General features: G+C 41.7%; 10 protein-coding genes, 1 long non-coding RNA gene and 8 other non-coding genes across 24 annotated transcripts in view; 15 read left to right on the top strand and 4 right to left on the bottom strand.

Moving 5' to 3' along the window:
• Window positions 1-29,889: 29,889 nt before the first annotated feature.
• Window positions 29,890-29,961, bottom strand: trnam-cau (transfer RNA methionine (anticodon CAU)). The gene has a single exon. It is a non-coding gene; the product is annotated as a tRNA-Met (tRNA).
• A 948-nt stretch (window positions 29,962-30,909) lies between these two features.
• Window positions 30,910-30,981, bottom strand: trnam-cau (transfer RNA methionine (anticodon CAU)). Its single transcript has one exon. It is a non-coding gene; the product is annotated as a tRNA-Met (tRNA).
• A 922-nt stretch (window positions 30,982-31,903) lies between these two features.
• LOC117449524 (solute carrier family 26 member 6-like) lies at window positions 31,904-56,608 on the top strand. 2 transcript variants are annotated; one of them, XM_034087255.2, is made up of 20 exons: window positions 31,904-32,386; window positions 32,784-32,919; window positions 33,878-34,017; window positions 34,192-34,302; window positions 34,977-35,152; window positions 36,991-37,155; window positions 37,531-37,683; window positions 37,792-37,874; window positions 38,251-38,398; window positions 38,485-38,598; window positions 39,710-39,787; window positions 40,235-40,330; window positions 40,918-41,024; window positions 41,132-41,201; window positions 44,686-44,778; window positions 50,395-50,508; window positions 50,751-50,897; window positions 52,297-52,351; window positions 53,710-53,849; window positions 55,560-56,608. In XM_034087255.2, exons 2-20 carry the CDS (start codon window positions 32,792-32,794, stop codon window positions 55,581-55,583), a joined length of 2,142 nt encoding a protein of 713 aa, XP_033943146.1. In that variant the 5' UTR covers window positions 31,904-32,386; window positions 32,784-32,791; the 3' UTR covers window positions 55,584-56,608. The 2 variants fall into 2 exon arrangements, with proteins under 2 accessions (XP_033943146.1, XP_033943145.1); XM_034087254.2 differs by having other exon boundaries at window positions 31,904-32,470.
• Window positions 56,609-58,033: 1,425 nt separating this feature from the next.
• Window positions 58,034-105,019, top strand: mgll (monoglyceride lipase). 2 transcript variants are annotated; one of them, XM_034087170.2, is made up of 8 exons: window positions 58,034-58,150; window positions 59,918-60,053; window positions 82,543-82,649; window positions 89,191-89,327; window positions 96,241-96,351; window positions 96,674-96,763; window positions 98,936-99,151; window positions 100,071-105,019. In XM_034087170.2, the coding sequence occupies exons 2-8, from the start codon at window positions 59,926-59,928 to the stop codon at window positions 100,185-100,187; spliced, it is 906 nt and encodes a 301-aa protein (XP_033943061.1). In that variant the 5' UTR covers window positions 58,034-58,150; window positions 59,918-59,925; the 3' UTR covers window positions 100,188-105,019. The 2 variants fall into 2 exon arrangements, with proteins under 2 accessions (XP_033943061.1, XP_033943060.1); XM_034087169.2 differs by lacking the exon at window positions 58,034-58,150 and having other exon boundaries at window positions 59,636-60,053.
• A 3,486-nt stretch (window positions 105,020-108,505) lies between these two features.
• Window positions 108,506-181,005, top strand: prkar2aa (protein kinase, cAMP-dependent, regulatory, type II, alpha A). 2 transcript variants are annotated; one of them, XM_034087167.2, is made up of 11 exons: window positions 108,506-109,149; window positions 110,003-110,285; window positions 161,461-161,496; window positions 166,366-166,502; window positions 169,521-169,627; window positions 175,451-175,592; window positions 176,180-176,281; window positions 176,699-176,773; window positions 176,893-176,958; window positions 178,259-178,397; window positions 179,790-181,005. In XM_034087167.2, exons 2-11 carry the CDS (start codon window positions 110,036-110,038, stop codon window positions 179,912-179,914), a joined length of 1,179 nt encoding a protein of 392 aa, XP_033943058.1. In that variant the 5' UTR covers window positions 108,506-109,149; window positions 110,003-110,035; the 3' UTR covers window positions 179,915-181,005. The 2 variants fall into 2 exon arrangements, with proteins under 2 accessions (XP_033943058.1, XP_033943057.1); XM_034087166.2 differs by having other exon boundaries at window positions 109,999-110,285.
• LOC139434190 (uncharacterized) lies at window positions 126,890-130,784 on the bottom strand. Its single transcript, XR_011643600.1, has 3 exons — window positions 129,719-130,784; window positions 129,188-129,443; window positions 126,890-127,980 (listed from the first exon to the last, which is right to left on the bottom strand). It is a non-coding gene; the product is annotated as an uncharacterized lncRNA (long non-coding RNA).
• Window positions 181,006-183,779: 2,774 nt separating the features above from the next.
• LOC117449579 (N-alpha-acetyltransferase 80) lies at window positions 183,780-193,543 on the top strand. 2 transcript variants are annotated; one of them, XM_071203824.1, is made up of 2 exons: window positions 183,780-183,907; window positions 189,334-193,543. In XM_071203824.1, exons 1-2 carry the CDS (start codon window positions 183,794-183,796, stop codon window positions 190,288-190,290), a joined length of 1,071 nt encoding a protein of 356 aa, XP_071059925.1. In that variant the 5' UTR covers window positions 183,780-183,793; the 3' UTR covers window positions 190,291-193,543. The 2 variants fall into 2 exon arrangements, with proteins under 2 accessions (XP_071059925.1, XP_071059926.1); XM_071203825.1 differs by having other exon boundaries at window positions 183,826-183,907; window positions 189,348-193,543.
• LOC117450183 (U5 spliceosomal RNA) lies at window positions 185,069-185,182 on the top strand. Its single transcript, XR_004552563.1, has one exon. It is a non-coding gene; the product is annotated as a U5 spliceosomal RNA (small nuclear RNA).
• On the top strand, window positions 185,531-185,644 carry LOC117450200 (U5 spliceosomal RNA). The gene has a single exon (XR_004552577.1). It is a non-coding gene; the product is annotated as a U5 spliceosomal RNA (small nuclear RNA).
• On the top strand, window positions 185,957-186,070 carry LOC117450182 (U5 spliceosomal RNA). The gene has a single exon (XR_004552562.1). It is a non-coding gene; the product is annotated as a U5 spliceosomal RNA (small nuclear RNA).
• On the top strand, window positions 186,281-186,394 carry LOC117450181 (U5 spliceosomal RNA). The gene has a single exon (XR_004552561.1). It is a non-coding gene; the product is annotated as a U5 spliceosomal RNA (small nuclear RNA).
• Window positions 186,741-186,854, top strand: LOC117450202 (U5 spliceosomal RNA). The gene has a single exon (XR_004552579.1). It is a non-coding gene; the product is annotated as a U5 spliceosomal RNA (small nuclear RNA).
• hyal3 (hyaluronidase 3) lies at window positions 187,201-197,669 on the top strand. Its single transcript, XM_034087338.2, has 7 exons — window positions 187,201-187,364; window positions 193,735-194,040; window positions 195,239-195,674; window positions 195,758-195,905; window positions 196,522-196,648; window positions 196,845-196,934; window positions 197,011-197,669. The coding sequence occupies exons 2-7, from the start codon at window positions 193,762-193,764 to the stop codon at window positions 197,293-197,295; spliced, it is 1,365 nt and encodes a 454-aa protein (XP_033943229.1). The 5' UTR covers window positions 187,201-187,364; window positions 193,735-193,761; the 3' UTR covers window positions 197,296-197,669.
• A 199-nt stretch (window positions 197,670-197,868) lies between these two features.
• Window positions 197,869-220,950, bottom strand: LOC117449578 (uncharacterized). The gene is made up of 4 exons (XM_034087339.2): window positions 220,619-220,950; window positions 211,923-212,410; window positions 201,816-202,034; window positions 197,869-198,218 (listed from the first exon to the last, which is right to left on the bottom strand). Exons 2-4 carry the CDS (start codon window positions 212,056-212,058, stop codon window positions 198,082-198,084), a joined length of 492 nt encoding a protein of 163 aa, XP_033943230.1. The 5' UTR covers window positions 212,059-212,410; window positions 220,619-220,950; the 3' UTR covers window positions 197,869-198,081.
• LOC117450201 (U5 spliceosomal RNA) lies at window positions 205,085-205,198 on the top strand. Its single transcript, XR_004552578.1, has one exon. It is a non-coding gene; the product is annotated as a U5 spliceosomal RNA (small nuclear RNA).
• A 1,723-nt stretch (window positions 220,951-222,673) lies between the features above and the next one.
• Window positions 222,674-230,034, top strand: amt (aminomethyltransferase). The gene is made up of 9 exons (XM_034086145.2): window positions 222,674-222,936; window positions 224,209-224,376; window positions 224,566-224,646; window positions 225,485-225,616; window positions 225,704-225,782; window positions 225,993-226,138; window positions 227,616-227,796; window positions 228,381-228,536; window positions 229,014-230,034. Exons 1-9 carry the CDS (start codon window positions 222,805-222,807, stop codon window positions 229,187-229,189), a joined length of 1,251 nt encoding a protein of 416 aa, XP_033942036.1. The 5' UTR covers window positions 222,674-222,804; the 3' UTR covers window positions 229,190-230,034.
• Window positions 230,035-230,579: 545 nt separating this feature from the next.
• On the top strand, window positions 230,580-248,122 carry ifrd2 (interferon-related developmental regulator 2). Of its 2 annotated transcripts, XM_034087361.1 has the most exons (13): window positions 230,580-231,137; window positions 232,058-232,108; window positions 239,012-239,128; window positions 239,358-239,442; window positions 239,581-239,705; window positions 239,819-239,976; window positions 242,420-242,473; window positions 243,832-244,010; window positions 244,113-244,221; window positions 244,387-244,521; window positions 244,645-244,773; window positions 246,206-246,298; window positions 246,466-248,122. In XM_034087361.1, the coding sequence occupies exons 1-13, from the start codon at window positions 231,095-231,097 to the stop codon at window positions 246,544-246,546; spliced, it is 1,359 nt and encodes a 452-aa protein (XP_033943252.1). In that variant the 5' UTR covers window positions 230,580-231,094; the 3' UTR covers window positions 246,547-248,122. The 2 variants fall into 2 exon arrangements, with proteins under 2 accessions (XP_033943252.1, XP_033943253.1); XM_034087362.1 differs by lacking the exon at window positions 232,058-232,108.
• Window positions 248,123-248,769: 647 nt separating this feature from the next.
• LOC117449644 (acylamino-acid-releasing enzyme) lies at window positions 248,770-266,685 on the top strand. Its single transcript, XM_034087433.2, has 22 exons — window positions 248,770-248,851; window positions 249,020-249,146; window positions 256,265-256,400; window positions 256,679-256,754; window positions 256,829-256,904; window positions 257,113-257,213; window positions 257,469-257,603; window positions 257,993-258,084; window positions 258,476-258,513; window positions 258,597-258,718; window positions 259,175-259,235; window positions 259,610-259,704; window positions 260,051-260,102; window positions 261,713-261,816; window positions 262,106-262,238; window positions 262,327-262,410; window positions 262,666-262,746; window positions 265,006-265,094; window positions 265,310-265,503; window positions 265,593-265,695; window positions 266,209-266,315; window positions 266,506-266,685. Exons 2-22 carry the CDS (start codon window positions 249,029-249,031, stop codon window positions 266,603-266,605), a joined length of 2,097 nt encoding a protein of 698 aa, XP_033943324.1. The 5' UTR covers window positions 248,770-248,851; window positions 249,020-249,028; the 3' UTR covers window positions 266,606-266,685.
• A 93,637-nt stretch (window positions 266,686-360,322) lies between these two features.
• sema3b (sema domain, immunoglobulin domain (Ig), short basic domain, secreted, (semaphorin) 3B) overlaps window positions 360,323-435,924 on the top strand; it is an 86,132-nt gene continuing 10,530 nt past the window's right edge. Inside the window, 5 exon segments of the mRNA XM_034086815.2 lie at window positions 360,323-360,852; window positions 423,710-424,300; window positions 426,321-426,478; window positions 427,771-427,833; window positions 435,876-435,924. The exon segment at window positions 435,876-435,924 is cut by the window's right edge and continues 71 nt beyond it. Of these exon segments, the coding sequence (XP_033942706.1) occupies window positions 424,123-424,300; window positions 426,321-426,478; window positions 427,771-427,833; window positions 435,876-435,924 (448 nt within the window). The 5' untranslated portion in view covers window positions 360,323-360,852; window positions 423,710-424,122.

Raw genomic sequence — 435,924 nt, 5'->3', positions numbered from 1 at the left:
CTTTCTCCTGGAACCCTCGCCTGTCCCCGACCAGGCCTTTGCCTACTATCTGCCGTTTTGTCTCCTACCAGCCTATTGCCATCAATAAAGCTGATTACCGACTATCCCTGGTTTCCCGTGTTCTGCACTTTGGTCCTCAGCTCGTTTGTGACAGAACGATCTGGCCAGAAATGGACCAAGCAAACACCGGGTCTCCTAGGGACCGCTTTGAAAGGGTTGAGGATGCCATCCAAAGAAAGGAGGTCACGATAGCTACCTTAGCTACCGAGACCCACCAGACAACCTCAACCCAGGGACAAATGCTGGATTACCTTACCTCCCAGATGCAACAGATGGGCGCCACGGTACAACAGCTAACTGCTACCATGGCTGCTACCGCCCCTCCGCCCGCAGCTCCGATGCCCGCTCCAGCCCCGGGCCCGACGGGATACGCTCCGGAGCCTCGTGTGGGAACGCCGGAACGCTACGCTGGTGAGCCGGAGGGATGCAGTCCTTTTCTCACAAACTGTTCCATATTGTTTTCACTGCAGCCCCACACCTTCGCCTCCGAGGCGGCTCGTGTAGCTTTCACCGTTAATCATCTGACGGGAAGAGCCCGGTTATGGGGAACTGCAGAGTGGGAGCAGCAGACGTCAGCCTGCGCCTCTTTTGCTGCATTTTCCGCGGAGATGCGGAAGGTGTTCGGTTCCGTTCGTCTGGGTCCCGACGCTGCCGGGGGTCTGCTGAGTTTGAGCCAGGGTTCCGGCACGGTGGTGGATTACGCTCTTGACTTCCGCACCAGCAGCCGCCGCAGCAGCTGGAACGAGCCGGCGCAGTGTGACGCATTTCTGAGAGGATTAGCGGATTATATGAGAGATGAGCTGGTTTCCTATGATCTCCCTGCTTCCTTGGATGGGTTGATTGAGCTCACCTCTCGGATTGACAGACGAATCCAGACCCGGAGAGGAGAGCAACAGACGCGAGCGGCGGGCCGCTGCTCGCGACAACAACTTCCCGTTTTAGGGAGATTTCGACTTCCGGTTTCCTACTCTGACTCACGGTACGGGGAGGCCGAGCCCATGCAAGTTGGTCGTACCAGTCTTACCTCTGAGGAGAGGGAGTTACGTCGAAGAGGTAATCTTTGCCTTTACTGTGGTCAGGCTGGACATATGGTTTCCCGTTGTCCGGTAAAAGGCAGAGCTCATCAGTAATGGGGAGTATACTGGTGGGCCAAACCTCTGAGCTGATCCCCAATCTAAGACCCTTGTGCCATGCTCAACTCCTCCTGACAGGCAAATCTCAGGCTCTGGCTGTTTTTATCGACTCCGGATCAGATGTCAGCATCATTGACGAGGAGCTCGCACTACAGCTGGGCATCCAACAGGTTCGGTTGCTCCAGCCGGTACCGGCTAATGCTTTGGATGGTCACCTACTGGGAACAGTGACACACCAGACGACGCCGGTACATATGCTCATGTCGGGGAACCACCATGAGACAATCCAGTTTCATGTGCTACGGTCCCCCCAAATCCCTCTGATTTTGGGCTATCCGTGGCTCCGCCGCCACAACCCAAACATTGACTGGGCAACTGGGTCTATCTTAGGTTGGAGTTCCTCCTGTCATCAGGTTTGCCTCAAGCAGGCTTCCGCACCTCAACTATCTGTGGATATGAACCTGGTTCCGGATGTTACTGGGGTTCCGGCAGAATATTTGGACTTTAAGGAGGTTTTTAGCAAGGCTAAGGCGACATCTATCCCACCTCATCGGCCCTATGACTGCGCCATTGAGCTACATCCAGGAGCAGTTCCACCCAAGGCCCGGTTGTACTCGCTTTCGGCACCAGAGAGGAAGTCCATGGAGACTTACATCAATGACTCTCTGGCTGCAGGAATTATTCGTCCTTCCACATCACCCGCAGGAGCAGGTTTTTTTTTTGTGGCGAAGAAGGACAAGACCCTGAGACCCTGCATTGACTATCAGGGCCTGAACGACGTCACGGTGAATAATCGTTATCCCTTGCCACTCATCTCGTCAGCATTCAAGTTACTACAGGGGGCTACAATCTTCACTAAGCTGGATCTACGAAACGCGTATCACCTGGTACGAATCCGTGAGGGGGACGAATGGAAGACCGCCTTCAACACCTCTTCAGGACATTACGAGTACCTGGTGATGCCATTTGGACTTACCAATGCCCCTGCAGTTTTCCCAGCATTGGTGAACGACGTACTCCGGGACATGTTTGATCGTTATGTTTTTGTTTATCTGGATGACATTTTGATCTTTTCAAGGAACCTCAAGGAACACGTCCATCATGTCCAGACGGTCCTCCAGAGACTTCTGGAGAACTCGCTGTTCGTCAAGACGGAGAAGTGCGAGTTTCACACTTCCTCGGTCGCCTTTCTCGGCTACATCGTGGGTCAAGGAAGTGTGGAGATGGATCCTTCTAAGGTTTCTGCGGTTACTTCGTGGCGGGTCCCTGATTCCCGGAAGGAGCTGCAGCGTTTCCTGGGATTCGCCAACTTTTACAGACGGTTCATCCGTGGCTACAGCACCGTGGCCGCCCCGCTCACCGCCCTGACCTCGTCCAAGGTGACGTTCCGATGGTCCCCTGCAGCCGAGGAGGCTTTTCAGGACCTCAAGGGCCGGTTTACATCGGCTCCTATCCTGCAGGTACCAGATCCTGCTGGTCAGTTGGTGGTGGAGGTGGATGCTTCTGACGTTGGGGTGGGGGCCATCCTGTCGCAACGTTCTGGGGAGAACCAGAGGCTCCATCCCTGTGCTTTCTTTTCGAGGAGATTGAGTCCGGCGGAGAGGAACTATGACGTGGGGAATCGGGAGCTTCTAGCAGTCAAGTTGGCGTTGGAGGAGTGGCGACACTGGCTTGAGGGGACAGAACAACCATTTCAGGTTTGGACCGACCATAAGAACCTGGAATACATCAGGTCGGCCCAAAGACTGAATCCCCGACAAGCCAGGTGGTCGTTATTTTTTACCCGGTTTAATTTTTTCCTCTCCTACCACCCGGGCTCACGCAACGTTAAGGCCGACGCTTTGTCCCGGCAGTTCGAGAGGGGGGGAGACAACTGGGGTATTCCGGACACTATTCTCCCTGCTCCTCGGGTGATCGGCGTCCTCACTTGGGAGATTGAGGAGAGGGTTAAGACCGCTTTGGTGGACCAACCCGGTCCGAGTTCTTGTCCTCTCAACCGTTTGTTTGTGCCTCAGGTTTTGAGGGCTGAGGTGCTTCAGTGGGCTCACAGATCCAGACTTTCCTGCCACCCTGGAATTCAACGTACCAAGGGGAGGGTTCTAGAACGGTTCTGGTGGGCCACGCTGGAGGCTGACACTCGGGAGTTTGTGAACGCCTGTCCTGTGTGCAATCGGCACAAACCATCTCATCAAGCGCCAGCGGGACTCCTTCATCCATTACCGGTCCCACGTCGCCCTTGGTCACATATTTCATTGGACTTTGTGACTGGTCTACCACCGTCCCACGGACATACTGCCATCTTGACGGTGGTAGATCGGTTTAGTAAGATGGCTCATTTCGTACCCCTGCCTAAGATCCCGTCAGCTAAGGAGACGGCAGAACTGATTCTTATCCACGTTTTTCGCATTCACGGACTGGCGACTGATGTGGTTTCTGACCGGGGGCCCCAGTTCACCTCTGTGTTTTGGAGGGAGTTTTGTGAACTGATCGGGGCGACGGTCAGTCTCACCTCCGGGTTCCACCCACAGGCCAATGGCCAGACCGAACGGAAGAATCAGGAGATGGAGACCACTCTCCGCTGCATGGCTTCCGATCATCCCACAACCTGGTCAAAACAACTCCTGTGGGTGGAGTATGCCCACAACACCCTCATCAGTTCCGCTACTGGTCTTTCCCCTTTTCAGTGTGCATACGGTTTTCAACCCCCATTGTTCTCTGCATTGGAGAAGGAGGTTACCTGCCCGTCTGTCCAGGCTTTCATCAGACGTTGTCGGAGGACTTGGAGGCAGGCTCGAACAACTCTGCTTCAGTCTGCTAACCGGTACGCCACATCAGCGAACCGCCGACGCACCAAGGCACCTGTGTACCAGGTAGGCCAGAGTGTGTGGCTTTCCACTCAGAACATTCCCCTTCGGGTGGAGTCTAAAAAGTTAGCACCCAGGTTTATTGGACCCTTCGAGATTGTCAAGGTCATTAACCCCGCAGCAGTTCGACTGAGTTTGCCCCGGAACATGAAGATCCATCCCACCTTCCACGTTTCCAGGATTAAACCTGTCCGGGAGAGTCCTATGATTCCCGCCGCCCCTCCACCACCACCCCCTAGGATGATCGATGGGGGCCCTACCTACACCCTTCATCGTCTACTCCGTTCCCGTCGCAGAGGAAGAGGGGTTCAATATTTGGTGGACTGGGAGGGCTATGGTCCCGAGGAAAGGCAGTGGATTCCTGCTCGCCATATCCTCAACCCTCAACTCATCCGAGACTTCCACCTGCGTTACGCGGAGCAGCCTTCTAGGACCCACGCTCAACCAGGCGTTAAGCCAGGGGGCATTCGTCCGCTACAGACCAGAGGCTTCGTCGAGGGGGAGGGGGAAGCGTCATCAGTCGAGGAGGACGAGGATTTCCAGGAGGGAGAAACCGAGAGAGCATTCTCAGATGAGTATTAGCCTTTCCCCATACCTCCACCTTCCACCCTTTGTCTGTAGGGTTTTTGTCTATTCTTCTTAGATATATATATATATATATATATATATAGTTTTTTTTTTTTTTTTTTTTCTCTTTTTCTCCTAGAAATGTTCTTAGACGTCAGGAGCCGTCCATTAAGGGGGGGGTTCTGTCACAGTTTGCTTTCTCACTCACCTATTTTCTGCATTAACTTTCCTTAGTCACCTGGTAGTCACACCCTGTCTCTCTCTCACTCTGTTGCACCCATCAGCTCCATTAGTATTTAGGCCCACTTCACTTTCACCTCAGTGCCAGATCGAACTTTGCAGCATGCCAGTCTTTCCCGCATTACCCTTCAGATTGCTCTCCCGGTTTCGACCCTGCCTGTCCCTGACCAGCCTGCCTCGCCTGCTCCCTGACCCGTGCTGTACCTGCGACTCCCGTCCTGCTTTCTCCTGGAACCCTCGCCTGTCCCCGACCAGCCCTTTGCCTACTATCTGCCGTTTTGTCTCCTACCAGCCTATTGCCATCAATAAAGCTGATTACCGACTATCCCTGGTTTCCCGTGTTCTGCACTTTGGTCCTCAGCTCGTTTGTGACAGAACTGGTCTTCCCACAGATCAGACAGGTGCCAACACACACACACACACACACACACACACACACACACACACACACACACACACACACACACACACACACACACACACACACACACACACACACACACACACACACACACACACACACACACACACACACACACACACACACACACACACACACACACACACACACACACACACACACACACACACACACACACACACACACTGAATGAAATAAAAGAGGATCATTCAGATAAAATCAAGAGTTGATGTTTAGTCATAGAGTTGAGATAAATTTGACTTTTCCTCCCCACATCCAGAAAGTGAGTCGTGGTCAGAAGGAGAACCCTGCTGGAGTCCAGACCTCTACCTCCCCCCTCCTCCTCTTCCTCCTCCCCCTCATCAGCAGAGACGACGACACACACTCATTGCTTGGTTCTAGATCTCAGCTCTGTCACCTTCGTGGACTCTGTGGCCAAAACAGGACTCTGCAAGGTGAAGGAATTATAAAAGTCATCTTCAGTTCTTTTTAGCTAAACACCCCAAAACATCTCGTAAATGATTGATTTGCATTCTTGATTATTGTGGTTGGCACTAATTAGTATGTTGATTTTGCACCAAAATGCCCACAGATTGCCTGTCAATCAAACGGTGTGGGTGGGACATTTGACCTAATATTACCTTTGAGTTACTGCAGTTGATGCTCTTCTTTGTCTGAGAATCAAACAATCGCTCATGCAACAAATTATATTTCTTACAAAACACCTACTTCATACTTTTGAATCCCTTTCTACTTTTTCAATATAAGATGATGAAGTTATCCATGATAAACATACATGTACTAGTTAGTATCTCAACATTTTGAACTCATTTTATAATGTCTTACCAATGTAATAGTTTGACACTTTGTTTGCTGGAAATACTACATTTGCAAACAAAACAAAAAATAAAGCACATTAGTTGTTTCAAGTTATTTTTAGCTTGACTAAATGTAGCACTTCAGTCATTTCTGTTAAGTTGGAAACATCACTGTGTGATGGTTTGCTCTTAAGCTGCCAATTCTCAATCTGTAGTGGTCGGTTGACGTAATGGTTGACTGTCCTCACACTGGCTCCTCTCTGCGGATCAAAGACTGACAATAAATTATTATTTAAGGCTCAACTAGATGACCAGTAATTGCCAGTTGGATAATGAGGATATGAGACACACCCTCTAATGGTCTCAAACTTCTCCCAGTTTTTGATGAGTAACTAATTTCACTGATATGCCTTTGTTATCTAATACTGTTCTTTGACCTCATTGATAAAAGAAGAAGAAAATTCATTCATCAACCTCGCAGACTTCACGTACGCGCACGCATGTGTGTGTGTGTGTGTGTGTGTGTGTGTGTGTGTGTACACTTTTTCACCAATGATTTTCAATGACTTTTCCATGACTTCTCAATGACCTTTACCTAATTTTCCATGACCAAAAAAAAATTACCACTGAAAATGGTTTATTTGAACATGTAACAGGAAAATAAGGTTTGCATATGAAACATGTTGTGCCTATCTAAAACAAATCAAATAGTAGGCTTACTAGCTTCTACACGCGAAAGCAACTGTAGTCAGGGATGCAAACTCATCAGGTATGAAAAAGGTGACAAGGATCCGAGCCCCCCGACCCCACGGAATATCGGCTTTAAAATGAGGAATAACAGAAGATTTTAGCAGGCAGAACAACTAAAGCAGCAGGTAATAACAGAAACGCCAAAGAGTCACATCTCATAGAAATATATAAAAGCATTTATTTTAATTGTGTAGCAGTCAGTTTATAATTCTGGCAGCACAGTTGAGCATTTTGAAAATGTATTTTCATGCCTCTGTGCAAGGCTTAGTTTTTCTATCTGTATAGCCACTGGTGTAACTACGTTCATAAACTCAACAAGTACTATACGGGGGTACAGTTTTGAGATACTTGTACTTTATTAAGTATTTCAATGTTTTGCTACTTTGTACTTCTACTCCACTACAGTTCAGAGGTACATGGTGTACTTCTACTCACTACAGTTCAGCGGTACATGGTGTACTTCTACTACTCTACAGTTCAGAGGTACATGGTGTACTTCTACTACTCTACAGTTCAGAGGTACATGGTGTACTTCGACTCCACTACAGTTCAGAGGTACATGGTGTACTTCGACTCCACTACAGTTCAGAGGTACATGGTGTACTTCTACTCCACTACAGTTCAGAGGTACATGGTGTACTTCTACTCACTACAGTTCAGCGGTACATGGTGTACTTCTACTACTCTACAGTTCAGAGGTACATGGTGTACTTCTACTACTCTACAGTTCAGAGGTACATGGTGTACTTCGACCCCACTACAGTTCAGAGGTACATGGTGTACTTCGACTCCACTACAGTTCAGAGGTACATGGTGTACTTCTACTCCACTACAGTTCAGAGGTACATGGTGTACTTCTACTCACTACAGTTCAGCGGTACATGGTGTACTTCTACTACTCTACAGTTCAGAGGTACATGGTGTACTTCTACTACTCTACAGTTCAGAGGTACATGGTGTACTTCGACTCCACTACAGTTCAGAGGTACATGGTGTACTTCGACTCCACTACAGTTCAGAGGTACATGGTGTACTTCGACTCCACTACAGTTCAGAGGTACATGGTGTACTTCTACTCCACTACAGTTCAGAGGTACATGGTGTACTTCTACTCACTACAGTTCAGAGGTACATGGTGTACTTCTACTCCACTACAGTTCAGAGGTACATGGTGTACTTCTACTCACTACAGTTCAGAGGTACATGGTGTACTTCGACTCGACTACAGTTCAGAGGTACATGGTGTACTTCGACTCCACTACAGTTCAGAGGTACATGGTGTACTTCTACTCACGACAGTTCAGCGGTACATGGTGTACTTCTACTACTCTACAGTTCAGAGCTACATGGTGTACTTCTACTACTCTACAGTTCAGAGGTACATGGTGTACTTCGACTCCACTACAGTTCAGAGGTACATGGTGTACTTCTACTCCACTACAGTTCAGAGGTACATGGTGTACTTCGACTCCACTACAGTTCAGAGGTACATGGTGTACTTCTACTCCACTACAGTTCAGAGGTACATGGTGTACTTCTACTCACTACAGTTCAGAGGTACATGGTGTACTTCTACTCCACGACAGTTCAGAGGTACATGGTGTACTTCTACTCACTACAGTTCAGAGGTACATGGTGTACTTCTACTCCACTACAGTTCAGAGGTACATGGTGTACTTCTACTCACTACAGTTCAGAGGTACATGGTGTACTTCGACTCGACTACAGTTCAGAGGTACATGGTGTACTTCGACTCCACTACAGTTCAGAGGTACATGGTGTACTTCTACTCACGACAGTTCAGCGGTACATGGTGTACTTCTACTACTCTACAGTTCAGAGCTACATGGTGTACTTCTACTACTCTACAGTTCAGAGGTACATGGTGTACTTCGACTCCACTACAGTTCAGAGGTACATGGTGTACTTCTACTCCACTACAGTTCAGAGGTACATGGTGTACTTCGACTCCACTACAGTTCAGAGGTACATGGTGTACTTCTACTCCACTACAGTTCAGAGGTACATGGTGTACTTCTACTCACTACAGTTCAGAGGTACATGGTGTACTTCTACTCCACGACAGTTCAGAGGTACATGGTGTACTTCTACTCACTACAGTTCAGAGGTACATGGTGTACTTCGACTCCACTACAGTTAATTGTTTTATCGTGCTTTTATCGAGTCAATTCTGTCTTTTTCACTAATGTCATGGTTTGGTAACCTGACTTTAAAGAGCAGAAACTCTCTGAGTCAGATCATAAAGTGGTCCAGCAGACTGATTGGTGAGCCACAGCTAAACCTGGAGACCCTGTACCTCAGGCAGTTACAGCCCTTAATGGGCAGGCGCCATCTTACCTTAAAGAACTCATTATACCCTACTGTCCTACTAGGGCATTGTGTTCCAAGAATGCAGGGTTGTTGGTTGTTCCTAGAGTCTTTAAAAGTACAATGGGAGCCAGAGCCTTTTCTTATCAAGCTCCACATTTGTGGAATCAGCTTCCAGTTTGTGTTCGGGCGGCAGACACCCTATCCGTTTTTAAGAGTGCGCTTAAGACCTTCCTTTTTGATAAAAAATTGTAATCGTTTGACAGCCCTAGTTTTTATGTTTCATGTGGAACTACTTGAGCAGGTCTCCCTTGAAAAAGAGATCAATGATCTCAATGGGATTTATCTGTATAAATAAAGGTTTGAAATGAAATGAAATGAAATTTGCCCTTTTTCTTATTTAGCAATTAAGATATTTTCTTATATAATTTGAGCCCTAAGAAATGTTTTGTTGAATTGGACCATGAGTTTTCCAGTATTCCTGGAGGCACATAATTAGAAGGGAACTCCACTCAGCAGTCTGTTTACAGGTGTCAAGAAATACTGCTGCATGTGTGAAAAAAGGGATAAAGCCTCTAGTGGCCCTCTAATGAGCGGCCCAAAATCTCAGTGCCACTAAGCGGTGTGACTTTAGTAAGCTTCAGTTGTGGCTGAAGACTGTAAGTCCTAAAATGAGAGACAAATTGATTTGTGGTGTTAAAAAGAAGTGATCTTACTAGACCTCTGAAGCCCACTCCTCATGTCTGGTGGAGGTTAGCACCGTGAGGCGACGTTAGCCACTACTAGCATAACACAACAGAATCCCAGACCAAAATGGCAGCAGTTTAAGAGGCATACTCACCAGGTATCTTTAAGAAGAATTAAAGAAGACTCTCTGGTTCTGCTGCCTCAATTTTGATCCTATTGTAACCCTGTCCTACAATTATGTAGGAGTGCAAGATCATTGGAGTACTCAGTTTACACCTCATTGAATATATAGTGCACAGCAGTATTTTACAATATATTAATGTTTGTTTATTTGTTTTTATCTCTTCTCAGGAACTTACTTCAGATGCAACTGAATGTTGAATCTACATGACTGCGGCCTTTAATTGTGAATGACAGACAGTTAAGTCATCTCACTGTAACAAGAACACTGTGCTGATAGTTTGGGCTTTAAGGTGGCAGAAACACCAAATATCTCCTTTCATAATACGTATTTTGTACACTTCTCACACATTTCCAAACAATAAATGTAATTGTTTCATGACGTTCCCCCTCACTGAGCTCTTTATTATTATGGTGCGGCCGGAATCAGTCTTTAAACTGGAATCAATGTAGCATTTTGCACTTACAGTTCCCTCATCTTTGGGCAAATGTTTTTTAATACGTTTTTAGTTACATTCCTTTAATAAGGTGAATGGTTAGCACAAGCTACTTCAAACTCTATTCCTCCTTTAGCTTATTGGTGGTGAGGTTAAAGGCATGCAACTGCGGTTTGGTTTGCTTTTTTCTTCTGGTGACTGCATTTGATTCAAATTATTTTTATTTGATTTAAAAAATGTGTTTACTTGTAAAGATAATCTTGCTGAACAAAACATGTAGGTATCATATCATTTGTTGGCTGTGCCAATGTTATTTTTGATTTCAACCCACATACCTACTTTTTGGGCATGCACCACTTAGCTTAAAATCACCTCAGAAAGGACACAACCACATTTCCTGATGTAGGAGGTCAATTTTATATAAAGTAATGTATTCATGCCATCTGTGCAACCAAGGTTACTTGGACTGTGCACAGCAGAACCTGAAGTCCCCCCTCTCCCCTTGGCTACGGTAGAGCATGCAACGTGTACATCGTCAATAAAGAAATTGCTAATATAAGCTTCCAAAGAGGAGAGACTTGGTAAGAATGTGTCTGATTTAGGAGGAGAGTGCCTTATTCATTTGGCTAAAACTTTAGTTACACAAATAAAAGAAAGAAAAAGTTGACAATGTAACAAATTAATCCGCCACTACAGTACTGCTGTTAATATACAATACTGTGTTGTGTGATAACATAGTATAAAGAAGTAATAACTTGGATCCCCGCAGCTAACAACAGTTACAAAACACACACAAAAAAACGTATACTGAACTTCCACATACCGAGGATGGGAGTCAACTTTACTTTCATAATTGTGTCTTAATCTCTGTCTATCCTGTTCTGTGGTTTGGATTAAGTCATAATTAAATTATCTGGAATTTAAAAAGAAACCAGTATGACTGGCATTATGAGTTTATTTTTCATTTCCAGATGCAGATCGTGTGAATGAAAGAAGTTATAACCAAGTGGTAGGACACAACAATGATAGAACTACAAAATGTATGGTGGATTGGACACTGTTTCATGCACATTGTAAAGAGTGATTAATGAGGACTGAAACCTTTCATTTTGGGGGGGAAACCAGTAATTTAGTTAAATTGTCGTATCTTTTCTCTTGCTTTTCTATTTTTTATGTTTTTCAATACCTTATATGTTTTGCTCCTTTCCTTAGTTCCTGGCTCTATCATTATTGTGCAACTGTTTATGCCAGAAATCATGAAAAGATACAAAATATAGTTAAATGAATGCCAAATAAAAAATGAAGCATTACTGAATAAAGAAGAAACATTTCAAAACTACAGTAAGTGGGTATGCAATAAAAAAATCAATAATGAGTCACTATTGATTCCACTCTCTTATTGATAAGATAATTACATTAATAAATATAAAAGCTTGTTATCTGGTGCCAGTCTTATGCGTCATTAAGGAAATTAACATGGCTCAAAGTTTATAAAAGTTAATTGCTTAAAACATGTGTTTTAAAAATGTCCATCTTAATATATATATATATATATATATATATATAAATATATATATATATATATAAATATATTCAAACGTAGCCTACTTAATTGAATTAAAAATAAATGTTGAGCAAGCACAACAAAAAGGTAATGGAGTGTGTTCACCAGGGAGATTGGTTCACCTCCACAGACCTGAAGGATGCTTACTTCCATATAACCATCATCCCAAAACACAGGAAATTCCTGCGTTTTTCATTCCAGGGAATAGCGTACCAGTTCAATCGACTGCCGTTCGGATATTCCCTGGCTCCACGCACTTTTTCAAAGTGTGTGGAGACGGCGCTGGAGCCGCTACGCAGAGGAGGGATGAGAGTGTTACTTTATCTGGACGATCTGCTGTTGCTGGCTCGCTCCAGAGAGGAAGCTGCTTTACAGACGGTACAACTCGTATCTCACCTGTCAAGCCTGGGTTTCATAATCAATTGGGAGAAGAGCTGTCCTCTTCCATCCCAGATCATCATGTATCTGGGAATGGAATTCAACTCAGCCCGCATGAGAGCACGACTCTCACAGCGGAGAGTGGAGAATCTGACAGCTCTCCTCAGGCGCGTCACACCCGGCAGGGTGGTGACAGCCCTTTCCGTGATGCAGCTGTTGGGCATGATGTCAGCTGGTCACGTGGTAATCCCCCTGGGTCTCCTTTACATGAGGAGAATTCAGAGGTGGTTCATTCGCCTGCGCATCGACCCCGTGCGTCAGAGGAGACGCATGGTGTGCGTTCCTCCATCCGTAGGTTTAGATCTGACCTACTGGAAAAATCCCCACATCCTGTCGGTGGGGGTTCCCCTCGGCAGAGTGACGTCACACACCTCGGTGTTTACAGACGCATCGCTCTCAGGGTGGGGAGGAACATGCATGTCGCAGGCAGTGGGGGGACAGTGGCTGCCGCACATGTCCCTTCATATAAACGCGTTGGAATTACTCGCCGTATGGAGAGTAATTCAGCACTTTGCCCCGTTGCTGTGGAATCATCATGTGATGATTCGGACAGACAACAAAACGGCGGCAGCCTACATAAATCGTCAGGGAGGTGTACGATCAGCGCAGCTGCTGGACACAGCCAGGCGGCTGTTGTGCTGGGCGCGCACACACATGCTCTCGATCAGAGCAGTGTATATTCCCGGCGAGCTGAACAGAGGGGCAGATCTCATGTCCAGAGGAGGTCCTCGACAAGGGGACTGGAGCCTCCACCCCGAGCTGGTCTCCCAAGTATGGAGCAGGTTCGGGACAGCAGAGGTGGATCTGTTCGCTGCTCGCGGGAACGCGCAGTGTGCTCTCTGGTTCTCCCTGAGAAGGCAGGATCACCCCCCTCTGGGGGTGGACGCGTTCGCACACAGACCTTGGCCCAGGCTGGTCTCCCAAGTATGGAGCAGGTTCGGGACAGCAGAGGTGGATCTGTTCGCTGCTCGCGGGAACGCGCAGTGTGCTCTCTGGTTCTCCCTGAGAAGGCAGGATCACCCCCCTCTGGGGGTGGACGCGTTCGCACACAGACCTTGGCCCAGGGTGATACTGTACGCTTTCCCACCAGTCCCTCTGATCCCTCGGTTCCTGGACCGAGTGCAGGAGGAGCGACTGGTAGCGGTCTTAATAGCCCCGGAGCGCACGGGAGCGTCCTGGTTTCCCTGCATGCAGCGGATGCTGTCAGGGAGACCGTGGGAAATTCCGTGGCGGAGGGATGCTCTCTCCCAGGTGGAGGGAGCAATCAGCGGTCACCCAGTGTTAGGCCAACGTTTGTGGGCATGGCCCCTGAACGGGAACACTTAGAGGGGCTCGGCCTCTCTCAAGATGTTGTGAGGACTATTCAGGGATCCAGAGCCGCGTCCACCAGGACATTGTACACAACCAAATGGACGGCGTTCCAACGATGGTGTGTAGGAAAAGGCGTGGACCCCGTGGCGTGTCCCCTGCCTCTCGTGTTGTCATTCCTCCAGCTGTTGCTGGACAGGAAATTGGCCCATAGCACGATAAAAACGTATGCGTCTGCCAGATTGAGGAATATCGGGGATTTTCAAATTGCAGGCCTCTCTCCTGCCTGTCGGCATGTAGAAAGCGGCCGTTGCTCCCCTCTCTTGATCGTTTTTAACAAGTAAGACTTAAACACTCTACTTTTTAAACGACAGGTAGCCCGAGTAAGCCTACCTTCGTTCCTTGATGGGGAAATATTCATTTTGGAAATGCTATATTCCCTGGGAACGTGATGCTCCATTTACGCACGGCGAAATGGACATGGGTTATTAACTGAGTAGGTGTGTTTTGTGCTTCTGGTAACGGACGGAACCAGTGGGGCGTGGACTACATCCTGCTTCGCCCTTAAACCAATAGCGATAGCCTTAGAGGGCGAAGCCTTATACGAAATAGGACTAGGGTTACGTAATGTAACCCAGCTTCTATGAGTATAGGCGCCGCCCTCTAAGGTTCGGGCCCCACTGGTGCCACAAATAGCTGAAGAAAAGCTGTGGGAGTGGATTGTAGGGCCTACTTCCTATTTATACGGAAGTGAGCCCGGAGGTGGGGCCCACGTCGTAGGTGGGCGTGGAATAAGTCTGTCAGTGCTGCACACGTGCAGTGGGGTTTACCCAATAGCGATAGCCTTAGAGGGCTGCGCCTATACTCATATAAGCTGGGTTACAATACGTAACCCTAGGCTTGTCTATATCTGTTTTTGGTTTTCTGTCTGCGTTGTGTTTTGTCTTGTCTAGATCTGTCTGTGGTTCCCTGTCGTTAGTTTCCCTGGTGTGTCTGATTACCTGATTGTGTTCACCTGTGGCCCCTGTGTTTTCTCCTCCCTCCTCACCTGTGTCTTGTTTGTGTGATTAGTCTTGTGTGTATTTAATTTCTGGTTTTTCTGTCTGTCTTGGTCGGTTCGTCTTGTGTCATGACTAGTTCGTCGGTGAGTGTTCTGTTTTGGTCTTTGTTTATCACCTAGCCTTGAAATAAAGGATTTTTCACTTTATTCTGCATTTGGGTCCTGCCTGCTTCACACATCGTAACATTACGAACTGACCATTATGGACCCAGCAGACTCAGCCCATTTGATGCTACAGGCGGAATGTCTTGGATACTCTCTGGAGTACATTTTTTATACGTGGAAAGGCGCCTCATCTAGACGGGGTAGAGAGGCTGCGTTGAAGGAGGCACGTCAGGAGGTTGCTCGCAAGCCCTGGCTCTGGAGCTTGTTGCCCGAGTGGCTTAGGGTTTTCTCATGTAGCCCTGAGTGCCAGTCTTCATGTTCTGACCCTTTCTTGGGGTCTGGTCTGGCGTTTGGAGGTCCACGAAGCCTCCAAAAGACTCCTAAGAGATGCAAGGCCAGGGTTCCAGCCCCAGTTCCGGCTCCAGAACCGGCCTACAAGGCCATGGATCCATGCACCAGTACCGGCCCACGCAGCCATGCTTCCATTCTCCATTACCTGGCTTACACAGCCAGGGTCCAGGCTTCCGCTCCGCGCCCAGCAGCAATGGTTCCGACTCCAGAACCGGTCCCCACAGCCATGGTTCCGGCTCCCCTCTCCAGTCCCCTCTCGAGTCCCCTCTCTAGTCCCCTCTCAAGTCTCCTTTCAAGACACCCCTCCAGTTCCCTCTCGAGTTCCCTCTCGAGTCCACTCTCAAGTCTTCTCTCCAGTTCCCTCTCAAGTTCCCTCTCGAGTCCCCTCTCGAGTCCCTGTTCAAGACACTTCTCAAGTCCCCTCTCGAGTTCCCTCTCGAGTCTCTTCTCAAGTCCCTTCTCGAGTCCCCTCTCGAGTCTCCTCTCAAGTCCCCTCTCGAGTCTCCTCTCGAGTTCCCTCTCGAGTCTCTTCTCGAGTTCCCTCTCAAGCCCTCTCTCGAGTTCCCACTCAAGTCCCTACTCAAGTACCGTTGGAGGTTCCGCTGGGGGTCCTGCCAACCCTTTGTCCTGTCCCGTTGGAGGTCCCGCCGTCTACTCTTCTGCCGCGGGGTCCTGCCAGCTCCTTGTCCTGTCTCGTTGGAGGCCCCGCCGACTACTCTCCTGCCGGGGGTCCTGCTAACCCTATGTCCTGTCCCGTTGGAGGGCCCGCCGTCTACTCTCCTGCCGGGGGTCCTGCCAGTCCTGTGTCCTGTGCCGTTGGAGGCCCCGCCGACAACTCTCCTGCCGGGGGTCCTGCCAATCCCATGTCCTGTGCCGTTGGAGGCCCCGCCGACTACTCTCCTGCCGGGGGTCCTGCCAACCCTGTGTCCTGTCTCGTTGGAGGCCCCGCCGACTACTCTCCTGCCGGGGGTCACAACAACAAAAAACGCATGCAGATGGTTGTAGTCTGTAGCCAGACAGTGGCAGATCTGGCCGTGGTGGAGCATGGTGGTGGGCAGCAGTGTGACTTCTAGCTGTCATGGTGATGTTCATATGACAAGGGACTGCCAGCTTGAACTTTACCGAGAGCAGAGTCCACTAGTGGCACCTCACAGGGATACCTATGGTGCAGAAGCAGCGGTGAAGTCCTTGTAGATCCCTGGCACTTTGAGGGCAGACAGATCCAGCAGCTCTCAGCTCTCAGAGACATCAACACATCAACTATTCTGTGTGCATAGCTTACTTTCACATAATTACTAATCTCTCACTTTACTCTCTCTGACATTGTTCTCTGCTTTGGATTTGTGGACACCATGTTCTCTTCCGGGCCTGGTTTTACACACTGTGGGTTTAAGCAAGATATAGAAATGATGAGACATGATCAGTGTGTAGTTTTAGCATTTGAATTACAATGACATTATTCTCAGACTTGCCATAGTTCTTGGTTTGTACCACTGCTGCTCTGCTCTGTACAGCTGAGTACTGGTTACCCACTGGGAGTCATGTGACTGGAGCAGGAGAGTAACACACGCCACACCTGCAGCCATGATGCTCCAGCTCAACGGGGGTCGAGTCTTTCAGCCCCACCTGTAAGAAGAGAAACAAAATAAATACGTATTCAGTTTGCTTTGTATTATTTCTTTTATGGTAACATTTTGGTTTAATAACATTGTGCTATTTTAAGGAGTAAAAAATAAGTCATATCTTTGTTCCTATATGACTTTGTTCTTTTCTATACTTACAACTTCTTATACTGATATGAATTGATTTAAAATAACTCTTTAACAACAGAACAGGAACAAAACACAACTGTGACCTCTGTGCAGCACACACATACCAGTCAGTCCATTTCTGGGGAGTAGCTACCTTGTGCTAGTTATATTAAAGTTGATGTTTTACTATTGGCTGTGTCTAACCTGTCTGAAATGAGCCGAATCCCCAGGAACCAACCCCGTCTCCTAAAAATTACGTTCCCACAGAACTAAACTGCATTCTCAATTACGTTTAGCTAGAAACGTATTTACTCCCACGTTACGTTTGTTATGAACGTATCTCAAATACGTTTATTTTCTACATATCTTCTAGAAACATGTTTTCTCCCAGGTTACGTTCCTTATGAACGTATCTGAAATACGTTTATTTTCTACATATCTTTGCCATTTATTGTCTTGCTTATAATGATGATAATAGTCATTTATAAATATCATTTTAGAGCACACCTTTGAAATCGACAATCGGGCTCGATATATGGTTAAATTAAAATCAGTAGGCGAGGCTGTAATTTCGCCAGCTGTTACTCTCATGTGCGAGGCAGAACATAATAGTTTTAACATGCCAAAAAGCTGCTGTGTCGTTTATTGCACCTCAAACATTAAAACAAATCCAGAGTTACGTGTTTCTGTACTTCCTCTAAGAAGAAAGGACAGTAACAGAAGAGCTCTGTGGCTTCAGGCTTGATCGCCGTTCAAATGACAGCGTTGGTTTCCCCAAAAGTGGGCGGGGCTGTAAAGTGAAGTAGATTTTACTGTCATCTATTATTCAAAACCATTCTATTTATTCTAACGTATTACATGCCAGTGTTTTATCTTTTATTTATTTGTTTTTATTTTAAATCGTATAATGTCGGACTTTTTTTGTCGTCTTTGAGGAAAAGAAATGGGGTTTAGAGATTCAAAATACTGAAATCTGTATTTTTTAAAATCTCTTCCTTCTAATTTGTTATTCTTTTCTAAATAACACACTGTTATTTACTCAACAATAGCACACAATTATCCTTGTTTTTATTTATTCGTTTAATTCTATAATCTTGGGCATTTTAGCATGCTTTTTAGCCGTAAATAAAGTCACCAGAAACAGACGGGACATTTCGAGATTTAGGATGGCCCAAGACACTACACTACCCATAATCCCCAGCTATCGTTTGGGACTACAGTCCCGTTGACAAACCCCGTGATGTTGCGCCAAGGTTACGCCGAGCGTCAAGCTCTTTGAAATGGAACGAAACCACGGCAGACTATTCAAAACTGGACTCGAACGCCCCACCAGAACTACACATGCTGGCTATTGTGTTTCGCAACATGTTCTCTATGGCACGTCTCTACTGGGAATTGTAGTTTTAAAAGACGTTTTTCCCAAATGTAGAAGTTGACAGTATTAAACTGTGTACAGCCCTGGAGGTTTAGGCGATAGGAAACACATTGGTGTGTACACATTTAAAACATGTAATTACTAAATGGGTGAAAATCGCTTGTATCCATAATGGGCAGCATTAATATATACCCACACGACAGCTCATTGTTACTTTGTAATTCTACTCCACTACAATTCAGAGGTTAACCTGGTATTTTTACTCCACTACATTTAGTTTAGTTACTTTTCAGATTCTGATTAATGATGTGGAATATAAACAACCCTTAAAGCAGACTTTAGTTACACCTGAATACAATTCAGGGAAGGTGATTTTCAAGTGCCAACAATCAGGAGAGATATTTGATAGTTGGTGCTTGAGAAGACTAAACATTTATCTGCAGATCTTTATAAAGTATATTCATTACTCGTTATTCTCTACTAATAGTTAATTAAAAACTGTATAATGGCTATTTTGCACATCCCTTTCAAGATTTCAAGGTTTTCTAAGGTGTATTGATCTTATACACAACTTGGGTCGCAGGTTCCTCAACAGACATCTATCAATATGTGTGTACTGTATACCTCCACCATTAAACTGTCATATTCTGCACATTTCTTATTCTATCTACATACATAAGAGTATAATTAATGTGTATAATATCATTTAAAATAAGTGTTTCAACATAGTTAACATCGCAGGAAAGCAATATTTTAGACGTTAAGTACTTTCTCAGGCTTAATATTCATCTGTAGATAGATACCCCCAGAGCTTTTTTCTTGTTTAAAAGAAGACCTTAACCTAAAGTATTTTTTAATGTGTTAATAAAGGTTAATTCGTTTTTCTGTTTTGCACATCCTCCTATTAATATCTTTGTACATCCAGCACTAAACTGTTTTATTGTAGAGATCACTTAGTATCTTCTTGACTTTTTATATTCTATATTTCTATCATTGACCTTCTACTTTCCCCCTATGAAAGTATGTACTCTTAATATTGTTTTGATCAAATAAGATTATTCAACAAAAATAATTCAATAACATGCTTTAACCACTAGGCGGTGCACACAAGGTACACACAGCATATTAATAATAACTTTGTATTATTAGTGTAGACACTTATGTATAACATCTGAAGATGTGTAGTTTTATTCATGTTTTTACATAATTTTACAGGATATTGCTATACTATTTCTCTTGTTTTACTTCTACACATTAATATCTGATTTGTAAAACATCACAGACAGAAAGGCATAGGCTATCCGTCATTTAATAGTAAGCTATTGAAATTGTGATTCCATAGATGTGTCTCCCATCACCCAAATCCCCTGACTATTCTCTCAACTCAGTATTTATATTCTTATATTCAAAGAAAATCAGTAATATCTTTAAAAACTACAAGTCCTTTTTGATCAGCTGTGCACCGGTGCACCGTTATGGTGTAAATATAACCTATATACCAATTGGATCAAATATAAAAGTCAGCCGAATTACTATTGATACTGCAAGGAGACGTATTTTGTGAAAAGAAATTGAAGATGTTGTTTAATTGTTGATATATTTATGATCCACGTCAAGTATTCAGTTTTGGCAGCAGTTCTCCTGTTTGTCTCTCTCTATAAATAAAGAATTACGGCAGATGTGTAATATGTAATGCAGCCGAACCGTGTATTACAATGCCGTTATGTGATGACTTCCAAAGAGAAAAGCAAGCACACTCTGAATTAGGTATTATTTTATTTTTCGTTGTCGGATATCATATCTCCATATCATATCAACACCATATCCCAGCGTGCATTGCGGCTAAAACATCCAATCAACAAGCTTCAAGCTGAGGATCTTGGGTAATCAGTTTAGTGGGTTTGTGGTGTGTATCGCTCAAAATGTCCCGTCTGTTTCCGGTGACTTTATTTACGGCTAAAAAGCCCAAGATTATAGAATTAAATGAATAAATAAAAACAAGGATAATTGTGTGTTATTGTTGAGTAAATAACAGTGTGTTATTTAGAAAAGAATAATAAATTAGAAGGAAAAGATTTTAAAAAATACAGATTTCAGTATTTTGAGGCTCTGAGCCCCATTTCTTTTCCTCACAGATGGAAAAAAAGTCCGACATTATACGATTTAAAATAAAAACAAATAAATAAAAGATAAAACACTGGCATGTAATTTACGTTAGAATAAATAGAATGGTTTTGAATAATAGATGAGAGTAAATCTACTTCACTTTACAGCCCCGCCCACTTTTGGGGAAACCAGCGCTGTCATTTGAACGGCGATCAAGCCTGAAGTCACAGAGCTCTTCTGTTACTGTCCTTTCTTCTTAGAGGAAGTACAGAAACACGTAACTCTGGATTTGTTTTAATGTTTGAGGTGCAATAAACGACACAGCAGCTTTTTGGCATGTTAAAACTATTATGTTCTGCCTCGCACATGAGAGTAACAGCTGGAGAAATTACAGCCTCGCCTACTGATTTTAATTTAACCATATATCGAGCCCGATTGTCGATTTCAAAGGTGTGCTCTAAAATGATATTTATAAATAACTAATTATCATTATTATAAGCAAGACAATAAATGGCAAAGATATGTAGAAAATAAACGTATTTAAGTTACATTCATAACTAACGTAACGTGGAAGAAAATATGCTTCTAGAAGATATGTAGAAAATAAACGTATTTGAGATACGTTCATAACTAACGTAACGTGGGAAAAAATACGTTTCTAGCTAAACGTAATTGAGAATGCAGTTTAGTTCTGTGGGAACGTAATTTTTAGGAGACAGGGTTGCAGGAACATGTTGAACCAGACGGTAACAAAGACAGTAACACATAAAAGCTTAATTACTCACCCTCCTAATTGTAGACGTAACTTCACAAGTACAACTTGAAACATGTCTCCCGCTTGCTGCTGGGTGCAGGTGAAAGCAGGTCGACATTTCTGTACATCACTGACATTTGTCACAGGTAAATCTTGTAGGTATCGCAACAAACATGACGTTGTCACACAGCGACAAGCTGTACACTGGATTGACCAAATAACTACACACTCTTATTTGCATTAGACACGTTATTCAAAACCGACAGCCTGTGTGTTGTTTGCAAAACACTGCCACTGAAATACCACACTCAATTATCAAACCCCTGCCCCCAGAATGCACATGTTAAAATGATATCACTTAGAAACCTGAGCTTGAACACTTTGTTGTGCACAACAATGGAGGCCACTTTTGGAGAGAGAATTAGAGGAAGAGGTAAATGCAATATACTGTATTTTGTCTTCAGTACCATACAGTAACTATATGTTCATGTCATCTTCACTCTCAGTAAAGTCATTGTGCCTGATATTGTTATGAGTATTGAGAAAAAACCTATTTGTGTTTTTCCACATTGCACGTGTTCATTCATAGTCCATATTTACAGCGTGCTACACATGAAAATGCCTAAAACTTTGACTTGAATGTCTTGTTTATTAATCAACTAATGGACAGTGTTTCAGTTCAGTTTATGTAACCCTTACACACACTCTTTTGAGCGTCTAGTGATTATGGCCTGTATGTCTTTCTGTTCTAACTCAGCGGTCAGCTTCTTAGCAGTTTAGACAAACATCAAATTCATAATGTAGAGACTAGTTGGACAAATTAACAACTGTTCCATTTACTGTGTGAACTGTTTTAGGGGTCGACTGTATGATATATCGTTCTCCCGCTTGCTGCTGGGTGCAGGTGAAAGTAGGGCGATAGTTCTTATCTTATCTTGCAGGTATGCAACAAACATGACGCTGTCACCAGTCTATGGTTGTCACACAGCGGCAAGCTGGACACTGGATTTACCGACAGTACAAACCGGAAGTCAGCTAAATAAAGTTATGCACAGTGCTTGCATACTTGTATTGATCTCTATAAACGCATATCTGCATGTGAATGCAGAGATAAACTTATCCTCGTCAGACTTCTGGGTTCCAGGATTTAACTTTTACAGCATATCCTCGTGTCTTTTAGTTTGAAATATGTTCTTTAACTTCCGGTCCACCGGACTGCTTTTCTTCATTCTTCAATACAAAACGGAAAAATTGAATGAAGTTGTTATCAAAAACCAAATCAGACCGTTTTTTTTTATTAGGTCTTCTTGTTATCCGTTTTTTGATTCAGACAACATAAACAGGAAAACGGCTTTGGTTTCAAGTTTTTTCGTTTTTGATTTAAAACGAAAAAAGGCTGGTATTTTCGTTTTTTTGGTTCAAACGAAAAATCAAACTAACAAAACGTACAGGGTCAGTGTATGTTTTGGTCATTGGATTTTCTTTTCACAAATGGAAATTCAAAAACAAAAAACGACTGGATATTTGATTTTCGTTTTCAAATTGAAAAACCAAAATTGAAATACAAGGCGTTTTTCTTTATCACGGTCAAAAAGGGATTTACTAAACTTAAAAAACGGGATGATTTTCATTTTCTACATTTTCTAATAAAATCAATAGAAAACAGAAACAAAAAAACTACCGTTTTTTCATATTCTGCTACAGGAAGTTACCTTACAAAATAAGAGCGCAGACGAAACTCACGGAAGTGATTTCAAAACAAAAACACACGTAGGCTATGCTAAAATCACAATTCGAATCATGACAGTATCCTGTTGAAGGAACTGTGATTATTATAAACAAGGGGAATTTAGCGATCACAATGAAAACGGCCAAGACACACTTTGAGCCCAGAAAATGAATGTTATTAAGGGCTAAATATAGGCCTAATAGGCCTATTTCTAAAATGGACAACATTGTTAGGAGATTTCAACTATACAGCGATTCTGCACTGCGGTCAGCTCAGCCGCGGTGACCAGGGGCCTAATTTATAAAGGGATATACGCTCAAAAAATGGCATACGCCAGTTTCTACGCAATGTTTGCGATTTATAAAATACTAACTTGACGGGAAAATGTGCGGTCCTCCACGCAAACTCTAACCCACGCACCATAGACTGTATATATAAAGGTACGCACTAAGCACAACAACGGGAGAGACGAGAAACTGCGACACCGTTGGCAGAAGGAAGAATGGAGATAAATATGTGGAAATAAAGTGAAACAAAATGTTACCTCTCATTTATCATATATGAAGAATTCATTTTCAAACATTGATTAAAGCCAATCTTAAAATGATTAAACAAACGCCTGTTTGCGATTCCTCAGTGCACACAAAAACATAACTTGGAGAAATAAATAAATACGGGTTATTATTTAAAACCACCTCGAATATGTTGTGTTAATGTTGAAATGTTTTCTCATGAATTATGCGGTAAGCAGCCAGGAGGACAGAATTACGTCTAAACTGACGCCGTTTTGCATTTCTATAGGTTGTAGATATGAGCATGGTTTTATCATGTTTATTCGTGTGTTATGCCGTTTGCCAAGACTTGATAAGTCGCTCGTAAAACACAGGAGTATGGATGCTAAGAACACCATATGTGGTAAATTGTACAGCTAATATAACACAACACATTGGTTGTATTTCCTTTAACTGGTGTTGCTGCGGGGGGAGGGGGGGGGGGGGGTGAGACGCACAGGCTGCAGTGGAGACGCTGCGCACAGCTGATCGACAGCTGGAACACAAACCACCAAATACAAAAACATAATTCAGATCCAGTCGTCATGACTCCACTCCGGAGGGATTCCCCGTTCACTTCTTACAGTTTCTCATCAAGGGGGGGTGTCTCCTGTCCCCGGTACAAACACACTGCCTGAGGAAGGCTATGTGTATTTATTTTGTCATTAACCTTTTTCGGTCCACTTATTTATTTATTTTGGTGACGATCCGACCTCCATGCTGCTACTCTGGTTCAAACTGCATCCACCAAACAATGTGATTTATCTCGACCTCCCCAAAATAACCAAAATCTGACACGGTGTGTGAGATGTCTTTTTTAGCTGTTCTGTCGTCATTTCCTGCGATCTTCTTCATGCAGTCAGTCAGAATGAATGAATAAATGGGCGTTTCTTTGACTATTTATAGGCAAATATGGGCGTTACGTGAAGCCCGCAAAAGCTGCACCGCATTTTGAGTCGATTGTGATTTATAAAAGGGAAACCGGCGTAGGAAGTGCTGTACGCACTTTCCTCGCCCGTACGCAATGTTTGGTGAATCGGAAAATGTCGGAAAATGTCTGTACCTATTTTTTGGATTTCTACCACGTAAGCAACCTTCCCACGTGAATCCTACGCACAGCGTTATAAATGAGGCCCCAGATGTCCCGCTTTGTGCGGTATTGCACAGCATTTTCACGACTTGTACGTACATTGAGACGATGTCCTCCATATTTAATTTAGATTGGCTAAAACGCTTTTCTAAAATCTGATGACATGAATCAGATGCGGAGAAAGGCCAGCTCAGTTCGCTGACGGCCCGCCCTTTATTATTATATGTTTTAAATGGCATCATGTAAGTTGCGCTGACAGGCGACAGAGGTTCACAGTGAGACCATTGTCTCTCTAATGCCCCTTTCACACCAGCGCCTTTTCAGCTCCGGCTCGGAGCTAGAGCCTGAAAAGCGCCGGGTTTTCCTGTTCACACCGCAGCGGCGCCGGCTCTTAGCTCCGGAATCTGCTTCATTTCCAGCTCCAAAAAATTGTCGGTCCAGAGGCAAGAGCTTTGGAGCTAAGAGTCGCTTACGTCTCTCTTACGTCGAGGCGTGCAGGAAACTAAACCCACCTCCCCTGAACATGGGTCGACTGTTATGCCTGTCTACAAGCAGTAGTGCCTATGAACACACTTTATAAAGTCAGGCAACACTAACCAGGCTTCGTGTGATTCTGTTTATTTGTACCTTACTTTGACCATCCGTTCACTGTTATCGATCATTGTGGAGAGAGGCAGACGTGTTGTTTTGTATTATTGCAGCTATCGGATGCAAGTAGTCAGTTTAGCTTCGGTTGCTATGCCAACATCACCCGTTTTATACCAGAGAAACTTTCATAACAGCGTTGTGATACCAAACAGTGTCAATTCAGACTGACACACATTCACTTAGGCTAAGGGGAACTGGGGATATGCATCAGCTGCTTGTGTGAGTCGGACAGTGAATACTTTAGAGCGGCCGCTGCAATGTGAGCTAACCGGGAGCTAACGGGAGAATAAACTCCCGTGGAAGAGCAGCCAATACTGCAGCGGTCGGTAAATGCTGCAGAAACACATTAATAAACAATGAACCACGGCACTCTGGAGCAAAGTATAAGGTTGGAGAAGTCGTTATTCAATTTATTCTGGCTTCGTGTGATTAAAAGCAACACGATCATCGACCCAACGCAGTTGTTGTTGTTATTGTTGTGAGCTGCCGTTGGGGAGCAAATCAGCGATGTAAACGGTGACGTCATGACGCAGCAGGGGCAGCTCTGGGGCAGCTCTGGGGCGCCAGTGGGCGGTGTGAACAGAGCGGGAGCTGAAAAGGGAAACCGGAGCTGAACCAGAAAAGCTCCCGCTCGGAGCTAGAAACTGAAAAGCGCTGGTGTGAAAGCCGCATGAGTGTGTGTGACCCAACTCAATAACACACATCATATGGAATGCCATGTGATCTTTAATGATTATCAGAAATATGCTGTATTAAACATTCTGCTATAACACTGAATGAAATTGATACTGTTTGACTTTGTATTAGTTAGCCTACTACTTACAATACATTGAAGTAATTTACTTCTAATTTACTTTTTGAGAAATCCTCTGTCAAAGTCCCCTGCTGAGAACAAAATCAAGCCACTTCTGCTAAGTTTGATGAGGGAATTATTTTTTGTTGCCATTAGTTCTTCGTGATATTGATCCTGTTGGACTACTAGTGAAACTATCCCCACAAGTAGGCTACTATGAAGTAGGCTACTTACTGTGTACTTTTCCAGTAATCCTCTGTCAATGTCCCCTCCCGACTACAAGAATACATGTTTTTCTTTTAATAAGCGTTAAAAAACATTTCTTCCTGAGACTTATATTGTTGGACAGAGTATTTTAAGAGGATGGTAGACACGATATCAGCAATACTTCCAGTCAGTACTCCGGCAGCAGCATTTTTACACCTTGGAACTTCTTTAGAGTCTGGCCTGGATAGCTGGTCACAAATATCCTTCAGCACACTGACACACTATGTCACTCTGGTTGCCCTCTTATGATGCTGGTGTCTTTTAATATATAACTATTTCTCAGCCGCTAATTCGTTCCTCGCAGATTCTTCAGTCTCATCAGCCTCATGCTTCCATCAGTCCCAGTCAACACCTCCAGCACACGTCCAGTGTCTGACTCCATATGATATTGTCCTGATGCTGTAAGGGTGATGCCCCATGATCACACAATGTGTGCCAAGGACCTCATATTATGTCTGTCATTAATGTTACATCACCCATTATAACAGTTTTCTTTCCTTTTTTCTCTTCTCTTAACTGAATAGTCCTGTCTTTAAGTATAATACAATGTAAAGTCCTTTTTCTGCACCATTTTAAGGCTTCAAAACAGGCATTTCTATATGTGTTTGGAGAAATGAAACAATCAATGGCCCAGAATTGTACTTTATAAACTATGAATCTTGTGGTGCTTGAAAAAATACACACTGGCTAAGCCGGCCAGGATAAATGCCGTTTTTGGAGCCCTTTTATGCAATATTTATTAAAATGTCACTAGTTATTTAAACAAACCCCTATCTGAGGATAATACAAGCAACCATAAAACACCCTTTGAGAGCCATTGAAGCCCATGAAGAATGTATCCTTCCGCAAATCTTTTCAACTGCTGTATTAATAAAGCTGCCACGTGTTTTAAAATGTGTGCAGAACATTACAAATATTCCTCATTTGCAGTATTTTATTTTAAAAGTGTTCAGAAAGACTGAATCAAATATGCTATATCTATAGAATATCGATATTGTTCTTAACTTCAATCAAAGTCAATTTAAATAGCGACTTTCCAAGGGGTAAAAATGCTGCTGCCGGACTACTGACTGGAAGTATTGCTGATATCATGTCTACCATCCTCTTAAAATACTCTGTCCAACAATATCAGTCTCATGAAGAAATGTTTTTTTAACGCTGATTCAAAATAGCAGAGAAACATGCATTCTTGTTCTCAGGAGGGGACATTGACAGAGGATTAGTCAAAAAGTACACAGTACGTACTTCATAGTAGGCTACTTGTGGGAGTAGTTTCACTACTAGCCTACTGAGTCCAACAGGATCGATCTCACGAAGAACTAATGGCAGAAACAATTATAACAAACTCGAGAGACGGCTGAGTTGACCGCAGTGCAGAATCGCTGTAGGCTATAGTTTACATCTCCTAACAATGTTGTCCATTTTAGACATAGGCCCGCCTATTATATTTCCAGCCCGTAATAACATTCATTTTCTGGGCTCAATATGTGTCTTGGCTGTTTTCGTTGTGAAAACAAATGGACCGTCGATACACGGATTGACCGTCCTCATCTGCGCTCTTGTTTTGAAAGACAACTTCCGGTAGCAGAATATGAAAAAACGTTTGTTTCTGTTTTCTAGTGATTTTATTTTTAGTTTTGAGAAGTAGAAAATGAAAATCATCCCGTTTTTTAAATTTAGTAAATCCCTTTTTGACCATGATAAAGAAAAACGCCTTGTATTTCAATTTTGGTTTTTCAATTGTAAAACGAAAATCAAATATCCAGTCGTTTTTTGTTTTTGAATTTCCATTTGTGAAAAGAAAATCCAATGACCAAAACATACACTGACCGTACAGACTTTTTTTTATTAGGTTTTCTCGTTATCCGTCTTTTGATTCAGACAACACAAACGGGAAAACGGCTTTGGTTTTCCGTTTTAAATCAAAAACGAAAAAAGGCTGGTATTTTCGTTTTTTGGCATTTGGTTCAAACGAAAAATCAAACTAACAAAACGTACACGGACCCTCCGACAATTCACCACATCATCTGTGTTTTCAGAGCGTTAAAATGAATCCCGATGTTGTGTATGGTCAGGGCCGTATCCAGGATTTCCTAAATACAGGTCCAAACATGTTAGGGGGGTTCGGGGGATACCCCCGCGATTTTCATGATCTAGTTAGGTGCTTTTTAAGTCCTGTGGGGATAATATATTGATTTCAAACCATCTCAGTGGGCTGCAGTATAAATTATTTTTGAAAGTGTAATACATTAATCAGTTGACTGTTACTATTAATGATCTGGACATGCAGAAGGACCTGCACCCTCTCTTCCATCTTCATTACTCTCTCTGTCCTCTACTCTTTCTCTCTGTTCAATCTCTCCCTGTTGTTCACCTTTTGCTCCTCCTCACTTGTCGCTCCTGCCAGTGAATTAAAAGCAATTCAGCCATTTAGTTCATTTCACTTGTTTGTTTGCATTTTTTTTTTTAAATCTGTTTTGTTTGATTCTCAAAAGAGAACAAAGATGTAAGCAAATTGTGTTTTATTATGAAATCATAACTGCAATAGATGTATGTTGTTTTAAAATTATGCCTATTGTAAATGAAGACTATTGTTATAGATAAATAGATAGATAAATGGGGTTATTAAGCCTACATTCTTCTGTCCGACTGTACCTGCAGTTCCTCCCTGACTTCCATCACTTTCTCTTTCTCTCTGCCTGTCCTGTCTCTTCCTTTTCAAAGCTGAGCTTCGACTGACGTAGTCTTTTCATTACATCTGAGTCAGTGTAAAAAGAAAACAATACAATGTTATATCTCCAATGTTTTACTCAAATTGAAATGAAAAAAACCCATTAAAACGTTTGTTAAAATGTAATCCTTCTGACATTGGATGGATGTAATTAACTGTAGCTCTCTAGCTAGTTTATTCACGCAATTTAAACCAAAGTATAGCTGTATATACTATAGCTGCAATATCAGTTAGTGTGCATGTTGTCGGACGTCCACTGACTAACGTAGAGCGTTCACACAGGATCTGCTGGTCATAAGATGTCATGATGAACAGAAGCACAAGCAGCCCGCTGGACTCAGATCTCTAAATACCTCATCACTCCTCCGCCGCTCCGGTTCAAGTCCGGCCTGCGGTGGTTTGTTGATACATGTCGTCTTCTTCTGTTTGCTTAAATCGAGGCTACGTAGTTATGCAGCGCCCCTATCGTCAGTAAATGGAAGTACTACAAAGAACCCCGTTTAGTGCAATTATTTCACAAGTTTTGTTATATACACAGCTCGACAAATATTACCGAGGTCCGGACCTCGGTGACCTCAATGGTAGATACGGCCATGTGTATGGTTACACACTTTTAAGTCAAAACAAAACATCCCGTTAAAAACATGCTATGTTCATTTATCATCAGACAAATAAATACCAAAGTCACTTAAACCACGAACGAATTATGGTATTCCAGGAGTTAGACAAATGATAAAGTGGTTCTAAGTAAAGGAGGAGTCCGCTGTGCCGCATTAAAACACCTAGCAGAGGATGGTTTCGATCCATCGACCTCTGGGTTATGGGCCCAGCACGCTTCCGCTGCGCCACTCTGCTGTCTGGAGTGACGCCATGAGTTCATCAAGAAAATATAATCTGTTTGAATGCCTGATATATTATGCATTTCTTCATTCATTGTTCTAACAATGCACGTCTAAACCTTCTTATAATACATCCGTGGTCTAAAAGCCCATGTTATATTGAGTAACCTCAAATGTACAGATGTCCCCTAAACGCATCTCAAGCCCGTCGGACGCAGCCCCCGTCAGCCTACAGAGAGCTTGGTGCTCCCATGTATGGGACGGACACAGGTTATGAGAAGATTGAAATAATTCGTTTTTAATGTTAGTGTTGGAACTGCAAGGGGGATTGCCAGTATTGCCAGTGAAAGAGAGCCTGTTGAGAGAAGTTGAGGAAGTCAAGCAACATTTTGACTCAGCAATGTACATGTAGCCTGGAGAAGTAGCCTAGATCGTCTACTTTAGTAAAAGTCGAATATTTTTGTATACAAGTGAAAGTGCTGCAATCAAAATACATACTCCTCAGTTATAAGTACAAAAGTACAATATAATATAATCACAAGTACTCATTATACAGATCCGTCCATTTCAGAATTATATAGGCCTATGTCATGATTTACTCCGGGTGTAAGTGTAACTAAAGTCTTATTAAAGTGTTGTTTATATTTCACATTATTAATCAAAATCTGCAAAGTAACTTGAGTAAATGTACTTAGTAACTTTACACAACTGGCAAAGTAAAGATAATAGTCTATTATCTATCTACCTATAAATCAGACTGTGTTTTTAAGAATGCACATTGTTTGTCCCGATAAGTTAACCAGTGACGCCCTTAGATTGACTCTCTTTTGGTGAAATAATAAATGAACTTTAATGACTGAGCTGAAAGGAAAGGTAAAAAGAAATCATGCAGAGAAAAACATACTAGGTTCATTCATCATCAGCAAATCGTGATATTGTGACAACTGTGCCGCTTCAAAACACCTAGCAGAGGATGGTTTCGATCCATCGACCTCTGGGTTATGGGCCCAGCACGCTTCCGCTGCGCCACTCTGCTGCGTGCTAAGTTGTATGACTTCATTATAAAAAAAACTTAATTTGAATGTCCAATAATATTTAGTACTTAATTGATTGTTCTGTCGATGAATGTCGGACTAAACCGTATTATATTATTCATCCCAAATGTACAGATGTCCCCTTAACGCATCTCAAGCGTGGGACGCAGCTCCCCGCCTGCCAGAGAGCAACGTGCAGATGTGTTTTCCGACATAAGTTTTGAGAAGATTTTAATAAATTATTCATTGACTTTAGGCCACTGGGGCTTCTTACACCATAAACATGGGCAAGTCATACATTCCGGGTGATCATTACACGTGGGATTATTCGATGTTAATGTGTTTGTTTCAGAGAGTGCCCCTCTGCTGGCAGTCAGTCAACCCAGATGGGACTCCAACCCACTTGCACCTTTACTGTCTGACTTTGTAGAAGGGAAGAAAAAAAGACCATAGTGTAGTGTGACTTATTAATGAAAAGATCAGAGCTATACAATACAGTTTGTCTTTACGAAAGCATATTGTTTGTCCTGATAAATTAACCATTGTCTGTTCTTCCACTGATAAGGCAAGCTATCTGAATTCACTCACTTTTGGTAGTAATAATAAATTAACAAGGCTTTTACTGACTAAGCTGAAATTGTTGACAAATCTAATCAAACACAGAAACAATATTAGACAGAAACACACAGATAGGACATATCTAAGGCGTATATTTTAGTTTCATTTTGAAAAAAATTATCTTGGACTAAGGTTAACAAGAAAAATACAAATCTAATTACAATAACTACATATTATTTACTCTGTAAATGATCAAACATACATGGTCCTATCTAGTTTATACCACTTTTGTTGCTTCCTCTACAGGAAAACTGTTTAGAACTTTGCCCTCTCACTCCACAACAATGTCCGACTCCATCTAGACTTCTGTTTAACGTCACTACGCACAGTGGCGAGCTACAGCATAGGTGGAGCCTGTCTCACCGTGAGACAACTGAAGGAGAGAGGAGATAGGGAGGAGAGAAACATTTATATGCACAGGTTTTTTGGTTGTCTATTTTGTCAGAGACTCCTCTCTGGGATTACAAAATCAAACCTGGCTTTTGTCTGTTGGCGAAACATGATTTGTCTTTTGATACCACTTGGAGCCGCTTGGATCTGAAGGAAGGATCTACAGCAGATTCAATCAGAAGCCCAGGGACCTCTGCACACAGGAAGGATTGATATTTTTTTATCAAGAGGGATGTGCCATTTTATGATTTGAGATTTGTTTTGTTTTTTATAAAGCTAGAATATATGCATTAACCACTGACAAGAAATAGACCTCGACTTGGATCTATTGTCTCAGCGCCGGAAATAATTATATTGATCACACTCAACTTGCATATTTTTTTCTCAGAGCTTCAGTAGGTCCGTGGCATTTTTTAAAAATATATAATAATTATAAAAACTTAATTAAGTCTTTTTTTGCTGATACTGCTTGAGCACACAAAGGTAATTAACATCAACAAATCAAACCCTTCAGTCCCAAAAGGATCGTGATTAGGACCTGAATGAGCATGGACTTATCAAATTATATTCTTTACAGCTGCTATTATGCAAAAAAAAATATTAAGATTAAAATATTAAAGATATGGTAATGTGTTGTGAATTTAAAATATATATTTGAATGTCTATTCTAACAACATGGGAAACACTGTTAAAAATACAATTGCAGCATTTGAGCAATAGGCATTGAAAAATATAAGAGCTGGATTTTCTGACTAAACAAATATAGAAGCTAGTTAATTGTTTATGTCGCTGCTAGATTTAGCCATGGAGGAGAGGAGACGAGCGGGCTACAGCGTTCAGAGGGAAATCCTGGACGAAGGAGCCGTGGATGAGATGGCAGAAAAGTCAGACTCAAAAACATCTTTGTCTGAGAAGCTTAAAAAGTCAATGAGGTAAAGTTTGCTGCATCTCAACTAATCTCTCTAAATACATGTTCCGTCCTTTATATGTTCATTTTGTATCAAAGCATAAAGCACTTGGGACACAATGGGAATAAATGAGTCTTCAAACACCAGATATTGTATTTATATACTAAAGTCATAGAGCTGTACTTGTTAATTATCCCCAGCCCCTGATAACTTAGACTTAATTATATCAACAATTTTCTCTTAGTACGTAATATGACAGTCAGCAACTTGTGCAGTAACACATTTACTATATCAAACTATACCATGGTAACATTTTATACTGTCTTTCCACATTATATACTTTATTTGATTCCCACTTTGCTATCTTAATACAGACAACACTACTTAATCGCAGCATATATTTATCTGCAGATATCGATTAAACACACATGATGCCCCTTTAACTCTTTGTCATTATTTGCTCTTCTATAGCTGTATACCTCTTAATTTATTCCTATTTTTGTACTTATCTTTATCTGCGCCTAATTTTCTATTTCTGCTGCAACACTTTCATTTTACTTCGAATAATCAATAAAGGATTATCTTATTTTATGTCAGATTATTTTTATTATCCTGTTGCAAAAGCCTGGGCTATGCATGTCAATAGGTCTTTCACTCGTTCCACTTTTGTCCGCATTTTAGATTTAAAGTCAATCACAAAATGTGTTTTTTGTCTGAGAAAAAAAGCCACACGTCATGTCTTTTAAATGTAGGAATTGTGTTAAGTTAGTTCTCGAATGATTACAAGAGGAAGCAGAGAGGATAAAGATAATTTATTAACTTTTTGTTGTATTAAGATGAAAAAAGATAGGTCAACATTAGTGGCAAAGTGACAATGGCCTCAAGGTGCCTTATTTTCAGACTTAACACGTATGCTGATGGATGTCTTAACACAATTCACAAAATGTTTCTGTCTCTTTTTTTCTCTGATACACACACTAAGGTGTTCTGGTCCCAGGGTGAAGAGCTGCCTGCTGGGTAGCTTTCCTGTTGTATCGTGGCTGCCTCGGTACTCTATCAGAGAAAACGCCCTGGGTGACCTGGTCTCTGGAATCAGTGTGGGAATCATGCATTTACCGCAGGGTGAGGCTGGAGGTTCAGGAGATCAGTTTAGTGGAGAGGTCATTTGGTAGAAGAGATAAAGGAATGAATGGAATGATCATTTATTTAAAATGGTAAAATGCAGGTTCTGCATTACCCTGATATGTTGTTATAAACCTTTTCTGTACTTACTATCTCCATATGCTTTCCTTGCAGGTATGGCCTATGCCCTGCTAGCATCTGTTCCTCCAGTCTTTGGCCTTTACTCCTCTTTCTACCCCGTCCTTATCTACTTCATCTTCGGCACCTCCAAGCACATCTCAATCGGTTTGTACTTTACCCGTTGCTGTATCTGCACACAAGTTGTTTGGAGAAGGGGGATTTAATCCACCAGAATGTTGTTTGGACAAAAAAAGAAAAACGACTATAGGTTATCAAACAGTCTAAGGATATTCATTTGTCCACTAAAAATATACGTTTGACATGCTTGTTTTTAAAGCTTGAAAACCTGGTCTCAAATAAGAATAAAAACTACTCTGATATTATAAAAAATGTCAGCATTAAAAAATAACTCTTGCACTTTGAAGATTGTGTTCGTGTGGTCTGATCAGACTTGATGAAAAGTGGCATCTCTATGTCAGCATGAGCACATAAAACCATACCATTTAATAAAATAAATCAGTTTAGCATGGTAGACTTGTGAAGATGTATCCCTGAGCCACACAAGTGCCTTGTAGAAGAAGACTGTCAAAGACATGAGTGAATATGACATTTATCTTTGGAACTGCCCGAAATGTATGATCCAACTTCACAACTCCTTTTGTATTGCTCATTTCTGATTGGTAGGTGTAAATACAAAATGGGCAAAGACTTAAAAAAAGTAAATGTTGAGAGAAACATTAGGTTTCTGTTCAAAGGTTCAAAATATCTCTGAAAATGTCCAATGTATTTTTGAATGCTGATTAAAAATGTGTGTTTATGTCTCTGTCTCCTTTTTTCAGGAACATATGCGGTGATGAGTGTGATGATAGGAGGGGTGACAGAACGATTAGCCCCAGACTCCAACTTTATGGATTGGGACAATGTGACCAACTCTAGTCAAGTCAACTTTGATTTACGGGATGCAGAGAGGGTCCGAGTGGCAGCAGCAGTAACCTTCTTGTCTGGAATATTTCAGGTACATTTGTGTTTTTGGATTCTCTGATTTGGAAGTGAAATATTTAGAATGTATCTTCTCACTGGGTTTTTAATGATTATTGGAAATAGATGCTATCATAACTATCAAAAACCCCTATCAAAAACTAGCTGCACCTTTACCAGCTTTGATAACACTTTAATGCATCAATAATTATAAAACATATCATATATATTATTCTGAAATGGACCAATCTGCACAATGAGTACTTTTACTTTTGGTACTTTAAGTATATTTTGATGCTGATACTTTTGTACTTTTACTAGAGTAACATTTTGATTGCAGGACTTTTACTGTAACAGAGTATTTCTACACTGGTACAGTACAAGATCTGAGTCCTTTTTACACCTCTGTTTATATATGTATGTATATTCCGCTCTGCAGGGACGTGCACAGACATTTGGAGGGGCTATTGCTCTAAACTAGAAAAAGGGCCCTGCCCCCCCACGAAAAAAACACAAGACCTTTTGAATTTTTTTCTAAATGAAATCCAGGGAAATCTTTTGTTTTGTAGTCCATATCTCATTAAAATATCTAATGTTACTAACTATTAAAGAAAAAATGGGGACAATTCTGTTTTAATGTATAGGCTAGTTTGACCATTGTAACTTCTGTGCAAACATACTGATAAAATAGGGCTTCTAAGTAATTTTCTTAAATAAACTCACTAATTAATTAAACCAGTTCAATACGCATTATTCTTATTCTTTTCATTCTTTATGAGCGCAGTAATGGTAAGGTATCTAATTACTTGTTTATTTAGTATTCCATAACTTAATAACAGAGATGGTCAAACTAAAGTAGAGACATGGCAGAAATCCTACTGTACAATGAAGCGGGACAGTGAAGTGTTCTCCGTGAGAGGGCGATCAAGAAAAAAGAGAGAGCGGCCCCGTTGAGGGAGTTTACGGAGCAGATGAAAAGACACGGCAAGACAGAAACACAATAACAAGTATAGCCTATTCAGCCTACTATCACCTAAAGAATATATCTAGGATTAAAAGACTAATGTCACAGCAAGATTTGGAAAAACTTGTCCATGCCTTTATCTTCAGTAGACTCGACTACTGCAATGGTGTCTTCACAGGTCTCACTAAAAAATCTATTAGAAAGCTGCAGCTGATTCAGAACACCGCTGCTCGAGTCCTCACTAACACTAAGAAAGTGGATCACATCACTCCTGTTCTGAAGTCTTTACACTGGCTTCCTGTGTGTCAAAGAATAGATTTCAAAATATTGCTGCTGGTTTATAAAGCACTGAATGGTTTAGGCCCAAAATACATTTCTGACCTCCTGCTAAATTATGAACCATCCAGAACTCTCAGGTCTTCAGGGACTGGTCAGCTTTCTGTCCCCAGAGTCAGAACTAAACATGGTAAAGCAGCGTTCAGTTATTATGCTCCAAATATCTGGAACAAACTCCCAGAAACCTGCAGGTCCGCTGCAACTCTTACTACTTTTAAATCCAGGCTGAAGACTTTTCTTTTTGTCACTGCTTTTAATTGAACTGGCAACATTAGCCCGTACCTGTGCACGTCCCTGCCGCTCTGTATCCTGTGAGAATGTGCTGATTTCATTCCTCTCTTGAACTATTATGTGCTGTACATTTTCCGCTTGAATTATTGAATGCATAATGGAATAACTATAAAATAATGACAGCATCAGTGCTTAGACTGGTTCACTTCTGAGGAAAACAACAAGCGATCTGTTTTCTTTGCAACAGTGGCACCAACAGGACACGGTTAGATGAAAGAAAGGTAATCTGTTTTTACTTTTACATAAAGCTTGTGTGTGTTTTTTATTCTGTATTATGTCTGTAGATTATCCTCGGTCTGGTCCACTTTGGTTTCGTTGTGACCTACCTGTCCGAACCTCTGGTCCGAGGTTACACCACAGGAGCTGCCATCCACGTCATCGTGTCCCAGCTCAAATACACCTTTGGCATCAGCCCGAGGAGATTTAATGGACCCTTCTCGTTGATATATGTAAGAAAGATGACATGCTGATCACCTGCTTGCTTCTACATGGTATTTATTTAAAAAAATGTATAAAATAATTGATATTTCCAAAGCAATTTAGTTGTTTAGTCAATGTCAACTGTAAACCCTAGACTCCTGGAGTTTCATCAAGCATCATGTGCAGGGAAATATAATATCTATAATAATAATAATATATATCTGCAAGCTTTTATCTCAACAACATGAAAGCTATCATTGTAGACATTTGATTCTGCCTTGTGATGACCGTCAGCACTACTGGCTATATACTGTACTGTATACTGTGTAATATAGCCAGTAGTGCGGACGGTCCTCTCCATAATGGACCAGAATTCATTCATCTTATTATTTCTTTCTTTCCAGACTGTGTTGGAGATATGCTCTATAATTCCAGAGACAAACATTGGTACTCTTGTGGTCAGTATCGTCGCTATTATCAGCCTCATACTCGCTAAAGAGCTCAATGCTTACTTGAGTAAAAAACTACCTGTTCCTATACCCGTAGAGCTAATTGGTGTAAGTATACAAAGACTTATAATATAATGTATTGACATTTAGTTCCTTGCAAGTATGCACATACTATCACACATCCAATAACACATCTGTGACTATCTGTTTCTACAGATCGTTGTTGCTACAGTGATCTCCTGGCAGGTTGACTTGCGGGCTAAATATGGAGTGGAGGTGGTGGGACTGATTCCCTCGGGGTGAGACATACACACACAATAAACATAAAGGACTGTGTGATTACACGTGAGAAGGGAGTGTGAAATATTAGATATATATTGAGTCTTCTTTTTAGTGTTTTCAAAAATGACTTGCGTTAATGATAATACAAATCTGTAAGTAACCATGATTAATCACAAGTTTGACTAGTTTTTACTTGTATTATGGGGCGAGATAAATACATGGTTGGTCCAGTTTCTCAGCTTTCTTTGCCTTTTCACTGACATGCAATTCATAGTAAAAAATCTGCGGTACATTTACGGTGGGAAGTTGGCGTTGAACTTGGCTATGTGATGAATTTGTGTATATTTATTTGAACGTTGAAAACCCAAATCATTTTCTATCCATTTCCATCAGCCTCCAGCCGCCGGTTCTCCCGACCGCATCCCTGTTCAGTCAGGTGATCGGGGATGCCTTCGCTCTGGCTGTGGTTGGCTACGGCATCGCCATCTCACTGGGAAGAATCTTCGCCCTGAAATATGGATACAAGGTGGACAGCAACCAGGTAGGGAGAGGGTGGATGGAGTCAGAGTAAACTGCTCTTTGAAGGCGTATCTCTTGTATATAAACAGGGTGTTTTCTTTGGTTTAGGAGCTCATTGCCCTGGGTCTAAGTAACTCCATTGGGGGGATTTTCCAGTGTTTCGCCATCAGCTGCTCCATGTCCCGCACCATGGTTCAGGAGAGCACAGGAGGGAAGACTCAGGTTTGTATAAGTGGACATAATGCCGCTGAAGTGCCCATGAGTAAAACATTGTGAGAGTGCTCTCTGTATAATTTCTGATATTGGTGAGCAAAGTAGGTCTTATATGAGACAATTACTTTCTTTTTTAAATACTAGCATATTTTACTTTTAAAGTGTCCAATATCACACACATTATTTTCTCACCTACCCCTGGAACAAAAAAACAAACAATTTGCTTGGTTATACCATTGCAGGTGTATAGAGTTTTTTTTTAATAAACATAACTTTTAATGACACTGCGGCCCGTCCACACAGCGGCGTGCGTTGAAAGCTTCACCATTCACTTTGAATGGGGTGACGTCACTTTTCGCCGAACTGCATTGTGGGAAGCGACGCAGAGCGTTGCTGGCGTGGCTCGCTGCAAAAGTTGAGCAATGTTCAACTCTTGACGCCTCGGCAGAAGCGTCAGCCAATCGAATCATATGCCAGTACAAGTTCTAGCCAATCAAACCGCTGCTTGTGTGTCAGGGGCGGGAGATTCATGTGACATTCATGTGGGATATCTTATTTCCCAATTCAATTTAATGATATCTTATTCTTCTCCTAAATGTAGTCCACAGAGCTGAACACATTTCATCAATAGAGACATGCTGATTGGTTTGCATGCCTCGGATTCTTGATAACTTGACAAGGATTTTTCACAAGATACTTTTTCTTGTCATTGTTTTCCTCCCATCACGTTACTCTGCCCATAGCTCCAGAACTGGGCTATCTTAAAGGTTAAACGAAATGTAAAAAAAACCTGTAATAGTTAACGTTGCTCTGATAAGTGGCATCATTAAATATCACTTAGGGAATTGATTTTCGCTCACATCCTTGAAATCCACCTACACAAACAGTTTAGCTGAGAGGCTAAACGATTTAGTCAGACAACACCATTAATCAGCCGAGGAGTGGAGAGGCTCTAACTGATGATGCCTCGACTTCTCCTCTCATAATCACGTACCTATTCACTCTAGTAACCATTACATCATTCATCTTTCCTTCTTCTTCTTCTTCTCTAACTCGCCTTCCTTGATCTCTCTCCTGATTCCCATTCATCATGCCTCTATCTCCTCTTTCTTCACTGCAGGTTGCTGGAGCTCTTTCAGCCATAATTATCCTTTTCATCACGCTCTGGATTGGAAGACTCTTTGAAGATTTGCCAAAGGTACTGAGGGCATGTGGATGTTCACATATGTGCTGTAGCATGTGGGTCCAAGAGAATGTTTTTGTCAGATGATCAAAATATGGGCAACAGCTGATGTTGGGTTGCTTTAAGACGGATAACTCTTCAGCTTCAGACTAAAGCCACTGGCTACTTTTGAAAACAAATGATTATAGCATCAGGGTTGAATTAATTTATCACACTTGTATTTGTTAAGTTATTCATCTGGAACAATCCCTTTTAATTTCTGTAAAGCACTGTTACAATTTGAATATCATAAACACTTCCATTTAACGGTTTGACTCTTAGCCATTTGTTTGCAGTTTATTCAACAACACATACAGTACAACTTTAAAAATCCACGAGAGGTTTATCTCAAACTAGCTCACCTTCATGTTTTAGGCCTCAAAAGTTATCCATATAAATTCTTATATTTGACTCACTGTGCAGGCAGTGCTGGCCGCCATCATCTTTGTTAACCTCCATGGCATGATGAAGCAGTTCTTGGACATCCCTGCGCTGTGGAGGAGCAACAAAGTAGACATGGTGAGTATGATAAGAAGAAGAAAATAAAACAGTTTTAGGAACATACATTCCTTCATATGTTGGTAACAAGATGTACTGCACCAATGTGCACATCTTCCCTGAGCTTCACTAGTTATTTGTGAAAGTTGTTCAGACCAACAGTTTCTTTAATGAAAACTTTTCAGAACAGGATATCCTTTACACAAAATTATATTGCCTATTCTTCAAAGATACTGTGGTATTCGGACTTGCTAATATAAGCATGATGTCAGAAAAGAGTCTGCATAATAACATGCTAAGCAGTTAACAAGCTACACTTTGAATACTTAACATTAGCAGTAATGACATTTTATCACAGCTTAAGGAGCTATTTGCTTGGTTTGTGACAAATTGTGAGAAATATGCTACAAATAAAATAGCAAATGTAGGCTATGTTTTCTCATTCCACACATGACACAGTGTACAGTATATGCAGCAAAAGCCCATATAGTAAATGAAATACACCCGAGACAAATTAGCTTAAACTGATTTGGCTACATTCAGGATTTAGGTAACAACACTAGCAAAGTTGTCTTGTTTTATTACATGCGTTGCTTATCAATCTCCAGCTGATCTGGGTGGTCACCTTCATCTTGACCATACTCTTCAACCCTGACCTGGGACTGGCCGCTTCCATCGGCTTCTCCATGCTCACCGTCATCTTCAGGACTCAACTGTAGGAGCACATTTTTACACACTCACAATAAACACACATGACGTTTGTTTGGTAGGAAATTGTTTCAAGTTAAATATTAACCCTCTTTATTGTTGTGTGTACTCCAGACCAACATACTCCATTTTAGGGCAGGTCCCAGACACTGACATCTACAGGCCGCTGGAGGGCTACAACCAGGTATGGCACAATATATTTAAATAACCTCTAATTGGTGACTAATGGCACATTTCCACTACAGCGCGGAGCTCGCTTTGTGCCCGGCCCATTTTTGGTTGCGTTTCCACTTGGCGTAGTTCCGGCTAGCGGGTACTATTTCACAGTTCTGGCCCCATAATGGCACATTTCCACAACAGAATACTCAGCCCGACTCAGCCTGGTTGTTGGCCCGGAAAGAACCTCGATTTTATGGGACCAGAAAAACTGTGAAATAGTACCCGCTAGCCGGTACTACGCCAAGTGGAAACGCAACCAAAAACGGGCCGGCACGGCACGCTTAAAGCGAGCTCCGCGCTTTAGCGGAAATGCGCCATCAAATCGAGGTTCTTTCTGGGCCAACAACCAGGCTGAGTCGGGCTGAGTCGGGCTGAGTATGCTAAACTAGAGAGAGAATCGCTGGCAAGGGGGCTACAACTACAACACAATGAACATATTTGACCGTGATTTAATTGTAATACACGTTTCAAAATTATGCCGAAGTCACAACATACTGATACCGGTTAGTAAAAACCATGAATTAATGCTTTGACAAGTCTGCAGACAGACGGCAGGCGAAAAACCTTTTAAAATGCGTGTTTCTTGAATGGAGATCGGCTAAGCTAACGCAGTATATGCTCAGACCATCCACACTCACAACAACGGCCTATACAGACATAAATAAACCAGCGACTGTATTCGCCATGACACAGACAGTCTGTGGTTTGTACTTTGAACTGTTGTCTAGTTTCTGAACAGATATGAGGAGCTGTGAGCTCTGAGTGCTAACAGCTAACGGCTGATGTTGTTTTTCTGTGGTTCGCATTGAAGATACACAGCGTTACTATAGTTACTGCCCCAGTCCTAACAAGGCCTAACGAGGCCTAGCCATACCGAGCGAGCAGGCCCGCCTTAACCTGCCATCAGGCCCCTTGTATTTATCATCTGAATTTGCCGAAACAAGTTTAATATCCTGAAAGCCAAGACTTTGTTTATTTGAAACCAGATGAAAACAAACTGTAACGGATCCTGCCGTGTTATCTATGATTACTATACGCCTTACATTCATAATTTCAGCCGGAGGGAGGGGGAGTGAGTGGCGAGTGAGAGCTGTCATCTTCCCTTTACAAGCTTCAAAAATGTATTTATGGTGTGATTTTGGAAATAAAAGTTTCATATTCTGAAAGCCAAGACTTTGTTTATTTAAATGTTTTTTAAAAACATCCGAAATAAAAAACTTCTTTTTTTTTTATTTACTTTTTTTTTAAAACTTTTTTATTGGCTCATGATAGGCCCCTGATCTCCGTAGGCCTCTGGAGTGGAGTGCACCAGATGGGCGTAAAAAAGTAGGGCTTAACTCTAACGTCGGGCTTAGCTACGTCCGACGTAGTGATTCGAATTTACACCGAGTGCACCAAGCCTGACTAGTCTCGGGCGTAGCTGCGCCTGGTCTTAAGATGCGCGTCTACGTGAATACACGCGACACAGTAATTGTTGCCAAGCAACGCCATTTTACAGACTCAGAGGACCGCAGAGAAGAGGGAATCCCCACACCCACAGCGTCAGCGATGACTCAAGGGGAATCCCAAATGGCCACACCCCGAAAGAGAAAGAGGGATTTGTCAGAGCTACAGCGGGAACTGACGGAGAAAGAAATCGGTGCTGGACGGCCAATGAAACTTGTCTTATCGCCCGACATGCAGTTGTGCGATGAACATTAATCATGTCTCCCACAGTATTTTTGAAAGGCCCCGTTCGCGTAGAATCTGAGCGCAATCAGCACCTGCAAGGTTGGGGAGAGCGCAGCGTTTCGGTCTGATCCGTGCTGGAGTTGAGGGGAGATCTCCTCGATTAAATCAAAAAGGGCTTGTCTGCCGAAACGAAACCTCTCTATCACTGAATAGATGTCCAGTGGGTTTGTTCGATCACGGACGACTCTTTCTCTTCTTAATGCCCTTTCATTGTTAAACATGTGACAAGACGCCCTGCCATCGTTAATATCCTTCTTGCCTGTTTTACGTTACTATGGAAACTAGTCTGTCTTTCCGATTTACGCGTGCTCCATACTAGGCGTAAAAGTTACACCCGGGTTACATACAGGGCTTAAGTCTAAGTGGTGCACTAGTCATAACTTGTTTGGTCTTAACCTTCGGTTCTACGTCGGACGTAGAGTTACGCCCAGTTTATGCCCAGCTGGTGCACTCCACTCCTGGGCTTCAGCCCAGGTCAGCCCGTGCATTAAGCCGGCCCTGCGAGCGAGGCCCTGTAGTGGAAATGCGCCATTAAGTGACTAATGTCAGTAGGCTAAAGGTTTTAAACACACACTTAGGAGTATATAAAGCTTACTGACCTTGTGTTTCTTTTGTCCCCGACATTATAACCAAGAGTCAAATATAGAGGTGTTAATGTTATGTTCCTCTCTGTGACTCAGCAGAACACACTGCGCTGTTGAAAAACAATGCTGCATTCCAAATACAAACCATTTTATTAAGTATTATTTACTAACTTATTGCTGTTATTTTTATGTTTTTATTTCTAACTGAACTACTTCCACTGTTGGGATATCTTTATTTTTGAAGGGAGAAATCTGTACCTTTCTGTATATGAGACAATAACATGACATATCGGTGAAAATGAAATAATACAAGATATCAGAGATACTCCATTTCTCACTGTTCTTTAATTGATAAGATAATATAAAAGGTACCGTTGTGTTTTATTTGGGGGGGGGGGGGGGGGATATTCAGGACTTATTCAAATCACATTGATAAGATATTGTTTAAATAAAAGAGCAAAGAAACAATTTAGACCGGACAACAAGTACGTTTCTCTTATGTGTTGAAGGTACATCTAGAATTAAAACCACCTGAAGATTTATTTTTACAAGCTTTTTGGCTATTTGTAATATCTTACCATCAGTAAGTTTTGGTCCTCATGACATTCCTACTCGTGTTTTAAACATCAAGCGTCTTGTCTCTATTGTTGGTATTTATGGCCTGTCGAAACGTTGACAACCTTTGTTTGAAATTGCCCTGAAAGTTGGTGCCCTGATGATGCTTTCTTTTTTGACCCCCCTCTAGGCCACTAACCTGTGTACAGACAGCTGTGGTAGCTAGTTAATGGATCACTTGTCTTGGTGAAATGTGGTTCCCTGAGGATAAATTCTACTTGATTTTGTGTTCGGCTGTTGTTCCCTCTACCGCCACCATAAGGGTTTACGTGAGATGTCTCAATCACAGTTGGATGGATTGCTTTAAAATGTTGCACATGCATCCATATCCCTCTCATTGTGGATTGTAATAACTCTGGGTTTAGTGATAATAAGCTCTTTTTTTTGCATGCTAACACGCAACACTAAGGTGGTGAACATATTACACAGCAGAATTGCTTAACATTAGCTTTTTAGCTGTAGAATTTACCCCATAGCATGTTTAATGCAATAACTCACTAAGTGACCCATTGATTTCAGGTGAAACGGGTGCCAGGGATTCTGATCTTCCGTTCCTCTGCCACTCTCTACTTTGCCAATGCTGAGATGTACCAGGAAGCCCTTGGAGAGAAAGTGAGGCCACACACACACTCACACACTGTGGTGGGAATGTATTTATCAAATGTGGATAGAGAATCAAACCATTCAGCTGTCTTTGTCGTATTTTATTTCTTGCAAGAAAGTTCAGACAGTCAGTCATACAGAGAGCATACAGTCTGCAGAGTGAAAGACGAAGAACAGAGTTTGGGTTGCATAATTCAAACACAGAGAGAGGAGAAAGGGAGGGGTTGAGCTTGGTGATAATGAAAGGAGCATTCTGGAAGTTAGGGAGTTAGGGAGGCCATATCAGGATGTTCTCAGTTCACCTGAGTTGAAGGTCATACTGTTGGTGCACATAGACTGTAACTAACAACACTGCAACAAATCTTCTTAATAAGGAATCTTCCCAAGCTTAGCTAAGAAGTGTGAGAAGTAGTAAATATAGATAAACATGAGCAAATAACAACCACTCAATGATATTATTAAAGTAAGTAAGTGAGTATAATATTTTTCTATATACACACACACACACACACACACACACACACACACACACACACACACACACACACACACACACACACACACACACACACACACACACACACACACACACACACACACACACACACATATAAATAAACGTTTAACTCCAATAATCTCCTTTGTCCCATTTTCAGTGCAATTATCTCCTCTCTTACAAACATTATTTCTGACACACTAATAACAGACCTGACATTTCATCATTTCACATATCATGTCTGTGACAGGCATTGTTCAAAATGTCACCCCACCTTTATTCCCCTCTCCCTTCTTTCGCTAAACTTTTGTTTAAACACTTCCCTGATCTTCTTTCGTCCCCCCTCGTCTTCCTCCTCGTCTTCTGTCACAGCTCTTTGGGGGGAAATGGGAAGACAGATTGTGGGAAGGTAAAAACACAATGACAAAAGATGGAGGTGGGGTGAGAAGCCGAGATTGAATACGAGTGGGAGATAATGGAACGTCTCATTCATTAAAATGTCAGCACGTCAAAGCCGCTGGGTTGCTCGTTTCTTTCTAATCTTTGACTCTTAAACAAGCCTCCATAGAGCTGTTATTGACTGGCAGAAGCTGCATGTCTAGTTACAAGATGAGGAATGCCCACCAGATGAATTCCGGTCATTTTTGGGGTTTAGATGATGTCTTTTTTCTCCACCAGTCTTAGTGGCTTGAATTTTGGGATTATTTTATGAATAATAGTGCACGCTGCTGGGAGAATGTGGGATCATTCACTGCTTGTTCTCACAGGCAAAGCTGAAAGGGGATATTTATGCTGTCATTGCACACATTATTGATTTGTACTACTTTCCCATCATGCTAATAAATTGTCCCAATGAATGAATGTCCTATAAACTCCTTAGAAGCATTTTTAAGATGTTAATTGCTATCAATTTAGTTTTGAAGAAGTAGGAAGGCTTAAATGGCTGTTATAATTGTGATCCACTTTGCAATTGCCATGCAGACATTTTATTCAGGGCATCAAAAATAAGCATTGAAGATCTGATTGGCTCTGGACGACTGATGACCATGACCTTATTTCTGTCATTTCCATTTCCTGGTTGGCCATTAGTCCTTAGTTATGGACAATTGTGTTATATACAGACTGTGTATGAAACGTATATAAATGTGGGGACTTGGTTATTTCCTTATGACAGAAACAGATAAAGGACAGGTTCACAGTTGTTCTTGTCAGTCTTCAAACACTAGTCAGGTGCAGCTAAGATGATATGTAGAGCCGTGCTTGTGACTGAATGTTGTTGGCCTGTGTACAGAACAGTATTTGTAGTATAGTATTTTTATTAGCGCTATACGCAGTGTTGTCATTTCATTTTTGTGGATGGGAGTTCAGTGCAGTTTAAAACATTTTGGCATGAATGACAAATGAATGACATCATTAAAGGTCCCATGTCATGGCCATTTCCACTGATCATAATTCCATTGTTGAGGTCTACTAGAATAGATTTATACTGTGCAATTTTCCAAACTCACATTGGTTTCTCATACAGCATCTCTGTAAAGTATGTGTGTAAGCGACCTTGGGTTTCCTGAAAGGCGCTATAAAAATATTATATATTATTATTATTATTATTATTCACTCTCTCCACTAAACGGCTCGTTGCAGCTCTTGCCCCCCCCTCCCTGTGAGTCCAGTGTGCTCCGATTAGTCGGGACCAGTCGGGACGTTGTGAATCGCGCTAAGCTCCGTGGAGGTGTTGTTTCCTTTTTTAGCGATACACAGCGAAACACAGCCAAACTCACCCTGAGCACACACAAAGTCACAGCTGAAGTAAAAACAATAAGTGTGGCTTGATATTGAGTAAGAAAAAGGTTGATAAACGCTGTGAGAATGGGTCTGCAGAGAGAATTTCGCCGCGATCCCAACTGTCTGTTATCAGCCTGCAGCCAGGGAGGAGAGATCAGCAGAGCTGCATGCACTGAGTGTGTGAGGAAGTCCGTGGATTGGTCCATTTGGACCAATCAGCGGGGGCTTAACGTAACGGCTCCGCGGACGTAACGTAACGGCTCCACGGATTGGTCCATTTCGTTCCGGGGACGACATGACATCATGATGTACCCGGAAGAATCAAATGGACAGTGACGTATCTCCAACGAGGCGTTTTGGGGAGGTATTTTCTGTTTTAGAGTTTTACTCCCTACATGGTGTACTTTGAGGGTTTTGACTCTGCAGACCGTTTACATGCATAAGAACCTTCATAACACACAAGGGGACGGGCAATAACCGGAAAAAACATGACATGTCACCTTTAAAGTAAATAGTTTCTGGTCTTTACTGTTGATTCAATAAGGTGAGTCATGACAACTCGGGATCTGAGAAAGTTCTCTTGTGTTCTTTAGGCGTGGGAAAACTCATATTTCTTTTCATGTTTTACTTACAAGACAGAAACCCTCCAGCAAATGCACCAAACATCCTGAGGATGTAAGACATTTCTTTCAACGGCTGTCATGCAAAAGCCTGTTGTTGAGTGTGGACGATCAGGTTCTGCTCTGCTGGTTTAGACTTTTGTTTTTTAGGACTAGCTGAACAAGCTAAACTGGCTGAGAAAGGTTTGTCTTCCTGTGACTACCTTTGAGCCTTACCACCCAAAATGAGTAAAAGCATGGCAACATGTTATATGTCTTCCTCTTATTGGGTTGAAGGTCTCAGAATCATTTAATGCAAACTCATTTATCAAGACCCTAACTTTTAATTGATTGGTCATTTTTGAAAAGGTTTAACTTTACATGAATGTGGAAGGAAATACAACAGACAGACCTCTCCTTGTCCACCTTATCCAACATAAACAATGTAGGAATCTTTATATCAACATACCCAAAAAAACCCAAAACCCAAAAGTTTTTTGAAGTCTCTTGGGAAGATAAAGAAGACAACGAAGTGCAGTTAGCATCTAACCAGGAGTGAAAAATAAGCAGTAATTGCAGTGTATTGTATAGTATAATATGCAAACATATGACAGTGTGAAGTAGGGCTGAACGATTAATCGATTTTAAATGATGCGATTATCAAATCGCAAAGCCTGCGATTTCTTTTTACTTTTTTTTTTTTTTTACAATTTTTTTTTTTTCTTGTGTGTCAGTCATCCACACCAATCAGAAGTGCTGTGCTCCACATGTACCAGCCATTGTTAATCAATCATAAGTGGCCCATGATAGAAGGTGATAGACAGATTGATCCAATCACCTACCTATTTTTGAAAGTGCCTGCCCTTTCCGAATGGCTTCCAATGGAGCTTTCCTAGATGGTTTGGTGAACCATCTGGGTCAGGTTAGTAATGCTCCATCACATGTTTCTATTACAGGGTGAATCTTAAACTGAAGCTTGACTATGGGCATATGTCTCATAATTATTTGTGTGAACATAACAATTATTTGTGTGTAAATATGTGATTTGTAAATGTAAAACACCATCCACAAATGCATTTAAAAGATTTGCAAACTCACAAATAAATTTGCAAATGTAAAAAATCGCAATTAGATTTTTTCCCAAAATCGTGCAGCCCTAGTGTGAAGCTGACAATTGAGCAGCCCGACCAAGCAAGGAGGCAATACCCCTCCTCGACTCCTCCTTTCCCTCACTCGCGTCCCTTCCTTGCATCTTAGCTCCGCCTCCGTAAGATGCGAGCGAGGGACACGAGGAGGTAACGCGAGGATAGAGGAGTCCTCAGGTATTAATTGGGATGTCCTCGTTCACTCAAACGTCACTCTTAAACGACGTCTGATATGTGCACAGCTGTATCCCCTCTCATCGGGCTTAACTGAATAACCCTTTAGAACCGGCCCATTTGTTGTTAAATATTTATTTAAATTAATGAATCTTTCTCTTGTTAGTCAAGGAATTCAATGATGGTTGGTCCTGCTTTTGTGTTCCGTTTTGGTGTAAAATGTAGCCTACATTTAAATAAAAATATAATTATAGTAATGTGAAAGCCTTTTAGAAATGAATTGCACATAATAATTCCCACGGAGCTGTGAGCACATTTATGTGACGCTTTTCCACTCATCTTCCAGTTGTCGGTTTTTCTCTGTTGAAATCGACCAGCTGTGAAGGTGGGGGCGGGGCTTTTATACGCGAGTAGTGAAAACACTTCGGCGTAGTCTGCTCGCGTGTATCCTCCCTTTCGTCTCCTCCCGCACCCCTCCTCCCTCACCCCTCCTCGACTCCTCCGTGTGCATTTCAGCTATTGGGACGTCCTTCAAAATGGCGTGTCTTGATCGATTTCCGGGTCAAGTCCCGGAAGAGGGGAAGAGAGGAGTCGAGGACACACACACACACACACACACACACACACACACACACACACACACACACACACACACACACACACACACACACACACACACACACACACACACACACACACACACACACACACACACACACACACACACACACACACACACACACACACACACACACACACACACACACACACACACACACACACACACACACACACACACACACACACACACACACACAGGAAAACAGAACCTAAATACACCTAGGACTAATCAAACCAACAAGACACAGGTGAGGGGGGAGGAGACAACACAGGGCACCAGGTGAACACAATCACCAGCAACAGACAAGACAAGACAAGACGGGAGGGGGAACACTTTTCAAAATTAAACAGGAAACTGAGACAGACAAACTAAAACATAGACAGATCGTGACAAATAGATGCATAAATTACATGTATATTCACATTCTTCCTGTGCAATGTTTTGGTGTAGAACAGATCAATATACTTCGCCAAATATTAAGCTATATTATCCGTAACGGAGGACGAGATCTACGGCTCCAGAGATCACCTCCATTACAGACAGATATAAAAAGACTTCAACCAGGTTATGAGTGGAGGGGCAACAAGCTCCTTCTAAACCTGCTGGTCCTGGTACTGAGGTACGGAATAAAGCTCACATTGGTTTAAAAGAGCTCAAATTTGGTTTGATAGAAATGATATATTCTATTATTCCATTAAAGCACCTACCCACAGGCTCCGAAGAATTGGTCCAGCTAAAATAACTCAAGAGTAAGCATGGTACGTAATTCACTCTTACCATGTCATTGTCTTTTGATGCTTCTTTTAGTCCGGTATCGACATTACCAAGTTCCTGTCAGCAAAGAAGAAACTAGAGGCCAAAAGGAAGAGGCATGAGAAGAAAAATGCCAAAAAAGCTGCAAAGAATAACGCAGTGGACATGGTGAGGATGACCATACACATATTAAATGTCAATACAAAAGAAGAGGTTTTTTGTCCCTCTATATTGGAAAACTTTGATTGATAAACAGAAATATAAGTGCAAACACTTTCAAACATTCCGGACATTAAACCTTGATGTTCTTTAGTTACCACTTTTGATTGCCAATCACCTTCTTAAGCTTCTCATTGCACTTTAACCTCTAATGAGTGTCTTTGCACTGTGCCATGACTCCCCCCGTACAGGAGGAGGTGCCAGAGAGGGAGGAGCAGAAGGACATAGCCATCATTGAGGTGGAGGATGAGCCCGACCCCTCTCTCCCCAGAGCCATCGTCCTCGACCTCAGCCCCGTCAACTTCCTGGACACTGTGGGGGTCAAGGCGCTGCGCAGTGTAAGACTATGTTTCAATATGTATTCATCATTTTGAGAAAATTACATTTAACTGAATTGTTGTCATCCAAACGGCTCCAAGAAACAGCCACTACTTTTTTTTATTATTTTTTAACTGGCAAACATTCTCAAACTCAGTGGCGAGCCGTCAGGGCCCTCTAGGCCCTCTGTGAGGGCCTAAGATATTCTAAAAAATAATATTTGAAAACATTAAAAAAAATGTTACATTGTTACATTTTTCATTAGTTTTACCAAAATAACTTGATTTAATTGTATTTAAAATAATATTTCCAAAGAAATAAATCCTTCGAATCTGCCTGTTCAGTTTCTGTTGGAATGTGAAGGGTTAAATGCTGTCTCTGCGAGTTATGTGAAGACGGGAGAGCTTGTTGGTCCCTCTCTACATTCACAGAGGGCCAGCGATAGTAACTCAACGAGAGCGTACTATCAAATGACAGTACAATTGACCAATCATATCTTCCCTCTAAATGGGCGGGCTTTATTTTCGCGGACTTTATGACAAGTTCCGCCCGCTGTGAGGTCTATGCAAGTGGTGCAGTGACGCGTCCTAAAACCCGGAAGTAAGCTTCGCTCGGATTCCCTCGACAGAAAGCAACGGGATTTCTCCATAGGATTTTGGAAAATAGCTCGAAATAAGGTCTGTGGAAAACGAACCTGTTAGATAAATGCACGTTTTGTTCAGCCGGATAATATGCACATGTCTACCCTACTTTTATTATTTTCGAATCATAAATCTAATCGATAGATTTATGATGGATATATTTATGATTAGCATAAGTTCGTTCATGATGGCTCATGTCAGTGATAGTGATGACATCGTTGCGAAATTATTAACCGAGTCATTTTCAAGATTGAGTTAGCCTACAATGATAAACTGGAGTGGCAAAGGATCAGCTGAATGACCCGCAAGTGCTTCATCCAAAAGGACAGGAGGATGGACTTTGTGTTTCAGTGATTTGATCATCAAAGGTAGGCCTAAGTCATTTTCAATGCGGGCCGCCGTGCCGACTTAATTCATTTGTAATTGTTACTTGGCTGTGGGTGCCCTGTCATGATAGGTGTTTATATAAATGGTGTTGTTTTGTGTGTATACAAAGTATACGCTATGACGTAATATCTCTTATTTTCTTTCGAGGGGGGGGGGGGGGGGTCAGAGGGCCTAGGTATAAAAGTCACGGCTCGCCACTGCTCAAACTGTTATCTTTGCTTTATACATTTGACTTTTCGTTTCTCAACAACTAGAACTTTCTCTCCTCTCATCCCTGCCTTTGCTTTATCTTTTAGCTCCTTGGGCATCCAATTACTGTAAATGAAATTGTCAGACTAATGAAATGATCCCCAGTCTGACCTTTACATTTGTGCTCGTGTGTCTATTCCAGATCCAGAAAGACTATGGGGAAATCGGTATAGAGGTTGTCCTCGCTGGCTGCCAAAGTAAGTCCCTCTGCAATAATAACATTTGAGTGGATTTTTCAAAACATAGAAATATCAGAGAGGGTATAAATCTGTTGAACACCAACACCAGAGCAGCTATGCCGTTTACATAACTTCATACAGTATGACTATAGATCTACTTTCTGTATTAATGTTACCAAGAAAATAAATGATCCTATCTGTTTTGAATCTATTAAAACTGCATTTGCCTTTATAAAATGATTTAAAGGTGGGGTAGGTAAGTTTCAGAAACCGGCTCGAGATACACTTTTTGTTATATTCCATGGAATGCTCTTAACATCCCGATGGCAATGAATATCTTAAGTGCTTTGATAAAAAATCCATAAAAAAAATTCATCTGCAGAAGCCGCAATACTGTAAAAAGTACAACCAATCAGTTAAACGGATTGGATGGCCTACCTGCCTGTCAGCCTTCCATCGGGGCACAAACTTATCTCGTGCCCTCATTGGTCATGTGCACGTTCGTGTGTGTTGGAGGAGTAACTCTGTAAGGAAGTGGCAGATTTTCTCCGGTTGTGTATTTTCAAATTCTAGCGATCTCGAGCCGGTTTCTCAAACTTACCTACCCCACCTTTAAATCTATTTGAGTGAATCTTCCATTGTCATCGTTGGGGATCTCCTGACATTTTGATCATAAAATGTAGAACTATCAATCATCTTTTTACCCATTGACATTCCAGACCCAATTAGCCACAACCCATTTGGATTAATTCAACAACACACAATGTTATTTTAGCTGCTTGATGTTATGGAAACATGTACGGTATGTGAAGGAAGTAGTTTCAGTAAACACTATTCCATGTTTTCCAAATCTGGAATATAAGGCAATTTGGGGTCATGAAAAGATTAGTATGCATCGTAAGGATAACTAAAAAAGGAAATACTGAAATCTGGCTGCCATGGTTGGGTTATTGTGTCGAATAAAGCATCAACCCTGTGACTTTTTACATTGTAGCCCACAAATGTGTTTTCTAGCTGGCGAAAATGTGGGTCTCTAGGGAAAAACTCTTTGAACCATAGTGATCGAAGGCGTCCAGTTTATTGTATTACTAGGATCAGCAGCTCTAAACATGCTGTTGAAAGCCCGGAATGAGAAAACATATGTATTGTAAGTGTTAAGGCTCACAAAGGGACGATAAAAGATATTTACGCAGCCATGACTTACAATGAGGTTCAATACACAGGAGGACTATTCCTCTCTTTCTTACTCCTTTTTCTTTAGGTTCTTGTTTTATTTATTCTACAACCTTTTTGTTTACTTTATCTTCTTTGATAACTCTCTATTTCTCCCCTTAATTTCATTCAAATTCTCGTCCACTTATACTTGTGTTTTCCAGCTGGTGTGGTGGACAACATGCAGACTGGAGGTTTCTTTAATGACAAAGTGACAAAGGCCTGTCTCTTCTCCTCCGTCCATGATGCCGTTTTGCACTGTCAGTCTGCCAGGACGCACAGCCAAGATGAGGCCATGTGCTGTGTGAGTATGCACACATGCACTCAATCAGACACTTCATCACAACAAAAAGTACTGAACTGTGCAAGTTCACGTTTTTTGATTTCTATAAAGTTACTCGACAGGGGATATACAAGACGGATTTGTTAAAAAGATTTACCTACTTTTTCTTTAAGTTCGGTATGCTCAAAAGAGAATACTATCAATGGGCATCATCTACTATAGAGAAAATCCTATCTAGAGGCATAACCATATTACACTTATTGTTGTCCTAATAAGGAACAAAACCTTGCAGCATTATTCAATTAGAAATGTGGTGGTGTGTATTAAATTAGTTTTATAAAGCCTATCCAATAATGGCTACAGAACTGCTGTGCTCCTTGAAAGTCACAGTTGACTTCTCTACTCAAAACAGCGCAACAAGATCAACACACTGACATATATCCTAGAAAGGTAGTATTGTAAATGTGTTAGTGAACAGTTGCCACTTCACATTGAGTCAACATGGAGTAACATTATCATTAATTATCATCCGAGTTCATTCAGCAGTCAGTGGTGTGGGGATGATGTATTAAACTCTTAATATCCTAATGGACAATGATTAAAACGTTTCTGGTTTGGTTCATTGATCCTCAATCTGCAGCGTGGCCTGGACTGCTGATTGAAAAGGAAATGGGATTTACAGTGAAAAACTGTATTTTATATATATATATATATATATATATTAAATGTATTTACATTTTAGATGCAAATAGCTTTTTGTTTTTCATACACAAATACTTTATTGTACGGATCATCATCATCAATACGCTGTGACATATGGTATTGTGTTTATGTTAATCTAATGTATACACCTGTGCGTGCAGGGACGACTGTATATTATTCAGTGTGTGCTTTTGTTTTAGTTTGACTGTTTAGTTTGATGCGTGAGTTTGTTTCTGCTCCCATAAGACGAGGCACTGATCCATGAAAAACAGTTTACAGGAGCAAAGGCTTTTCATTGGGGGGATACGGAGCTCACACACACACACACACACACACACACACACACACACACACACACACACACACACACACACACACACACACACACACACACACACACACACACACACACACACACACACACACACACACACACACACACACACACACACACACACACACACACACACACACACACACACACACACACACACACACACACACACACACACACACACACACTGTACCATACATACAGGTATATGCAACTGTCTAAATAAATTCATGCATACAGATTCATATGTACTGCCCATCGTGTATGAATACAGGAATGTACATGAGACAAGCAATAGGTGGGTTTGGAAACACATCTGGCCTATAGTGTATCTCCACTTCATTCCATTTCACATGAGCATTTCAGCACCCCCGAGGCACACCACAAATTCAATATGTAACATTGAACGTAACGCAGTGGATGCATTAAACCAGAGGGCAAAGTAACAAATAAAGATTTGAAATAGTTTGAACAATTATTTTTAAGAGAGCGGCCTGCTTAGAGACAGTTTAAAGCAAAATGTTCACAATCCTGCTCTGTTCCTCCTCATTAACCTCCAGTGAGACGTTCATGCAGCTGCAGAGAACAAGAACAATCTGGAAGGAATTTTGACAATCTCCTATCCTCTTCATCCTCTTACTTTGTTCCTGTCTTGTTCTTCTGTGTTTTGATTTCTCCTTTCTTCTGTTTCACAGGAAATCCCATCGACACACTTGTGAGCTGTGAGAGGAAGGATGGAGGTTCATTTGAAGAAGTGACAGAAACTGTCAGTATGAGCATTTTATCCAGTGAGCTCCACAATTCTGGGAGTCACTTACACTCCAACTTGCAGTCGTACACATATTGTAGCAAAGAAAATGACAAGTTAGTACAAACATGCAGAGAAAAATCGAATAATAGCTTAAGCACACACAAACATTAAAAAACATTCAATTAGTTTGACTGTATTCAGTAACAAAGCATACTTGCTTGGAGGGTTTATGTATGAACACATCTGCCAATGTTCATGTACTGAGTCACAAGCCTTTAATTGAAAAGGATTGTTATGAACCTCTCCAAAAAACAGTTTTGTTTTTAATTTCCTGTGAAGACGTGTCATCTTGCTGACGCAACAACAGGAAATATCCAAATACCTCTGGACTGGTGAAACTGATGCCTCCCATATGGAAGCAGGGTGTTCTCCCTTCCTGTCTCACTTTACGACTGGCAGCTTCAATCACAACCAGGCTCCCGTCCGCACGTTGTTTATTTCCAATTGTGTTCAGGGAACTTGTTTATACTGTATAAGGAGTTGTTGATGACGCTCATTATAGTAACTCAAGCAGGGAGAATGTAGCAGTAGGAACGATCACAGAGGAAATCAAACCCACAACCACCCCAGATGTTCCCATAGTGTACCAAACGATAGATAATATTGTTAACCTGTTGTGACCGTGAGTCTCTTAAGAACGTTCTTTTTTACAGATACAATCCATTGTGTGTTGATTAGAAAATGTAAAGCCACACATGGCTATGGAAACGCAAATATATGATTCAGAAATTGATCACTTTCATGTTCGCTGTTTTATTTTTGGAAGAATAAGAAATGTCTGTATACAGTTAGAGAGGTGGATAGAGTCAAGTCCACCAACAGCAACAACAGCAGTCCTCTGGTAACTGAAACCAGTAACAATGAGTCATTGTTTATTGGAATTGTAACACTGAATCATACTTAGTTGTAATAAAAAAACACTATTTTACAGTATTGGCTTTCATTTAACATGCATTTTATTGTCTTGGGCGCAAGTACTGACATGTTTTTCTCCATGGAGTCATCTACAGAGTTAAACAAACAATTAATGTCTAAAAGATACTTGAGTTGCTTTCCAACCATTACCTTTTTTCTGTCCCGTTATATGTGAACTTCCTTTTCCTTTCACTTCATTGTTCAATCTGACATCGAAATCACTTTTCAGTTTGAAGCGTTGTTGTCCTTCTGCCCTTAACAATCAATAGAAAGAAAGGCAGTTATCTAGAGGTCTGGACCCAGGATAGATCTTTCCAAACCTTGAAACTGCACTAATCGAAACGTTTATAATCTTAATGGATCAAATAAGGATATGTTACATGAAAGGGGTTCTTAGTAAGATTTATCACCAACTCTGCAGTTCTTCTCACCTCTAAGGAGCACAGACGATCAGATAAACCTGAGCTGAAAGAGTGAATATTGGACCAACACTTGTCAGGTGGCCAGAAACAGGATTTCAAATGAATGCTTATATTGCTCTGTTTTTCTGTAAATACGCAACTGTTGGCTAACAAGTTTGTCTGAACATAAAGGCGCCCCAGTGGTGTTAGCTTGAGAACAAACAATAGCTCCAACGAACCCCCAACCATAACACATTGTGACACCTGTGTGTAGGAAATGACATTCTAATTACATAATAACATCTAACATCTCCACTATATATCAGTAGATAATGTAATATCATGTTAACAGCTTCTGCTGCCCCCTAGTGACCAAAAACTAACTATGAATGCTGCTTTGACCTAGTATTTTGCTCACCTTATCCTAACCAAAAATGAATAGAGGTGTTGGATCCCAACATTGTGTATTAATAATTGTTAATGTTTTCTTTGTCATGCCAAACAATGTTCTTATGACCTATAGGATTTTACAAACAAAATGTCTTGTAATTTTAGTGAAGAGAAATATGTTCTGTCATCAGGTGGATCACTGCAAATATTAAAAACACAGGGGCCCATCCTCATATGACGCTATTTACTCAGGAACATCAGAGGGTCTGGTATTTACAAAATGTGAACCATGTGGACTCAACCTTTTTTACATAAATGAGGCTAACGGTAGGGGTGAGAGAGGAGAGCTGTGTGTGTGTGTGTGTGTGTGTGTGTGTGTGTGTGTGTGTGTGTGTGTGTGTGTGTGTGTGTGTGTGTGTGTGTGTGTGTGTGTGTGTGTGTGTGTGTGTGTGTGTGTGTGTGTGTGTGTGTGTGGTGTGTGTGTGTGTGTGTGTGTGTGTGTGTGTGTGTGTGTGTGTGTGTGTGTGTGTGTGTGTGTGTGTGTGTGTGTGTGTGTGTGTGTGTGTGTGTGTGTGTGAGAGAGAGACAGAGAGAGAGAGAGAGAGAGGGAGAGGGTGTGTGTATGCATACTTATTTAGTTACAACCCAAACGGCGCTGACTGCATTCTTCCCTTAGCGGGTGGCAAGAGAGGAGTGTCGGAGAGAGAGACATAGGGAGAGAAAGAGTCCGAGAAGAAGTCGAAACTTCACTGCAGACGCTCCAGCACAGGTTGGTCCTATTTCTATAATATATTTTTATTATACCTGATTATGGACATACAATAACACAAGACTCCAGTGTATTTTATCTTAAACATCAGCATATTTTCCATACTTTGGTTTGAACCATGCTTGTAATTTGCTTCGATGTTTTCACATGTCTCAGCTACATTGGGCTTTTCGCATTAAACCCGCAGACAACAACATTGATGGCCAAGCCCGTGTTTACTACAGGTGCAGTGACATCGATATCAGCACAGTCCAGTTGAATCGGTTATTTTTAAAAGGCTGTAATATGAGCTTTAAAAAACACTCTTATTGCAAACGTTTGCCTTCTTCCAGGATGCATGCAGGCACTAATCGCACTGCTGACCCATTATTTAGATTATGACCATGTGCATGAATGTGCACTGATGGTTTCAGAGATGAAAATAAATGGCAGTTCCCAGCAATAATACTCACACATCCTACAGTGGGATTATTTCTAAATGTGGACTGCACAGTTCTCTCTGTTATTCATGTCTTCTGTTATGATCCTGCCATATGCAGCTTCAATTGATGAGCCATATTTCCCCGCACAGGATTGGCTGCAAAGCAGAAATGTTGCCTGTTAGTGAGGATAACACTGACAGACGCGCGGATTGATCTGTTTTTCTATAAAGCTCACCAACAGTAAAGTTGAAGTAAAGTAGTTTACTTGTGTTTTATATTTGTGACTTGCGACCACCTACTAAATACTGAAGTACAATTTAGGTTGTCAGTAAAACTGAATTTCGAAACCCGATCCCCTCAGGAAATAGCTCCACACACAATGGCTATTTTTACCTCCAGCGTTTGCCCCGCGTGCACACGGTCCTCATTGTAATGCTGCACATGCCTTTAACATGATGTAGATGTCCATTAGCTGCACCTGATGATGCTGTGGAAAGCCTCGTGTGTAATGCCATGCGATGGGGAGGGGAAGGGGGTGTGTGCTTCAGAGATGAATACATAGGCTACTGAAAATGATTTGTGTGTGTGTGTGCGGTTCTGCGGAAGTATGCTGGAGAAATATTTTGATATAACTGATTTCTGTTGTGATGTTTTTAAGCCTTTATGCCGAGGAAGCACCATCACATGTCCGCGTGTGTGAAATAGATTTTTCATTTTGTATACATAAAGATAGACAGAAAACATATTTTATTGTACCCATTTAACATCCATTCAGTTGTCCACTCAGTCCACTCTTTGTGAATGTTTAATCATATTACTTTATTCTGTAGTTATGATTTGTTTTCTTCCCTTTACTGTATGGAGTTTTGCACGTTGACAGTAGCAACACTGCTTTTAATGTATAGTTATTACAATATAATAATATTGGTATGGATTCCGATAGACATACGGAAGAAAATAAATAGAGAGAGAGAGAAGAAGAAGAAGAAGAAGAAGAAGAAGAAGAAGAAGAAGAAGAAGAAGAAGAAGAAGAAGAAAGGGGGAGCTTTTGTAAAATAGAGCATATTGTCTCGTGACGTAACGGCGGTTGTTGCGGAAGGTCTGATAACATTGCCTATAGTGCGCGTGTCCGTATGTGTGTGCATGCAGCTCAGGATTCCATCCATCATATCCTAACGGACATACCGTGTCTTTAGCGATGCATGCCTAACACGCGCACCAAAACCAGCTAATAAATAAACAATGAACGCTGCGACCACCGCCAGCTGCCTGCTCGTCGCTGGCGTCAGCTACTACCTCTATGGCAGCGATGTGTTGATGTCGCTGCTCCGTGTTTTCTCCGCAGACTCCTCCATGCCCGAGCCGGGAGCTGCTCCGCGGCGGAGCCCGCAGGGAGTCCCCTACAGCGACCTGCAGCACCTCGTCAACGCCGACGGACTGCACCTGTTCTGCCGCTACTGGGAGCCCGCCGGCCCGCCAAGGTCAGTGGATAAGCTGTTTGACTGTATGGTGTGTACGGGCTATGTGTGTGAATTAGGCTACTGGGGTCATTTTAAGTGTCGGTTAAACTGTAATGACCCCATTATCATGTCTCAGTGAGGGATGTGACACTGTTCACGTGGTTGCTTTCAGTCCTGGAGTAAGTCACATGGAGTTAAACTTTTTTACACATCAAAATTAATTAACTTATGAATAATTAGTTTGTTAAACGTACGCCCAGGAGTCATACCTGACTGGTCCAACAATTTAGGAACACCACCAAATGTGCTTATTGTAATCTTCATATGGGTTTAATCCTTTATACAGTCTATGGTTTCATCACGAGAAGTAACACTGGCTGAAAAACAGCCTACTTTGTTGGGCTGTCCCTCAGTAACTCTGTAATAAATACCCATGCAGACATTTGGCCCAGCTCCATGCTTATAACAATACATCATCCATCTTCTTTATTTTAAGTCATATGACCCTTTTTATATAAACTTCTTAACTTGATGCAACTCAAACACAACGCTATGTCAAATTAGACAACAAAAGGACATTAGAAGCATACAATTACCTATTGTAAAATAGATATGTAATACATCTGCATGGTCTTATCCTGAGACCCAAGCTTGGTAGAAACATTTTAATTATGTAAATCTCCTCGTGACCAGCACCAGGGACTCATACTGGGTCATGACCCCGTTTAAGAAAAAGATTGAAAACTGTTTCTAGTTCAATCCACTAAACAAGCTTAAACATTTTGTCAACACATCAAACAGTACACCTACTTTACTGTGGTTGGATATTCTCTTGAGCTTAGAGCACAACAACATGCAGGAAGTTACAGGTAACAGCTGAAAAAACGGATTTATTACATAACTCACTTGTCAATATTGCGTGTAATAAAGTGATTGTTGCTTATCCCAAATTACATCAAGCAATACAACCAGATGAATAATGGGTTCAGTTTAAAAAACCAACATTCTTTTGCTAGTGGATCATTCTCTGTTTTTGAGGCCACTTTGCTATGCACTCCGCTGTGGAAGTGCATGAAACCGAAGACAGATGTCACGCTTAACCTCGCTTACAGACCACATAGTTGCATGTGGTGTGAAGCAAAGACGTGAAGGGATGTGTCAGCATGGCCCACAAAACATGTTTCAGTGCTTCTGCTGCATTTTTGCTCAACAAACTGCTGCTCATTATTCGGCAGTGATTGTCAGGGAATAATTTGCCCTGCATTTCCTCTTTCGCCCTCTGACGAAGATGCCCAGCCTTGGGCAGCATGCTATCTCCCTTAAGGAGGGGTTGCCCTATAGCATTTTGTTGTTGTTACCAGTTTATGATCGGGCAACTCTCGGTCAGAGATAGTTATTGTTGTGGGACACCTGGAACACATCCTTCTCGGGGTGTAGATGACCCCGAGCCATAAGCGACAACAAATGTGATTCAGTGTCCCTCAGCTGTAGTCTATCTATTGAAGAATGTAGATTGTTACACTGTGAACTAGTTAAAACGTCGAACTACAGAAGGGTTCTTCAGAATTGATTTGGCATCTCTACCGTGTGGTCAGATCGTGGCCTGTGATATGTCTTGTGAATTCTCCGGCCGAAGCTCCAAATAAACCGTCAGTGTTTGCCATCAAAGCTCCAGCTCTCCATCGTGTCTCTCTTTGAGTCCTGACTCCACTTGCTTCAGAAGTTTCCCCCACAGTGAGTGATGAGTCATTTATTCTTTATTTGCATGCTTGTATACCTGCAGATATGTGTATGTGGGTAGCAAACCATGAGAGTTTGTTTTTGTGGTTGGATTGGGTTTCTCTGTCTGATGCACTCTGCCAGCTCTTGAGAACATGATGTATACAGGATTCTGCATGGGCAGTGTGACAAACATTTGACCACATACTTGCCCATAATAGCTCTGATGAGTGAGGCTTAGCTGTGGTCACACAGAAGCCCTTTTTCCAGACCCAAGACCTCATTCTCCCATGAAGATAAATCTACTATCTGCTCATATATTTCAAGCATACTTGGAAATGTATAACTGATTCTAAAAAAGTTTCCTACTCCTCCTGCCAATTGGCATACCATGGCAGGTTTATTTTACTTCTTCTTTTTTGGAAGTTAAAAGCTGAATCACTGCAGGCTTAAAATAGCTGCAGATCCTTCTGTGTTGTAACTGTTTCAGAGCCAAGGCTTTGGTCAGCTTATATAAGAGCGATATCACTGGAGGCCAGCTGTTCTGAAAATGCATGAAGTCATGGTACTGAGAGGCATGCAAAACTCCACAAATTGTTTTGTACTGTTATGTATGATTAGAAGAAGCTCATAATGACATACGCTTTCTAGCCGTTCTGTACATTGTGCTTAAATTCAACCTCTCTGTTGCCACAGAATGTGAGCATTCTGCAAAGATTGGTTTGGATACTACAACAGAAAGCGCTCCAAGCTCCAGTTACACTTTAACCGTTACACTTTAACAGTTAAGTTCTTCATGGAAGCCCAGACTAATTAAACATATTTAAGCTGAGCTAGCAGCTCCTTAAAGCTGTGTGTGGTAGGTTTACTGCACATTTTACTAGCTGACAAAACAGAAGCTATTCAGTCAAAGTACACCCTCATCATTACCCCAAACTGATGTATTGGTCTCAATATGCTGTTGAATGCAATGAGTGTTAATCAGAATATAATCGTTAGTAGTTCTCATGGGAACATATTTACCTCGAAACCTCTTAATGCTAAATCCCAACTATACACACAATATTATGTAAGAGTAAAAACTGCTGAGCAAGACACTCCATCCTGTTGTCTATCGTACAGCCTACACTTGACCATGAAATAAATACTAACTCTGATACACTATACTGTTGTAACACAAACTGCCCCTGCACAAGTTCCATTTGGTCTCAGTAGATGCAGACTCACAGCAACCCACTCACTGCAGCAGTCAGATCAGTAATTTAACACAATGTGACTAAGCGTATCAGAACCCAATTCATGAACTCTTCTAGATGTAGCTTATCCAGAAGCTTATTGCATTATAGGTATAAGACTTGGTTGTAGCCGTTGGCATGAATGGTAATTATACATTCTTAGTATACACTGTGGATGCTTTTAAAATACAAGTTTCACCATTGTTGAAAATGCTATACTTTATGGAAGGATGGATACATTTCTGAAAACGTCAAAACATTTTTTCTTCTCACTTTTATGATAAGAGTGGTATCATATCAATAACAGGAGCAGCTGATGCAGTGATACGCTTTGATGATCAAAAGTTAGAGATTTAGAGATTTCCATTTGAAATTCAAACTGCAGCCAAATGACCAAATATTGTCAGTTCATCATTTGGTAAAAGAGTTAAAAACCATACAGGACAGCAACTTGTATCTTGCGATTATGATAACCTGATGATTTTATCAGTCAACCAGTTCATCCATTAAATACCAGAAATAGTGGAAAAACAATTCCTAAAATCAAAAATGATGTCATGACATCGTATGCAAAAACAAAATGTTATAAAGTTAACTATTACATAAGATAAAAAAAGCTCCCTATCCTTACAGTTGATATTTTAGAACTTGTAAATTGGCTTTAACATTCAATTATTTCATTGATACCCCGTCATTGTCAACACTATTAATTCATAATGGGATGTGCTGCATCAATGTTGACAGGCATTTATTCATTGATTCACCAAACTGTCAGCTGACAGTTTATCACATTGGGAGTGTTGTTTGTCTAGAACAGGGGTGGGGAACCTTTTTCCTCTCAAGGGCCATTTCAATTTTTACAATATCCTCAGAGGGCCGTACAAATTATTGACCTCTGCTTAAAAAAACTAAAATCACAGCCCATTCATTTCATTCTGTGCAAAGAAAAAGCAACCTCTTAATCCAGATATCTCACCATGACTCGCGTATGCATGCACGGCACGTGCACGGTGTGGCGTGACCACCAAAACAGAAAGATATGGATTATGGACACAAGATGTGTGCAAATGTATTTAGTTTCCTATCCATGTGAACATGATTTAAGTGGGGGGGGGGGACCTAACCTCCTCCAGCTCCCCCGGGAAGATTTTTTTTTAAATGTTGAAGTTAAAAGCATCAATCTGGTGCACTTTGAGAGCAACATCAGGAGATCTATGGATACATCTCCCAACACCCAGATGAAACAGAACTGTAAGAAGATTTATTTTTCTTTATGGATATTTGACAAATCACTCTCCTTTCAAACTGTATTCTTCTTTATTAATAACAACTTTTTTGTACTGTCGTATTTTATACCTGTTTACTTTATTCTCTTATTTGTTTTATAACTATAATGATCATATAAAGATGTGCCTTTACCTCACTGGTTGTAGAAAAAGCTTCTTATATTCGTTAGCATAGCTAGCTAACCAGATGCTAATAACAACAAAGTTATTGACTGTATGATCAGTATGACAGAGGAACAGATCGCCACTGGGCTTTCAACTAAAGACACAGACACGCAGAAACTGCGGCATGTGTACGGCTCCTTATCGGTACTGCAGTTTCTGAAGTGCTGGAGCGGTGTTCTGGTGCTCTCTGTCAGAACTGCACCCCTGTCAGTAGAGACATACACCACGTGCAACAAGTCCTCCAACTCATACGACCAAATGGGTCGATTGTTTAAGTCCTTATTACGACCAAATATGTCGTTTGTTCAAGCGCTTAATACGACCTATAATTACGTTTTAAAATTGTCGGCCTCTAGTGCTCCCGTTCAATGCAAACGTTACAGAGGGTTGTTTATTCACAAATAACCCTCTCTGTAAAATCCTAAATTGTAGGATAGTTTGGCCATTAAAACGCTTTATGATTAGATTTCTAGAGAAGTATATATTGTACTTTTAGAATCCACGTCCAGTCGATATGTAGGATCTATAGTTTGATAGATATTACGAAGATGATTTGAGGTTTCGTCAGGACAACGTGTATATGCGGCAAGCTTCCATGTAAAGTTACGGGTTGAAAACAGTATTTCCGGTCTCGACGTTTTCATAATAAAACCAATGATCAAATGATTTAACAGTGATATCTGCACTACTCATCCACTAAAAAACATCAGTTTATCCTAGTTAATTATACGACATTAATTGGTTTAAATTGTGTACAATGCTTTTGTGTTTTTCCCATAGGTTTTTCTCTTTAGATTCTGAGAGACACATTTCTGTTTTCAGAGGTTTTGATAGGCTAAAATCACGCCGCAATGCACGTCGGGATATGGTGTTTATGTGATATGAAATCGGAAAACATTAAAAAATAAATAATAATACTTTATTCCGAGTGTTCTTGCTTTTCTCTTTGAAAGTCATCACATAACGGCATTGCAATACACGGTTCGGCTGCATTAAATATTACATACCTGCCCTAGATATGTATTTATAGAGCCCTGATCAGAAGACCTTTTGACAAACTGGAAGAGATGCCACCAAAACTGAATACGTGACGTGGACCATAAATATATCAACAATTAAACAACATCTTCCATTTCTTTTCACACAATACGTCTCCTTGCAGTATCAACACTAATTCGGCTGACTTTTATATGTGATCCAATTAGTAGATCTGTCTGTATTTACACCATAACGGTGTACAGCTGATAGAAAGGGACTTTTTTGTAGTTTTTAAAGATATTACTGATTTTCTGAACTACCTTTCCAACTCCTCATGCAGTTGACTGTTACAGGTCTATACAAGTTAATGGTACAATGCATAAGCTTCACGTCGAGAGACTGAAACTGTATTTTCCTTTAACGTTCTGTTTTAATTTCACAATAAAGTGAATAGTCATATTATGTACGATATTATTATGTTTTATTAACTAGACCACTGGTCTAAACCGCACCTCCTAGTGGTTAAAGCACGTTATTGAATTTAGTTGTTGAATAAGTTATATTTGATGAAAACATTTAAATATGAAGAGTAGCCTACATACAAAATAGGGGTCAATGATAGAAATATAGAATGGAAAATATCAAGAAGATACTGTAGTGATCTCTACAATAAAACAGGACGTCCAAAGATATTAACAGGAGGATGTGCAAAACAGACAAACTGATAAGGCTGAATTTTACTCAGGTGTAACTAAAGTCTGATTTAAGGGTTGTTTATATTTCACATCATTAATCAGAATCTGCAAAGTAACAAAAATAAATGTAGTAGAGTAAAAATACCAGGTTAACCTCTGAATTGTAGTGGAGTAGAACAAAGTAGTACATGCTGCTGTAACAAAAACATTTCCCAACTTGGGATCAATAAAGTATCTTAACTTAAGATGATCGATGGCTACTGCCATATTTTCTAAATGTGCATCTGAACCTTGACAAGTGCATGTTTCAGGCTTATCAATTAACAACAGGAGGGGTCACAGACATAAGACCAGCTGTTAAATAAAGCTCTTCTGACCTTAGCTGTCATGTGGTATTAATGCTGCCCATTATGGACACAAGCAATTTTCACCCATGTATTAATTATATGTTTTAAATTTGATAACACCAATGTGTTTCGTATCCCCTAAACCTCCAGGGATGTATACAGTTTAATACTGGCAACTTCTAATTGTAGGAAATACGAAAACGTCTTTTAAAACTACATTTCCCAGTAGAGACGTGCCATAGAACATGTTGCGAAACACACAATAGCCAGCAAGTGTAATTCTGGGGGGGAGGGCCGGGCTGGACCCGTCCAAGTCCAGTTTTGGATAGTCTGGCGTAGTTCTATTCCATTTCAAAGAGCTGTTTGACAGCGTAACCTTGTCGCACTGCCACTCCAATATCCAATCACAGAGCTTGAGGGCTAATCACGGGGTTTGTAAAGCAAGGCGGATGTTGTAGTCCCAAACGATAGCTGGAGATTCGGGGTAGTGTAGTGTCTTCGGAAACTCTGTAGTGTCTAAACTCCGAAAAAACAATTTGTTTCTCCGAATTGAAGGTTAAAAACACAAAAGCATTGTACACAATTTAAACCAATCAATATTGTGTTATTAACAAGGATAAACTGATGTTTTTTAGTGGATGAGTAATGGAGATATCACTGTGTAATCATTTGACAGTGTGGGGAATACTTCCGGTTTTATTATGAAAACTTCAAGACCGGAAAAACTGTTTTCACCCATGCTAACTTTACATGGAAGCTGCCCCATATACACGTTCTCCTGGCGAGACCTCAAATCATCTTCGTATATATCTATCAAACTGTAGATCCTACACATCCACTGGACGTAGATTATAAAAGTACAATATACACTTCTCGCTAGAAATCTAATAAAAAAGCATTTTAATGGCCAAACTATTCCACAATTTAGGATTTTCCAGAGAGGGTTATTTGTGAGTAAATTTGTGAGGGCGGTGCAGCTGCCGTACCAGAGCGTTTGCAATCGACAGGAGCATGTTGTTTCTTACACGACCACTAGAGGTGCTACACTTTAAAACGTGACTCTGGGTCGTATTTAGCTGCTGAACAATCGAGGAGGACAGGCTGACCACGTGATGACACGTTTTGCTCGTGTTGTGTTCAAGGACCCTGACCTTGGCCAGGAAAAACAGGCACTCGCTTGTTTAATTTTCTTTTGCGGTCTAGATTTCTTACATTTTTTTCTTTTTTGCGTGTATTTATAAATTACCTCGAGGGCCATACCAAATGGTCTCGCGGGCCGTATACGGCCCGGGGGACGCAGGTTCCCCAACCCTGGTCTAGAAGGTGAAAGCCAAGCTGTTTACTGTTTGATCCTAATTCTCAATCTAAACTAATGGGAAGGATCTATTCAATTTGTGTTCCTTTTGTTAAACAGCAGGGTGGTGAAGATGCCTTGAAGTGGTTTGATAACCTTGGTTGATTGTTACTTTACTCTTGGCGCAAAAAATGTTGAACGATAATGATATTGTTTCATTAATTTTACAGATCAGGTCTTCAATGTGTCTTCTTTCCAAAGTGCTTTTGGTTAGATCGCTGTTTAAACTGAGAATTGTTCCTAGTAATAATTTGTTGCTGTTTTATTTTTGGTTGTAGCTGGATACACATTTACTTAATGCCAAACATATTGTCTTACAAAATGAAGCCTTTAATGATTAGGTTGGCACTGAAGTAAACTATTTATAATTCCTTTTTCTATGACCATCATGACAAACAGACAAAATACAACTTAGAAAGTAATGCAGAAATTAATTTGAAATTAGTGTCTTGTTTGTATGAGAAACAGATGGTTCAAAGTTCATTAACTCATGAAAAGTCCTTTTAGAACCAGGAAGTAGGTGAAAGGTGGAGGGGAGGGCCACAGCAATGATTGATAGATTGCCCAACAGGGGCTTTAAACCCATGGAGATCAGCATACCAGCCATACCAGAGTCTGCATTAAAGTAGTATACTACTACATATAGTATAGTATATAGTTTATGCATTATTTGTAATGGTCAGCAGGGCAAATACACTGGTGGCTTAAAAAGGACTGATTGTGTAGAACTCTATGAGAATGGAGAGAAATATGTGGAAATAATACCATAAATAAAATGTTACCTCTCATTTATCATATATGAAGAATTCATTTTCAAACATTGATTAAAGCCAATCTTAAAATGATTTAACGAACACCTGTTTGCGACTCCTCAGTGCACACAAAACCATAACTTGGAGAAATAAATAAATACGGATATGTTATTTAAAACCACCTCGAAATGTTGTGTTAATGTTATGAAATGTTTTCTCATAAATGATGCGGTAAGCAGAAGGACAGAATTACATCTAAACTGACGTTTTGCATTTCTATAGGTTGTAGATACGAGCATGGTTTTATATACTATCACGTTTAATCGTGTTTTATGCCGTTTGCCAAGACTTGATAAGTCGCTCGTAAAACACAGGAGGTATGGAAGCTAAGAACACCATATGCGGTAAATTGTACAGCTAATATAACACAACACATTAGTTGTATTTCATTTAACTGGTGGATATAGGGTTGCTGCGTGGGGGTTGAGACGCACAGGCTGCACTGGAGACATCAGCACAGCTGATCGACAGCTGGAACAAAAACCACCAAATACAATAACATAATTCAGATCCAGTCGTCATGACTCCACTCCGGAGGGATTCCCCGATCACTTCTTACAGTCTCTCATCAAGGGGGGGTCTCCTGTCCCCGGTACAAACACACTGCCTGAGGAAGGCTATGTGTATGTTTTTTGTCATTAACCTTTTTCGGGCCATTTATTTATTTATTTTGTTGACGATCCGACCTCCATGCTGCTACTCTGGTTCAAACTGCATCCACCAAACAATATGATTTATCTCCACCTCCCCAAAATAACCCAAATCTGACACGGTGTGAGATGTCTTTTTTAGCTGTTCTGTCGTCATTTCCTGCGATCTTCTTCATAAAGTCAGTCAGAATGACTCCCTGGAAGAAGAGATCTTGTATCTCAATGGGACATTCCTGGATAAATAAAATAAAAAAATGAATGAATGAATGAATGGGCGTTTCTTTGACTATTTATAGGCAAATATGGGCGTTACGTGAAGCCCGCAAAAGCTGCGCCGCATTTCGAGTCGGTTGTGATTTATAAAGGGAAACCGGCGTAGGAAGTGCCGTACGCACTTTCCTCTACGGTAGGCAATGTTTGGTGAATCGGAAAATGTCTACCTATTTTTGGGATTTCTACTACGTAAGCAACCTTCCCACGTGAATCCTACGCACGGCGTTATAAATGAGGCCCCTGGTGTCAGGCCATTTGATTTCCCTGCTTCCTTCTATCACTGTTACACATGTCAGTGGAGGCTACTTTACAAAGATAAAGCTCTATAATGGCTCTCTTCATATTTGCACTTGGGGGCACATTTTGGCTGAGTAATGCACTTTATTAAATATTAGGACCAATTGTATGACCATAAAACTAATTTAGTAGGTGATCCCAGAGCCAGCTGTGATCTTTCACAATTAACGAATATAAGAAAAGAAGAGAGGAAACAGATAAGTTAATTTTAGCTTCTCATCCCACTGTTCCTCATTTTTACAATGACTTAACAATTTTAAAAGGATTTAACAGTAAGCTAGAACTGCATCTTTGAAATGACAGTACAATGAACAGCTTAACTGTCAAATAAAACGAGACATGGATTGTTGTAAATAATCAGTACTCTATATAACTTTTTAGGATTTCCTAAATCAAAATATTATACAGCATTAAATGTAATTTAAAGTAGCCCGTGGGGAAAGGAACATTTTGCAGCAGCAAGTAGTGATAAGATGCCGAAAAAGCAAAATACATTTACAGAAGAAAACAGGAAATGGGTTATGCAAACATCCAAAGCTTTAAAATATAGAGGTGACAGCATGGGATCAAAGGTAGTATATTATTTAAATGTTTAAGACATTAACATTAACATAAAACATGTAATAAAGAAATGCATGTTATTTTTCATTTTAGCAGCATTAAAGCATGTTAACTGAATCTCTAAATGAAAGATAAACTTCATTTGTAAGTGTTTAAAGGGGCCCTTTTATACTTGTTTCAAGGTTTCATAATTCTATGTAGTGTCTCTACTGTGACATGTCTCCATGCTTTAATGTTCAAAAAGCTCTTTATTCTTCTCATACTGCCTGTGCTGCAGAACCTCTTTTCACCCTCTGTCTGAAACCAGAGCCCAGTCTGCTCTGATTGGTTAGCTCGATGCCTCTTCAATGATTGGTCAACTGCTTAGCATATCATGCACAATGTGTTGAAGCGCAAGCCAATAGATGTCCAAGTGTTACATAGTGATGTCACTTAGTTGCGCAACTAAACAAAGGAGTCCAATGGAGGCAATTCAGGCAGCGGGGGAATGTGGGAGAATTTTAGCCTTTTATTTACATGTACAAAGACCTATACATACTGTAACACACTACAGGAAAAAAAAAACTGAAAAGCATAATAGGGCCCCTTTAAAATAGTGTCTTGACTAGGGATGGGTATCGAGAACCGGTACTAAGTCAGTACCGGTAGCCGATTGGACGTTATCGGTTTACCGTTAAGCCGCTGGACAAACGGTGCTGCTATCAAGGTTCAAGGTTCAAGGTTCTTTATTTGTCATACGAACATAGCTACAGAGTAGTTGTGTCGATGAAAATCTTAGGTCACAGGCTTCTCCAACAGTGCAACACAATAATACAGAAAAACAGAAAAATATAGTGCAAGTAAATATTAAAAAGTAAATACAAAATACAAAAATAGTTTAAAAAAAGTGAAGTAGTGAAATAAGAGTCTATATGCAAGCTATTGGAATGATATATTAGATAAATACAAAGATACATAATTACTAAGTAGCAGATGAATGTTGTGGATGTTGGTACAACAGTTCAGGTGTTTAACAGTCTTATTGCCTGTGGGATGAAACTGTCTCTGAATCTGGTGGTTTTTGTCAGGATGCTGCGGTAACGCCTGCCAGACGGCAGCAGACTGAACAGTTTGTGGCTGGGGTGATGGGGGTCTTTTATAATCCAGAGGGATTTCTTCCTGAGCCGCTGGGAGTAAAGGTCCTCCATGGATGGCAGCTCCGTCCTGGTGATTTTCTGTGCAGTTTTCACCACCCTCTGTAAAGCCTTACGATTGAGGGCGGTGCAGCTGCCGTACCAGGCCGTGATGCAGCCAGTCAGGATACTCTCTATGGTGCACCTGTAGAAGTTGCAGAGTATCCTGGAGTCCATGTTGAACCTCCTCAGCCTGCGGAGGAAGAAGAGCCGCTGTCGAGCTTTTTGGTGATGGTGGTGGTGTGAAGAGTCCATGTCAGGTCCTCAGTGATGTGACACCGAGGAACCTGAAGCTGCTGACTCTCTCCACCGTAGTCCCATTGATGGTGATGGGGGCGTGTCCCTCTCTCTGCTGCTTCCTATAATCCACAATCAGCTCCTTTGTTTTGCTGACGTTGAGATGGAGGTTGTTATCCTGGCACCAAGATGTCAGGTTTTCGACCTCCTCTCTGTACGCCGTCTCGTCGCCGTCTGTGATCTGGCCAATGACGGTCGTGTCGTCAGCAAACTTCACCATGGTGTTGGAGCTGTGTGTGGCCACGCAGTCTTGAGTGAACAGGGAGTAGAGGAGAGGGCTGCCCAGCTAGAAATGTTTGGTTCTAAAAACATTCTGAGAATGTTACATTCATTGTTCTAGGAATGTTTTCAGCGGGAAGTTTTCTTTTGGTTCCCAGAATTTTCTTCTGAAAGGTAGGATAACGGTCTCTAAAAACATTCTTAAAATGTTTTTGATAACATTGTTAGAACATTATGCCCTACTGTTCTTAAAATGTTTTCAGCTGCAAGTTAGATTTGTTTATGTTGCCAGAATGTTATTATTTTAGAGAAGGATAACATGTTTTATGTTTAAAACATTATGCAAATGTTCTGTGGTAACAATTTACTAAAAATATGTTTACATTATTAGAACATAAAGACATAATATTCCTGTAATTGTTCAACTCAAAATTCCTGGGTAACTGGACTGACTACTGTGGTCATTAGGATGATTTTGATAGTTTACTTAACTATTGGAATTTGACTATTAACACATGTACAAGGATGACTCGGAATCAGCTGGTGAAAGTAATTTGTTTATTAGAAAAGGGGAGCTGGGAGTGGAGGTTGGTTATGGCGGCAGTGGGAAACAGTTGTTCCAGAGTGGAGAGGCCTGGCTGGTCTTGATTGTGTGGCAGGCCTTGGATTCCTCCTGGGAGAGACATAAAAATGAGTGTAAGGCAAAAGCAGGCAAAGTTGTCAAAGAATATGCTGGCAAAAATCTAGAGTGGCACACAACAAACCGTTCACGGCAACAATCTGGCAGGGAATGAGTGCAGGCTGCAGGCTTTCATAGTGTGACTGATGAGCAGGTTGCAGGTGTGGTTGATTGGAGATTGCTCCCAGCCGTGTAGAGCAGACCAGCAGGCAGGTGAAGGGAGAGAGAGACACACAGTAGAAACAAACACATACAAACACTAACAGGGGTTTCAGGGACGGGCAGTGATAGTCGGTCCGTTCTTCTATATGTCTGTCTTTGGTTTTCTAAGTGTTATTCGATCCATATGACCATAGAGATATGTCTATAACCAACAAAAACACTTGGGGTATAATGTTCGAACAATGTTATCACCAAACATTTCAAGAATGTTTTTAAAGAACGGTATCCTACCTTTCAGAAGTACATTCTTGGAACCAAAATAAAACTTCTCGATGAAACCATTCCTAGAACAATGAATCGTAACATTCTCAGAATGTTTTTAGAACCAACAATGTCTAGCTGGGAACTCAGACATGCCTACGCAAACATGCAATATCATGAATTACGTGCTTGTTTGTTTTTTTTAAAGGAAAATGTGGTGACATCAGATTTTTTTTAAACATCCTTTTCAAACAAATGCAACAAGTTTGTTTTTTTAAAGCGCACTACAAATAAATCTGACGTTGACCATGACCGTGTTAATATTTCGCATCACAGGAATGTTTTATAAAAAAAGAATAATCTCCTGAAAACATTATCCAAATGTTGCTTTCAAAATGTTCTTCTTTGGTTATCATGTAACATTGAGGGAATGTTTTATAAAGAACATGTTTAATGTGTTACCCAACAACGTCCAAAACACATCCTTAGAATGTTGCTGGCAAAGCGTTCCACCTTTGTTAACATATCACATTAAAGGAACGTTTTATAAAAACACTTTCTGTCATCTCAGGCCTCAATAACATCCTCAAAACATCCTCTGAATGTTGCAGTTAAAACGTTATGTCTTAGTTAACCTTAAACCTTATAGGAACATTATTTGAAAAAATAAACATCCTAAAAACTCTTCTTTGAACATCAGATTAAAACGTTTCTTTAAAAACGTATTAGAACCTGTAGGTAATGTTAGTCAATGTTGTGAGAAATTTCCCCGCTAGCTGGGTACACACTTAACGGGAAGAATCTCAGCTAACATACGATATTAACCATTTTACCTACACGGAACAGAAGTCCAACACCAAGAGTCTAAAATCAACACTTAGCGAAACGGGCTAACGGCTACTTTAGCACATAACTGGCAAAAGCTATCTTTTCTACGTCATTTTATCTGCACAAACGACATATCACATGAAAGATTCCACAGATTCCATTGGTATAAGTCTCATCACTGTACGACCAAGACTCACTGAACTAGCAGCCAGGAAAGGGCAAGAAAACAACTTGACTTTACGTAGCCATGATAGAAATTATGTCTTACCTTTGCTGTTTTGTGATCAAAAGTTGTGTTCAAGGGCATAAAGACGGTTAATCCAATGTCTCTGTGTAACTTTAAAATGATTACTGATAATTAGGAGTGTAACGGTATCCATATTCGTCCCGAACCGTCACGGTTCGTTAAGCAGTATCAGTATCGATAAAATCCTAACGATACCCATCCCTAGTCTTGTTTATTAATAATTAACGCTCTTAAACTCACACACTATCACTTATGCCATTTTCTATCTAACCGTGGCTGAGAACATCATGCCATTGTATAATGTCAAACCCTATCACCACCTTATCGTGCAGATACTGTAGGTTGTGTGTGATTTTCTATCTATGCAGATAACAGAGTATGCAGTTTGCTTGTTGCGTCATGAAAAATGTTCCTCCTTTTTCATTATGCAGCGGAACATTTCCAGTATTCTCTTTGGTTTACCTTTCAGTATGACTGGTGTAAACTCCCCTTCTGTGGCCGTCTGCTGTTTATCTGACTCCACTTCTCTCCATCGCACAGCAACATCATCTGTCTCTGTCTGTTGTGTTTTCTGTGCAGAACCCACACACTTTATTTTCTGTACCAGTTTGTCACACTTCATCCGACTCCATCTCATTTCCCACAGGTCTGTCACTTAGTCTGTCATATCCATTTTGCTTTTGCTCCAAGTGTTTAATATCTCACCGTCACCTGGGACTTTACGGGTTCTTACTAGGGATGTCCCGATCACCTTTTTTTGCTCCCGATCCGATTCCGATCATTTGATTTTGACAATCTGCCGATACCGATTTTTCCCGATCCGATCTTTATGCAATGCATTAAGAGAAAAAAAAGGTAACAGATACGCTGGTCATCCAACGCGATGAATTCAGCTATCTTGGCTGTTATTTTGTTGGCTTTTCACTGTTCTGGGGCAGTTTCTCTTTCCTTTTAAAAGTCTCTGAAAGTGTTGGTTGTTTCAGTGCCGTTACCTGAGTGGCCGCTGTGTACTCGTCGTGTTGTTGTTGATGTTTGTTTCTCAGGTAGCGCATTAGATTGGTCGTGTTGAACGTAGCTCTGTTCTTTCCACCACGCGGAACCTCTGCCTTGCAAACATTGCATCTGGCTGTTACACTGCCTTTGCTTTCAATTTTATAATGCTTCCAAACTCCTGACATTTTCTCCGTCCCGACTCCCGAGTCACCAGCTGAACGTAGCCTCTCGTTAGCTTACTGCTACTATTAGACACTGCGCCCACTCTGTTGCCAGATTTGAGAGAAATAAGCAACCAGGTCTGAAAACAAGCCCAAAGAAAGCAACACATACATGATGTTGTGTAATTTTAAACCAAAACTAAGTCCTCAGAATGACTTTAAGACGTGAACATGGTCATTTTTGTTTTGAAACATTAATTAAAATAATACAAATATTTTATAAAAAAAGAATTCAACAAAAATTCCCGATCCCCGATTTTTTTCTCCCGATTCCCGATCTTTTGAAAATCACGTGATCGGCTCCGATCCCCGATCACGTGATCGGGACATCTCTAGTTCTTACAAAGCCTGAAGGGGTCTTTAACACCTTCTGAAATGCCTTGAATTGACCACAATACACTGCAGCTGCTCTGGCAGTGTGATACTGTAGCTGACAAGATAACTGTAAATAGTGTAGCTAGATTTTTGTATTCAGTTTCTAACATCTGTTGACTTTAAATACTGTTTGGCCTATGCTTAAATATAATCTATTTGAAAGTAAACAACTTTACTTTAGCTTATACAATATTCGTTAAGTTTACATTTTGGCAGGCTGCTCATGTGGTCTCTTAATTTTGGTTTTATAGTCCTCAAACGTTTCTAAGTTTGGCTTTCAAAGGCTGCTAATGTCCTGTTTCCTCTGTCTTATATCTTCTCTTTCTATCTTCGGTCCTCTCTTCTTTCTCCTTTCCTTTAATTGTTGCCTTTATATATCCATACACACCCCTTACTATACTACCCCTATGTACATTCACTGAGTCTGCACTTAACAGCCCAGATGTGGTCACCCACCCACATACATACATAAATACATACATACATACACACACACAAATACATACTTTGGGCAACTCTTTGCTCAGCAATTTGTGGTTCTTTTTCCTACACTCACACTGTGTTAGACACAAGATTAGAGTAAAGGGACACACACATGCACCATTTAGTTCTGAGCAGTCTAAGTCTATTAATCGTATTAAAATGCCAGTCTTCAGTCGCTCTGTCTCGTCTTCTGGCTCCTGTCCAGTCTGGAAGCATGGAGCGAAATCCCTTCAGTGCCAAGAATGAACCTCCTTGGTATGTTTAAGAAAAACAAAGGCACTTCAGTAACACCTATCACATGGTGTTGAACAATCCCCCCAGCGACCTGTCCAAATCAATATATTCAAATATCAAATATAATGTCTTTGAAGTTGTTCAGCCTGATTAAATATTGTCCTGCCCAATCAGGTGCAACAAAGGCAGGGTGGTATTAGCCTTTTGCAGCAGCCATTGACCTGTCCTATTAGTCAAATAATGTCTCCATTTAACTCAAGTAAGCCATCGCCGTTTGAAAGAGAGCAAACTTCATCAGCTGCTTGGAATCAAGCCATCATTCATTTGATCAGTCACACCTGTGCTTTGGCTGCCGTCACATTTCAAATATCTTTGGTGAAAAAGGGATTTTGTTCTGCTTGTAAACACTGACAGTATCGCACACTTCGATCTGCTAGTACATTTGTATTAAACTTTTCCATGAAACGATCCATGATGCAGATTACCGGATTTGTTCTATTTGCGGCACTTTAGCTCTCATTTCATTTCATTTCAAACCTTTATTTAACCAGATTGGTCCCATTGAGATCATAGATCTCTTTTTCAAGGGAGACCTGCAAAGCTCTGTCAAAGTTAGCACCAAAGCTCTTGTGCATTTTCTCAATAATCAACATGTTTCAGAGGCCTGTATAGATGTTAGATAGAAAAGAAAACATAAAGCAAAATGAACTAGGTTAAATAAAGAATTTAGGCACATAATGTACATGACTGCAGATATATATTACTCTCTCCTTACCAAACTTTGCCTCATTGTTCCAAAGTAATGAAATGTAAACATAATTTAATTAATATTTCTCAACTGTTGAGCTATGAGCTTCCTAAAATACCATCAAATCTGTTAAATTGGAGTATACACGCTTACTAAGGGGACTATAACAGCCATCAGACATACTTTCCATTTGTATTTATATAGTTGGATTTTTAAGCTCCTCACCATTGGATGTTTGTGATTATGGTGATCGAAGACAATTAGTGGGTCCCCTTGCAGGAATAAAGCAGATCTTAACAGCTCTGCAGGTGTATTGCTCTGGATGGTGGTTATGAGGTCTCAGCAGTGAGTGCAACTGAGGTAAATAGCCAGGCTGTTGCTTCTTACCAAAAAAACATGTAAATGAAATGGATTCTGTTTTTAAAAATAATGGAAAATCACAGAATTTCACATCAAGGCGAGAGGAATCCTACAAGGATTTGGTCTCTCCTCATTATGAGTGTGAGACTCTCTGAGCATCAGCCTCTTTCCTAAAAGGCCTGAAATATTCAGCTTTTTGTAAAACATTCACAGTGGAAGGTGCAGAATGTGGCACTCGAGCACAGTTGAGAGGTCTGTGAGTTCCTCAATAATCTTCGAGCAGCCAGTCAGCATTGCATTAAGGGGATTAGGGTAGTGGCTTTGTTTTGCGTCTGCGGTTGTTTGGAGTAGCTATGAGGAGAGCAGGGGGAGGACCAGACTCTGTCTCACTCTGCGAGAGTTTTAATAAGGCTGGTTATAAGCCATGTTGTTCCAGCAACTGAAACCAGTGTGGGAGACAAGTGAGTCTCCAGTTCCCATGAGAGATGGGAGAAGACAAGGACAGGGAGAGACTGAAGAGAGATAATGAGTTAGAACAAAAAAGCCTCTTTTCTTGTTTCTGAGAGATAAAAGTCCTGCAGCTGCACAGATAAGGAACCAACACATTTGGTGGGAGAATAACCATGCAGGTGGAAACGCACATGTATTCCTAAAGATTACTGTAGTGTTCATGTGAAGATGATCCCATTTTAAAGGCAAAAACATCCGCTAAAGAACATTATTGTGTGAGCTGTATCCTGGGCTGAAACCATTTTTCAAGAAATCTACTAACTGATAAACATAAATTAAATCAGCCTATTTTGACAACTGATCAACAAGTTATTTATTTTCATTTATCAGTTTTTGACAAATTAAGAAACAGCCATGATGATAGGATAGGCCATTTGATGATTTCATATTTGTATGGCCTTTTAAAACCATTCAATTAAAAAAGTAATGTACATGTGTATCAATACTCAAATCAATAAATAGATGCTGCCCTACAAATAAAACATTCCTGTTCAATTAACAGCAAAAAGATACTTGACATAATCGTGATTTGTCAACTCTGCTTTGCGTTAAAAGCAGAGTTGGGTGTAATAATATTACTTTGTCGGTAACGGAGTAGTGTAACGCGCTACTTTTATAATTCAGTAATCACACTACAGTTACTAACATTGCCCCGACACGCGTTACTTCGTTACTTTCTAAAATCAGTCATAATCAAACCTCAACAAACACCTGCAAAGAACACATGCTAAGGTGAAGCTAACGCACATAGCTGTTGTTTATTTATATCACACACACGTAGTCTGTTCTTCTTCTCTGTTTTCCAGTTGTTGCCTGTTTTGAATGACGAATACACACTACCGCCGCCTGCTGGTAAGGAGAGTTATTGCCGCTCACGCATGCGCAGTTCGTACGTGCTCGGCTGAAGTCTTTGCGGTGTGCTCCAGTCTGGCTCCAGTCTGGCTCCAGTGCAACACATGGACAACACGCAGGAGAACACGCTGACGCAACAGAGTGAGCAGAGATAGACTGCGCAAAATATACAGATAGCAGGAGACAGAGGACAGCCATGGTCAAATAGGAAAACATTCAGGAGCTATCTGGATCAGTCTTATGCGACAATGGAAACTGAACTAAAGAGAACATTTGAAACTTTAGCAGTCTGCGTGATCTGCCTGCAGGGAGGGGCGGGCCGGCCCTGCGAGTAAAGTAACGAGTAAAGTAACGAATTACTTTATGTAGAGAGTAACGAAGTAGTGTAATATATTTTTTTTTTTTTTTTAAAGTAATATGTAATATATAACTTTTTTTTAGTAACGACCCCATCTCTGGTTAAAAGGCACTTCACATTTTCACAGCTGTCATGTTAAGAGGTCTGTCATGCCTGGTCTTGTCTGTACAAACACCCTAAAGAGCCCACAGTGCATGTAGTGCATGTGTTCACCCAGGTGAAGAAAGGGGTCTGGTACTGTAGATCTCTCAGTAAAGCAGTACAATGCTAAAATGTCACAGCCTATTGAAGTAACACTTGTTCCAGACAGATGCCTCTTGAGCCAGAAGATTTTTTAGCAAAGTGGAAACATTTCAGTTCTGAGCCAACATACTGCAGAAGCCTGAATATTGTCACTGCAGGAGCCTGTATCTGAATGAATGCAGACTGCTGTCAAGATCAGATTTGTGACTAATTAAATCCTTCAGAAAAAGATTTGACATCTCCTGCTGTTGGCTGTCACCACTCACCAGGCATGTTGCCGTCATCATTTTATGTGTTATCTATCTGGCAAATCAAGGGTACTCATCATTAGGCCTGCCCTGATTTTGCTCTAAGTCGACTGAGATTTTTTGTTATTTAATCATTGTTAAAAATGTCATACTGAATAAATTATTTCGAAGTAACTTATAAGCACATCTCTGGTAAAAACAAGATTCAAAGTTGTGCTTTTACAGGATATTCTGTGGGGAAACCCGTTTTACTGATCTGTCGATTACATCTACAAATTATGTTGTTGCTAAACTGTGAGTTAGAGATATTTAAATGACTTATTTAGTCCATGACAGCTCTGCTTAAAATTGAAATTGACAAGAGAAACCAAAGATGGAGAAAAATGTGAGGTTATGAAGCAGACAAAGAAGTACTGAGAGAATGATGGATGGATAACGCCTTCAAAAAGAAAGGACTCTAAAAACATCACATTAAACTGTAGTGTGTGGTTCACTGTACACTTATCTTTACAATGAAGCCAGATTAGCCCCACCCACTGCTGCCCCTCTGCATGTGTCTCAGAACATTGTGAATATACAAAGACACTCATTCACACACACTCACATGTTCACACACAACAAGTGCAGAGGAAGTCTTACCCCGAGGCGATGGCTTTTCTAAAAGGAGGGAAAGAGCAGCGGGAGAATTGATAATGAAGCCTGATGAACAGCTACTCTTATTCTACCCGCCTCACACTCTCACACACTCTCTCCCTGTTTCACTCCCTTCCCTTTTTCTCTGTCGCTGAATACATTTGGGCTAATTGTCTGCTGCTGATTGAAGCTTCTCAGCACTGCGGCTTAGAGGAGGAACACTGCAGGGTTTCAGTTCAGCTCCCTGCTTAATATGCACTGATAGAGGAAGTACAACTTCACAAACCTGCTCGCACAGCCTTGGCATTAATTAGCAAAAAGGTCTCTTCTTTCCGAGAGAACATTAAGTTAAACCACCATTTATTTGAAAGAGTATACTTTACATGATATCTCTTCTCTCTTTCCTGGCTGAAATTGATTTAATAGGTGAAATGAACAATGGATTCTCCTGGTAGCTTTTAAATAATGAGCCGTATTATGTGTTAAGAGCATTTTCTTTGACATTCGGTGATCGCTGGAGTTTACCTTTGGGGCATGTTTGACAGATTGCTTGGTGCATTGTGTAATGAGACTGAGGTACCTCAAAGAAAAGGTAGACAAAGACTTTATTGACCAATTATCCTGGCTTACATATCACACAATTACCTGCAGGCAATAATATAACCACTTAACCTATTAGTATAAGGAACAACACAAGCAGTAAGCACTTAAACTATCCACTACAATACAATGTTTACTTCCTTGCATTTCTTCTAATAATTTCCTTCTTTTCAAGCTCCGTTTTTTTCCAACTCCTGAGGGAAATCTGTGGCTCTGCTAAAGGCCAACAGTCTGTTTGCCGGCTAGTTCCTAAATCTGCTGTTTGGTGCGAACAGTGAGACTCATTAAAACAATTGGTTGAAACTCGCATAGAGCTCTGTCATCTATAGGTTTTTCCCCAGCAGTGACACATTTCACACTGTTTTCATATTGGAATTTGATACATCATTTTTATATAAATATATATACACCTCAATTAACCACATCTGTTTCAACAACCTCCCAAAATGTCTTTAAAGCCAGCTTAGTTATGTTTGGACTCAAGTGGGCCTGGAGGAGATTGAAAAAAACTTGTTAATTTAATTTGAATTGAAACAGCTGCCGAGATAGAAGATACAGAAATATAGTATGGCCCCATGAGCAGTGTGTGGGTAAACACAATTGAGCTGCTGACCATAAACCCAACCCAAGAAGTGGTTTATAGTCACTTATGTGAGAAAGGAAATTCCTGTGCAATTAACTGAATCATTTTCTCAACTACAAAATAGTTTCTGTTGCACCAAGCAACAGGAAAACTACGCATATTTGATATTTTTAAACTTTTTTTATGCCTTTGGTTGGAAAATGACTCACTGAATCAGCTGTTCTGAAGAAACATTCGGATAAAGGCTCCATTTTGCTTAATGTAACTTTTAATGAATACTCTCCGAAAACAGAACTTAAGTTTACATGAAAACAGTCAAAGTTGATTTCTGTGAATTAGTGTGTCACAACTTGTTTACTGGATTCCCTCAGTGTTTACTTTGAGCTAGAAAGGAAGGGTGTGTTGAGGCAGATAGAGAGACAGATGGATGATAGCTGCTATCTCTACTAACATTCCCTTCTTTTTCTGTAATCTCTGACTCTCCATCTCTCTCAAACACACACCCAAACACAAGTAGTCAAAACAATGATGTACAGAGATGTATTTACATGTTTCCAGGAAAGAAGCTCACACACAAAACTTTGCATCATTTTGTTCTCCCTTTTTGTCCTTTATGGTACAATTCTGCTCCTCATATTGTACTGAAGGAGATATGTCTTCAAGCTTTCTCCACTGGAACCCTTTGATAAGTCAAGGAAAGGTGTCGCTTCCTTGTAGATAAATGCAAACTTCTGCTGTTTGTTTGTATCTGTGCAAGATAGCACACAAAATAGGTTTAAGGAAGCCTGCTTTTGTTAACACTTCAATTAACTCTTTCCTCTCCTCCTCTCAGGGCTCTGGTGTATATTGCCCATGGAGCCGGGGAGCATTGTGGGCCGTATGATGAGATCGCACAAAGACTGAAGGAACTGTCCATGCTGGCGTTTGCGCACGACCACGGTGAGTCCCAAAAACACATTACAATACATTAATACACACACCTGCACTCACCGCAGTTCAAACAGAGAATAGCTTAGCCTCAAACGAAGCGCTGATTACGGTCCTGGTTAATTGTTGGGGGAACAAAGCCTGTAAACGAATTAGGCCCTGTGGTATATTGTTCTATTGTTCTGCCGCAATGTGTGTGTGTGTAGGTGGAGAAAACACCACAAATGTCAGTGTGGATTAGAGTATAAATTAAACAGCTTTTAGTGTTGAACTGTATTTAGGAAGCTCACCTCACCGCTGCAAAGTCACACATTTATTTTCCAATTTGCCTTGAGTCTTGCATGTTGGTTGTGGCCAGGTTGGTTTTTGGGTTAGCGACCGTATTCACCCCTTCTCACGTAGTCAGCGTTCGGGCATGCGACCTCGGGGTGCCACTTTCTCTCATTAAGAATAGTATTTGTCTAGAACTTGATAAATATTTGGGATTGGGTGAGGGGGCTTGAGAATTGGTGGGGCAGGAACTGTGTCACTTCGCTGCTACAGCAAATGTCTTCGTCAATTCTCCTACCGTAACTTCCAATACGTTTTTAGTGTCTGACATCAGTTCGAGTGTTCTCCTTGTGTTTTGAGCCCTTGCTCCAAAGTTTCATTTAAATAATATGTCAACATATTCTGTCACTGCAATAGTATCACAACCGTGCAAAATTCCACCACAGAACTTTACAGATGTATTCAAAATGAAGGTTGAGTTTGAAGATGGGCTTGGTCTCAGGAAGGGGACCAAAGCGGACAGTTGTTGGCCATCCCACTTTACACCCCTGATTATGTCACCTCATTGTAAGAGTTTCTTTAATTAGATAATGTTAATCTTTTTACTGATCTATAACTCCACCAAGGGGCTTTAAAGCCCCGTCCACACGGAGACGATATCAGTTGAGTCCGCTAACGTTCTCTATCGTATAGACCAGGGGTCGGCCACCATTGGCACGCGGCACCGTAACCAGTGGCACACTAGGAATAAGTGTGCAAAATATTTTTTGACACAAACATTTTATTTTCGGATCCTGAACGAGACCGCCGACAGAGTGCGTCTCCCCGTTACTTGCAGAAGGAAGCCATGCACGCAACGCAGCCTGGCTCTCTTTAACTCCAGGCTACTTTCTGCCGCTTCCCTCCGTGGTGCAGTGCTGATCGTTTCACCACAGAGGAAAGCACTGCTGCCGCGCCGGCACTTCACAAATTGCAGTACCCATAAGGAGCTGTACAAATACCACAGTCTTTGCATGGCTGTGTCTTTAGTTGAAAGCTCAGTGGCAATCTGCTCATCTCTCATCGAAAATAATATGCTACACAGGGGCGGACTGGCCATCTGTGTGTTCTGGAGAATCACAGAACGGACGGTCGTCATTATTATTGACAACTCACGATCGTCGGCACACTGATCACAATTTCTTTTTTAATGGCACTTCATATCAAAAAGGTTGCCGACCCCTGGTATAGACGGTTTGTCCACGCGAGGCCGACACGGAAATGTGGATTCGGAGCCCGAGGTGTATTTTATGGCGGAAGTACAGCGCCACTTACAGGCCCGGAATATGTACTACAGCGTCTCCAGCTGGTCGAGCGGTCTCGTGTGGACGGACACGTTTCTTGTGCCGATTCCGTGTGGACGGAAGACTTTTTTGATATCGAATTCGGTTGGTTTTTGTTTTCGTCTCCGTGTGGACGGGAGGTGTTAACAGGTCCAAGTTACTGCAGAAATGTGTGAACTCATCAGCCTGCGAAAAGAACATCATGTGAAGAATGGAGTCATCCACAGGCAAACAGCAGAGAGAGACAGAGAGTGACAAGACAAAGAAATAAAGTCTCAGCTGCAAATGTGGAAATATTTACAGAGGTAGTCATCTCAATACAAAGCAGGCAGAGGGGAGATAACAGAGTGAGTGATGAGGATGACTGAGCCTGCTCACACAGGAGCAGTTTGTTCTGTGACTCGCAGTAAAATGTCACACTCTTAAATTAAAAATACTGAACTGGAAGTCCCAGTGGCAGAGACACTAGTTTTTCATCTATCTATAGCTTAGTAACACACACGCACACACGCACGCACGCACACACGCACGCATGCGCACACACACACACACACACACACACACACACACACACACACACACACACACACACACACACACACACACACACACACACACACACACACACACACACACACACACTGCCTCAGGGAGCCCTTCATAGAGTTCAGCACACATTTCCCTTCCTGTTCTTCTGTCACACTTTCTTCCGTCTCAAATGTATTTATTTCTAATTATAGAGCTCTTATTTATTCACAGCCTGCACATACTGGAGGTTTGTTCCATCTGTCCCACACCGCAGCTATTTACCAGAGAACAACCTCCAGAAAGAGCATGGTGGCTGCTTAATTAACTCCAAATCCAACTGCAGACGAGCAAACTTTGTATTTAGCTGGCACACAGTGAACATTTTGGCCTTGTGGATACAGAAATGTGGACATATCACGCAGACTACAACAATTTATGATCAATAAGTGGTGAAATAATCAAAGTGGATATTTATGCAGAGGCAGAGTTAACAATGAGAGGACCTGCCTGATGATGTCTGGGAATGTTCCTCTCTCATTACATTATAAAAAACTTATAAACAGTTAATAAGATTAGGGCTTGGAAATGTGTGAGTTAATTAGTTTGTGCAAAAAATGTTTTCACACAGCTTTGATTGGATTAAAGTGGCTTGCTTAGAGACCATTACTGGGACAAAAGAGTAGTTTATTTAGTGTTTGATTGAGTTTATTTCAGACACCAAGCAATCAGTACGCCATGAAAATCACATTAATAAAAAGTGTGTCAGCATCAAATAGCATTATTAAGAGTATTGTATAGTCTGTTTATACATCAGCCTCTGGTCATATGTTCCCACAGAGTAATAGTTACAAATATAAATGTATTGACACTTTCTTACAGCTACATGTAGATACTGTAGTATTACATTACATTACATTGCATTTAGCTGACGCTTTTATCCAAAGCGACTTACAATAAGTACATTCGACCAGGAAGACACAACCTTGAAGAAAACAGAATCATATAAGTACATCAGGTTTCATAGAGCCAAGCATTTCAAGTGCTACTCAACTGGCTTTAGATAAGCCAGTCCTTTATTAGTATATAAGTGCTCTGTTACAGTAGCAGTTCTTTGTTAGTAATTCTATCGCTCGAGTTGGAGTCGAAAGAGATGAGTTTTCAGTCTGCGCCGGAAGGTGTGAAAGCTTTCTGCTGTCCTGATGTCAATGGGGAGCTCATTCCACCATTTTGGAGCCAGGATAGCAAACCCACGTGTTTTTGCTGATGGGAACTTGGGTCCCCCTCGCAGCGAGGGTGCAGCGAGTCGTTTGGCTGATGCAGAGCGTATTGCACGCGCTGGGGTGTACAGTTTAACCATGTCCTGGATGTAGGAAGGGCCAGATCCATTCGCAGCATGGTACGCAAGTACCAGTGTCTTGAAGTGAATTCTAGCAGTTACCGGAAGCCAGTGGAGGGAGCGGAGGAACGGCGTGGTGTGGGAAAATTTAGGAAGGCTGAAGACCAGACGAGCCGCTGCATTCTGGATGAGCTGCAGAGGTCGGATGGCACATGCAGGTAGACCAGCCAGGAGGGAGTTGCAGTAGTCTAGGCGTGAGGTGACGAAAGCCTGGACCAGAAGCTGCGTCGCTTTCTGGGTCAGCTGGGGACGTATCTTCCTGATGTTGTAAAGCGTGTATCTGCAGCAACGGGTTGTAGCAGCGATGTTTGCAGTGAAGGACAGGTTGTTATCTACGATCACACCCAGATTCCTTGCAGTCTGGGTCGGGGAAACAACAGAGGTGCCGATGTTGATAGTCAGGTCAAGAGTGGGACAATATTTTCCCGGAAGGAAAAGCAGTTCAGTCTTGTCAAGGTTGAGCTTGAGGTGATGAGCAGACATCCACGGAGAGATGTCAGCTAGACAAGCAGAGATGCGTGCGACGACCTGGGTCTCTGAGCGGGGAAAGGACAGAATGAATTGGGTGTCGTCAGCGTAGCAGTGGTATGAAAAACCATGCGGGCTAATGACCGATCCGAGCGAGTTTGTGTACAGGGAGAAGAGGAGGGGACCAAGAACAGAGCCCTGAGGGACCCCTGTAGTTAATTGACAAGGGTCGGACTCGGACCCTCTCCAAGTTACCCTGTAGGTACGGTCTTTGAGGTATGAGGAGGGAAAGTGCAGAGCCTGAAACTCCAAGTTCTTGGAGAGTGCGAAGGTGGATCTGATGATTCACCGTGTCGAATGCAGCAGACAGGTCCAACAGGATGATGACAGAGGAGAGGGATGCCGCTTTGGCAGTGTGCAGTTCCTCAGTGACAGCAAGGAGGGCAGTTTCTGTGGAGTGACCTGCCTTGAAACCAGACTGGTGCGGATCCAGAAGGTTGTTCTGATGGAGATAACAGGAGAGTTGTTTAAAGACAGCGCGTTCAAGTGTTTTAGACAGGAACGGGAGGAGAGAGACAGGCCTGTAGTTTATAACATCAGACGGGTTGAGAGTGGGTTTCTTTAGGGTTTACTCTTGCCTCCTTGAGACTGTTTGGAAAGTGACCAGAAGTTAGAGAAGTGTTGATGAAATGGGTGAGAAACGGTAGAATATCAGTAGAATATCAAGAGGACAGGTGGTAGGGCGGGCAGAGGTAATGAGGGTAAGAACCTCACTTGGCGAGAGAGGGCAAAAGGAGGTTAGTGTGCGGGTGAAAGGAGGGTCTGGTGACCCAGCGGTGAGTAAAGGTGAGTCAGAAAAAGAAGAGCGAATATCATCAACCTTTTTTTCAAAGTGGTTAACAAAGTCGCTTGACAGAAGGGAGGAGGGGGAAGGGGCTTTGGGAGGGTCCAAGAGGGTGGAGAAGATGGAAAATAGTTTTTTAGGATTGGAATAGGAAGGGAGGGAGGGAGGGCCAGATTCAGGGATGTGTGAGAGGAGATGATCTAATTCCTCCAAGAAGTCCCCCAAGGCGCCTGGTGGACGGTAGAGAACAACAATGGTTAATGGTATAGGATGGGTTACTGTGACGGCATGGAATTCAAAGGTGGAAGGAGTGAAGTTAGGTAGCTCGAAGAGGGAAAAGCTCCATTTGGGAGAGAGCAGGAGACCAGTGCCACCTTCTCTGCCAGTGGGTCTGGGTGTATGGGAGAAGGAATATGCTGTGGAGAGCTGCTGGGGTGGATGTGTTGAATGGAGTAATCCAGGTCTCAGTGAGAGCAAGGAAATCCAGGGTCTGCAGGGAAGCGTAGCCAGAGATGAAGTCAGCCTTAGGAACAGCTGACTGGCAGTTCCACAGGCCGCCTGAAACTAGATGTTGGATGTCAGTGGAGCACGTGGGATAGACGAGAGCAGGCCGGTTATTGCGATTAGGAGATACACGGGGCCAGTGATAATTGCGAGAAGACACATGAACAGGAATGGAGAAAATACACATGATTATAGTCTGAGGGGCTAGAAAGCTAAAGAAAAGAAAATAAGACACCAGCGATACTTAGCTCCGTCAGAGTAGGATTTGCATATTATAGAACCAGTTATTCTATGTTTACATGATGCAAATAATGGCTTAACATATTTTGGTTTTATAGATTTTCTTTAAGATGAGCTAAAAAGATAACTTTTGTTGCATTTTAGAGATTAAATATTGTTTCAGTTAAACAACAAATCATCAATAAATTAAACAAAAATGAAAATAATCATAATCTGCTGAACACATTTTATCATACGATATACAGTAAGTGTTCACATGAAATGTGGGCCCCTATAGTCTCCATCAAATGCTTCCAAGAGACATTTTAATTATCTATTTCTCTCCATACAAATCAATTGTGCCTTTTTCTTAAGCTGCAGCCACCTTCTAATGTAATAAGCGTGCAAAATTGATCTAATTCATGCCGCAGATAAAATGAGTCACCTGTGTTATATAATCATATGTGAAATCCAATTAACTCATTACCAAGAAAATCTAAAAAACATCATATCAGCCCTGATGTTTTAGCCTTTGCAGGCCATTTACATGCACAACAAATAACACACTACAAGAAAAAGGATAACCATAAATGACACAATATAATAATAAAAAAACATAATATTATCAAATGAAGATGCAAATATTGTTTGATTTGAAAAATGCTTTTCTGACTTTATAATTAATTCATTAATGTGCATAAAGTGTCTCACTTTATTAGTCACATGATCCCTCTTTGCCTTCTTATTTGTCGTGCACATCCTTCTCCCCACTGATAGATTAGGGCATATCAGTGTTTATGTAATACAGCCAACTACTGGAAAAAAGTTAATTGTATTTGTATCTCTTCCCTATGACAAATTGTGTTGAAACTATGATAGATAAGCAAGGAATTACCCGTCTTTTTTTCCTCCTTTACCTTTTTCAAAAACCTCTTAATATATACTCCAGATGTACAACTTTCCTCACACCAGTCTCTTCTTCTTCGCTTCTTCCCCACACAGTTGGCCATGGTCAGAGTGAAGGAGAGAGGATGAATGTCAAAGACTTCCAGGTATACATCAGAGACTCGCTGCAGCACGTTGACCTGATGAAATCCCGCCACCCGGGCCTGCCCGTCTTCATCGTCGGTCACTCCATGGTAGGACACTTTCCATGAAGCATTAAAGCTCACCTATTATGCTATATTTTAATAATATATTATAGGGCCATATCTATACAAAACATGTCTCTGAAGGGTTTTGCTCAAATTGCCAAACAGATCACCCATTCTAGCCCTGCCTCATACCCCTCTATTTCAGCCCTGTTACTAAAGTGCTGTTTATAAGCGCTAAATGTTGCTAATCTAAACACAGACCATATTTCTTCCAAAACACCTTGCGCATTGTTTCTGATACAGCGACATTTCTGATAGGGGACGATAGGGCCGTGGGCAGACCGTTGCCAGGAGATCAATGTAAAGCCAGCCCACATTTTAGTAACGTAGTCATGACCGCAGCAAATCTGGATCAGCTCCGTTGTACTCCCGTTTTTAGAGATGTGGGTAAGGAGGAAAAGAGAAGGTTGTATTTTCTGACACTTTGTGAGTCTCCTTACGCACCGTGGACACGTATTTATATATAAAAGACTTCAAAAAGTGCATTTTGCATAATAGGTGACCTTTAAGCTGTTAATGGCAGATTTTACTGTGGGTCAGTCATTGGGTTGTGTTTTATTCTAATCACATTATTGTATTTTGTTGTAAATAGCTCCGATGCTTTTGCTGAGTTTTGTGTATCAGCTTTGTTTGGTATGAAATAACGTGATATTGTTTTAGAGTGTGCTTGACACACACACACTAGAAACAGCTGCATGAAATTGAAGGGCGAGTGCTTTTGGAAAATAAAATAAATGAAAAAAATAGATGAGAGGTTTTCTGCGACACGTGACATTTAGATGAAAGAAATGGCACACGCTCTTCTTGAAATAGGAAGTGGTTTTATGTCCTAAATTAGTTATCCATGAAAAACAAGTCCTTGGTGTTCACCAAAACATGACTGCATAATAACAATACAATCAGGGTGGTTTAATATCACAGGAATTGTTTAAGAAATAACTGTAAAATCAACAGATCCATAATTTCTGTATTATTAAAAACTCCATGTTTCATCTGCAGGAAAGAGTTCAGGTTAGGTTTGCTTCGTGGTGCTTCACAGTGAGCTTACCTTTCACACAGTGACACAGATTGTACCTCTGGTCGCTGGAAACCTCCAACAACACAGAAGCAGGTTCAGTGACCGGCACAAGGGCAGAGTGTGTGTATTTGTTGAAGGACAGGAGACAGTGTGCTCACTAACTGGTCTGACAATGTCATTACATTCATCTGACCCTCTGTGTCTGGGTTCACCGTTACCCTAAATGAAAGGCTTCCATATGTAGTGGAATATGTATACTATACTATACAACAGTAGTTGTCTTAACACATTGCAATCTTTTTCTGTTTTTATTTAAAGAATATGGGCATTTTTTCATTATTGTGTCAATTACTTTTCTCTGAATCTATTTATTATTTTAATAAATAGTTTGACATTGATACACCTATTTTCTCTCTGGCAGATCATCAATAACACTTTCATATCTATGTGTAAAATATGAAGTAACAGCCAGCAGCTCAGTAGCGTAGATATGCGAAAAAAGGCGACCTGGCCCTGTCTAATTGTAACAAAATCCCTTCTGTCGTTTCCAACTTTTTTCAGTCTCATTGCTAAACTAATCTAACAGGCTACTGTCAGAAGCTTTAGATGTTATGTACAAACATGAGAGTGATATCGATCTCCTTCATTTAAACTAGGGCAAAAAGCAGTACATATTTTGTTCTAACTTCTGCTTCAGCCCAAGTAATAACTTGTTTTTACCGACGCAATAGTCCAAAAGTCAAAGACATCCAAGATATAAACAGACAAATTAAATAAATCTAAATATATGAGAGTCAAGTTTAACAATTCATTCATTATTAAAACGGAAGAAACACATTAAGTTACTGTTGTTAAGAAACACACATTTTCTTACAATCTCAGTCTTTATTTGGATTTTGAACTTTAGGGAGAGCCAGGCTAACTGTTTCCTTTGTTTTCAGTCTTTGTACTAAGCTAAGTTTAATACATTATTTATTTCCCATTTGAACTCCATTTCAGTAGCAAATTGTGTTATAAGTGTTAAGTATGTGTCTTTGTGAGAGCTACAGACAGTGTTGATCCAGAACTCTCACTGAGAAAGAAATGAATTACACATGTTACCAATCACCATCAAGGCTGACCAGGGAATGTTTTTGAACAGATGAGTTTATTAAATTGTTCACAGCGCTGCAATGAACATCACAACCTCTCACTGTTAGTACTCTCAGTACAGCCAGCAGAACACAAACAGTATTGATGAGTTATATAATAAGGGGTTACTGTCAGTGTTTGTAGGTCCTGTCCATTTGTACTCCCATGAACTCACTTATGTAAGAATAACAAGCCGCTTAGACTCTGCATTCATTCAGAACGCAAACATGTTTTTGTTTAATATCTCATGTTGTATAAAGGAACTTCACTGACACAGAACAAGTAACATGATGTGCTGCAGGAAACAGGAAACAGTATGCCCCACCTGTTAGTCAGACATGTTTCAGTACAAACACAAATACACAGTTTATAGCGTTTTAGCTGGAAGTGTATTTTCAGAACACAGAGGATAAATGCAAATTCATTACAGAACTGATCTGCGGCGAGACGCATGGAGCCTTGTTATCTCGCAGCGCAGCAGTGATTCAGTGGGCTCCTTTGATTCAGCAAGAACATGTCTTTCACAGAAGATATGACAAGCTTTGAAAGAAATGTATCTACATTATGGAAAAAATATATAAAGTATCTCTGTATGTTCGAAGCGTTTCACTTCAAGGCAACCCTTTGAGTGAGCAACCTTGGCCTATAGGCACAATTTATATAGGTTTATACTTTGAATGTATTTATTATTCCTCGTGTACTGTATGCAGTCCCCAAGCACAATGTAGCTTTGTCTTTTTTATTATCCAATGCTCCAGTCACATGTAAAGCATTGTTTTCCCTCTTCCTGCTATTGAGCCTTGTGTGTTTTACATTTAACAGGCTTCTACATTTACGCCTTCAGTTCAGCTTTTACTTTTAAACACTGATCCATTTCATTTGGGAGTCTGTTTTTGCATCCTTTTATGGCCCTAGCTTTCCAGCAGCACTGTATTTATATAAAGACTGATGCTGCGTTCAAAACAATCTGAGGACAAACAGAGTTGCGTAAATGAAACTGTGGGATCCCAGATGATGTGTCTGTTGTCAAAGTGTATAAATATTAAGGCAGAGCTGACCGAAGCAACAGCAGCACTTCCCGCATTTCCTCCTTCTCCGCTCATCTTTTTCAATCCCTTCTTAGGTCTTTCCTTCCTTCTGTTGATCCCCAGTCTACGTCAAAGTCCACCTGTCTTACCGTCTCCTACTTTCACTTCCTGTCTTCTTTTCCCTAGTACTTCCTGTCATTCTTTTGCTTTGGTTTGATTTTCTAATTTCCTTTTTCATGGCCTTTATTGTTCTTTATCTCCTCTACTTATCTTTTCTTGGAAACAAATGAAACACAGACATGAAAGTTAGGGAAACCCAACCCAGATTAAATATTGTGTAATTTCCCAGCTTTCCAGTTTTGTGGCTCCTCATCCTGTTTCTGTTATGTGTTCTCCGCTTGTATGAGTCTTTGTTTAAAGAGGCGAAGATGACGCAACAACTAGAAGAACATGTGGATACACCCTGTGTATTCTAGAGTATTTGCAGGGACGCTGCTCCAACGATAACATCCTGCGGAGACTGCAGTTAGCGGCATGGACACAGTGTAGATAGATGTCCTAAACTCACACATCATCAACCCTGTCTGCTATAAATCAAGTGTATGAAGTATAAAACATGTGGTAAACATTGATAATGTAAACAAAACAAAAGCACATTACAACTTGGTTAGTTTTGGATAAAGAAAATATGGTTTTAATTCAAATAAGTACATTTCTAATGTGACTTTAGTAATATATGTTAGTTAAAGCAAGTCAACGCAACTTTTATTTGTTTGTTTGACACATTTTTCGAACATAAACTCCTCCCTATACGAAACCCCTCAAAAAACGTTTTTTGTTGGTGTACGGCAATATAATTTTATAATTAAGCCAGTTGTTGTTTTAATCAAAAAGGTTTAAACATTTGACAGTGTAAGCAGTTCTCCTGATAACATTGAAGAACATAAATGTACTTTCATAGTAAGGAATATTTGTGTACATTTAAATTGGCTTTTTAAGCTTAGCCTTTTGGCATTGCTAATGTCAGTCTTTCTTTCGGGCTAACTGCTTTGGTCCCAACAGAAATATCTTAATATCTACTTGCTCGATTGGCAAGAAATTATGCAAAGACATATACCATGGCCAGAGGATGAATCCTAATACTTCGGCTATCCTTTGACTTCTTATCTAGTGGCCTAATCAGGTCAACAGTTGAATTTGTACTCTAACTGATGCTACTAATGACTAGCAAGTGCATTGTGATATTGTTAGCAAAAAGTAGTATGTAAGTCATTGACACTGCTTAATTTGTTACATTTGAGGGCTATATATAATTTATATATTTTGTATTAACTTTTTTAAAGGAGTACAAATGTGGACTACATAGTAAAGAGGAAGTGATTTCAGACACAGCCTATACATCAGCATTATAGCATCCATATTGTTAGCATGTTGGCAATCAGAGGTTAGCATTTAGCTTGTAGCATTGACATTCACAGCACGACTGTTAACTCGTATGAAATCATTTTCTATCTAAAACAAGTGATAATTGGAGTTTATGAATCTGAAAATACTGCTGAAGAACGTGAGGAATTAGTTAGAAAATACCCACAGTTCTCACCAAACCCCTGGGCTAGTGAGTTAAAACGTGAAATGATAAATATTTACAAAATAAGTAAGAGTTAGAAAATGTGTTGCTTATGTGTCTCATAAACAACACTATTTCACAGTTTTCTCTGCATCGTATGTTTAAGCCGTGATTAAATAATTGGAGCAGTTAGTTGGTGTTGTATCAGCTCATGGGAATGCTGACAAATGCCTTCATCTGTGGCTCCTTCTCACTCTCACTCTTCCTCATCTCTGTGCTTCTAACATAAATATTTCTGGCCGAGACTCATTTGTCCTACTTCTTCCCTGCCAGAGTTTTATATAATGTTTCATTACTATTTAGGGCCTTGATATATTTGGATCAGCCATCGATCTCTCTCCAAGTCTGTTAAATTTCCCAAGTTTATTTAATAACAAGCAAAATTAGATCTTGCAATGTCAGTAAGCCAGCTGTTTAGCTGTATACTGTAGTCTATATTTTGTCAGCATGTTGGCTCCTAAGGGAATTGTTGACAGTTTGAGTCCACCCACTATCAGCTGACAGACATACAATGCAAGTATTCATCGTCTTTAACCAATGTTCAGAGAGAGAAAGTGTAGGGAGGCCTTTAATCAGCGTCTTAAAGGACTTCTCTGTCCCTTTCTTTCTCTCCCCTATTCACACGTATCTCTCTATATCATAGGAGCCCAATGTACAGTACACGGTTGTGTCTGCATGACCTCGAATGATCTTTTGTACCAAGTAACATTGAGTCATGCTTAACCAGAATCACATGTGATGTGTTAACCAAATCATCTAGCAGAAATGTCCCCATTTGATCGAGTCCTGGTGTTGACACGTGGAGGTTTCAGTGTGAGCTCATGTGTTTTTTTTATTATGTGTTGGAATGTGTGTGCAAGGGAGAAACAGGCTTTTCCTGTCATTGGCCCCAGCCTGATGAATATTCAAACAAGTGACAAAGAACGCTCACATAAACAAAGTTGAAGCCAATTAGTCTCTAGAAGAAGAGAGAGAGTGGGAGCAGATTTCCCTACGCAGAGTCATGTGCATGTGTGTCTGTGCCCACCCACACTTGCACTTGCTCCATCTGAGAAGAGAAACCATGACAAAGTGAACCGTAGAAAATCGATTTGATTCCTGGCCGCCACAGAGCTGATCATTATCATGGCCTTAACATCACAGGATTTAAATCACAATCCCTAATGTCAGCGTTGGTGCCAAGGTGTGGCCCTGCGCTGCTGTTCGCTGCAGCCACACGGTGCACGCTGTGCCCTGGGGCCCTGGGTTCACGTCTCTCTCACAGTCTGTGGAGCAGCTGCCACAAAAGAGCGGGGTGGAAATTCACGCTTGTCTCAACAAAAGATGGATTGTTTTATGTTCGTCTTGACCTCTGAGGAGTTTTCCCTCCGTTCCTCGCATCACAACCTCTCACCTACTTTGCTAAGACACTCCCTGTCTTTTGTTACAGGTCGAAAAAGGAGCTTATATCATATTCCCGACACCGAGACACGTTTTTTTCTTCAGTTTTAAACTTTTGTAACTGCTTTGATTTGAAACTCTACGCCTTTGCCTGTTGCTCTTTCTGTTTTAAAACTTCTTTGATTGGATATTGTCCATCTGGAAACGTTCACCAGTGGCGGGTTTTACAGTTAATAATCTACAAAAATCAAACAACTTCTACCATGACCTTCATTTCAAGCTCTCTGCGCAGGTGTCAGATCAATTCCCATCATATTATATATTGTAACAAAATCAATAAATGTAAGAGTATTCAAATGAACTGAAAGGCCTACCTGCTGCAAGACTGTTTCACAAAGCAACCAATGAGATGTCAGTTATACAAGCTGATACTCCTTATGGTCACCTGACATCACAATGAATAGCAAACCGCATATGATGTGGATCCACTGAAGTAAAATTTCAATGCTGGTATTTTTAGATTGGTGGTTAAACTCGTACTTTTTTGTGTTTATCTGTTGAATAAGATTCACTTTTGTATACCCTGCAGTGATGTTGGTTGCTTTGTAGCTGAGGTCAGGGATAAAGAGTTATAGAAAGAGAGTACTAAAATCCAAAATCAAGAGATTTAAACATGTAATTCTGATTAAATATTCTCTGCTTTTTCCCACTCAGGGTGGTGCCATCTCCATCCTGACGGCCTGTGAGAGGCCCAGCGAATTCTCTGGAGTGGTTCTGATCGCTCCGATGGTCCAGATGAACCCGGATTCGGCCACACCGTTCAAGGTAAACCACTCATTCTCTCCACCGCTCTCCACTTTGGCTCTCTTCTTTTCCTCTCCACTTTAAGTCATACTGCAGTCACACTGTTCAGTCAGTTAACCCAAGGGTCATTCTCCTTGCTCCACTTAGCCCTGCTGTGTGTGCTGACTCTAATACTGACGTGTATGAAGTGCCTTTCACGGGCAAGAATCAGGGGAATAATACAATATTCCAATTATTCATTACTGTACAATAATATGGCGAGAAATAAAATACAGAGGGATAGGAATATTTATCAGGTGTATGAAAATAAGCTGAAATGCTCTTTTTGTCTTTTCTTTTGCAGGTTTTTATGGCAAAGGTCCTCAACCACATGCTGCCCAGCCTCACTCTGGGCTCCATCGACTCCAAATGGGTGTCACGCGACATGAAGCAGGTGAGAGGCACCTGTTGTGTGTTTTTGTAAAAGAGCTGTTTTGTTATCTTTGATTGAAATATCAGGCACGGGTGTTGCAGGGAATCTAATTTACAAAGGGTGTGTGGTTTGTGTGTGTGTGTGTGTGTGTGTGTGTGTGTGTGTGTGTGTGTGTGTGTGTGTGTGTGTGTGTGTGTGTGTGTGTGTGTGTGTGTGTGTGTGTGTGTGTGTGTGTGTGTGTGTGTGTGTGTGTGTGTGTGTGTGTGTGTGTGTGTGTGTGTGTGTGTGTGTGTGTGTGTGTGTAATCATGCAAAAACTTCAGTTACAGTCCCAGGAAGTGCACCCAGCCTTTCCTTTTGTGTGCGTGTGATACTTTGTGTTGATTGTATTGTGTTATTCTTAATGATCAAAACAGGTGCATGTACTTTGTCACCTAAAGAAACACATTCCTTCGTGTGAACTGTGTGTATTTTCAATGCACCGTAGAAGAGATAAACACGCTTGCAGGCCCCCGCGCTGTATTTGCCTGTGTGTGGGCAGGAAACACAGTATATGTCCGTTTTGTGGTGGTTCTACAGTTGGTGTTGTGTGTGTACATACTTGATACGTCTGTAAGTTATTGCACAACAAAGCCGGCCTTTCAGAAAACTCTGTAATCACAATAGAATCCCACATCCTGCTGCTGACGCATCCTTCAGTGTGTTGGAGGAAGTAAACCTACATATATGATTCATTAAAAGATTTTAAAAAAAGTACTTGAGTACATGAGATGGTTAACAGCTACAAAGCCAAGAAAGGGACATGGAGGGGGAAATAAATGGGCGGCTGCTATATATTTTTAAGGGTTTTTGGCTTTACAGCTACAGTAGCTTGAAAAATAGCGATATAGGGAACTGCATTCAATCATTTTAATGTGTGTTAGTCCACAAATTAGGTAATATAGCTATCTAGTGCACCTTTTGTACCTAGCGCAACTCCTAAGCCACACTCCAGAAGACTACTCCCCCACGAGGAGAGTGGACATTTGCTCCAGAACAAGTAATTTATTTCAATCAATTCAACTCAATGTTTCTCCCAAAACCCTAAACAGCAGATGACTATGGCATGTGACAAACGTTTTTGACAGGATCTGGCTATTGTATAGCAAGGTATACTGGAGACAATGTGTAAGGTGTCAGTTTTGGAGCCATTGCTTTAACCCTTAAGACTAGATGGACATATTGTGCATGATTAGGCAGTGTCATGCAATAATAGTTTTTCTCACAATCTTTCATATGCGTTGGGAAAAGATTCACCTTGTTCCTTTACTGAAAATAAGACTTTAATCATGGGACAATGTTGTTTTATGTCACATTATATCGTATTATTATTTGTATTTAGTTGTAGGTAATCCTAAATAATAATTCCCCTGCATGAATAAGAGATCAATACATTTTAAAATAGCAACATCATGTGAAACTGTTATTTCCAACGTGATAATTCCTGTGTTTTTCAAACCAGGCTCTAGTTTGATCTTTTACCATAATAGCAGAGACAGAAGGATTAAGACGAAGAAGCTTTTTCATGTGAATTATGTGAGCATATTCAGCCGGAGCTGACCAATGAAAGTTCTTGCGGTCGCCATGTGGTTTTTCTGTTGGTGCGGGAAAACTGAACATGTAGTTGTATTTTGAGGTAGCAATGTAAATGAAGCTTCAATGTGAATACATGAGGATATAATGTGCAACAACTTCTAACCAAGCCCCTGGGATGCTCAGCAAGGCACTTTATGATCAGCTTACAGTCATTCATTATTTAAAGCAGTAGTTCATGTTGCCCAGCTCTGTGTTTACATAATAAAATGAATAGAAATGGGCATGTGTGTGATGGTGTGAGAGCACATGTGGAACTTGAAATCATTAATATTTAATGTAAGGGAACTGTGGGTCCTCATTTATTTGTATTACCGTTAGAGCTTCCTAACCATTTATTTATGAACCAAACTCCAATTTGCCAACTTTCATAGTTTTCCCAATTCAAGGTCCTCTATTCTCCCATGAAGGCCCTTATTTTCTTGGACTTTGTTCCATATTTGAATTCATCTACAAGGTTTATTGTTGTGGCTAAATAAAGATGGAATAAATAACAAATCAGAACCAGCGAGATATGTGATAAACTTTGCTCAATAACTCTTATATTTATTTTTCCTGCCAGGTGGAGGCGTATGATGCCGATGAGCTGAACTTCCACGGGGGCATGAGGGTGTCGTTCGCCATGCAGCTGATGGGGGCGGCGGCGCGCATCGAGAGGGAGATCCCCTCCATCAGCTGGCCCTTCCTGCTCCTGCACGGCGACACCGACAAGCTCTGCGACATCAGAGGCTCCAAGCTGATGCACGAAAACGCTGCGAGCTCCGACAAGAAATTCAAGGTGAGGAAGGGCTGTTCAGTGAAAACTTTATGTGAATTGCTTTGAAAAATGCCTTTATTTGAAATCCTTTTTAAGGCAGTAGGACTGCCTGGAAAGCTAGGTTAAACAGAAGAAATCGTCACATTCAGACAAACCTTGAGACCAATCGTATTGAAGGGTTGAAGGTACAATAGTTTTGCTTTTGGATCTGACCGTTACATAAAGTGCAACTTCAAGCAGTGTAAAATGCATACAGAATAAATTCACCTTTGAAAACCCAGCAGGTCCATGCCTAAACTAAACTATGTTGTCAGTCAAATATATGTTCAGCCTCCTCACACACATTCTGTAGTCCCGCATGGTTCACTGACAGACACACTGAAGGCTACAGATATATATAGATAGATTCTTCCTCTTCGCGGGAGGATGTGTGTTTGTGAAGAAGGAAGTTCACACGCTCTTTTTAAATCACATGGTCAAACCAAGAGGAATGAAAACTGTATTTAATAAGTAAAAAGAAAGAAGAAGTTTCCTAACCACTTCTTATCTTACGTGTTGTTCCTCTTTTCTATAGCATCAGGTGGTGCTCATGACGTACATGGACTGCTTTAGCACATGTCTTATCAGAGAGATACAATTGGTGAACCAAATATTGAACCGAATGTTATCAGGCGTCAGTTCATCACAGAAAAGTGTCTGTTTATTTTGGTTTTGAGTATTTCCCTGCAGGTTTAGCTAGCATGCTGAATCTGCCTGAAATTTGACTGCAGTTCATTTAAAAGACGCTGTTCACACAGAACATCGTAGCAGAAGAGAAAACAAGTTTCCTCCTGAAATATGACACTCAAGGCACTTATCTCAAATGACCCAGTTTTTAACATCTTCCTCGATGCGAACATCCCATTTCTCTGACTTTCTCTCATTGCTGCTGTCTGTTCAGGTCTTCGAGGGAGCCTACCACGCCCTTCACCACGACCTCCCGGAGGTGTCTGAGTCCACGCTGAAGGAGGTGACCGGCTGGATCACAGATCGCATCCCAGCTGTGACATCGCCGTAACCACAAGGCTCCTAGAAACAACCTGTAGGAGCTCCAGGGAAACTGCCAACCTCGTCCCAAGAGGCATAACAACACTACTGCACTCTGGTGTGGGAAACACACTCGGGCCGATAGACTGATATTATTTTCTCAGTATAAAAAGTGTACTGACAATATCCTCCGGGCAAGAACTTAACAAACAAGAGTATATCCACCTCTCCCGTGTACCTATCAATCAACCCAGGTTATAGAGATTTGGATGATGGGGTCAGAAACTACTTCCTGTTTAAGATACTCAGCAGCTGGGATGTTTCCCTTGTTTTTCAGTCATGGGCAGATTTGGATAAAAATGTGGTTATCTCCATTAGACCTCAGTGATATGCAGCTAAAGTGAAGTTTAAGCTACATTATGCTGGGGTTTAAAGTGCAATATTCAAGTTGTTCCCTCAATTATACTGTACAAAAAAGCCAGAGCTTTTTAAAAACTGATGACCAACGTAATGTGAGACATTATGAATCGGCACAGGCACATTTACTTTTTGCTCATGGCTCCTCAGCAGACAGGTCTGTCTTTGTCCATGTGTGTAAGACCAGTGGATATAAAACAGATTTTCAGTTCAGCAAGCATCTGCAAGCTCTCTTAAAACTCTCCTCTGTGAGCGCAGTGTTTTACAAATGACCTGAAACACCACTTTTGACACTTTTATAGTGGCTCAGAAACTGACATGTGTCTGTGTATACATAACACATCCTCTCTTCCCCTCACTTTTCCGCATGTCCCTTTTTTCTTTGGCCTGGAGAAAGATGCTTAGCTCTTAAACTTTACATATGTCGTAATCCATTTATCTGAATCGTGAAGGCTGAGGTCTAGTTTTAAATCCAGTAATAATCATCCGGCATGTTGTTTTACAAATTAAGTGAATTCTTCGATGGATCCTAGCAAACGAGTCTTCTATTCCTTGTTTAAGATATGTTCTTATAACAGCCTTAGGATTACTTCCCTTCATTTACATTATAAGTTATAATATATTCAATCTCCCTCTGCAGGTGGGAATTACAGAAAGAGAGCAAAGTTCAAAAGGTCCCCTCTCTATGTGACCTTTGACCTTTCCGGTCCCAGTTGGTGACATTGTTAGGCTCAATCTCTGAAGCTGTAACTTCATTAAGCTCAGACCAGATGGAAAATGAAAGGGAGCCCCCTCTCTGTTACTGAGAACAAAATAAGAGATCTCTTCTCATCACAGCATCTGGCATCTGGAGGACACTTCATCCAGATCTGTTCATGTGGATGTGTCCGTTTCTTGCATGGGAGGCCACAGTGGGATCCCAACCCCTCAGAACAATGCTGCAATTATCATTTTGCTGGGAAAACAGGATGTGGTCCAGAATGAATTCCAGAGGCGAAGTGACAGAAAGGGATGTTACTGAGATTTTAACTTCTGAAACTAAACACCGCAACAATCTAATATAATTCATTGATCTTAAAATACATTTTAGCAGCTTTGGGACATATAACTACTGTATCCGCACATGATGGTAACTTTATAGATACATTTTAGGAGTTGAAGACCATTCTCCATCAGGATGTTATTCCTGGAAGTGTGAAAGGGTTTGAAGCAGCTTTTAGTTAATCAAATTGGATTCAAAAGACATGGAAAATGAACTTGATTTGATTTTAGAATGGAAATAATACAAATAATTAAAAAGATGGACTTTATGCTAGCCATGGGAATAGCTTGGGCTTCATCTGATCGTATCTACAATAGAAGTAGCTTCAGCAGTGGTCAAGCTAACATCTCACTTGTTATATGTATCCAATGTTTGAATCTGTCAACTTTCAAAATGTTCTCAGCAGTGTGGAGTACTCAAAGTCAGCAGTGGCTGACGAAACCATAGCAATAATGTCACAGTAGCCTTTATTCTTGGTAGCCGGTAATTATAAGCTAGACAGAAACACACTGAGCTCATTATTGGATATTTCAGGTAGGCTGTAATTAGCAGGTATTGCTAATAGTCCTGAGATTCCTCCACCTATTCATTTAGCATGAGGAGGAGTCAGGATGGGAAGGGAGCAAACATTGTGTGGCTTTCATATCAGTGTCTGACTTCAGACATCGTGCATTTCTGTATCTCATTCCCCTCTTGCTCTTTTCTCTATCACACAGAGTTCAAAAGGCCTCACGCAGAGAGAGTAGGGGAAGCACAGTGTGGTATCCACGGTGACCGTTACTCATGTGTAACCACGGCAGCAGGTCGGCGGCAACGTAGCATTTTTTTATGCCATTTTACATGTATATATTAGTAACCACGGTGATCCCTACAAGACCTATAGAATGAGATGGATTTCTGGCTTCAGGCCTGCTCCGTCTCTTTTTCCCTCTCGTTTCCCTCACCCTGTCTCCTCCTGCCTCACCCCGTGTCACCCTCTCTCTCCACCTTTCTGTGTTGCTGTGGTGACCAGCGCTCTTTGTTCTGACCATCACAGAGTCCCTTGTTCTGCTGTTAATTCCAACATCTCGTACTGTCAGCCACCCACACTGCCCCCAGTGCTCAATTATCAGAACAGCAACAGTTTATGTTCTTCTTTTCAGGCTCTTTGGACAGAGAACTGTTTAACAGAGGACACATTGCTTAAGTCTCTACCGACTCAGCTAACCCTAAGCTACTAAATAACTTCAGGGATGCAAACACTTGATATTAATGAGTGTGCGTGTGCTAGTGTGACCCACACATGCCCTGCAGACAGCTCTGAGGTGTTTGGCTATTTTTATCCTTTTTGTCTTTGATGTAGTGATAAAACCATGGAGATGCAATGAGACATTAATGATACAAAGAATGCTTTTCACTCTATCCTTTTTCAGGGTGTAAACGCATCCTCTTCGCTGCTTTTCCCAGGCCTCAGGCGAAGATATCAGGTTACATTGCCAGGCGTGCAGACACAGATTGAGATGTAATGTATTCACGGGTCCCAGCGGGAGTCAGACCCTTAACCCCAGCGTCTTATCACAAGCACTTCAAACACAATCTGCTCCTGATTGGGCGGCAGCCGGCACAGCACACACACAAAGGCTGCACAGTCCCAGGTGTATTCAAACTGGTAATAGCACCCCTGCTGCACAATGGATTCAGACTCGTAGGATGCTGTGTGACAGAACGTCAACAAAATCAAATCTATCTGTCAGACTACAAGAGTGCATATTACTGCTATGCGGGCGAAGACAGATGGAGATGGAGTGAGAGGGAAAGAGAGAGTAGCTGACTGTAACCATGGCAGCACAGTTTTTGTTTGGATTTGTGAAAGATGTGTATTTGTTAACGGTGCAGGATGAAAAGCGCTTTCAGAGCTGGTTGTTCAGTTCGCTGCTGTGAGGATTCCCTTTGGTGCGAGCGCGGAGATGAGGGAGCAAACAATTAGCGTCGCAGGCCGCAGTGAATAATAAGACACTCGCTGAATTTAAATCAGGCTGCTCTGCTGTTACTGACAACACAACATTACAATTTTGTAATGATTTATTTCGAATTTTAGGGAGTTTCTATGTTTTTGCCCCCATCTATCCCTTGTTTTGATTTGAAAGTGGTGGATGTTGTCATACTGAGAGATAGCCATGTACAGATGCATTGCTCTGTTAATATATAATAATTCACTTGACTGTTAATACCTCTTTTATGTTATGAGTGAAGTTCTATGTTAAGTAAGTAGAGAAAATACAAAGGAAAGAATTCAAAATGTGTTTTGACTTTATGACTGTTTCTAAAGAAAAAGAGCGTGTTATATAAGATGGAGGACTAATGGGCACAGGCCAGTCTTCCTGTAATGTTATGAGATTAGAGTGCGCTGGAATGATTCAGTGCACTTTGCATGAATTAAATCTAGTGGCAGTGCTCAAACAGACAGCAAGAATTGAAGAGGACTTCTCCAAAATGCTGTGAATGCATGGAAAAAGGTGCTACCTTGAATTCATCATGTAATGTAATTAATTCACACATCCTCCCATTTAAATCTAATCTATACGTGTAGTTTATGATGCCATTTTGTAATGGTTGACATTGCATTTTGGAGCAAAAACATTCAAATCTTGCTGCTTTTAATAACATAAAACAATGTTGATGTACAGTGGCCAGACTGCTTGATTACTTAACCTAATTGTAAAACAGTGTATAAAAGCTTAGCATTGCTAACAACCCTTGATGGAAATACAAAAATGAAGAATGCGATGTATTTTACAAATCTTCTATTTATCTTAGAGTATTTATAGGTATTCCTTTTATGTATAAGCTACTATATATTGATTACACATCATGACAAGGCACTTTTTATACCATAAACCATAGTCATATTTTGTCATTTTTACTTTTTATGCTACATGAAAGTCCACAATACTTTTTTTCGATGGAAACTGTTCAAGGTTGTAAGTATGTAAAGTCCGCAATTGCAAAAATGTATGACAATAATTCTGATATGATTATGCATAGAGAGTATTTTACTACTGTGGGTTTAAGTCGGCGTTGTGCGTCTTTGTGCAGTTTGTCAGAGAACTATAAATGTTTAAACCATCTGATATTAAAAACAGTTTTATAACAAGATCTTATCAACAGGGTGTTATTGCTACAGGTTTGGGGAAATATTCTACTTCTTTCCCATTTACTTTTCAGGAATTTTCACATGAATCTTGAGGTATCTCCACTTACAAAATGACCTGGACCTGCTTTCATTAAACATTCATTTTAAATCAAAGACAATGTGGTCAAATATCTTTGAGGACTAAACTGCTGGTATCAGGTTTTGACTTAAACAGGAAAATAAGCATTCCACCCAAATAAAAGATTTGTATGAGAATATGAATTGTCCTTTATTTTTGGATTGTGGCCTAGTGTTGTTTATGCTCTATTACAATCTCGAACATTTATCTAAGCGTTTTTGTGTGTGTGAGTCGATTAGAGTGTGTTTTGATATAAATCAGCTGTACAGAGCTGCATTAAGCAGATCCGTTTCTCCTTTACTTTCCATTTCCTGGTTGTCAAATCAGTTTCTGTCTCAGTAATTGTGTCTGTCTGCTTGTCTTTCTCCTGTCAGTCTCTTTCTATTTATAGTTTATCTGTCTCTGTCAATTTCTGTCCAATCAGTTTCTGAGTGTTTATGTGTATGCTGATATATAGTTCATAACTAAACACCTGTTTATTTTAAGTGTGCCTGCACACACCGTTTTTCACATTACAGATGAGGTCCTCATCTGGTTAATGTAATGACTGTCACATTTGTGAATTAACCATTTTTTTCCATTAGTTTCCAGCAAAAACAGGAAGTTCTGTTGATCACATGATATCAACAGAATGATTTGTAATACAAAAGAACCAGACGTGTTTTTGGGGTCTATTCTAGACTGCCCTATTTGGTAATGTTATTCAGCCTTTTCTCCATTTGTACATGTTGAGATTTTGTTAAAAAAAACAAGTGAATACGAGAGATTACTATTTATGAACCTCCTTCAAAATGCAAAAGGCTGTATTTGCACTTTTTTAGTTTCAAGGTTTAAACTTTATTTAGATTTAATCCAAGCAAATACTAATGAAGGACTCAAATATTTGCAGTTTGTGAACTAAGAACAAATTAAAAAAATGCCTCATCATTACTTGAAATGTGCGCACAAAAATAATATTTCTGTCCATAATTACTTACTGGTAAAGATCTTGCTTAAAACACAGATCTATTATGAAAAACAATATTCATACAATATAGTGTGATAGAGAAAAGCCTTCTCATATAATTATATTATAGGAAATACATATATAATAAATGATAATGTGATAAGGTATCAAGTGAATTGGGGTCTGTTTTAGAGACAGCACAACACCTCATAACAGTCTTCAACTTCCTTGAATGTTATTTTTTTCTGTTATTGTCAGAATCCTAAACATTTTTCATGATGCGTTGCAGACCAGTGATCTGGTGAATTTGGGTGCGACAGGACAATATTGCTGTTGTGGTTTCTGTGATGTTTTACGTGTGAAATTATTTAAGAACAATGCGGGAAAACATTTTGAGATTTGAGAACTATTGAGATTTGAGTCTGAACAGGCGCACATCAGCCAGTAGGTGGTGGTGTTGTATCACAACATTAATTTGAGACAGCTTCGGTTGTATGAATGTAGTGTCAGTGTGTACAAAAAGGCAAGACATGAATGAACCAATTTGGTTTTGAGGGTGGCTGAAGATAACAAATACAGATTTCTATTTCTATATTTTATTTGTTTTCAGAGCCCTTAAATCTCATTGCAAGAAATTGTTGTGGTGTAATAAAGTCTAATTTTACTTACCCCCAACCCATCGACGTAGTTTCCAAAGCAAAAACCTTTCATCAATTAGATGATGCACGCCATATATCTTCAGTGGTGGTCCTCCATTACTACTTAATCTGAGCAATACTTCCCCTGATAACAACTTCCAGTTATAAAACCACCATCAGTGTCATTTAAGATTATTTCCTGGCTCTTTTCTCCTTTTGTTTTATTCTCTATATACATTGAGACACTGCAAGCACAGTCTGTTTTTTCTCATCCTCCTCACCCTTGTCCATCCTTATGTCAACACCTGATAACGCCTAAATGGAAAACTGGCTGTGTGTCAGTGGTCCCATGGAGATGTTTGGAGATGACAGATACTAAAACGCACACAGTCTATGCACACCTCCACATAGCCTACAGTGTACACTAAATGTCTTCCTTCACCCATGTTCTCTATCCTCCCCCCTCTCTCTGAAAATGTAGACTAGCTCTCCTTGAGACACTATTAGAGTTGACTGGAACCACATTCTCAGAAACTCCCAAAGGATGGTACTACTAGGAAAGCCAAGACCCCAGTCCCGGCTGTACATGTGAAAACTCATCTGTCACTTTCTCTATTATAGGTTGTACTGCTACTTGTTTATGTTCCTGTGGGAAATGGTTACACAGAAAAATGCACTCCCTTGAGGGATACGCTATACCATGAGTCTTATTGTGGGCTAATTCACATACAGCAAATACAGCAAAGACTAAGGGAAGGTTCACAAGCTAATAGATATCAGCGGGGTAATCAACCACCATTATCTACCCTGTGAGACTGAGAATTGTCCTAATTATGTGGTTAATTTTGAGGAGTTTGTTCTGTTGTTTAAAGAAGCAGCTTGGAATCAGTTACACACTCTGGGTTAACATCTTTATCTTTAACATGACAGGAACCTTTCAAATAATGTGTTATAACCAGAGTGTATTCTCCCAGCAGAGGGAGCCTAGACTTCTGTTTCTCATCTGTGTTTGTTGAAAACAAAGTCCTAAACCAATCAGAATCAGGTAAGAGGAATTAAATCGAAGCTCACTGTGGCCATGGCAACGGCTTTACCTCTGTGACAGCTGAGGAACGGAAATGGGAGAGAGGAGATGCTACATGCACGGTGGTGGTGCTTAGCAAACCTCTCAGAATAGGTACCTGTAGATCGTCCCTCAGTGATCCTGCTCCACGTAGACAGGCTCATTTCTGCAGGGGAAAACTGACTCTAGACAAACAAAGTAAACAAGAGTGGGAAGATGGTGAGAGGACATAAGAATCACCAATGCACTGAAGCTGCACGTACAACAATAGAAAGAAATGTGCAGGGACTGGTGGAACTATGATGCAATTTAGAGGGTTACACTAAGATGGGTTAGACAAGGAAATGAGGGATCAGGGCCAGAAATTGAGAATTGTAATCTTCGTACTTAAATAACAGCGAGGATATAGGGTTTTCAAGAAAGGCATTCTGCTGCAGACTTCAGCTGTACCGATGTGTAATGTATTTTATTCAGTCATACATACCACAGCAAAGTTAATAAAACAAAGTTGTGTGGAATGATGGGTTGTTGCAGGTCAAAGAGCAGCAAAGTTCAGAAGTCAGTTATATAGGATTGTTTTTATTTACATATCACATCACAAGTATTATTTCAAGAATTCATCACACTATTTGCAGCACACCCTCATTCAAGAATACATCTTAGAAAAGACTATAGAATAGAGAAAACACTTTTTCTCTTTAGTCTTTACAAATCCAGTCATGTTTCCCTGAATTAGTTGTATATATATTTTTATTTTCTACTATTTCTAGAGATCTCTGCCAAATATTGTGAAGGCCACTTCAGTGGGTGTGGTCCTATTCTAGTACGAATATGGTTCTGCCTTTGATCCCGCCTTCATTTACATGCCAATATCCAATTGGCTGGGGTATGCAGAACTTATTTTCGGATAGGTCCTGCTTTCTGTCAATCAATGTCAAACGCTCTCTGCTCACTCAGTAGCCACGCCTCCTTACGCTGGCTACAGGCAGCAATTCATTCCTGAGTGTAGTGCGGAGTGTTTCGCCGGGAGGGAAGAAACGTGTGTTCAGTTAATTTCTGCAGGCTTCTCTTGATGTAATTAGCCGCGACACTGCTGGAATAAAATTAAAAAAGGGTTTTTGTCGGTACTTGGGGTTGTACTTAAAAGTGGTGTGGCAAAACGCTGATTTAAGGAGTTTTCACCTGGCTGCAGCAGCTGACTTATCAGTGTCTCCAGGAGAGGAGTCGCTCGGCTGACATCAAAGGACAAACAGGCAGATGCTAACAAGTAGTTAGCAGCTCTGCGAGTTAGCCTGCCGCTAGCCAGCTCTCCATACTGCCACAGCAAGTCCCACCCTCCCCAAGTGCGTGGACGTCGTAAGAGGCTGCAGCGGTGAAGTCGACTGCTTTTTCCTCTCAACTTAGCCAGCATCGCTGTACAGCTGGCTGGGGAGCTAAACTAGCCTCAAAACGCTAGCTCGGCGATACACTCGTAACATTTATTGGCTTTAACGTTGGACCGGGTTTTTCGGTGGAGGTATACGGTTGATACACTGGCAAAGAGACTGGCTAAAAAGAAGAGACGAAATAAGAGAGAACAAGGAAGACACCAAGAAGGAGGGGACTGGCTAGTTTAGCCGGGGAGACAGATTCTCACGTAAGTGTCTCACCGTAACGTTAGGTTAGTTTATAGCTTAACGTTGCTTGACATCATGCTGTGCTTGCATGGTAACGTTTATCTAGCCGGCCACTTATCTGTGGCTTAGCTCCCTGCAGCCAGTGCGCCATATTATAGCGTGAGCTTAGCTAACGGTAAAGGCTTCATTGAAGGTGGCAAGAAAGCTAATGCTCAATGCCTTTAACGTAAGACAACGCTTGAAACACAGCCCATCTACCTTTGCTGTATTTCTTGTTTGTTATCTAGGTTATATATGTAAGTATAGTTATATGTAGATCGAACAGGGCAGTAAACCAGTTGTCATGAACATTAGCCACATTAGCTGCTTTACTAGCTAGTTCGAGCCGGCAAACCACCCAAGTTGACAGCTCAGTTTCCGTCAATGCCGAGTAGTAATATCGCTGAAACCCAGCGAATGTAGCTGTTTATCTCTTCCCCTTCTTGTAAATGTTGGTTTCATATCTGCTGGTGCAGCTGTGGGAACTGTGTGTTCTTGGCTCAACCCTAGATAAGTGGCCGCTCAGTGACAATGTTACAGCAATACTTCATGTACGTCATTACACTACCTTCATACATGCTAGTGCAGTATATGTTCAGCTGTCACACTTGATGGACATTATTTTAGTTATCCAGGTTGCTTCAATTCTTTTCAGTTCCCCTGTAGAGCAGTCATCAGCCACTTCACATTCACAGGCCACACAGGGCACACTTTGTACCGCCATAGTAAAAGTCAGCTGGTCAAAGCAACTATTAAGCAAGCCCTGGCCTGTGATACAAGTATGACTCTGTACCAAAACACATTTTGACTAATTTTCTTTCCTTCTGCAGATAGATAGCATACGCCACCACTGAGCCACACACAGCCATGAGTATTGAGATACCAGTGGGGTTGACAGAACTGCTGCAGGGGTACACTGTGGAGGTGCTGCGACAAAGACCCTCAGACTTGGTGGATTTTGCAGTACAGTACTTCACCCGTTTGCGGGAAACCAGAAGCCAGGATGGGGCCGGAGCTGGTGGCAAGATGGGGAAAGGAGTGATGTTTGATGGAGAGCCCATGCAAACAGAGTCCAACGGGGATGATGACGACGATGATGAGGATTCTGACTTTGAGCGTAAGTTTACATCTTATTGTTATGATTGTCACCTCTTACGTTGACAGTGTCTGCATGAGTGACAGAATGAAAGACAGCGTAAGTGTGTTTTGTGTCAGTGGAAGAAAAGGTGAAGCTAGAAGTGCTGTCACTGATGTAGTTGGAATCAATTTCATCTCCGCCTGAGAGACAGATGCATCCAAGTGTGTGAGGCCTGCCATACTTGCACCCAGAAAATCCCATTCCAATCAGCCGGAGCCCTTATCTGCCACTCATATAATCTAGGTTTCCATTCTCCTTGTCTGTCCGACTGTCATGATCCAAAATAGTACTTTATATCTTTGTGATTTGAACCATGAAGACCTTAAATGGTCTAATTTGACTATAAATAGCTTTTCAGGGCAAATCATTTCATAAACTGTTCAATAAAAAAGGTTTAAAAAGAGCATTGTGCCGTGACTACATAGACCTTGATAAAAGCTGTCTACTATTTTCACTTGACTTAGTTACAAGACATTTTTATGAAATTAGAATTCGACAATTGCTGCCAAAATGTTTTACCACATTGTCAGCTTAAGTGTTATGTTGATACTTGAATGGTCCTTTTAACAGAACATGCTCTGCAAGTTAGATCCAAACTGCCAGAAAACAGAAATAGGCTCACATCACAACTTTATCAAAGTCACACTGGGCGATGCCTTCAGCAGAAGTCATGCCATGCCTCCTTTTGCATCACTCCCCTGTGTTTCTCACGCTGGCAGAAGATGCAAGTTGCTCCACAGCTCTGCTCTCCTGTGTGCTGCTGAGAGTAGCGTGGCCTACATCGCATCAGTGTGCTGCGGAGCCGGGGGCTGTTACCTCGTGAATGGGGGTTCCGTTTCCTCAATGAGTTCCTCCATTGTGATGATCAGGAAATGATCTTACCTTCTTAAATTCAATGATCTGCAAGTAACATTTCTAATCTCATGACAGAATTCAACAATGCTTTATGTGTTTGGAAGTCTAAATGCTTGAAGAAAGAATATGGCTTGCACAGTTTCTCTTCTGCTAGAATCATTGGCAGATACTGAAACACTGGTGAAGTGTAACATCTAGTTGCTGGGTTAAAACAAAGTTGGGTTCATCAGATTTGTTTACAGCGACTTGGGCAGATTGGTTGAATCTTTAGTTCTAGTTTTACTATCTTGCATTTATAGGTTAATCATATTTATCATGCCCCATATGCACAGTGTTCATCTCTGCTAAAGCAATATTGGTCAAGTTTGGAGTTTGGTACATGCTGGCTAAGGGTAAAAAGGGGGATTACAGATTCTGTTTCAATGCTCACACAAGTGGGGTTTGGCTGCTGTCAAACAGCTGTGACCGCAGCTGAGGGAGCACTGTGTGTGTGCGTGCACCTGTTATGTCTGAGAGTGTATGTGTACGTGTGTGCGTGTGTAAAGGCAAACAGATGTGTTATGACTTGGTTTCACGCCCGTTCAAATTCCAGCCCTATGACGCAAAACAGCAATTCTCCTCAGTGTATTTTGATTAGCGATCACTTGTTCAGCATTTTGTACACATCATCCAAGAAGGCAATAAAGGACAGTGGGGTGACATTGTTGAGTCTTCTGCCTCAATGCTGTGGGTCACACACATGACATCCATAACAGTAGATTATCAGGCGAGGCTTGTGCACACTTCCCCGGGGGTCTTCCATTTCTGATGGGAACAACACAGGCCTGTACGATGGAAGGCATCATGTGCTCCTGCCTGACTGCTGTTGTAGTCCATATGTATAAAGAGTACTATAGTGCCTCTAGTTCAACAGCACATGCTCCAAAACAGTTCGGCCCTTTTGAAGAAGAGAAGAATAACTTTTTCCGTTTAGCAGTGAAAACACTGAGGGTTATTATGGATATAGACACCAAAGTTACCTCTTGTAGCTTTGGGGTGGCTTGGCCTTAACAGTGTGAGAAAAAGTTTTTAGAGAGTACTTGTCCATGGACAAGTGAGTTTGGCAATTTACTTGTCCGAATACATTTTTCACTTGTCCAGAATGGACAAAAATTGGGGCCACTGGAATCGCTTTTCTTCAACTCTAAGACGCTTGCACGCTTACACATGTCCTGCAATACACATGCTGCAGCTGCCCAGCTGCTCACTGTTTGTAAAAGTAAATAAATAGTATTTTCATTTCAATAATGTACTTTCTATACCCTGCTTCATAAACAATACTGACATCCCTGCTCCTCCGAGTCCGGGGATGTGAGGACAGCGCGAGGACACAGACACGGAGGCTGCTTCACTTCATAAAGGAAATGGTGGTCAATATTAACAACATAGGAGTTAAAACGCTTAATAACCTTCATTACGTGTTAGAGAAAGAACATAAGACAGTTTGACAAAGATGAGGCTGTTAAACGGGCAGCGGATCCGCTGTGTGTAGAAAGAGAGAGATATGGGATTAGATTTGTATCATAAAGATAAAGCAACACTTTCTCAGAATAAAGCAAAACTATGAGTTTAAAAGAAAAAAAAACGAAGTCAACCAAAATAAAATAAATTTCAAAATTAAACTATAAGTTGCAAACAAATCATTTGTGTAATCATGTAAACTATAAGTATGTTTTCTTTGTTTTAACATAGGTTTTTGTTTGCAGTTCTTGTTTCTTCTTTCTCAATGATCAGACTTTTGCTCTCGCTGCAGCTCTCTCTTTTGCGCTCCCTCATTTTTTGTTTGAGATTGACACAAACATCCCAGGTGGGCGGGACTTTCAGGAGTGTGTCCCTATTGGCTACTCAGTTTTTGAGTGACAGCCCACTACACCACATATCATACAGTGCAACTCATGCAGCAAACTCCGGAGTCCACTCGGCCACGTTAGTGTCGGTGTCTCCTGGGGGGTTTTCATGAACATATCGGACTTATCTTATGGATTGCAGTGCATTATACTTGTGATGTGTAGTTCATACTTTATTCCAAATTTAAATATTTTAATACCTGAACACACTGCTGCTGTTAAATAATTTCCCAATTTGGGATTGATAAAGTGTGTCTATTTATTTTATAGATTAAAAAAACACATCTATGTATTTTCAAGCTAAAGGTGATACACAATATAAACTGTATACTATTATTTTTCAAAGACATGTTACATTTCAAAAGCATATATTGCTATGTTTAGGACAAACAATTAAAGACTGCTTTAATTTAACAAATTCTGCAATATAAAAGTGGCAGATTTGCTTTATGAAACAGACCAGACCTAGGCTGCATGTCAACACAATTAGGAACATGCTCACATCTTACTATGTTGGTCTGAAGAGCTGAAGCATTCATACACAATGGATAAAATCGGAGTTGTTTCATTGTATATCCTGTGAGAAAATTATATACATTTAGCATTAAAAATTCGACATACTATTCCTGAGGAAGATATGAATAATCAACAGATTTGAATGGAATCTCTAACATTTTCATGTAGAATAAAGACAAAAGAGTGATTATACAAATTACATTTATTGAAATTTGAACCAGAAGATGAAGTCTCAAAGAATGTTTTAAATAAAAGGACATAAACAAAAAGGTGGATAATAATAAAATCTATTAAATGTATATGTAAAGATATTTGGTCAAATGAAATGACACTGAGCCAGTGATAACAACAACGCCCAGCGTGGATGAAGCTGGTGCAGTTCTTTCTTCATGCCCCCCCCCCTTTACCACACTAAAGAAACGGACCGTATAGCACAAACAACACAAATGATCAATACTTGCATATATTTTCACTTGTAGTATTATAATAATTGAAATGCTGGTTCTTCTGGGGGTGTTCTATCCAAGCTCAGCTACCGCACCGCAGCTGCCTGCACTGTACAATCGTTGGAGGACTGGGATGTCACTCAAACACTGAGTAGCCAATGGGGACGCACCCCTGAAAGTCCCGCCCACCTGGGATGTTTGTGTCAGAATCTCAAACAAAAAATGAGGGAGCGCAAAAGAGAGTGCTGCAGCGAGAGCAACAGTCTGATCACTGAGAAAGAAGAAACAAGAACTGCAAACAAAAACCTATGTTAAAACAAAGAAAAAAGACTTATAGTTCACATGATTACACAAATGATTTGTTTGCAACTTATAGTTTTATTTTTGAAATTTATTTTATTTTGCTTGACTCAGTTTTTTTCTTCTTTTAAACTCATAGTTTTGCTTTATTCTGAGAAAGTGTTGCTTTATCTTTATGATACAAAACTAATCCCATAGCGAGAGAGAGACGCTGCGCCGTGCAGCGATCAGCTGATACGGAGCATAGAGAGAGCTCCAGTCCGCGGGGCTCGGCCTCGCCTCCTGTCCTCACAACTCTTATTAATCCCGGTACCGGACAATTGTTATTTGTTCCTACTTGGAACCGAGTTTTGCTTCCCAACCCTGCCACTGTGCTACACTTCCCGCCCCGCCCCTGTACAGAAAGCGCCAAGCAGAACCGAAACTAACACTTCTAAACGAATAATGGCGGACACGTACCATTTGCGAATGAGTTCTGCCTTTTGTAAACTGAATGTATCAATCATTTGTCAATAAATCAGGCCGAAAAACTTTTGAAAGGTTTGAAACAATTCAAACTAAAATACAAAGGATGAACCTCTAAAGGCAAGTTATAGTGATGTCATTCAGTTTAATGAGGTGACCTAGTACTTCAAGGCTTATTACTATGTGACTAAAACATGGCGGGTTACCTGGTCCGGTTATACTTAATATTATGTTTCAAATAAAACGTTGTCAGAATTTGAGTGTCAATGTAGAATATAGAAACCCTTTGAAAGGTTTACAAATATGTAAGTGTCTCATTTTCAAGCACTGGTTTGTTTTACAAAATGCTGCATTCCTCAGGAGATGACCTACTAAAGTTAGACCAAAGGCTCATTTTGTCCCGTTGATGAAGCGAAATCTGACCACAGTGAAACATTGTATTGAGCTTGACATAGAACAACTCTCCGTATGGCAGAAGTCTTTGGACCTGGGATTAAGATGCATTTGGAAAGTCTTGAGAGATTCACAACGATATGACAGGTTGTGTTATGTGGACATTATCTGTTGTAAAAAATCTCTTTTGGTCTTTTTTTATTAGGCTACTTGCATATGAATCACCCGTGTGCTCTTAACCTTTCATTAGCGCTGCAGGAAATGGCTGTGCATGAGTGTGTCGGCTAAACGCCTCAAATGTAAATGAGTTAGGTAGCTGCTAATACAATTCCCGTGGACAGGGCAGTATACTCCTAAAACACGACGTCCTATTTGACATGCTTTATTTTTTCCTTACTCCCGCCGCCTTAATCCACAGCAGGATCACTACACAGGCCTAAGCTGTTTAACAAAAGGAGATATTGTTTTGGATACACACTAACTGTTGTGCCTTCATTATATCTTGTGATGTTGGGGCACAGACTTTTAAGATACCCTTTCTGTGTGGAGAAATGGTAGGTAGCTGCTATATGTTGCTGAAAAGTTTAGTTTAACATGTAGTTTCACTTAAAAAGAATACTCCAGGAAAGGATCACCTGTTGTTTTTTGAAAGACACTTACCTGTTAAATGGTGTCTTACTCGGTATTCATTCAGTGGTAGATAAAGGAGCAATAGAAAAGAGGTCTTCCCAATATGTGCATGTTTTCTTTTTCCTTGGAGCTGGCCTGTCTAGTGTCCTTCTGGCAGTGCGTGCTAACTAAATGAAACAGAAGGGGGATGAATGGATGCTCTGTCACTGAAATAAGTGGGGCTTTTTATTAAAAGATGGATGGAGGGACAGATTACTCCCAGTTATCATAATAGACATGATTAAATGTGTTTTTAAAAAGAAAGACAGCTGGGATAAAGCAGATGCTATATTACAAAAAATGATGGAGAAAAATCCACTCTCAAAAGAATATAACGCAGCTAGCTAAATGACAAATCACCTGCATACATAACGCGTAGCTCTTATTAATGCTCCGTCCATTCTGCTTCTTTTCACCAAATGTCAATAGGAAAACTTTCACTATAAAGAATCTTGAACGTTGTGTTTAAAATGCTGTAACCTATAAGGGGGGAGTGTTTACTTCTTCAGGAAAAGCACGAGTCACTATTTTCTAAATCCTGCCTAGGTGTGTTGTGTTTATGTGAGCACTAGTATTTTGAAAGCAGAGAGCACTCGTAACATCAACAGAAGCTGAAGATGGTTTTCCTTTCAGGGCAGCAGCGCTGTTGCACCAGTAAGTGTGCATTTTCCCAGATAGTTGGTTTTCCTTTTTGAACTCTGTCTACAATTATGACGCAAGGCCTGTTGCTTGCTGAATACAACTAAAGCCTATACCTAAAACCTTCAAAGTGGCACATAGATGCCTTTTTTTTAAGCTGGGTGTCTGGAAAGGTTTTTTAAAGTAAGTGTTGTTTACTAGGCTGAAGGCCTTACATAATCTGAAATGCATAACAAAGTGTGTTTAACACCTTAAATGCAGGTGGTTTAGACAGATTTCGTGTGCCAGGCGTTTTTTCCATTATTTAATTTTTCAGCGGAAAACTACAAAAATAACTATAACAAATTGAAGTGTGACACGTTACCCCCTGAACCACAATCTGTTTCAGTGTTTTTTGTTTCTGTCACATTTGACCCACTTTGGCCTCGCTTTCCACTGCCGTGTTTGTGTCCTGCACCTCTATTGAAAGAGCAGGAGTTGAAATGAATTGACAATAATGTGTAATGCAACTCATGTCTCAGCCAAGTTTATCATAACTTCCAAAGATCGCTGGATTTAATGATTGTAACTGGATCAGGTTAGTGCAAAAGGGTTTATTTTCAGTGCCATTTTTATTGAGAAATATAGAATAAAGTAAGGCTGGTTCCATTTCCTGGGTAGTTTGTCACATGTGGTCCATTCATGATAAGTGAAATATTAGAACATTCTTTATTAGTGTCTTGCTATGATACATTGTGTATTTCTGGTGATTTTAAAAGATACCTTGCTTGTTCCAACCTGTACACTCAGTGTAAAAGTGTGTGTGTGTGAAGACCACACAGTGTTTGTGTGTGCAGCAGACGAAGATGTTTCGTGCAGGTTTGGTTGTTGTTGTTAAGGGTGGTACTTTAGCTGGGGGCATGATCATACGGCACTTCTTTTAAGTTTTGTCTTTCACCAGTTTCTGTCTCCTCTTTGCTGTTCTCTCTGTGTGAATTTGACTTCCTTTCTCTGTCCCTCAATCCCCCCCCCCCCCATGTTCTGCCTTTCTCTTGCTGATTTCCCCCCTTTCACCAATAACGATTAGGCTGACTGTTACATACAGGAGAAAGGACAGGGAGGGCCCTAGGCTTTTCTCTCTACTATTTTAAATAAATTGACATTATACTGAATTACAATAGGCACTGGTAATTAGTTGTGTGTGTGTGTGTGTGTGTGTGTGTGTGTGTGTGTGTGTGTGTGTGTGTGTGTGTGTGTGTGTGTGTGTGTGTGTGTGTGTGTGTGTGTGTGTGTGTGTGTGTGTGTGTGTGTGTGTGTGTGTGTGTGTGTGTGTGTGTGTGTGTGTGTGTGTGTGTGTGTGTGTGTGTGTGTGTGTGTGTGTGTGTGTGTGTGTGTGTGTGTGTGTGTGTGTGTGTGTGTGTGTGTGTGTGTGTGTGTGTGTGTGTGTGTGTGTGTGTGTGTGTGTGTGTGTGGCAGGCACATGCAAACAATGTACCCTTCAGTGTGTGTGTGGTCTCAGTGCAGTGTTGTGCAACAGGTGACCTGATCAGCAGTGTGCTTTTAGCCTGCGGACAAATCTAATGCAGCCTAGCGTCCCTACAGAGACCTGACTGAGGGCGCTCAGTGGAAAAGACGGATCATGTCTGACTGTTTTTTATTACACACCTGTCTGTCTTGCCTGGTTTGTCTTTTCATTTCAACCGTTACGTCTCTTACCTGAACCTGCTCTCTGTCTTGCGTGCTCTTCTTACATTGATCCATTTCTCTGATTGCCATGAATGTCTTTTTTCTCTACCTGTTGATCATCTTCTCTACATTTATTATTTTATTGATGTTTTTCTGTCAATCATTCCTTTTTTATAAAGCCTGTCTCCGTCTTTGCCTTTCTTATCTTTTGAAGTCGCTATCTTTGAATGTCTCTGTAGCCAGATCTCTCCACACTGCTTTGTACCTTTTTCTTCACCCATCTATTTTTCTTTTCTATATTTTTCTCTCAGAGTTTTCTACATCTACTTCAATTTTCTTTGTGTCCCTTTCTATATCCCTGTCTATATCGGTGAATAGATAAAACCCCATTTGAAAACATGAACCGTGATGATGAGAGAGACACTGGGTGTTTCTCAATGTCGAGTACGCTTGTTTGGTAGCACATGTCTCCCGAGCGTCTTGCTTCAGAAGGAGGCAAGAATACTTCCTGGCATTCGGAAAACAAAGAGTGGAACAGGCTAGCAAGTGTGCAGGTGTGCGTCATATGAGAGGCCCCGTCTTACATTTTCCCCCACAGATTTGGGGAAATTGGTCCGTGCGCAAAAAATTGTGGGGATTTTAAGACTGCAGAGTCTACACATGTGCAGCCTCGAAATGTCTCCAAATTTAGTACGCCAGGCTCGGTAGATGTATGCTGGACATTGGAACAGTACCTCGGCGGCACTCGATGACGTAGTATGCTTGAAATAGTGGCTCTGGAGCAGCTTTACTCGAGATTGAGAAACACCCCCTGTGTATTGTGCAAAAGAAAAGAAACGGTGCTACATTGCAGTATAACTGATTTTATAATTTCATAGGCCACAGTTCAAGGCGCAAAGACACACTTTCATATCATGTGAAAATTAACCATTCAAAGTCTGTCATCCTCTAGCCGTCTTTATCTAATCTCCATGTAAGGCGACGTGTGTGTGCATCACTTGGACATTCGCGTGGTTGAAAGGAAATAAACAGAGCAGCGTATTTGTTTGTTTGGCATTAGGGATCCTGTTGGAATGCTATAGTGGAAAGCTAGTCTTCCTTTGCAAAGAACAGAGACAAAACAATGAAGGAACAAATTGGAAAAGGAACAATAACATGGCAATCATGTGAGAGAAGAAAAGACAGACAAGACACTGGCAGAGCAGGCTGTGGTACAATCTGGCTTGCCTTCATTTAAGCATTGCCATTATTTGAACTGTGGTACTTCCTCATTCTCTGCCTTCAAGCTATCTTTAGTGGCACTGTAGAAAAATGAGGAAATGGAGGGGGGGGGGGGCAGGTTGGCAGGCCGTTTTCCAGTGACGGTACATCCTCCTCCGCTGCTCCTGTTTGGAGCTCCAACACACATCTGGGTTGCGTTCCGATAATCCAAAAATCAGCTCCTAAGTTCTAACCCTATCGTCTATTCCTTGACCTCTGAGTGAAACGTCACGGGGTTAAGGGATAGTGGATAGGAGAATTCAAAAGGACTTAGGAGAAGAGACTGCGGTACTTTAGAGAATCCGAATGCACTTTCACTATCCGACGTGTTTATGATGAGCCAGAGGACGTCATTAATGTGCGTCTGCTGCTGTGGGGGAACTATGGAAACTACAGTTTTCTATACAGCGGACTACAACATGGATGTTTAATAAGAACGAGGGACTACTGTAAACTCATCTAGAGACTCTGCACCGTGCTCTGATGCTGCTGCTTTGCTTTATGAACGTGGACAACAGAGAAACATATTCTTCATGACCAAAGTTGGAATTGAAACAAAAAAGGAAAGTGAAACTCGTGCTCGTCGACTCGTCACCCTCTCCCTCCGGTCCACATTAATACCAATGATCCCAATACGTATGATTGTATGAAAAGATCTTAAAATCAATACAAATGTATTAAAATAAATACAAATGTATTTATTATAAACGTAAGTCCTTAACATCTATCACTGTGTATATCACCATTCAAACATCTTTTTAAAAGTTGAACAAACTCCACACAGCTCAGTAAAGACTGTGAAATGTTGACTTTATTTGATAATTTCAGTAAAAACTAACGTTCATATTTCTTTTTTTGATTATAATACTGATGAACGTTCAGAAGAAAGCACTTTGGCAACTTAGCACCTACGTTTTTAAAAAGCTTAATAAGCACCGTAACTTTCATGATATCATTTTTCGGTCATAATCGGTTGTTTCCGTGAACGGCCGACTGTTGAGTGACGGCAAATGCTGCGGCTGCAATGCATTGTGGGGCAGCATTTTCTCCTCTCCTTACGTCAAGGGAGGTCCAGTGGTTCCTAAGCTAAAGGAGGTTATAAAGGAAGTTTGAAACCTCCTTTCCTATCATTCTAGAGAATTGGAACGGCACTTATCATGGCTGCCACTGACGTACTTCCGGGTCATTTCACTTGGTTAGGAAGGTTCCTAAGCTAAATGGACTATTGGAACGCAACCCGGCTCTCTGGGTCACCATGTTGTCTGATCACTGCCTCCAAACATTTATGTAAATGTTTTAACCTCTTACTCCGAATCATCTCCATTAGAGAGGATGTGTTACGCTCCCCCCCCCCCCCCTATTCATGCTGTTATTGTGATTTTACAAACCATGACAAAATCACCTCTCACCTTGGACTACTAGATGGGAACAACATGGACATGGGATTAAAGCCACATGTCCCTTTTTTTTATGGAGAGGATCACATCTCCTTTGTATTCTTTAATTGATTTCCTTTACAGATAAAACATTACTGATGGGAATTGCAACTTTGAGTTTAAACGAGAGGCAGCAAGAGTTTTCCAGCAAAGCCTTGTGGTGATGTTTAATGAGGAACATTGCATGGCCGTGGCCCCACACTGACCCCTGTCCCTCTCTTTACAGAGAGGGGAGGAAGGGAAAAACACAGGGGGGACATTTCTGGGTGGGGATGTGGTAAATAGAAGATGGCATGAAGGATCCCAGTGGAAGATGTAAACAAGTGTTTTAAAACTCATGATTATTACAACTCGTGAATAAGTGAGCTACTTTAAGGAGATCATTGTTACAAACATGCTCATTATATTATAAGCTGGAAAACGAACCCGCTGCTACGGATACTGTAAGTATGCCCGTGTATGAATGTTTCCCTTGGGACAGAAGTGGGAGTGCACAGGGAAAGTAGAGAAAAGGGCATGGGATAGGATCTAACAGACTGAGGGGGGGGATGAGCTGGGAAGAGAGTGGACAAATAACAGGATGCGGGAATCAGTCCACCGGCGATCAATGTTGTGTGACTGACTGTAAACGGGATTCAGGAGAGAGTTTGGAATCCTTAGTCCTTCCTGAGACTCAAACAGATGCTTTTCCCTTTAAGCTGTTTGACAAATGCCATCTTTTGTAATACAGATAATAAAGTTATATTTAAGTCCACAAGTTACGCCAATATTCCAACTTTAGCACAATTAGGACAATGCTTTAGCCAAAGTAAGAAAATATTAAGAATCATTACCTGAACTGTGATTTTTGTGTTGGAGCTTTCACAGCGTTTTGTCACACATTCAGCAATATAACTGTCATGCAAAATGTTCCCTTGCCAAAACCAACCAATACATATCTTCCAGTGTTTTGTCATAAAGCACTATTTGATTCTCCACCAACATCACTGCAGTCATCCCAGGCAATGTAAATGTATTCAGTGGTTTGATTCAAACAATCATCTGCCCTGTACCCTGCTTTATCAGGCCACAGGATATTTTATTAAACAAAACAATGGTTGGTTACTTTAAATAGTGGCGAGAGTAGATCAACTTACCAGCCGCAGTTCTTGTTTGACAGCGTGTCCCAACCCTAGCAATGTGAGATAAGGGTGAATTGTCCGAGGGATTTGGCTCTGGTTGGTTACCTAGCATCCCTCTTTAATCATGTTCTACCCTACACGTGCACATGAAAAGCCAGTGAGAGCAGGTCACAGTAACACGCTCAATTTGTCCTCCACTATTGGGTTTGCTGCATGGGCCTTAACCATGGTCAGAGTGACTGAACAACAAAGCACACATCATGATTTTATCCCCATATTGTTCTCTGGCATGCACATTTAAATCACAAGAATGAATCTATAGTTTTAGGCGGATGTAGCTTGGGATATAGCCGTTGTTCGCCACTCGAGGGTCGGTAGTTCCGCCCTTTTAGTCAACATGTCGAAGTGTCCTTGGGCATGACACTGAACCCAACATTTCTCCCGATGGCATGGCCGTGTGTGTGTGTGTCACGATGAGTATGTGGCAGTGTGAATTGTTGCGTCTGCCTCTGTGTGAATGCAGAGTAGAAAAGCGGTTTATAAATGCAGTCCATTTATGTATCTGTCCTCACGTATCACCCATTACTCTCTCCTCCTGTTTCCTCTGAGCCTACTTTTTTGTTTTCTCTACCCCCCTGTCTCCCTTGCTCTGCATGTGTTATTCTCAAGGTACAGGCCCAATCTCCTTAGACATGATGGCTTAGAGAGAAAGGGAGGTATAAGGGCAGTTTAGCAGAACTGTCTTTGGCATGGTAAGAAAGAGTGAATGAACAAGAGGGATAAAGTGTTGAGAAAACATGAATGGGAAGAGTTTGAATGAGATAGAAACCATTAGGTTAGAGCCAACATGAAATGCCAGCCAAATGCAGTTAATGTTGGACTGGCTGATGGGTTCGTCTACCCTTTCATATACTTTTGCAGACATACTGTGGACATTGTTCAAAGGTATACCATATTATATAGTGTTCTTGTAAACTGTGGGCTGTTGATAATTGGAATTATTGTATCCCAACTGTTTACTTCAAAGAGAGTCATTCTGACAGACATGCCTTTACCTTGAGAGGTTGGTTGGAATTAGTCAAATCAGCAGGCACAGAGAAAATAAACAGACGGTCGGGTTATCCATGACCCTCAGCAGCACAACATGACCTTGCATTGGATTTCTGTGAGGAAGAAAATATGTTTTTGATCTATTCCAAATCAGCACATGGGTTTATAGCTTCTTCTTTTTTAGATACAAGATTAACTTGTGGTTTTTCAGAGTATGAGTCAGGATGGAGCAATGGCTTGCATGACCGTAACAATGGCCTGGAAATAATAATAATAATACATTTGATTTGTAAAGCAATCCCAAGGTGCTACAGGAGGCATACTAGAACAAACAAAAGTTTAATCAAAGGCTTTTTTTAAAAGAAAGGTTTTTAGGCCTTTCTTGAAGGCGTCAGTGGTCTGTGGAGTCCTCGGGTGGTCTGGGAGGGAATTCCACAGGTGAGGAGCAGCTGCACAGAAAGCCCGATCCCCCATTGTGCGGAGTTTGGTCCTCGGGGAGCGAAGCAGATGGTTGGTTGTGGAGTGGAGGTTGCGTGTGGCGGTTTGTGATGTGAGTAGTTCTTTGAGGTATGAAGCAGCGTTCCCGTGGATGCATTGATGGGTCAGTAGTGCGATCTTGTATTTGATTCTGAATGAGACAGGATGAGCTTGGCCGATTATCGGGGCCGATATTCCGCATTTGACCGATTATCGGTATCGGCCTTTTTTTTTTAATCAAATTGCCGATAAAACGTTGGCTCTGATGCGGCCGTTTCTCTGGCTGCAGTCACCACTCTGTGTACACGAGCAATGTCCCGCCCACAGCGCTATCTGATAGGCTATTACTGAAGATTTTCCGGGTGGGAGCCAGCCAGAGAGGCGGGATCTTCTCAGATTACAGGCAGGTGCGAAAGAACGCAGACACAGACTGAAGCAAGCAGCAGCGCTGAGCGGCAGAGCCATACATATGTTAAACCGAAGTTCAATAAACATCCCTATCCCCTATGCTGAAGTTGCAAAAACACCCCGATCTTATGATCCAATTCTATCTGTTTCCCAGTTACACAGGGACGCGGGAAGTCAGTCAGAGTTGGGGGTGCGTGCAGCGTCTCGCAGCGGAGTAACTGTGGTGCGGAGGGGGGGGAGGGGCTGCGAGTGGAGCCCATGGATGTATAATAAGAACTGGATACAGCGTGGGAGGTGGGCCTCATTCATTCCTATGAGAGTTGCTCATTAGCGCATAATGATAAAATGGCCCAACTTTTGAGAGAGTGAAACGTCACAGATTACCGGGCATGCCTGAGAAGTACCCGTATGTGCGCTCATAGCGCATGCGCAACTTTAACCAAAATGCTCGTTCACATCAAGCACGTCAATTTGCGTACACGTAACAGCACCGTGCGTTGATGACAGCATGGTAATGGCTTGTTATTATGCAGTTAGCAGCTAGCAGCTAGCTAGTAATTATGCTAATGTACACATCAATCGTTATGTACTTCTATTATGCTGTAACAGGATCTAGTGATATCCAACAGATTCATTTAGCATGAAAGAATTATTGCACTGTATATATATATATATATACACACAGTGCAATAAGCTTGTTAGTGCAATAAGAAGCTACAGGAACGTTAATCTACGTCGGTAATATTAACTTTATTTAATACAACATTTACGGTACAAGATTTACATCATACAGCCCATGTAGTATAATATTTTACAAATGATGAATTACAGCAAACATGTGCAATATATCCATTATTACAGCTCCGTGGGCTGGCACTAAGGTGATATGGGTCCGTTGTTATTGTGCATCCATGGGTAAAGAGAAACTCATGTAGTGCTGAACACGTAACATGAACGTGCCGGGCAGCGCGGTCCCGTGGGTTAGATGCGCGTTCATAATGCCGAGGGAAATAACTCTCAGAATAACGTTATTAGCACATTTTTACAACTTGAGGAACGAATGTTTTTAATAAGGGCTATACAAGTGTTCATACTGGGTTGTTTATTTAGTTTAAAAAAAATTATATAACGAGTTACAGACCACTCTTTCCCAATGTAAGTCAATGGGAAAAAGTGTTTCCGGGCCCAGCAACCAAACGAATGTGCAGTACCGCCGTTTGGCCAGCACGAATATTTCCATCTGAGTCCGGCGCACTTCCTGGGGGCTTGGTGGAGCCTCGCAGTTTTTCAGGTTGATATGTGAAGCTCATTAGCTAGCCAACATGTATCTAGCAAATGTTTAGCAAAATATTAGAAGTGAGGCTACTAGACTAACGTTAGGTCTACTGTAATAGCCTCACTTTTAATAGTTTGCAAAACATTAGCTAGCACTCGTGTTTTGCAGTTGCTAGCAGTTTATTGGGATTTTATGCTAGACAGACAGATATAATAAATTAAGCATTATTGTTAGTTAAGCATGTCAGCCTGCAGCCCCACTTCTTGTCTCTCTCTCTAACTCATTGCAGATGACTGCACTAAAGAAAAGGGCACAGAGAGGAAACCAGTTGTAAGATGTTTAAAAGTTAATTAAACATAATATATGCTTAAATGCATTTCAAAGAAGTTGTGTTGAGTTGTGTTGGAGTTTGTGTTATTCTACATTTTGACACCAAGATTTTCTGATTTTACTGCAAATGTATATCGGTTCCAAATATCGGTTATCGGTCTCCTTGATTACTAATAATCGGTATCGGCCTTGAAAAAGCCATATCGGTCGATCCCTAATGTAGGCTAATTTAGATTCTTTAAAAATAAGGTTCAACATGTAAAGTATGTCACTGTGCATTACGCACTGTCCTCACTTAGTCAGTCGCTTGAGAGCTAGCAGAGAAGGCAAGGCAAGTCTATTTATATAGCACCTTTCAGCACCAGGCAATTCAAGGTGCTTTACAAAAATGAAAGACATTCAGACAAAGGCATTTAAAAACAGTAAAAGATAATAAAAGAAACATTAAAAGAAAAACAAAAAATGAAAGACATTAAGAAAATGGCATTTAAAATCAGTCATTAAAAAGAAAAGCTAATAAAATAAACATTAAAAAATAAAAGTTACAATGCAGTCTAAGATATGAATAGTTCAATTATTTCGGTTCTTGATTTTTAATTTATTCACAGAACCTCCCTTTGGAAATCCGAACGTTTCCGTCCCGATTGTTAATTTAGACTGATTGTTTTCACCATGTTATGTTCACCAAAGAAATGAACTTTTGTTCTCTAAACACATGTGGTCACAGGTAAATACCAAACAAGTCCTAGAAAAAGCATGATGGTTGGTTTTCTGCCAAACGATCTGTTAGAGCAGCCAGCTGAACAGACAAAGACCAGGGTGTGGTTGCATCACACCCTGCCCCAGACATCATTCTGACTGTCAACTCAACAGTCCAGCGATTATGTGAAATGGGGTATCTTTTATACATTCTGTAGCTGTTATGTCTTGGTTGCCTTTCCATATCACAACACCTACCTAAACACACAGTTAGTCATATGAAAGATCAGTAACTGCAGTAACCATTACTGTTGGGGCTTTTTAATACTGCATACTCAATAGTGGGTTTCAACAGTGTCCTAAACAGCCACAGTCATGGTCACCATAGAAACCACTGGCCTTGAAACTGCTCTCGCTGCTGTAAATGACGGGCAGCGGCCTCGTATAATCATTCAGATATTCAGATAAAGAAAGTCGGAGGTCAGTATTAGTACACAGCCCCCCTCTCTTAAACAAGTATCATTATCGGTATATTTGTATGGCCTTCATATGACACATTATCTATATTGAATAAACACCTTACTTCCTAGCATGCTTTACTCAAACCATTATTAACCTGTTAAAGAGCTTACGAAATGAAGGACAATACTGTTCTTATTACGATAATATATATACTATTATTAATGGGAAATCATGTCATTCATGACAATATGCCCGCAGTATTTATAAATCGTGGTTTATTACAACTTTCCATGCTCACTTCCGATGTTACACGACCGCTCCGAACAAAACAGCTTTCGCCGGTTAGTGACGTCACGCACGTCACGAGTAGAACACCTGTTGAATAATACACTACCTCTGTGGCTGATGTCGGACTCTGGAGACAGAATCGAGTGACAGACAAGACTCATTTGGCGGAGATCCGATGCGGCAACAGAACACAGACTGGTATACATTTGACTTTAATTCATAGAGATTCTCAATAAATAGTAAATCAATAATAATACATCGTAATGTAGCAGGCAAACTTGGCTCAGGCAACAGAACAGAGACTGGTATATACATTTGACTAAAATTCAGAGATTCTCAAAAAATAGTAAATAAATAATAATGACTCTGCTGAAATAACCAGTTTAGATACATATAGCTGGTCAGGCTGTTGTAAATTGACCAGCCAGTATATATTAGGCTGGAATGGTTGGCTGGAGAGGGGTTTTGGACACTTCAGCTGGCCAGGAGGGCTGGTTTATCCATCTATCACCAGCTTATGTTTAATAATAGTATTAAATATACCCTGCTGGGAGCTTACCAGGATTCCAGGTGACCAGCATACATTAAATACTGGTATGATTATTTAAACAAGAGAACATAAATATATTACAAAGATTCACTGTGTCATGTATTCTGGTATCTACAAAATAAAGACATTGTATAGTGTTCATAATAGTATTTTAATTTAATAAATAGCTAGTTAATATAATAAAATACACAGTAACAATACAATAATTATACAAATAACAACCAACCTGCAAATCAACCTACACATCAAAATAAATATATTATCTAAAACCGGTGCATTTGATTTAAAATAAAAGTAATACATAGAATTCAATATTTAAATGGTAACAAAAACCGTAACACTATGTATGATAAGAACAAGGCAACAAAGAAAGTGTTTGTTGTTTTTCCTTGTTCATGTCTATAATGTTTCCCGTTGTGTAGCGTCCAGCCTTTCCCAATCTGGCCTGCACTTCTGTCTGTTGAAGCCACTTCTTGAAGCAAACTGAAAAGAAATGTACAGATATAAGTACACTGTAAAAAGAAAACTTAATATTTACGTTAACATTTGGGCTGCTGTGGTTGCCAGAACCGTTAAAGTATAATACATTACAAATTACAGTTGGTTGGCATAGAGTCTAGACGTTACAGTCAACAATTGCTTATGGTGAATTACAATGGCAAAAACAAATAGAGCTAGTGTACACGGTGCAGCTGTATTATCTGGGAAATAGAAGAATCGGATCAGGATTCGGTATTGGCAGACAATCAATATCAAATGAATCGGATCATTATTAGCATCTGATCACCTTTGTCGACTTGCAGCCTAAATACAAAGATAACTCCACTTCTCTCCTACCACTCTTACGTCTAATAAGCCTTGGTAGAACTAGTGTCCGAGTCATAGGGTCCAGAGGCCTGTACTACGAAGCCGGTTCAACCTAACCTGGATATGTTTGAGTTAGCCGGTTGGCCTAATCCAAAACATACGTGCTCTCGCTAAACGGTCCTACAACGGGGGTTATCAAGTGGATCGCTCAAGCCAGCCGTGTCCTATCTAGTTAGGTGCGCGTTCACATGAAAGGGGTGGTATCTGGAGCATTCGACCAATCACAAACATGGAGAAGCGCACTGACAGTGCAGCGTCATACTTCCTGAATGAAAAGTGCACTTTAATACTAGTCAAATATGAAGAAGTTAAACTTTAAACATCCATGACTTAAACATTACATGTGACTCGAGTGTTTCCTCAACTTAATGTGTTGCTTAAAATAATACTTCTACATACAGTATGTGACGCTGTGAGTGTTGCACGGCCAGATACGGCTCAGCTGACTCAGATCAGGAGATATACGATACATTATGAAGTGATGTGCCGCGGACTGTACTTAATGTACTCTGATCCGGTTACTTATGTTGTGGCAGATATTTAATAAGCTTTCTTAACGCTAATGTTATAATAGTCAGATGGCTCTGAAGATGGAGGTGATATTCTATTAATGTTCACGTTCACACAGTCGGTGATTTTTGCCGGCCGTCTTTCCTGCGACGGCAGCTTTTCTGTGTTTCCTTTCTCCTGTAATATGACTTGATCGCTTTAAACTCCGCACACTGAGCTCTGATTGGTCAGCAGGCGGTGCTTTCACTGAGTTGAGCTCTTAGCCTGCAACCTAACCTGCTCCGGGGCAGTTTAGCCGTTCAGCATAAGTTACCATGGAGATCTAGCCCGCTAAGAAGAGAACCAGCGTCGTAGGACCGGAAAGCCGGAGTTTTCCCTGAAGTTAGCCGCGAAGAGAACATCCTGCTTCGTAGTACAGGCCTCAGGACTGACTGAAGACATGTGGAACAGAGGACAGGCATGGTTCCATGTACAGGAAACTGGAACTTTGAACAGGTGTTTTCATCTTTTCTGCCTGAAGATTCACAAGTTCTTGATCAGGTGTTTGATGTGGGCTGGCATGATCCTTTCTGCAGCGATAAATAAAGAAAACAAAGATATTTTTTTTTTAATAATGGTAACAACAATAATATTAGTATAATTATGTATATAGCACTTACACAATTGCAAAGTGATTCTCACAACAAAAATAAAGAACAAAACAATATCAACAATAAAAAAACAAATTATTACAGGAATGTTGAGACAAATAAATGTTTTTTCAGTCTTTACAATGCAGAAATGACCTTCCAAAGGCTAAATTTAAACTCAATACCATAAATAACTGGGTACCAAAGTGCTTTACCTGATAGAACACGCTCCACACGGAGCAGCAACCATCCGGCTCGGCCTTTTGCTGCATATCATCTCCTCCCTCTCCACTGTTTCCAGTACATCTCTACTGTCCAATACAACTTAAATTCCCCAACAAATCCTATTTTAAAAAAAAAAAAAAAAAAAAAAAAAAAGTTAAAAACAATGACTGGCTGTTGGCATTGAAATGGATTAGAATCTCACCTTTTTCCTGGATGTCAGGAAGGCCATGGAGTCGTTCCCTTCAAGTCCGCAACCAGTCATAGGAGTTCAAATGCAAAGCCTGAATGATGACAAGAGCGAGAGACATACATTTTACAATTATATTTTTAATTCATACCAGAGCAGTGTGTACAGGCCCTGTACGACATGCAAAGAACAGATCAAATCCCCTGACAGACTCACACACTTTGGTGATGTCCTCATCTGATAACGTTTCATTTTTTAGCAGCATAGTAACATTACTCAAAGTATATGTGAGACCCAACTCATTTACAGTATGTTTTGCATCTCCTCAACAATGGTCTGTATAGTTGAGTAGAAAAAAACTGTCCCTACAATTTCAGGTAGATTAACACACATTTGTAAGAAATGTTTACAATGAACAGTGTGAGAAAAAGTTTTTAGAGAGTACTTGTCCATGGACAAGTGAGTTTGGCAATTTACTTGTCCGAATACATTCTTCACTTGTCCAGAATGGACAAAAATTGGGGCCACTGGAATCTTCTTCTTCGTCATCGTATTTTACACTTTCCCACGGTTTTTACAACACCGCTAACGTAAGTGAGCGGTAAGATGTTACTGCATCACACATAGGGATGGGTATCGTTTGGATTTTAACGATTCCGGTTCTGCTTTTCGATTCCGGTTATTTTCGGTTCTCGATTCCGGTTCTTTGAGAGGGTAAATAAGTCCCATGACAAACTGGGAGAAAAATATATTTATGAAAACATTAAGTCAAATCTGTATTCCTATTTACAAATCACTTCATACTGTTTAATTTCTTACGGTTATTGAATACAATTATATAAAAATAATCTCTGCATTATTTAGTTAGTTCTAAGTGGTGCAGTTTAAGAATGTACAATTGGCCCAGTCTCCTCTGATGTTACACTGCAACCTGCCTGTGAGACAGAGTCCAACCACACATCTCCAACACATAGGCCTAATAATAATAATAATAATAATAATAATAATAATAATAAATTATTATTATCTCAAAAAGAGAGATGCTAACAAATAATCTAGGAAGTTTAACCACTTGGATTAAACCGGAGGTGACAAGTCTCGGTGTCATCCTGGACTCAGATTTGAACTTTAACGCCCATTTAAACAAAGTGACCAAAATAGCTTTCTTTCATCTCAGAAACATAGGGAAGTTAAGACCATTCATAAATCACAATGATGCAGAGAAGATAATTCATGCTTTTATATCTAGCCGACTGCAATGCACTATTCACTGGTCTCCCCAAGAAAGCTAGACTCCAGCTCATTCAAAACTCTGCAGCTAGACTACTGACGAACACCAAAAGGAGGGAACACGTTAGTCCTGTCTCAGCTACTCTACACTGGCTTCCTGTAACTTTCAGAACTGATTTGAAGGTGCTTCTCCTTACATACAAAGCTCTAAATGGACAAGGACCCAGCTACATTGCTGACTCTCTAATAAACTACACACCCGCCAGAACACTGCGATCATCAGATGCAGGTCTATTAGAGGTCACCAGAAAGAGTCATAAGAAGATCGGTGATGCAGCCTTTGTAAACCACGTTACCCAACAATATTAGGGAAGCCAATACATTAGGCATTTTTAAAAGGCAGCTTAAAACCTATCTCTTTACCAAAGCATTTTTACACTATTATACTGCACTATTCCCTGTGATTGACATTGCACTATTTCTCTATGTTTTATTCCCCATGTTTTTATTTTTAATTATTTTATCCCACTTTTTGCTCTTGCTGCTTGTTTTACACTGATTTGATGTCTTGTTTTTTACTGATGTAAAGCACTTTGAACTGCAATCCCCTGCATGAAAGGTGCTATACAAATAAAGTTATTATTATTATTATTATATTTATAGCCTATAGGCCTAGCGCTTTTCTACAACTCAAAGCGCATACACATGTCCTGCAATACACATGCTGCAGCTGCCCAGCTAATCACTGTTTGTAAAAGTAAATAAATAGTATTTTCATTTCAATAATGTACTTTCTATACCCTGCTTCATAAACAATACTAACATGACATCCCTGTGCTCCTCCGAGTCTGGGGGTCCGGGGATGTGAGGACAGCGCGAGGACAGACAGGGAGGCTGCTTCACTTCATAAAGGAAATGGCGGTCAATATTAACGACACAGGAGCTAAAACGCTTAATAACCTTCATTACGTGTTAGAAAGAACATAAGAAAGTTTGACAACGATGAGGCTGTTAAACGGGCAGCGGATCCGCTATGTGTAGAAAGAGAGAGATAGAGAGACGCTGAGCTGCAACGTGCAGCGATCAGCTGATACGGAGCATAGAGAGAGAGAGCTGCGGTCCGCGGGGCTCCGCCTCCTGTCCTCACAACTCTTATTAATCCCGGTACTGGACAATTGTTATTTGTTCCTACTCGAAACCGAGTTTTGCTTCCCAACCCTGCCACTGTGCTACACTTCCCACCCCGCTCCGCCCCCGTCTAACTGTACAGAAAACGGCGAGATGCATTTCCTTATGAATCGACAAGCAGAACCGAAACTAACATTTCTAAACGAACAATGGCGGACACAGACAATTTGCGAATGAGTTCTGCCTTTTGTAAACTGAATTTATCAATAATTTGTCAATAAATCGGGGCGAAAAACGTCACTTGTCCACCGGACAAGTCAATTAAAAGATCTACTTGTCCGATATTGTAAATAACACGTCCCGGACGGTGGGACGTGTACTTTTTCGCACACTGAATGAAGCACAAAATCCCTCTTTGTATTAAGCGAGCTGCCACAGAAAGTGCAGCTTAACATGCTAACCTTTGGTGAGCTACAGTAAAGCTAACTTCATGCTCAACACAAAACCTTTAACGTGCATTACATTGACGATTTTAAACACAACTTAACTTTCTCTACTTGTAAGATAACGTTTAGTTAACTTACCCTTAAATAACTACATCACGTTTTTCAGTGGAAACACAAACTGCAGAAAACGTTAGCTGCTAACTGTTGTTAGCTAAGACAGCTAGCTCTTAAGGGAAGTAACATAGCCTCATGGCAAACGTAAGGTTGAGTTAACGTAACGTTGTAAGAAAGCAAAACGAACCTTCGAGAAAGCGTTTACTCTCTCTCCTTAGCGGGCATTGTTGATTGTTCGAAACACGATCTCTTGATGTGCTGCCCACACATCGTCGGTTTCATCGACCCCGGGTTACCTGGTCTAGCAAACGTCCGCCTCGTACGACGCACTTGTTTTGTCCATATACGCAAAATTTGATCATTTTTTGGCCACAAAACCATCCCATAACCAGATGTTGAGACGGCCCCACATCCCCATACAACATATCGCTTGCCAATTATTCTTGGCGTCTTATTGCTGTGCATCCTTTGTCGTAATATTTGGCCCTTCAATGCATTCAAACGGGACTGAGCTCAGCTGTGTTCCACTCATGACGTCACCGCCGGAAATGGCCGAAGTTGATGTTTCCGGCGCAACGAACGATTGTTACTAACTGACAACTTTTGTATGCTGTTATAATCGTGATTTATTAAAAATAGATCAATAATAAAAAAATCATATGGCACATTCCACAATACAAATGCAACCTATCATATACTAATCCCACTAACAGGTGCTAAAAGCATTTCGTAAGCTCTTTAAGCTTAACGGGCTTTTTTTTCCACGAAACTGTGTCTCAGGGCTTCTTAAAATGTAATAAACTATGAATGTGTCATACATGTACTCACTTAACGGAAAGAAACTAAGCTAACTGACCATATGAACAATTTTTACCGAAACAAAACACAAGTCTCACAATCAATCAATCAATGTTTATTTATATAGCCCAATATCACAAATGTTACATTTGTCTCAGTGGACTTCACAGTTTGTACAGAATATCAGTATGACAATACGACACCCTCTGTCCTTAGACCCTCACATCGGAAAAACTTCCGGAGAAAACCCACAGTTTAAAGGGAAAAATGGGAGAAACCTCAGGGAGAGCAACAGAGGAGGGATCCCTCTCCCAGGACGGACAGACGTGCAATAGATGCCGTGTGTAAATTGAAAAGATAATACATTTGCAACATAGGTAGTCCAAATGTTTGGAAATGCATGTGTGTATAATAGGAAGATGAATCCACGAGGATATCCATCCAGGACATATGATCCAGGACCACAGCCACGACTCAAGATCCAGGGCTCGCGATACAGGAGACAGGACCGCAGGATCATCCATGACTCCGGATCCCGGCGTATATAGACACCAAAAAGAAAGACATTTGGGGAAGCTGGGTTAATCGGAACATGAGAGTACACAGGTATAGACAGAGAGAAGGAAGAAGTAAGATGTCCCCCGACAAACTAAGCCTATATCAGCAAAACTAGGGGCTGAATCTAATCAGCCCTAACTATAAGCTTTATCAAAAAGGAAGGTCTTAAGCGCACTCTTAAAAACGGATAGGGTGTCTGCCGCCCGAACACAAACTGGAAGCTGATTCCACAAATGTGGAGCTTGATAAGAAAAGGCTCTGGCTCCCATTGTACTTTTAAAGACTCTAGGAACAAACGACAACCCTGAATTCTTGGAACACAATGCCCTAATAGGACATTAGGGTATAATGAGTTATTTAAGGTAAGATGGCGCCTCCCCATTAAGGGCTTTGTAGGCGAGAAGAAGAATTTTAAATTCTATCTTGTGTTCTATAGGGAGCAGAGATGTTCACAAGTCTTTTTTTGCAAGTCCAAGTCAAGTCTCAAGTCTTTGGTCACGAGTCCAAGTCAAGTCTCAAGTCTTTGTGGGGTGAGACTTGATCAAGTCTCAAGTCTTTGGTCACGAGTCCAAGTCAAGTCTCAAGTCTCTAAAAAAATAAAAGTCTCATGTCTCTTCTGGTTGTAATAAGCCTTCTATTGTCTGCTGCTATCCAGTCTGTTAAGAGTACTGCACAGCTATATCTAAGAAATTCAAAGCATGTACTGTATTATTATCACTCCTATATCTATTAGCATACAGTATCAGCACTGATTAGTTGTTTGTTATATGATCACATTAAACAGGCTATTGCAATGCAATGAGGAAAAACATCACACTTTAGCTAAATGCAAACAACTTATAAGCAAAACAATTCAGAATCAGAAATACGTCAAATACGTCTTTGTATCAACCGTATTGTTTAATTACACTGGATCTCTAATGACATCTTTTAAGTCTACTATTAATAAACATATTCCTCTATCCTCTCACTCAAAGCCAGTGTCATGGTAACCTGATAAACCTGTAACATTAACGTTACGTGGTCAACAATAAACCTGTAACCTGCCTATAAACCCACAGATGTATTTATGTATGTAACTATGTATTTTTCTACGTTTAACGTTAGCCAGTAGATGGTGGCAGCGGAACGTAATGATTAACGTTACCGACCTTTTTTTATGCCATGTCAAGAGTTGGATGTCAACGCCACTCAACTCAAACAAGTGTGACAAGCAAACATTCACTAATCTTTTCAAATATTCAGTTGCAAAGCTAGTAGCAAGCTAAGTTAACATTACATAGCTGATGCTGAGCTAAACATGTTTGCTAACCGTCCATGCGTTAATGTGACTGACCTCTCCGGGTGAGTTTTCAAGTGCCTGATGAAATTCGACGTTGTTGCGCCAGCATCCTTCATTTTGATATTGCAGACTTTGCAATGTGCGCTCCTTTTGTTGGTGCCGCCGGCGTTTTGTTCGAAGTGTTTGTAGTTGAACCTAATTACAAGCGGTACAGCCGCAGGTGTGCCGCCGGTGGCATTGTGTTACTACGAGGTAGTAACAGAGGCGCGCACGTCTGCGTAATGAGCCCGGCGAAAATAACTGGATGGCCTACCTGCCTGTCAGCCTTCCATCTGGGCACAAACTTATCTCGTGCCCTCATTGGTCATGTGCACGTTCGTGTGTGTTGGAGGAGGCGGGCTCTATAAGGAAGTAACAGCCTCTAGCAGATTATCTCCGGTTGTGTATTTTCAAATTCTAGCGATCTCGAGCCGGTTTCTCTCAAATGTACCTACCCCACCTTTAATACGCCAAAAATAGAAAACACAATGATTGTTCACGAGTCCCAACACACGAGTCCAAGTCGAGTCTGAAGTCTTTTGGTCACGAGTCCAAGTCAAGTCTGAAGTCTCTGTGTGTGCGACTCGAGTCCGAGTCGCAGACTCGAGTCCCCATCTCTGATAGGGAGCCAGTGTAAGGCAGCCAGAACAGGAGTAATGTGGTCCCTTTTCCTAACTCTGGTTAGTACTAGGGATGTAACGATACCAAAAACTCACGGTACGATAATATCGCGATAACAAGTCCACGGTACGGTATTTATCGCGATATTGAATAATAAAGAAAACATATTTTTTCAATATACATTTTTTTTACTCGGAAAATGTTTCTTTATTACATAATAAATCTGATTTGTAGTAGGATAGCAGTATTTTAAAGTGTCAAAAACAAAGTGACAGTAACAGACTGGAACAAGAAAACCAGTGTTTTTGTACCTATAGTACTACCAAACAAAGTAGGCATTTTCTTTGTGCCACTGCATCTCACAAATAAACAAGGACATTTAATAATCAGACCCTGCAATAAAATAAATCAAGTTTCACTTTAGTTTTTCAAGTAACTCAACTCAAACTCACTAGTCACTCACTCAGCATCATCAGACAGGTTTTTAGGAATATGAGAATGTCCACATTTCCAGGTGTTTATAAGCTGGGATGTTTGGGCATTTACAATATCCCCTGCTCTGGAAAAAAAACTCTCTCGCTTGGTACTGATGTTGCTGAGACAGCAGTGGTCGCGTTAACCGAATATTTTATTTAACAATGACGGAAAAATCTGAAAGCAGTCTGTCATTTTGACAGATTAGAACAAACTCGGAACAGCGCCAACGTTTCCCTGCAGCAAGGCTCTGGTGTTATGCCGTGTGCATGCCCTCCAAAAGGAAATGATATAGTTTCCAAACCGTACTTTGCCGTACAGATCAACACATGTATGGGAGGTTTTGCTTTACGCTGTGTGGTGACACACCGCCCCCCTGTTGACAGTTCACGAGCATGCTCTCTCTCTCTGTAGTTCAGACCCGACGGGTAATAAGGGATTATGACGGACATTTTACGATCCTGTCTGTCAAAATGACGGACAGCGGAAAAGTCTAACGCCACCTCAGTGGGACGGAGAGATACGCTTTGGCCATGGGTGACAGCAGTGGGTCAAACTGTGCATTGTCTCTCCACCACTTCAAAAACAATACAGTTTTTGCCAAGAAGGTGAGGCTTATTGACAGATATACTGTTGGTACTTGTCAATGTCTCTAGGTGTGTAAATGTAGCACTGTAAATACGATGTCCTTTTGTGTTCTTGCTGCCATGTTGGACAGGTCACTCTTGAAAAAGAGATCGATGATCTCAATGGGACCACCTGGTTAAATAAAGGTTTAAAACAAAAAAAAGTGTTTTAAAAAAAATAATATATATTTTTTTAATTTATTTTTTTAAATCGCGGTAGATTTTGTCAGTCTCACGACGGTATTGGGACGTTTATTTACCGCGATATTCGGTATATCGTTACATCCCTAGTTAGTACACAAGCTGCAGCATTTTGAATCAGCTGAAGCGACTTGACTGACTTCTTGGTACACCCTGATAATAAGGAGTTACAATAATCCAGCCTTGAAGTAACAAATGCATGGACTAGTTTCTCTGCATCGTTTTGAGGCAAGATATGCCTGATTTTTGCAATGTTACGTAGATGGAAGTAGGCGGTCCTTGAAATTGATTTTATGTTGGCGTTAAAGGATAAATCTTGATCAAATATAACGCCAAGATTCCTTACAGTCTCACTGGAGGCCAAATTAATGCCATCCATAGTTAGTATATGTTTAGATAATTTGTTTCGTAGATTCTAAGGGCCGAGTACAATAACTTCAGTTTTGGTCGTGTTTAACATCAAAAAAGCCCCGATAATATAATATATTTTTTGGGTAAAAACAAAGAAAAAAATACTGCGGTGTGGGTGGATTGGGATGAGGGGCGCTTGTTTTTCACTCGGCTCCTCCCGTTTTGCCAGTACTGTGGTATTAGTAGTTTAGGAAGAGAGGAGTTTTTCACAAATCCAGCGCTCCCTAATTCATGCCTGGCTGTGACGTAAATAGTGTGCGGCCGTGAAGCCAGGACAGTAAACAAACATGTCGTCGGTAGTATGGGACTATTTCAAAGTTTCAGAGTTAGATAGTTCGCTTGCTATTTGTATTAACAAATGCAATGCAGAAGTTCCACGAAGAGGGAAAAAGGCAACGAGCTATAATACTTCCAACCTGATTAGTCACCTGAAACATCGCCATCGCTACGATGGTGTGTTAAAAGCGTACGAAGACGCCTGCGCTGCTAAACTAGCGGCGAATCCAAAGCCAGCTGCAAAGGCACCGGGGCTTTTACCTATCGACGAGGCTTTTGAAAAAGGCAAGAAGTTTGCCAGAGACGACCCCAGGGCTAAAACGATCTCTAACTTCATCATAGAAATGATGGCGCTTGACGACCAGCCCTTCGAAGATAAAGGATTCAGTCGGCTAGTTCATCATTTAACCAGGTGTGAAAAAACTACAGGTACATTTAATATATATATATATATATATATTATATTAGTATCGGTCTTGAGAAGCAGGAAGTTATCGGTACCGGTTTCGGTTTCAAAAAACCAATATCGTGCATCCCTATCCATCCATCCATCCATCCATCCATCCATCTTCTCCCGCTTATCCGTGGTCGGGTCGCGGGGGTAGCAGTTCCAGCAGAGAGCCCCAAACTTTCTTTTCCCTGGCGACATCAACCAGCTCTGACTGGGGGATCCCAAGGCGCTCCCAGGCCAGCGAAGAGATATAATCCCTCCACCTGGTCCTAGGTCTACCCCTTGGTCTCTTCCCAGCCGGACGTGCCTGGAACACCTCCCTAGGGAGGCGCCCAGGTGGCATCCTAACTAGGTGCCCGAACCACCTCAACTGGCTCCTTTCGACGCGAAGGAGGAGCGGCTCAACTCCGAGTCCCTCCCTGATGACCGAACTTCTCACCTTATCCCTAAGGGAGACACCAGCCACCCTGCGGAGAAAACCCATCTCGGCCGCTTGTATCCGAGATCTCGTTCTTTCGGTCTTGGCCCATCCTTCATGACCATAGGTGAGGGTATGAATGAAAATGGCCCGGTAGACAGAGAGCTTTGCCTTCTGGCTCAGCTCCCTTTTCCTCACAACGGTGCGGTAAAGCGACTGCAGTACCGCTCCCGCTGCTCCGATTCTCCGGCCCATCTCACGCTCCATTGTTCCCTCACTCGAGAACAAGACCCCGAGATACTTGAACTCCTTCACTTGGGGTAAGGACTCATTCCCTACTTGGAGTGGACAGTCATCGGTTTCCTGCTGAGAACCATGGCCTCAGATTTGGAGGTGCTGATCCTCATCCCAGCCGCTTCACACTCGGTTGCGAACCGATTCAGTGAGTGCTGAAGGTAAAGATAGAAGATAAAGCCATCAGAACCACATCATCTGCAAAAAGCAGTGGTGCAATCCTTAGTCCACCGAACTGCAGACCCCCCCCCCCACGACTACGCCTCGAAATCCGATCCATGTATATTACAAACAGGATTGGTGACAAAGCGCAGCCCTGGCGGAGGCCAACCCTCACCGGAAATGGGTCCGACTTACTGCCGAGGACCCGGACACAGCTCTCGCTTTGGGAGTACAGAGATTGGATGGCCCTGAGTAGAGACCCCCTCACCCCATACTCCCGCAGCACCTCCCACAGTAACTCCCTGGGAACTCGGTCATAGGCCTTCTCCAAGTCTACAAAACACATGTAGACCGGATAAGCGTACTCCCAGGCCCCCTCCAGGATCCTTGCGAGAGTAAACAGCTCATCCGTCGTTCCACGACCAGGAAGGAATCCGCATTGTTCCTCCTCAATCTGAGGTTCTACAATCGGCCTGACCCTCCTTTCGAGTACCTTGGAGTAAACTTTCCCGGGGAGGCTGAGTAGTGTGATGCCCCTTTTTGAAAAGGGGAACCACCAACCCGGTCTGCCACTCCTTCGGTACTGTTTCCGACTTCCACGCAACGTTGATGAGACGTGTCAACCATGACAGTCCCTCAACACCCAGAGCCTTCAGCATTTCCGGGCGGATCTCATCCACCCCCGGGGCTTTGCCACTGTGGAGTTGTTTGACGACCTCAGTGACCTCCCCCCGGGAGATTGGTGTTGATCCCCCGTCATACTCCAGCTCTGCCTCTAACATAGAGGGCGGAGTTGTCGGGTTCAGGAGTTCCTCAAATTGTTCCTTCCAACGCCCTAACACTCCATCAGTTGAGGTCAACAACGTCCCATCCTTACTGTACACAGCTTGGATGGTTCCCTGCTTCCCCCTCCTGAGGTGTCGGACAGTTTTCCAGAACAACTTTGGTGCCGCCCGAAAGTCCTTCTCCATGTCTTCTCCGAACTTCTCCCACACCCGCTGCTTTGCAATATGTGTATTGATATGGCTGGGTGGAGTGACCTCATTTATGCTGACATATTCTTCATGTCTCAACCAAGTTTCAGTGAGACAGCATATATCAATATTATAATCTGATATTAAATCATTTACCAATATTGCTTTAGATGCTAGGGATCTTATGTTTAAGAGACCACATTTAATCTTCCTGTTTTGTTGCACTGTAGTAGTTGTTACATTTACTTTTATTAGGTTATTATGTATGACACCTATTAGGTTTTACCTTAAATTGTCCTTGGGCAGACACACACACCGTTAATATTGGGTATTTTATTGGGTTCGGGATTCCTATGGATGACTTCCTAGGAAAGAGCGCAGAGAAGCGTATAAGACTGACTCCGCCTCCTGGTCCCAACTCCAGTTTGTCATTAAGTCCACAAAGCCCTGAAATGTTTGCCGAAATGAGATTTGCACCTTCCAAAGTAGGATGAATGCCGTCTCTCTTAATCAGACCAGGTTTTCCCCAGAAGGCCGTCCAATTATTTACGAAGCCCACATTGTTTGCTGGGCACCACCAAGACAACCAGCGCTAAAATTATGACATGCGGCTATACATGTCATCGTTGATCAGATTGGGGAGGGGACCAGAGAAGATTACTTTGTTTTAGCATAACTACACACCGACTCCACATTAAGTTTGGTGCATTCTGATTGGCGTAAACGAACATCATTACCACAGACGTGAATAACAATCCTACTGTATTTACGTTTACTCTTAGCCAGCAGTTTAAGATGCGCCTCAACGTCGCCCGCTCTGGCCCCCGGAATGCATGTTACTGTGGAGGCTTCGGTCTCTAAATTCACGTGTCTCATAGAGTTACCAATAACCAGAGTTGGCTTCTCAGTGGGTGTCTCGCTGAGTGGGGAATATCTGGTGGATACGTGAACGGGTTGGTGGGGACCTGCGGGTTTCGCGTTATGCCCCTTCTGAATAGTCACCCAGTCTCCCTGCTGATCGGGAGTTGCCGGGGGACGGCTAAGAGGAGCTACCTTTTGCCGGTCCAAAAAACGGAGATATGCTCACCTTTTGCTGTTATTCTGATCAAAAGTTGTGTTCAATGGCATTAAAACGAGAAACGTGGCTGAAAGTTAATCCAATGTGTCTGTCACTTTGAAAAAATGATTGATAATTCCATTTTTATGTAAAAAACTGAGTTTTCATATTAGCTGCTAATGATAGCTTCCAGAGTGTATGACAGCTTCCTGTTTTGGGTATTCTGGCTACTCGGCACTCTCACTCCTTATTTGGTAACGTGTGTGTGTATGTGGAACTTCCCCTCGATTCCATTGGCTCTGACGGTTAAAAAGAGATGTCAATCATCAAAATCGACCAAGGGGTGCCAGAGATATGGAAAATGCACCCAAATGACCCCAGCAGTGGTTTTTTTTCTCTAAACGTCAAATGTCACTTGTTTTGCATCAATCTTGATACAGGGTACTTATTATATGTTTATAGTTTGGATTCCTAAAGCTTTTAGTCTACTATCCCATCATTCAATAGTGGTTTTCACTATAAGTAATGTTTTTCTTTTGGACGGACACAATAATTTACATTTTTTTTACTATGTTCAATCTGAATTTACTTTAAAATAAAAAAAATCTATATTGATTCTGACTTTTCTATATCCAACTCACAGGTTTATCATTACTTTGAGAACAAAGATTATTAATTTACCCCTTTTTTAGAAGTGAAGTTATGGTCATTTGTTCTGGGAATGTCATTTTCGAGCCTGAGACCTGGAAAACAGGCTCGGGGCTTAGCAGGTTAACATGGTGGCATATATAGTCCAATTGAACGAAGAATGCATTCTTAGTTTAAATGGCTCAACAAGCAGTACCCATTGGCTCCCAGTGAAATGGTATCTCATTTAATGACCCATCTCTAAACACAGGCTTGAGAATGTGCAGGTTTGAGTTCTTTTGTGACTCTAAATGGTCACGTAACGACAGACCAGATTGGGCCTGTTTATGTTACACACCAGTGGTTTGATGAGGACATGTTGCACTCTCCTACCCGCAGGCCGGCCACTAAGGTTTTCCGTCAGTTAGATGTTTTACCACCACATAGGACTTCTGGGTGGGGGGCAGATAGTGTCCCATGCTTGTGTTTTAATGTCTTAAAGGTTGTGGCTTGTGCAGATTTGAATGCTTTCACCCTGGGAACCAAATTGAGCATCATCCTGTGGATTAGTGTTGTCACGATACCAACATTTTGGTTTCGATACCGATACCAAGTCAAGAATTGCGATTCCGATTCTTTTTCGATACTTTTCTTAAAAAAAGGGAAACACGGAATATCGGCTTTAAAATTAGGAATAACAGATGATTTTAGCAGTCAGAACAACTAAAGCAGCAGTGTTACTAAGAACATAAACGCCAAAGTGTCACATCTAATATAAATATATATAAAAGCATTTATTTTAATTGTGTAGCAGTGAGTTTAACATTTTGGCAGCACTGTTGAGCATTTTGAAAATGTATTTTCATGCCTCTGTGCAAGGCTGAGTCTTTCTATCTTTATAGCCACTGGTGTAAAGTAACTAAGTTCATAAACTCAAGTACTACTTGGGTACAATTTTGAGATACTTGTACTTTATTTAAGTATTTCAATGTTTCTTTTGCTACGTTGTACTTCTAATCCACTACAGTTCAGAGGTACATGGTGTACTTGTACTCCACTGCATGTATTAATCCCTTTAGTTACTTCACAGATCTGGATGAATGATGTGAAATCTAACCAAGTGTTGAATCAGACTTTAGTTCCACCTGGAGTAAATCCACCAGCTACCCTGCAGTCTACAAAGTACTTCAAACTAGCTGCACCTTCACCAGCTTTGAGAACACTTTCATGATCAATCATTATAAAACATATCATATATATTATTCTGAAATGGACCAATCTGCACAATGACTACTTTTACTGTCGCTACTTTAATACTTTTACTTGAGGAACATTTTGAATGCAGTACTTTTACTGTAACAGAGTATTCCTACACTCTGGTGCTTCTAGTACAAGACCTGAGTACTTCTACTTTTACTGTCGCTACTTTAACTATATTTTGATGATAATACTTTTGTACTTTTATTTGAGGAACATTTTGATTGCAGGATTGTTCCTACATTCTGGTACTTCTACTTTAACTCAAGTACAAGACCTGGGTACTTCTACTTTTACTCAAGTACAAGATATATACTTATACCACCTCCGTTTATAGCCTATGAAAAAAACTAATAGAAAACGAAGGCTAAAGCTAACGTTAGCAGATAGTGATGCTAGTTTGCTAGTTACATTTGCTCAACGATAATATTGCGACAGAAAAACTTTTCAGTGCACATCACCCTCTGCCGCTCCGACAGGGAGCTCTGCTCTGAACACCTGAACGGCCCGTTCACAGACTTCTGGCGTCTTTTTTGTCAACAAGCCGAGGCGCAGCGGCCATGCTTCTTGTTTTCTCACATGCTCTGGCAGCTAGCGCGTGGCCGCATGCACGAGAGAGAGGGGAGGGACTTAGAACGTGCTTGAGAAGAGCGGGACTGCAGGCACAGCTGCAGTGCAGGGAGTGGAAGCAGAGCGCTGAACACACACGGCTCTTATTAAAACGGCGCTTTTTCACAGGAGTACTTTTCCCCGTCATTCTTAAAGTACCGATACTAATGAAACGGAGGAATCGTACCGTTTTTAACGGCAGGGTATCGCGGTACCTTTCAAGTATCGGTACACCGTGCAACACTACTGTGGATATGATAATATATTACTGTGCTTGTCATGTGGAGATTTTACACTTAAGACCAGATGTTGGGGCATTCAAATATTAATGTCTTTCAGCTTGCCTCTGCCACACACAGGATTAGCCACATCCCAGGCTACTGAGATAACACTGGTCCATGAAATGTCCCCAGGGTTTCATCTCTGCGATGGTGTCACAACCCCAAAATAATTAAAGGCCAAGCGCTTGTGGGTTGTCCTTAGGGCAATAGGTTTTAATGAAACTCGCTCCCGGGGTTGGAGACTATAAACTTTTAGTTGTGTATGAGATTTAAAATGTTGCTGCTGCTAGGATCATAAATTCTATCATAGATAAGGTCAGAAAAAGAATTCCAGTCATCCACATTCTGCAATGTCACTTCATTCAAGTGACGCACGACATTGATCAGGTCCTGCAGGTTTATAATCATACAGGCTGTCAATAATAAAAGGTGCACTCTGTGAACATAGTCTTGATAAACGTTATCAAGGGTGAATGCTACACATACTAGACTAAATGGCTCCACCGATTGAAGGCATTGTCAGTATATTTAGAAGTGTAATTCTAGGTGTCCTTTAGCAGTGGTGCAAGTTCACATGACACTGTGCAATAGCTTTGATGATAGCACAAGTGATAATGAGTTATGACCAGTGCCTGCTTGTTCTCTCTCACACAAATGTGTTGCTTCCAAGAATTAGTTTTGATGGTGGGGGCTTGGGCAACATGTCAATGAGAGAAAGAAACTGTTTCCTCTTCCCCAGTGGGAAAAAAAAAGTCTGTGAAAACAACCCATAAACATCTACAGTGAGTTATTTACATTAGTGGTTCCTATAAAAATCTAGATTCCTGAATTTCTTTGTCATTTGATGGGTTTCATCAGATGATGACATTCTGTAGTCTTCTAATGCTCTTACGTGTCTAGTCAGGACGGTACAATCGACTATGAATGACCTGTGACCTTACTTGGCTTACTCTCAGCGCAGATTGTTCTGTAGTAAAGTGGAAAGGGCAGGTTGGTAATCAACAAGGTAAGTACCCGCCCTTGAATTAAGTTGACATGGAAAGCTGGTTAGTCTCGCTTCCTTGGAGCACAGCTTGTGTCTGTGTCCCGTCTCATTTGTTTGATATTGTTAAGTTGTTAAAAAAAGACCCCCCTTTGGTTCTTTCGAGAAGAGTTTCTTCTGGTTCTTTACTGCATCAACTTGTGGCCTGTTTCACTTGTTTGGGATTTCTGAAGATACTTACAAAGCACGTTATAAATGACGCTTTATGATTAATTGAAAATACCTCTAATTTGCATAAGAAAATGTGCACTGCCATTACCAAAGCATACAACAGAAGCTGCTGGACTGTTATAGTGTGGGCAACACATCCTGTCCAATTTCAGTTTGAAAAACTGCAATCATTCAGATTTCTAATGTAAACAACATCATCAGATAATGTAATTCGCAAAGTAGGCCTGGTTTATTTAGTGAAGCTAGTGCTTTAGTGAGTTACTTATCTTTTGACTTACTCACTGGATGTGCTCTTTAGTCAGATGTGTGTGTGTATGTGTTTTATCATCCAGTTAACCATACACTAAGTGGTGTGTAAATAAAGGTATGTCAGTATGGACACAAGCAAACATAAGGCTTTGTATCATTCGTTCAGTTGATTATAACCACCAGATTTTCCTTCTCCTACTGTTAACAAGTCCTCTTAGCCTCTTTACCATTCTCTATATAAATGTTTATTAAAGTAATAGTTATACCATAAGAAATAAACAGTTTTTTACAAGGGTTGCAAGCACTGCCGATTTCACGAAGAATCATCCCCAAATAATCATCTCGTTGCTTGCTAAAATGTCTGCTTCGGACAAGTCCGTTTGGCTATCATACAAACATCCCAAGCTGTCGTGTGACTATGTATCACAAGTTAAGTTTGGAATATTTGTAGTATTCATTTAATTAATAGTAGTAATTGACAATTGGCTAATGACTGAAGTTGATGTCAGGCTTTGCTTGTGACATGTTGATCATAGACCGTGCCAAATATAGGAGAGGGTATCAGGCTAATTCAGGCTTACAGGGGTTAAGTAGCAATCAGCAAACCTGATGATACTGGCAAAGGGTTAACAGCACCAACGCAGCTATAAGCAGGACAGTGCTGCTTCCTTTTAAGGGCTTCTGGAAAGTGCCATAGAAAGGGAGAGGGAGAGGAAAGAGAGGGTGGGACACTGGGAAAGGGATATACTGTATGGGGTATGGGGAGGGAGAGCGAGAGAACAAGAGAATTTTTGTGGGAGGGAAATGGAGAGAGTAAGATAATGGGAAAGGTAAAGAGAGTTGGAAGAGAGTTGCATGGTGGGAAACAGGGACTGAAACGGTACAGGCGTGAGAATATTGTTCCAAGCTCATGTGATAGAAGAGGAAGTTATAGCCTGCAAGAGGAAGACTAGAGCAACTACTTTCTTTTCGTAGTGGTACGAGAACATTATTGCTTTGTGTAGGAACAGCATTGTTTGATGGGGAAAAGCTTGATCATACTGGGTTAATATAAAATGACAAAAAAGTGTTGATCTAAAGAGACGAGCTATAAGTCGTGTAAGCTAATGAACCCTAGCTGCCCATCTGTAACAGAGGGAACCCTGAGTGTGTGTGCCTGTGTATATATATATATATATTTTGAGTATATGAAATGCAGATATGTCCAGTGTCCCTCTTATCTCTTTTTGTTTTACAACCTCTGTGTAATAAATCCAAGATTCACACAAGTTCTCCACAACCATAGATCACAGAGCTGAGAGATTGAGTGAGTTGGCTATTTAAATTCTTATAGCCCCGATCACCACAGCGCATTTGTAGATTGAAAATGAGGCGCAGCGCATTTTATTTTTTTACCATGACAACCAAACACTTGAAAGCATGTATTTTGCTAGTCATCAACCTGTATGGTACCTTTTATAGATAAAAGTATTTGAAGGTTTTTCAACTCAAGGGGGCACCTGAGAAAGCATGAGACATCGGAGCGGAACAATGCAAAGCACTCAGCGACACAAAACACTTATCTCTACTCAACGATTAAAAGAGAAAAATAAAAGCTGCCGAGGCTGCTGAAAAAAGCTCCATGTGATCGGGGCCCATGTCTGTTCTCCTCATGTTTATTCTCCATATATCATGCTTGGCATTTGCTTACAGGTTCAGCCATCTGTGTCTCCCAGTGAGGGAGTGAGAGATCTCCGCTCTTATTCATTTAAATGACGGGGAGTGTACGGTATAAGTGAATAACGTGATCTGCTGCTTGACACTACCAGTCCATCCTGTTGGCTGTCTTTAAAACAGAACTGGCTCTCACTTTGGGAGACATACTGTACTTACTGTCAAAGGTGTATAAGCAGATACAAGTTTGTAGTTGCAGAGACGCTTATTAAAAACGTAGTTAATTCATAAATAAAGTATGCATAGTACATTCCTTCCCTACCTTTACCTTTCAGTACTACACCGGTCATTGATACATGTTTTGAACTGCTATTGTTCCTTATCTTTGCCTCTCTGCTTCCAAAACCTTCTCAACATTTTAGAGTAGCCCTGATTATTGATTTATCCAGGTCTTCTTCTTATGCAGAACTCCAGTAGACAAAAAACACTGAATCAAATAAATATCATCTGTTCCTCTTTTCCCATGTAGTTTCCTATCAATGCATTTTCCCAGCTGACTATCATATGACACAAACTGCCGCTGGCCAATACTAATGTCACACATTAAATCCTTGAATTCCACCACAAAACATGATCCTACTGGTGTTAAACAAAAGTACATTTTTATTATTCAGTATTTGGAGTGCATGCTCAACCCATTTGGTAAGGCTCCAATTAGCTGGAGGCAATAATTGACATGTTTGACACTTACGGCCCGTCCACACAGCGGCGTGCGTTGAAAGCTTCACCATTCACTTTGAATGGGGGTGACGTCACTTTGTCACCGAACTGCATTGCGGGGAAGCGACACGGAGCTTTGCTGGCGTGGCTCGCTGCAAAAGTTGAGCAATGTTCAACTTTTGAAGCCTCGGCAGAAGCGTCAGCCAATGGAATCATATGCCAGTACAAGCTCTAGCCAATCAAACCGCTGCTTGTGTGTCAAGGGCGGGAGATTCATGTGATTGTTGTTGGTCGAGTTTCAGACACGCCCGCCGGGCAAGCTTCAACGCACGCCGCTGTGTGGACGGGCCGTTAGTGTTAAGTTTGACTCTGGTATGACTAGGATTGCAAAATTCCGGGAATTTTCAAAGATGGAAACTTTCCATGGGAATAAACGGGAATTTATGGGAATAAACGGGAATTTATGGAACAAACTGGAATTTATGGGAATAAACTGGGAATCTATGGAATAAACGGGAATTTATGGAATAAACTGGGAATTTATGGAATAAACGGGAATTTATGGAATAAACTGGGAATTTTCTAAATTGAAGGCTGGCTCTTCATAGGGAACTTAAATATAGTTGGAAAGTATTTTTTAGCATAATCTTGACTAAAACAAACGGATTGCCATTCAAGTACACTTCAATATCCATGCCATTCCTCAATCACATGCACATAGCACACTGGCTTACTGCATGGCTATTGAGACCACACCCCCTACAGGCACTGTGCATTACTCAATCACATGCACAGATGATTTCTAGAAGTAATATTTAACTCAACATTCATGTTTTTGTTCTTCAATGAAACAAATGATTGTTTAATAAAATAATTAAAACAAAAAAACAATATGGAATATTTCCAAAATTCACCAGCTTAACTTCCCATGGAAACTTACCGGACATGTTCCACCCCTTTGCAACCCTAGGTATGACGCACAACAAGCCACCCGTCATGATACGTCAGCAGATCTGTTACCTGCATATTTGACCTAGAATGACACAAAAGGATTCACAACAAGGCTCATTATCTACTGTCTGCTGCAGAAAGTGGTCAGGATGTCTTTCTTTGCAATGTGATGCATTTATTGTGAGCTTAGACAATGAATCCTTATTTATTTTCAAGGTATTGGATAGATTTTGGATAATGGAAAAAACATCTGTAAGATACCAGAGCTTATTATTTCCTATAGGTAAATCAAATCTGAGTGGAAAATGGTGAACCACTGTAGACACAGCTTTTAGAGGTCCTCTTAAAGATTCTGCTCATTTCATTCATCTATGGTGCGATTCCACTATATAATATGAATTATCAAAAGATGTGTTTGTCACTATCAATTAAAATGTGCTATAATGCATTGAAAATTAAATATATATTGCCCACGCCAATACAGAAGTTCATGTAAAATCAGTTTTAGGACAAGCAAAGAAAGCAATAATAGATACTGGTGGTATTGTGTGTGTTGTTGTGTGTCTGTGTACCTCCGACGGTCTGTCATTCTGCTTTTTATGACGCTTCTCTTTACATGTACTGCAAGTTGAGGGCCGCGTGATGAAAGCGATAGTGTGCAAATGTATGAACTTGTGTTGTGCGGACATCATGTGATTAGATTTCCACATTATCCTGATATTCAGTGAAAGCTGTGGAGGCCCAGAGTTAGTGCTGCTGAGGTCAGCATTTCAGCACACACTGACATAAAGAGCCAGATTACATGGATCCTCTCCGGCGAGGAGGACACGCAGGGCTGGATTTCTGCTCGCTCTGCCTGCATGGCTCTCCCAAGAGATGGAACGGGTTCAGAAGGACAACATAGAGGAGGACAGACTTGGAAAGATGTATTGATAACAGATTATGATGATAAACAGTGGATCCATTGCTGGCTGAATTGTCCATGTTTTAGTTTTATCGTTTTCATTTCCTTGTCAGACACTTTTTAATATAGTAGATCAAACAGTTTTCCAAAATCCTCTCCCCTCTGTATGAACGAGTTGCACATGTGCTTAGGACTGCACAATGTGAAACTAGTGAAAATATAATTCAGAATAAGCCTACCTCTTTTGGTGCACATCCTCCAAAGAAACCACTATCATTTAATGATAATATGAATACTTTTTAATTCCCTCTAATATTGCGAATCATATCGCTATTGCAATATTAGTCCATATTATCACAAATACATATTTTTAAAATCCTGCAGCCCTACATAATGCTTTTTATGGCATGATAAGGGAGGGCTTTCTATGTATATCAGATAGGGCTCTATAAGCCTGCAGTTGGACTGCATGTGGGTGTGCAGCAGAGACAGGAGCTGCTCTGAGTCTGCTGTTATACTCTCCCATTGTTGTGTGCCTTCCAATGCCCGTGTCTGCCTGCGTGGTTTTATGATGTTGCGCATGTATATCTTGTTCTGTGTGTGTTCTCGTCCGCTTGCTTTACTATGTGCCAAAGTGCAAGTTTAAGCCTGTGGGTGGTGTGTGTGTGTGTGTGTGTGTGTGTGTGTGTGTGTGTGTGTGTGTGTGTGTGTGTGTGTGTGTGTGTGTGTGTGTGTGTGTGTGTGTGTGTGTGTGTGTGTGTGTGTTGTGTGTGTGTGTGTGTGTGTGTGTGTGTGTGTGTGTGTGTGTGTGTGTGTGTGTGTGTGTGTGTGTGTGTGTGTGTGTGTGTGTGTGTGTGTGTGTGTGTGTGTGTGTGTGTGGTGTGTGTGTGTGTGTGTGTGTGTGTCAGCAGAGGCTGTCAGTGACGTCTGAGGCTGCCTGCTCTGGAGGAGAGGCAACACGTGAGGGGAGCTCCTTGCTCCACATCTGACCCCTGCTGTTATCAATCAGGCCTTGAGAGGAGATGGGGGGAGGAGGGAGAAAAGGAGAGAGGAGAAGAGATGGAGCGGACAGAGTGGGAGGATAGAAGAGGAGGAACAGATGGCAGGGGCAGTTTTTTAGGAAGAGGAATGGGGAAGAGACAGTGAAATGATGAAGGAAGGGATAGCAATAAGTGTGATTGGATGAGATTGTATTAAGTTAAAGTTACAATAACACACACACACAAGTATTTTGACACACTAAATACAAGTTGAGTGTAGGAATTTTTAATGGGGGGAAAAAAGCCAGTAAAACTGAAACAAGAAACCTTTATTTTACATGATTTGTTTGATAATAAATCATACAAATAATTAATTTGAATAGATTGTTGATCAATCCGATACAAAGGGCAATACCTTTTTTTTTTATACAACAAAACATAAATTCATTCAACTCAGACAAACTAAAAGTATTTTTAGAATATGAATTGTATATTTATTTGATCTATTATTAATGAAAGAACAATAAATCCGAAGTGGTCAGCTGTCGACTGATTCATGAAATGGACACACATCAGAGTCCTGCATCGGGTCAGACGGGTTGACCCGCAAAAAAGGTGATTCGCGCGGGTGGTATTTTTCCGGGTTCGGTTCTGGGTAAAAACAAAGATGATGCGGGTCGGGTCGCGGGGTATTGCATAATACATATATTGAAATAATAATAAATTAGTTTAATGTTTAAAATCCTCAGACCTCTCCCCCGCAGGGACCGTGCATAATCATAACCTCTGCAGCGCATCAATCTGCTGCTGAGCGCGCCACATTCGAAATGGCTGAGGTGAAGCTCTCTAGCGGAGAATACAGCATTTTCAATAACACTTCCTCAAGAGTGAAATCCAACGTCTGGAGGCTTTTGGTGTCATCCTAGAATCTAGATGGAGAAAGAACCAACATCCCACGCTTTTTGAGACAAATATGCGTGTGTTAATAATTGTACGTTTTCACTGCTCATATATATGCGGGGTCGGGTTGCGGATCTTGTGCCGACGGGTCGGGTCGGGTTTGCGGAACTAATTGGCAATATGTGCGGGTAGCGGGGGGCGGGTTCGGTATTGCACGTTGCGGGTGTGGGGCGGGAGCGGGTCTTGAAAATCAGACCCGTGCAGGACTCTGCACATTGGCGGTTTAGGTGAAAGAGGTGTCTCTGGGTCAGCGGCTGCCTCCTCACTGGCCTCTTTATCATATGTACGCTCTCAAATTAATTAATTCTCAGTGTGACGGTGCGGATCACATTGAGTGACTGACTCCGCCACTGACAGCCGACACACACGCACACACACGCACACCAAACATTTCGGAGAAAAGACGGAGGCGCATCACTTCCGTGTTTTAAATTCCTGCTATGAACCATGCAATTATTTAATTTACGTTGTTAATTATAGGGAATGATTATGTTAAGAGGTGGTTAACCTGTTTATGTTTGGGTCGGATTTTTTATGTTGAAATGTGGTTTGGAGTGTAAGTGTTGTCACCTGTTGACGGTAAGCCTGGTGGGAGGGGCTACGGGTTAATAAGGGACGGGGTTGGCCCTGGGAAGGGGAACTCGGGGAATGTTGCAGAGAAGGCAACAGCGGGACGTGTTCGAGAGAATCATTGCAGAGAAGGCAACAGCTGAACACGGTTTACTCTCGGGAGTGATAGACGGTCTGATTTGGAAGGTTTTTTGTTTTTTTAAGTTGTGCTGGTTCGCTATTTATTTTTTTGCTGCTGAAAATAAAGTTTTGGAGCTTAACCCAACCGACTAGGCCAGTGTTTTCGGACGGACAATTAGAACCCTGTCACACACAGAGAATCCATGAGTTGTGAGGATTTATCATCTACAATAAAATCAACAAATGAATAGTCGTGACACATTCATAGTCTACATGACTACTTTCATTCATGGACCCATCCCCAAGCATGATCCAGCCCCGTCACTATTTCATTCTGCCCAATTTCATTCCCTTGAATCGATGAAATCCTTCAAATGTTGGTTGACAACTTGCCAAAGGGCTCATATAATGAGCAGCCAAATATTTGTACCGTTTTCTATTCAAGGAAGCAGAGCAGCATCCCCCCCACCCTAGCCACATGCAGAGTGTTCGGAGGGGAACCAGGAGGTGTGAGCGCTACAGGTGGGCGGACAAGTGATAGAGCTGTCCAAATGTAGTCTGTTTGTCTTGAACTCGCCCACTTGAGAGCTAGACGTTACTTCTGCAGTTTAGGTTAGGTTCCCTTAACAGCCACTGACTGTGTCGCAGGATCCGAAGAGGTGATAAGGTATTGAAATCGGAGGGGTCCGAGGGTAGATGGTGAGATTCATGATTTGGTCTCCCCTCCAGCTAACAGGATGATTTATTGGCAGACACTCACACAATTGGCTGCAAGAAAAATCAATGGGAAACACCAGGCAGGGGCGGATGAATTGTTCCCTTCCCCCTAATTCACTTATTCACTCAGTGGTCTCTCTCTTCTTCTCCCTGCCGCAATGATTTTTCTTTTTTCCCCGGTTCATGTTTGTTTTCTCTGAATCGCCCCTCATCACATGCTGTAGTCATCCTCATATCCTGTGTTCATCTGCCTTTTTTTGTATATATACACATAACACATCTCTTGGTTCTTTCTCTCCATCTGTCTGTCCCCCTTTCTCTTTTTTTAATCCTTCATCATATTGGCATTTGCTATATATTTATTTGTACTCCCTCCTCTCTATCTCTAGTTCTTTTTTGACGTCACTATTGATCCCACCTCTTCTGTCCGTCTTTTTGTTTCTCCCCCCTTTTTTCTCCCTCAGTCCTCCTCTCTTTCCTTTCCTCTCCCCCTCTATCTCTCTCTTCTCTCCCATCTGTTAATACTTTAATGGCAGCGAGTGGGTGTGCAGATAGGAAGAGAACGTGAGGATGGGGGAGGGGGGGGGGGGTGATGATCTGCCACTTGTTACAAGCTGGGTAGAGGAGAAGGGGCTGGATGGCGGCCGAGTAGGGGGAGGAAGGGAGGGGAAGCGTTGTTATGGTGATGAGATCTTCTTTGTATAGGTTTCCAAGGCAACTTCAGGCGTACACTTGATACAGCATCCACCATAACCAGCATCCCACCCTAGCCACATGACTGTAGGGAGGGCTCTTCACACATTGCACACTCAGACTTACACACCCACACATTGGAACACACAAAAAGCATGTGCACATACACACATAGACACACACACATTTGTATGAAGTCCACCTACTCTTGACTGATAAAACTGAATTTTTGATGGGACCCATGGTGACACTACATGATGCATTTTTAATTGACCGGGACTGAACTCACGCCATTTTGTTAATGCTTTATTATAAATCCTGTTATTCTTTTGCTTGTATTCATTACCTAACAAACAAGATGATTCAATAGTTGTTATTGTATGTGCTTTGGTAGAGTTTTAACAGCAAGAGTAACCCCAACCCACTGGATACTTCACTGTAATGGAGAAGAGTATGAAACAAGAGCGAAACAACCACTTAACACAGTATATGACGATAGAAAATACTGACTTGAACCAAGTTTAGCAGCAATTGGTCAGACAGTTCATTTTCCACCTCTCCCCACACCAAAACAATTCAGTGCTTGGTTTGCTTCCATGGGCAGACCTTTGTGTGTGTAACATTTCTGTTGGTCTTTGTGCTGCGGTACCTGCAGCGATTTGACCCGGTTCATGCATCTGACTTGGATCAAAACTTATCATTTTAAGCTGTTTGGAATGTGTCCTCCTGGTAGGTGGTTAGTTCGAGTTTGGAAGGGCAAGGGGATTGCATTGTAGAAACAAAAAAGTTAAATCGGGAAATGGTAAAAATGAGGTCGCTGAAATGGTTCGCAGTTGTAATGCTAACAACACCTGTGGAAAGGTTGATAATGACCCCTAATTACACATTGTGTGTATTCTATGAAGCAGCCATCGCTAATATAATTGATGTGTGAAAAATCTATTTTCTGCTAATCTTCACAACCCCATTTTCTTTTGAGAGACGACAATTCACGAGGGAATAGCAAGATGGGTAATGACACACAACAAAGGTCTCTGTCCAGATGCAAACTGCGGACATTAAAGTTGGTTAGCACCTTAACCTAACTAAAGTCTTTAAAAGTGGATCCAGCTATGCTTATGGCTTCCCCAGTCAGTTTTACAATTGATGGTATGGTTTATTCATGTTAAAGAATGTATATTTCAGCAGTGAAAGAGAGGTTTAGGTTTGAATAGGAGTCATGGGAAATAGTTAACTAATGATTAATGGGTTTAGTGATGTTAAAGCCTGTAGTCGTTATCTTACATATGACTGATTCATTTTCCCATGGAAGTTTTAGCCATATCCATATTTATCTGCGGTTTTATTTTTGTATCTGAAGTCTTATGAAATCAAACTGAGAACACAGTTGTATGCGAGTGTGGTTAAAGCTAGCCTGCCCCTTTTTTCTTCTGTTCTTTTTCTCTGTGCGTACGCTGCACAGGTCAGGGTGAGGTTGAGAGCTGTAATCCGGCTGTGGCTGATTCTCATGTTGTCTTGCTATGAGAGCATGTAAATATATTGTCATTTACCAGACACAATAGTGTGGTATTTAACATTGTTGGAACCACACAGTTTGGATTTCTTGGCATGAGCGCAGCTTACAAGATGACACATGGGAGGAAAGCTGTCAAAGTAGAGCTGATTTGCTTGCTTCTGTGTAATTATTGCTCTAGTCTTACCTTTTGCTCATATCCTTATGTAACTAAACCAAAAGCAGTCATACGAGTCAATCCAACATGACGCTTGCTGTGTAAACATAATGCTAGTTATCCTCAAGTGTTTTTGGCATTGTGTGCACAAGTGGATCACCTGAGTCTGTTACAACATAGAAAATCAATTGCGTAACCGTTTTGTCTTCTTAGAATTCTTAAAAACGTCCTTCAAAAACACTAATCTCCGTCCAGGTTAAAGAGATGAAGTAAGAAACCAGACTTGGATGGAGAAGACGGAGGGAGGGAGAGGAGTTCTGAAGCTTGGGAGCCTCACGGGGGAGGAAGGTCTGTTCCTTTGAGACTGATGAGGGGGCGAGGTATACAATAAATGACAGAGGGAGGGGAGATGCTAGAGAAACTAAGAATAGTGTTGTACTCTGGAGTGTATTACTAATAGTTGAACTGGAATCCTTGGTATAAAGAGGTGTAAGTCCTCTAATAGCAGAAGAAGATGGAGCTATATGTTTGAATGTCTTTGCTCCACAGTATCTTTTTTTTTTTGAGAACCGCTGGATTGGGATCGTAATAGCCAGAGGGATTTCTGGTTGCACTGTCAAAATGTGGGCTATAACCTGCACGTATTCAGAACTAAAAAGCAAGAGATAAAGAGAGACCAGACTCATAGGTCAAATAATTGAATCAGTTGCTTCAAATTGTTGTCTCTATTTTGGCTGTGGCTGGTAGGTCTGTCTGCGAGTCGTGTTGGCAGGCAACCAAAATTGTTAGGAGAGTCCTTTCTATTCTTTAAAGTCAATTGAGTTGTTAAAAGGGAGAGTATAAGAAGTAAGATGGAAGAACTTTTCTCAGTGGAGACTAGAGAAACTATTTAACCTGTGTGTCGATTTGGTGCCTCAAGTTTTGATGCGTGGAGGTTTTACATTTGCTCAGTCGCTTATGGCGCATTTCCACTACAGCGCGGAGCTCGCTTTAAGCGTGCTGTGCCCGGCCCGTTTTTGGTTGCGTTTCCACTTAGCGTAGTACCGGCTAGCGGGTACTATTTCACAGTTTTTATGGCCCCATAAAATCGAGGTTCTTTCCGGGACAACAACCAGGCTGAGTCGGGCTGAGTATGCTAAACTAGAGAGAGAATCGCTGGCAAGGGGGCTACAACTACAACAAGATGAACATATTTGACCGTGATTTAATTGTAATACACGTTTCAAAATGATGCCGAAGTAACAACATACTGATACCGGTCTTCAGACAGACGGCAGGCGAAAAACATTTTAAAATGCGTGTTTTCTAAATGGAGATCGGCTAAGCTAACGCAGTATATGCTTCGACCGTCCACACTCACAATAACGGCCTATACAGACATAAATAAACCAGCGAGTGTATTCGCCATGACACAGGCAGTCTGTGGTTTGTACTTGTTTAACTTTTGTCTAGTTTCTGAACAGATATGAGGAGCTGTGAGCTTGAGTGCTAACAGCTAACGGCTGATGTTGTTTTTCTGTGGTTCTCATTGAAGATGACGTCACGGCTCCGCCTACACTGCGTTACTATAGTTACTGCCCCAGCTACTAAACTGTAATGGAAACGCAGCATAAAGTGAGCCAGTCCTAACAAGGCCTAACGAGACCTAGCCATACCGAGCGAGGCCCTGTAGTGGAAATGCGCCAAGTTACACATGCAGATGAGACATCTGAGCCACATTAGAGGGAAAACAAACAGCTTTATTTCCTCAATAGACTATCAAGTTATTGGTGCCCTCCAGCACTGTTAAATGGCAGCTACAGATACAAACATCAAGCAAAAGTGTCTTTACTGAGACACTTTTCTTTATCCTATTAGTAATGTATCAATCCCAAATCAAGTATAATTCATTGCTTACAACACACACTGACCCTCTTTCTGTTTCAACTGATTGCATCACCAACAATAACCATGCTGTCTTCTGATAAACAGACAGATCACATGCCACTGCTTTGTGGAGCCAGTCTAACAGGCTGCCTTTAAGGAGCTTGTTTAACAGAGCCACAGATGGTTGGTTTGCTTCATTTTGATTGGTTTATGGTCAGAACATACTGTGGCCTGTAGGGAAATCATTATCTGCCAAAGACAGGTTTAGCTGCCGTTTAGCATATTTCCTGTGTTTGAACAAGGCTTGCGTGTGGGCAGGCAAAAGGGGAGTTCAGATAGAGCAGACGCCTAACAAGTCTGAATGTATGGTAGGTATGTGATAGTTAACACATGCATACATAGTCATTGTATCTATGGAGGTAGTAACGCACATCTACTTACTACTATGTTTTGGATAATTCCTTAAAACCAGAGTGAAACCTTTTGGTAGACGTTGCAATTGTCAGTATCAGATCCGATCTTGTTACTTGATGTGTGTTGAGTGATACTAAAGAGTGGACAGTGGAGTGTTAAACTCTGTCCATCTCCCCAGGTGACCGGGGGGAAAGTGGTGTGTATGTGGGATTTTCCCTGAGGCTCCAGTCTTCACAGTCTAGATCTAATGGGCTCTGACAGGATGGTAATAAGGTAGCAATGGACTCGCAGTGTGTGTGTGTGTATGTGTGTAGCAGCAGCGGGCTAGATCCATGCTGACTAGTAACAGCCCAGCGTTATAAAACAGGTGTTTAAGACCCTGACCTCTTTACATTAACACGCTGTTACACACATTCACAAGGGTTAGGGTCTACAGACACCCATGGCCAGAATACTAATGCAGACACACATATACTGTACACACACACACACACACACACACACACACACACACACACACACACACACACACACACACACACACACACACACACACACACACACACACACACACACACACACACACACACACACACACACACACACACACACACACACACACACACTCCTTTGGTTCTCCCTCTTGCGCACAGCTCTCCTCTTTCCACTTTATTATTCCTCCTGCATATTCATATCCAGCAGGGTCCTCAAGGCCGCCTCCTCTCTGATGAGTACTACCTAGTGTCAAGTGCACTGGGTCGAAATCATGACTAGAAATTAAACTCCATTACAGCTGCTGGTTAGACATTTCCAGGAAGCATCCTCTGCTGCAGGATGTTTTTTTCCTGTGTTGGGTTTGATGTTGTTACAAACATTGGTTCAAATGAAGCACAAAGTAAGAGTCCACATTAAATACACTGATTTTTTTTTTTTTACACCAGCAACACGTTTTAAGTAATTGCGCATGAATACAAAAATATAAATATATACACATTAGGGATGGGAACGATTAATCGAATATTCAAAATTATTCAGGCATTCAAATATGAGAATATGAGTTATGAATATTTGTATTGTAATTATTATTTATTTATTTTATTACATTTTTTTGGGAGGGGTGCCTAAGTTGATTACATATTATCAAATGGAATAATTCAATGTATACGACAGTGCCATAGCTAAATGTGTTGGGTCTAAAGGTGTGTTTTGCTCCGCTCACCGGTCCCTCACAGCGGGCAGAGCTGCAGGTGCTGATCTCTCTCTTGCGTCCGGTTATACTTCACTCTTGTTTATGTCCAAATCCATCAGATCTAGCTAGTTCTAGCCAATGATATGGCTGCTGCCCCTCCCTACACGCAGATCACGCAGACTCAAACCTCATCTTATGCCCAGATTCCAGCTGAGAGGGTCTTCTCTCCAGCTGGCCTGATTGTGAATCGCCTCCGCACCCGCCTCACCGCTGAGCATGTAGACATGCTCATATTCTTAAACAAGAATGAGTATTGAATAGCTGCATTCTGTGCATAGGCCCTGTTATAGGTTGTTGATCTCTGTTGTAATAGGGTTACGTTACCCTAACCCGTTATGTTGTTCGTGTTTGATCCCTCTTTCATTTAAAATCCAAGTTATGTTTTAAGCATGAAAGCTGTAGGCCTATAGCTGTCAACTGTTCAAACTGTGATCACCAGTTCAATACATTTGACAAATTCGACTTGGTTTCTATAGTTATTTGAACATGTATTTATTTATTTTTGCAATACATTTTTTTTTTTTTATACAGTTAATGTAATTTCGGGTAATCGGTTAACCGTTTTTTTGGGGGTTGAATATACTTTTGCTTTCAAATTCCCATCCCTAATACACATGCAGAGTAGAAAGAAATATATCTAAAGAGAATCTATCAGATAAGTGAATTAGTAGTTGCAGTTTTTGTCAATTGTAAGATATTAGCCTTGAAAAGCTTGAAAATAAATGGATGGAAGACTTTTAACAGAATAGTACTGGTTACCCACTATTCTAAATTAAAAGAAATGCAAATAGAAAGAAAATGAGTTTGCATTAGGTGCTGGTTTACCTTAACACTTGTGATGATTACGGTTATGGTCAGGGGTAGATTAGGCTGAGAATGTTAATCATTCTAATACCCTAATCCCACTCGACATGAAATGCTTTCTAAATATTTCTACAGCCATGACTCTCATAACAGGATGATAGCTTTAGGCTACATGCTATGCTTTCCTGTGTCATGTTTAAATATCACATAATCAGTGATATTACTCCGGCCTAATGCAAAAGGCCCATGGGCTAACACAGCCCAGTACTACTGTGAGCATAAACATAGACACAATGTTTGCATTCTGAACAAGCTAAACAGCCAGATTAGCTCAGGTCTTTTGTCAGGAAAGACATTTCATTTTCAATTGCAAGGTCTGACCTAGATTTGCAACTGTATGCAGCAGGGCAAATATATTAGCAGTGGGTGGGGGGGGGGGTCGGAGATGGGGGTCAGCTGCTCAACATTGCTCAACATTGCTCTTGGTTTCATGTTTTGCTGAAGGAAACAGTTTAGTTGAGTAGTTGCCTGCTGTTATGAGTCCTTGAACTCTGCATTTTTAAAGCAGAAAGACATCTGATGTGCATTCTAGTGGCTCAGGAACGTTAACAACAACCCAGCAGCATCTGTGCATCCAAACGCTGCGTCTCGACTGCTTGGGGCTGGCTACACTCGCACAGATGAGACAGTTTATCAAGTCAAAAAGCGTAAGCAAACAGCTAACATCTCCGTCCATTTTTAATGAACACAAACTTACGGATTTGTTGACACTGGCGTGTAAGGTAAAGATAGGGCCACTCAATATTTGGCGAAAGAATTAATTGATTATATGTATTAGGATCTGCGGTATAACAGATCTGACGTCAACATAACTACCATTACCCTTTCACATTACTGCTTATGAATATTTAACTGCTAAACACGTAGCCTATGAGGGCTCTTATTAAGTCATTTGTTAATCCTCTCATATCTGTCTGGCCTCAGGCAGCTGCCGAGTTTGATCAAGTTTTGTTTTATTGGTTTTAAATGTTCAGCCATGAACAATAATGCTGACAGTTGTTAGTGGGAAAGTGTGTGTGTTTATGTGTTAATGCTGTAGCAAGTAGCCACTGCACACAGCAGCACCCATGTGTAGAGAAAATATAAACTCTCAATTCTTAGCTGAGGCTTTCTTTCCTGGTTACGCTCTGTTTCTCTGTCTTCCTTCACATCGGCCTACATCTTGAAGCCTGTCCCACTTTTGAAAAGCTCTTCACCTCTTGTTGCCTTGACTGACTGCTGCCTGTCACGCTGACTCACTGTCTGCCTTTGTGTTCCTCGCCTCCACCTCGTATTTCGCCTCAATGATTGTGTTGAACACCGTCAGTTCAGAGAAGATAATGAGAATTTTAAAAGCAATCTCAAAATCGTATTAAATGTCATTATGTAAAAACAATTATGTTAAATTCACCTCTCGCTTTTTCTCTTTCTCTCTACAGCTCCACCACCCAGCAGATTCAACAGGAGAGTGTCAGGTAAGACATGTGTGTGTCCTTTAGCTGTAATCCACACTTGAGACACCCCTGCCCGGCTGTCTCGGAGTCTGCGTTATACTGCGTGTCATGCACGTTGAGGCCATGCTGTAGACGTACTGATTTGTATGTTGTTGGTGTTTTTTGATAATGTGCGTATTTGCTTGTGTCCCAGGTTTAAAACACAGTGTTGAGACATCCCTGGGGTGTGTTTTGGGTCCTCTTTGTTTCTGTGGTCTTCCGTGTACCACGCTCCTGTTTTCTCACGCTTAGACTACCCGTCTAGTGTTTACACAGAAGTAATTGAATGTCGTCAGCCGTCACGGAGCGCTGCACTTTAAATATGCTCTGCAGCTGATGTTTATCTTTACTGCTGTCCTCCTGTCTCTGTTGACCTGCTGTTTGTACCACAGCATCATAAAGGCTTGCGCTGTTCATTTGTGCAACTTGGCAACTCGGAACATCCAGTTGTACAGAGCTCCTTGTTTTTGTTATGTGGTCAACAAAGTTTTTCTGTTGATAAAAAAGTTGTCTGTAGACATGTAGTGGTTATGGTGAAAACATTCAGATTATCTTTTGAGCCCCTAAGATAAATTGTGGGAACACAACAACAGAAATGGAGCGTAACTGTGTTGCATGTTTCCCCGAGGTGTTAGCAAGTTCTACGAAATAGTTTTGTTGCAGGTGTTTTAAGTTGGTGTTTCCTCGGGGAGACGCATTTGAACTTCTCCCGAGGGAAGAAGAAGCCAAATAGAATTATTAATGTTTTTAATAAATTTGAAAAAAAGGCTTTATGTGCTCACGCTTTCCTGAACCAATGTCGTTGGTGTGTTTTTGTGTTCCACCAATAATTGGTATAATGTCCAGGACAAGATGTCACACCTTATACAGAAACATACAGGCCCTCGTACATTATGATGCAATGCAAGATGTGAATTCTTTTTTACAGGACTTTTATTTTTGCTCGCACTGTCAGAAAGATATCAATACTTTTGTCATGGAACTTCAGTGGAAGGCAATATATACTCAGGCGTTAATACACATTTTGCCGATCAATTTAAATAAGGTGGTCAAATATGATAAACACCTTTTTTTAGTGTTGCTTCAAAAAATAATTTTGGATCACAGATTTAAAGCAGTATTCTGAACACAAATGGAGCTTTTGAGGAGTGACTCTGAGAAGTAATGTCACTCCTCTCTGAAAGTATCAAACCGGTTTCCCTTCTGAGCGGCCAGAACCACGCCGGGTGTGGTCCGCTGTTATCACCACTGTGCTTTGCTGCACCTGTAACCAAAGACCTTGGTGATAAGAAGCTGGAAGCTGATTGGTCAATGCATTGCTACATTGACGCTCAGCAGTAGAGCTTTATGATAGCATTTTGGACTGAAGGGAAGAAAAAAGAGACATGAAGGCTTAAATAAATTGCAATAAATGGCCTAAAAATAATGCTGCGTAATATTTGTTTGCTTTTTTTTTTGGCTCTTGATTTGCTTGGAACATACTGGAGACACCCACGGTACAGGTGTTATACGCTTACAGCTCAAGGGTGTATTATTATATAATAAAAGAGATGAATTACAGACAATACATCTGTTATTACACACGCACACGCACGCACACACACACACACACACACACACATACACACACACACACACACACACACACACACACACACACACACACACACACACACACACACACACACCTAACAGGAAGCCACCAGAGCGTGTAAAAGGGTAGTTTTCTTTTATTGCGAGTGTTAGTTAATGCAGGGCTATTGGTTTGGATTGAATTACATAGTTCAGGTGTTTCTGTTTTCCTGGTCTATAAATGTACAGAAATGCAGATTCAAGACGGAACAGTTATTTATTTTACAGTTATAGCAAATGTATTCAATATTTTGCCTTTTCTTGTCTACGTTGCCAGTCAGTCAGAGTAGAGCATTTTTAAGCACATAATAATTTCCCTCTTGACAAATATGTGCGGCTCTAAGCATTCTAAGAAATGTGGAAAAGCATTTACTGAATTGGTAGATGAGCAAGGTTAAAGGAAAGAGGTTGATCCCAAAAAGAACATCTGAGCATTGCTGCTTTTTTGAAGTGTTGTGACCCAGTGGCCTAGTTTAGATTCTGAACCGTTCTTGAAATCGCAGCGGCTGGAAGTGTTGTCAAAGTTACACTGGGTAGTAGTTTATATATTTATTCTTCTATCTTTTAAGAGTTATTTGAATGTGTTTAGCTAACTGCAGCTAGAGAAGGTAGCACAGGACTAATTCATCCTTACCATTGTAGAAGAAAAATGTGATTTTATACAACCCTCATCTGAAACAACCCACGCTACATTCAGGAAGGAGGCGGCAGCAACATTTTCTCCATCAGGGTTTTCACACATGAGAAATATCAGCCCACAATCACATCTACATTTCATTTTCTTTGGCCTGAAAACAATGATGACATGATTACATATTTGCATTTGATTTAATAACAAAACACAGGCTTTGTCAGCGTAGAGGAATAAAACACATTTAAAGTTAGCATGGTAGACGTCAAATCTTATTGCTAATGGTAATGTGTGACGAAAATGCAAAGCGGATGTTCACACTAACATCTATGTATTTATTAGGGCTTCACAATTTAGAAAAAATAACTACTTGCAATTATTATGACTGATATTATTGCAAGTGCAATTTGACTCATGATTAGAGGGATAATTATTTAATCATAATTATTTTTACATAACATCTTGTGTTCTGGGGTCATATCTCGTCTTGGGTCCTGATCATGTTCTAATGAACTGAGGCTCCCATTTGAAGGTGTTTTGTTGTATTTGGTCCATTGTATTTACCTGGCCAATCTAGCTGAACTAAAGGAGTTAACATCAGAGGTCACACTGCTCCAAACATGACTGGTATGAATGCCGAGAGATAAGACGTTCCCCTCATGATTGCACACACGCACTCCCACAGACCGCCATGTGTTTTGTGGTAAATGTCATGTGAGGAGCGGAGTGTGTCTCGACAGAGTTGGGAGAAAACACAGACACAGTGACAATTTGAAATGACCTTGTCAGTGTTTGTCACCCGGTGTGGGGAAACATGTCACTGTGTGTGTGGTTTCCTCACTTCTGAGCCCCTCCTGTGTCCTCCCCTGTCCTCATTTTCTGTTATACAATATCTCTGTGTGTGTGTGTGTGTGTGTGTGTGTGTGTGTGTGTGTGTGTGTGTGTGTGTGTGTGTGTGTGTGTGTGTGTGTGTGTGTGTGTGTGTGTGTGTGTGTGTGTGTGTGTGTGTGTGTGTGTGTGTGTGTGTGTGTGTGTGTGTGTGTGTGTGTGTGTGTGTGTGTGTGTGTGTGTGTGTGTGTGTGTGTGTGTGTGTGTGTGTGTGTGTGTGTGTGTGTGTGTGTGTGTGTGTGTGTGTGAGACAGACATCTAACCTTTCCCTGTACTGTACTGTGTGTGTGTGTCTATGGGTTTGGCCAGTAACTGAAATAAGTCTGTGTTGGAAACTTTGTGGGTTTTTTTGCTCGTATGCTTGTGATTTTAAAACACTGAAACTCATTCTTCGCTCAAAATGTATTGAACTTGATAAACTGTGACTTATAAAGTACTAGCCAACCAATTTGGGTTTTCGAAAAGATATCTCGAGAGCAGGGCGTTGTTTGTTTTGTTGCATTTGATAAAATACAATCATTTAAATGATAAAAACAGAGGAAATCGCTTAAATTAAAGCTTATGATATGATATACTTTATTAATCCCCGTGGGGAAATTGTTTCTCTGCATTTGACCCATCCTAGTGTTAGGAGCAGTGTGGTGCCATTTTGAACGGCGCCCGGGGAGCCGTGTAGGGAACGGTGCCTTGCTCAGGGACACCTCGGTAGCACTTGGTCTTACCGGGACTTGAACTAGTGACCTTCCAGTTGCCAAGTCCCTATGGACTTCGCCACCACCGCCCCATCAAGCAGTGATTAACAGTGTCTGCATTGTCCGTTTGCAATGCATTTATTTAAAGAAATATACCAAATACATACGGTATAATACAAATTAAAGAAATGTCCACAGGTCATTAAAAAAGGTTACTTTCTAAGTAAATTAAATGTGTTTTTCTGCTCGTAACAATAGCATTTATCGTCAGATAGAAATATCTCCTTATTTCTGAAAGAGAACGTAAACTTGCATAAGTAAATGAATGCTAGTGTCCTTTCCTGGTGTTTGCTCATTGAATATACTAAAGAAATATGATGCACGCAGGCATCGGAATAAATCATGACTTTGCATGCATGCCAAACAAAATATATGTTGTCACCATGATGGATATCTGTTGTGTAGAATCTGCAGACTTTGTTAAATTAGAATAAACATCTGTAATGTGAATACATTACAATGCACATGTGCTAACATACTCAGCATTTGCAGTTGGAAGTCTAAATATGTTAAAAGTTATTTGATGATTTACACAAAAGTGAGTATAATCACAGAAATATATTGTAAACAGGTCCCTAATGTTGAGTCCAGAGGGAACCCACAGCTGTGTCTGCAGAGACAAATCTGCCAAAGCTCAGTTACTGCATAAATGTTATATGATATCACAGAAGAAATGTCAGCCTGTCCCATAAGAAACTGAACAGTTTGTGCTACTCGTTCCCTTTCCACGTGCGTAGAGGTAGTGTATTCTGACAGAGTGGTCACTACCTGCCAGCAACCCGTTAGCTTGTTGTTCTCAATACTATGTTGAGTTTTGTTTGTTGGAAACTCATTTCATCTAGTTGATACTCTGATCTAAGCCATGAAGAATGTATTCACATGGATTGTTTAATCTCTCGGGGCATATTATTGCAGAGAGTGAAGTGTGTTTACATGTCTTCCCTGCAGTGTGTGCGGAGGCGTTCAACCCAGACGAGGAAGAGGAGGACACGGAGCCCAGGGTGGTGCACCCCAAAACAGACGAGCAGCGCTGCAGACTGCAGGAGTCCTGCCGGGACATCCTGCTGTTCAAAACACTAGACCAGGTACAACTGAGCCACACAGGAAGAGACACATACACACAGGGACTTGTGACTAGCTTACTGCTTCAGTCGCCCTATAAGAAACACTCTGCATTCGTTCTGTTTCTCCACTCATTTCTTCAGGATTTCCGCTTTGAATTAGCCACTGCATGTAGAGCCACACGTATAGAAGTCACACCGACAATTATGAACCTTTTATTCAGTGACCACAGAAATGGAACGACTTTCATAATGTTGCACAATGGAGTAGTAACCCTACAATTGGGTTAAATGTCCCTCAAATCAGCAACATCTAACTCGATAACATTTATTAACATATTAAAGATTCTCATGCTGGATTTATTATTAATAATGTGCACAACCATTAAACCAAAGCGGGGCGCGCAACAACGGTAATTAAAGTTTAAAAGTCTCAAAAATGCTACAACTACTGTCACAAACTGGATGAATGTGAAGTATTTTGTTAAAGGACGATGAAAGCGTAATCAAGGAGCACTATTGGAGTGACTTTGATGGTTATTGGACTCAGGATTAATTTATTTGGATTCCCGCTGTATGAAGAAATTAAAGGACGGCGCAAGTGGAAACAATTCACAAAGGGATTAAACTGTTTGAAACACATGCTCAAAGTAAACAAGATTTTGCCGATGTGTTTATGTGGATTCAAAAGTCGTAAATAATCTACAAAATGGAGGAGACCGATCTGATCGGAGCAACTGTGACAAATAATCCAACTGAAACCGGCATGGACAATGACTGTTTTAAAAATGCGCTTATCCAGACAAGCCTGGTTTGGACACTTTATGGGCAGAAGAAACATTTATATTAAAGAAAGAATTATACATTTCTGTCTTTGTATGCCTTTAATACTAACTTGAATTTTTATTAAAATTAGTCAATTATTTTTTATATTTTATTCTAATGTAGAGACAAGGCTTTTAGAGACAATCATGTATTGCCTTACGCCCCCCAGGTTGGGAACCACTGCACTAGAGAGACATGTTGCTTTCAGTTCATTTCCCCACCCTCCACCACAATAAACCACATGTCTGAGGGGTATTTGGCAAGTCATGTATATATGATGGAGCAACATTTCCAAATGTAATCCAGTACAGCTGCAGCAGCAAACAATAAGAAGGATTGACAGCATAAATGTTGCTATGGATTCACCCACAACGTACAGGGGTTTCTCTCCTGGTTGCTCGGTGTATAACATCCCTTTACTTCACACATCTCCTGGGGCAGATCAGAGGATAAATATGTACAAAAACATTTCTGAAAAAGATAGAAATAGAGTTCACGAGAAAAGGGACAAATAAGTACTTGTTAACATAAGAGGACATGGAGAGCCTTGGTAGCCGTATGGTTACAGCACACGCCAAACAACCGCAGCGTCCTGGGTCTGACTCGACCTCTGGACTTCTGCTGCATTTCCTACCCCTCTCTCTCCAATACATAATAATAGTAGTAATAATAATAATAATAATAATAATAATAATAAATGTTATTTATTTAGCGCTTTTCCTGGTGCTCAAAGCGCTTTACAAGCAAGTAAAGAAGGAAAATAACAACAAAAGTAAAAAGTGCTAAACTAGGTGGAATAGGGGCAAGGGGTAGTGGATTAGGAGTTGAAGGCAACAATGAGATTCCTAACATATGGAAATCTGCATATGTTCTTCCTTTACTGAAAGGAGGGGATCCCTCATCTGTTAATAATTATAGGCCAATTTCAAAATTATGTGTTGTAGCGAAGGTCCTTGAAAAGCTTCTCAGTGAACAACTTAAATTATTCTTGGACACAAATGACATTTTGTCAGAGCACCAATCCGGTTTTAGAAAACAACACAGCACAACAACTGCTGCTATTAAAGTATTGAACAACATAATTGAGGCGTTGGACTGTAAAAACTATTGTGCAGCTCTATTTATTGATTTGTCAAAGGCGTTTGACACAGTTGATCATATCATCCTGGCGGAAAGACTTCACAGTATCGGCTTATCTAGGCATACTGTAAGTTGGTTTTTAAATTATTTATCAGCGAGAACCCAATGCGTCCAATTTTATAAGGCAAGAGTGAAAAGGTGAGTTTTGAGAGATTTTTTGAATGACTTAGATAATACAGCTTGTAGTGTGCCTGCAGGGCCGTCCCTCCCTACAGGCCGATCACGCAGACTGCGTGGGGCCTTACTTTGCGGAGGGGGCCTCATCTGAGCCGAAAATGCGGCGCAACTATGCGTTTATGCGGTGCCCTCCCCCGTCGACGCTCGCGAAACAGAGGGCCTCATCATATAACTTTGCGTGGGGCCTCATGTTGGCCAGGGACGGCCCTGTGTGCCTCTATCCTTCCATGTGTCTTATAAAGGTGAAAAAATCATCTTCAAAAAACAACATAACTAATGCTCATTTACATTGTATGATGAACCAAGCATTCTCTTCTCGGCTTCATCTACTTGTCTTATTGCATGAAAGCCTGCATTCATAGAAGCCTATGTTATGATGTTGTTATTATATTGATAAACCCTCCTATCTTTAGGCATAAGACGATTTTTTTTAACCAGTTTTCCCCAGAAAGCTGTTCCATACCCCATATATCTGTTATGTTTCATTTATCCATGTGTTAATGAACTTCTTTAAGAGCAACTCACATGAGCTAATTCATATAGCTTGTGACGATATATGAGCTCCACATAAATCAGTGTTTCTCAAACCTTTTCATACCAAGGACCACTTAACCAATACAAAAACACTTGCGGACCACCGAATCGTTTGGTACAAGCAAGTGGCAACATGTGTGATGAAGGTGTTGCGCTGGGCTATATCATGCAATCGAAAGTGAAACTTAAGCTCGTTCCATTGCGGATATATTCCCGCGAGAGTGCGGAAAACTTAAATTAATATATTTATTTCAAGTGTGAAATGTTACCAATATACTCACGGACCACACTTTGAGAAGCACTGACATAAATGCACTGTTTCTCCACATCCTCCGTGCCTGACGTCCTCCCTCTCTGCCGCTACAGGAGCAGTTCTCGGAGGTGCTGGACGCCATGTTTGAGCATCGGGTTCAGCCCACGGACCACGTCATCGACCAGGGAGACGACGGAGACAACTTCTACGTCATAGAGAGGTAGGACGCACACACTCATGTCAGGTCCTGAAAGCAAGGGCAATTTGATTACTCAGATATTGTTTGTTTACCAAGCATGGATGACAGAAAGGGTACACAAACAGACAAAGGCGAGCTGTTGGATACGTATCTATTACACTGAATGACCAGACGAGTAGAACCACTTGTATAATGTAAAGCCATTTAAAGTGGAGACAAGTAAAAATACTACAGACATGTGAAGCAAATATAGCACCACCAAACACAGTCGGTAAAATACCATACAGTTGAATCTGAAGGAGACTTTTATATTTATTTGCATAAAAATTACAGTAGCATAATGATGTAGTGGACCACAATAAATGTTTCAGATGTACAACAGTGTGGCCATTTCACTGGTGTTTACACGTTGGTTATGGTTAACGCTGCACTTTTTATGATGTTGTGTATGTCTGCCCGTGTATACAGTACATATGAAGGCTGTGTGTCATTTCCCTGCCATATTGCTAATGTAAACGGTTACTGTGTACACAAGACTTACAGGACAGGTTTAGTTGCCCAGCTGGAATACAATGTAAAGTACCAGGAACATTCAAATGGAACTTGTTTTACACAATTAAAAACATGCTTGTTGTGTAAGAAGAAATACAAATACTGTCCGTTTTAATTTATATATTAAAGTTTCCACGAAGATCCCTGAGACTTCACTGCACAGAACCAGCTAACCAACTACAATCCTTTTTTAAATGACTTTTTATTACTAGTAATTCAGCTAGCCTTTTTTTCTACTAGAAAAAGCCTTAAGATGGCTGTTTTGATCCTCTGCCACCAAAGCAGAACAGCCTGGCCTCTATTCATTCTTGGCACGGCCTATATCAGTTCAACACAGCAGTTTAGTTCCACTTGTTATGAGCTATCATTCAATCTGCACACACACTCTCTGACAGCGTGCTCCGTGTACAGGAGATGTGCGATGACCTTTTATAAGCAGCGCGCCAGCCTGCCCTTGTACTATCCCAGGATTTTCCTTGGCCTGTAAAAGGCGTAGGTGGCAGCTAATGTCACCAGCAGGGTGGGTGGGGTGTGAGCACAGACTCACACAGAGATGAAGGGATAAACAAAAAGAAGAGCAGGAAAGAAAACGGGATGCAGTAACACGTTGTTTAAAGAGAATTCCCCCATATGCATTCATCTCATCTGCGTTCATGTTACATAATGTCAGTCATCAGCTGAACACACAAATATGTTTTTCTGAGGCTAAATCCCTCCAATATCCACCAAGCATCTACCTGTCCTGTCTGTCTGAACCAACCTTAACAAACCCAAACAGACCCCCACTGAAGCCTTGAAGACAGAAAGTAACTGGAAGTCTCTTATGCCCCTTTCACACCAATGCGTTTTCAGCTCCGGCTCGGAGCTGGAGCCTGTAAAGTGCCGGTTTTTCCTGTTCACACCTCCGGAATCCGGTTCACTTCTAGCTCCAAAAAATTGTCGGTCTAGAGGCAAGAACTTCGGAGCTAAGAGGTCGCGTCGCTTACGTCTCTCTTACGTCGAGGCGTGCAGGAAACTAAACCCACATCCCCTAAACATGAGTCGACTGTCATGCCTGCCTACAAGCAGTAGTGCTTATAAACACACTTTATAAAGTCAGGCAACACTAACCAGGCTTCATGTGATTCTGTTTATTTGTGCCTTACTTTGACCATCCGTTCACTGTTATTGATCATTGTGGAGGGAGGCAGACGTGTTGTTTTGTATTATAGCAGCTATCGGATGGAATCAATACATGGGCTGCACAGGTTGTCGTGTCCGACTATCACAAGTAGAATCATAATAAAAATACGCTGGTAAAATGTGCCTGTAGAAAATGGTTTATGCCACAATAGAATAGCAATAGCAAGTAGTCAGTTTAGCTTCGGTTGCTATGCTAACATCACCCATTTTATACCAGAGAAACTTTCATAACAGCGTTGTGATGCCAAACCGTCAATTCAGACTGACACACATTCACGTAAGCCTCGTAAGGGGAACTGGGGATATTTATCAGCTGCTTGTGTGAGTCGGACAGTGAATACTTTAGAGCGGCCGCTGCAGTGTGAGCTAACCGGGAGCTAACGGGAGAATAAACTCCCGTGGAAGAGCAGCCAACACTGCAGCGGTCGGTAAATGCCGCAGAAACACATTAATAAACAATGAACTACGGCACTCTGGAGAAAAGCATACGGTTGGAGAAGTCGTTATTTTTATTTAATCTGGCTTCGTGTGATTAAAACAGGGTTGCAAACTTTGGGTACCTGGCTGGAGTGAGATTTTGGTATCATTATTTAGAAACGTGTATTACAATTTAATCACGGTAAAATATGTTCATTTTGTTGTAGTTGTAGCTCCCGAGCCAGCGCGTCTTGTTTGAATGATGCGAGTAAACACAGCTGGCAGCCGCAATGAAACTCAAGCGACTAGAGCGATGCGAATATTCGCATCGCGTCCGGTCTGAACGCAGCATTAAAGCGAGCTCTGCGCTGCACTGGAAACGCGCCATTACATCACCAGAAGTCCTAATTTAAAAAATAAATAAATGTACTCACTATATCAACAGCCCCACCAAAAATATTTTCCACCAGCCGCCAATACACAATATTGGACACAGACTATAAAGGGCACACAGTTTCAATTCACTAATGAAAGTCAAACACATGTTTGTTTCCACTGTTTTATGTTGTGCCTTGTTATCGCCTGTCGCGATAAGCAATTAGTTGACTTATATAGTACGATAAATAAAAATGAACTCGATAAATTGCCATTTACTAGCAGTTTGAAAGGATGTACTTGAATTATTATTATATATTATCATTATGTCAGTGGTCTAATATGCTCATACAACGGTGCCGACAATATTATCGTTTATTGCAATAATTTCCGGGAAAATGTATCCAACAAAATTAATTATCATGAGATGCCTATACATGAAACACACACACAAACAAATTTACCGACTTACTCCAAACTGACAAATATATTAATTAACACACTCACTCTCAGACTCTATTTTGGCCTAGTAGAACAATAAGCAGCAAAATTTTACTTTTTATCATTTCTACTGGATCTTAGATCTGCGCATGCGCAATACGGGTCGGCAGTGGCGGCCACGGAGTATTTGTGTCGGGTAATCTATGGTAGGGCTAACCAGGGTTCGAGTTACGTGGGAGCTAATGGGAGCTGAGCTCCCATAAGGAGGGGCCTGAGCTCCCACGGACCCAGTGAAATCAAACATCTGTGGGGGTCGCTAATATACATTAACAACCTTTATTTTGATCACAAATAATGCATTTTTCAATGTAATGAGTATTATTTACGTTAACGAGGTAAATAGGCAAACAAACAAACATCCTGCAGGGGGGTCTGGGGGGGATTCTCCCCCAGGAGATTTGTTGAAATAATAACATAAAATACACATTCTGGTACTCTCTTGAGAAGAAAAATAAATACATCTATTACTACATGACATATTTAAAAAAAAAAAATGAATGCCATTTCAGTTTGTTGTTACTTTGCTCTGAAAGCTGAACCTGCTGCTCCTCACAGAGAGAAGAGGGAAGAGGCTGTGAATTACTTTACATTGTGGATAAGGGTTGATCGCCCCCATTGTTCTGTGTGTCAACATGAAAGACAGCCCACACATCAATCATCAAACCGTGGGGTATTATTTCATTATGTGTTGATTTCTATCAACACGTAATGTTGTATCGATGTATATAGAGATGTACTACAGCAAAAGTATTCTCCGTCGGGACTTCCTGCAACAACACCACGCTGTTATCTTGATTCTGATTGGTCAGAAGACATTATCAAAGATGTTCTATTGAGAAGACGATCACTACGTGACAAAAGTTTTCAAAACCGTTTATAGTCTTCGGTATTCTTGTTTTGGCATGAGAATAGTTTGGGCAGAGTGAGAGCGTGAGATTAAGGGTGAAAGCGTGTGTCACACGCCAGATGCGTGAGAGTTGGCAACCCTGGATTAAAAGCAACACGATCATCGACCCGACGCAGTTGTTGTTGTTGTTGTGAGCGCCGTAACGCCGTTGGGGAGCAAATCAGCGATGTAAACGGTGACGTCATGACGCAGCAGCGGCAACACCAGTCGGACTCTGGGCGGTGTGAACAGAGCGGGAGCAGAAAAGGGAAACCGGAGCTGAACCAGAAAAGCTCTAGCTCGGAGCTAGAAAGGGAAAAGCACTGGTGTGAAAGCCGCATCAGAAACCCTTAGAGACTGACTGGGTGTTTCTCAATGTCGAGGAAGGCTGCTCCAGAGCCACTATTTCAAGGATGCTACGTCATCGAGTCCCACCGAAGGACTGTTCCAATGTCCAGGATCCTTGGAATTCTACCGAGGCCGGCGTACTTCGTAGCGAGAAATTTCGAGGCTGCACATGTGTAGACTCCGCGGTCTTAAAATCCCCACAATGCTTTGCGCACGGACCAATTTCCCAAATCTTTGGCAGAAATCGCGCTCCATTTAAGGCGGGGCCTCGCATATGACGCACACCTGTTAGCCTGTTCCACAATTCTTTGTTTTCCGAGGCTAGGAAGGATTCTTGCCTCGCTTGTGAAGCAAGTGACTCGGAAGACATGTCCTACCAAGGAAGCGTCCTCGACATTGAGTAAAACAGGCTAATGTGGTCTAAGAAAAAATAAGATTGACTTTATGGATCCCATCAAATGTTTTCAACACAGCACAATGTTAACAAGGCATTGCACATAATGTGAAAAGGAAAAAGAGTAGAAAATAAACAAACGTAAAATAGAAACATCTCAAAATAGAAAAAATAACAAAACTAAAAAGTAAAATATATACATATTGACAGTGAAAGATACAAATCTGTAGAATTCTAAGTGTTTTTATATATGTTTTCATCTGCTGTAACTTAACAACACAAGGTGTGTATCATCCAGTTCCTCTCCATTAGTCCTCTGGCCACCGTGCTACATTTCAAAAATATATTTAATGAACTTCCTCAGGCTATGGATTGATCAGACTGAGTTGTCTGAAACAGGAAGTAAACAAGTTTATTAAAACAATCTTTCTTCTTAATGTCTCCTTCTATGCTCAAGCTGATGTATTGTGAATAATGAAGAAAAAGTACTTTAATAAGAATCTAACCGCGCAGTATTTAAAGTATTACATAACGTCCACATTGACTCGATTAAATGTATTCAGGCACAATGACGACAACAAGTGGTCATCGTCCCCATCGTCATGGTAATCCAGTCAAACTAAGTCAATACTAATACAGCAGGCACGAGGGCTTTAACCCCACTCCTCAGCCAATGGGACGACAGACGAGGTTACAAAGTGACTGTTTAATCCTGCTGCGCTACAGCGCTGCAAATTACCCTCCCCACATTTAATCCTCATACAGAGGGGGGGGGGGGCTGCTCTGCTGACGTGTTACTGTCAATCACAGTTATATGCCAACATGAAAACATTGTGTTGACGCTGCACATGTAGACCACTATGTTTACAGAAATGCTAATACCTTTACAAGCTGTAGTAAAAACTTCCAAATGCATGAAATATACAAACAATGTATACACACTACTGCACCCTCACAAACAGTCAATGATTTGCTTGTCCAATCAAACACAGGGTGCTGCCCCGATGCTACAGATAACCTGCAATTATTCCTGTTTAAACCTGTCAGTGGGTCAATAAACAAAACAATGTTCACTTCATCTGGCTCAATTAAATAAATCAAACTCATTTTTCTGGGTTCCCTTTCCGATGTCTCTTTTTCTATCAGTTGTCCTAACTCTCTCTATCTCTCTCTCTCTCTCTTTCTTCAGGGGGCTGTTTGACATTGTGGTAATGGGAACAACGGTGGGTCAGTACAACAATAAGGGCAGCTTCGGGGAGTTGGCACTCATGTACAACACGCCACGTGCCGCCACTATCGTCGCCACCAATGAAGGGGCACTATGGGGACTGGTGAGAGTGCACTGACACACACACACACACACACACACACACACACACACACACACACACACACACACACACACACACACACACACACACACACACACACACACACACACACACACTTAAGGGATTTGTTTGACACGCGAACTGATTATGATTATAAATTGCTGTAAGCCCCAGAGGGAATACACATTTGTGTAGAAGTAAAGAATTGTCTAATTGAGTAGTTTTCAATATTTGTAGGTTATAAATTATAAAATGTGCTTATGAGTTGTTTTAATTTTCATTTCAACTAGTACCACATCTTTTTTGAATTGCTCCGTAAGTTAATAAGAAAAAATGTAAATATGAAAGCTCAGTTGTGCCTGTACTTGTGTACTTAGGATAGTATTGTGAGCATGTTGTACAGTAACTAGAGGCAGTGCATTGAGCAGAGCTGCTCAGACTTCTTAAGAATGGAGTCCTGTTCTCTATGAATGGAGCTGTGCTTCACGCAGCTGCAGCGCCTCCCTGTGGCCGAGCACGGTCTCACAGGCTGAGAGGGTCTGCTTCAGGAAGTGTGTGTGTGTCAACTGGTTTTTATTTTTCCCTAGGACCGCGCCACATTTCGTAGACTCATTCTGAAGAACAATGCCAAGAAGAGGAAGATGTACGAGACCTTCATCGAGTCCGTGCCCTTACTCAAATCACTGGAGGTGAGTTTAGTTGTTCTTGGATTTCTCCTTCACAGGGTCTTCTTTTCAGGATCCCACCACACAGCTAAACATCCAGCTAACAGCTAACCACCAGCCTGTTGATGATGGAAAAAGTTCTACACTCACTTACAAAATGAATATTTAGTTCAGATAATAGCTAAAAGTAAAGTTTGGACAATTATACATGCTACATATAATATAGTGTAATGTAATGCTATTTCTCCAACACTTCCAAAAACTTGACCCTTTTTTCCTACCACTTAGGCTAAGATGTACTTAACCTACACATGGGGTGAATGGTCTGAAACAAGAACACATGGGGAGATGAAGTGATGGATTGAGGAATGTCTGATGTCAATAAAACAATGATCATCTCTCACGGTCTCTCTTCCTGTTTGTCTCTCCTCCCTGTCCCAGGCAAATGAGAGGATGAAGATCGTGGATGTATTAGGATCCAAGCAGTTCCCCGACGGCGAGCGCATCATCACACAGGTGAGACGTGGACACACCTGGCGCCGTTTTATCCAAATATGAATTGTATAGGATTTCAACATACAAGTACATATACTTTGAAGATGTATCTACAAGGTGTCTGTTTCTTGTATCCACAGGGAGACAAAGCCGACTGCTTCTATATTGTAGAATCTGGAGAGGTCAGGATCATGATGAAGAGTAAAGTAAGACACTCCTCTAAAACTGACATTTAAACAAAAATGGCCTGTGATAAATGTTGTCTTTTTCTTTTTTTTTATATAAACTTTGTTTATTGGGTTTTTCCAACAGCATACAGTTATTCTATCAGAGCATGTATCAAAAGTAGGTAAACAAATCTTCCCTTTTATAGAAAGCTAGGTAGAGTAACAATCCCACACAGACAGACATACACAAACAGACAAACAAAAAATACACAAATAAATAAATAGAAAACCAGTCGGCTAAAAGAAAAATGTCAATACTAAACAATAAATGTCAGTACGGCAGCACCTCCTCCCCGAGACAACCCGTCCAGTGTTGGGACCCCTCCAAGATGCAAAAGTTAAATCAGGAATGATTGAGAACTTTATCCTCTTAACATATTTCCCCAAATGTATGTGAGGAGCCACTCGGAGAAAACCGGATAAAGGTTGTCTTTAACTGAAAACTGGTACGTAAGAATGAGCCATATTATTTTCAGCTTCTTTTTTTTTTTATCTTAATAGATCACTACCAAGTCACACACTGAATTCATGTAAATTCTCGTGTCACTAAAACACAGAAATTGATCAGACTTGACATTACAGGAGATTATATTGCTTTAAAAGTTTTAAATATTGTAAAATATCAAATGTAATTTAAGAAATCTATAAGCTCATGTTAGCCGGCTGCATGAATTTGCAGGTTAGAGTTTATTTTCATTTTTTACATTTTGTCAAAGATGGATGTTGAATTTTATCATAATTGGTCAAAGTAAAACAAACACAAATAATAAATGAATATATAATAACAATACATTACATTTTTCATTTATTTATTCTGAAACTATATGTAGACATTATACCTAATGAAAAAGAACTTAAAAAACCAAATCTATAAGAACTAAAGCTTATCCTTTCTGAAACATGCATTTATTGTTCCCTGCATCCCATTCCCCATTTCCCCAGCAGCTTCTTTTCAGCTGTAATGAATGGTTCAAACGGGCCCGATCACAACGTTCTCAGAGGCTGATCAATATTCTAAATTTGTTTTTTTATGTGCAGGAATAAGCACCGACACAAAAGCTGATCATATATTTCCAAGCAGTCATTATCCTTGCAGCACATCCTAACAATAACAACCCACTCTCCCTAGTGAAGACCACCAGAGTGTCAAAGTGTTTCCTGGTTTTGCTTAGCAACTGCGTGGATCACAATAGCTGCTGAGCTCTTCTGGCTCGGGGTGAGAGAAAAACGAGATGCCCAGTGGTTGTTCACATTTAACGGTCTCCTCTCTCCCCCGCAGACGAAGGCCGACCATGCGGACAACGTGGAGGTGGAGCTGACGCGCTGCAGCAGGGGTCACTACTTCGGGGAGCTGGCCCTGGTCACCAACAAGCCCCGGGCCGCCTCCGTCTACGCAGAGGGCCCCGTCAAGTTAGTGGGTGAGAAGAAATACACTCCGACGCACTCGTTTACCACGTCTGTGCGCATCGATGCTAATCAACGCTAATGTGATGTAGCTTTGTTTCAAAGTTAGATGTCCAACAATGTGATATCTGCATCTGAAGCACCTTGTTATGTCAAATTAATATATGACATACGATTTTGATGTGTTGTGTTTTAATCGGTGTTCATTCATTATTTAAAAAGCTACCATTTTAAAAGATTCAATACATCCTTGGTACATAGTGATAGTGAAATGAAAAGCATTATTTAAGCCATTCATTACATTACATTGCATTTAGCTGACGCTTTTATCCAAAGCAACTTACAATAAGTACATTCGACCAGGAAGACACAACCTTACAACACTGCCTGTGGTGATAATATCCCACTAATAACACTCTTACAAGCAATTTGTGTCTGGCTCGTCACCTTGTATTCGTGTTGATTAAAGGCAGTTCAGTCGTGATTAAGCCTTTTTTTAAGTGGTTGCTGTAATTCAGGCTCTACAGTGGATGAGCACTTAACATTTGAAAATGAACGCAGGAATTTTAAAAGCTTGTCGTGTTTTTCTGTCACCTCTTTGTCCTCTGCTAAATGCTAATTGCACCGCTTTTATTTTTTTATTCAAACAGGATTTTTTAACAGTAGATGTAGCACTCCCCTATTTTTACCCCCTTCAATATTAAACACACACTGTCACACTTACCTGTGTATCTTTGTTGTACTGTAAGTACACTAGTCTCCAACAGCTGCTCGGCTTTGAAGCACCTCCCGCAGCAACACACTGTCTGCTGTCCTTGTATCATTCTCCCTGTATGTTTGGACTGTATACAATTAATCTGCCGTTAGGGGAACACTTTGAGCAAATGAGCACAACAGTTTGCTTCAAAAGAGGCCTAAACATCACTCTAAGAAAATGGCTTCATAATAAGAAAGTATGTCTTGTCAAAATAAGTTATTTATTGAAATAAATGGTGATATATGTAGTATCGTTTAACTGTTAAATGTGCTGGTATTCAAATGTTGATGCACGATCTGTCTCTATAATTGTTAGTGTGATGGGGACTATGTTACGTTTTTACAGTCTGTTTATTGTTATCTGTGTACCTGCACAGGAACTGTAGATGAATATAAGCTTATAGTTCAATCAGGCATAAATCATCTATTTTTTTGTTTGCGAATAAGGTTTAGTTTCACATTGTCCCTGTTTAATAAAGAACACATGAAATCAGCAGGACTTTAAGGATCCTCTGAGGCCCAGTGAGGACATTTAAGATGGGACCAGGGGGGTATTTCTACCTGAAATTGACAAATGTCAAAGCACAAATGAAAACAATCTGCTTAAGACACAGCTAACATCTCCCTCTCCCCCTTCTCTCTCTCTGCAGTAATAGACATCCAGGCGTTTGAGCGCCTCCTGGGTTCCTGTAAGGAGATCATGAAGAGGAACATCTCCCACTATGAGGAGCAGCTGGTGGCCCTGTTCGGCTCCAGCATGGACTTGAGAGACTGAGCCCCCCACACCACCCTCCGTGCCTTCTATTACACACACACACACACACACACACACACACACACCCACCCACCCACCCCTATCATGTAGTGGCTCCAGACTCCTAATAAGCTTTACACAGGGCGTACAAACACTTACACTCACACATACATGCACACACACCTTGTTGCTTGAGCCAGCTTCAACCTCTCAGTATGAACGTCTCTGCTGCAGTGACCTTAATACAGGTAAAGCAGCAGAAGGACATAAAACACACACTCTCCAAACACACGTTTAAAAACACATCATCATGCTTCATACGTGCAGGCGGCGCATTCATGTGAGCACTTAAACAACTCAAGGTTGTTCCAACAAGCCTCAGAAAAGGCCACATCAACCACACACACACACACACACACACACACACACACACACACACACACACACACACACACACACACACACACACACACACACACACACACAGGGGTACAGATACACATAGGCAACCACACTTGCAAAAATGGACACATTGTGGTAAAATGAAGACGAAAAACTTTTAAAATCTCTGAAAAGGAAAATGTATCAAAAATGCAAAAAAAAAAAGAGAAAGAAAGTTTAAAGAAGACAGATAAGTTTTAGAAACGTTTTATGATGATAAAAAAACAGAAGCTTTGATAAAATATTATTTAAATAAAAAAAGTGTTTCCTCTTTGGGAGGCCGGGGTGCAGAACTTTGTGAACGCACTCCATTTCTTCCTCTACTGTTGTTGATTGAGTTGAGTTAGTGCTGGTGATTATTGCAGTACCACAGAAGAAGCAGTGAAAACAATAAAACCCTACGTTTTCTGGGCCATTGTTATTCTATCATCGACACAACACTTCATTGTATTGAATTAATTATTAATGTATTGTTATTATATATTCATTTATTATTTTTTTGTTTTACTTTGACCAATTATGATAAATTCACCATCCATCTCTGAAAAAATGTAAAAACTGAAAAAAAATTCTAATAAAAACATTAGTGCTTATTTCTCCTTGATTATCCTTGAATGAGTTGTCCTGGATAAAAAAAAATGAAAAAAATAAAGCAAACATTTTGTTAAAAATCTGGACTCTTTGTTGAATTTCTACTCAAACTCAGCTAATAACTTCAGAATGTGTTTTGAAGGATTCAGATACAGTATATTTACACACGCATATGATGGATTCAATAAACATTACCTTGCATTACAACAGCCTTGCTGCAAATGTTAAGCACATAATCACTGTTTGTTGCCTGAACTCCATTGTTATGTTAGTGCAACAGTATGTGGTGCCATGAAGACAATATTCTGTTTAGTGTTTCAGTGTTGCATGCATGGTTGCAGACAGACCCATATTTGTATACGGCAATAACATCTGAAAACAATTTTTTTATTTCTGTATGTACTTTAGCATAAAAGGGATTGGCTAATTCAACGCTAATGAGCTTGCAGGATTCTAGCCATTTTGCATTTGTATCCTCAGGAATTATTGCACATACTGTAAGTCGCTTTGGATAAAAGGATCAGCGAATGAAATGTAATGTAAAAGTCAGAAATGTCCCTCGGGGACTCGTATACAGCCTATGACACATGCTGTCCTTTTCAACCCACACTTTGGATAGGGAAAAAGGTATGGAAGAAACATTTAAAGAGAAACTCACTAAGGAGGAATTATTATACAAGGACAGACAGATAGATGTTGTGTGTACAGAATAGACAAGCGGTACAATTACATTATAGACGGGTTTGTTTATTTTTTTTAGATCCAGGAGGATGTCAAGCTTCAAGGCAGTGGCGTAACTATTGACGGTGCAGCCGGTGCAACGCACCGGGGCCCAGAGCCGGCCAGGGGCCCATGCAATAAAATAAAAATAATAATAAAAAAAATGGCACCAGGCCCAATCACAACCTTGTTACGCCACTGCTTTAAAGGGGAAAGGAAACACCAATTACAGTTATAATATTCCGGTAGTTTATTCATTTTACAATGGATATTGATCGTAATATTTATTGTATATGATATTACTAGCCAAAAGAAAATTAATTATCCGCCGGCCGGGTGGGGAATTCCGGGACCAGGCCGCCGCCATTAGGGGAGTCCCAAATGGTGACGTCACTGGCTGTGTTTTCGCTCCACCAGAAGTCAACACAACGTAGCAGATATGGCAGCGATGGAGGAATTTTGCAATGAGATCGACGTTTTGAACGATGAATTTGACTATTCGTCGGGAGATGACATTGATGTGGAAGCATCTACAGTTACCAGGCATCCCATGGCCTATGCTTATGAACCGATTCGGTCGAATAGAGTGGCATACGATCCGGAATAAAAAAAATAAAAAAAACACAATGCTAACAGTGAGCCTCTGAATTAGCCCCGAGCGAAAATGCTAACCTATTACTGTACCGAAAATCACTCCTAGCTCCCTTATTACTTATCCTATCCGCACATCCAACACATCGTTTATGATCGCAAGGAGACACAGAATCTAACGGTGCCCACCTCAACACTGAAAGATACAAACTCGCGAGGTTATCCACAAAAACGTACATCAAAACAAGTGGCGCTAGGTACTAACATACGCCAGGCTAACGGCTTACCTTCCTCATTGTCTGGTCTAAACTGGTCTTCAATGGCATTACAACGATAAAAACGATGATGTAGTTAATCCATAGGTTAATATCCAATGGGGCTGTGTCCCCTTTGAAATGTTCTGATAATCTATAAGCAATACAACTGCAATTCCGTTATCTGCTGTCCGCTCTGTGCTCCGTGCCATCAATAGCAATACTAGCCTTTTTAGGGCTGTTTTCGACAGATGAGCGTGTGTATGCCAGTTTAATTAGTTGAGCTATAGAACACCCCCAATTCTCTATTGTGCGTCATAATAATAGCTACCATTTAGTTTGGACGCGATTGCGTTAATTAATAAGGTCACACTGTGTCAGTAAATACATGTGTGAGCTAGTAATCTGGTAGTGCTGCAATATTTACCTCTCTCTCGGCAGCTGAAGCAACTCGTTTGGTGGCTCAAACTTCACGTTTGTTGACACTGTCATTGTCTTGCGCGGCCGACGTGCTGGGACGGTCGGTGTTCCCAACTGCATACGTTGAGAAATCGAATATTGTGGGAACAGATCCTGGCTTCAAATCCAATGTTTTGTATTGAACCAGGCATCCAGACTGGACTTTGAGCAGCTTCTCATCCTTTAGTGGCAGCCTATGGAAATGTACTTCTTCCTTCTTTGTATAAAATCCATTTGTGCAGCCTGGGGCAATACAATAAACTCCTGACGACGACCGTTTTCTTGTAATGTAAACTACTGGTGCATTGCACGCCATGTTGTTTGTTATTGAGCTTTGGCCCAGGAAGCCAGTCAGTGACGTCACTGGAAAAGTCCCGGAGCAATGGAAGCGCCCATGGTCATTAGGCACGTATTTCAAAAAGTAAATTCGCGTATCTCGATCGTTTACATTGGAAATAGACTAGATAAATACATTTCCTAATGGTAATATTGTCGCATGGAAAGCAGTTTGAAAAGTGTTTCCATTTCCCTTTAAGGTGTCGCCAAACAAATGGCATCTGAGCCTTTGATGTCCATCATCCATCAAAAGGCTACAGATACCCACAATAAGTGAAACTGAATCGTTCAGATAGAGATGGGGAGAGGTAATACACATTTAAAATACTGCTGGGCTGTTGTACCTACTCTGAAGTACCAATAAATGACATTAATGTAGTAGCTTTTTCTTATAGAGTAACACTCCTATCCACTAGGTGGCAGACAATTCCGCAGCAGCAACATTTCCTCCTGTTACAGTAGAGGCAGGATTAACGGTTAGAAACTGACCGTGGAACAGTTCACATCGATGGTTGTTAGCTGCTGTGTTCCCGCGTTGCTGGAATCAACGCCGACCCCAGATCAGCTGTCACTGAAACACGAGCACGGGAGAGCCCCGGCGACGAGCCGCGAGAATAATGATGTAGGTAACGTAGTGAGAAACAAACACAAATGTAGCATATTGTTCGTTAACAAACAGTAAACTTGTAGTCACTCCAAATTTTAAACAAATGTCACTTCATGTACTCCTAAAGCTGAAAGTGAGCTCATGAGCTAGCTAGCATGTAGCACTGAGTTCCACCTGTGAGTGTGTAGCTGTAGTCTACCCATGGTAGTGGGTTCGAAGAGGGGAACAGGACAATTTGTCCAAAATATAGGTTGTTTTCTCCCCTACGACAGCCAAATGGTTTCATATCTCAAATGAAATATGTTTATAGGCTTCCCTCAAACATGTTTCATTCATTTTAATCTAGGGCATGCAAAGATAGGACATTCTCATTTTAGTTGAGGCGACTATATTTTTGTATTATTTCATGGTTTTATATTCTATATAAGTATGAGATGTGTGTGTCTTACTAACTTTTATAAATCGCATGTTTAAGTTTACTGTCATAAGTTTACAGTGGGTTTGGTTACTGCAAAACATTTCAAAAGGAAGATGATTACAGTATGACAACTCTGAGTGGAAGTTACAAAGCTCTGATAGATCAAGTGCAATATTGATACATGTTACTTATCCCATATTTAGAAGTGGGTCTGGGGTCTACTCATAGTATGCAGACACTTCGTCAAAAGAAAAGCAGACGGTGTTCAGAAGGAATATAATGTCATGTTTCAAATTAACATACTAGCTTAAACGGAACGGCAGGCAACAACTATCTTGATGCGTTTAATCTTTGGATTGTTTGATGCAGGCGAGCAGTTTCTTATCGAAAACGTGTAAAAAAGAGAGCTATTCTTACGTTATAAAGTATTGGCTTCATTCAAACAAAGCCCAATCATAATGTTTTGTATTGGTAAGCAATGGCATTTTTTAAGTAAAACATGTTGAAAAGGTAGGGGCGTAACCGTGGGCGCCATGTTCCCATAATGCATAGCGTACACTTGCTATCTTAAACGTTCATCATACAAACACTTGTATTTCCTTCAAAACGTTGCAATGCTGTAGTTAGACGAAACAAACTTTACTTTCCCTTCTGATACAATGCGGTTGGTATTTGCTTCGAAATATGTATTGACACACCGTGACAGAGAGAGCTATGGCGGGGAACAGCATACGGTGCTCACTCCCTGGTTCTTTAGTACACTCTTGTTTCTCTTCAGAGCGCATAAATCTTTCGCCTTTTACTAAAGATTTCCGTGGAGAGGAACATTAAGAGTTTCAACTAATTTTTTGATGCCCTGCGTATGTGGGGCTTCCTAAATTGTCAAAAAAAAATCATAAACCGTAAAGAGACAGTCTCTGTTCTACTTCCAGTTCGTGTGTCTCTACCATAGACTGTGTATATTTAAAGGTCTCTATCCAACCTGTGAACTGTCCAATGTTTACGCACTCTAACGTTTCTGATGCATAGCCTACAGTTAACGACAAACACGTGGATCAATAACGTAAAACTCAGAACACGTTTTTTGAGTGCCCATGTTTTATTTCAATGCTGGGTTATTCCCTACAACCCGGTATGTATTCTGAAACGTGTACACACACCGTGACAGAGGGAGCTGTGGCGGGGAATAGGAAGCCTTGCTCACTCTCTTGTTCTTCAGTACACTCTTGTTTCTCTTCAGAGCGCATAAATCTTTCGCCTTTTACTAAAGATTTCCGTGGAGAGGAACAATAAGAGTTTCAATAAATTTTTTGATGCCCTGTGTATGTGGGGCTTCCTGATACTGTCAAATAAAAACGCTTGAAACGAAATGATTTCTCCTTCCACGCGGAAAGTGTTTCTAGTTCCTTCTCCCTGTGATGTGTTCGATGAGCTCTCACATAACACTTGATGGAGCAATAGAAACACCCAGTTGCTACTCTTTTTACAATGTGTGTACTACATTAGATTAAATTACATTTTTGTTTCAATACAACTCTAAATTATTCACTACCATCTAGGAGTGTATTTCGAAATGGTGAACACACCGTGACAGAGGGAGCTGTGGCGGGGAACAGCATACGGTGCTCACTCCCTGGTTCTTTAGTACACTCTTGTTTCTCTTCAGAGCGCATAAATCTTTCGCCTTTTACTAAAGATTTCCGTGGAGAGGAACATTAAGAGTTTCAACTAATTTTTTGATGCCCTGCGTATGTGGGGCTTCCTGAATTGTCAAAAAAAAAATCATAAACCGTAAAGAGGCAGTCTTTTTACAAAGTGTGTACTACATTAGATTAAATTACATTTTGTTTCAATACAACTCTAAATTATTCACTACCATCTAGGAGTGTATTTCGAAATGGTGAACACACCGTGACAGAGGGAGCTGTGGCGGGGAACAGCATACGGTGCTCACTCCCTGGATCTTTAGTACACTCTTGTTTCTCTTCAGAGCGCATAAATCTTTCGCCTTTTACTAAAGATTTCCGTGGAGAGGAACATTAAGAGTTTCAACTAATTTTTTGATGCCCTGCGTATGTGGGGCTTCCTGAATTGTCAAAAAAAAAAATCATAAACCGTAAAGAGGCAGTCTCTGTTCTTCTACCATCTGTGTCTCTACCATATACTGTATATATAAAGGTCTCTACCCAGCCTGTGAACTGTCCAATGTTTACGCACTCAAACGCGTTTCTGATGCATAGCCTACAGTTAACGACAAACACGTGGATCAATAACGTAAAACTCAGAACACCATGTTTTATTTCAATGCTGGTTTAGTCCATAGGGTTATTCCCTACAACCCGGTATGTATTCTGAAACTCGTACACACACCGTGACAGAGGGAGCTGTGGCGGGGAATAAGGAACCTTGCTCGCTCTCTTTTCCTTCAGTACACTCTTGTTTCTCTTCAGAGCGCATAAATCTTTCGCCTTTTACTAAAGATTTCCGTGGAGAGGAACAATAAGAGTTTCAAATAATTTTTTGACGCCCTGCGTATGTGGGGCTTCCTGATACTGTGAACAATAAATGATAGACATACCATACCAGTTGCTTTGTTGGAAAAACAAAGCTCAGGGAGAAGAAAGACGATCAGAAACCACATTCAATACCAACATATTAAAGAACATTTATTTATGTATTGGCTAAGATAATTCAATAAAAATCACCTTTAGTTATATCAAATTTGCCATTGTTGATTTTGTTTGGCTTTACAAGATAAGAATGCCCATAAGAACTCAAACGGTCTTTTCTCCTGCGTGTTGTGATGAGTGATGGCTGAATTAAATAGAGCTGCTCACAGCAACACCTTCAGACACTGAAGTCATCATTGCTGTTAGAAGTGACAGCTGTGCTTTTCTTTTTTAAACCTCGAGATCACCTGCAGTGATTATCAGACAGTGACCAGTTTCCTGTTCAATCTTTCCAACATCCCTTTTTTTGTGAGAATGTGACATTTCGTTGAGTACCAGCTTCAAAGCTGTCTGTCAGGTGTTCGGCTTCATCTTGTCTCTCTCGGTGAGTTTGTTTGTTTTTATTGTTGGTGGGTTTTCATTCTATGTTTCCCAAACACTACACAGACTATTTTAACCATTTTGATGAACCTTTTTTGATTTGGTATTGTTTCTTATTTAAACACTTGTGAAAATATAGAAACTCTTCAGTGTTTATTCACCTCTTTAACATGATGAACTCAGCTCTGTGATCTGCTTCTTTAAGATGATTTTAAGGCCTATAGTTGGAGACTCTTAACTTACTGAATGACTGATTAATTGTACTAGTCAACCAAGTTATTTAGGCCTTAGCGATATTAACTGTTGCCACCATAGGCATAATGAATACCTGGGGACATGTCCCCATCACTTTGCATTAGGATCATTCTTTTTAAAATGTTCTGAGAACAGCGTGCACAAAGAATTGTACACTTAGTTTATTTCCACCAGAGAGCATGTACAACCTGGAGGACTGTTCACTTCCCTTTTTGGGTGTATTTCTGTTAACCCAAGTGGTGCAGTTTGGACCTGTGACATGTTTAATATTAGTAATAGTTGAATAGAGAATAGTAAAGCAATTGTTGCTCCCGCTATGCAGCAGCGCAGCATTGTTACTGCACTAGTTGTCAAATGAAGTATTGTAAACATATGTGTATTGTTGGCGGGCGGGGGGGGGGGGGCGGCTCTTAATGCAGAGGTGTTTTTTTACCTGAAAAAGTTACACCAATGGCTACACACAGCTATATCTCCTACATTGTGTTGTGTCACTTTGTGCTTCAAGCATACTTTTAACATCGTGGTCTAATAACTTCAATATAGGAAGGCTCAGTTTGAATCCATCACAGCCGTTTTTTATGTACAAAAAAACAAGAAAATAGGCATAGAAATAATATTTGATTAAATAATTTGCAGATAAGTAAATGCATCAGGAACTAGTTTTTATGGATGTCTTCAGCCTTCTCAAGAAACGGTGGTGAGATGTGTAAGATATAAGTCACTTCCTCATTCAGACTGATGAGAGAGGATGATGACTCCATTAAACATATCTGCATGAGATATAACAGAACTCTGACAATGTAACATGTCAAAACATTCAAAGGGCAATGGCATTTTTTATTACAACTTATTGTAACACCAGGCTCTGCTTTACTCGTCAGCTGTTTGTGAGCTCATAGGGAACTCTGATACTCACTGTGCAGGACACATGTTGCCAAGATGCAAAAAGTGTATTTCTCATGAACCAAGTGCTTTTTAAAGTAGATTAAATGTACCTAAATATTCAATCAAGTCCTCAGAAAGGCATAGAGCAGAAACACTAACTTGATTGAATTGATTAATTATTGAAGTATTTCTTAAATGAAACCATACTTATTTGTGTTTTTTAGTCGCTATATTATTAGACTGAACGTCTTTCGGGGTTTGAACGGTTGGTTGGACAGCACAAGCAATTTCAAAATGACCTTTTTCAAAAATGATGGGTCATTTTGTTACTATGTTTTGAAATTGTACTTACCAACATTAATCGAGTAATTAATTGTCAGATTATTCTACAATGACATGAATCGTTTTTTACATCCCTACTCTAGAGCTGTTTTGCGTGGTTTTGTGACTGAACATTGCTCTCATTGCTCTTCATAGTCAACGTCTCTCTCCTGAACACTCGCCCTGTCCTCAGTGTCCATGAGCAAGGCTTACTATAGCAGTCTATTACAGAAACTGAAGGGTAGTAAAGGTTGCAGTGGAAACAGGGAGCGTTGGGTGAGATCTGCGGGAGATCAACACTCTAGTTTGATCCTGCTGGGTCATGTGTCTCCGCTTACAGCAGCACGTTCATCTGTCCCATTTTACAAGACAACAATCTCAACTCAACTTCCCGTTGTGTAAAACATACTGATGTAATCAGACCAACCACACCATGGAAGAACTGCATGTTGCAACCATTTGCTAACATCTGTATTTCCTAACATTTGACACTGAACACGGACTGACTTTAGTTCAACCCTGACAGGTCTGAACCGGACTGTCCGACACACTCTGTTGGGAAAGTCTGTGAGATCTCCCCCCTGGATGGAGAAGATAAAGAGACGCAGCTCTCTGAGAAGATCCAGGCGGTTCCGATCCACCGGCGCCCGGACCTGCTGAGGTCCTGCGCTGACCTGGTGAACTCCGAGTGGCAGAGGAGCCAGGCGGCCCGGGTCCACTCCCTCCAGAAGTCCTGCGCAGAGTTCCCCGTGTGCCTGGTTCTCCTGCGGGGCCACAGAGGGGCCGAGCGGCTGCTGGGCCACGCCCGGCTGTCCCGGGTGGTGGGTCGGAGCAGCAGCCTGTTCCTGGAGTCAGTGGTGGTGTCCAGGGCGGAGCGGGGGCGGGGCTACGGTCGCACTCTGATGGAGGAAACGGAGCGCTACGCCAACAGCAGAGGGTTCAATCGCCTGTACCTGACCACCCACGATAAGCAGCACTTCTACGCCTACCTGGGGTACGTGCTGACTACGCCCGTGCAGAACGCAGGCGCCATGACTGCATTTGTTCCCATGGAGACGCTCTTGAGGTTCTCCAGAATGCCGGGTCAAGAGACGAACACACAAGAGCAAACACGGACAAAGATGGAGGCTCGTGTACCACACAGTGCTTGTGTTGTGGGGTCACCACCTCCTTCCATACCTCCTTGTCCTCCTCCACCTCCTTCCATACCTCCTTGTCCTCCACCACCTCCTTCCATACCTCCTTGTCCTCCACCACCTCCTTCCATACCTCCTTGTCCTCCACCACCTCCTTCCATACCTCCTTGTCCTCCACCACCTTCTTCCATACCTCCTCCACCTTCATCCATACCTCCCCCTCCACCTCCTCCCCCTCAGTCTGCAGGGCAGCTTGTAGTTCAGACTCTGACTGAAACTCCCTACAGAGACGCTAAAGGAGGTCCTATCTACTGGATGCTCAAAGACATTTGACGAACACACACTCCGCTGCATTCACACGTGTTTGTGTATATGTGCACACATCAATAGAAACATATACAAATTCAAAAAGCTCACTCACTATTAATGGTCTCTCAGACGCACAACAAGTAATGGAAGAAGACAGGGTGTAGAGCAATTCAGAGAGAAATGAGTGCCTGCCTACCAAATCTTCATCAAACCATTCAGATTTGATTTGTCACTGGGTCTTTAGGATATCTGTTATGGCATCACACTAGTTTACCGGCCAGTCAGTGTCCAAAAGGCGACCTTACAGAGACTTGAGGTCACATACAGTGAGAGTTAATTCTTTGGGAAGTACATTCTGGATGCGTTAATGAGTTTAAATATCTACTGAATGTAACTGTTTTCTCTTGAGGGAATCTTTTGGAAGATATGGATTGTGACAAAGGTCGAGTGAACTGTCAGGATTCTCATGTTTTGTCACGTTTGTAGTTGTGTATGTCTGGTTATGGGTATTTTCCTCCTTGTATATTGTCTGGTCCTTTTCCCTGTGTTTTTCCTCCCGTCGTTAGTTTCCCTGGTGTGTCTAGTTGTCTGATTGTTTTCACCTGTCACTCCTTGTGTGTCTCCTGTGCTCATCAGTGTTGGCCCCACCCCTGATTGTTCCCACCTGTGTCTAGTTACCCTGTGTTTAAATTCCCCTGTCTCCCAGTGTTCAATGTCGGTTCGTCTTGTGTCATGACTAGTTCGTCGGTGAGTGAGTGTTCTGTTTTGTCTTTGTTTATATCCCTAGCCCTAGCCTTGAAATAAAGGAGTTTTTTCAGTTTATATCTGCATTTGGGTCCTGCTTCCAACATACACCGTAACATTACGAACCGACCAAAGATGGACCCAGCGGATTCAGCTTTTTTGATGCCACAGGCGGCTGCTAAGAGAAGGAGGCGCAAAGCCAAGCTAGCAGCCATGCCTCCATGCTCCAGTACCGGCCCACGCAGCTTTGCGTCCATACTGGATTACCTGGCTTACACAGCCAGGGTCCAGGCTTCCGCTCCGGACCTTACAGCCAGGTTTCCGGCCCCAGCTGCCACAGTCCCCTCTCCAGTTTCCTCTGGAGTCCCCTCTGGAGTCCCCTCTGGAGTCCCCTCTGGAGTCCCCTCTGGAGTCCCCTCCTCTAGTCCCTCCTTTAATCCCTCCTCTAGTCCCTCCTTTAGTCCCTCCTTTAGTCCCTGCTCTAGTCCCTGCTCTAGTCCCTGCTCTAGTCCCTGCTCTAGTCCCTCCTCTCGTCCCTCCTCTAGGTCCCTTCGCGAGTCACCTCTCGAGTTCCCTTCTCTAGTCCCATCTCTAGTCCCTCCTCTAGTCACTTCTCCAGTTCCCTCTCCAGTTCCCTCCTCTAGTCCCTCCTCTAGTCCCTCCTTTAGTCCCTGCTCTAGTCCCTCCTTTAGGCCCTCCTTTAGTCCCTCCTCTCGTCCCTCTTCTCGTCCCTCTAGTTCCCCTCGCGAGTCCCCTCTCGAGTTCCCTTCTCTAGTCCCTCCTCTAGTCCCCTCTCTAGTTCCCCTCTCTAGTTCCCCTCTCGAGTCTCCTCTCGAGTCCCCTCTCGAGTCCCCTCTCGAGTTCCCCCTTGGTTCCCCTCTCGAGTCCCCTCTCGAGTTCCTCCTTGGTTCCCCTCTCAAGTCTCCTCTCGAGTCTCCTCTCGGGTCCCTACTCCGGGTCCTGTCCCGTTGGGGGCTCCGTCGACTACTCCTCTGCCGGAGGTCCTGCCAATCGTATGTCTGTCCCGTTGGAGGCCCCGCCGACTACTCTCCTGCTGGGGGTCCTGCCAACCCTTTGTCCTGTCCCGTTGGAGGTCCCGCCGTCTACTCTCCTGCCGGGGGACCTGCCAGCTCCATGTCCTGTCCTGTTGGAGGTCCCGCCGTATACTCTCCTGCCGGGGGGCCTGCCAGCTCCTTCTCCTTTCTCGTTGGAGGTCCCGCCGTCCACTCCCCTGCCGGGGGTCCTACCAACCCTAGGTCCGGTCTCGTTGGAGGTCCCGCCCTCTACTCCCCTGCCGGGGGTCCTGCCAACCCTATATCCTGTGCCGTTGGAGGTTCTACCGGGGGCCCTGCCAGCCCCATGTCCATCACCTGTCTCGCCGGGGTTCCTGCCAACTCCTGGTCCACTTCCGTGGGGGATCCTGCCGAAGCCTGTCCGACCGGCTCCGGTTTCTGTCCGGCCGACACCGGGTCCTGCCCGGTCTCCGGAGCTGTCCCATCAGCGCTTTCCTGCCCGGCCTCCGGTTCCTGCCCGGCCTCCGGAGCTGTCCGGTCTTCGCCCTCGAGCCCGGCCCTCTGAGAGCCACGGCCTTTACCCTCGATCCCTGGCCCCTGAGAGTCACGGCCTTCGACCTCGAGCCCGGCCCCCTGACTTTCCCGGCCGCGGTGGCCTTCGCCCCTCCATAACCCCCACCTTGGACTCTGTCTTGCCCCCGGGCCATCCGCCCGAGTCCCCCTTCTCGGCTTCTACCTTACCCCCGGGCCGTCCGCCCGAGACCCGTTCCTGGTCCTCTGCCTTGCCCCCGGGCCGTCCGCCCGAATCCCCCTTTTTGGACTCTGCCTTACCCCCGGGCCGTCCGCCCGAGACCCCTTCCTGGTCCTCTGCCTTTCCCCCGGGTCGTCCGCCCGAGACCCCTTCCTGGTCCTCTGCCGTGCCCCTGGGCGGTCAGTTCAGTCCCGTCCTCCAGACCCCCTCCACCCACCCTGGTGGCCCTAGTTTTCCCTGTGTTTTTCCTCCCGTCGTTAGTTTCCCTGGTGTGTCTAGTTGTCTGATTGTTTTCACCTGTCACTCCTTTTGTGTCTCCTGTGCTCATCAGTGTTGGCCCCACCCCTGATTGTTCCCACCTGTGTCTAGTTACCCTGTGTTTAAATTCCCCTGTCTCCCAGTGTTCAATGTCGGTTCGTCTTGTGTCATGACTAGTTCGTCGGTGAGTGTTCTGTTTTGTCTTTGTTTATATCCCTAGCCCTAGCCTTGAAATAAAGGAGTTTTTTTCAGTTTATATCTGCATTTGGGTCCTGCTTCCAACATACACCGTAACATGAACGCTTAGTAAAACATATTTTAGAACATATTTTGGTTTATCCCAACCAACCACTCACTGTTTGATGTTTTCATGTGGAACTGTAATCTTGAACATGAGGATGATTGTGCCTTGTTGAACTGCCAGAGAACTGAAACGTTCTTAAAATCACCTTTTCATGTTGATGAGTGTAATTCATCACAATTCTGGTAATAAAGAGGATTTATAAACGTATACATTTGTCTTTCTTCGCCTATATTATTACATCTAATGTTTATTATTAATCAAATATAATCTTACAAGGAGTTAGAATTAGCAAAACAAAAAAGAAACTATTATGGGCTGCCCAATATCAACAGTATGTGTGTATGACTTCTTGATCCCAGGGCAGAACCGTTCCTCATATGAAACCTCTCTCCTGTCAGGAAGGACTCGTCAGTGGGTGAGCAGCCATGGTGCTGCTTCACCTCCCTCTCCTCCTCCTCTTCCTCTTCCTCTTCCTCTTCTTTCTCACCCCTCTGTCCCTGGCCTCCCCCAATGGAGACCCCCACACCCCCCTGCCTGGTGCAGCAGCAGCTTGGATCCTGCAGCAGCGGCCCTTCGTTGTGGTGTGGAACCTGCCCACAGCTCAGTGTCACTCACGCTTCAACATCCACCTGGACCTGAGCGCCTTCGACATCGTGGAGAACCGAGAGCAGCGCTTCCTGGGACAGGTGACCCCAGAGGGTGAAGTACAGTGGCCCCACTTTACTGACCCCAGTCCGTGATTCAATTTGAAGTGTTTAGTATTTCCATGTGTCGGCCATTGCTATCAATAAGGTTAATGGGAACAGTCTGATCTGCTGTTACATTCTGGTTGTAATTATTACAATAACTGCTTTTGCAGTCATAGTACTTTTGAAAATGACTATTGCAATATATTTTCCCCCCATTGGTTCGATCTTTAAATGAACTAAATATTACAAATCGGTTGCATGTGATATACAAATATGTTTTTAAATGAGCTAACACACATTTCAATTCTTGCCAGACGATTATCCCTCAGTACCATTTGGCCTCTAAGAGATATAGCCTTTGCTTTGAGCCGTTCACTTGCCTCTTTCAGCTCCACTATGGCTGAATGCTAAACGGAAATGATCTAGATGGCTAGGATGTTGTATTTTTGGAGTTAAACCAATTTATCAGGGCAGTTAATGCTGAATAAATATGCCCGCTGCTGTAAAGGGTTGGTGAGGATGCTAAGGCTAAGTATCGTTCTGGTTTACAAAATCCTGCACAATACAGCCCCTCCACCTCTTAGCTCATTGGTTACTCAACGTAACAACACCAGACGGACCACTAGAAGCTCCACACGTGGCGACCTATCAGTCCCATTCAGGAAGAGTGCTTTTGGTCAGTCATCATTCTCGGTCACAGCTATACAAAAGTGGAATTCTCTACCCACTCAAATCAAAGACACACATACACATCCCACCTTCACAGCTCACTTAAAAACATGGTTCACTGAGAACTACACCTGCACACACGAGTCTGTGTTGAGTATGGCGTGAGTGTTACATGTTGTGATCATGGATGTTGCCCCTCGTTTCTGTGATGTGATTGTGATGTGCTATATGTGACATGTACTGTATATAGTAACGTGTGTTGTTTATTGTTCTCTTTTATCCTCTTTCCTCCTTTTTATTTTATTTTATATATTTTTCTTATAACTAATGCTGTTGATATATTGTAATTTTAAGGGTGTCTATTACCATCTGGCCGGGGACAACAGCTGGAAATTAGCCATGTCGGCTAAAGCTGCTCCATTTACTGTTTTTGTGACAATTCATCGATGGGGACTGTCCACGACACTATAAATAAATAAACTAAACTAAGTAGCTAAATGTGACATAAAACCAAAACAATAGTTTCAAATGTTTGCTTTTCTAGAAAATGACTATCTTCTACCGCGACCGCCTGGGGAAATACCCCTACCTCTCCCGAGGCGGGGGGAAGGTAAACGGAGGGATCCCTCAGCTCAGCGACCTCTCGGCTCACCTCTCCCTGGCGCTGTCGCAGATGTCCTCCTCTCTGCAGCCAAACTTCAACGGGTTAGCTGTTATCGACTGGGAAGACTGGCGGCCATTGTGGGAGAGAAACTTTGGAACCAAGATGGAGTATCGGAGGCAGTCTAAGCTGCTGGTGAGACAGGAGAAACCAGATTTGTCAGAAAGGGAAACGACATTGTTGGCAACGAAGATGTTTGAGGAGAGCGCTCGGAGGTTCATGGGGGAGACGCTTCGAATGGGGGTCACACATCGCCCCGAGGGACTCTGGGGGTTTTATGGTTTCCCTGCCTGCTTTAATAATCACAAGCAAAAGACAGGTTTGAGAAACACTGTAATACATTGTTGCAGTTCATGATTGGTGATGATAAAGACTGAGCCTGTGTGTTTTACTTGGGTTTAGATCAAAGCTACACAGGACGCTGCCATGCAGGAACCGAAGAGCAGAACGACCGTCTGTCCTGGCTCTGGAGTCAGTCCTCCGCTCTGTATCCCAGCATCTACCTGCCTCCATGGCTGGAAGGGTCCACGGACGCAGCTCTGATGGTCAGGTACAGAGCGGAGAGACATGAAGAAGTGTTCACACCGCTTCAGCCATAACAACCTATGAACAACTGTTATTCACATGCAATCAAACAAAAAGCTTTGTACACAGGATGTTCAAGGACAGTTCACCCCAACATCAAAAATCCATATGTTTCCTCTTACCTGTTGTGCTATTTGGATATATATATATATATATATATATATAATCGACTGCTTTCTGTTTAATATAATGGAACTAGATGGCACTCAGCTTGTGGTGCTCAAGGCGGAAAAAAAGACTTTAGAAGAAACTAAACACCCATGTCTTTTTCCAGAAACCATAACCTGGTTTCCTATGGAACTATTATTCACCAAATCACCTCGCAGAAGGAAGCTTGCATCTACTTGCATTCACTTATTGATTTATGCGGTTTGGTAGAGAGAACATAGTTCTTACATACTAACCTGGTCATGACACATTGCTCTTTAGTTTTTCAATGCTATTTTTTCCACTTTGAGCACAACGAGTGCCGTCTAGTTCCATTGTGATGGAGAGGAGGGAACGTCTCTATTCTATACATATATATGGTCTTTGGGTGAACCCTTGAAAGGAGTAACTGAAGGATGTTCCTCTGCTCTCAGACACAGGCTGCTGGAGGCTTTGAGGGTGGCGTCAGTTTGGCGCCATGGCAACGATACTAACCAAGCCACACCGGTCCTTCCCTACGCCAGGCTGGCATTCACACACACGCTCACTTTTCTTAATAAGGTGGGATTACTTGCAACTCATCAAATCACATACTCTCATGCAAACACAAACCGTGTGTGTGTGTGTGTGTGTGTGTGTGTGTGTGTGTGTGTGTGTGTGTGTGTGTGTGTGTGTGTGTGTGTGTGTGTGTGTGTGTGTGTGTGTGTGTGTGTGTGTGTGTGTGTGTGTGTGTGTGTGTGTGTGTGTGTGTGTGCAGATGGACCTGGTGCACACGCTGGGGGAGAGTGCGGCGCTGGGTGCTGCTGGAGTGGTGCTGTGGGGGGAGCTGAAGTTTGCCCAATCTCAGGTATGTAATGTTTGGCAGAAATGTGTGTATTTGCATGTGTGTGTGTGTGTGTGTGTAACCCCTCCCCTTTCTCCAGAATCAGTGCATCCTTCTCAGGGACTACGTGCACACTGTCTTGGGTCCCTTCGTCCAATCCTTGAGGTCGGACACTAAGCGGTGCAGCCTTCAACTTTGCCATGGCAATGGACGCTGTGCCAGGCGACGCCCCGGCTCTGGTCACATGATCTCCTCAGGTCTAGCTTTGACCTTTAACCCCAATAAAATCCATTTCCTCTCTGACTCCTCTCATGGCAGAGCATTTCACAACCACTTCCTGTGTCAGTGCTACCCGGGCTGGACCGGGCAGGAGTGTCAAGAGTAGAAGAACGAAAACAGAGAGAATAGCAAGTAACAGGAATGTTTCTAACAAACAGACATCAGTCATTTAAAAGGAGATAAGTGAATTGTGTTTATTTCACACAAAAATCACGAAGTATGCATGAACAACGGATTTGAATTAGATTTCCCTCCACATGCAAATCATCTTGAGTTTAACTTGATGACACTTCAGTACATTTTTCAGGATTTGTCACTTTTTTCCTCTTAACTTTTTGTTACTGAAAGCACTTTCCATGTTAAGCTTTTAACCTACACTGCAGTGTTTTTGCAGCAGGAATACTAACACAGTAATGTGGTGGTCGAGGTCATTGACCCTTAATAAATGTTACATTGTTTTGATTAAAAAAAGCAAACTAGTATTGTTTTTTTGTTGCATTTAATGATTTGTGTTTCACATCTAAGTCAGTCTTTGTATTTAACATGTTTAATGAGGCACAATGTCTGAATGACAGCACAAACAGAAAACACTGTTATATTAAGATAGTGTGTCTTTTATACATTACACAATGGCAACACTCATTCAACATTCATCCATTCACTCATTCTTTTAAGCAACCAAGTTATACTGCTTTAATGATGCGCAATGACAGAATAAAAGAGATCATTGGAAAGTTACATTTACCAGGGCATCCAGAAACCTCCTATTCCTCAATTACATCAGGAACATGTAATCCTAAACACAGACAACACAACTGTAAAACCCAGTTGTACTGCATGTTCAAGCATCTCATGTCCAGTGGGTGTATCCAGGTTTAGTGTTCTGTGCATATCATGTCCCTCCTCCTAAAGCTGTCAGGTTGTGTCTCAGCGCCTGCAGCTGTTGGATCAGCAGAGACAGCTCTGTGGCTGCAGCCTCTTTCTCCCTCACAGCCTCAGTCAGCATCTGGATGGCTCCACCCTGCTGGACTGGAAGCAGACGAGAAACAAAGGCCACTGTTAGTTTGTCTTAAAGGTCCCCTACACTTTTTCATCAATATGTTATAGTTCTCAGATATATACAAAACATGTCTCTGAAGTGTTTGGCTCCAAATACCAAACTACCTTGGTTAGTGATTGGCTAATGGTTACACAACCCAAAAAACATTATGACATCACAAATTGGCCAAAATCTGATCAGCTCATTTTCAGACAGGACAGGGCCGTGGGAAGTAGGGTTGCTGAGGGTGGGCGATGGGCGCTGTAAGTGATGAAAGTGGGGGATGTTGGCTTATCAGGCGCCCGGCAGCTCAGAGAGAGAGAGAGAGGATCGTTGTTAGCATCTGCTGCGCTAACGGATGTAAGAAGCTGTTTCTACAATAATGTGGAGGGAGAGTTCTGTCCTGTCAGACTGAGAGGCTCAGTGAGGTAAAGGGTGTTTAGAGTTGTACCTCCTAGAACAGTCTCAAGTAATCTCTCTCTAGGTCGTCCTCGGACGAGCCCTCCATCGTCGCTTCCAGTCATCCCGGTTCTCCATACATCTGGCCAGTTCCTTGGTACTTTGTGCTCCTGTGTCGTTCTTGAGTACGTCCACGTATGTTTGTGCGGGACGTCCTCGTGACCGATGCCCGTGTGTTGGTTCCCACAGCACCAATTTGCCGTATCCTGTTCAGTATCATCCGGTTGTAAACCTTTGCGGTGATACATGTCAGGCTGATGCCTCGGTAGTTGTCTGGCTTTGAGAGGTCTCCAGCTTTAGGCACCGGGATGATGTTGGAGAGAGACCATATATCAGGCTGCATGTTGTGCAGTAGAGCGAGGTTGCAAAAGTCTAGGATGAGGTCATCGAGATCACAGTACTTTAGGACCTCCGGGGGTATGCCATCCGGCCCAGCACTTTTGCCCTCTCTCACTGTGGACTTCGCCCTGGCAAGCTCACTGGCTGTGAAGGGACCATCGTCGATGGGCAGGTTCTGGAGGAAAGCTGGTATACTTTCCTCAGCTCCATCCACTATTGTGCCCAGCAGGCTTTGGAAGTGGTTGAACCAGGTCGTCACCCTCTCCTCGGGGCTGTGTCCCTCCTTAGTCCTCTTCCACCTAGTCATCTCATTGATGACCCTCCAGGCCTCCCCATATTGCCTTTCACCTTGCGCTGCCTGCACTCTTCGCACACTCTCCATCAGTTCCTCCCCTTTGATGGTGTCATAGGCACTGAAGAGAAACTGTTTGGCTTCGTTCAGTACCCCACGTCTCTCCAAGGTTGGTTCACGCTCAAAGTTGAGGTGTGCTTCCTCCACCCTACCCCGTGCTGCTACAACCTCCAGATGTCTGAACCGTAGGGAGGTTCTGGCTCTGTCCAGCATGGGCACACATAGCCTGGTCGCCTCCTCGTTTGCAACAACGAATCTCCTGTATTCGCTGCTGGGCTCCGCTCCCTTATCCAGCTGCCGAAAGCGCTTCCTAACCTCCTCTGTATACCTGGTTTGAAGGCCAGGGTCGGTTATGAATGCCTTCCAGTCATGCCGGATCTTGGGGCTTGGCTTGGGGACCCTGAGGCTCAGTCGCACCCTCATGGAGACCACGCGGTGATCAGAGCCCACAGAGCTGAACGTGTTCAGCATTCAGGATGGAGTTCCTCCACTTTTGCCTCACAAGTATGTAGTCCAACTGACGTAGCATACCTGTGGCTCGATCTTGGAAGGTCCATCTCTTGCCTGTTCTTTTCCGGAACATGGTGTTCACTGCCAGTAGCTCGTGTTCCATGAGAAGGGCCATGAGGTATGTGCCATTGCGGTTGGTAGAGTCGTGGTATGGGTAGGGTGCGTCCTCTGGTCCAAGCCTTGCGTTGAAGTCACCCAGGATTGCCAGGAAGTTGTGCGCTGGGACTTCTCGGACTGCTGTTGCAAGGTCCTCATAGAACTTCTCCACCTCCTCAGATGGTGCCACGTTGGTGGGTGAGTACACGACTATGACTGTTGTTACTGGGTTGCCTGATAACTCAGCAATAAGGATCCTATCGGTGTGATGATAAACCTGACGGAGAGCCTTGCGCGCCCAAGGGCCCAGCATTAGCCCTACACCCCCTGTTGCAGCCTGGGCCTCGTTTCGCCACACAGATGCAGTGATGAACGTGCATCTCTCCACTCTGCGATACACGATCCGGTCATCAGTGTGCACTCTTCTGTGTTCCTGGACTCCCAGGATCTCCACTCCCCGTTCCTCAGCACAGTGTGCTAGTTCTACCAATCTAGCTTCTTCTCTCACTGTACATGCATTGAAGGTTCCCATTACAAATGGTCTCCGACAATGCATGAGTGCATCGGACGGGGTGCTGTGATCGGACAGGACCCTCCCTTGCGGGTTTAGGGTATTATAGTCATGTTGTCCTCCGGAAGGAGGACCAGCACCACCATCCGCTGCGATGTTCCTACGGACTCCCGCCGCTGGAAGTATAGGATTTGGGATGACTTTGTTCTTCATGGTTGGCTTTACTATGCTGATTAAGGACTGGGGGGCGCAACTCCTCTCAGTCCTGGTTTTAGTTCAGTGTCCTTCTCCTAGATGGGTTGCCTTCCATGGCTATGAGCCCCATCCCTGCTATTTGCCCATAGCTGGGACAGTGGTTGGCAGGCGCCAGGGCGTATCCACACACCGGTGGGCCTGCACGCCTTGCCTCTGGGGCCCACTGTTGCTCCGAGATCCCCTACAATTTAGCCTGGGACCTCACGGTACCCAGTTACCGTGTGTGGCCACGAGGAGGCACTGCAGGAGTCTTGGCGGTGGAGCGGCTTTGTACCAGCAGAAGGAGACTTACACACTCAGCTCCTCTCTTCACCCTCCGCGAGGAGGGCTAGCCGGCGGCAGTAGCTGAAAGCAGAGTAGCAAGCAGAAGCAGCATGCAACATGCACTAACTACAAGCACTACTACCACAGATCTACTGCACTACGCATCACACAGCCCTGCATGCAAGCACACACGAGCGGAATTGGGCGCTCAAAGTGCACCAGATTGAAGCATTTTACCAGATTGGGGGCATACCCCTGGACCCCCCTAGAGGATGCGACGTCCACCCCCCGATTAAAACATGTTCATACAATACTAAATAACTTTGAAGCCTTTTTATATAAGCTGTCCACCATGTCAATAAGTTTCTCTTTTTGTAGTGTATTGGTCTTTTGTAGAGGTTTTTCATTGCCAGCTAAAATCTTGCCTAGGGCAGCAAATTGGTCAGAACCGGCCCTGGTGTCAACCCCCCCATTTGAAACATGTTCCCACGGCTATGGTAAATGGATCAGGACAAAAAGTGAGAGAATCTTTTTTCCTGAAACGTTCAGAATGCCTTTACACAGAGGGGACACATGTTTATGTATAAAAGACAGGAAAAAATAGATTTTTACAATAGGTGACCTTTAACTGAGGTACATTTACAGACATGTTCAAATAAATAACATAGCTTAAGTTTCAAATGTAAGTGTGAAATTGGAAAACAAATGAAAACTGCACAGACCTAACGGAACAAAGTAAAAATGTAAAATATCCACAAATTATTAGGAGAAAGTTATAAAAACAATTAAAAATGATTATACCCAAAAAGTAGAAGATGAGTAGCACGGTGAGCAGCAGCAGTGTGATGATAGCACAGCCCATGGCGTAGGCCCGCGATGAACTGGGGGTCAACATATCCTGCAGACGACTCTGCCATTTGCTGTTGTTTGGACGGCCTCTTTGATTGACAACTGTCATGTCACATGTGTAGAGATTCCCATTGGAGGAGGGGGAGTTTGCAGGACGAGGAGGTCTCACCCCTGAAATCATGAGACACAGCGAGTCAAAGTGTGTGTGTTTCTTTTTGGCTGTGTTCAAAGTGTTTGTTTACCTATTTGCCTGTGTTGTATGTGTGTGTGTGTGTGTGTGTGTGTGTGTGTGTGTGTGTGTGTGTGTGTGTGTGTGTGTGTGTGTGTGTGTGTGTGTGTGTGTGTGTGTGTGTGTGTGTGTGTGTGTGTGTGTGTGTGTGTGTGTGTGTGTGTGTGTGTGTGTGTGTGTACTTGTGTGTCCGTGTTCAAAGTGTATGTATGTGTCTCTGTTCATCTTCTGTGGCTGTGGTTAGGATGCGAGTGTATCCCTTTCTGCCTGTGTTCAAAGTGTGTGTACCTTTGTTGCTGTGTTCATGGTTTGTGTGTGTGTGTACCTTTTTGACTGTTCAAAGACTGTGTGTACCTTTGTTTGTGTGTGTGTGTGCGTGTGTGTGCGCGTGTGTGTGTGTGTGTGTGTGTGTGTGTGTGTGTGTGTGTGTGTGTGTGTGTGTGTGTGTGTGTGTGTGTGTGTGTGTGTGTGTGTGTGTGTGTGTGCGTGCCTTTTTGGCTGTATTTTATGGGCTCAGAACAGTCTCATAATACACACATGCACACAGAAGGATTCAAACTTGTATTTCCGGATCCACACTTGTGTTTTTCAATACACACACAAATGTATTCCGTTTCATATACATGTAAATAAAATCCAAATACAGAAAAAAGTTTTACATATGTATTTTTGATCCTCACTTATTAGTTTCCCGTTTAAATCCCCTGAACCTGCAAACACAAACAGCGTTCTGTGCGCGGATCGCTTTGCATTCGTGTGTGGGTTTTTTGAGACTCCCCTGACTGTCAGCCGATTCTACTTGTAATTTTTTCTATCTATAGCCAATCAGATGTCTCCTTCATTCTAAACCAATCACACGAGCGCGCCCCCACGAGGGTAAGATTACTTCATATACGCATTTTGCGCAGTCCGGTCAGCTCGCTAAACAGAGGGAGGAGCTTCAGGCTCTGCAGAGCAGTGTGTCTCCATCAGACTCAGCAGCTGATCTGATCTCTCTCTCGCGTCCGGTTATACTTCACTCGCGTTTATGTCCATATCGATCAGATCCAGCTCTCCTGATCGGCCTTTATAGAGAGCACCGATCAAGCTATTAAGAGTGAATATCGGCCGAAAATGACCGGCGGGGCTCCCCCCGTTAACAGGTCACTGTCTAGCACTGGCTTCGTAGTGCACTGATCGATTAGGCTAAGCTAACCTGTAGCTGCTCCCTCCACACTCACAACAACTTCATACAGACATAAATAAAGCAGCTGTATTCGCCATACAGGAAACACACATTTAAAACGGGTTTGCCTGCCGTCTTTGTGTACACAAGCATTCATCAATGGTTTGGAAAGTGGCGCTGTACCTTAATAATATAAAGGCTTGTATTTTCGTGCATTTTCTGTTCGGAAAGTGGCGCTGTACTGAGAGTGGAGGTGTCCTGACATTAGCGCCTGCAGGCAGGCTCCATGGACCTGTCGGCTCCGGACTGCGCAAAATGCGTACATGAAGCACTACGTCATGAACGCAAGAAATCTACCCTCGTGGGGGCGCGCTCATGTGATTGGCTTAGAATTGAGGAGACATCTGATTGGCTATAGATAGAAATAATTACAAGTACGAATCGGCTGACCGTCAGGGGAGTCTCAAAAAACCCACACACGAATAAACAGCGATCCGTGCACAGAAAGCTGTTTGTGTTTGCAGGTTCAGAGGATTTAAACGGAAAACAAATATGTGAGGATCAAAAATACATATGTAAAACTTTTTTCTGTATTTGGATTTTATTTACATGTATATGAAACGGAATACATTTGTGTGTGCATTGAAAAACACAAGTGTGGATCCGGAAATACAAGTGTGAATCCTTTTGCGGATCATGAAATACAAGTGTGAATCCTTCTGTGCGCATGTGTGTATTATGAGACTGTTCTGAGCCCATAGTATTTGAAGTGTGTGTACTGTGTGTGTGTGTGTGTGTGTACCTACCTTTTGTTTGTCTGTTTATATGTGTGTCTTTTTGGCTGTATTTGAAGTGTGTGTAGTACCTTTTGTTACAACCTGATCTCACCAGAATGCGTGACTCCACCACGACTCCTTAACACCGCATTGCGTGGTGGAGTCACGCATTCTGCTACATTTGCATGTCTGCACCACGCAAACAACCCAATGTAAAGTGAATGAGGCTCTTTTGTTGTGGTGCACACACGCATTTCTACAACGTCCCGCAGTGAGCTTTTATTCTATAAAACGTTTTTAAAATCTACTTTATAGCTTGTAGTAACTCACGGGAGGCTTCTTTTATTTTATTTGTATTCATAATAATTTTTTTTTCTCGTCAGAATGTAAAAATTACATTAGTTACGAATTTTTGTTCTCAAAAAACAGTGCATTGTGTGTAATACAGCTGTGATTTTTATTAAATTAGTTAGTTTTTAAGGAAGGACAGAGCTTCAGCTGTGTCAAATAGATTGTTCCCTTTAGTTATTTAAAAGATAATGATCATGTCCCCTTTATTGTATTACGAGCGTCCATTCCCATTGGATAACGGAGAATTTTACACCTGGAAGTAAGTATTCTCCTTACTGTCGATTGATTTTACAGTGATATCTGAACTACTCATCAACTCAAAAACACCAGATTATCCTTGTTAATTACACAACATTGATTGGTTTAAATTGTGTACAATGCTTTTGTATTTTCCCCCTTCGATTCGGAGTTTTTGGATGGCAGAAGACACTACACTACCCAGAATCCTCAGCTATCGTTTGGGACTACACCATGGCTGCAGTCGAATAGTCCAAAGATCAGCTCCTAAATTCTAACCCTATCGTCTATTCCTTGACCTCTGAGTGAAAAACTCAGAACACCATGTTTTATTTCAATGCTGGTTTAGTCCATAGGGTTATTCCCTACAACCCGGTATGTATTCTGAAACTTGTACACACACCGTGACAGAGGGAGCTGTGGCGGGGAATAAGGAACCTTGCTCGCTCTCTTTTCCTTCAGTACACTCTTGTTTCTCTTCAGAGCGCATAAATCTTTCGCCTTTTACTAAAGATTTCCGTGGAGAGGAACAATAAGAGTTTCAAATAATTTTTTGACGCCCTGCGTATGTGGGGCTTCCTGATACTGTGAACAATAAATGATAGACATACCATACCAGTTGCTTTGTTGGAAAAACAAAGCTCAGGGAGAAGAAAGACGATCAGAAACCACATTCAATACCAACATATTAAAGAACATTTATTTATGTATTGGCTAAGATAATTCAATAAAAATCACCTTTAGTTATATCAAATTTGCCATTGTTGATTTTGTTTGGCTTTACAAGATAAGAATGCCCATAAGAACTCAAACGGTCTTTTCTCCTGCGTGTTGTGATGAGTGATGGCTGAATTAAATAGAGCTGCTCACAGCAACACCTTCAGACACTGAAGTCATCATTGCTGTTAGAAGTGACAGCTGTGCTTTTCTTTTTTAAACCTCGAGATCACCTGCAGTGATTATCAGACAGTGACCAGTTTCCTGTTCAATCTTTCCAACATCCCTTTTTTTGTGAGAGTGTGACATTTCGTTGAATACCAGCTTCAAAGCTGTCTGTCAGGTGTTCGGCTTCATCTTGTCTCTCTCGGTGAGTTTGTTTGTTTTTATTGTTGGTGGGTTTTCATTCTATGTTTCCCAAACACTACACAGACTATTTTAACCATTTTGATGAACCTTTTTTGATTTGGTATTGTTTCTTATTTAAACACTTGTGAAAATATAGAAACTCTTCAGTGTTTATTCACCTCTTTAACATGATGAACTCAGCTCTGTGATCTGCTTCTTTAAGATGATTTTAAGGCCTATAGTTGGAGACTCTTAACTTACTGAATGACTGATTAATTGTACTAGTCAACCAAGTTATTTAGGCCTTAGCGATATTAACTGTTGCCACCATAGGCATAATGAATACCTGGGGACATGTCCCCATCACTTTGCATTAGGATCATTCTTTTTAAAATGTTCTGAGAACAGCGTGCACAAAGAATTGTACACTTAGTTTATTTCCACCAGAGAGCATGTACAACCTGGAGGACTGTTCACTTCCCTTTTTGGGTGTATTTCTGTTAACCCAAGTGGTGCAGTTTGGACCTGTGACATGTTTAATATTAGTAATAGTTGAATAGAGAATAGTAAAGCAATTGTTGCTCACGCTATGCAGCAGCGCAGCATTGTTACTGCACTAATTGTCAAATGAAGTATTGTAAACATATGTGTATTGTTGGCGGGGGGGCGGCTCTTAATGCAGAGGTGTTTTTTTACCTGAAAAAGTGACACCAATGGCTACACACAGCTATATCTCCTACATTGTGTTGTGTCACTTTGTGCTTCAAGCATACTTTTAACATCGTGGTCTAATAACTTCAATATAGGAAGGCTCAGTTTGAATCCATCACAGCCGTTTTTTATGTACAAAAAAACAAGAAAATAGGCATAGAAATAATATTTTTATTTTTCGTCAGAATGTAAAAATTACATTAGTTACGAATTTTTGTTCTCAAAAAACAGTGCATTGTGTGTAATACAACTGTGATTTTTATTAAATTAGTTTTTAAGGAAGGACAGAGCTTCAGCTGTGTCAAATAGATTGTTCCCTTTAGTTATTTAAAAGATAATGATCATGTCCCCTTTATTGTATTACGAGCGTCCATTCCCATTGGATAACGGAGGATTTTTCACCCGGAAGTAAGTATTCTTCTTACTGTCGATTGATTTTACAGTGATATCTGAACTACTCATCAACTCAAAAACACCAAATTATCCTTGTTAATTACACAACATTAATTGGTTTAAATTGTGTACAATGCTTTTGTATTTTTCCCCTTCGATTCGGAGAAACGAATATTTTTTCGGAGTTTTTGGATGGCAGAAGACACTACACTACCCAGAATCCTCAGCTATCGTTTGGGACTACACCATGGCTGCAGTCGAATAGTCCAAAGATCAGCTCCTAAGTTCTAACCCTATCGTCTATTCCTTGACCTCTGAGTGAAACGTCACGGGGTTAAGGGATAGTGGACAGGAGAATTCAAAAGGACTTAGGAGAAGAGACTGCGGTACTTTAGAGAATCCGAATGCACTTTCACTATCCAACGTGTTTATGATGCGCCAGCGGACGTCATCAATGTGCGTCTGCTGCTGTGGGGGAACTATGGAAACTACAGTTTTCTATACAGCGGACTACAACATGGATGTTTAATAAGAACGAGGGACTACTGTAAACTCATCTAGAGACTCTGCACCGTGCTCTGATGCTGTTGTGTTATGGAATGGAATGGACGCTCGTAATACAATAAAGGGGACATGATCATTATCTTTTAAATAACGTTAAAGGTGGGGTAGGTAAGTTTCAGAAACCGGCTCGAGATACGTCTTTTTGTTATATTCTATGGAATGCTCTTAACATCCCGATAGCAATGAATATCTTAAGTGCTTTGACAAAAAATCCATTAAAAAAATGTCATCTGTAGAAGCCGTAATACTGTAAAAAGTACAACAAATCTGATTGGATGGCCTACCTGCCTGTCAGCCTTCCATCGGGGCACACATTTATCTCGTGCCCTCATTGGTCATGTGCGCGTTCGTGTGTGTTGGGGGAGGGGCTCTATAAGGAAGTGGCAGATTTTCTCCGGTTGTGTATTTTCAAATTCTAGCGATCTCGAGCCGGTGTCAGTACCAGATGTGTTCGGGCTACCAGATCATGGATGTATAATAAGAACTGGATCCAGCGTGGGAGGCGGGGCCTCATTCATTCCTATGAGAGTTGCTCATTAGCGCATGATGATAAAATGGCCCAACTTTTGAGAGAGTGAAACGTCACAGATTACCCGGCATGCCTGAGAAGTACCCGTATGTGCGCTCATAGCGCATGCGCAACTTTAACCAACATGCTCGTTCACATCAAGCACGTCAATTTGCGTACACGTAACAGCACCGTGCGCTCATGACAGCATGGTAATGGCTTGTTATTATGCAGTTAGCAGCTAGCGGCTAGCTAGTAATTATGCGAATGTACACATCAATCGTTATGTACTTCTATTATGCTGTAACAGGATCTAGTGATATCCAACAGAGCTTCATTTAGCATGAAAGAATTATTGCACTGTATATATATATATATATATATATAAGAAGCTACAGGAACGTTAATCTACGTCGGTAATATTAACTTTATTTAATACAACATTTACGGTACAAGATTTACATCATACAGCCCATGTAGTATAATATTTTACAAATGATGAATTACAGCAAACATGTGTAATATATCCATTATTACAGCTCCGTGGGCTGGCAGTAAGGTGATATGGGTCCGTTGTTATTGTGCATCCATGGGTAAAGAGAAACTCATGTAGTGCTGAACACGTAACATGAACGTGCCGGGCAGCGCGGTCCCGTGGGTTAGATGCGCGTTCATAATGCCGAGGGAAATAACTCTCAGAATAACGTTATTAGCACATTTTTACAACTTGAGGAACGAATGTTTTTAATAAGGGCTATACAGACCACTCTTTCCCCATGTAAGTCAATGGGAAAAAGTGTTTCCGGGCCTGGCAACCAAACGGATGTGCAGTACCGCCGTTTGGCCAGCACGAATATTTCCATCTGAGTCCGGCGCACTTCCTGAGGGCTTGTGTCACTACCCGATCCGTCCCCCTGCCCGATCGGTACTGCGCATGTGCGAGATGGTCCGGAAGTCCGGACGGCAACCCAAGATGGACACTTGACACAGTGGCTTTTAGCAAAGCTCAAAAAGAAAACTCGAGAGAGATGAGTTATTGTTGTTACAACGTGACTTCACTATTATTTAACAACTCTTTTTATTGGGTTCTTTTATTTGGGGTTAAGTACATTGTCAGAATAAGTGAGAAATGGATTTAACTTCTGTTAGACAGCTATCATACTGAATACATATGTACTGTGAATGTATGCAAAAATGTATGGCATATGGCTGTCTAACAGAAGTTAAATTCATTCCTCACTTATTCTGACAATGTACTTAACCCCAAATAAAAGAACCCCATAAAAAGAGTTGTTAAATAATGGTGAAGTCACGTTGTAATAACAATAACTCATATCTCTCGAGTTTCCTTTTTGAGCTTTGCTAAAAGCCACTGTGTCAAGTGTCCATCTTGGGTTGCCGTCCGGAGTTGTCCAATATGGCGGACCATCTCGCACATGCGCAGTACCGATCGGGCAGGGGGACGGATCGGGTAGTGACATTGACAGTAGAGGCTTCTCAATACTCAAATTTCCCCTCCTCAACTCCTCGGTCCTCCGGTAGTGACCCGGAAATGAATTTCAGCGCGCCATTTTGAAGGACGTCTCATTTCTCTAAATGCACACCGAGGACCGAGGATCGAGTGTCGAGGAGGCTCTCTGGAGGAGCTATAACCGAGGATACACTGATGGTTCCTCCACGGCTCCTCCGCGGATGCATTTCCGGGAACGGTGGAGGCGTGACGCACGGCCAGACTTATCTCAGCCAATGACAGCTCTGCATGCATCCCCTGGATATTATTTTAGAAACTGCTCTCATCGCAACGCGATGTTTACAGCGAGAACAGCTGTGAGGCCCGTGCAGAAAGCAGAGCAGTGTGTAAAATATATATCACTCAGTATAACAGACCTACTCTCTTTATTTGCTTTAGTTTAGTAGATATCTACAAAGAGTCGATATTTTTCTAAGACCATTTAGTGCTTCACATAATAAAATACACAACGGCTGTAGCCTGATTATGCGTTAGGAGCTGTAGGTGTGTGTGGTACAGTGTCGGTGCGTGTTGTAGGCTACAGTGTGTAGGTGTGTGTTGTACAGTGCGCAGATGCGGCGGACAGACAGGTCTCAGTTGGTTTGGTGTCCTCTGCTTACTTTTAATACTTGCAAATACAACTTTTGGCCCGTAATTTCAATTCCCCATTTCAGCGACCAGAGAGAGGGGGGGGGGGGGATATATCCAGTCTCTGATTGTGTTACGTTATTATGAGAGTGCTCTCATACTTTAAATTGCATATATTTATATAAATATATTTGTGTGTGTGTGTCCGCATCTGTAGCCTGTTATTGTCTCATTATACCGCACTCTCAATGAATTAAAAGTACATATGTGGGGGAACAATGTTCAGCTGATCTAACACAGAGATGATAAAATATGAGAAAACACTCGCCAGCTGATGCAGCTGTTGCCACGTAATAATGAACGGACGTCGCTTTAATATGACCGCTCAGAGGAGAGGAGTTCTCATTTCTTTAAACGTCAGCTGCTTCCCCTCCTCTCTCCTCGGTCCTCCGCTCGCATCTCCTGTGGGCGGGTCTAAGTATCGAGGAGGGGAGTCGAGGAGGGGAGTCGAGGAGGGGAAATTTGAGTATTGAGAAGCCTCTAGTGACAGCTTGTAGCAGATATGTTCGGGTATATTTCCGTCGCACCCGTCATACGTCATATCCGTCTACTCACCTCCCTCTGCTCCCAGCGCTCTGCTGCTACACACCGGCCGTCTGCGGAACTGCAGCCGGAGGAACTCGGGACAGCTTGTTATGTGTGGGGCGCTATGGTGGGGTCCCATGTACTTGTGCACATAAATAATGTTTCTAATTATTTACAATTAAAAAATATATATATTCTGCGTTACTTTAGCCAACACTTTTATAAGGCCACTAGATTAGATAATTACGAAATGTGTAGATAGCATACATATCTTTCAGGTTGTTATTTTGTCATTATGTTTCATGTTTTATTTACCTTTTAGTATTTTTATATAGTATCTGAACTTTGGAGAGGAGTTGGGAGACACACGACACATCAAATCACATCTACAGATCAAGACGAAGCGAATGGAAGTACTCGTAGCGTGTGAAAATGTTTGTGAAAAACGTGTGCAAAGTCTCTAAAAACGGAGCAGTGGCTGTGATGCTAGCTTTGCAGCTAGCGGTTAGTTGTTGTTGTTGTTGTTTGAAGTTGTTGCTATGGAAACAACATGACGGAGAAAAAATTAATATCTTCTACATAATAACGAACAAAGTAAAGAATGAAGTGTAGGCTATGCCTGTTTGAAGTTGTTGCTATGGAAACAACATGACGGAGAAAAAGTATAATCTTCTACATATAATAACGGACAAAGTAAAGAATGAAGTGTCGGCTATGTTTAAATGTTCGGAATTTGACCATCATGGCCCTCTTGAGTTGCCGTAAAATATGACGGATATGACGGATGACGGTTGGAACACATCTGGTACCCCGAACACATCTGGTACCTACACCGGTTTCTCAAACTTACCTACCCCACCTTTAACTAAAGGGAACAATCAATTTGACACAGCTGAAGCTCTGGCCTTCCTTAAAAACTAATTAATACATTTAATAAAAATCACAGTTGTATTACACACAATGCACTGTTTTTTGAGAACAAAAATTCGTAACTAATGTAATTTTTACATTCTGACGAAAAATAAAAATGATTATGAATACAAATAAAATAAAAGAAGCCTCCCGTGAGTTACTACAAGCTATAAAGTAGATTTTAAAAACGTTGTATAGAATAAAAGCTCACTGCGGGACGTTGTCGAAATGCGTGTGTGCACCACGACAAAGGAGCCTCATTCACTTTACATTGGGTTGTTTGCGTGGTGCAGACATGCAAATGTGGCAGAATGCGTGCGTGGTGGAGTCACGCGTGACTGGTGAGATCAGGTTGTTTTGTTATTGTGTGTGTGTGTGTGCACCTTTTGGGCTGTTTTCAAAGTGTGTGTGTGTGTGTGTGTGTGTACCTTTTGGGCTGTTTTCAAAGTGTGTGTGTGTGTGTACCTTTGTTGCTGTTCTCATGGTGTGTTCGGTGGAGATCGTTGATGGAGTCCACCGAATGAAGCTCGATCTCGGTGAGATCTCTTTCGCTGACCCTGTAGAACTGAGGGGTGGTCTGGGAGGACGGGGGCCTCGACATCTCGCCTCTTCAGGGATGGACAGATGGCGCTTCACTCGTCACAACTTCTTTCCACCGAATGTCTGCTATGTAAGCTATGTAATATTCTTAGAGGCGTGCTTTGCAGCTCCCCACAGTAATGTCTTTCAAAGCCATAAGAGACAACTTCTTTAAAAAAGAAAAAAAACATCCATTAAGATGGTGTGTGAGGGAAGCTCTGAAGACACTGCCTCGGATACTGCAGATGCCCTATAGTCTACTCTTGACTGACCAAAACATGGAATGGATTGAATGTTTGGATCTGGTTTCATTTAATATAAATATAAAATATTATGTCGGTAAATAATATAAATGAGGATATGACGGGTTGGTCCTAAAAGAGAAAGGAGGGGAAAAAGTCAATATATTCTAAGGATACAATGAAAAGAGAATTATGTTGTATCTGTGTGTAAGACAAATCAATGGTTTGAAAAGTTATTTATCAGAGTTATTTATAGAGCTGATTGTCAAAACCATAAACGCACAAAATTGCTGGAATTTGAATCCATGACCAAAGGACATGACAGAGCAGGCCCGGCTCCAGGATGAAATGACTGAGGGGGCTGTTAAAAAATCCGAGGGGGCGATTTCTTTTTCACAACAACGAAAAATACTGGCAATGTAATGAATTGACACACCAAGCTTTTTTCCTTCTCACTGCTCTACAGTCTCTTTGCTTCTTTATTTTTATTCCGGATTGTCCCCTCTCATTCTGTTCTTTTCCTCTGATCTTTAATAATAGATAGTACATTATTAGATGGCTGCACTTTGGTTAACAGACTAACATTGATTTCCACAATTTATAAATGGACAGGCTCTGTAATTATAGCATAACCTGTTCTCCTCTATCCCTTAACTCGTCTTCCTATACAGATTTACTTACATCTAGTCAGGATTAAAGAAACATTAATCTGGTTGATTTTTTATATTCAGGATTGAATGTTCAAATCAAGGCCTAAAACCTGGCATTTCATAAGAAAGTGACTAATATATAAACCAAATGTAATATTGGATCAAACACTACACCAAATGGACAGACACAGATCAAAAATTAAAATAAAGTCCCCTAGTTTGTCTCTAGAGTCTAACTGCCATGAGAAAAACGATTTTAATGTTCCACAATCCGTCACTAGATGTCGCTCATTGTACCAATACGGTTGATATAATACATAACATATTATTATTCTAGTATAAGGGCTCGCTTTGGCAGAAACCTGAGCCATACAGGCAGCCCTAAATAATAACAAGTAACCATCATGTGTGGTGCTATTTGTAGTTGTCTGTCTTATTTTTTGTTGATTTCATATTGTTTTCACAGTGCTGTAAAATGAATTTCCCCCTGGGGACAATAAATCTAATCTAAACTAATTTTATATTCAATCCCACACTTAGCGATTGAGAACATAAATTCGTAACTTACCTCGTTTAAAGCACTTTTGTTGTAATACTATGGATTTAGTTGACACTACTAGCCGAGTTTCTTTAGTCCAATATTTCGCGGGCAGGTACATTGCATTAGAAGTAGAAGAAGAAGAGGTAGAAGAAGAAGTTACAAGAACTAAAGAAAGTGAAAACATTTACATTTCTGGGAATATGGCTGGACGAGAGAGTCACATGGAGTACTCACATTGATAAAGTAGTAGATACATGTAAAAAGGTTTTAAATGTTATGAGGTGCTTGGCAGGCACTAAGTGGGGGGCTGATAAAGCTGCTTTGAGGAACGTATACACAGCCTTAATTAGATCAGTCATAGAATACGGACTAATAGTGTATGGTTCAGCTGCATACTCTTCTCTTCACAAATTAGAGTCCAGGCACAAGCACTAAGGATATGCTGTGGGGCAGTCAGATCTACACCAGTGTCGGCACTTCAGGTAGAGGTTGGAGAAATACCGTTAATTGTTCATTACTGGGCAAATCTACAGGGCCATAAAGATACTCACCCTACTAAACAAACTGGAAAAACAAGTTGGGAAAGTAACAAAATTAAAAAAGAAAGTGTTTGTGTTTCGGAATTATGTAAGGAATTCAAAGTTAAAGAATGGAATATTAGTCCGGAGGTGTTGTTTTCAGCTGTTCCACCATGGTTGCTGCCTCAACCTGTAGTAGATTTATCCTTATTGAAACGGTTACATTCAATGAAAAGTAAAATCAATGTGCAGGCTTACGTGAACACTGTTCTCCATGAACAATATGGGCAGTTTATACAAATATTTACTGATGGATCCAAAAATCCAGAAAATGGTCAAACTAGTTGTGCATTTTATGTTCCTGAGTTAAAGGTCAAAGTGGGAAAGCGAACGAGTGATCACATTGCAGTATATACAGTAGAGATGATGGCTATCTCACTAGCACTTCAGTGGGTAGAGGAAACACAGCCAATGCGAGTGGTCATTTGCTCTGACTCTAGGGGCCTATACTACGAAGCTGGTTCAACCTAACCTGGATATGTTTGAGTTAGCCGGTTGGCCTAATCCAAAACATACGCGCTCTCGCTAAACGGTCCTACGACACGGGTTATCAAGTGGATCGCTCAAGCCAGCCGTGTCCTATCTAGTTAGGTGCGCGTTCACATGAAAGGGGTGGTATTTGGAGCATTCGACCAATCACAAACATGGAGAAGCGTACTGACAGCGCAGCGTCATACTTCCTGAATGAAAAGTCAACTATAATATTAGACATATGAAGAAGTTAAATTAAATATCCATGACTTAAACACTTTATCCAGGATCAAAGCCACATAGCTGCACCTGCAAGGTGAATACAGCTGGTAAAAGTGTTTGAATGCGTACATTAACAGGTTTATGATATCACTGCCCCGTCTCTAAGACACGATCTGACTTTAATTACATTTGACTCGAGAGTGTTTCGTCAACTTAATGTGTTGCTTAAAATAATACTTCTGCATACAGTATGTGACACTGTGAGTGTTGCACGGCCAGATACGGCTCAGCTGACTCAGATAAGTAAATATATGATACATTATGAAGTGATATGCCGCGGACTGTACTTAATGTTACTCTGATCCGGTTACTTATGTCGTGGCAGATATTTAAGTAAGCTTTCTTAACGCTAATGTTATAATAGTCAGATTGCTCTGAAGATGGGAGGTGATATTCTATTAATGTTCACGTTCACACAGTCGGTGATTTTTGCCGGCCGTCTTTCCTGCAACGGCAGCTTTTCTGTATTTCCTTTCTCCTGTAATATGACTTGATCGCTTTAAACTCCGCACACTGAGCTCTGATTGGTCAGCAGGCAGTGCTTTCACTGAGTTGAGCTCTTAGCCTGCAACCTAACCTGGTCCCGACCAGGTTAGCCGCTAAGCATAAGTTACCATGGAGATCTAGCCTGCTAAAAAGAGAACCAGCTTCGTAGGACCGGAAAGCCGGAGTTTTCCCTGAATTTAGCCGGCTAAGCGAAAATCCTGCTTCGTAGTATACCCCCCAGCTCTGGAGAGTATAAACAACTTCTCTTCAGAATGCCGTCAGGATATTTTACATGACATTTTACACATCATGTTTAGGTTAGTTCATTTGGGAATTGTTGTTCAATTTGTGTGGGTTCTGTTAGAAATTAAAATCAATGTTGATATGGCGTAATTTGAATTAAATACACTATTTAATTTAAATCAGTTTTATTCTGAAAAACCTGAAGTTCACTAACTATTAACTTAATACTTTTATTCTGAAAATGCTTCATTTCCGGTTAGCATTAGCATGTGGCGAAATGCTGCATTTTGAAACTATAATCGAAGGTGAAATGACATGTGGTGTTGTACATTGAGCACACTGGGGTTAGCACTCATTTATTGCCGCTGAATAACGTTTATTAGGGAATGTTTAAATAACCACAGACACCAGAATGATGTAATTTAACAATACAACAAGGCAGGAATTGCATTGGACCCGCCCCTGACGACGTCGGCCAATAGGAGAAGACCTCAGATGACAACAGGAAGAGGTAGCAAGATTCCAGGACATGATGGCAGATAGACAGAGAAGAGAACAAGAAGAAAAAAGAACTCAAAGAAAACGCCGGACAAACTACTCTCCTGACTATTCCAATGGACAGGGAGATGAAAATGACGACAGCGGAAACGAGCAACATTACCCTGGGACATGCCCCAACACTAAAAGAACCAAGACCGGTGCACACACCTCCATGCCATTGATAGTGGCTGGAAGAAGAGGATTTCAATACCAACCATGGACTCACAGGGACATGGAAGCATTAGTGTCAAAGCTACCTCCACTCACGAAAGGAGGTCAGAAGTGGGTGAATGATCTGGAGCGATACACAGCCCAAGACCACCTGTGCTTGGGAGACATGAGAGCCCTGCTTGGACGGATAGAAGGAAGATTAGGGGCAAGAGCAGTAGATTCCGAGGCCAATTGCACAAATGACCCAGATGAAACTCCATTCAACTACATCAGGTCGAATTATTGGGCTGCTATTCGTCACATCTACCCGACAACACGCAGTTTACATGCTCTCAGCAGCTTGAAGAAGGAGCCGGGCGAAAACATGCATGCATTCTTGAAGAAATGTGAAGAAGTGTGGGAGGCTAGCACGGGTGAAAGACATGATCTTTCTCCAGCTATTGAAATGGTGTGGAAGAACTCGGTCATTAAAGCCCTTCCTCTAGCAGTGCAGGCACGTCTGGAAGAAGTGGTGGGATTGGACAATAAACCCGCTGAACAATGGAGACAACATCTCATTCACCACGATAACAGACACCAGGCAGAAAAAACGGGACTTGATGAGGACGATAAAATCCAAGCAAGGAGACTCGTGAAGCTACAAATAGCTGAGAAAGATACCGAAGCTAATAAAAACAAGAAAGCGGCAAGGCAAATGGCAACTAAAGCAGAAGTCCCAATGAAAAGTTAGAGACATCTTGAAAATCATAGTTGAAATCGTGAATGAATAAGGAATGGCGCTCCGCATATGCTGAATTACCTCTGAAAAGACTCTGCAGAGCACGACATGGCCAAAAGACCCAGACCAAATGACCTTTGACCCTGACTGACAGTGTGACAAAAGCACTGTCCATGACTGACTCTGGGGTGTACCTGACTTGACAACCAGACGGTGTGAGTGTGAATGAATGCCGGCATGTGATCAGTGTAACTGCATGATTCTAAAACAATAACTAACCAAGCATGTTTTTTGACTAACATATTATTTTGGAGCTCCAAGGGAAACGAGAGGTTTCCTAAAAATTCCACAAAAGGGGAAACCGCACATGTGTCCCGTTTCTAATCTACTTGATATTTTACTCCCACAGGAGTTGGCGGTTTGCAAATGTAAAACTCAAACTAAAATCTGAAGGACGGAGAGAAACACTTATTTTCACTGAAGTGTTTAATGTGGAAATGATGATAATGGATGTAAAATTGTAAATAATGTTTGTTATGACCCTAACCAATATTTACCTGACAGTTTTTTACCCCTCCTCATTACAGGGTTTTGTTACACATGAGTTCATGTGTAAAAAGAGGGGAGTGTGTATAATGTATAATGTCAACATGGCTGTAAAATTCACAATTTAAATTTTTCTTTTAAGGATTGACAGAAACCTACCGCCCCAACCCAGATGTTCAAACTGAGCATTGAATGATAGTTTTAGAATTAACCTGCTCATATCTGGGGATAAAATACTGTTTGATGGATGATGAATGTTTCTAATATTGATTGAGTTATAGCAGGTAACACAGATGCAGAATCAGTGGCCAAGGGGCTACCAGAGAGATGTAATTCCAGAATGGAATACCGAAGAAGTTGACCTGTGATAATGAAACAATTTTGTAATATTTTAACAGGTATTAGAGTAACTGAGGTTTGAAATGTAGAAAGAACATATTACAGTTAAGCTAAAACATAGTAATGTAATGAGACCGAATTTAATTTAGACAACATCTTGTAACTAGCCTGTTAAAGAATTAGAAGTAAAAGCCATAGACGTTATTGTTTAGTTCATTATGGGGATATACATTTAATTTTATTTCATAATAAAAAGACATTTGATGAAAGTATGTTGGAATTCTGTATTCATTTTTCAGCTTGATAATAGACAGGTGGAAGCCGTATTGCCAGGTGCAATCGATGGGATTTCTGCACACGGTCCAAGCAGAGAATGACGTACCTTACAGGACAGATACACTCAGGAAATCATTCACTCTGACAGCATCATGACTTTAGTTGTTTTTGAATCCATAATGAAATTGTATTACATAACGTTAGTGTGTGTCTTTACCACAAACAGGAATAGTTCATTGTTATATTTAGATTTGAGAAAGATTACAAGGATTTTATTTAGTTCACCATGAAGATGTTTTTTGTTTGTAACATATGCCCAGCAGAGATTCAGAAATTACACCAGAGACACAGTAGAAGTAAATAAAGAGTAATATTTAGCTATTTTCAGATAGTTTAATCCTTCTTATACTTTGTATACAAGTGCCTTTACACCAGATACAGTAAGAAGATGATTTATGATGTGAAAGGAGGGAGTTAGACGTTTTCCATACCAAGCTAATTGCTGCTATTTTACGAAGTGACATTAAAGGTTTAAGCTAGAAGTTATGCACAAATGAAAAACTTCATAGTTATGAGGAATATGTATTATTTGTTTTTTACTTTTATGAGTTATGTACCATGCAATGTTCGGATGAAGAACTCATTGATTTCAATATTATTTACATACCTTAAAAGGTATGTAAGGAGGGATTGTTAGAAATTAAAATCAATGTTGATATGGCGTAATTTGAATTAAATACACTATTTAATTTAAATCAGTTTTATTCTGAAAAACCTGAAGTTCACTAACTATTAACTTAATACTTTTATTCTGAAAATGCTTCATTTCCGGTTAGCATTAGCATGTGGCGAAATGCTGCATTTTGAAACTATAATCGAAGGTGAAATGACATGTGGTGTTGTACATTGAGCACACTGGGGTTAGCACTCATTTATTGCCGCTGAATAACGTTTATTAGGGAATGTTTAAATAACCACAGACACCAGAATGATGTAATTTAACAATACAACAAGGCAGGAATTGCATTGGACCCGCCCCTGACGACGTCGGCCAATAGGAGAAGACCTCAGGTGACAACAGGAAGAGCAAGCAAAAGATTGACCTCTTCCTCCGGCTGACCCGGACTGACCGGACGCATGGGGAGAGCCGCACTCCACTCGCACATTTCATGTTGTACACCACCGCATCTTTTGTGTAATTAAATGCTGTTAACTTTTATAAGCTTCCCTTGACTCTTTTCAGTCTCTCCTGCCTTCAGGGCTATATAATTCACTAACAGTTCCAGCGCATGTGGGTATTAGAGGGAATGAGGTAGTGGATCAACTGGCAAAATGTGATTTGAAAGCAAAGCAGATTGATATTATGGTATCATCAGTAGAGCAGAAGTCAAATCTGTTACAAAAGTTGTTATCAAGCAACAATGTCAAAAACTATGGGACAGTAACACCAAAGGAAGACATTTAAACCAGATACAAAGGGAAGTAGGAACGGGAAGCACTTGGGGGAGTAGTAGAAGAGAACAGAGCATTAACAGCAGGATAACATTGGGTCACTCTGGATTCAACTCAACAATGCATCTGATTGGAAAACATCCAAATGGCAATTGTGATGGTTGCCAACAACCAGAGACAATACATCATGTATTTTTTAGCTGCCCGGATTATAACAGACAAAGACTCATTCTGAAAACTGCACTTGAACAACATAATATCAAGGACATGGATTTCAAGTCAATATACGAAAGTAAATCAAGAAATGAAGTCAACAAGCTGATCTTCAAGTTCCTCAAAAACACTGGTCTGAGGACAAGGATTTAATATGAACATTTAATAAATCAAGAGTAGGTGGCGATATATGCTCCAAGTGGAAGCGATTCGCCATTAAAGAAAAAAGAAGAAGAAGTAGTAAGAAATACGCTAACGCTACAAACAGGCACAACACTGTTACTCTGTTTTTACTGACATATAACATTTGATTTCACCTTGCTCTATTTTTTTTAACACACGTTCAAAAACAGGAACATTTATGGGAGTTTCAACCGGGTACCGGCCACCGAAAACGGGGGCTTTGCCCGGAAAACGGGGACGTTTTGGTCACCCATCCCACTGTATTTACAGCTAAGCACACGCGCTAACATTAAGACGACAAGCTCACTTGAGGCTTTTGTACACGTTTCTTGACTGCCGGCCCACATATCTGATCCAAACATAGTAACGTGTGTTGGGGAAAATAATTATTTAAAGTTATTTAATAATTGTGACATTTATTATACTTTTTGATGGATGAATGATGCTCAAAGTGAGGGGGCAAAGAATACAACTGAGGGGGCAATGCCCCCTTTTGGCCCCTCGTGGCGCCGGGCCCGTGACAGAGTCTAATCTAATGAGTAATGACTAACTCAATGAATGAATGATTAACTAACTCATTACCTGACTGTACTACAGACACTGTGTAGCAAACCATAAAACAAGAGGACTGTTCTTCTGTCCCCCACTTACCGTCTGTTACAACAGGAGCAGTGTTGGGTTTTATATGCGTCTGATTGTTTGTTCTTGTCAGTCTGCCGCTGTTCTCTTTCACACGGTCTCCTCACACTCTGACACCCGATTACCAAAACATGTATCTGCACAGGAGCAGAAACATTAGATATCCAAGGTTATCCAGGAGCCACACAGTGAAGTAATCCAACCGAACTCAAATGATATCCCAACATTCATTTCCAGTCAAATCCTCGATGTTAGAAAGCAACAGGGAAACTCCGGCTCTTGCCTTCTTGTGAATATGTGTGTGTCACTGAGCAACTGCCGACTACCCCCCCCCCCCACCTCCTACTAAGTTTGACTTTGTTTGTATGTATGTTCTGATTTAGCCCACCATAGCTGTCCTGCGCCAACCCCCTCCCAAATAAATGCTCCTGTACATACCCAACCCTGCAGGCCCTCAAGGCCCAAAATAGCAGCAGAGCTTGGGGTTATTAATAGTTCCTCAGGCCAAAGGATGACTTAATGATCTAGGTCAGTGCTTCTCAAAGTGTGGTCCGCGGACCACTGGTGGTCCGTGAGCGCCCCCTAGTGGTCCGTGAGTATATTGGTAACATTTCACATTTGAAATAAATAAATAAATTAAAGTTTTCCGCACTCTCGCGGGAATATCTCTGCAATGGAGCGAGCTTAAGTTTCACTTTCTATTGCATGATATAGCCCAGCGCAACACCTTCATCACACATGTTGCCACTTGTTTGTACCATCTTCAGGTGATTTGTAGTCTGTTCTAAAAAAACGATGTGTTTTTGGATATTTGTGGAGTTAGGTGGTCCGCGAGTGTTTTGTTATTGGTTAAGTGGTCCTTGGTATGAAAAAGTTTGAGAAACACTGATCTAGGTGGAGGGCATGATGGGGTCCATTGGGATAAACACACACACAAATACTTACATGGACAAATGTCATTGAGAATAAGCTAATTAGCAATTCTGACCTGCTACTATTTACAATGTGTCTGTCATTCCCTCTGTCTGTCCTTTGGACTTCCATATGTTGCGACCTATTAGTCTAATGATTTGGTGCTGAATTGGCGTATGTCATTCGGACTAGCTTTGGACCACATTATGCAAACCTGGTCCATTTTTGTTCACCAAGTTTGACCTTGTATTATAATCTTTTTTTCCTAATATTGTACATCTGTTTTACTCTAACTATTAGGCCCACAATAAACACTTAAATGTGAAGTGGAGATCGTGTAAAGTGTTTACAAACCTTAAAAAATAAATAAAATCCAACCATATACTGCTACTGGATATGCAACTTAAGAATAAGGCGAAGTAGAAGTTCCTAAAACTGAAATGAAAGATACGTTTAGGAAGCTACCTGAAGACACACTTGGGAGAAGTACTCAGATATTGTACTTTAGAAAAAATAGAAGTAGCCTACTAGAGTGTAGGAATACTCAGTTACATGTAAACGCCATGCAATCAAAAATGTTACTCAAGGAAAAGTACAAACATATACTTAAAGTACCGACAGTAAAAGTATACTCATTATGCAGATTGGTCCATTTCAGAATAATATATGATTAGGCTATGTTTTGATTTTAATTATTGATGCATTAAGTGTTATCAAAGCTGGCTAGTTTTAATGGCTGATGATGTGAATGTTACTCCAGGTGTAACTAAAGTCTTATTTAAGTGTTGATTATATCATGATTGATTGATTGATTGATTATATCACACATTACTAAACAAAATATACAAAGTAACTAAATGTATTAAATACATGTAGTGGAGTAAAAGTACAAGATTTACCTCTGAATTGTAGTGGGGTAAAAGTAGGCTACAAATCGCTCACAATTGCTTACTTAAATGTACTTAGTTACTTTACACAACTGCATTTAACTATACTAATACTATGGCTCTTCTTATTTTTATGGTATGATCCTGGGCCTGGGACATTATGCCTAAAATCAATCTTTGTATTGATCTGTTGAAGAGCATTTACGAGTGTGAACTGTTGCAGGGCAAACTACATTTCCCACAAGGCTTTGCTCCTTCCTCCATACGTTCCCTTCATGTGTTTTTGCCAGAAGTGCAGGAATTCCAGAGTGAGTGCTGCTCAGAGTTTAGTAACAGCGGAACTGTTCCCCTATCATCCAGCAGCGTGTTTGTGATAGACTTCCGCGGGGACTCGGGTGCATGATGTGGGCTCGGTTGCTAGTTGGGGTGGGGGGCTCGGGGCTCGGGCTGCGGGCTTCCAGGGACCTCCGGGGTCTGCTGCGGGTCGGGGGAGCTGCATGTGCGGGGAGGAGGCAGGCTTCAAGCGGAGAAGTAAGTGCCCAGTGAAGGGTCACTGCACGGTATCGTTACAACTTATCCGGAGTGCATATGCGTTGTTTTTTAACTGATTTCTGGGTGGACGATGATGTTTTGTGTCATGTTATCAGTACAACATTCCTATTATGGGTAGCCTACAACTGAATATTGTACATATCTGTCGCCCTTTTGTTGTTTTTTAATAAGATATCACTGTTATACTCGTATAAGAGTTGTGTAAGAGTTGTAGTCATGATAGCCTATGATTGTCCTCAGTTAAGTATTTACCTGGATCATATTTGAGATTTAGTTTTTCAGATACATTGTGCAATCGATTTTGGAGCTGTGTTGTCTCTGGCATTTGCTCATATAAAACTCAGAATAAATCACTGTCTCCTTCAGTGTTACTGCATAGTACAATAACAACATGAGAGTGTGTCACAGCAGCAGTCAGGTCATGCAGACATAATGTACATCTGTCCCAGCAGACTGCCATCCTGCCTGCTTCACTTCACTGAGCTGCACAACGTGATTTTATTACAACCGAGTGACTGATTCTAGCATCTAGTCAGCATGTCTCTGTTACTCGATGAGGAGCTGGGAAATGAGACAGATGCACACATGCATTCATTCAGCAACGTCTTCACTCATTTGAACTAGCACTCACTGAGGCAAAATGTTTTTATTTATTTATACTTCTAATATAAGGTTCTTATTTGTGTAGTGTGTCCATTTTCTTTACTGTCATATACACATGATATGTATACTAGGATTTATCTTAGAGTTCTGCACAAAGCTAAGAGGGTAAAAAGAGTAAAGTCCATGACTAGTAGTTTATTATGTGTGTAACTTACAACCAACACAACCACCTTTCTTATGTTCATTCAAATGAATGAATGACTTTGGACTTGAACAGCTTCGTAAATAACAATTGAGTGTTACGTAAAGTGTGTCGCACTCTGCCCCATAATGCTTTTCTGCTGCTGTGCTGATAAGCCCCCTAAACTGGTGGGTTCAAAGGTCATAAGTAAAGAAAAGACCATAGTGTAGAAAGGATTCACCTGTCTTTTTTCAAATGTATTTATTAGAAACAGTCTCATAAATTCTACAAACATCACTGGGATAACATTTAAACAATGTAGATATTTTTAAAATCCTTATTGTTGCTCTGTTTAAGATGCATAAGTTCAACCATTTAGTATTATAATTATTATATCAAAATTCACTTTGTGTGTTAACTGTGTTTCTATTTATGTGTACACTCAGTAAAGAGTTTATCTCCCGCAGGAAGCCTTGAAGAAGACCCCGCTGTTTGACTTCCACAGGGAGCAGGGGGGGAAGATGGTGGGGTTTGCAGGCTGGAGTATGCCTGTTCAGTACAAAGACAGTCACATCGCCTCTCACATGCACACCAGAGAGCACTGCTCCATCTTCGACGTCAGCCACATGCTGCAGGTGGGACGAGTACACAAGGGCACACACAAATACCCACACTACACAAAGTGAACACAGGTTAATAAATACAAGCTCACATCATCAAAATCAAGATATGGAGTTTGTCTATTAGATTTGATCCACGAATGTACCCAAAGAAACATTGTCATTGCTGCATTCAACTATATTCTTTTGTTTTTTCTCTCTCAGACCAAAGTCCACGGCAAAGACAGGGTGAGGTTCATGGAGTCTCTAGTCGTTGGAGATATTGCAGAGCTCAAGGACAACCAGGTGAGATGGAGGATTGGTTCATTTTGACTGACCCTTTTTGACCACATAGACATGTTTGTAACTGTTTAAGTTGATATGGGGAACTTGATTGCAAACAGTGGGGTATTCAAACATTCATTTTGACTGTGTAATACCTTTGAGTTCACTATTCACTCTCATTTTAGCTCTAAACAACGCCAAATATCTTGCTCCTTAGCTGCTAAATGCTCCATTATGTTTTCCAATCATTATTACCTGCGTCTGTTTGGTAGTGTAAAGTGGCTCTCTCAAAACAATGCAGTAAAGCTGCCTGCATGTAGACCAAAACTATGAGCTGAAAAACTCTAAAATACTCTTTGGAGCTGAGGGCAACTTCTGAGTCTGGTGATTGTAGCTTTTCCCAATGAAAAGATAGTACATGTATTAAGTAAACAAATATTTTATAACACTTACAAGGTCCTTTTATGGTAAGGACAGTTCAGGATATGCTTAATGCCGCAGGACGATTAGAAAACTACACTTTTCTTAACTCAATTTCCAGACAGATCTTTGTGTAATTTTCCACCATTTTGTGCATTTAAAGCAATTTACACAGAAATCACTATGAGTTACAGAAAAAGAAAGTACAGGCAACCTAATATATAAAAACAATCAGGCCAGCAAAAGCAGATACATACAACACAATAAGCTACTGCAGATACAGTAAGATCTTTAAAAAAGAAATAACAGACAGTATTATTGAACATAAAAAGAGACATAGGATGATTGGATAATCTGACACACATTTATTGCAAACAGAGCATAAGTAAGTAATGTGTTCACCCACTCAACTTTTTCTCTCCCCCTCCCTCACCCCCAGGGCACACTGTCCCTCTTCACCACGGAGAAAGGAGGGATTATTGATGACCTCATCGTGACGAGGACAGACCAGGGCTACCTGTACGTCGTGTCCAACGCGGGCTGCGCCGACAAGGACTCGGCTCGTATGAAGGTAAAAGCAGACCGAGGTGTGTGTAGACAGACAGGTTGGGATTGTAGTACACTGATGTGTGTGTGTGTGTTTATTTATTTCCTTTAGGTCAGGCTGGTAGAGTTCAAAGCTGCAGGTCTTGACGTGGATATGGAGTTCCTCGATGATTCACTGATTGCTGTGCAAGGTAAAAAATGCTTCCTTACTTTATTCCTTTCCTTTAGCATTCTGTTGATCTTTCCCTCTATCCTTCTGTTTAATTCCTCTCTTTCACCAGTTTTTGTTCAGTTACATTCTTTGCCCCATAATGAACCATTTTCTATCATTTTTGAGCTCCTCTGTGTCTGGCTCCCCAGGTTGCAGTACATAGTTTATTAGTTGAGTTGTGTGTTGTCAGGTCCGTCCATGGCTCAGGTGCTCCAGCAGGGCCTGAAAGAGGACCTCAGTAAGCTGACCTTCATGAACTCCACATTGGCCACTGTGTTCGGTATCCCCGGCTGTAGGGTCACCCGCTGTGGATACACCGGAGAGGACGGGGTGGAGGTGAGCATTGCTCTTTTTTTCTGACAGTGACATTGAGCAAATAATACGATAATGAAGTTATACTTTCACACATTTGTAGATGTTCCCTCTGAATGTGTCCATCAGATTTCTCTGTAAGACATATCTCTCAGAAACACAATATTGAACCTGATGGTGGCAGCAGAGGAGAAATCAAGGGAAAACCAGTTGGATCTTAAAGACAGGATTAGGATGTGTGCAAAATTAGAGCACATTATTTAAGACTTTCAATACAATATTATGATGGCCAAAAGAGTTCACAATAGCAAATGATATCGATAGAAAATGTAAATAATCTTAATAATAATTGATCAGTCAAATTCATTTGTGTGTTTTGTCAGTTTTCTGCAAATTAATGGCACTCAAAATACAAATGTGAGGAGTTGGAGATTTTTTAACCCTAACAGAGAAAGTAAGAAACAGAAGGAAACTTTCACGAGACGCTTAATTATTCACGCAATATTATCATGTGTGCATTATTAGCATGTCTTATTGTTATTTCATTTAATAAACATCACAGATATTAGTCAATTATGGTAAATCGTTAAACACCCAATACAAATATAAGAATCATTGGTGAATATACAAATTCAATACTAAGATCATTTGGAAATATATACAAGTATAATAATGACAACATTTTCTATTAGAACCGTATACAAAATTACAGGGAGGGAAATTGATATATAAGAAATTCATATTTCTGTTTGACTGAACTAATGGACTAATATACAAGACATTAGCATCCACAGAGTCACTCGCTAATAAAGAATAACAAATGTTATGTGTACTCACACCTTTTACCTGTCCTGTGTGCCATTGTTCTCGTAAAATAATAACAATATCTAAAATAAATACAGGCTGAATCTGTACAAATGGTTTGTGTTTCTTTATATTTGATAGTTTACTCACAGTTTACCTCCTGTATGTGTAAAGTCATTAAACACACGGATCTCAAGTGACAGAGCTGGGTTTCTAGTTTAAATCCATTTGGTTTTTACACTTTAAACACAGTGATATATTAACACTGTTAAACAAGCAAACTGCAGTCTTCTTTACTCTCTGTCTCTGCCCACTCTGCTGGAGCTCTGCAGATACCATGTGGGTGTCTCTTTCTCTCTGTCTAACAGAGGGAATGTGGGAGTCTGCTTCTGTTGATCTAAAATCATATAAACTCATCTTACTATCAGTGCTAAGACTCACTCTGTGTTTTTGTATGCTCATGAGCTAAATATCTTTAAAGCACATAAAAAGGCTTAAATGACCATGCTTGATGTCATTACTTGTAGTTTCCATGATCTTTTTAGTGCGAATATATCCTTTTATAGAGAAAGTTTCTTCCAAAAAGCGACTATTATTTCAATATTGATGAGTTTAAATGCTTTTTCCGGTTCATCACTTGCATTCAACCTCCTTGGATGGAGACCAACTCTACACTCTTTGTGTCTCTGTGTTGCAGATCTCCGTCCCGGCCTCCAGAGTGGTGGAGCTGACGGAGAAGCTGCTGTCTCACAGCGAGGTGAAGCTGGCGGGGCTGGGCTCCAGGGACAGTCTGCGGCTGGAGGCGGGGCTTTGTCTCTATGGCAACGACATAGATGAGACCACCTCACCTGTGGAAGGCACGCTGGTCTGGACCATTGGTGAGATTATAGTGGTCATTAAAAAAAGATAGATTTTTTAAGTTAATATTTAAGTGTTGCAGGGGTTTTGCTAAAATAAGCAGGTTGGAAATTGACGCTCTAAAGATTTTAGGAGAACTGCCAACTAAACCTAAACAATGTGGCCTGGTTTGAAAGCAAAAAATGAAATATAGAACTAAAAGATCTGAAATGAATGTCAGTGCCTTTTTATATAACTATAATAAAGGAGACGGCATGAATTTACGGCAACTGTCTTGACATTGAACCATAGAAACTGAACAGACTTCACATTGCAGAAGAACATGCTATGCTGAAATTGCTCCACATTTAATCCTTATTATATTTTCAACTGCAGTCTATTCTTGTAGAATTAAATTATGAGAACATGATTTAAATATTGTACGAAAAAATGTAATCATTCAACTCGGGTCTAATCTAATCAACTGCCTACTAATTTACCAAAAACCCAGACTATCTTTTCAACACATCACTTCACAACACAAAGAAGCACTTTATTGAGCTTTGAATATACACTGCAGTCTGTTCACTGTTTTAACTCTTAATTATTTGTCTCTCATATATAGGTAAGCGGCGGCGTCAGACAAAGGATTTCCCTGGTGCTGACATCATTGTTCCTCAGATAAAAGCCAAGACAGCAAGGAAGAGAGTCGGTTTGGTGTCCACCGGCCCCCCCGTCAGACAACACACACCTATACTCAGCCCCGATGGAAAAGTCATAGGTCAGAACGCAAACACAGTGGAAGTGGTGGACATGAGAGGGCAGTGTATTTCAGATAAGAGCGGAAATAAATCACTGCTGGAGTAAAAGAGTAACAAATTAATTTATTGAGAATTGTTTTAGGTAACTCAAAGCACACAAAAAAGGTCAATATTAAAGCCACAAAGTAGTTTTGTTGAACTTTTTTTACAAGCAGTGCTGTATTTTCTTTGTAATCCACTAGGGGGTGCAGAAGTAGCACATTTTCCAACTTTTTGTTAAAATATATACATAATTCAGTTTTACAATTTTTTATGTGACCTCTTTTCAAATGTTATTTTTCTTGCATAAGCCAAATTGTGAATATATTAATATTTTTAAAAAGCCTACGGTTTAAAGTACATAGCAGTCCCGGCATTTAGCTTTTGAGTGAATGAACAAGTGAATAAATGACAGACAGATTTTTAAATGTTTAACATATTCTTTGCTGTTTTTTTAGGTGAGGTGACCAGCGGCTGCCCCTCTCCATGCTTAAAAAAGAACATTGCCATGGGTTACGTGGATTCAGCATTCGCTAAAAACGGAACAGCCATCCAGGTTGAGGTCAGGAAAAAAGCTGTGCCGGCCACCGTCAGCAAGATGCCCTTCGTCCCCACCAACTACTATTCTGGATAGGAGAGACACACACATAAAGAAACATACACTCACACTGGACCACTCCTCCACTCTGTCCCATATTCACCAATGACGTACCCCTGTTTACCTCCAGCAATGCAATACCAATGGAAGACTTAATGCCTTCATTGGCAAGTCCTCTAAGAGAAAATAATCCAAAACGATACACTTTTATAGAGACAGTATGTATGCTGGAAATTAATTACAAACAGTATTGTTGAGTCTGAGAATGTATGTATGACTGTAGGGCCAAGATACTGTGTTAACCCGGTTTGCAGACCAAGTTTTTTTTGTATTTTAAAGGTAGACTGCAGGTTAACTGAATAAACTTACTGCACTTTCATTAAGACAGAAACCCGTAACTGTGGACTCATTTAAATAACTTTTTTTTATAGAAGATAGGTTTTGACTCTCTTACCGCTGGACCAAAACAAAGCCATACCAAATGGCTCTGCTGATGTTAAATCACTGTCTTTTTTTAATGCAAATTATTGATCGTTTACGGCTTAAACAAGTATGGTCAAACATGGCCAGCTAAAAATCGCTCCAACACCTCATCAGAGATATGTTAAATGACAAAAGTGTTGGAGGGATTTTGAGAAGGTTCGGTTTAGATACCCACATCAGATAAAACATAACCAGACTGTTTACAATATGATGCACCTGAAAGAGAAATGTGGTTTATTGATAACCTAACTTGAAAATATGTTAATTGTCATAATGTGTTTTGTCTGGCAACTAATGAAATGTAATTGTATTGTCTCTGAGTATTAAGCTCTGAATATATTTGTTGTACAAAAAAACCCATAACATTCTTAATATAGAAATAAAACTACTGATCTGTTGTCGGTATTTGTCATCTTTGTTTTGAAGGTGTACTTTTTTCGTCACAGCTAATTTGAATATTTATCACATTAATTCCATGTACAGTGCACATTGCTTTACTGAAACGTACACTGATATCCAAATAAGATACATTCAATTGTTCTCTTTCTATATTACTTGGGTCAGTCAGAATGGCTTCAAAGAAAGGGTCGGAAGGAGCCAAGAGATATGAAACAGGAAGGATTAATGCCATATGTCTCATAATAATGAAAACTCTAAGTGGCACATGTCGGTATGGTAGGCTAACGAAAATAAGCTTTAGGTTGTGACTTTTATGTTAGTATTCTGATTTATTCTTTAAAAATCTATTTCAATTTAAAGTTGTTTTTAATTGATTCACTCTGCTTTTTCTTAAAATGTCAACACCCTCAGATTTCTGAATGTATTTCTCCTATATTATTTTTTTATCCAGAATTTTACTTAATTCAAAATTGGCCCATCCATTTAGAATAATATCACTTATAATGTGGGGTTAGTTTCAGATACCGGAAACGGGATGCTCACACACCCAACCTGGCAACCCGCGCTGCCGGTTAGTTCTGCAGTTTACTGAGGAAGATGGTGGACTTGGCGACAACAGCGTGCTCACTACTCCGTCCTAAACACTTTGGAAAAACATTTATATCTCCACCTGGCATTAGATATAGATTACCGGGAGACAATCATAGATAATACATAGCCAACCCCGTTGAAGGAGGTGACTTTTTCGCATCCGGACAACTCTTTTTATCCGAGACTAGAGAACGCTGGGAGTTGTTGAATGCGCTGCTGGTGCTTGGTGCTCGGGAAGAACGCTAGCCAGCGTTAGCTAAAGTGTCAACAAAAGTGTGAGAGCAGCGGTAATTTTGGGAGCTTTGTACCAAGCTGTCAAGATAAACCAAGGAGACCTTCGTCACTTTGCTGCTGCCACATTCACACCGACTGTGACATCTGTCGGCAGTTGGACGGAAAACAGGCTAACCTTAGCTTCCTAACATCAGCTAGCTTTGTTGTGATCCGTGGATCAAAGCGCTACTCGAAATGCCACGGAGTAAAAAAGGGAAACGTGGCTCCAGCAAGCCTGGTAAGTATAGCAATAGAGGTCAAACTAACTCACTATCCTTCTCCTGGCAGAAAACCTCGCGGTAGCAGTTTAGGTGTTTCTGCCATATGGCATTACTGCTAAAACAGTGATGCAGCCTTTTGCTCCTCTAACTTTAGCTGCTTGACTGGTGTATATCGTTTTCCTGTCTGCCATGTGGCTTATAATTAGTGGTGACGCTTAGCAGGGCATTCTGCGTGCTTGTGCCATTTATTTTGAAACCATTCACTTTATAGAATTGCTGTACGTGTATAAACCTTGAAGAATTGTCCAAGAAAATGCAATGCATTTATTGGTTAACTGGTGATTTGTGTTGCGTTCAGGAGTCAGGACCCTTATTGGCTAAAGCTACACACTTGTAGGGTTAAGGGTAACCGCATGTTATTTTTTAGCAGCAATGCTATTTAAAAGGTAGGTGTAAATTGTTGGACAGGCAACACGTACAACGGGGCCTTTCAGTGCATTTACACACGGTTTGGGTTCATTTACGTGCAGTTAAGTTGCTGCTTTGGAGCAACAACTACACGTTTAAACCATTGTACTGCGGTAATGCGGACCATGCATGTGCTGACGAGGTTGTTACAGCCCCCTCACGTTTTATCGAGTGACGTCACCCAGGAAGCAAACACGTGCCTTATATTCACGGGATGTATATTTCTGCTAACGATTAAATAACGGAGAAGGCGGTGAATACAGAAATGTATAACACATAAGTACATGTGCATCAGTATGTTTCAATGTGCAGAGTTTCATAATGAATAGGTAAATAAACTTGAGGTTTTCTTCTCCACTTTGGTCATTCCTCATCTTCCCATTCATTTTATTATCCGCCCACCATTCCTCCTACACTCTTGACCCCCTTTATTTTACCCATCCTTCATCCATCCATACGCTGTCTCCAGGCTCTCTTCGTCAGGAGGTTCTTCAGCTGTCAACTAAAGCCTCGCTGAAAGGTAACTGACCCCGGCTCCGTGTCCAACACAAGGCTTGTCCAGATGTTCTTGAACAGTGCATGCAGTAAACCAACACGCTCTACTTATCGTGTGTTTTTTCCAGCACCACAAAACATGATTACCTTCCCCGGCCCTCACTCATACTTTACCTGCCCAGATTGCTTATTATTGTCTTGACTGGCTGGTTGACTTTCCACAGCATCTTTGTTCTTTAGCCACACAGGGGCATTAAAGCGACATATTGTCTGAGTTTATCCAGTCAACACGCATGACCACCATGAAGTAAACGCCCCATCAACTTGCCCATTCGTCCACACTTTTCACTTACAACTGGCAGCTAAAATATAATGTTGCTTCATTGCCGTCTAAGAGATTTCTCTGATCCTCCAACCTCTATCCACTTCCTGGAGTTTCTTATAGATATGTATGTAATATACCTGTGTAACATTATTGGCATGGTTTTAATGCTGCTAACAATTAGTTTTTTCAATATGTTACATTGTGATTTTTAGTTGATTAAGAGTTAATTCTGCAACTTTTCATACAGAAAATTTGCATATTTTTTATACATCAAACATGTCAGAATCTGACATTACATTTGAGAAGTAAGTTCTAGTGAAGCAGCAGCTTGTAGGGAGAACTCAGATTATTTTAGTCTTCCATTTCAAGCTTGTACTACAAGGCCATGGCCAGGAACTGCTTTGCCTTGGCCATCTGATTAGTCCATCTGCTACATATTCTCTTACTGGGGGACTGACTGGCTGCAGGAGCTGTTTGAGTGATGTAAGCATAAAGCAGCCGAGCAGAGACGACACGTGAGTCAGTCGTGGCAGGGAACTCACACCCACCATAACTGAGCTGTGCGTTGGCACTGGCCAGACTTTTGTGTGTGGCTTTGAGGGAGTGACCTGTTCAGTGACCGGGGGTTCAAGGATGATGACGGGGAAATTAGTGACTGATAAAGGCTCACTTAATGTTATCTCAGCTGTGAACTGTAGCTTTGTGAAAGGGAGAGGCTGTGGTTCCAAATAATTCAGGATATTACACAATAAATGCACGGTTTTCAGGGCTGATTAAAGATTTTTCTTGTATCAATGAAAAACTGAATTGGTTATCACCTAGTTATAATAAAGAAATATATATAATTTCCAAGCTTATAAAAGGATTTGAACTCCCAGTTTTACAGCCATCTTTAATATACTGATGTGAGTTAGGCCTGTCGCGATAATCAATAAATTGAATTATCGTACGATAAATAAAAATGGACTCAATAACTTTTTTGAGCTCGATAAATTGCCGTTTACATGTGTTGTGGCAATTTAGCACTCACAACAAGAAAGAATGAAACGGAGAGGAATCAATCAAACACAGATATAGTTGATCAATTATTATTTCATTGTACATACAACAATCAATAATAACGAGGAAAACATTACCTCTGCTCTCAAGCAGTCCTACAGCAATGCTCCAACCCAGTAGAACTTTACAGAGACATATATAGGATTCTAAAATGACGCACCCTCATTTTCCTTACATTACCTAACACACGACATCACATGTTCCTCCTCTGAATGCTATACTTGTATGTTCCAGATGTCGAAAGTTTACTTATTACGTTACATTGCATTTAGCTGACGCTTTTATCCAAAGCGACTTACAATAAGTGCGTTCGACCAACAAAATACAAACTTGAAGAAAACAGAATCATATAAGTACATCAGGTTTCATAGAGCCAAAACATTTCAAGTGCTACTCAACTGGCTTTAGATAAGCCAGTCCTTTATTAGTATATAAGTGCTTTGTTAATAGTTCTATCGCTCAAAGTGGAGTCGAAAGAGATGGGTTTTCAGTCTGCGCCGGAAGATGTGTGAGCTTTCTGCTGTCCTGACTTCAATAGGGAGCTCATTCCACCATTTTGGAGCCAGGATAGCAAACCCACGTGTTTTTTCTGATGGGAACTTGGGTCCCCCTCGCAGTGCGGGTGCAGCGAGCTGTTTGGCTGATGAGGAGCGGAGTGCACGTGCTGGGGTGTACGGTTTAACCATGTCCTGGATGTAGGAAGGGCCAGATCCATTCGCAGCGTGGTACGCAAGTACCAGTGTCTTGAAGTGGATTCTAGCAGTTACCAGAAGCCAGTGAAGGGAGCGGAGGAGCGGCGCGGTGTGGGAGAATTTAGGAAGGTTGAAGACCAGACGAGCCGCTGCATTCTGGATGAGCTGCAGAGGTCTGGTGGCACATGCAGGTAGACCAGCCAGGAGGGAGTTGCAGTAGTCTAGGCGTGAGGTGACGAGAGCCTGGACCAGAACCTGTGTGGCTTTCTGGGTCAGCTGGGGACGTATCCTCCTGATGTTGTAAAGCGTATCTGCAGCAGCGGGTTGTAGCAGTGATGTTTGCAGTGAAGGACAGGTTGTTATCTAGGATCACACCCAGATTACTTGCACTCTGAGTCTCATGACATCCTTTAGGAGTAGTCAACTAACAAAGGTTAACTGTTTTTATAACCTTTTTTGTTTGTAGCCTTTATTTAACCAGGTGAAAGCCCCTTGAGATCAAAAGATCTCTTTTTCGAGGGTGACCTGCAGAACCTTCTCTGAACTTCCTCTAACCTCGGTCTCAGCTCACTTAAAATGAATACATCTATTGATAATTCAGAACGACCATTGTCTCTAACTCTGTGTGACCCAACTCAGTAACACACATCATATAGCTTACCATGTGACTTTAATGAATATGCCAGAAATACACTAATAAAGATTCTGCCATAACACATGCGTGTTTGTTTATATAAGGATGTGACCAGCATTTTAGCCAGGCACGCTGTGGCTGCCGGCCACGCGCGCTCGCACTGTGGGGGGCGGGGCTCCCACACAGCTAGGTCAGGAGTCAGACACTCCGCTTGCAGCAGTGTAGCATCCAAATTAATAATATAGCACAACGTGTGACTTACTCTAAGGGAATTTAAAGTGAAATGGAATTGGTTGCAAAACCTAATTCCACATCTGCGGTGTGGGAATATTTTGGATTGAAGCCAAATCAACGAGGCGAACCTATGGACTTGAATGAGCCGGTTTTGCCCCTTTTCCACCGAACCGGTTCCTGAGCCAGTTCCTGGCTACAGTCTGGTTTTTCCTATTTCCACCGCAGCGGAGCCGTCTCTAAGCACCGAAAACCGGTTCTTAGCTGGCCCCTCTCCGCTGCCCGGCAAGAACCTAGAACCGATACTTCACGTTTACGTCGGGGGGGAGGGAGATTAACCTGAGCAATAACAGTTAGTGGCGAGTACGGCAAATAAAAGTTGTAACAAGCAGTAGCGCTGAGCAAAGTTACCAGAACGTGACCACACACTTATAAAAAGTCAGGCAACACTAACCAGGCTTAATGTGATTCTGTTTATTTTTACCTTACTTTGACCATCCGTTCGCTGTTATTGATTATTGACATTGGCATTGGGATTATATATATATTTTAAATCCTCTGGAGCAGAGAGAGGAGCTGTGGATTATTGTTATTGATTAATGCATCAGTGTTTCTTAGGGTCAAAAACACTGAACTCACAACATAAAATTAAAGCGTTTAGTTTATTTAATAAAAGAGCACATGTTCAATGTGAAAAGTGACAGTAGATATAGATTGGTTGCAATTTGGTGCTATATATAAATATATATTTTTAAACACCTTGAATTTCAGGGGGGGCGTGGGGCTCCGTTGGTGGGGCGTAGGGAAACACTAATATATATATATTACTTTATTATTATACATTTTTTTATAATTTTTAATTTAAATATTATTTCACATTTAATTTGCAATGTTGAATGTTCAATAAAAAGTTCTGTTTGAAAAGATGTACTTGAATTATTATTATTACCATTGTCAGTGGTCTTACAACGGTGCCGACAATTTTATCGTTTATCGTAATAATTTCCGGGAAAATGTTTCGTCCCACAAAATTAATTATCGTGACAGGCCTAATGTGAGTGCAAAGGTAGTTATTAATAGGAACACACCATGCAACTCTTTTGACTTTACTGTACAGTAATAGCATTGAGCAATGATCCAGCTTTTATCCAGTGAGCCCAACTGTAATGTATTTCACAAGCAGCTGCAGGTGTAACATATTTTCTCCTACTGTCACTATTTTCCCTGCAATATCACATACAGAAGGGCCTTTAAATGGAGTCGGGTATGAGGTGCTACATTTCTGGGCCGCAGCAGAAACTCAGCAGCTTTGGCTCGGCTGAAGATACCTTCCATCCTAATTGCTTTGTTTTTGCTGTGTAGAGGAAAAGCTGAATTGCAAGTCGGACACCAACAAGAACACAATTGTCTCGGCTCATTTGACACATTCTAAGCTAAAAAATAATCAGGCATCCAGTTACTAATTTAGCTGCTTTTGATTTCCTCTCTAGAATCTTCTAACTACCTGAGCGCGGGTGGAAACAGCAGAATGCTATCAGAAAATATTTGGCTTGGTAACTGTATATTTGTGATAGACACTAAGTTGTACCTAAAGCAGAACTTGACACTGTTGCCGTTAGCCCTCAAATAATAATATTAATGCTATAAAGAAAGTAACTCACAACGTCCATGTTACATGTCAGTAAAGTGACCCCTGTGTTACCTCAACTGCCCTGGTTGACCTGTACATGAACACACACATACACTCAGTCTGACCATTCTGGATGGTACACACTGCATAAATGACCACTTTGGGCTCCAGTAATCCCTCCAACAGTAGAAAGTCCTGAGCCAGCAGGATCCTCAGGGTTAAGCGTTGCTCTTACCCTCCTGTTGTGTTCAGTGAAACAAACTGACGCACTCCTCCTAATACACACAGGCTGTCGAAACATTAAACACAAATTACCTCCCGTTACTAATAAAAAGTTTAAACATAAAATATTTCCCAATGGAAAATGCTTCTGTTATCTGCAATTTCCTGAAGTCATGTCATGATAATTGACGTGAAGAGTATCAGCTCCTGTGCGAGTTTGATCATAAAACATGACAGTGGCATGTCGGAGACCAGATCTAAAATGAGACGTTGAATGAAGTAACAGGGCTGGCATTTGTATTTGAAAGTCACACTGCATATAGTTACCAGGCAAATGCATCATATTACAGTTTCAATATGACATGCTGGTTATTTATGTAAATCGGAAGAGTTCAGTTTACAGTTGTGAAAATCAGTTTGGACATTTCTTCAGTGTCTCGGTTAAATGCTTCATGAAAGAAAACTAAGTTCTCAGTGTTTCCTTGAAACTCTGTTGAGATTTCGCTTTGACAAGCTTTTGCCATTCTTCCCGATGTGTGTGAGCGTGCAGAAGGGTCCGAGTGCGTCAGAGTTTGTCTGCATAAAAGAGGAACTCTCCTGGTGTACAGTTACTGACTGAGAAAGACAGCTGAGCAGAGGCAGCGTACAGTCAGCTTCTCTGAACCTGCCATCAGTCACTGCTGGGAAATGGCCTCCAGCCAAATTCTGGTTCATTCTGGATGTGTCCAGTTAGTGTTTGGTCTTTCACTTCTACAGATAACCAGCTGTCATTTGTATAGAGTGGCTGTTTCTGTCCAGACATTGCGCTATTCAGTGCATGTAACAAAACGTCAACCCAAATGACCTTCTACTTAAAGTTGCATCTATCTGAGCATTGTCATTTTTTTAGGTTGAAGAAGTTTGAAGATTCAACTTATTGTCATTACGTAGTACAGGTACTATGTAACAAAACGGTTTCTCTGCATTTGACCCATCCTAGTTTTAGGAGCAGTGGGCGGCCGGCCATTATCTACAGCGCCCGGGGAGCAGTGTAGGGAATGGTGCCTTGCTCAGGGACACCTCGAGAGCACTTGGTCTTTCCGGGACTTGAACTGGTGACCTTCCAGTTGCCAAGTCCCTATGGACTTCGCCACCACCGCCCTCTTGTACATAATGACACTACAGTTTATGTGGCGTCTTTACTATTTGCAATTGGAGGAAAATAACATAAAAGAACTACAACATTTTGACATTTAAGGAAGGGGAAACCTGTTGTTGCAAAACAACATTGTGGCTTCTTCTTTGGAAATTCTAAATATATATTTTTTACCAGACGTTGCTCATTATTTCCTTTTTTTCTACTAGCTTTTTTGCACTTTTTTGTCATTGTTCAGATCAGGTCATTTTAAATCTCTTTCACCCAGTCTGAAAGCTGTACTCTTGTTTTTATGTTGTATTGTAATTCTGGCTTTATTTATCCAGATTTGCTCTTTTGACAAACCCTCTAAAAGCAGAGCTAATATGTTAACCTAGACTCCAAAGTGTGACTTGTACATTTGTATTAATATAACCAGTGTTTCCGCCAGACCAGGGCTGAGAGGGGGGGGGTGTTGTTTTGAATTTTGACTTGAGCCGTCCGTCCCGTATAGATACTGTCTTTTTACGTTAGTGAGCCGGATCATTTGGCTCGGCTCGGCTCTCTTAAAGCGCCATCTCTTTCGGCTCCCAAACGGCTCTTCATGTTACCACAGTTTACCCCCCCCCCCCGCCGCTCATCGCGTCCAAATCGCGCAGGTTCCGTGTTGTCCTGTAGCAGGCAACTTCGATGTCGGGGAAACGATCTTCAAAATACTCCAAAAAGAATCCAACCAGACTCCTTTGCCCCTCCAACAGAGGGATGTCCTTGTCCTTTTTCCTTTTCGTCATTTCAAGTGATAAAAACTCTAGATCTTCTCTCGAATTATTAATATATTTGGACGCCCTCGGCTCGCGTTCAGGGCGCCCCGAGCTGAATAAGGGCGTCAAATAACGGCAAGACGCCCCCCTGGCGGAAACGCTGAATATAACTCATCCCTTGTGAAAATATAACCATATCGCTGCTCTCTTTCATTATTCCCTCGTCTTACTATTTCCCTATTCATCCTTTTTTTCTCCAGGTATGAAAAATGGGGTGAAGGGTGAGTCTGGAGCCAGCGACGATGAGCTGACGTCTGAAATCCTCAGCCACTGCAGCAGTGCCAGTGAAAGCACCGCTGTGCTGGAAGAGGGCACAGGTTTGTACAGAAATGCTAATAATACATACCCAAGCTTTGTACAATCCTATTTATTATGGATAAAAGGAACTGCTTACATTCAAAAAATCAAATTGATATAGCTAGCATTTTATAGAGTATCTTAAATTCCTCTGATTCCACGCTAGCCCCTTTTATTGGCGGTGATTCCCACCAAACTGAAGCCTTAAAGTAGCATACTTTTGACCAAATCCTGCGTGTGTTGACACAGGAGCGGAGCAGGTGGATGAGCTGACTGCTCAGGAGGAAACGGAAGACAAACTCAAGCAGTGTATAGACAACTTGATGGATAAGAGGTGAGCTTTTATTAATTTTTTTAAATAATGAAAAGGGGAAAAGTCAGGAAAACATGCAAAACTATAGTGCAACACCAGGCTGTTGTCAATTTGGTTTCCAACACAAACCCTGGTCTCTCCTCTTGCTCCATGTCCCAGCTCTAAGACACGTCTAGCGGGTCTGGAGTCGCTGCGTCTGGCTTTTTCCTCCAAAGTGCTGTACGACTTCCTCACAGAGAGACGCCTCACCATCAGCGACTGCCTGGAAAGAAGCCTTAAAAAGGGTAGGACGGGAAAAAAAACACCTGCTAGTGCAAAAATGTCATCCTTTTGGTTTCTAGGAGGAACAAAAAAATAGCTGCAGTTAAACAAATACAACTTTTTCTACTCCCTCCAGGCGGCGTGGAGGAACAGGCAGCGGCGGCCACGGTCTTCACCCTGCTCTGTATCCAGTTGGGGGGTGGAGACGAGGCAGAAGAGGGGTTCAAGGTGCTCCGCCCCATCCTCACCGCAATTCTGATTGACAGCACTGCCAGCATAGTGGTCCGCCAGAGTGTGAGTAACCTTCTCTGCTGTTGTGCAAAACTTAAGATATGGAGTCATCTGTTATTTACAGCAACTCCAAAAAGAGAACTATGGCCCAAACATATGTTCATAGCTTAGAAATTCAACAGCATTAAAGGGAAATTCCACTTAAATGAATGACGGGCTGGTTGTGATTTTCAGTACACTCAGTCTCAAGGTTGTAGCTCTGATGCTTACAGTGTCTGTCACTGTCAATTTTGGAAACAAACAGAAGACATAAAAACACCACGCTAGATAATGTTTTGGGGACTCTTAACCTCTTAAGGACGAGGGTCCCCCCAGTGGACCCCCCCCCCCCACCGTTTTTTTCGAGACTATGTCTCAGGGCTTCTTAACATTTATGAAACCATTAATGTTCCATACCCTTTTTTAACGGGAAAAAACTCCGCTAACTGACGATATGAAATTTTTTTAGCTAAAAGAAACACAAGAGTAATACCAAGCCTTTGAATTAGCATTGAGCGAAAAAATGCTAACTAATGCTAACGCACTTTTGCAAAGAACTCACGGTAGAAATGCCCTTATTACTTATCGTAACTCCACAAACAAGATATCCGATTAAAGCTGAGATGCCACAGATTCCATACATGTAATGTCATCACTGTACGACCCCGAATTAGCGGAGCTATCAGCCCGAAAAGAGAAAGTAAACAACCTCCGATTAAAAAAAAAAAATTACAATATTTACGTCTTACCTTTTTTGATTTGTGATCAAAAGTTGTGTTCAACGCCGCTCAAGGTTAATCCAATGTCTCTGTCACGTAGACATTTTTACTGATGATCCATCATCATATTTATGGCAATATACTGGGTTTAAAGTTTTGCAGTCCAGGCTTGTACTTTCAGATATGCTTCGTTTGCTTCTCTATTACGTCCGCAATGGTAATGTTTATGTGGATTTGGGAACTGCCCATCGATTCTAATGGATCTAATGGTTAAGAAAAAGGTGTAAATCAACCAATGGGTTCCAGAGATATGGTCCTGCGTAAAGTATAAAGAATGTTTTCACTGTAAGTAATGGGTTTCTTTTAGGCGGAGATTAGATGTTTTTACTATGTTCCATCTGAATTTACTTTAAAATAAAATCTAGGGATGCACGATATTGGTTTTTTGAAACCGATACCGATAACTTCCTGCTTCTCAAGACCGATACCGATAACCGATAATAATATAATATATATATATATATATATATATATATATATATATATATTTTAAATGTAGCCTACCTGTAGTTTTTCCACACCTGGTGGTAAAAAAAAGACTAGTAGTGAGCAAATGACATGAGCATTACTACTATGAACAAAACTAACCCTGGGGTCGTCTCTGGCAAACTTCTTGCCTTTTTCAAAAGCCTCGTCGATGGGTAAAAGCCCCGGTGCCTTTGCAGCTGGCTTTGGATTCGCCGCTAGTTTAGCAGCGCAGGCGTCTTCGTACGCTTTTAACACACCATCGTAGCGATGGCGATGTTTCAGGTGACTGATCAGGTTGGTATTATTATTAGTATTATAGCTCGTTGCCTTTTTCCCTCCTCGTGGAACTTCTGCATTGCATTTGTTAATACAAATAGCAAGCGAACTATCTAACTCTGAAACTTTGAAATAGTCCCATACTACCGACGACATGTTTGTTTACTGTCCTGGCTTCACGGCCGCACACCATTTACGTCACAGCCAGGCATGAGTTAGGGAGCGCTGGATTTGTGAAGAACTCCCCTCTTCCTAAACCACTAATACCACAGTACTGGCAAAACGGGAGGAGCCGAGGAAATAACAAGCGCCCCTCATCCCAATCCACCCACACCGCAGTATTTTTTTCTTTTTTTCCCCCCAAAAAATATATTGTTTATTATCGGGGCTATTAATACTTTTATCGGGTTTATCGGGATGACGTCATAATTCCTAATATCGGACCGATAATTATCGTGCAACACTAATAAAAACATCTATATTGATTCTGACACTCCAACTCACAGATGTAACCTTGCTTTGAGAAAAAAGATTATTAATTTACCCCTTTTAGAAGTGAAGATATTGTCATTTGTTGTGTTGGTGGCATTTTTGAGCCTAAAACCTGAAAAACAGGCTCAGGGCTTAACGGGTTAAAGACCACTCCCACAGTGTGACATTTTGGAGCAACAAATGCAGGCCGAAAGGACTGAGTGATATGTCCATAATAAACAGATATTTTCCTCTTGTTGTCAAAACAGGTTATTTAACACTTTTGAGTTTTTTTTAACCGAAATCATAAACGTATTAGGACATACATTTTAAGGTTAAATAGGGCATTTAAAAAAGCAGCTGTACTGCAATGGTCATATGAAAGCATCAGGAGAATCATAGCTTCGCACCGCCTGCCCTTGATATTTGAAATGTCCAGTTTAATTGACTTATTTTGCCTCTGTCTCCATCAGTGTGCCAGAGCTTTGGGGATGTGCTGCTATGTCTGTACTGCTGAAGAAGGAGAGGTGAGAACTTGTTCTTTTCAAAGGTTGAATCCATCATGACACCTAGTTCTTGCTGGGGGTTTCTGGTTGATACATATGATAATACCATGTGAAACCGTAAGGAGGATATTTTTTGGAGCCGGAAGCGCCACTTAAATGTACATTTGGTTACAGGCTCTTTCTACATCTCCCTACACTCGTATTTTAAGGGCACATTATTTCCCCAAATAGATAAAACGCAAATTGAACAAAGTTGAAGAATATTTTGACTTAAAGCATTATTTAGGATTTTTCCCCCTATAGATATCGTATTAACATCATTATTTTAAACTACGCGTTAACGCAAAAAAAAAATTAATGCCACTAATTATTTTAACGCGATTAATGCATGTGTATTTTTTGTCCTCGGCCGCCCCGTAGTTTCAGAGCGCTGCTGACAGCCCCGCTCCTGCCGCCCGCTTGCGGCAGACCACACTTCCACGCTCACCGACTGGCCATCGGGAGGACCGGGAGGGTGTGTGTATGTGTGGCGCGAGCGAGCGAGAGACCTTACGTGTATTGTTGTTGTTAGCATCTGTTGCTAGCTAGCTGCGCTAACGGATATAAGGAGCTGTTTAAATGAAAACAGGAGCGACATTTCGCCGACAACTGCCCCGAGCACTTGACTTTATGCAGGAAGCCAGACAGTGGGACATTGTACGAAAAGTCAGCACACTCGGCACAGATAGTGCGCGCAACATGATCACAGCGTCCAGGCAGATCCCGTTCGAGCATATGCCTTGAGTTGCACATAGCTCCAACGATCCCACACACACACACACGCACACACACTTTGTATTGTATTATTGTATGAGAGAGGTTCCAGGTTGAATTGAGGTGAATATTTGTAATGTTCAGAGGTTGTTGTGTTTAATATTCATGAGAATATTTGTCATTGTTCAAATGATAATAAACATTTGCATAAAGCATATTTGTCAACTCATATGTTGATAAGAGTATTACAAACTTGAAAAATATTCCTCTAAGATACATTTAGAACAGATAAAAAATGTGCGATTAATTTGCGATTAATCGCGATTAACTATGGACAATCTCGCGATTAAATATTTTTATCGACTGATAGCCCTAATGTTTAGTAAAAAAACAACTTGTGAAAACCCTTTCATAAACCAAATAAAATCAAGTAACAGGACTTCTAAAAAGATAAAACCTAATCAAATGTTTGATTATACATCTGGGATGTTAAATCACGATATGGCACCATCTTAACAATAGCCATATTTACCAATGTCCTATTTGTCTTTAACATCCCTTCCTTACATTTATTTCCCCTTTCTTTTTCTCTCAAAACCACCAATGACCCCCCCCCCCCCCCCCAGGACCTGGTCAAATCTTTGGCCCTTCTGGAGAGCGTCTTCATGTTGTCCTACCCCAACCGAGAGGGAACTATGCCCACCCCCAAACCCGGCAGCCCAGCGCTCCACAGCGCCGCCCTGCAGGCCTGGTCCCTGCTGGTCACCCTCTGCCCTGCATCCAGACTGACCGTGCTGCTCAACCTGTAAGTGAAAAAAACATGACAATACATGCATGACATTTTGATAAAAATCATGTCATCAACGGTAATTAAGGGTTTTAACCAACTGTATTTCTCTGCCTGTAGTCACCTCCCCAAACTGCAGGCGTGTTTGCAGAGCAGTGACGTCAACTTCAGGATAGCAGCAGGAGAGACTATCGCCCTGCTGGTGGAGCTGGGGCGAGATGTAAACGAGGTAAACAAACGCACCCCTTTTGGGTATGTTTGGGAGCAGTCACTCAAACTTAAATATGAAATAAATATGGTGCACTCCTCTTTTAACATTCCTTTATTTCCAAATCAATGTTTTAAGGATTTTTCTGATTTAAAGTCGTGCTACTATTATTCCCCTTGTGTGTAGGAGTTTGAGGTGGAGGACAGTGAAAGTCTTTGTGAGAGTCTGAAGGGTCTAGCCACAGACGGCAACAAGCACCGAGCCAAGAACGACCGGCGGAAACAGCGCTCCATCTTCAGAGAGGTGCTTCATTACATAGAGGTATGATTCACCGCTGCATAAGGATATCTGTACTTAATGATGTTACTTATATCTGTCGTTTTCATATTGAGTTGTGAATGTCCGCCCTGGCTTTGACTTTGTGTCTCTTTCCTTCTCCTGCAGAGCGAGGACTTCACCGTGGAGAAGATCAGGTTTGGAATAGAGGACGTTTACATCGACAGCTTTATGAGGAGGAGAATCTACGATGCCTTCAAAGAGATCATGGAGTCCGGAGTCAGACACCATCTACAGGTCAGGAAACTCACTAAAGCCAGTAGTGCATCGAAGGAGAGATATGTTGGTGTGGTCTCACATGAATTATGACATTGGCAAGGGTGACACGGAGGTTGTCAACCTTTGCATTGCTACCTACCAATAACAGAAAATAAGAAAGGAAACACTAATGTGGGTACTTTTTGTATTAAAGATGAGTTTACACTTGTGTCAACTGAATTTAATGCTCCATATTTTAGTAGATGTTTAACACTAGAACCGCCAGAGGTCGCTGTATACCTATATCCGCCAACGGGTAAAGTGTACCCGCTATTGATTTCCAAGGTACAATGTACCATACAGAACGGTGAGTTTTGATCGCACAGGGATGACATGTATACCAATATAATCTGTGGACTCTCAGCTTTTCATATTATGTGACCCGCTCTATCAAAATCAGTCGGAAGTCGCAACAGCTCATTTCAGAGTAAACGTGGATTTACGTAAACAACTATTTTTTTCAGGGTTCGGGTGTTTTGTTTGATTTTAAACAAACAAAGTCTTGGCTTTCAGAATATGAAACTTTTATTTCCAAAATCACACGATAAATACATTTTTGAAGCTTGTAAAGGGACGAAGACAGGCACCTCTCACTCGCAATCTGCTCTTCCAGCAGCGCCGCCCCCCCTCCCTCCGGCTGAAATTATGAACGTAAGAGTAAAGTAATCATAGATAACACGGCAGGGTCCGTTACAGTTTGTTTTCATCTGATTTAAATTAAACAAAGTCTTGGCTTTCAGAATATTAAACTTGTTTCGGCAAATTCAGATGATAAATATAACTTTGAAGCTTCGGCATAATTACAAGCGGAGAACGGAGTAACTTGACAGCAGGCAGCAGCAGGCACAACAACAGCCGGTGTTTCTCGTGAGGGTTTTCTCTGGGAAACAAACACAATACACACAAACGCAAAAATACTCAAACACACACACGTATACACACACTCGCGAGCTTCCCCTCCAAATGAAAATATCTTCCCTCCGTAGTATTTTGATCATTTTGATCGCAAAATCAATAGCGCGAGGAGCGCTGCATTTCTATGAGGTAAATATTACCCGCTGGTGGAAATAGGTATAAATATCCATTTTTTTTTTTGGCGATTTTTTCAATCTGACTTCATATTGACCATTTTTAACAACACAGGGTGTTACATAACACACTTTCAGGAAAAGTCACGGACTGGGAGACGTGATGTCAGCCCGTTTGAAAAAAAGTTACATACAATAAAAAAACAGCTGCGGGTAAAATTTACCCGTTGGCGTTTCTAGTGTTAAGGTAAATAATGGATTTTCAAAGCTGTAGGCCTGATCCACTTGTTTGTTTAAAAAATAAATATACCCCCGTCACAATTAGTTGTTTAACAGTTTTCCACAACCAATTTAATTTGAGTGTTTTTCGTTTTTTTTTTCAGTTCAACCCTCTAGTGAGAGACATCTTTGGCCTCGGCGCTCCCCTCATCCTGGACACTACTTCCAAAAGCAACAAGATCTCTCGATTTGAGAAGGTACAGCATCTCTTCTGTCTCCACATTGCAACAATCCCATCTCTGAGAGTGACTGCATTTTTCTCCTTGTCTTGTATTCTTGTTGAGCTTCAAGTGCCACAAAAAAGGCATCTTGTGTTACTAGGGTTTTATTGTTGCACTCATGTCTTTATCCTTTTCTTCAACAGCATCTTTTCAACTCCGCTGCTTTCAAGGCCAGGACTAAACAGAGGAACAAAGTCAGGGACAAACGGGCTGACATCATGTGAGAAGAACGACAATGTAGTGAATGTGAGGAATTCCGTGGGCGTTATTGAGATGGATCCAAAATGATGCCTCCGATATTCCAGCTGTCAGACACAAAGACTAAACAAACTCTTTAAAGGGCTTTTTCCACTTGTGTTCTTCACCACAAACAAATACTTCAGATTCAAGATAGCCAACATTTATTATTAGCTCCAACAGTGAAGGGCAAGTTTACACTAGCTGCTTTTCACCTGTTTTTGACACAAAACAGAGTGAATTGGAGCAACAATTGCTAACTGTATTTAACAATATACCAGTCCAGAGGCTTCAAAATGGATATCAACTGGACAGAAACAAGTTGATTTCACAAGATAGTAAAAAATAAATCTTATATTAATTTTATAAATAGAAACAAATAAAGTAATTGGGCAAACATTCTGACACTTTATGATTCATTTTAGATCTGTGGAGGCCCTCTCTGGTGCTGATAGGAAATTTGTCCGATACTCGGCTTTAACCGCTGCCTGGTGGCTTGACCGGTCGATCAAGTCTTTTTAAATGCTAATAACTGACTTCTGTTTCGACATAAAGCTGCTTCTCTTGACCAGATCCAGTCCTGGTTGCTTCTGTAACACATATAAAAAAAAGGGCCATGTTAATATATTCAAATCTCCTCTACTGTGGGCTACATATTTTTTGTTATCCCTCAGTTGTCTTCTGTCTTTACACCCAGAGTGACCACTTCAACTGCCAAACCAGACACTGGCTTTAAGAACAATGCAACCTAAAATCAAACTAGTGGTGTTTTTGTGTAAGAGTGATTTTTAACTACATTTATTTAACATCCTGAAATAAAATGCACAAATACACATAAACAATATTTTTGCTTAATTAAAATCAAATCAAAGAGGTTATATGGTCATCTTTATTACTTTTTTGAGAGGAAAAATATGTTTTAATCATTTTTGGTGGAACATTGTATTTTACTATGTAATTTGTTGAAAGAACAGTGCTGTGTTTTTTTTAAAGAACATTTCAAATGCTAAGAACTGTTTACAAACAATTATGGGAAGTATATTTTTAACATGGGTTGGTAGATCATACAATCTATCCATGTGCATGTATTGCAGATACACTGTACATACGGATTTATGGAAGACTTGTATCAGAAGATGCGTTTGAATGATTTTACCTTTTGATGATCTGTAAATACACACTGTACAGGCCACCTACCAGAGCTGCTGATCAGTTTGATGGTGTTGTTTTTAATGATGGTTAGGTTTTTTTGCTTGTATTGCATTTAAAAAGCACACTTGTTGCCTGGAGACTTCTGTACTGTGAGGAAAATCTCTCATCAGCTTTCATAGTTTCTGTCGTTGAACCAGGATTGACCCCTGAATGAAGAGCAGCGGCCTCACCAAACGGTCTTATCAGTGCTTATGGTGTTACAGAAGAAGGATCAAATGAAATAAAGACTATTTAAGCAAGTTCTTTGTAAAAATGTATTGTGATTTTAAAAACGTGCTTCGGAGTTTGTATCTGTATCTACTAGAATTTGTGGGACAACGGATCAGTGGGGAAAATAAATGTTATTATCAAGACTTGACTTATCAAGATATTTTAAAGAGATTCTACCACTGTGATAACCTGAAAGAAAATGTCAATGTAAGCCATAGGCAGAGCATTACACACTTTAGTATCAGCTGCCTTTCCTTTCAATAATTCACAATTGTGTATGTGTTTTTGTATCAAGGAGCAGAAGTTTTGACAAATTAAAAAAAAAAATGAATACATTTTTACACCGTTTTTCATAGTATTACATTCAGCCAAAGAATATTTATATATTCTCATGGTGAATTTATATTTGAGTTAATTATCCCTTTGAATACACTGAAGCAAGATCTGCCTACAACTTTTAATTGTACAGGTCGCATTTTCTGCTCTGCTGTAGATGGTTTGTAAATATGAATTTAAATATCAAGTTATAATATATCTTGAGATAGGTAAAAGTTGAAAAATGAGCATAAGTAATATTAACGCACATTAAATTGCTAAATTGCTGGTATGTTCAAGAAGTAGGCTACAATATGACATTACCATTAGTGTCTGTATTCATATTAACCAACTCAAAAGTACTACACTGTTTATGGCCACCTTGTTGACTCTCTGCTACCCTTATGCGGCCATTTTTCTGTACTACACCCCTCTAAAGTGAACCAAAGTGGTATCGTCCAAGCATGGATTCAATTCAACATGGAGGCGGTGGTGGCGTAAAAATCATTGCTGCGAAATGTTCAAACAAGTCCAGTGGAGGCGATAACTTCAAGGGTTTGTGGAATAATTTGTAAAATGATACTCGGTATTCTTTAAACTCTCAGAGTAGCTTTGAACGGTTTAATGTTATTGCTTAATGCATGCGTTTGTACATGTCTGGTGTCTCGGGCTGACTATAGTGTGACAGGTTGGTGATTTAATGTGGGGGTGTGTGTGTGACAGGAACCTCCGATGGAGCCCAGCCTGGTCACCGGGCTGTACGGAGAGGTCAGCGGGCTCCCTGCCCCGGTTTCTGCTCAAGTGAGTGAAGAGCAGCTCCCAGAGGTCCGGACATTCACCGTGACTGCTGGTAACTCTGTCTTTTAACACTGTCTCTTTGGTGTTACGTCTACTGTAGGTGTTTTTAACATGGTAGCTGTCTACAAAAATACATAGCCTACGTGTAAAGGCCTACGTATAGAAAAGTGTCTGCTTCTAAACTTCCTTTCTGGTTTGGCAAATCTAATGGCCATTTATGTAAGTAGAGACAACTATTGAGTAATATAACTTGGCAGTCAGTCTTGCTATGTTACGTCCAGACACAGCCTGGAGTTTAGATGTTATAAACAACACAACATACACTGAACAAAAATATAAATGCAACACTTTTGTTTTTGCTCCCATTTTTCATGAGATGAACTCAAAGATCTAAAACATTTTCTATATACACAAAATAACCATTTATCTCATATTGTTCACAAATATGAAAAAATCTGTGATAGTGAGCACTTCTCCTTTGCCGAGATAATCCATCCCACCTCACAGGTGTGGCATATCAAGATGCTGATTGGACAGCATGATTATTGCACAGGTGTGCCTTAGGCTGGCCACAATAAAAGGCCACTCTAAAAATGTTCAGTTTTATCACACAGCACAATGCCACAGATGTCGCAAGTTTTGAGGGAGCGTGCAATTGGCATGCTGACAGCAGGAATGTCCACCAGAGCTGTTGCCCGTGAATTGAATATTCATTTCTCTACCATAAGCCGTCTCCAAAGGCGTTTCAGAGAATTTGGCAGTACATCCAACCGGCCTTACAACCGCAGACCAAGTTTGTAACTTACGGAGCGTCCACACTACAGCTCCAAAAATAGCTTGGAGCTGGGCGTGTCTGGAGCTTGGGGATTTTATTCAAGCAACACGGCCAACAACCAATCACATGAATCTCCCGCCCCCGACATACAAAGCAAAAACCCCAGGGGATTTTATGCGAGCAATATATATATAAACTCCCCAAACAGGCGAAAACCTACCAGTTTCCCCCACTGTCTCTGCCACCACCCTCCATGCCTGGTTCCTCCGGTTTGTATCCCGGGAGGTGAAGAGGGTCTGGTCATACAAAACCGGGTGATTCGCTACGGCGATAGTTAGTTTCTCCTCCGACTTTTTTTGAAATATAGAAATAAACGGCGGGATATCTCTCCCAGCTTAGACGCGGTTTGATTGGCTAGAGCTTCAGCTGTCAGATTTTGGGAAACGGGATTTGATTGGCTGGCGCTGGCTACTCCGGCGTCCAGGCGACCAGAAGTTGAACAATGTTCAACTTCGCCTGGGTCGCCTGAGATGCCTCGCTCTGCTACCCACAATTCAGTTCGGCGAAAAAGCGCGGCTACGTGACGTCACCCCATTGAAAGTGAATGGGCAGCTTGGAGCTTTCGACGCTGTCGACGCTGTAGTGTAGACGGGCCGTTAGAATAATCGATTATTATTCGTCAGGGCTGCCGAATAATCGATTTTGATCATGGTCAGTTTTTGGCAACCCTAGTTTCTACGTGTCGTGGTGATGTTTCTACATGTGGTGGTGATGTTTCTACGTGTCGTGGTGATGTTTCTACGTGTCGTGGTGATTAGGGGTGTAATGGTATCCGTATTCGTCCCGTACCGTCACGGTTCGGACGTCACATGCAGTCACACGGCGAATACGCCTTTTTTTTACGAGTGGGAAAAAAGTCTGTCATTCAGGGCAGTATCCACTACACTATATATACTCCAGGGGGCGGTATTGCGCTTAAAAGCTGTTTGCCAGTGTTGGAGTAGATATCTCTTCTCCGCGCCGATCCTATGAGTTTGCTTTAAAAGAAGGAACACTCAAAACAACCAGGACGAGGGTTAAACAATAATCTGTTTTAATTATAAAAGGTAATAATGCAATACAATATAAAATAATATAACGTAATGTAAGGAGGAGTACTCCTGCCCTGGTTCACGTGCTGCTTAGACCCTTCGGTCTTGGCAGCCCGAGAAGAGAGAGCGAACCCAAGGCCGAACAGGCTTTCATACCAAAACAAACAGGAAGGGGTTGAGTCAGCTGGTCATCTTTTCAGGTCATCTCATTGGGAGATACAAAATATGCTGTATCACAGTGAATCAGCGCATGCCAGCAGAGAACCAAACAGTTTCAGTTTGAAGCAAAACATATCCCATCATGTAGCTTATCACACAATACAATAGTCATATGTTTTTCTTTATGAAAGCCATACTTGTTGGGAATTTACCAGTCATCATCTCATGACCTCCTCAGGACCAGCTAACCAACAGAGCTTAACTGTCCTCATACCCCCAGGCCCTCTCTAACTGTGTGTGACCCAATCGTCTCCTGCTCTTTAGGAGTCTTGAAATGAACGCACATACATTTCTCTCATTAACTAACACTTAACATCCCATATATCAGGTGACATAAAAATGAATATACCAGAATAACGCTGTATTAAACTTTTTGCCATAATACTTTACATCAATTTCCACACCAGCCGCCCTTAAACAACAAATGAAGAACAAGAAGAAACAACAACAAAACGAACTAAATACAAGAACAAGAAAAGTTAGTATGGCGATTTCAGATAACACACGGGAGCTAGAACCCACCTGCTTCTTTTAAATCAGCTGTGTGGGAACATTTCGGGTTCCCTGTGGACTACAATAACGATGAGGTGTGCGAGTGGTGGATCGGACGAGGACTGTGTGTCGGCGTTGTTCTACAGCGGTGCGGTATGCTAATGGTAACACACACCAAACATGCAGAATCATATCAGAAGGCATCACCCAGATTTGCCACTCACCGGAGCCCGGCAAAAGACAACAGCTGTTCAACAGCTGATCCCCGCTGTTTTTAAGAAGCCAATAGACATGAGAGCCGAGAGACCAACAATAAATAACGGAAGCTTTTGGCATAATGTTTTTCAACGACTTTGCGCTCTTGAAACACTTTCTTATTATTTATGATGTAATATTTTCAAGACATTCTTTTTAGTTTTACAGCTTGATGAAACCTTTTAGTTTGACATCAGCCATTATAGATACTATGGCCATCTGAGTGTGTGTGGTACTGTGTATGGTTTGTTTTTAACTGTTTAATACAGTTAATTATTCAAAATGTCAGAGTTCCTTATTTTGAAACTGAAACTTGCACTACTGTTCAAAAATAAATAACAACAAACCTGGAATTATGCATTTGGGACTTTTTTTTGCTTTTTCTTGTTGTACCGAACCGTGACCCCCAAACCGAGGTACGAACCGAACCGTGACTTCTGTGAACCATTACACCCCTAGTGGTGATGTTTCTACGTGTTGTGGTGATGTTTCTACGTGTTGTGGTGATGTTTCTACGTGTTGTGGTGATGTTTCTACGTGTTGTGGTGATGTTTCTACGTGTTGTGGTGATGTCTCTACGTGTTGTGGTGATGTTTCTACGTGTTGTGGTGATGTTTCTACATGTGGTGATGTCTCTATGTGTCGTGGTGATGTCTCTACGTGTTGTGGTGATGTTTCTACGTGTTGTGGTGATGTTTCTACATGTGGTGATGTCTCTACGTGTTGTGGTGATGTTTCTACGTGTTGTGGTGATGTCTCTACATGTGGTGATGTCTCTATGTGTCGTGGTGATGTCTCTACGTGTTGTGGTGATGTTTCTACGTGTTGTGGTGATGTTTCTACATGTGGTGATGTCTCTACGTGTTGTGGTGATGTTTCTACGTGTTGTGGTGATGTTTCTACATGTGGTGATGTCTCTATGTGTCGTGGTGATGTTTCTACCCACAAATCGTGTTTCATGACGGTTGTTAGAAAAATATCTTTCTCTCTCCGCTTGGAACCTGAATCAACAGGTCACCGACTTAGCCAGCTAAACAGACCATTACTTCAATTTCAACCAGCCTGCATGCAAATCCGTGTGGGAATGAGTACGACCTCCAGCCTTTCTTTAGGTCTCGTGACAAGCTGCCGGTCATAGACGCTCTGACACCAGTGATCTCGTCTTAAGGGTTTAAAATGGGTTTACAGGGGAAACCCATCTGTTTCTCTGGAGTATACCATTTAACCTGACTGTTGTTTATGGGAAATTCTACAGTGCTTGTCCTCTTCATAACACCACAGATGTCCACTGATTCAAGCCAAATGGGTGCTGAGATGGCCTTGACCTAACATAGTATAACACAAACATTATACAATTGTTATAACATGCAAGGATCTTTAGATATTTTTAAATTAAACAATAAACACAAACCAAGATGAAAGTGATAAGGAAAAGTTACTGGAAGTACATTTGTATTAAAGGTCCCATGTCATGCTTTTCCGGTTATTACCCATCCCCTTGTGTGTTTGAAGGTTTTTATGCATCTAAACGGTCTGCAAAGTCACAAACCCTCAAAGTACACCCTGTAGCGAGTACAACTCTAACACAGAAAAGACCTGTCTGTGCTGCCCCAGAACGCCTCGTTGGAGATTTATCTTTTTCCATTGTTTTTTTAATGGGGACAGTGACGTGCCCCCAAATACACCCATTGATCCAAATGGACCAATCCGTGGAGCCGTTACGTTACGTCCGCGGAGCCGTTAGCTTAAGTCCGTCTCTCACAGACTTCCTCACACACACACACACACACACACACACACACACACACACACACACACACACACACACACACACACACACACACACACACACACACACACACACACTCAATCTTTTCTCAGCTGCAGCTCCGCCGATTTCTCCTCCCTGAGACGGCAGGACGCGGCGAGGCTGTGAGTCGGTGTATGAGTACACACACAAACTCCCAGCCAGGCTGCGGGTGTGTGTGTGTGTGTTTCGGGCTGGGTTTCGCTGTGTCTCGCTGTCTCGCAGACGGCCACTGGGCTCATAGGGAGGGGGGGGGGCAGGAGCTCCAACAAGCCGTTTAGGACAGAGTGAATACACACACTTTACAGAGATGCTGTATGAGAAACCAATGTGATTTTGGAAAATTGCATAATATAAATCTATTTTAGTAGACCTCAACAATGGAATTATGATCAGTAGAAATGGCCGTGACATGGGACCTTTAATAACTTCTGTGTGTCTGTGAACAGTTAGTTATGATCCTTTAGATTCAGATTCAACTTTATTGTCATTACGTAGTACATGTACTAGTGACGAAATGTAAGTTTAGGCATCTGACCAGAAGTGCAAAATAGCAGTGCAGGAGTCTACATAATGAGAATAATTATACATGGAATTATTATAAATAGAATAATTATAAATAGGCTATAAACAGATGAATATATACATTGTAAACGCCATTGACAGTCAAAGATATAAACAGGTGGGTGGTGGGTATGGGCTTGAGTCTATCAGCAGGCAGAGTTCAGCAGGGTAACAGCCCTGGGGAAGAAGCTGACCCTGAACCTGCTGGTCTTGGACCGGAGGCTCCTGAGGCGCCTCCCCGAGGGTAGGAGGACACCGATTATGTGTTGGGCGATTTTCGTCACCCTCTGCAATGCCTTCCTATTGAGCATTGTGCAGTTCCCATACCAGGCTGTGATACAGCTGGTCAGGATGCTTTCAATGGTGCAGCGATAAAAGTTCACCAGAATCTGAGGAGAGAGGTGATCTTTCTTTAGTCTCCTCAGGAAGAAGAGACGCTGGTGGTATTGTTGGACCATGAGAGGTCATCAGATATGTGGACCCACAGGAACTTGAAGCTAGACACACGCTCCACCGCCATTCCATTTATGTGGATGGGAGCGTGTGTGTTGCCTTTCGATTTCCTGAAGTCCACAATGAGTTCTTTTGTTTTTGTTGTGTTAAGGGCCATTGTCAGCACACCACTCAGTCAGATGCTGAACCTCCTCCCTGTAGGCCGTCTCATCATTGTTGTGGATGATGCCGATCACCGTTGTGTCGTGTGCATACTTGATGATGGTGTTTGAACCATAATTAATAATTCCTTGCATTTATTATAGCGCTTTTCCAGTGCTCAAAGCGCTTTACAGATACACACATTACACACATATTTTTTATACATGCAATGGTCACTGTGGACAATACCCACAGGAGCAAGTTCAGGTGAAGTGTCTTGCCCAAGGACACACCGGCTTTACAGACGCAGCAGCGGCGGGTTTCGCCCCTTGATCTGATGATCGCACAGCACAGCACACTGCGCCACACTGTCCATCTTCACGCCTCAAAGTCATCGAGGCGCTTTTACAAGTACACATTAGTATCATACATGTACTGTGGACAATACCCACAGGAGCAAATCCGGGTGAAGTGTCTTGCCCAAGGACACAACGGCCTGACGCAGTGGCGGCAGGAGCGAGTTTCGAACTGAAGTTCCCCAGCACCCCCCTTGATCTGATGATCAGATGCACAGACCACTGTGCCACCCGTCCCATAAACCATGCACAGGGGTATAAGCTGTGCTAGGACCAACTTCTCGAAGCACTTCATGAGAATGGGTGCAAGTGCAACGTGACGGAAGTCATTCAGGCCTGCTGCAGCAGAGTGTTTGGGCACTGGCACTATGGCGGTGGTTATAAAGCATGTGGGGACAACAGTTTGGGCCAGGGACAGGTTGAAAATGTCCGTCATGACCTCAGTCAGTTGCCCAGCACAGGCCCTGAGAACGCGGCCTGGGATGCCATCGGGTCCAGCAGCCTTGCGTGCATTAATCCTGCTCAGTGTGGTGAAGACGTCGGAAGGTGAGTGTGGTGGTCTGCAGGGGGAACAGCCTTAGTGGCTGTCTCCTGGTTGTCCCTGTCGAAGCGAGCATAGAAATCATTCAGCTCGTTGAGGAAGGAGACGTCGTTTGACGGGAGAGAGGGGGTGGTGGGTTTGTAGTCAGTGATGGCCTGAATGCCCTGCCACATTCTGCGGGGGTCGGAGTTATTGAAGTGCTCCTCAATCCTCAGTTTGTAGCAGTGCTTGGCCTTCCTAATGCCCTTCTTTAGGTGAGCCCTGGATAAACTGTAAGCCCGTTCGTCACCTGATCTGAAGGCGATGTTTCGTGCCTTCAGTAGTACTTCTTTATTCATCCACGACTTTAAACTAGTACTTTGTTATTTTACAGCCAATATTCTAAAAATAAGTACACATAAGGTTGAAGGTTTTGCCTCTTGGGCTTGGGTGTCTGTACGCTTGAATCACATGAGTGTGGAATATTCATTTCTCAGAGTGGAGTCAGAGCGACCTGGTCCGAGGCTCCAGACTTCGCTACTCGCAGCAGTGGACTCTGATCGCAGACAGCAACCACCACAAGAGCATCAGGACTGTCCTCCCTCCACGACCCTGTGCACCTGTGGCTGGAGAGTGAGTACACACACATTATGTACAGAGAGAAAGTACTGTGAGAAGCCTGGAGCTCCAAATGTTACACAGCTTTAAAATACTTCGAATAGGAGCTTCTTCATTTGCAGATCCCTTAGTTTCCACGCATGAATGACCGTCTAATTCAACAGAATCCACATGTTTTAGGTGTAACATACTGTACACTGTTTAACCAGAGAGTGTACAGTGAAGCATTTCTTTTGGGCCTTGTGTTCAGTTTAGCTGTAATCCAAAGTGTTCATATCTCTTCCGCTCTTCAGGTTAGTGAGTGCTATCTCTCCCATTCGAGGCCAGAGGGCTGTTGTCAGGGAAACAAGCGGCCACCAGCTCCTCGAGGTGAGAAAAACAGATCACAGTATGCTCTGTTAGATTAATGTTGGAGCATTTTTACACACTGTTGTTGTGTTCAGATATGGAACCACCACGGCCTCAGGAAGTGCCTCAACCTGACAGCTCTCAAAAAACACGGCAGAGTGTACGAAGATGGTGAGGCAGAGTTTGTTTTGTTTTTCTTGTTTCCACCCAACTAATAATCTGATGAATCATTAAAAAAATCACTGACCCTGTCATATCACCTAATGTAGTGTTTTACACTTTTGTAAAGTATGCGGGGTGCTGCAGTTGCACCCATGCATTATTTTGTGTTCATGTATTTATTGAACCACTTATAGAGTGTGTGTGTTTGGGATTACAGTGCAGTTTGGCTGTCTTTCCTGGTCGGAGTGTGAAAAAAAACTGCTGTATGTAGCTGAGAAGAACAAGAACACACATGATGGAGAATCTGCATGCAGAAAGGTATAACACACACACACACACACACACACACACACACACACACACACACACACGCACACGCACACACACACTGGATATTGTTTTTAGGTTCATTAAGATGAATAACATGCAGATTGTGAATCCACCAGAAGGATATAACCTATTGTACAACACATTTTTCACCCAAAATACATTCATGTCATTAACTACACACAAAAGTGTTAATAATGTGTATGTTGTTTATTTAGCTTGTGTGTTTATATTGTGCCTGAACAGGACAGGAGTGTGTACTGTGAAGACTGGGGCGAGGCTTTAAACAATAAGAGCGTTCCGGTGATATTCGTGTTGAATCTACAGAATGGCTCCGTCAGCGAGCTACAGGGCGTCCCCCCTGATGTGTCCCCTGGACAGGTGATTGTGAATCAACTGTCCCTGTGTGCCTTTGTGTCACAGTATGAAGGCTACTGCAGATTGATTGACATCTTTAATAATAGTGTGTGTGTGTGTGTGTGTGTGTGTGTGTGTGTGTGTGTGTGTGTGTGTGTGTGTGTGTGTGTGTGTGTGTGTGTGTGTGTGTGTGTGTGTGTGTGTGTGTGTGTGTGTGTGTGTGTGTGTGTGTGTGTGTGTGTGTGTGTGTGTGTGTGTGTGTGTGTGTGTGTGTGTGTGTGTGTGTGTGTGGTGTGTGTGTGTGTGTGTGTGTGTGTGTGTGTGTGTGTGTGTGTGTGTGTGTGTGTGTGTGTGTGTGTGTGTGTGTGTGTGTGTGTGTGTGTGTGTGTGTGTGTGTGTGTGTGGTCCTCCAGGCTCTGTGGGCTCCCGGCAGTCAGTCTGTGGTGTTTGTGGGTTGGTACCACGAGCCCTTCAGACTTGGACTGAGGTTCTGCTCCAACCGCAGGTTAGATGGTCCTTTATATAGGTTTATAGCAGCATCATAAGCTCTATAAACTAAAATATATCAATTGTAGTGGCACGTTACCTATATTTCTGCCTGTTCATCAAATATTCTTCTGTGTACAAACAAAGAAATGTGTGTTGTATAAATCTGCATATTTTCATAATATCCATAAATGATCTTTGTTTTGACCTTGTGTTAGTGGCATGTAATTGTTTGACATATGCTGAATCAAAACTGATAAAGCAGCAGCAAATGAAAACAGAATAATGTTACACATTTAGTTTGTTGAGTTGTGTAAAAAAATGTTATTTATTTGTATAGCAGGGCTTAAACTTAACATTTGAATTTACAGTTTAATTATGTGTCTTTTTTCCTTTTAATTATTTTTCAGGTCAGCGATATTCAAGCTCGACCTGGATGGAAACTGTGGTGAGCACATGGTGTTTGTCTCTTGACTCACACTCACACTCTCTGCTCAGCTGATCCCTGTGTGTTCTCCCTCTCCAAACCAGAGTGTGTGTCGGGGTCCGACCTCTCGGTGTCCTGTCCCCGGCTGAGTCCTGACGGCTCTACCATCGTCTACTTGCAGGGCCGAGTGTTCGGCCCCCACAACCAGTGCCTTAGTCTGCAGCAGGTACACTGTGTGTGAGTGTGTATTCAAAGTCAAAAGTCAAGTTTCCTTTTGTTTGTGTGTACAGACAGAGAGATGGAAATACCGTTTCCCACAATCCTGAATACCAAAATACAAATATGTATAAAATATGTATGCCCTATATATACACAATCAACAGACACATTTATACATATGCACCCATTAAGACATAAATAAAAGCACAACAATCAATATCTACAAAATAACAGTCACTTCAATATCTTTGGGAAATGTACATTAGTGCAAGATTGTGTGTGTGTGTGTGTGTGTGTGTGTGTGTGTGTGTGTGTTTTCTACCTGTTAACAAGTGAATTTATCTAGCACATCTCATATGACAGACATTGACTTTTGTCCAATAATAAAAAGCACAAATTAAAACAATAGGCAAAGATCATACATGAAAATAAACTTTGACTGTTGACTGTTAACCCTCCACAGTTGGACCTGAGGAGCAGGAAGTCATCCACACTGCTGGAGGTTGTCAACAGACCACTGACTGGTAGGTTACTATATACTAGTGCTGTACTCTGGATGAGTCAGGTGGACAATATCATATTCCTATAATCGTCCCTTGTTTAATATGGCACTTCCTTCAGCACAGCTGTTCATGCAATTTTCTAAATGGTCACTTTCTCTTCATGCCATTCCCGATAATGGCTTGAAAATACTTGACCTGTAGCTATTTTAGTTTGTTATATTAAGCTAGAATGAAGTTAATTGGGCAGGTGCATCAACACATGTAAGGCACCTTTAACAAAGCAGGGTACAAAAGCTGATCTAGGGAGAGTGAGAGTGCTTGGTGAAGGACCAGCATTAAAATGTATATCAAAATTAAAGTTAACGAATCACTCTGTCCATGTGTCTCTGTTTCAGGTGAGTTTGCAGGTGTGTATGAGGCTCTGCCCCCCTGCTGCTGGTCTGCCGACAGTCAGAGAGTGGTGTTCAGCAGCGCCCGCAGGAACTGGAAGGTAACAACACGTTTACATGCTTTATTATTAATCATGTGTGTATTCGATCTGCTTGTGGTGACCATTGAGCTTCAGAGGTTTACATTTGTTACTGTACTTTGTTTCCAGTCATTATGCTAAGCTAAGCTACCCTGAACTAATCCTCCTCCTGACTCTTGCTACTTAATCAATACACAGACATTTATGGTATTGATCTCTGCCAGAAAGCAGCTTAGTGCATTTCAAAAACATCTGGCAGACATGCAGAAACAACTGTGTATTTATAATTGTATTATTATTTTGTGGTCATCATGACATCCTATATACAGTTTCCATGCCTCATTTGTTACTTTCTTCTCTTTCTCAGGATCTCTATATGGTGGACAGACAATCAAATAAAGTTACCTCCCTCTCTGATAGTAAGAGTCCCTCCTCTCCTCCTCCACCTCCTCTCTCACATCTGTCCTCATCTTCATCAGTTTTTTTCCCTCCACAAACTCCTCCTCCTCCTCCTTTCTCTCCTCCTCCTGTGTCTCCTCTGCTTCCGCCTCCTCCTCCCTCCCCCTGTTGGTTTCCTCCATCTCATGCTTCTCTCCCTCATCCTACCTTTCCTCCCCCTCCTCCTGCTGCTCCTCTCTCTCCATTGTCAACTCATCTTCATCTCACTCTCTTCTACCCTCATCCTTCACCTCCCTCTTCTCCCTTTCCTCCACTTCCACTTCCTCCATCTTATTTTGACTATCACCTTCCTCCTCCTCCTGATCTTCCTCTTCCTCCCGATCCTCCTTCTTTCCCTCCTCCTCCTCCTCCTCCTCCTCCTCCTCCTCCTCCTCCTCCTCCTCCTCCTCCTCCTCCTCCACCTTCTCATCTTCATCATCAGGAGCACAATGGAGAACAGGAAGGTACGATAAGACCAACAAATTAAATGTTGCCATCAAAACATCCCATCGGGGACTTTCAAAAGTCAAAGTCAAAAGGAACACCACAGGAGCCACACTGAGCGCCAAGAGGCATTCACAATGAAATACTTTATTGCTGGAGCTAAATGATTATGTAGATGATTGACAATAAATGTTTTTTTAATGTGATTTGGATAAACAAGTGCTTGACATATCATCAACACTCATACAATTTAATAAGGGTATATCATTTCAAAATTCTCTTTACAAACTTTTAACAGACCTTTATCTTTGTGTTGGTGTTCTGGCTTTCAGTGGATCAAGTACTTTACTCCAGTATTGTACTTAACTACTTTTTGACATATTTGTACATTTCAATTTAACTCTACCTTATACTTCCACTCCACAACTATTCAGAGTCAAATAGCGTACCTTTGACTCCACTAAATGTATTTTAATACTAATTCGAGGTACTTTGCATATGTCCCCATGTTGCTAGGTAATATTACCATGTTGCCGCTTGCTAGGGAACGTCACCATGTTGCTAGGCAATGCTACCATGTTGGTGCTTGCTAGGTAACGTCACCATGTTGCCAGTTGCTAGGTAATGTCGCCATGTTGACGGTTACTGGATAACGTCACCATGCTATTAGGTTACGTTACCATGTTGACGGTTACTGGGTGGTGTTGTCATGTTGCTGGTTGCTAGGTAACGTCACAATGGCGCTGTTATAGTGTACTACTAATCCACACAGTATTTCAAGTATCTAAATGTGGTCCACATTGACAAACTACAATACTAAAATGCTCTTACATGTATATACTATACATAGGATAATATAATAACCATAATAATGTAATACTGTTAAAACATCCATTCAGCGTCACAAGTACTCTTACTTTTGATACTTTAAGTACATTTAGCTGGTACAAATAATGTTCATTATATTATTCTGAAATGGATCATTGAACAGAAGGAGTACAGAATTTTGAATCAGAACTTTTACTTGTAATGGAGTATTTTAAGACCATAGCATTTTTACTTTTAGTTCTTTCAACACTGCTGACTTTCCATCACCACTTCTCTTCCTCCTTTACTCCTCTCTGTGTCTCCCTCCTCTCCCCTGCAGGTCTTCCTGATCTTTCCAAAGTGTTCGGCAGTTGGAAGCTGCTGACAGTACAGAAGGACCTGATGGTTGTCTGCTGTTCCAGCCCCAACACACCCCCCACTCTGGTGAGACAACACACGCAAACACAATAATTAAGATTACTCAAATACATTTTTATTTGAGATTTCTTTGTTTCATCAACCGTGTGTGTGTGTGTGTGTGTGTGTGTGTGTGTGTGTGTGTGTGTGTGTGTGTGTGTGTGTGTGTGTGTGTGTGTGTGTGTGTGTGTGTGTGTGGTGTGTGTGTGTGTGTGTGTGTGTGTGTGTGTGTGTGTGTGTGTGTGTGTGTGTGTGTGTGTGTGTGTGTGTGTGTGTGTGTGTGTGTGTGTGTGTGTGTGTGTGTGTGTGTGCACAGAGGGTGGGTTTCCTCCCCTCAGCAGGTGAGGCTGTGACCTGGCAAACCCTGCAGCAGCCCGTCATGACCTTTGACCTCCACTGGACTGTACTAGATGTTACACCTCCACCAGAGGAGGACAACACACAGTACTGTGAGACACACACAATGATAAATGAAAATGATGACGATCAATCGCTCTTTCAATATACAAGTTTCTCTCTTTATTTGTCTTTCATCAGCTGGTTTAGACTTTGGGGCTGTTTTGGTTAAACCCACTCGTCGCCTACATGAAACCAAGATACCTCTGGTCGTCTTCATCCACGGTCTGTGTTGACTTTTTATTTTACAAAAATGTTGTGCGCACATTTTGTTATTGCAGATAAAGACAGGAAATAGAAAGGTTGTAGGGAAATGCAATGCACAAGGGGACTTAGGGCATTTGTGCCAATGCGATTATGCGATTATTTTGTTGCCCGGTCTGTGTTTACTTGTCTGTGTGGTTGCTGTATTTCTGTTTCCGTAAAAAAATATTGCCTAAGTTTTATTATGTTTTCTTTAATGTTTGTGTGCTCCCCCAGGTGGCCCCCACTCACAGTTCCCAGCTGAGTGGAACAGCACCACAGCTGGACTGGCTCAGCTCGGCTTCGCTGTGCTCATGGGTGAGACACACACACATACACACACCACTCTCAGTAAGACATTAAATAAGCAGTATTTTGTCCAATAAGTGTTGGGGATTCAGTCTAATTTCCTTTATGCATACAGGATGTCAGCTGTAGTCCTTTTTGTGTGAGCCTATATATTTAATCTATGTGAAAAACAGACTACACCATTCTGCTTTTTGTGTTGCAAACAGTAAAATCAAAACATAAATCCTCCTTAATTAAAGAGGACCTATCATGCAAAATGCACTTTTGTACGTCTTTTATACATGAATATGTGTCCCCGGTGTGTCGGGGAACTCACCAAGTGTCAGAAAACACAACCCTCTCTCTTTTCCTCCATACCCAAATCTCTAAAAATGGGGCTGCAACGGATCTGATACAGATTTGAAATATCTCTGACGTCAGAAACGAGGAGCTCCGCCTATAGAGTGGCGAAATCACGCCCATCTACTTCCGGTCCATGGGACCTTATTTTGGAAAAATTATGTATTGAAGTCAATGGAGAGAGAAAACGTATCTTTCGATCCCGTTTGAATTGTGCCACGAATTACACATATGATGTTTGTCAATCTTAAAAAATCATTTCCATGTAAAAAAAGTCACAGTTTGTCGTAAAACTGTTGAAATATAAGACTATGAAAAATACGCAACAATTGTTTTTCTCCGCTAAATATAAGAGATGGCTAAGATAACTTTAACAAGATGCCTGTGTGCTTAGTACCAGGTTGTTATCATACCAGCAATGGGTCTTGCTTGTTCTTTCGCTTCACGTCTGATGAAAGGACCAGGAGTGGCTGGATCAAGTTAGCTACCTAGCTAGTAGCAAGCATGTTAGTTAGCATTACAGCCTTTGCCTTGTCATTTGTATTAGCCTTAACATTAAGTAACATTAAAGGTCCCATGTCATGGCCATTTCCACTGATCATAATTCCATTGTTGAGGTCTACTAGAATATATTTATACTGTGCAATTTTCCAAACTCACATTGGTTTCGCATACAGCATCTCTGTAAAGTATGTGTATTCAGCAGTATTCACTCTCTCCACTAAACGGCTCGTTGCAGCTCTTGCCCCCCCCCTCCCTGTGAGCCCAGTGTGCTCCGATTGGTCGGGACCAGTCGGGACGTTGTGAATCGCGCTGAGCTCCGTGGATGTGTGATTTCCTTGTTTAGCGATACACAGCGAAACACAGCCAAACTCACCCTGAGCACACACAAAGTCACAGCCGAAGTAAAAACAATAAGTGTGGCTTGATATTGAGTAAGAAAAAGGTTGATAAACGCTGTGAGAATGGGTCTGCAGAGAGAATTTTCGCCGCGATCCCAACTGTCTGTTATCAGCCTGCAGCCAGGGAGGAGAAATCAGCAGAGCTGCCTGCACTGAGTGTGTGAGGAAGTCCGTGGATTGGTCAATTTGGACCAATCAGCGGGGGCTTAACGTAACGGCTCCGCGGACGTAACGTAACGGCTCCACGGATTGGTCCATTTCGTTCCGGGTACGGATGACATCATGCGTACCCGGAAGAATCAAATGGACAGTGACGTATCTCCAACGAGGCGTTTTGGGGAGGTATTTTCTGTGTTAGAGTTTTACTCGCTACAGGGTGTACTTTGAGGGTTTTGACTCTGCAGACCGTTTACATGCATAAAAACCTTCATAACACACAAGGGGACGGGGGATAACCGGAAAAGCATGACATGGGACCTTTAAGTAAAAAGGTGTTTCACACAAAAAAAGGTGTTACTTCACAATTTTACGAATTATTTTTTTTTTGATTGGCAAAATTATCTTTTAAATTGACAAACATCATATGTGTAATTCGTGGCACAATTCAAACGGGATCGAAAGATAATCTTTCTCTCTCCATTGACTTCAATGCATAACTTTTCCGAAATAAGGTCCCATGGAGCTCAACCGGAAGGGGAGGGACTGGAGACGCTGTAGTACATATGCCAGGCCTGTAGGTGGTGCTGTAGTCTGCCACAAAAGCAGACAAAAGACTTCTCAGATTCAGTCCCTTCAAAAACAGGGCTAAAAGAGAGCAAATAGAGCGAAATGAGGCATGGCTAAAATGCATGATCTGTTTGGTATTTTGAAAAAAAAAACTTTGCAGACATGTTTTATATAGGTATGGCCCTATAATATATTATTCAAATATAGCATGATAGGTCCACTTTAACATTAACAGAGGCTTTTCTTTTTCCTTTTTGATTTTTGTCTTTTTTCTTCTGTTCCTCTTTGTGTCTCTATCCAGTGAACTACCGGGGATCCACAGGGTTCGGACAGGATAGCATTTTGTCCCTGATCGGCAATATCGGAACGCAGGATGTAAAGGATGTGCAGGTACTAGCTGACCATAAGTCATGGGCAGATTAAAGTTAGTTTAAAAAAAGAAAAGAAAAGGAAAATATTATTAATATTGAGGACTTGATTTGAGATAAATATGGAAAAAATACTAATTGCACACAGGTAAAAGGCTGACACAATATTTAGTAATTCATTTGAACCCACAGCCCAGTGTCACCCTCAAAGTGAAAATAATTTGTGTGTTCACCCAGAGGGCCGTGCTCACAGCGCTGCAGAGTGACATCACCCTCGACCCCAAACGACTGGCTGTGATTGGTGGATCTCACGGAGGTTTCCTCTCTTGTCATCTGGTGGGTCAGTACCCAGAGTTCTACAGGGCGTGTGCGGCCAGGAACCCTGTCATTAATGCTGCCACCTTATTGGGCACCAGTGACATAGTGGACTGGTGAGACAAACATGTTCACAAACACTCGTCAGCACGTGAGCTTGAACTGCATCACATCCCATGTTCCTAACCTGGCTCTGTGTCTCCAGGCGTTACAGCAGTGTGGGGCTTCAGTACTCGTATGACCAGATCCCCACTGCTGAAGCCCTGGCTGCCATGTTGGAGAAGTCCCCCATCACACATGCTGCTCAGGTCAGACACACACACTCCTGAAATGCATTTTTTTAATCATAATGTACGCATATAAAATACAACTTTTTGTAAGTTATTTTTGTTTTGCAATTTATAAAGTTGCCTTGATAACAAGACCTACAGCTTCCAAAAGTATACAACTTCTATGGTTGCAAAAAGGATTTTGCAACCATAGAAGTTTATGAAACAATTACCTTCTTCTCACTTGATTTATATCTCAGTTACTAATGGATTACTCTGTAAACATTTATCCCGTTGTGTTTATGGTTGTCGTATTGTCATACTGATATTCTGTACACACTGTGAAGACCACTGAGACAAATGTAACATTTGTGATATTGGGCTATATAAATAAACATTGATTGATTGATTGATGGTTTGAATCACTACTCTAAACTATTTTTCAATACAGAATTTAAACTGTTCCCATGCCATGGACTGCAGCTTGTCATGAGACAACACACTTTATAAAGGGTTTCATTTCAGTGTGTTTATCTGTGTGTTTGTTTTTAGATTAAGGCTCCAGTGTTGTTGATGCTGGGGGGCAAAGACAGAAGAGTGTCCCCTCATCAGGGGCTGGAGCTCTACAAAGCGCTGAAGAGCAGAGCTTCACCTGTCAGGTACAGTGAAGCAAATATTAAATACACAAATAAAAACATCTACACAATCTGATCCAGCACAACAGGCTACAAGTGGTTTAACTTCAGCTTAAACACACCTTTAGTTACACCCTCACCCTCATGAAGATTCCTTTTTGTAATTATTAAGACAAAACAATGGGCAATGCTTAAAATCTCTTTGTCCATGCAGATTGTTGTGGTTTCCAGAAGACGGACACTCTCTGTCTAGAGTGGACACACAGGCCGACTGCTTCCTCAACACAGTGCTGTGGCTGCACCAGCATCTCTGAACACACACCCAATGTGCACATGGACACACACACACACACACACACACACACACACACACACACACACACACACACACACACACACACACACACACACACACACACACACACACACACACACACACACACACACACACACACACACACACACACACACACACACACACACACACACACACACACACACACACACACACACACACACCATGTATACATCACGAGGGTGTCGTATTGTCATACTGATATTCTGTACACACTGTGAAGACCACTGAGACAAATGTAACATTTGTGATATTGGGCTATATAAATAAACATTGATTGATTGATTGATTGATTGATCACTTCAGGGGACATTACATTGACTTACATGCATTTCCTGGAGACTTATCCTAACCTTAACCATAACTAACACATGCCTAACCCTAACCCTAACCCTTACCCTTAACCTAACCAAGTCTTCACCCTAAAATTAATGATTCCTCCTCCAATGTGTCCCCATAAGGGAGGCGAGTCCCCACACGTGACTGTGTAAACAGATTTAGGTCCCCACAAGTATAGTAATGCTAGGCCACACACACACACACACACACACACACACACACACACACACACACACACACACACACACACACACACACACACACACACACACCACACACACACACACACACACACACACACACACACACACACACACACTCTTTCATCTGTCCTCCATCCATTTGGCTCGCCTCCATCTTCCAGCCTTTTACACAACAAAAGAACACATTCTGTATGTTACAATGTACCTTATTTTATAAATATGTTCAAATCAAAGCATGTAATAAAACTAAATCCTACAAGCATTATTCTTATGAATGTATTTTGTCATGGATGGCTACTTATTTAAGGTTTTACAAACTATTACTGACACATGCATTTATATATTTTCTTCCACATAGTGTTAAAAAACCATAATTATGCACACATTTCCTAAAATTCCTAAACAAATTATGTTAGTCAAGTCTATAGTTTCTATAAAATGCAATATATTTATTCCACTGATAATTTGTACCTATTATCACACCAACTTTATAATACTTTTAATGTAGTTTGTACAATGTCCAGCAGATGGCAGTCTCTGTCTAAACATTTACATTTTTTCTGAACATTGATCCTATTAATACTTTTACATTTGATCACACCAGCTCTGGTATGCATGTAGGGATGTTCTAGACCTCTCTCTAGCCGTATCACTTGCTATTGATTTTTCCAAAGGAAAATGACCTAGCGCAGTCACATTTATAAAAGAAACATGTGAAGCGCTGTGACCACACAGACCCAGTGCAGAGCTTTAAAACACCCAAACCACTTGAAATCTCATCTGGATCCTTTCCTTTCAAATTGTGACCGCCTTCCTCATGGGCTGCCCAAACAAATAATCTACTGTAACCCTTCAAAGAAGTTAACAATTTCACGCAAGATCCAAAAAAAAGCATCTCCGACCGCTCTTTTTCTCAATTCTGGATTTCTCGTCGTGAAGATAAACTCTGGAGGAGAATGCTGGACTCTCTTGCTTAAAATATATTTACAGCTCCTCACCAGACACTTGTTTACCTCCTCCCTCCATTTGGCACTTGGTTGGCTTTTCCACATTACACAATTTATTTTCAACAGCAGACTTCCCACAAATTCATGGATCAACATTACAGATTTATATTTTGTACCACTCGGAACAACAAGCACCCATGAGAAGGAATTCTGAAACTCCATCTAACATCTCAAAGCTTTCTCACAAACTATGACCTTGTTGAGGCCACAGTCCGCCCAGTCTCGTTCCCAGACAACACAAGTGGCCCTTCAACAGTTGATACTGGTGACAAATGAAATTCACAGATGCAGATTTTATAAGTGCCCGAAATGAGACACGGAGGTGGTTGATCTCGTCCAGGAGTTTCCGCTCACCCTAGCACCCAGACAGAAGTGGGTGTTAATTCTCCCCTCCATTATGGCTTTGTTCTGCGGCCTTGACTGCAGCTGCTGCCAGATGAAGTCACTGTATGTGGGTGTGGGGTGAGGTAACCAATTTTAGAGGGAGAAACGGATGGAGATTGAGAGATTTTTGATGACCAAGCAACAGATAAAGAAAGGAGGAGTGAGACAGAGGCGACCGGGTGATCGAGACAATGAATGAGCCGGATAGAGGGAGAAGTTCATGGCGCCCCGTTGTGGTATTCTGCTGTGTGGGTCGGGCACAGAGATGAAGCTTTGTTGAAGGCTGAAGACAGGGGAAGGACTCATGTGCATGTAGGAGGTAGACACACAAAGGAAGGAAAGACTGCAAGTGTGTTTTCTGACGCTGGAGGACAAAGAGTCTTTTTGAGTTGGTTTGTTCTGGTGCTTCCCCTCTTCAGCCGGGTGCAAAAGTAGAACAGCCCAGCAGAGGATGATGGAAAAGAGCTGAATACAACGAAACAGGAGAAAGCCACATTAAGTTACATTGTCTTTCTAACAGACATCAGCCATGTAGGGCTACATCCCCAAAAGGAGCATGATTTTTTTTTAAGCAAATGTCATGGCAGCGCTTCATATTGGAAAGCATTGTGACCTGAGGATGGTGCTAGAGGGAAACTCATGGAACATGCAAATGGAAGTGTCCAATTTTTAGGCAATGTAATTGCGCTTGGAAAATGACATGGAAATCCGCAAATTAGATTTCATTTTCTTCTTTTATTGTATCGCCTAATTGTAAACTTTGTCCAGATGTTGATTAGAAGTTCACCAAAACCTATAGCTAATGTGTAGCACAATGAATGTCTGTTCAAATATCTGAAAACAATTGCTTTAAATGAAGGGAAAGGCTTGGCCTTTTGGAAAAATACTTGGAATACCAAGAGTTAGATAAGAAAATCAATACCACGCATGTTTTTATGCTAAATATGAAGCGAGTTGCTTAGCTTAGCATAAATGACATATTATGTGTTTTGCAGGGTTAGTCAAGCAGCAGAGATGACAACACTCCAGTAAAGGTGCTGCTTTTGTGCTGAGCTCACCTAAACTTTATATTTACTGTACCATCAATAGATCTTCCCTTTAAAGACCTTTACACACAAGTGACAGGGCTAATAAACATAATGAAAATATGGAATACTCGCCTGCGAATATAGACTCTTCATTATGAAAGGTAAAAGACGTGGTATGCGGAACCTTTGTTTAGTTTAACACGGTTTGGACTATGGATGTTTCATGGTTGTTTAATAAATAGCCTGTTTTCTTAAGGTTGATTTTGAGTAGGAAGTGAACGTGTCCTGTCTAAGGTCTAATGGTGGAAACACCTGTTAGTGCTTGAGACATTCAAACCACAGTAGGCAAGGCCTGGCATCAACCCTTAACTGAGTTTCACTCCTCTGTGAGCGTTCTTGTTGAAGTAAATTGACCTTAAAATCCTGGTCATGTTATGGGATTGAGAAGGTAATGTACTGTGATATACTGTACACTAATGCTTTACAGAATAAAGACAACTGTATGCTATGTTTGACAGGAATGGGTTGAAATCGGATTTGATTGGGGTTTTGAGGGTGAAAGACTATTTTTCAAGCTGTAAAAGGCTGTTCAAATGTCAATTCCCTGGTTAGCATATGTAAAATAAATAGTTTTACGAGGTGAATAAATCAAATTCTCCATCATAAAGTTCCAACACCTGCACCCCGGGCCGGGTATCCCCCCGTCTCATCCAGACCTTTGAGCCATGACCTTCACCTGTGGGCTCTGGGTGTGTGCCAAGATGTTCCTTTAACATCTGACTTCACAGGTTTCATTAAAACATGGCCCTTAGCTTCTCGATCCTCGTTACTTTGTCCCCCTGAACTCTCTTCCTGTCCTCCATCTTCGCTATTTTCTTTGTCACTCTGTTTTTACCATGAAACAGCATTTGTATGTGAACTCAGTGTTCATTAACAAGCTGTGAACATAGGTCTTAACGGGGGGAAGCAGCATTTTACCATCTCCCTTTTGATTCACCCTTTGACTGTTCAAAGTTGTTTGCAGAGTGAGGGCCCCTCTCAGGAAAGGACGGGACGTTCCGTTATGTCAGATTCACGTATGCCTCTCCCTTTTTTTTCCTTTTCATTCTTTCTCTCTGTCATCCATTCCTTGTCAGTCATTCTGTCTCTTTCTCTCCAGCTATCTTTTTGTGGAATGTGCTTTGTTAAATGCCAATGAATCACAACAGAACGGTGGGGTTGTCTGTCTCTGGGATTTAAATGGTTTTACGACGCAGCTGGTTGGGACCGTGAAGGCTTTGAGTTTTTCGTCTATAACAGGTGGAGCTTTTGTCTGTGGTGGAGGAGGTGGGCTGTGTTGGTGGTTATGAGGATGCTGCAAATGCTTTGAGGTCTGGTTTGTGTTTGCTTTCAGGTTCAGTAGAGATGTGTGAGATGGCTATGTGTTGAGGAGCGCATGTTGGGCAAAACACACACACACACACACACACACACACACACACACACACACACACACACACACACACACACACACACACACACACACACACACACACACACACACACACACACACACACACACACACACACACACACACACACACACACACACACACACACACTCTTTCATCTGTCCTCCATCCATTTGGCTCGCCTCCATCTTTCTTTTGTCACGTTCATCTATCTCGCTATTCCCATGCTGCGTCCCAGGCTACTTTTGAACCATTGCCATGCAGGATAATGTTGGGAGGGGATTTCTTGGCTCCTGGGTTACAGTTTAGGCTTTTAGCATGGGGCTCTTATCCTGAGAACGACTTACACAAGAGACGAGACATCTGCAAATCCTTCTTCCTGCTGATACAGTGATATCTGTTGACCTCCTTGTCTGTGCTGCTGTGAGTTGTTTTGGTCGCCGGATGATGCAGGAGTAATGCCCTGTTTAGTTGAGAGAATGTAAAAAGGAGCCATTTGGTTTACATGGAACATTTTCTCATTTGAATTAGCTGATATGTGTTCCGAGAGATGTTAAAGGCCCTTTATCTTGGATACATGAAGGGAGAGATGATGGTAGAACACTATATCAGGGTGTGATCAATAGTACTGTCAGGAAAAAGAACATCAACTCCTCCAACAAGTCAATGTATAGACTTAGGAATGAAAAACATTCAAAAATAACAATTGTAAGTGGTTTCCATGGCTCCTGGAGTTATTTAGACTCCCTACCATGGTTAAAACTACACACACTAATAATATATGACATCTTTAAAGATCTTTGAATCATGTATGAGCTTGTGTTTTCTGGCAATTGTTTCTCGCTTGTAACTTTCGTTATGATAAAGTTGTCAACGTATCACCATTAATCAAACATTCATGTACTCATTTTAACTTTGTTCATTTCAAACTCATCTGCGGTGAAGTCTAACATGACCCTGCCAAGTTCAAATAACATGACACCTGTAAACTGTAGAAAAATGAGTCTTCACTTTTTACTTTCCCCGTCACTCAAATGTAAATACCCTCCCTGAACTTTGATGTTACTGTCAGGAATTTAGAAAACGTACACTTTTTTTCAAAATAGTGTAAACACTTTAAACACCTTGGGCTTGGCTTATCTATTGTATATACGGTATGTCACCGTGGTACAGCCCAATGTTATGACCTTTCTCTATCACCAAATAATTCATGTTGGCTTAGATAGTTACACTTCTCTGCTGAAAATCTTTCATATCTATATTGATTCAATGTCTCATCATGTACTTGGCCTTTCTTAAACTCAACCCACACTGGCCATCTGTTAAAACTACTGAAAGCTAATAAAATTGTCCCCAAAACCTCGTAAAAATACTTCACTGCACATGTGCAGATGAGGCTGCACTTTACTGTGGGGTTTAAACTGTCTTACATAATGCACTTTGCTGCCTGCTTTGATGCTTAAGAGTGTTTTTCTTTTCATCTATCAGATGGTTAAAGGAAGTCCTGCTGTAGATTACATATCAGCCTTTACATTAGCCTAGAATTATATCTCTCAGGATTTACTTGTTTGTTAACAAAATTACAGTCCGCTGTCTCTGTTCTTAAGATAACCAGCTACAATTAGAATCAGCTCTAATGATTAAGTAAGTGTGTACACACATGGGTTTTGTTATATTTTACATTTGGGGAGCAAACTTATAAAGATACAAGGTCAGCGAAAATAAACTTCCACTTCTTCCCAAATAATAAATTCAACAGAGCTTAGCCTTTTCAAAAATATTAATAGCCACCACATTACACTTAAATGTGCGAATGCCCCGGCCGTCTGATCTGTCCAATCAGTTTGCTAATGCTAATGCTAGGTGAGCTGTCTTGCTAAGCTAACTAATGTTTACTTGTAAATCAGTTCTGCATTTCTGCAACAGAACATTACTACTTTTAGTTAATTTAAACAAGCCCTTTTATGAGTTTTGGGGTTTTCCTGTTTCTGTGGTGTGTTATAGGCTTTGTGAATAGATAGTCTGCAAAGGCTGAAATCCCTGTGTTTCCTCCAGACGGAATTTCTCTCCCACGCACTCCCCCCCCTGCTGAAACACCTCAATTGGACTCCTTTTTTTACTTCCGTAATAGAGTGATATCACTATGTAACACTTGCGCTTCTATTTCCTTGCGCTCAAACATATTGTACGTGATAAGAGGCGGTACATTTCTAAGCGGTTGACCAATCACAACAGACCAGAGTAGACTGGGCTCTGGTTTCAGACAGAGGGTGAAAAGAGGTGCTGCAGCACAGGCAGTATGAGAAAAATAAAGAGCTTTTTGAACAGTAAAGCAAGTAAACATTTCACAGTACAGGCACAAAATACAAATGAGCAGAATATGTCCTCTTTAAAGTATGCTTGGAGTCAGTAGGCCAATCAGGTTCCTTTAACATTTGCTACCTTTTCCTATTTAATGTTTAAGTCCATGATCATAGTTGAGCTCAATGGCTTGTTTTTTTTCCCTTTGGCAGTCTCCTGTGTGTATTCACGGATTATGACTGAAAGCCAAAGCATGCTGTGGCTTTTTTTACAACATATTGTTCCTATGAAAATAATATGAGTGGATTATATAATACTTTTTTTGACAGCAAGATAACCAATTTTTTTTTGACAATGTAAAGTAAGCTAAGCCAACCTAGATAGCTTGCATTTCTGAAGCGGTATTTGCAGCTGTTTGGTTGTTTGGTGGAACTGTAAACAATTTTGAGTTTAGTTACCAAAAATGTGCTGCTTTCTCGATCAGAGAGCGATCATGTACAGATACATTATTTGAGTTATTGGTTGCTTTTGGCATGTAAAAAGTATTAGAACAGATATAAATAAACATTTAAAAACCATAACCTTTTTAATTTTTTTAAATGACTCAATATGAATGTTATAGCTGCGTGCTATAACATGTGAGTACTTAAAACACCCTCTCTTTTCACTCAAATCATTTGAGGTATTCTCCATATACAGTCTATGGTATGTTCTGCTCTGATTGAACTACTCTTCTGTCGGCAGGTAATGGCCTCACCATTAACCTCTTGCTTAATGAACATCTGTAAAGCATGCTGGCACTCGCCACAGGTCAGGCTCTCCTCAGGAAAACACACACATCTTCGCTACGGGTTTCTTCAGGCATTATGTGACGAGAGAGAAATATTAACCCTAACTTTCTTTAAAGTGGACCTATCATGCTATATTTGAATAATATATTGTAGGGCCATACCTATATAAAACATGTCTGTGAAGTTTTTTTTTCAAAATACCAAACAGATCATGTATTTTAGCCATGCCTCATTTCGCTCTATTTGCTCTATTCCAGCCCTGTCTTCACAAGGGCTGATTCTGTGGCAAATGAGCTGCAGCTGACCACTGAGGCACGAGCGTCATGTCACCATGCTGTTACCATGCTGTTACCATGCTGTTGCCATGCTGTTGCCATGCTGTTACCATGCCACGCAACCTCTCATTCCCCTGATTGGTGGAGAGTTGCCCATATAGGCGGAGCACCCCGTTTCTGACGTCAGAGATATTTCAAATCTGTATCAGTCTGTATCAGATCCGTTGCAGCCCCGTTTTTAGAGATTTGGGTACGAAGGAAAAGAGAGAGGGTTGTGTTTTCTGACACTTGGTGACTTCCCTGACACACCGGGGACACATATTCATGTATAAAAGACGTACAAAAGTGCATTTTGCATGATAGGTCCCCTTTAAGTAATGTTAAGTGAATCCTGAATACCATAGGTGAAGACTCTGGAGATCGCGGACCTCCACCAATGCTTTTTTCATGAACATTTTTGTCTATTTTCACCGTGGTTCGGATCTGCTCTGAAATGTAATTCGTTCTTCCTTGCCCTATGCCGAAACTAGGCCAGTATTTGTTCCATAATCCTACAAAAAGACAAACAACCAACCAAACCAACAACTCAAGTCACGCTTCAGTCTCTTTTTCTTTTTTAGAGTTTAAAAGCTACTATCCTAGATGAATAGGCGTTCACTCAACATTTTAGCAAACTCCAATATTGTTTGATATTTTAACCTTACTAAAACTACTGGGTTTTTTAAAAAGGATTTTGATTAACCTTCAGAGTTTTTGCTAATTTCAGCATATTTAAACGTTTGTTTCAGCATGTGTGCGTGTCTGTCTATACATGTATGCAGAGTGTGTGTGTTTGTATTAATAATCTATGCAGTGGAGCGTTTTGTAATATGTGTGATGAATTATTCATTGATAAGAGATGGGATGCTCTTTCATTAGTCAAACCAATAGGGATGCTGCTCTGGACACACCTGCTATTACACTGCTCAGTGATTCACACACTTTGTGTGTGTCTGTGTGTGGTTGTCATTGTGAGTACATGATTTATATAATTTTGTCTTTAATTATGCAATGTATAATATGAACTATAAATAAATATATGCGCTGTATTTGCTACTGCGTATATGATGATGCAGCAGCCTACTTTCATTAGGGCTTCTACCTACATTAACTGTATATACTGGATAGAGAGAAGGCTATGTTTACGTTGAAGTCCATGTTTAATGTAATGTCTGGAAACAGGGATTTAAAATCTTAACACACACTGCTGAATGTAGTCTGTGAACATTGAGAGTAAATGCAATCTGAACTTCCATCCGGATGCAATCATAAAGAAATAGGTTATGAAACATTTCCAGGGTAACCATCTTATTTCAGGTGACATAGATTCTTTGTGACGGTCTTTATGAACCACTTCTTCTCGTTTTCTGTTTCTCTCCTGTAGCATAATATGTCTTTTGTTTGGTCTGGCTGGAGATTAACTTGCTATTGGTTGCTGAGGTCCATAACACTTTATCCATCAGCGGACTGTTTGCCAAAGGCTTCTGCTCCCTGTGGGGTGGAGCAGAGGAAGAGAGTGTATGTGTGTTTGCTCTCTCATGCACCTTTATACGTGCATTTGTGTGGGTCTGTTAGTGTCTCAGGGTGTCTGTGTGTGTCTTCATGGTTCATTCAGGGTGTATTTCAGACAGTCAGGGTGTGTGAGGAAATTGTGTGTGTGTGTGTGTGTGTGTGCGTGTGTCTTTCATAAATGCAGGATTACCCTGTCGCCCCTCTCTGCACAAAGACAAACAGGCAAGAGTTCAGTCTAACTTAATGAAATGCACGCACGCACGCACGACACACACGGCCACACCACTCTTGTCTCTACAGCGTCTGCTCTGACTTTGTTCGACCTTTTAATAAAAGATCGTGTATAAGTGTGCACAAAATGTATGCATGTTGGCTCTCGACAGTGCGTGTGCGTCATCCTGCACCTATACTGTATGTTAAGATTCAGCAGGCTGTGTTTATGTATTGTCCGCTGTTCTTAAAAGGGATGTACGTGTGCGTTGCATAAATGTCCCTCCTCATGTTTATTTAACAGCTGCTGAAACTTCACTGCAGTGTTCGTCTAACTCTCGCACTTTGATCTCTACATCGCTCAAACTGCTGAGCCAGGGAAAAATAAGGACACACACGCTACTGAACATCAACACACTAGATTGGAGTAAGAAAACAAACACATACACCCTGCACAGCCACTTACTGTAGTATTACATTACATTACATTGCATTTAGCTGACGCTTTTATCCAAAGCGACTTATAATAAGTACATTCGACCAGGAAGACACAACCTTGAAGAAAACAGAATCATATAAGTACATCAGGTTTCATAGAGCCAAGTATTTCAAGTGCTACTCAACTGGCTTTAGATAAGCCAGTCCTTTATTAGTATATAAGTGCTCTGTTAGCAGTTATTTGTTAGTCATTCTATCGCTCGAAGTGGAGTCGAAAGAGATGAGTTTTCAGTCTGCGCCGGAAGGTGTGTAAGCTTTCTGCTGTCCTGATGTCAATGGGGAGCTCATTCCACCATTTTGGAGCCAGGATAGCAAACCCACGTGTTTCTGCTGATGGGAACTTGGGTCCCCCTCGCAGCGAGGGTGCAGCGAGTCCTTTGGTTGATGCAGAGCGGAGTGCACGCGCTGGGGTGTACGGTTTAACCATGTCCTGGATGTAGGAAGGGCCAGATCCATTCGCAGCATGGTACGCAAGTACCAGTGTCTTGTAGACATATTTAAATGCCCAAACACACACACACACACACACACACACACACACACACACACACACACACACACACACCACACACACACACACACACACACACACACACACACACACACACACACACACACACACACACACACACACACACACACACACACACACACAACACACACACACACACACACACACACACACACACACACACACACACACACACACACACACACACACACACACACACACACACACACACACACACACACACACACACACCACACACACACACACACACACACACACACACACACACACACACATACCATGTATACATCACTTCAGGGGACATTACATTGACTTACATGCATTTCCTGACTTATCCTAACCTTAACCATAACCAACACACATGCCTAACCCTTAACCTAACCCTAACCCTAAACCTAACCAAGTCTTCACCCTAAAATGAATGATTCCCCTTATGGGGACCTCCATTTTGTCCCCATAAGGGAGGCGAGTCCCCACACGTGACTACAGTATGTAAACAAATGTATGTACAGATTTAGGTCCCCACAAGTATAGTAATGCTAGGCCACACACACACGCACACACACTGATGATTTTATGAGTTCCAAGTAATCCCACCTTATTAAGAAAAGTGAGAGTGTGTGTGAATGCCAGCTTGGCGTAGGGAAGGACCGGTGTGGCTTGGTTAGGCATGGCGCCAAACTGACGCCACCCTCAAAGCCTCCAGCAGCCTGTGTCTGAGAGCAGAGGAACGTCCTTCAGTTACTCCTTTCAAGGGTTCACCCAAAGACCATATATATTTCTCATCTTACCATATAGATACAACTAGTTTGGGTTTGGTGTGAGTTGAATAGAGACGTTCCCTACACACACACACACACACACACACACACACACACACACACACACACACACACACACACACACACACACACACACACACACACACACACACACACACACACACGCACACACGCACACACACACACGCACACGCACACGCACACGCACACACGAACATGTGCTAAACTCAACAAAGTCTTAGAAATAGCTGACTGATAAATCCAAACTTCTCCAAACTTAATATTTAACCTACTCAAACTACTAGTATTCAGAAAATAGAAGGCAGAGGTTAAAGCGTTTTCTTTATCTAATTTTAGTTGTGTATTTAGCTCTTGTTATGCTTGGTGTTTATGGTATATGTGGTAGAGTGGCCTTTCAACCCTTTCAAAACAGTGCTTGCTATTAACAGAGCAATTAGTGAAGCACTTTACAGTCTGATCCTTTTTTTTATTGTAAGCACTCTCATCTGTTTTTAATCTAAATATCTGTTAACCACGATGGTGGCATTAAAAAAGGACAGTAATTATCTGTGATTGTGTGTTTATCTATAGGTGCCTCAGCTGGATTACATTTCATTGACTTTCAGAATGGGTGGTCTGAACTATCAGCCTTAAACCAGGAGCAAGGAAAGCACTCGTCGCTCTGACAACACGAATGTGTGCTTTTGTGTAGGTGTATATTTATGTGGTTAAAAAGACAAACTGCTGAAGTGATGGATAGTTTTGTGTTTTAGTTCGACAGATCTCTGAGTAAATTGCTTTTACTGATTGAGGTCTTGATTGAATTTAAGTGGCACGTCACTCAGGATAAAGAAAGCTATGTGTGTTTGTCTGAGTGTGAGAGAAAGTGTGTTACTGCTAGTAACTAGTAACTAGAACTAGTTATATAAAGGTGGTCTGATACAAACAGATATTCAAATATGTGGATACAATTTTAATACAAGAGACATGAAATAGTTAAGAACCAGGAACCATACATATTTATGCTAAATGCATGGCAACTCTGTTTTGGCAACTTTGGTGAGATGGCTTTTTGCCTACACAGTAACAAAACATCCTCACACATACTTTAGGAGGTGTCTCTACACACAAACTCTGATATTGAGTGTTTATTTTTATCCTGTATGTCTTCCAGCACTCTGAGTCAGCGAGAAAATATAAGTCATTTCTCTATGTCTCTTTTATCATGTGGTATTTTGTGTCTTTACATGCATGCGTGTGATTTAGTTGATGTATTTATTCTTTCATGTCTGCACAAGCTTTTATTTGTGTTTGCAGTCGGTTTAACATTACTGTGTGCCTTGACTGTGTCAGGTGAAACTCTACTGGATATGGAGATGAGCCGACCCTGGGGTTGTGACATGTAGAGGGTGCGATGTGCCCCTGCCAGCTGGCGTGGTAGGCCCTGTGTCATCAGCAATTTGCTGTGAGTTTCATCCATCATCATGGGATGTAGTCAAGGTGCCCGTCATGCTTGGCAAACAGCGCCGCAAAAATACACTTTACAGTCCACAGGCACACTCACATACCGGGGTTGCTATATGGTTGTAATATTTCTGGTTTTTAACATATGAGCGAGGATCTCGTGGAGTTTTGCAATCCAAACACAGAAAAAACAGTCAGCGGATTTTTCAAAATGACTTTTTAGGGGCTTTTCTCACAGATATGTTGTTATTTTTTTGGTATGATGAAATGAGGTGGTTAACATTCAGCCACTCGGGTAGAAAACAGCACCTGCATGATGTTTCTCAAGAACGTGATGCATGGAAATAGGACTTAATGTTCAATAAAAAATCCTTCCAGAGAACATATGGTGGTGTTGGATGCCTTTTCGTATCGCAGATGGTTGGTTGTATCTCTTCCTGCATGATCCTCACTGCCTCCACCTTGCAGCATCACTCAGGGTGTCAGCTGTAATGGGAAAATTAAATATTGATACAGGACAGAATAATGCAGTATCCCCCTATTAGGAATTATAATGGAGAATTATCAATCTGCACAAGTTCTTTGTCATTTTCAATGTCCTGTTTGTCCCTTTTCAATCCTGGTGTCATCAACCTTCCTGTGCCTTTTATTTCCACAAAATAACAATCATTTATGATACTTATATAGCATTTTAAGCAGCTATTTGTCTGAGTATTCCAGTTAAAATGTGTCTCCTATCCTTGGAGTGTTTTTTTTATAAAAAACCCACCAAAAAGTATATTTTTTGGACAAACAAGCCCTCTGAGGCATTTAAGATGATATTACAGACATTATTTTTTCTATTCCTGGCACATTCTTCTGGAGCACTGGCCCATGTTTGTGTGCCGTGGTCAGGCCCAGAGCGAATTCTGTCCAGCACTCTGTCCTGCCAGGGGAATTGTTTCTGTTTTATTAAAGTATCAGTCTCTGTTTGTTTGTTTCAAAAAGAGAAAGAATGAGACACAAATAAAGCACATAAAAGGAGATAATAGCACCTGAGGCAGCCTCTCTTGCATCTTGTTTACAACATGCTGTGCAGATGGATCCTGTTTCAGATTAAATAAAAAGAGTAGAGTTTCAATCAGCTGTTCCAGGCAAAGTCTCTATAGTCTCTGTGTCAGGGATTGTACTTGTATTCATCTGCCTTGTGTGCGCTTGCAGATTAAATGAAATGCCAAACTATTTATTATAATATGCTTGTTAAGCCTCATATAAAGAATTGTAAAATTGTGCAGCTTAGCCTGTTTCTTAATCGAAGGTGTTGGATCCAACAGTCATATTTTCCATAATTAGTCTCAAAGCCATTTTTACAATAGATTCTTATAAAAAAATGATTTATCTTTATGAATCTGCGGGAACTAGAGTTTCTTATTGCCTGTTTAAATGGTAATGGTTTTTAGACACAACCTAGCCTCAGGCTTTATCAAGGCTGAACTTGTTTACTTCGTTTAGAGTACAAATATTTCCAGGAAGGTGTAACCAGTTTTCAGATTTTCCTATTTTTTAAAGTTTCAGTCAACATGCTTTAAAAGTCTCTTAAAATGTTATGACCTCATAACATGTGACTGTATAACTTTATTTCTGAATCAAAAACATGACGATAATCAACCTGGTTCTGAGGTTTTAAGGAAAGTTATGTTTCACAGGATTGATTCACAATAACAACCAGAAATAATAATATCATCAAAAAGTGTAATTCAGTTTATTATAGCTGTATTTACAGATTTACTCAGTTATAACAAGAAAAGAAAAGTCAACTTGACTGAATTAATATTTGCCTCCGTTAGCTGTGTGTTTCAACATCTGCTGATTGTGTTTATAGGCAAATGAACGGGCAAGCTTCAATAATGACTTCCTATTGGTTCAGAACACCTGCTACCTGCACCTGTCTCTCACTCTTAACATCTGCTTTGACTCTACAAATTATTTATTTAATCAAAAACAGATTTGCGTGACTCTTCTCTGTTCTCTTCTTTCCTTTGTATGCCGAAGTGGATGTTTTGTTATGTAAATATTATGGGAACACTGTGTCTCTAAACTCAATTTAAATAATATAAATGTACCAACTTTAGCCTCAAGACCCTGAATCATTTCCAAACAATAAGCATGCCAACTGTCAACTTTAGTTTCAACTAAAATGACCTCCATTAGCAGCAAGTAAAACAATTCAAGATTTCTGTCCACACTGCAGACATTTACAAATTGCATTCCCAATTCTGCTTTTCCTCCGTAAACAAAATACTCTGCTGCCATGTTTTACCCTCAAGTCAGATGTTTCTTCCCCCTGCTGTTTGGGGAACACATGACCTTATCCTCCCATCTCTTTTCTCACAATTCTCACTCCATCCATCAGACCTTTCCTACCTCTGTCAGTTTAGTGAACTGTGAAGAGATTTACAGTTTACAAACACAAACAAGGTTAGGCTTCCGCACGTCCGTATCCACGTGCATCTGTTGGTGCCTTCCTGGTCTGCTTCTTCTGTTTAATACAGGACGAATGTAGTACAACATTATGCATGCATGTAATATGCCTCCATAATAACCTAAATGTACATTTCACAACTTTATTGGTCACCTAATAGCCAGTGACTTGATTTTTGTGTAAAAGACAGAATAGTTTAGCCAAGAAAATAAAGAGATACAATGTTTATTCTTTTAGCTCCCCTAGCAACAGCGTTGTAGCATGTTGCTAACATAGAACAATATTGTTGGTTACATAAGCTTGAGCTACCAAGCTGAGAAATTAATTGACCAAATTGTTGTTTGCAAACTACATTTGTAAAGCAATTTACTTGACACTTATGTACTTGTAATTGTCAAGTACGTAACTTCATCAGTAAAGTTATGGTAAAAATCATCATAGTCCAAATAAGGTATATTCAGACTTGGGGAGCATCCACCTGAATTCTGTAGGAAATAATAAAAAAGTTGTTGATGCAACATTATTTCTAGCAGCGGACACGGATAATTTATCTTGTTTTAGAGAGCATATGAATCATGTCAGAACTTGCAAACATTAACACAGATGAGATTAATACCTGTTTAATCATGACACATGTAAACTGATTTATAGCTTAGAGGGAAAATAGAGGTGAAGAGAAATGATGCTTCACTAGACACAAAGAAGAACCTCTCCCTCTCTGTAAAGCGCTTTGCTGTGATAATTCCTTCACAAAAACGTAATTGACACACATGCCAAGTAATTTATCCATTCACAGCTCCAACAGAAGTGACAGGTATTACTCAGAAGTGCACTACAGCTCTGTGAGGTCCTAATGGAAGTGCTGTCTGAGAACCTGTGGGGCACACAGTTTAATAACACAGAGTGTGAGTGTTTCTCTGCTTGTGTGCTGATCGCTGCATGCATTTTGTATGGGCTCTGAACAGTCTCATAATACACACATGCGCACAGAAGGATTCACACTTTTATTTCATGATCCGCAAAAGGATCCACACTTGTATTTCCGGATCCACACTTGTGTTTTTCAATGCACACACAAATGTATTCCGTTTCATATACATGTAAATAAAATCCAAATACAGAAAAAAGTTTTACATGTGTATTTTTGATCCTCACATATTTGTTTTCCGTTTAAATCCTCTGAACCTGCAAACACAAACCGCTTTCTGTGCACGGATCGCTGTGCATTCGTGTGTGGGTTTTTTGAGACTCCCCTGACGGTCAGCCGATTCGTACTTGTAATTATTTCTATCTATAGCCAATCAGATGTCTCCTCAATTCTAAGCCAATCACATGAGTGCGCCCCCACGAGGGTAGATTTCTTGCGTTCATGACGTAGCGCTTCATGTACGCATTTTGCGCAGTCCGGAGCTGACAGCTCCATGGAGCCTGCCTGCAGGCGCTAATCTCAGGACACCCTCCACTCTCAGTACAGCGCCACTTTCCAAACCATTGATGAATGCTTGTGTACACAAAAACGGCAGGCAAAACCGTTTTAAATGTGTGTTTCCTGTATGGCGAATACAGCTGCTTTATTTATGTCTGTATGAAGTTGTTGTGAGTGTGGAGGGAGCAGCTACAGGTTAGCTTAGCCTAATCGATCAGTGCACTACGAAGCCAGTGCTAGACAGTGACCTGTTAACGGGGGGAGCCCCGCCGGTCATTATCGGCCGATATTCACTCTTAATAGTTTGATCGGTGCTCTCTATAAAGGCCGATCAGGAGAGCTGGATCTGATCGATATGGACATAACCGCGAGTGAAGTGTAACCGGACGCGAGAGAGAGATCAGATCAGCTGCTGAGTCTGATGGAGACACGCTGCTCTGCATGATCCCCTGATGCTCCGCCCTCTGTTTAGCGAGCTGACCGGACTGCGCAAAATGCGTATGAAGTAATCTTACCCTCGTGGGGGCGCGCTCGTGTGATTGGTTTAGAATGAAGGAGACATCTGATTGACTATAGATAGAAAACATTACAAGTACGAATCGGCTGACCGTCAGGGGAGTCTCAAAAAACCCACACACGAATGCAAAGCGATCCGTGCACAGAAAGCTGTTTGTGTTTGCAGGTTCAGGGGATTTAAACGGAAAACAAATAAGTGAGGATCAAAAATACATATGTAAAACTTTTTTCTGTATTTGGATTTTATTAACATGTATATGAAACGGAATACATTTGTGTGTGTATTGAAAAACACAAGTATGGATCCGGAAATACAAGTTTGAATCCTGCTGTGTGCATGTGTGTATTATGAGACTGTTCTGAGCCCATATTTTTGTGAGTGACCTAATACAAGTATCACATTTGGCTGCCTCTTTGTGTGTGTCAGGTGTGCACAAATGAAGTCATGATTGGATTGGTTGGGAAAATCCAATCATTATCAGTTCAAACTCTTTTTTTAAATCTGTGGATTATTCAGTGACACTTTGATAAACAGCAACTTTGTCAATCTAATTTGTTTCTTCTTTTTTATATTCTCACAAGCAAGTACCAGCAACTGCATGGGGTCTTCTGATTTGTGGATTAAAGTAATCATCCTCAAAGGGAAGGTGGACCTTTTGAGAGGGCCTGCCTGAACATGCCTCTCATCACGACCCAGTGGACAGTGACCAAAGGTGGAGGAGAGGAGGCCCCTTGGATGGATGGATGATGGAAGAAGGGAGGTGAAGTGATGGACATAAAAACAGTGTTGGGTAAGAGGCCTGTGACGAGATTGAATGAAAGAGGTGGCAGCTATTTCCACGTGAGGACGGCTTAACTGAGGGGTTAAGTGAAAAGTCTTCGCTCTTCATTTTCTCCATTTACCTCTCAGCTTATTATCTAAAAGGCTTCAGATTGATATGACAGCTCTTCTGTCACTCCTCCCACATCTTATGCTCTTTGATGTCCATTCCCTCTTAGTGTAATTTGGCTGATGTTGCTCTTGTACCCCACTTGCTTTCCTTTCTACCTTTACCGCCTCCTTCCCACACTCACCCCCATCAAATCACCCCCTCTTTACTCCACATGACCTTTGTTTTAAGATGATAAGCTTTAAGCCCTCAGTACGATAGCTGTGAACCACAATGTCACCCCATATCGGTTACCATAGCCAGAATGCAAAACAAGCTTTTCCATTTCTTGCTCTTCCATTTTTGTATTTAACTTGTAAAAATCACTGTAATGACCAAATTACAAAAACAAGAATAAGAGACTCAGTTTAGGGTCCCCTTCAATTTGGTGCCCTCTGAAAGTGTTGACCCTCCCCCCAAAAGTGCCCCTGAGTGAGGCTGTGGTATGCAGATAATGTGCTTAAGTGCATCAGCGGTGTATCTTTTCAGATCACAGAGTGCTGGAGAGCTGGATCAGGCGATAAGTATCAGCTTTAGGAAATGCAGGCTATCCTCCAACCCTCATCCACATAAAACAGCACCATTAGTCAAGGCTGAAATGGATACACTGTTCTGTTCTGTTCATGCCATAGACCCCACACCCAAGTTTGCCTGTGTGTATGCCTGTGTGTGTGTATGTGTGAATTTGTTTGAGAACAAAGCTCTATTTCCCCCAAAAAACGAGTACAATTGTGGACTAAGCTACAACTGTTTGGTTCACTCTCTCATCAGGTAATATCATGGGCGGTTCTGGGGGTAGGGGAAACAGGGTCTAGTGCTACTGTAACACGGAGCCTGTGGGCCTCCTTCAAAACATGAATCTGTGAACATTCATTTAACCTGTTAAACCCCGAGCCTGTTTTTCAGGTTTCAGGCTCGAAAATGACATTCCCAGAACAAATGACTATAACTTCACTTCTAAAAGGTTTATATGAATCATTTTTGTTATCAAAGCAAGGTTACATCGGTGAGTTGGATGTAGAAGTGTCAGAATCAATATAGATATGTCTGTGTCAGAGTAAATTCAGATGGAACATGGCAAAAAAATGTAAATTCCTGTCTCCGCCTAAAGAAAACCCATTACTTATAGTGAAGACCAACCTTGAATGATGGGTTAGTAGCCTAAAAGCTTTAGGAATCCAAAGTATAACATATAATAAGTACCCTGTATCAAGATTGAGGCAAAACAAGTGACATTTGACCTTTTTAGAGAGGTTTATGAAAATAAAGTGGAGGTGCAGGGCCTTCAGCAGGGCCTTCAGCAAACTCCAACAATTCTGCAGCAAGCTGCTCCCTGAAAGTCTTCTGGGTGTGTGGCTTTGTCCTGCTGGAGTCACACCTCATCTAACAAATGTGGAAAAACAAAGAGATTAGATTAATTCACTGGCTTATACTTATAGGATAATATTGGACTATAAATGAATAATTTTATACATGTATACATGTATATGTATTCACTGGCCATTCATTTAGAAAATGTAACTCCAAAAAGGCAAGTAACACTATTTAGCATTTTGGCTAATCATTCCTGTTGGCTAAGCTAACACTGTGATGCAGTTCCACCAAACACAAAAGTAATACATACAAAGGATAATATTGGACAATAAATGAATAATATTACAACAAATAAATAAGTAAACACATATATATATTCATTCACTGGCCATTAATTTAGAAAATGTAACTCCAAAAAGACAAGTAACACTATTTAGCATTTTGCCTAATCATTCCTGTAGCTTCTTGGCTAAGCTAGCACTGTGACGCAGTTCCACCAACCACATAATATATAAAAACAGAGAGATTACATACCTTTCCCGTGGTGGAAGTTCAACATCCGAGTCACTACTGTCCGGATCCAGGTCTGGCTGGAGGAGATCTTCATCATCCGACGAAGAGTCATCTGGTATGATCATAGCTATCGTCAGCTAGCATCTCTAGCACCTGCTCGGTGATGAAGCTCTCCCTTCTGGCTGCGTAATGCGTAATGGAGCCGGAGCAGGCGTAGTTTATACTACGCAGGATCATATCTTTGGAACCCATTGGTCGATTTGGGTGATTGACACCTTTTCTGAACCGTTGGAGCCAATAGAATCGAGTGACAGTTAGTAAGTCCCGCTAAACACTTATGTCAAGTAGAGAGAGGTTTGCGTAAACAGCATGTGAGACAGCATTACCTCCGGACTGCGAAACTTTATAACTACTCTGCTGCCATGAATGTAATGATAGATTATCAGGAACAATTCTAAAGTGACGAAGAGACATTGGATTAACCTTAAACAGCGTTTTTATTCCCTTGAACAAGAGCTTTGATCACAAAACAGCAACGGTAAGACATAATTATTGTTATGGTTTTGAAAATTGCTGTTTTTTTTTCTTCCCTGTTCTGGCTGCTAGCTCAGTAAGTTTGTGTCCTACAGTGATGATACTTATAACAAAGTATTAGCTTTCAGATCATATGTAGTTTGTGCAGAAAATATTAAGTTGTAAAGATCGTTTTTGCTAGTTAGCACCGGAAGTAGCATCTGCCCGTTTTAGCTAAGGGCTAATGCTAACGCTTCTTGTGAGACTTGTGTTTTGTTTCTGTAAAAATGGTTCGTATTGTCAGTTAGCTGATATTATTCTCGTTAATCTGGTATAAGACATTAATAGGTTTTTAAATATTAAGATGCCCTGTGGCACAGTGTTGTGAAAAAAAAAAACCCGTCAGCGGGGACCTTCGGGCTTAACAAGTTAATGACGTTTTACCTAAGTTACCAACACAAATGCTTTAATGGAAACAAATACCAAACAAAAATGTAAATCTTGAATCTTTGTGTCTTTTTACCGTCATCAAATGGGCCCCCCTCATAAATAACTACCTCCAGCATGGCCCCCTGCAGTAAATTGGTCTAGAACCTCCACTGGGAAATACAGAATCAAAACTTTAGACAGTCAAAGTTGGAGACTAGCTGGTGAACACAGTGTGGGTGGAGACCAAAAAAGGAGCAACAAAGAGTAACTGAAGTAACATTTGCCTATAGTGAAAATAAAACATGACTCTAAGGAATGTTCTGCTGGATGTTTAAACCATTAAACAAGCAAATATTTTCCTTTACGTTTACAGCTTAATAAAGGTGATACTGTCATTGTTGTGTACACAGCTTGTCTCAGCTGCCCCTAGTTATTGCAGGTTGAACTGTTGGTGAGAGTGGATATAAACTGCTGTTGTGTCTGGTAGTTTTGGTATACCATGCTCTGTAGTGCCTGCCATAGGGGAACAGTTAGAACAGGAAGTGTCCAGGGTATGAGGGGTCTGCAGTAGTTTTTTAATACCTCTGAAGAGTTAGCATAGGCAGGGTTATAATAAAGAAATGTTTTGCAAACCAAATCTTCCATTACAGGTTCTTTTGTGCTAGACAGTGATTGATGTGTAGTGGACAGACTCAGTAGCTGCTATGTAAAGCTAGATAGGCACCTTTCATAGCAGGTCAACCTCCCACAGCTGATACAAGAAGTAGATCCATTAAAGGAGTTTTATGATAGAGCTTGTGTTGCAATCTTACTACAAGGGAGTTTGTAGTTTTCATATACCTTAAGGTGTCCACATATACAGTTACAACAAACTACATTAAAACTTCACAGCCTTCCATTTGAAGTTTGATTTTAGCACGATTTGCATTAATCATTTTTATTCTGTTGTTTCCAGACGTGTATTTTTATCACAGATTCACAGAAGGACAATCCTATAGACATAACAGATCAGTGTACAGTATGCTTGAACATTTACTCACAGGGAAGGATGGGTACGTGCATACATAAGCACAGACACACACACAGATGCAGGCTCGCCCACATGCTAATCACAGCTGACTGTAACAGAAGTGGAATGCATGCTGGACTGTAATCAGGATGTTGTCCACATACTGATTACAACACTGCAGCTCCCACCCCAGCAAAAAAATGTTGCACCGAGCACTTCTGCTACTTTCTTTTCATTACTTGTGCACTTTCCATCCAGGAATTATTTAGACATTCAATTAATATTTTGCTTGCAATGCATTTGAAATGGTGTTTTTGTTTTTACGCTCTTCCTTCAGTTTCTGGCTGAAATTCCTTTCCTTAAAGAGCAGCTCCACTTTATTTAGCCTCTCATCGTGATGGATGGAGGGGTGTGTTGTTTGGTCATGTTTTCCACACACACACACACACACACACACACACACACACACACACACACACACACACACACACACACACACACACACACACACACACACACACACACACACACACACACACACACACACACACACACACACACACACACACACACACACACACACACACACACCCACACCACACACACACACACACACACACACACACACACACACACACACACACACACACACACACACACACACACACACACACACACACACACACACACACACACACACACACACACACACACACCGTGGTCTCTCTGTTGTGATGAAGCCCTGTGTTCACAGCATTGTTGACAGATGCACTAGGCCTGATTAAAGACATGGTTCTCTCTCTGCCGTGTGTGTCCTTTTCTGTTTGCGACCATGTGAAAGCTGTATCTTGATGTGTGTGTGTGTGTGTGTTTGTGTGTGTCCACCCACTGAACTCAGATGTCAGCGTGTCCCAGGTTGCTGGATATCTGCCTGTTTGTGTGGCAGCCTGTGACTGTATATAGTAATTTTCTATAGTTTCCACTGAGTGACAGATTGTCTTTGTAGCGAGGTCGAGCACCTGCCAAGTCAGGAAAAGACATTTTCCGCCATTACTCAGCTCCACTTTATCTTCTCCATTTGTAGCATATCGCACACCTTGTTTTTGTTGCGGTTGGTTTCATGTGTGGGCACTTTGCATTTGTGTAGTTTGTGGATGGAAGGAAGGCGTGTATACGAGTTAGCTTATCTGGTTTAATTTGCTTCATAAAACTTAAAAATATACAATAATATGAATCTTTTCACATTTAGCGACTGTGTGTTTCTCTCTTCAAATGCTCATGTGTGTGTCAGCTGAGGACAGGTATTTCCTAAAGCAGTGAGCCAGGAGGGTTAAATCACAGGAAGGATGTCAAATATATTGGCTGAACAGATGAAAAGAAATAACAGGGACAGACAAAAAAGGATTTAAAAAGAGCATTTATATTTACTTTTCTGTTATAAGACTCTCTCCCTGTATATGTGAAGAAGAGGGCATCATGAGAGATGAGAGAAACAGCAGGACAAGTGTTGGATAATGAGAGCAAGAGAGATGTGAAGGGAAGAAAGACATTGTGGTTGGGAAAAGTGGAATGTGATGGAAAGACAGAACAGCTGTTGCAGTGTTTTTACCTGTCATGAGGTGCTTTACTACACATTAACATCGAAAACCACCTGGAGACTGACGATCACATTTAACCAGCCGAGGTGACTTTGTGTGTCATTTATGTGCATGTCGTTCCAGATGGAGAGGAACACATAGGCTGTTAAAGGTGTTTTTGTGTGTCTTCCTGTTGGTGTGGCAGGAGATTGATTTAGAATCTGAAGTCATTAGAGGATGAACAAGGCTTTAGCTGACAGACTGTGACCGGGCGAGCTCGCCTGCCACCGTTTGTCCTTGGGATCCAGAGACAATGAGACAAGAGATAAAGCACTTAGAAAACCCATTTCTTTCTGTCCCTCCCTCCCTCTCTCTTTTTCTTGCAGCACACACTGTGGTAGTTACCATTATATGTTAATTGACCTATTCTCTTTTGACGAAAATACAATTTGAAGAATATTTTTGAGAAGCATTCTGGCCCCAGTTTGAACACTCAAGTCCAAAGTTTTAAACCTATGCAGTCCCAAAAAAATTCTGACAGGCCCAAAGTGGCAGGTTAGTGTTTAACTGCCTGCTTTTTAGGGTTTTTTCATGAAAGAAGCAAACATAGCTAGCCTTGCCACCCATCATTTGGTGAATAATTGTGCTTATATTTACAGTATATACTATATATAGCTTTACACTGTTAACATTACCAGTGTTGGCTGTCATTTGCAAGGCTACTTTTCCATCACATGGCCACAGGAGAGCCTTTGCCAGACTTTTACAATCATCGTTTATATCCGTTACGGTTACCAAAGAGTTCCTGCTGAAAAACGATTCGTTATTCTGAGGTATTTCTTTCATTTAACCTCTCTTTTTCATTGTACAACTTCTGCTGTGGCTGCTAACAATACTGTGGTAACTGTGGCAAACTAAACAAGGACACTAAGACCTAATTACTGGCGAAACAGCTTCCGAGTATTAAGGGTGCGAGTATGGAATAAAGGAATAATCCCACTAATTCAGCCAAGAGATAAGGGTGTCCGCTAAACAAAGAAGTCATAATAATAAGACAATTTCTCCGGGCAAAATCCCACTAAGCCCCCTAGAATCCGACTACGCTCCAGCATAAGAATTTGTGGAGGTTTCTCAGGAGCAAATCCACTTCCTCCACTTTTCCCTCCCCATGTCCTCTGGTTACATCTTTACCCCCCTGGTGTACTCTTCTCTGATTGGATCAGCCCACTCTCTGGCTGGACGGTGACCTTGTTTGCCATTGGGCAGTTTGGGAGGAAAGGTATGAAACCACCAGCAGACATTCATTGGGGGGTAGATTCTCACTCACACACACACACACACACACACACACACACACACACACACACACACACACACACACACACACACACACACACACACACACACACACACACACACACACACACACACACACACACACACACACACACACACACACACACACACACACACACACACACACACACACACACACACACACACACACACACACACACACACACACACACACACACACACACACACACACACACACACACACACACACACACACACACACACACACACACACACACACACACACACACACACACACACACACACACACACACACACACACACACACACACACACACACACACACACACACACACACACACACACACACACACACACACACACACACACACACACACACACACACACACACATTTTGTGGTCTTTGGAGCTTATTGGAATTTAAACACTTGGTATTAGTTGAGATTTTTAACAACAATTAATCCTTTTCTTTTCAGTTTGGCATGATCCTTCTCTCCTTTCACTTTTGACAGATGGGAAGGAGAAGCAGCCTGCGGAGGGAAGGAAGGACAGTGAAGGATATAGTGGGGAATAAGGGCGGAAAGGCATACCCAAGATAAATGCATCACATAAAACATTTAAAAGCTTACTGTTTTTGAAACCCCTGCAGAATAAAGTAAAAGCTTCCACACCATTGTTATAAATCCAATCCCTCAAAAGCAGTTTATTCAGTTTTATTAGACTGTATTTAATATATTATTGTTGACCATTTTACATTTGATTATCAGCAGTTTTGGGACAGTTGCTGTGTGTCAACGATGTGTTTGATTTGTCAGGTTACTCTGTGTTCCTATGTGTGTGTGTTTACAGCTGTGTTTGCAGTACCAGGGAAGTGTTGGCAGTGATTTCTACCAGGTGGAGGCGGCCAGCTTGTGGTGTGGTGTGTGTGCTCTGAGCGCCTTATTGAACACACACACTCTCAATCACTAAGAGTGAGTGATTTTCATCTGCCAACCAATCTTTTTTCTTATCCATCATACCTCAACCTATAATTTACCTCAATGTGAACCTTAATTGTATGTTTGCAGGTTTGGTATGCTTCCTAATTCTTAACATTACAATGTTTTGATGAGTGATAATTAGGGTTCATAATCCATTCAGGAGAACCAACAAACATCAACAAAACTAAAAGCACAAAGGTTAGAGCCTATAATTCAAGGAACAATCGTCCTATTGAAGAACAACATCGTCCGTCCGTCTGTCCGTCATGCCTCGACCCTGAACCTAACCAAAACGTGACCATTGTTATACCATAATAATACAGATATTTTTCTTTCACAATAATTTATAAATTTTTAGAATGTTTTTTCATTATTTCGACATACTATCACTTTTTGTGTGACATTTCTGACATATAAAATAGCCAATTATTTTCGAAAATGTTCGACATACTATAATATATACATTTTTCATATATTTTCAACAAACTATACTATGCCGTTATTTCTTAAATTGTCAACATTTAAGAAAATGTAAGATTTTTTTTTATGTTTTTCTTGGATATTTTCGACATACTATACTTGATAGTTTTTTACAGATATTTTTCAGCATACTATACAATGTCGTTTTTCAGAAATCTCGACTACTATACCATGTGTTTTTTTTCACTGATATTTTCGACATTTAGTTTTAGTTTTTTCGACCAAATATACTATATCGTTTTTTCTTATATTTGACGTCTTACTATATTAATTGTTTTTTTTATCTGATATTTTCAACATACTATAGGCCTACTGTATTTTCATTCCCCCACCTATAATTTGATCCTTTCCATGAAGGAGGGACACTTGAAAAGAGAGTGATTGAACTATACAGGCCAAACAACAAGAAAACTGCGAAATTCTGTGTTGTTGGGCATCAAGGTGGAGTTATATCAACGATAGATAGCTAATCCCAGACCCATTATGCATCTAATCCCTCCTCTCGGCATGGATCAGCTCCTGCACACACATTTCCTAACCTGTGCCTGTCAATCACAAGTTGTCAGTTACCATGATGACGATGTCAACGGCTGTCAGTTTCCATGGCGGCCTTGCCCAGGTTAGTATGCCGCTGTCACATCAGTTCCTGATGTTTGCTCAGTCATGGGGATCAGATGTTTACAGACCCCTCAGTGTCACCAAAAGACCATGATCTTTGACCTCGAAAACCCTAGATGTTTTAAGGATATCTGTGTGTCTTCTGTCCATTTTTGTCCGCTTTTCTCTGTCTGCTTTGTTCCCAGGCAGGTTGGTACATTTAGATGTTTACTTGGGATTTTTTTCTGGTAATTATACACCAATTCTGACTCACAACAGCTGAATTTGTCCTTTGTCAACATCCTGAAAGCTTGTGAGAGCTCATGAAAGAACATGGAACATTTTGATTGGCATGTCTTCACACCTAACTCAGAAGAAATGTGAGTAGTTTATGAACTTGGCAGCGAGTTTAAACCTTTTTTCTTCTCAACATGTATTGGTAGCTACAGGACCTGCTTGTGGTTAATGTAACACGTGCCAGCCTGTCAGTTTATTGACTGGGACTATTAATATTGTGTGAATACAGTGTACAGACTGTGTGTGTGTGTGTGTGTCTTAGTGTGTGTTTGTGTGTGTGAGCTTACAGACAGGCCCTGACAACAGCACCAGAAAGAAACAAAGACCATTATTGAACTAAAAGCCTCTAGCATTGTTGCTGTAGTGCTCACTTCAATATTCCATGGATAACAAGTGTCTACGACTGATGTTTTCAAGGCTCATGGTTAGCAGGTATAATGTGTACCACGTTGACATATAGGCAAGCTAATAGGTTGCAGATGAACTTTTAATGCAAAGTGTAGGTGGGGCTGATGGAAATGTCATTGTCCAGTTACTTTACTTTAAACCTCAGACAATAACCTGCTATGCAATTAAAGGCGTTCTTTTCTGTAAAACCCTTGAGAGCAGAAGCTATATGAAGCAGGATAACAAATTCAGAGCCTGGGAAGATACACATTGGGTGGAATGACTTTAAAGGTCACCTATCATGCATAACCTTTGGAACCTTATGACCGTTTTTCTCTAATCAATATGGATTGGAGTAGCCACGAGGACTCACTGATGGACACTCATTGACTGCAGCGCACAACAAGCTGAAGGCGGTAGGCACGATTATTTCCTTTCTTGTGTATTTTTGCTGGACAGTTTGGGAAGCGTGACCGTTTGTCCATTGGGGACTTTGGCTTTTGTTGTGTGTGCGTGTTGTGCTGTGAGCGGAGGTTGAGTGTGCTTGTTATGCAGTGAGCGGCGGGAGTTTTCGAATTGTTTGTTTTGCTGTGGCGGCCGGGCCCCGCTGGTTTAAGTTTCATACCAGTGAACACTGTCGTGTTACTTTGAATGCTAAAGGCACCACACATATTGCATCAAATATGAGTGACACAAACGATGGAATGGAAAAAAGGACTGTCAAGCTTACTAGTAAAGCCTTGGCTTGCAAAATCGAACAACTGCAAAAAGAATGTCAGTCAAACGTGCAGAAGATTAAAGGACGCACACAGGAAATCAAACATCTAATGAAAAATGATGAAAATGCAAAGGATGTTAAAGGTGGGGTAGGTAATTTTGGAGAAACCAGCTCGAGTGCGCTAGAATTTGAAAATACACAGCCGGAAAAAATCTGCCACTTCCTTACAGAGCCCCTCCTCCAACACACACGAACGCGCATATGACCAATGAGGGCACGAGATAAGTTTGTGCACAGATGGAAGGCTGACAGGCAGTTAGGCCATCCAAAATGATTGGTTGTACCTTTTACAGTACCACGGCTTCCACAGATGACATCTTTTTAATGGATTTATTGTCAAAGCACTTAAGATATTCATTGCTATCAGGATGTTAAGAGCATTCCATGGAATATAACAAAGTGTATCTCGTGCCGGTTTCTAAAACTTACCTACCCCACCTTTAAACTCAAACTGGACAAATTAATTCATCAATATGAAAATGCAAAACCAGCACATGAATCAGTTCTTATGTTGCTTTCCGAAGACGACCTGGAAATACAAAATAACTGGTTTCAACAAATAACAAAACATAATGATTTCATGGAGGATGTACAACAGTGGCTCTTGGAAACTGGGAGGAGGCCCTTTCAGCAAACAGGTTATATGACTGCCAATGAACCAATCGCTGCAAACACAGATATTCCTCTCAATCTACCAGACGAGGCACCCGCCGATGTAAAGGAGCAATTCGAAGACACTGAGGCTCAGCAGGACGTTCTCTTTCCCACGTCAAACATGAAGGCTACATCATGCACACAAGATGATATACAACCTGGTGACAGCATATCAAACATTGGTAGCAGAAAAAGCAGGCCAAGATCAAGAGTTTCCAGCACCACATCTGCACACATAAAAGCTGAGGCCGAAGTGGCAGCCATGAAAGTACTCCAAAAACTCCTAAAGGACAAACATGTCCTGGAAGCACAGGAGCAGGAATTGAGGAGGAAAAAGGAGCAAATGGAATTAGAAGGAAACATTGCTGCCACCATTGCAAAAATTAAAGTGTTAGCAGCCCCCAGGGGATCAGCTAATTGTTCTATATCATCCAATGGCATGCAGTCATATTTTGAAACGGGACAAAGGGAAATACAGTTTGTAACATTAAAACAACCAATCATAACCACCACAGACAGAGCTGTCACTAACATTGATACAGCTCCCCTAACACATGTAGCATCTCCAGATCCAGTAACTGCCACAAGCAACAGTGACAAGTGCAATATATTTTCAGTCACGGAAAAACAAAATGAAATAATCGCTTTATTAATCCAGCAACAGTGTCTATCATCCATGCCCAAGAAAGACATTCCAGTGTTTAATGGTGACCCACTTCAGTACCAAACATTTGTGAGATTTTTCGAATTCAATATTGAAAGCAAAAACAATAACCCCAGAGACTGCCTCTACTACCTGGAGCAATATACTACAGGACTGCCCAGAGACCTTGTACGTAATTGCCAACATAATCAATCAATCAATCAATCAATCAATCAATCAATCAATCAATCAATCAATCAATCAATCAATCAATCAACCAATCAATCAATCAATCAATCAATCAATCAATCAATGTTTATTTATATAGCCCAATATCACAAATGTTACATTTTTCTCAGTGGTCTTCACAGTTTGTACAGAATATCAGTATGACAATACGACACCCTCTGTCCTTAGACCCTCACATCGTACAAGGAAAAACTTCCGGAGAAAACCCACAGTTTAAAGGGAAAATGAGAGAAACCTCAGGGAGAGCAACAGAGGAGGGATCCCTCTCCCAGGACGGACAGACGTGCAATAGATGCCGTGTGTAAATTGAAAAGATAATACATTTGCAACATAGGTAGTCCAAATGTTTGGAAATGCATGTGTGTATAATAGGAAGATGAATCCACGAGGATATCCATCCAGGACCTATGATCCAGGACCACAGCCACGACTCGCGATGCAGGACACAGGACCGCAGGATCATCCATGACTCCGGATCCCGGCGTATATAGACACCAAAAAGAAAGACATTTGGGGAAGCTGGGTTAATCGGAACATGAGAGTACACAGGTACAGACAGAGACAAGGAAGAAGTAAGATGTCCCCCGACAAACTAAGCCTATATCAGCAAAACTAGGGGCTGAATCTAATCAGCCCTAACTATAAGCTTTATCAAAAAGGAAGGTCTTAAGCGCACTCTTAAAAACGGATAGGGTGTCTGCCGCCCGAACACAAACTGGAAGCTGATTCCACAAATGTGGAGCTTGATAAGAAAAGGCTCTGGCTCCCATTGTACTTTTGGAGACTCTAGGAACAACCAACAACCCTGCATTCTTGGAACGCAATGCCCTAGTAGGACAGTAGGGTATAATGAGTTCTTTAAGGTAAGATGGCGCCTGCCCATTAAGGGCTTTGTAGGCGAGAAGAAGAATTTTAAATTCTATCCTGTGTTCTATAGGGAGCCAGTGTAAGGCAGCCAGAACAGGAGTAATGTGGTCCCTTTTCCTAACTCTGGTTAGTACACGAGCCGCAGCATTTTGAATCAGCTGAAGCGACTTGACTGACTTCTTGATACTCCCTAATAAAGAGTTACAATAATCCAGCCTAGAAGTAACAAATGCATGGACTAGTTTCTCTGCATCGTTTTGAGGCAAGATATGCCTGATTTTTGCAATGTTACGTAGATGGAAGTAGGCGGTCCTTGAAATTGATTTTATGTGGGCATGTTTGAGCTCAACATTCCAGCAAACATGCTAGCCATTTTAAAGAAACTTCCATATAGGCTGAGGGATTTATGGAGAACTGTGTGCATGTGACATCCAGGAAGAACACCACCAAAGAGCTGCCTTAAAGGATATTGTGGAATTCCTTGAAAGGCAAGTAAAAATGGCTACAGATCCCATATTTGGAGACATTAAAGAACCCCCTCCCGTAAGCAAATACATAAGAAGGCCACAGCCTCATCCAAGTGGAAGCATCTTTGCAACCAACGTGGAAGTTACAGAAAATAAATATGACGGAAGCACTGTAGAAAACTGCTTGTATTGTAGAGGTGAACATGCTCTGGAGATGTGTCCACAGTTAGGAAGCAGGACACATCATGAAAAAAAAAAAAATCACATTTCTCGAAGAAAATGGTATTTGTTTTGGCTGCCTGTGTAAAGGACACATAAGTAGAGACTGCAGGAAACAAATGAGGTGCAACATATGCAATCTAAATCATCCCAGAATGTTGCACATCTGCCAACAAAGGAAGGAAATGGAAAATGAGCAGGAGGAAATGGAAGAAGCATCTGCAAACACTGCTGAAGCCTCAATGCAGACAGGTGGCCTTACTGGGGCCGGTGAAGATGGTTGCAAACCCTCCATAGTACCTGTTAGGAATGGGTGAAGCAGGTAGGACTCAAATGCAGAATAACGAAAAGTGAGCTTTATTAAATAAATTAAAGCTGTGGCAAAACAAGGCAGAATCCAAAAATCCAACACCAACGAGCAGCACAAGGAACAAAGACCGTGGAATGACATGGAGGGGAAACACTGAACAGACATGGAACACAGGGGAAGACTAGACTAAATACACAGAAGGGTAATCACAGAACAAGACACAGCTGGGCAGGGGAGGAGAAACACAAGGAAAACAGGTGAACACAATCGGGTAATCAGGGAGGGAAACAGACAGAAAGCAGACAGGCAGGAAACGGGGGTGAACACTTTACACAATAAAACAGGAAACCCAAAGACAAGAAAAACACCAACACAGACAAAACTACAAACGTGACATAACATGAGAATCGTGACAGAACCCCCCCCCTCAAGGGACGGATCCCAGACGTCCCAAAAAAAGGTCCAGCAGGGTGGGTGGAGGGGGACCGGAGGGAGGACACATAACTCGGGCCAAGAAAGGGTGGGTGGAGGGGGTCTGGAGGACGGGTCTCGGGCGGACGGCCCGGGGGAAAGGCAGAGACCAAGGAGGGGGTCTCGGGCGGAAGGCCCAGGGGCAAGGCAGAGACCAAGGACGGGGTCTCGGGCGGAAAGCCCGGGGGTAAGGTAGAGACCAAGGAGGGGGTCTCGGGTGGACGGCCTGGGGGCAAGGCAAAGTTCAAAAAGGGACGAAGGCCACAGCGGGCAAACTCAGGGGGCCGTGCATGAGGGCAAAAGCAGCGGCAGGAAGAGTCAGGGGGCCGGGCCCGAGGACGAAGACCGCGGCACTCAGGGGGCCGGGCTCGAGGGAGAAGACCGCGGCTCTCAGGGGCCCGGGCTCGAGGGCGAAGACCAGACAGCTCCGGAGGCCGGGCAGGACCCGGTGTCGGCCGAACAGGAACCGGAGCCAGTGGGACAGGCTTCGGCAGGATCCCCCACGGAAGAGGACCAGTAGTTGGCAGGACCCCCGGTGAGACAGGTGATGGTGGGGCCTCCAACGGAACAGGACAAGGGGTTGGCAGGACCCCCGGCAGAAGAGTTGTCGGCGGGACCCCCAGAGGAACAGGACATAGGATTGGCAGGACCCCCGGCAGGAGAGCAGTCGGCGGGACCTCCAACGGCACAGGACATAGGGTTGGCAGGACCCCCGGCAGAAGAGTAGTTGGCAGGACCCCCGGCAGGAGAGTAGTTGGCAGGACCCCCGGCAGGAGAGTAGTCGGCGGGACCTCCAACGGGACAGGACAAGGAGCTGGCAGGACCCCCGGCAGAAGAGCAGTCGGCGGGGCCTCCAACGGCACAGGACAAGGAGCTGGCAGGACCCCCGGCAGGAGAGCAGACGGCGGGACCTCCAACGGGACGGGACAAAGGGTTGGCAGGACCCCCGGCAGGAGAGTAGTCGGCGGGGCCTCCAACGGCACAGGACATAGGATTGGCAGGACCCCCGGCAGGAGAGTAGACGGCGGGACCTCCAACGAGATGGGACAAGGAGCTGGCAGGACCCCCGGCAGGAGAGTAGTCGGCGGGGCCTCCAACGGCACAGGACATAGGATTGGCAGGACCCCCGGCAGGAGAGTAGATGGCAGGACCTCCAACGGGACAGACATACGATTGGTAGGACCCCCGGCAGAGGAGTAGTCGACGGGGCCTCCAACGGGACAGGACATGGAGTTGGCAGGACCCCCAGCGGAACCTCCAACGGACCAGGACATTGGGTAGGGACTTGAGACGTGACTCGAGAGGGGAACTAGAGACGGAACTCCAGAGGGGACTAGAGGAGAGACTAGAGGAGGAACAAGAGGAGGGACTAGAGGAGGAACTAGAGGAGGGAACTCGAGAGGGGAACTAGAGAGGGGACTCGAGGAGGGACTAGAGAGGGGACTAGAGGAGGGACCGCGAGAGGGAACTCGAGAGGGGACTGGAGAAGTGACTAGAGGAGGGACTAGAGATGGGACTAGGGAATTGACTAGAGGTGGGACTTGAGTAGGAACTAGAGAAGGGACTATGGCAGCTGGGACCAGGACTGGGGCCGGAACCATGGCTGCTGGGGCCGGAACCATGGCTGCTGGGACCGGCACTGGAGCCGGAGCCGCTGGAGTACGGGCTGGAATCCTGGCCTTGCATCTTCCAGAGACCTTTTGGAGGCTCCGTGGACCTCCAAACGCCAGACGGGTTCCTGAGAAAAGGTCTGAGGTTGGAACTGGAGCCGCTGGAACCGGAACAGAGGCCTGGACCATGGCTGTGTGGGCCAGGTAATCGAGCAAGGAAACATAGCTCTGCGGGCCGGTACTGGTGCATGGATCCATGGCTGTGGAAACCGGAACTGAAGCCGGGATCATGGCTGTTGGAGCACGGGCTGGAATCCTGGCCCTGCGTCTCCTAGAGGCTTTTTGGAGACTCTGTGGACCTTCAACAGGACAGTAGTTGGATCCCAGGAAAGGGTTAGAAGCTTGTGCCAATTCCTCAGGGCTACTTGAAAGGGTTTGTAGCCACTCCGGCCACAAGCTCCTGAGCCAGGGCTTGCGAGCAACCTCCCGGCGTGCCTCCTTCAAAGCAGCCTCTTTACCCCGTCTAGATGAGGCGTTCTTCCAGGTGTAAAAAATGTACTCCAGAGAATACCCAAGACATTCCGCCTGTGGGGCCAAAACATCGAAATCTGCTGAGTCCAAATTTGGTCGGTTCATTCTGTTAGGAATGGGTGAAGCAGGTAGGACTCAAATGCAGAATAACGAAAAGCGAGCTTTATTAAATAAATTAAAGCTGTGGCAAAACAAGGCAGAATCCAAAAATCCAACACCAATGAGCAGCACAAGGAACACAGACCGTGGAATGACATGGAGGGGAAACACTGAACAGACATGGAACACAGGGGAAGACTAGACTAAATACACAGAAGGGTAATCACAGAACAAGACACAGCTGGGCAGGGGAGGAGAAACACAAGGACAACAGGTGAACACAATCGGGTAATCAGGGAGGGAAACAGACAGAAAGCAGACAGGCAGGAAACGGGGGTGAACACTTTACACAATAAAACAGGAAACCCAAAGACAAGAAAAACACCAACACAGACAAAACTACAAACGTGACATAACATGAGAATCGTGACAGTACCAGTCCAAGTTGAAGCCAAAAAAGGGAACACAACAGTGCATACCTATGCATTTCTTGACCCAGGCAGTACTGCTTCATTTTGCACATTAGGCCTTATGAACACACTTAACCTCCAAGGAAGAAGGTCAAACATTCTGCTGAGAACTATGGGTCAAAGGAAGGTCGTTGAAACCAGCATTGTGTCAGGCCTGGTTGCTGGACTGCATAACAGCAACTTTTGTGATCTCCCCGGCATATACACTCAGAAGACTATGCCCGTGCACAGAGGAAACATTCCACATCAAAACGACATCAATCAATGGTTGCATTTGAGGGATGTTTGTCTACCCGAAATTGACGCTGAAATTGAGTTGCTGATTGGTTCAGATGTTCCAAAAGCCCTTGAACCAAGCATGCTTGGATGGACAGTTAGTGGACCATTAGGAGGATGTCCTGATGATACTCAGGACAAAACTTCATTAAGTGTAAACATAGCCGAAGCGCTGGTCTTATCTGCTTTCAGAGGAGAGGAGATGGACACTGAAAAGGCAGAAAAGAAGGGTGATAGGAAAGAGAAAGGTGCCCAGAAGAGCAAGAGAATTATCCGTGCTCCCATTGACAGTGAAGACAGTGAGCCAGAGCAAGAGCAAAGTGGAGAAATAGAGGAGGAACAAAAGAATGAGGTGAGGAAGGAAGCAAAATCGATGAAGGAACATAAGAAGAGAAGGAAGAGGGAAGTTAAAGAGAGAGGGCAGCTTGAAAAACAAATTGCCAGTCAACAGCTGAAGCCAACGACTAAAGAGTCCAAAAAGCCACGCAGGAAAAGAGGATTGAGATCCCTCGGATGGAGGACATGGTGGCACACAAGAAGAAAAGGGACTCGTACGTATGCTTCGGATCAAGACCAAGACTGGTTTCCTGAGCAGACCAATTAACAAAGTTAGCCTTCTTCAGGATGCAGAGGACTTTTGTCTAAAGAAGTCTAAACGGACTATTTTTGTCTTTATTTTATTTATTTTTCTCCTGCCCCCTGCACACACACAAACCACACTAAGCATTTTTACTGATACTGATTAATGAGTAAAGATCACTTTTCCAAAAAGACTGCAATATATGAACTCTGAACAAAAATAATTCAAGATAGAGATCTGGACATATATTGTGTGTATTGTCATTTATTATAGTGTAATTTTAATTTTGTGAAATGATAATTAGGGGCCGGTATTGTAGGTGCCACAATGCTACTCAGCCCAAATTCATTATTTGTATTATTATTTGTTTACGTCACATTTATTTGTTTGTTGAGCACTTCAGGTAACTGTCACATGGGTGTGGTTTGTCTATTTAAGTCACCTGTTTCATGTCGAGTGCGGATGACAGAGGGTGAGCTTGTGCTGTCATTTTTTCTGTTGACCGTTTTGTCCATAGTTACTATGTTATGATTTTGTTTATTAAATATCCCAAAAACTATCTTGCTTCACTATGGACTTCCTCTTCGAAAACGCGTCACAGTTTATAGCCAAGTTTAGCCTCTCGGCGACTCAAACGTAACTGGGGATTGAGCCGCCACACTATTTTTAGGGTATTGCATAGGTCTCAGATATATAAATATATTAAAAACATGTCTATGAAGTGTTTTGCTCAAAATACCAAACAGATCTCCCATTCTAGCAGGCCTCATACCCCTCTATTTCAACCATGTTACTAAGGTGCTGATTCTGTGTATAAAGCTTTAAAAAAAAAAATGCCATATCATGTTCAAAACCACATCAAGGATGATTTCTGACACAGTATGGAGCTCAAATGCTTGGTTCTGATGTCCTGTTCTGGATGTCCCTGGTCTGCCCTCCTGTGTCCTCCGAGTCTCCCTGGTTTGTTCTTGTTTGTTCCATTTCCTTTTGTTCCACCTCGCCTGCTCCTGCCGTTTTTTGTTTTGTACCAGCTTTTAATTTAATAAGAGCTCGCCTTTTGTTTACATCCCCATACCGGCCTCCTTGTTGTACTGCTTTTGGGTCCGCACTCTTGCCAAACCCTGACATTATGAGGGTCTTTGGCCTGCTGTGTCTGTGTTTACAGAATACACATGATATCAGGCCCTCGGGGTGTAGAGGCAGGCCTGTGCTCATCTCTTTCTTTACTGCCCTGCTCATCTCTCTGGCCCCTAACCCTTAGCCTTTGACCATTAACCCCTCCTCATATTTACTGACTGTCAAACAACAGGTTCAACTCAGGGACTGCAGGTTAGTTAAGACAGTGGCATTTAATTTACGGAATATTGGTAAAAAAACTATAATAACTTCCTGATTTGATCAATTCAGTACTGTACTGTTAGAAACTTTAGCTAACAATTAACTAGAACACTACACAAACATATAATTTATAGATTTGAGAAATTATCAGCATATCAATTCATAAAATCGGGATGCAATTTTGACCACTTTTATCAACATTGGGAGGACACCCTTCACATTTCAAGTGTTCTGTTCCATAGTGCTTGTTGTGACCCTCAATCACTTCTCTTCCCTCTTCGCATTGAAAGATGAACCCCCCCACCCCCCCTCTTGTTCCACGTGAAGGGAGTTTCGACCGCGATGCCTGAGGCAAGATTAGCTCACAGGTAACTTCACCCGGGTCCTTCCTCCTCATTCTCCCTCTCCTGTCGGCCAAACAGGCCTCTACCTGTCCAGGTGAGCCAATAGCCCCGTCACTCCTACACCTACACCCTGAACTCCTTCTGGTACTTTGTTTTTAAATCAATATACTGAAACTTCTAATGTCTATCATATAATTTGGGAGCAAATACCAAAGCATTGTAAATGATGTTTGATCTTTAAAATGTGCCATTATTATCCTCTGCATATACTTCTAATATTTGAAAAATACTGCTTTATTAGATATATTATTTAATGATATACTGCATATATAAAATGACAACATTAAGACACTTTTTATGTTGTTTTACACCCAAACATAAAAATATCAAAAACACACCATCTTTGTTTGTTGGCAATCATTTTTGTGACTAAATAGATTATATTGAAATACCTTGATGAAAAATCCATAGCTGATAGTTTACAGTTGCAGACTTTAGCTGTACGGTGCTTACACAAGTGAAATTGACTTTAATGATGATGAATGAATATTTTCCTGTCACGCCTTTTAGTCATTTTATCCCCGGTGATTCTATGTTTACACAGTCTTTGCATCAATTACACTATATTACATTACGTTTCAAGACCAGAGGAAACTCAATTTGCTTTTGGAAATCTAAGGAGCAGCCTACTGTTTGATTTGCAACCTTTCTTTACGATTTTCCAAGCTGAGGTTTTCCTAATGTCATCAGTGATTGGCATGTGGCCTGAATACAGTGTAAACTGATCTGTTTTAAGTCATGCTTTTGAAAGCAGTTTCAGTGTGGAGGTTTTCCCAGATCTTGTTTCTGGCTTTTATGTTTCACAATAGTCGTAAATGTGACATACTACATGATTTGTTTGATGATTGATGTCTAGCCTTACTAAAGTGTAAATGGTCCTCACTCTACCTAAACTTCCTGTACTGTTAAGTGTGTGTGACAAAAGGTGTCATTAATCTTTCTTTTTGGCTTTCTGGTTCTTTTCTTACCTGCTGTCTTTAACACATGCTCTATCTTTATACACAGGCATATCAGTGACGCACTGTAGGGGGTCCGTGGTAAGTAAAGCCCTTTCTGTCCTTTTCCTGAGGGAGGCTTTTAATGATGATTATGATTGTTGGTAAGTCTAGCTAGTAAGGATTGTAAAGTAGGAGAGGACAATGGCCCCTTCGACACTTCCTACCATCTTACCCTCTGGCCCTTTTGCTCAGACCACACCTATCTACAATTAAAAATGTTCTCTCAACTACACACATGCAAATGTTTTGACGCAATCTAGTATAGTTGCTCGCATAGAGAGTGGTTCTGAGATTGGAAATGACAACTGGATTTACTGGAGACAATCACTCAGGAATATTACTGCAGAACAGCGAGACATAGATGCTGAGAGTCAATAAATCTGTTCCTTCTAAGAATAGTCAACATTAAATTACATTACCGATGGGAACTGAATGCCAGATGTGAACAGCAGTGCAACAGGTCATGTGGATAAATCAAGTCGAGAACAAGAGATATTTTGGTTGTCGGAACACACCATTTAACTCAGGGTCAACAGTGTGTAATTTGTTGATAAGTAATTGAAATACATTTCGTCAAAGTTCTCCATAAACCATAGTAGAAAACATTCTCTTTTGACCTTGGCAACCATACAGATATGAGAGACATACAACTTAAAAATGCATTAAAAGGTCAAAAGATAATTAAAAAAAAGTAAAAATACATTAAGAAAAACTATCCAAAATGTGTCTTTTTTTGTTCACTTTACAAAAAAGTGACATTTTCATTAAAAACTAAATCTATGACTATATAAAATATGATTTTAAAAACATAGTCTTTTGGGTTGCTGTAGTGGTATTTCCAATTTGAAAGCCCCCTCAAATCTTCTTGCCCACACAGATTTGAACGTACTGTAAGCGCTCCACCCCTGTTATCAATCATGTTCAACCTTCTCCATCACTGTGGGATTTATCGTCCTGTCAGTGGTGAAAGGTTTATGGAGCCTCGTGGGTTCAGCCTAACTCATTCCATAGTGAAATAAGCTGGATGAGTTTTGGAAAAGGGTCACAGAGAAACGAGAGGAGGCGCAGATATGCCTGTGCATTCACATGAACACACATTTACATGCAAACACGCCACAGCATGTTGGAAGCATGCAGGACTGGAATTGCAATAAAATACTATTATGTACAAAAATCTATATTCAATAATATATTAGATATTTTGGGTTGTGATCAAATGAAATAATTCACAACATTCCATACTCAAACTTTATTTCTTGACCTTCTGTCTTCCCACATCCAACTGTCTCCCCCCCCTCTCTCTTTTCAGACAGGCTGTACATCATGAACTGTGCAGTGTTGTGCGTAGCCTCGGGGTATAATGCAGAGAAAAGAAGAAGTCATACAGTGAAAATTGAATTGGGGGTTAAAGGTGTTTTTGTTGTTGTTGCAGTGTGTGTGGCTAGTGATGTGTCTTCTCTTTGAGGTTTGTAATTAAAGAGAGAATCTATAAACCCCATGGTATAATGAATCTGCCTTGCTGTTTGACGCACTGTGGCCCAACTGTTAAGATTTTTGGGTTTTCATTTTTCCAACATGTAAAGGTTGAGCTTTTAGGAAAGATCCTCATACATTTAAATGTTTTTGTACAGCATGCAACAACATTATGTAAGGATTTAACATGAATACAGGCAGTTAAAAGCCATACATAGCACAGACACACATACTGTACACTTTTTTTGTATCCCAAACCTCTTTAGTTTACTTCAAAGTATATACCAACCAGGTAATAACACCGATATTGTACTGTAGATATGATCAGGTAATATCTAGCACAGCATCTTGTCAGACCAGCAGGATGCTGCACACAGCAAGTTGTCACACAGAAATACAGGAGGGAAAACAGCTTGACATGAATCTTGATGTAAAGTTCCTGACACTTGTTTACACTGGAGGGCCTGTCCAGTACATCCCCATTAAGCAGTGTGGAGTGTATGTGGGGGGGTGTGTGTATGTATGTGTGTGTGTGTGTGAGAGAGAGCGCTGACTCTGCTGGAAGAGTCTGACCTGTATTAAAACTATTATGAGTGATGCCTTTTCAACAACTCTTCCTTCCACAGTGTGGTTTTTCGCTTGGGGTATCAGGCATTGTATCATTCCAAATTATGTTCAGATTTCCAAATTCTTCGCAAGTCTTTATTTGTTTATCTCTGACATGATGTTTGTGTGGCGACATAAAACCACGATGCATCTTAACATGCATGTCAATTTGACCACCCAACATTTTTTAAATATGCAACAGATTCGCAAAGCTGTAAGGAGTGCCATGCTTTTTTGGTATTTTGTATTTTTTGCTATGATTCCGATTCCAAATGAACTGATGAACGATACATTACATTGTGAATGATGTGACATCATTGAGCAACAGAGGAACTGATAGTCAAGGGACATGTGACTAGAAGGAAACAGACACTATGAACTGGTTCTCAACGGGAACTGATTCTGGATTCCCATGCCTCCTCCTAACGGCCCGTGCACACAGCGGCGTGCGTTGAAGCTTGCCGGCAGGCGTGTCTGAAACTCGACCAACAACCAATCGCATGAATCTCCTGCCCCGGACACACAAGGACGCGGGTTGATTGGCTAGAGCTTGTACTGGCATATGATTCGATTGGCTGACGCTTCCGTCGAAGCTTCAAAAGTTGAACATTGCTCAACTTTTGCAGCGAGCAACGCGTAGCGATGCGCCCCCAATGCAGTTCGGCGAAGCGTGACGTCACCCCATTCAAAGCGAACGGGCAGAAGCGTTGAAGCTTCAACGCACGCCGCCGTGTAGACCAGTGGCGTTTTCTCCTGGAGGCCAAGTGAAGCCAGGCTTCCCCTGTTTTTTCGGAGTGTAGTTATACTTTTAATAAATAAATAAAAACACTTCGTTTAGTTTCGGAAATTCTTTGTTGTGTGTTGCTGCCGGCTCTCCCCCATTCTCATTGAGTATTTTACAAAGAGTGAAACAGCGCCCCTCTAGATGTTATGGTGAAACAGTAGATTGCACTCTCTGTTGCGAGAGGAGGCCAGCCGAAATTGGCTTCCCTTGGTGAAAAAAAATGGAGAGATTGACTAATCAGATGAGGCTCACGTGATGCCCCTGCCATCCTGTGATTAGTCAGGGCCATGCCAAGGGAAGCCAGAGCCAGAAAATAGCTCGAAATAAGGTCAGTGGAAAACGAACCTGTTAGATAAATGCACGTTGTGTTCAGTCGGATAATATTCACATGTCTACCCTACTTTTATCATTTTCTAATCATAAATCGAATCGATAGAAGATAGATAGCGTCACTGCATCACTCTCACCGCCGTTAGAAAGTAGCAAGCAACTGAATTAAGTGCAATAATGGAGGGTGAAGATTTTGAGTATTTACTCAAAAATAATTGTACTAAACTTCCGCTACAGCAGCAACAACAAATACAATCTGATGACAGGCCGATGCCCAAACTGGAGCTGTGTACAGAGAGGAAAAAAGGAGCGAATCGGACGTAAAACGTTAAAGGTCTCCTGATTTAGTTTGTGAATGAATGCTTATTAGAGTTTGGGCTGGAGAGTGCGTGCAGAGCTGTCGGTTAGATAACAGGCGTGTGTAAGTCCTGCATCTGATACAAATGTGTGTAAAATGATACCGGGTGCTGTAATCACTCATCTGGTTACGTTATTATATTGACCACCACACCCCCGACCCAAAAGAAAGGACGTATTATTGGCTTCCCCTAATTTTTTTCCCACGCCACGCTACTGGTGTGGACGGGCCGTAACGGCCCCTACACACGGCGGCGTGCGTTGACGCTTGGCAATGGGCGTGTCTTGAGCTTAGGGAGTTTACGCGAGCAACGCGACCAACAACCAATCACATGAATCTCTCCTGTCAATTGCATAAAAGGTTTTACATGTCACACTTTATATGATGAACATTTATGACATTAATGTCTATGGTGCTATTTTACGCAACATTCCATGCTGGCTAAATACTGTCTATGCCTGCTAGCTGTCCATTCAAACGAAGTACACTGGATATAAACTCCCTAAACAGGCGAAAACAGTTTCACCCACCGTCTCTGCCACCTCCCTCCATGCCTGGCTCCTCCGGTTTGTATCCCGGTAGGTGAACAGGGACTTATCATAAAGCACCGGGTGATTCACTACCGCTACGATTATTTTCTCCTCCATGTTTTGGCATATGAGGAAATGAACTGCGGTCTGGCTCTCCCAGCATACACATGGTTTGATTGGCTAGCGCTTGTGAAGCTTCAAAAGTAGAACATTGCTCTACTTTTGCAGCAAGCATCGCGAGAGAAGCTACGATTTGCTCCCACGATTTGCTCCCACGATGCAGTTCGGCGAAGCGTGACGTCACCCCATTCAAAGTGAATGGACAGAAGCGTTGAAGAGTCAACGCACGCCACCGTGTGTAGGGGCCTTAAGTGACCCAAAACTCTTAAATCTACTTTATAAGAGCGTTTTTTATCACTTTCATACACTGGCAACATTTAGGAGAGCTCTAGGGACTGTCTTAACCTGTAAGGTTGTCAGCAGATGGTGTTAATGCAAAGATGAGGAGGAGAGAGAGGATTGTGGAATGTGAAATCAAATTCACAAAAAGAACATGTCAGCACTATATCGCAAAGTAGATAATATAAAAACACACTATGGAGCTGGTTTGTTATTTCTACTGTTTTTGCAACACATGAATGCCAGCAGGTGTAGCTTCACTAATTCAACATATTGTGAGTCGTTTGTGGTTCACTGCTCACCCTTGCTCACGCACAATGCAAAGTAAAAGTTTCCTTTCAAAAACATGAAGAGAGAAAAGGAAAAATGGCTGCTGTTTGTTTTGAAAGGAAACGAAGCAGAGCGGAACGGCCGGCTGAAAAGAAACCCAGAAAATAGGGAGTGTAAAGGTGAAAGCAGCGACAGAGAGGATGAAAACAGTGTGTGATAAAGGGGAAGCAGGAGGTATGTGTTTAAGGGTGAGGGCAGGAACTCGGGGTCAGACCTCCTCTGAATGTCTCTACAACAGGAGCAGACCACACAGACTACAATAGATCCTGACAATTCACATTTTTTAAATGGCTTTCAATTTGGAAAATTGATGAGTTGGTTTGCTTTTTGGGCGTCTGCTATGTGATGTTTTCACTTCTGAGGCCGTCTGGGTGGAACGATAATTCAAAGACTTCTCCAGAACCATTTAGTCTACAGTACAGGGGACATAAGGTCACAACATCCGTCACCACTTCAGTCTAAATAAGAGCCCTCAGTGATAAATTAGACCTCTCCTTTTGCCTCTCTCACAGACTGAGAAATTGCTCCAGGGAAAATACTGAAAGTTATCTGGATGGAAGGGATTTAACAACATCGACATGTAGAAAAGTAATCAGTGTTGTGTGTTGAGCTTTGATGTATTTTTCCAAACATGTCTGATTCAAGATCGCCTACACCTTGTACTTATCTTTGGGCCATTAGGTTGGATGTTCACATTAGTCTGAGGAGATGGGTACATTGATTTAAATAAAGTATTCACATTACTAATAATGACCCACTATGACCATCGTTCCACATGATCATGAAGAAGGGTCTGAACGAAAATGTCACATTGTTACGAGACAAAGGGAACACATACTGGTCGCCTCAACTCAAAATGGCCGTAAGAGAAAGACACATCAATCACCTTATTATGGATGTTAACGATTCATTAGTAGATTCTTGCCTTTCTGCCGGCAACACTACATTTAGCGCTTTCTCTGCTGCAGACACAACAACCTGTGTGTGGTCAGGGGTCTGCATTTCTGCACCTGAACAGGTCATTTCTTTCATACAATGATGGGCTGTCAACATTGAATAACATGTGCACGTGTGTGTGCTTTGTACACGACCGCTCATGCATGTGTATGAGCAGGTTTTCCAACACTAGAGTGTTTCTCTTCAAGCTGGATAGCATGAAAAAACTGGGCGAATGAGTTACGGCTGCATTATAAGTGCTGCAAAACATTTAAGGACAACAAGTTCCAAACTTTGTTTTAATAGTTTAAACTCTGTTAGGTAAACTCACTTTCAAAGCCAGAGTGAAAACAGTACCTTAAATAGATGCTTAAACTAAAAGATTAATAACATGGGTAGTCAAACATGTATTAGTCCCTGATGTGTATTAATGTAATGTAATCATTAATTTATGTCTGCTCTACATGAAGCTGGAATATAGCAGTGGCTTTGGATGTAGAGATGGTAGAGAGATGGAGAAATGTGTATCATTGAGAGTTCAGCAGGTTACAGCCGGAATGATAGATAGTATTGAACATAGAAATGAAATCAAAATGAGTTTTTCAAGGACGCTAATCTGCACAACTGGAGGAGAGACTGATGTGAGGGCTGAAGGAGTAAACGTGAGGTTAGAGGTGTAATGATGAAAGCAATGTGGGAGAAGAGAGGATAGAGAATAAAGAAAATGGTCTGTGGGCTGTGAGGATGTCACCCTCACGGCCAAAGATAGAGCCTAACAGATTAAAAGATGAAGGATGATACACAAAGAACCCACACATCACACACAAGTCTAGACGGATGATACTGTATGTTCGTGAAATGGCTTGTTTATCTGGTTTGCCAAAGGTCGATGTTCAGTTGTCTGAATGTATGCATGGATGCAAGGGTGTAACTTTGGTTTGAGAAGTGGGGGACACACAAAACAGAGGGTCCTCCGCAATGAAAAATGTTCTCAATTTCGTTCCATTTCCTGCCTTACTACAAATATATTAGGGACTATGGTGTTAACAAATCCAAGGAAAATGTGTAGTGTATATAAGGAGTGTGCACACTTATCTAGTATCCTATCCATGTGAACCTGTTTTATTTGTGATTACCTCACATCCTCTAGGGGGGTCCGAGGGCATACACCCCGGGAAGATTTTTTCTTAAAATTGAAGTTAAATGCATCAATCTGGTGCACTTTGAGGGCAACATTAAGAGATGTATGGATAAAGTTTACAATCTAATCACTCGGAGTCCTTTACCTCCCTGAGCTGACGTTATCTCTCTCAGTCCCACAGGAGAGGACTCTCCCTCTCCTTATTGTTGAAACAGCTTCTAATCTCCGTTAGCTCCGAGCTAGCACCAGATGTTAACAACAACCCCCGTAACTCTCTCAGTCTCTCTCTATCTCTGTCTCTCTCTCGCTTTCGCTCTCTCTCTCTCAGTCTATCAAAGTCCGACAGGAAAGAGCTCTCCCTCTCCTTATTGTTGAAACAGCTACTAATCTCCGTTAGCTCCGAGCTAGCACCAAATGCTAACAACAACCCCCGTAAATCTCTCTCTCTCTCTCTCTCTCTCTCTCTCTCTCTCTCTCTCTCTCTATATCTCTCTCTCACAAGATGCGCTCGTGCCACACACACAGACGCTCCTCCGCGACGATGGCCGCTTGCGTAAAAAATGAATAATAAACACATTTAAAAAGTGGGGGACACACAAATGGGATTTTGAAAAGTGGGGACATGTCCCCCCTGTCCCCAGTGGAAATTACGCCCATGCATGGATGTAGGCCTATGCATGAATGGGGCGAAGCCTGCGAGCTAGTTCAGTCAACTCGAGCACCCATGATACATTAACACGTGACGCACCTCGTCCCTCTTACAACCAACCAACGCATTCTCCTAAACATGCTGCTCTATTTAAGCTGCCAGATCTGCCTGCCTCTGCTTCGCTATTGCTGCTGCTGCTGCGTTTGTGCCCTGCTATTGCGTTCACATTGCTACTGCTGCTGTGTTTCATATTGCTGCTGCTTGCCTGCCCCACCACCACCCCAGCTTCCATCCCAGCATCCACCTGTAGGCTCGGGGGATAGTTATCTAATCATCACTTAATGTTCTTTTTAAATCTGTGGAGTGATGAGGCCCGAGCCTAGACGCCAAACTCAAACTATATGCTGCTTCTAATAAACATATAAAGAAACATGTGAGTTGTCTGACTGAAATGAACTTGTGTTGCATGAAATATTCACTCATCATATACTTGGGTCTGTCTGCAAGTGTGATATCAGGTCTGTCTACAATCTTTCATATAAACACAACATTCAGCTTTGTAAGATGTTCTAATATCAAAGGTCTTTTTTCTTTGTTGAATCTAGAAAAAAACATTAGTTTTCAGTCCGATAAAGCCTGGGAACTGGATTTGTGCCAGTCAAATGTGTAAGTAATTAGTTTTTGATGCTGTGTGTCAAGTTCTTCTTACTTGGTGTTGATAGTCTTTTGTTGTTGTCTTGTGAATTCAGCCATGTTTTCTTTTATATATTTTGTGATGCACCAGAATTACATTCTGGCGACAATAACATTTCAAAATTATTAATCAGTGTAGTGGGTAACATATGTCCCATTCCCCCAAAAGAAAATATGGTTTTTTAGTCAGGAGTCCTTTAGTTTGGACTTGTCCATGTATTTTATGAGTTTATCCTGACTCAGCCAGTTAAGAGCTACTTTTAGCATCAGGATGTTTTGTGAACACAGCCCCAGATTCAGATGACTCACTGCTGTCAAATGGAGGCTAGTCAAACCGAAAGAGGAGACAGAAAGAAAGTTTGAGAGGTAAATGGAAGAAAGATAATTAGTGGAAAATCCCAGAATCAGGCCCAGGGAATTTTACTCATTATTGATAATGGATGGAGCAGGCAGACATCTGGCCGTGGGGGGTTCACGGAGCAGGTTAACTGGTAAAACACTGAGATGCTGGGCAGGATTGTAAGGGGTGTGTGAAAATTAGGGAACATAGTGACTGTTAAAATGCATTGGTGCTGCCATATGGAGAGAGAAGGGAACAAATAAAAAGCAAGAGGAAATATAAGTGGCATGGTTAAGCGTTTAACCTCCTGAGGCCCAATCTGTATAAGTAAACCTGACAATAGTAAAGGTTCATACTTTTAACTGATAGTAGACTGAACGCTCCAGATATTTTCATGACATGAAATTAGGAAATCAAACCTGACACCTTATTCCACAGTAAACCCAACCACTGGAGCCGGCCCTGAAACCAACAAGTGGAGCAGAGAAAATGAGTGTGAGTGAGTTTCTTCTCATTGTTTTCACAGTTAACCTGTGTGTTGCATTGAGTCACATGCAGAAACATAAATAAAAGAGAATGACACAGGGAAAGTGGACTGAAGGAGCAATATAAATGTGAAATAAAGACAAACAGGCATGGGACACAGTAAGACTGGGACAGAAGACAATATGGAGAGTGAACGCTGATTCATATTCCAGGAGTTGTTAATACTGGCCAGTTTGGGAGTCTCGGTAAATATTTATTTAAGATCTGCCTTTAGCCAAAGACTTGCACTAAGACAATAAGCACAGAGTCAAGTTTTTACACAACCTTGATGCGGTGGACAATCACGTCAAAACGAATTAATCAAATCTAACTGTAATTAATTAACGTATGATGATGTCTGCTTCAAAACCGATTTGGTTTATTAGCCGTAGAAGAGTAGTAGTAAACAACATTTGGATTTGTAATGCGATTGATACGCCGACAATGCAATATTCATTAAATCTATTTCAACCTAGGAATTGTTGTGTTTCTGTTACCTTTTGAATAGCCCTTTATATTTACATTGGTTGTTTTTTGCATCACCATGTTTCTACAGTAGCTCAAAACAGACAAACCAAACTCTGGCCTTTGACATTTTACGTTACCTGAAGGCCATGTACTCTCACACACTGTGAAAACTGCAGTAAAGCTGAAACTGCCTGAATTTCATTGCGTCTAAAGTTAGTTACGGTAAGAATGGACTCTGAAAACACGGCAAATTATGCTACTATTTTAATTATTAGCATATGTATCTAAAAATCAATATATCAATAACCTTTAATGTCTAAATCATTAAATGTTAACCAAATTGACAGTTGTAAATAATGGTGTTTTGAACTATTCTGAAGATCTCTTGCAAAGCTTGGTGAAAAATGAAAAAGAGGATGTTTGGTTGAAGCTGCTGACTGTGGATAAATTCTGGATTTCCAACTAAAAACCAGCGGAGCGTCTAACAGCACCGCACTGCAACAGATTAGGGTGAGGTACGGTCATCTCACATTGTCAGGTATTCTACAAGGCCATTCCAACACATCTGTACATTTGTCAGTGTCAGTGAGAGACACGTACAAGAGTAGGATTATTTTTTACTGTGAATGCAGATTTATAGCACACGTTACACTCTGTTAAGCCTTACAATTCCTTTTTAGTGTTGCAGCTTTATCGAGATTTTATGAAATACTACACATTAAGCTTTCTTGAGTATATTCTTTACATTTCTATAAAGACAATCATTTATTTTCCACACACACACACACACACACACACACACACACACACACACACACACACACACACACACACACACACACACACACACACACACACACACACACACACACACACACACACACACACACACACACACACACACACACACACACACACACACACACACACACACACACACACACACACACACACACACACACACACACGTATTTGGGTGAGTTCGACTGATGCTGATGTCATTGTTTTATCAGAAACGTGGCTAGATAAATCCATTTTGGCCTCTGACATTTACATAAATGGTTACAGTGTGTATCGTACTGACCGGCCTAAAAAAGGTGGTGGCGTTGCCATTTATGTGAAAAATAAGTTTTGTGTAACTAATATGGTTTCCAAATCTGTTAGTAAACAGCTAGAATTTTTAGCCGTGAATATTGAGGTAACAAAGGGTCAACAGGTCATGGTGGTGGGCTGCTACAGGGCCCCTTCGGCTGTCAAGGACTCTTTATCGTCATTGGCAAAAATGTTATCACAACTTTCCTACAAGGAAATAGTGCTGCTTGGTGATTTTAATTGGGACTGGTTAACTTCTGTGTCAGAGGATTTTAAAAACCTGTGTACCTCTTTGAATTTTACCCAGATTATAGACAGTCCTACTCGCCCAAATATTAAGTCCCCAAATAAATCCTCCTTAATTGATCTAATTTTAACAAATGTTCCACATAAATACTCATCTGTGGGAGTATTTGCTAATGATGTGAGTGACCACTGTGTTGTAGCCACAATTAGGGACACTAAGGTCCAAAAGGTTAAACCACGTATCATCACAAAGAGAGACAAAAAACACTTTGTGGAGCAGGGTTTTTTACATGATCTGTTTGATTTTGATTGGGGTAAAATCAATCTGTGTGCTGATGTAGAAACTGCATCGTCTTATTTTTATCTTGGTTTTATGAAAATTATACATAGACATGCACCTCTGCGTAAATTTAGAGTGAAGGGACCAAACAATCCCTGGTTTTCTGCTAAACTGTCCAGTCTTCTTCATGAGAGAAATAATGCTTGGGCTAAGGCTAGGAAATCAGGCTCAGAGGTAGAATGGCTACGTTTTAGGCAGCTAAGAAATAGCTTCACATCTCAAATAAAAAGTGCTAAATCAAAGTACTATTTGTCAGTTACCACAGAAAACCTGAATAATCCTAGGAAATTTTGGAAAGCCATAAAATCGATTTCCACTGGTGATATTCCAAATGAGCTACCTCCGTGCCTTACCACAGCATCTGGCACTATATCAGACAGGGCTACTATGCTAAATTGCTTTAATAAGCATTTTGTGTCTTGTGGCTCTCTGTTTGATTCTGTCACTGACTGTACTTCTGCTTCTGTGAACGCTCCAATCCTTGACTCTGAAGAATGTGGTCTGGAAAACCCTTTCAGTTTTACTCCTTTAACTATTGGTATTGTTCATGAAGCCGTATCCAAGTTAGATCCTAGGAAACCGGCTGGCCCGGACAACTTAGAACCTTTCTTTTTAAAGATAGCTGCAGATTTTATTGCTCCACCTCTTACTTCTCTTTTTAACCTCTCCCTCAGCACAAATGCAATTCCAAAAGTATGGAAGTCTGCTTATGTCTTGCCTTTACTGAAAGGAGGTGAGGCAACTATTTTAAATAACTATAGGCCAATCTCTAAATTGTCAGTTCTGGCGAAGGTGCTCGAACGACTTGTGAGTGAACAAGTAAAGGAGTTTTTATGTACAAATGATATCCTGTCTAAACATCAGTCAGGCTTCAGAAAGAAACACAGCACCATCACTGCCACGATGAAAGTGGTAAATTACATTAATAGTATTTTAGATAATAAGCAGAGTTGTGCAGCTCTGTTTATTGACCTTTCCAAAGCGTTTGACACCGTTGATCATCACATTTTAAAGCAGAGGCTACTCAGTATTGGCATATCCAGCCTTGCAGTGGGGTGGTTTGTGAACTACCTCTCTGAAAGGTCCCAATGTGTTCATTTTGATGGACTGTCTTCTGAGTGGTTAAACATTTCTAATGGTGTACCACAAGGTTCTGTTTTAGGACCACTTTTATTCTCCATCTACATCAACAGTTTAGGTGATAATGTGGATGAAGCTACTTTACATTTTTATGCGGATGATACTGTGATGTATTGTGCAGGTCCCTCCATTAAAGAGGCTGTTGTTAAATTACAGGCTGTTTTTAACACTATTCAGCTCTCTGAATTAAAGCTTCTTTTAAATGTGGATAAAACCAAGGTAATGCTCTTTTCAAAAGCAAAAAAGACACCAGAGCCTGTTTTAGATATTGTAACTACGCAAGGAACAAAACTTGAAGTTGTTGCCTGTTACAAATACCTTGGTATCTGGCTTGATGATTGTCTCTCTTTTAAACTTCATGTCAATAACCTGCTTAAAAAACTGAGGCTTAGGCTAGGGTTCTTTTTCAGAAACGAGTCCTGTTTCTCGCTTGAGGCCAGGAAAAGGCTAGTCACTGTGACCTTTTTACCTGTGCTGGACTATGGTGATTTGTTGTATATGAATGCACCTACCAATTACCTGAGCAAATTGGATGCTGCGTATCACAGTGCTCTGAGATTTGTCACAAATTGTAAAGCGCTTACACATCACTGTACACTGTATACCAAGGCAGGTTTACCATCACTCTCTGTACGGAGGCTCAGTCATTGGTACACGTTTATTTATAAAGCTATGTTGGGTAAACTCCCGTATTATATCTGCTCTCTGATAACACAGAGAGTTGCAAGCAGCTATTGTCTGAGATCACATGATGTAGTCTTGTTAGATGTGCCAAGAGCAAGGACTGTCTTAGGTAAGACAGCTTTTATGTGCGCAGCTCCACTTGCTTGGAACAATCTTCAGCAAGAATTGAAACTGAGAAATCTCATTCCTCTGCATGTTTTTAAAGCTAGGCTAAATGAAATGCTTGCTGATACAATGGGCACTTGTAAATGTCTATAACTATGTATCCTGTAAATATAATGTATAATGCCCTTTATTGTTCTATGTTTCATGTGGAACCTATATGCTGCAGGTCTCCCTTGAAAAAGTGATCTATGATCTCAATGGGTCCAATCTGGTTAAATAAAGGTTTGACACACACACACACACACACACACACACACACACACACACACACACACACACACACACACACACACACACACACACACACACACACACACACACACACACACACACACACACACACACACACACACACACACACACACACACACACACACACACACACACACACACACACACACACACACACACACGTATCCTTCATTAGCGTGGCACTAGTGTCTCTAAGGCTGCAGAAGAATGGCAATGTTTATTCAAATTGTACTACTTTTCTGTTTAGCAATGAGTAACCTTTACTCCATCAGCACATTGTGATAATAAAAGCAGGTGTTCCTAAGGTATCTTTTATAGTATTTTACACATAACAACTGTGACTCACACGTTTCTTTTAATGGAACTAAATTACTATAAACTATTACATTCATATTTAATCAAAAACATTTACAAAACTAAAACTAGAGTTGCGGTTATTAGGTTTTTCCCTCTGCTGGGTGTGATGGGGTGAAACCAGGGTGAGGCAGAAGCTGCTGAGTGAGTAGTTTCCAGGAAAGGAGTCACACCACGGAAAATACTGCAAAAGAAAAAGAGGCTGAGCCGATGGGAAGGGACCAGGGAAAGATTTGGTCGTAGCGAAGCAGGGAGGAAAAAGGTTGGAGAAAGGTTGCTGACGATGACATTTATCCAGAACAGGGCCAGCTAAACATAGCAGCATAGAGAGATATATACTCTATAACCCAGGTCAAATGGAAATATGTTTAAACAAAATGTAAGCAGATAGGAGGTTCAAGGGAGTGGGGGGGATATTTGAGGTACACATCTGCCGTAGTTCTTTATTTATAGAGCCCTGATTAGAAGACTTCTAGACAAACTGGGAGAAATGCCACCGAAACTGAAAACGTGACGTGGATCATATATATCAGCAATCAAACAACATCTTCAATTTCTCTTCACACAATACGTCTCCTTGCAGTATCAATACTAATTTGGTTGACTTTTATATTTGATCAAATTGGTGGGTTATATTTACACCATAACGGTGCACAGCTGATAGAAAGGGACTTGTAGTTTTTAAAGATATTACTGATTTTCTTTGAATATAAGAATGTAAATGAGTCTGTGATTTATTACAAATCAGATATTAGAAGTAAAACATGTGAAATAGTATAGCAATATCCTGTACAATTATGTGAAAACATGAATAAAACTACACATCTTCAGATGTTATACATACATAAGTGTCCTACACTGATAATACAAAGTTATTATGGCTGTGTGTACCTTGTGTGCACCACCTAGTGGTTAAAGCACGTTATTGAATTAGTTGTGTGATATGTCAATAAACCTTAGCAAATCTTGAAATGGATGTGCAAAATAACCATTATATACAGTCTTTAATGAACTATTAGTAGAGAATAACAAGTAATGAATATACTTTATAGAGATCTGCAGATAAATGTTTAGTCTTCTCAAGCACCAACTATCAAATATCTCTCCTGATTGTTGGCATTTGACAATCACCTTCCCTGAATTTTACTAACACTAGCACTAACGTTAACATTAGCTGCGCTAGCAACGTTCCCCTGGCTAGCTCAAGCTCACCTTTCCCAGAGGTATGGACGGAGGAGATGTGGCGGAGGAAACAAAAGGCATACCCTTGGATAGACTGCAAAGCTGGGAAACTGGGCTGCAAAGTTTGTTCATCCATTTCGGATTTAGACGCAAACGCAAGGTGTGTGTGTGTGTGTGTGTGTGTGTGAAAAGCAGCGCTGTCTGTGTTATGATGTGTGTAGGAAGCAGGACCCAAATGCAGATTCAAGTGGCAAAAATAAGTCCTTTATTTCAAGGCTAAACGATTTAACAAAGACTGAACAGAACACTCACCGCAGACCAAGTCATTACACAAGACAAACTGACAAAGACAGACAGAAAAAACAGAACTTTAATACACACAAGACACAGGTGAGGAGGGAGGAGAAAACACAGGGACACCAGGTGAACACAATCGGGTAAATTAGACACACCAGGGAAACTAACGAAAGGGAACCACAGACGGATCTAAATCAGACAAAACACAACGCAGACAGAAAACCTTTGTGCAACTCGATTTTGACAGGATAACAACTGGTGACTTCTAGAATTGTGTGAGTAACATTCTGTTTTTAGACTTCTCTGTTTCAGTGTGTGTACTCTGTATAAATGCTCTGTAGTTGATCTGACTGAAATTGTGATTTTAAATCTCAAAACCGCTACAGTATCTGTCAGGCAGAAACTTGGGACAAGTAATTTGACTGAAACCTTAAAACTGAACTAACTGACTGCTAGGGTTAACTTTGATTTAAACATTTATATATCCTTTATTTAACCAGGTACAAAAAACTCATTGAGATTAAAATCTCTTTTCCAAGAGTGACCTGGCCAAGAAGGGCAGCATGTACAAAGTTAACATATAAAACACAGACATGAAAGGCAGACAAATACAGCTGTAAAACACAAATAAAATGGCACATTAGCCAGTCAATATGCGAAGTAAAACAAACTATTAAAATCATTCAAAAACTGGCAACATTTTAAAACATACGAGCACTCACATCGACCAATGGTGTCGTGTTCTCTGTCCTTTTGTAGAATACTAAGAACTTTATTGAGTAGGTGTAACTGTATTAAGGGTTAAACTCATAACTTTATAACTTAGGGTTTAATGTAATTGTAAAACCATTGGGCCACTGAAAAGACACACTAACAACTCAGGAGGGAGCCAGTCTAGATTTACTTTTGAGGGCCACCAGCTGCAGAGAGTTAACTAATTAAAGGGACGTGGCCCCACAGCTGTGAGAACTCAGCAATCAGGTGTCCATTTTAGGTAGCACTTTCCTGGAGCGTCAGACAGACGAAGACAAAGGAGTCCTGCTGGAGTAAGACTGACAAAGACAAAGGAGTCCTGCTGGAGTAAGACTGACAAAGACAAAGGAGTCCTGCTGGAGTCACGAGGGTGGCAAAGAGGAGGCAAATCCTACTTTGATTGAGCTAAGTATCGCTGGTGTTTTATTTTATTTGGTTGTTTAGCCCCTCAGGCTATAATCATGTGTATTTTCTCCATTCCTGTTCTCATTCATAACACTCTGTTCGATGTCTCACTATGGGATGCGCCTCATCGCGGAGCAAACAGAAGCATCAATCTCATTATGCCAATCCTGATTGGCTGGTGATCTTGACGTCAGCGTCAGGGAATTCACCCCCTATAAGTAGCTTGCGCCACGACGCATGCGTTATTCAAACACCTCTTCTCGCTTCAGAGCACATCTCTATAGTAGCCGGACAAGCTTAACGGTCCACAGACTGAACCCAAATATCCATTTTGGTCGACGGGCGCTCGCCGGCTACTCCTTCTGCTTTGCAGGAAGACGGTAATACTAACGCCAGTTAGTATTAAAATCGACCTCGCCCTTCTCTTCCCCGGAAAGTAAGGTAGGTCTGATTTTTTTTTTTTTTAAGCTAGCAACACACCACGGTAGCGAGGACGTTTTTTCTTTTCTCTTCTCTACGGAGGAAGAAAGGATTAAAGGAGCATACTGTCACACCAGTCAGTATTCTCCGGGAATAAAAGACCCACACCGTCCTTTTCTCCGGATTAAGGACAGGGTGGTAACATCTTTTTCTCCCATCTTACCTGTTGAGAGCGGGCCCTCTCCACGCCACGAGGCGAACAAGATGGACGCCTCTCTCCCTCACACCAGAGGAGTCAGGGACTCGGTGGCTCGACTCTGCGGCTGCGGGTTGAAGATCTCGGGCGCAGACACACACGTGTCTGCCTCGGGCTGGAACAAGCCCGAGGCGCTATCGACAACCCCGGCTCGTGCGGACATTGTGTCCGCTTCACCGTGAAGAGCCTCCGCCGACGGCTAGCACGCCAAGCTAGCCTGTCGGAGCAGGACTCCCCCATGTCCACTAACCCGCCAGCCGGCAGTCAAGACACGGTGTCGTCCGCCGCAGAGAGTGAACCTCTCTCCGTGTCGGTCTGGGGCTCATTATCTGCGATGGCTACAGAACCGGAATCCCGCGCCTTGGCAGCCCGGGACCCGGTGACGGCAAGACACGCGGGAACGGGACCCCACACTTTACCGAGCTGGGGCTCCCGGTTAGACCTCACCATGGTCTCACCCGCGGAGGATGTCCTCGAGCTGGACTACAATGAGGACGAAGAGGACACCTTGGTGTTCCTCCTGTCTGAGTTGGATGAACAGGAAGAGGACACCTTCATGTCATCGGCTCAGGCTGCAAAGCCTGGAGCGAGGGCTGCTCTCCCGGGCGATAGCACACCAGCTTCGCCCTGTCTGAGCATGGACCTGCAGGCCGTGTGCCAACGCACTGCGGCCAGACTCGACATCCCGTGGCCTGAAATGGCCAAGGAGACCTCCAGGTCCCGCTACGAAGGGAAACATTTTCCCCAAGCAGCGCGGACGAAGAGGCAACTCCTTCCGGTCTTCCCGGAGATGTTGGATGAGGTGTCGGTCTCGTGGAGAGACCGTCCCTTCAGCAACAAGGTCCCAATCCAGGGTGCCTCCTCCCTAGACTGTGACGGAATGGAGAAGCTCGGCCTGCTCCGCATACCGCCCATGGAACCGCTGGTAGCGGTCCACCTCCTACCGAGGATGGGCCCGTCACCAAGCAGGAACCCCACGCTGCCAGCAAAGTCAGACTGATTTCAGTCGACAATGACTGAACGGTCCTACAAAGCCGCAGCGTTGTCCGCCAGGGCCCTGAATGTGTCCTCGCTGCTAACCGCTTACCAAGCGGAGCTCTGCGAGGACCTGTCGGGTAACCCGGGGGCAGCCACTCTGGACGAGATGGCAGCGGTCACGGACATTTGTCTCCATGTCCAATGCTGCACCGTCCAGGCCACGGGCAAGGTAATGGGGATCATGGTGGTGCAGGAAAGAGCGAGATGGCTCAACCTCACCAACCTCCCAGACCGGGAAAAGGAGGATGTGCTGGATATGCTCATCATTCTCGAGGGAATTTTCGGCTCCGCTTTCGCCTCCATGCAAAGGAGGTGTGAGTCGAAAAATAAGGAGGACGAGGCACTCCACCTCCGCCTCCCTCGAAGGGTCCAGCCGCTGCCTTCGCAGCAGCAGTCCTTCGCCCAAGCTGCCTCGAACCCTGCTCGGTTTAAAGCACCGAAGACGCAGAGGTCGCAGCCCGCCCCGAGTCCCCGGCCCAGGCTGGAGACGAGGGCGAGCTGGCCTAGAAAATCTCCGGTTTCGGCTGCAGCTCAGGCGCAGCCAACCCAGAAATTCGGCCAGCAGTCGAGGAAGAAGAAGCGAGCGGTGTGACAGCCCCTCTTTCTCCCCTCTGTGACAGAGCTGGAAGTCCACGGTTCCCCAGCTCTAAATGTGTTCCCGCCGCCTCGAGAGATGCCTCAACACCATCCTCAAGTCCGCACAAACACGTCACACGTTTGTTGATTTTTGAGTCTGTGATTTCTGTGCCCGGCCACACTCTTTTTTTGATTGCCGAGATGGGCTCGACCCCCCACTCTTCCAGTCTCTTAAGTATCATCCTATCAGGTACATATACCGGCAGATTTAGGAACGAGACAGTCAGATCTTTGTTCAAGAGGTCCTGTGCGATTTGAATTAAAATGCATTGCTTTTTGACGAAGGAACCGGAAGTGCTAAAAATGCTAACTTACTTCCGGGTTTTACGACGCGTCACTGCGGTTCTCTATGGCCGTGGCCCAACCCCCCATTCCCCTGATAGGTGGAGAGTTGCCCATATAGGCGGAGCACCCATTTTCTGACGTCGGAACAATTCAAATAATAATCAGATCCGTTGCAGCCCAGTTTTTAGAGATTTGGGTATGGAGGAAAAGAGAGAGGGTTGTGTTGGTTCCCTGACACACCGGGGACACATATTCATGTATAAAAGACATACAAAAGTGCATTTTGCATGATAGGTCCCTTTAATGACATTTCAGCTGTGCGGATACACTTGAAGAGTGAAATCCAGGCCTTAACTCCTCAAGAACTTCTCTCCATCAATTTCCTGCGCAAATCGACACTGCAGGTGGGCTATTATGCTACATTGATTTAAACACCATGTTGAGAGCGCAAAAAAAGCATAACTATGGCATTATTCTTAACTCTGGGCTTAGCTTAAGGCTCATTAAAAGCAGTAGGCCACCACACTGGCTCATACTGTACGAGAGGTGTTGGTGTTCTGACTGGATCTGGATCACATTTACAGGCCTGTCATACTCCAAAAGGAAATTATTGTTATGGGTCCTTGTTAACCAGTTGCAAATCTGTCATCTGGAATTGCGTTTTAAGAATAAAAGCTGCTTTAACCTTTTATGTGGTGAGCCTAATGTGACACATCTGCTTGACAGGCTGCGGTAGGAGCAGAGTGACCTCAACCGAATTATAGAGATGAAGTGATGTAAATTGGAATATAAGACAGGCTTGAAATGAGTTGCAGCAAGAGCAAATACAGAAAGACAGTTCATTTCTTTCAAGGACTCATTGTTGCCTCTAATTGCAGAGGCCACGCGATGGAAATGGCAAAGTCTCATCGGTCAAGAATGAAGTGGGTGGCTGAGACAAACTGGTTCAGACCTGTATGACACGTATTGCATTGGAGATATTTATGGGCCATTGGCTCAATCTATCATCAAGTTCAGGTGAGAAGATGGCAGTTACAAGGTGTGTCTCTCCATGACACTGACAACAGTTTTTTTGAAGCCAATAATCTTCATGTTCACAAATACAGGCTGCGTTGTCCAAAACTACACATTAGAAATTACGACTTCCTCCTCTCCTGTTTAACTTGTGAGTGTTACTTTGTCATTTGTTACTCAGTCTGTGGTGTTAGTTTGTCATTATCGGCCCTATTGTGCATCACCAGATGACATCAGTGTCAGTAGAGCACATCTAGTTCAAGGAAGTTGAGCTCATTGGCATGACAACAGCACGTTCTTTGTGTCATTGGTAAAGTTCATTATTATCTTTGTACTATCTGCACATCTTTTGACAGGGTTTGTTTGCACCTGAGAGAGGAAGAGAGATAAGAATAAATGAGAGAAGTGTGAGTGTGATAGCCCTTGCTGATAATGATCTAACTGCCTTCTTCTCATATCATTCACATGGACCACCATAAGATCTTTGTAGCTAATGAATAGCATTCTCTGATAGACAGTTAAAATGACATCACTCACTCCTTTTCTGTTATTTTTCTTTAACTCTGTGGGAGCGCTGCTGCGATTATGAAAAAAGAGCATTTGATGTGGGAAACATGAAGATGTTTGCTTGTTTGCTTGGAAACGTTCTGTAGGTATTTTACAGCGGTCACTGGTTTGCAAAGCTGTTACCTAACTACAAAAGTGTATCATCAAATCACATTGAATATTCCTTGTTTTCAATCTCAAGTCAAACAAAATGCTTGATGGTTAGTGAAGAAGACTTACCCTAACCCTAACCATTATCCTAACCCTAACCCTACTTCGGATTAATTTACCCCGATATTGTTGCACTAATTTTCCCTCCTGAAGAAGATACACCCTCGAAACGTTGAGGAGCCCCTCCACTCACCTACACTGAATAGTACATGCCAACACAATAAACTGGATGCATACCAACATGATCATACTGCAACAACATTACAAAAACACATTACATACACCCACACCCTCCCCACTCTAGCCTTTCAGATTGCCACAGGCTGACCCAGGAAACGGTAACCACGGTACAGAATTCATTGAACTTTTCCACCTCTGACATAACCTCTGCTCCGACCCCCTCTAGAACCCATCGCCAGGCCCCTCCCACCACTCACCCTGATTCTAAGTCCCCCAACCCTACGTAGGGTGCTTACTCCAATCCCAGCCCTTCTCCTGATCCTAAGTTCCCCCACCCTACTCAGAGTACATACCCAAACCCCATCCCTGACCCTAAGTCACTCTACCCTATTCAGTGCTCCTACGCAAACCCCGTCCTTAACCCCAAACGACTCCAAGCCTCTCAGCAACCATAGATAGAGCCTCCCCTCCCCTTGTACCCTAAGCCCGCCCACCAGAACCATGGTTCTTATCCCAATCCCTTCCATTTTCCTAAGCCTAAGGTGCCCAGGTCTCCTCAACAGTTCTTTTGGAGGCCTCCCCTTCTCCCCAGCCCTAAACCTTTCTACCTGACTACTCCCACCCCGGAGTCTCCCCTCCCCTCCCTTCCCATCTCCCCCTCCCCAGCCGACTAGAAGGACACACCTCTTCCCCAAAAACCACCTCTCCTCTGTGTCTCCCCCCCTACAGGCGATGCTGGTCTCCGGTCGGGCTCGGCCGGTCGACAGGTCCCTTCAGACCAAACCCAAAATCAGGGAGGGTCCGTGATGAAAGGGAATAAGAGGGTCATGCCACTCACAAGCCCACTCTGACTCCTCCCGTGACCCCTCTCCTGGGATCCCGTTGCCCGGCCGGCCCTCTCTGGGGTTCAGCTCGCCTCAAGACCATGACTCTGGCTCCAGCTGCCCCACCCACTAGGACCCAGAATCCCATTCTTCTGCTGACTTCTCTGAGTATCTTTGCCCAGGATCCCCTCAGCCTTCAACCTGTCATGAGCACACACATTATCCAGAATTGGTCTAAACACCTTAAAAACTCACATTTGACCTTATGTCGAATCACACACACACACACACACACACACACACACACACACACACACACACACACACACACACACACACACACACACCACACACACACACACACACACACACACACACACACACACACACACACACACACACACACACACCCCATCCACAGATCCTTCGGCCCATGCCACCTATTCTCAACCGAGAACCCAAAACCCCAATCCAACACAAAAACCTAACCCCTACTTCGGATTAATTTACCCCGATATTGTTTCACTAATCCAAACCAATGCCACGGCTCATGCCTAAACTTTGCCAACCAAAAACAATAAAGGCAATGATTATTAGCCAATCAAAAGCAGAGTGGAGCAGCTTGTCTTAACCAGAAGGAAAATAAAGAAAGTCTGATGACATCATTCTGAACAATAATTAACCCTGTACTTCTGTTCGTGCAAGGGGAGTGTGTAGGGAGTGTGTAGGGAGTGTGCATTACGAGTTTGTTTTGTGGGATGATTGAAACTGGTTTTGGAACAAGTGTAATTACTGATGCTTGGCTGTAGCTTTATGTTTACTGTGTGGTATAATCCTTCTATGTAACTTGTAAAAAAACAAAACAATAACTCTTTACACACCTACTTCTGTAAAGTTTGGCAGAAGTAACAAAATAAAGTTTGTACAAATTAGTGAAACAATATAAATGCCCTCCAGAAAAGTAGTTTTTTGTTGCTTTAATTCAGTTTGGAATGAACAGGTGTCAGATATAAATAGTCCTGACACCAGCACTTGGATTCAGCCTTCAATTATAGTGATGAGTGACACTTGAGAAATGCACACAAAGATTTAGTTGATAATTTGTGGGATTTCCCAGGATTCAAGACCTATAGTTAAAAGCCGCTCTTACTGGCTGCACCTGCATCATCTCCCTTGCTTTTTCTCTTTCGTCTCTCTCTAATATTGCTGCAGGTGTGTCGGTTTATGACAGAAATAAACCATTTAACAGTAGCTCTGTCTCAGCCTCTAACCCTCCGGTGTGCTGGCAGGAAATGAGGAACTATGGTTCGTAAAGATTTGCAAATGGAACACGTTACACAAGAGAAAAATTACACTTTATATAGAGGGGCACTCAACATTAGCTTTTTGTGACGGTAACTATTTGTGTAAGTAAAGATTTAGAAACAATAATTGATGTATTAATTATGATTTAAACAAATAAACAAAGTTACCAATACGATTTGCTCGGTTTCTGTTTCTGTCAATTTCGCTTATTGTTCACAACAACAGCAACTTGTGTCAAATTAAAGACTGAAGAAAAATACTTTTAACAAAACAAGTGATATGACGTTCAGTCCTGATAACCGATGTACTCAACTCGGTTGTTAACATTCCAAGTTTTCAGTTAAATGTAAAGTGTATTTTAAAGTCAGCTTAGATAAACTTTTGTTTGTCGTGGTTTCTTTCCCTCCTCTCTGACCTTTTCAATCTATTTTGTTTTTATCTCCAGCCATTTATTCCAAATGGCAAAACTTAGACTAAATCTTGAGGTTCGGGGTTAATCCATGCATGGGAACCTCGACCAGTTTATCTTTGTGTTATGCCGTATCGTGCCGTATGTCTCTCTGTTCTCAGCATTTCCGTTTGTGTTTACAGAAAGTGTGTCTGCTGATCAAGGCCCTTAGTCTGAGTGTGCCAGAGTGGTGTGCATATATATACTCATGCTGGGAGACGTCTGTGACTCTAGCCAGCACGTCACTGGTCATGCATTTGTGTGTACAAGTGTGCTTGTGTGTGTGCAAGTGTACGGTATGTGTATGTGCATTTAAACAGAAGTAAATGGCCATGACTTCCGTCTGTCTCTTGCAGGGTCCTTACATAAGCCTATTTTAGCCTCCCAAGGGAATTCCTCACCTTCCTTCTTGTTTTTCCTCCCCCTCTTCCTCCCTCTTTCTTCCTAACCCTCCTCTCTCTATTTCTCTCTTGATCCTACTAACCCGCCCACTCATCCCTTTAGCGCTTAGATTTCAGAAATGGGTTTTACCCATGCTTAAGGGTTTTTTGGCCAAGTCTTTAATCATGTCTGGCACAAGTTCACAATCTTGAACAATGGTGATATCTTTCTCCCAGTACCTTTATCCATCTCTGTCTCTGCTCTCCATCTCTTCTTCGTTCTCAATCTCTTATCTGATCCGTCTGGCACCCATCGCTCCCCTTTAGGTCACCTTCTTATCCCCTTTGCACACATTCAAGTTCTCCTATCTTCCAGTAAAACCCCCATTTATCCTACCTCTGCCTCTATCCCCTCACCCCCCCAACCAGCATTTCCTCTCCCTGCAGCACCCCGATTCAATCCCTCAATCCAGCTGCTTCTTCATTCCCCCCTTTTGTGTTTTTTAGGATCATTTGAATCCCTACTCATGTCTATTCATCCTTCAATTTTTAGCCTGGGATGTATGTATCCTATTTAGAGATGGTATACATAATACAGCTCACTCATTCTCTTAACTTTCTATATTTAGTTCCACATCCTTCTATGTGCCCCCAATCTTTTCTCCAAAGTAACAAAATGTTTTCATCAATAACTTGTATGGTATAGCAGGAGCAGGATATAAACAATTATGCTGGTTGAAGTGGAATATCAAATATAATTTACACTAATGGAGGAATCTACAAAAGGATTTTTACTTTCATGTTAACGGTGTGATAAATATATTCTCCTTTTTTGTACCTTATATCCTCTCTGCTCTGACACATCTTTTTTTGCTTCCTCTCCCAGTTTTTATAAATGAAATGTGTGTATTATATGTACCTACACATATGCACGCACATACAAATACACACCCATTGTACATGTACACAGTGCACTAACAGTGAGCAGGGCTGGTTGTACATAAATATAAAGTAGGGAAGGCAGACGGTTATCAAAACATGGATAATAATAGGATCCGACAGAACAGAGAGCGAGGGAAGACATCCAAGGACGGGACAGATAGAGAGAGGGAGCGAGAATAAAAGCGAAAGATAAATAAGAAAAGAGAGGGTCAGATAAAAGCCAAGGACAGGAAAGAGAAGAAGAGGAGGAGAAAAAAAGACTTCATGAATTGGTTGGACACAGAGTTTACTGTTTGTTAGCCATTAACCACCAAGCATGTGTTCGTCCAATATATAAAATGCTCTACCATTTTTTTGGTTTTGGATTTTATCTACCATTTCCAAAACCAGCCTATCAATTTAGACATAATAAACATTTGTTTTGTGTTAGTGTGTATGTATTTTACTTGTACATCTATCTTTGTGAGGACCAATATTGGTTTTGGTAGCTGATGACGTTTTGTCAGGTCCTCACTTTGGCACAGACCTTCAAAAGGATGTATGGTGCTTCAGACAGTTTTAAGGATCGGTTTAGAAATATGTTTAGTTTAGGCCTAGGGGCATGGGAATACATTCTTGTAACATGGGTCCTCACGAGTACAGTAAGACAAATATGTGAGTGTCTGTTTATCTGTTATTGTGTGAGACACCTCGGCTGACTGCTCTCAAGGTTCCTAGGTGTGGGGCTGTTGTGTCCTACCACTTATCAGTTTAAGTGTCCTTGAGTAACACTGAAAAATACGCACGCACGCACGCACGCACGCACGCACACACACATATCATGTATACATCACTTCAGGGGACATTACATTGACTTACATGCATTTCCTGGAGACTTATCCTAACCTTAACCATAACCAACACATGCCTAACCCTAACCCTTACCCTTAACCTTACCCTTGCCCTAACCCTAATCCTAAACCTAACCAAGTTTTCACCCTAAATTAATGATTCCCCTCATGGGGTCCTCCATTTTGTCCCCATAAGGGAGGCGAGTCCCCACACGTGACTATGTAAACAAATGTAGGTCCCCACAAGTATAGTAATGCTAGGACACACACACACACACACACACACACACACACACACACACACACACACACACACACACACACACACACACACACACACACACACACACACACACACACACACACACACACACACAAGCGTGTTTGCATCCATGTTTGATAGGTTTGACAGTAAATTGAGACACACACACACACACACACACACACACACACACTTGTTTCCCATGGTGTAGTTTGAGTGTATTTGGTCTGCAAGTGCCAGGCTTATATGTCTGTTGTTGCATAACAGCTCTGTGTGTGTGTGTGTGTGTGTGTGTATATGTATGCATTGTAGATACATAAAGTTAGAGGTTTAACCTGTAAAAGTGAAATTGCCTCACACAGGAAGTAATTGCATCAACAGAAAGTCACACTTCCAGACGAGATCTGGAGATGTACACACACAATTCAATTATTACTATACATTTCAGTTAACAACGCTAAAAGAAGTTTAACACATCACACATGAACACAAACAAACTAGTTATCTGTCCCCAAATGGGGAACAGACTCACATTTACACTGTGTCACATGTCTTTAAACTATTCCACCTCATCTCCTATTTCCCAAGGAATCAGAGGAATAAGAGGGTTCGCGTTGAGTCTTAAAACAATTTTCATAATTGAAAATATGAAATAAAATGGTTTTCTATCACTAAAAGCTGCAGAGAAAATATACTATCTACTGTAGCTGCAAAACAAAAGGACACAACATTGTGAAGGCATGAGTTGTTTTAAGTGAATGAAAAAAATATGTGGGTCTGAACCTTTATATATACAGTCTATGCAGTGGCGTAACAAGGTTGTGATTGGCCCTGGTGCAAATATGTTTTTGGGGCCCCCCCCCCCATCGCCCCAAACATAAGCGCACACTGATGCGCTCACACACACACGGACATACATAACCACTCAGAAGCGCAACATGTAGGCTATTAACAACAGCCTGCCCTGGCCTCAGACCACCACAGCCTGACAACAGCACAGCAAACTAAGAAGAGGATTACACCTGTTTCCTTGATGTTTGTCTCTGGGGAATGGGCCGGTAGGCCCACATGGACTGGTTGCTATAATATAGCTTTTGATCTTGGCGTCGGGGGTCTCAATAGCGCCATAGAGTCCCCTATCGGTTGGGGCCCTTGGGGGAACTGTTAGACCACCGCCAGGCACAGCCAAATCCAGCCTCTCCTCCTGGCTGGCTGGAGAAGAAGGTTGCACAGCCACGGCCGCGGATACAGCTTCACTTGTGGAGCTAGATGGCAATGATGGTGGTGAGGCAGGTGAGCTATTGTTAGCCTCCGGCTGCTGCTGCACGTCAACTTTGCTAACGTTAGCGCTCGATTTCGAGGACGATGTATGACAAAAAACAAACTGTCTAATGTTGTCAGTTTAGCTGTTACATCTCCTTGTTCTCTCTTGTCCTTTCTCTTTTGAGCGCTGCTCTTGTGCTTTGGTTTGCTGTACATTATAAATGCAAGCCATTACATTTTTTATAATGCTGCCGAACTTGCTGCAGCTAGCTACTGTACAGTACAGGTTAATTAAACGGTTCGCTCGTCACGCAAGGTATCACATGACATGAAAGGGAGCAAGGTCACTGGACAGACAAATTACAAATTAATTTAGGTTGCTTGGTTACTTTGAAGACTGCGTGAACCGGTCAATGCCATAGAGAACCACAGTGACGCATCCTAAAACCCGAAAGTAAACTCCTTCCGGTTCCTTCGTCAAAAACCAATGCAATTTCTCCGTGGGATTTTGGAAAATAGCTCGAAATAAGGTCTGTGGTTGACACACATTTAAGAGAGGGATCACGTTTTGTTCAGCCGGATAATATCCACATGTCTACACTACTTTTATAATATTCGAATCATAAATCTAGTCGCCAGAAGCAAAATGCTAACGTTATGCTATAAACGAGCTGCAACAGGGTCGCTGCTTCAACGTCACGCCAACTTAAGATCCATATTCAAACATACAGATTCAAAATTGTACAAGTAGAAGCGTTTGTTTGAACAGTTTGCAGGAGGCAAGTACTTGCTTTCAAGCAAAACAGGGCAAACAAACTTAGCGGGAGTGTTTACGTGTTCGGTGTAATGACGTACAACGGCCTCAACAACTTCTGTAGTCCTATTCAGCCACATGTTAACAACCATCGTTTTTCAGATACGTAAACTCTAAATCACCATTGGGGTCACTGCTGATGTATTTAATGTCGTAGAACAAAATGTGATCTGTCTCTTCAATTTGTGTCAAACACAGACCTTATTTCAAGTTATTTTCCAAAATCCTATGGAGAAATTGCATTGCTTTTTGTCGAAGGAACCGGAAGTGGTAAAAATGATAACTTACGTCCAGGTTTAGGACTCATCACTGTGGTTCTCTATTGGGGCCCCCAAAAAAAAATATTTAAAAAAATATTTAAAAAAAAAAAATATATATTTTTTTTAAATATTTTAAAAAATATTTAAAAAAAATATATATATATATTTTTTTTGCATGCTCTGGGCCCCGGTGCGTTGCACCGGCTGCATCGTCGATAGTTACACCACTGAGTCTATGGTCTGAACGTGAGGTGGAAAGACTTAGGGAAAGATGTGTGCTTCTGATGTGTGTGTTCATGATAGGGGAATAATATGTATAATATAATATATAATCTAAATCCACAGCAATTTTGCCACAAAACAACATATATTTATAAAGTTTGCTGTTAAATTGCTTTTGATTGTGTAGGAGTGAATAATTTGCACGTGTGTGAAAGATAGTTGTGTTATCTCGAAGGTCACTGTAGTAGACTTCATGTCTCTAGGCATTGCCGTTTAATAACAGAATACTTGTAGCTGTTAATATATTGTTCTTCCTTCCGGAAAAATGGTCGGATAGGAGAAGGAAGGGAATTGTGTCGGAGGAATATTTAAGTGATATAAGAAACCGGCACAGGTGAGGAAGTGACACAGATGGAAAAGGAAATAACCATGGCAGTGAGTCCTCAGGATCATGTTGCACAATCAGGCCAGTGTCCTACCGATGCCCTGTCAGCAATCCTGTGATGGAAAGAAGAGGGGAGAAGGGAGGATGGGATGTCATTAAGAAGTGAACGAAAAATAAAGGACGGGAATGTGTGTAAATCCAAATTCAAGGCATTAACACTTGAGCTATTCCTCTTATTAGGGGGAAGTTGTTAAATGGCAAATCGAATACAAAAACCAAATGATTAGCTTGATCAATGTATATGGGACCCGAGGAGAAAAAGTGTCTTCCAATTTCCTTTTTTTTGTGATTTCCTACCTATTTAGGGTTAAAAAAACATCTTGCAATTTAGACTTTTTTTATTTTATTTTATTTTAAAATGTTACAGTATGTCCACTGTAGAGGACGTCGGGACCATATTAGTTTGAAAAGACAGCCAAAATTAACAGATGGACTATGTAACGTATTATGGTTATAGAGTGATATTAATACAATAATACATTCACCTTTATGTAAAACATGAATAAGTAATTGATCTGAACATTGCTGTTTATTTGGTCAATACAAAACTAGCTTGTTTTTTGGTGAATCTTTCCAGATCTTCAAAGACTTTGTAGTCAATGTAGTGGGAAAGTACCTCATTGACTCCAGTCAGCACGGGCTGTAGGGTCATCTTGACTAGTTTTATGGATGTGATCTCTATTTGACCATGCTCATAGAAACAAAGCTTGCATTCCTGAGGCAATTCTCATTTTTCGTGGCTCCACTTAAAATTAAAAAAACAATAAGACATACGTGCTACTCTTGCCCCACAGAGGGCCATGTCTTTCCAGCTCGTCCCTATCTGTCTCTATGTATCTATCTGTGCGCTCATGGAGCATCCTGCATCTTTCCCCCCCTTCTTCTTGACCCGTCTCCTGCAACAATATTGAGTCATAAAGTCCATGAAGATGGTCCTGACGTCCACTAGAATGGACATTTATAAAAGGGCTGTTATTTGAAAACTTGAATTATTTAATTGCTTTCAGAACTAATTATATAGTTCCTCACATGTTAATAAACAAGAATATATATGATTTTCATGGTAAAAATTACAATTATTCAACAATATTTGACTTCTCCTCCTGCTTCTATACAATTTTGTTTTTCGTATGCCAGCCATTTTGGATGAAAAGAAAGAGGAACTTCCCAGCATGTAATTTTAACCAATGACATATCACTGGAAATACCAGCTCAAAAGAGTAAAAGGAGATGCATGTTTACAAAATGTCCACTACAGTGGACATTTTCAATGGGCTGGGTCCCAGGAGGATATATGTAAAGTTTTCTATTACCGTTCTTTTCAAATCTGCTTTGACAGAGTCATAATTTGCCGTAAATGCTCATTTCCCTTCATCTTTTGTTCATTTAGTGTCTCAGAACAAAATCAGTGTTCAGATGGAAACACTTAGTTTTTAAATAATTGAGTGCCTAGCCAAAGCGAATATATAACTAATAACACATGGGATAGGAAGGAAAGAGGGTTTTAAGAGAAAAATAGAAGAGAGGAACAGATTATTGGTACGAGTCCATCCACCTGTTTTTATTTTCAATTTGCACATACAAAGTCTGCAGGCACCCGACTGGAGAATGAGCCGCACCAGCTGTTTATCTCCATGTGACCAACTCTTAATATTCGTATAACTGTAATAGAAGGAAACTGATATTTATTTGCACGTTCTGTATTAAGTTTTGTCAGAAATGTGGACTCATGGAAAACTGGCTTCCGAGTGCATTAACAGTTAAAAGACAGGTGAAAGAGAAAGAGACAAACACAAAGAGAGAGATGGACCAAGGAAGGGGGAAAGTAAGCAGTAGTAGGAAGACATGTGTGATAGTGATGGATGGATGAGTGTGGGAGTGTATAGAAGATAAATAGGCATAGAATAGAGCCGGCCAGTCTACCAGATCTGGCAGAACAACAGATAACCAACATTGTGGAAATCATTAAAACTGGAGAAAGATGCAGGTCTAGGACTTCCAGGAATTTAAAGTGGTTATGTTCCTTCATGGCTCTTTCCAGTTCACAGCAGACGAAAAACAGGACTATAGTCTACAGTTTGAGGACATATGATGGGAACCAACCATCTTAACCATCTCTTTACAGACTTTGTAGCTCCGTAAAAGCATCATCTTCCTTGAACCTTTACTACAGTGTTAGTTAACTGTACTGTAACTGTAACTGAGATTAATGGTTTAGAGGACAAGCCTAGGCAAACAATTGAGTATAAATGAAGACGAATGAGGGATAGGTTGTGAGGAGCTGAGGACACGGAAGGGGTGAAGTTCAGATACAGTAGCTGCTGCCTTCAGTGTTTGGACGCCTGGACGGGCAGTTTATCTAATTAGAGGGGCCGTGTGCAGTGAGCGATGAAGGGAGTGAAGGATGTTAGCCAAGCGTGTTTACCTTCGGATGCTTCTGGATTCCTGTCCTCCCTTTAATGGGACAAATAATTCGCTGCTGGCACAACTGAAAGTCTGAGAATGTGTGTGAAAATGTTTTTTTTTTCAGCAGCAAAGTAACTGTATTAAAATGATGTACAATACTTAATCATTTTCGTTTGCAAGGGCTTCTCAGTTTGGTTCAAAAGAGCCAACATATATCAAGTGATTCTGTTTACTTGATATCTCTAAGCTTTGGGTATTTGGATGAATGTGCTCCACCAGTATGTTTCCTTTCCTTAAGTTTCATTGTGTTTCAGTCCTGTGCTTTGGATCACTGGCTCTTGGTTTTGGTTCTTGGTTGACCCCCAATCCTGGGAGGATTGCCCATAACTCTGGATTCATAACTGAGCACAGGGAACACTCTGTCCTCCTCTCTGTATCTCTCTGTCCTTCTCATTCTTTCATTTTCATTTCTAAGTCTCTTTTTACTCTCTCTCACTCACTCACTTCCTTTGTTTTTTTTTCATGGATCACTGTTGCCCACTTGAAAAAAAGAGGGAAAGAGATTGTTGCAGGCTCAAATGTCATAAAGTCAAGGGTTTCCCAGCCAGGCAATTACTGTACACACACACACACACACACACACACACACACACACACACACCCACACACACACCACACAACACACACACACACACACACACACACACACACACACACACACACACACCACACATACACACACACACACACACACACACCACATCACACACACACACACACCACACACACACACACACACCACACACACACACACACACAACACACACACACACACACACACACACCAACACACACACACACACACACACACACACACACACACACACACACACACACACCACACACACACACACACACACACACACACACACACACACACACACACCACACACACACACATACACACACATACACATACACTAACGCAACATGCTTAATCACACACAAGCACATAGCCTAAACACAAGCCTCACGCTTTTAAAAAAAGTCACAATTTCCAAATCCACGCCAAGCACACTTTCCGGTCGCCACCTGTCACTCACTCTTGGGGCTGTATTCACACATATGCACACACTCAGTGAGGTCAGGTGGTTTTCCAATCAACGCAGCTGTGTGCTCTCCAAAGCAGTAAAATGGTTTTAGGTCCAGTGTTGGCAGGCTTTGATGAGTCTAACACACCACCGAGTCCTGGTTCATTCTATCTGCTTACAAAGGCTCTGCAGACGGGTGCCTGACTGTTATTAGGCACTGCGACTGCACCTGCTTGATGTGTGTGACACACATACACACATTCAAATACATTTTTTACAGGCCATGGGAGGGAAGAGTACAAAGAAATGTGCTGGGTTTCCACTGGCCTTGAAAATGTCCTTTCCTGGCCCGAGAAGGACTTAAATATGGTCTTTAAAGTTTCAAATGCTCATAAGAAGAAGAAAGCAGAGCTGTTTTACATATGACACAACTCTCAAATCCTTGATGGAAAGAAAGTCAGCCTCACAGAATCGCTAGCATGGCTCGATAGGCTCTTACTCTTCTTACGTAGTGCTGTACAGGCCTGATTTAAACCACCAAGAATATTTGTGACCAGTTATGTCTTAAACTGAAAATAATACAGCTTGTCCTTGACCCCAAAAGTCACTGAAATATTGTTTAATTGTGAATCATGGACTCTTCTTTTGTTATGATGAGTGTTTTTTCACTGCACGTTTAATCGTTTTGGTTTATAATAAGAAAGGCACAAACGATGTTATATTCTTCCAGACAGTTTGGCTTCCTGCAATGCTGTGATACTAATTTGTTGGGTTCTCATACCAAAACAGTATTCAAATATGAAAATGGTTTAGACACTCAACAACCTTTCTAAATCTCTTCAATTCTTTCATTTTGTTAAAACTGAAAGCCTTTATTCATTATTTATCCAATTAAACCCACACATGCAGTGGAGAGTTCCATAAAGCGATACACGCCGGTTAATATTTATCTTTTGATATTTACATGAATAAACATGAGACCATCCGCAGTATCTGTGTTTTGGTCAAGCAGGAGGCTAGGAGTGTTTTGGAGAGCAGAATCTATCAACTCCTCTCTTCTCATCCACAATAAATCTTTAATGAGGTGTGTGTATCAGCCTGCACCTCTCCCTCGTCTGCAGTGCACAGCAGTGTGTGTGTGTGTGAGTATGTATTGTATTTCTTTACGTTTATACACCCGTGTGTGTTTGTATGTGTGAGTGTGAGTCGGGCGTGATACCGTGTACATTTGGCAATTATGTGTTTATTATTGTGCAAACGTGTCTTTGTATTTAGTGTGTGTGCGTTGGTGTGTGTATGGTGAAGTGAAGCATACACTGGGGTCTTTGAAGTGTAAAGTAACATGCCTTTTTAAGTTTTGGATGTGAAATATTTATATGAGCAGGAGTGCTGCTTTGGGAGGGCGAGTTAAGGGAAAGCGAATGAGGACAAAGGAGATGAACTTCGGTTTGCACAAAAAGTACGCAAAGGTCCTCCGTGCTTTTTATATCCAGTCCATATTAAATCAATTGAAGATTGTGTTATGTCACATCACATATTGTTAGATATCTTTATTATTGCCATACATTATTTGGGAATTTTCAATTATAGCCCCTGCAAGCTTTGATATAACTTTGGCAATTAGATATACACGAGACAAGAGCCAGAAGAACAGCTTTAGGGTTGCCAGGTTGTGAAAATACATGGTTGTTATATTTCCTCCTCCTCTGAGTCGTTCCTCTACAGTCTAAGAGGTTGACATATAACTAATGTATCCATGGCAGACCTGATGGATGGTTAGAATATACATCATATTTTGATAAGGGGTCATCATTATTGAGTTTTTGAACAGTAACTAAGCCATTTAACAACATTTACAGTATATTGATTTTGTTTAGAGGGCTACGCCTTGTTTAAGAGTTGGAAAATATCATGATTTTGATAAAGAAACTAAGTCTGGTAAGGGTTCGGCAACCGCCCTTTGTTAAAGATAGGGATACTTCTTGGTTATGGTTAATAGAAACATTAACAATGTGGTACAGGACATGACGGGACAAGTCCAAGGCACACACACGCCAATGAAGTAACAGCTTGATGTACATTTGACTTTATGTCTAACTTGTATGAATCTCGTACACAGCATTCTATTCTGGTTGACGCCCATCCTATTTGCATTGACCAGCCATTGAGCACTGCATCCTTGATGCTATTCCACTATCTGCTCACACCAAATGTAATTCCCTCCACCTCTCAGCCAGCTCATATATTAGCATTTATATGGATTTTGAATGTAACTTTCAATATGTGTTCCTGGTCATCAAATGTGTATCATAAGCTCTGCCAGTCTGTCATTCCTGCTCAAATTAGTTAGGGAGAACGACAAGCACAGATGCACACTGTCAAACTAAAATCTGTGTTATCTTTGCAATAGACTTTTAAAGGTGCTAATCTAATTGTCTTTCCTTTCCTTTTTAGCATATGTTGGTCATGTAGGGTGACGTTTCCATTTTTAGTACCTTTGCAATCTGTCGCCACTGCAACGCGCGAACCGCGTGTTGTTGCGCTTTTCAATGTATTACAATGCGCTGTCAATCTAAAGCATGAATACAGGCCTGAAAGGAGTTCAGTGGAGCTGGTGAACTTGACACTCCTTTTGTGTGTGTGAGAGTGTGTGCGTGTGCGTGTATTGTGTATGTGTGTGTGAGAGTGTGTGTGTATTGTGTGTGTGTGTGTGTGTGTGTGTGTGTGTGTGTGTGTGTGTGTGTGTGTGTGTGTGTGTGTGTGTGTGTGTGTGTGTGTGTGTGTGTGTGTGTGTGTGTGTGTGTGTGTGTGTGTGTGTGTGTGTGTGTGTGTGTGTGTGTGTGTGTGTGTGTGTGTGTGTGTGTGTGTTGTGTGTGTGTGTGTGTGTGTGTGTGTGTGTGTTTGGAGGGAGAGTTCAAAGCTAAACTAAGCGATTAGAGGACAGGACAAAGGACAGAAGCGGCTGAGACCTTTATAGAGAGCCATGTGTACTTTTGGGAACATGTTTATGAGTCTGCTGGTTTGTGAGTTCTTGCTCAGGCATGAGTCTCTCTCTCTCTCTGTGTGTGTGTGTGTGTGGTGTGTGTGTGTGTGTGTGGTGTGTGTGTGTGTGTGTGTGTGTGTGTGTGTGTGTGTGTGTGTGTGTGTGTGTGTGTGTGTGTGTGTGTGTGTGTGTGTGTGTGTGTGTGTGTGTGTGTGTGTGTGTGTGTGTGTGTGTGTGTGTGTATCTGTGTGTATGAGGCCAGACGTCAGTATTGACAATAGCCTGTTGAGATCGGGGAGGAGACTGGCTTCGTTAAAAGCGGCCTTGAACAAACAGAGAATAGAAACGGAAGGATAGAGGGAGGAAGGGAGGGAGGGAGGGATGGGTTTTTGTGGGGAACATGAGAACACATGGAGGGAAAGTGAGGGAAAAGGTACAAATAATGAAAATTGATTTTGGGGAAATTGTGGGAATAGAAAAACAAGAGGGGTGTATTAAGTCAAACATGGAGGGAAATAGGGTTAGATTTGTATTTAAATGAATCTTGTTCTATTGGTTTTCTAATTGTTATTTTTATTTGGAAATTGTGTATGTTACATTTTGCCCAAAAGTTAAACTAAAGGCAATAGAGGATGAATAAAATACTAATTGGAAGCGAGGAAGGAGAACAAGAGGGATTAGGGAAGTAGTGGATGATTAAAGATGGAGGGATCAACGGTGAAAGGGAGGAGACAAAAGATGGGTGGGGTGAAGGAGAAGAATTGGATGAGAGGAGATTGAGATGAATGGATGACGGAAGGATTTAAAGGGGAGAAGGCAATTTAAGATAAAGGTAGAATGAATAAAAAAGGAAAACCACAGAAGTTTAGCTACTGTATGGCGCAGGCGGCAACAGGGTCAAGTCTGTGTGTGTGTGTGTGTGTGTGTGTGTGTGTGTGTGTGTGTGTGTGTGTGTGTGTGTGTGTGTGTGTGTGTGTGTGTGTGTGTGTGTGTGTGTGTGTGTGTGTGTGTGTGTGTGTGTGTGTGTGTGGTGTGTGTGTGTGTGTGTGTGTGTGTGTGTGTGTGTGTGTGTGTGTGTGTGTGTGTGTGTGTGTGTGTGTGTGTGTGTGTGTGTGTGTGTGTGTGTGTGTGTGTGTGTGTGTGTGTGTGTGTGTGTGTGTGTGTGTGTGTGTGTGTGTGTGTGTGTGTGTGTGTGCAGGAGAGAGCCAGAGAAAGAGAGACACAAAGACAAGAGAACTTGCTTAGCTTTGCACAAGCCTGCCTAATTCTGTGTGAATGAAAAGGGAGGGAAAGGGGTTGTAGTAGTGTGTGTGTGTGTGTGTGTGTGTGTGTGTGTGTGTGTGTCAGGCGTGTGCTGGTGTAATATGCGTAGCGAATCAATAACTGATAAATAAATTATAAGCAACAACATTTCAAAAGGCACCAGCAGTAACAAATAATTCAAGTATTCAGAAGCAACAGGGTAAAGAGGATGGTTTGGAACTGCAGTGTGTGAGTGTGTGTGTGTGTGTGTGTGTGTGTGTGTGTGTGTGTGTGTGTGTGTGTGTGTGTGTGTGTCACTGTTGTTGCAATGGAAAATATGTGCCGGATCAGTTGTGATGGTGTTGATGTCAGCACAGCGTGACATTTTTACACGGTTACGTCCGGTTTGTGACATCAGAGAAGGTTTTCCGGGCTTATCAGTCTTTTTCCCGGTGTCAGGTATCAGTTAATGTGAAAAGACACACATAACGCAGGGCAGTGCTTGGAAGTGCAGACGTAAAGAAAGGAAAAAAGACACGGACGGACGGACGGACGGAATTAAACAAAGAACAAATCCACTATGAAGATGGAAAAACCATGGTGGAGAAGAAGGGGGCGGGACCTTTAAAGGATGCTTATCTCCTTTTTCTTTTTTTCTTTTTACGAAAGTAAGAAATATACAAATTGCTTCATCCTTTTTGATTTATATATTTCTTTTATAATAAATTGTCAGCAGACATAATACTCAATGCAAATGGTAGTTTTGAAAGCCAATTTTTACCTAATCTTTGCATCACTCATTTTTTATAAAATCTTCAAAATAAAAATGAAAAATAAATCCATATGCATTTTTATTTAGTCCTGTCACTTTAAATTATTCTGTTATTTTGTACATACTGGCAACAAGGAAGACACATACAGCAGCAGATCACCAGTAGTCCGCACGCACGCACGCACGCACGCACGCACGCACGCACGCACGCACACACACACACACACACACACACACACACACATCCCCAAGGACCAACCCTGTGGGTGTGTACATGTGTGTGATAATGAACCGCTGCTGACTGGCAGTGGTGATTGGCTACCTTTGCATCCTCTAGAGATGTCCGTCTGAATGGTGCCAGCTAGACGCCAGACAGACACAGTGTGTTTGTGTGTGAGTGTGTGTTACATGAGCACACCATCAGCAGGTGTTTGTGTGCATGTGTGTACCTACATGTGTGTGTGTGTGTGTGTATCGCTGATACTGTGCTGCGCCCCGCTGTCTGGGACCTGATTATAAAAACAATAAAGTAGTCCATGTTTGGAGTGAGTGTGTCTTAGAAGGTCTTGATTTTTATAGATGTATAGTCTCTTTTTGTTTCATTCTCTCCCTTTGTTTGTCTAATGGATTAACCTTCATATAAATTGCATTATATTTACCAGAGTTGCGATATCTTGTAAGTAAATCATTTACAGGTCAGCTGTGCAAGTAATATACTGGTATACATTCCACAATGACGTCAATTGAAATGATCCAACCTTGCCATTTTGATGAACTTTGACATACAAATCACACTGTTGACTAACTGACACCAACTTGACAGAGCTGACCTTTGAGGGGTTAACAAATGTTTATGTGCACTTATGATCAACAGCAGTTGTCGATACTAATTCTGTCCTGTTAGGGATCAAACTAAACAAAAAAAGTTGGAATATTAGCGAGGTCATTCGCCATGAGAATTGTTTTCTTTCCCTTCTTGAATCACTTTGTATTGAAGGCAAAGGTGTGCAATGGTGAACACAGAGTCAAAGTAAGTAAAAGCTATTGTGACTGACCTTCCGCCACCTGAATCACCACTCTGGATTATTGCAATGGAGTCCTCTCCAGGATACCCTTCAAAGCCCTGGACATGCCAGAGATAACCCGCAACACCTCCCCCCCACCCTTACCAAGCTTCAATGGATCCCAGTCAAGTCCTGCATCCCAACAAATCCTCTTCCTCACCACTTCATGCCTTCTCCTGTCAGTGCTATCAGACCTCATCCACCCTTAGACACATCTCTGCTCACCACTCAAGGAGGATAAGGGGATGTCATTTGAACGATGTATACCGTAGGGTTCACGTCTGGTACATCCATTGAGTGCCAGTGCAGGAAGTACTGTAGTAGCAAGGCAGAACGCAAGATTGGGGAGCTGGTGGACAAGTTTTGTGGTCCCAATACAGACCCCCACTTAATGTTCTCCTATAACCCGAGCCACAATCTTTCATAGACCCTAATCAAGTTTTTTTAGTTATCTAACATTACACCATACAGTAATCTAAGACAATCTGACAATCTCTTATAGTTGCCAAAAACATAATTTATTTTCCATGACAATAATCTTTCCTGGCCCTCAACCAAGTGCATATTCTAGTCCTACTCTATCAATGTTCTTCTCAGCATTCTACCTCAGCATTAGAAATCTAGACACAGAGGATCGATCTCTTTTTCTTTCCTTTTATTGTTGAACAACAGATTAAAGAAGCTAGTCCCAAAATTATACTCCCCAGCGTCAATTGATGTTATTGTACTGTTTATGTATTTATGGCTGAAGGGAGGAAATGCGTCTGTTCTATCAAATCTTCACGGGTTTTCCCAGGACGGGCTCAAATCAGAGAAGCAAACACATGTTGAACAAGCATACCCTAAATCCCTAATCTTTTTGGTTAAATTGCAAAGCAGGGGTGAAAAGGTTAAGGGTATCAGAGTGGAGGGCTTATTGTTATGGTCTGAACCTTGAACCCAACCACTTAAATCAATCTATATCTTTTAAACAGAAGAGAAGTTTATGCGAACACTTTCTGTCTTGAACAATGGACTCATGGACGAGTTGACATTTGGAAGAATGTGTGAACTTTAAACTGACACAGAATCCAAGTGTGAAGTCTACCCTTATCCCAGTCTCTCCCTGATCCTTATCACAAATAGATCGGCCAAAAGATTGTCCGCATCACGAAGAAACTTGGACCAACAAAGTAGGAAATCTGTGGTGATAAAGCATGTTGAATCATAACGGCAGAAGAAAGACACTGCGGCTGGTGACACAGCGAGGGAGTGACTTTACCTCTGGACTGTGGCAGAGGGAGTGGCGTGGAAAGAAAGAGGAGGGTGTGTGTGTGTGTGTGTGTGTGTGTGTGTGTGTGTGTGACAGAGAGAGCTTTGCTTTCACGCCTTGCTGAGCAGTGAAAGAGTATCTAACACAGGAACAAGCCCAAAGAGAACAAGTAAAAGTTAGGCAAAAAGAAGGACAGAGGGGGAGAACGAAGAGATAGAGAAAGAGTTGTCTGAAAGCAGCTTCTGTCTTCCCTCCCACCCCCTGACTGTCCTCCCTCCTCTCTGCCCGGCCGGGAGCGAGAGGAAAAAGAAAAGCAGTGCAGAGACAGAGAGAGAGACGGAGAGGGAGCTCAACCACGTTCGCTCTTTAGCGCAGGACTCAGGAATTCCAGGACCTTTGGAGTTGTGCACACACACACACACTGATACACACACATGCTGCTTTTCTTGTGGTAATACACATCTCAGGAAGACTCAGAGAGGGAGTAAAAGAAAGAGACAGACAGGGGACATTAGAGAATCCTTTAAAGCCCTTTCCTGTGGACTATTTGACCATGATGGCACCTGCCAAGGGGGGAAGTGTCTAGGAGGGGCTGAGGACCGAACCGGGACGCAGGCGGAGGAATCTGCGGATGAAGGTGAGATTTACATTACCTACAGTGTCTGTTTGTGCCATGATATGTGAGCAGATATTGATAGGAGGGTTACGTTAATAAATAACTGATGTAGGAAGTAGTTGGTGTGTTGGGTTAACATTGTGAATGTGACTTACTGTCATACTGGAGCTGGGGAATACCCTGTGTCGGTGTTTGTGCTTTGCATTTGCTCTGACTTTGTGTCAACTCGGCTGTATTTGTGGTTTAGCATCTGTGCTGATCATTAGAGTGATTTCCTTGAGTAACATAATAGCTTGGCTGGACAGATGGAGAGTGGGGTTTAAGAGGGAGCACATGCAAGTGAGAACATTTTGTGGGTTACCCTCAATTGGATTTGATTAACAGATTGTTCTTCTGGGCATACATCATGAAAGGAGAACATGTTGAAAGAGTTGCGTGTGCATGTGGGGAAATGTGTGTCTTGAATGTGTGTCTTGGATGTGTTGTTTTCCTGATGGTGGAAGTGGAGGATTGGGAGGAAATTAGTATTGCTTTTCCAGAAAATCTTTTTCAGTTGGCATTGGCTAGTCTCACAAGAGTTATGTTTTCAGTTTGAGAACACAGGGTTTGTGTTATATCTTTGAAATGTCACCTGTTTTAGTTTCAAAAGCTTTTGTGCAAGGCGCAGAAGCACAATAAAGCATTCTATGAATGTTAACAGACCGATCAGAGCAGATGTGAATAAGAAACCAGTGGACATAATGACGATTACAAGTCTTTGGTCCTTTTACACCTGCAGTTATTGTGAGACTCTCCATCCTGCCACACTCTGTCACTTTTGTTTTCTAATCTCATTTACTTCTGCCTTCGCTGCAGGTTTTTGCTAAAATCCCACATCGAATGACAGAGGCTTATCCCATGCCACTCTGCCTTTCTCTCATCCTCTCTCCCACCCCTTTTCTTTTCTCCTCCTCATCCTCTTTATGACAATCCAACTGCCTTTATAAAGCTTTAAATATCTATTCTCTTTTATGCTATTTGTAGAATCTTCTTTTTTTAGCTATCACGAGCATGTTTTGTCTGTGAGAGGGTGTATACATGTTTTAGACTCACAGGTGTGCATTTGTCATCTCACCTTTTCAGTCTAGTAATCCCAGTCTTTATTACCCCTCTGCCTCAAAACCACCTTAACCTGCAAAGTAACCCATCCATTACAATACCATTGAAGCCTACCTTAACCCTTAATTTACCTTTGCAGTGAGGAGTGGTCAGGGTGCAGAGGATGGTACAACATGGTGTAACATGATACTTATCCTGTGTTGTGTTCATTGTAATGTGGTCATCCACAAAGGCCTTTCATGTTGGTTGTTTTTTGAGATGTAGTTTAGTTAAAGCTTACCTAAGTCATGTCTTGCTAGTTTAATGGACACTCACTGGACAGTATTGTAAGCATAAATAAGGGAATTTTCAATAGTTTTAGGGCTGTCAGATTAAAATATTTAATCGCGATTAATGGCATGATGTCCATATTCGATCTGTTCTAAATGTACCTTAGAGGAACGTTTTTAATACTCTTATCAACATATGAGTGGACACATGTGCTTTAGCGAAAATGCCGCTCCTCTGTCTTCATAACAGTCAAAGCATGAGACTGAAGTTCCCACCTAGGGTCAAAATAATACGCTGTGATGTGCAGTCGACACGTTGGATGCGATCCGAATTATCTCACACATTCCCTCGTCTTCCACAATGTTAATTGTCCTGCAAGCTGTAGCCTCCGCCACCCATTTAGGTATTCGGGTATATCCAGTCTCCGATAGTGTTACGAGTTATGAGAGTGCTCTGTTTGATTCTGAAATTGTATATATTTATATAAATATATACATATATATATGTGTGTGTGTGTCCCCGCATCTGTAGCCTGTTATTGTCTCATTATACCGCACTGTGAATGAATTAAAAGTAAATATATAAGTCATCATGAACACATCTGTCCATCAGACAGAGGGCTGCTGTGCCTTCTGTCATCATTAATGGACATCTTCTCATTTCTCTAACCGCCTGCTGCTTCCCCTCCTCTCTCCTCGGTTCCCCTCCTCGGCTCCTCCGCTCCTCCGCTCGCATCTCCTGCGGGCGGGACTAAGTATCGAGCATATGAGTCGGATTAGGAGAGTCGAGGAGGGGAGTTAGAGAAATGAGAAAGGGCCCATATCTCTCGCTAGAATCTCCCACCATCCAACTAACAACAACAACAACAACAACAACAACAACAACAACGTCAAGCCTTTGGGCTCTGAAACTACGGGGGCGGGCCGAATAGAATAATTAGTGGCGTTAAAGAAAATTGCGTTAACGCGTTAACTTGACAGCCCTAGTTTTAAAGGTCCCTTGTCATGGCAGTGTGCTCCGATTGGTCGGGACCAGTCGGGACGTTGTGAATCGCGCTGAACTCCGTGGATGTGTGATTTCCTTGTTTAGCGATACACAGCGAAACACAGCCAAACTCACCCTGAGCACACACAAAGTCACAGTCAACGTAAAAACAATAAGTGTGGCTTGATATTGAGTAAGAAAAAGGTTGATAAACGCTGTGAGAATGGGTCTGCAGAGAGAATTTCGCCGCGATCCCAACTGTCTGTTATCAGCCTGCAGCCAGGGAGGAGAGATCAGCTGAGCTGCATGCACTGAGTGTGTGAGGAAGTCCGTGGATTGGTCAATTTGGACCAATCAGCTGGGGCTTAACGTAACGGCTCCGCGGACGTAACGTAACGGCTCCACGGATTGGTCCATTTCGTTCGGGGACGACATGACATCATGATGTACCCGGAGGCGTTTTGGGGAGGTATTTTCTGTTTTAGAGTTTTACTCGCTACATGGTGTACTTTGAGGGTTTTGACTGCGCAGCACAGCGCAGGAAGTGGAACGTTCATCCAACAACTGCGAGGCTGCCCATACGACGCTCCGCTTCCGCAACGTTTTGAAACGCGCCTGGTGGGTTATGACGCAGGAGGAGGTCGCAGTGCGGCGCAGCCGCAGCGCAGACGCTTCCGGTGGGATCAGGGGGTTAGACAGAAGTCAGTTTACCTAATTGCCCCTCCCCTCTGTTGCTAGCACCTAAAACTAAATTAGCTGCTGCTACTGTAGCAAGCACACCATAATCTGTGAGCAAGTTGATGGTGATTAGTTGTATTGTGGGTAATGTAGGAAGATAAAACTACATTTGCATGCATGAAGAATGCTCAATTAAAAAAATATATTAATACAAAATATTGTTGATCCTTAAAAACACATTGTAGTGCAATGCTTAATCAGTGTAGTACTCTTTTAGGACTGCTATTATTTTATGATATCTCCTCTTGAAAAGTCTGCACACACGAATACATGATAAACTTGATATTATGACCTTAGCACTTTGCGGTACTCAACTCATGAACTGACAATCGAGAGTCATATGGATTTAGAGAATCAAGACACTCTTGCTTGTCCCTTCAGGAACTTTTGCCTCAGAGAAATGTTTTAATAATTAAAAATACAATCTGCATCTGTGTTTGCACTATGTGTTACTGGCACCAAATTAATTGAAAGTAATGTAAAGTGCAGATAGGGACCAGTACTATTTCTGGCATGTTCTTGAGTTTCTTTATTGTAGATGTCACTCTAAGGCTACTGCTGCTCATGCTAACTACCCCTCTAATTGTCTTAGTAATACAAACACATTGAAACACAGCACTTCCTGTGTGTCAGAAGATGTTTCCCAGCACAGACAATCAGAAGTGTTTAGAACAGCATAAATATAACCGCTTTCACCATGTGGTCAGGTTGCACCCGCTCTTGAAGTGTGTTTAATCATTTGAGCAGCGAAGTGGACATTTATTTAACCTAACAGCTCCTGTGGGTTCAAGGTGGGTCTGCTGATTGCCTGGTGATGAATAGACCACCAAGGTAACTTTATGGTTAAAGTGGCTATACACTGATCCACTGCCACACCTTAAAACCCATTAACCCCCATCTAAACCCTTCTTCTGCGGAAAAACCCATTAACCTTCCTCTTAACCCTGAAATATCTACCAGGTCAGCAGACAGTAGATAACAATTGATGAGATTCGGAGGGTAACTTATATACATGTGCATACTGTGTAGAGCACAGGATATATTATCTTCTGAACTGTCAGGGCTGGTGCATCAGCTGGTGCTTTCCAATTTCACGTCATGTTTGTCTTTACATGTGTCTGGAGTCAAGAAGATAAGCCACAGAGAAATGATGAGGCTACGTATAGAGAGAGGTAGGGGGAGATACTGGGCAGCGATGTCAGTATTCCTTTGTTTGAAATATTTAACGAGTGTCTCTGCTCTCTTGAAATATTGACTTTTTCCTATTCAGCCAGAGGGGATAGACAGGAGCAGAGGTTGTTCCCTTATTCAAATAAAAGCATAAGGCTGTTAACATCAAACTTTCATTAGACTCTTTTATTTATTCATTTTCTGTTTTCTTTTTCGATGCCTGATTCTTGCCCTTGATCTGTAGGTCGCGGCTAATGATGGGTAAAATGTGTATGTGTGTGTGTGTGTGTGAGGGTGGGTGTTTAACTGTATAATTTCTGAATGCGTTACAGTATACATGCACACATTTTGGAGACATTGTACCTAGTATTAACTGTATTGCTATATCCCTATATACAGTATACAAAGGAATAGATTCTTTATTTATACAAATTAAAACAAAAACTGTGTTTCATTGGTAGGTGTCCTTAAACTATTTTTTAAATATTGGTACTGTATTTATTGATTGTTACATAAAACATTGGACAAATAGATATGCATGATGACCCACAGGCAAGTATTGTCACTGCAGGGGTAATAGGATACGATGGAAGATAATAGATATGTTTTAAAGGTGTCATTTGATATGTGTAGATAACCTCCTCACATGGATGGATGGATGACAAAAGAGTTGAACCTGAGGTCAGCAAAGCTGGTTTCCCAAATCCATCACTGTGTTACAAAAGGAATAAGGGAAGTTAAGAGAGCATGCTTTCTTTAGATAACACTTTACCGGTGTTTAAGATCAACCTTTTAAGGTGAAGAGTTCTTCAAAACAACAGATAAAGAGAAAACTGCACAAGAGTAAATCAGTATTGAATATTTCTTAGAAAGAACAATCAATTATAGTATTTATTTAGAATACATATTCCTCTCTTTACAATGTGATTTGTAAGTACATAGGCAACACAGGGTTTCTAGGAGGGACGAAAGGACGAAATGTGACCAACCAAAACAATCAAATAAATTCCTCAGACGCCCTGAGGCTCCACAAGTGAAAAGCTAAGTGATGATGTCGGTCTAACAGACGTACTGATTTTAGTATAATGGATGGATCAAGATGTCAACAGATTAAACCAGAGACCCAACACACAGTAATGAGGTTAATTAGGATCAACATATCAGCACAGATGGCGTAGATACAGGATGGTTGATGGTAATGAGGCTCCATGTCATCACATAAAAGCAGATCACTCGAACGTGCTGATGGCCCGGAGTAAAGACTATCAGTTGATCTCAAGTCATCATCGAGCTGTTCTCAGTGAATGGATAGATGTGTATTGTTAGACCACTGGGTTAACTGGTCTCTGGGTTTGGTATAGCCTGATCAGGGAGGTTTTTTTAAACTATTAAAACTTCAGTTATATCTTTTACAAAATAAGAATTAATTATCCATGCTATAGGACAACATTGACCGATAATGTGCACATGTTTCAGCAACACATCCTCACTCCCAGGTCGGCCTATGTTGACGTTATGTCAAGTCCCCTGCCGGCTTTTTCCAACGCAAGGGGGGGGGCCTTAGCGTCCATTTTCAGCTTTCCGGGATGTCCATGTCAGAGGCGGATTTAGGATTGTAGGAGATCCGGGGCTTAGCCCAGGAGTTGTTGGGGGGGGGTGCAGGGGTATAGTGCTATTTTTTTTACATGTGGGGGGTGAACCAAACATCGTCGCCTCCTCTAGGGGGGTCCGGGGGCATGCTCCCCCGGGAAGATTTTTTTTAAATATTGAAGTTAAAAGCATCAATCTGGTGCACTTTGAGAGCAACATTAACCCTACCTTAATAATACCTTAAAGGGGACATATCATGCTATATTTGAACAATATATTGTAGGGCCATACCTATATAAAGTATATAAATAGTTTTTCTTTCAAAATACCAAACAGATCCTGCATTTTAGCCATGCCTCATTTCGCTCTATTTGCTCTTTCCAGCGCTGTTTTTGCAGGGGGCTGATTCTGTGAGCTGCTCCACGCCCCCCTGCAGGAGAGGGGCACATGCTCTGAGATCAGCTGCTGGGCTGCAGCGGGGAGAAGAGGGGGAGAAAAAGAGATCTCCGTCCTCCGTGTTTTATTCTAATATTATTATATAGAGTCGTTATTCATTTGTTTTAAAGCTCAATAAATAACAAAGAAGGCCTTTGACCGGCACTTTCCTAATTTTGTCCGGAAGATTTAAACTTTAACGGACATGTTGACCGGCGAAATAAAAATCAAACTCTCCCGCACGGTCCCCTCGTTCCTTGGAAGAGCCGGAGAGGAGGGTGTTTGTCATCTGCTGGTGGACTACCGGAGAGAATTACAGCGAGGGAGGGATTGCATTGAATTACAGCAGCGGGAGCAAACTCTTGCCTCGGGGAGGGAGAAAAAGAGCCAGAGCAGAGTATAAACAGAAGGGCAACCATGCGCGGGAAGTCTTCTTCGCTGCTTTTGTGGCAGACTACAGCGCCACTTACAGGCCTGGCATATGTACTACAGCGTCTCCAGCGCAATGGCCGGCCGTGGCCCAACCCCACATTCCCCTGATAGGTGGAGAATTGACCAATAAGCGGAGCACCACTTCTGTGACGTAGAAAATAATTCAAGATCAGTCTGTATCAGATCCGTTGCAGCCCCGTTTTTAGAGATTTGGGTATGGAGGAAAAGAGAGAGGGTTGTGTTTTCTGACACTTGGTGAGTTCCCTGGAACACCGGGGACTAGGGGTGTACCGGTGCACAGAAGTCACGGTTCGGTTCGTACCTCGGTTTGGGGGTCACGGTTCGGTACAGCAAGAAAAAGCAAAAAAAAAGTCCCAAATGCATCATTCCAGGTTGTTGTTATTTACTTTTGAACAGTAGTGCAAGTTTCAGTTTAAAAATAAGGAACTCTGACATTTTGAATAATTAACTGTATTAAACAGTTAAAAACAAACCACAAACAGTACCAAACACACTCAGATGGCCATAGTATCTATACTGGCTGATGTCAAACAAAAAGGTTTCATCAAGCTGTAAAACTAAAAAGAATGTCTTGAAAATATCATAAATAATAAGAAAGTGTTTCAAGTCGTTGAAAAAATATGCCAAAGCTTCCGTTATTTATTTGGTCTCTCGGCTTTCATGTCTATTGGCTTCTTAAAAACAGCGGGGATCAGCTGTTGAACTGCTGTTGTCTTTTGCCGGGCTCCGGTGATTGGCAAATCTGGGTGATGCCTTCTGATGTGATTTAGCATGTTTGGCGTGTGTTACCATTAGCATACTGCACCGCTATCGAACAACGCCGACACACCGTCCTCTTCCGATCCACTGCGCATTGCTTATCGTTTTATAGATTTATTCTCATCCACCATCTTTGTTTGTGACGTAAAGAGTGTAAGAGTCACGTTTCTGAATCGGGCACTCTGAGTGGATGGCAGTCACAGCCAATCGGATTCAGGATGTTTGCCTGTCAGTTCCGTTGCCTGTCAGTTCCGTTGCTATGGTTCCGTTGTTATGTGTACTGAAACGAGAGCCGGTATAATTCCAACACGCGAAAACAAATAAAAATTGGAATACGTTATTTTAGTGTCTTAAAAGTAGACTGAGGTATGAAGGGTTAACGTTACATCTTAGAATACTTTTTAGTCATGTTCTGTATACATACTAACATATAAGGGTATTGACTTAGTGTGGTTTAGCTTTTTGTCGCTGCTTTTAATTTAAACTGAGCTGTTGTGTTCATCAGTAAAGTGGAACTTCTGTGTGAACACTATTCATATCTTAAACTGCACTGTAACTTTTTATTCATGTAATTTTTCTTTTAATGTTTCTTTTATTATCTTTTATTTGTAATGCCTTTGTCTGAATGTCTTTTATGTTTGTAAAGCACCTTGAATTGCCTTGTGTTGAACGGTGCTATATAAATAAACTTGCCTTGCCTTGGTTACTCCATGTTTACTAGCTATAAGATTACGTTACAGTACATCCCTCTTTTTCACTCTGACTCAGTCAGCCAGAGTGCAGATATCACCATTAGATTCACAAACTTGAAACATCATCCATTCTTCACTGCTGGTGATGACATTGTTGTCAGTTGCTGATACTGTTGCTGCTGCCGCTGCTGCTGCTGCAGCAGCTTGTGGCGCCTGCTTCGATGAAAATAACTTTCTATATCCATAACTTTATAGGCTATTAGCTTAAAACTCCTCAGGCACTAGGAAGGATCACTTCTTCTTCAGGGCAGGGAAGGCTACGCAGTACGCAGGCTAATGTCCCGCAGCGACTGCCTCTCTGGGTGGACTCCGGTACTGCACTTACTCCCGAGACATTTAAAAAAAGAAAAATTAAAAAAAATTAAAAAAAAATGTTTTAAGTGAAACATCCGGGGCTTTTCAGAAAACATCCGGGGCTTGAGCCCAAGTAGCCACCCCCTAGCGCCGCCTCTGGTCCATGTGCTTCTATGGACGCTCATGGAAGCACGGCATTCATTTGTGTCGACTGCCCTTAAAGGCAATGTGAGCGTCCATTCTCATTGGATAGCGGAGAATTGTACAACCCGGAAGTAAATATTCCCTTACTGACGATTGATTTTACAGTGAATATCTGCACTACTCATCGACTAAAAAACACCAGATTATCCTTGTTAATTACACAACATTGATTGGTTTAAATTGTGTGCAATGCTTTTGTATTTTTCCCCTTCGATTCGGAGAAACAAATCTTTTTTCGGAGTAAATGATGGGCAGAAAGACACTACACTACCCAGAATCCCCCGAGCTATCATTTCTCCTGCAGAAAAAGAAAACATGGCCGACCTTCGTTTTATTCTGGTGTAAATGCCTATTTTAAAGTTACCTTGGCGATTAAAATGCATTTTGATGTCATTTGATGCGAGAAATATGAGTTGTTATTTCAGATGTGTGCAGTGGATGCACATGATCTTTAGTTTGCTCGTTATATACGAAGATTACTTCAGGAAATTGCGTCCCAACGTTTTCATTGTTACCAAGGTGGTTGCTAGGGACGCTGCTATCGATATTATTTCTGTTATGTTGGGTAACTGTTTAATGGTTGTTATCTTTATTGCATACCCCCCACCAACCCCCTTCCCCGTCATGTATAGTGTTGGTCCACAGCGCAAACATATTAGTTAACAAAATCCGCATCAAAAGATACGTTATTTCCCCCTGTGCAATTCCAGTCTCACATCTCACAGCACATCGTCATTAAACAAATACCGGAAACAGACCGAAAACGTTTAAAGAAAATAAAATAATACCTTATTTCCGAGTGTGCTTGCTTTTCTCTTTGAAAAGTCATCACATAACGGCATTGTAATACACTTTTCTACTGCATTAAATATTACATATCTGCCGTAGTTCTGTATTTATAGAGCCCTGATGAGAAGACAAAACATGAGGAACTGAAAACGTGACGTGGATCATAAATATATCAGCCATTAAACACATCTACATTTCTTTTCACACAATACGTCTCTTTGGCCGTATCAACACTAATTCGGCTCACTTTTATATTTGATCCAATTGGTAGATAGGCTGTATTTACACCATAAAGGTGCACAGATGATATAAAGAGACAACCTGGGGTTAAAGCATGTTATTGAATTTCATTATGTGTATTATTAGATATTAATAGGATCACCTATAAAGTATATATTCATTACTACGTTATTCTCTACTAATAGTTAATTAAAGACTGTATATAATGACTATTTTGCACATCCCGTTCAAGATTTCAAGATTTTCTAAGGTTTATTGACGGATCATATAGGCCTACACAACTGTGGTGTAGTTCTGCACTGAATGAAAAACTTGGGTCACAGGTTCCTCAATAGTGCATTACAAGACAATCTATCAATATTTGTGCATACCTCCAGCAATGTTAACTATGTGAAGCACTTATTTTAACTGATATTATACATAATGTATTATGCTCTTATAAGATGTATGCAGATATTTCATCTCCGGCCTTGTCAGGTATTGAACAATCAATAAATAAAGAACACAGAATTGTTAAATATAAAACACAGAATTTGTGTGATTATACTAAATGATTTTCAAATAAACACCACTGCAGATTTAACTGTTACACATGCTGATGTAACGCAAATGTTCCAACTTGGGATCAATAAAGTATATCTTAAGCTGATCGATGGCTACTGCCATATTTGCAAAATGTGCCTATGAACCTTGACAAGTGCATGTTTCAGGCTTATCAATTAATGTAATGTAATGTAATGTTATCAATTAACAACAGGAGGGGTCACAAACATAAGTCCAGCTGTTAAATAAAGCTCTTCTGACCTTAGCTGGCGTGTGGGTATATATATTAATACTGCCCATTATGGGCACCAGCAATTTTCACCCATTTATTAATTATATGTTTTAAATGTGAGTGTTTCCTGTCCCCTAAACCTCCAGGGATGTACACAGTTTAATACTGGCAACTTCTTATTATGGGAAATACGAAAACGTCTTTTAAAACTACAACTCCCAGTAGAGACGTGCCATAGAGAACATGTTGCGAAACAGAATAGCCAGCATGTGTAGTTCTGGGGAGGGGGGGGGGGACGCGGTGGACCCGTTCAAATCCAGTTTTGAACAGTCTGCCGTGGTTCCATCCCATTTCAAGTGCTGTTCGAGGCTCGGTAACCCTCGGAGCACACTCTCCAATCACAGAGCTTGAGGACTATCACGGGGTTTGTCAAACAGAGCACATGGTGTAGTCCAAACGATAGCTGGGGATTCTGGGTAGTGTAGTGTCTTCATTGCCTTTAAGGGCAGTTGACACAAACGAATGCCGTGCTTCCATGAGCGTCCATAGAAGCACATGGACATCCCGGAAAGCTGAAAATGGACGCTAAGGGCCCCCCCCTTGCGTTGAAAATGGACGCTAAGGCCCCCCCCCTCGCGTTGAAAATGGACGCTAAGGCCCCCCCCCTTGCGTTGGAAAAAGCCGGCAGGGGACTTGACATAACGTCAACATAGGCCGACCTGGGAGTGAGGATGTGTTGGTTTCAGAGGGATCCAAAGGTTATTTCTATCAAGATTTAAGAGTAACTTTGATAAAACCACAAAGATCAACACTGCTTTTGAATCTGTTTGAAAACGTAATCCACACTGGCAGCCGACCTCAGGCTCAGGACTGCAGATTTCCTCTTATTTAACTTCCTGATCTTCCTTTACTGTCCACTGTGCAAATATTCCCATTGGAATGCTTCAGTTTTGTTCCTCCTTGTTTTGGTGCATAGTCTCAAATTAAATGAGAAGAAATTAAGGATGGTGCATATACTAGGGATGCCCCTTATTTTCTGCCTACTATGACTACAAACATGTCAATCATACAGTATACATGTTTACACACACACACACACACACACACACCACACACACACACACACACACACACACACACACACACACACACACACACACACACACACACACACACACACACACACACACACACACACACATACACACGTGTCGTTTCTAATTTATCTTTCTTCCTCTAATGCTCCGCTCTGCCCAGCGGTGTTCCAGAACTGCCTCTCATTTGCCAGACTGACCTGTAATTGCACTCTCGATTTGTGCAGACACGTGCATGTCTTAGTGTGTGTGTATGTATGTGTGAGTTTGGGACTCCAGGTCCGTCCTATCCCCTCACCTTGAGCAGTCATGGAGTGTTGGAGTTGAGGTGGAATTAGGAGGATTTACACAGGAAGATAGGAAAATAACGAGATTCTCACAGCCCCTGTCACACACACACACACATGCATTGCACACGCACACACACACGCACACACACACACACACACACACACACAAACACCCACACACACACACACACACACACACACCACAAACACACACACACCACACACAACAAACACACACACACACACACACACACACACACACACACACACACACACACACACACACACACCGTGTCCCAGAGGAGTGCTCGAGGGGCTTATGCATGGGATTTTGCTGTTCTGCAGTGTGCCTGTCAGATAAGGAAGGAGACGCAGGCCCGCCTGGTGACACGCTACTGAGCGCGTGCAGTACAGCCTCCCCTACCTCCTGGTCCCTCTTTAACCTGTCACTCAAGTCATGCCACCCTCTACTGCCACACACACACCACACACACACACACACAACACACAACCACAACACACACACCACACACACAAACACACACACACACCACACACACACACACAACACACACACACACACACACACACAACACACACCACACACACACACACCACACACACACACACACACACACACACACACACACACACAACAACACACAGTCATTCCTTTGATACTGACTTCTTCTTCCCCTACTCATTTTTATTTCCTTCACCTCGTCCCGCCACCTTTCTTAACAACCCCCAACTCTGTATTCACCCTCGCTTCCTCGCCTCCTCCCACCTTTCCTCTCCCTTATGTACCCCCCTTGTTTCCCCCTCTTTGCTCCCCTCTTCTGATCTTCATCTCTTCTCCCCACCTGTAAGTGTATACACTGTTCTGCAGCTGCTCAGAATCACAGATTGAAAAAATAAAAAGAGTCAAAGAAAGCAGAGAGAGAACATTTTAATTTAACATTTATTGCAGCAGTCTGTTTTACACTACTGTTGCTGTTTTTTTCAAAATGTTGTTGTTTGATGTCTTAGTTTGAGGCGAATTGTTGGGGCTGGCTAAGCTGGTGCAGTAACTATTGGTCTGTTTCATTGATGAGCTGCTTGATGAGAGACTGGCTTCCTGCCAGTGCTTACAGCTCCTCAGCATCCTCTCCACCCAGTCCTGTTAAATTGTGTACAGTACACCAACAGCCCTTCAGTCCATTGATTATCATCCTGTATTTTCTAATAAGTCCCAGATGACAGTGATATGAAAAACCCATGTCAATGGTGTCTTCAAACTGAGTTGAATTTAATAATAAATTGCATTTATTTGGCACCTTGCTGATTGGAGTAAACTACCACACAAAGATGTTGGCCTGACAATCAAGCACAATTTGGGGTTCAGTAACTTCCTCTTGACACTTTGAAGTGTGGACAGAGGTTACTGGGGTTTTAAACGTCAACAATGTTAAAGTGGACGACCTGCACTATATGCTGAGCCAAAGAAACAAATATTTGTCACTTTTCTCGAGAGTTATCTTATAATTAATCGAGTCATGATTTGATATAAAATAAACACAGGCCTACTGCTGCAGCATGCTTGACAAGATTGCCTACATCTTCCATCTGTGCATTCAAGGACATTTTACAACATTCACCTTTTCTGACATCATATTCTGATCCTGTAAGTAACATTTTGCACTACAGCCTCATGTTCGATCCTGTAGGCAGTGTTACCCCCTTTGCCTACGCCCTAGTCCTCGCCCCGTCTCAACCAGCCCCCCCCCACCACCACCACCACCATCACCGCCACCACCACACTCTTTACCGGCACCATCCCCCAGCCCTAGCCTCTTGGCAGCTCCTCTAGGCAGGCTAATTGACTCAGTCCCAGGAGGGGAGGGATCATGCCACATTTCTTATTTGGCTTCCCCTCCTCCAGATAAAAGCTACACCCTCCATCCTTCACCCCCTCCCACTCTAACCCCTCGGCTTCTATTCAATAATCCCCTTTACATTTGTTTAAAAAAGTTTCACTTTTTTTCCAGTCTAGACGGTTGCAACTTACATTTTCATATGTTAAAAAACGTGACGTTTATTTTTCTTTCATAGATATATATTTTCTTCTTTAAGCGGGCTGTTACATGACTGACAACCCCAAAATTCAGACATAATAGACAAGTGAGTACATGAAAGGACAGATACACACACGCTCACAGTGCACAGCACCTCGCCTTTCCTCACCATGGGGTTCACCTTCAGAGAGCCCATCTCCCCAAACCGCACCTGGGGACTACATTTGGGCGTGTCTCAATATGTGGTGTGTGTGTGTGTCTTCAAATCGAGCTTCATCCCACTAACAAGCAGAAAGACAGAGAACAAAGACATTTTGTTATTGTATCACACTTCAGAATCAGAAAAAATCCATCTAAAATGTCTCCAGCGTCCCAGTTTGGGAATTAAAAATGTTGTAAACCAAACAACATAAAACATTTTTGTGAATTTACAACCCTAGAGATTTGTTGTGAACCTATAAAGATTATTCATTTATTCATATTGCATGCCATTTGTACTACACTTCTTGACAGGTTGTGGTGTGTTTCCCTGTATGCATTACAATAGCATGTTGAATCATAACGGCAGAAGAAAGACACTGCGGCTGGTGACACAGCGAGGGAGTGACTTTACCTCTGGACTGTGGCAGAGGGAGTGGCGTGGAAAGAAAGAGGAGGGTGTGTGTGTGTGTGTGTGTGTGTGTGTGTGTGTGACAGAGAGAGCTTTGCTTTCACGCCTTGCTGAGCAGTGAAAGAGTATCTAACACAGGAACAAGCCCAAAGAGAACAAGTAAAAGTTAGGCAAAAAGAAGGACAGAGGGGGAGAACGAAGAGATAGAGAAAGAGTTGTCTGAAAGCAGCTTCTGTCTTCCCTCCCACCCCCTGACTGTCCTCCCTCTCTGCCCGGCCGGGAGCGAGAGGAAAAAGAAAAGCAGTGCAGAGACAGAGAGAGAGACGGAGAGGGAGCTCAACCACGTTCGCTCTTTAGCGCAGGACTCAGGAATTCCAGGACCTTTGGAGTTGTGCACACACACACACACTGATACACACACATGCTGCTTTTCTTGTGGTAATACACATCTCAGGAAGACTCAGAGGGAGTAAAAGAAAGAGACAGACAGGGGACATTAGAGAATCCTTTAAAGCCCTTTCCTGTGGACTATTTGACCATGATGGCACCTGCCAAGGGGGGAAGTGTCTAGGAGGGGCTGAGGACCGAACCGGGACGCAGGCGGAGGAATCTGCGGATGAAGGTGAGATTTACATTACCTACAGTGTCTGTGTGCCATGATATGTGAGCAGATATTGATAGGAGGGTTACGTTAATAAATAACTGATGTAGGAAGTAGTTGGTGTGTTGGGTTAACATTGTGAATGTGACTTACTGTCATACTGGAGCTGGGGAATACCCTGTGTCGGTGTTTGTGCTTTGCATTTGCTCTGACTTTGTGTCAACTCGGCTGTATTTGTGGTTTAGCATCTGTGCTGATCATTAGAGTGATTTCCTTGAGTAACATAATAGCTTGGCTGGACAGATGGAGAGTGGGTTTAAGAGGAGCACATGCAAGTGAGAACATTTTGTGGGTTACCCTCAATTGGATTTGATTAACAGATTGTTCTTCTGGGCATACATCATGAAAGGAGAACATGTTGAAAGAGTTGCGTGTGCATGTGGGGAAATGTGTGTCTTGAATGTGTGTCTTGGATGTGTTGTTTTTCCTGATGGTGGAAGTGGAGGATTGGGAGGAAATTAGTATTGCTTTTCCAGAAAATCTTTTTCAGTTGGCATTGGCTAGTCTCACAAGAGTTATGTTTTCAGTTTGAGAACACAGGGTTTGTGTTATATCTTTGAAATGTCACCTGTTTTAGTTTCAAAAGCTTTGTGCAAGGCGCAGAAGCACAATAAAGCATTCTATGAATGTTAACAGACCGATCAGAGCAGATGTGAATAAGAAACCAGTGGACATAATGACGATTACAAAGTCTTTGGTCCTTTTACACCTGCAGTTATTGTGAGACTCTCCATCCTGCCACACTCTGTCACTTTTGTTTTCTAATCTCATTTACTTCTGCCTTCGCTGCAGGTTTTTGCTAAAATCCCACATCGAATGACAGAGGCTTATCCCATGCCACTCTGCCTTTCTCTCATCCTCTCTCCCACCCCTTTTCTTTTCTCCTCCTCATCCTCTTTATGACAATCCAACTGCCTTTATAAAGCTTTAAATATCTATTCTCTTTTATGCTATTTGTAGAATCTTCTTTTTTTAGCTATCACGAGCATGTTTTGTCTGTGAGAGGGTGTATACATGTTTTAGACTCACAGGTGTGCATTTGTCATCTCACCTTTTCAGTCTAGTAATCCCAGTCTTTATTACCCCTCTGCCTCAAAACCACCTTAACCTGCAAAGTAACCCATCCATTACAATACCATTGAAGCCTACCTTAACCCTTAATTTACCTTTGCAGTGAGGAGTGGTCAGGGTGCAGAGGATGGTACAACATGGTGTAACATGATACTTATCCTGTGTTGTGTTCATTGTAATGTGGTCATCCACAAAGGCCTTTCATGTTGGTTGTTTTTTGAGATGTAGTTTAGTTAAAGCTTACCTAAGTCATGTCTTGCTAGTTTAATGGACACTCACTGGACAGTATTGTAAGCATAAATAAGGGAATTTTCAATAGTTTTAGGGCTGTCAGATTAAAATATTTAATCGCGATTAATGGCATGATGTCCATATTCGATCTGTTCTAAATGTACCTTAGAGGAACGTTTTTAATACTCTTATCAACATATGAGTGGACACATGTGCTTTAGCGAAAATGCCGCTCCTCTGTCTTCATAACAGTCAAAGCATGAGACTGAAGTTCCCACCTAGGGTCAAAATAATACGCTGTGATGTGCAGTCGACACGTTGGATGCGATCCGAATTATCTCACACATTCCCTCGTCTTCCACAATGTTAATTGTCCTGCAAGCTGTAGCCTCCGCCACCCATTTAGGTATTCGGGTATATCCAGTCTCCGATAGTGTTACGAGTTATGAGAGTGCTCTGTTTGATTCTGAAATTGTATATATTTATATAAATATATACATATATATATGTGTGTGTGTGTCCCCGCATCTGTAGCCTGTTATTGTCTCATTATACCGCACTGTGAATGAATTAAAAGTAAATATATAAGTCATCATGAACACATCTGTCCATCAGACAGAGGGCTGCTGTGCCTTCTGTCATCATTAATGGACATCTTCTCATTTCTCTAACCGCCTGCTGCTTCCCCTCCTCTCTCCTCGGTTCCCCTCCTCGGCTCCTCCGCTCCTCCGCTCGCATCTCCTGCGGGCGGGACTAAGTATCGAGCATATGAGTCGGATTAGGAGAGTCGAGGAGGGGAGTTAGAGAAATGAGAAAGGGCCCATATCTCTCGCTAGAATCTCCCACCATCCAACTAACAACAACAACAACAACAACAACAACAACAACAACGTCAAGCCTTTGGGCTCTGAAACTACGGGGGCGGGCCGAATAGAATAATTAGTGGCGTTAAAGAAAATTGCGTTAACGCGTTAACTTGACAGCCCTAGTTTTAAAGGTCCCTTGTCATGGCAGTGTGCTCCGATTGGTCGGGACCAGTCGGGACGTTGTGAATCGCGCTGAACTCCGTGGATGTGTGATTTCCTTGTTTAGCGATACACAGCGAAACACAGCCAAACTCACCCTGAGCACACACAAAGTCACAGTCAACGTAAAAACAATAAGTGTGGCTTGATATTGAGTAAGAAAAAGGTTGATAAACGCTGTGAGAATGGGTCTGCAGAGAGAATTTCGCCGCGATCCCAACTGTCTGTTATCAGCCTGCAGCCAGGGAGGAGAGATCAGCTGAGCTGCATGCACTGAGTGTGTGAGGAAGTCCGTGGATTGGTCAATTTGGACCAATCAGCTGGGGCTTAACGTAACGGCTCCGCGGACGTAACGTAACGGCTCCACGGATTGGTCCATTTCGTTCGGGGACGACATGACATCATGATGTACCCGGAGGCGTTTTGGGGAGGTATTTTCTGTTTTAGAGTTTTACTCGCTACATGGTGTACTTTGAGGGTTTTGACTGCGCAGCAGCAGCGCAGGAAGTGGAACGTTCATCCAACAACTGCGAAGGCTGCCCATACGACGCTCCGCTTCCGCAACGTTTTGAAACGCGCCTGGTGGGTTATGACGCAGGAGGAGGTCGCAGTCGCGGCGCAGCCGCAGCGCAGACGCTTCCGGTGGGATCAGGGGGTTAGACAGAAGTCAGTTTACCTAATTGCCCCTCCCCTCTGTTGCTAGCACCTAAAACTAAATTAGCTGCTGCTACTGTAGCAAGCACACCATAATCTGTGAGCAAGTTGATGGTGATTAGTTGTATTGTGGGTAATGTAGGAAGATAAAACTACATTTGCATGCATGAAGAATGCTCAATTAAAAAAATATATTAATACAAAATATTGTTGATCCTTAAAAACACATTGTAGTGCAATGCTTAATCAGTGTAGTACTCTTTTAGGACTGCTATTATTTTATGATATCTCCTCTTGAAAAGTCTGCACACACGAATACATGATAAACTTGATATTATGACCTTAGCACTTTGCGGTACTCAACTCATGAACTGACAATCGAGAGTCATATGGATTTAGAGAATCAAGACACTCTTGCTTGTCCCTTCAGGAACTTCTGCCTCAGAGAAATGTTTTAATAATTAAAAATACAATCTGCATCTGTGTTTGCACTATGTGTTACTGGCACCAAATTAATTGAAAGTAATGTAAAGTGCAGATAGGGACCAGTACTATTTCTGGCATGTTCTTGAGTTTCTTTATTGTAGATGTCACTCTAAGGCTACTGCTGCTCATGCTAACTACCCCTCTAATTGTCTTAGTAATACAAACACATTGAAACACAGCACTTCCTGTGTGTCAGAAGATGTTTCCCAGCACAGACAATCAGAAGTGTTTAGAACAGCATAAATATAACCGCTTTCACCATGTGGTCAGGTTGCACCCGCTCTTGAAGTGTGTTTAATCATTTGAGCAGCGAAGTGGACATTTATTTAACCTAACAGCTCCTGTGGGTTCAAGGTGGGTCTGCTGATTGCCTGGTGATGAATAGACCACCAAGGTAACTTTATGGTTAAAGTGGCTATACACTGATCCACTGCCACACCTTAAAACCCATTAACCCCCATCTAAACCCTTCTTCTGCGGAAAAACCCATTAACCTTCCTCTTAACCCTGAAATATCTACCAGGTCAGCAGACAGTAGATAACAATTGATGAGATTCGGAGGGTAACTTATATACATGTGCATACTGTGTAGAGCACAGGATATATTATCTTCTGAACTGTCAGGGCTGGTGCATCAGCTGGTGCTTTCCAATTTCACGTCATGTTTGTCTTTACATGTGTCTGGAGTCAAGAAGATAAGCCACAGAGAAATGATGAGGCTACGTATAGAGAGAGGTAGGGGGAGATACTGGGCAGCGATGTCAGTATTCCTTTGTTTGAAATATTTAACGAGTGTCTCTGCTCTCTTGAAATATTGACTTTTTCCTATTCAGCCAGAGGGGATAGACAGGAGCAGAGGTTGTTCCCTTATTCAAATAAAAAGCATAAGGCTGTTAACATCAAACTTTCATTAGACTCTTTTATTTATTCATTTTCTGTTTTCTTTTTCGATGCCTGATTCTTGCCCTTGATCTGTAGGTCGCGGCTAATGATGGGTAAAATGTGTATGTGTGTGTGTGTGTGTGAGGGTGGGTGTTTAACTGTATAATTTCTGAATGCGTTACAGTATACATGCACACATTTTGGAGACATTGTACCTAGTATTAACTGTATTGCTATATCCCTATATACAGTATACAAAGGAATAGATTCTTTATTTATACAAATTAAAACAAAAACTGTGTTTCATTGGTAGGTGTCCTTAAACTATTTTTTAAATATTGGTACTGTATTTATTGATTGTTACATAAAACATTGGACAAATAGATATGCATGATGACCCACAGGCAAGTATTGTCACTGCAGGGGTAATAGGATACGATGGAAGATAATAGATATGTTTTAAAGGTGTCATTTGATATGTGTAGATAACCTCCTCACATGGATGGATGGATGACAAAAGAGTTGAACCTGAGGTCAGCAAAGCTGGTTTCCCAAATCCATCACTGTGTTACAAAAGGAATAAGGGAAGTTAAGAGAGCATGCTTTCTTTAGATAACACTTTACCGGTGTTTAAGATCAACCTTTTAAGGTGAAGAGTTCTTCAAAACAACAGATAAAGAGAAAACTGCACAAGAGTAAATCAGTATTGAATATTTCTTAGAAAGAACAATCAATTATAGTATTTATTTAGAATACATATTCCTCTCTTTACAATGTGATTTGTAAGTACATAGGCAACACAGGGTTTCTAGGAGGGACGAAAGGACGAAATGTGACCAACCAAAACAATCAAATAAATTCCTCAGACGCCCTGAGGCTCCACAAGTGAAAAGCTAAGTGATGATGTCGGTCTAACAGACGTACTGATTTTAGTATAATGGATGGATCAAGATGTCAACAGATTAAACCAGAGACCCAACACACAGTAATGAGGTTAATTAGGATCAACATATCAGCACAGATGGCGTAGATACAGGATGGTTGATGGTAATGAGGCTCCATGTCATCACATAAAAGCAGATCACTCGAACGTGCTGATGGCCCGGAGTAAAGACTATCAGTTGATCTCAAGTCATCATCGAGCTGTTCTCAGTGAATGGATAGATGTGTATTGTTAGACCACTGGGTTAACTGGTCTCTGGGTTTGGTATAGCCTGATCAGGGAGGTTTTTTTAAACTATTAAAACTTCAGTTATATCTTTTACAAAATAAGAATTAATTATCCATGCTATAGGACAACATTGACCGATAATGTGCACATGTTTCAGCAACACATCCTCACTCCCAGGTCGGCCTATGTTGACGTTATGTCAAGTCCCCTGCCGGCTTTTTCCAACGCAAGGGGGGGGGCCTTAGCGTCCATTTTCAGCTTTCCGGGATGTCCATGTCAGAGGCGGATTTAGGATTGTAGGAGATCCGGGGCTTAGCCCAGGAGTTGTTGGGGGGGGGTGCAGGGGTATAGTGCTATTTTTTTTACATGTGGGGGGTGAACCAAACATCGTCGCCTCCTCTAGGGGGGTCCGGGGGCATGCTCCCCCGGGAAGATTTTTTTTAAAATATTGAAGTTAAAAGCATCAATCTGGTGCACTTTGAGAGCAACATTAACCCTACCTTAATAATACCTTAAAGGGGACATATCATGCTATATTTGAACAATATATTGTAGGGCCATACCTATATAAAGTATATAAATAGTTTTTCTTTCAAAATACCAAACAGATCCTGCATTTTAGCCATGCCTCATTTCGCTCTATTTGCTCTTTCCAGCGCTGTTTTTGCAGGGGGCTGATTCTGTGAGCTGCTCCACGCCCCCCTGCAGGAGAGGGGCACATGCTCTGAGATCAGCTGCTGGGCTGCAGCGGGGAGAAGAGGGGGAGAAAAAGAGATCTCCGTCCTCCGTGTTTTATTCTAATATTATTATATAGAGTCGTTATTCATTTGTTTTAAAGCTCAATAAATAACAAAGAAGGCCTTTGACCGGCACTTTCCTAATTTTGTCCGGAAGATTTAAACTTTAACGGACATGTTGACCGGCGAAATAAAAATCAAACTCTCCCGCACGGTCCCCTCGTTCCTTGGAAGAGCCGGAGAGGAGGGTGTTTGTCATCTGCTGGTGGACTACCGGAGAGAATTACAGCGAGGGAGGGATTGCATTGAATTACAGCAGCGGGAGCAAACTCTTGCCTCGGGGAGGGAGAAAAAGAGCCAGAGCAGAGTATAAACAGAAGGGCAACCATGCGCGGGAAGTCTTCTTCGCTGCTTTTGTGGCAGACTACAGCGCCACTTACAGGCCTGGCATATGTACTACAGCGTCTCCAGCGCAATGGCCGGCCGTGGCCCAACCCCACATTCCCCTGATAGGTGGAGAATTGACCAATAAGCGGAGCACCACTTCTGTGACGTAGAAAATAATTCAAGATCAGTCTGTATCAGATCCGTTGCAGCCCCGTTTTTAGAGATTTGGGTATGGAGGAAAAGAGAGAGGGTTGTGTTTTCTGACACTTGGTGAGTTCCCTGGAACACCGGGGACTAGGGGTGTAACGGTTCACAGAAGTCACGGTTCGGTTCGTACCTCGGTTTGGGGGTCACGGTTCGGTACAACAAGAAAAAGCAAAAAAAAGTCCCAAATGCATAATTCCAGGTTTGTTGTTATTTACTTTTGAACAGTAGTGCAAGTTTCAGTTTAAAAATAAGGAACTCTGACATTTTGAATAATTAACTGTATTAAACAGTTAAAAACAAACCACAAACAGTACCAAACACACTCAGATGGCCATAGTATCTATACTGGCTGATGTCAAACAAAAAGGTTTCATCAAGCTGTAAAACTAAAAAGAATGTCTTGAAAATATCATAAATAATAAGAAAGTGTTTCAAGTCGTTGAAAAAATATGCCAAAAGCTTCCGTTATTTATTTTGGTCTCTCGGCTTTCATGTCTATTGGCTTCTTAAAAACAGCGGGGATCAGCTGTTGAACTGCTGTTGTCTTTTGCCGGGCTCCGGTGATTGGCAAATCTGGGTGATGCCTTCTGATGTGATTTAGCATGTTTGGCGTGTGTTACCATTAGCATACTGCACCGCTATCGAACAACGCCGACACACCGTCCTCTTCCGATCCACTGCGCATTGCTTATCGTTTTATAGATTTATTCTCATCCACCATCTTTGTTTGTGACGTAAAGAGTGTAAGAGTCACGTTTCTGAATCGGGCACTCTGAGTGGATGCAGTCACAGCCAATCGGATTCAGAGTGTTGCCTGTCAGTTCCGTTGCCTGTCAGTTCCGTTGCTATGGTTCCGTTGTTATGTGTACTGAAACGAGAGCCGGTATAATTCCACACGCGAAAACAAAATAAAAATTGGAATACGTTATTTTAGTGTCTTAAAAGTAGACTGAGGTATGAAGGGTTAACGTTACATCTTAGAATACTTTTTAGTCATGTTCTGTATACATACTAACATATAAGGGTATTGACTTAGTGTGGTTTATCTTTTTGTCGCTGCTTTTAATTTAAACTGAGCTGTTGTGTTCATCAGTAAAGTGGAACTTCTGTGTGAACTATTCATATCTTAAACTGCACTGTAACTTTTTATTCATGTATTTTTTCTTTTAATGTTTCTTTTATTATCTTTTACTGTTTTTAAATGCCTTTGTCTGAATGTCTTTCATTTTTGTAAAGCACCTTGAATTGCCTTGTGTTGAAAGGTGCTATATAAATAAACTTGCCTTGCCTTGGTTACTCCATGTTTACTAGCTATAAGATTAACGTTACAGTACATCCCTCTTTTTCACTTCTTACAGCCAGAGTGCAGATATCACCATTAGATTCACAAACTTGAAACATCATCCATTTCTTCACTGCTGGTGATGACATTGTTGTCAGTTGCTGATACTGTTGCTGCTGCCGCTGCTGCTGCTGCAGCAGCTTGTGGCGCCTGCTTCGATGAAAATAACTTTCTAATATCCATAACTTTATAGGCTATTAGCTTAAAACTCCTCAGGCACTAGGAAGGATCACTTCTTCTTCAGGGCAGGGAAGGCTACGCAGTACGCAGGCTAATGTCCCGCAGCGACTGCCTCTCTGGTGGACTCCGGTACTGCACATTACTCCCGAGACATTTAAAAAAAAGAAAAATTAAAAAAAATTAAAAAAAAAATGTTTTAAGTGAAACATCCGGGGCTTTTCAGAAAACATCCGGGGCTTGAGCCCAAGTAGCCACCCCCTAGCGCCGCCTCTGGTCCATGTGCTTCTATGGACGCTCATGGAAGCACGGCATTCATTTGTGTCGACTGCCCTTAAAGGCAATGTGAGCGTGCATTCTCATTGGATAGCGGAGAATTGTACACCCGGAAGTAAATATTCCCCTTACTGACGATTGATTTTACAGTGATATCTGCACTACTCATCGACTAAAAAACACCAGATTATCCTTGTTAATTACACAACATTGATTGGTTTAAATTGTGTGCAATGCTTTTGTATTTTTCCCCTTCGATTCGGAGAAACAAATCTTTTTTCGGAGTAAATGATGGCAGAAGACACTACACTACCCAGAATCCCCAGCTATCATTTCTCCCTGCAGAAAAAGAAAACATGGCCGAACTTCGTTTTATTCTGGGTGTAAAATGCCTATTTTAAAGTTAGTTTGGCTATTAAAATGCATTTTGATGTCATTTGATGCGAGAAATATGAGTTGTTATTTCAGATTATGTGTGCAGTGGATGTACATGATCTTTAGTTTGCTAGTTATTACGAAGATTACTTCAGGAAATTGCGTCCAACGTTTTCATTGTTACCAAGGTGGTTGCTAGGGACGCTGCTATCGATATTATTTCTGTTATGTTGTGTAACTGTTTAATGGTGTTATCTTTATTGCTACCCCCTTCCCCGTCAATGTATAGTGTTGGTCCACAGCGCAAACATATTAGTTAACAAAATCCGCATCTAAAGATACGTTATTTCCCCCTGTGCAATTCCAGTCTCACATCTCACAGCACATCGTCATTAACAAATACCGGAAACAGACCGAAAACGTTTAAATAAAATAAAATAATACCTTATTCCGAGTGTGCTTGCTTTTCTCTTTGAAAGTCATCACATAACGGCATTGTAATACACGTTTCTACTGCATTAAATATTACATATCTGCCGTAGTTCTGTATTTATAGAGCCCTGATGAGAAGACAAACATGAGGAACTGAAAACGTGACGTGGATCATAAATATATCAGCCATTAAACAACATCTTACATTTCTTTTCACACAATACGTCTCTTTGCCGTATCAACACTAATTCGGCTCACTTTTATATTTGATCCAATTGGTAGATAGGCTGTATTTACACCATAAAGGTGCACAGATGATATAAAGAGACACCTGGTGGTTAAAGCATGTTATTGAATTTCATTATTTTTATTATTAGATATTAATAGGATCCCTATAAAGTATATTCATTACTCGTTATTCTCTACTAATAGTTAATTAAAGACTGTATATAATGACTATTTTGCACATCCCGTTCAAGATTTCAAGATTTTCTAAGGTTTATTGACAGATCATATAGGCCTACACAACTGTGGTGTAGTTCTGCACTGAATGAAAAACTTGGGTCACAGGTTCCTCAATAGTGCATTACAAGACATCTATCAATATTTGTGCATACCTCCAGCAATGTTAACTATGTTGAAGCACTTATTTTAACTGATATTATACATAATGTATTATGCTCTTATAAGATGTATGCAGATATTTCATCTCCGGCCTTGTCAGGTATTGAACAATCAATAAATAAAGAACACAGAATTGTTAAATATAAAACACAGAATTTGTGTGATTATACTAAATGATTTTCAAATAAACACCACTGCAGATTTAACTGTTACACATGCTGATGTAACGCAAATGTTCCAACTTGGGATCAATAAAGTATATCTTAAGCTGATCGATGGCTACTGCCATATTTGCAAAATGTGCCTATGAACCTTGACAAGTGCATGTTTCAGGCTTATCAATTAATGTAATGTAATGTAATGTTATCAATTAACAACAGGAGGGGTCACAAACATAAGTCCAGCTGTTAAATAAAGCTCTTCTGACCTTAGCTGGCGTGTGGGTATATATATTAATACTGCCCATTATGGGCACCAGCAATTTTCACCCATTTATTAATTATATGTTTTAAATGTGAGTGTTTCCTGTCCCCTAAACCTCCAGGGATGTACACAGTTTAATACTGGCAACTTCTTATTATGGGAAATACGAAAACGTCTTTTAAAACTACAACTCCCAGTAGAGACGTGCCATAGAGAACATGTTGCGAAACAGAATAGCCAGCATGTGTAGTTCTGGGGAGGGGGGGGGGGACGCGGTGGACCCGTTCAAATCCAGTTTTGAACAGTCTGCCGTGGTTCCATCCCATTTCAAGTGCTGTTCGAGGCTCGGTAACCCTCGGAGCACACTCTCCAATCACAGAGCTTGAGGACTATCACGGGGTTTGTCAAACAGAGCACATGGTGTAGTCCAAACGATAGCTGGGGATTCTGGGTAGTGTAGTGTCTTCATTGCCTTTAAGGGCAGTTGACACAAACGAATGCCGTGCTTCCATGAGCGTCCATAGAAGCACATGGACATCCCGGAAAGCTGAAAATGGACGCTAAGGGCCCCCCCCTTGCGTTGAAAATGGACGCTAAGGCCCCCCCCCTCGCGTTGAAAATGGACGCTAAGGCCCCCCCCCCTTGCGTTGGAAAAAGCCGGCAGGGGACTTGACATAACGTCAACATAGGCCGACCTGGGAGTGAGGATGTGTTGGTTTCAGAGGGATCCAAAGGTTATTTCTATCAAGATTTAAGAGTAACTTTGATAAAACCACAAAGATCAACACTGCTTTTGAATCTGTTTGAAAACGTAATCCACACTGGCAGCCGACCTCAGGCTCAGGACTGCAGATTTCCTCTTATTTAACTTCCTGATCTTCCTTTACTGTCCACTGTGCAAATATTCCCATTGGAATGCTTCAGTTTTGTTCCTCCTTGTTTTGGTGCATAGTCTCAAATTAAATGAGAAGAAATTAAGGATGGTGCATATATACTAGGGATGCCCCTTATTTTCTGCCTACTATGACTACAAACATGTCAATCATACAGTATACATGTTTACACACACACACACACACACACACACACACACACACACACACACACACACACACACACACACACACACACACACACACACACACACACACACACACACACACACACACACACACACACACATACACACGTGTCGTTTCTAATTTATCTTTCTTCCTCTAATGCTCCGCTCTGCCCAGCGGTGTTCCAGAACTGCCTCTCATTTGCCAGACTGACCTGTAATTGCACTCTCGATTTGTGCAGACACGTGCATGTCTTAGTGTGTGTGTATGTATGTGTGAGTTTGGGACTCCAGGTCCGTCCTATCCCCTCACCTTGAGCAGTCATGGAGTGTTGGAGTTGAGGTGGAATTAGGAGGATTTACACAGGAAGATAGGAAAATAACGAGATTCTCACAGCCCCTGTCACACACACACACACACATGCATTGCACACGCACACACACACGCACACACACACACACACACACACACACACACACACACACACACACACACACACACACACACACACACACACACACACACACACACACACACACACACACACACACACACACACACACACACACACACACACACACACACACACACACACACACACACACACCGACCGTGTCCCAGAGGAGTGCTCGAGGGGCTTATGCATGGGATTTTGCTGTTCTGCAGTGTGCCTGTCAGATAAGGAAGGAGACGCAGGCCCGCCTGGTGACACGCTACTGAGCGCGTGCAGTACAGCCTCCCCTACCTCCTGGTCCCTCTTTAACCTGTCACTCAAGTCACATGCCACCCTCTACTGCCACACACACACACACACACACACACACACACACACACACACACACACACACACACACACACACACACACACACACACACACACACACACACACACACACACACACACACACACACACACACACACACACACACACACACACACACACACACACACACACACACACACACACACACACACACACACACACACACACACACACACACACACACACACAGTCATTCCTTTGATACTGTTTTACTTCCTTCTTCCCCTACTCATTTTTATTTCCTTCACCTCGTCCCGCCACCTTTCTTAACAACCCCCAACTCTGTATTCACCCTCGCTTTCCTCGCCTCCTCCCACCTTTCCTCTCCCTTATGTACCCCCCTTGTTTCCCCCTCTTTGCTCCCCTCTTCTTCCTGATCTTCATCTCTTCTCCCCACCTGTAATGCTGCTATACCACTGTTCTGCAGCTGCTCAGAATCACAGATTGAAAAAATAAAAAGAGTCAAAGAAAGCAGAGAGAGAACATTTTAATTTAACATTTATTGCAGCAGTCTGTTTTACACTACTGTTGCTGTTTTTTTCAAAATGTTGTTGTTTGATGTCTTAGTTTGAGGCGAATTGTTGGGGCTGGCTAAGCTGGTGCAGTAACTATTGGTCTGTTTCATTGATGAGCTGCTTGATGAGAGACTGGCTTCCTGCCAGTGCTTACAGCTCCTCAGCATCCTCTCCACCCAGTCCTGTTAAATTGTGTACAGTACACCAACAGCCCTTCAGTCCATTGATTATCATCCTGTATTTTCTAATAAGTCCCAGATGACAGTGATATGAAAAACCCATGTCAATGGTGTCTTCAAACTGAGTTGAATTTAATAATAAATTGCATTTATTTGGCACCTGATTGCTGATTGGAGTAAACTACCACACAAAGATGTTGGCCTGACAATCAAGCACAATTTGGGGTTCAGTAACTTCCTCTTGACACTTTGAAGTGTGGACAGAGGTTACTGGGGTTTTAAACGTCAACAATGTTAAAGTGGACGACCTGCACTATATGCTGAGCCAAAGAAACAAATATTTGTCACTTTTCTCGAGAGTTATCTTATATTATTAATCGAGTCATGATTTGATATAAAATAAACACAGGCCTACTGCTGCAGCATGCTTGACAAGATTGCCTACATCTTCCATCTGTGCATTCAAGGACATTTTACAACATTCACCTTTTCTGACATCATATTCTGATCCTGTAAGTAACATTTTGCACTACAGCCTCATGTTCGATCCTGTAGGCAGTGTTACCCCCTTTGCCTACGCCCTAGTCCTCGCCCCGTCTCAACCAGCCCCCCCCCCACCACCACCACCACCATCACCGCCACCACCACACTCTTTACCGGCACCATCCCCCAGCCCTAGCCTCTTGGCAGCTCCTCTAGGCAGGCTAATTGACTCAGTCCCAGGAGGGGAGGGATCATGCCACATTTCTTATTTGGCTTCCCCTCCTCCAGATAAAAGCTACATCCCTCCATCCTTCACCCCCCTCCCACTCTAACCCCTCGGCTTCTATTCAATTAATCCCCTTTACATTTGTTTAAAAAAGTTTCACTTTTTTTTCCAGTCTAGACGGTGCAACTTACATTTTCATATGTTAAAAAACGTGACGTTTATTTTTCTTTCATAGATATATATTTTTCTTTCTTTAGCGGGCTGTTTACATGACTGACAACCCCAAAATTCAGACATAATAGACAAGTGAGTACATGAAAGGACAGATACACACACGCTCACAGTGCACAGCACCTCGCCTTTCCTCACCATGGGGTTCACCTTCAGAGAGCCTCCATCTCCCCAAACCGCACCTGGGGACTACATTTGGGCGTGTCTCAATATGTGTGTGTGTGTGTGTCTTCAAATCGAGCTTCATCCCACTAACAAGCAGAAAGACAGAGAACAAAGACATTTTGTTATTGTATCACACTTCAGAATCAGAAAAATCCATCTAAAATGTCTCCAGCGTGCCCAGTTTGGGAATTAAAAATGTTGTAAACCAAACAACATAAAACATTTTTGTGAATTTACAACCCCTAGAGATTTGTTTGTGAACCTATAAAGATTATTCATTTATTCATATTGCACTGCCATTTGTACTACACTTCTTGACAGGTTGTGTGTGTTTCCCTGTATGCATTACAAATTAAAGGCATAATAAAACTGGTTAAAATGTGTACAGTATGTGCAGGCCCGGCTCTAAGATTAAATGACTGAGGGGGCTGTTAAAAAATCAGAGGGGGTGATTTTTTTTTCACAACAACGAAAAATACTGGCAATGAATTGACACACCGAGCTTTTTTCCTTCTCACTGCTCTACAATCTTTTGCTTCTTTATTTTTATTCCGGACTTACCCCTCTCATTCGGTTCTTTTCCTCTGATCTTTAATAACAGATAGTTGATAGTTGGTAGATAGATGGCTGCACTTTGTTTAACAGACTAACATTGATTTCCTCAATTTATAAATGGACAGGCTCTGTAATTATACCATAACCTTTTCTCCTCTATCCCTTAACTCGTCTTCCTATACAGATTTACTTACCTCTAGTCAGGTCAGGATTCAAGAAACATTCCCCTTGCATGCTCCTCCTACCGACCAATCAGCTTGTTAAATGTGGATTTTAAATTACTGTCTAAAATGCTCGCTTTACGTTTGGAAACCGTGTTACCAACCATTATCTCTCCCGATCAAACCGGCTTCATCAAAAATAGGCATTCATTTTTTAACTTAAGACGACTTTTTAACACAATCTACCAACCTTCCGCAAATTCTGTACCTGAAGCTGTGATATCTTTAGATGCAGAAAAGGCATTTGATCGTTTGGAGTGGAGATATCTTTTTCACACCTTGGAGAAATTTGGCTTTGGAAAGAACTTTACCTCATGGGTGAAGCTATTGTACTCCTCTCCCCTAGCTTCAGTGAGAACGAATAATACGCACTCTGAATATTTCCCTCTCCACCGCTCCACCAGGCAGGGTTGTCCCTTGAGCCCTCTCTTATTTGCCTTAGCTATTGAGCCCCTCTCCATCGCTCTTCGTTGTGACCCCCGCATTAGAGGTATTTTCAGAAATGGGGTAGAACAGAGAGCTTCTCTTTACGCGGATGACCTTCTTCTTTATATCTCTAATTTATCTGTGTCTGTCCCTGCAGCTCTCTCTATCCTTAGCTCATTTGGTGCTGTATCCGGTTATAAACTCAATTTAAGTAAAAGCGAATTGTTCCCTTTAAATAGAGCGGCGCGTGAGTTCCCTCTACATAGTCTACCATTTAAAATTGCTCTACACAGCTTCACTTACCTCAGGATCCAGGTGACCGATACATTTAAAGATCTTTATAAAGCTAATTTTGCCCCCCTTTTTTCCCGCGTACAGGAAGACTTCGACCGTTGGTCAGTGTTAAATCCGTCTCTGGTTGCCCGAATTAACTTTATAAAGATGAATATACTCCCCAAATTTCTATATTTATTTCAATGTGTGCCCATTTTCCTCACTCAAAACTTTTTTTCGTAAAACTGACACTATTATTTCTAACTTTATTTGGAACAAGAAAACCCCAAGGATACGCAAGCAATCTTTACAGAGACCAAAGGCGCGGGGTGGACTTGCTCTGCCGAATTTGAGGTTCTATTATTGGGCTACAAACCTGAGAATAATACAGTCCTGGCTGCAGTCTGACTCACAGCACTCTCCGCCTGTTTGGCTTGAAATGGAGGCTGCTTCCTGTAGTCCAATATCTCTTTCAGCATTGGCTCACTCTCTCATTAAGACCCCCTCCTCTGCTTACACTAAAAATGTAATTGTCAAAGCAACCTTGAACATTTGGAATCAGTTCAGACGTTTCTTTGATCTCCAAACATACTCTACACTAGCCCCTTTAACTGCAAACCATGTTTTTCCTCCATCCTTAGTAGATGGCGCATTTACTATTTGGTTTAACCAAGGCGTTAAAACATTCAAATACCTTTATATTCACAACACATTTGCCTCTTTCCAACAGCTATCTGCTACATTTGCACTACCTAGGCAACATTTCTTCAGGTATCTACAGATTCACAGTTTTGTTAAGAATAGATTTCCTCAGTTTCGTAATCCCCCAACTGATTCGCCGCTAGACACACTCCTTAGGCCGTTACCTACTCTGAAGGGAATGATGACGTGTATTTACGCTCAGATTTATTCTCTTCGTTTGGTTACCCTGAACTCCATTAAATCTCTTTGGGAAACAGATCTTGGGGAGGAGATTTCAGAAGAACTTTGGGAAAAAGCCCTTGCTAATGTACACAAATCTTCTAGTTGTGATAGACATGGACTGATTCAGTGCAAAGTAGTACATCGCACACACTTCACTAAGCTCAGGCTCTCTAAAAGATATAAGGAAGTGGACCCAACTTGTGACAGATGTAGCCAAGCACCGGCGAGTCACGCACACATGTTCTGGTCTTGTCCGGTCTTACACTCTTAGATCACTGTCAGAAATTACTGGAAAACCGGTCGCTCCTAATGCTATGACCGCACTGTTTGGTGTAACCCCACCCACATGGCCACTCTCTTCTCTGGAGACAGCCTTCATAGCCTTTGTTACCTTACTAGCCAGACGCCTGATATTGCTCATGTGGAAGTCTCCAACATCCCCTTCACATACCTCGTGGTTAAAATAAGTCCTAAATTCAGCCAAACTCGAGAAAACAAGGTGCGTACTGAGGGGCTCCTTGGGGAAATTCCACAAGATGTGGAACCCCTTCTACAAGTATATATGGGAGCTGGACATGCCTCTGTACAATAGGGTGGTGGACCTGAGGTGTTAAACTGTGATTAGCGGGCGGCTGACTGACCAACAAGTGCTGTGTTTTTATTTTATTTGATATATTTGGTCTTTTTGTTCCATTTATACACATTATTTGATCTCTAAATTGCATTATGGTATTAATAATGGACTTAGACTCAGAGTCTTTAGATTCTGACTTTGTTTTTTTGTTTTTGTCCTGTCGCAGTCCAGCCGACAAACTGCTGGAGTCTCACCTGTACAAAATATTCTGGCATATAATGACGTTGCTGGTTAATGTTTCAACTTGTATTCCTTATGTCGCTATAAAGGTTGGAAATGCCATGGAAAAACTCAAATTAGTGGAGATAAATAAGGAACTGAAACTACGAGAATCGGCTGGTGTCTTATGTGTGGGTGAGGGGGATTCAAACAGCAAAGTCTTTCATGTTTTAGACCCCATATGCTTATATACTGCAAACTGCATCCCTCATTAGACATATTTGTGTGTGTGTGTGTGTGTGTGTGTGTGTGTGTGTGTGTCTGTGTGTGTTTCTTTTGATGACCACCACAAAATGGCAATTCTCCTGTGAATTAAAGAGGGAGAGTGTATTCTTGTATCTTGCATTTATATATTTGATCATGCATATACTGTATATAAACAGCATTTTAATGATATTTTTTGAGATGGAGGACAAAACATTTGATAGATTACTTACATGTGACGGCTGACAGATAATGAAAAGCAGAATGAAAAAAGGAAATTTGGTGTTTGAAGTGAATAATGGAGGAGGACGTTTCTGGAGACTGATTCATGTGAAATGTTCTACATCAGGTTGCAATTGGTAATTTTCATGAGGTAATGAAGACAGACAGAAGTGTAATTAAAGTTACTGATCTTAGAGAAAAGGAGGCAACAGGTCGCTTTACTCCCTAGAGCTTTCTTCTCTCCACATTCTTCCCACTAAATATCTTGAAGTAAACTTCTTCTATTTTACTTATAATTTCTCTTGAAACCACTTTTCCATAATGTAAGATGGATGGGAAGATTTAAAGAAATGATTGGGGTTTCAGAAGTAGGATGAAAAGAGCTGGCAATAAGGCAGGTACAACTGGCCTCTGCATTGATAACCTTTAGCTGATAAGGTCAGAGTCAGAGGGCAGTAGCTGATGACGGTGTCTCCCCGAGGGGAACATAAACACACCCATTTACCTTGTTTGCACCTAATTTTGCTGCTTTTTCTAGCCTTTTACCTTTAGTTTTTCAGGACAAATGCAGTTTATTGAATCTAGTTTGTGGCTACGAATCTATCCTTTGTGTAACCATTATGCATTTGACATCTATATGCAGTTCAAGATGTGGTCTATGAAAAGATATAAGTTGTAACTTCAAAAAACAACACCTGAAAAGCACCTGTATTTGATGTATTCAGTGTGTGTTTGAGTGTGTATTCTTTTGTGTTCATTAATGGCCCTGTCTGTCTTTTGACAGTAATGGTGATGGATGAAAGGCAGAGACATAATGAGTGACCAGCATTCTGCAGGGAGTTTAGTCTGTGTGCTGGAAATAAACGTGGAGGAAAGAAAAGAGCAGGCTGTGACATGCTGAACAACAGTTGTTTTCTCCTACATACCTGGACACACCTAAACTCAGCATACAGAAAAGATGTATACCTGCTTATACTTTCAGTTAACTTTTGTGAATCCACCAGTTAGAAAGAAAAAAACATTTATCAAAATCTGGTGAACCTGTGAAAACCAGTTAGTGTGTTATTTATTAATGTATTTGTAGTTGGCCGAAACGTAGTTGGAAATGTTTGCTACCAATGTTTAACTACTAAAGATTACAGAAATAACTGCAATAAAAACAGTCAGTCAGATGAATACTGGATCAAAGGGTAACAATTACAAATAATGTCAGTGAGAGTTTAGATAACAAGAGTTCTCAGATTCCTAAATCCTCTAACATTACAATTTTCGCTTAGTCTTAAGTGTTGAAAGTATACTTTAATGCATCCTTTGTATGTACTGTAGTACACCTGCAAATTGGAGCGCGCACGCACACACGCACACGCACGCACACACACACACACACACACACACACACACACACACACACACACACACACACACACACACACACACACACACACACACACACACACACACACACACACACACACACACACACACACACACACACACACACACACACACACACACACACACACACACACACACACACACACACACACACTTTAATCCCTGTCGTCAGTCCTCAAGCTTTAACAGCAGGATACAGCTACACACTGACAGTATGATGCTTGCTTCCTGGAAAAAGAATTCAAGCACAATTATTAGCCGAGTAAGCGAGACCTCTCTCAAAGCCAATGAACCCTAGGGTGTAAAAATAAAACCACTTTGGTGCCATGCTGTGTGTTATGATCTCACAGTGATCTTTATGTGAGGTGCTGTCATCCATCTTCCATATGAACTCTGAGAGTCTGTTAAGACCCTATAAAGTTGTCAGTTCATCTCTGCACCACTGTCACCAAGAGATATTGAGCTTGAAAATACACTGCAGAGCTCTAAAAATATATATTTTGATTCCAAACCCTTTGGTCTGGAAACATGCGTGATTATTTACCACAGTATATATGCATGTATTTTTTCTACCTGTGTGGTAACAAAATAGATTTTTTTCTTATCATCATCTATCTTGATTCTAATGAGCTGTATAAAGAGTGGCTTACGGAGGCAATTGAGATGGGATTGTGTACATAAACATAACATAAAACCATTACAACAACACAAAACATGAATATGCTCGGTGAATGTAAACCCTATTGTGATAATTGGAAAGAACAATGTTATTGTTCGGGTTATAGATGCAATAATGTGAAAATATAAAAACTCAGCATATTGTCGTCAGTTTCATTGCTAATAACTGTCATAGTTTGTGTGAAAATGCTTGTTGATGCATTCAAAGGTTTCACAAATTAAACGGGTTGTCACGCAGTACGTTTTGCAAAAAAAACAAGTTCCACAAGACAAGAGTTCCAAAAACTAAGGGTTACGGAACAGAGTTTTCAACACAAGGAGTCAGAATTCTCCTTCCTTCCAGCCACTTCCAGCCACATTCAGCCACAAGAACACACACTGTTCACTTCTGTCTGTGTGATCAACTGTGCTTGCTCTCTATTCTCTTGTTGGAAAATTGTAATTGTGTTGTTAAGTCTGTTCTGTACTCTGATATACAGCAACAGCATATCAATGGAGTCCATTGAAGAAAGCAGAGGCAACTCTCCTATGGCTTCAGAAACTCCACGCTCTGTTACCCCTGCTTCTACCCAGGTCGGTTCAACAGTCAGCGAGAGTTTTCTGATGTCCAGAAACACAATATCAATGGAGTCCATTGAAGAAAGCACAGACAACTCTTCTATGGCTTCAGCAACTCCACGCTCTGTTACCCCTGCTTCTACCCAGGATGGTTTCACAGTCAGCGAGAGTTTTCTGATGTCCAGCAACAACATGCCCATGGATTTCCTTGAAGGAAGCAAAGGCATCTACAGACCCATCAGGGTGTTGTTCGACACCCCCATATATGAGCGGGCTCTGCAGGTCTTCTGGCATATCAGCTCTTACAAGACCAAGATCGCACTGGTGATTCAACTTTTGCGGCTTCAGCAGAAAGACATGATCCCATCTGAGGTGACTGTCGATGACATGACAGACCTGCTGCGAGAAGAAAGCAAAAGCTCTCTGAGAGTGCAGCTCTGGGACTTTGAACTAGAGGACCGTGATGAAGACGTTGCAAAGCCTATTCTCAATCTGTTGTGGGAGGTGATCAACAGCATTCCCACTATCTGTTCTTCTACACACAAAATTCTTTATTATTCCGCCTGTTATTTTGGCCCTCTTCTTCTTCCACATTCCACATCGCAGAAACTCCGTTCAAACATCAAAACGTTGAGCTCGGTCGGGAATCGGTTGCTATTACTTTTGTCATTCATAACTTTCATAATTCCCGAGATATATATCCCCATCATCACATTTTTAACGTTTTAACTTTAACATAGCTCAACTTTAACTTTAACTTCAACTTAAACTTAACTTTAACTTCAACTTTAACATTTAACATTTAACTGCTCGTTAAGGCAGAGTGTGTGATGTCAGAGTTAGAGTGGAGGACAGTTTGAAATTCACCTTCATATATTTTTTTAAACCTGCCATAATTCCCAAACCCTACACTTCTGACACATAATTTGTCATGACAAACGTAGGAAAACATCTCATACTGTAGCTTGAAAAATGAAAAAAATTAAGCAAAAACATTAAACAAAATGCCTCTGAGGGCATGAAACAACAACAACAACAACAACTTTCAACATGTCTCCATTAAAGGCCCATTGTAATTTCAAGCTGATATTTCCTCACAGCAGCAGCCGCACACCTTTAGTTAATCTGCCAAAAAGGCCACATTATTGACCCGAAAGTACACAAAAAGCACACTTCAGATACTCAAGGTCCTTGAGATGCTTCACGCTTTGAAATTTCACCGATATCTGTTACGGTTCTTCCACAAAACGTTCACATGTAAGAGGTTTATCTGTCATTCAGAACAATGGAAACCTTTGATCTCTGGACACCTTAGCTCAAATATAAACACCTGTGTCATGGAACATGATGATGTCATAACTCCAACTGCCATTCTCAGAGCAGCAGACTTCAGATAATAGTTAATGGTCCTGCCCTCAACAGCTCTACGTCAATTATGGGGTGTCATATGCCATTTCCATGGAAACGCATCCCTCGCCATAAAAGACGATGTCGCTATACATTAACTCCTATGAAAATGTTCAAAAAGTGCTCAAACTTCACATGTGTGCTAACAGTCCAGCCGTGAAGACATCTACGGGACATGCCGTTGCCATGGCAACACAATGCCCACCATGAAACACGGTTTTCTCATAACTTCAGTGAAAATGCTCCAAATGGCCCAAAACTTCACAGGTTTGGTAACGATGCAGCCATCAACGCATCTAAGCGTATTATGGGATGTTATCAAATGCCGTTGGCATGGCGACAGATCATTCACCATCAAGTTAGTTCAAAAGTTTGCAGTTCAAATATTCTGCTGCTTTTCCAAGCCTTTTTACTTTCTTTTCTTCTCTCATCACACATTCAAGCCCCCAGTGTTCATGTATCATTTCAATCTAAATCTTCACTTTCTTCTTACACATTACATTTCAGCATAGCAGTTTAGCGTCAGATTTTCAGCATAAAGCATTCCCACTAGCAATTTCTTCAGGAATTGCATTCTCTAGGTTCTATTACTGTTGAACAAATACATTCATTGCTGCATTTTAGTCCTTCTGCATCACTGTTTCATTTTTAAAGATTTTGAATTCATGATCTAACAGTTACTGAAGTTACATTTGTTGCATTTACACAACGGTTTGAGGGCCTTAACGGTTGAATGTGTCTTATCACAGTTTCAAAGAGGTATACAAAATGCATAAAAAACATCTATAAATAGCCATGGAGTAACACATTCCTTGATACATCTACAGAGATAAATTAATCAACATATCAGAACAAGCACAGTAGTACAAAAAACTAAACGGTGATACAGCTCCTAAGGTACCTTTGTATGGGGCCACTGTCCTAATTACATGTATAAGTTAACAATTGTTGTAAACCATACATGAATTCTAACGTGATGGGTAAAAATGATATATTACTTTATAAAATGTGTGTGAAACAAGTATGTCCCTTGTTCTCTGTTCGAAATTATGCTAAGATAAGATAGACCTTTTTTGAACCCCGTAGGGAAAATTCAGGTGTCAGCAACCACAGATAAGAGTTTACACAAGGATAATTAAATGTAAAATAAGATTAGACATGTAAGTAACGTTTTGAATACAAATATCACAATAACAAGGTAAAACACTGATCTGTTGAATGTACATGTATACATTATGAGTTATGAATGTTAAATATATTTACATGTATGTGTGCAGGACCAGGTGAAAGTCATATTTGCATAATATATAGAGTGCAAATCCTATCTTATTGTTAAAAAACACTGTTTTGCAAGGTTTCAAGGATTTATATTAGTTAGTATAATAGTTAGTCATATTGAATTCAAACAGTTGCTTGAACTGCAATAAACACTTATTGAAATCAATTGGTTTAAATCAGTTTTAAAATCTTGTTAGATTAAAAACAAATCAACCATGGACAAGACTTAGATGGTTAAGACTAAGATTATATCTTCATTGACTAGATTTAGAGTGTCAATACCATCAAATCTGTCAGACGATAGAATTTCATTCACAGACCCTGAAATCCATTTATTATGATGAGAGACTAATAGGATGAAAAGGAAATGGGGAGAATCAGTCCTGCTGAATCCATCCATGCTCAGTTCCTGGCCTCTCATCTTCCTGGCCTCTCATCTTCCTCTCTGCTCTTCCTCTCATCCTGACATGAAATAGTCATTAGGTTTAAAGGTAATTCAGCCCAGCCGTCTTTCCACATTAGCTAATGTGCATCAGAAATGCCAGGAGTGTGTGTGTATGTATGCAGTTCATGTACACTATCTGGAACCCTATGTATGCGGGTCTGTGTGCGTCAGCATCGGGAAGTGTGTGTGTGTGTTCGTGTGTGTGCGATGCTACGTCAGATGGCTTGCATGACAAGATTTCCTGTTCTATTGCCGACAGGGTCTAAATAATATAAGCGTAGTCGAGAACAAGTAAGAGCAGAGGAAAAGACAAGTGAGAGGTACACGAAGAAGAGACTTGGAGAGGTAAGAATTGAAGGAGGAGCACAGGAGGATGAAAACAAATAGTGGGAAAAGGAAACTAGGCCAAAAAGATAGCTGAACTGATTAAGAGAAAAAAGTGTAGTTTGTTCATCTCTGAAACACTAAACATCACTTTCTCCTCTGAATCCTTACTTTATGGTATCTCTCCTCCACTCATAAAAACATCTGCTGCTTTTGGAGAGCAATGCCAACCGGTAGCAGCTCTTCTTCTTACGAGAGGGAGCGGAGGTAATAGAGGGGGGGAGGGAAAATCAGTGCTGTAGGGCATGACTGATGGTTTGTTGGGATTGTGTGTCTTGAGTATGAATAAGTTAATTTCCCCCTTTGATACAAACTCCTGCGACAAACACGAGAGAGAAAGGAGGATGGGGGGATGGAATAAATGGGAAAGCAACAGACACAAAGGAGGGAAAGACATGACAAGGTGACATCTGATGTCAGGTTACTGTGACTGTCGCCTCCATGTCTGTATTTTGTGTGTGTGTGTGTGACGCATTGTTTCACTACATTTCCCTTTTTTTAAATAAATTGCAACTATATTAAAAACAGTATTATGTGTAGAAGTGTGCAGTGTATAATGACAGTGTGTCAACAGAAAGTGTCAGTTATATGCCAGTGTTGCGTTTCATTGATATACTCTGATCTGAGACAGCTGTACTCACTGGCCCCTCTGTAACTCTATACATAGTACACTACACACACACACGCACGCACACACGCATGCATGCACACACGCACACACACACACCACAACCATTTTTAGACAAACCATGATCTTTGGCTTCCCCTATCCATGTAGATTTCTTGCATTTTTGTTTAGTTTTGTTTCATGTAACAATGATAACCACGTTTAAAATTGCAACCATAATGTACTTTTCCCTCTACACATTTTCGAGAATGCAGTAAAGTTGAATGGGTATGTGATTATGTAAGAGACAGGGTTAGCATGTGGATGACATGACACACATTTCTATCCAGTGTTGCTAAAACTTGCTATTTTAAAGTGATCAACAGTTTGTGGCAGTAACGCAGCAAGAAAAGCAGCCAGCTGAAGGCTAAAAGGAACAAGACTGTTAGCCAATGTTATGAAAAATATAAGCATTTAAAATATTGGTCTTTCAAATGTTTTGTAAAAGAAGTAAAAATATGTTTCCACACTTTGGAGTTCAATCCACCTAAAAAAAAGAAAGAAGTTGGTTTCATGTTGAGATGCATTTCTAAAATCTTCCCTGTGCAGAGGGTTGACAACAAAATCCCTTTTGCTGAACTTGGAAGTGGAAATGGAAAACAAATATCCATGGTGTCATTCTTGTTAATAGTGTCCTGAACTGACAGTGAAGGTTGGCCAGGAAAATCAGCAAGAGATGGATTAATATAGAGGTTGGCTCTGGAGCACAGTGCAGACAGAGTTACTGGTATGTGAATGTATCTACGATGTGTATATCTGTGTGTGTGTGTGTGTGTGTGTGTCCTAGGATGGGTGAGTAGACTGAGCATCGAGGCGGAGATTGGACAATTAAAAGAATGACTGACTGCATTCTTTCTCCCATGAAAAACTCCCGTACACACCAATGTTTTTCTGGCCCCGTCTACGTGGTCCCCCCGGTCTCTCATTCACACGTTCACACTCTTCTGTTGGACAATTAAACTGTCAGTCTGTCTCATGATCTGGCTCCCTGTCTCACACTCTCAGTTTAGCTTGTTTTAGTGGAGAGTAAGCATTTGTCCAACCTCTACTCTCTGGCAATGAGAATGAGAGTAGATGTGACACCTAATATCCTCTAATCTGTGCCCCTATGTATGTGTGTGTGTGTGTGTGTGTGTGTGTGTGTGTGTGTGTGTGTGTGTGTGTGTGTGTGTGTGTGTGTGTGTGTGTGTGTGTGTGTCCTCTCACCCACAGTGTAGCTTATTACCTTTTTGCTTCTTAACTCTCTTGGTGTTTTTCATGCAGTCCTCTGTGACTTTTTTGCTTCAATGCATCTTTTAAGAAGTGTGTGTACGTGTGTGTTTGTGCACTGCATATATGCACACACTAGCAGGGGATTTACGATCCCTTCACATTAAATGACTAAGGCGACTTTATCTTTAAAAGTAATTTCACCTGCCTCCCATGTTCCCAAGTGGCTGCCTTGCAATATTCATTGCGGTATGAATATTCCAGTATACACTGACTGATCATCCTTGAGGGTTTCATGATTTTTGTGTAATTCACAACACTCCTGGGTCAAATCTCTCTTGGCTGCAACTTCTTGTCTCACCACAAGACTTCAGTTCACACTTATGGAAATGAATTGAGCTGAGGATAAGGGGATTTGTTACCAATCCCATCTGTCATTTTCCTAAGTGGTCTCAAATCCTGGTTTGCACTGTGGATTATATGCTCGTTCCTCTGAGAGGATGATGGGCTTTAGTGAGGCTGAAGACATTTACAGGTAAAGATTTTATTTAAATTCTGGCTTCATAGACAGATTTATTTTTCAAGAGAAACCTTAACAGCCATTTAAGAGCTTTGTTGCAAAGTATTACTGTAGATTAGCTTCAAAGTGTAGCAGCAGCTCATAGGTATATACAACATATTGGCATACACACAACATCCCTTGGCCACCATTGTTCATCATCTAAATAAAACAACATGCTCAAATTCCATCAGATAAATACTCAGAAAAGGTTATTTTGAAACTGAAATTACATTACATTGCATTTAGCTGACGCTTTTATCCATAGCGATTTACAATAAGTACATTCGACCAGGAAGACACAACCTTGAAGAAAACAGAATCATATAAGAACATCAGGTTTCATAGAGCCAAGTATTTCAAGTGCTACTCAACTGGCTTTAGATAAGCCAGTCCTTTATTAGTATATAAGTGCTCTGTTAACAGTTCTTTGTTAGTCATTCTATCGCTCGAGGTGGAGTCGAAAGAGATGAGTTTTCAGTCTGCGCCGGAAGGTGTGTAAGCTTTCTGCCGTCCTGATGTCAATGGGGAGCTCATTCCACCATTTTGGAGCCAGGATAGCAAACCCACGTGTTTTTGCTAATGGCATATTTTCCAACATTTGCAGCATGCATTACTTCACTCTCTGGAAAATGAATTACGTTGTGACAGTTGTTAATTCATCTCACTCCTGGGTCACACCCCGTATGGTGTAACTTCTCAGAAGACGACAATTCCTCAAACATGTTGTCACTTAAGGAAATGAATTGAGCCAAAGCTGCCTTGGATTTGTAATCAATCCCAGTCTTCATCTTCTTACGCATGTTGAAATCCAAATCTGTTGATCCTTGCTAGTAATTACACTTTTATGATGTAGTGAACGTAGCACTGTGATTTTGCTGTTGATGCTTTTTATAGTTGTGGACCTACAGTGTGTAATCACTTTTTAATGCATGTTTTCTGCTGCACCTGTTCGGCATCAACCCCGAAAAGAATTATTTATGAACAAATACACTGTCATAGTATTGAAAGGTGAACAGACACTGAAAAGTTGAATGTCTGCTGAGAAATTAGAATGCACAGAAACTTCTTTACTTAATTATGAAAGGAAAATGGATTTTGATAAAGAATTATGTTATTTTATTGTGAAATAAACATTCTTATATATTCATTTTGAACTTTGTTTATGCACCAACTGTAACTCAGTTTGCGATATTGTGTTGCAAAATCAGCCACAGAACGATGAAGGCCACATGTAGGAGAATCTAAATGGGTGTGTTCAGCATGAAAGAGATCACACACATTTCACAATGTGTTTCTACATTGTGGAACTTGTGGCCACATATCTAAAGTTGACCTTCAGTTTGCATGCAAAGACTAGCTCTCATTGTTCACATTCCTCATGGAGACCAAAGGGACAGTTGGGCCGTGTTAGCCTCTAGCTGTCCCATTTGGTTTCAGTAAGGAATCTTGATAATAAGGAAAATGCGAAAACAAATGTGAATATTTGATGTGTGAGGATTTTAACTGCTGACCGTTAATTTAAAAAACAAAGACTGCTTCACTTATTTTTTGACCCATTCCTTTATCTCCCCATTACCCTTTCTCTCTCTCCTCTTCATAATAAGACTACTCTCATTGACCACCATGCTCTTCAAAAACAATTGAAGATACATTCATAACAATGTAGTTGTTTCATTTTGAACACACATTATTATTTTTTGCCTTTTATTTGTAGCTTTACAGGCAAACATTGGTGTACTTTTCAAGCTACGCAAAATCCGAGCCAGAGCCAGATTGAGACAGAGCTGGCAGATGTAAGTGTTTAATTGGCTAATTAACTCTATGAAGCCCCAATCAAAGAGCCAATTAGCATGGGACACATGCATTTGACATGGCCAATTAGGGGCAGTGTTCAGGCTGAACTCGTTAAGTATGAACTCGTTAAGTGTGTTAATTAATTAGGCAGGGCGAATAGTGTTCCCCTCCCACTGCTCTGTGTGATCATCTGCCTGAGAACACCAAGGCCTTTCTGTTCTTGGATTCTTTTAGCCAAGATTGCAACATATATGGTTGAGACTTGTGCTACAAGTACAAACAGCAGACAGGGTGTCTTGTGTTTCTTTGTGTACCAACTCCTAATATTCGAGGGCTACTGATGTTCCCCAATCTTTTTTAACACTGTAGCAATGTTTCAGAAATTGGACATTAAATACAAATGCTCATAATTTTATAAGTTTGATCTTGATCAGACTGGTCAAACAGGTTTTTAATTGATTCATTGGATAATTAAATTAATGAATTATCAGACAAATAAACACAAGTATCCAAATATTAACTTATTAAAGTGAAAACACGTATTTCCAACACAGTCCAAAGATGTTAGAAGACATAGTAAACACAAAAAAGCAACAACACATTACAAATGAAAAACTAAAACAATCCTGAAAATATCATTGCATTGTTTACTATAGGTCTGTTAGCCTGTTTCAAGGAAATCTCTTACCTGGCTTCTATAAACTCCTCTCATATTTAAGGACTTGATATGCAGCTGAGAGCCATTCCAAGACGTGGATATTAGGCACTTTCACACCAAGTACTTTGCCGTACTTCGTTCATGAGAACTTAGTTAATCAGAACTCTTTAGTTCTGATGAACTAAAGAGCAGATCGCGTTCACACCGGAATACGTCCCTGAGGGAGGATCAGTCAAATGAAGCAGCTGACGTCACTTCTTCTTCTTCTTCTTCTTCTTCTTCTTCTTCTTCTTCTTCTTCTTCTTCTTCTTCTTCTTCTTCTTCTTCTTCTTCTTCTTCTTCTTCTTCTTCTTCTTCTTCTTCTTCTTCTTCTTCTTCTTCTTCTTCTTTGGGTTTACTGGCAGGCCGCAAACCACTTCATGGAGTATACTGCCACCCGAAGTCCCCGGCCAGAAGTCCCCGGAGTTGGGGACTGGAAGCCTTCCGAGTAAATCGCCAGAACGCCAACACCTCCTCATCTCCACCGCTCCCACGTTTTATTTTGTGTTGCCATAAGTTAGTCTCTCTCCGTTGGTGCGCTGGGCTAATGCTAATAATGCTAATGCGAGCAAATAAAATGGCGGCTTCACAAAACGTTTTGGGAGTTTTACGGGGCGTAGTTTGCAATCCGCCCAGCCAATCAGAAATGGGAACCTTTTTCTCCCATGAAAGTACCCGGGACTGAAAAGGGGGTTGAAAGGTTCTCATGAAGTAAGTTCTAGTTCCAGATTTTTTTGGTGTGAACGCACATTTTCTGACCTATATCGGAACTATACTGGGAAAAGTACTACGGTGTGAAAGCGCCTATAGTTTGCAAAAATCAACTTCTGACTTCTGAACATATTTACTCATTTGTAAGTCTCTTTGTGAACTACCCATGTGGAGACCTGAGAGAAATATGAGGTTGACCGTGCTCTGCTCTGATCTCTGTGTGGGATGGCTGCAGTTCATTAGTCAAAGATGACGTGGTCACCAAAGCAGTTCAGCCATACCAGGTCATGTTTGGGTTTCTCCTCTCTGTACTTGGCTCCGAGTGTTTGGGATAAATACACTTAATGTCATCAAGGAACAAAAAAAAACTGTGATAAATGCTTTGATGTCATTCATGAACAAAGTACAAACTGGAACATAAAACTAAAAATAGTTGAGGAAACCAATGCTCCAGAAATATGTGCACATTTGTGCATCTTTGAGAAACCTTTTTTAATGATAAACTGGTATGCTGGAAATGTCTAGACAGTTTTGTGGTGTTTTAATACTTTCTAGGAATCATTTGGCATGCACATGTGTGGACAATGTTGCACCTTGTTGACTGTAAAGCAGCAGCGGTACTAGACACTGGTAAAACACTTATCAAGATACTACAATTACAAATGTCCTTTGATAGTGACAGTGTGTGACATTTTCCCTCACCACTGGGGACAATAAACTGTGGGCAATGAGACTTAAAAGCTGCCATGAACTGGGTTTAGAGTCAATCACTGTTTCTACCAGTTGGTGAAAGAAAGTAGGAATCCAGACATATACAATGTACAGTTAAATGTCACAGATGGTTACTGTAATTGGTGTAATTATGTGACGTTCCAAGTGGGACTTTGGCATTTGGCAGTAGGATAGCAGAGCATTGAGAAGTGTTGTCAGGGGAAGAAAAAGGAAATGATTTATGAGCATGCAGTATTATTCTTTCCTCAGTTATCCTTTTATTTCTTTACTTCTTCCTCTTCTGGTTTTATTATTCGCCTACCTATTTGTCTATCTGTCTTCTTTTCCATAATGTTGTCGTCTCTGTCTACACAGTGTTTTTATTCTATCCTTATTAACTGCGTCTAGCCTACAGCTCAGATTTCACTTGCAACATAGAGTGAGTATTCATAGTAGTTATATTATAAAAAAAAAAGTGGCCCGGGGATTAATTGACTTAACAAAAAACCCTATGCATTTTATGTTATTTTGGACCATTATTCATATAGTAATCACATTACCTGAGCCCTTGAGTTGCCTAGCAAAATAGTTACAGCATATATTTATTGATTTTAATGTTAACAGATCATTGATGCAATAACATTTGGACCCAATTTGCCTGACTTGACACATGGAATAAAACATGGGCGTAGGAAGCATCCTCAATGTGGGTGAGAGAATTTGACAGGGGGTATGGGCAGATGGTGGACCTAACCTCCTCTAGGGGGGTCCGATGGCATGCTCCCCCGGGAAGAATTTTTTTAAATGTTGAAGTTAAATGCATCAATCTGGTGCACTTTGAGAGCAAAATTAGGGACTAAATCTATGGATACATCTCTCAACACCCATCTGAACAGATTTACTTTTTCTTTCAACATTTATTTGAACAGCAAGTGGAGGCAAAAGTGACTGCACCCAAAACAATAAACCTGCTAGCTAACTAGCCTAAACTCAGTAACAGAATGTGGGCAACACGTTCTTCTCCAAAGCCGCACGACCTCTGAGTCAGACGTCACTTCCCCCTTTTCTATTCTTCGGGTACAGCTACTCCCCCTGAACCCTGTTTCCCTGCCAACCGCTCACTCTCAGAGAATGATCGATTCCACTACTTAAATATTGCACTTATATACTGTAAAAGATTTGCTTTGTGAGCCGTCATAGTGACCACAATTGAGGTACTCAAATATTTGTATTGGCCTATCAATACATTGAAACGTGACTAAAGAGGTAAAAAAATATATCAAGTTAGATTAAACTAGAGTTATCTTTTGAAAACAATACTTCGAGTTGCTTAAGCTCATCAAAACTTGCAATGGAGTGTGTGTGTGTGAGCCAGCTGTCTTCACTAAATATCCACTGAATATCCAACTATTTAGGTTCAGTTTAGCCTTCACATAATAAGCACAAACAGCCCATCAAATGCTTCATTCTTCATATAATAATTCTCCTAATAAAATGGTTTACCTTGTGTCCTTTAAAACGTATTACAGTTAAACCAGTATGGAAGTCAGACAAATCAGAGACTTATTTGAGCTGAATTACTGTGAAATCCGTCCATCCTGTGTTGATTTTCCTGACAGATCTCTGCTGCAGGTGCATTGCATTGATCCAGCTTCAGAGGGAGTGCAGATACAAACGTCTGTCAGTATGATCTCATGGCGTCTGATGTGTTTCCCATCTGAGGGATCCACTGGAGGTGTTGGCAGGAGGCTGCAGGCGGGGAAATCCGTGGCATTGAGAAAAACAAAAATAATTGACCGCAATGGGTACGGGCTGCCTTCGCAGTTAGTTTAATTCAGGAATATTTTACGGTGTAATATTTTATTATCTGTGTTAGTGGGAAAGACATGAGAAGGAGGATATATAGGTCATGAAGGATGGAAAGATTATTAGTCAGGGCAGAGGAGGATTATGAAGGATGATGAAGTTAGCGGTAGGAAAAAATGAGAAAGACAGAGGAAAGTAAACGGATAGTTCACAAAGAGGAGGTAAAATAATTGAATAAGAAGGAAAACAATAGAAAAGGAGCAGGAATAAAAAGGAGACAATCCCTTTCAGAGCACCTCAAAATGTCAGCGTGCTCTTGTGGTCGTGAACTGCTGCCAAACTATGCTTGTGTGTGTGTGTGTGTGTGTGTGTGTGTGTGTGTGTGTGTGTGTGTGTGTGTGTGTGTGTGTGTGTGTGTGTGTGTGTGTGTGTGTGTGTGTGGCTTCCCTGACCAGTGAAAAACGTCTTCACAACTTTGTTCCCTCATTCTTTCCTCTAACCAGAGCTTGGTGAAGTCCTCCTGACCACATATTCACAATGTTGAAAGGCACCACCTTTTTTACAATCCTTCCTCAAAACACATGCTAAGAGAAGCAATGCCGGGTTCACTGTGATGGCCTTGACAAACATTCTATCATGCATCTGTGTTTCAAATGGAATCAACCCATTGTGTTATTTTTGCCAGTGATACACTGATGTGATGGAAGAAAAAAAAAGGGGGAAAAAACAAATACTCAAATACTTGATCAAACCAGTGTAGCAACAAGGTTTGTGGTGGAAGGAAGAATGAACAGCATGTTGGCCGATTATTTATATGTTTAAAATTCATAATTTTTTTTTCAAATGCTCTGGCCAAGCTTTGGTAAACCAGCAGGCAATGTTCTTTCAATATCCTAATACACTGGTCCAGCCCATAGGGTTATGTGAGGTTGCATGCAAAACACACACACACACACACACACACACACACACACACACACACACACACACACACACACACACACACACACACACACACACACACACACACACACACACACACACACACACACACACACACACACACACACACACACACACACACACACACACACACACACACACACACACACACACACACACACACACACACACACACACACACACACACACACACACACACACACACACACACACACACACACACACACACACACACACACACACACACACACACACACACACACACACACACACACACACACAAACCACTGGTCACTGGAAACTCCAGATCGGTTGTGTTTGATAGTAAGAGCTCACACACACATAAACACACACTAATTTAATGGTAGAATAAGATTTGCGAGAGCAGAGCTGCATGTTGTGTGTCATAATATCCTCCAAAAGCCTGACTGGAACATTTTAAATTACCACCTCCAGGTTTCCTCCAATTATTTATCAAGTTAAAAAAGCCTGAAATTGGAAATCAAAAACTCATCTTGTGCATCACATTACTCTCTGTGGGCTCAGCTACGTCAGGCGGCTTTGAGATGTTATCCCTCTTGGTGCAGTTTATCTTAATTATCTCTCAAATTCATCACAACAGATTGAGGCTTTGGTCGGGGTCAAATAGAGAAGAAACATTTATGAGAAGGGTACATATTTTTTTAATATGACTTCATCTATTAATCAATTTATTTAAATGTGATAAATAAGCACAGATGCCAAAGAGGAAAGTGAGGATAAAGAGCGAGGAAGAAATGGCAGGCAGCGAGACAGAATGTTTCAGAGGGAGAATCCCACTAATGATCAACAGATATACGAGACATCACACACGCTCGGCTCAGTTGTATACAGTAGTCAGAAACACACACAGATACAAACAGGGGAAAGTTATTTAACAAGTATAACTCCTCTGTGCTACCGACTTGCCCTTAATCGTACTATTAGCAAGCTACAAGGCTACTTTTAACTAACGCAGCATGTGTAGTACAACTGCTTTAATGATTTGAAAGGAGTAAACAAATCACAGAAAGATGTTTTTTACACAATGTTCCCCTTTATTGTCAACGCTGTATCGAGTAACTATTTTCAGAAACAAGTGAACGTTTTTACCAAAGCAAGTGTTATCTTGCAAATACTGCTTCAAATTGATATCAATATTTCTCAAACTAATAATAGATCAATTGACTACTTGAACTTGTGTACTCGTCTTGACAAATCCAGAAAGAAAAAGTATCACACTGCAGTTACCCTATGATCTACAGAGGGTTATGGTGCTTTCAGCTTCATTTAGTTTTCTATGACTTTGCTATTTTTTTCTGTCATTGCTTTTATGAGCATTGTTTCAGGCACAGCGGCAGCTTTCTTTTAAGCTAAATTATCAAAAATGTCATATGCTTTATGTCATGCTCACAACCGCAAAGAGAGGAAGGCAACATAGTGGTCATTTATCAGCAAAAGAGCCCAGTATTCACCCCATAATGTTTTAATTATGCAGCCCCAAATGGTTCCAGCATTTCTGTATATTCATTCATTAATATGCCCCAAAGCCACTATTGGGAGATGCATCCCTACAATGTGTTTAATCAAGCACATGCTTTTATTCTTGCAAATGTCCCTCTTATAAAATCCATTATGTAACCATATCCTAAACTAACTTATTCTAAAAAAATAAAAACCGTCCAAAAGGTCCTCCAAAAGATACAAATGCCCACACATACATACTTCTTTACCACCTCTTCTTTATCTCTCATGTTTTCTATGCCAAAGCTTTTTCCTCATTTCAGAGGACAAATATAATGTGATTCAGCCAACATAGCATTCATCTTCAAGTGATAACACATGTGGAGAAGCAGTAGACTGTTGTCTGTTTTGTATTTATTATTGAAGCGGGTGTGCTGCCTTGCAGGAGAGTCTGCAGGCTTCTTCTTTAATGTGTTTAGGAGCAGTCACGTTAGCCACGCTGGCTACAGCGTCTTGGCATCAATGGCCTTGTGGTTTCATTTACACAGAGAGAGGGACCATGTGCCTATTTATCTGCCGTTTGAGGCACATCAGCACTGCTGGAAGACCTTGTGACTAATCACAGCCTTTGGTGAAAACCAGGTGTCCATCGGAGGGAGCGATGGCTGACGCATCCTTATATTACTGCAGGAATTATGGGGAAAACTGGAGTAAAGGGGAATCAGATTTAAAGGGAAACAACTGTTTAAGGGCTTTCATTGGATCTTTACATCTTCTTTCCACAAATATATCCTGTGGATTCCTCTGTAAAAATAGGGTTACTGCTTCTAGGAAGACATGTTTCTTTAGAACTTTCTAATCATTTTTCAATCCTGTGAGCAAGAAGAGTTCAGCTTTTCACTCGTCTCACTCTTTGATACTTCCCAATTTGGCATTTAGTCTTCTGACCCCGAGATGCTCAAAGGGTGTCATGTAAAGATAGATTTCATACTTTTTGGTAACATTTTTACTGCTGTAGCTACAGTAAAGAAAAAAAGTATTGTACACATTCAGTTAGACAGTAAAGATAATACAGCCCACACATTATTTATGTTTATACTGCAAGGAGCTAATTATGGAAAAAACTTAAAGTCAAAAGGACAAGTCGAATTCATCTTCTTTAAGATCTCAAAGCAAAGAGACAGTGTGTGTTTGTGTGTGTGCCCTGGATTGAACATGACCATGATCCATCTTCTTGTGGACAGTGAGTGTGTGCACGGTCTTCCAGGTTCAATGTGTCCCCTCCAAGATTGGATGTATTGTACTTGTTGATTAGTTATGGCTGCTGATTAGCAATGAACAACCCAGCAGCACAAATATTCTATGTTACTCTAGCAATCTTTGCTTTTTTAGTCTAGTGGATAGACAAACACTCAAAAAACGCAATAAAGGAAATACAACCGATCACTTTGTCATACTCATTAATATGAAAACAGGAAATTAGTGAAAGTTAATAGTTATAAAGACAAAGGCAGTTTGTTAACACAGGCAGGAAATAAATATTTTTTCAAAGATTTGTAATGACTGTAAGACAATGATTTTTTTATCGCTTAAGCACGATGCACTCAGTAAGTAATAGGTTTCCACAAATGTCATATGTCCATTTCATGGAAGCTCACCAAATACCGATCCATAGGGCAGCTTTCTTTTCCTTATCCAGAGACGGTTGTCCAGTACACTCCAAAACTGTGTGTATGAATTAAGATTTGGGCAATCCCCAAAGGTGCATGTTGGATGCACGTGTGGTAAAGAACTTTTATTTTCTTTAACTTAAAATAAAGTGACATCAGCTGCACATTTAAACAAAGTCTGGCACTTTCTCTTTTTTCCTCTTATTTTTGTCTCCTTCAACCTCCCCTCTGTGCTTTTATCCCGTCCTCCTTACGTCCAGGTTTAAATGCTTCGCAGAGTTTAAACAGCTTTGTTTTTTCCCCTTGACACGTTGGCTCTAAAAAGAGGGGAGGAGTGGAAGGAGGGAAGGAAAGTAGGGGTGGAAGGAGAAGAACAGCTGAGCCAAAACAGAGGGACATGACAGTGTGTTTGGTCAGGACAGCCTATTACTTTGAACACTCTAATCTTCCTTTACTTGGCCGACTACCTGTAACCTCAATTAGGGAGGCTGGATGGAGGGAGCCTGGAGATGGAGGCTGTGGTTTGGAAATGATTTCATTATATCTGTGGACTAACTTGTATATTTGAACCAAATTTAGCACCATAAATAGAATAACTACCAGGTTTTCTTCAAATAGGCACAGCATAACATTTCCATAAATGCCCGTCTTAAAATAAACACAGCAACCAAAAAAAGCAGCATTTATAGGTCAAAACACAGCCAATGTTTGACTTCTTTATAAGCAGGAGAAAACAAAGGTTTAGAAGTTCCAGATTGCCTTGATAATCTCTCCCGTCTGCCAGATGTTTCTGGACATCTTGAGTGCATGTCGAAAGCATTGTTCTATCTTTAGCCGAGGTTGGCATCAGATGAAAAGTTGTTGCATAATTCCTTAAGAATCATAGAATCCAGTTTCAATGGATTTAGAAATGTTTAGTGTGTTTGTTCCTTTTCATTTCAGGGCAATGTTAATAACCTCTATGATAAGGAGGTGATTTCCTATGTTTCCCTGGCAACCCAAAATCACAACCTTTGTCATTTACTGTGTGTTTGCTCTGCTTTGTTTCTGGAATGTATTCAGGGTTGAATGCTCTTTGATTGCATTGCCATTGAGCTTAGTGCTGCTGTTAAAACGTCTTTGTTCTCCAATTTGTACAAGTTCTTTGAACGTTATAAGCATAATCTTGCAGTAAGTTATCCCATGTTCCTGTAAAAAGTAGTTATTTGTCCCAGACAGTATAGGTCAACATAAAATGAGCAGATGTGAAATTACATATGTTCCTAGGAAGCACAATTGAACATGAACATGTTAAAGGTACTTAACTTACTTTATCAGGTAGTCATGGGAGCATACTTTCTAACAAAACAGCAAGGCGCATTTATTTAATAATAAAATGTTGGTGTTGTGGAATCAATATATCTATTGTTGGTGATCCTGCTCAAAGGACGTATACCAAACTGTATTTTGCCACCTTAGCATGGTCAACTTGCAGTGGATTACCTAATGGAATAAAGTAAATGTAAGCCAAAGAAGTTCTAGAAGTAAAGTCTGTGTCCACGAAACAGATAACTGTGAGTTTGCGAATGGGAAGCAAAGTGAGGGATCAAGTTATTGTCAATGCATTGGTGACACCTTCGCACCTATCATTGTAGGTAGCTTTGAGATGTAGCGCTGAAGTGAAATACAGGTGCATGTGTCATGGACGTATTGATGCCTCTCTGCAGCATTCAGGACAACAGCAACGTTAGCAGTGCTGAGAGTTGCAGTCCAGAAGGAAGAGATTGGAGATTTTAAATTGGAACAAGACAGAGACAAAGGTCTGCATCAAAGTCAAAGTTAAGAAAGATGGTGGAAGGAATGTGTGTGGGCTCTGTGGTTTTCTTTGTATCCTGTTCTCTCTTGCCCTCTCCTCATCATTTAATCCTTTAAAGTTTTATGTTTATGAGATTTCCTGTAGCACTTATTTATCATCATTCTGTTCTTTGCCTCAACGTTAGGTAATAAGAAATGTACGGGTGGCTTCAGTGGGAAATTAAACTTTTAAATTGACAGGCTCTTAAACGTATTGTACGTAGATGCTGTACATAAGGAGATGAAACCCCACGTGCAGCAGTCCTGAAACGGCATCATATCCATAAGCATCTTATTTTCCACTCACCCACCCACGTTTTTATTTCTAACTGTCTTCAATTACTAGGCTGGGGTGGGGATTTCTTGCCCGCCAGACAGAGACGGCACTCAGAGCACCTGAGAGATAGGTGCACGTGTTTGAAATCGTGCATGTGTGTGTGTGTGTGTGTGTGTGTGTGTGTGTGTGTGTGTGTGTGTGTGTCTGTGTGTCTGTGTGTCTGTGTGTGCGAGAGTTAAGTGTGTGTGGGGGAGCGGCTGTTTTGACAACCTAAATCTAAAAGTGAAATCACAATTATGGCAAAGCTCAAAGTACTTCAACCACTTCTGTAATCTGCTGTTGAAGTTATGATCACAGTATGTGTGTTTGATGGGTGTGTGTGTGTGTGTGTGTGTGTGTGTGTGTGTGTGTGTGTGTGTGTGTGTGTGTGTGTATGTGTGTGTGTGTGTGTGTTGCTCTGCTTGTCTGGCAGAGCAAAGTGGGCAGTTGCATTTTTTGCATTCCTCACTTTGGGAAAGTGATTGTAAGTGAAGGTTGACATGGTCTGTGAATGTTTACTTGCCGATAGCGTGTTGTGTTCAAAGAAGCCAAAATAGGTAGTAATTTCTTCTCACCAGTGTGATAAATCTTCCGAAGCTTTTGTTTTGACACTTTTTAAACTGAAAACACTTCTTATTTAAAGATGTTGTATTGGGAGTTCAAAGAGGTCTGATTTTCAAGCCTTTTTTTCTCTTTATGTCAAAAAAAGAGAATGTAAAATATTGCATACTAGCAAAATGCCCTGATTATTACATTCTGTTTGAATACAATTAAAAAATAATGTAATAAATGCAGCTCAACTCGACGTTATCTTTACCCTTATAAAACAGAAGTAAATCTCACCCCTTGGTTTGACAGGATGAAACTGAAGCTATGTGACCTTTCTGTGCTACCTAAACTGGGTTTTACTGTCTGATACTGCAATAATGTGAAAAGCTTTGACAAGCGTGTGTGAAGCTGAAGCAGTAGAATGATAGATTTGCCTTAGTTCCTTTTGCCTCCTCTTCTTCATTCATTCAACACCTCCTGTGAAATTCAACCTGTTATATATTTTTATTCCGAAATCCTAATAGTCCAAAAACCATATCCATACTTTTGGGGACCGTATCTGCACTTTTGGGGCTTGGAAAAAATATGATATCCCCCACGAAATCTACACATTCAGCAATGGTCACACCTTTCAAGACAGGTTTAGTTTTTTTACTTTTGAAGATTAATTTAGGGTGGCACTGTTCCATAATTAAAAAAATAAAGGGTTCTGCCCACTGATTTAGATCTGCTATCAAATGTAATTGGTCGACCCATGCTTCACCCGTCCACCAGGTTTATGAACATTTGGTAAGGAGGTTTTAAGTGATCCTGCTGACAAACAGGCTCACAAAAACGGTACTCAACAAACTAACTTAAAAAGACAAAAAACACTTGGGGAAGGTACTAATAAATGTTTCAAATCAAAACACAACACAAACACACTGTTCTTACACAGGAGCAGGTCGTGTAAGACAGGCTGTGTGTGTGTGTGTGTGTGTGTGTGTGTGTGTGTGTGTGTGTGTGTGTGTGTGTGTGTGTGTGTGTGTCTGTGTTGCAATAGAATTACCTGTGTGTCAGAAACACTAATGTTCTCATGAAATCTGCTCATTGCTGAGCTTGTGTTATATTTTCCCTGAGGGTGCGCTCGCAGATTTACATATAACTACTAAATCTAGTGTCTCAACAGCTCCTTGAGAAGTGTGTGCTTGTGTGTGTGTGTGTGTGTGTGTGTGTCGTGTGTGTGTGTGTTATTAATCCTCGATGGTGCTGAGAGCAGCCTGTCTGGTTGGATCAGTGCCCATCAGGATCAGGAATCATTTATTCGGGTCTGCTCACTGCTATCATGTCAGAGGCCTTAATGAGGCAGCACAGCAGTGTGTGTGTGTTCCATTACATTCGCCTTATCTGCCTACTTTTCAGCAAAAAATGACTTTTAAATCCAAACGTTTTAACGACAGTTTGGATTTTAAGAATGTCTTTAAAATCAAAGAATCAAAATATCTGTCAGTTTATATTACTCGTTTTAGATCCTTAAATCCACACTCTCCCTGTTGTATATAGTACAACATTACTCTCTGTAAGCACATTTCAAATGATCCTAGTGTCAACCTCAACTTGGCTGCTCATACAGTATGAGCTTTGGATGACGTTGTCTGCCATAGCAGCATGCTGCTTTGTAAATGAGGAAGGTTGGAAATGTCAGTGGAAACAATGGACCAGCTTGCAGGCGTTGATTTTCCAAGTAATGAAAAAGTAATCAGAAAGACACAAAAACTAGAAATATAAACCATTTCTTAGGTTTAATCTGACCGGGAAAGGAAAATAAACGTTCAGTAAACAAGGCAGCCTTCCTCCATGTTTCTGGAGAGTGAAAATACCAACCAGTTTGCTGTCTTCAAAACCTTTTTATATCATGTCAGCTGCTGCCTGTAGCCAATCAGGGAGCAGCTCTGGAGTAATCCCACTTTGACCCAGGAGGCATCAATCTCCCATAATTCAGAGCTAATTGGTAATCAATTGCACTTTGACAAAATCATGTGCCCTCTCAAGGGGTAAAACACACACATGCTGATAGTAAACTGAATAACAAGTACACCTTCTTTTATTTAGAACTGACCGATATTACAGCAGGGAAATTAAAACAAACATATCTTAAAAGGGAAGGGTACTCCTTCTTAAAGGGGCAGGTAGTTCAGGAAAATCCCTCTTTCCAAATAATCGGTTTCAGCTAAAAGACTTTAGGCACAAGTAAGCAAGAATGTCTCAAACATCACAAGTTCACACGCATAATATAGAATGAGGGAGAGGAACATTCCTCCTGGCATACATTAACAGAGATACATGTCATGTTCTAAATAGAGGAATAGGCTTCACAGAAAGTTATATACATGTCATTTATATTTTTGGAAATATATTTGATTGATAAAACTAGCATTTAAAGCAGAGCAAGTAGCTCAGTAACCACATACATATGTTACATATGTACAAGTAAGAATCAAAGAGTCATGGTTATTTTTGAGAAGCTTGATATGCTCTACATTTCTAAAAGCTTTTAGGTGATTCTACGTGTGAAACACACTTTTAAAGTGTTAAGGGAATACGTTTAAACCTGTTGTATGAAACAAAAGAAGAACATGGCTCATTTAGTGGCATGCAGGAACTGATGCGTGTGTGGGCCTTTAAAATCTTTAGATTTGAGTGCGCTGTCTGTGTGCGGGCTGAAGTTTGAAGCTTCTGTCTTTTAGTAGGTGATTTCCCAGTTTTTTGTCTTTCATCCGTCCTCACTGTGATCTGTCCTAAGTTTTTCTCAGAAATAGCAGCAGTGTTACAGCCCAGGTTTGATTAAAGTGAAGCTCAGAATTACAGGGCCCTCACTCAGCTTCTGGCTCGAACCCAGCATCTGCTTTTATACTCTTACTCTCATATTCCTTATCACATACAGTCCATATTTGATTAAAAATAATAATAATACCAAAAGAGATTGATTTAGTCTTGTCAGTGTACTTTTCTCTAAATAAATATGTGACGGGAGTTTAATTAAGGCCTACTTTAGTAACTTCAAATGTTTTGCTTACATCATACAGGCCTTCATTATCTGCTGATCAGTCAGCTAGATATAATGGTGGTGGGAACTAGTGGACAATGTGCATTCCACTGAGAAACACTGGTTTATTGCAAGTGTGTGTGTGTGTGTGTGTGTGTGTGTGTGTGTGTGTGTGTGTGTGTGTGTGTGTGTGTGTGTGTGTGTGTGTGTGTGTGTGTGTGTGTGTGTGTGTGTGTGAAAGAAACAAAGCCAAGGTGCTGTAATCCACTTGGTGACCTTCAGAACCTGTGTATGTGTGTGAAATGTGTCACTGAAGCTTTTGCTTGAAGGTGGTCTCATACCCGCTGACCCTCAGAGCCAGATGGTGTGGCGTGCCTGTGAGTGTGTGTGTGAGAGTGTGTGTCCCAATTTTGAGCCCCATGGCACCGCAGTCAGTCCCCCGACCCACCCACACATGCTGCCCTCCTGACCACCCCCCCCCCTCCCCTTCATCCTCCATCCTTTCAGTTGGGTGTGATCACATCAAAGTGAAACAGGGAGGATTACAGGTTCCTGTGCCTCCAGGGTTCCCAAGCTCTCTCTCTCTCAAACTCTAACACCCTCTCTCTCTTTCTGGTTCCTGCCACTCTCCACTGGGGCCCCTCTAATCCCTGTGGTGTCAGGGGTCAGGGCACCGTGTCATAGACGACCCGTCAGGACACATATAGTACAGCTGGATATGGATTGCTAGTTAGCTAAGCTTGAACATAGAGACTGGACAAGACTAAAGGACTCGTTGATGTTTCAATGTCTCCTTTTTCCCCTCTTTGTTGATGTCTTTTGTTCAATTTTCTATGGGCTCAGAACAGTCTCATAATACACACATGCACACAGAAGGATTCAAACTTGTATTTCCGGATCCATACCTGTGTTTTTCAATGCACACACAAATGTATTCCGTTTCATATACATGTAAATAAAATCCAAATACAGAAAAAAGTTTTACATATGTATTTTTGATCCTCACTTATTAGTTTTCCGTTTAAAACCCCTGAACCTGCAAACACAAACAGCTTTCTGTGCACGATCGCTTTGCATTCGTGTGTGGGTTTTTTGAGACTCCCCTGACGGTCAGCCGATTCGTACTTGTAATTTTGTCTATCTATAGCCAATCAGATGTCTCCTTCATTCTATGCCAATCACATGAGCGCGCCCCCACGAGGTTAAGATTACTTCATATACGCATTTTGCGCAGTCCGGTCAGCTCGCTAAACAGAGGGCGGAGCATCAGGTGATCATGCAGAGCAGCTTGTCTCCATCAGACTCAGCAGCTGATCTGATCTCTCTCTTGCGTCCGGTTATACTTCATGTCCATATCGATCAGATCCAGCTCTCCTGATCGGCCTTTATAGAGAGCACCGATCAAACTATTAAGAATGAATATCGGCCGATAATGACCGGCGGGGCTCCCCCCGTTAACAGGTCACTGTCTAGCACTGGCTTCGTAGTGCACTGATCGATTAGGCTAAGCTAGCCTGTAGCTGCTCCCGCCACACTCACAACAACTTCATGCAGACATAAATAAAGCAGCTGTATTCGCCATACAGGAAACACACATTTAAAACGGTTTTGCCTGCCGTTTTTGTGTACACAAGCATTCATCAATGGTTCGGAAAGTGGCGCTGTACCTTAATAATATAAAGGCTTGTATTTGCGTGCATTTCCTGTTCGGAAAGTGGCGCTGTACTGAGAGTGGAGGGTGTCCTGAGATTAGCGCCTGCAGGCAGGCTCCATGGAGCTGTCAGCTCCGGACTGCGCAAAATACGTACATGAATCGCTACGTCATGAACGCAAGACATCTACCCTCGTGGGGGCGCGCTCATGTGATTGGCTTAGAATTGAGGAGACATCTGATTGGCTATAGATAGAAATAATTACAAGTACGAATCGGCTGACCGTCAGGGGAGTCTCAAAAAACCCACACATGAATGCACAGCGATCCGTGCACAGAAAGCTGTTTGCAGGTGCAGGGGATTTAAACGGAAAACAAATGTGAGGATCAAAAATACACATGTAAAACTTTTTTCTGTATTTGGATTTTATTTACATGTATATGAAACGGAATACATTTGTGTGTGCATTGAAAAACACAAGTGTGGATCCGGAAATACAAGTGTGGATCCTTTTGCGGATCATGAAATAAAAGTGTGAATCCTTCTGTGCGCATGTGTGTATTATGAGACTGTTCTGAGCCCATAATTTTCCTTTATGTATTTCTTTGTTTGTGTCTGCTCTTCCTCTTTCTTTTTCCACTTTACATTTTTGTTTGATTTCTGTCTTGCAACCAAAGCAGCATTTCAATGTTCAACTTGTCCTCATCCAACGGATCCTAAGATATGTTAGTGCAGAACCTATTTTGTCAACAAAACTTCTTGGTTAGGTCTAGAAGAAGTTTGTTGTTTGGGTTCAAATAAGTACTTTTGGTAAGTAATTTACGTATGATACAGTTAAATATCATTTATGTAACAAAAGTACATACAACTAGTAAACACTTACTTTAGGTTTCACAGGAGACATAGTAAATAATGGTCTTTAAGTTGAAAGTCCTGTTCTTGTTTGATCTGTCCTTCCACCCCAGCCTCCTGTGTTTTGCTCTTTATGGCATCTAAATGTCATGAATCACGATTACATTGTATAGGATATGTAGTGCATTGCTTTTTAAGGAATAAGTATGAAAAGTGAATGAGAACTACCTGAATTGTTTCTGCTACTTCACCATAGAGCCCCGAAAGAACACAACATGTTTTTTGTTCTCCCCATCTAAACTCAGCTCCTGATCCCCTTCTCTTGGAGCTATGTATAGACGAGTTGACCTCACACACGCACACACACACACACCACACACACACACGCACGCACGCACGCACGCACGCACGCACGCACGCACGCACGCACGCACGCACGCACACACACACACACACACACACACACACACACAGTGCATTTAGATTAGCATGTGGTTACAGCTGGTAGAGTTAGCTCCATTGTTGCAATGATGCTAATGATCCACTTACAATGGTATTTGTTTTATGTTGGGTCAGTGTGTAACACCCACAGAGCTCTCGTATCACATAGGGACAGAGAAAAGTTCTTGGTTGTCTCAATGGAATTTCATGCCGCTAATTTTATAGACATGGCATCTAGGCCTGGATATTTCCGCATCTGTTGAGCAAATGTTTATAATGCAACACTTGTAATGTTGGCAGGTGTTACTTCACTGGAACGTCACACTTGTTTAACTGCTATTGTTGGTGCGCTGTAACTACATGCTGTTTGACTCTTTTGTTCCTCCCTTGGTTATGAAGAATCTGCCCGGCATTGCATCTGCTCTCTGGGATTCCTCGTTGAGGTGTAGCAACAATGTCGTTTGCATCTGTGGATTTATGTCAGCTATTCGTCTCTAGTAGGTCTAGCTGAGTTTATCATGCATTTTAAATTGGAAGCATGGAGTCTTTAACAGAGAACGTTTGTCCCTGAAGGAGGGACATCACTTCTTAGCTGCAGTGAACACCGAAAGAGTGGCGTATGTTGCCCATGGATGTATAATATGTTGCCTCCTTAAAGGGTTTCTCAACAACATCCTGATTCATATACACGTTTAGAGGAAAGGATGTAGTATTAAAACTGAAGAAGTCTGATTTGGTCTATGAGTCAAACAAACACAGGAATTTCTTCCAGATGATCCGCACTTGTGTCCAGTTTGAAATGAACAGTTTAACCTAAATGTAACCGTTTCACATGGTTTACCATATGTTAAAACATTATCCATTTGAACTTTTCACCACATTAGAGACCCACAAAGCTTCTGTGCCAAAAAACTATGCATACGGCTTTTTCTACTCCATTACAGTAAGCCCTGAGGCTTCTGCTGCAAATTATGACCATTAAAAATCAATTGACATTGTCAAAAGCCATGTTCCAGTGCCTATCCCAAAATTATGGTTACTTGAGGGTAGAACATGGGATGACACAATGGCAAATACTCTGTCGCCCAGCCAACTTATCGTTCATCCAATGACAGCCACACATTTGCTGTCTCCGCTTCAGAAAGAGGTAGCAACTAAAATTGAACACAGTAACAGTTATGTGCACTCGCATTACAGGGACACAAGCTTGAGGCTGGAAAACTCAACTTCCGCACCAGAACACATCTTGAGATGTTGAAGTTACTATCCGAAGCCAATATTTACCTCATAGATTCCCTTCCAACAATAACACTCTGTTTCCAGCACTGTTAATAGGTCCAGTTTTCAAAGTCAATATGGTATCATTAACTTCAATGAAGCATGGTGTCCTAACACTGAAACACTTGTATTTTCCTTTTATTCTGGGTGTTTTGTTCAAGTTTGCCTTCAGATATGAGTAATTGCTACATTAATATTAGTATAATAAGCCCTAGCAGTTGGAACACCTAATTGTAAATACATGATAAACCTACTCTGGGTTGGAAAAAAGAGTCCAGTCTGACCGAATATTTCTAATTTGTACCAGAAGTAGAAGGGAATTGAGATTGTTGGCAGCTGCCGTTGTGCAGCTACGCTCAGGTTAGTGTAGCTGCTGAGTAGATAATAACAGTTCTCCTGGAAAAAACGTTGCATATCGTCTTGAACATTCATGCACTATAGAAGAAGCATGTTTATATAATGAACATTTCATGTGTTTTTTTGCAGGACTGTTGTAATCCAGCATGATCCTGAAGTTGTGTTTCGGTGGTGGTGGTGTGTGACGTTGTTGTACATTATACATATTAAGCATTATATAACATGTGGTTAAGTTAATCATCTTATGAGACCAACATTCTTTGGTTTTATTTACATCATGTACCAGTTCATCTACATTTACTCAAAATACACTCAATGACCTTATCACATGTTTCTCGAAGAACTCACATAAATACTACAGTTGAAATACTGTAAGTCATAAGTACAGAAATTAGTTTTGGCATGTGAGCATTCCTGCATGTTAATCACATGACAAAAAATAATGACTTTGAACTCTGATCATTGGAATAAACCCAACCCAATAGTTTGGTTTTAACAATAGGGGTATAGCATATACATCTAAATGTAGTCAACACTGTGATGTTAATATACAAATTATATATTTTTTCTCTAGCTTACATCAAGAGAGTTACAGCCTGACATACCCCTCTTTTTTTACCAGAACACTTTAGGACACTAAGAAAGATATAGTAATTTCTATCACAACCAAATACTCTTGACCTGCCCAACATAATTAATTACTAACTCATTATAATATAGGCCTGCTGTAGGCTACAACGTGAAGTTTCCCTAATGTATAATAATATAAATATCAGATTTCAACCTTTATCTTTTGTCTAGAATACCGTAATTGAAAAGGACCACAGGGGGAGACTCCAACGTGGGAGACGCCAGCATGATTGTGGTCTAAAGATCATTTTGGTTCATTGGCTTGCAATAAAAATAAAAATTCACTAAGACGCTATTAGGAAACTGAGCCCTCATCTGTTTCAAAAGCACAGAGGCTTTAGCTGAGACAAAAGCCTTTGTCAGGATCACAGTGCTCACTCTGCAGTCTGTAGAGACATCAGACTGGTTTATGACAGACAGGTCAGCAGGGGGCGGGCAGTGGGCTGAAAACATACTACACACACACTCACACACACACACACACGCACGCACGCACGCACGCACGCACGCACGCACGCACGCACACACACACACACACACACACACACACACACACACACACACACACATGCATACTGCATTAAACCCCCTAAAGTGAGACCCTTGACCTCTCTGTATGTGGACCCTACCCTGGTAAGAGTGTATTTGATTGTGTGTGTGTGTGTGTGTGTGTGTGTGTGTGTGTGTGTGTGTGTGTGTGTGTGTGTGTGTTGGGGTTGCCAGGAACAGCGGCACACCTGCCATTGGAATGACGACTAAAGGAGTTGGGCAAGTGGGGATGGACAAACACCATTATAAGCATGATTGTGACACGAGTGAAGCACTGTACATCAATCACACCTCTAAAATCTCAGGCGCTGGCTGTGTGTTTCTCTTTGGTTGGATTTCTCATATTGGCATGCTACAGTAAATGTCAAATATATCCAAATACATAACACCAACAGTAAGAGAGATAATATAAAGAGAGGAATGTTAGCTTTAATCTTTTTTGGCGAACGATAATTAATGTTATCATAAGATGTGTTAGAAATAAAAGTTTCTGTCTTCCATATATTCTTTTACGTTAACTTCGAAATAGGTAACATGATGTAGCATAAGTTATACGTAAGCTAAAATGTGAGTAATGTATATAATGCTCTCTCCCCTATAAGAGTGGGGCTTAAAATGTAAACATTCTCATGTTCTGAAATTTGCTCTTTGCTCACTGCGAGGTTGGGCACAGGGCCTTTCGGTGAAAAACAGCCAGTTAGCTCGGCTAGCTTGCGGCGCTACATACAGCTCAGGGTTTCCGTTAGCCGGTAATTACCGGTTTTTAGCTGGTGAAATGTATTAAAAACCGGTCAATTCAAAACCTGCCGGTCAAAATGTCCGGTAATAATTAGGGATTCTCCGATCGATTGGCCGCCGGTCATTATCGACCGATATTCACTCTTAATAGTTTGATCGGTGCTCTCTATAAAGGCCGATCAAGATAGCTGGATCTGATCGATATGGACATAAACGCGAGTGAAGTATAACGGCGCGTCAACACGGCGGCGTGCGTTGAAGCTTCAACGCTTCTGCCCATTCACTTCGCTTTGCTCGTGTTGCTCGTTGAGCAATGTTCAACTTTTGAAGCTTCGACGGAAGCGTCAGCGAATCGACGGAAGCGTCAGCCAATCAAATCATTATGCCAGTACAAGTTCTAGCCAATCAAACCGCGTGCTTGTGTGTCCGGGGCGGGAGATTCATGTGATTGGTTGATGGTCGAGTTTCAGACAAGCTCACAGGCAAGCTTCAACGCACACCGCTGTGTGGACGCTGCGTAACCGGACGCGAGAGAGAGATCAGATCCGCTGCTGCTGAGTCTGACTGAGACATGCAGCTCTGCATGATCACCTGAAGCCCCGCCCACTGATTAGCGAGCTGCATGAGATACTAGAGGCTTCTCAATACTCTAATTTCCCCTCCTTGACTCCTATCCTGGACTCCTATCCTGGACACCTATCCTCGAGACTTAGTCCCGCCCCCAAGATCCGCAACCCGACCCGAACCCGCATATATATGAGCAGTGAAAACGTGCAATTATTAACACACGCAGTTGCATATTTGTCTCAAACAGCGTGGGATGTTGGTTATTTCCTCCATCTAGGATGACACCAAAAGCCTCCCAGACGTTGGATTTCGCTCTTGAGGAAGTGTTATTGAAAATGCTGTATTCTCCGCTAGAGAGCTTCACCTCAGCCATTTCGAATGTGGCGCGCTCAGCAGCAGATTGATGCGCTGCAGAGGTTATGATTATGCACGGTCCCGCGGGGGAGAGGTCTGAGGATTTTAAACATTGAACTAATTTATTATTATTTTAATATATTTATTATGCAATACCCGCGACCCGACCCGCATCATCTTTGTTTTACCCAGAACCGAACCCGGAAAAAAGCGTTTGAAAAAATACCACCCGCGAATCACCTTTTTACCCGACCCGATGCAGGACTCTGCCGAGGAGTCGAGGAGTCGAGGAGTCGAGGAGTCGAGGAGTCGAGGAGTCGAGGAGTCGAGGAGTCGAGGAGTCGAGGAGTCGAGGAGTCGAGGAGTCGAGGAGGGGAAATTAGAGTATTGAGAAGCCTCTCCTGACGGGCTGTCAGGAGAGAGAGGGAGGGAGAGAGGAAAAAGAGAGGCTCCGGTTTCTCCCGTGTTATTATCCCAAGTTAATGTAAACTTTTGAATAATGTACTTTATCTACTATTAGTTTTTTTGATTGTAATAATTATGTTGTTTGTTGTTTGTGGAAGCACATCATTTATTGAAAAATGAATCTGAACTTTTCGATCTGTTACGATTATAAACTGAAGCAATATAAAAATGAGCCCCATTAGCTGAGTTTTAAACATCAGCATATCCGGTCATAGTCCGGTAATTACCTGCTAACGGAAACTCTGCTACACAATTCTTGTTGACCGGTAATTTTAAAATGTGTCCGGTAAAATAAATTTAATTTCCGGACACTTGACCGGCAAGAAAAAATCCTAGCGGAAACCCTGATTACAGCTGTCATCTGATGGTTGTGTGTCGAAAGGTCGGTGGTAAATGAGATCAAAGTTTAAATAATTTCGAACATCACACTTCCACTTAGTCAAGCGGCAACACTCTCCATAGAAACACAATGGTAACATCAGCGCAGAGCCACTTTACCGCTTGTCATGTAGCTTCGGTGTAAGGTTTGGCAGTATCCATCCATGGTGCTGAAGTAGCGTTATTTTTGTGCCTCTATCCTGAGCACATGTGTACATTTCCTATGCTCAAAAGATTTCATTGCGTGCACAAACATAACGCCTAAATCTGTCTGCAACTATATATGCACATATATTACGTTAAAATGGGGTGGGGCCTGGTGGTCGGGGGGTGGGCCTGGTAAATGAAATGCCTGCCTACAGATGTATGTCTGCCGCCGCGTCTGAGTAGGGCAAGGACAAAGATGATTTTATCTACCTCAGTAGAATCTGTTAAAGTTCTACTTATTATTCTCAGAAAAGTGCCAAGCACACCAGAAGATAGAGCATTATGCCGCACAAGTTGTTTAACAAGTTGAATGGATGCTTTGATACATTTTTCCATCATGAAAACTTTTCATCAAAGGAATACATTGTAGTTTTTTTAGACTAACCATTCCACGTGTTCTTTTTTAAATCAGAAAGCAAAGACTTTTGCCTGAAAATATCCCTTTAGCAACCATTCTAAGCAGGGCCGCCCCTCCCTACAGGCCAATCACGCAGGCTGCATGGGGCCCCGCCTTGCGCAGGGGGCCCGCCCAGAGGGCCTCAGCTGCTGTGCGCAGTTCTCCGCTCAGTTCTCTGCGCACCCCCCGTGAGAGTGAGAGGTGACAAGGGGAGCACATCTGTAACCCGACACTGTTGCAATGAATCGACATCTGACCAATCATGGCTTTGATACGACCACTTGTGCAGATGAAGAGATGTCGGTTTCAGTCCGGCGCAAGCAAGAGGGAATAAAAACAAAACATGAAGAAACTAGAGCATCACTCAAAGGTGGGTTATTGTATGAGTCAAATGTACAACTTGCGAATGTTGTATAAGTCAAATTGCCAATTGCCATATTAAAACATCAGCTGCAATTCACGACATGAAGAAGGCAGTCTCTGCATAGCATATAGGCTAATGGAGATGCAATTATTTCAAGCATTCTTTATTTAACATTCATTCAAGTATGTGATGCCTTTTATCTGCTAATGTACAGGAGTAAGAGTGATAAACTGGTTGTCTAGTTGGCTTACATAACAGTTAAAGTTTACATCTTAAAAAACATGGAGCATTTTTTCCCCTTTTATTAATTTTTATGTCAATTTGCACATTTCATGGTGATGCTCAGCCTCTCCCCTTAACTCCTAACAGTCATCATCATGTCAACCACAACACAGAGAAATACTGATAGAAATGTGTGTGTAGTTGTTGACACATTGCTGACAGAGGGAACTAGAATACAGATTTAAGAAATATCAGTTTTTGAGCATGTCATAAGCATGTTTTGTCTTGACTATATTACAACTATATTATAATAAAATAATATAGTATTTATATTATTCAATTGATTATGATTATTATTATTAGTAGAAGTAGTTTATTTGCATTAATTATATTTTAATCTTTTTGAGGCTAGTATTTGGCAGGAAATGCAGACGTATTCACCTGTAAACGCATACTGAACGACATACATGCACATTTACCATTTACCTCACTGTATACAAAAGTAACTGTTGATAATAATAATAAACAGGAATTATATTTGCAAAGTAGCCTACTTTGTTTCCAAAACAATTGTTTTCACTCCTGTCGGTTGGGGGGGGGGCCTCATCTCACAATGTCGCTTGGGGCCCCAAGTTGGCCAGGGGCGGCCCTGATTCTAAGAGGTAAAAAGTTAAGCTCAACTTTATCAACACACACCACAACACAGACTAACACCCCTTGCTGTTAATTACCAACCAAATATGTGCAATATGTGCTATATGTGCAATATATATATATGCCGTTAATAACTGTGCAATATATACCTGGCTGCTAAATCCTAAGAACTGTTACAGGATGTGTATTTTGTAAATTGTGTAACTTTTAATTTGTATTATATTTTGTATTATATTATAACTTTTTTGTTTTGACTTTAATACTTTTTAATGCATGTAACATTATGTAACATAATGTAACATTAAGCTGTCTGTGGCTCTTTTTCTGCTGTAACAACGTATATTTCCCCTCTGTGGGACTAATAAAGGTATTCTGACCTGATCTGATTCTGATCTTTCGCCTGGCACTTAAATGGATCAACTCTGAAATTCTACTTGAAAAGGGACACTATATCACTTTTACACTTTTTAAACTTTATAAAACTGTAACTTTTTCCTTACTTTCTGTGCTTTTCATACATTGGTGTGTTCAACGGCTTGCTGTCATGAATAGGTGACCCATTCTTCAACTTGCAGAGGATGATGTCATAAATGTCTGCCAATTACCCTCTTACTGTATTTTCAATAGCTTATCAGCCTACATGCTGTCCACACCAGCATACAGTCTTTTTCCTGTGTCTAGAAATCTTTCTCTCTCTCGGCTTGTGTTTTGCAGTGATCTTTATCCAAACTGCTGTCTTATCAAAATACATCAATATACTGCAACCCTGTTGTTAAGTCTTCTGAGTAAAGTCATGAGTCAGAGCAAGATCCAAGTCAAGCCTTGACTCAAGTCACGTCTCAGATCAGTTACATCCAAGTGTTTGGCTTGATTTTTGTGATTTGAGGCTACCCACTGCAACCACAGTGATCCACAGAAGTGCATCCCATGTCACGATGTGCAATATATGTCCAATAAAATGTGTTTGCAATCTTTATCAGACTGTGCTTCTGGGGGATGTCAGATTTACTTAATACCAAATCTGTCATTTGGTGGCAAATATTTTCTAGTCCAGTGCCATTAAACCATTTCTGAAAAAGAAATGGTTTAAGTTCATTTTAACATTTTATTGTTTTCTCCTCAGGCAAGCATCAGAACAATTTCACAAGTTTCTGTCTAAAGTCTGTCTCTCAGTTTCTCAAAGTGAGATCTAAGATGACTTTTTTGGATTGACAACCGAAGATAACACAACGTTCTCTCACAATTGTCAATTTTGAACAGGGACGGACCTAAAATAAACAGTAAATACATGTCCTAACACAAGTCCAAGTCACAAGTCTGTAGAGTGCTGTTTTAAGGTTTTCTAGTCTCAATCGACGTTAATAAAAGTCACTGATCATGCTGATGAAGAGTAACAGAAAAGTTTCGTACAGGTCCCAATGCAAATGAATACAGTGGCACACACACACACATTGAGAACACAGCATGTGCCTGCCCCTTTCCACTCCCCTCCTTTCACCTCCTCTGTGCAACCCCTCCCTCCCTCTCTTGCTCTCTCCCCTCTTGAATTAAGTCCATTATTCCTGCCTGCTCTCCCTCTGAGCACTTCTACTCCGCTCAGTTCCTGTGAAAACTCTTTGAATGTGTGTGTGTGAACTCCTCGCGTGTGTGTGTTAAGAAGAGTTTTATGTGTGTGCATAGGGGTTGTGTGTTTTTCTAAGTGGAGCCGGAGTGCAGCCGTTCATCAGTGGAGCTGACTGCAGACAGGGGAATACTCAGATCTCACTGCGCCGCTTTTTAACTCACACACCGGCTGCTTTTTGGACTCTTTTTAAGACTGCCCTGGACTATTTGCACCAAAGTGGGACTTTGCCGCTGCTCTCTTTCTGCCCTCCAGGCACCATTCCCATCATTCCCATCACTGGAATAACTGAAGGTTTTTTTCCACTGCTTTTTGAAAATCATTTAAAGCACGTTTTGGATTATTTCTAGAAATTCTATCTGCTTTAAACTTTTTGGATTCAACTTTTGAGATTCAGCTCCTCTTTTCTGTGCATTCTCATTGAATTTAAACTCAAGCCTCAGAATGGGTGCTTTGCAAGCATAACAAGAACTCAGTGAATGCATTTAGGTGTGAATGAAATGCACTCTGTATTGTGAGTGAATAATTAAGAGGCTCATAGGGATATGTGAGTTTTATTTGTATTGCAACAGAAAGGCTATGAGAGGTAAAACAGGAAAAAGCTGTTCAGTAACTATGGAGATGGTCAGTGCTGTCGGAGGCATGTTGGGCTCAGGTGGACGCTGATCCCAACTTGGAATGTTCTGAACTCCTGTGAAATTTAGTTCCCCTGGAAACGGATGGACAGGTGAGTTCATTTTGACTGTGGTCGCATGCTTAAATCGCTAACAAGTTATATTTAAGATGATGATGTGGCACAAGAAAGAATTTGGGGTTTTGGGGATCAACTTTAAATTACACAATTTTGTCAATATGTACCTTAAAACATTACATCTAAAATAACTTCTGTTCCAAAGAGGAGATCTTGATTAAAAAAACATCTTGTTCATGTTTTGCTCAGCCTCCTACTGTATGCTTGTGCAGTAGTGCCTGAGCCTTTTTAGAAAGTCAAGTATCTTTTAACAAATCACAATGATCACATGTGGGCTTCTTCATAAATCGGCTCCGTTTCATAGAGAGTAGAGTGAGTTGTCCTCCCTAGGAGAGCTGTTTGGAGCAGCTCCAGTCAGCAGACCAGAGGCAGCTCTGTAAGGTCCTGACTTACTGCTCTTCCACTGCCAAATGGACGGCTACCAGCTACCAGCAGGCTGCCTTCGCCTTAGCGTCTACTTAATAATGTCTTCATTTGTTCAGAACTTGTTATAACAGATGACAGGTTTAATCCTGTGAGGAAGGATAGTAGTTCTCCAAAGACATTTTAAAAATAAATATTCCTTTTATTATATCAATAATCCGGAATAAGCAGGTGAGATGTGGCAGGGTGCACAGGGTTGCATTTTGGACATCAGTCAATCAGGTTTAGTTGACTCCGCTTTTTCCCATTCACACTTTGACGAGTAAGAACAATTTAGCCAAACTGAACAAACACTAGCCACGGGTTCACAGGCTGGGAAACTTTCCATTAATGATGTTGGGCCAGATGGCTCGGTACCAGCGACCAGCAGAGTGCCGTAGCCTCCCCGGCTCCTTCATTCACTCCTTTTCTTTCAGAACAACTCAGCCTCTAGCCCCGGATTGCCTCGCTTTCTCACTTTGTTATTTCAGCTTAAATCCCATAAAGACTCGTAGTCACTTTTGGCTTGTAGCTGCTTCACTTGTGTGTGTGTGTGTGTGTGTGTGTGTGTGTGTGTGTGTGTGTGTGTGTGTGTGTGTGTGTGTGTGTGTGTGTGTGTGTGTGTGTGTGTGTGTGTGAAACTGCCATTTAACCTGGAGCCAGCTTTGTCCCAAGGCCCTCCACTGAAACAATACTGTACGTCTAAGCCACAATACACATCACACTGTTTCTGAAGTGTTTCTGTAATGAGCTTTTTACTTTTTGTGTGCCTGCAAATCATTGTTAAGCCTTCTCTTAAGCTCCCTTTCACCTTCACTCTTAGCCCTGACTTCCAAAATGAATAACATTTATGGACCACTTAAAAACACTCACAACAGTATCCTGCGCTTTTCAAGGGAAATGAGACAATTGTCAGTTCTGCAAAACCAAAATGCCGTAGCTGCAGTCATTTTGATAGTCCTCCTTTTTGCATGCTCGCTGCACTTCGCATCTGCTCCCTCTAGAGATTGTTTGTGAAAGTCTGCAGCATGTTGACATGCAGCTATGCATCACCTGCTTTTCCTCTCTTGCATCTCTCTGTAGATTTAAGGCTTTGTACTTTTGTGTATGTTTTTCTGGGAATGAAGCAATCACACCCGCAAGATGAGCACATCATTTTATCTGAGCTGAATCAAAACACCACAAAGCTTGACATGGTACCACTGCGGAGGAATTCCTCAGCCAAAGTGGGAATATTGTGAGTTATGGATCCAACTTTGTACATGCTTGGTGCTCTTGTGCTACAGTACTTGTGAATACACTTCAGTCCCTGAATGCTTTTCCAAAACCATCACAATTAGATGCTGAACAACCACCTTTTTTTAGTTGTTATTTCCAACCTCAACTCTTAAAACCAATTCCTAACAGTAAGATAAACGGCTAACCCTGGTGGTTCCAATAAAAATGGTCTGCAGATGGGCTAGGGAATGTGATGAGTATAAAGAATGCACACACACACCAATACGCCTCTGTGTTCTGATATCCTTTATATTATGAGCAATTTTTATGATAGGCAGTAAAATGCCAGAATGAAAACAGTTGGTAGCGTGAAACCTGTGCATGCAATTCCAATGTGTCAGATTTGTTGTGTCAGCATTGAAATAAAACAGTTCTTTGACATTTTCATAGTTTAACTTTTTGTTATAAAGCAACCAGAATTAAAACCAGGCATTAAGACCATTTATAGCAGGGGTGGGGAACCTCCGGCCCCCGGGCCGTATACGAGCCCGTTTGATACGGCCCTCAAGGTCATTTATAAACACACGCAAAAAAGTAAAGAACTCTAGACTGCAAAATAATTAAACAAGAGAGTGCCTGTTTTTCCTGGCCAAGGACAGGGTCCTTGAACACAACATGAGCCTAACGTGTCATCGCGTGGTATATGTCTCGTCTGACAGGGGTGCAGTTCTTCCGGAGAGCACCAGAACGCCATTCCGGGGGTGTTTCTCAATCGCGAGTAAAGCTGCTCCAGAGCCACTATTTCAAGCATACTACGACATCGAGTGCCGCCGAAGTACTGTTCCAATGTCCAGCATACTTGGAAATCTACCGAACCCGGTGTACTTCGTTTGGAGAAATGTCGAGCCTGCACATGTGTAGACTCTGCGGTCTTAAAATCCCCACAATCCTTTGCGCACGGACCAATTTCCCCAAATCTGTGGCGGAAAATGTAAGGCGGGGCCTCTCATATGAAGCACACCTGCACACTTGCTAGCCTGTTCCACTCTTTGTTTTCCGAATGCCAAGAAGTATTCTTGCCTCCTTCTGAAGTAAGACGCTCGGAAGACATGTGCTACCAAGCAAGCGTACTCGACATTGAGAAACACCCCAGGACTTCAAAAATTGCAGTAGGCCTACCCATAAGGAGCCGTACACATGCCGCAGTTTCTGCGTGTCTGTGTCTTTAGTTGAAAGCCAAGAGGCGATCTGTTCATCTGTCATACTGATCATACAGTCAATAACTGTGTTGTTATTAGCATCTGGTTAGCTAGCTTTGCTAACGAATATAAGAAGCTTTTTCTACAACCAGTGAGGTAAAGGCACATCTTTATATGATCATTATAGTTATAAAAAAATAAGAGGATAAAGTAAACAGGTATAAAATACTATATGACAGTAAAAATAAGTTGTTATTAATAAGCAAGAATACAATTTGAAAGGGGAGTGATTTGTAAAATATCCATAAAGAAAAATAAAATCTGCTTACAGTTCTGTTTCATATGGATTTTGAGAGATGTATCCATAGATCTCCTAATGTTGCTCTCAAACTGCACCAGATTGATGGTTTTAACTTCAACATTTAAAGAAAAATCTATAACCCCCCTAGAGGAGGTTAGGTCCACCCCCTACTTAAATCATGTTCAAATGGTTAGGATACTAAATACATTTGCACACATCTTGTGTCCATATCTTTCTGTTTGCGTGGTCATGCCACAACCTTGCACATGCATGCATACGTGAGTCATGGCAAGATATCTGGATTAAGAGGTTGCTTTTTCTTTGCACAGCATGAAAGAAAGGCGAAATTAATGGGCTGTGATTTTAGAGGTCAATATACGGCCCTCGAGGATGTTGTACAAATTGAAATGGCCCTTGAGAGGAAAAAGGTTCCCCACCCCTGATTTATAGGATATGTTTAAACATTCTGCAGATGCAGAGTCGAATCCAGGAGCCCCTATCTCCTCATGTAGCGTCCAATCCATCCTGGTTAGCTGGAGGACCAATTGGGAGAGGAACGTCATTAGCTGGTATGCTAATAAACAAAATGATTAACCCTCCAGTCTATGGTGAAGTCAAAGCTATCTAATATCTAATAGCTATCTATCAAGCTATCTAACACCCACCAGAGGTGGTTGTTAGCTTAAAATAGTTCCAGTCTATTGACAGTTAAGCTAGCCAGCTTACTTACATGAAGAGTTGAGGTCCGAAGCAAGAACAGGTCTTCGAATGGTGCTTGTAGCACAAGCTTATGAGGTGGATTCTCTGATGCGGCCGCCATGATCACCAGCCTATCAGGATTGGACTATTTAGATTGATGCTTCCGAGGTTTACGCACAGAGGCGCATCCCATAGTTTGGCATCGAAACGAATGCTGTGGTGAGAACTTAGAATACGTACGTAATAATAAGACGTCTATAGTTAACTTTACATAGAACACGCACAGCATTCTTCTGGGGGAAGTCCGGTTTTTGTTTATACTACGTCACCTGTCTTCACCTTTTCACATGGGTTGTACTTTTTAGGTTTTTTCTTTGTCTCATAGTTTCACCCATAACGTAGAAGATAAAGAGGTATCAGATCATAAGGGCCAATTACTTTTCCTGAGGTGAATTGAATTTTGTATTCCTGCATTTCTCAAAACTGTGCTTAATCTCCCTCCCTCTCTCCCCCATATCACACTCGCTGGTGCAAAAAGCCACCAGTAACCTGCTGTCTCAGTCATTTTGCTCCGTTAAGCTGCGAACCCTCCCTCCTCCTCACCCGCTCCACCTCATTCTTCCTCTTCTTCCCTCCATCCATCCCTCTTTGCTTTAATTTCTCCGTCGCAGGGAGGCTTAGACTTGTTGGTCACAGGCCAGGGAAACTCTTTTCTCCCTGCAGGCGAAACAATTGGCTCCTTTCTCTCCATCAACTCTCGCCTCGCTTATTTTCTCCTCCCTCCCTCCCTCCCTCCCTCCTCCGTATTCTCTTTTTCCATGGGACAGGGCTTTCCTTTCTCCTTACTGTCTCAACCTCTTGCTCTCCTCCTTTCCTCTTTCCTTCACTCTCCTTTTACTACTCCATACATACTTTGTCTCCCAACTTCTTCCCACTTTTCTCTCTCCATCTTTTTCTCACCTTTGTCTTCCCTTCTTCTCTTCTGTACTGTCTCACCTCCCCCCATGCACCCTAATACTCCTACTTGTCTTTTTCTCTCTCTATCTCAATTTACCTTTCCTCCTTTTCCTCCCCAGTGCCCTTCATATGTCCTCCTCCCCCTCCAATCATGCATCATTTCTATCTGTCTCTCTCTCTTTTATAGTCAATCATGGTTTTCTCATCTCCTTTCTGTTTGTCCCTTTCTATCAGAACCTCTGTGTCTCTCCCATCTCCTCCTCTCTAACCTGCGGTAGTGGAGGGCTACAGGTTAAACTGCTGCTATCCATTCATTCATTATAGTGCTCTACTGTAGGATTGCACTCTAACCTCCCTTTCAAAAGCACGTCTTACCCTGGAGGCGCGCTGCTTTGTCTTCTTGTGTCTATTTAGGCTGGTTTTTGACAGGATGGCTTGCCTCCCCCACCTCCACCCCCCTCTTAAGAATCTCTCTCTGTCTTTCTCTTTATTTTTAATCCACTCCCTCTTGGCAAGCCGCTCCTCCATGTCTATTGAAGCTGCACTGAATGCAAGTGTCAGCGGGCCCAATGGCTTTTTTTATTAAGATGCATTATGGAGCATGCAAGGAGTTTGTGTATTCGTGAGTGTGTGTGTATTCAGGGGTAAGTGCCGAGTTACTAGATGAGTATATACGCACATTTGCCAATAAATGTGCGTGTGTGCTTGCTCAGGGCTCTGGGATGGGACGAGGATGTACAATAAGGAACAATAAAACTCTCCTCAAATCATGATGGAAGACATAGAAACACACGCTGAGACGCACACACAGCTCGGGGAGACTCAGAGGAACAATGGGACCGGCCATTCCTTTAATAGCAGCCGACAGGGGATTCACTTCTGCACCCTGTCACTCCCAGGGACAGTGACAGGGGGCAGTGTGTGTGTGTGTGTGTGTGTGTGTGTGTGTGTGTGTGTGTGTGTGTGACTGACAAGTGCGCTGACGTCCTACTCCTTGAAATACTGCATTGTCTTTGCAGCCAAGAACAGAATGATGGACACACACATGAACAACCTTAAGGCGTTTTATTCTGCTTCACACACACACACACACACACACACACACACACACACACACACACACACACACACACACACACACACACACACACACACACACACATTTGTTAATGGATTTCACACCAACAATCACAAATTAGCCAACTTACTTAGCAGTTTAGAACTATAAAAGTAACCTTTTTAGTGCAATTCTGATTTAGGGAGTTCTTGCAGATGATAGGTATTGTGCTGTTCGAAGATTGTATGTCCACTTTGTCCATTCACATGTGTATGTGGGGGGGGGGGGGGGGGGGTGGTGTTAACATACTGCAGGGTATGTGGGAGTTTATGTCCCTGTTCAGCTTGGTCCTGTTGTGTTGTGGCCTGGGAGCCGTGAGCTTATGAGAGCTCTCCTGTCTCCACGCCTCAATAGCTCCATTATTCATAAAACACTGTGCCAACAGCCTCGACGGCTCTGTCTGCATTTGTGTGTACATGGTCATCTTGCATATTTTAGTATTCACATGTTTGTTTGAAAGCGATAGATGAATGACTGTAACAATCTAAATCATGTTACATTCAATTTCACTTGTTAGACGCTTTTATCCAAAGCGACTTACATACTCAGTGCTGTAGACAATCCCCAAAGGAGCAATTTGGGGTGAAATGTCTTGCCCAGGGACACAACGACATGCTGACTGCAGTGGGGTTTGAACCTGTGCTCCCTTGATCCGAACACCAACGCTCTATCCACTGCGCCACACGCCTCCTCCATCAAATCAAGGCACATACTGATCAAAACCAAGATAATCTCCAAAGAAAGCCAGTTAAAATAATACAAAGCTGAACACTAAAAACATTTATTATATTTACTCAACTAATAACTTAGCTCTAATCTTGGCTTCAGACTTGTAAAAAAGTTATAAAATCCTAAATCCGCTTTGAGCTGGCTGGTAGGAAGTATCCTAGAGGCTGTACACATTACCAGAGTTAAAAATAATAGCAGTGTCGTGTTGGCTGGTTATTTCACCAGAAGTCCAAATGCAATGTATGGGTCTCGCCATATATGACTGCAAGATGTGGATATGTTCTTGGGGTAGCAGATGTGCCAATTGTCTCCATATTGTCTTCCTTAAACATTTTGAAGTTTCTTATATATAGACTATAAGCCAAATAAAAATGATATAACTGTAATTGCAGCAGACAGTCCTTGACACACATCCAGTTTGAATAACAGTGATAAAGGTAATTGTTTGTGAACGCAAAACGCAGACTGTCTGTCTGTTACTGGCTGAGTGCCAACTGTGAGGTGTAATATAATAAAGGAGACTGTTTCTCCTGAAAGGCTTTATTGTTACGACCGACCACAGAGTCCAAAGTACTGAAAGAGAGGCGTGTGTGTGTGAGTGTGTGTCTGTGCCGTGCATGCACTCTTTTTACTACACAACATTCATATATATATAGGCTTACAAACCAGTGACCTCATTCCTGCCCCTACTGTGGTAAAGTTGTGTTTACAATAACATGCTCACAACCCAGGCACACAGTTATTGGGGATTTTTCCGAAACAATAACAGATCTGTCACTTTACATTCAACTCCAGTTCTTGAGCTTTATAGAGTTTCCTTTTTATACACCCTGTCCATACACAGAAGCTGTGTGCAAACACTATAAAAAGCAAAATAATTTAAGATTTGGATAACTTGAAATGTCATTTTTATATTATTGTGTAATTCAATATTTACACCAAGTCTCATTAAAAAAGCAACCTTTTTTTGCTTTTGCTGGACTAGCTCACAAGTGACTTTCTGTTGTGCACCAATGCTCTCGTACGTCCATTCATACATCCATCCATGTCACTGTCGGTTCATTAGCAATGAAGAGATCTCATCTGGTGACTCCGTCTGCCCCTGTGGAGGCAGAGAGAGAGACAGAGAGGGATGCCACTTTGAGTTGGCAGTCCCACAGACATGGTGAGATTATGCTTAGCTTGGCTGTCGGCATCGCATATCTCTATCACACACACACACACACACACACACACACACACACACACACACACACACACACACACACACACACACACACACACACACACACACACACACACACACACCACACACACACACACACACACACACACACACACACACACACACACACACACACACACACACACACACACACACACACACACACACACACACACACACACACACACACACACACACACCACCATCATCATCATGGTCAGTGTGTGTGTTTTGGAGCTGTCCCCGAGTATGTGAAGAGATTATAGTGTTGTTGCCATAATGTAGGTTGGCATTAACACTGCCTGGCAGTGGCATCAATCTGACTAAATATACTTCAGACGCCAGTGCTGTGTGTGTGTGTGTGTGTGTGTGTGTGTGTGTGTGTGTGTGTGTGTATGTGTGTGTGCGTGCAAGGGCCTCCCTTGGTACTTGCAAACATATGCTAGTAGTGTCCAATTCTAAATCCTCTCCCTTTTCTGTCCCTATGTTTAGGTCTCTATTCCCATGTGTGAAGTTTTCATCCAGTCTTGGATGTGAACGGTGAACTTGGTCGTCCTTCACCAGAGGAATAGTGCTTCTTCAGAGACTCTTCAGAACCAAGGAGGGTTTTATAACGATTACACTGAATATCAAGAACTTGAAAGGAGCTACTGCATAAGCAAACAACAAGAGTGAGAATCTGCGTTGGGTTTACAGAGCTTAGCAGATCCTGATTCCTCACCAACAACGACTAAGCCAGAACAAGTCCAAGGGATATCGTTCTGCTCTGAACCAGAACCAGACTCTAACGAAAGATAATAAGACACATATTGAGCATTAAGTGGAAACTAGGCCATAATCCAGCTGAAAGTCCCTTACCAGACTTTAACTTTTGAAAGGAAACAGTTTGTTCTACGTGTGCCAAGATGATGACCATGATGATGATGATGGCGGCCATGATGGTGACCTGCAGCTCTTTGTTCCTGCTGGGTCTGGCTTCCGCCCACGCTTCCTCCCCTACCATGACACGCTCTTCCTCTTCATCTTCTACATCCTCCTCTTCTTCGTCCTCCTCCTCACCACGCATGAAGCTCTCATACAAAGGTAAGAACCAACGTTTTTTTTGCAGTGGAAAAGCAAAATAAGGCACATTTGGCTTGTGTGTGGGGGAGTTTTTGTCTCTTCCACTGCACATAATGTGTACTTTATTCTGTCTACACACACCCTCACACAGACACACACTTTCTCTGTTTCATGTGAGATTCCATCATATCCTTTTCAAAGTAAACAGTCCTGAACAGCAGCCAGCTGTAAATTGTGGTTCTCTCGGATTCACAGCCACACACAAACAGATGCGCACACAAACACACACACAAATGCAGCTTAGTGGCAGGGTTTTGTGTTTCATCCCGAGTGTTGTAAATTAGAAGAAGGCAGCTCAATGCCCAACTCAACCACATAAACCAGGGATGTGTTCCATCATTGAAAGATGGCAATTACAGGCTGAACAAACTCACCGAGGCTGTGAGGCTCGTCGAAGGCCGTCTGCCCAGCTGGATGTGCTCCCTTTAATTTAGGCTGAAGGCAACAAGAAGCACGCTGGATCGAAAGAAAGCAGAATATTTTTGTTTTAGCTGACACATGAAGGACAAGAAGAGATCCCAATGACCTCATGAATGTCTGAAACCAGTAGAAAAACAGCAGCAGTTAATGTATTTATCCAGTACAGTAATTCATGTCTGTCTGATGAATAGGTCATGTCTTGCAATCATCTAAATAGGCATGATATTGCGTTCATTAGACAATATTTTATGTGGTTATTCAAGTCCAAGAAGAACTGGCTACCCGAGCATGACATTGTTAGTTGGTCAGTTGTCTTGGTAAACATAAGGAATTGATCATGCCGATAATTAACATGCCTGTTAATGCAATATTAATTATTTTAAAATGTATAAAAAACGAAATGCCCTTTTCAGTACCAGTATCTTTGCCCCCAAGGTTATTATAATCTAATAACACACAATATGTTATCAGGGTGGAACTGAAAAGTAATACATTTGCTGAAAATGGCACTTTAATAAGAGCAGCAGACCTACAGCCCCTGATGTCATGCAGGCGACTTTTGGGCGGCGTCTGAGGCTTAATAAAAGTTATAAATTGCCATTAGAACAATGGCAGACTAATAAAGCCATTTAAAAGTCGGAGTAGAAAGGGCCCTGCTCTTTTTGTGAGTTCCTGGTTTAAGTGCAGTCCCTTTATTTCTTCAGACTTCTCTTTTTCCACTGGCTTTGGTTAACTATAGCTTAAGTTAACAAATACAAGCAGCATTTTCCTGGGCAATGTTTCCCTAGAGTGACTTCTTGCCAGCTTGGAAAGAGAAAAGACACTACATTTTTCCATTGAGACCAATGCAGTGTCATTACTGTCAGGGCTTTGTCCTGCCTGTTAACATGACACTGGCCTTAGGACACAGAAATGTAAATACTAAAATTAAGCAGTTCTTGATCAACCTTATGACTTGTGCAACTAACTGATTCGTATAATAATAATAATATATTTAATTTATATAGCGCTTCTCATCTGCCAAGACAAATCTCGAAGTGCTTCACAACAAGGGATACTGATACGCTTTGAGATAATAAAAGACAAATAATTGTAATAATAAGAAATCAAAAAATAAAATATAAAATAGAGTACAAAAATAAAAGTCGGAGATAGCGATACAAATGGCAGTACTCCAGGTGTACCATGCTCAAAGTTTATTCGAAGGCCTGCCGAAAGAAGAGGGTCTTAAGGCCGGTTTTGAAGACCTCTGTATCTGAATAATCTGATGACCTGAGGTTGTTCTTGTATTGAAGCTTTGATCACAAAGTATTTCTTTGGTCAAGGACAATCATCCTGATGTATAAACTGGACAAAACCTGACTTACTTAATCTTTCTTGACTGCTTTAATTGGAGGCATCTGGTATATTTCTGTTGGTATGGAGGTTGCAGAGGACCGTTAACCATATGCAATAACTGAAATCAGTTTTATGTTGTAAAGCTATGGGATGCCATCAGTATATCCATGTATGTATACACACAACGCACATTTAAAAGTTTCCACCCTCTTTGTGATTTCAGAGTTGCAGCAGTTTCATGGAGTGCGCCGGTTCGAGCTGGAGCGTTCCTGCTGCTTCAGCGCTCTGCTGCTGGACGAAGAGAGAGGCCGCCTCTTTGTTGGGGCCAAGAACTTCCTGCTGTCGCTATCACTGGACAACATCGCCAAGCAGGAGCACAAGGTTGGTCAGAAACAAAATTAGTCAACATAAAATATGTGGCTGTATGGAAAGGCTGTTGATTACTAACGACTTTCTACACATTATTTGATTGTATTGTGTATTTTATCTTCACAACAAAGCAGTAATTACTCTTCATCGTCGGGAATCATACTTACGTTTTCATGGCGATATTTTGTACTAATGAAGAGTACCAGAACTTTGCACTGATTAGAGACTTTATGGGTCTCTTATCATAACATTACTTTATTAATTACGACAAACTAGATCGAGGAGATTATACTGGCACGGGATGGAAATTAAAATACCTATTCATTTACAACCACTGCCATATTGTCTAATTCCTAAATGTTGTGGGCCACATATACTTTATGATTTTGTTTTCATGTGGACCCAAAGGCATGAAGAAAGAGAAACATTTGAAACATTTGAACCAGTGGAAACTTTTAACTAACATGCTCCTTTGAAAACGACTGAATCATATCTTGCACATATGAGACCATTTACTGTGCGGGTTCACATGTGAGAAGAGTAGAAACAGGAATGTGGGATTAATAGAGAAAAAGGTAGAACATCAAAGAGATGGAGAGAGATGAAAAGAGAGCATTTATCCAAAATAACGTTGTGATTAATTTCCAAATGACATACTTTGATTGAAAACTTTGGAGTAGAATATTAGTCACAGATATGGCCCACATGCAGAAACTTGATTACATACACCGGAGCTGATAATAGATTTACACAAAAATGTATTCAATGGCAAAAACAAGTGCACTTCAATCCATAGATACACACAAAAAACATACTAACAAAATACAGGACATCTGTTCAGAGCTGTTTGGAGAAAATTACATGGTTGGTGCGTTAGATGTGAAGCCGCTGTTGTTGTTGGTTATATGGATGACTTTGATTTATGACCTGTGTGTGCAATTTCACAATACTTAAAGCTGTTTTTCAAGACATCCTTCTTTACAATGAGAAGGGAGGATGAGAGGAGGCGAAGATGGAAAAGAAAGGAAATAAAACTGGCCAGGGTTATCAGACTATATCTACTATTACGGTGAAAAGATAACAGAAGGTTGGAGCTCTAATCTTTGAGTTGTATCCATAGAAAGAAACAATTTGCCATATAATACATGGACACGTACCAGAATTAGAGAGGGAAGAAGCAAGTTTAGGTTTTAAATCATTTCTCAAAATGTTAATCAAGCAGATTGAAAATTAGTAAATTAAGACAGATTTAGAATGTTTATTTCAGAGACAGGATCATCTGACCTTTGTCTGCTGTGTTTCAGATCTACTGGCCCGCTCCGGTCGACTGGAGGGAGGAGTGTAACTGGGCCGGCAAGGATATCACGGTAAGTCTCTAACACCCTTCACCTTTTATCAAACCTAAGCTGTTTATTGGTTCATGGAATTCAGACCACACTTATTATCCACGACCTATCAGCAAAACAAGCGGACTGTACATCCTTTTCTAATAATTGCTCATCAGACCCCAGACGTCATACAAGAGTTAAGTAGAAGGGCTGAGGAGCTCCTCGAGGAGGACGGTCCACTCCTACCCAGAACAACACAATACTACCTTTTAATCCACTGCAGTCATGGGAGCCATCACAAGACAGAAACACCATGTTTAAATGAATAACATGTAATAATAGGAGCAACACTCCTACTTTTGGACCTGCCCTGGTGAGATAATGTCCTCAATATCTGTTTGTCTCAAACCCTATCTTAGATATGTACAATTCTTAGTCAGTCAAATGCTAAGGTGTTTTTCCACTGCACTTTCCACTCAGTGATTTAGTGTACATTCTGTGGTTTTATGAAGTAAATATATTCCTTAAATGTAATATTAATGAGACACAGAGGTAAATAAGTTCATCAAGTTTATTGTAATGTTACATTAACAAGATGGGCAGAGAAAAACTGTCAAACAGGAACCCTGTAGCAGACAACAAGAACAACTATTCACACACATTCATAAGCAAGTGGCCTGAGTGGAACTACCACAGTAGATGAGAAATAAAATCCAGTGTGGAGAAGTGTCGGGTTGATAAGAAGGAGAGGTGATCAGCTGGTTGCTGGCAAGTATGATGGTAGGCAGGGTCAAGGTGATTAGCAAAACGAAAACAAGACGCACACTAACAGGAACACACACACACAAATAGGCAAGGAAGACACAGGAATAGTGTGGAAAGGGGCAAAGATTTGGCTGTGACCAAATGTAGTTAAACAATTAGATAAACCCAGTTAGCACAGCGAGATTCCTTAGGAACCTGATCCGTTGTAAACACATTACAGAGTTTTAACAAGAGAGCATGTGCATTACAAAGATTTAACAGATGGTGAGTATTGCTTTGACAGCAATACAAAGGGTTATAGGGAAGGACAGAAAGAGGTGTTCCCTTGAATAATTTAGTTAACATTACGACTTATTCTGAATTGGAACTAAGTAGCGTCCAGAGGTCAGTTTCACTGCTGAACAGAGTATCTTGTCTCACTAATAAACTTAAAGCAAAGTGATTAGGCTGTGGTTCCAAAATAAGGTTGGATGTTTGGGAGAAATCTGTTAATTTGGAGGCTGTGTTAGGTTACATAAGAATGCAGTGTATGTTTAACCTTTATTTAACAAGGAAGGAAGGCATGATTACTTTCGCCAAGGAGGTTATTTGTTAGTCTCTGGTTTGTTGGTTTGTCTGTCTGTTTGCAGGATTAGAGAACATATTCTTTCTGGCTCCGATGCCCCTACATACAACTCAGAAACAGCTAAACACTCTGAGCACATCTCTCATTTTCCGTGTTGTTCCCACAATTAGAATCAGAGGCCTTGAACACGTTAAGTTGGAAGTTCAACTGCAGAACTTAGGTAACTGGAAAGTCCAAGGAACACAGGAACACACTGATACTCTTGATGTGCGATTCTAGTTGAGGTTAAATATATCCTTTATAAATTGTATATAAAATAAACATGTTCAAAGGATTAAACTAATGACCAACTAGTGCTTTTAGGACTATTTCCCTGAACAAAGCCACCCTTCTACTTCCTTCTTTTTATCGGCTACCAAAACGGTTTGAAAATCAAGATTTTCTATTTTGACACAAGAGAAACATTTCATTTCTAAGAATATGTCAGGTAAATATTGAATGTGCTGATTATGTGTCTAAATATGATGTGTGTGGCTCAGTTTTACCGACATGTAAAGGCCACCAGGAGCCTATAGACCACCCAGGATTACATCACTCACAATTAGCGATCTCATTTATATGTGTGTGAGTGTGTGTAAGTGTGTGCGTACAACAGCAACTTCACATATGCACATGGCGACATTCCCCATATGCCTTTATATACTGTATTCGTAAGTTTAACCATGTGCATATGTTTGTCCGTGTATGTTTAAGTATTCGATGTGTGTGTGTAATTCTTGTGTGTGTGTGTGTGTGTGTGTGTGTGTGTGTGTGTGTGTGTGTGTGTGTGTGTGTGTGTGTGTGTGTGTAAAACAAACCCTTCATCAGTGTGATTACACAGCTGTAGCAGACAGACAACGGGCTCCATTCATTGAAAATCCCGGGCTACAGTTTCACCTGACCAGGAGTCTGTTAGACTGTGTGTGTGTGTGTGTGTGTGTGTGTGTGGTGTGTGTGTGTGTGTGTGTGTGTGTGTGTGTGTGTGTGTGTGTGTGTGTGTGTGTGTGTGTGTGTGTGTGTGTGTGTGTGTGTGTGTGTGTGTGTGTGTGTTTCAAACAGAGGGTAACAGAGGCAGGGGTAATGGAGAGAGTTAGTACAATTGCTCCAAAGGAAGAAGGGATGGCGTCAAGGGAGAAAGAGATAAGAAAATAAAAATGGGGGAATTCTGGGGGAATTTTAAAGACAAATGTTGATTGAAACAAAAGAAAACCTGAATTTTGAAAACAAATGTTGCATTGAAACGAGCTTTCCCCTGATCAGTTGTTATTCCAGCCCTTCTGGCCTTGGAAATGTTATTTTTAACCTTTGTTAAACATTTACGCCCCTCTGACTTTTCTTCCTTGTTACTTTTGGTATCTTTTTGAACACTCACCCACACACTGAGAACTGAGCTGACCTCACATCGTTGACCCTTATTACAGAGAAGTGTTTCTCCGTCGGAAGAAGCCAACATCCCTCTCCCCCACTGGATCTCTTCTCTCCGGCTTCCCTACCGCTCTCTTCTACTCCTGCTCTCTTCCCATGCTCTCTCCCTATCTCATATTAGTGGTTCTCTGGGAACCAGAAGTTTCTCATGTTGTTTACGACCCTCCCACCGTCTCTATGTACTTGTTTGTGTAAATCTTTCTTTTTTATGTGTTACATTTTGCTATACAGAACAGTAGGGTTATTGCATTTTCACCTTTCTCTTAATTAAGTTCACTGTTAGCTACCTCAAAATGTTTTTTTTTAGCAAAACTTACACTATCCCCGTGGCTCAAAAAACACTCATATGATGGCTTAGAGAAAAAGTAGCCCACATAAAGACAAGTAATAAACACTTCATCGCTCAAACAGACACCCATAGACCAAAGCAAAGCCACCTAACATGCACACAGACACACTAACACAAACACAGACACATGTACATAAACACAGTCAGACAGTAGCAGTAAACAGTTGACAGTTCATCCAGACACTCAGTCAGACTCAGCACTTTGAGTGTAGAGCGGGAGCCATATTTAAATCTTCAGAAGTGATGGATTGTGTTTGTGTCGTGTTACCACATGTTAAAAGATGATTGGCTGTTAAAGTTGATTGACCGACTGGTTAGGAAAAGAGGTTAATGTTGAGGTTAATGTTGAGGTTAACCAACGGAAACTGTCCTCACTACAACAAAACACAATTGATCATAAAATGGTTTAATTCCACCGGTCATGGTGCGAAGTAAATATTCCTTTAGGGATAAGAAATGTCACTAGCCACGAGTATGCTAAATACTTACGTTTTGGGAGTCACACCAAAAAACCCATATTTAATTATTTCATAGGACCTGAAGTGCTCATGAGCAATGGACTTAATCCTGAAACTCAAAATCCTAAAACAGCTGAGTGGCCACTATGTTTAAATTTGAAAATACATTTGCAGAAATATTTGAGCATTTCTATTAAAGTAAAGAAAAGGAAATCATAGATGGGTTCCTAACTGATATGTTTGTAGCTATACAGTTTTGAGAAGGGAGAGTCCATAAATTATTCTTTCACAGTATGAATATGTCAGACAAATGTCAATGCAGCTTTGTCCTGTTCAGCTGGAGCTATCAAAGGCATTCCTGGGATGTTACATTGTGCCGTATTGTGTATCTAATAACCATCTACTGCGAGCCATTGCTCAGTGTGTTCAGTCAAAGGCTCTCAGCCATTCACTTTATTAAAAGTGTACTTGACCACTGGGACTCTCAGCTGCCAGACACAATCAAAGCAGAGTGATATAAACATTGGCTTGTTTTCTAACTAAACTTTAATAAGGATACAAAAGATTGCCTAAAATGTTTGGATAGGTTAAAAAATGTAAGCCCCAAATAAATGGGAAACATGGGGGGGGGGGGGGGGGGGTTATTCTTAAAAATGTGTGTGATAAATAATAATCACCTGATAATATAACTAATAACAATTGAACATTTAAATAGGATCATGAAAAGTCATTACGAAGTAGAGCAAATTCATCTTTACCTATGGATTTAGCTGTGATTACTCAAAACAAAATGCTTGAGACGAACAAGAATATAGGGAAGTGGCACAGGGATAGATAATGCCTGAAATTATAAATAGATCGATTGGGTTAATCATTTCTAGAATAGAAAGGATAAAAAAAGAAAAGGGAAAAAAGACATCCCCTGAGGAACAATACAGCTTTATAAGACATGAAGGCAAGACCTAAAGCTCAGGCTGCAGTGAGGTCATTGCCTGCGTTTTGCTCTCTGTTTCGACTAATGAGTCAGCGGTAGGTTAAAGGTTAGCCGGTGAACCCTTTAACACTCACACCAACACATTAAGGGAATGTGAAGGCTGGCATAATTCACCTCGGTTGTTCTCCTCCTTCCTTTCTGATCTTTGTTAGGTCTTTGAAGCATCTTGGCTCTTCTTAACTTTTATTTTCCTCTTGCTCTCCTTCTCTTTTGTCACATCAAAGAATTGACTTCGTCAAACTACTCAGCTGACTCCTTCACCTTCCTCTGCCCTCATACACACATACATTCTTGTCTTTGCGGGAGTATGGGGGCGCCAGAACAGAACATCGATTTTGGGGACTACCCTTTCTGAAGGTTGTACAGAACTTAAAACAAATCAGGCAGTATTCCTGTAGTGGAGATAAAGAGAAATGTCACCTTCAATTATCAATCATACAAATTAAAGGTTACTAATTAGACTACACATTTCAGATACACACACTACTGTAGGAATGATTGGAGAAAGGTTGTTGAAACTTGGCGGGACTTTTTTGGAGGATCATGGTTGTACGGAAGTTGGTGAGCTGTGTGAGGGTCTACCTGTTCATTGATTGTGTTAAAGTTACAGCCCAAGGGTTGAGAAAGTGTAGTGGGTGTTTACCTTTCTTTCATGGCCAACAGAGTCAATAGCTTTATCGGCCTGTAGGCCTGAAGGTTTAACACCTTCCCATGTGCACGCACGCACGCACGCATGCATGCACGTGCACGCACACACACACACACACACACACACACACACACACACACACACACACACACACACACACACACACACACACACACACACACACACACACACCACACACACACACACACACCACACACACACACCACACACACACACACACACACACACACACACACCACACACACACACACACACACACACACACACACACACACACACACACATGCACACACACATCTAAGCATCTGTGTATTACACACCGACAACTCAAACTCTAACCCCCCTAGTGGTTTTCAAAGGTTGAAAAGCAGGCCTTTGTTCTAAATCACTGAGGGTTGTGTGTGTTTGTGTGTGTGTGTGTGTGTGTGTGTGTGTGTGTGTGTGTGTGTGTGTGTGTGTGTGTGTGTGTGTGTGTGTGCTTGTGTGTGTATGTCAGGGCTAATGAGCCACAATTCCGCTTGCTGCTGTTTTCACAACCAGTCCTGTCCGTCTGTCACCCTCGGATGAGGGCGAAATACCAAACAGAGGGATAAAGCAAGACATTAACTTAAAGGTTTGTAGTTTCAGAAAGCGGCTCGAGTGCACTAAAACTTGAAAGAAAAGAATACGCCCCTTCCTTCAGACTTCCTTACAGAGCACCTCCTCCAACACACATGAACGAGCACATGACGTCAGCAGACTGGTGAAAGTGGCCGCCTGTTGCTGGCGAGTCATTGAAGTACTGCTGGAAGGTTGACAGACAGGGCGGCAATCCAATCCGTTTAGCCGGGCCGGCAAAACGGATTGGATTGCCGGTACTGTACTGTACTGTACTTTTTACAGTACTACGGCTTTTTACAGTACTACGGCTTCCACAGATGAAATCTTTTTTATGGATTTTTTGTCAAAGCACTTAAGATATTCATTGCTATCGGGATGTTAAGAGCATTCCATGGAATATAACAACAAGTGTATCTCGAGCTGGTTTCTGAAACTTACCTACCCCACCTTTAAAGAAAGAAAGAAAGAAAGTAAAACAGATAAGAGGGGGATGGAAAAAAAGAAATATACTGTATACCATAGACTTTCAGTTATCCATTAATTCTTCAATCTCCATTTTGAAGGACATGTGTTGTGCACTCGGCCCTAAACACTCAAATCAAAGAAATGCAATGACAAAAAAACAGCATGCATCTTTTAAAACACATCAATATAAAATGCAAATATTAACAGTGCTACCATCTTGGAGGGTTAATACCAATACCAAATAACTTATTCTCCTAAGACTAATACATCCAATAGTGAAAAATCTGCACAGGGCAATTGTTCATTGACAGTCATATTCCTGACTCTAAAAACCTCTTCTCCAGAGGCCCCCAGGGGTTCAACAGTGTCTGTAACTTGATCGACAGACAGATGTTACAGCAGCCTGTCTGGGGAAAAGTAGACAAAGGGGGAAAGGGAGGGACTCAGAGGGAGACAGTGGGATCTTATTTAGTAGAGTATTCTTTTTAGGATATTGAGTACTTCTGGAATGACAACCCAGACATTCAAAAGCATAATATTAGCTCATCATATATTACAGTGCCCAAGGGCAGAGGAGCACCAATAATCATGGTATTCATGTTCTCCTTAAGGGGCAGTTGAAAAAACTGGCCAATCACATCAAGGCCTGTGGTTAGGACAGTACTCTGAACAGAAAAGGAATGTGTTCTATCCCGGCTAATAGTGTACAGTAAATCATTTCTACAGCTGTCTCATGAGATCAAGCTTTCTGTAACCTGACTCCCAGATGGACAGATGTGACTGCCGGTCAATAACCTGCTGTCTAGATAATAAGAGGAGGGATCAGACAGAAAAGGGATAAGCGTCCTGAAATTTGATGCGGGAAAGGAGACAAAAGGAGGTAAAGAAATAAACATGGTTATGTTTAGTTAGGGTCCCTTTTCCGCTAAAAGTAAGATAATAAAGCACAAGTTTACTTTTGTAATTTCTTATACTTTTGGTTGATGTTAGATGGCTCCTAAAGACACATTTCAAGCAGGTATGTTGTAATCTAGGTAAGTAGTATGACACAGTTGTAAAATATAGTTATTTTAAAACAATTTATCTCTTTTGTCAAGAGTCAAATAACTGCAAGCTACATGTTCAGGCTGAAATACTACAGCTAATAGCTAGCTTAGTTCAGCATTAAAACCATGATTAAAACTAATGGTTTCATAACTAATGCATTCACATAAAGGTTTATAACAATTTTTACCCTAAGTACGCACAAACAAAATAACATTGAAGGCATGTGTCTGAAGAACCAGGACACAAAGGCTGTCACAACAGGCTGTTGGAAGTGAGCTGGGGACTCAACAGTGTTGTCACAGACGGACAGGGTGAAAGGAACTATGTGAGGAATGTACATCACCAAAACAAAATAGAGACAGAGTCCAAGTTTTGTCTGTTGGATTTGTGTTTTGAGGGTTTTTTGTTTCTTGTCTTGTCATGCTTAATTGTTTTTACACTTTGAAACTAGGCTGCAGCCAACTGAGGTCACATCCATGGTATTTTTCTGGTAATTTCTGAAGGGTTTAGTGACCTGAAGTGACACCAAATGCAAAAATGTAATGCAAAAATGTGTATTAATATAACAGCATTTCCTCACTAGAATTGTATCTCTGTTGTTTCAAAGCTTTTAAGAAAAACATTACAAAATATTATATCGATTTATAACACTTCAAATTGCTTTTCATAGTTAAACTTAAACTGTCGTTCTGTGTTTCTTTCAGTCCGACTGTGTGAATTATGTGAAGATTGTGCACCACTTTAACCGCACCC

The sequence above is a fragment of the Pseudochaenichthys georgianus genome, chromosome 7, assembly GCF_902827115.2.
Source record: "Pseudochaenichthys georgianus chromosome 7, fPseGeo1.2, whole genome shotgun sequence".
Classification (NCBI taxonomy): Eukaryota; Metazoa; Chordata; class Actinopteri; order Perciformes; family Channichthyidae; genus Pseudochaenichthys; species Pseudochaenichthys georgianus.
This window is presented reverse-complemented; position numbering and strand designations above follow the sequence as displayed.

Coding starts and splice junctions, on each gene's coding strand:
- prkar2aa (XM_034087167.2), top strand. CDS start 110,036: ATGAGTATTGAGATACCAGTGGGGTTGACAGAACTGCTGCAGGGGTAC. Junction 161,497..166,365: donor ATTCAACAGGAGAGTGTCAG/GTAAGACATGTG, acceptor TCTTCCCTGCAG/TGTGTGCGGAGGCGTTCAAC. Junction 169,628..175,450: donor AACTTCTACGTCATAGAGAG/GTAGGACGCACA, acceptor CTCTTTCTTCAG/GGGGCTGTTTGACATTGTGG.
- amt (XM_034086145.2), top strand. CDS start 222,805: ATGATGTGGGCTCGGTTGCTAGTTGGGGTGGGGGGCTCGGGGCTCGGG. Junction 224,377..224,565: donor ACGTCAGCCACATGCTGCAG/GTGGGACGAGTA, acceptor TTTCTCTCTCAG/ACCAAAGTCCACGGCAAAGA. Junction 227,797..228,380: donor CACGCTGGTCTGGACCATTG/GTGAGATTATAG, acceptor TCTCATATATAG/GTAAGCGGCGGCGTCAGACA.
- mgll (XM_034087169.2), top strand. CDS start 59,815: ATGAACGCTGCGACCACCGCCAGCTGCCTGCTCGTCGCTGGCGTCAGC. Junction 60,054..82,542: donor GAGCCCGCCGGCCCGCCAAG/GTCAGTGGATAA, acceptor TCCTCCTCTCAG/GGCTCTGGTGTATATTGCCC. Junction 99,152..100,070: donor GCTCCGACAAGAAATTCAAG/GTGAGGAAGGGC, acceptor CTGTCTGTTCAG/GTCTTCGAGGGAGCCTACCA.
- LOC117449578 (XM_034087339.2), bottom strand. CDS start 212,058: ATGTCGAGGCCCCCGTCCTCCCAGACCACCCCTCAGTTCTACAGGGTC. Junction 202,035..211,922: donor CCATGAGAACAGCAACAAAG/GTACACACACAC, acceptor TCATGATTTCAG/GGGTGAGACCTCCTCGTCCT. Junction 198,219..201,815: donor ACTCATCTTCTACTTTTTGG/GTATAATCATTT, acceptor GTCTGCTTCCAG/TCCAGCAGGGTGGAGCCATC.
- LOC117449579 (XM_071203824.1), top strand. CDS start 183,794: ATGGTTGTTAGCTGCTGTGTTCCCGCGTTGCTGGAATCAACGCCGACC. Junction 183,908..189,333: donor CGAGCCGCGAGAATAATGAT/GTAGGTAACGTA, acceptor GACTGACTTTAG/TTCAACCCTGACAGGTCTGA.
- hyal3 (XM_034087338.2), top strand. CDS start 193,762: ATGGTGCTGCTTCACCTCCCTCTCCTCCTCCTCTTCCTCTTCCTCTTC. Junction 195,675..195,757: donor TAATCACAAGCAAAAGACAG/GTTTGAGAAACA, acceptor ACTTGGGTTTAG/ATCAAAGCTACACAGGACGC. Junction 196,649..196,844: donor CGCTCACTTTTCTTAATAAG/GTGGGATTACTT, acceptor GTGTGTGTGCAG/ATGGACCTGGTGCACACGCT.
- LOC117449644 (XM_034087433.2), top strand. CDS start 249,029: ATGGAGCCCAGCCTGGTCACCGGGCTGTACGGAGAGGTCAGCGGGCTC. Junction 262,411..262,665: donor TCTGGTCGTCTTCATCCACG/GTCTGTGTTGAC, acceptor GTGCTCCCCCAG/GTGGCCCCCACTCACAGTTC. Junction 265,504..265,592: donor ACCAGTGACATAGTGGACTG/GTGAGACAAACA, acceptor CTGTGTCTCCAG/GCGTTACAGCAGTGTGGGGC.
- LOC117449524 (XM_034087255.2), top strand. CDS start 32,792: ATGGAGGAGAGGAGACGAGCGGGCTACAGCGTTCAGAGGGAAATCCTG. Junction 35,153..36,990: donor TCTTGTCTGGAATATTTCAG/GTACATTTGTGT, acceptor TTATGTCTGTAG/ATTATCCTCGGTCTGGTCCA. Junction 50,898..52,296: donor GGGTCAAGGCGCTGCGCAGT/GTAAGACTATGT, acceptor TGTCTATTCCAG/ATCCAGAAAGACTATGGGGA.
- ifrd2 (XM_034087361.1), top strand. CDS start 231,095: ATGCCACGGAGTAAAAAAGGGAAACGTGGCTCCAGCAAGCCTG. Junction 239,977..242,419: donor GCATAGTGGTCCGCCAGAGT/GTGAGTAACCTT, acceptor TGTCTCCATCAG/TGTGCCAGAGCTTTGGGGAT. Junction 242,474..243,831: donor GTACTGCTGAAGAAGGAGAG/GTGAGAACTTGT, acceptor CCCCCCCCCCAG/GACCTGGTCAAATCTTTGGC.